At 36.8% G+C, this 518,971-nt stretch overlaps 1 protein-coding gene across 4 annotated transcripts; it reads right to left on the bottom strand.

Annotated features, from left to right (window-relative positions):
• Window positions 1-52,871: 52,871 nt before the first annotated feature.
• DGKB (diacylglycerol kinase beta) lies at window positions 52,872-387,014 on the bottom strand (the record flags this gene model as incomplete). 4 transcript variants are annotated; one of them, XM_082014573.1, is made up of 25 exons in its annotated part: window positions 52,872-52,979; window positions 62,963-63,023; window positions 64,955-65,075; window positions 128,802-128,997; window positions 134,630-134,720; window positions 195,076-195,140; window positions 259,544-259,704; window positions 262,164-262,253; window positions 264,621-264,706; window positions 274,990-275,064; window positions 282,218-282,291; window positions 286,790-286,906; window positions 291,268-291,300; window positions 300,265-300,363; window positions 305,618-305,734; window positions 305,816-305,904; window positions 308,618-308,735; window positions 318,479-318,598; window positions 319,129-319,203; window positions 320,930-320,979; window positions 328,704-328,844; window positions 334,427-334,580; window positions 349,971-349,991; window positions 355,196-355,272; window positions 386,945-387,014. In XM_082014573.1, the coding sequence occupies 25 exons, from the start codon at window positions 387,012-387,014 to the stop codon at window positions 52,872-52,874; spliced, it is 2,409 nt and encodes an 802-aa protein (XP_081870699.1). The 4 variants fall into 4 exon arrangements, with proteins under 4 accessions (XP_081870699.1, XP_081870701.1, XP_081870700.1 ...); XM_082014575.1 differs by lacking the exon at window positions 291,268-291,300; XM_082014574.1 differs by lacking the exon at window positions 349,971-349,991.
• Between the last annotated feature and the right edge of the window lie 131,957 nt (window positions 387,015-518,971).

Genomic DNA, 518,971 nt, shown 5'->3' with positions numbered 1-518,971 from the left:
AGTAGGAAGAAAACACATCATGTTTATATCCATATGCTAAACTATCAGGTGTGGAATTAAAAGTAGATGCAAACAAGTATCTTCAAAGAAGGAAAGAAAACAAAATAAGTAATCCCAGTTTGACTGTTTTTAATGTGTGGATTAATAACACATTGCGTACTTCATTGTAATTTAGAACTAGCATTGCAGAAACCTAGAGGCCTCCATAAGTAACTGCATTTAAATGTCCATTTGCCTGATAACGCAAGGCAAGGCAATTTTCAGTAAACATTTATGTACTAGAAAATTATGCTAGTCAGGAAAAACTAAAATTAAGATACTGCACAAATAGTGGAAGAAACCAAAAGTCCAAACAAATCTTTTATTGCAGAAAGGTGGAAAGTAAATTTAGTTTAATAGTATTTTCACCTTTCGTCATAACTAAGTCTTCAAACTTAGAGCTGACTATAAAAGCTTTAGAAAGGAGAAGGCCTGGCAACTCTCTTAGAGCATTGAGCCCATTTGTTGGAGCAAAACAACCTCAATATTGTTCTGGGTTTACTAGTAGTCTTCTGGGTAATTCCTGCATGGGCAACCCCTGCCATCTCACTGTTTTTTTTGTGCCTATAAAGTGAGACAATGATACTTTCTTCGCTTGAGAAGTACTGTTGAAAAGAATAGAAAGTCTATTACTGTTGATTGTGGAGATCCTAGCTGCACCTAGCTCCTTGGATGGTCCTACTCTAGCTCCCTCCAGATCGGTGAAGGGCCAAAATTGCGCTACATGTACATAGTAACTTCGATAACAGTTGCTACAAAACAGGAGTGGATCATCTAGACCTGTGAATTGATGCTCAGGAAAGAATGCTCAGCTCTGCATACTGTCACAACCAAAGCAGTAAGCAGTCCTCTACCACCAACGAGCAGAGAACAATTTAAATGATAGTTTGATTGACTTGTATAAATCATCACTATCTTGTCTCAACAATGCTTATTTCCTGATCAACTGAGCAAATCAAAATAAAATAAAAAAGATATTAGCCCAGGACCTAATATAGCAATATATGAGTCACTGGGAGAACAAACCAAGTAAAAACACGTAAATGTAAATTGTAATAGGTTGTTGCAGGGTCAGTGAAGTTCCCTGCTTGCTCTCCTTGCAATTACACTCATGAAATGACCAGCCATGATTAAGTGATAATGAAGTAGCCTAAAATTCATTCGGATATCAGGCCAGTCAAAGAATTTGTGCACAACCCCTCATCTCACAGATGGCTTTAATTTGCATGTCCTCCCTTATGAATACGAAGAGAGAATCATGCAAACACTTCAGAATCCTTCACATACTTTATGAGAGATTTCTGCCTCACTATAGTTCATAGGGGCTGTAGAAAACCTCAAATCTCCTGGTGCAGTTATAGTCTTAAGACAAACATGAAGGAAGGAAAAGGAAGAGACATGCTTAAAGACTGTGTTTACTAAGTTTGCTGGAAAATCTGTTGTTTAGAAGTTGTTCAGTACACATTAAATGTCTTTGGTCATGATTTAAGCTCTCCTGACAGCCTGAAATCCAGAAGACACAAAGATGATACAAAGTGCCCTTTCAGAATTACAGACTCTCGCTCAAGATCACTATTGGGCATGCTCAGAGCTTGAGCACAGGTATTAACATAGCAGCAAGAGGTCTGTAGGAAAAAGCAATACCATTTATTAAACAAGTGGCTATAACGACAAAAAAAACAAACAAGCTTTTGGACCCAAAGAAGGGCCTTAAGTTCATCTGCTCTTTTTTACTAACTGCATCAGCTGGGCTAGCTAAAAATATGACCTTTCTCTACAAATGTTCATTTATGAATTTTGGCAGTTACAGCGATGATCAAAACCATTACTATTAGCAGGCAATGTCTATCTTGATACTACATCATGTTATTGGTATTACTATACCTGCACTATTAATATGTTAACTATCTGTGACTCTCTCCTGTTTATAGCCTAGTCTTCCCATCTGGAGCTACATATACACATGTGAAATCATGAAACAGCTATAGTCATTAAGACCTAACTGTTTGTTTTTGCATGCCTACCATCCCGAAACCCAGATGTCTGAACACAACATCTGGGTATTCCAAGAGAAACTATACTAGAGTCAAAGAAAGAGGACAAAATCGAAGCCCAGCTCCAAGCACATAAAATAACAAGATACCAGAAAGCAGATCTAGAATACTTACAGAAAGAAAAAATTAAGAGACAGTGAATAGTATTTATTAATGCTTTTCTAAATAGTAAAGACCTGTCTTAATAGCAGAAACTAACAACAAAGACCTAGGTAAACCATGACATTAGTTGAAGAACATTTGTTGTAAATGCTGTTTCAGAGACAAACTCTGCCCCAATTTCCAGTTAATAGGAAGCTGCCTTGCTGGCAAGAGGGCAAGAGGTATGCATTGCCATTTACGTTCAGGTGAGTAATTAATTTTTTGTGTCCATTGGCAGTAGGGAGCATCTATTTGTTATGGAGTAGCTAATGTAGGAGAAAAGGACCATGTTAACTTCTGTGAGGATAATCAGATCACATACACTATGTTCTTAGTTTTGCCACATTTGGTATCTTCTGTCATTTTCAGTTGCTGAGATTGCCAGCCTTGCAGCAGCACTCCGTTGTGCCTGTGAAGGTGCTGAATAAAGACACCGGTCTCTGCCCCAGAAAGCATGTGTTCCGTTCATCGAACAGAAATGAAGATGTGTCCTCCCTCCCACCCCAAACCGGTATCCGTGAGAGGCAGAGGTAACGAACTAGGTATGGCTTCCACCTGGGCCAGTCAGAGGCGTTTTAAACCCAGAAGTTTTAAGGCAGCGTTTGAAAGAACGCAACATATGAGGTTGCTGAGCTTTCCATGGGAACTTTTCTCGTACAAAGCAGAAAGGAGGTAGCAAATGCGGGGCACTGCAGGCTTTCGTTATCGCTTGTGTCGGCTGTTAGCAGCTACCTGGGGCGGGCAGCGTCACAGTTAGGTTAAACTACCTTGCAAAGAGCCGAAGGCGGAGCGCGTCTGTGGGAGATGGCTGGCGAGAGGGTGGAAGCCGGGGGGAGGATGGCAGTGCTGACAAGGAGCTAGTCCTTGGTAGCGCTACGTGGCGCGCGCGGGCAGAGGTGCCAAAAGAGAAGGTGAAGTTCAGAGATAGGAAAATTGCAGTCAGGCAGTGACTGGGGAAAGCCGATGTTTTCCAGGGTTTAGAATGAGGACTAAACAACTCTTCTAGCCGCGCGGCAAGTAAATTCCTCATTGGGAAGAAATCACCTAAAAACGGAGCCTAAGATTATATATACAGATAGAATAGGATGTACAGGAACTACAGGCCAGAGACCCCCCCCAAATAAATTGTGCAAGTCTTCACAGAAATAATAAATGTCACAGAGGATATGCGAATACAATAACATTTGAACCCTTAAAATTATAAAACATAGCAGGCACAGAACATTTAGAAGCAGGAAGCAATCTTTTCATTCAGTGAATTTAATGTGCTTAAAAAGTTTCATTTGCACCTCCCAAAATATCGTTAGCAAGTTCGAAAAGCATAATTACCCCTGTTTTTTGAAAAAGGAAAATTATGCTCTTGCAAGTATACCAAGGATCAATAAGAGGGACAAATGTTGCATGCTGGGAGGATTTCAGTCATATTCAAGGACTTCATTGCTTCTCTGACCTAGCTATATTGGGTCACCAAACTCAGCTCTGATTTTAGAGGCTTCTTCCACATAAAGTGCACAAGGTTACCATCATTCGGAACTTTGCAATTCATTAGTTTTCAGTATTTGAAAAAGAGGGTAGAAGGGAAGAACATGTAATCTTTGAATGTTAGGAATTTAATTTTTTCAGTGTCCTGTTTTAATAAGGCATTCTTTTCTTTAAATTATTGGTTCATACTGGATTTTATTTTACCCTAAAGATTTTTTGTCTGTTTTGAAGAATAAATTATATTTTAAAATCTCCTGCATTCAAGCAAACAGAAATGGAACTGGAAAGCAGGAGGTGAAACTGGAGCCCCGTTACATGTGACAAGGGCCAAATGGGACAAATAAATGGAACAAATACAGTCTAGCCCCACCTGCTACTGCTGCTGTTACAGCTACAGGTTCACCACAGAGAAGTAAACAGGATGAGGTGACTGCAGCTTAAAGGAACCTGCTCAGAAAAGGAGCGTCTGGCTCTCTGAAAAATATTTTGCTATGGGTCCACACAGAAGTGTTTTAGGCTTTTTAGGTCTGCACAACCATGGAAAGTCACCTGTGAATCCTTCTGTTATTTTCTATTTATTTCAAAAATTAGTTCTATAACTAAAATAATATATCTTCTGAGAACTATCCGCTGCCTTAATGAGCAAACAGCCTGTGTACCATCCACAAAAAGCGAGGATCCTTGTAGCATAGTGACATTTCACGGTCTTACATTTATTTCTAGCACATCACAGGTTGGAGAAATTACTGTAAATGTGAAAATTTTTTTTTATGTAAGGAATTCCTCATAAGCCACTCTGCTCCATCTATTTCCTTGTGCATATTATTCTACCTATTCATTCTTATTGTAAAAATAAAAGTGTAACTGAGTAGTAGAACAGAGATTTTGAAGCCAAAATCTGTGCAATCTCCTGTTTTATTTTAAAGGAAGAGGAAGGGGTTGAGATTTTAACAACTTTTCCACTGATCTTATTTACTCTTTAGTGTAGTTTTTTATTTGGTCTCCGGATTTCTTAGGTTGGCAGAGTCTTAAATTGGGTGGTACCTGCTCTACATACGAGTTTGGAAACGCCATAGACCAAGACTTGCAAGGAACTGAAGTTTTTTGTGAAGGGTTTTCAGAGCATCTGCAGGAAAAAATGTACTATTGTGAAAAAGATCCACAGAAGCAGCTGCTCTTAAAATGTCATGCATAGACACAACAAGGGTTGCACAAAGTTTCCACTACTTTTGAAAAAGAGTATTAAAATAAAATAATAATAAAAATAAAAAAATCAGTTCAACAAATGCCAGTCAGTCTGAATGGAAATTTTCAGTTTGGCAGAATTTCAGAAATGGAATGGCAGAACAGAGGCAGAAGGATTTGACATTTATTTGCTTGTGTTTCGAAATCACATCTTGGTTGAGAAAGAGGGAAGAAGAAGAAATAAACATCTCTAAGAAAAACAGCAATATAAAAGGTACAGTTTATGTTTGATAGGGCTCAGATTATGTAATTATACTATGCCATTCATAAATGAACCACTTTATTTCTTAACCTAAGATTTAAAATACAGTAATCATATTTGGCTTTTGAACATAATAAGCTTCACTGGCATTCATTTTTTCAATTTTGGTTTGGGTTCATCTTTATTTATTGTAATTTTAGTTTCACGCGCTAAGTTTAGCTCTCTTTCAATGTTAATTGCTATGTTTATTTTTCTTTTTAATTTTAGAGGCCTGCAGTACAGTTTGAACTGGAGATTAATTAAATTCCTGGTAAATCACATTCTAACAGGAAATGTTGGAATCCCATTGTGAACAGGGCCAGGCTATATTTAAAAATAAAAAAAATTTTAAAATGTTCTCATTCAGCTAGAATCCCGTGCAAATAAGAACAGAAGCTCAGAAAGACATAAAAGTCCTCAGATTGTAGATTTGCCTCAGGAAAACCATAAGAATGTAAGACTTCTTATATCTAAGGTTACAATCCCTGAAATCTGGTACTTTATTCAGGATGTTCCTGTTACAAACTCTGTTGACTCTGTTATCATCACTATGCTTTCGATGATGGCCTAAGGAAGAAAGCTGGCTTCTATTCACATCTTACAAAGGAAAGCTCAAATATACTAAGCACCGAGTCATTGTGATTCCTCCCCCTCCCTGGGAAGATACAAAGCAAAACATACCTGAATTATGGAACTTGCTTGCTTGCTTTGTCTTAATGTTGATTTGTTTTATCAACTCTGATTACTAAATTATATTTTGTAAATGTAATTAATGGCAAAAACACGTACCAAGTGTTTGAGAGCTAGCACTGGACTATGAATCAAAGAAAAACCTTCCAAGGTGGACTTTCAGTCTAAGTTCATACAACGATTTTCTTGCCTCATTCTCTGGACTGGATGCCATTCTTTACTGTCAAGTTCTCTTCATAGGGTGTCAAAATATTAATTTCAAAAACTGAAAGATACAGGATGAAAATTATCCTTGTCTCCCAGGAAGATTCATATCATCATCATAAAGATGCCATCTTTGGTACAAGTTCCTTGGATGACACATAGAAAGGAGCAGCAATATACACAAAGAATCACAGAATCATTAAGGTTGGAAAAGACCTCTAAGACCATCAAGTCCAACCATCAACCCAACACCACCATGCCCACTAAACCATATCCTGAAGTGCCACATGTACGCTTTTTTTGAACACTTCCAGTGACGGTGACTCCACCACCTCCCTGGGCAGCCTGTTCCAATGCTTGACCACTCTCTCAGTAAATAAATTTTTCCTAATATCTAGTCTAAACCTCCCTCTGGTGCAACTTGAGGCCATTTTGTCTCATTCTATTGCTAGTTACTTGGGAGAAGAGACCAACACCCACCTCACCACAACCCCCTTTCAGGTAGATGTAGAGAGCGAGAAGGTGTCCCCTTAGCCTCCTCTTCTCCAGATTGAACACCACCAGTTCCCTCAACCGCTCCTCATAAGACTTGTTGTCCAGACCCCTCACCAGCTTCGTTGCCCTTCTTTGGACACGCTCCAGCAGAAGAAGCACCTATACACAAAGACAAACCTAAAATTATCCCAAAACTAAATATCCCATTCACAATTCTGCCTTTAGGATAGGAAAAATGATGTACTTGACAGATACTGGTCAGTTTGTTAGGACATTCTTGGACAATGCTCAAAGGCTTAAGCAATGAGCCATGCAACTCAGCTCAAACTATTGACAACAAGGATGCCATGGTTATATAAGTAAAGTCAAATTAGTTCAAAAAGCCGTCAACAAATTATAATGGTAAAATGACAAAATATCTAAGCATTTTGGCTTAATCACACAATAAAAATATGGATCTTCATAAAATACATATCCATATTCCAGAGTTAAATATTGAATCCAGACCAGCAAAAGCAGAAAGAACGTAAACTAAGCCTTGAAGCTGAGAGCTTGAAAAATTAAAGACAGTGAAATTTGAAATTATTTCTCTAAAATAGATGTCACCTCAAAAACAATTACTGTCAGTTAAATGATGGTTGCAAAAGCATCCCACCTCCCATTTAACATCTTCCCACATTTATTCATACAGGAATGTATTATCACCTTTTTATTATTAAATGGAGCTGAAAGTTTCCCATAAAGAACTAGAATAAATATATCTACAATTAAGATTTCCTGATTTGTACTCTATGTATCTTTATAGAATAAAAGAGGGAAAAGAAGAAAGACCAACCTTAGAAAACAGGGAAGCAAATGTGTGGAAAATATGGCGGTTCAAAACTGGCAAACAATTTAAGAGCATTTCTATTTCAGACATAATTTTTGAAATTAAAAAAAAAAAAGAAGAAAAAGGAGACACACCAATCTGTTGTTTAGGCTCAAGAAAACATTTTCCACAGAACCTATAATTTCAGACATAAAAATACTTTGTTCTCTCAAAGATATCAGTCAGCAACCTTATGATACATACCACAAGGTTTATTTATTTTGTTAGATTCTGTAAAAACAATTTTCCAACTCTAAGGTCTGCTTATCAAAACCATAATTAAAAGGACTTTTCTCTCCTTTTTTTTTCCACAATCAGTAGCAAAATGTTAGTAACAGTCATTCAAATTTCATACTTGTCACTTATGTCATTTATTCTGATCAAAGCACTTTCTCTTACCTTGATCAAAAACAAGATGAATCCACTCTCTGCCAAAAGTCTGCATTTGAGTAAGTCAAAAAAGACCATCATCCAAAGAATAATTATTCTCAAGCCAGATATTGCTAACTAAGCACCAGCTCAGTGTTCTCTTTAAAGAAACTTCCATGACACAAACGTTTTACACATACACAAATCAAATGTTTTTTATTCATCTACCTGATATCTCCTAGGCACTTGAGATCGCCATGTGTTTGTGCTCATTTTCACTGACATGAATATAGAAAGATTTGCCTATACTTAAAGCCCTTTGCATTAGCTGGTTAAAAACACATCTCTCTCAGTCTAAAGAGGATCATGAGAGAATCTGTTGGCCTGTTGGAGTAACCATTCTACGCATATAGTCTCTTTCATAGGGAACTTGCCTAGATTTCCTTTCTGAACTATGATTTCTGACTCCGCTGGAAGACTTAACTGAAACTGTGCTTATCCAAAGAAATCAGATAATTGAAATTGCATTTTTTAAAAAGGCATAAAATTATTACATAAAAGGGCTATATCAGGATCCTAGAAGATCATCCTGAGTTTAAAAATGGAACTAGAAATCCTCCCCTTCCTCCTCCTGTCTTGTACGAACATATAGAACCCAAAGACTTACAGGTTTGCCAAGGCATTGTCCTTGCACCATTCCTTTGTTGGGATTGTGCACATACAGTCTCATTTCCTTATGCAGAGGAAATAAGAAAAATATGAAAAAAAAGATATGACAAGCTGAGAAATCAATGTAGCTTCCTTTTATTTTTCTTCTTTTTATATAAAAAAGGCATTTTGAAGTTCACAGAAAATAGAGAACTTCCCAAATGTTTAAAAATCTTTTGTTAATAAGTGTTATAAATTTCCCCAAGCTTTATTTTTGTGGTGCTGGCTAGTTTTTCCACATCTATTTTTCTTATCTCTAGTCTTTTACTTCTGTAATAAAACATGAAAAGAGGAGTGCTTGGTTTCTTACCGTGGGCACCTCCTTGGTCAGAACCTGTTACAAGTCATTGTGAATTGCCTGCAGGCCATTTACTTGGCCCTGAATTTTACCAGTCACTGACAAAAATTGGATAGATTTCTCAATGTTTAGCATCATACTTAGATAATGTCTCACTATCTCATCTGTCTTAACAGTTTAACCAGGACGATTTGGTATCTCTAGGCCTGAATTGTCTCATCTGCTGGGTGTGGGGAAGTTCCTCGGCATGAACTCAAAACACAGTTGAGATCTTGGCTCATACATGTCACTCCTTCTATTACTGCTTTAGTCTAGTTTTATTAGTTCAATTCATTCTCTGTATCACTGTATATTGCATACGGTGGAGAACTGGGGAGGATTAAAGCTACTCAGTCCATGGGCTCTAAATATGATCCTCCTTCTTCTCTAATAGTAACTCATCTGTGAAATTCTCATAGTTACCATCACGGCTTTAAAACCATTCCACAGCTGCTAAGCACATATAATATTTTTTGTTGTTGTTTTTAAATCAGCCCTCACAACATTGTACATTTCCTATGTGCTGTTGCATATACAGTAATAAGTAAATTGATGGAAAACTTCGGCTGGATGATTGAACTTGTGGTAGATTGGATACTCCATGTATCAGACATTCTGGTGCTTTTCACATCAAGTTTTTCTAGTTTCACCAGAAATATTTTGCTATACTGGTTCTCAGTTAAATTTATTAGATGAAGGTTTTTTTACCCAGTTGAGAAGTCCAGTTTCAGGTATACCAAAATGTATCACTGATTTGTTTTTCAAGTATTCCTGATTTCCTCCCACATAAAAAAAACAGCCAAACAAAAAACCTACCACCCAAGTCTGAACAAATCAAAATATTTTTGTTTTGACATTTAAAAAATACTAGGTTTCTTTTAGAAATTTCCTTAACATTTATTTAAAATGTTCAAAAACAGTAGATAGAAATATTTCAAATTACCCTAAATGAGTTTTCAAGTATAAAGACATTTTTGGTGGCTGAATCGTAAAAAATATTTTAGCTGATCTGAAACAAATTCACTTTTCAGGTTTTTGGAACTGCCCCAAGAAAAGTCAGTTATTCACATAATTTTAGTCTGGATTGACGAGCAGCTACAAAGAAGGAATGCTGGCCTAATTTCCAGTATATGGTACAGTAGCAAAGGATGATTGACCTAGTGCTTCTGTAATTGTTTTAGCTTTCCTCCTTACTAGAAAAGAGCAACTGTAGAGTGCAGCAATTGCTTCAGAGCTGAGGAAGGGACTTGATCTCGGGTCACAAGAGACTGAGCCAGTATTTGTAAAATTCCTTTAACAGCCTTAGAAAAGGGATGCGATTTCACAATTTTCCAACTAATGGTTGCTTCTAGTGGCTTTTGATTCTCCAGAAGGCACCTGGTGATACAGAAGTAGTGTCTGCATTAACTAGCTTAGGCTGTTCAATAGTCTTTCTGTGCCACTTTGCTGCAACAGAACAGTAAGACAAGACTATTAGAGATAATTTATTATTACTTCTAAGAAACCTATTCATTTGCTTCTTTTTCGCAACAGGTCTTCTATAGCACATGAGGCAGTCATAAGGTAAATGTAGCTTACAGGGTTGTGCAGCCTATGAAATTTTGCAAGCTCACTCAGAAAGCCCTTATCAGAGTTTTCTTCTGAAAATACAAGCACTTCCCTGCTCAGAGCTACAGAAGACCAAATACTTCTAGCATTTACTTCAAAACATCATCTTGTGGGGAACTGAGTGCTTTGAGAAGATGCTGGAATGGCAACTCAAAGAAGTATCCACATTGAGTATTTAAAAAATAGTATTTTTATATTAGGTTTAATATAGCAGAGAAATCTGTGCTGCCAGTACTGTCTGACAAATATCCCTCAGCTTTTCCAAGGGGAACACTTCTAAGGCAAGAGTGCAGTGGAGTCTTGATGAGCATTTAGGCTTAATCTTCTGAGCAGAGTCTGTCAACAAAAAAAGTATTCTTGCCAACTGTAGTGGTGCTTTTGCAAGACCACTAAGAGCAATTTATTTTTTCTGTCTGAATATAGCATTTCTTATATTTGTCATGCTTTCCATATGGATATCATCTGCTGTTCTGAGCGTTTAATAGTGGAATATAAGTATACAGAAACATGTTCAGAAGCTCTCTCTTATCTGTACAAACATCTCCAGAATCAACTATTAAAAAATACTACACATAGCTTTAGAGTGAAACACTAAACATAACTCACCTCAGCATGAATACAAAACCACATTGATCCTATTTACCACTGTTAAGATAAATTAGTAAATATCAGAACGACAAGTAAAAAAAAAATGTAGCTTGCTTACTTAGACTGATGATGATAGTGTCATATGCTGTTGATTAATAGCAGTATTTTTTTCAAACAGTGGTGTACTAACCATTATAGTAAAAGAGAAAGAGGTATCAAAAATGTTAATTATCAAATGAGCCACATCTAGGAACCCTAAAGAAGAGATCTGGAAAACTACAAGAGGTAACCTAACCAATTCGCTCCATAGTCATCACTTGCATGACTTTTGGTATCACCTGAAAGGATCATCTCAGGTTGTTGTTGGTTGTGGGGTTTTTTTTTGTTTGTTTGTTTGGGTTTTTTTTAAGGAAAAAAAGAGGCTAAGAAAGTGGTTGCTTTAATTTGTCAAATTTTGTGAACTCTTTGGAGCAAAGCACATTTCACTATTTCTAAACCAAAAATTGCCACGTCAGTACAGACTTGATACAACAGTTTTTATTTTTGTTTTAATTATTGAGACTAGTTTGATTTTCTAGCCAAACCCCTATTAATTTTCTTGTTCTGACTAAAATTTCCATAGAGATGGCAATTAAGTAGAATGAGTTACTGCTAGAGGGCTGTCCTTGGTAATGCCCAGTGTAACTAATACTAACACAGTCTAGAAGTCTTTAGATGGGACTATGAAAGTTATCGGTATTGCTGAAAAGAAAGTGTATGCTATTATTTAGTTTTGTGCCAAAGGACAGAAGGCAAATCTTTACATTTTCTACAGCCTTTTATGTTCAATGAAATGGTGAAGAACAACATTGCTCAGAAAGGGCATGGTAGAATATTGTCTGAGGAGTCTGATTTACAGGAATTATTTTTTTTTTTCCCCAGGGAGATGGGCAAAATGAAGAGCACATGCAGTAAAAAAATATTGTAATCACATCAATACTAGACAGCCAGATGGAATGGGAATAGCCAAAATAACAGGTACTTGACATTTTTACTGTCAAAAATTTTGCTTAAGACTTTCATGTGCGACTTCAGAATTTCAGTGAAGTTTTGAAAAATGTTGATGGAGATGACAGAAAAAACTTATTCTCACATTCCAAGTCAAAACAAATTTTGATGTTAGATCTCAACGCACACACAGCACACACTACTGATGAGGTGGTAGCAATGACCATATTTAGAGTTGAGCTCAGTTCGGCTTGAGAAGATGTGTTAATTGTATGTTCTGGTTCACCTGATTTGCCTAGCATTTGAAGTAAATTAATTCCTTCAAATAAAAAGAGAATGCAATTCAAATGTCTGTGAGTTTTTTTATGCAATATGGTGTATTTTCCTTTTATTGTATTTGAACAGAACAAGTGTGTGGGAAGAAACAAGGAGACAAAAAGCAGCAGAGTGCATTGTATTTCTCTTGACCATATCAAACCAACGAGACTCCCAGAACTTTCCCATGCTTCCCAGAAGCATCACCCACACAAGGAACACAGCCCAGCGTGCCAAGGGACTGAAGCTGGGTCCTCATCCCTGCAAGAGTCCTCTTCGATTCACAGTTTAAGTGCTTCTGAGAACATAGCTTAGCTCTTTGGCATACCACAAGTATGCAGCCGTTTTGTTAAAAAGTCCCAGCTGTATAGTAATCAGCACACATTTTAATCCATCCGTTTTCTGCTACGAAACTGCAATAGAGCAGAATGGATAATTTTAACAAGCATCCACTGCATTCAGCTATAATCTTCACTTGAGCCAGTACTTCATTTCTGTAGGTGATAAACCAGTATACCGCATAGAGATTCAACAAGACTGAGTCTTGGATCTCTAATACAGATTAGAGAGGGATTTATTTGGGACAGGTGACATAAAAGTAGGAGAGTGATAAGGCTGTCACCCTTGCCCAACAATACTATTTAGAATTATACATTTTTCTTGTTGCATAATAAGACAACAGTTAAGATGCTACGTAGCACACCTCCCTCTGCCTTCCCACACTGCAGCCGTGTCCATCCCTAAGAATGAAAATCAACGCTTGGTAGCATCATACAGACATTTAATCTGTGCTGTTTGCAACTGAATGGGGGGTGGGGAGGGGAGTTGGGTGTTTTTGGCTTGTTTTTTTGTTTTTTAAGTCAATAGGAAAACCTGGGAAAAGGTTCCAGTAAGATCTACTTTTAAAAATACTATTCTTAAGCAGCAGAGCAATTTTTTAGAGCACAGCCAACTATAAAATGGTATCTGACAAAATGGTTGGTTATTTATCTGCACAACGACATCCCAAGTTTGCCAATATCTTAAGGGGAACTTCACACAACTTCTCACTGAAGTGAGTGCTTTTCATTTCTCCTGTTTGAAAATGAAAAGATTTACATTTCTAAAGTTGGATTTTATTTTTTTTAAATATTCTTTAAAGTGAGCAACTCAACTACTGTATACTGCACCCCAGAAGGTTCTACCAGCTGTGCATGACCACTTGCTCTTGGGAAAGATCTAATCTCCCCTTCCATCTGGAAGGTTTCCCTGCCCAGTATCCAGCAACCATGCCAAAGTACACAAACATTCCTTTTCCAAACTATATGGCTTTTAACAGACTGCAACATAGAGACTGCAAAGAAACAGGGCAGATAAAGAACCTGCAAGGGGGAGTTCTCCGTCATGAAACCACACATATCATTGTTGTTTCCCCTGAAATCTCTGAAGAACCATTCGGTTTTATACATATATGGACTTGAAATGGACCATTCTGTCTGGACATGTAAACCCAGATTATCTGTTCTTGAACTATCTATCCTCTTTATTCACCTGGATATATTGTGCAACCCATCCTCTGCCAAAAAGCAGCAATGCATAAACATTATGTATGAAAATATTTATAAAAATATTAGTATAATTCATTGATGAAAACTGACAATTGTGACTTAAAAATATTCTAAACAGAAGTAGCAGATTTTATAATAATAATAAACTTAAGGTTAGCCTGTGATTTGGGTTTTATAGTAATCTGGAGAACTGTTGGCATCATTTTTAAATTCTCATTGATCATAAAAATCAAATTGGTGAGTAAAAGATTTTGCCTCAGTCCTGTCTGTGAAAAAATGTATTTCTCGCATTAGAAATTACAGTTAACTTTATTTAAAATTCTATTAGACACTAGATTGTTAACCAAGAAATAGAAAAATATTAAAATATTTCTGATAGCATATGACAAACAGAAATTGAAAATAACATTAATAAGCACACTTCATATGTATAAGTTAATAAAGGTTTATCCATCTATACTTTCTAAATTTCAGTATAAAAACGAAGCTGAGAAGTACTTCAAAATTATTTGAGAAAATTATTTAGATCTATATTTACTTATGAAAAATAAAATTTTGATTTAGAGCATTCATTATTATAACTCATTAACAAATTGATTTAACCCCTATGTTTTTGAAAGGAAATACTTTGTGTCCAGAGAGTTAAAACTATGGTTTTGACAGACATAAGCGTGTCTAAAGACAGATGGATATGTAGTTCCTAACCCTTACTGAACTCAAGAGGGGCTATGCATTATCAACATATTCAGAAGCCTAAAGACAAACATAAATCGAGCCTTGTATGTCAACAATTTGGAAGAAAACAATGTTTTCAATGTACGTGAATGAGATTGTGTTCCCTATTTTGGGAATTTAATCCACATCTGCTCAAGCAAGTAAAAAAAACACTCCTTCCTATGGGTTTTCCAGTAGACCACGTACAAACTTCAGCTCATCTTAAACTGCAGCATTACTACCTGCTTGAAAAAGTGCTGCATATAAGGTTTCTTAATGTAAGGAAAAAAAAAATTAAAAAGCACCCCAAAAAACCAATAACAACAACAACAGAGACACTACACAATATGCTACAGGCTAAACACTTTTTCCTGGTTTGACATCTGTTTACATGGATGAGTTAAAGGGAAGTGTCTGCCAAAATTTCTAAGGATTTTGAGAAACATTTTAAGAAAGGAATTACATGGCAAGAAAAGTGCCATTTGTGCTTCACATTGTCATGTCTATCGGTTTTAGATACTGTTAATTATTGCTAAAGCATTTCACTCTCTTCTATTCTTTTGATTTTACTCCACTTCAACTATAGTACTTCCTTGGGAGGTTGTGTGTGACATACAACCATAAATATCTGGCATCTTTTCCAAAGCATGAGCTGTGGTGCATCTTCTAACCTATACAAGCATATAAACTGCATCTTGAGAATCTTAAAAGTGCTTAAAAATCAATAATTGAGTGTTTTGTATGAGCATCATCAACTCTCTAGTGATGGCTTAAGAGGACTTTAAAAAAAGGTCATTGTGTAATACTTGAAAAGTGTAACTCCTCTCACCTTCAGCACTAAAACACCTCTTCATCTTAAAAATAATTGCATAATAATTGCATATGAAGCAAATAGTTTACTTCTACATATAGATATGGCACGCCAAAATAGTGTTCCGTGTAGGATGACTAAAATTTCACTGTAGCAGCTAGATACAGAGACGTGGAAAATTTCGGCATACTGCTTTTGGAAACAATATAATCCCCGTGTATTTCAAGTCTAATTCTATAAAAGGCTAAGATTCTCAAAAATTAGTGTCATTCATTACACTGTTGTCAACACATGGCCTCCAAATGCATGGAAACCGGTCCACTTCAGATCACTGTAACTTGTTTTAATCTTGGTGCCATAGCTTTTTAGACACATGCAGGTGAAGTCACATGATGGGTTGGTTTGTGCCAACACATGGGACATAACCAGCTGGAACGAGCAGCGTTGTGAACGTAACTCCTACCTCTCCAGAGAAGGCTTTAAGAAGGTTTATTGGACTGATTGCATGTTGCAACGTTGGTAGAAAAACATAGTTTCTGGACGCCAGTTAAGCTTTGTTGCACAGTGACTCTTCAGCTGCTCTGTCCTTTCAGTTCTATACATTCACAGATACCTAATTCTGTATAACTTCGAAATAAGATGAGGCTTATTTTATTGACTTCCTCCAGACAGAGCGCAGAGAAGTAGGAATTTGTAATTTTCAACTTTGTCAACAAATATACCTACACCCACTTTTAAGTTATCAAGTTTATTTGATCTGCCCCTTTAGACCTTCATGTAAAGCCATACTAAGTTTGTGTAAATATTTCTCTTAACTTCAGAAGAGTTTGACCACAATGAAAAAAAACCTTCATACATTCCATTTTTTTCACCCTTCCGGTACATCTTTTCTAAAGGAATATTTACCTTAATGTCACATATAAGATTTTCATATACACATCATATGCTTTACTGCTACATTAACTTTTGTGAAGGAATTAGAGTAAAACTTGCCTTCGTAAGTGAATTTTATATTTTTAACATTGTGTAGGTGAAGGTGGGGAGCTGCCTTTTTTAAACTCAGTTGGAATGGAAGATATATTCCCCAAGGATATTTAGCTCTAGTAGTAGATTAGTGATTTGGCATAAAAGGGTCATCCACTGAAGTTTCACACTGTGCTTAATTTGTGGTGTCCCTGCCCCGCCCTCCCAAGGATCAAAAGTCATAAGCCAAAGAGAAGAGCATAAGCATTACCTTTGAATATTCAGCTACGTCAGCTTTTGTCATATCATGAACACGCTTCCAGTAATCTTTAACGCTTAGCATAAACTACTCACAAGAAGCAGCTTGTTATTGTTTCGTGAGGAAGCACACTGTGACAGAGGGGCATTTGCATACTAAGAATCCAGTTTAGTACTGTTTCTCTGGAGGACAGGGCTAAAAAAAAAGGGATGTCAGGCAATTTTGTGAAGTTTTTGCTCTGAAGATGCTCTCCCTCAAACTGGCTTCAAAGCCCTGTGGCCCTCTTTTTCACTGGGCACTTCCATAGTAAATTGCTGAGGATATGCAGAGGAAAATGAATTGGATTCCATTGCAAAAATAATGTGGTGTACTGAAAATGGGATACATGTGTTACATATATTCCTATCTCAGGTGGGTCTCGTCATTTTGCAGACCAATAATCATGGATTGTACCATGTCAATACACTTCAATGCAAATTTCAATACATCTACTCTCAATGTTCCATTTTGCTGCTTTGCATCAGTTATTCCAAAGGAAAGCCTTCAGGAAATATGCAATGTAGTGGCACACAGGTAAACAAAATAGAGTTGATTTTTGTATAGATATAATGCACACTAATGAATGGCTCTACAGAAACATGCCATGGTAATTTTTAAACCAAGGCTTCTTTATTAGTTAACATTTGAACTTTCAGTAATTTAGTTCAGAATAACAAGTTTTCCTGGAAGGTTATGCTGTATTAGAACAATAAAATGCCTGTAAAATACGTGTTTGGGGTAAACGGACTTGCTAATTGTAAATAACAAATCCACAAGAATTTCTTTAATTCTTTACAGGATCCGTAACAGGATGCACTCAGTTTTCAGGTGCATTACTGGCTGATGGTAATGTTGGGCTTCTACAGTCTCCACACCTTGCAAAAATAAAATCTTACCCACTGAAATTTTATTGCTAATGCAAGTATTACTAGTGTAATTACATACTGCTATTGTAAACATATGATGCAAGTTTTGCCTAGTTCAGGCAAAAACCTAAAATACATCTGACTTTCTAATGGGAGGAACACATGACTCTTTGTGTTTGGGTTTGGTTTCAGGACTGAAGGTGCCAGTCTTAGAGAACAGATACTCAAACTGTAAGAGACAAGAAGGACAAAGACTGCAAAAATAAAATAATGTAATGAAATTCTGTTAAGTTTTTATCAATTGTGTTTTAAATTAATGTTTCTTTTTTCAGAGCAGAATTTGCTTTCACCCTTTTTAGTGTAAAATGCTGATCACAGCCTCCATATGGAAAAGAAATGATGATGAGGGATCCTTAAGAAATGCTCTTCAAATCACTGATTTATAACATTCAAAGCAGATTTCAATTGAGGTTTTTCCTCCATTTTCAAATTTTTGTAGCTAGCTCAGACAAATTGTTCTTGGCTTTTTCTCTCTTTCCAATTTTCATAGGGCTACTGTACAATGTAATATTCCTGCTTTTAAGAAATTCATATTAACATTACAGATAGCAAATGACTGTAATAAAAAGGACTAAAATGTCTGATATTGTAAGAGCCCCAAGTGAAGTAAAGCTAAATCAAGGCACTCTCTCAGGGGTGGTGGAGGTTACGTAAATCCTGTCAAGGGTATCTAAAGTCAACTGCATGCCACAAGTCCTCCATACTGTGAGATTTGAGAGGTTAGTCAGGCCAGCAAAGCAGCACTGGCTAGACCTCTGAAAATGCTGAATGGATACATCAATGGAAAAACATGATAGGAAAGGAAGGGCATGCTACAGAGGTCTGTTACCTTTTTTTTGTTGTTCTGTGGACTGAAGAAGATGACTACTTTTTCTTCTTACCTGGTCAAATTCAAGTAACGGAGGAATCAATATGTAAACACTTAGGAGAGAAATAGATTGTGAATGATAAATGACAAGGATCAATTTAATAAAACCTAACAGACCACAATAAACATAAGCCATCTCTGAAAAAACTAAAAGAGATGGTTTGCTGGGTCAAGTGATTGTAATTGTTTTAATAGATTTTAGTAAGGGTTTTCGTGCAATCTGTCCTGGAAGCTTTATAGAAGAAATTGAAAAACAAGGCTGGAATACACCTCAGGAGGCCATCTAGTCCATCCTCAAGCCCAAGCCACACATGGCACAAAACCCACTCCTAACACATTGTCTAACCAGTTCCTGAAAACCTCCAGCAACAGAGACTCCACAATCTCCCTAGGCACACTCCTGTGCTTAACTGTCCCTTACAGTGAGATTGTTGTTCTTAATGGTCAGACTAAACACATCACTTCTTGCCCTATCCACAGACAAAGAGCTTATTGTTTCCCTTTTAGCATCAACTTTTTTATATATTGAAGCCCTAACATATATCCGGAATCTTCCATTTTCTAAACAACCTCAATTCTTCCATCTTTGCACACAACTCGTCCTCTAGCCCTCAGAGTAAAGGTAACTGGGTAAAGCGGGAGGGGAGATACTGCAGACAGAAATATAAAATAGTACTCATTGCAATATTACCAGTAGCCTGCAGTCATGTATTGAGGATAATAATGAAAGGACACCATAATTATGTAGGCATAGGTTCTTCCATGAAGGCAAATGCAAACTTAGCTAATAGTCTTACAAACTTCACTGTATTTTCATATCATTTATACAGGTATCATCTCCCTGCTACAGAAATGGAAGCTAAAAATCAGGCATAATGAGAATAGCTTTTTTCACACGTAAGTGTTTATAGCTACCTGCATTCAAATGAAGATCAGCATTAGCTGCATATTCAATTTTAAATAAAGTAGCACATACATAAAACCTACATTCTAACCTTTTTTTTTTAAGAAGAAAATATTTGAAATGTAATAATGTAAATGAATCAAAGAGGTTATTGAAGTTGTGAATCATATAAAAGAAACTACAACTTGAAGTCATAAATTAGTATTTACTAGAAGAAGCTCCTTAACAGTACATGTAATTAAACATTCCATGGCATTTTTGTGTTATCAGCATTACCCTCATCATCTTCTACAGGTTTGTTTTTTTCATATGGCAGTTGCTTTAAATTCCAAGAAGCCAAAATCTGACATGAGAATTGTTAGCCAAAAATAGGAATTTCTTCTAATTACAATTGTTTTCTACTGACATCTTTCCAACTGTAGAACAGTCAGGTGCAGTATTATGTTTACTCCGAGCCAGCTTCTTTAAAATATAAAATAAAATAAACACACTTTCCTCACTTAATTACATGATCTTTTAGTCATACAGAATAACCTTTGGTTACTGTCCTCAGGATTTGTTCTTGCACTATGTCGGTAGCTTTACTCATGTGAATAGTCTAGCTAAGGTCCACAGCAGTCTTCCTGTAACTGAACTTATTAAGATAAAGTTCTGTAACAGGTACAAAACGTATATATCATAAAAAGTGAGCATTTTCAAGAAAGCAAATATGTGTAGATCTTTTTATGATCTTTTATATGTTATATTATTTGTCAAAGACATTCGGTAATGATTCAAAATTACATTGTACCAAGTCTGTCCATAGATGTCAACAAATGTATCCTACACTTCTAAAAAGTGACTTTTAAACTTCCACTGAGGATGCCAATTGCAGGGTTTATATACTTCTATTGATATTATAATAGATCACTGTCTCCTACACTTCCTTTGACTTCTCAACCATTATGATGTCAATGGAAAAGTCTATACATAATTTGGCTACTGAAAGGAAAAAGACAAAGGACATTTTTAACATCTTCTTTCGTACTTGAAATGTAAATATTAGGCATATTTAGATAGGCTATGTTACTAGCCTTTCTAAACAACAGAAATGGAGTTCAGTGTGAAAACTTACCTTATATTTCCAGTGTATTCTGCCAGTTATGAACAGATAGCTGGTGCTGATTTTTTTTCCAGAAAGAGGGCTTTTTTCCCCCTCTGTAGAAATGCTGAGTCATAGCCTGTGGTTTGGATTACACACACAAACACACGCAAAGGAAATGAAGAAAAGAAAGAAGGTAGGTAAAAACTTCCTTCTGCACTCCAAAGTAGCTGCCTACATCTTTGTTAAGATTTTCCAAAACTAGAAGGTTGATCGAGAACGCCACAACTGTTATTTCACCCATCGGAATAGAGAGAAACAGTGAATTCGTTTCCTGCTCCCAGAATACAGTACATAATGCATCTCAGCCAATATGGAGTTGGTGTACAAACTCTTTGCAAATGGTGTAATTTTACCTTGCACAAAAGAGAAGAAATTCTGCTTAAGGCACAGACAAATTTAAGGCTTTTACACTGTCAAAGACCAAGCTAGCCATAACTGATCTTATGTAAGAGCTGCAGGCTACCTTTGAAATAATGAAATACCATGCGGCAAATCTAACTCTGAAACTCTTCACCTTTCTTGGCTTAAGACAGACCTTTAATTTGATTTTACTTCAGGGTGTTTTGCTAGTTAATTAAATGCAACGTGGTAATGCAGAGCCCAATGGAGATCTTTTGTGAGTACTATTCTTCAGATAGAGCACCTGTCTCTCAGATGCTAATAACTTCTTCAGTGTGCAGCAGCCTCCAGCATTTGGGGGTGGTGTGACAACATACATGGAGACAGAGGTATGACTGTAACTCGAACCGTGGTATAGATCTGTCTGCTTCCTACCTTATCGTTAGTTTTCATGTCTCTTCACTGCATGCTCTCTCACTTGACTCTTATTTTCTTTATATTGATGGAGACTTTGAAAGCCAAAAACCACTCTAAGGGCAGGAAATGCAAAGTGCGGTCACTTTCTGCAACCTATTAGAAAATAAAATTGCTCAGTATCCTTTGTGTAACATGAGGTTTCACTTATTGATTAAGAGTAGCATCATCATACCAGAAAATTCTGTAATATATTGCTACCTTTCAACAACACAAGGGAAGGAAAAAAAGAGGGAGAAAAAGGAGAGAAAGACAGAGCTAAAAGTAGCCTTGTTCTCTATTTTCTATAAAAGTCTTACCTACCCCACATAGGATACATCTGCAACTGCAAATAACCATGGTCTTTTCTTTATCAAACAGACATCACCTTCCTGTGGACAGATTCCAAAGTGATACCTCTAGTAGATTCATAATTTTTATGGGCTGGAATGTGGACATTCCGGTTTCCTACATTACCCTTTAAGGTAGATACCTCTACTTACATCTTTGTAAAGTAATCCTGCATATTCAAGAAAACAAGCAGGAATATATTTCATTGAACCATGTCTAGGCCCAAGTAAAAAAGATGTACAGAAACAACTGTTTTATAATGTTTGATAGGAATGTGCAAAACAGATAAAAGCCACCTCATCATATTCTTAAATAGCCCATTCCAAATGGTAGAAATACTTGCCTTTCAACACAGCAGTTATCTTCTCTCTAAATTGCCTTCCTCTCTAGGCTTTTTCCCCCAAGAGACCCTTTATGGCCCTTGAAGATTATGCAAACAGAGAATGGTAATGAATAGGGCTCCATTTCTTCATATTTATGAAGACATCAGTAATTAATGACTAAATGATATTTGGATATTCTAATTATGTAGGTTCAGGGAATGTTCAGATTTATAACACACTCCTTTCCTACTAAAAAAGTGAGTATACGCTTTTTTCCCCTCCATTCCCAGGAACGATATCTTAGGGATCTTTGATGCCTATCAGTCAAGGCTCATGATAACTTTTAATGAACAAGGCAATTATAAAGAAAACCACAGTGTGGATTTCAGTTATACGTTTTACAGGACTTGAATTAAAGTTTTATCTTGGCGCTGGTGTACAAGCAGGTTTCAGGACCTTTCTACACTTGAATTTACTATTTTACACAGGTCATTCGCAACTTCCTGATGGAACCGTAAAGGACACCAGTCAAGAAGGCTGCTCAGGCACGAAACAACACTAATTCATATTCTGCTATCCACAACTTGCTGAGAAGGAAGTCAAAACAAATGAGCAATGAGAAATTTCTGGAAACATTTCAGAGATGGACAGAAAGGCTGTTCTGTGGTAGATTATTTGTTGTGCTGCTAACTTTCCAGGAAAAACATAGATGAGCTCTAGACAATGTTACATTTAGTACTCGTTGTAGACGGAGGATAAATAAGGATTCTCTGATACTCTTGGCAGCTGGATCAACTGGCTGTGAACCCAAAAAGAGGTGGGAAAAAAAAAAAAAATCGAGTATGATAACAAAGTTCTCAAGTTTGTCCCTATACTGCAGGAGGACAAATCAGAAATTCTCTTTTATGCTTAGATTTTCAAACATGTAAATTGAGATTTTTTCTTTAATTGTCTGACTTGCACTCAGGTCTAGAAAGAAATGGATAATCCGCCTGTTAGGTGCCATAAAGGAAAAATTTAGCTTTACTGTATGTCTACTACTATAAATAAAGGAAAAATGGTTATAAATTCAAAGCACAGAATTAGAAACAAGGGGTTCTACGTAGTCTAAACCCCCTCAGAAAGTGAATTCTGCTGTTACCCTACTTCCTCATGTATGAGGTTCACAATCTGTTAAAGCACTGCTTGGCATATATATCTAGCTGTAAGGTACCATGTGTAACATTCGGAATTTTTAAAAGAAACTTCCCCCAGTGCAAGGTGTAACTCATAAATGTCTAGCAAACAAACATATATCTCGCTTTTCAATGGGACTAACCAGTAAAAATAAAATTGTATATGGAACTAAGCAAGAATCTTTAGGACTAGATAATGCTGTTGACATAAATGTTCTTTAACATTGCTAAGAATTACGTGGGATTTTAGTATTAGATCTCCCAATGGGGTAAGAAACTACTTGATTTCCAAGGAATGACTTGGATCTAATCTCTACAGAATGCTTTAATATCTTCTATTCAGACTTCAGAGTATTTTGTCATCTTCACCACCAATCTATAAATTTATCAAGATCTTCGTTGTACACTACCTAATATTCAACCTTTATTGACTGTCTGCCTGAGGTTTTAATTGATATTTATTCACTGAAAAGTATAGTGATGAAGCAATAGTTATGAACCTCTGCAAGTTCTGTTCCTGCCTCTAGCAGAGGCAAAATGTACAGATGCCTTTCTGGAAAAAAACCCAAACTTTATTCTTTCCCACTTCAGTGATAAGGAAAAAAGCTGCTTTGAAAGCTACTGCTTTTATTTTCAAAATTGAGTATATGGTCATCATTCACATAGCTTAAATGGTAACTTCAAGATTATGACTCCTGAGCTTGTTAATTGGAACTGTACACCTAGTTTACCCTACCTACTTTCCCCAGTGCACAGAGAATGAACTCACAAGCACTGAATTACACATATCTTTCCATATTTAAGTATAAATTGTGTATAGATGTTAAATAAAAATTTCAACTTTGTTATATAAAGCACATAATGAAAAGAGTAACGTTGTGAAAAAAAATAAAGGACCAGCAGAAAATAAGACATGTTTAATACTATAACAAAGACAACGAAAGTTACTGAGCAGCAGGCCCAAGTTGTTATTTCCACTTGGATGGTGATGGGTGTTAGGTCAGTTGTCTTTTTCTAAGCAGAGGGCATTTGACCCTTCCAGTGAATAGAGTTTGCTAAATTGCTTCCTGTTTCAGATTCTGTGAAACCACAGGGTGAACATCCTCAAGAAACCTGCGTAGGTTGAATATGGCCAAAGTGGATGCTTCAGGAGCTGCTTGTACTAGAGGAAACCAGATTTGCAACAGTGAAGGTTGAAAGATCAAAGATCATAAAATATAGACAAAATAACAGTACAGGCAATAACTCTTCTGCTTTATAAGTCACAAAACCCATAGGAACAAAAAGGTACCTGGATTCATCTTCTGTATCGCAGTGAAAAAAAAATATTCAAGTACAAAACGTTTCTCTTTGAACAAAAAGCATTAAAAGAAATAAAAAGCAAAAAACAATCATGCTAGCTTGTTGCTAAGTTTCTAACTCTACAAAATAAATCTTGCACAAGTAGTGAAATAAGCTGTACATGCACAAGTGGTAAAGTTTAAAAGATAAGGAAGAAAAAAAGAATAGGCCTTTTGAAAACTGAAGTTTCATATGTCGCTTATATTCTGGGGTTTAAGCACTTTCTATTTCTGTTTTGAGGTACCAAATGTGAACCATTAGGTGATAACAATCAAAACATATGGGGAAGTTTGAAGTATGGGTCACAGTCTGATGGCAAGTAAATTAAATGTTTTCTTTTAAGGCATGTTTTTCATTGCTACTAGGTAGGCTCTGTTGACCACATCCCCCAATCCCATATAGGCATCCCACTGCCAAATAGTGCTCAACTCCACAAAAACATTGACAACATAACAAAAGTGCTGTAGACAGAAACGTAGTTGTTATTAGATATTTTCTTTTAAGTGTTTAAATTTAAATTTCACTTAGATTTTTTTTTTTAAATGTTGAGACGCGTTGTTAGGCATTTGAAAAGTTAGGTGAAACTGTACTTCTAAACTGGAATACTTTAGAGGTATTTAGTTTAGTTTTAGGTCAGCAATTGCCTGTAGCAACAGCGTTGTACATATCACATTACATAAGTACTCAATTGTTCTTTACTCATTCACTTTCAAACTAATTTTCTTAGCTTATTATAGAGAGACAAGATCTGAGACAGTTCCCAGTCACTGAGGACAAGTGCTTAGAAGAATATCTAAGAGTAAAAAAATATTTTTTTTTTTTCTTCTATTCCTCATCTAGTAAGATAACTTTATTTTTTTTTTTTCCTAGAGTTTGGGTTTTGGTTTTTTTTTGTTACTTTAAAAACTCAATTTTTGTTACATTTCTATGTATTCTCTGGCAATATTAGCAGGGGGGCTTGACATGCTTAGTATTCAATTATTAGTGGCCAGTTCGTACCCAAGACCAAAAACTTGAGCTGAAGTAGTACCAATGCCTATTGTACCTGCTCTGAAAGTATAAATTTTGCCAAATGCCATCAAAAACTTTAAGGCAGTCATTGTAATGTCCATGAAGTTTCTGGGTCCATCATGTTCTCATGCTGTATGAGTAGGAATGACACATGTATGTGGCACTATTATAATGAGAACAACGTAACTTATTTTTAATTGATGCAGTTTTGTAACATAATTAACTTTCTTGGTGATAACACAGTTCAGCTAGAAATCTCGTGGCTGAAATTTTCATTGAAGTCTATCTATAGTTCAGCACAAGAGAAATCTCAGGACAACATATTTCCTTTTCCAAAAAGAAATCTCCCTTTCCCTGTGATGCTGGCAACACAAGCTCTTCTCCAAAATTCTCCACAGACAAACTACATAAGCAATATTCTGCTTTACAGAACAGTTTCCTTAGCTGGTTTGTGTATTATATTTAACCAACACTAGTGGCAGACGCACTGCCGTAAGAAGTGGAATTGAACTGTGAAATGAAAATGGTGCTTACTATGCTGAGAAATGTACAGACTTCTGTGTATCCAGGGAACTTGAATCGTTGCTGACACTAGCACTACTGTTGTCTTTTCCTTACTATTATGTCACCCTCTATAGAAGATACTAGAGTCAACTGTGCTGTCCAAGGGCATATTCTTACCCCCTTTCAGGGAGCTGACAAAAGATACAGTCGCATAGTACTCTTCTAGTGTCAGAAATATTAGTGTGGCTAGCAAAATTCCTGAACTAAAGCAGAATACAGCAGATCTTACTAGGATATCATGTAGCCCATGTACACCAAGGAATATGTGAACCGAACCTATGGAGTCTAATTTAATTGTACAGGAGATCTAAATGTCCAGTGAAAAATGTTTAGTTTGCAGGCTGCGTAAGTGCTGCTCTTGTGCTTGTTTCAAAACAAGGAACTCACTAGACCTAACTCATCCCTAAGCAAAAATAATGTTTACCTTTCCAGTGACTTCAGGAAATGTTTAACTCAGTGTATTCAGGATACTTAGGATTCAATCACCTTTAATAAAAAAAGCTATACAATGGGAGATATTTCTTCTGATCTACTAAGTAGCAGCTATCATCTTAGTATGGCTATTGTTCTCAGCAGGATCACAAATCTCACCCTAAATTGAGAGAATCTATATTTAAAGTCTGAAATGTAAGAACTCTGAAAGTTCTCAGTAAGACGCTCTTTTCCATATAGTACTTTGCACATCAAATGTACTTGTCTCAAAGAAAAATATATGCCACAGAGTCCGCCAGGAATCCAAAAGTCAAACTGTGTCCTCCTTGGTTATCATCATCACCAGAAAAGGGAAGTAAAAATTAAATTTGGCTAATGGTTCTATTGATGTAGAAAGCAAGAAGGAAGCCAATTGATACTGCGACAAAATGATAAACACAGTAAAGCAGTCCCTACCAATAAAATGAATAGGTATGTTCTTAGTAAATACAAATGTACAGTACACTTGTTGAATTGGAAAAAAGCATTCATACATTGTGCAAAACTGCTTTAGAAGCTTAAGTATGCAATGTGTAGTTATAAATGCTCTAAATAAAGAAAAATGTTAATGTAGTAGAATGTACTAAAAAAATCTGAAAAGAGGTATTGGAAATTAACATTAAAGAACATAACATTTTGGAATGGTTTAATTCAGAAAAGACATATAACTGCAGAAGTTCCCCATGCTTATTTTAACCAAGGGTATATGCTCTCTAAGTAAAAGTTAAGCGGTGATCATTAAGCTGTTTGAAGGAGTAAAATGCTTTTAAGAATAGTTCTAGTCAGCTGCTGACAAACACCATTTTATTTCTTATTTGTAGACAAACCATTTAGGTTGATACTGCAATGTACTGCAGAATTTTGGAATGCCAGAGGTTTAGTTAGACTGCAAAGCAATAGGGGGTCTAAAACCAGCCTAATTAGTATTACATTCTAATTTTGTTTAAAGGTAAAATACTTGGATCCTTTTGTCAGTGTTGTCATCGACTTATTATCCACCAGTAACTCCAGGTTCTTCTCTATAAAGCTGCTGGCTGACTTCTCTTACTATTTCTTACCACTTCCTAGTCTTATACAGTAGGTTGCACTATTAGCTGTCTGGTGCATATATTGAAGTACAATAAACACACACATGTAGACATTTCTCTCTCTCTCTTGCTAGTAAAAGCCAGAAAAAAAAAAAAAAGCAGCTAAGCTGCCAGCAATACAGTATTTGTATTAGAACTAGAAATAGCTCCTTGAATACAAAAAAGTCAAGGTGGAAACTGTCTATTAGAAATAGCACAACAGGGAATTTTTAAAGAATCAGTAATCAATTATCTTTTCCTGAATTGCTGAATTAAATTAAGCCAGATGAATTTAGATCAGTTCGCTGTCATGAAAAAAAATTCAAATTGCTTTTGACAGGTAAGACTTCGTTACAAATATGAGTCAGATATGTTAGTTTGCCTCAGTCAAATTAGCCATCATTTGTATATCTGATGTCCACGAGCAAGTTATCAAGGAAAAACCTTAGAAATATCCCAGCAGTTACCTCTTAAATGATAGGCAATAGAATAAGAGTTCCCATTGTTGCTTATGAGTATCTGCTTTATGGGCTTGTCAGAAACCTTCACTTTCACAGGCTGGTCTAGTTATCACTTTTCACAAGCCCTAAATGCATACGGAGAAGATGACAGAAAGCAAACGGTATCACAGTATGATGTGTTTTAAGTCATAAGAACAAAAAATGCCACTTACAGGCAGATGGAAAAAAACCCAAACCAAAACAAACAAACAAAAAAAACCCAGAAAGAAAAAAAAAAAAAGAGAACAAAATGCTCATTTTTCCAAGTCGAGAAAAGAAACAAACCAACATCAAAAGTACACTGTGTTCTAAATTAAGACAGGGATGAGTGAAAATGTGTTTTTCTTGTGTGCTAAATGCATTGAAGGAAAAGTTTGAGAAAGAATGGAGATCAGATTTGGAAACTGAAAATTCAATAATAGATGTTAGATTAGATTGAGTAACAAAATGTCTAAAGCATTGACGTATTAAAAAAAAAAAAAAAAACCAAAAAACAAACCACCAAAACCAAACAAGCAAGAAATCTAATACAAACTTATCTGCTACTCATAACATCACGCAAGGTGAACAGATAAGCCCATTCTGCTGGAACGCCAGAAAATGCGTTCGTAAATGCCACCCGGCTGAGCATATCTGTCTCTATTATCACAGCCACAGCGTGACAGTGGCAGTCACTGCTGCTCCCACAGTGTCCGTGTCCGTCCTCTCCCTGAGCCCGTGATGTGACCAGTCGAATTTTATTCGCAGAGAGAAAAGCTGCCTTTATGATCTGCCCCCTCCTCCCCAAAAAACAACCTTCACACATGCCACCCACCCACACTTCACAGGTAAACAGCGTTCATATCTGGGTATCGCAAGGAAGAAACAGCGGACAGAGTACTGGTTTTATTGTACTCCATATTGAAGGACTCCTGTTTATGCTCCTGACCTGACAGAAGCTCAGGTCAAAACCCAAGTCCTTTGTTCCCACAGGTCCTCTTCCTATCCTTCCCAGATTCTTGTTGGCTAAGTACAAAAGCCGGGGAGGAGAGGTCCACTGCCTCTTTATAAAAGAGAGAGAGATTGTCGCTGCTTCTGTTTCGTTATCCAGGGAAATAGTTCTCCCTTCCCTCAGCAGCATTCGGTTTGTGACTCCAGTGGCAAAAAGCTGGGAAAGGACCAAATGAAGTAAACAAAAGGAATGACTTTGGCTTCACTTCTCACTGCCTCGAGTAGTGGGCCAAGTACATCAGAGAGAAACCTGTTTGCACAAAGAGGTGATGTAATGTTTTCCCTATTGGATGAGGAACTAAGAAGAAAAATGATGGGCTGCAATTTCTTGTCTAATTCACTGTAAACTAAGACACTGCTTACGCTGGCCAATTTGTAATTTGTATCTAGAAAAGAGATTTAAAAAAAACCCAAAACCCAAAAAACCCACCAAAAAACCAACCTTATACTGAAGATAATCAGATCCCACAGATCCTCAATCTATTCCATGCCAGAAGTCCATCAGTTCACTGTCCAGTTCACAGTTCCTCAGAGCACTGCTCCTTTTTAGGATTTACCTCCTGTTTGTGGAGCATGTACTGTACAAAATGGTGAGACAGCAGCTGGACTGCACTACAGGGCTTAGCTCTCTTCCAGTGACCAAAGAAAACTGCTAAAATTCAGAGCAGAAACAATACTGAGTCATATAATAAACAAGCTAATCAACACAGTTCTTAAAAAATTTGCCTGAGAAAAAAAATAATCTGCAGCTGATTCTGAAATAAAAGGGATGAAATAAGTAACAGATAATTCTAAGAATGAATGTTCCTATGCAATAGTGCTAGAACTCAATTTAAAAAAGTAGAGAACAAACATCTCCCCCAACAGTTTCCAAAACTGTAATACTTTTATTTTAAAGGAGTGTTAAAATGCAGACTTTGGGTCAAAGACTACCCAGAAATCTGCAGGAAGATTTTTTCCTTATTAGAAAATGGTTATTTATTCATATTGCATTTTTTCTAGATTTATATTTTCAAATAGTTTCAACTTTTTTCAAACTGTAAGGCTTCATATATTAATCAACAAAATTAAATCATATTCTAAAGAAACACAAAGCATAACTCATCTTACTGGATCCATAAGGGACTAATACAGTTTTGTATGAAGAAAAGAGACATCTTTGATGAAAAAAATTCAGAATAGTTAAATGTTACCACCAGTCAATTTGAGGGGTGAGAGATAAAATGAATATTTTTACATGGGAACAAATACAATACACTGTAATAAAATTGCTGAGGTGCACTTATTACGGAAAGATATTCTTAGCCTGAGCAGTGAAGATTACAACACGTGGAACTCATTTGCAGTGATTAAATATCTGTGTTGTTACATAAAAGTGAAATCCAATTCCATGAACTTTTGCAAAAATTTTCAAAAAGCCTTAGATTTATTCTTGGAAAGACAAGGAAGCAGAGCACTCAAAGACTTACAGACTGAAGGAGATGAAAACATGAAAGGTAATCTCCAAGTTTTATTGCCAGATGTTTGTGAATTAAAGGGTTCCAGACAGTATGCCAGACAAGCAGTTATAGCAATGAGAACAGGAATAGTAGAGTAGTTTGTTCCTATCCTTACAAAGTCTAAGCCTCGGTTTTCTCTCTGATCTTTGTTGTATCATTTTGGTAAGTTGCTTGTTAAATTTTTTTAATGATATGGGCTTCTGAACAACTCAGAAATTCTTTTCGAGGTCTCTTGTGCACCTTCTGAGGACCTTCTCTTCCAGTTTTCTTATTATTCAGTTTTGCTTCAGGTTTCAGAAAACTAAAAATCTTTCATGATATACTCCAAAATTTGTTGGATGTTGCCTGCATTTCTGATTGATCCAATATGCATTCCAATTCAAAACCAGAAATAGTCTGGAATAAGTCATCACTGCCATCAACAAGCTAGTAAATGGAAGACCTAGGTCAAAGACATAGCACTGAGATAAGAACATTAAATTAGTTTGATGATTAACTTTTTTTCCCCTCCTAACAGTTATCTATCAACATATAAACATCAAGGGTCCCACGTTCATTTGATTGATGCTAGATGAATTTAACCTGTCTTTTCTACCTATGTCTAATAACCCCATTTGATCTGCGTTAATGGCAACTGGCTCCTTTGCTCAGCCCATTCATGCTGCGTACCTAACTCATGGAGATGAGGGCTAGAAGGATTAAAAAAAAAGAGGAGGGGAGGGGGGGTTTGTCGCAGTTGAAATGCAAGAAAATTTCTTTCCAAACAAAGCCCTCAGAGAGTCCTTTAAATCTGTAAAACCAGAGACAAAATTAACCTGAGCAGCAATTCACCAATCCGTAAGTTCCTAGACATCAAAATCTGTCTTGAGATGTTGATAGAGGGATGTCATTTGATGATGATGAAGTTCACTAGACTCACTGTCTCGGATAGGTCTAACTTCTGCATGGATGGTAACTACTCCCTCATGCATACAAACAAGCAAATAAAAATAGCTAATTGAGCTATTTCCTCTACAGAAGGGGAAGAAAGAATTACTGCTATTTTTATCTGTAGTAGCTGAGTACCTTCTGATTACTTACAAAAATTTGGGTCATGAAATTTATCTAAAAAGAAGAATCCCGTTACAGCAAAATACCTAAAAGCATACTGAACTTTATGAATGGTGATAGACCCATTGTCTTCAACGAAAGCATTCACATATTTAAATGCTCTTTTTAAATCATCTGCCAAGCTACCATCTCCATAGCTAGCAACCAGCTTGCACTAATTTTAGCAAGCTGAGGAAATAGTTAACATTTATTTGAAGTATTTAAGGGAACAGACAATCCCAACAAAGGGGAGTTTGCTCAGAAAAAAGCAGAATTTTCCACTCAGTGCAGGCAAGTGACAAGGGTACTGTTGTGTCAGGACTGTTTCCAGAATTCAAGAATCCACTGGAAATATCATCTGTGAGGTCTGTGTATTTAGAAGCTCACAAGTGAATCTTACACTTGTTAAGATTTGCAGAGTCAACTCTTGCCCTTAGACTGCTGCCGATCTCTGCAATGTGTAATTGAATAACTCTACCTTTTTGCTACTCCAGGAGATCACTCAGGTTTTTCTAGATGTTCAGCAGCTGCTAGGTGAAAGCTTTGAGCAACAGAATAGGTAAGGGGAACATAAACACAGGACTATGAAACTGCCAATTGTTGGTTTCTTCAAAATTCTGTTATTCTGCTGTGAACTCATGTATGAAAGTATTTTGGTTCCTTCAAGACAGAACCAACATTTTGGTCTCATTTTGTTTTGTGAAACATAACCTGGAGTACTTTTTTTTTTGTTTCACTGTGAAGATGAAGAACAAATTCCAGTAAATCAAAAAATTATTTGTACCTTTTAAGTTTTGATGACATAAATAAGGATATTATCTTCCAATATAGTCATACCTTATAAAACACAAAATCTTTACTTGCATGGTATAATTTGGTGACTGGAACATGAGGTAACACAGGCTAGTCTGGTGCAAGAGCCCAGCTGCAATGCTGTATCCTGGTTCCTATATTGTCATTGTCCCTGTACTCACTCATGAACCTGGTGTATCTTGTGGTTCTCCAAGATAAGACATTGTTGTATGCTTCTTCAGTCTCACATCAATTATGTATAGGTCCTTTCAGGGAAAGCCAGAGAGTCACTGGAGAATTCTCAGCATTCACAAAATTTAGATTGCATCCTACTACAAACTCAGGGCATTCAGACCATAGAAAAACTGTTTTAACCTGCGTCCCATACAGCAAAGTTTTAAACATTGAATTGCATAGATTTTAATATTTAAAGCAAGCCTCAGTCTAAGAAAGCTGTTTTTCAGAGAGGGCGAGGAAGGTAAACAAACAAATAGGTAAATAAATAAATTGTGCAGAGTGGACCTGCTCTACATTTCAGTGACAAAGAAAAAGTTATGGAGGTCATAAAAGATTACACTTTGCCATGACAGGACATGACACCATGACTGGAAGACTGCAATGGATGAATGACAGATCATTTGATGAAGAAGAGGAAAGAGGCAAAGCCTCCTTGAAAAACCTAGAAGGAGCCTTATAACTGCACACTCTGTTGGTCAAGGGTGACTTTAACCACACTGATATCTGCTGGAATGGGGATATCTCAAGACACAAGGAATCCACAAGATTTATGGAGTTTGTCAGGGACAGTTTTTTGACACAGGCAGTGAAGGTACAGGAAGGGTATTCCTTGCTGGCATAGCTGCTACTCACAAATAAGAATGAACTAGGTTGGGAATGCAGTAGTCAAGGGTAACCTTGGCAGAACTGAGCAGGAGACAGTAGAGTTTAAGATTCTGAGATATGAGGAAGTGAAATAAAACTTATAGGCATAATCACATGGGAAACTGCCTTGAAGGACAAAGGGGTCCAGGAGAGCTGGTTGACCTTAAACCTGAATTGAACAAGAATTGTCCATTCCGATGTGCAAAAAGTCAAGAAAAGCCAGCTTGGCTGAATGGGGAACTCCTGACTGAGCTCAAATGCAAAAAGGAAGTCCACAGAAAGTGGAAGCAATATTGGGCTACCCAAAACCGTTATAAAAACATCTGCTGGGCATTCGGTGGTAAAATTAGGAAAACCGAAGCTCAGAGAGCAAGAGATGCAAAAGTCAATACGAACTTGTTATCTTGGAAGAAAAAGAAAGACTAAGTGTGACCTGTTGTTGAATGGTGACGAGAAGTTAATGACAGAAGACAAGAAAAGGATGAAGTACATGATGTTTGCTTTGCTTTGCTTTAACTTATAAAGGTTGCTTTCAGGTCTGCCTCCTAAGTCCTGGGGAACAACATTGTGAAATGCATATCTGTGTTAAAATGAAGCGTGAAAGACTTAAAACAATTTGGACATACAAATCCATGGGACCAGACTGAATGATCTCAGAGGCTGTCACAGGAGCCAGGGAGTTTTGTTAAGACACACCCTTCTGCAGTCTCTGATTGGAATAGCATACGTGGGAGCTCTCTGAGGGCTGGAGACAGGCAGATCACAGAATCACAGAATCACTAGGTTGGAAAGGACCTTTAAGATCATCAAGTCCAACCATTAATCCAGAACCACCATGTCCCCTAAACCATGTCCTGAAGCGCCACATCCACACGTTTTTTGAACACTTCCAGGGATGGCGACTCCACCACCTCCCTGGGCAGCCTGTTCCAATGCCTGACCACCCTCTCAGTGAAGAAATTTTTCCTAATATCCAATCTAAACCGCCCCTGGCGCAACTTGAGGCCATTTCCTCTTGTCCTATCACTAGTTACTTGGGAGAAGACACCAACACCCTCATCGCCACAACCCCCTTTCAGGTAGTTGTAGAGAGCGATAAGGTCTCCCCTCAGCCTCCTCTTCTCCAGACTAAAAGATGTCACACTTGTTCTCAGGAAGGGCAGATCTAAGGAACTACAGGCTGATCGGTTTAACCCATGGAGAAGAGAAGAGGCAATGGACATAATTTGCAGGAAGGGAATTTCCAGTTAGACACTAAGAAATCTTCCCACAGAGGCAGTCAGACACTGCAGTAGGGACATAATAGAATTTCTATCCTTGGATATATTCAAAGCTCAACTGGATGAGGCCTTGGTCTAACTTCAGAGATGTCAGGCCTGCAGACCTGTTTTAAGCAGGAGGCTAAGACGAGATGATCTCCAGAGGTATCTATCTAAATTATGTTGTGATTCTAATTTGTGATTTTGTGCAAGAACCGGATTCCTAGTAAAAAATAAAAAAGGAAGCTACCTATGAAAGTTTTGTAATGAGCAATTTCTCTTTGAGAAGATCAAAAGTCCTATTGTTAAGGGGGAAATATTTGAATAATTTAAAAAAAAATTTGGGACAGGAAAAGAATGAACTGCAGTCTTCTTACCTCTTTAAAAAAACCTATATATTCCCTGTGCTACAGTATAATTCTCATGGCATTCAACATGTTGTACTAGACAAAAAACCCCTGTCAGTTAATAAGAGTAACCCAAACCTCTCAGAAACTGAAGACACTCTGCTCTTTTCCTTTAAAAAGTCAGTTACTGATGACTTTCACCCCAACAATTTGTGTATCTAAAGCTCTTTGGAGCTCTCATGTGATTGTACAAAGGAATTTGAAATCTTGATGCTAACTCATTTGGATGCCTTTGAAAATATGACCTTTTTTCCAAGCTTTTTGGTTGTTATGGTTTGGTTTTTTTGTTGTTTTGGTTTGGTTTTTTTGGTGTGGGGTTTTTTTTGTTTTGTTGGGTTGTTGTGTGGGGTTGGGTTTTTTTTGGTTGGTTTTTTTTTTTTTTTTTTTGCCAGTACCAAAGGGCATTTTACAATGGCGAAAAAAGTATCCTGATTTCTGTAGCCAAACTGTTGCAAGTGACTGCTTCATCTGTCATTTGCTCTACCAGTTGGCATTCCTGCAGATAAAAGAAGTCTTAGTGCCATGAGATGAGTAAGAAATTGGGCTCAATATAGTATGCCAGCAGACTGATTTTTCTCTCTCACACGCCTTCATATTGAGTGGGACGTGACTGCCAAGCCAAATCCAGAAGAAACAGTAGATTTGAATGTTAGCAGAGATGGGAGATGGGGGGGAAGCGAGGCAAATTAACATTATCATTAAAGCTGCCTGTAGTTCTAACTATATGTCAGATTATGAATTGTGGTGGATTGACCCTGTCTGGACACCAGGTGCCCCCCAAAGCCACTCTATCACTCCCCCTCCTCAGCTGGACAGCTGAAAGAAAATACGATGAAAGGCTCATGGGTCAAGATAAGGACATGGACATCACTCACCAGTTACCGTCATGAGCAAAATGGGGAAAAAAGTTAATATATTACCAATCAAATCAGAATAGGATAATGAGAAATAAAACCAAATCTTAAAAAAACACCTTCCCCCCACCCCTCCCTTCTTCCTGAGCTCAACTTCACTCCTGATTTTCTCTACTTCCCCCTGCACACCCGAGAGGCACAGAGGGACAGGGAATTGCCACTCCTTCCTCCTCAGGGGGAGGACTCCTCACACTCTGCCCCTGCTCCAGCGTGGGGTTCCTCCCACAGGAGACAGTCCTCCAGGAACTTCTCCAAGGTGAGTCCTTCCCACGGGCTGCAGTTCTTCATGAACTACTCCAGCCTGGGTCCCTGCCACAGGGTGCTGTCCTTCAGGAACAGGCTGCTCCAGCCTGGGTCCCCCGTGGAGTCACAAGTCCTGCCAGCAAACCTGCTCCAGTGGGGGCTCCTCTCTCCATGGGTTCAGAGGTCCTGCCAGGAACCTCCTCCAGCGTGGCCTTCCCATGGGGTCACAGCCTCCTTCGGGCATCCACCTGCTGCAGTGTGGGGTCCTCCATGGGCTGCAGGTGGAGATCTGCTCCAGCGTGGAGCTCCATGGCCACAGGGGCACAGCCGGCCTCACCATGGGCTTCACCAGGGGCTGCTGGGGAACCTCTGCTCCGGTGCCTGGAGCACCTCCTGCCCCTCCTTCTTCACTGTCCTGGGTGTCTGCAGAGCTGTTTCTCTCACATATTCTCACTCATCTCTTCAGCTACAGTTGCAAAGTATATTTGAAGTGCTACTTGGAAAGGAAAGGATACCTTCCACCCCATATATCAGGTCTTGTGAGAGCTGTCACGGAAACTGGAGGATGAGCGTGCAAGTCCCTTCAGGCAGACAGGCTTTGAGGCTGACTCTTCACCATGGAAGCACCCTTAGCTCCATCCCACTCAATAAAAGGGTTGCGCAGGCACCCTGTTCTTACAGTTTCATTTATCAAAAATCTTGTCTTTTTCTTTCCCCCGCCCTTCCTCTAATTGGATTCTTTCTCCAAATTTGCAAATCGTTTCAGGCTTCAGAAAACGCACCACTTGCCAAATCGTACAGACGTACAAAACCTCCACTCAGGCCCGTTTAAAAAGCCCACCCCATTTGTATTCACTGAGAATAGTACATGTCCTTTCACAGGGGCTGGGACACTTTCAGCCTCGCGCTAGTCTTTCAGCTGGTAATAAATCAACTGCGCTGACTCTGAGGCAACTACTCCTATTCACCTCAGCTAAGAACCTGTCCCCAGTGCCGAAATGTTGATCTGATGAGTTAGTATCCATTTCCCTAAAATTCCTTCTGGGTATTGATTGTTTTCCTCTTCACCCTTCACACTACTGTGTGAAGTTGTTAGGCAACGTTAAGCACTGGAGACTAACAGTGAATGTGGCGATCCTTTGTATCAACTTTGGTGGGCAAAGTAAATGTCGATCATTCAGAATGAAAAGATAGCATATAAATAATGACAGATAATAAATACATCCTATTGATCAAGTTTTTCATAAGTCAGTGTGAGAGATGCCAAGACCGTTAGAATACACTGAATAGAGAGATTCTTAACATCTTCCCTCTCTTTACAAAAATTCTGCAGGTATTTGACTATTTTTGTCAATATTTGATACTATAGTATCAAATTTATATATATTTCAAATAGTAGATAGCATTTACAGATATAGCTCATATCTTATTTTAGCTGAAACGTGATATCCTTTAGAGTGATTTGTTTGGTCTGTGTGTATGGAACAGAATTTATATTTATCTTTTTACCAAAAAATGAAGCATGGGGTTTGATCTCCTTTAACAAATCTTCTGATGAGGTCACTTACCTTGAGATGGGATAATTACTATACAGATATTAAATTCAATTTTTTAAGAGTAAGCTTTCTATGTTCTTCTTTAGTTTCTGTTTTTGCTTTTTGTGCCCAAGATTAATGGCTTTTTTTTTTTTCCTCCTGCCTCCCTCTATGGCAGTAACATTTGTGATGTTTTGCTTCAAAAAGAATTAGGCATTAAAACATACAAGCCTTTACCTATAAAATTAAATAGTGGAAGTGTTCAACTAGTCACTGCTTCTAGCAAATCCCTTAACTTGGCTTAGGCTACGTGATAGTAACAAGAACAGAAAGAGTTTAAAGTTGATGTGCCTAACTGCATATCAGTAACAAAACTTTATTTCCATGGCATTTTTTTTTCCAAAATAAAATCATAATTGCAAATACTTGGAAGTCATGTGTGCTACTTCTACCTGTTACAAGCAATTCACAGTATGTCCAACTAAAATGAAATCATTATTCTCGAGGATTAGCTCTCAGAGTTATTCCCACTGTGCGACTCGCCAAAGCAATGAAACGATGCACTTGTGAGATAACAAGTTTTGCATGCTAAAAGATTAACCCTGGTGTCCTTAATCAGGTAAAATCCTCTGTGCTTGGAGTTAGAATTTTACCATAGTAGCGACTGCAAGACTGAACAACTAATACCTCTCCTTAACCTGATGTTGTAAGAGTCCTTTTGAGTTTCTGTGCCAATCTAATAGATCTTTTGTTAAACTATAGAGCAATACGAGGAGTTTTTTATGCTTTGTGTTATATTGTGGAAACATTAGCAAATGAAATAAATGTGAATTTGGCTTTCTAGCACTTAGAAGTATTCACTTTGAACTGTAAATTATTTATGACACTCAAAGAGGCACTTTGTAAATAACAGGAAAGCATCAGAAACCAAATGCAGATTGGGGCATTTAGTCTTGTTTTGCCATCGTTAACCATTTCAGTGCCACAACACGGTTCAATAAATCAAGTGTGCCTTTTAGACATCTCTCCTAAAGGAGTTTGAAATCAGCAGAAATAAATGAAGCTGTCTACAAGTGACAGCTACAAAGGGAAACCCAGAGAAGGAAGGGGAGAAAAAAAAAGGTGCTCCTGTGAGCAGACGATAAAGCAGATGCTGTAAAACAACAGGGGGATTGCACCATTTCTTCTCCAGAATTGGCGATTGTTTGATAAACAGCTAGTCATGCTCCTGGAAAACCCTGTCCGTCAGTGCATATCAGTACAAATTAATGATGACATGTCCTGATTAAATTTGCTGTGCTGTGAAATGCAATGCATTATCTGCATGGCAGTAAATGAACAAATGCTCACAGGGAGTGAAAGAAGCAGCAAAGCCACACATCTCAGGTTTGGTCCCGAGTCCTGGCTGCCTGTGGGGAAGTAGGTGTTTAATTGGCAAAATCAGTCTTGCCTTGTGGGTTTTGCAGGCTATAGCTTCTTGTTCTGTTCATTAAAAAAGAGTTGTCTTGATAATGCCCTTCTGTAAAAATATAAAAAGTCAAATTTCAAAATCTTCAGTTAAGTTTTTGTATCCCTTCCTTAAGCAAAGAATAAGAAGTCCCTCTTTGAAATAAACTGAATACTACAAATGTAGTGGTGGTGAGATCACAACATCACCCAACAGGAACTTTGCCCAAGTAAGAGCTAAGCAATTTCTCAATGAGGATTTGAGAGGTCTCCCAAAAGTTCGTTTTCTGGAGTCAAACAATTTTATACTTTTAGTGTAATTTAAAAAAGAAAAAGTGGCTTAAGTTTATTTTAAAGACCCTAATACCAGAAGTTTCATTTGGCTTTTCCCAACATACAGGATGAAAACCCTTTTGTAAGAGCTAGTGACTTTTCTTATTTAAAAAAAACACAAGTCATGTATTTAACAGTTTCACTTTAGTAAAACATTTCTGACATAACTGATAAATAATCCTCTATGGAGTTGAACAAGCATTGCTTCAAGGAAGACAGGTCTGCTGAACAAAAGATCTCTTCTAAAAAACAGGTAGGTTGCCTTGGGGATGGGAGACGAACTTTGCAACTCCTACTACTGCTGAAAGGACCACTCAAGGCAGTAAAAACACCATTGCCAGAACAGCTAGCAGAATCTGGAATTTCTTCTCACATCTGCAAAACACATTGATGGTGGTAGACTCAATCCAGATGGCTAGATGCAGTCTGAAATATTTTTCAGAACAATTCTTTACCCTGCTCGTACTTAACTAACACTCCAGGTCAGATACAAATCTCATGTAAAATCTAGAACAATTTAGCTGATTGCTGTGGACTTACATGAACGAGACTCCAGTCCAAATGTTGTAATTTCTATAAAGGAAATGCATAAGGCAGCAATAGTGACATTTCCTCTATATTTTCTTTCAGGGAACAGACTGCAACAAATAAAAGAATATCTTGGGAATCTTAAGAGAAGTAAAACATTTGAGCCTTTTAGTAGTTAGCTTCATCCCTACATACTACCTGGCCAGCAAATGAGTGGAAGGTGAAACATATCAATTTCCCTGCCCAAAAACATATGGTAAAGAAATACTGTACAAGAAGTTCTTCTCAGAAGTTTTAGTTCCTATGTTAAGAGGGTCTAGGAGGAGAAGAATTAGGAAATATATAGGAAAAGAAGCAAGGACTGCAGCTACATGCAGTGATGGAAAACACCCTGAAAGTCTTCATCTAAGGCGGCATGAAATACCAAGAACAACCCTTAAACTACTCTTAAATACTTTTCTTAAGTTTTAATAAAAAGCGTCAGGGCAGGAGACCACATTAGGGACAGGGATGGAGTAATCAGTACCACGTAGATTTAAGACAGTGCTTCCTTCATAAAGCAGGCTGAGAAAGTTGCAGAGACCCAGGCTGTTACGTAGGCAGCCAGTTCAGGAGGCTGTAGCCAGCTGGTGTTCCCTTCACCTGGCTGCACAGCTGGTGACGTGCCAGGCACAGCCTGGCACAGAGGGTGCCTTCAGCTTGTCAGCAATCTCTAAAACAGAGAAATGCAAGACAATGCAACTTTTTTCCCCTCCTTTCTTTCATGTGGACTTCAAGCTACTTTTTTATTTCTGAAATAAAGGTTTTAATTAAAGCTACCTTCTATACAGTGCACTGCACTTCAGCTCTATTGCAAATAACACATTAATTTCCCCTGACTCCAAGTAATCTTACTTTCTCTCTTTTATCCCCGAACACATCTTGCTTCAACAAACACCAATGGGAAATAACAAGTGGGGGGCAACAAAACTGCGGTAGCTTACTGAAAGTTATGACAAACTCCGCATTTTGTTGTTTCTCTTTTTTTGATATATATACTGTAGTCTTGCAGACTTCTCCCGCTAAAGTTATGGAATGAGCCTTATCAATGCAGCTTCTCACAGGAGGAATGGAAACGAAACAGTCACAGAAGGGAAAAAAGCAGATAAAGCCTATTGAAAGAGAGGAGCATACACTCTGTTCCACCATTACTGTGTCAGGCACTTTAAGCCATGAATCTCTCTTTGTGACATCAGGTAGTCATATTTGGCCTTCAACCTCTAACCTTGCATGCCCATATCATAGTTAGGGTAAAGGGCCATATATTTTTAACTGAAAACTCAAGTTAAAATCCAGACTGTAAGGTTTTTTGCATCTTTCTTTCTGATTCTGTATCAGGTCGCTAGCAAAACAATTAAATTAAATGTCAAAAAATGTGGCGAGCCCAGCTTCCCTGTGATATACAGGACAGAAAGGAAGGATGTGACCTTGGGCTATTCACCATCACTCTAAAAAGCCTGCTGGATCTGGGATTGCTTTTTTTTGCCCCCCCCCTTTGCCTTCGTGGGACAAAGGTCTTACAGTTCTTCTACTAGTGGGCAGAATGCAGAAGGAAGAAGTGAGGTCCCACTGTATGTCACAGTTGTTTTGGCCAACAGAAGAGGGAATGAATGAAAAAGTTTCAGAACAGAAAGCTAAAACTGTGACAAAGTAAATGCTCTAGCTGGGTTCATGTCCCCTGCACATCACGTGCAGATGGGACGTACAGGGTAATCATCAGCAGGCTGTAAATGCATCTGCCAACATAAAATTACATGGCTATATCTCTGTTGCTCTAACATTTAAATGATGTAGCTGTGGAGCAGAACTCCTGTTGTGCTAGATATTCTAACACCAGAGAATGTGGAACTCGCTTCCCTCCACCCCTAAAGGAAAGCTTGTAATTTAAAAACAGTTTAGTACAGATATGTGGGAATATGAAAGAAAACAGGTTCTGGTTTCTGTGGTAATAGCTGAAACATGGTCATTTTGTAGAAAGTTAAAGGAAGGATTTGAAAGAAGGTAATGGAGTAGCTTTGTAGATGTTTCCAGAGGAATTTAAATAAAATATAAGATCACTACGTGCTAAACCCCCCCAAATCTTTGCTTTAAAATCTAAAACTACACATTACAGAATGTCATAATGGCTTGATTAGATATAGATCATACAAATAGGTACTTGCCTCTGTATTGAACAGATTACACACAATGAGAGCTCTAAACATAGAATGATTTTAGGTATAGACATAAAAATACCTTTTGTTAAGGTAGGCACAAGCCACTAAAGGCCTCATAAGTGAAGACAAATAGCCTGTGCCTAATGTAACGGGGGGGGACGGGGGGGGGAAGAAAAAAAAAAGGGTCTGAGGAAAGTTCCTGAGAGAAGGAAGATTTTGAACTGTCAGACCAGGAATCCTTTAGAGGTAGTCTCTGAACGGATCTGAATGGGAAAGAAAATTTACAAGGGCTGTGACTGAGATCAAAATAACAGGTACCTTAATTAGAAGTGTGTGAACAAAGCAAAGGAAGCAAACTAGCAGAGAGAAAACAAAGCAACAGAAAACCAAACAAAAACTTCAAAGATTGAGGAGAACACAGATAATCAGTTATTTTATGACTGAAGGTAAAGATACAAGTGTTGAGCTAGAAGTCGGAGAAATACTAAGTAGCAGTCCAGCCTAATGACGACATGAATGGGAATAGCTGAAGGAAACTAAACAGTGATGGAAGGCAAAGAAATAAAGCCAAGAACCTTGTACCTTCTCTGAGTTAACTTTAAAAACTAATCATAATTCCACATGCATCATTTTTCTAAGGAAAAAGACTAGTAGTTTTTAGGAAGTTGGGTTGTGGGGTTTTTCTTTGTCTCATGGCAAGTAGCCACTCTTCTTCCTCAGATTACGATTGTGAAGAAAAAAATGCTACAAATTATGTTTTGCTATTATGTTTTACTATGTTGCTTTATGCTAACTGTTAATTAAGAGATTAATAACATTGAAACAAATAAGCTATGAGATTGGCTTTATACCTTAGGACAGGACAAGCTTGAAAGGGCACAATGGCTGCCAGAAATGACAAAACAGCAGTCAGACTACACAGACATTAAACAATACTACAGACAAAAAGCTGAATGTAAATGCAAGAGATCGAATATGTACATTTTGTACACAATTTGCATACCTCTGACATATCACATGCTAATCAAGGTTTGCACATGCGCCAGCTTTCTTAATATTTTTTAAAAATATTTTTATATAGCACCTAGCACTGGATATTTAAGTGCTGGCAAAGGCCTGACTCACTACTGCGTCACTGCTGTTTTAAGCGTAAAAGACAAGAATTCAAACAGCAGCAGCTACTCTAGGCAGAAATAATAATGAGTGGGTTGTGCCATGCTGTACATAGACGTGGTTTTGCAGTACTGTATTGGAGCCTCTTAAGGGCAGATTTTTAAGGCTCTGAATAGTGAGAGAAAAGGGACATTTACACATAAAATCCATAAAATTTGCATGTGAATTGGCAAATGCAAAATAAGACCCTATGTGTGAATTCCACCTAGTTGGAGCTTCAATTTTCATGTACTTTTGAGATTCAGAGGGTGGAGATTAAGCACAGGTCCTTAACTGAGCAGGACTCACTTATAACATTGGTTATAGCAGTTACAGTGTTTGCTGAAAAGTTGAAGACTTTGCTTTCTTCCTTAACCTGAGAAATTTCAAATATGCATTTCTCAACATAATGCCTAACCACCGAGCAATAGAGCCATGTAGGTGAAAACATACTTCAATACAGCATGTTAAAGCTAAGGCTTTTGGAGACAGAAATACAAGATTGCTAAGGACACAGGAGAAGTGTGAGAAAGAGGAAGACATGATGATTTTGCTCACTGCAGGGGGGTTGGACTAGATGACCTTTAATGGTCCCTTCCAACCCTAAGATTCTATGATTCTACAAGTACTCAGCTGAAAGGAAGAGACTTGGTGACCTGATTTCCTGGCCAATAGTTTGGGGAAACTTTGCAGGTGCAAGCATTCAATAGGTTTTTACAGATGTGTTAATGCACAAAACTTCTCAATCTCTTTCCTGGACTTCTTTTCCTTGAGGCAGGAAAGATGTTCTGAGTCCTACCACAAGATAACAGGGATAAAACCCTGGCTCTGTGACTGCAATGGCAAATCAAAGATTTCAGTGGAGTTGTGATTTCACTTCTGCATCCCTACTTCACTTTAACATTATCTCAAACAAGGCTACATTATTTCAGCCATGATCTCCAAAGCTACGACTTAGTGTCACATTCTACACTAGGACTTCAAATGCTCTCAAGTGGAACCACTTTGGTATAGCAGAAATAGCATGACACACAGATGATCTATATTGTCTGCTGCCACCTCCTATACAAGTCATTCTTCAGTGTTGATTATTCTTGCAAAAAAAAAATCTCAGTAGTCAACGAGCTGTGCTGAAAAAAAGTGTTTTAACACCTCAGAGGAACCAAGTTTGAAAAAATAGTGACTACCTTTGTATTTATATACCTTGCATGTGGGCTGCTTCTAATCAAGGAAAATGTACAGAAGAGGTCCTGTATGTAAGGGGAACCAGATCTGGCAAAATATTCCCAATCCTCTCTTACACAGTTGTGGCTGCATATTTTGATGAGGTTCATACAACAGTGACTGTCCAAATTAATTTATAAACAAGTTAGAAGGAAAGAATGAAGAAGGTTGTAATTTGGCCACAACTTCCTCTCTTTTGCAAACTTTTACTGACCAGATACGAAAATACCATTATGTGATTTTTTTTTTCCTGCAAATGCCTTTTCTGTCCTGTGGTGTTGGACCAGAAGGTATCTTGGGTCCCTTAAAACATTATTTTATTGCACTTGTTAAAATCTTTTATATATTATCCTATCGCACTGTGTTTTGTAGAGGAAGCACACAGTAGAAATAGTTAAAAATTATTATTTGTGCTATATTTGAGATAAGAAATAGCACAAACATCGTGCAGATGAATGTTATCAGTGGGAAGTTACAGATGTATTTATTACCTACTTGTACTCTTACATTTTTACGTCACTCTAGAAATGACTAAAGGAAAATTAACACTTTTCTGAACTGACTGTTTCAAATTCTGCTTTTGTGAGTCTCATCCCAGGTATTCTTCTCTGTTCTCAGTTGTCTACACAACTGTTCTGCTTGTATTTGAGTGCTTTCACTAGCTCTTGTGGCAGCACATATGTCTACACACAGACCAACAGGGAACAATTGGCATCTGCCATAAGATTTATTTTTTGTCCAAGATTCAGCAGGCAAGCCAAGGGAAAATGATAAATCATTTCACATAGACTAATATCTCAACTCTTTGGCAGAGAAAGCTGTTATATCTGATAAAGTGACAGAATTCCCATCAGAAGAAGAGAACCTTATCTTGCACCGAAGGAACATAACATTTTCTTAAAGCCCCATTAGCCTCATGCGAGACTACTCACCTCTTGTCCCAAGACCATAAAAATAAGACTGATGATTGTCACAGCAAGGACTTTAACATGATATCAATCGGGTTAGACATCCTAACATTACTGAGTGATAATGGTGCAGCGACCAAGAGGCATAACAAAACTTCAGACAGTGTACATGTTTTGGGTAACTGTAAGGTGAAAAGTGTTCACAGATTAGCTATCACAGTGTTAGCTGATAATTCACCCCGAAGATTGAGAGACGCATTAAGGGCCGAAGGATTTTGCGAATTAGTGACACACAAATGCCTTATCAATGTAATTGAACGATTATTGTCAATTGAGTTATAGTGTATTCAGTATCTTAGAAGAAATATAAGCATTATATCTGCCTTGACAATTATTTCTTTTACAATACTTAGTCTAAAATATTCTTCAGTTATTCACTTATTTTATACTAATTAGGATATCTTAATAATGGGATTTCCCTTCTTTAGCTGTCTGCCCATTCTATTTTCAGTGAAAATCAGAGTCCACTGCTGTTTTTTGAGACAACTATCAAGACATTTGGTAAACTATTAGGCTATGTGAAATAATTTTTTGTTTAACATTAACCTGTTATCTCTGTTTTTCTTCAACGATAAGATAGACCTGTACTGACAAATTAATCTAAAATGGCAGGAACTATGAATCAAAAATGAACTCCTTGAAGATAACTGTCATGAGTTGTGCAGCTGTTGGAATCATAAAAACACAGAGATGTTACGCCTTTTAGGCCAGGGACACTTACAGCAACACAAAGGTTGAAAGTTTCATTTCAGGATCTTGAACAAATACTAAGAATTTTTAAATTCTCTTAAAGGAAATAAGATAATTCTATTCATACTGAAATAAAGTAAGAGCATCATTTCATTCGCTTTTTGCTTTTTAAAATGAAAAGTCAGTTATACTACAATATTAGTTAATCACTACATTAATGAAACAGAATTACCTTATTAAACAAATTAAAACCTTAAATTTCCTTCTGACATCCAAGCAGAAAATATTTTCATCTTTAAAGAGGTAAATCTTATCTTGCTCTGAAATGGGAATCCACTGAAAAAATAGATCAAAAAGAGAAGGTAGGTTCTTCTCCACAATTTTGTATATTTTGACGAAGCAGAGGCTAAGGAATTGTTGATTACACTAGTGACAAAGTATGAAGGCTTCAATTTGCATCTCAATGCAAGGCTTGGTTTTGCAGAATAGACAGTTGGACCAAATAATTCAAAACTTAATGTAAACTAATTATATTGACCCAGTAACAGATAGATTAATCTGGTTAAAAAAAAAAAAAAGGATTACTGTTCAGAATATAGCCACAGAAAACAGCGTTTGATGTAAGTAAGGTGAAAATTCCTTATTCTACATGTATATACTGCTGTAATAAAGTCATACTACTCTGAGAAAAAAATCAACACACCCATTTTTCCCCCAAATCCCCCGAAGTTACCAAAAATTAACAAGTTGTTGGTTTTTCCTTCACTAATAGAACTGAATTTAAACATATGGAAGTAAAGTTCATCTCAAATGGGATAGTTGCTCCTGCATTTGCTTGCTTACTTACTTACATAATTACATCATAAACATATAAAATATGTGTCTGAATCAAAGTTTTAGTCCTTACAATTCTGAGGTAAAAAGATAGGTTTGGAACTCACTCATATTTACTAAAATACCCAACAAAACAACAAACCATCACACTCAAAAACCCCACACCCTGTGCAACAGCCAACCTTGTGGCTGGGCAGAAAGTACAGTGCTGATGCTCATTTTGCAAAGTCCCGTTGTCTCACCAAGGGATATACAAATCATATTCTGCAGATACAAATAGTTTAAAGAAGAATTGTTATTATGTGTTCTTTTCTTTGTACTTAATGTAAGTAGACTGACAGGCTTGAAGATTGACAGCTTGTATTTTCTAGTTGGGAGGCAGAACATGGACCATAAGCATGAATACACCAAAAGACTAAGAAGTGTAAATGTGCACTTCCCTGCCCAGAAAAGCTACTTACACAAATTGCTATGTTCTTTCACAGCAAGCAAGTTTGATCCTAGGTAAAAAAAAAATAAAAAAAAATATTTTCAAACAGGCCAACCAGCAGCTAAGTATTTTCAGTCATAATCAACCTTAGACTAAAAAATTGACCTGAAAAGTTAAACACTTTGCTTCTCACTCAGTTAGACCCAGAAAATAATTTTCCACATTTATTAGAAATGGGCACCTCAGTATGAAACTGCTGTTTTACCATCAACACGGCTACCACCTTTCTATAAATAAGAAAGCCCAATGATTATCACTTACTATTTGTATGAGTCATAGTTAAAGAGAGCCTTGAGGTGCTTCTCAGGTAGTCCTTTTGAATCATGAGTCAGAAAGGAAAAAAAGCAGCCCCTGAAATATCACCATGCCCAGATTCTAGATGCCTGGAACGTATCATTGCCTATTTATAGTTTCAATCTGTCGGGCAGTTTCACATAATGGAAGTCAATGGTGATAGAGAAGTTTCTCTGCTTTAGCTATACTTGTAAAATTAAGAGAACCTGACAATGGAAAAGCTCCATCTGTATCCATACTACAGACACACAAGTCAGAACAGGATGGGTCAAACCTCCTTATTTCAAAATCAACCAACAATCCGTAGTCTGAGTGCAAATGGGGTACAAGAGCCAGGATGGCACAAGCCCAGGTTGGGCAGACATCAGCAAATCTTGACAGCACACCCTCACATACCATGGATTTGAACCTATTATTTTATAGCTCATTAAGAGATTCAGCTTCCAGATCTCACCTATGTTTTATTTATTTTCCAGCAAGGGCTACAGTAAGGCTTTTACTCATGTCAGCAAGACCACAAGAAGTTTCCTTCCTTATGGACACTGGAGGGAAAACAAAATGCTTTCAGACCTAACGGAGCTAGAGACAAGCAGCAATTATCCGACAAGAGGCCGACATGTTCTTCACCACTCTTGCATAAAACATTGAGCAGTTCTTCTCCAGCCCACCTCAGATTTCTAAATGTATTTATTTAGTTTCCGGCTAACTGCCTCGCAGTTTGGCAAAACTGCTATTTAACTGCAAGCGCAAATGTCTTCTTTTTTCAGGGTACGAAAGCATTCAGAAATAAACAAAGCCCTAGCAAGTCCTTTTACCTCCCTTTGACCATCCTTCAGTTCCTCGCCTTTGCGAAAGGCTCAGTTGTTCCTCATACTCTTGTGCCTAACTCTGATCAGAGAAACTTTTTTCCCATGAAGGAAAAAAAACCAACACTGCCTACATCCTTCAGTCCTAAATACAAGAGGTCTCTAGATTAATCTAATTAATTCATTTCCTTGGCAAATCACTGCTCATTAGCCCTGAGTGCCTTCATCTGGCCTCCCAGGCCCCACACTGTCATTTTTGTGGGTTGTCTTGTTTTGTGACCCACCCCTTTCGCACATCGCTTTGGGCATCTGTTTTGCTATTCCTTAGCAGAGTTCTCTGATCTTCTAATGTTTCCTTGTCTAGAGATAATTATTCCTGATTTTTTTTTCAGTTTTGTAGCCTTTCTCTCTAGTCACCCTTCCAGAGAGGCGAGGGAAAATAGTTCTCAAAGTAACTGCTTCCCAGAAAGCCTTGGTCACACTATGATCCACCTCAGAATTACAAGCCCCAGAAGCCAGTTGGGGTTGTTACAGAATAGCATGAGTACCCTAAATCACTAATAATCACTGAATAGCTATAGTCTCAGCAAACAAATATTAACCTAGAAATGTAGAAAAAAGTATTTTTCTCTCTTTTTTGCAATAATTGTATCAAATCCATGCATTCTTTGACTATATTACTTCTTACACTGATATTTTGAAACACATTGAAGACTGTGACTTTATTTGCCTTAAACAATTTTGGATATTAGCTAATTACTGTTGCAATTTACATGCGATACTACAGAGTTGATAAGAGTGAGGAAATGTTATAGAACATCTACTTCTGCTTCAGAAACTAATACTAAACGCTTCCTAGCTCATCAAAGTCCTAAGCATATCAGCATGTTACCTGATCTAGCATGCACATACACACACCAATAAGCTTAAATCAGGAGGTCTAACCTCCTAGCTTTAAATAATCATGATGATATGCATACAAATATCTTGCAAGTACTGGAAACAGTAATTCTGTATATGTCTCTGCAACAAATTCTGCTTCCACCTCCTTTTAACAGGAACTCATGCGAAGTGAGAGTGATGCTAACCAATTTCAGAAGTTAAGATTTCTTCCTGAGATGTCGTGTTCTTTCCTCAGCACATTGCCCAGCTGCAACGCTCTAGTAGGGAGATGAAAAATTCGCAAATCCAATGTCAGATATCATTCCTACATATTTGTAATTTCCATTTATATTGCAAATGTCATTAATGAGGCCTTAAAGAATGCCTCATTGTAAACAGTGGAAGGCTTACAGCTACTACTCTTCATCCAGTGTGAGAACAGTCCATCTATTTCATCTGTAGGAAGATACATGCATATATTCTCTGTTTCGCTGCATAATTCCAGTATATATTTCCACTGTATAATTTCATTATATTAATTCTGTGCATACTGAGTGAAAAAAAAGTACACCCCTGAAGTTCTCTCTCATTAAATGAAGCATTTTCCTTTCATACTATGTTTTATGTACTCTAAGATTTTCTCTTCATCATCAATACTTTCAACCTGAGCATGGTTTTAAATTATTAGGGGCCATGCTAAAAACCCAACCAAACAAGATTAATAGACAGAATGTCACTGCTACAATAAGTGCCAATATAGCAAAATGGCTGCTTATTATATTTTGCTACAGTGAGAATTTGATACACACTGACCGACAGATCTGATCTACCTTTTATACATCTAGTCAGAATTGCATGTAATTGTGATTACATGAACCCATCTATCCATCTTTTTATGAAAAAGTGTGTTGTGAACAATTTTCTGTCACAGACTGGCACATTTAAAATCACATACATTATTAAATAATAGCTTATGTATAATTTTATTTATTTTCAGAGTTACAATGTTCATGAGATAATCATAGAGAGCACATTATATATCATCATTAAACACATTTTTGCCACAAAAAGTTGAGAGCATTGGTAGAAAATCCTATGTCAAGTTATGTGAAAATATTTATCACCTGTAACCATAATTTCATAAAACCAATGTACATTTTATGTAATATTATGTCAGCAAGTTCCTTCTTTTTGCAAATATCTTTTGCTCTATACTTACGTATGTTTGCAGCTAAGGAGTGCATTGAATGTTTCTCTGTGTGTGTGTTTGCAATGCACAGGAAAAAGTGTACTCCTACTGTAACTGTAATTGTCAACAACACTGGACCCAAGAATGGGGAATTACAAGATCTTAATTTTAGCAAATAATTGCCCTCATATTTTTCTACCTAATGCTGAACATAACATTAATTGGTATTAATTGGTAACATTACCTCCTAAGGTTTACAGAACACAGACTGTATATTTCAGACTTAATCCTTACCAACTATATACTGACTTTTATTTCAGTGTCTGTTATATAAATTAGGACTCTGTAGAATTCTTATACTGAGGAACAAATGATAGTAACTTTATTTAAATACATGCACAGTAACGTGCACTACAGAATGATGAAATACTATTTTTTAATGGATGAATGAATCAATAGAAAAATAGATTTAATAAATCATTAACATTTAAAAGTCTAGATAAAAATGGGAAATCATGCATTTCAAGCAAAGTTTTATTTTTTCCTTGTTTGTTTTTTGATGAAATCTTTGAGAACTTAAGACATGCAGAGCTGAGAAGCAGCTCACTCTGAACAAAGAACAATGTTAAGACTGCACAAAAAGTTTTGATTGAGACTGTTTATATGCAAGACTGAAAAAAGTTGCCATTCTTAGACTTCCCTTCAACATTAGACAGTGCTGTGCAAACCTCAGACAAATCCCTGTATTATTATTTCTAAGCTGTTAGGAAGTCTCTCAAAGGGCTAAGAAAGTAAAAACCTGAGCAACTGCCTCCCAAAATTTATGACAAGAAATGTTGTTATTCCAGACAGCAGATCACAAAAGAAGAACAGATAAACCTTTCCTTAAGAGATTAATTTAGGGGATGAGTAAATTATGCATGGCATAAATTTATAAATAATAATGACAACAAAATTAGATATAGGTTGAATTTTCCAATATGTGTATGTCTATGCCTCAATATTTAGACTATGTGTCTATCAACTTATGAAACAAATGAAAAGTGAGTTTCTACTTACAATTAATTTAATGTTTTTTCCTACCCCAACATTTCTCTGGACATTGCCAATGTAATCAAAAGAACTGTAAATTTTCAGAAGTGAGTCTACTCCAGTGAGCTTGATTAATTATGCATTAACCCATTTCTCTGAAGCATCCTTCACTAAATCTTTGGTGGGAAATGCACTTTATTAGGCATGAGCTTTGGTTATTTGTGCGCATACGCACTATACTAGCAGTCAATATGCAGAATGATTTAAAGTTCGCCATGTTACGAGATGTATTGCTCATTATGATAATTCTAGTGTTTCAACAAAACAACACTGATGGTTAGTTTTGCAAGTATTAGTATCTTCACTCTTAGCATCATCTACTTAGCTATATAGTTTTTGTTCAAACTTGCATCGACTTCCAATCTTACAAAAACTTACATTACAAAATTTGAACACTGCACACATTGTTAGAGGTTTTCAGCAGGTACAGTTACTCACATACACAGGAGTTATCAGAGTAAGATAAAAGATTTTAATGCTTAGCTGATTAAAAATATTCTCAGGGTAGAAGGAAATGATAAATTAAAAGTACAGGTTAATGAGACCTGTAATAAACTTTACTCTGAAAGAGGTCTAATTGGTTATTGATGTGAAGATGTTTGATTCACAAGATACTATTGAACCTATGGCATATGATCATTGTAGTAGAAAGAGTTGAAATGGAAAAGAGAGAAAATCAAATTACCCATGGCATTCTCTTCCCATATTCCATGGCAGAATTAGCCCATAGATTAGTAAATGGTAATGCATGCAACAAAAAATATGCTGTATCACTTTATGTAAACATCTGCTTTCATCATGCAAAATGCCTACAAAACTGTGACAATATTTTTTTCTAATAGCATAGTTTTACATTAGCTTGGTTATGGAAACTGTTAAACCAAAATCCATGATTTTGCAAGTAGAAGATATTCTAAAATTCTTGAAAGGTTTCCAGCATAAATATTCCAAAGCTCAACGAAGCTAATTGGTTTTCTAAAAACTAAACTACATAGGCTTATTCTTTGCTGTGGTTCCTTGTTCTTTTGATGATAGAAGAGAAAAGACCGGTTTTTGGAGGAGGTCCCATCAACATGGGGGCTTGGTTCTTGTGAGTAATTTTTATCTGGGGGAAGAAAAAGAAAAACAAATTTATCCCTTGAGCTAGTTCAATTCCAAGTATCTGAGATGCCCAAATTATCTTTATGTACAACTTCCAAACCTTCTTCATTCCATCAAAAATGAAAGGAAAATATTTGTATTTTTTATGAATGATGTTACATATGCAGTACCACCAATCTATGTGTAATCACTGTTTCCACAAATATTTTAAACTATACATGCAATCAGTATTAAAACTCATATACAATAAAATACATGTCAATCTGTGATCTTACTTTTTAAGTGTTGGATTTATTGCTTGCTGTTGAATATTTTACATATCTCCAAGATGAATAAGAATTTAAAAGTTGGAAAGGACATACATGCTTGCAGACCAAACTGTTGCCTATTGTTAAGATAAGAGCTATATCTTTGCATGCTTTACTTATATATCTAATCAAGCTGTACTTCTTGTTTAACGCATGACACTGCTTAATTTCAAAATAACCATTATGAACAAAAGTCAAAAGTCAATACACAAAAAAGGTCAAAAAAGATGAACTAGCATTCTAATTTTTAATTAATTGTTAATAGAATAGACTCAAATATTGAAAAGCCTATTTAAAACACTTTGTAAGACTGCTCTAAAGCCACTCGTTTTGATTTCTTTGATATAAAACTACGAATCACCTTAAATGAGACAACCTTAAAGTAGATTATGTCTGCAATTTTCTCTAATTCAAGTCTAAATTAGAGAAGACATTTTATGAATGTATGCTATGCTCAAAGCTAATTGAAAGCAATTATCAAAGTGGCATTTTGTCTGTGACTTTAAGATACATTGTAAGATAATAAATGATTCTCATTATGTAATAAAAAGGTCACATCTTGCCTTTGGGCTAGTGACGCTAAGAGTTTTTCAAAAGCAATCGGAGACATTTTCTTTAGTGAACTACAACTAATACAAGAACCATCACTTATTAAATATCAGTTGTCACCTGCATAGTACCCACATCAGAGATGGGTATTTCTTTCAAAAAGAAACACCACCTCATTAAAAACTGGAAAAATATATCTCTTAAAGTGCATACCTGACATTTTCAAGTTAAAATGAATATCCTTCACTTGTCATTCACTAATAGTAATGAAACAAAAAATGTATGTCACGTGGAGAGGCTCATTAAAATATAGATCAGGACATTTCTTGGGATGGAAATTTACTTTACAGTATAAGGAGACAGAAACATAAAAATCTCAACAGAATGAGTGGGTTGGTTTAACTCTATTAGAGCCTTTACTTTACTCTTCAAATGCTCATTTCCATGCCACCTTAGTTCATTAGTCTCAAATTTCATATGTGACCTCTTTTTGTCAACATTGTTCATTAGTATCAAATTTAGCATTCGGGTTTTTTTTGGCAACCTAGATTAATTTCACACGAATAATAACTCTTGCTTTCAAAGACTGGCATCAATGTATTTTCTCACAAGAAATTCTGCTTCAGGCACCACTTTGGAAGCCAAATCTGTAGCTGGGGTAAATTGGCGTTTTTCCATTGATGTCACTTTATACCAGCTGATGATCTGGTCCTGGAAAATAGTCTCAAGGATTTTTGTAACTTTAACTTTCACATGCTTCATCAGACATATTTTGGGGCTTGGGAACAGTGATGACGTCAGCCTGATCCTGAGTATCAATACATGAAGTAACCTCCAGCTGCTGTGAGTGAAGTCTTCTAGAGTCCTAAGGGTTCAGCTTACTGCAAGATTTGGCCATGATGCACAGTAGGAATGCCCTCAGAGTTTCCTTTCAGAGGTAAATCATAGTAATTCCATCTTAAAATGAATAAAAGAGCAAAGTTTGAAAGACGGCTTTAGTATGAAGAGGTGAGGGCAATCCCAAGACCCCATACAGATTGCATGTCGGATTGGGGCTGTTCAATGCTGCTGAGGATGAATGCAACTACATATTGAGAAAATGTTTATCAATTGTAATGTTCTTTTTTGGCTTGAGCCATCTGTTTCAGAGACTATGACCTCTTCAGTATGTTGTATCCCATCAGCTGAGATCAGCTAGTATACCCGAACATGATTAACCACTCATGCTCATGGGCATGGAGTCCTATATGCATTTCTCCAAGACATATTTTCAACTGTTACAAATTGGCATGATTCCAGTGGCGTAAAATATATTTTACATTTGGGAAAAAAAAAAAGTGTAAATCTAAAGTATATTTTTTTACTTATGCACGGTAGTGTCTGTTAACATTGCATTGGTTAACAATAATAACCATTGATTCCTTAGTTACCTGCTGAAAAAAAATATTCAAAAACATATCTTTGAGTGACAAAAAGAAATCAGTATGTTTGTAATACATGCTGGACCATTGCAACTACCTTGCCTGAAATAGGCAAATTTTGTGTATTCTCAGGACTTTCAGGCACTGCACTTCTGCCCTGGACTCTCACTTCTTTTTCTGTTTTCATACTGGCAGCACTGCCAGAGTTGGTGCTGTGAGTTTGGGTGACAAGTGACAGTACACACTCTGAGATGGCAAGCAGCACTAAAGGTGTCAGAAAGAGAAATAATGTTGTAGGTCAAAGGGGAACTGAACACTGAAAGTGCCGTATGGGAGACAGAAATGGACAAAAAAAGAGAGAAAAATCTTTAATTACAAGCAGCCAAGATATAGTTTAGTTAAAAATGAAGAAATCAATACTTACAGCTTTATATAGATTCTGTGTGCGTGCACGTGGAGTATCTAAAGACTAACTTTTACCATTCGGTTTCTCTTTCATTCAGCAAGCAACCTCATGTCTTTCTTAGTTGAAGCACAATTATAAAATCTTTGAATAAGACCCATTACTTTTTTGTTTTTAATTTTTCCTGGGTCAATCTGTGGTTTACACATACACAGGAGAGAAAAGATTGCTCAGACAAAAATCCCAAAAGCTCAAACCCTAACCTAACATATTTTTAGGAACTGACAAACATACTCATACAAATTAATGCGGAATTCTGGAAAAACATTTTTGAGACCACTTAGTTTTATTGGAATTATATACAATAAGTTACAGAAACTATGGAGGACATTTTAAACATAAATTAGGGGAGTGCCTGAAGTGCTGCTGGAGAAAAAAAAATTCTATTTGGCATATTTGGCACAAATTTATATTTAAAAATAGGCAAAATGAGGAAATAACAAAACTCCATTTATGAGGAAAGTAAATAGCCACATGAATTGCTAAGATATTGTGGATTTTTCTTGGAAGCCCGATACACAACATTATAGGCTAAACTCAAACTCTTGAAGCCAATGACAAAACTCTCATTCACTAACGGAAGCCAGGATTTTATCCTGTGAGTTCATGATCACAGAAATTTAAAGAGCTGGTATATCTAGTAAATAAGTTTAGCAGAGAAATACTGCATTTGCAATTTTGAAATGACCTTTCTAGTGTTAGAAAGTGTGTCCAATGACGTATTCATGGGAAGGAACACCAGATCTAATTAAAAAAAGAGCATAATTCTTAAAAGAAGAGATGGTAATTGCTCCTTATTTGTTGCTAGCATATTTTCTGATAAAGGAGAAGCTGGAATTTGTGATACTAAAGATACTTATAAATGAATAAACCAGACATTTATTTGTTTCAGGAACAGGTCAGAGTTTCAAAATGTGCCTTGAAGCCACATTAATACAATGCATCCACTGAATGACATGCAGTGAGCATCAGTAATTTTAGTGATAACTATATCTTTTAGGTCAGTCAGGTTTACTTTCATGCTCCTTTTTCTACAATATGTGCCGGTTACCTTTGTGTTCCTGACTTTACAGAATGCCTAAATATTTACTATTAACACAGGACATGGTGCTACAAATACAGGTACTAACTGCAATGCTAAATGACAACAAAAAACTGGAATCAGAGATAATCAGCTCTGCTTATAATATTTTGATTACTGTTAAAGAAAGAAATCCTGTATTTTAAGGACAGCGAGAAAAAACTGAGAGACGAAAACTTCGTTTATGGTCACTTTGTTCCATGCTATCAGTAGGCTTTGGCTGTTGGTAGTTTTGAGGGTATGAGGCTTTTCCCCCAGCCTAGATGCCCGTATGCTGCTCCCCTTGCAGGAAACGGAGGGATGTGACACCTCTGTATCCCAGGAGTACCAAACACTTATCTTCCTGTAAGTGATCAAGAGCTGTGCTGGGTATCATGATATCAATAAGACCTATGGAATGTAGGCAGTCTTAAACAAAATTAACCTGTGACTTGCATTATGTGGCATTTTGGTCAAAATCTCTCCAGATCTAGGCCAGTTGTTTTAAATATAGCGTTATGCAACACATTTTAAAATAAATTTCTTAACAATATTATTGTGCAAAGCGCAATCAAATCTAATCAGTTTGGCATTAATTAAGCTCTAATAATATACCCTAGTCTCTCTCCTAAGTAGTGTGATCCGTTTCCCCTTCACACAGGTAGATTGGAAAACATTACAGTGTCATCATAATTTTTAAACATACCGAGAAAATGACAGAGCTGCAAAATTAAAATAAATGATTAATGGCATTTTTTTCATGTTTTGTACTAATAGGTATCACTGAGGTTTTAAATTAATAGAGCTGTCAAGCTCAGGGTTTTTACAGATCCAGTGCAGAACTAAAATGGAAATTATGTATTCCACAGACACCTAAAGATGACACTTTAGAATATTTTAAATTTTAATTAGTAGGTGCAATTGTTTCCCCCCCCTCCTCCCTAAAACCACTGCAAATTAATTGGCAATTAGTCACAACTGATTCTTTTCTTAACAGTCTGAACTGGAAAGAAAGGTGCATTACATGTTAAAGTATTTGTCTGGGGTGCAGAAAGCACACATGCAGTAAATTGCTTTGTCAATTACAAAAACTACTGTTTTGAAATTAAGAAAAAATATGCATAGGTAAACAAAATTAATTAATGTGCAGTGTACCTGTGAGCACAAAAAATAATGCCCAGCTGCAAAATAAAGTGTTAGAAACTCAATAAATCACTCTGGCCTTGAAACAGAAACGTATGCACATTGTTGCTCAAACGGGCAAGAAATGCAGCATTTTAGTATAACACCAAAAACTTTTTCTAGCAATTGACTTCCATTTATGGGTTAACTGTGTAATAATTGTCTAATATTCTACTAAAATCAGCCACCATATTTGGGAGCCAGTTCCTCTTTGCTCTAAAGAAGCAGACACAAAAGTTTAAATACTCCCGTTATAAACAACTGATAAGACAATTTTACAATTTCAGTGACACTGAAAGAAGATACTTTACAGACAGAGTCTAGAATGCAGCTGCAGCTTCTTCATGCGATCTATGGGGTGTTGGAACCAATGGATCTACATAAAAGCAAATCTGTGACTCTCTTTTAGTTGTCTCACGCAGCCCTGGCATATAGTGATTATTAGTAAAATCTTTTTTTTGATTTTAGTTCTGGTTTCTCTCTGGATGTCACTACTACAAAGGTAGGACTTCACTAGGACCTCTGCACTCAGGCTCATCACATCTCTAGGCACTAAAGGAAAGACTAGGGAGGAATCATTAATTAATTTATTCAAAACTTATTTTTAAGGTGCATCCAAATTATAACATATTGAAATACTATTTCTGACTTTCATTATTAAATGGCTCACTACAAGTTTTCATATCAGCAAATAATTCTAAAAATACTATGTGTTTCAGCTGTCTATGAAACTGTATTTCTGGCAATCCATTAGGTGTGGTCTGACTATGGATTTTCATTTTCGTTCCTTCATTTAGGTAATATTCTTGCATCTTCTGTAGACATTTCTGTCTTCTACTTTTAATCTAATGTTGCTAGGAGCTTGACACTCTTTCAGATATGATGCCAACCAAGTCAGGAATAGATGAAAGAATTGAAATCACAGTTATTTTTAATTAAGATGGAATATTCTTATGGATTTTTTCAAAACAATGCTAATAATTTATGTAGCTAAATTGAAAGATTACTTTTCTTAAAAAAAATCCTGATGGCTAAAGCTAGGAGTTTATTGAATTAACTTGAGAGTCTTTGAAGTTTCATTACTATTAATGACCTGTTTGGAGATCAGGTGAAACCATAGATATCTTTCATGTTGCTATATTTGTCTGGGAGAGCTCTGATAGAATTTCCTCTTCAGCTAATCAGACGAGATGTTTAACATAACATTAACATTATCATCTTTCCTTGTCCCAAAGACTCCTCTATAAAAAACAGTGAAAACAATACAATTTGATGCTCAGATTCTGCATCTTATTATACCAGAGCAGAGTGACTTTGTCGGACACAGTAACCTGCGTGTGTTAAACATACTGTATAATCCTGGATGACAGATCTTTGGACCAAGACACTCACATTTTTAAGTATGTGCAGAACCTACAGGAACGCATTCCTGCTCTTGTCTAGGGATGCTAGGTACATGTGCAACGGAAGATCATAAAATATATTAAAAGAATCACACAACAATTTCTTTAGTACTAAAACTGATCACAGGAATGAAAAAAAAAATCACAGACCACAGCTTCTGGGGAATCACTGCATTATCATGTCCCACAATATTTTCTCAGATCCCACACTGTTATTTTGGGGGAACATGATCTCTATATGCATGAGAAGGGACAGATGTCAGCAGCTCATGCTATTTGTATGAAACTTTTTTCCAGTCAGATAGGAGAAGTAGCAAAGATAATATTGGTGATTCCTTTAAGAGGAAATAAACTTCCAAGCCTGCATGTGCAGCTTGCATCCCATACATAACAGGGATTTGATGCAGAACTTGTTTTCCTTAATATGCATAACAGGATAGCAGGAGAATTTTGATCAGGTTGAACTTGATTTCTTGAAAAATCATTTGCAAAGCACTCTCATTTGTATCAAAAATTTGAAGCAGAAACAGAAAAGGACTTCTGAGCTTAACCACTTGCACCTTGGGCCAAGGTTGATTCAATACCTGCTGATCGTATGAATTTCTCACTTATTCTTTGTAATTTTTATGGACCAGTCCCTAAAACTACTGAACTTAGATGACACTGAAGTTCCTTGAGATGACCTTACCAAAATAACGCATGTTCTATTTCAATTTTCTGACAAACAGTTGGAAGAAGAGAGATAGCAGTCTTTTTTTTATTAGCTTTCTGGCTGGTCCATCTAAGAATCAAAAACCTGAGGCTCAGCTGCTGTGTCTAAGTGATGTACACGATCCGTGCAATAAAACAACGCTAGAATCAGTGAGTTGGTATACCCAAGCAGGCCAATACTGTGTAGAGACAGTAGCTTCTGTCCTTAATACAGCTAGTAAACTAATAAGTGCCTTCCCTCAGCATCCCAATGTGAAACGAGATGTAGCATGGGAATGTCCCCCCATGTCTCAGTGCATGATGTAGGAGTGCCAACCTCGTTATACGTGGGCCTCAGTTCCTTGTGAGAGCTAGGGAAAGAAATTTTCTAAGAAGGGAAAGAAAAGGAAAACTGAACTCTGATATGTTTCTTAAGGAACTAAACTAATGGATTTCTTTATCTGATCATCATGCTTTTTTCCATTTAAAAACTGGTCATTAATCATTTGCTTTCAGGTAATTTGGGGAGAAAATTGCAGTTTTGTCTCTAGAGAATACAAAACTCATGATACTCATATTGGTCTCCCCATTTTTTCATGAAATTTGAGCTCTTGCATGTTAAAATAATTGGTTACATAGCTGGCTAAACATAAGAATTTATGTTTTTTTTCAGACTCTGGCTTTGGATAGACATCACTGAGAAGATCATCTCAACACTTACATGATCAAATACACTTTGGTTTTCAAAAAAAGACCTCTGTGAAGCACATACCCAGACACGAAATCTTAAACTTTGGTTGAGAGAAAGCTAGCATCCACCTTTGTCATTGTCTCAGGAGGAATTCCTAGCTACTTTGCAGAGAACTTAAGGAAAAACTCCAGTGTAGTTAGAATTAGTGAGGAGGGCAGAGGTTGGACCATACATGTTTTTTCTGTTGTAAGATGTAGAAAACAGAGCAGGGTACATGTACAATAATTCAAGAAGTAATTGCAACAGATACATTAAACTCCCCAGCAGAGAAAAATAATTTCCTAAAAAAGAAATTACATAATAATAATTAATAATTCTAGATCTAAATTCATAGAAATACAGTAGTATAGACAAATAGTTCATGTATTTTCTTCTCAGAGGAAATAAATACATTCAACAGTATGGTTTACTTATGTAACATGAAGCAAAAAGGATGGGTTCCACAGAAGAGTATATGCCATTTCTGTCCCTTTTAAAATGGTACTTCAACAGTGCAGCAGTAATCATCAGTAACAATTTACTGTTTCCTCAAGGCAGTAATTGAAATGTAAGAACTCTTTTCCAGGTTTGTCCTCAATCGTGCAGGCAGCTTCTGCTAGCATTATCAATCAGATAGCAGGGATTTTGCACAGAGCAAGCAATCAAGACAAAAAAAGCACATGTTATTGCCAGCATCCTTCCATAAGTTCCCTTCTGTAATCTGGCAACTGAAAAATTACATGTCTTTTTCTTGAACAAGTAACTGCTGGGTTCAGAACTGTTGCTCTGCACAGAGCCATTGCTGTAGAAGAGGTAAAGATAATGATATCTCTTAACTCCCGAAGGTTTCCTGGAATAAATCTCATAAAATCCCCACTGTTCTGCCTTCACACAATGTGTTCACATGGTTCTCCTCTCATTGCAGCACCTGAGCACTTACCATAGGGAATTAGAGTTCAGGCACTCTCCCCGCTGTTCAGTCGTACACTGGCTGGCAAACATGAACTCTCACAACCCTCTTCTGCCATCTTAACCCATACATTATCAGCTGCCATGCCTGTTAGCACCTTACTGCAGGTGCTCTCCTTTACTTTTTTTTGTGTAGCTTTTAATTCTCCTGCAGTCATAAACCTCATGAAAGTGATCCCGTACCCTGGTTTGGAGAATTATTCCCATCTGTGGTGGGATTTCTTCCTTGTCACATTATAGTTTTGTCATACTTACAAGCTTCAAGGCTACAGTAATCATCTACTTAAAAACACAGGTCTTCTTTAGGGAAACAAATTAGTAAAATTGTACATTAAATCATGTTACTATGACTATATTCAACAATCAGGAGCTTAAATTTCTTCAACTTCTCAAACTCTGTTAGCCTCTATAATTTATTGGAGAGAGATGGAAATGGAGAGTTCTTGGAGCTCCACCTTTCTTACATTGTCTGTAAACAGTTACTCAAAGAATCTCCTCTGAGCAAGCTCCTATCCTATCCTGTCCTGTCCTGTCCTATCCTATCTGGATTGCTGTTTACATGCCCTAAATTCATATGTGTGGGCACTGAAACAAGAGACTAAATTTCCTTCATTTCTCCTTTAAACTGCAAGGATTTTTAAAAATATTATCTCTATTGTGTAATTCAATCAGCACAGTCAAGACTTTAGCTTTAAATAAAACCTCCTTGATATCAACTCTCAAAAGCGCAATGGAGAATCTTCCAAAATTTTTAAAGAATAGTTTGTTACTTTATACATTTTAGCACCAAAACTAATATTGGCTCTGACTCAGCAATAGAGATCATAAACCTGATACATCATCATTAATAAATGATCACATTGGGTACAAGGATGCTGGGACTGCACCCTTTGAGTATGTTCCAAACTTTTGAAATAAATGCCTTTTTATTCCATCCTAACCTGTGGGGAAAAAGAGCATGATAAATTGAAATTGCAGTGGGTGTTGAACTATATAATCACAATGTGTGAAAATGTTACTTAAGTAAATTGAGTTAATGCTGATGACAATGGTTATCTTTTAAAATGAAAGGTTCTGTTTCTACCATTGAAGAAGTGAGAGCAAATAAATCAGTTAATATTTCTGGCTAATTTTTGCTACTCCTTAAAAAAGTTCCTAATTTTTTTGTCAAGTTCTCTTTCCAGAGTACCCCAGCATTCCCAGAATCCTTACCGTGCAAGGGGTTTGCATCCAAGGTTCCCCATCTATCTGCATAGGCAGAGACTTGCTGGTCCTAAAGTGATATATATCATAGTATAAGTAAAAGTAACAAGACAAAACTGATAAATGTATTTATTAAGGAGAGATATATGTGATGGCACATGCATATAATCCTGATTTACTCCTAAGCTGCTATGTAATCTCCAGTATGACCAACATACTTACAAAAGTAACATAGTCACTTAGTAGGCTTAGTTTGATTTTCAACACACAAAGCAAAAAAGTTGCAAACATTCACACATCTCGCTAGTAATACTCAACTCTCTCATGGGAGAACAGTCTGTAGTTTGTGAAATGGTGACTTATTCAAGAATTTCAGGAATAAGCCTTATTAACTGAAAAGACAAAGAAACTTTTGCTATTTTTTATAATTTAGACCAACTACTACGAAGGAAATAAGAAATAAATTTTAGCTCTATCATCACCATTTATTAGAAACATAAAAGATGTTTTTATGCTTGTGTCTAATTCTGGGTTAGACAGAGCACTCACATAACATGACAGTTGTACTGTATATTCAGAGGCTTTAATTTGCCATGTTATAAATTTAAAGGGGCACTGATTTAACATAAAGCTACAGCCAGTGTTCCATGTCTAGTTTTGGATACCACATTAGGAAAAGTATAGACGAATGAGAAAAGAAACAAAAAAAGATGATCTTTTGGGGTCTTTTCCAACGCTGTATTTCTGCATTATAATAGTTTGCATACAAGACTATTAGAAATAACATGGAGTAAATTAATAATGGAAAAATGAGTCAACTGAGCAGTCATAATGGTCAATGGAAATTCTGTCTTGGACATCATCTGCAAATGACAAACAGTTCATGGGATTAACCACTGTCGTCTACGGCCATAAATGAAGGAAGGGAAGAATGTTCAATGAGTTCTCATTTTATAGGTTTGGAAGGGTTCTGGTTCTTTTGTAGTTGTGGCCTTGCTGACATGGCATTATAAAAATTATCTCTTGGTATCCAGAGAAGGTTGGAATGCCTCTGTGATCTTATTTCCCTTCCTCATCCACATAAGAGAGTACTTTTGAAGTCAACATCACCCAGTCCTTGAGGAGAGTCTCAAAAATATGCTAGGCACTTTGGCAAATTCTACTAGTTTTTATTGCTGCTCTTCTGTTTTATGCTCATTTTAGGCTTTTGGGGCTTATAACTGTATAGCTTATGATTTTATTAAGATTTTGGAAAATTATGCTTGAGAAATTCTTCACTGAGGAAGAGCTGACCATCTTTCTCTTTTCCAGTCCTTATCTAATCCGAAAGATACAATAATTATTTTCTCCTTGAGTCCTAATCCAAGTTTCCTCTATTGTGAAGGTTCTGGTCACTTTTAACATAGTTAAGTATAAATCACAACTAAATTAGCATGCTCCACCATTAGCGGCTTAAACATACCAACACATTCAATAATAGTGACTTGTCAGTGTTCAGTAAATAACAAATAAATTAAAAACAGAGCGCTTTGACTTCTACAGATCAAAAAAGTGCTTTACAAATACCAATTACATGCTACTATTCCCTGGTGAGGTATGCATTATAAATGGGTTAAAATGTGTCAAGGTAATGTTAAATGACTTTTTGCTCAAAATTGTGTGGAATGTATGTCAATAATAAAATGCAAGATATTCATGCCTTACTGTTCCTCCAACTGCTTGACAATATTTCTTCATAGGATGAAATGACAGTTGAATATAGCATGTGAAACCTGAATGTAAACACCCTTTTCCTAGCTGTTTGTACACTTTTAAAGAAAACAAGATGCACAGGCATAGAATATGGATGGAATAGATATATTTCATATATAAAAATGATACTTTCACAAGAAATAAGTACAGTAATTATGATTATTAAACTACCAAAGAAAGTGAACTGATAATATATAAAACCTTACTGTTTCACTACAACAGTGCAGTGTAAATTAAAGCTGCTGATACCTGATGACAACAGACGAGCACTGGGCAAGACGTCTTCCAGCACTTTTCAGACCTGTGTATATCTGTCCCATCTCCATGGCTCCTTCCAGACCAACCACTTCCATAAGCTGGTCACTTAGATCTGCAAAAGTTGAAAAAACCCGTGTTTTGTCTAGACAGCATTTTGACAGTGGTCATACTGACTAGCAAGAATTGTCAGAAGACCAGCTGATAATAAAAGATGTGTAGAACAGAACTAGCAAAAATTATGATTCTTAAGAAGTGATTGCAGCTTTAAGGTTGGACACATCTGGGCCTGGTGTCACAACATTCTAAACTACACTGACCAAAATTATTCTAAAATACAATAATAATACACATGGTTTATTTTAATACATAAATACTGAACAAATGATCTTATTACATGAGAAAATAGGAGAAACTCCTTCATTTAGGTTGAATGAGATGTTTGCAGTTTAGAAATTTATGCTATTCATTGTTTCAACAGATACTTAAAATCTGGTAAATGAAAAGTCAGTGCTCCAGACCCTATCGGATTCCCTTCTATACAATCTTTTCCAGATGATGTGTATAACTCGAATTCAGACTTTGTGCACATGCATTATTATAGTCCTTAATTATGAGACCACATATTATTTTTTGCATTGGATCTTTGTCTCAGTTAGTGCGGTTTCAATGCAGAAGGGACGGGAGAAAAAAAATTTGTATCAGCAACTATTCATCTAGTCTTCCTGAACTTTGTAGTGCTTGTTTGCACCCAGTTACATATTTTTGTTTCATGCTACTTTTTGATTACATAGCGTTTTGGCATTCAACTTCGGAAAATAAATATTAGTTTGCTTGACTTCAAGGAGCAAGGACAAATTCTGTCTAGAATTTCAGATTAAAAAAATATACACAACCATAAACCTAAACAGTAATATAGCAGCCTGGTTTGAGAAGCAACCAAGCAAGGTAATGAAATATTATCCAGAATCAACTAGGGTGTTTTGTATGAAAGGTTTTATATGCTCTGGTTTAAATACATGTTGCCAAGACCAGATGGACAAGAAGAAGAAACTTTTTTTTAAGCTATTTATTATGTGTCTTTTATAGATTGGCTGTTAATATTCATGTTCCCAAAAGGTACGCTATTCGGCGAAGCACCGCAATGAGCTAAAATGTTAAGAGTCTATGATCACATTGAAAAAAACAAAGAAAGGAGACCACATTACTCTTTGTATATTTTGAACCCTTCAGCCTTTAATGAAAGTAGAATTTCATGCTAATTATCATATCTATGAGGCTAGTCCAAAGTTTCAAAGGGAGTCTTTTCTGTTCACTTCTTTGGGCTCTGAATGAAGGTAATTAACTGAAAGAAGTACTGTGATGGGGGCGGGGGAAGTATTAAAAGCAAATAGGATTTATGGTCTGGATTATTCTGTTTCCAACCAGAAAATCTGATACTATCCAAAGACTTCATTTTTCTTCTTATACTTTCTTAATATTCTTTGCTATTTTCATTTTCTCATCACAGTGAAATCAGTTCCATATAATATTAATGAAGCAAAAATAAACCCTATTATTTCCTATTAAGGAAAAACAATAAGATGGACAAAAGATTAAACTACACAATATGATTAATTTTAACTATACATTTTTATAGTTTACATCCCTGTAGCACATGTAAACCTAATTTTGTATGTCTGGCTTTCTGATGAATTGTTTTTCTTTTAAAATGTTTTCCTTAAGTTACTCACTTTTAAACTTAACTCAGATTTAAACAAATTCTGATTTTCTTGATAGCCATTGGGATTTAAATGGGAAAGTCCTACTCATTTGCAAATGCTATTATATTATAAAGACACACAGAACTCCATAGATGTACTAAATTGTTAAAATGTTTCCAGCCAAAAACCCCTCAAATTCCTATTCAGTGGGTTATTAGAAAATTATTTTTTAAAGGGAGAATAATTAAGAACAGATTTTTATTACTGACAGCTCAGGCAACATATGCAAGATTCAGAATAGTGACATTTGCAGTGATATAAATTTGATGCATCATTTTTCAATAGCTATGAGATTAGTGCCAGTAACAGCAGGTAACTCGGGGCCAAATCCTGCCCTTTGATCTGTACCACACTTCTCGAAAAATGTGGTATATTAAACATTGGAAGATGGAGCTGAACAATACTCTATCAAAAAAGTGAAGCCTTTTCAAAAACTTCACATTTGCAGTGGCAAATTCCCAAAATGGGGTTATTTTAGGCCAAATATAAGTATTTTTAGAATCAAGCTTAAATTAGACATAACCTTCTTTCAGAAGCAGTAAAAACTAAAGAAAATTTAACATGCAATTATTGACTTAGGCTTAGTTCGTGCTCCTGCCCTGGCTAATATATTTGACCTGATGCTTTTGCATAGTCATATCCACTTCAAGAAATTCTTGAGCTATATTGACTTTGGTGACAACCCAGAGTGAGCAAAAGTGGAAAAGGGAGTACGTATATTTTAGTCCCATTCTTCAGAGATGTTACATGGCTATAGGTACACTGGTTGAATATAAAGGGTCAAGACATCAATGAATGGATTACATTCATTGTTAAAAGGTCCCCACCAAAGACTCTGAAAGAGACTAAGCTCAATTAAAAGAGATCAGGTCTTCTATTAAATTAAAAGATAGGAAAGAGGAAGTCATTCATCATTCTGGTGGAAGGTTATCACTGATTTCTCAGAAAGACCTCTGCTGGCCTCTGCACTGCTCAACATTTGCCCCTAAATAATCTGGAAATAGAAGTAGGTAGTGAGTTACTGAGGATTCAATGAAGTAAAGACAAAAACCAATTATAAAAAAAAAGTGTAGGAATTTTACAGTATTGAGTAATGGGGCTATATAAAGGCAAAATATTCAATATACATAACTTAATGCCCATGAGGGGAAATAGAGCTGACTACAGATATGTAGACTGTTGTATGCATATATATTACATTTGAAAATAATTATGGGGGGTGTGTGTGTCTGTGTGTGTATGTCCACATATACATGTATATTTATTTTGCTGGGCTACAATTACTGTCATGCAGGAATTAACATTATGGAATTACTGTGCCTACTTCTATGAAAATATCATCTCAATAGTGATCAAATATCATCAAATATTATGATTGGTACATCCATACAGTATGGAGTTTGTAGTTCTGGTCCACTCAGCAATACACAGGAAGATACAAAATAACTGGAGGTGACAGAGCAACAAACATGGTAACAAATATGGAACAGCTTCTGTATGAAAATAAATTAGATCAGGACTCTTCAGGAAGTAAGGCCATGTATGGAGGAAAGATGAGAAAATAATGAGTATCGTGGAGCTGGTGAGGACAGTGCTGTAATTCAGTATTTCTGAAAATGCAAGAACTAAGGAGTTTCATAGCACTTCTAGAACAAACAAGAAATCCTTTTTACATAATACTTTGTTATACCATGATGCCGTATTAGACTTTAAATTTCCCTAAATCACAATTGATACATTTTTGGTAGGGAATCTTATTGGAAGAATCACTGTAAGTTTGCTCTCTTATGCTTTAACTCTAATCATGCGCTACAGGTTGGTGTTAGAGGTCAGATACTGACCTACATGAACTTGTGGGTTGACCTAGTATCACTGTTCCTGTTGTCGTCTTATACATCTTATAAATTGTAGACAAGAATAATGAATGCTGCTGCTCACTAAATATCATTCATCACTAAAACCAGCTTATAATGTGGACTTTTCCATCACATGTATCCCAGCTATGTTTGAGATCTAAATCAGAAAGTCACTGTACAAAGAAAAAATTCAAATTCTTAAATTTTATTCTAAAGTTACATGCTCATGGACGCGTCTATGTGTATCTCCACCAGCTATAGAGCAAAAAAAGTATCTCTTTTTAGGCATGTTGTATTTCTTTTGCATTCTACAGATTTTATTCTAAAGAGAAAATAATCCATTGGTGACTGTACTGATAAAGTTCTCCAATGCATGCTTCACCTATCATAACCAGTTTTAGGAGGTTTAGGTTTAGGAAACGGAAGGTTGGATTTTCAAAAAGAATTTAGCAACTAACAGCAAACAACAGCAACTATCAGATACTGAGCAGCTTTTAGCTTTTCAATCTAGCCAGGTCATTGAGTTGCCTAAATGAGAGCTGAAGTCTCATAGGTAAGCTATCACGGAGAGCATCTCAGTATTAGTGCATTAGGAAAGTTTTTTGACTGGTGCCTTGGGGTTCTTGAATCCGTTTGTTCTACTCTGAGCTCTGTGAAAGAGCTGAAGGCTCTCGCTTGTTTTCTATGTGAATGAGCCATTAGAGTGTGTGGGAATGTTTTCACAGCACCATGCCTCTCCTGCCCTCTTCCACAAACCAAAGTACTTCACGTGTCTCCTCATATTAGCCCCTTCAGTAAACAGAGCCAGCTCTCCCCGGGGAGCGCTGCTGTCAGCAGCTGGTGACTAGCATGCGGAGGGGCATCTGACCCCTTGCACTCATTCCTGATGGCGAGATAAAGTCACTAGGGAGATGACTGTCCATTTCTTCCCATCAGGCAGCTGGAGAAAGAGAAGTCCAGAAACTTGCACAAGTAGCAGACAAAACCCTGTACGTGAATATAAATCCTTTATAGTACTTCCCCAAGGCATGAAGAAACACACTTGGAGACTTTAAAGTTTCCTAGTGAGGAGTTTGTTATCCATTAGCTTGACATTAGCTGAATGCTTCAATATTCAAAGTGAACGCAGAAGAGAAAAACACATTTGGAATTCATCTATGAAGATAAAGCAAGGAAAGCAAAATGGGGTAGGGGGTGGGAAGAAGCATGGTGTGATTAGAAATGCTGATTTACATAGGGAACTTTCCCTCTGTAATGGAACTGCTTTTGATATCCAATTTATCTTTGCAATATATAAATATTGCTGTCCTGGCAAAAGATTGAATGACTCTATTATAACTTAGGGTTACTGCATTCACTCAGGCACATTTGCATAAAAACACTGTTGGTCAGTGGTAAATCTGTCTCTGGCAGCAGTTTGTCTTCGAAGAGAAGGGTCTCCATGGCTTACTAAATGTAATCAAACCCTAGTAATCATCACACTGGAAATTTTTTGGTTCCAGTCAAAATACTGGATAAGAATTTGAAAACTGGTATGATGCCAGATGATCCTTGAAAAACTCCTGAGCTCAGTGCTCTGCACCACATGAATGTTTCAGTATCTTCCTAGAACATGGCACGTATTAAATCTGCAGTTACCCGTTATGCAGGAATATGTGGTGTTTCCATATGCAGGGATAGGGACTGCTGTTGCATAAAATGCTAAAAAAAGTGTTTAATGTTACAGTAATCTCCTAATTTCAAATGAATGGCTTTTTCTAGATTCCTGGTTACATGAAATGAGTAAATCAAAAGCAATCTCTACATCCTGGTTTTTGTTATGCTTTGCTTTAGAGAAGATATAGGAAGTAACATATGCCTCAATATTTATAATTGTTGTTATAAGAGTTGTACCAGGGGGTCCAGATGATGTTAAGGCTCTGTTTTGTTACTGATTCTCAGACATATAACAAAAAACAGTTAATCTTCAAGAACTTATATTATAGACAAATAAAACAGACAAAACATTGGGGATAAATAATATTATTATGTCCATTTTACACAGCGAAAACTGTACACAGACAAGTTGGGTCCTGCAAAAGCTTTGTTCTCATACTTAGCTGGATATATTGTGTGTAGACCCACAAGAGTCATAATATATTATTTCCACCATGTAAAGTTAAGCACATGAGTTTGCAGAACTGACCTGGCCAAGATCACACAAGTTTGTGGCAGAGACAGGAAATAAATCAGTAACTCAGGAATTTCAATCTTCTGCTTTTAAAAGTCTATTCTCCCTCTTAATATTGACTTTGAGGGTAAACAAGTCCTACATCTGTGTTATTTGACCCAGTTTTGAGTACTTTGCATTGCTGAGTTTGCTTGTAAACATTAAAAAACTCAGGTGGCTCCATACATCTATTTCATCGCAGTATTGATTCTGAACTCAGGTTGAGGTCTTTACTCTTGTCTTCATATTTTTTGTCCTGTTTTTAAAAGAGAACAAAACAAGCTAAGCCTGCCTCTTAGTGTGAAGGAAGGAAGATATATCACTGCTGTAATTTTCACCCTGGTGAGATACTCAGATATGGTGATAATGAATTAAGCAGATATTTTATAAATATATAAACACACACAAAAATGCACACACATTTTATACCTATGTGGACATACACACATGTGATATATACCCATATTTATGCACATGTGAGAAATTCAGTACATTTTTGCTCTACCATCTGAATTGATGAGGCACTGAAGAGCTTTAATGGGGTAAGAATGCAAGGGTACCATTTTTGACACTTAAAATTAATGCAACCAATAAAATCCTGTCTCTGCTGAATTCAGTGGCAAAACTCTTACTGGCTTCAGTGGGGCCCAGATTTCACCCAGTATCTTGTGTCTTGCATCGGTCCAGCACAGAGACCCCATCCTCAGATGGAATCATTTAGCAGATAAACCTCAGCCTACTGCTGTGTATTGGATTTTTTTTGTGTATATAATCATCTCCTGACTCTCATTAATCATTGAATGACAAGTTTCCCCCCAAAATAGGACAGCAAACAAGGAAGAATCAGTCCTTATAATTAAATGTTTTATGAAAATTTTTAATGTGCACAGAAAGCCTTTGTAAAACTTTTCCTTAAGTGAACTTCCCCTCCGCCCCCCGCCCCAGCTTATGAGGGGGAAAGAAAGGAGAGTTCTTAATAGAAACTTTTTTGATTAATAGTAAAACAGGAAAAATAAATAAAGAAACCCCAACCTACTCCAGAGCATTCAAATTAAATCACTTCCACCCAAAAACTACTCCCGAATACAAATGTTCAGATGTTAAACATTTGAAACAAGAGGTTTCATCTTCCAGTTTGGGAGATCATTATGGATAAGTCTTTTATGGTAAAGCTTGGCAGACAAAATGTATTCTTTTTTTACAGATTTATTCTTCTACTAGTTTGAGGTACAATTGCATTGAACGTGCTGCTGCACCAAAAAAACCCCTATTATTTTAATCTGTATTTTTTTAAAAGTTATTTGTTCAAAAGGATTTCACTGTGTTACTCTTATACCCCCTTCATCCAGCAGAACAAAAGCTGTTCTATGAAAGGAGTCTAAACTTGGACAAACCGTAAAAAAAAAAGCAAAGTTCCTCTCTGTTTTTATCAAATTTGATTGCTGCAGCTGTTCCCAGTTTCTGTATTTTAAAAATAGCCTTATTCAGTGCCTTGTTGGCTAAAGGCCAGAGTACCATTAGAACATGCTGTACGGAAAACCTCTATTCAGTTACAGATACAGAAATATATTTAAGATCAGTGGGGGTCATCTGCAGCAAACACTTGTATGGGGGAAAATGGAATTTTAATGTGCTTGGACTGCTCACCACTTTTAACAGATATTTAAGAACTTCAAACAGGATATCTTTCTATTTTGTATTGGTACTATCGTATTACTGAGCATCAGGTACAATACAATATGAGCAAGTCAAAATCATTTCAACTAACAAAAATAGATCTAATTCTCAAATTACTTCTTAGTAGTTCTGGCATTAACTTTAAATGGCTCCTAGTAACATTGGATATTTGATTAGCCTATAAAAATGCCACGGCCTAGAAAAGAAAAATACAGTAATATTGATGGAAATGTAGAAATCTGATCAATGAAAACCAGCTTTAATTTGTACATTTCTAAGAGGACTAACAGGGGATAAATGCTCCCTTTCTGCAGGGTAGCAAACTCTAATAATGGCATTATCCCTATATTTATCCACCGGAGTGTTTTAGTTATCCACCAGAAAGAAATTTTCTTTCGGTTTACATTAGTATTAAAACTCCTTTTGATTAAAGTGGTAGTGATTTTGGTCCAGGAGCTCAGAAACCCCCAAAGATGGTCATCATTCCTCTTTCTCTTCATGAGAACCAATTCCATTTGCTTCCTCTACCCTGCTAGTATTCCATGGTGTTTGGAGGTCACAGTATGCAGAATGGATACTGGTTTGAACAGCAATGATTTTAGTTATTAACCAAGAACCTAACACCAAGAAAGTATTCTGAAAATCAATGAGATGTATCATAGATCACTTTTAGCCATTTCTGATGGTCTACAATGCCTGCATTAAAGTATTCAAAGTTATCTATTTCTGCTGTAGCTGGGGGAGGAGTCTTCAGCATGGTAGAGATATCAAAGGTCATTATTTGGGTAGATACTAACAGGAAAAAAAATCACAGCAGTAATTACATCACTACACATCAATGTAGCCTATATGAGCTTGCTGAGACTCTAAGTTCTTAGTGGCTGGTTGGCCTCCTAAGTTACCATGCCCTTACCTCTCACCACCTGGGTTAATTAAATTAAATAAATGCTACAATCACACTTTGGATTGAAGTTTCCATTACAAACATTGTCCACACCTTCTCTTTGTACAGAAGGAGCATCAGGCAATTGAATGAAGACAAATCCAGGGAACTCTGGGGCAGGTATTCATATCACCTAAGTAAATCAGACAATCTTCCTAAACTTCTTGCAGTCAGTGAAAGTAAAGAAGCTTTGATTTAGTTTCCCACTAAATTAAATGTGTTTGGTGTTGTCTGAGGTGGCCTAGGAGTTCCAGGACATTCACAAAGGGCTGAAAAGCCTGACAAAGGAGGAACAGAAGCAATAGATTAAAGGGTGATATCTTGAGAGGAATTCTAATGGTGTTAGGAACTTATATATGAAGAACTAAAGAAAGCTCAGAGTTTTCTCCAGACAGTGATTCAGAGCAAGAGTCTAAGATGTCTGGTTTTCTGGAGAAGCATGTTTTTCTCTGTTATCACCAAGAGGAAACTTGGGAGACAAGCTAGCATGCTTACTCAATTTAGCAGTGTGTTTAAAACTAACTTTCTGCTAAATCTACCCCCCCAATCTTATCACAAGGGTTGGCTCCTTTATAGAGGCTAAGGTCTGCAGAAGTGATACACTCTCTACTTACTCATTATTTGATGGGACACAAGTGTGCTTGCCACCTCCAGGACTGAGCTCCAAGTATGCAAGCATATTTTCTCAATGCTTATTTACTTGAATTTGCTGTGTTCTCATAATTTGTCATTGTGGGTTTTGATCTCTGCTATCTAATCTAGTTACAAACAAGCAATTGCAGCTATTTTTCTTCCTATCTGAATTACACACGTTGCTAAAAATTCAGTATTTTTTGTGCTACTACTGGTTTACAAGAAGACAGTTCTGGGATATGCAGAAACTTTTGTTATTGGAGAAACCAAAGGGGAAAGTTACTTCTAATAGTGCTGCAAGAAAACTGTATGTCTGTTTTGATGTACTTTACATGGAAATACATTTCAAAGGATCACAAAGAAAGCAAAAATAAATTTCTTATCATACTTTTCAATATTTTGAGTATTAATGACTGACATCAGCTACTTTTCAATAGCTTTTCTCAATGGTTATTTACAACACATAATGGAAGAAAAGGTATTTCCATAACCATGATCAAGACAACTAGAGAACAGTTCCAAATTTCTTCTCAAGGACAAAAAGACCAGAGTCAGCTACAAGTATAACAGTAGAGACACTCAAGTTATTTTTAGTGCTCTGGTCCTGAACAGTATCAAATAGAAAAAATAAACTTTAATTCATTCCAAACAAGAAAAGACTATTTACAAACAAAACTGGATCTGGTTAAAATTTATTTGGTTATGAAGTTTTGCCACAAAATGAAAGCCACAACCTTTTACTAAAAAATGATCTGAACACACACTATTCAGCTGTAACACCACTCATGATGTTTCAGGTATTGGAGAAACATGAAGCAAAACCCTTGTGCAGAGATAACTCATCCTGAGATCCTGAGCTGCAAATCTATACTGAATTGTGGAGCCTTACCGAATTTGTCTGTAGAGACATTTGCCATGATAAGAAAAACACATCCTCATGGGGTTTAATGCAAAGAGACCTAGAATGAATCTCATCTTAATTTCATTCTCATTTTTCACTCTCATTTTTATTCTGAATGACATAGCATAAGACAAAGAGCGCAAGATACAGATAAGGAGATCAGAGTTGTATGAATACATGTGCGTTTAGTTGTTTTCAGACTGGACTATGCTAAACTTGAATATGGCAATCCTACTCTGAATAGTAGTCATCACATCTGGAGCTCCCGAATGAAGTGCTGCTGCAATTCCTGACCAGCTATGTTCAGGCAGTTCCAGAGGGTGGACAAGCCTCCTGGTTACTTACTGGCATTGTGATAGGATGGCAATTCAGGGCACATTTTTTACTTTCCAACTTCACTAATTCACTTTCATTATGTATCTTTGTTTAAATTCCTTTTCTAGGCATTGAGGCCAAAACTGAAATAGTACATATACAGGATTACTCTTTTTCGGTTCAGACACACATGAATTTGAGCAGCTCCTGGGGTTAATCTAGTATGTGGGATTCTAGATGGGCCATGATGGGACATGCTGTTGTGTTGTTTATGTTGTTAGTTCTATTGCATGTGCTATTTGCACAATATATGCCATATATTTTTTGGCAGTTACTTGTGGGGAGAGTTAATATCCTTCATCATGCCAACTGATACAGAAGGAAAAGATGCGTTTTCAAGCTGACAAGTCCTGCCTCCGGTCCCAAACAAAAGGGGCAAACCTCAAATTGAATTTGAGTTTGGAACAATCGTTCTGGGTTTGTTTTCATTTACTAATCAATTACACACTGGAAAGTAAAGGTGGGAGGGTTGCTTTTGGGTTACATATGGAAATTAATCTGGAAGGACAGAAGATTGTTCATGAATATTTGACCTTTCCAGGTTACCTTCAACAAATGGCTATGAGACAAATTTTTAAAGGACCATAATTTTGTTTTCTGCCCAACAAATCATTTAAGCATGGGTACCCCGTGATATCAAACAGACTACACGCATGTTTCAAGCATGACTGTTAAGGGTTATGTTTACTTAGGCCTATCTCTGTGGTAACTACTTTATGGTAGATAATTTCAGAATACTAATTATAAAGCAATATAAATAAGGTTGTGTACAACAAACAGGTTTGTGTGTACATATTGGAGGCATCTGAAAATTCAGCCTTACTTGTATAATATAACGTGTGATTGATTTCGAAAAATATTTTTCATCATTGTCATTCATGCGTGGTAACAGTAGCTGATAACACTATTTTGCACTAGGATCAGCAGCATGAGGGGACTGCAATATACTAAGGGAATTAAAGAAAGTAGAAGATGCAGGTGCACTAATAAATGGGTGGCCTTTGGTTTACAGTATTTATGTGTGCTATGCTGAGCTAAACAGAAACCCAAATGTTACACATAAGTAGTAGTACAACAAGAACATCTGTGTTGGGGGACTGAACTGGCATGGCTAACACCTCCAGTACCAGGTGCAAAGGAAATTTCGGTACAGCTTGAGCAATTTTGGCTGCTAGCATCTGTATATATCAGATTATCTCTTCTCTTCCCTCCATATTCCACTAGAGTATTTGTATTATACATCTGGCTTTAGATTCTAGCATAGCAAAAGACAAGTTGTAATCCTTCTATTCCTGGATCTTAACCTCTTTTTTTTTTTTTTTTTTTTTTTTTATTTGGGTCTTGATATTCGTAGAAGCATAAGGCCAGAGTTACGGGTATTTTTGAAATGTATGGTTAAGGAAAATAAGCATTTTTCCCAGGGAAAGAAAGAAATGTTAAAGGAAGAATCATACCTTTGATCTATTTAAAGCTGATCAAAATGCCTGTAAAGAAAGCTTTTCCTAAGATACTAAAGTTGGACTAAAACTTCACATTACTCTGAGAACGTCCACTCTTCTGAGAAATTCTAGATTTTCACATGAAGTCACTTTTTAAAATTAACTTCAAAATAAAATTAAAATTTTCATTTCAAGTTCAAGTGACATACCTGATTTATAGAAATATTGATGATATTTGGTAGAAGACTTAAAGTACTTGAAAGAAGAGACAGATGGCTGAAATGATTGCTAGGAGGTGCAAAGCTTTGTGATGTACTCATTGAAGTACAATCCTAATAATCTTTGATATATGTGAAATTCTGACAGAGTCCATTGATACCGTGACCTACTGTATTAAGTGGCTCAGTCTCAATCTTTTTTTTCTTAATTAGGCAGATTTCAGGAATCAATTATTGTATAACTTACAAAAACTTACAAAACCCACCAGTGATCATGTCAGTTCAGGTGGAAGTCAATGGCCTGATCACTATTATCATGACATCAATGAAAGGTGAAGCTGTTCCCAAGAAAAGATTGGGAAGAGAGAGAAAAGCGAAAGAAGAGAAAAATGAAATTAGAGAAAAGTGAAAGAAGAGAAAAAAATAGTACTTGTACTCTGGGACAACAAAATCTACTCATGTTGGTGCACTGTTAATGTGTCTGAGCCACAGCTCTCCATGTTTTATTTGTTCAGCACTTTTAACAAGATCTTCATTTCTATTCAAGACAGAAACAAAATGTCATCAATAGTGCAGCTGGACATACTGAACTTTGAAGGAATTTCTTCAGAAATGTTTGTGGAAAACTCTTTCTCTTGGAAATTTCAAATAATCCCCTTACATTCCCAACCACTGATTAAACCTCTTAAATATATCGAATAAACTAAAAAAGGAAAAGATAAGGTATTTTAAGTCCACACTTCTCTGGGAACTGGGAGTTTGTTTCACCACATTGTAAATTATCTTTGCTAACTTCTAACAAGGTGAGACAAAAATGCAATAAATACAAATAAATCCACAGGGAAGAGAATCAAAAACATTACAAAAGCTTGATTTTAGAAAAAGAGAAGTTATAACAAATTTGCAATCATTAGTTACTCATCTTTTTTTGTTACTTCAGTTCTAACGCCAAATTCCTTCAGTATTTTTTGACCTGATATGAAACACCATCTGGCAAAAGCATGTTGGAATTCTACATAAATGAAATAATTGGATAATTGCTTTAAAATATATTTCATAAATAAGTATTATTATACATTAGTAAAACCCACTTCATTCCATTTCTGAGCTCTATTGCTGAGCTATGACTTTTTGTGTGCCTAGAGGACCTGGGATTCCCAAGCAGCCTTGCATCCAGTGCTAGACATTCGTGAGCTTCCACAGTCATACAGCATTAGATGCATATGCCCATATGTTTCATTTGTATTTATTATATGCATTATTATTATTATTGCTACTACTGTTAGACAAGGGTAGCACCATAGACTCGTGGGAATCACTGCCTTGTAGGAAGATGTCAAAGCCTAAGTGTCCTGACGGATCTGTGGCAACAGATTACAAACCATATGGCTGACGTGGTTATCTTATCTTAGGCCAAATGGCTGTGGTTATTTGGGAGTCATTTCAAAAGTGGATCAGGTGTCCCTGTCATGAGATATCTCAATCACACTTCAAAACATCTTTAGAATAATTTTGGCCAGCTAATTACTTTCAATCTACTACTGCAAAGCTGTCAAGGGCTGAGGAGATCATCCTATTGCTGGAGTCCTACAGACGGACTCTTGTGTCCGCACGGTTTCATTTGCCAGTCTGGGGAATCTTCTGCAGCGTGTGCACCTCCCTAGGCATACATCACGGGAGGAATCAGGCCAGAAGAGACAAAGAAATCATTGATTAATCGGATACATGTTACAACATTGCTCCTTGACAAGTTATGACAAGCGTGGAGTAGTACTGAAGAACAAAATATTTGCTAGTGATGAAAAGCAGTATACAAAACAGCAGTTGGTCACAAGCAAACATTTTGCAGCTATAAAGACCCAGCTGCTTTGGCTGACTAAAATGAAAAGGAACAATGCTTTAGGAGTTGTGAAAGAAGATCTCACAACTGATGGATTACATGGGAAAAAAAAAAAAAAAAGATTTTAAAGCATGAATACTCATAGTTCTCTTTTCATCCGTTTATAATAAATCTAATTTCTCTGAGTTGAGAGTCTTAGGTAAGTGTGCCATGCACTAAATGAAAACCTGTTCATAACTGTTGAAACCAGTTTATTCTGTATGCCTGTTTTTGTCTTTCATTAAATATTCATTTATTGATATTAGACTTATGAAAAATTTAGCATAATTTTAATCCTCCACTATATCGAGAGGAGAAATTAAAGGAAAAGGGCGTTCATCCAGGTTTATAGGTATGTGTGATATGGCTTGTGATATTTCCAGAAAACGACAATAATATCAGGAATCAAAGAAAAATTGTCTTGTGTATCACCTAAATGTTTAACTACAATATCAGCTTATGTTAATCGTATTTCAAGAGTTGGGTTGAACATGCTGTAATTCTGTCATCAACCCACATGAATCAAAGCTTTATTTAATAACTGTAAAAGCTGCCATTTGCTACTTTTAAAATATCTCATTTCTCACAGCCTTTACTCGATAATGGTCACTAGAGTTACAAAATGCTAAAAATATCAATGTTCTTCAAAATCTTATTTGAGTTCTTACTGCAGAAGCTGAAACATCTGCAACAGTGTATGGCAGTTATCAGCTTCTTGTAATTTCTGGCAATGTTCAGTTAAAAAGGCTTTAAAAAGTGCAAGTAAAAACATTAGTGTTTTGACTACTTGCAAGAAACTGTTTTGTATACAATTAATATAAAGGAAACTGCCAAGTCAATCTCAGCTTAAAATTCAGAGTTTTGTGTTATTTTTATTTTATTTATATTTGAATTTGTAAAAAACCAGAAACAAAACCCCAAGCTGTTGCAAAACCTAATACCAATCAAATATTCCAGGTATTTTATTTTAGTTACAATAGTTACGTATTGTTAAATGCAACAGATACACAAAATAATAAACAAGGAAGAGCAGAAACATCCCTATGCAGTTAATATCTGAAAAACCCAACTAAGAGTCCTTATCCTAATTTATACAAGGAAAAATCAAACAAAATCAAACTCTAAGAACAAGTATGCTCTCAATAGCAAGCATAGAGAAAGTTCGACAAAAGTTTGACTCAACTCATATATGATGTCAGATATAATGAGAACTGGGCCCAGTCCTAAATCTGTTGAATAAATGGAAAAGTATCCTCTCAGAATAAAATAAAATTAGTCAATGCTATTTTGGTTATAGCATGAAAAACAATCAAACAAAAACAAAGAGAAAGATAAAAGGAGAGCAGTGAGGGATAACAGAGTTAATTGCTAAGTTTTGAGATTTTTTTTTTTTCCATCATATGTCTTCTTCCAAAATATCCTGGAATATGACATTGCCAGTGGTAATTCCCAGTGATTAAACAGTTCTTTATATCATCAAAGCACAGTATACACACTGAAGTTCATAGCACTTACAATGGAAAATACAATGCACAACACTATATGGAGTCCAGAAAACTGTGGTCTTCACAAGAGGACTGAATTAAGGTTAGACTGTACGAATACTGGCACTTTCTATGTTTTGACTTCTAACTCTGTAGCCTTAAGATTGTTCTTCTAACTTACTTTTTATGGTCAGTGTACATAAATTTACTCCATAAAGTAAATTTACAGAATTTTCCACATGCACATACAATGAACTTTTAATATAAATTTTATATAAATTTTGTTTATCTAATCCTACTACTTGTCATTTCTTTTCAATTACATTTTTAATCTTTTAATTAGCAAAAGCTGTCAGTTAAAAATTTAATTAATGCTTTGTCAAACTGAAATTACATTATGTTTAACACCCATCACACACAGATTTTTTTGCTGCCATACTTCAGCTGTAAAGGCTAAGACAAAGGCTGCTTTTCCTGTTTCACAAAATAGGACCATATTTTAAGGTTGTATCATAGGAATCATGACTATTGCTAATAATAAGAAGTATAGATCTTTATTTGGGATCTGCTCCAAAGCCTGCCAATTCTGCGGGAATAAAATGACCACCATGTGCTTGGTATCTTAACTTCCTAAATGGATGTAATATCTGATGAGTTGTGTAATAAATTATCACTTAAACACTCTCTTTTTATTTTTATCTAAATATTAATCACAGAGTGACAAAGATGCAGGGGTCACAGAAAAGTCAGGTGTTTTAAATTCCATTCAGCTCAACCATATAACTACTACATAACTTCAGGAAAGCCATATCCTATTTACAACCCTGGTCCAATTGTACCTATTGAATTAATAGAACTGTTTGGAGTTGCTATAGGTCCGGATTCTTCTGGATCTCATGGGAATGGGGAAACCTTAATTTATATGTATTCCCCCCAAATTTTCCAACAGCTCTGGTTTCACATGTGAAATCAATGACCAGCCGTGATCATCAATGGAGCACTGAGCAGACTGCGAGCTCTCCAGGGCATGGATTGCTTTTTTTGTTTGTGCAGTACTCTGTTCCCTTGTAACTCTGCTACCTGATTAGGCTCCTTAGGAGGTAGTGGAATATACATAAATAATAAGCAAGAGGAGACAATTAAAAAAAGATAATAATTGCTACTATTAATCTAAGAGATTAAGATGTAAACTACACACTTTGTATTGCGCTGCTGACTCCCAAGGGAGGTTTGTCAAAAGAGAACAAACACGCAATGTGTGCACTAGGCAGTGTCACTGAGCAGTGTTCCCTCCCCAGCTCAGCAGAAATTTCATCCCAGTGCAGAACGATGATTTACTTTGTCTTTCTTTGTCTTTTCCTTGGCTGACTTGTGAATTGTTCCTCACTTCAGCTCAGTCACTCAGCCTTCTTGCAAATGCCAGCTTATTTTTCACAACTATTTTTTCCATCCATGGGGATTTTAACAAGCATGGATGAGTGAATGAGGACAGTTATGAAGGAAGTTCATAGTATAAAGGAAAACCCTGAAATTCAGTTATTAATTGGGCACCCGGTCTTCACATCTTTTTCAAGCCGACTAGTCTTTGCTCATTTGGACAATGCGAATGATGTCTTTCTAGGCTGACCATCATAAAGCCACTTGTATACAGTAGCATGGCTTTTCTCTGAGCTTGTGAGAGTGTGCCTGCAAGCTCAATAGGACTATTCACATGAACAGATGTTACTCAATGTGAATACTGGTTGTAGAATTAAGCCTGTCCTTCCTTGCTCTTCCTCTTGCTACAAACATCAGCTGCTCAGACATCCAGGCTCTTTTTTTTTTTTTTTAATGGCTTTTTGCCATACACAAAGCATGTAAATGACAACTTTTGCAATTTTTTTAAAAGAATTCTCCTATCTTCCACTTAAAAAAATTAATGCTTATATTCTCCTCCATATAGTTTCTTGTATGGATGATAATAAAAAATGTGAAGTCCAGTTAGCTGTTTGGCATGATATTTTGTGGCATTCACAGATAAACAGAAACTTCTATCGGTCATTTTAAAGTATGTACTTGAATGGATATGGAAGCACGTTGGACCAACATTGAGTTTTTATTTTCACACCAGGCAACAAAAGCTGATAAATCTACAGATGACACCAAGTTGGGTGGGAGCGTTGATCTGCTGGAGGGTAGGAGGGCTCTGCAGAGGGATCTGGACAGGCTGGATCGATGGGCAGAGGCCAACTGTATGAGGTTTAATAAGGCCAAGTGCAGGGTCCTGCACTTTGGCCACAACAACCCCATGCAATGCTACAGGCTTGGGGAGGAGTGGCTGGAGAGCAGCCCGGCGGAAAGGGACCTGGGGGTGCTGGTTGACAGCCGGCTGAATATGAGCCGGCAGTGTGCCCAGGTGGCCAAGAAGGCCAACAGCGTCCTGGCCTGTATCAGGAATAGTGTGGCCAGCAGGAGCAGGGAAGTGATTGTGCCCCTGTACTCGGCACTGGTGAGGCCGCACCTTGAATACTGTGTTCAGTTTTGGGCCCCTCACTACAAGAAGGATGTTGAGGTGCTGGAGCGTGTCCAGAGAAGGGCAACGAAGCTGGTGAGGGGTCTGGAGCACATGTCATATGAGGAGCGGCTGAGGGAACTGGGGTTGTTTAGTCTGGAGAAGAGGAGGCTGAGGGGAGACCTTATCGCTCTCCACAACTACCTGAAAGGGGGTTGTGGTGAGGTGGGTGTTGGTCTCTTCTCCCAAGTAACTAGTGATAGGACAAGAGGAAATGGCCTCAAGTTGCGCCAGGGGAGGTTTAGATTGGATATTAGGAAAAATTTCTTCACTGAGAGGGTGGTCAGGCATTGGAACAGGCTGCCCAGGGAGGTGGTGGAGTCGCCATCCCTGGAAGTGTTCAAAAAACGTGTGGATGTGGCGCTTCAGGACATGGTTTAGGGGACATGGTGGTTCTGGATTAATGGTTGGACTTGATGATCTTAAAGGTCCTTTCCAACCTAGTGATTCTGTGATTCTGTGATTATTTTTGGCTTCACAGGTTTTATTTTCACCCTAACACAACTTTTGCCCATAAAAAAATTAATATATATAACTTAAAAGTATGTAAAACAGTCTTAACCATTAAAAAAACCTCTAGGAATTATTAGACAGACACGTAACAGTAACAGTTATCAAATTTTAATACTAAATATCTCATAATATTTCCCTATCTAGCTATGATTGTCATTTTTAAACAAATTGTGACTGTTAACTATCTAAAATTACATTTGGTGTAAGAAACTCCAACTTAAAAGCTGAAATGATTACTGTTGTACTTGCTTGTAGAAATAAATTAAACATTGTACTTGAAAATGAACAGTAATAATATTACTTTCCATACTTATTGCCATCTCATTTGAAAACTGAAGGTATTTTAGTTAGCATTTTACATTTGGATGATGGCCAAAACTTGTCGTTGATATTAGTATTTTTTTGACCGTTTAGATTTTTAAATCGCTCTCATTTGATTCTGTGCTGAAAGCACAGCTGAGGCTCAGAAATAAGTTAGAAAAGGTATAAAAAGATCCTTTGATAATGAAAAAGAAAAATACCTGAAGAGGTGTGAGCTTCACAAGTAGCAACTATACAACCAGGTTTAAAGACCCAGTCAGGCTTGTGGGGCTTGTTTTTGTTTGTGTATTCTTTCCTTTTCTGTGTTTTATAAAAATCGTCAGTTATTTCTCTTGTTACAAACTGTGAACCCAGTAGCCTAGGAATAAAGACCTGGGAGGAAAACTTTAAGGGAAATACATTTCAGATACAGCTGGACCAGGTGGTCCAATCTGCCAGTTTACAACTAATTGGCAAACCATTTGCTCTTCTTCAGACCCCTGGTACATCACCTGTTCTTAATGACTTGTCAGAATGACGGCAAGTGGATCCACAATTTATTCTGACAGTTCTTTAAGAACCCTTGACTGAACATCATCTGGCCCTGCTGATTTATGTATATATTTAGTTTTTCTAGGTATTCTTTTACTTCCTTATCACTCATTTCAAATGATCCTCATTAAACATTACTCACTGTTCTTCCACATTTTCATACTGAAAAAGAAAACAAACCTGAACACAGGGTGAAAAAAGAGAAGAAGAAAAAAATCCTTGCAAAACTTTCGAAACATTGATGAATATTTCCAAAAACCTGCAAGTTCCCTGCTTCTTGGTTAGTACCAAAACACCCAGTACAATGGCTGCAGATGCATGGATATGCCATCTAACAGAGCAAAGTGACTATTCCTGTTCAGCAGGTACAGCCACACTTGTCAAGCAAAGAGCGAATCTGGAGCATTCACTATCCCCTTCCCTTCTCCTTCGATGCCCACAAATTACTCTCAAGGGAAATAATCTGGAAATAGTACCAATAGTTTCTTAAGTACCAGTCATGCAACCATGGCCATAATTTACACAGCAAAAAACAGGGTAAGAAGATTCAGAGTGACCCACCAACTTCTCCCAATCTAAACCCTTAATAATAATGACTATTTCATATGGTAAAGTATGCATTAGCTTTTTATAATCTACTATTTATGTCAGATTTCTTATATCACTGTCTTTCTGGAAAGTGCCAGTATTTTCTGGCCTAGTATTTTCCGTTAGCAAAATCCATGATATGTACTTACTGGTCTTCTCCTTTTTTTCTTATTTCCTATTAATTTCTTCTTTCTCTCAGCTTACAGAGAACCATGCTGGTACTCCTAGTACCAGAACTGCCATCTGCTGTGCCTTTGTTATTGTATCATTCATTCTATGCCATCTTCCATGTCCTGTCACCTCTTACTAACACTGGATCCTGGCACACCGATTCTTTTAATGTCGCAGTATCTTCTTTTCAAATGCAGTATATTTTAATTTTGTTTAAACTTGACTGGTTTATTCACTATTACAACAGATTGCTATCCACTGCATCTAAATTCTAGCACCTTGTTCAGGGGGCACTGGAGAAGGAAGGAGCTGAGGACATGAGCATATCCAACCCTTCTACAAACACACAGCTGATTTCCCTGTCTCATCAACAGAGAGAGATCTACCTCAATTAAGTCTCAAGAAGATGCCCAAGTTAGGTCAGTCTCTCTCTTCATTGGCTGCATAGGGAAGTATCAAGTGTCAAACAGTCCCTTCCACTTAGGATCTGATCCTTCCAGCCATGTTACAAGGTGGGCACTGGTGGATCAAGGTTGCCTTTTATTAGTAAAGAGAATTACAGCCACAGCAGCAGTACTTACTGATTAGCTCCTGGTACTAGGTGATACCCTCAGGGTTTAAACCATACAGAAGAGTGCCTACTAGTTTCCCCAGCATGTTGGGGGACTGTCAATGTGTAAGCAGAAAGATAATTGTCATGGCATTAGGAGGAAAGCAAGAAAAAGTGTTCCTGAAATCAGGAAACATGGATCCAGCTCCATGCAAGTTGAGAGTGCAGAACCCAGATGTCTTTCCTGGATGAGGAACCTAACTAGCAGTCCTTAGTGGAAAAGGTAAAGGACCAGAAAGGATTATCTGTGCTCCTGATTAGTACGGTACTTCGGTATCTCCCTCTCTGAACTGAGTCACAACAGAGCTTGAGGTAGGAAATACACTTCTATCTCCCCAGATTAATATTAGAAGTCACAGGCATTATCAGTAGCCAACCAAGCAGGTAGTTTCATGGGATCCCATCTATCTATTAATACTAATATTTTGATATTAAAATTTATTTCACAGAATTGACTGGATGACTTCCTCCTGCAGATCTTACCAAATGCCATGACCCATAGTGAAGCGTTATACTACATACTAATTAATTTGAATAATCCATGCCCAAGAATTATGTCTTTAAACTTCTTGAAGGTCAAAGTTTATGTTGAAAATGAAACAGTTCCTAAATTAAATACAACCAAACTATCGAAATCTGATGTGTGCTTATTATACTTTTACAAACTGAACACTAGGATGAGATTTAAAATATGTTGTTTGACCCTGAAATTCCCTGCTTGTCATGTTTCAGCTTGGGCAATTTCTGTAGCTGGATTATAAACTCTTGGTACAGAGATGAAAACACTGAATTATTGTGTAATAGGCAGTGACAGTATAATACTCTACTGATCTGAAAGATCACTGCACCTTATGGTGGAAACAAAACCACTCCTTCAGCAAATACTGAATGAAAACAATAAGTAATACTGAACCGAGGGACACAGAATCATGCTGGAAAACAGTATCCCATGGTAGTGGGCAGCAAACCAGTTTTTATCCAACTTCCAAGTAGTAACATAAAAATGACACATTTTATGCTGTTCCTTTGTATAATATGTACTGTTTGCTAATACTGTGCTTTGGGACCAATAAGGACTAAAGAAGTTCTACCTCGGTACCTGCTATGCTGGTATCAAATTGTTCTCTCCCCCAATTGATCTGCATCATGTGTTCAGAAGAAAAAGCATGTATAAATCCATACACAGAATGACTATCAAAAAATAAGTGAATAAAAAAAATAAAATCAATAAGACACATAGTAACATGTTCCTAACTACAGTATACAGAGCTTTATTTTATAGAGCAGATATTTTCTATTGATGGAAACCTGGTTGAAGGAAGCTTTTGCAGTACAATGTATTAGTTTCATAGGGGAAAGAATTGAAGAAATTTTCCCCCAAAGAAAAGTAACGTAAAAGAGGGGCAGAGAGGAAGCAAAAGCATAAATACTCGTATTACACTTGCATAAAGAAAAGCATTTGAGAAAAATAAACAAACAAGCTCTGATCTCTTGACTGATCCGGGAAACAATTCAATTAAAATAATCAACATGCCAGATCTCCCTTCCTGATTTGCTTAAGTAAGTTTGCATTTGCAACTGCAGAATTAGATTGTGTATATATATGCGAGTGCTTCCCTCCACCTCTTCTCCCGCAGGGAAAACCAAACTTACAAGGGGTCATTTAGCAAATGTCCTGGGGGATTAAAGGACCTCAGGTTCCCAGAATTTTGGCTACATTAACTATAGGATTTGTATGCATCTAAAGGCAAATCTGCTCAGATTTAACTCGGCTATCTCTTTGCTAGCTCAGCTAACTAAACTTCAGTTGGGCCACGTGTGGTTTTGGTCAGGAATTCTACATTTGCTCCACAGTGGCTGTAATTTTTACTAGTTTCTATTCTACCCAAACTAAGAAGTTGAAACATACATTTTATTGTATCATCTTTTGAAATATCTGTACAAATCAGATGCATATAAAAAAAAATAAAATCTACAACATCTAACCTGGCTAGGAGAATGAAATATGGCATGATGTTATCTTTAGCACTTTGAAACAGAAATCACTGACCCCAGTCAAACGTATATTAAAGCCTGATAAAGTGTTAAAAGTCTGTAACATAACTGAATGTTATATTCATGGTGAAAGATACATTCCCAGTCAGACAGACTAGATTATGTCTTTAGAAATGGGAAAAGAACCTGCTGCTTAGTGCGGCAACAAAAGAAGATACAGGAATAGCAGTGATGGCTGCAGCAGAGCACGCTGATAATGACGAGAGCGTTCTCTGATGCTCTCCAAGACTTTCCCCACAGAGAGTACAGCACTTTGCTGAACAGACCCACAGTCTGTAGACTCAGCAGGAACAAAGTACCAGTAATATTACTGTATGCTACATTAGATTCCATCTACAATAAATTCATAACATAGTGTAATGATGTTGCTCAAGGAATAACATACAAAAGGCTAAAAAGGCCTAGATACTGATAACCAAACAAGTGATGGTAACCCCCAAATTTCTGGATTATGTAGTTTTTCTATTTCACAGGAATCACACTGCTTATATTTATAACTTTCTTACATAAAAGGTTTTTTTGGTAATTAACACTTTTCTGAAAACATTATAAAAACTGTTTGTCTTCACATTTATTGAAACTTGATCTTTGCAATAATTTCCATTAATTCTCCTGTTTTCCCAATACAGTATTATAATTTCTATAAAGTTTTCAACAGATTATTTGATAATTACATTTTCACTCCCTTCTCCCCCCCAAAGAAAAAGATCTTTTCCAAAAGACTTATTAATTTTAAGGTAACATAATTTGAACTAAAAAAATTGTAAGTATTTTAATAATAGTTACTCATACATATTTTCCTATCCCATTTTTCACACACCACTAACATTCATAACTATTTGGCCTTTATATTGAAGATTTTAAACTTCAATTTTTGTGTCAAGATGGACTGAATCATGGGGAATTAAATCATGAACCTTCACATAGTATTTTTTATTTTAACAATTTATAATTTTAGATTGCTTCTAACATGACACCGAAACCATGCCACAGCAAGGACAAAGATCTTGGCAAAGAACAAGCCATTAGAACTCAGTACAAGCCATATCAGTCAAAACTAAACTTACAGTTTAGAAATGTGCTGCAACAGTCATTTGCAATAACAGTTGCGAATACTGTTAGATTTAGCTGAAAAAACATCACTGGATTTTCACTTTCAGATCAGTGAAAATCGTTTTCAAAAAGAGCTGAATAGTGCCATTTCACCTGCTTACCTCTTCGCTTATGAATAAACAAACAAATAAATGCATATTTACTCGATTAAAAAAAAACAAAACAGAAAACACCAGAGTTCACGCGGTTTAACTTTGTACAGGCACAGGCAGGATTCGTGGTTCCCCACCTGGGGTAGAGCTGAGTTTCCCAAGTGCTGTTACAGAGCACTGCGAGGAGGTAGGAAGTGCATTTAGAGCAGCTATTATAGCACAGATTTCTCTGTTCTCTCTGTCAGAGAAACATGGCATAAATGACCATGAAAGCTGTTCTCTGAGCTCTGCCAGAGGAACAAAAAGGCATGCAATTTGGATTTCTTGGATTTGGGAATGCTATTGCTGTTTTCTTTTAAAATACTATCCTACTTAAGGATCAAGTTTTTAATTTTAGAAGGCAATCTATCTCAGACAGAATTGCTTTGCAAAAGAAATTAAATGGAAGAAAATCTATATTGAGCACATAGGGAATGAGCATGTTCCCTCTCATGAAACTGCTTTAATGAAGAGAGATAAGACATCAATTTACCTCTTTTTCAGTCTGCTGAAGTTAACCATACCTTAACAGCTCAGGGATCCTGGCTACCTCTTTGCCCCTATTGCAAGTTCTGGGAACCTTCATAAAAACTTATTCCGGTATTACCGTTAAGTATTATAACCAGGAAGAACTCCTTTTTATAACTATGCTCATAAGTATAGCATTTGAGCTTCCAGGTGAGCGGCACAACATTATTAAAAAAAAAAATCTCAAAAATTAAGTTGAATATATCAAAAGAAGTTACGTGGTCCCAGGTTAGCATAATTAATACTGAAGTTACAGACCTGACGTCTCAAAATCCTTAGAACTATTTATGTCCATAACAGGTGGATAAGTATTTGTATACATATATGCTCTAAGTTACAGTTCTATAATGCTCCAGCATACATACCCTCTCATACAACTCTGCTTTGGAATTCTATATTTGGAAGTCCAATATCCAAATATTTCCCCTTTATACATCATCCACAGCTGTGGACATCCTTTTAAAGTTGTAAAAAAAACAACCAAAAACCCCCCAAAAAACAAAAGAAAAAAAAAAAGCCCACCCAAACAAACTTTCAGATATTATGTATATTAGCTTGATAGAGCAAAACAATGTAAATATGTTTGCATATATGCATATGTGGGTATATGTTCATTTGCATGAAGCAAGAAAGAAGGCAGAGAGGTGTAAGGACTTACCTAGGTCTCACTGCAGAATTTCTAGTTTTAAAAGCCTAGAGACTGTATTATGTCATAAGTCTCTGGGCTTCTTTGTGATTTTGATTTTGCAATTGAAACTGATTGGCTGGCAGACAAAGGGACAGAAACAGCTGCAGCTGGTATTATTGATTATTTCCTCAATTTAAAGGAAGTAAATCAAGAAGCTAACAACATTGAAGGACAAAGGCTAAGTTGTTGCTCTACATCTCTGGCAAAGCCAGCCACTGTCCACTGTAGCATGATCTGAATTAATTCATAAAATATAGCTATTATCATTTTAATGCCATAGAATGGTGTAGGAGTCATAGGGACCTGCCTGGTATGATGGTGAGTTTTTAATCTTATTATTTTTTTAGTAAAAAACTGAAATCTCTAATATGGAAAGACAGTAAATCGAATATAAACATACTGGAAACTGCTTTTGGGCTGTTATCAGTAGCATGAACAACCTTCTAGCAATACACTGAGCTTATGATCATTAATGCCTATCCTGAGAGGTCCTGCCCTCTGAAAGAGAATTGTCTTCCTACAGAAAACAGAAGACAACACTGAAAAACCAGAAGATACATTATCAATCCATGATGGAAAAAAGAAAAAGAAAAAATCAAATTAGAGCAGGAAATGTGTAAATTTAGAAAACAAATGATACAAATGTTGTTTGGTTTGCCCCTCTTCTTTACCCTCTTCAATGTATTGACTTGACTTAGACACCCTTTTCTTATGTAGGGCTTCAATTTGAAGGAAGCAAAGCAGAAGAATTGAATAGAGCCTATCTCCATTAAAGAAATGTATGTTAATGTAGACGCATGGTATAAACAGCAGCATGGATATACCACCTTGGTGTAAGGTTAGGTTTGTACTTGCACAGATTCCTCTGGTGAACTGCTGGATGGAGGCCTCTCAGGCTACACAACTGTACCAATTTACCTTAGGTAGTAGGCGTTGCACTGTTTTAAGATGCAGGTTTTGAGCAAAAACAGCAGGAGGAATCAGATGCTTGCTTCCAACCAACACTTTTAGAATAAGTCTTAAAAATGACCAATACTGACATTTGTAAAGACCCACAGACAAAGAAAAGCAGATACTTGCAGGAGCCCCTTACCTCTGCCACTCAGCCATTCTCACAGCCTTGCTGTGATAAAAACTCCCCCACCTCCCCAGGCAGCCTATTCCATTTCTTTGCTTTCATTACCATTACAAAGTTTTCCTAGTCCAGCTGAATCTCTCAACAGAATTTAAGCCCATTACTCATTGTTCTGTTCTCCATGTACATACAGAACAGATGAGCGCCTTCTGCTTTAAGAAGTTGGAAGCCATCCTCATGTTCACTCTGCTTTCCAAACTGTGCAGGGATCTTTTAACGAAATGCCCTCTAGGATCTGAGATCCTGCTTAACTTACCATAAAGACTGGATCTGTGCATTACTGGATCATCTGAGAATAAATATTTTCTGCACAAGCAGATCTCAACATTTCTGTTGAGAACACCCAGTATGATGCCTCCTCCTACACCCACGGGTTGACTGCCTGTGCTCTCCATCTGCATTTTGTCTTACCCTCCTCTTGCTTTCCAGTCAAAGTATTCCATCTGTAACACTAAACTAAACAAGGTCAGGTTTTCTGACCCTGAGGCTAACTGGCACGGAACGGCTTCCTTCCATACAGCTAAACTCTCTCATCCCAGATAACAGTATAGCTTTGTCAGTACTGCCTATTGGGAACAGTCCCTGGCCTGCACCCAGATATTATCTAGGAAAGTTAGTTTCCACCGGGGAGCAGTCTTGCTAATGAGCATGTGCCAGGGCTTGAGGCTTTTCCCTGTTTAATTGACAGACATAAATGTAGCCAAGGATGTTGCCCCATCACGTTAGAGAAGTTTATGGCCACTAACTCTTTAGGATATGGTGTTTGGTTTCTGAGGTTAGCTACCATCCAGAAAAAGCACTTATGCCACCTCCAGACTGCTAGTTTTACTTCATAAATACTAAAATACCAGACTATTTGCATCTCCCCACTTCCTAGGTATCGCTTTTAGGCTAGCCTAGGTAGCAAGCTGTATATGGATCTATATCCATGTGAAGTCCCCTTGTTAGACACACCGTAAGAGAATGTGAACGCGTTGTTCAGATGGTGAGAGGCCTTCATAAACCACAGCTGAGGAGCTGGTGGTTCCTGTTTTCCGCTGTTAGAAAGTTCTTGGTATCTATGGATGGCTAACAGAGAAAGTTAAGGTAGGCTCTGCTGATGTGAATCGTCTAACTGCATCAGGATTTTCTAACTACATCAGAAGGGCTTTGACTTTTCTGGCCTCTGCCAGTTCCCGAGAGGTAGAAAAGCATACTTCCCAAATGTGCTGAGGCTGATGGTATTATCCAAAGAATAGCCTGTAAAGACTGGACATGCAGGAGGTGAACAGCTCCAGATACTGAGGAAGATGCAACTTGTGGTTATCTCTTGACTCTAGAAACTACCGTCAGCATTGAGGACAAGTCGCCTCCCGGACCTGCCCTACCACTTCCATGTGGTACAACTGTAGTATAATTTAGGAAGACAAACGTATTAAAGATTTCTTCAGCCAGATAAGCTGTAATTGTTTATACTGTCTTGTATTTGTGGCTATTCCCACTGTTTTGATTTCTTATACTAATATTTGTCACCTATCAACATTACTAGAGATTCAGCTCTTGACCAGTGCTCACCTTGGGCATTTCACTTGATACTCTATTTGTATTAAAAGCAAACTGGTTGACTATTTGGGCTTGAATTTATACTCTTAAAATTGCCTCCATCAGGTTCAAGTGTGATCTTCCTTTGGTTAGGAGTTCCATAAGTTTTCTAATTGTTGTGTAGAAAAACTTCCTTTGATGTGTTTTGAATATATTTTAAACTGAGCACCTCACTTCTGGCAACGTTCTTTGATAGCTGCTTGTTTCTCTATGAGAAGAGAGAAGGAACAGGCAATTCCCATTCATTCTCTGCAAGAATGTCATGATCCTATAGGCTGCTATCATAATCTCTAAACCTTCTCTTTTGCAGACTCAAAAGGCTTATTCACTTTTTCCCAGATAATCCATTCCATACTGTGGCCTTGATGTTTTTTTATTATTATTACATTTCAAGTATTCTAAAATAAGATTTAACACTGTGTTTGATCACAGTTTGTCATACTCCAGATGATTTTGATAGTACTTATTTGTAATATCCAGCAGTCAAATTCAGTTTTCAGTTAAACTTGTGCAACCGTACTAGTGGCTGGACTATTCACTGAATTTTGTAATTAAGCCAGCAAGGACATATTTCTTTAGTGTATGTGTCCACTAATACAGTATTTTATCACAATGTTCTGGTGAATTCATTCTGAAATTTGTATAAAAGTGATTCTGGGGAGTGGATAAAGATAACTGAACATATGGGAATACGAGATCACGGGACCAAGCACAAATTAGGCACATTAAAGGAAAAGGACATGATTAAATGCGAGCAGTAGGTAACTGTACAGGATGGGAAGTTAGCTGTCATTTGTGAATAAAATAGGTAACCTTCTTTTGATAGAAAATATGATTTTCAAATTGATATGTTCCCCTAAAACATTAAAAGTATGTTCTCCCAGCTCATACAGAGACTGAAGTAAAGGCCAGAAAAACTAGAGTTTTATTGTGCCCAGCTGACTGCACATGTCCTCCTGCTGCTTCCTCCATGCCTTCTGGAAGCACTGGGAGAGTGCAGTCCAGCACTGACACCTATCCTCAGCCTTCTTCGACATCCTAATTGTTTATACACTTGTTACAAGAAGGTCCATAACAACATAAAACTGGATGACTGGAGAGAGCTACATAGACTGTAGTTCTGATTCAGCACCCACTTTGGACAACAGCAAAATTTCCACTGGTTAAACTGAGAGCAGGATGGAATGGATATGTGCATGTGTGAATGCAGATCCCTTTGTCTAATGTTGCTTTCACCTCTCCTGAAAAGACCTAATCTATTCTTGCATACTTAAAGAGGTATTTATTAATGTTTAGCTTCCTGTAGATAATTTGGCTGCTCTATGCAGCCATAAAATTTTATGACAGTAAACATGAGAGATGTGCCTAAATTGCACAGAAATGATTCTAGACTGCCTGTTTTATTTTTCTTTTATAGTGTCAGTCCCATTAAATTTACATTGGTGCTAATTTTACAAAAACTTTGTGTCAAAGTTATTAACGTGACAAATATGCTGAGTCGATTAATTTTAGCTATGCCCCCTGAATCACTGCATACAGTACTTTTCAGTCTGAAACACACATATATGGAAACTCTACAGCAAATGCTGCTATGCTTATCCAACTCCTGCAGTTGTCAGAGGAACCAGTGATGACAGCAAGAGATCATTAAAATGGGATTTTAATTGTTCAAATCTCAACATGACCGTCAGAGCACAATGCCTTTCAAAATAAAAAAGGATGCTTATTTCTTAACATTTAAAAAAGTCTACAGTGGGGGCAAATATATAGTTATTTAATAATATAGTTTACTATAAAAGATAGCTGAATATTATACTACTGAGGTCAGATGATATAACAGCTGCTAGACCTTCCCAGGTATGAAAGCAGAGCACTCATGTGGTTTACAGAAAAAGCTACAAACCATTCAGAATTAACATAGCACAGATTTCGATAAAGACTGTGGAGAGAAGATTAAGATTATGAAGAACAGATATAGAACGGTATATCTTTTGATGAGGGAATATTTCTGTGTGCTGAATCAAAACTAAAACCTTGAATCAACCCGGGGATTAGGTTTTTTTACAGCCTATTAGAGAACCATGCTCAGTGCCTACTTAGATGAACTTTCCCAGCCTGGAAGTTCTCAGCTGAAAGAAACAATATGAGGCTTAAAAGTTTGTACAAGTCAAAGCACTTTTTCTTTACATTGAAATTACTTCAAGCAAGCTATTTCTTCTTGCCCAATCTTATCCTTGTGTTAGGGTTTAGTATGACTTTCAATCCCCTCTGCCTGAGATAGTCACAAATGACATGCAGGTCAATAACTTAATCTCTCCTGAATCCTATCTAACTGAAAACAATGCAAGTGAGCCCTATTCATTTGTTTATAGTCAACATTAACAAAAGTAGTGTGATTGAAATAACACACAACTCAGTTCTTCAATACTGGAGTGTTAATTTTCTGCATATTTGCTCTGTAAGTATTTTCCCTTTGCCTACCTTCCCTTTCCATGTCTTCCCTCCGTTTTCCTTCATGTTTTGGTGGTGGTACTAAATTTGAGTTAAACAATGTTTTAGTTATAGAATCAGAAGATATGGTTTTCAGTTTTCCTACAGACATGATTCTTGTAAGATATTTTTATCTGTCTGAGGAAAATATTGTTATTTGTCTGAGTTCACAAAGCAGAACCCTGTTTAGTCTAGTAATAATCTAGAACTACATATCTGATCAATAGGTCACTTTGAACCCTAGCAAAAAAATGTTCAGCAAGTACATGTGTAGATTTTCTCCTTTTTTAAAAAAATGTATGTCCAAGGCAGACAGATACTTATGAAGTTCTGATTATACTGCAATGAAGAGACAGATCTGCCATACCATAGTATTTTCCCAGCAAAAGGATTAAATATTCTCAAATCCTATTTTCCTAACTCCTCTGTTTGCTTCCCCTCATTCATTTTGCATTCATCTTTGGCTTGCATTTGTTTACATACTAGCCTGTTATTCATCTACAGTGTAACGGTGCAGCAGCCACTGCATCCTTTTTATATCATTTTTGCAGCTTTTGTTTCCAACTTGCTGGTTTTTTAAACTTATGTAAGCAATCAAGCCAAGAAAGGGTATGAACGCATAAAACAAAGTGTAGTTTGAACATCAAGCTTTTACACCTTAGGCAAGCTTATTGCTGATGCCAGAGAAAAGTAATGTTAAAAACTCCGCTAGTAAGTTTAAGGCTCAGAGGCACGACAACTGAGAAACGCTAGGGATCTAAGCTGTAGGAATCATAACAGATTTCTGATGTCAAGGAATATAAAATACTTCACAGGCTATCTGGCTTTGCTCTGTAAGGGCAACAAAACAGAGCTCCTCCAAACAGGACAACAAACTCTTCAAGTGTAACCTTACAGAGACTATCCTTCTTTACATACAATTTCCCATGGGAAAAGGTAATTTAAGAGAAGTTTATCTAAGCCCAAAAGAGATCCTTCAGCCTCTCCACTATAAATCTTTTTTGGATGAACATCAGCATACTTTTGTCCTATCTATTTCCTCTGTCATCATGAGTTCTCATCTTAGTTTTTCCTCCAAATACAGGACTTCACAGCTTCTTAACTTGGTTGACATACTGTTTTATAATGCAAGGAAATGGAAATAGTCAGAGACAACTAAAAGGAAGCAAAATTAAAATATTAAAAAAAAGCACCAGCTTTCTTATGAAATAAACTATTAAACCCACAGCAGAAAATACTACTGGAAGAGTAAGTAAAGGAGGATTCTGAAACAAATTTAAATAGATGAAAGAAAGAAAAATATTAATTGATCTATGATTAAAGTTTCACAGGGAATAGAGACTTCGTGCCTCAAGACATAAAACAACCGTAATTTGCTTGAGGTAAGGAAGTAACTTCATTTTCAGTTATTCATATACACAACATTCATACTGTTGTGAGAATTCTTTCCATCTCTGTTAAGCAGCCAGCATAGGTATTCAGAAAAGATGAGCTGGATCAATGAGTCAGTGACATAGTTTGATTATATAACAGTTACTCTTCTAAGATTCTTGTGCTTTCCATATATAAAAAAATTCACTACTTTTGTGCTAAAAGGCTCTTAGAAAAAACATTTTGGAGCTCTATGTGGATATATTTATTGAATTGGAAACCCTATTGCATAAGCCAATTCTCTAGTCTCAGAAAATGTTAAAGGAAAAATAAACACATTAATTGTCTGAGAAAACTATTAGACGCATGGCATTGCACATACAAAACTTAGAAAGGATGAGAAATCTAAAGTATATATTTGAGAAAGAGAGTGTCAAATACCCTTCTGCAAGAAGACTACCAAAAGTAAGGGAAAAAAAAAGGAAATAAGAATAAAATACTGTGCAGCAGGGTATTTTACTAGCAGCAGCTGTAATATAACTAGACAGAAAAATATAACAAATTGCAGTGGATTATTGAACAGTTGTAATTTGTATGTTTCCACACACATTTACATAAAACCCAAGTGCAAGGCAAATCTTCATTCTTCAGGTCAGAGTACGCAAGAAACTAAATAGATTTCGTTTAGCTCAGTCAATGACCTGCCTGGAGGCTGACATAATTTTCCTTTACTGTTACTAGTCTCTGGTGGATACCAATTTTGACTTCATCTTCTACAGAATAATGTTTCTGTAAATTACTGAGCAATCCAGAATTGGACATTAGGTCAAATAAATCATCCAAGCCAAAACAGTTGTAAGACACAGTCCTTACACTGCCCTAGCAGTGATCTCCAGACCGGCTATGTTAGAGAAGAAAGAATTCAGGCCACACGCTCAATATGTTCATCCTTCCACAGTACAGATTATTGGCTGCAACGTCTGGCTGCATTTGCAGAGTCAGATGCTGTCTTTACAGAACCAGTGATAAAATCTACAGTGGCCAGGTTTTCTGTTTAGGTATGGGCTACCATTTCAACCAAGGCAGAGACCTATCAACCTTGCATCCTAGGCAATCTAGGTTAGGCTTTCACCAGAATCCCAGACCCATCAATGTCTTGAAATGTGAAATAAACCTTTAAGAAATAACTTATGACTATTCATAACTTACATCACAAATGGAACAGAGGAAAACTACTCTCCATAAAATGTAATTGGTGACCTCAGAAGAGCGCTATTACCTAAAATATAACTACCCCTCTTATGACTTCCCAAATCAATAATAATAAAGTTTGAATATGAAGTTAGACCTTCTGAATTCAATAGAAATGTCAGTGACAGTAAATTTTAAGGAGACTTCATACCCAAAGACATGAAAGCTCTTCAATAAACAGAAGAAAAAGTCTTCTGGCTCTGCCCCAAGAACACCTAATGTATCTTGAGTGTAGAACAGGCATGCTCCGTTGTTCAAGAAATCATCCGTCTGCCTCCTCAGAATGAGACTTTCTTAAAAACACAAACGTACAGCTTGGAGGAAGAGTCCTTTTATTCAGGTTGAGGTGCTGATGAAAGAAATATTTCCAAGTGTTCCTTTGTGCATACAGAGGCTAAAAATGTTCTTTTATGTTTCAGGGCTTTTTTTGTTGTTTTGGTTTTTTTTTTTCTTTTTTTTTTTTAATAAAATGAAAGATATTCTTACTGCATCATGTGATTCCATGATCTGAGGACTGAAGAAAAACACCAAATGTCTTGAGAGCTGGCAGCTCTGAGAGTGTTACAAAACAAGCCCCTGAGCCAACTAGACTGAGAGATGTTGGCCTCGCACAGTTGCTATAGCGTAACGATAAATGTTTAAGTTAAATGTCTATAGCACAAGGAAGCTGCCTCTTACTTCAAATGTTTATGTAGAAACTCAGTTAGGATAACAGCAGATGCCACGATATACAGAGCTCTTATGAGAAAACGTGCTCCATGGTTCCCCCAAAGAGGACACGGCAGAGCTCTGGCTCTGCTGGCCCACAGCCCTCTACATCAACCAGCAGCATATCCGGGCAAGCGGAAAGCTGAAGGCAGAAGGCACGTGTTATCCTACAAATATGTAGCAACTGAGGTGCACTAAGCACTGTCACTATGTTAGGAGAGCATGCTTGAATCTGGTTGGGGCCGAGCAGTACTGTTCCGATCCAAATGATGAACTGTACTGAATCGTTGCACCCGTGCTGCGTGCTGCACTGAATTTTGTTCCAGTGGTTGCTATATATATGACATGAAATCATTCCTTAAAATTCAAATTGCGGTTTTCTTCCCCCACCAACTTTTTTTCCCCTCCAGTGGAATGGGCAGGGGAATGAAAAAACAAAGGAAAATAAAAATTGCTTAAATAAAAGCTATTTAATTCCTGTGCTTGCTGGCTTGTCTTTGTTACTCATTGAACAATTGTACTGAAATAAATAAAACTACTCATGCCAATTAAGAAAACAGAATTTGGGTCATTCTCTCATTTACTTTGATCTAGAAGATTGCTCTGCTGTGAAAATGTGGTCTCAAAGCATGCTAAAGATAAAAACCCACATAGCTGTCAGCTGAAAGAAATGCAAATTTTACCTGTGTTGAGTACAAATCCAAGTTGAGAAGCAATTGAAAAGCTAGTAGCCAGCTAATAGTTCCATTGTGTAGGAAAGAATGTTTCCAACACAAATGGAAATATTTTGCTTTAATAACATTGAAACTTTTTTTTTGATACTGGCAAATCTGCTTTATTATATAAACAATATATATATTTCATGCTGTACTTTTTTTAAAAAAATTGTGGTATAAATACCATAAATACACTTCAACATTATCAAAATATGGTAAAAGAGTCGAAATGATTACAGGGTTGTTTTTTTTCATTTTAAATCTTACTTAAATCATTTTCATAGTATGTATTTTATATGAAATTTCAGGTGAAAAAGATATTGCAGAGAAGTTTTTAAATGGAAATCTCATACTACTTCCCTGTACTATTAATTCATTGCTTTTACTAACCAGGGTTGTAGATTTGCTAGCGATGCAGGAAAGAAGCAGCAAATGCTTATTATTTTCTTGCTGATAATCTTGAGCTTTTCTTGTCTTCATGTGCTGAAATCTGTCAGTGGTGTCCTAATACTGGTGAGCTAAGTTCATGTGTTTACTCGAGTGAGAATGATAATGGGCTTGCCTATCAAAGTACATATTCTCTCACATAAAATGTCTTTTTGCTGTTTTTTGTGTGAACTTGGTCTGGCTCTGAGGTTGATTATTTTTCATAGAGCTGTGGGCAGGCAGTCAAGCGAGCCAGCTCCAGTCTGAAACTCTTGGAAAACCTGCAAACAAGTAAGGGAGCAAGCACCTATTACTCCTTAGTGCTCTTCCCTGTGATCCCAACTCTTTTTGTAAAGAGAAAATAATAAGAGTTAATTACTAATACTTCAGATACAATGTACTATTAAATCATTCATTTGACATTAATGCTTTCCTTCTGACTTTTTCTTACTATGACAAAGAGGGATCAACCATTGAGTCACACATTTAAGAACTTTTAAGGGTGTGTGTTTCGTATAAATGTGTACATATATAAGTTCATGTTTTATGTCAATAATGGATATCCTGAACTATAAATCTTATTGAATATTTAAATTACATTCATGAATTGATGGGGTGTCACAGCCTGAGAAGCTGATGCAAGTATTTATGAGAACATTTAGTACCTGTGCAAATCCAGTGAACACAAATTGAAAACAACGCGACAGGGGTCTGTTCTTAAAGCTAAGGACACACACAACTATTTAACCAAATCAAGATCTACATAGGGTTGAATTTGGTTTGAAATTGAAATGAGATCACAAAGGCTTTTGTTTAAAAAAAACCTATTCGGTTGGAGAATTGAATTTTGAAAGCACTTTAAGAACTTAGAGGAAAACAGCTCTGAGTAATTACATAATATGACATATATACATGATTTCAGGAAATTAAACCTGTTAAAGTATGGGGGGTGAAAAGGGGAGGAGAAAGAGCACCTTCATTACAGTTACTTTTAGGCATTTAACACCTGAAGTCAGTTTGTTTGTCACTCCGGGTCCTCCCTACAACAAAGGGAGAGAAATGGAAAGTTCCAGATGGTGACCCTGAATGAGTCTCAAAGTGCTTAAATACTTATGATTTCTGCCTTCCCAAGCCTTCCCTTAATGATCCTGAAAACACATGGTGTCTGCAGACACATAGGAGACTCGTCACACCCTATGAGGAAACATGCCATCAGTAAACGACACTGCTTATCACACCTCAGTTCAACTTTTATAGGCATACAAAAAAGGAAAGAAATGAGAAGAAAAAACCCTCCTGCTATTAATTTCAAGAAGAATTATGAAGAAACCGCTGCTGAGAGGTACACAGATTTTGGAAGCTGGTGATGAATAAACACATATTTCCAATCCAAAAGGAATTTCTACTGATCTATGTTTCCAGCATAACCCCTCCTCCCTTTGCATACTGCAATTAGCAGCACCAGAAGTGACAGTTAATGTGAAATAACAGTAAATATTTCACATTAATCTAGAAAAAAATTGGCAAAGTATTAGGAATTGAGAGACTAATTTTAGTAAAGACAAGAAATGGTTGGAGACTGAATGTGAAAGGCCACTGAATAACAGGTGCAAAGCTCTAATGGAAATAAGGTGTGTGACAAGGATGGTTTTTAAAAGTAGTTATAGCACAGCACCAATTGTGCTGTGACAAAATTGGTTTATGTTTGATGATGTGGTCATTGTTGCTGTCGAACTAGCCTCTGCAGGTCTCACTGTACTAACTGTCAGTTACTAGCAAAGGAAACAGTTTTTTGGGGCCCGTAGAAAAGACAGACGAGGCTAACGTACTATTCATTCACAGGATCAAGGAACAGTGGGCTATCAAACAGAGAAAATGTTTGTTGATTCATGATTCAAAAGCAAAATTGAACCTATGCAGATGGAGGTCACTGGGAATTGTTCTAATTAGCAAAGTGCAACAAGATAGATTATCTGTTTCTGCTTCCTCTCCCAAGTGTCCAAATATATCTCATCAAGAACAGCTGCCAGTAAATAAATAAATAAATAAACCACGTGAGATAAAAGTGTCATGAAAACTAGCAAGAACCAACCATGACTTCTTTAGAATCCAGAGCTGTGCTTTGCTATGAATTCCTACCAAAGAAAGAGTCATGAACATATCTCTGCACCAAAGTTTCAACATAAATGCAATTGGAAGTGTATTCCTATAAATTTAATCTAGCTGTTATTAAAATTAATGAAAGAATGTATATGTAATGAATACCAAACTGGTATACATAGATATACGCTCTCATTAAACCGGTAGAGAGTTATGTAAGCAACATATTTCTCCAAGGCATTGTGATAGACATACAATAGCAACTCCACTGTTGCCTTACTCTTTACCTGAAATTGATGCTACTTGAAGCCAAAAATTCTCATAAAAGCCACTATAATTTGACATGTTAAAAAATAGGTTTCCACAGAAAAAAATTAAACTACTCTCCCCTATCTTTATGATGTAACCATAATTCAAAACATCTTATACTATATATAAATTACCGTTATGAATGTGTTGATTTTGAAACTTCACATCACACAGAAACATCATTTATTATGGAAGGTCAGAAAAAAAACCAACCTGGAGTTTACTTAGGAAAAAAAATCCTAAATAAATAATTCATACTTGGATGAACTGAATTCTAGTCTTTTAGAAGGTGCCAACAGATGGTTTACATTTATAGAAAGCTCACTTGCTGACTTTGAAACAGAAATTAAAATTCATAAACTATATCATTAGCTCTCCTTTGAAGCACCATTATGTTTACGATGAGGATTTGGATTTTCCCAGGTGAACAGTCTTTAATCATAATTTTACTAAGGCAAAAGTGCAACATGTTACCCTTTAGCTACTGTTTTATGTTTGTAGGTTTAAAGTTAAACTAATCTAATGGTCAAAAGACAAACTGAGAAACATGGAAGCTGGGCTAGCTTGATGTTTTCAGCTATTACAAATTTCAAAGCAGTTTTAGAATTTTCCCATTCCTTAAATGAAGGACACTGTACTGTCAGTCATTTGTGGTAGGGGTTCATAAACTGTGACTTCAGTTTAGAATACCCTGCTTGCACTGAACACTGTAACCACTACAACAAGCAGTGAACTTGCAGCTCATGTAAAAATGGGCATGGAGTTCTTCTCAGTTAATTTTAGTAATTCCCTAGTGTAAGCACAGCCAATATAATAGCCTGGTGTTATTGCAACACTTCATTTTTAGCTAAATGTTAGCACCTAACAGGGTTATGATTAAGGCTTACTTTATACCTATAAAATATACAGCGATTAGCTTTCATTAAGTATTGTCATACATCTTTTTCCTTGCTCCATAGCAGATTTACTGTTTAATATCTATTTTTTGATATAGCAGAGTAATACTAAGAGGCATGGGAGAATCCCAGTAGACGGGAGAAGAGTTTGCTGTCACAGGGTCAGACATAGGTCAGAGGAATTCTCTTTTTCAGTAGAAAGCTGTTGAATTTAAAAATAATTTAATAAGTAAGCTTTGTCAAATGAAAGTCGACAAAGTAAGAACTATTAAAAAAAGACTGTCTACATATTCAGTCCACAGCTCACATGCCTTTATACATTTGGTAGCATTATATATCACCCTATGGTGATGCACCAGTTGAAATCAACAGTCGCTTAGTAGTTGTGGGCAGATATGAATGGACTTCCCACAGTTAAGCACCTAAATGAAGTATCTAAATGAGGAGATGTGTGTCCCTAGGATCGCCTTTTCCAAAACATAATTACATGCAGGAGGCGATAAGCAGCACAGAGCAGCCTAACATCAGTACCTAAGTTAGGCAGTGGAAATGCCCCTTATTCCTAGAGATCATCTCCAAAGACGCCTGCAATCCATTAAGTTTGCATAGCGCTTAGGCATCTCTCAATTCTACCGTCAGGTAAACAAAGTTTAATATTCCTTACACTAAAATTTAAAAAGAAGATTAATTGTAGTTATTTCTCATCTGAATTTCCATAGCCGCAGAATGCTATCCAGGGCCTGGGCAGGGGCTATGCTAGGCACTATACAAGCAAGGAATAAATATTTATTCTTGCCACTTCCGCATGTGGTCAGGTTGGGTTTTTGTGTTTCATGAATGTCAACCTTGTATATGAAGAAAATTCTAAAGGACAGACAGTGTTTTTCATAATCCTTCTCACTGGTCATCCTGGCCTAGTCAGCCTAACGAAAGCATTTCTTATCAGTTAATGTGTAAACTGAAAATTCTTGATCTTCTTAACTAACTTCTCCAAACTATAAGCCATCAGTATGGTGTAACCCATGAAAAAACAAATGCAGTCCCAGGTATCAAGGAAACATGTGGAAGAGTGAATGTTCATGTCACAGAAAGACTAAAATTAAAATTAATAATCAAGAAAGATCAATTAACTGGAAGAGAGTGGAATTCTTAAGATGATCTGAAAACAAAGTAATTCTTGGTTACTCTGTATGAATACATCAAGGCATCAAGGGACTTGGAGAGCTTGCAAAGTTAAAAAAACAGTATTGTCATAAGAACTATGCGTCTGGACACCTAGATGGAAAGGCTTAATAGATAAGATGGCAGCGTTAAATTAATACATTAAGTAATTTCCACATAACCATGCACACCATGCCACCTATAAAACTGGGTAGATTCTCCTTCAAATGCCCAGAGGATTTGGTTCCATCTGTAAAATCTTTCTTATTTTCTGTGTAAGACAAGGGGGCAGCAAGTGTCAAAAAGAAAAAAAAACAATAACAAATAACCCACAAACAAACAAAAAATCCCATGAAGCACCTGTAATTTGGGATTTCAAAGACTTCAGTTTTATCCAGTGGGCATAAGATTGACCAGCAAAACTCACATCCCTTTCATATGCAGTAGATCTTTATAGCTTTTCCTCCACACTGCATCACTGGCAAACTGAGGTGACCTACACAGTCTCTTAAACTCATACATGCTAAAAATCTAAACATTTTATCTATTCACTTCAGTACGCGTTTTTGATACTGAAATAAAGATGGGGAAAACCCAAACTGATTGCTACGAAGGCAAGTTTCTTCCTGATATCCAACAAAGACATATAACATTCTTAAAACATCTCGTTTACTCTAAGTACCAATACGGTAGACTACTAGGGATGCAAAAACTAGAAAAGAGTCTGTCTAAATTGTTGAAGAATGAATAATAGAATCAACTCTTATTTGGGGGGGGGGGTGTCTTCTAAATTTCCTGATATTTTCTTTCTACGCATTCTACAAGGCTCCCTCTGCCCTATCAAATATCCCATCATATTAAATCATGTGGAAAATGGAGTTTGGAGAGGAAGAGAGATTCCTGAGAAGCACTCCAACAGAAATAGGGAATGGTCACCACCTCTAGATCACTGAATGTTATCTACACCTCAAATACTGTGTTCAGTTTTGAGCCCCTCACTACAAGAAGGATGCTGAGGTGCTGGAGCGTGTCCAGAGAAGGGCAACGAAGCTGGTGAGGGGTCTGGAGCACAAGTCTTATGAGGAGCGGCTGAGGGAACTGGGGTTGTTCAGTCTGGAGAAGAGGAGGCTGAGGGGAGACCTTATCGCTCTCTACAACTACCTGAAAGGGGGTTGTGGTGAGGTGGGTGTCAGTCTCTTCTCCCAGGTTAACTAGCAATAGGATGAGAGGAAATGGCCTCAAGTTGCGCTAGGGGAGGTTTAGACTAGATATTTGGAAAAATGTCTTTACAGAGAAAGTGGTCAAGCATTGGTCCAGGCTGCCCAGGGAGGTGGTGGAGTCACCATCACTGGAAATGTTCAAAAAACCTGTGGGCGTGGCACTTCGGGACATGGTTTAGTGGGCATGGTGATATTAGGTTGATGGTTGGACTTGATGATCTTGAAGGTCTTTTCCAACCTTAATGATTCTGTGATTCTATGGGAGAGATATCACACAAGGACTCAGGGTCACAATTCTGTGAATTATTCAGATCATTTGGATATATGGAGAATCATTCTGGTTACCGCAGGACTTGATCCGGTTAAAATCAAAGTAGTATGGAGGTACAGTAAGTAATACAGCATAAAGAAGTAAACAGAAGATCATTGTCATGAATTAATTTGAATGAGAAGGGTGATCAGTCCTTTGTGACAGGATGGTTTTTCACCTGAGAGTATGAAACCCAAATTATTCTGTCAAAGTGCAACCTGAATTTTGCTAATTCTTATAGTCATGCTATATTTACCATCAATAACAAGCCCCAGGAGAGCTTATGTATTACACTCAGATATGGATCGAGTCCTTCACTCTCCACCCTCCCATGCACTATTCAAATGAACACATTTTCCCCAAAAGGCTTAGCTTTATTCTGGAGAAGAAATACAGCTTTTATATACTATCTGAGAATTATGGGGTCTATCATTTAAACAACAACAAAAATAAAAATTAACATCGCTTTTGCTGTAAATTGCTGAAATATGAAAGTTGCTTTGTATGACCAGTTTAGAGACTGGTGAAAGTAAAATATAGCCTGGAGCAAAACAGTTTTCTTCAGACTGTGTTTTGGTACCCAAAGCCAAAGGCATTGCAGCCAATCAGAGGAAGTAGTTATTTCCAATATATCTTATAAATACTACTGAGTTCAAGCCTGCTATCATTCTCTTGGGGTTTTTATGCACTGGAGTCTTTGTAAACAAATAAAAATGAGATGGTATCATGAAAATGAGAATGGGCTCTGGTCCTTGATGGAAAATAATGGAGAAGCTCCCAGTTCAAATAGTTTGATAGAGAAGCTCATTCACAAGGCCTTCAGGACAACACAGTTGGGTTTTTTTTAAGTCTATAAATATCTTCCATGACTAACAACATACACAAAACCAACAGTATATACAGTACTGTTTCTGTTACCTGCTCAGTTTCAGTGATTCTCAAGAATGTTTTGCACAGAATCAGTCCTTCTCACTGTCCTTCCTCTTAGACAGTGAGACACACTGGTCTGAAAACATCTGGAAAGTTATCTGCCTTGCCTTGTCAGCAGGCCTCAGATGTGGAAGCAGTTTACTTTGTGGGCTCCTTGAAAGATTAGGCTGCCGTGCGCAGGCTGTCCCGTACATAAACGACTTCGCTGGACTGTTTGCACAGCGACATAAGTGGTTTCTCTCCTATGAGATCAGAATATGAATGCTTCCAAAGCTCTGCAGCATTTCACTGGGTTAGATTCAGGTCCATTATTAATATCTAATTTCCTGACTGATATTAGGAGCCTCATTAATACTCTGAAATTTGACCATTAATATCACATATTGGTTGTTAAAGAACTGAAAGTTTCCGATCCTTAAAATAATTTTTTCCCTTAAAATTCAAGACATATATTTATATGTCTGGGACCTAAGCTTCCTGGACCTCAGAGAAAATTAGGTAAACTAAACAAAACAGCCTATTCATTGTTTGCTTGTAGAGAGACCTATTCAAAAGAAGGGATAATATATTGATTAGTGTTCTTGAACAACACCTGTAAATTACTGTGTTGGAAATCTGCCTGTTACTAAAAAGGTTATGAATAACATAAATAATTTCATGTGCGATCTGCCTTATGTAGCTTCTTATTATATGTTTTATACTTTTTCACTTAATAAGGGGACAAAATATGGAATGCTGTTGAATGATTCAGTTTGCGGTCACTCAGTTGCAACCTCTTTGTCTCTCCTTGTCCAGAAACTTGAGGGCTCTTGGCCTGCTTGAGTGAGTGAGTATAACTTTCCAGATACAGACAAATAAACTTGCAAATATTTTATTTGCCTGGTAGTAATGATATTCACAAACATATCTCCACTGAAAAAATAAATAGTCACTTAACATTATTTCTAGTCTGGACTCATTTTTGAATGGTGAGTGTTTCACAGGTATATTTGGCCTTATGTTTTTAAATATTTCATATGCTGGCTTGCACAAACTATGTATTGAATATTGACACTGCTATGGAGAAGAGAGGAAGAAACTCATGCCCACTTCCACATAATACTGTTCTCATTATCACAAACAGTCCTAAAGCACATTTATTTTCCCAAATCATATTAGTATTGCTACAACTATATAGTTATACCTATAGGAAAAAACACACAGAGTGACTTTGACTGGATATAACTTGGCCATACTTGCCAATTTCTATTTAAAAAACAAAACAAAAGAGCCAAAAAACTTTTCCAAAGGATCACAGAGAATTTGCTGCTGTTGGAAACAGAAGAGAACCTCTTGATCTTTCTGTAGGAGAAACAGATATCTTTAGCAACACGGCCACCAACGACTTGTAGTCATCACTGAGGAGCTCTGCAGCATATTTGATCCACTGTACAGTGAAGGCATGAGCAGACATTCCAGATGGTCTGGTTACCTCAGCTGCAGTTGCTTTGGCCCCCACCTGCTCTTTGTGGCCTGTCTTCAGTGTAGGGGTGGGTACAAACAGCTGGGAGGGCAGAAATTTCTAGGACCGCTGCTGGAAAACTATGTGTCTGTCACGGCCTGATTCAACCGAGTCTCTCACCTGGTTTGCATCATATTGACTCCCCCCCCCAATAACTCAGAACGATTTTAGCATCTGGAGGCTTTATTAGCATTCCCTTCAGAGAACAGTCAGACAAATGTAAGTGAAATATTGACATTAAGGAAACTGTTAGACTGTAGGAAGAAGGATTACTACAGGAAAGCCTTTCAGGCTTATCTTATGCCCCTTTTAGACTGTCCTGACGCAGCTGCATTTGTGGATGGGCTATAGGGACTTCTTTTGTTTCATCAACTACGTCTTCACAAATATTTCTGAAGGCAATATTCCTGTCAATAATTAATCCCAGTTATTCATGACCACATCTGATTCTCTGAATAACAGGCATGATTATAATCTGAATCATCTGATCTACTTCAAACATCTACATCAGGAGCACAAGAGGAACCATGCCCTGGTTAGGCAGACAGCTCCTCTTGAAAGGTAGGTGTGATGAACATCAGAGCTGATCACTATGCCAAGGTTTGCCAGACCTAGACTGTATGACTAAATAGGTCTACTTGTCTTCTTCAATATCCACTGTTATATTTTGGGGGGTCTTTCTCTACCTAGGTCTTACCCATAATATGAAGTGTAATTAGGAAGACATCTTTGCTGGCTCTTGAGGGCAGATATCCTTACAGTGGTAGGAAAGAACTGTCAATCACACATAACAAAATAATCTAGGTATTTACTGCTTGCTTTCTAAAAGAACTACATGGTATTCACTATAAAAATGAATGGAAATAACTGTTTTTTGGATTTGCTTCTAATAATAAGGTATGCAGTAATAAGGAGTACCACCAGTGTGAATTAGGAGCTGTTCTTTCTGCGTAGGAACTTTAGAAGCAGAGATAATTGTATTTCTTTTTTATTTTCTCACTCATTTGTATAATATTTTGATTTATACAAATTTAAGTACATAAATATGTAGATAGATAAATAAATATGTAAATAGAGGATATTCTGCCTTCAGACATCAGCATCTATTTCTGTACAAAGAGGGGATTTCTGAAACATTCTTGCTAATTAATTCATGAATTTTCATAAGAGTTAAGCATCAACCTGACATTGTATCCTAATTTTGGGTCAAACTATTAAATGAGTTTTGACCAAGTCTTTCAAACCTAATTAACAAACTAATTTTAAGTAGACTTGCATGTGTTTAATCATACATGCAGTCAGTAATGCAAAAGAAATTAAGGCTGAACAACTCTTTGGTCTTACAGTGGCTAAACTTAAAAAAAGAAAGCATGGAAAAAAGCAAATTTCAAAACTTATTAGAAATCTCAAAAGTAAGAATAAACTTGTTTGTCTAAATAAGAAATACAGGCAACAGGATTTTGCCCGTATGAACACATGTACTGTTGTTCTATACACTTTTGGAAGTGAAAGACTGTTGCAAGACTGCTTTTAAAACATCTAAGAAATTTAAGGCACATCTTTCTTTCTAACAAAAAAGGTTTTTTTGGTTTTTTGTGTTTGTTTTTTGTGGTTTTTTTTTTAAGCATTGTCTGTAAGCAGGTTGTAGATAATATAGATATACATGCAGATTTTTTTCGAGGAAGCTGCGTGTATTTTCTTTCAAACAGTTGTTCAGAGACCTCTGCAGTTGCCAGCAAGATTGGCTCTTACCACTGTCATTCCCTTAACTATGTCTACTGACATTCCACTTTCGTCTTCAAACCAGATGTCATCCATTACAGAGAACATTCTCTCCACAGGTGCATTAGTGTCTCTGCATGCCAAAACAAATTCAGCAAGGAGCAGGAGATTTTAGAATGTATGTAAATAATTAAAAAAAAAAAAAAGAAGCCATTTTCACCCATCTTTCAGTGAGCTTTCTGCACCCAAAACCCCTTGACTGAGGTAAGGAGAGAAACCTCCAGCTAAAGGCAGACTTACATTTCAGAATGTATAAAGTCTTCATTATTTAAAAATAAAATAAAAATTAATTTACTCTCCCTGTGGTTTTGGGACTGTGTTCTGCATGTTACTAAGAAGAGTCATGATTTTGGTTTAAGAAAAAACTCAGATTTGAATATCAATGACCTAGTAAACAAATACTGCAGAAATATGTTTAGTACTGAAAGGGGGGGAAAAAAAGTACTTTTGAAGAATAGGCTTGTGTAAATCTGTGTAACTAAGTTAGTCCAAGTAACGTGATACTAAACTTGTAATATACCATAATGTAGAGGATTTAAGCCTTCATGACAGTAACTGAGGCTGCACTGCAAGTCAGAAGTCCATTGAAGTGCTCTTATATCAGTGCCTTAACACTGGGCTATGTGCTTAACCAGCATAACCGTGGTCAGAACTCTACGGAAGTCAATGGGACTGGGACTGAAATTTTCACGTCAAATGAGACGTGCCCCTGCTTGTGCTGCATTATATTGCTCAGACATCTCTCAATGCAGCCTTCCACTAACGCAGATCCTGCCACCCTGCAAAGTAAGCTGGGATCTGTACTTAAATGGCAATTCCTTTTTAGACACTTGTAGTTTATGCTAAAAATGCTGTTGTGTGGAGAGTGAAGGAGCCCTTCCAGTGCTGTTAAATCATACATTCAGCAATTCTTTCTGCATTGAGGCCTATATATTCGGTGCTAATTACTGCTGACACTGCATGGATGCAGTTGCTGATGGCTGTGATAGTAGTATAAACACTGTCTGTAATTAAAAGACCATGGCTCTTCCTATACAAACATTTCTTCCTGAGTATCTCAGGCAGTGACGCAGATTTCAAAATCTACTTGGTATGTCAGGGGGGAATTGAAGGAACACCTCAGTTGAAAGCACACAGTTTTTAGATGTTCTTCACTTTCAATTTACCACAGTATTTCTAACTTTTGAGTCGGTGAATTTTTAGTAGTAAATAATGTATTACCTCACTTCCAAAAATCCAGACAAATACTTAAATTCTGCTTTTGCTATTCTTCTTTCTAATGGGCTGCAAAAATTGATAGTGCCATCAGTTTCAGGCAGTTAGAACATATGAGTAATATCCCATAGGCATGAGATATTCTTTATGACTTTCCTTCTACTTTTTGAGTCTTTAAGATTCAACCAGGTATTTTTCTTCACCCAGAAGAGCCAAAAAACAGCTCTTCCTTACCGAAATCTGAGTTTTTCAGAAGACCTGGCAATCTCAGTGCAGACTACACATGGGGCAAAATAAATTAGGAGATGCCTGGTCTTCTGTGAAGGGGAGAGGAGACACAGCAGGGACTTCACCTGCTAATTCCAGAAGACTACTAAACCATTACATCAGTCTCTCTCTTGGTGTGAAAGAGCGCTCACTTTTTATTCTTACTTCCAGTAGACTGAGAGATGACTTTCAAGGTTTTATTATTGTGGAGAAAAGTGACAATAATTTTGTATTATGAAGGGACACAAATTAATCTCCTCTTATAAGAGGAGTTTATTACATGCCACTCAGATACGCAACTCTATCCCTGGACTGGGGAAAAATAATGTAAAAAATTGCAGGAATGTACTTGGTTCTCAGTTGGGGGAAAAGGTGACAGTGCTCCGAGAGCCTTTCCTGCTCACAGTCTGTTAGGTTGGAGGGTTATTATTATTCTTAGAGCCAGGGGATGTGGACATCTGTCAGCTTGTTTCCTTCACATGTGCAGCAACTGTGTGTGGTCCTCTAAATGAAACTATTAGCTATGCAGTTCTGTATTCATGTACCAGTTCTGAGCAGGCTGAACTCATGCCAATTAGAAAGCATTTTGTTATGGGTGGGTGAAATGGGGATACATAAATACTATAAAAAAAATAAACAACTGCTTTAAAATAATTTTTCTTAACCTCCTCTCCAAATTTTAAGTTTGGTCTTTTAAAATCAAAGTATACACTAAATCAACAGTTCTATTTTTAAAATGCAAGCTTGTTTTACAGCAGCATGCTCCACTGGATGATAATCACTGTACGAACAGCTGCTGTGGGAGGTCAGGGAAGTCAAAGAAGAGGAAAAGTAGCCACTGACATGAGAAGATTGGTGATCTCAGGATGCAGTTGGTTTAACGCACAAAATCTTCATTGATAAGAAGATTGCATTAATAGAAAGGCTACCAGGAACCAATGTTTACATACAAAAGTTGTTACAGGGCTCGGGATAGGCTACTACACTCATTAGTAAGTATCCTGTGACTGCACAGGTGTTTATGAAATACTTGTTGGGAGGTTGTCAGCTGATGCACAACAAGCACAAATATGCTTTGTAACACTGAATTAAGAGATTTACTTCGTTTACTGGTTTAAAGAACTTTTCAGATTACAGCAGCCTTCAAGATTACATTCAAAACATAGCAACTGTAAACACAAATACTTTACAGCATAAATCTTCATCTATCATCATGTACAGCCATCACAACAGCAATGTCCAGGCTGTGTGTAATGCCTTTTTGGGGTCATAACACACAGCATGAAGCATTTTCTAATGAGGGGCAGAGACACGCACTCATCTCTGACTTCCTATTCCTGCCAAGATAACCTAGCTATGCTACTTCACATGCTCTGCCACATTTTTTTGTTGCTAGATATGTAATGGTGTTATCTACCATGCTGTACAAGTACTGTATGTTAGTTAAATGGATTTTTCTTTTTCAATTATCTAGCAACATTTTGTCAATTATCTAGCAGCTCACATTGGCAAGACTTGTCATAAACTTCATAGATCTGTCAGGTTCCTATAATGATGGAACATATGTTAAGAAGACCCCCAAATCCCTTAAAAAAAAAAAAAAAAAAATCAAACATGTGGCTTAGACCAAACGATATTTAATGCATGTACAATGAAAGGGATCTAGGGATTTTTTGAATTCACTGGTCACAGTGTCACTTTCCCTTTCAAGTTGTTGCAAGTAGTTCCTCCACTTTTAAAGCTAAAAGGACATCTTCTCTCCTATTAGCTTTTGTTTTAACACTGTCCTTTTATTTCCTCAGCAGAACAAATCTTTTTCCATGAGCCAACTGCCAAGTGAAATTTTCTCTAACTACCTATCTCTCAAATCTACCCAAAGCCTTGATATTATCCTCAAGAAACATCTGACAATTTGGGGATTTTTTGAGATTTTGACAAGACATACTCTTCAATACATTTTTAAAGTTATTCAAAATAGATTTTATAAAATCTTTTCATTAACCTGTAAAGAAATAACTTTTGAATACCAATGTACTAAACAGACATACTACCAAATTGGTATAGGCAGTCTTAGGCAGAGTTTTGGAGGATGTTTTAAACCGATAATATGCCATTAAGCATACTTTTTTCCCATTATTTTAAGAAAATATCTCTTTTTTAAGTAACAAAAATAAAAGTCATACTCAGAAATGTGATATACAGAAAGGCAAAGATAAAGAATTCATAAATGTAGTACTAGTTTTACACCAGTGATAGCCTTTGACTCTGGCTGAGTCATTTTAGTGTAGAAGTGAACTTGATTAAGACCCAGAACCTCTAATCATTCAAACAAGCAATTGCCATCCCATCCACAAAACCTCTGCTCCACAAAACCAAATGAAACCTTATCTATATAAACATGGACAAAGCTCTTTTAATCTGTGTCTTTTCCGGTACTCCCAAATTGCCATGAATTTTCTGACATATGACTACTTAGTAAATCAACATAGAATACAAGACATAACACGTTAAAACCATTTAGCAGAGCAGACAATATTTCATAAAGGTGCACTCATGTGAGTAGGATGTGATTTAAAAATTATCACTGGATCAACACAGTTATGTACACTATGTCAAATTTCCACCCTTAGAATATGTCTAATGTAGTAAGAACACATCTGAAGACAGACAGACGAGCAATGTTCTGTGTATCGCACAGACCTCAGCAACTGGCCTCAGCAGAGCCAAGCAGAAGGTCAATAGGAGCTGTTTAAGACTCCTTTTCCAAGGAGTTTTAGCGGGGCCAAAGAGAGATGCCCGGGTTAGAAAGCCTTGTCAGTCATTCATCTGCATTTTCTTTTCTCCATAAAGATAGTTTAAAGTATGAGGGGAATAAAGTGCAAGAAATATAACTGCAGCTCTTTCTAGTTGGGATAAAATATTTGTGATTTCCATATGCTGTACCGTAATCTTTTTTGTTAATTTATTTTTAGTAAACTGACTTTTTCATATATACAAGAATCATAACTCTGAGACAATCCTGTAGCAACACAATGAAATTTAGTAGAGGTTACCATCCAACATAGTAAACAGCAGATTGCCTTAATTTCAAACACTATAAATACATATTTTTAAAAATTATTATCACAGCAAGCAATATTAGATTTGATGTTCAGTGTTCTTTCCTTCAAGAAGGGAGAAATTATTTCATAGAGGTCTGACCAAAGTGAGCTCTTTATTCTTTATATTCAATTAATTCTTTTGATATAATGTAAGCAGAAAATTCATACACCTGGAAACCCCAAATGAACAGACTAATTTCATATTTTTTTTAAAATATATATTGCAGGTACATATCATGATTTCCACCCTCTCCAGTGGGCTTCTCTAACCCAGACATTTTTTCCTTTACTTTTTATGTTAATATTAGGGTGATTCTTACTTTAAAATACAAGTTACATTTTAAGATACAAGGTACTGCAAAGTAATATAATAGTATGCTGTCTTACCTTATTCGTATTTACACTCAAATGGAGCTTTGGTATTCACACAAAGTTTTACAAACTTGGACACTTATATAAACAGGGTGACTACATCACAGAGATACTCAAATTAAGTCTTGGTTCCTCACTCAGCCTGTAGGCTGAGAATATTTAAAAACAAATATCATATATATCCTCATGAATTGATATCTAAATAACTAGCTCTGTACATTTTGATAATTGAGTGGCAATTTTATAGCTGAAAAGCATTGTCAGTACATATGAGACTAACCATACAGATTTTCACCTGTAGAAAACGAGTTTCACAAATTACTTCAGACAGAGCTAGATTAATCAACTCCATCACCCCCAAATTAATTATACAGCAATTATTTTCTGATGTTTTAAATGTCTTCTGATTACGTCTTACTCAGTAATTCTCAAAGTGTCTACATCTTAATATGATTTCCGATGTTATAAGAAAAATTGCTGGTTGTTTCTTACTAACATAACTTTTTCATGCTCTAAAGACTTAATCATCCATTTTATCAGTTCTTAGGTAATGGTTCTAATCATCCCCAAACTGGCAAAGAATATTTTTAAGTGAATAAATTTAAAAACTTGCATCATGAGTAGATTTTTCCCACACAGACTAGAGAAAATGGCCACCTATGAGAAACTTTTGACTATCCGCAGAAGATCATCTAAACATGAGGCCCTTTGCACTCCAGGGAGCTTATTGCCATTATTTTTACAGGTCTGTAAGCCTGCTGGGATGCAGAGGTCCTAAACTTTCAGCCCCTTTCTCAGAATAAAATAAAATTGAAATTAAAAGGGACATGAAGTAGGTCAATAGGAGAAATTGAAAGACTTTAGAAGGAAAATTATATTCTCAAGTATATCTAGAGTGCACGTAAAGGGAGGGGAGGCCTTCTAAAAGATACTATGGGTAGGTATACTGAGAAGGCAAGTCCCCAGCAGAGAACTCTTATTTCTAAGGGAACAGTAGGAGCCTCTAGAATAGGACTGTTGGGTCAGCTAAGTCTATGATCGAGTGAATAAGAAAGATGAAAATAAAACAAATGACATATTGACTGCCTGAATTAGGGTCACATATGCACAACAGGAGATTAGATTTCTTAATCTTGCGTTCAAGAACCAAACCCATAGATTTTAGCAAATGAACTTTAGATCATAAATTCTTAGACTCTTTAGAGTGTAAGTCCTAGACAAGCCCCTGTGCAACCTGATCTAATTAGACCTGCTTTGAGCAGAGAGGGTTGGTTTAGATGACCTTTAGAGGTCCCTTTCAACCTAAATTATCCTTTGGTTCTATGATTCTTCAAGCAGGAGACATCCATTTGATCTGTGTTTATAAAGCGTCTAGTGTCTGACACCTTCAGGTGTTACTACAGAACAAATAAATAATAATCACTAACTGCCAATTTGTTCATGCAGTTCATACGAAGTTATACAAGGAATGGTTTGGTCAGCCTCAGATTATCTATTGGGCTTTAAAAAGGCGATTTTTTCTTAAGTATATCACTTCTTTTCCTGTACTCAATAGTATATTAGACCCACAAAAATAAAAGGTACACAGACATCATCTGTGATTTATTACAACTCCATGGCTGCTCTAGTCCATATTTTAAAGCAGCTTTCTTCCTGGTTGGCAGCTGAAGCCACTGAAAAACATAAGCAAGCCTTTCTGATAACACGAAAAGAAGTTGTTTAACTAGTAACTGTAGTCTTCATTATAAAATAACACACAGAGAAGGTATTTATTAGTTCCACTGAGGATGTGCAAACCAGAAAATTAATCTCAAGCCTATAATTTTACCATCTCTGCAGTGCTAACAACTATTAAAAGTTGTTGTAAGTGTAGTAAAGACATGTGTCGGAATACTTATGAGGAGGATGATGGGGCAACTCCTGAGCCTTGCACAACGGACCTTTAAAATTGTTCAGTTAGCCTCTTGCAGGTTTCTGCAGCATGGAACGCATTGTCAAGAAGGGGACAAGAAAGCCAGCACAGTAGCTTTAAGCTGTGCCTTCTCAATGTCAGGGACAGAAGCACAGCCAGAAAATGTATTGCCTACAGAAGCACTGCCAGAAAATGTATTGCCTACAGGAACCACCCACCGGGGCTATAGATAGGTAGCATGATTTACTGCTATCAGTAATCACAACATACACAATAAATGGGAAAATCTGTACCTACTTGGATTTTACAATTAAGTATATACCTCTGCTTTACCGCTATTTTTCTTACATCCAATTTCAAGGACTTCCGATGATAATAAAAAACGCTCCCACTGACACGTATGAAAGATAAGCAGCGTGTTTGTAACCCTGTTGCCTGGAAATAGTAGGTCCAGAAATAGTTGGCGCTAAACTTTAAATAAAATTATAGAACTCTTTCAACCTTTCTACTCGCACTGTGTAAATGCGAAAGTATTGTAAATCTTGTTGACAGTTATTGCTATATCTATTGGCACACAGTCAGCAGCAGTTTGAAAAGTGTTGTGCAGCATAGCTAGTGCCCATTACCTGTCTCCCTATATTTTCTTACAATTTATTTTCACCCCAGCAGGCAGCACCTCACAATGCCATTAATTTGTTGGGCAGCTCATACTTTCCAATACAACCTACTTTACAATGTGCTCTTATAAACAACCTGGTGGTTTACCGGCAATGCTTAACAGTGTCAGGAGGGAGGCTACGATTTAAAGGCAGCAGGTAAAAATGGAGCAGGTCACAGAGATGACGCGATCTGACTGAACCTCCTCTCCTTTAATTTAACTTCTCATCAGCACAAATGTACAAAATCGCCAGACTTACACTTGGTCCTCGTAAATACGCAATTGAAACAGTGCTACTACCAAACAGTGCTTTTTGTTGGCATGGTTGGACACATGCTTTTGCTACACAGTATTCTGCTAATAGCATATTTGCTAGCAGATCACGGGTGATTATATGAAGGGAACAAATGGAGAAAGAGGAAAAAAATTTTTTTTAAATTGATCATAATGGCAAGTATGAAAAAAATCCAAAACTCTCCCCTTGAAGAGTAATTAGGCACTAGTAAAATACCTGCATGATTCCAATATATATTTATAGCTACACATATTTGAATGCTTTGGTTAACACAAGTCTTTGCAGAGTAAGGAAAAAAACCAGCACAAAATAACAGAACAAATTCAGCTTTTTTAATACAACAGACTGAACCTGATGTTTTTGCTTTAATATGTGCTTCTTTTTCTGCATCTGTCTCATACACAAACACTAATTTTCTCCTGTAAATTCCACCTATACCTCTAGTGAGTAATGCAAGTGTATATACACTCAACCTGTGGTCTTACTAGGTTCTTCATATCATTGATATTTTTAGAATATTTTACTTATTTTTTTATTAATAATACTAATGGGTACACTAACTGAAGCTGTCTCTCCTGTTGTTACTCAAAATTAAATTGCTGTCAATCTGACACCTTTTCCAAACACTCAAGGAACTTGAAATTTTCTATTAACAAGTAATAGAAAACTAGAATGGATCATAGGATATGGTTATGGGTTGCAGCAGCCAAAAATTATCTGCTAGGCTATTTTATTTTTATTTCTGTATCTTTAACCTAAAGATTCAGGCACTTGGGTCAGGGTTAAATGAGCAAACAATCTGAGCAATACGGTATCAGACATTAAGTAAGGAATACTTGTCTGCCATTAAACAAATTTAATATTGCAGAATGGTTATTGCAGCTTTTTGTAAAAAGGTCACAATATAAAAACATATGTTTGGCATCAGAAAATATTACTGTAAACCTATACCATATATTTTGGTGGGGGGAATGGCAACGCCCACAACATTCAGAGTGATGGGTTTGAAATGGTTAAAACTGTCTCAGTCTTAAATTCATCCAAACTTTCTACTTCATTTCATCATTTTCCATGTGCTTGCAATGTTTTCTAATAACACACCAATTCCTTAACTCACATAGGAATCTAAATTACAGTAATCATATGCATTCCTTTCCCCAAGAAAGGAAACACCTGTCGTAGTTAGTTAATTGCTGACTTTTTGTAAGCTTTTGTAAGAAAAGTAACATTTACAAATAATTTATATCTGAAAAACTTCAGAAGCAGAGAAACACATGAATTATAAAACTGGTATGAAACTCAAAAAACTATGTTGAGATAGTAACAGATGTTTTCACTTTGTTAATTAAAGAGAAACTGTATCAAAGAATCATGATAGGATATTGTGATTTTATAACTAATATGGGGCTACTTTCTGTTCTCAGGTGGGTTTAGTATTTCTACAATAAGTGTTACTCATGCCATATAGCAGTAGGAAATAAAAAATTAAGCCCTACAAAAATATGAGCATGTATGTTTATGTAAAAAAAATAAAAAATAAAGTATCTGTATATAAATCAATAAACAATGTAGAAGATATATCCAAAGAATTTAAAAAAAATTATTCACTTCTTGTGGAATTTTTGCTGAAGTAGAGGAAAAGGCACATATTTATGTGATTACAAAACCCCAAATGTCAATTAAACATATCTGGTTTTAAATATACACACATTTTTTTCATCTGAAACTTGTTATTTTTTTTTCTCATCCACATTTCAATATATAGAAAATGTGAAATTTTGCCCTAAGCTATGGTACTTCATCATTCATTTATATCAATCTGATCATTTTAGTGGGATTACCCCAAAAAGGAGTTCTGTCCTGTGCTAACACTCTTGTAAAAATATCCATCTTTGATGCATGGCACAATAAATTTTGAATAACAACTGTACATCTGCTATATTAGCAAAGTCTGAGTTCTAGACTGACCACACTATACTGTTGCCACTATACTGGATGAGATGCTGAAACACGGTAGCAAAGTTACAGTCGGAGTAAAGACCAACAGGGAGGAAAGACTCAAAGGAAGAGTTCAGGAAAGGCAAACTTTAGCTTCTCCCGTCATGTATGAAAGAGCTAATTATTATAGAGCTTTACATCCTGCAAGGTGCATTCTCAAGTGAAAGTCAAGTCTTCACACAGATAAATACCAGCAAAGCTGTTGCATTCAGTACTAGAAATGGGGGAAGGAAGGAAGGAATTAAAAAAAAACCCCAAAAACGCCTGGGTAGCCAGGTCAGTTTTGCTATAATGAAAAATGGTACTTATTACTAATTCTGCAGTGATGGGGCAGGGGGGAATCAAAAATCTTTGGCTAGTCCATTCTCATTGCTTATCATTTACCACATCTTAACTAATGGCTGTCATCCGGGTGAGCAGTCATTTGCCTGGGTTAGTACGGTGCAAGAGTCAGGAAGGGCTCCCAGCAAGGCAGAGTTAAGCACTGGGAGCGCCGTGGCACAGGTCACACGAGCCTTCTGCAGACATCGGTGTTGAGGTATGCCACAGGACCTGCACAAGGTCTACATACGAGCATACCCCCTGTCCCGGGTCAGATAGACACAGGCTGAATTTTCCTTGAACACTGTAAAGGAGGCTGAGCCTGAGCCTAAGGAGCTGGCTGAATACAAGCGGCTCAGCCACATCAGTAAGGTGATATTTCCGCTATTTAGCGGCCAAAGTGAGCCCCAGCAGAATATTGCATTAATGCTGCTGGCACAAAACTTCGTTATTTGCATGCTACATTGTAGGTGTACCCTAAAACAATACTTCTCACTTGCTACTGAACGTGCCATCCCTCCCACCCTCACCTTGTTCTCTGTACAAACCAATTTACCGGGGCTTTTTTTATACAATAGCTAGAGTTAATTTCACCTACTGCATTTAATGTCATAGGAGTTATATGTGTAAATCCCGGTACTTAGAGATAAGATAGTCCTTTATGCCATTTTAATCAATCTTTGTCATGGGTATGTTACTTAATAGCTCTGTCTTCCTATAGAAAATGAGCAACTTAAGGGAAATGAAACTTTTCAAAGATACATTTTCCTTCTGGCAGTCTGTGAAATACACCGTAATTATCCTCTTTCAATGAATAACGTTTGAAAGAAAATGAACATTCTGTGCACCAAAAGGTATAATACAATGACAATCTCAACTGCCTTGTAAATAAAAGGAAATTGTTTTTCTACTATGATCTATATTGCACAGAAACATACATACATACTTTATAAATATAAAACCAAATCAGACTATCAAGCTATTTTTCAAGGTCCTACTAATTCCTAATAACAATAAAAATCAGCATTTCACAGCAACAAGGAATTGTATTTATTTTTCTAAAAGATTCAAACTGTATTATAAATTATGGACTCCATCCTTCAGGCTGATGGGCCTACTTGTATGAATAAGGCTCCTGCTGAACACAGCACCTCTTGAGTAATAAAGGTATCTAGAGGAAAAGAGTGGACCCTAAAGATTTGCTGCTGGGGGGGCAAAAGAGGGGAAAAAGCTTTTTTAATAGCATAATCAAATCATGACTGTCCAGCCCACATTCTCTTACTAGGAAAACTGTGCTATCTTTAACAGCTTGGTAAAATGAACATTTACCTTTCAGATCTTACAAACTAATGGGTGCAATGCACAATTTAACTACGTGGCCAGGACACACAGCCATTTGCCCCCGTCCATTCATTCCAGTGAATGTGCACATGTGGTAAAAATAGGGATCCAAAGCCACACAATCGTCAGTAGCTAATATAGGACAAAGGCATTTGAATACCAGCCTATCCCTCATAAAGTCATCCAAAACCTAGGTTCTGAGTTAGGAAAATTACCAGTGTCATCACTTTGTCATATTGAGTACCGTAGCACCTTTCTCACCTCTACACCACGTCTAAACTCACAACCCATTGCTTAAAGTAAAACAAAAGAAGTGGGAATTTATTAATGTGGAAAAACTGTGCCATTCATGTCTTCCTTTCATCCTCCTGAAGTTACTTCCTCCACAGAGATAAGATACTGCTGATTAGTGGTAACACGTCACAGTATGAACCATACTGCTCCGCAGCTTCTAGAGGAATGACTGAAAGCTGGGAGCTACGAGATCAGTAGAAGTAACTTCCCAGTTGCACCCTGGCTTAGGCGGGGCCTGGATTCGCAGGTACAGGTGCTTCCACAAGGACAAACTGGCAAAGGGTCCTTGCCCATGTTGAATTTGCAACCTCACCAAAGCTAGAGATCAACACCTTGAACACTGATGAGCCACACCGTGCAGTCGCCCTCGGTGAGGACGCAGCTCCCACTGCCTACCGAGTTCTCGCTTGGGAAGTGGAGCAAAATGCCTGGTGCGGTGGCCAGTTACTGCTGTTGAGCAGATAGAAGAGGCAATGCACAACGGCTGAGTGCTGCCACACAAACGCAGGCAAAGGAAATGAGATATTTGGCATACCATGAAGATTTTTAAAAGGTGACAAAATAACGCAGTCCGAACTAAAGGCGGGGCAGTATATAGCACCACTACCCTATTTCCCAACACTGCCTATACTATAAACCCCCAAACAGGTGTTCCCCTGCTCGAGTCCCCAACATCTGGAATCTATACTCCAAGCAGGGTTTGCACTCACTGGAAAGACAGATCTTCTGCCACGGTCCTTTCTGTTCAGATTAGGGACTACAGTGTTCATGAAAGACACGGGACACCTCAGCACCAGATCCATAGAAGAGAGCACAAGTTCAGCTCAACAAGGGTTACCTGGCAGAGTGTTACCTGGTTCCCATTCCTGCCCCAAGGACTGTCAAGTATTTCATGAGGTGTTACCTCATGCAGCACAAACAGAAATTCACCTCACCACCTGGTCAGCTGGAAGTGAGGTTTCTAACCTGGCCTATAGCTTAGGCTCTACTTGCAATAAATAGAGACAGACTCACCTCCAGTGAACATTTTATTCTGCCTAGCTTAGACCCTTATTTGAGCATGGGACAAACACTTTTCTTGAGGTGACTATATTGACTATAGGGTTGATTTTTCGATGCCAAAAAGTTAATTGCAACCTAACTTTGACAGTCCTCACAAGACTTTGATTTACTGTAAACAACACATACTCATATGAAACTAACAAGAAATTCTACACAAAAATATCTGAAGGTTAGGTTAAAGTTTCAATTTACTCTTTAAGATGTTTAGGTTATGGTGCATGCTTAGACAGGAAAAAAAAAAATTGTCTAAATAAATTTAGGATTTTTTTCCTAATGTTTAAACCTTGGAGAAGCATCTGGATTAGAAGGGTTAACTTTGCTATTTATTTAGGGATTTCTCTACCTTACTAGTTTCAATCAAGGACAGAAAATTAAGTGCCAAAACCCCTGAAAAATGTTGCTATTTTCAGAGCAATTAAATAAAATTTAGGAAAGACATGAAAATTTCATATAAAGATAATTTTGTGTTATATTCCAAGTAAAGAAATTAAGGTATGTAACAAAATGAAGTGGATTTGTGAGCCAAACATTCAAAGCATTTTAGATTTATGTAACACTATAACTCATCGTGTCTATGTTTCCTAAATTTACACCCTAGAAATAAGTTCCACATGGGTTTTATAGTAGTTTACATTGAAATAATACTGGACTCCTCCTGAACTTCATACACTTAATGCTTTAACACTATACATATGTCATCAGTATTTAGTTTTATTTAAATAGGCAGACAAGGATGCATGTGGATTCTCCTTCCTTCTACTTTTTTGGGGGAACTGACACACACTATCTACCATAACCCTTTTAAATTTAACTTATTTTACTGCTTATTAAGGAAACTTGGTTTCTTCTTTTTTCTGATCTGTGTGTTAGACATGTTGCAGGTCTTGGATTGTTTTCATTAGGAAAACACCAATGTTAGATTTCCATTCTTCATACTTCTTCCTTAGCATTATAGACAAAAGATTTTTTTCCTTAAATGTAGGAAGACTTGAACAGAAGGCAGAGACTCTGCTTATCTAACAGTTTTATCATCGGAATTTGGCTGCGAAAGCTGTCTTTCTCTTCACTTTTTCTAAGAAATTCATCAACAGATTTTTTCTATTTCTGTGTTCAGTGCTTCCTCTTTTCCCAGGTTCACTGTTCTTTTTCTGTTATTTTTCACAGAAATATAAACCTTTATGTATATTACCCAGAAAGGTATTTCCAACATATATAACCTCTGCTTGTATCTTTCTTTTGGATAGAGACATATACCTCAGTATGTGTAGGCTTCCTGAAAAAGAACCATAAATGGTTTGCAAGCTCTCTCAAATGCAAGATGGTGTTTATATATCCCTGTTACCTAGTCTAGTGAATTTAAGCCTAGCTCAGAACAGTGTGTAATTATTATTTCCTTTGATGTTTAACTGATTTAGTCACTGGTTTTCATTAACTAGACATATTTCTGCTTCCTTGAATTCTGAATACCAAATGTATTACCTCAGGTTCTTAAACAGATATTGTGACCAGCTTAAGTTAATTTACCTTTATCTTTCTTTCTCTAAAATAACACAAATAACCTACAATACTGATTATTAAAATTGTTAGAACTTGATTATATCACTACTATTTTCTTTCATCAGGTATGTGCACAAAAATACCTAGTTAGGATTGTTGAGGCAGCAATTAAATGATTTTACTTGCTCTGTCTAACCGACATTGTCTCTATAAGTTGAATGTCTTAATGTAGACCAGCTGTGAAATAGCCATAATTAGTTATTTTCCTCTGTGGTAATGTGTTAATGGCTATGTTGCCCCAAGCTGTCTAAACAAGGTACAAAATAAGGGCTATTACCTTACCTAGCCATTACATTATCCATAGCGTTTAATAAAAATATTATTACAGTTCCTTATACATGCCCTGCACCATGTCATAAATAACCTAAATTCTACCAATACTGAACATACATTGTTGTATATTCAGTGTATATAGCGTTCTATACACTCGGTATAATAAAATTTTTCAACTTATTGAATTAATTAATATTTAAATATCTCAAAATTCATAATGTGTCAAAATTTTTAATTTAGAGAATTATAAACAGCAAGGAAAAGTCATCTGGCTACAGTGTAGTTTACGGATGACCTCCATAAATTAAATTAGTCTGCTAGCTCACAAAGTTTCTAAGTTATTTAGAGAACTCATCAGGAATCTCCTGGCTATAAGGAAGCTTAGGATAAGATTCTCTCCCTCCCCTGTAGGGTGGAATTTGATACCTTATAAGAAAGGTATTTTGTCCTCTCTTACTATGTATAGATATTTTGAAGTGTTTTAAGGCCTTCACAGTCTCTGCATGTCTCCTACTTTTAACTGTAGTGAACTGTCTATATACACGAGTTAGTGTCCAAAACTCATGCATTTCCATTCAGAAAGTCATAATGCAGTTATTATCAGAGATAACTCCACATGGAGCTACTGAATCATACTGGTAAGCTTGGTTTATGCCTAGGTGCTGTGACATGAATGCACATTGTCTGGAATTAGCCCAGTAGTCTGGCATGTTGCTGAGCAATAGCGCACTGCGGCTCTTTTAACAAGCTGCACAGATCAGCTTAGGAAACACTTGGTTAACTATCAGTGTGCCTGGTGGTGTACAAAACAAATAGGAAGAAAGTATTGCACTGAAATATTCATAGTCTAAAGGTTTCACCTGTTAATAGTTCATAGATACCGTCTTCAAGAATGAGTCCATTGAGGTGACTGGAAATATTCGTGCAAAAAACAAGTTATGTATAGGTTTGCAATAAAGCCTCAAGAGACTTTAAATGAGATTCCATTTCAGGACTGGGCTCTGACTGAACTTCAGCAATGAAAGCAAATCAAAGCATAACAACTTCCACCTCAAAGGAATCCTCCACTCAGCAGTATGTTTACTAGAGAGATTTTCAAAAGAATTATTTCCTTTTTGTAACAAAAGGTTTGAAAGTCTTATATAGTAACTCTGTGAGGAAGAAAGTTTTGCTGTTTAACACTTAACATAAGTGATATATATTTCATGTAAGATATGTTGTCATGATTCAACTTATGTTTTGGATGTAATTTCCGAACAACAAGTGGCTCAGTTATTTACATTTATGTTTCTCAACCCATACTTTAGTTCCTATGCAGTATGTTCATCTTTTTAAAGTACTGATTCTTGGCATTTATCTGTATCTGTGTATATCCAAACAAAAATCTTGTCCAAATAATGATCAAGGATAGTTCACAGTTACATCTAAAATCTGTACCTAGAAAAAAAATTGGTTGTGGATAGATATATCATAGATATGTACATAGTAGATTTTAAAAGAAAACAACAAATGGAAACACTGCAAGTGTCAGATTCATAAAGTCAAAATGAGAATTAAACCATTACTTTCATGAATTGTCACTTATATCTGAAGTTATGTTTTTTCCTGATATATTGATTTTGTACAATAGCAATTATAATGATATATTAGAAATTAAAATGAAAGTAAATTAGAAAAAAATCATCTGATTTTTACCCTAATAACTTTTGCTGGAAGACCCTCTATACTTCTGCACAGGAGTTGAAATAAAAACTGTAGTATTTTTTTCCATTAACAAAGAATAGGGTAATATTTAGTACATTACAGCTCCATAAGGTTTTCTTTCCAATTAGTTATAAGTTAATCAGACAAATATATTTTCATATAAGTTTTCTACAAAAATATCAAAGCCAGTTATTAGTTAGATACAAATATTTGATACACAGACACACATACCTATATGCTGTAAGTGCCAAATTTTGCTCTTTAGCAGACATGCACAACTCCTAACGAGATAAGCAGGCAATATACTTCCACAGTGGGTACATTTAGATTTATCAAAACTATTTGAGAAGACTAGACATAAAATTGATTTAATTCCATTATTCAGCACTAATCTTGAATACTGAGATGAAGCAGCACACTCTAACCTTGGAATCTATCTTAGCTAGCAAAATTAAGCGACTATTCTTGCAGTACAAAACAGGAGTGGATCTATACAGCAAATCAATTGGTTCTCAGATGTTCACACCACATTCATTTTGGAGTTTTACTGTGAGTTGTTTTAACCTGGTTCCATGGACTGGACAGCCATTCGCACTCAGACCATGTGCCCCCCTCCATTAAAAGGGAATCCAGTTTGCATGCTCAAGACTGCTCAGTGTTGCAAACTGAAACGCAATAAACATGGACAGCTGGGTAACCTGAGAAGCGTACTTCTTTTAAGCACTAAAATGCTACTGTAGCTGCAACCAATAATACTATCTATGGACTCAGTGACAAGATAGAGGTGCTCTAGCTTATGATATTGAGAAGTCAATCTCTGCTTTGAAATTGCCTTTTGATTGAAGCTACTTCCATCCACAGTGCATATAAAGTGATTAGAAGCTATGTCATGAGACTCGATTTTCTAAAGTAAGATGCTTAATGTCTGCTTATGAACGCTTCAACAGATAATGTTGGATCTCCTGTTCAGTCTTTAATATTTATATTATTATTTATTCCTGTGCAGAAAAATGGAAATGGAGTATAGCAATGCCCTTCTAGTACACCAAAAATACTCAGTAGTTTGAAATTGCTGTTGGGTTTGTATCAAATACATACATAACTTCAATAGTTAAAGAGATTATAATATTTTGTTAAACTACTGTCAATAGGGTGAAACGTCCTATCTCCCTATGTTCAGAAGCACACAAAGGAAAAATTTTGCGGAGTTCATTACCTAATAGCCTACCTCCACCTCTTGAGCATCAGGACATAATACAGAAGTTGTAGTGTGTCCAGATGCTTAGCAGCTGATAAGACTTCAGCTGGCAGAGTGTGTTGGTAAGGTTACTCTGAGATACTGAGAACATACATCAAATTGCTGAAACACACATAAACTTTGAGTCCTAGTACCTATTGCAACCTCCAAGCCATAGACAACTACTTTATTACTAAACTTTTGTCATCCAGATAAATTAGCTGGATTAAAACCTACAACACATATTAAGATATAACTAGTGACTTAAATATTGCTGCTGCTGAAATGTAAGAAATAGGATATCCAAAACTAGTAAAAGAATCACAATAACATCAGACAGTTAAAGTCGTGATCTTCATTCAGTCTGAATAAGGAGGAGAAGCAGGAAGATATTCTGAAGCAGGAGATACCCTCTTCTCCATAGGATTAAAAGAGCAGGGGGAGGGCAGTTTTCAAAGTCTGGTCTGATGATCCCTTTGTGTGAACAGAATGATGTTTTACGATCACTAGAACTTGTGATATGCAGTGATGTGTTACAATGCATAATATTCAGATTCTATTTACTGTAGGTTTTGTCAAAAGATATAGTTAATAATGAAATTTATGAAGCAAATGCATCTAATCACCAAGAAAGTATATGAGCCCTGAAAGGACGGGTCATGCCCACGTAAGCTACAGCATGTGTTCAAGCATTGCATACAGCATCACAGTATAGTAACAAGATGTATAAACAGCTTGCTCTTGTTACTCTGAAGTAATTTTCCACAGCCTCTGGCCAAAGTTTGTTAGAAACAGGGCACGATTATCCCCAAGTTGTATGCACAGTGACATTAGGAAGCATTGTAAATGCTAGGTAAGTATTTTCCAACTCCAAAAACTCCAGGTACTTCCAGACTGAATATCGTAGTAGCAAACACTGCCACATGGTGTGCTTAGTCTGCTTAACAGGTAACATCCGAGGCAGGTTTGCAAGTATAGAGACTGTAATCGTCAGCACGTCTTTGTTTATACCTTTGCTCCAGTGCTTCCCATCCGAAAAACTAAATGCACAGGAAAAGAAATAGCTAAGGACTGTCTATCCTTTTTCCTGACAAGAGGCAATACAAGGGCAATTATACAACTGAGTTGACTGTATGGAGCCAGATAGCCTATACTAATCTGTAAGCTTACCTTGGCATACAAACTTCAATTCCTTGGCATCTGTGACAGTGGTTCTTTTATCTGACCTCTTCTTTTCTGTCCGACGGTGACTACGTCTTTTCTTTGTCTCTCCCCAAAGATTCGATCCACCATGCATGCTTGGGATGTTCAGAATGGCAATTCCTTCCAGAGAAATATTGATTAAGTCTAGCTGAATTCCATCACACTGATTAGTAAGGAGAAAAAAGGAAAGGAAAAAAAAAAGGGGGGGAGAGAGAGAGAGAAAAAAAACAGTAAAGGAGAAAGAAAAGTCAGAATGTTCTACCTATCAGATATTTTTCTTCATCAATTCATCATTCTTAACACTGTTAATGTTTTATTCAATGTTTACACCTAAGATATATACTTAGATCTGGAAAGGAGGTATGAGATAGGAACAGATCCTCATTCAGAAGGCAAAAGATGATTCCTATTCATCTCTTGATTGCTTAAGTGTGGGACCATTCAGTAGTCTGTTATCTGTTCTCAGTTATCTGATACAAATATATTTCACTTGGGTCAACGAATAGGTAGCTTCACTACAGCTATTAGCAGAAAAACATTTATAATACAAAAATTTCTATAGCAATAACTGGAGGTTTTTTGTTGCGTGTTCCAGCTGAATTGTCTGTCTCACGATTTTGCAATGATACTTGTCATTATAACACCTGAGTCCCTTCCACATGAAATTGAATATGAGAGTCCCTGCATACAGAGCGTATACAGCTTCATGAGGAAGGGTCTAAGTGGTCCTGAGAGCACAGAACACCACACTGGTATTAGTTTCAATCCAAAGGCACAACTGGCATATCAGTGTAGGACTATGCCTGGCTAATAACTCCTGCTGAGAGGTAAGATCAGTAAAACTGGGTACAACAAAATGCAGATGCAGCTACAGCACTTCTTATCCCAGAACTTCCATCAACCAGTCCTCTGAAATATGCATCATTACCAAAGGAAAACCAAGGGATATAGAGCTAAAGAGGAGGTATCAGTGCTCTAAAAGCCTTCCAAGGCTTACTGGACACACAGAAGAAATCTTACTCTATGGGATAGTCCCTTCAGTGATGAAATCATTACCGTAGGGCACCTTGTGTCACTGGTATGTATTTCTCCTGCTTCCTACAGCAACACTGGGCATTGAGGCATTTTATAGGGGTACATTCCTTTGCTAAATTTGGCTTCAAATGACATCTTATCAAGGGACCATAATTTTCACTTTCAGAAGAATGGTGCAGGGACCTTAACTTACCAGCCTGTTCAGTAACAAACTGCAGCATCTTCTCAGGTGGCAAAAGCCTACAACATTTGCAAACACAGTTCACCTGACACAGATTGGATGAGATGTACCTAGCTTGACAGGATACACCTAGCCTTCATAGGCTATAACTTATTCAGGCTAAGTTCTCCTCTCCACCCACATTGTTTTAGGATCAGGGGAAGATCCTAACCCACACAAAACAGCAAAATACTAAAGAGCCTCCACAGAAGAAAAATAAGACCCAACTTCAGAAAACTACAGTTGAATCTGCAGGTTGAAGGCAAAGCATCCAGTTTTCTACTTATTAATTCACCAAACCAGCCAAGTTCCCAGGATTTATATACTTGTAGCTTGGCTAGAGGTAGATTAGCTTCATGCCTCACAACTGGAGTTGGAGTAGCTGGAGTCTACAGATATCCTGGCAAGTCACACACACCTTATAGTGTACAGCAGCATATTTTAAAAACATTAGATCCTACTTCTGCAATGTTCTGCAAGCCAGTAGGGGATCCAGTCATGCATTTAAAACTGATTAACGGTCTTATTTTGTAATTCCAATACACAATAATCAGGAAGAAAACTGGAAAAAATAATTAACCATGCTTCAGTAATAGTCCACTGACATCTTGCAGCTTGCTGCTCTGTGGGCCACTGGCACTTTCTCCTCTCTGCCTGAACTTTTATCAGTACTTTGAAAATGAAAAGGAAAGTAGAACCCCAAAATAACTGTGCATAATTATTTGTTTACTCTGACACTTTCTGAGATCACAAAACAGAACTGTATTATAATGCATACTCTGCATCTTAAGTCTTCTAAGAAGAGTGTTAACTTGGAGAGAGAACAATTTCAACATTAAGGTTTCCGTTTCATATTTGGTCTTCAAGAATTAAATTTTAAACCTGTGGATTATATTCATATAAGGAAACCTTTAAAGTCAAAAGGCATATCTGGAAGTGAGTTGGCAGTTGTGGCAACTACTGTAATTGAAAGTGTAACTTTTTAATCACACTTTTCTTACAAGAAAAAAAGCATGGGTCTTCATTGTTATCTTGGAAGCAAAGCCATGGTTCTCCCCTATATTTTATATGTATTAAATATTAAGATGATTTATTTTACTAAAAATTCTGCTCATGTGTATGCTCACTTACTGCTATACATTCTAGATAAACAGATATTAATTTCATAATTAAAAGTAATCTTGTGTAAATACCCTGCAGGCCTCAATGAATCAAACACATACTGTGTGTCAGGCCTCCCACTGTCTTCAAGTGGAATGTACTGGCTGGATAATTAGATAGTACATATTTTTTAACCTTATTTGCATGCATATTATATCTTTTGCACACTGACAAGCAGCAGTAACAACAAAAGTCAGATTACCACAGGGAATTCCCACAAAGAAGTCTTCATTCCTTATAATTTGCAGCCTAAATTAAAATAATTTGATCTTTGACAAGGATGAAATGTCAAGCAGAAGGGGGTCCTCTACAAGCCACGGCCTGTGGCTTCTGAAATCTGCCTAATTTATGTCAGTCACTTCTTAATACATATTTAAGTATTACACGAGAAAGATGATAAATATGCAATCTGACACCTTTGGTATTTCCCTGCTGTTAATTTATAAAGGTCTGGCATCCCCCAAACTGACTGGAATTATTTAAATAAAAGAAGAATTGTGAAATAGGATGGCACAGGGTCTGGCTTCCATTTTCACTCAATATTGAACACAGCAGGTAGTACACTAAGACAATTATTTGACTAGGCCTCGGAATCCCACAGTGACGAGGAACTTCCAGAATTAGTAAAGAAGGATTTCTTTTGTTCATACACAGACGTGAAGTTTGCGCTACAGGTAGCTCTGCGTTGTCCTAACACATTCACACACTACAGCAACAAAACACAGATGTGTTCTGCTCCTTTTCTTTTTTCTTTTCTTTTTTTTTGCTTCAAATAATGCAATGATGCTGCTAAAAATAAAAGCATGCGTTTAAAATGTGTAGCATGCCTACCTAGATTAGAAATAAACACTAGCACTTCTATTTCTTCTTCGCCTGCTTTCCTGGCTGCAGTTCCTTTTCAGGCATTATCTTTTACACTTCATTCATTAGATCAAATTTTTTCAGATCATTGCAAAGTTGAGAACAGCTGAAAACAGCTGAGACTAAGGCTTTGCTGTGTAACCAAGTGCTATATCATGCAAGACTACATGATCATTTAAACTCTTTTCCCCCACCCGTTAATACCAGGTGGTACAGTAGGCTTCCTCTGGTCCCACAATGCTTTTACAGCGCCGCAGACATGGACCGGGCCATCTCCACTTACACTGGATATATGCCTACTCTCATTAAGTACCCTTCACACACCTCTCTTTTTTTCCAAAGTGGAAATAACGTATGAGTGCTCTAAACTGTAAAGTGTTAAACCTCATTTACTGACACATTAATTAAAAAGAAATACTTAATTTTGTCCTTTTTTTTTCTTTAGAACCTATGTTTCTTCAACTTCTTGGATATCAATTTGGAAATAAAAACGTATCTTATTCTGGATAACGTAAGAATTAATGTCGAAACTTTGTTCTGCATCTCTCACAGAATTAAAAATACAGAACATGAGAGGCATGAATGTATATCAGGAAAGCCAAGTCTAATTAGGTTATAAATCAAATATAGGGTTTGCCCACAGAATGTTTGATCACTGTCTCCCAGCTCAGAGATACAGATCCTTAATCTTCATGGGCTTTGTTCACTCAAAATTTGGCTGTAGAGCAAACACATTCTTTGTGAATTTTATTGGGAGTGAAATGTGGTATCATACACCAAGTTCTCATTTACAGCAACATCCCCAAGCAAGGGGCAGCAGGTTAAAATCAGATGAAAACAGTGCTACTCCCAAGTGTTTATAACACACAAAGAAGAAACATTAGATATGAGCATATTGGCAGGCATTGTTCATTTAAATGTAATTTACTCATTGTAAATAAATCTATAAATAACTACCTCCTAACACTTCTTGTGTAAGCATTTTGGAAACTATTTCCCCTATGATTTTTGTTCCTAATTGTAGGACTAGTGATAATGACCAGGATAGATGAGGTGTATATTAACAAACATGACTCATATACTGGCAATGTAATACTTCACTGATAATAATAGTGTTATTGATATGAATAGGTAATAATTATACAACTGGTATCAGCAGCATCACAAACTTGTACGCATACTTGTTTGCTTTGGGATGATAACATTTCATCACCCTTTCAATGGTTACAATTAGTTGGTTTAAGATCATCACATCTTACAGGTTATGTAAGATTTTTGCCAGATAGAAATATCTTTTGGGGGGGAAAGCCTGGTCTTCAATTTGTATTTAATCAGAAGGTACATTTAACTTGCAGTATATTCAAATCAAATCAGGTAAGCATTTCGTCCAATAACTAGTCAACTATTTTTCAGGCTACATGTACTTAAACCGAAATGTATGAAGCACTGTCTTGGGAAGCAAGGTTGGTTGGGTTTTTTTGTTTGTTTGTTTTTTATTTATTTTTAATTGAACTTGTGTGGAGCATGTTTCCACTTTAAAAAGAAACACAACAACGTAACAGGCAAGTCTGGCACCACAGGTCATACAGTTCAGTCTCAGTATTTTTTGTTACTGTTCTACTACTGTTCTTCTATCTGGTCCCTTCAGATCATTTCAGACTTTGCCTTTCAGGAGGCTTTGACCAGACTCTCATAGCTCTCACCATCCCTCTCTGAGTGCCTCATGCTACTATACAAATACTCCGTTGACATGTGCTGTTTCTCATTACTATTGGAAAGGAAAAGCACCATAATCCTCATGAGAAATGATTTCATTATTTAAATTAAATTCTCAGGTTTGTACCTTCACTCATTTCATATTTTTCATTTACTTATTTATAAATATAAGCCCCCCAAACAGTTTATGTAACGTATCCACTTATTCTATCAGCCATCAAAATAGCGGTGGCACATTATTTTAAATTCCTATTTTCTCTGTAACTATCCTGTGTCTTTTCAGTTAATGTTCAATGTATAATGGAAAGATGACCCCTTGTGCAGAGAGAAAAGCTATTTAATGAAGGGGAATGATTCCAAAAAATATATATTCTTTAACCTTTATTCAGGAAAGTAAGTACAATTTTAGGGAATTGAGTTTTAAAGGTTATAAAAACTCGGGACCTAGAAATAATAAGATTTTTTATTTTTTATTTTAATCCTGCAGCAGTTCTCACTCCCTCCGACAGTCTTTCATTTTTCCATCTGACCTAGCCACACTCCCTATTGATTTCTAATGCTATATTTCACCTCTTGACCTCGTCTACTGTATTAAGACTTCACTAATCATCAAACTGAACTTTGTTCCAGTGTGCAGGGCTACACTACAAATAGACACGATAAAAATAATATTTTGGGATATAGGGTCGAAAGGATGTGCACTGCTTTGCCTTGTTGGATTCAGGCACTCTGCACCCTTGCTCCCTGCATTTCAGCCAAACTACTGACATTTCAAGGAGAAAGGCAACAATTAGTTTCTTACTTCTATTTCTACAGATTCATGCAGCTTCTTACAGGTGGCTGAGAAAGTTTCCGAAGTGCCAAATTCAAAATACCAAAATTTGTTCTTCATTCTGAAACAAGAAAAAAAGAAAAGAAAAAAGAAAGATCTTATTCACTATCAATATGTGACAAAAGTGATCATCCTGTCTTCCATTATAAGTAATGGCAAAGGCCTGGGAACATGTGACATCCCATTTGAAATAGATGAGCTCATAATTTTCAAAGCTTAAATGTTGGTGTCAAGTTGTATGATATCCCCTAAAGGGATAACAGGAATGTGTTCAACTGACAGGTTCAAACGTACCTTTGACTTTTCTTTTTCAGTGACTATCAGAATATTTTTTGTCACTTAACCAGTGACATGCCTCAGAAAAATGTATCGATTTTATTTCATGTCTTACACCTACTATACAATTTCTGATTCATGGTTAAAATCTCTATCCCACAGAGTACTAGAATGTGCAAGCAGAGCACTCCCATCATGAAGAAGAGCCAAGAAAAAAATGTAGCTTGCCTTAAGTTAGCTAAAGGTAGACGTAAATGCTTATTATTCATGATGACAGATGAGATATTTGAAGAAAATAAAAATTCCAGATATAAAATCTTCAGATATTTTGCAGTAGGAGAGCTATATTACCAGGTAATCAACTTATAGACACATTTTAAACGACTGATGGAACCTGCATTTTGAAGTTCATTAACAGATTCAACAGAAAAATAAAACTGGATATAAATGTTAGCAAATGGCTTAGTGTATCGTGACAGCTGGCAAAGATTGCACTTTTTTCTTCTTAAATACATAAAGATTGCACTTCTTTTTTACCAAATCTATTGCATACTGTTCAATACAATCAGGATACCAGCAGTACCATTTCAAATAGGTATATGCAGCTTTGATTAACTCTTATGAGTAATTATTATTCTGTAACAAAACTTGAAGCTAAACTGAAAAAAAAAAAAAGACACTGAATTAGAATTCATTATTCACACTTAGGAATCAGATATAAACACAGTTCATCCACTTGTATAAACTGTTCTCTGACACAGACACAGCACAATGTGCTTGGAACTTGAAAATGACTGCATTCACATGAGATAGATGTGGAAACGAATGAAACATCCTCAGATGCAGATGACTGTCAAACATGAAATAAAAAGACTGTCCTTGTTACTTATTTCAAATTACACATAAAAGTCTACTCAGTGGCCTTAAAGTCCACTTAACGGCTCTTAAAGTCACAAAGGGAGAAGGGGCACAACAGTACTGGCCATTCCTAGAAAACTACTGGCACCTGAGCCAGAAAATCCTAGTATAGGACCAGAGGTCCAACCTGGATGCCTGCACGGGCTGATGAACAGGAAAAATGATAAGAGAGAAAGTGACACATTTCTAAAGAAAAAGGTACAGACATTTCCAAAGGAGTTTGCACAGAAAATCTGAAAGCGCTTGGAAACAGTTTCTGAGAACCTGCTCTGGGATAAATGGCATATTCTCAAAAAAGCTCCAACAACCAGATGGGCTCAGACCAGATTCCTCTTCCAGACTCCAAGAGTCTGTGAGTGGAAGTGATCCGATGTATGTTCCTTCTATAACTGCAGATTAGTTAGCACACTGACGTGCTGACCTGGGATCAATGCTCTATTTATGCTAATGTATATGAAGAAATGTAGGGCACTTCAATTTTGAAACAAGTGTGAACAAAGTCCTGAATTCCTCTTGGGTCTTTCTGGAAAATCTGGATGCAGCTATCTTCCTGCTACTTTCTCCACAGGGACGATGACTAATGAAACAATAAAAAAACTTGATGTAAGTACTGAGAAAAATTCTTTGTAATTTCTTTTGATCTTATTATTGAATAAGATCAACAGTCCTGCGCATCTTCTCCTTTAACAGCCTTTCCTCTTGCGATTCAGTTATTTCTACCTCAAATTAAACATCTTTTCTTTTTCTTTATTGAAAAGCCTGCTTTAGATTTACTTCTTAGCACTAAATATAATAAACTCTTTGACTTGCAGAAAGATAAAATAGATATATTTTAGAGTCATTCAGAATATATTGTGTCAAATTCATGTATTTTGAGCTCAGCAAAACAAAACCCAGCACTGTCAGTGCACTCAAGGTTTACTAGAAAATTTAGATCTATAAATCAAAACCTTGTGGAATTACATGACAGAAGATTAAGTACATTTATCAGGTGAGGTTTTGATGCTAGATCTATTTCTTGTTATTGTAATATATCCTATAAGATTCCATTAGGCCAAAAAAAGTAGTCCTTTCCCTAGTTGACTATACCTCAGTTTTTAAGGATAGAAAGACAACCTACTTGACAGCTTCTCCAGTACAAAGATAGATGTAGATACAAATAATTTTATTCTTCATTTTCAAAAGGATTTACGAACTCCCTTTCCCAGCCATGAAATAGATTAGATGATTGCATGTTTTTATTCAAATGCACTATGTCTTTTTATTGAACAGAAAACTGTATTAGATCTTTTCTTATATGGCCCAAGTTGAATGTAAAGAAATCAAGACAAATTATACTAAAATTTCCATAAGCAAGACCAGTCTTATTATTATAGTAAATATTCTATTTTTTACAATAACAAAAGATCTAAATTAATATCTTCCACTTGCATTCCTCCCTCAAACAGGTGAAGCTTATCTGCTTATCAAGACAGCAGCAAATAGTAGAAGAGTCCATTTAGAAGATGAATGAACTACTCTCATGACCATTCTAATTTCTTTCACAATGGTATAAGTAAATTTTAGACTAGTAAACAAATACATATTTAATGACAATTTTGCAGCATTAAAACTGAAAGAAACTGAATCACAGGCTGTTGCCATGTCTATTTTCTCTCTCTCTCCTAAAGAAGCTGAAAATTTAGACTTGTCCCAACTTTTAATAAAAGATGATCAAAATAAAGATGAGGTCTGTTTCAGTAAACAGACAATGACAAAAAGTGCTATACAGCAGCACTTTTCTTTACAACATTTTTTTTGGAACAGGTGTCCTGGTTTCAGCTGGGATAGTTACTTTTTTTCCTCATATCTTGTATAGTACTGTGTTTTGGATTTGGGATGAGAATTACATCACACTGATGTTTTAGATGTTGCTAAGCAGTGTTTACACTAAGTCAAGGACTTATCAGCTTCTCATACTGTCCTGCCAGGGAGGAGGCTGGAGGGGCACAAGAGGTGGGAGGGGACACAGCCAGGACAGCTGACCCAGGCTGGCCAAAGGATACTCCATACCATTTGATGTCATGCTCAGTATATAAACTAGAGGGAAAGCTGTCTGGGGGCCACTGCTCAACAACTGGCTGGGCATCGGTCGGCAGGTGGTGAGAAACTGCATCGTGCATTGCTTATTTTATATATTCTATTATTATTATTATTATTATACCTTCCTTTTCTGTCCTATTAAAGTGTCTTTATCTCAACCCACAAAATTACTTTTTTTTCCTGGTACTTCCCCCATTCCGCTGCCAGGGTGGGGAGTGAGCAAACATCTGTGTGGTGTTTAGCTGCCTGCTGGTTTAAACCACGACAATAGGAAAGGGAACAGATTATTTTCCAGGGAAGTGTTTTTGCATATGCTTCAAAGTGCATAGCTAAACTCTTAAACAGCTTTGTGTTTGAAAATACAATGTAAATAAAATACTAATCATGTTTAAAGGATGACCTATCTAATCCTGCTATTGGATTACAGTATGTCAAAATATATTCAGTCTATGGATGTATGAACAACAAAAACAAAGCTGTACTTCAAGAGCCTAAACACCTTTTATGTTGGTGGTGTTCCACATCCTCAAGCATTGCTCAATTTTCTGGTAAGTGGAATGATCTTCCTAAACAGGGATGAAACAAATTGTCAAGACAGTATGGAAAGGCTAATAATGTCATTTCTTATAGTGTTTCCATACTGTGGATAAGTATTAGACTTAGAAACTTGCATATGATTCTCGGAAAAGTTCAGGCTAATATTTGGTAATCAAGGCAAAATGATCAAAATAAGCCTGTGATATGGGTTTGCTCCATTATCAGTTAATCAGAACCCCCCCACTGCTAAAACTATTTTATATAACCTTTCTGATTAAGCAATTACAGGCATGTCATTGAAAAATTGTCCTGTATCTAAATATGGAAATAGTAAATACTTTATTTTACACCTGAAGATCATCTATACTTCATTGCAGTATGCACAGTCTATCAGAACAAGCATAACAATAGACCAGCTATAGGTTGTTAGTAAAAAGTCATGACAATAAAACAGGAATATCTTTAAACTTAAGAAGCAAATTAATATTCTGGCTTTAAGGGTCTACAGTTGGGGCAATCACTTATTGCTACGTTTGTAGTTTATTACACTTTCTACCACATTTTATTTACATTTCTTATATTTACAATTTGTTATATTTATTTCCACTTTAATTATGCAGTGTCAAGCTTCAATGACTTGAGCTAAAAATTTCTACATCAGGAAATCTCTGACTGCAATTTTTATAAAATTTCAGCTGAAATATTTTGATTATTTTTGAAAATGACTGGAGAAAAACGTGTATATTTGCTTATATTAACTGTGTTTGATAACATACACTTTGAACTGTTTTAATACAGCTACACTTTCAGAGCAGAGATTTTAAATTTAGCACAAGGATGGCCTTGCATCAAGAATATGCCCCTGGCCATCTGCATAAAAATATATACAGAATTTAACTACATTATGACCATTTGGAAACACATCCTAGGAGAGCTTTACTTTCAATATTCTCAATATGGCACAGAAAGAACAAATTTCTGTCTCTGGTTCTGTCATCTTTTATCCTTTAACCTATAAAAAACATAGAGATTTTTACCCATGAAATGATTGGAATTCTTAATTTTTTCTTGAAAAGTCCACTGCCAGGAAGCAATCTCTACCACAAATCTGTGCAAGAATGTCTGCTCATGGATAAACAGCACTTGGTTTCCTCCATAGACTATGTTTTTCCCCAAACTATAATCCCCAAGTACTGCCTTCTCAAAACATTTTGTTTTTAAAGCTATTCCAATGAAGTTGCAGAAGTATTGTTTGTTTGTCAGTGAATGTCAAGAGTTGGTCTCAGTCTATACCATAAACTCATATAAAGTTTCCAGAATAAATCTCCCCTTCTAAGAGCAGCATTCAGGAACAACAGTGTACAGAATGTAATGAATAAAGGAAAAATTTCCATGGCAAAAAAAGAGTAGGAAAGAAGCCACATGCTTATCATCCAATTCACATTTCTGGAAGGTGCTCAGAGCCACATCCTTCAGGGTAAGTATTTAAAAGAAACAGGTGTCTCTGGCTCTCTTTTCTCCCTTGTTCACTCTGTTGTCCTCTGTTCCAAGGAAATACGGAATAATGTGTAGAACCACTTCTTCAGGGAATTAAAATTACCAAAATGTGTGCAGAAATGGAGATGTGAGACAGATGTGTATTTCCACAGTGGAGAAACTGTGAAGAGTCCAAGGGGAAAAAGTGTTTGACAAGTATACGTGAAAAAAATATGGAGATCATGAGGGAAACAGAGGAATAAAAGAAAGAGAAGAGTGATAGGAACCACTATCACTGTGGTGATACTGACAGTGGTTAGTACCAGAGACTTCGGAGAACAGTGTAAAACTCAATGTAGTATACAGCTAGGAATAATCTAGTTCTAAGGAAAGGTTATTATTATTTATGATGATACTATCAAATTGAAAGAGGGTACATTTAGATTAGACATAAGGAAGAATTTTTTTTTTTTACAATGAGGTGGTGAGACACTAGAACAGATTGCCCAGAGAAGCTGTGGATGCCCCATCATGGGAAGTGTTCAAGATCAGGTTGGACAGGGCTTTTAGCAACCTGATCTAGTTGAAGATGTCCCTGTCCATGGGAGGGGGATTGGACTAATTGGTCCTTAAAGGTCCTTTCCAACCCAACCTCTTCTATGATTTTAATTCAGGCAGTTTGTGGCCATTTACACCATGAAGCAATATTAAAAAAAAAAAAAAAAGAAAAAAGAAAAAAGCCACAAAGATAAGCAAAATTTATGAGGGCAAATTATCCCTTTAAAAAAAAAAGTTTGTTTATGTTAATCCATGGCTATGTCTATTAAAGTTTGGAATTTTGTATTGCATTAAAAAAACTCAGCAATATAAAAGCCCTAGTGCTTGTTCCCAGTGTATGGGGACGAAAAGTCTGTATGGGGAAAAAAGTTTTCTAAGGTGGGTCTGAAGATGCTGCCTTTGGTTTATTGAGTCCAAGCCTAAGAGATACACATTCAAGAGAAAGTGAAGGAAATCTTACAGCAGATTGTATATCATGGTGATTGCACTTTGTATTTCTGGTAATCAAGTATGCTGACACATTGGATTTTATCTCATTAAATAAGTAGTCAATATCTGATGAAACAAATAAAAATTCAGTTGCTAAAAAATATTTTAATGTTTTGTACAATTCAATACAAAGAATATTTTTATCAAGTCCTATCCCTCTCACAGAAGTTTTCAAGAGACAACATATTTTCCATCTTTTCTTACTGTTCATAAATCTATTATCTAGGTAATTTTATACTTAGGTAAAAATGATTTCATTGCAGCACATAATATATATTAATAAGAATCTATGACTTTTTCTAATGTTCTTCTTTTCTTTCCACTTCTGTCTTAACAATCATATAATTCCTGTTCTGCTTTATAATGAATCATACGCAAAGGTAAGGAAATAGCCAGTGGAGATGCACATCCATAAGAGATTTATGTGTGACTGGCATGAATTTAATAGACACATCTTTGTCAATTTTTTCTTTTTCCATTACCAACTGTACTTATGGCAAATCTAAGTGTTAATCTCTTATGGCACACAGCGTAAGCAGATATTGTATAGATAAGTGCAGAAAAGTTAAAATCCTGAAAGGAGAGTTCCAGTTTTACACAATAAATAAAATTTTCACATTATCATACAACGATACCACCTGTAGTTGGAAAGTTACCCCATAAAAGCTTATACCATTAAGTAACACTGTGAGATGGTTCTTCGTGACATTTATTAGTTCTACTGCTGGAAAAGCTACATTTGACTCCATTTTCTCTCATGTTTTATAATACAGTTTTGCACTGTAGCTCCCACTTCTGCGTGCAGTTGGTCTGCAATCTCCACTGTCCACCTGCCTATCCCGCCTCTTCAGCTCTCTACCTGATTTTCCCCAAACTGTGTGCAGTTCTTACAGATGTAACTACCATTCTCCTCCTTGCCTGTTCAGTTCTAGTTTTGCCTTCAGCTGTGCTCTCACATCCATCCAAGAACCCACTCCTGGACACCTTGTTCTCTCTGGCCACTTTCAGTAATAAACATAAATCATGAAGAATTGCAAAAGCGTTTTGCACTACTGAGTGACTGAGAGATAAAAACATAGATGACATTTAATGTGGATAAATGTAAAGTGAGGCATCGAGGAAAATAAAATACAAACCTAATTTTACAAACAGTGGTAAGTTTTCAGGGACAAAGTCTTGGGATTACAATAGCTGAATGAGGTTTTGGAGCAGTGCTTAATAGCATTTGCATGAATTATGTTGTGATGCTGAATACTATGTGCAGCTTTCCTGTCCCCAAAGGGGAAATGGGGTGGAGGGAGAGGAAAGAACAAAAAAAAAAAAAAAAAAAGAAGAGTATAATAGAACTGGAAAAAGTATGGAGAAAGAAAGTGGGAACAATCAAAATATTAAATGCCTTCTGAACTCTTCAGCCTAGAAAGATGATAAATGAGAGAGATATAATTAATAGAGTTCACTAAAATCATGAATGCCATGGGGAGGATGAATAGGGTATGACTATCCACCATCTCACCCAAGAAAAAGCTAGGACGGATGAAGAGAACCTAAGAGGCAGTAGATACAACAAACAAAAGGTTTCTTTACACAGGATGCAATTAAGATGCTAAACTCGTTGCAACAGGATGCTAAAAGTTTACATCAGTTCAAGAATTATTGCAGGGATTCATGGAAGAAATAGCCACTGAAGCCCACATAACAAAAGCATCACGAATAGGGAAATATATTACATGTTACCCAGCTCTTCTCTTGTTAGACTTATTGGTAGATGGCACTGGAGAAGGAGCACCTTGCTAGAAAACCTTTTGGCTGACACTGGATAGATATTTTTACGTTCTTATGTTTCTGGTCCCAAGCAGGTTTCCTCTTTTCTCTTACTGTCTTTGCTGGATTATCTATTTCTCCTCAATAAATGTCTCGCCACCCATTACCACTTCTTCTCTCAGGCTCCAACTATCCACTTGGATTGAAACATTTGTACAGACGGTCCAGCTATGAGTACCAGTCTGTTCACACACTCCAGACAGGTATTGATATTCTCCAACATGATCTATTATCTGTATACTTGCAGACAAAAGGTGCAACAAATTCAACTGAGGTCTGTGCACTGTTTCCTGATTTTGTTGGGCTACTGCTCAGAAAGTAATTTGTCTAGGTTTTTGAGAGAAACAATACCCAGGTTGGAAGCACTCCCTCTGCTAGGGCTACCAGAAAAAACATGAGGAAAACCAGGATGATAATCGTATCCATAACCCACATTCTTCACTTATTAGCTATGAAACCTTTTCTCATTGGATTAACTATGATGCCTTTCTCACTCACCTTCTTTACACTACAGACTCCATCTGAGAGAAGCCTACTACTAACATCAATACGGAGGAGAATCTTATGCTAAAATACCAGTAAAAATGCCCATATTGAAATATAAACAGCACACCAATAATTTTAAGAACTTCAGAGTACGTGCTGGGTGCTGTAATGCAGGAGGAACTCAGTGACTTTTGAGCTGTACCTCAGGCTGCATGTTTTGTGCCAATATGCAACAGGATGTACACGAGAAAAGAGATAATGTATTTCTCTTAGAGTTACAGGAAAGCAGTACACTCTACTGAGACAAATTACAGGAGGTTAACCTACAGCACCTGGTATAAAAACCAGCTATTATAAAACAGCGTGATACCTGACTGATAGAGTTTACAAGACATTCCTCCATGTAAGAAGGTACTGTTTCTAATCTGTGATAGAAATATCTGTTTTAAATAAGAAATTCTGACACTTGCTTTTGAATATATTCTGTTTTAACAACAGTTATTAGTAAGACCAAAACCCAAACAGTTTAGTTTCTCAAAACATTTACTTAAAAAGCACCTTCATTATATCTGCGATTTAATCTGTCATTTTGCTCCACTAAATGAACATTCCTGTAACACTTCTTAAATCCTTTGTGTCTATTCCTCATCATGAAGGTTTCTGCTCTTAATGTTTTACTTTTTATCCTCGTATTTATCCTCAGTTTCTTTCCCAAATTCCCCAGTCTTGGGAGCAGATGCTGAGGCACCAATGACTCATTAATCTGAAGAGGTTTTTTATCATGAACAAAAATAAAGCCTATAAACAGTTCCACATTTACCAGCCTTGGTCGTACTAGAGAACCAACAAAGCTCTTTTTGAAAAAAAAAAAAAAAAAAAAAAAGAAAAGAAAAAGAAAAAGCCCTCTCTGTATATGTTATAATAGACCTACTATCTCAGAGCAAGGTCATAGACCTTCACATTTCATCTTTAAATTATGTCAGATGAATAAAACAATTTTCTTTCCCCTTACCCACTAATATGGATATGTAAAAGCAGATATGACACTGAGTAGTGCTTAAATTAATGAGACCGTTGTTAAGGCAGTTCAGAGGTTCAGGGACAGGTTTGCAAGGAGCAACTCCTCATTGGCTGCTTCACATGCACAATTGTAGCTCTGTTTTAGAAAACAAACAAACAGACATATAAACCAGTTTTGCTTTCCATAGAATCCCTGCAGGTGATTTTATGTAATTAAACGATCTTTTTCTCTACACAATATTTTAACTCCCACTGAAAAACTGAAGTATCTCAATACTGTTATTCAGTTCTTGCCAAAAAATCCTTCCATTCCCTTAAAATACTTGAAAACCGTGCTTTTACCATTCCCAAGTAGGATGCAATGAGGAGATTAAGAGAAAAAAAAACCCAAATAACTAAATGCTGTAAGGGGAAACAATGAGCAGCTCTTCTGTGAACACAGGAGAAACATCAGACTCTGTGTAGGAGAAAATCTCTGACAAAATGTTTTCTCCTTAGGACACCTCCAGAAATACTTAAACCTGACAGTATTGGGGACAGACTCTGCCTTTCTGACTGGGATTCACAGGACTTTAAAGTTTCTTTTTTTACTGAAAGAGCAGGATTATGAGTTTAGGAAGTCTCATCCTTTTCAAGCTTCACTGCCTCCTGATTCCACCCCGATGAGAAGACCACTTCTAAGAATGAGATGGCTTGCCTGGGATTCAGCTTAACACCATACTTAGGCTTGTCAATGCGTTTATCTACCTGTGAAGTAGACAGTTGTGTTCCCATTGAAGACAAATGACATCTACTCAATGGAACTGAAGGTGTGATTCATCAGGCCCGAGTAAGCAGAATTGCTCTCCAGGCTTTATTGAGAAAAATAACTGGCTCTCCACGGACTACAGTGAGAGCACTGACATCTGTGGAATATTTGCTGGAGGTGACCTAGAAATCTAACTTATATCCATATTTTAAAGAAAGGTACAGCACTGAAGAAGCTTCTAGGGTGTAGTGCGGCTGATATGCAAGGGATGCATTCCACGGGAGTTCCCTAGGCCTGTAACCCTAGATGTTACCACACCAGGGGAACTTGGAGTGCTGACTCTAGGAGGAACTGTACGGCGGGTGGAGTGGAGTGGAGACGCCACGGCCAGGCTCTGTGAGATATAGAGAACTCAAAGGTACAATGGAACCGATAAGCTGCATATTCACTACTCTGAGCCAATGGTCTGTCAAGTTTTTTGACAAAATGCTGTACTTGGAGTGAACTTTGCTTATTATAATATCATTATAATACTAAAACGCACACGCCTCTCAAAAGTTACCCACCCCCCAAGGTGCGACCACCCCTCAATGAGTGTGCGCACTGAATTTTTCCTAGTCTGTACCTTTAAACGCAAAGCGAGAGAATTCTGAACCAATCCTGATAAAGGTATGTGTGACTAGAGTCACTCAAGCTCCACCTGCAAAGTAAAACACTATAAAGTAGTGTGAAAAGAGCTGGATGTCAGGGAAGACACCATCACCCCTGACTTTTAGGATCCGCCGACGGGCTGACCCTCTCTTCCCCCCCATTGGGACGCCTTTGGGTAAGATTTGAACACTTGGTCATATCAAGTGCCTCCCCGGGAAACTTAGAAATCTCTATAGAGTCACTTTACATCTTTTAACGCGTTTATAGCCAAGCAGTGTTACTCATACTTTTGGCATTTGCACGTGCTTTGTAGGCAGTGAATTTATCACCGGTGATCCAAAGAACCTGTGTGTCTGTTGCTTCAGTAAATCGCGCTATTGATTGACTCAGCCGTGTGTGTGTGTCCCTGAACGCGACCGTACCTCTGAGTGCGGCCGTGAGAGTTCAGGAGGTGTCCGGCTGAGCAGGTAGTGTGATGTATGTTAGTAGTGCATCCGGACCCATGATAGCCCAACGAAGTTGTTGGGCGCAACCGGACTACTAACGCTAACTTTGGGCATCATTCAGAACCTAAGCTCAGCCGCCCCCAGTCCCTCTGATATCTGAGGATCGACTGGGAAGCAAGGGCGTTTAGTTTCTGCCAAATTGCTCTGCCTCTTAACGCAACAACATCTAGTTGATGTGTACACAGACACCTTTTGAGTTCTACGCTGAGTTATGTAATTTCAAACTGAAAGCCTGTCTTGTTTCAAAACACATACACCTAGAGAGAAGATCCCCATCCCCTGAAACCCTACAAGATAAATGAAGTCTCGTTATGCCTCATTTTACTTGCTAAAAGAGAATTTAAAAACCATACCCTTACAAGTATTTAGGTAGGACAATGCATCTAAGCATCCTTATACCTAAGGCTTTTAGTGACTTACCACAGAAGAACCCAAGATCTGAATCCAGTCCACCTGTGTTTCCTGTAGCACCTTAAATGCAAAAGGCAACATAAGCTGTCCCTCGTCTTTATTCTTATCTTCTAGAAATTGTACATAGGCGTCAACCTATCCTTCTCTCCACGGAACGCATGGACACTGTGCTACCTCATTTCCTACAGAAGCGTTACAGCACGGCTGCCAGCTCTCAGGCGCAGACCATTCAGGAGAGAACTGGCAGGTGAAACACACGGGCCAAGCTTCGTTCTCTTTGCGAAACAGAAGTTCACAGTTATTAAATAAGGGTACATTCCTTTCTATTTTGTAGGGTAGGATAGGATGAGTTTTGTTTTTAAAAAGCCACCAATTTTTTAGAAACCTGAAAATGTTACAATTAATGCTATGTTTGTTAGTCTATATTTTTAGGCAATGTTTTTTCCCCTGAAAACTGAACGCAGTCATCAGCTGTGGTGAAAAATGCTGTTCTGTAAATGTGCAGAGACTTCAGAATGCATTTTTAGTGTGACAGGAGGTCTTTATTTAGCAGAAATCAGGACTTAGCATTGGAAAAGCACATGGTAGCTGTATAAATAATAAATTCTAGTACTGTAACTACTTAGCACTTTACCTTTCAAAATACAAATTTAGAAAATTTTCTATACTGAACAGCACCTAAAAGGATGAGGAAGGCTGCCAGGCAGAGAATAAAGCTGAGAACAATGTAGTGTTTTTACTCCTCTGTACAAAGCTATGTGACCAAGAGTCATCCACCAATAATGTTGGATTATCAGAAAATAACTGCTATGCACCCAGCATGACAATTATTTCATTTATTAGAATGTTGTAGTAAGAAAACTTATTTTTTAATCCCTCTGCTCCATTACAATGTAAAATACATGCAACCAAGAAGAAAGTGTTTAATTTTCAAAAGCATACTTAAATCTGTAAAATGGTTCCCTATGTGCCTTCTATGGACTGTGCCAGCGATTATATACATTCCACTTTGGGCAAGTTTATAGACATAGACCCTTTTCACAGGGATATACACAAAGATCACTTCAAGAAATCTTCTGACTTTCTAATTTTTGGATAATCATGTGCTACAGAACAGTAAATTTAGCACCAATGTCTAGTAGCATTCTTTTCTGCAGCCAGAGAGTCAGAGAACTGGGGCGGAATCAACCTTTATGGGTGATAATTCTAAGCTATCAAGTAAGCCTAGTAATTAGACCTGTGCTTCTGCCTAAATTATATTCGTCTTGTTCAGTGCCTTCAGTTTTACTTCTTATACTGCAGCTCCATATTGCATTTCTAATCATTACTTCACCCCAGCTTTTTAAAAATCTCTCACAGCTCCATACTACCAGCTGTTGTTTTCTTTCCTAATGCACTTCACTTGCAAGGAAAAAAAAAATCCAACAAGCCTCCTCCCCCCAGATTTAGATTTATTTGAACCTCATCTTTACTCACTGCTTTTCAGCTCCTGAGGCAAATGGAAGCAATCCTTCTTTTCTTTAAAGTCAGTAATAGTTTAGGACTTGACTTAAACTTGATAAGGAAATCAGACATGGTCAATGAGGATACTGTCATTTGGAGGCATCGATCTGATTTCTTCAAATTTGCAGGATTTCAAAGACTGGTTGACTTGAAAATTGCACCAGTTTAACTGGTTTTCTAAACTTAAACAAACAAGTACAGATTCTTCGGTGTATGCTATTAAACTAAGAAACGTAAATTAAAGGAGCTACTCATATATACAGATAAAATGAAGCATTTCAATGCTTGCAGAATTGGGACTCTATTTCAGCATAAAACTTCATCATTTTAGGTTAGTTAATAATTTTCTAACTGATCTAAGCTAAGCCAAATTAAGCCACTCTTAAATGAAAGTTAAAATATAAAATAAACTTAAAAGAAAAGTTAAAAGTTTAAAAAATACTCTATCTTTGTTCCAGTTCAATCATTCTATAGATCAAATTTAAAAAATAATATGAAAAAGACAAAATAGACAAACCTTATATTAAACTGGCTTTTTTTTTTATTTTAATCTAGACATGTTTTTTGACATACAGAAAACATCATCTGCACATCTTTTGTTAAAATACATGCATAGCTTTTTGTGAACTGGGAACATATCAGTAAGCAAATACAAATAATCAGCACATAAAATGCTGCTTCACAGGGTTCACTATAGTTACATGAGAACTGCAGGTGACACTTCCACTGACACTCACAGTTGTATAAAGCTCACAATATTTAGCTTGCAGGCTTGGCTTTCTTTCAAAAAACCAAATCTTAAGAGTATATTGAAGTATATAAGCCTAGCATCTAAAATAGGTCTTCAAAATGTATTCTGTCATACACTTTTTGGGTCTGAAGAAAAGTAAAAAAACCCATAAAACATAGTTCTACAGTATTACATCTGAGAAAGGGCACGCGAACTTTTCCAAATCTTAACAAACGAAAAAGCTCAGAGAAACCAGGTGTAAAACAGTCCATAAAATTTTCTGCTTGGGACTTCACTACAGCATATACTGAATTCTTAAGTAAAAGTTTAGCATGCTGACTACAAAAGACATGCTTTAAAAAAAATAGGGTGTACCAAATGTTTTCAGCTTTTCAACTGACAACACACAGTAAATCATAATTTTTCATTTTAACTTTGAGTGAAGAACCAGGATGAAGTATACACTGAAATTCTTGGCTTTTCTGTAGTTCTTCTGGATCAGTCTACAAATACAAAGGGGCAGTAAAAATTATTATCGTTATACAATATATAACAAAGTCCTAATGTCTTTTACCTTATGGTAATGATATTTTTCTGTTGTTTAGGGGCTCAGACAGAGAAAGAGAAGATACTGGGGTATTTCTTCTTCCCATCAGTTAGCTATGTAGCATGGTGCCGAGGCTGAATCAAATGTATCAGCATAAGATTAATGATTCAGCTGGTAGGACAGGTGGGCATAAGACACGTGTAGGATTTGAAATAAAACTTTCAGGTTGAAAAGATCCATAATTATACATTCTTGTGCGAGCCCTACAGCTGACTGTAATTACATTTTTCAGGTAACACGTACATGTTTCTGTGTTAAGATAGAAGCAGCACATTAAACAAATGTAACTCCCTTCAGAGAAGGGGGTGGGGAGGAGGGGAAAAGCCAAGCCTGTTTAGTAAAAACAGCACTGTTTTCAGTATACAACAGAGGCTATTATGTTAAGGTAGAACTATGCAATGCTTTCTGAAAAAAGGTCTTATCTTTGAAAATGGACTTCAAAAAAATGTTACTGCAGAATTTTCCTAAGTAGAAATTATAAACTATGTGTTTGTAACTAATATAAAATTGTGGGTTTATCTCTATGCAACAATATTATTAACACACCAGTTCTACTTTTGTAAGTTCCATGAGAACATGCCAAAGAATGATTTTGGTAACCCATCTTTTACATTCACAGCCCTAATACACCTGACAGGTTATCGCTAGGAAATAATGAACACAGTTTTTCTTTGGCTGTGTCTCTATATGTGGCAGTATGCTCAGGAGCATTTCTTAATTTTGTCTAATTTTGAAATTACTTCATTCCAGCATCTTAGTCTGTTTTTTCTCTGAGTTGTTCCTTACAGCTAGATATTTGCTGTGAGTATGAAGTATCATAGGCAATTGTCACGTGATAAATTACTGTTTTCATCCATCAAATATTAAAGCCGCTCACTACTGACCTTGAGCACCACTTACACTCCCACAGCCGCGGCCCTTTTCTAAGTCAGCAGGGTACAGCTGGCACAAATTCAGCTGAGCAATCAGATTCATACTCATTTGCAGAAGTTGGGACTTTTAAAAGCGCTGTCTCATGTAGTACAGCTGGAGGCTTGACCACTCTTGAGAAAGGTGTCCAACACCTGACCGTTCCTACCGACGAGTATTACCTGCTCACATTGATTTGCAGCAAAGTATTTCTCAGTAAGTATTTCCACTTAACATTTACTCTCAGGGAACTTGTGTAGTGGGAGATATTTACGAGTTGCTTTCAGCTTAAAAATAAATCACCTCTAATTCCTCTAAGCGAAATCAATCAAAAGTCTGTAAAAAATGGACTGGTTGTTTGGTCGATTCTGGCAGAAAAGTAAACAGCACTTCAGCTTTTCTCCACCATTAAGGTCTAAATGGCCTAGAAAGTAAATCAATATCTCCAGTCAGCCTTCTGGCTATTGTTTTGCCAGTAGATATGGATTTTCTCTAGCTTACTGCACTCCTTTGGGACTAACCTGTAATCCTCAGAGAGTAATAATAAGTTCGTTATCTAGTTCAGCTCTCTGTTGTACATTTAAATGGACCACATCCATCAGCAGCACTTGTTAAAGGACAATGACATCCCATTCAACCTATTTCACAGTGAAATACTTGCAATACCTGATGGAGAAAATTATTACAAAAATCTTATTTGTTGTCAGGTTATTAAAAATGAAATATCACAAGTAAGGTAAACAATAAATAAGGATTTTTTCTTATATATGTAACATTGTTTCTTCATTAATGAGCTAAATTGTGGTGAAGTTTATTTCTGTCATATATCATGCAATCTTTCATTATTCATATCAATCTGTTTCAAATATTTCTGTTTAAATACCACTGCAAAGCAGGCAGCTGTCAGAACAAATAAGTACTTTTTTTTCATTCCTGAGCTACCAGATGTTTGCTGGACTAAAATGAATTTCCCTCCCTCTACCTAGAAGTGCACAAGAAAGCTCTCTCGTTTTTAAAAGCTGAAGTTTTAAAAGGCTGTACTCTTGGATCACAGAATCTATGCTGTGCTCTCAGCCAGGGAGAGTTACAGTCTCTGATCCAAGTACTCTGTTTTATTGTTTACACATATTTTCTCTGATAAAGGTATACAGTCCATCACAATATCACAAACAAAACATTACTTTTACAGCTTTAGCATTCACTGAACATTAAAAAAAAAAAAATCTAGTGCTATTCTCTAGATACACTGAGCATTTGAAAAAACCCACCACTTACTAGTTGCTGTGACTAGATCCATACTGTAAATTATGCACATGAAGACTGCTGTCTGCTGGGGAATGTGCTGCATTTTATCTAGAGCCTCATACTGAGCCCTCAGAGGGGTTACACAAATATACATGAGTCAAAACCACAACTGCCACACTGCCACAGGTTCTTTTCTCTAATTCAAGAATTATTAGGAAGAATGAAACAGGAAAAGGATGGGGGTGGTTCTATTCAGGCAAGTGGTTTGAAGAGCAATAGTTTCTATAATAAGTAACCATGCTTTTTTTCTTTCAGAATTGCCTATCTGGATTGCAACCACATTTAGGTGAGTGACAAACAGTCCTCAAAGAGAGGAGAGTTGTCAGAGTCCTAAATAAAGATTAAGGAATTGATCTTTATAATGGCTCATCTAAATTCAGAGGTTAAGTCCAAACAGCAATGCTGTACAGAAGGACAAATGGGACTTTATGACAGTGGTAATTCCCAAAATGCAGCTTTAGTCTCTGGTGAGCTGCTGTTGGTACTGAGATCACCACTAGGTGACAGCTAGAGAACACCCAGAGTTCCCCCGAGTTTCTCGCTAACAACTTTGCTCTGTTCCTAAACCAATTCACTAGGTTTGGTAAAGTTTTTTCATCGCTACACACAGCACTGTAATGAAAATCAATAGAACTTAGGTTCCTACATACATGTCACTTCGAAGATATCTATTACTGTTGTGTGGAATAAGGGTTATACCCCTTAAAAATGGAGCCTTAAAGTCTTCTTAATGTCACTAAACTTTGGCAGAGAATAAGGTCTGCTGAAAAGACAAGTCAAAGAAATCAAAGCCACAGAATGGAGCACCAGAGAAATGATCACAAAAGGTGCCCTTCCAAAATACTTTGCAAGAATGGTTCTTGTCCTTTCTTTTTTGGTGTGCAAGATATAAATCAAAAATAAATTTCTCCTCTACTTTTCCATAGGACTTGGGGGTTCAATCACTGTAAGAAACCAGTGATGCAACTGATATTCTAGGAGGGGGTATTTGTTTGCTTTTGCGATTCTTGTAGTGGGATCCTGTTCCCCTTGTTATGTTTGTTCTCAGGGAACTGTGGTGGCAATGACAAGTTCTTTCAACAGTTCATTATTCCTACCGATGAGCATTTCTATTCTTCAGTCCTACAGCAAATCTACCTACATGCAGCTTCTGTGCCTAGTAATACCTTTGTCTATAAACCAAACAACCTGTTACAATTAAATTACATGCAGATAGTTGCTATGATCATCTCATACTTGAACCTTCTCCTTTTTATGAGAAAGTATTAACATTCAACTGTTTGGTGGCTTTTTCTGAACTTTTAACAATTTTTGCAGCTTTTTCAGAAATCTTTTCAATTTTCAATGTTCTCTTTAAAGACTGGACACTAGACTTGCGTACATCATCACAGCAATGTTCTCATGAACACCACATGAAGTTTAAAGAATCACCTTCCTACTCATATGCGTCATTCCCGTACCCATAAAGCCTATTATCACCCCTGCTCTCTAAGCCACAGAATCACCCTCAAAAGCTCCTGTTTAGCTCATTACCAGGCATGACCATTTAGTCCTTTCCAGAGTCAGTGTTCTCCAAAATAAAATTCTCCGTTCCCTACACAAGATCTACATTTGTTCTTTCCAGATGTTTGACCCTCTATTTAGCCATTTAAAAAAATACATAGACCAATTCACCCAGACAATAGTGTTATTTACCTTTCTTCATTATTATTTACCACTCTTCCAATTTTTATAAGATAAAAACTTTGCTAGCAGTGTTTTCTTACAGCTCTCTGACAAAGACATTATGCTATACTGTAAGAAATAACTACTTAATTATGTATAAATATTTTGGACATTAAAATATATAATAGTAATTATAACTATAGATTAGCCTTTGTAGGCTGTACGTTTTTAGTTTGCATAACAAGCTTACAAGAAAATACTAGAAATACATAAAATGAGTTTTAGCTTTCATATAGCGTATTACAGGCTCCTTCCAATCAATATACTTCTAATCTCCTGTTACTTTAAAAAATGCTGAACCCTAATTGCTGTTAAAGAAACTAAAACTTTTAGATATTTCTTTGGCATAATTATATCTATCTTCTGTGTTCAGTTCTGTATCCTTATCTCACTCTGTCCTGGTTTAACAACAGTTTTGTGCAGGAACTAAACACTCTTCACAAACCGCATAGTTTGAGAATTATTTCAGGCATTTGTAACACTCATATCCTAACAGCTGGTAAGGGAATTTATACTCTAACATCTTGTATCTAGAATGAAATCTGACCCTGATAACTCAAAAGTAAAATTCACGCCAATTTCAATGAGGTCAGGTTCTCAGTCTTTATCTTTCAAGGCATTATCTGAATGCACGCTTGAAAGTAGTGTTCTTTACTTTGTATAATGCATACGTTTGTAAAACTTTTTTCCTTTGATTTTAGCCAGAGAACAAATTTAAAAAAAATCAATTTGGTTATTTTTAAATGTGCTTATGTTAAGAAAATCAGCTCTATATAAACAATCAACTGTATAAGGTTTAATAAGGCCAAGTGCAGGGTCCTGCACTTCGGCCACAACAACTCCATGCAACGCTACAGGCTTGGGGAGGAGAGGCTGGAGAGCTGCCCGGTGGAAAGGGACCTGGGGGTGCTGGTTGACAGCCGGCTGAACATGAGCCGGCAGTGTGCCCAGGTGGCCAAGAAGGCCAACAGCGTCCTGGCCTGTACCAGAAATGGTGTGGCCAGCAGGAGTAGGGAAGTGATTGTGGCCCTGTACTCGGCACTGGTGAGGCCGCACCTCGAATCCTGTGTTGAATCCTCACTACAAGAAAGACGTTGAGGTGCTGGAGTGTGTCCAGAGAAGGGCAACGAAGCTGGTGAGGGGTCTGGAGCACAAGTCTTATGGGGAGCGGCTGAGGGAACTGGGGTTGTTTAGTCTGGAGAAGAGGAGGCTGAGGGGAAACTTTATTGCTCTCTACAACTACCTGAAAAGGGGGTTGTGGCGACGAGGGTGTTGGTCTCTTCTCCCAAGTAACCAGCAATAGGACGAGAGGAAATAGCCTCAAGATACACCAGGGGAGGTTTAGATTGGATATTAGGAAAAATTTCTTCACCAAGAGGGTGGTCAAGCATTGGAAGAGGCTGCCCAGGGAGGTGGTGGAGTCACCATGTCTGGAAGTGTTCAAAAAACGTGTGGATGTGGCACTTCAGGACATGGTTTAGGGGACGTGGTGGTGCTGGATTAATGGTTGGACTTCATGATCTTGAAGGTCCTTTCCAACCTTAGGGATTCTGTAATCTTATTTCTTCACTCATCTGTTCCTGCTGTCTCCTAGGTCTAAAGGAGAATGTTTTACCCAAATGCTGGGACTCAGGAAACTAAGTTCTTTTCAGAGTTTTGTTGATGAGGTGAAAGAGATACCCAAAGTTACTTGTAGTTAAGAGATTAAGGAAGTGATTGAATTTTCAGAGCTGATCACCATTCTCTGGTGATCTATATATGAGCAGAAGTTTCGTGTTACAGAGAAAAGAGAAAATGAGCAGTCTCACCAACACAAGTAAGGCACCAAGGCATCAACAAAACAGAAGCATTACAAGTGCTAACAATTATTAGAAGCACTGGCAACAAATCCTCCTGATGGAAGTAGTTTTAAAGTTGAGGTAAATAGACTTTCCCTAGTGCAAAGCCCAACATCAAGACACTCTTGTTTTCTTTGCTCTGCTTAAAGAATGCGAGAGTGGAATTTAGGAGACAAGCAGTGTGCCCTGAGGGCAGGTGCTCCAGGTGCTGGCAGGACACTCACCCCTCCAGCTAGACTTGCACAATGCAACCTGACAGCCCTAAGGCACCGTGAGAGATGTAGCCAGTATAGGTGATTTAACCATGGGGGAAAATGGGACAAAAGCACTTGCACTACAACTCCCTTGAGAGATTCAGCACTTGGGAGCAAGCAGACAACTGCTGAACTTGAGGGCCTTCTTAATTTTCTAACATTCTTCTTTTGAAAGAAATTCCCAAACTCATGTCATGTAGTTGAGAAAAAGAAGCTTCTGCATGTCATGTGGCAGGCTTCTGCTTTCACGTGACTAAAGAAGTTTTCATAACTGGGAATAGGAATTTTAGTATGGTTTCCTCTGGCATTAAGGCCTCTGCTGAATGCAATGCAGTGTCCCGGCCTCATATTCCCACTGGTATACTATGTGTCAAGTTCAGTCAAGGATGGGCTTCTGGCACATGGAGTTCTGTTTGAGGTTATCTGACTGAAAGATAATCAAAGTAAACACAAAGACCTGGTAAGGAGTAATGACAAACAGAGGAACCAAGTAACCTCATCAGTGAAGATCCGTCAAAGGAGAACAAGTTCAGCACATCCAGCAGAGGCCACCAAGGTGGTTGGTGCTGGTGCATTTCACCTATGAGGAGAGCCTCAGGGAGCTGTGAGAGCCTCAGGGAGCTGAGCTTGGTTCAGTCTGGAGGCACGGTAGTTTTGGGGGGACCTAAGAGCAGCCTGCTGGTGCCTACAGGGAGGTTATTGAGAAGACTAAGCCAGGTTCTTCACAATAGTGTATGGTGTCAGGAAGAAACAGGGGGCATAAATTGAAATAAGAGAGGAACTAATAGGATATATGATTTTTTTTTTTTCACCAAAGATGCCTGAAGGCTCCAGAAGGCATGAAAGCACCAGAAAGCATGAAGGCACCACAATAGTTTGCCTAGAGCGGTTGTGCAGGCTCCACCCTCTCAGATTTTCAAGGCCAGACTTCATAAAGCCCTGAGCAACCTGGTTGCTTCATAGCTGACCCTAGGTTCTGGGCGGATATGGGAGAGACCTGAAGCCCAGGACAGTATTTTTCAGCTCTGTGAATATGAGCAGGACTGTGAATCAAGAGGGTAAGGGCGTGTGTATATTCCACCAAAAAACATAAATCCTGATGAGCCAGAGAGAAGGAACTGAACTGGGGCCTTCTGTGTTCATCCTTGAGTGAGTGCTGATGACGTTTATATAGAAGTTGGGAAAGGCACTGTACTCTGTGTTGGCAGGGTCACTTACCCTGCAAACACCTCTGACATCCTGGAGCTCCCACTCCAGGCATATACTGAAAACTTCTGAAAATGATCTGGGAGAACATAGCCTGAGGAAATTTTAGTGAATTTAACATTGAAATTAAAAGCCTAAGAATCTGACTGAAAAATGTCAGAAATATTCTAGATTTGCTTTTTAAGTATTTTCTTTCAGTGAAAAGTATTGAGACAGGAACAAATGTCTCAGTAGTGCTATTTCTTCCTGATAGAATTGGGAATTGATCTGGAATAGAATTTGGGAAGTGATCGTGCCCCTGTACTCGGCACTGGTGAGGCCGCACCTCGAATCCTGTGTTCAGTTTTGGGCCTCTCACTACAAGAAGGACGTTGAGGTGCTGGAGTGTGTCCAGAGAAGGGCAACGAAGCTGGTGACGGGTCTGGAGCACAAGTCTTACGAGGAGCGGCTGAGGGAACTGGGGTTGTTCAGTCTGGAGAAGAGGAGGCTGAGGGGAGACCTTATCGCTCTCTACAACTACCTGAAAGGGGGTTGTGGTGAGGTGGGTGTTGGTCTCTTCTCCCAAGTAACTAGCAATAGCACGAGAGGAAATGGCCTCAAGTTGCGCCAGGGCAGGTTTAGATTAGATATTGGGAAAAATTTCGTTACTGAGAGAGTGGTCAAGGATTGGACCAGGCCGCCCAGGGAGGTGGTGGAGTCACCATCACTGGAGATGTTCAAAAAATGTGTAGACATGGCACTTCAGGACATGGTTTAGTGGGCATGGTGATATTAGGTTGATGGTTGGACTTGATGATCTTGAAGGTCTTTTCCAACCTTAACGATTCTGTGATTCTGTGATTCTATAATTGCTAGTCTCTCATTAACTAGAACAGGTACTTATGTCTGCCTTCGATATTTAAGTATCACAGAATCATTAAGACTGGAAAAGACCTCCCTACAGTATCCTACTGCCCTTCATCACCATTTTCACTGAGGCCCTTACAATGTGAATGTACCTAGACTTCCCTTATTTATGGCAATCATATTGCTCTTATTTATAAATGAGGAATTAAGACATAGAAGAATTAATAACACCTGGAAAGTCTATTCTTAAGAAGGCTGAATCTACGTATCAAAGTCTATTAGCTTTACCACTGCACCACATGTTTTTCTAGAGATTGGCACAGTTTTTATCCATGGTAACACTGAAGTAAATCTCAGGGAACAGTCAGAACCTGAGTTCTTGCCCATTAAAACCAAAACTGTATTTATTTCTGGCAAAATACCTGACAAGCACCTCCAGAATCTTGTAATTTAAAAAGTGTTGATTAAAAGATGCATTAGCAAAATCTACACACATGTGTAAGTGAACCCATCAGAATTAGACATGAGTAGAATCAACTAGTTACGGGAAACAGCATTACCAGGAGGTATCAATGACCTTCAACCTCTACAAGTCTTGCAACAGGAAAAACTAGCAACAAAGGAAACATCCAATACTAAAGAAAACAAACTGCTAATCAACATGATATTGATCCCTCATTTTTGTCAAGGTCATTTAGTGTTTTAAAAAATGATCTCACGCTAAATCCTTATAGAAAAAGTGGGCTAATTTGATTTACAAAGTAAAGTGCTATTAATTATGGAAGGCAGTCAATAAAAAAGCTGATTCCTCTAAACACAAGGCAGATCTTATGGCCCATGATTTATGATGATGATTATGATGGCAAAATATTTGCAGTTCTCACTATCATCCAACTTGGGTTAGCTGGAACAAAAGATGCACGTAAGATACAATCAAGCATCAACACAAAGAGCATTAGGAGAAAAACAACCTTTAGAGCAGTAAAGGTAAAAATCTGGATTAAGAACGATATACAAAAAGAATAATGTGGCCTATTGTTTCTTTTCCACTATACAGCACACAAACATCTATTTTTATAACATCAGAGCCAGATTTCTCTGTTGCTGCTGATGTTTCCTTTTGTATTACAGTCCCTAAATGCCTAAGTTACATAACCAGACATCTCAAGGGCGCACAACAATCATCTAAAATGATGTACTCATTACAAATTTTCCCATTCGGGATTATTAGTACTTCAATAAAACCCAGCAGCTTCTCTCACAAGTAAGGCAAGCCTTGGATTTTACTGAAAACATCTTGTGGGACTTAAAAACATTCAAAAGACTAATTCCCTTTCAACAAAGGAATATTATTAAACACTTAAGATAAAGATTAGAAACAACATACCAGAGATTTTGATTTAAAATACTTAACATTAAGTAAATACCTCATAAACCAGAAATAAAACCATACAAGATAAGCTTAGAAAGAAGTATGGGAAGGAAAAAAATATTTAAAAAAGAAAATAAATTTTAAATTAAAGAGTAGAAAAATTAAGAAATTGGAAAAATCAAGTGCATGTATCACGATGTATGCAGTTTTCCTTTTGCATTGTTTTTAGTTTGCAAAGTGAAAATGGTATAATTCAGACTTCTTAAAATAATTGTTTCAAGCTGCCAATAGACAAAGACAGAAATAGTATTGGTTATGTCAGGTCATATTTTCCAACTGTTTTTCATAACCACAAGATTTAAAGAATGTTTCTGTCACTGACGCGATCAAAGGGCTCCAAAAGCCAACATCCATAGCTTGGGCTTTCAATATATGTGTCTTGATTTTACAACCATTTCTTTAACACAGACAAACAGTTATTTATCCTGCATGGGTTAGAGAGAAGAAAAGCCATTTTTGAAAGAACTTATCAAATTTCAGCCTACCAAAATCATCTTGTTTCTTTATGCACACACAGTTGTTCAAATAAAGTATCATTAATATATAGTTGCAAGGCGCTGGCAAAAGAGTCTTAACTAAACCTGTGCCTATCACTAAAAGCTTTCATTATGTTTGCTTTGTTTTCATGTGAACAACATGGCACTTAATTTTGACAACCTGTCATTTTTCTAGCATGTTCAGAGAGCGGTCAGACAGAGCAGTACTTTTATGTTTTCCATCAAAAGCCTTACGATGCAGAACTGCTCGTCTTCTATTAGAGTCCTTGTCAAGCCCAGTGAGCTGTTTAGGCTGAAGGAGGACTGTGTCATACTGTTTCAAGCTCACGTGTCAGCAAAGAGAGATATAGATCTACTGGTTTCTACGAGCATTAATGCTTGTTTGTGCATTCATATACATCAGATATCTTTGTTTGCAAGATGCAATTTGATAGTGCTGTAGTGCTAGTGCGAGCAATTTATACAAGCCTCCATCTTTCAAGGTAGGAAGGAGCAGCATGGCATATCCTCCACCAGCCTGCTCTCCTGTTTGCTACCTGTGCAAAAACAGTGGCTAGCTGGGGCAAAATACTGACAAGCCCAAGCACTGCAAGTTGATATAGAGTTAACAAATGACTTATTCATCAGCTCTCATTTTTATGGAAAGTTGTATTTTTCCATAGATTCCTTCTCTTTTCACTCTTGAATAATTATAAGAGTATCAGATAATTTCTGAGAACTTCCCCCCCAAATCTTTATATAAAGTTGTAAACCTATAAAAAGTCTTTCCTTAGGGAAATTACTTTCTAAATATTTCTCAAGGTCTTAATATTGTTTTTAAAAAAAGGCAAACAAAAAAATACTCTTTCATTTTTTATGAGAAAAATATAAGCAAAAATCACTTGTTCTAGCCTGCAAACAAGAGGGACCAAGGACACTCCTGAATATTATTCTATTATTAGCAAGAAATCTAAAAGTACATGATGATTTTGCATTATTTATCTAAATAAATAAGAAAAGTTATTTTCTGGCAAATATTTATCCTCTTTTGGCTTTCTACCAGAAATAACATTAGATTAAAATTCATATATCATTCTTTCTGGTGTTGAAACTCTGTACAGATGATACTTTAAGCTAACTTAAAAACAGAAAGATAACATAACATCTCTATTTAAATCTTTGTGAACTAGAGCTCTGATGTTACCTACCATTCTTTGATGTCGTCGTCTTTAAGCGCAAAATAATAAATTTAAATTAATTAGACAAAATTACAGAAGATATCATGTTTAAAATGAATTGATGTAACTTACATCAATCAAACTGCCATATGTTCCTAAGATCTAAGTAACTTCTAGCTGCACAATAGACTGTGGTTACATCAATAGCATCTCTTGTGTACGAGCTCAAGCCCATACTCAAGCCTAGACCTGCCCTGCTTCCAAACTGTTGTACACATACATTTGTGGGAGAGCTCAAGGGAAAGCTGTGGTTGCTTTGTGTCACTGGACTCACAGATGAGTCACCTAGATGCATTCTCAGAAGGCTTGAGATTTTACTAAGACTATAGTTGGACAACTTATAGGAGTGTAGAGCAGCAGTAAAGCGTATAATCTAGCCTGTCAGAATCTGTGCTCTGCGAAGTAGAACACATATTGCTCAATATAGTCTAAGATGGCAAGCTGTCACGATTGGTGCACGTTAGTTCCTTAGGACTGGACGGTAAAGCTGTGCATACAGTAGGGTCACCTGCTACATCTATTGGTCTGTTGCACTGTCCTCAAATTATACCAGAAGGTTGAAGTCCTATTCAGATTGGAGCTTTGCTCAGCCATGCTCTGCATCCCACACACTGGAAACATTTTCCTGACTACATAAGCATACACCTTCCAAGGAAATTCCCTGACTTTGAAGAGAGCTGTCTTACAGAGATCAGGTACTCCAGGTACTCTAAGCCTTCAAGCAGGCTTATTTAAAGTTATTTATGAACATAATTTTAAAGAACTTATTTTCCAAAATCCAAGTGCAACTAACTAGGTGGGCATTCCTACAGAAAAATTGTAATTTTTATGGGAATATTTTTGTTGTAATTCTGATTATTCCTACAGAAATGAGAAACCTCTGTCATGGAACAGGACATGACTGTGTCAGAAACACAAAACAAAAAGATGGTCTGTGAATCAGACACTCCTTACATTTAATGGATTTTTTTTTTCCACATTATTGATCAGATAAGAGGCTTCTATTCTCTGGAAGGATAGAAGATGTCTGAGAGAATGCCAGTGTTATTATTTTTTATATAATGGTGTTTTCTGATTTGGAACAGTGGTATTGCCAACTCTAATATTAAAAAATCATGCGTCAGGCCTCAAAAACATGTAATTTGGAAAAAAAAAATACTTGGGTACTTTATATTTGTCCTTTGCTACTTTGCTTAAGGGAGTGTTCAAACCATACCTTTAAAATGTTTTCTACCACAATAAAGACAAACAAACACATTTGCAACTGAAAGCAAGCTTTTCTAATAATCAGGAATTTATAATTGAGACCAGAAATATTCAAACACACCAACATTTTTAATCAAAAAGTCAGTACTATTTGCCAGTACTGGAATCAAAAAGCCTGTGTTCCATAAGTCACTTGTAACCCAAGGACAGTCTCATAAAGTCCTTGGGTAAGACCTCCTATTTGTCTAGGGAGCTTTTGCAAGGAACAAGCCAAGGTTCATACAAAAAAAAGGGAAGAACACTAAGGACTAAGTATCAGAACAATATTATTGTGTGTTACCTGAGAGGGTAACACTCTCATCCGATTTGCATTTATTTCACATTTGTTCCTCAGTTTATTTTTAAATGGCTGGAGTTTATATGTCTGACTGAACATGTTGTTTAGGAAGCCAAGATGAAGGAGGCATGAGAGGATTAGAAAAGAAGTTAAGATGTGGCAACTGGACAGATTCAAACCAGATACGCAAGGAGAAAATGCCAGTCAGGTAATACCTTGACAAAGAAAAGGCAAAGAGGTACTATTTACTTTTACTATCAGAGATTAGGTGGTGACATAGCAAGTCAAGACAAAAGCCAATATTAGTTTTCTATGCCTCATGCCTAGGAACACAGTGGAATGTGTTTCATTATTTGCCTAAATTACCCATGAAAAACAACCTTCAGTTCTTTAACGTTGATGCCAAAAGTCACAGAGAGGGAACATATCTGGGCTGTCAGCCAAACATTCTATCATTTTAGCCAAAAATTATCTATGGCCACTAACGGTTGTGTTTGAACTCCACTTATCCCAGAGGAAGGAAGGAAGGAAAGAAGGAAGGAAGGAAGGAAGGAAGGAAGGAAGGAAGGAAGGAAGGAAGGAAGGAAGGAAGGAAGGAAGGAAGGAAGGAAGGAAGGAAGGAAGGGAGGGAGGGAGGGAGGGAGGGAGGGAATGTTATGAGGCCTTTTGCCATATCTAACATCTCAAGATTATTTTTGTTTCTTTTTACACCAGTTTTATCAGTAAATAGATTATTTTGTAGATAGGGCTAATCTTCATTAACAATGGTCTATTATTATATTATAACTGCAGAATGAAGAGAATGAGAAAACTTTGACTTGGCGAACCAGCTTCAGAAAACAGCCAGCTTTTGAAAGTACAATACATGAGATTCTGCTCCAGTAGATATTTCTAAATATGATGATTTGATGTACATTTTTTTTGAGGGCAAAAATGAATACCATCGGATTACAGCAAGGATCTGTGGTTGAAAATAAGAAGAGATCCAACAGCTACCACAGCAAATAAAAAAAGAAACATGTTATGATGTTATGCCACATGCACTGCCTGGCATTCTTTCAGCTCACTGTAGCTGAAAAATAGCTGTGAGCATCTATGTTCATTAATACTATGTTAATTATTATCATTGTCTCATCAGTAGTTTGTTTACGACAGCTCTAGGTGACAAGGATACTGAGATGCTCTGTCAAAGCCATCACCTGATGAGATTTTTATTGGCATAAGATCTTTCTTTCCCTTAGTTAGCTACATTACAAAAATCACTGTTTCATTAAATGCAAATACTATTGCCTGCCTTTGGCTTTTTATAAGATTCATGTGACTAATATAATAACCCTAACCAGGCATTACATTAACTGGTTTCTTCTCTAAGTGAGGGTAAGCTCATCTATATTTCTTCTGAAGAAATTTGTGCTATAGTAGTAAAACATCAAATGGACATGTTGAAACTTGCTTAATAAATCTTTTATTTCTGATTCTCCAATCTATGAAAGATATAAAATGTACTGCTATTGTCTAACTAAAATTAAATTCCCTACAAAGGTTAGCACTGAAAGTGAAAGATAGCAAATGCTTCATTATTCTTCACAAATAACATTTACTTACAGTTGCATTACTGAATCCTTAGGTATTCAGTTTAGATTATGTCTTTGCTGTTGAAAATATTCTGTAGCTCTTTCCTAGTTTCCTTCCTTAATTGTCCATCCTAACAAGGCTGGCCCTTCCAAAAAAAAGTATGTTCTAAGCAAGGTAAATGGTTCAGAGCCAAATGAATAAAGGAGACTAATCCTTTTCCTTTGGTTTTTGCTGGGTGTTTTGGTAAGTGCCATGAATATTACTGAGACCTCTTATATTTATCTAAAATCTATTTAAGCAGATTTTAGACATGCTAATTTTAAGATTCAGACCACCTCCCATGAATTACGGGGCATTATACACTTCTTAAGAGCTGACACAACTGTGCTAGAGTAGATAGCCCAAATCTACTTCTATCTGTAGCTTCACTTTTCCTCTTTGGCTGACACAAACTATGACAAAATAATTGCTCCTTCTTCCTTCTTCTTCCACCATTTTTTGAGATGAGAAACTTGATACCTTTAGTAAAAATTAATTGAATTAGTATATGAGGTTGTGAATAACAACATGAAACAAATGGTCTTCAGTAAACTGTATCGCATGAACTACTGGGCTATTGCCATACTTCATATTATTATCGTTCACATTTATCTAACAGTTTTTCGACTGGCAATTTTAATTATCTTTGTTATTAAATAGTTACATTATGTTATGCTGAACTGGGAACTGGCATTACTATGGGAAAAACATCACCTAACTCTACTTAACAAACAACTCCTTTACCAAATGCTCCTCTAACCTGATGATTTTTATTTCTCATTTGTGGTGTCTGTTCTCACAGGATCATAGAACCATTTAGGTTGGAAAAGACCTTTAAGATCATCGAGTCCAACCTTTAACCTGACACTGCCAAGTCCACCACTAATCCGTGTCCCTAAGTGCCTGTCTACACATCTTTTAAATACCTCTAGGGATGTTGACTCCTGGGTAGCCTGTTCCAATGCTTGACCACTCTTTCAGTAAAGAAATTCTTCCTAATATCCAATCTAAACCTTTCCTGGCGCAACTTGAGGCAGTTTCCTCTCATCCTATCACTTGCTACTTGGGAAAAAAAGACTGACCTCACTACAACCTCCTTTCAGGTAGCTGTAGAGAGTGATAAGGTTCTCCAGGCTAAACAACCCCAGATCCCTCAGCTGCTCCTCATAAAACTTGCTCTCTAGCCCCTTCACCAGCTTCATTGCTCTTCTTTGGACATGCTCCAGCACCTCAATGTGTTTTTCGTAGTAAGGGGCTCAGAACTGAATACAGTATTCAAGGTGTAGCCTCACCAGTGCCAAGTACTTCAGTCACTTCCCTACTCCTGCTGGCCACACTATTTCTGATACAGGCCAGGATGCTGTTGGCCTTGGCCACCTGGGCACACTGCCGGCTCATATTCAGCCGGCTGTCAACCAGCACCCCCAGGTCCTTTTCCTCTCCAGCCACTCCTCCCCAAGCCTGTAGTGTTGCATGGGGTTGTTGTGACCCAAGTGCAGGACCCGGCACTTGACTTTGTTGAATCTCATGCAATTGGCCTCAGCCCATCGATCCAGCCTGTCCAGATCCCTCTGTAGAACCTTTTTACCCTCAAGCAAACCAACACTCCCACCCAACTTGATGCCGTCTGCAAACTTACAGAGGGTGCACTGATCCCCTCATTGAAATAATTCTTCTGCTAGATTCTTAATCAGAGATGTAATTATAGGAAAGAAAAGCCACATTCTGATTCTGGTATGAACCTCATCTTAACAGTGCTTAGCTATGAATTTTATATCGTCATGTGTCATCATTCATCCAAGTATGTATTTCATTTCATATCTCTTGGACTAACTAGCATTTCAAATGCTCATAATACTAATCTAGTCTATTTGAAGCTATAGCTGATAGTATTGCTTATCATCACCAAAAAGTCACCCTCAACAAGTTTTTCCATAGTGGAACTGCTTGAGAAACTACTTATGAGATTAAACAATAATGTCGTTTGTATGAAACAGGAGTTTCCTTTGTACCTACCTTTCTAATGTTCATTCATGATTCATCATCAGAGGAAGTTCTCATATTAAGTACTGCAGAAGCCTTGTTTTTTGAAAATATACTGTGAATATCAGATCAGTTCTTACCACATAATCACAAGTAGATCAGCCCTTACCACATAATCACAAGTAGATCAGCCATCATAAACAAAAGGATCATAAAAGAAGTCTGAAACTACTAAAGTCTGTTTCATGCAACTGATTTTAATATGCCTTAATCATATAATGTCTTTTAAATGGTCATGGACCATTAGCAATATACAGAAATAATAATTAGAAATAATAAGTAAAGAACACACAGAAGTAATGTTTAAAATTTTGTACTTAAAAATAGTAAATGAAGATAAGGAGATCTCAAAAAATAAAAAAAAAAGGACAAAGACAAAAAAAAAGAGGGACATCCCAGTGAAGCTGAATTGATACTAGAATTACTTACCTTCTCCACATGCATGTTTCTAGTCACTGGGCTGTAAGACTAACAGTACTCAGGTCAATGACTTACAAAGCAGGAGCCAGATAAGCACATTATCTTCAGCTTATTCCATATATCACTCTTTTTACTCACATTATTGATGGTTCAAATTCAACTTTGTCATTATTAAGTTCTAAATGATCTGTCTCAATTTATGATCCAGTTTGGTAACCAAATCTAAAAAATTATTCCAGACCATTGCCTCAAGGACTTTTGTCACAACTCACTTGACTTGTTTATGGCTAAACTTAATTGAGTTATTTGGTAGCTTCTTGCTAGAATCATGCCTGAAGAGTTAAAAACAGCACCAGTGATGAGCTTTTGTACATCTCTCCCACTGGTTTTCAGTGAATGCAAGATCACACCTAAGGAAAACAGTCCATGTAAGAATAGCCAGTGATTTCTTAAAAAAATTCACAAATGCTTGAAAATAGCATGTATTTTTCACTTTTGCATCCAGAACTAAAACAACCAAAGACAAATAAATCTTTGATATTGACATTCCAGGTAGCATGGCCTATGCTGCCACTTGGTACGTAACAAAACTCACCATCATAAATTGTCTCAACAGGGTTACAAGGATTTTGTGTTGTGAACATGTATTTTTGTTTTGTTTGCTTTTGCAAATCTGTATTTTACTAGTAAGGCAGATACAAAGACCCTAGATTTTCAGAAAATTTATATGACTACAACTTTTAATGAGTTAGAACTAGGAAGGAAGCAAGAAACTGACATGCAAGGTTTGAAGAGACATTGGACCAAGAATTTGGCAAAGAATTGATGAAATTCTGGGAGAGGTCTTATGACCTCCAGGCTTCCTCTGCTGCTGGAGCCAGATCATCATAGAAGTTCACTCCCCCTGAGTTTTTTCCCTTTACTTTGGGACAGAATTGGAAACATATCTACTGAATCCAGAAGTACACTTTTCAAAGACGAAATTCTGCTTAGCTTTGAACTATGATTAAAGGGTACAAGTCAAATGGGCAATGGGGTGAGATTTTGTGTGTGTTTTGGTGTGCTTGTACTGAAAACATACCTTTCCATCATCCTTTAATCTATTTATTACTTACCCAAAGGACTTTCCTAGCCTTTTATGATGTCAAGTTTCAGCAAGGAATGACTTTTTATGACCCTATTATAAACCCATAAAAATGAAGGTTTACAATGGAAAAACTAACAGATGTTTATTTCTAGCTTTAAAAGAGGGAGCTTTGGACTCCAGAGCGAACATTGCTTTTATTTAAAAATAGTCAGCCTTCACAGCTATTTGGCATTTTGTCCAGGAACTCTATATTGTGTTTCCTACAGTTTCTTCAGCTAGATCTATCACACTTACAACAGTACTATTTGTCCATATACACTACAGTCTGCCTTTTCCTTATCAATAAATTCTTATTCTTAGCTCTTAAAAATATGTATTATGTTTAAACTTGCCTAAAGTTGGGCTAAGGATGAATTCGTTTACAAAACTTAATAATGAAAAATATGTATCTATTTCTGAGTTTTCAATAAAATGCATGACTTAAAGCTTAAAAAAATTGATTTTTAATTTTTTTTTTTTAGGGCAAATAATTTGTAAATGGTGATAACTGATCTGTTATTTTGGAAAAAAAACCAGAACAAGTCACTTCTTAAAAATAGGTCAGAGCGTTTCCAATGATAACTTCGTAAGGTAATTTGTAGGGATACTTAGTCCCTCTGTTGCATTTGTCCTGGTTACAGCTGGGAGAGAGTTAATTTTCTATTTTAGATAGAAAAGATAGAGTTAATTAGAGTTAATTAGAGTTAATTTTCTTAAAATTCTACCTAGGAACTGGTATAGTGATGTGTTTTGGATTTAGGATGAGAATAATGTTGATAACACACTGATGTTTTAGTTGTTCCTGAGCAGTGCTTACACTGAGTCAAGGAATTTTCAGCTTCTCATATTGCCCTGCCAGTGAGGAGGCTGGGTGTGCACAAGATGCTGGGAGGGGACACAGCCAGGACAGCTGATCCCAACTGGTCAAAGGGATATTCTATACCATATGATGTCATGCTGAACAATAAAACTGGGAGGAGTTGGCCGGGTGGCAGCACCCACTGCTTGGGGACTGGCTGGGCATCAGTCAGCAGGTGATGAGCAATTGCATTGTGCATGACTTGTCTTGTATATTCTTTTATCATTAGTAGTGTTTTCCCTTCCTTTTCTGTCCTTTTAAATTGTCTTTATCTCAACCCATGAGTTTTACCTCTTTTCTGATTCTCTCCCCCATCCCACTGGAGGGTTGGGAGGGTGGAGTGAGCAAATGGCTGTGTGGTGCCTGCAGGTTAAACCACAACACATTGATAAGCTAGTGCCTCTAGAAACAAAGATTGAAAGATCATCTTACTGTGAAAGTGAGCAGCATTATTGCTGTCTAACATATCAAAAACTAAGCAATTATTTTTACATATTACATCATTATTAATTCTAAAATAAATCCTTAATTTAATCAAATTTCCATGACTTTTCAAGTCATATTTTCCCCGCAGTAAACAATGAACTTGGGCTTTAAGCAATGATAAATTAAACTATATACATAACCTATAAAGTCAGTACTTTTCCTATTAAATCAAGTTCAAAACACATGCCTTGAAGTCTGGTTATATGATACTGTGATGTCTAGTAATAGAGGAGCACCTTTAAGACTGTAAAAAGATGACACAAAATGCACAATGTAGCATATCTGTAGTATACAATACTAAGAAAATTGATGGAGTATTGCAACATAAGCCCAGCATTACTCATTTGCAGATGTATTTTAAACAGTCATTTCCTATAATCTCTCTGTATTTCCTCCCCTGCTTTTGCTGACTTTCCCTATAATGACTAGATTAAAAGGAATGTACTTTGTCAACAGCAAAGAAAATGGGCCTAATTCATTCTCCACAAAAGAAAAACCTTCTCAAAATTTTGCAAAAGCCTTTTCTATAGTTTTTTTGGATACACTGTAAAATGGCTCTATAACAAGAATCTGAAATTATTATGGCTGCTCAAAACATAATGATTAAGTCTAATCACAATTATGAAACTTCATGCAGAAAACAATCATAGTTTTACTATTGTACAGCCCTGATGTACAATATCTGATGTGTTCTATTCTAGTTAAATTAGTATTATTCAGAATTTGGGTTCCCTTGTACAAGCTTTCTCAGCGTGGGTTCTACCCAGTTTTGGTGACAGTCTCTTGAAAATTAAAAAGCTGACTCAAAGTATACACCATTGCACTAAAGGAGGAGAACAGAGTATATTGCAAAAGCACAGAATTTTTATTTTGATAAACAAATGCTATCCACGTCCAGCTACTCAACTGTACTAAAGTAAAACATTATATAATGGAGTGTGCATATAATGAGGAAAAGAAAATATTACAAATTAAATTACATGAAATACAAGTGAAACACAACTTTTTGATAGTTACTATCTTTGTCACCAGAATTTCCCTGTGTGCAGTGAATCTTCAAAGTATGAAACAGGATTTTAAGTTCTCTCACTGCACCTGTGCATGCACACATACTCTATATATATGTAAAATTTTTCAGGGCAGCCACACAATTTATTCAGTCAGGTTTTATCAAACTAGTTGATGATGAGCTGGTAACTCCACAAGAACAGGTCCAATCAAAGAGAAAAGATGATACTGTTTACTCAGGTAGTTGCCCACAGAACACCAACCAATTGTTCAATCCCTTCTCGTTGTCTGGAAATAGTTAACTTACAGGTGCTCCTTCACAGGAACATACTAACAGAAGTTCTTGAATCTGAACAAGTGGTACAGGGCTCATACTAAATTTCACATATTAAGTGATTTTATTGTACTAAGTTTTAATTCCTGAATAATATATTGTCCCATAGCAGAATACAAAAAGACCAAAGAACGAAGACGACTGTTTCAGTCCTAATGAAGGTACAGCAAAGCTGATTTATGATTGCTCACTTCACATGACCTGTGATTTTAGTTCTTCCCTTAGGATCTAATACTTCTCAAATCAAACAAATGGAAAATATGGGTCTATAAGACACATGGTAGTATCAGAACCAGTAGAACTGCTACAGAATATTTTTGTAGACAGTGATAGAGGAGTTGCAATGGTGGCATTATAATGACGTAGCCATTTAAACAGGAGGGTTCTGAATTGGAGTTCATAACCTGCGTAAACTTAAGGCAGTTGATAGTCCCCTAGAGTCACAGGCAGATTACAAATTACCTTGGCTGCTTCTGTTTTTTACCTTACTTTGGCCAACTGAAATCTGGGGCACCCTCTTTTAATTGCAGGATAAAAGGGTCCAAATTATTTACAATGACAGATGTCAAAGGAAACAAGAAATAACTTAGGAAATCACTGAAATCTTTCAGTTAGGACATTAAATATACTTAGGAGGAAAAGAGGCACGTCATAAGACAGTGTCTTATAAAATGGTTAGTAAATGAAATTAGGACTAAAAACAATCAAATTGACAGAAATCCTATTTTATATCATAGGACGTTAAGATTATTTCTTCCTTCTTTTCCAGGCAATGTTATTTCCTATTTAATATACGCATAAATCTACTGATTAAGTTTTATAAAAGTTGTAAGAGCCCTCCTGTTCCGGAAAGTACTTCAAATTAAATGCACACTATAGAGATGTCCTCACATGTGCTCACATGCGAGGTTCAATAGCTATGTTTGGTACAAGGAAGCATAACAAGGCGCACACAGTTCACAATCAGATGTACGTTGATATAGACATGTAGGACTATAGGCACAGACAGAATTGAGGGCTTAACAAGACCATGAACAAAATTTTAAGAAGTAGATGTTCCTTGCCTATTCTATTATTAATCAGTTACAACCCAGCTTAGTGAACGATTCATTGTTGAAGTTTATTCCTTCAAATGATTCATTAAAAAAACTAAGAAATTTATACAGATTCGTCAAATGGACTTAAGTGGCATAACATCAATAATTTCCTGTAGGGGCTTAGGAAATAACCTGAATTGTGCCCTCTCCATTCTCAGGTTTTCCTGAGGGCATTTTTAGGTGCCATTTCCTGGAAGGAACATGAACAGTAAGATACATGCTGAGTCCTGGGCTGGGCTGAGAGGAAAGAAGAGCCAGCGCAACTTCAGTAAATGGGATTAGGGGGAGCATGGACAATACAACTAAGACATACTGAAAATGGTCACTCCTGTGTGGGCATGCACATAGAAGGTAGCTTAGTGAGAGAGATAGTGTCAGGCGTCAGAGACAGGATAACATTAGGATAGAGATGTCTTGCATGTTAAGAGAAAGAGATCTGAAACATTAACATCCTGATTTTTTTTTCCTATACAATTATCAGTTGCAATTACACATCAAAAGAAACAAATCTACCCCCAGTTGCGATGGATGAACATCTGCACTTTCCAGGCGCTCTTTTCCACAGGATTTCTTTGCAATAGCATAGAACAACCAATCAGTCATTTAATGACAGCATTATAACCCATTATGTTCAAGAGTCAATTACTCTAAGGCCTTACAGTTTTATCACATACAATGTGTCTAAATTGGATCAATCAAATTGTAAATTTTATCTGAATCTGACTGTATAAAGCTACAAATGATTTATACTGGGGAGTGAGGAGGAGCAAGAACAGTCAAAATTACAAAAACACCAAATAGTTGATAAACCCTTAAAGAATTAACTACTTCTTTCATCGATACATAGCCTGTACACAAACAAGATAATTGCAGTTTAAAGAAAGTGTTTGGCATTTTTTCCATTTGTAACAAAGCCCAGAAATCAGCAAATACTGATTGGTTAATCAGAAACATACAACACACATCAGCATGTGGAACTAGACCATATGTGAAAATGGGATTGTCACAGCAAGGACACTAAGAATCACAGGACATACATCTGTAGGAAATCAGTCTTCATTAGTTAGGTTGCTCATGGAACAGTTTGTTAGTATTATTTTCATCCATGGATGTGCAATTATTAATAAAATGGAGCCATAAGTTACCTTTCAGAAACAGAATACAATATATATGTAGTCTGCCTAGGGAATGAAGGAATCACTAGAAATGCACATCAGATGTATTATTTACAAATGTTATATTTTGCAACAGCTTGGCATTTGCCTGCTTGTAAAGGCTATGGCTGATAAATTTCAATGGACAATAAAAGCATTTATTCCTATAGCACTGGAAAAGAGGCTATGTTCCATCTGATGGTCAAAATAGTTGCAGCTTCTTTATTGGAAAATAAGACCTTTACCGGCTGTAACTGAGCATTACTCCATCAAAATCGATATTGTTGATTGACTGTAACAGAGAAAGTGTCAGAAACATACATCAAAATTTCCTTATCATCTGGAATGAAAAGAATCTTCATTTTTTCTTTCTTTTCTTTTTTTTTAATAATAACCCACATACTCAGCCACTCTTCACTAACAGTTTTCTGTCTTGAATAAGTCAGTCTGGAATTTAATCAACTTGCATGTAAGTAGGAGTTAATTCAAATACAGGCCAAACGGTGGTAGACAGGTGCTGTAAGAAGCACCAGAGGATTGGAAAGGCTACTTGGCTACTTGAAGAGCATGAACGAAGCTGACAATGACTGTCAGCTGAGTTTATGAACACGTGGTCAGATGCAAAAAGCCATCTGTTTTAGCTAAGTTAATCATACGACATCAAGTATATGGCAGTTTTAGTTAAAGCTGATTTCTACAAATTCAGAAATCACAGGCAATACTCTTGATCTATTATTAGGCTGGTTTGGATTCTCGAAGCCTGAAGCTGACAGAATATTTTAAGAAATTAAATGGAATAGAATTCAGTTTTGGTTTTGTTTAATAGCCTTTAATAAGTATGAGTATACCTTTCTCTTCTCTCATCAAGAAAGGTTGGCCACTGCCTTCAGTTTTGAGCGTGTCATCATCTCAAAAAATAAACTACTTTAGTAAAAGCCTCCTTTTATTGTCTTCATGCAAACTCCACTTCCTTCTCCTACCATAAGAGTGAAATGTCCATATCAGCTCAAAGTAACAGGATAGATGGAACTTGGAGTTGACTCATTTAAAAATTAAAAAGTTAATTTTAAAATCACAGAAATCTGTCATATATGCATGATATCTTTAACATATGTTTATAACAAACTACTAGGTCTTTTCCGAAGAGACTTTTTTCTTCTTGTTACCTATCATATGTAACCCTTCTCAGATGGACAGTTGCTCCTTCCTTCTCTTTTTCTGACTATAGGTTGGCCATGGATAAATAAAGATTTAGGTTAGATATTTGCCAGCACTCCAGATGCCTCTAAGTCACCTGATGTGACGCTCCTGTTCTCATAGTCAAAGGCTAAATCAATTGTTAACCTGGGAATTTTTACTCCAGGACAGATGCCAGCTGGGATTTTATTGCTATCTTAGCAACATAGACCCGGGTCTGCCTTCTGAGTTCACCTGGCAGGGTTTGGGTTTTTATCCTTAGCGTTTTGTGTTTGTTTTTGTTGTTTTTTTTTTAATTCTTCATATTGCAGGGATATAAGGCTGCTGGTGCCTGTGATCACTTCTGTAGTCTTTCCGTTGCACAATATGATTTTGGGTCTCTCATTATTTATCTTAAATTTCTGGTAGCAGGTAGAGTAGTATGTGACTGTACTGAGGATCTGATGATCTGTGGACTTTTTTGAGTAATTTTGTTACATTATCATCTGTGACAGCAATGGATTGACTTTGATGTCCCAGATGTTTCCTTCAGCTCCTATCTTCATAAATAAGACAAATACAGAGCAGCACTTCCCTTCTAGATTTTTAACTCTAGTTTCTGGCCATCGGTTTTCAGAGACTTTCAGTACTGGAAGTTGTAACTAGACTATAACGTTTAATAGCTCTTGATCTCCACCTTCCATCCATTTGCTTAAACACTATGTCATTCTGTGGATTGCCAGTTCTAAGCCAGAAGAGCTTGAACTACTCCCTCAGGTTATTCTTTCTGCCTATTTTATTAAAAATATGTTTTCATTACTATAGAAAAAAGAAATGGGAAACTAATAGATTTGACTCTTCTATCCACAATAAACCTTTGGACGGATGCTTAATGAGAACGTGTATATCTGGGATAATCAAACAAAGCAGATCCCCTAACCAGCATAGGTTAGTGAGACAGGAAATCCTACATCTCCTGCTCAGACACAATTTCCATAAAAACAAAAGAAAAGTTTTTGTTATCCTATAATCTAGTAAACTCATGTTCTCTATCAGGTATTACAAGATGTGCATTCTTTCTGACTCAATACGATCAACCCTTCCCCCCCAACTTTCAATATCAAAACTCGCATTGCAACTTCAGCAGCTTCATTAGGATGCCTATTCTATGTTTACAAGGAATTAGCTTCCTGCAGCCAAACCAGTAATAAACGCTGTCGATAATGTTATTAGGAAAGTAGGGCAACCCAGATTACAGATCTGTCTGTGATACCAAAATAGTGCATATTCTAAATTGCCATTTAAAGTAAATGGGATGAGATGGTCAGCAAGAATAATTAAAAAAACCCTCAAGTCACCAAGTACCATATTGAAAATAAAAGTAAATAAATAAATAAGAAAATACCCATCAATGCAAGTCCTACAACAGAATAGAGTGAATATTCACACAGCTTTTCTGGTACAGCTCAAAATATTTGCTGGGAAATTAATGACAAATGTGTTTTATTCACTGTATTTCCAGATTGCTTTATGACTCCCCAGAAGGCATAAAGGGACAGACTGGCACCCATATAGAAAGCAAAGATTCACGGCATCACTGCCGCAGAGTGTGTGAATCTGAAGGAATGTTCCTCTTCCTGCGGCTGTCAGGGAGGCACGGTGAAGACTCTTTGCCTGCTTTAGCTTTATCTGAAGATGAATTGCTGTTAGGTTAATCACAATAACTGCGTACTTTCTCCCTCTCTAAGCAGCATTATTTGCTCTACATCTCAGACCAGGGATTGTGAAGAATGAAGTTGAGCCTGTGCGTCTGCTGTTAGCTGAGTGCTGACTTAATCCCCCCCATCCTACTGTCCCACATAATTATTTTGCAGTGTGGGTGAAGAGGAAGACCTGGGTATTGTGCATTGCTGTTCTTCTTCTCCAGACATGTTGTTTAAGCCATTTCTGAAATTGCTGTCTCTTTGTCTCCTACTTTGCCACACAGAAGAAAGAAGCACCTACCTTTACAATGGCATAAAACTGAAACTATGTACAACCTGAATTAAAAACTGCATTAAGCAAATCATATCAAGTTTCTGATTAGAAAATATTTTTTATTTACCAAATGTGATTGCACATGCAAGCTTTATTTAACTAGTTTATTATTTTGATTGCATACCTCCAAAATATGTTTTCAACTAAGGTAATTGTGTTAATTTGCATCTTGAAAGGGCATCTTTGCAAAACTGAGCATTTTATCAAGGTTATTCCTGCTGAATCAAAAGAAATTCACACACAGAATTGTAATAATTACCTTCAGTATTAACATTGACTAGAAAAAAAAAGAAAAACAAAGAAGCTCAAATCTTCTAACGCTAATACAATTAAAAAATGGAATACAAAATGCATTTTCAGTGAGATAGATATAAAAATTAATTATTTCTGGTTTTCAGGGAACTTTTAAAAACAAGACCTGAACCAACAGGATGTGGTAGAGGTAGAATCCCTTCCTGCAGTCTAGAGGTAGAAACAAAAACAACTGTCCTAGTTAACAGGTGATCAAGTTCTGTTCAACAGAAAGTTTAACAATGTGTTGCACAGCTCTTGCCTTGATTTTACTGACAGGTGATTGATTTTGTACGTTTTTAGTTAAAGTAGTGGCCAAGCCTATATCTGTTGTACTTGTTCTAAGAGGTGGGTTTTTTTTTGCAAGTCAGTATCTAAAGACTTCTTTTGATTCAATGGAAATGCCCTTAATGCAATTGCCATCTTTTTTCAGTTAGGACAAACTACATCAACATAAACTGATTTTTAATCAGTAAAATTCAAATGGTAGATTATATCACTTTAAATTAGTAGAAAATAGAACGAACAGTTAAATTCAAGTGGCTTTTGAACCTAGGCAACTCTAAAAGACTTCTGATTAGTGACTGCTGCCTGCTGAACCACTACCCTCAAGTTTGTTACCTCTGAACTTTGGACACCATGAAAAGAGCAAATGTCACATAGTGCATATGATCTCTTCTTGGGTCTTATTCATACATATGCCCTTGTGCAAGAGAACCGCAGCACTGATGCTGCTTTTTGGGCCTCTGGACTCTGTAAAACTGAGGTAGGAGAAGAACATGATATAGAGGATCATACTGGTATATCACCACATTTGTTGTCCTCTACAAATGAGAGAGGTGGCTTACTTAATCTAGAAATAATATTATATGCAATCATCCAATAATATACAGATTAAATAATTTAAACACAACATAATTTAAACACAAAACCGGAATGAAAAATCCAGATTAGCAACATAAAAAGATTCCTTTGGATATATTCAGAGGTAACTAGTTTAATTATGTAAAATCTCATAAATTAATTACACTACTCCAAATCTGATGAGTTGTGTCACAGTAATGCTGATATAGCCAAGATTAAAGAAATGGGGATGTAACAGTCTGCCTTGTTATCAGTGTGTATGTTGTCACAGCTTCTCAGTGAACTGTGACTGAGATGTATTAGCAGGTCAAAAGGGCAAAGCTCTTCAATTTTTTACAGTTCTAGAAAATGGATGACATTCGAAGAAAAGCTCAGTCTTAGCAGGGGACCAAACAGTGATTATTTTTTTCTATATATATTCTTAAAGAAGGAAAAAGAAAACAAACACACACAGGCTCTGTTATTAAAAGGCTCTACTTCATGCTAGGCTTCTTCTATGTTTATTGTGTTCAATTTACTGCTTAAACCCCCTATAAAGCTCACACAATGATTTGGATAAAACCAGAAAGAAAAGTGCTATGAATCTTGCTTCCTGGAGTGGCAGAGGTTGGGCCAGAGGTGAGATTTCAATGAAATACACTCATAAGTGACCATCAATAATAGATAACAGTATAGTTAGATGCATTATTTTATCTCAAATTAGGGCCATGCAATTGGGTATTCATAGTAGCTCTCTCCAGCAGCTTTATGCAAGTGTTAGGAGCTGAATAAGGTTGGACCTGACTATGTCTTCTTTAAAGAAACAGATAATTGAGTATCTCCCAATCATCTGGCCTCTTTTTTTTTAATCCACTTTTCAAAAGGTTAACACTTGAATGCTTTAAAATCTGAGTAGTAAGAAAAAGATGTGGTGACCTGATAAACTTTCTAACCTTTATTACTCTCTAAGACATTTTTAACATTTAAGGTCCCACAATAATTTTGCTAATACTTACTATTTTTCCATTTAGGAAAGTACACTCTGCTTGCCCTCTGTGGCAAGATGAAGACTCAGGATAGCTATGTAATCAACAGAGGAAGCACTGCAATAATTAGAAAGTTTGTTGGAAAAGGGGACAAGAGAGAATCCTCACTATATATATTTCATCAACTCTTTTCTCAAATTACATCACATTTTTCACTAGTGCATGTGTTTCTAGCATACATAAAAAGAGTGAAATATCAGTTGATAGTCATGCTTTAGGCTGAATTTCAGAGGATATAATTTCAGTCCCAGACTCCCTGGAAAATCATTTACATCTTTATATACCTGTTTCACTATCCTTGAAGACATCATCTAAGGTCTTATATATTCATGGGCTGTGAGAAAGAAATTATAAATACACATAGAGCTAATGAGTAGATACGACTGAAATTTAAATTCTCTTCCTTAGTAATTTTGCAATGATTTCTAGGGTGTTTAAGCACAAATTATTATTTGAAAGACAAAACCTGGCCTCTAAAGGCAACATTAAAACTGGAGATGGGGCAGGACACGATGGATCCATAAGCATTTTCTCTTTCAATTTCCTGCTGCTCAGAAATGCTTCGGAGTTGAAGCTGGGTCTCTACAAGCCATCTACTTGCAACATGTCAATATTTCCTATGCAAGGAAGGCCAGTACAGGCAGTTCTACCCAGAGCTGTGACAGGATTTCTTCACTTGCACCTATAGGTCCTTCTTTTAAACTATGGAGAGCTTACTATATATAGATAGGCTTGCAGTCCACAAGTTGATGGCAGACGATCATGCTTCTCCAGTAACATTTCAGTTGTATTTTGCAGGTGACTTTATTCAGAATCCATTAGGCAGGATTTGACAGGATAGTCCTGCTGTCCTTATGCTGTTTGCATACTTACAGAAGTCAAAAGTTCTAAGAGGAAAGCTTGGCATACACCTCATCGGGATTCTGGTGACCGAGGTTGAATACTTATCCCTAGCACACCCCACCTATATTACCTTTTCCCTCAACGTGAACAAAGAATGACTTTCATCTAATGACTGCTACCTTGAGGAATTATGTAGTTCAGAGATATTTTAAAAAATGCCATTTTTTGGATGCCTTATAAGCACTTCTTGTCCAACCAAAAACATCTAGAATTAAATGTTACACAAAATGCCATTCAAAGCAGTTATTTACCATGAGGATTGTTGTGAATGGTCTATTTAGAAAGGAAAAACTGTGGTCAATTGTTTCTAAATTGCTGACCTATAGGCTTATAGAAACATTATTGATCAAAATCTGGGCAAGACCACAGGGTAATCTTTGTGATATGATTTACTTTAAATGATAAGAAAATGTGGTTAATATCCAAGGATGATTAAAAAAAAGACTTAATGATATTAAAGATATATTTTATAAATCCCTTCATGACTGAGTACATAATATTAATCTAGTGCTGTTAAATCAGTCAGTATTGCATCCCCTTCTGTAAATGACTGAACATTTGTCCTTTTCAGTACGTATATTTAGCACACTAGAAAAAAATATTCCTCCACTTCTTCCATAATGGTAATAAAAAGAAACTGATTATTTTTCACTTGTCCATAAAAAATGTCCCCACAGCAACCTGAATTTGATTAAGATGGTATATCAAATATATATATGGAACTGTGCACACAAAGTAGGGCTTAAAAGAACGTATGTACAAATTAGATGATTGCAATATTTAATAACTCAGTGAACACTTGCTAATGTAACACTTTTTTTTCTGCATTCAGTTATTTGAAATTGAAATAATTTCTAGCCAGAACATGCCGTTCTTTTAGTGTTTAAATCAGGCCTCCTTTATCAACACACTGATCCTAACTGCTGTAATGAAACACCTCAGACCTTGAACATTTGCAACACACTGATGAAATACCAAAATATATTTGTGAGAACAGTTTTTCTTGTTTCATATCAGACTAATTTCACGTCTGTTGTAAGCAAACAATCCCCTTTCCTTCTTCCCTAGAATAAGGCTTCATTCAACTATACCAAAAAAAATTCTCAATCTTGTTAAAAGTGATGGAATTGGAACACTAATGGGACTCTAAATGATCTTCGTCTGTACACTTCCTACCTTGGGCTTAGGCCAGGAAGTTAGTTTTAAGATGCATTTAATACTGCTCGAAACCCAAGCAAAAGAAATTGGCTTCAGTGTTTTAAAACTTAAGGTCAATGGATATTGCACTGATCCAATGTGATAGACACGAGACCCAATTGTTTAGATGTGAACCGCTCATTTCACATTCATTGTTATTTTTCTATCATCACCTTTATTTGGGTCTAGAATCATCAAAAAACCCAGTCTGTGTGCACTCTACCTCAATAGTAACTGCATTTAGTTTTGTTTAAAATGGAGAATTAATCACTGCCAATATCTTTTTTTTTCTCTGACAGTGCTTCAAGTTTGCAGTGGAATTAGAAAATGATTGTTAATTTACACATACAAGATAATTTTATGTGACTTAAGAAAGATTAAATGGAACAATCAGGAGTGACAGTGGAAGAAATTAAATCAGGATATGAATGAGCGCTGTTTTATACTGTAGGTGTTCCTGCAAAACCTAATGCTAATACTTAAACTCATCAGTTAATCACTTCCCATATTCTTTTTCAAATATTAACCTTTTAAAAAGTTGAATTAGCTTAAGAATAACTTGATATATTATTAGGATTCATTTAAAAAGTCCACGCCGAAAAAGAATGGTTCTCTTTTTAAACAGTTTTTAATTATTATGAGGCTTATATGAAGAGGAAAATATATTTTAACAAGCATCCACACAAGTGGTCTGATTATGTTATTCTAATCTGCAAACCTAATTATCACCTTCTTATGGAGTACAAGGAACAGCTTTAGAAGAAAATTAATGTATCCTATCAGTGGGACAGTTTGTCACTTTATTAAATAATCATTTTCTTTGCAAATAAAATTGTTAGAGGCTTCATTGTATTAAGGAAAAAATAAAACCCCTCACACCATTACATATTAAAATTAACTTCCCACCGTTTCTTTAATGGTCTATTAAGCCTTCACTGTGGTGGATTATGAAGTACAAATGAGGATATCAACTGTTTCTAAAACTGTAAGAAACAAATATGTTCTATGTGAGTTTTTTATTACTGTGAGTTGTAATTTAGCAAACATTTAAACCGTTTTCACTAGTTTCCAATGTAGAAAATATATACTAAATACAAAGTAGATACTGTAATTTTTTTCCTTTTTTTGATCTAACTCATAAGCTGTGGGGACAAAACAGACATCTCTTTATCTCGACCTCTTTTTCTGTAAAACAGACAATTCATATTCTATATTTCGACCTAGAAGACAAAAAAATCCAAACATAATCTGAAGAGTTGCCAAAGAATGCCCTGGAAGTTCTCTTGAGACTCACCTATGGCATGAAAAGTGGAAATCTTGTCAGAAATGTTTAATACATCGTTATTGAAAATATCATTCTACCCAAGACCAAAATTTCACTTCCAAATATTAAAGGCCTTCTGTACAGTAATTGAAGAATGTAAAAGCTCGATGATACAGGAATCCAGCTTGTAAGCAAGTACAGGATCATACTTGTCTGCCCTGTAATGAAGAAATCCTATTGGGTTCACCAGGAAATAAAGATTTTCTTTTACTGGTTATTGCAGTCAAAAACTATGGTATGTGTTGTTGCCGTTGGTTTTTTTCCCTCTCAGGATGCATAATATAACTTCCATGTAGAGGTAACCTGGATTATTTTTAGCTATCTTTGACTAGACTGTATTATTCAGTGAAACCAAAACCTACATAAAATGAAGCCAGTTTTAATGGAATTTTCATCTAGAAAGTGTTGTTAGCTAACAGATCAAGTATCAGCTTAAAGCAACATATGAAAGTATACTTAGCTGCCCCTTATTAACTATCTCTGGTGAGTCAATGTACCTCACCTGGGATTTAGGCAACACAGCTTGTGTATCTATTTATCTATTTCCACTAAAGGCTTGAACTTAATCTCCGACATCTCAGGCAAGTGCTCTTACCTTTCCAATTCTAGCCACAGTTTTCAATGTAACCTGCTGGAGTTTTCACTCTGGCAGCAGGACAGCAGAATGAAGAAGCCCTTGGACGGACCTATACTTTATCTACCAGTTTCAAGCTGTCCAGGTGCTCTTTGTAAAAATAAACATTCACCACTGTAGATTAAAACCCAAATAAACAAAACACTAATCTTCTCTCATAGGCTAACTTACTATTAAGGCAACCTGTACTTAAGAAGCACGGAGGGAGAGGGAAGTCTTTGTCAGGATGTTGCAGCTGGGACCCTCATTTCAAGCAAGCACTGCAGCTCTGGGGGTAACAACAACTGTAGGAGAGGCAAAGCTCCCTTTCTGTCAGGGTTCAGCAGGTTCTGATTTTTTAATACAAATTAGCTTTCTTTTACACAGGAAATTCTACCCATTCAGAAAATTAAAAAAAAGTATGTGTCTTGTCATCAGAAAGATGGATCAAACTGGTCATAAGAGTCAATAATTATTTCACTCATAAAACTGTCATTCTGGTTATCAGTAACATTTATATACTTTGTGAGGAAAAGCCTCAGCTATAAAGATGCTGATTTTCCTTATCTTAAATGTTCACCTTCTGTGGCTTGTGGGTAAGGTATATCCAGCCATCAAAAATGTTCAATATTCTGTGATATTATACATGGGACATTACCAGTAGTCTGTAAAATAAGATAATCAGTCTGAAATATTGGAAGGTTACTGAATTTTAATGTACAAGACAGTAGTTGAGTTCATGAAGCAAACCATAAAGTCAATGTTTTTATGATAAACTCTAACCCTCTGCATTTTTTAACTTATAAATGTGAAGATCCAAAGCAAGCCTTATAATAAAATGTGAAAAATATAAAAGTTCAGATAGATCAGGATTTCAGTGAAACACTGTCTGACCTATTAGAAATAATTTTCTTCCAACAGGTTTGGGCTTATTCCCAAACCTGAATTCTTGGAGAATAGAACAAGATTATATTCACAGTTAGGTTTTTTTCAGAGCTCTCTCAAAAAAGCACAAAAGTGATCAATCCCAGAAAAATAGGATAGCAGTTATTTAGTCTGCAGTGGCATTGATCCTTTGCTTCATACTTCTGAACAGACTTCAGTGAGGAAGGAACACTTCTTTAAACCTGAATGTCATTTTTTACAGTATGCATCGGGCTTTCATTTCTCTATGCTTGAAAAAAAAAAAGTGTCTCTCCAAGCGCTCTCAGATTTTGCACTACACACCAAAATCTTGGCACAGAAACTGATTATGTCCTCTTCCAGGCCACAGGTTTTAGAGTGCTACCAATTCAGGGCACTAAATTTGCAACCTTATGGTTTGACAACTTTGCATTGTCAAAGGGTATTCTGGCAGAAGTATACACTGTGTGCAGCTGTACACCATCTTATAATTTCATAGAAATGCGTTATGAAAAAGATAGACATTATATAATAAAGACTTCAGAAAAAATAATAAATAGACCAAACAAAGCAGCACTTAAGACTTCAAGTAAGAGACATGGCTGAAAAGCACTTCCCTCTTGCTCTGTCAGCTTCTCCGCTTCCTTTTTTATTAAAACACTAAACCATGAGCATTAAGCAGCTCTTAATTTAGCTTTATAATAAAAATTGAAATCCTTCTTAACCAAGAGTATAGTTTTGTTGAAATCTATATCCTTGATTATTTTATAAAGTAAAGGTACAAAGTAAAGTCAAGAAAGACAAGGAAAAAAGAACTAGAAAGCAGAAAGAGAAACAGAAGTCATAAGATGTCAGAGGAAGGAAAAAGTAGGCAAAAGATGAGTGTGCCTTTTAGCAAGAACAGACTTATAAGTTAAAATTTCGTCTCAAAGATTTCCTTTGCTTGAGACAGATAAAAAAAATTGGTAAGGATCAAGAAGCTGGTATAATGTGGGAAATTACTGGCCACTAGTTTGTGATCCAGTGTATTCAATCACTGCACGTTTTATCCCATACTTCAGCTGTGTCTCCACTCTGTAATGGAGCATGCTTCCAGGATTGCAGAGCTCATGCTAATTGAGTTGTCTCTGGAAACACAAGCAAGACAGCCATAGGGTGTTGCTTTGTGCTTGAGGTAGTCTAAATCTACTCGAAACCAGAGAAGAACATGTGGTGGTGTGCTCCACGCACACCAGTGCCATCCAGGTTAGAAGGAGACCTTCAGTTCATTATGCAGATCAGCTGTGACTGTCCATGAATGATTCTGAGAAACTGTCAGAGTCAGAGAAGGTTCAGAGTAGCCCTGACAGGTATCTTCTTCCTGTAACTCTAAGCAGTTCTCTCTTTGGCAGTTCTTGCTGTGTCTGACTAACATGTCTCTCCAACAGGGACTGTTCTGCATCGTGCCTATATAACCCTATACTACGATTGTAGTGTTTTTGGGCATTGTAGGTGATGTCAAAAGAGCTTTGGGAGATAGAAGGAAGACTACTGAGTGCACTTATGAAATACGCCAGAGTGCAATTTCTTTAGGTTAGATTAGCTTTCCTACTCTCTAACAAAAACAGTTGAGAATCTCTCGTTCTGGTATGCAGATACTAGCATGCTACACATAAACCCTCATCTTTGTAGTAGGTGTGTCCAGTTTGCATGATATTTTTTTGTTCATGTGAATAGAATAATGTATAAATATTGTTAGTAACTACAAGCCTAGTCTTTTACCAAACTTTAAATAATACAAAAATGCCCTTTCACAGTGTTAATGCCCTGTCAACCTGCTGACAGAGTCAAATTCCCACCTGCTTACTTTTTTTCTGTGTTTCTGCCATAGTTGTGAACTATGGCATTTGTAGTTGCATTGTAGTCCAGCTGCTGTTTTGTTTAGTGATTAAAACACTTTCGAAATAAGTAAGAGAGTGTGTCTGATTGCTCCTTGTCAGAAGGGGGGAACTGAACTCTCATCTCGCTCTTCCTGGCTGAGCACCTTCACTACGAAACCGGTATAAAAATAGTCCCATGGCTGCAGTGGCATGGCTACTGTGCAGCTTTGCTCCTGCAAGTTTTTTTGAAGCACAAGCCCTACTTAGTTATGTCAATCCACTCAGGTTTAATTTTTAAAAGTCCACAATGATTTGACAATTACATTTGTGTTCCCAAATCACTTTTCACAACATTTACACTACAATTCTCTATAAAATCAACGCAGTTAAACATACTGAAGATTTCATTCAGAGTGAGTTGTCAGCAGCCTCATACCAGCAAGAAGAACATATTTCTTTGATTAATGCACTTTTTTTCTTTCTTTGAACATCAACAAAATCTTGATAAATAACTAGATTGACAGCATAATACAGCCTTCAGGGCTTTAGTATCAAAATCCAAATCACTTAAGAATCTTCTGCTACTTCTGCTGCCACTGTAGTTATTAATATATCATGATAACTAAAAGCAAAAAATCCTAGAAGTATTTTAGCTCATAAAAAAAAATCAATGCTGCCGTTGTTTTTAATATATTGTGAGCACAAATATTCTAACCACAGAGAAACTTCTTCAGTTGGCCATTATACTCCCAAATCACAAGTTACTGTTCCAAAGATCATTCAATGCCTTTAGACATCTTCATAATTGGTTCAGAAATAGCATGCTCCAAGAAAGGTTAACAGACCTCACTGTTCCTCATATGGACAAATCTTTATCAAAAAAAGCATAACTGAAAGGTTCTCAAGAACCAGGAAACCACCTTACTTGCAGCTGTTCCCTAAGTCCAATTTGAACAAAAAATGGCAAATCTAACAGATGGCCTCTTCCTCTGACTACTAAATCAAAATCCTAGGCAGCTTTACCATATCTACCTATGTCATGTGGATTCAAATGATACCCTTGTCCTGAATTTTAGGTATATCAGGAAAACAATTTAATGTAAATTCAATATGATGTTAAAATACTATATTAAATCCTTAACCTAAGGAACAATATTAATTGTTGGTATGTCTAAGCACACTTCCAGGGATTGAAACTGGGTAAAATTTGAAAACTTTCCAAGCTTAACAAATTCCAGGTAATTACTTGGTAAAAGTTTTTATGTCCAATGATTTTCTCCTTTTTATACTGTGAACTATTTTATGCCATGACATACCAACGTAGCACAAGCATCCGGCTTGTCCTTGCAATCACTGACCAATAAATTAATTCAGAGTTCCGTAATTATTGTTCATTAAAAAATTTGAGAAACAATAAAATTATATTGTTCCCCACAGGTTTCTTTGCCTGTCTCATATTCTGTCTTGACAGTTTCCCCAGAGAGTCTTGGGCCTTTTGAGCTGAAAGAGGTGGGTATTCTGATCCTTTAGCCAACAATCTGCCATGTACCTTACAGTCCTGATGTTGATCTGAACCCTTTTACCCAAGCCAGAGCTGAACATTACAGAGCACTCAACAGAGACATTGTCATGTATGTACAATGTGTATTTGCTGAAGTGCAGAGTAGAGTCGTAAATAAACACAAACAATTTTTGTTGGACCAGGTTAGCAACATTTTTTAAATTTCCAAAATTTCTCTGCCTGACAAAGCAAAAAGTTGAAAGCAGGGTAATAGTGCCCTGACCACTAGTGAGAAAGAAAATGAACATCTGCTAATCTTCTACTTCAGAAGCAGATGTAGATCAATAGTCGCCAATCATTCAGCAATACAGCTACAAGAGAAGTCAGAGAGGTATTCTTTCAGTGCCATTCCATATTACCTGGAAATATCCTAAAACAAGTAAGCCTGTCTTAGGAAAGGCAAGAACATAAGAAATTACATGATTTAGTCTCAAAAGACCCAAATGACCAAAACAGTATTCCCAAAACACATCAGATCTCCTGTCAGGCAGACTATAAAGTGCGGTGAGGGAAAACCAGGCAGTATCACTTTAAACTACTTTTACTGTTTATCTAAACGTGGCTTCAGTAGTAGTAGTGTCATATATCAGCATAAGCAACAGCCATTCCCTTTAAATCACCAAGTCAGCCAATATATTTCTTCAGTGATGTTTTTTATTTTTCACATTTTTTCTGACAATCTATTTAAAAATATGCAGCGATTTCACAAACACGCACACATACATACACTAAGATACTGAAAAAATCCATATTTTGGGTACAGGCATATAATACAAAATATAAAAATAAAATATATATAAAAAAAGAAAATACAGTTAAATATAAAAATAGAAAATGTAACTTGGGTACATCGATGCTAAAGAGATTCAATACTAAGATAAATACTTCTCAGTTTTGATTATATACTTATGTTCTTATCAGGTGAAATAAAAAGAAGCAGTAGTTATTATTTTACAGTAAGACTAAACCCCAAAATTATTCTGAAGGCAATGTTAGCAACAATGCTGTTATAAGAATAGGTACTATCATACAACTGCATCTATCATACAGTTATCCTACAAATGCATTACATGAATTGCTCTATGTTATTAAAAGATAGTATTTTCAAAATACTTTCTTTGGAAGAATATATCCTGTGTTAATAAAATGAAGATATACATCAGAAGTCAGTAAGAACTTTACCTGAGGGATATCCACAGGATTGATCTTATTTTCTAAGATACATAAATTATACTTTACTATATAGTATAAGTTTGGAAATACTTCTAGATTTGCACATTAGTTAGAAAGGGCTATGTAACTCATTGCAATAAAAATGAGAGACTTGAAGTCAGATCAGAAAGCAGCCTGATTATTCACATGAAAATACATAGACATGAGCCAGGCAAACTACATTCAAACAGCATGAAAAGGAAAATAGAAAATGTTATCTGAAGTGATGGAGATTGTGACAGAGGCTCTTTATTATATACATTAAGTACTTAAAATCACTTCAGTCATATAATTAGCAAAGATAAGAACTATAGGTTATTTAATCAGGGGTGGCATATTGGTTTAATGGATTACTTGTCAGGCAACCTGTTAAAAAATGAATTTTGAACAGTAGTACTAAAATTTTGTATAGGGTTAAGAGGATTGGCTAAATTTTTTTTTTTTTAATTTCCAATTACCTAAGTCTTTCTAATATGACACAAACTAATTTGCAATTTCAGAGTGTAGAGTTGGAAGCCTGGGGTATATTAGTTGTAAGATTCTGGATCTGAAGCAAATGTAGGACCCAATTTCTCATGACTTAAGGCACAAGGCAAGTAAAGGTACATGCTGTATATCGTGCCAGCCCATGCTGTATTAAAGGAGTATTTGGTCTCTCCTCATTATCTATGGGTACTGTACTATATGTCTGGATAACAATATTCACTAAAAATAGGGGCTTAATTACCGGAATTACAGAGTTAATAAAGAAGCCCCATAAAGCCCCCACAGTTCAGAGTAAAGGTTTTCATGTTGTGATTAAATTTTAATTTCTTTGTACTAAAGGACAATGTGTTTATGTTTATTAAATAGGAAGTGTAAAGTTTATTCCCTAACAATTCATTTCATTGCTTTTAATGGCTTGGATATTGTCGATAATATTATACGTAAGTGCGCTGTGGCCACTTAGCAATCTTGACTGGATTTTGAAAGAAGGTTTCGTTGGTTTTGCGATATATATTAGAAATGGCTGCTGCTTAACTGTTTATAAAGCCCAACATCTGTTGTAAGCACGAAATATATCCATGTGAAACTTATGTAAAGATTTGCCATTATCTTCAGAGATGTGAAGACTGATCCAAAATGAAGTTTGAAAATCAGCTGCAAATTTACATTGTCAGTAGTTCTGATTATAACTCCCCCTCCAAAAAAGCAAGCAATATTGGTAAAGCCCAATGGCATTACGATGCATTTTGTTTAGTGTGTGTTCATGAAAATAAGGGAAAATAACCTTATTCATTTGTATAGAAATACTTGACCATACTTTATCAGCAAGCAATAAATAGCAAGCTGTAGTTTAGTAGTTTTGTTAGTGTTTCTCATATCTGTTATAGACTCCCTTTACATGTGAATTTACTACAAATGAAAGTAGTCAGAAACCTTTTTCTATCATTGTGTTATTGTTATTTCAAGTGGTGTGACTAAACAGTGGAAGAGACTGAGACTTAATTCCTATATAGTTCAGTTTGCCCTTAACATATTGGAATGAAAGACAGTAGTTTTAATTAATTAAAGAATGTATAGAACATTCTTTGTGCCAATAGGCACTTCAATCCATAGAAACGGTTCAATGACCTACTCTGAGCGATGAAACATCATCTTCAATAAATTCCTTTATGAGCCTGACATAGTTGAAGAAAATTAGATTTTCTTGACCTTGGCCTATAGCATATGGACAGACCTGTTGTCAATCAACAGTTTGTTACTGGCACAATGCATGCTGGGCCAATCCCTTTACATGATTGTGCACCACGTTAAACAATCCCTTCTCCTAGGCAATGGAATGATTTTCACCCTTTAACACGGCTATGCATTTTACTTGACAATTTCCAAAGCAACAGTTTCTTTAACAACTGGATATCATTACATATTGGTAAAACACAACATAACTTTCCTTAAAGGAAAAAACGTTCCCATATCCTGTCAATATTAATAGCTCATATTTCAGTCATTTGTTTGTTTTAAAAGTGCAGAAGGGCACTTTTAAAATGGCATCCCCTCCAATGGAAGTGTCCAATGAACAGATAGCCCTTACCATTACAACTACAAAACCTGACCCCATTTTAGTCCTGCAGTAGTGAATTTGACAGCTGAGGACCCTGAGAATACAAACAGAAATTCATTGCTCCACTTAGCGTCTGATACAGCACCCTGGTTTCAAAGATGTACTTTGAAATCACAGGGGATGCTCAGGACTTAGGGACGCTACTTAGAATATATTTTATACAGCACACTGCCGCTAGTCCTCACGGGTCTGAACCTAAGGTTCCCCAAACACAGCAGCCCCCCAGATAGCCACTACAGAATAACGTCTAACAGAGTAAGAGGAAACACCTCTCTCAAGCAGAGGGACTTAGCCCATCAACATTTTCTAGAGAAATGATAAAAATGTGAAATTTTGTGTCAGGGAGAGGTGCAGATATTGCAAATGCAGGCTACTACCGTTTAGTTCCATAGACAACAAATATAGGTAGGCTGAATTAGCATTATATTCCAGGTGTCTTCTTTTGTCCCAGTTCAATAAACTCAAGCAGGCATTATACACTTCAGGTATTTTTAGATTCTAAAGATGAACTACTACATGTTTGAAGTCTGACAAAAGAACATGTTGATTTTTTTTTCCTATCTGTCTATAAACATTATAACCAAGAGCTAGGTAGAGTAAGCTGTCTAACTAACAAGTCAACTCCTGCTCATGTGAAAATATTTCACACTCTATCATAAATTTTTTTGCCTTGTGTTGCTGATTCTGATGACTACGATTGTAGTAATACTGCCTGAGTTCAGAGGTATTGTTCCCTGGAGTCTTATCCTTTTATGAAAAGAAATCTGTGGGTTCAATGGGACAGGTAACAGATGTCTGCAATCTGGTCTCACTGTGGGGCCAGTGTCGTCTTTGTCAGTCACAACCAGGAAGGGAGGAGAGGTTGAAGAACAGAGACTGAAATGTCTTCAAGTTAGGAATTTTGTGTTGATTAGTATATTCACTGCAAATATGCAGTTGTGATTCAACCCAAGAGACTCCATCACTTAAGCCAAAAAAATGGAAAAATAATTAAAATATCAAAATAGTTTTGTTCTATTCAAAATGAAACACTTTGACTTTTCAATTCAAAGCTAAAATAAGCCAACTTTAAAACAATGGCTATGCGTATCTGAGAATAGAACATTTTATTCACCCCATGACAAATGATTTTGCTTTTAAACTGAGGTTGTGATATGCAAAAAAAAAAAAAAAAAAAAGGAGAAAGTTTACACTGATCTTCTTTAATCTGTGGTGTTCAGTAACCAAACTGGAACTAGTACTTGCTTTCAACAGCAAGTGATCTGGGGACTCTCTAATACTCAACCGTGTTCTGGCTTCTTTGCTGCCAGGCTGGATTAGAAATCTTTAAGATAAAGCTTTGAATACAGTAGCAGTGTTTGCATGACAGGATTGTTTCTTTATTTTTTTAGGTCAGTCTAGATACGATACTATGACGACTACAATGTACAGTGCAGTACTGAAGTTGAGACTCATGGAAGAACTTGCTGAAGATTCATTTACCTGTTATTTCTCCCACCTTTTCATCCTGTGGCCTTTCTAGATTAAGCCAGTGTCACATAACACGTAGTTCAACACCAAAGCATAAGTTCCTTTGCTAATATTCGTTAAAAGAATGCTTATTCTCTTGGAGATCACTTTCAAAAAGTAAATCAGTACTTTCTATTACTTAAAATTTCCTTAGAGATTAAGTACATAGATATTGGCACAAAATAAAACCATAATTAAGCAAGTTGAGGGGGAATCTTAAAAGTACATGGTCAAGAACATGATCAAATTGAGTTATTAGGAATAGGAACTACTTGTGTTTAGAATTTCTTCTTCGTAAAAGAGAAAAATAGACTGATGTTTAAAAATCTCAGAGATTATGTACTTAAGACTGTAAATGCAGTTTGTAAATCCTACTTTATTTTATGGAGACTAAGAAATACCTTGTATGCTACCGGGTGCCAGAGAGTCAAATTAGCATGCCTAATTTAACGGAGTATCATTTTAGAATAGTTACTATCAACTTGAATTATTTTTTGTTGAAGGTTTTCTTTGTTTCCATGTGTATATTCCAGTCACATAACTCATACATCTGTTATTCCCAGCACTGAGTCTATGATGTTTACACAGATCTCCCTGCAGGGCATTTTGGCCTAACTGAATCGTTATTTCAACAGTATGTCCTAGTTTAACGATACTGTTACTTGAAATGCTGCTGTCTTTTGCAAGTTTTCTTCCCCCTGGGGTTAACTCATCCCTTCCACACTGAAATCAGAAAATCTGACCTACTCTTAAGCAGGAGATGCTGGGAAGTGAACCCTGATTTCTCAGGCACAGGGTTCTCAGCACTTCAGACCTGTAGAGTGGGTAATGTGACAGCTGAGATTCTGGGTTTTATGAACCCATTTAAATCTTAATGCAATGTCAGTACTGGTTTCTGATAACGTGTGCTAATGATCTGAAGACACGATTACTTAAAATGGCATATTAGGATTCATTCTTTTGACAGAGGTGGGGATGCTACTGTGTTCTCACTTCCTTTTTTTTCCTATTTGACCATCACCAGAAGAAAAATTCTTCTCCTGCAGATCCATTTTTAGGAACAAGTAGTGAATATTTTAAAATCACTGTTAGACATTTATGCTGAGCCTTATTTGGAAAACAATACGGAGTCATTCCATATTGCAGCTTACAAGTATAACATTTTCAAGTGATTAAGGCATGTATTAAGTGTTTTTCAGTGAAATTTAAGCTTCTGAACACAGAAGACCTTTTGACAAAGGGACTTGATTTCAATTTAATAATAATCCAAAACAAACAGGTGCTTCACTGAAAAAGAAATGTCATAACATAGCTGTTAAGTCATTTGAAGATTTAAGAAACAACAGATAATGTGGATTTTTAATTAATGAGTATTTACACATACTTAATCTGAGATTTTCCACAGACCTCAATGTTTAAGTATCTGTAGGCAGTTTAGAAAGCCACACCTTTATTTCTTTCTATTTTTACTAAGTCAGAAACACTGTCTTTGTGTCCAAAATCTATGAACACTGCAGTGCTGAAAATGTGTCAGAGCTCCTAACAGTCATTTATTTCCAAAGCATTCTACAATATTGGCTAGTAGTCATTAAAAAGTCCTTCCAAGTCATCTTCATTTTGAGAAGACAAGCAAGGGCAGAAAGATTCTGCTTTCACACACAAGTACAACATGTCAGGAGTCTCTGTATTGGTATGCTCTATTTACACATGAAACTTAGGATCAGAGTGTCAAGGAATGTCCTTCGGAATTTGAGGATCACTACCAGGATTTAAAGCAAAAGATTCTTCAACGACAAACTTAACCTAACTCGCTTCAATGAAGCAAATACAACACCTTTGGGTTTCAAAAGACCTCTGCACACAGTATAAACTTTTTTTATAAACTTTATAAAGTTTTTCTTCAGTGAGGAAACTTTCTACATATTCATTTTCACAGTAGAACCTCAGGGCAAGGACCTACTTAACAAAACTGAATGATCGCTGTGGGAGCTCAAAACCTTGCAAAATCAGGCAAGAGAAAACTGACATAAACCCACAATAGATTTATTTTTTTAAATAGTGAGAGATATTAATATGTGACAATGTACGATTTTCAAACGAGTAAGTGCTGTTAACGATGAAGTCCACTATGAATCTGACCTGAGCTGGACTTGCTGATCCTAAATCTTTTAGACTGCACAGAAAATTCCACACTCTGGTGTATAAAGTCTCGTGGTTTAGCAGACATCTAAAAAAGGGGTTTATTTTCACGCACTGCAGGAAAAATGCTGCTGCAACATATTATGGAGTGTTGCCACATGCAAATAACTGTTAGTGGAACAAATTATTTGTGAACTAGCATAATTTGAAAAATCTTATTCAACAAAAATAGAAATCTGCATTTTTTTCTCACTACACAAAAGAAGAAACTTCTTAAAACATCAGTCTCTATGACAATACTTTGCTCAAGTCTTTACATTCTTTTTTACAAATGCATAATATTTCTGACTAGCCTTTCACTACCCAGGGAATCATTGCTTTTTTCAAGTTCTTTCAGTATTGCAGTACCAAAGCACGTAGGGACTGGAACTATATATTTTTGTAATTAATTTCCTTAAGATAATGTTAGAAACATCAGGTTCCTTAAAATATAGATGAATTTCAAGGTGAGTCTGCTAGCAGATGTTATTAATGACATATGATTTATTGTGACATGAAATCTGATCTGAAACTCATGTTATTAGCTGAGCTTTTTATAAATTATAATTGCCAACTGCTGAAAATATGCAGAAAGACCACTGATAAACTAGCTTCATCTTCAGGTCCTAGAATAGATATCTAGCATTTGCTAAATGTCCAATAACTCTAGTCCTGCTGAACGAGTATAATACATTGGGATGTGCAGATCAGACTTGAGTTCAGATCTTTTCGTAGCATAATTCTTTTCAAGCAAGAAGCATTGGAGGTAGGAAGAGGAGGTCATACAAAATAAATGTTTATTGTGGAACTTAAAAAGAAACATACACTCGGGTTCATAGTATGTCATTGCATATATGCTAAACAGATTGAGTATTTAAGAAAAAAGCCCCCCATCTCTGACTGCTAAATGTAAAATTTGTACATTCAACATAAAAACAGTAAGAAGTTAAATAATATTCAAACATATTTAAACATATTCAAAATCACTCTGTACAGCTCCAAGACAACTGCCCAAACAGCATATTTTATCATCCTAAGGTCTAAGAAAACCTGCATCTACACAAGACTTTCCAAGTCACCTCCATAGAAAACTAAAGAATGTCTATGACAAAACATTCGTGTTAATAATTATTTATAGATACTCTGTTTATTCCAAATAACTTCGTATCTTTCTTTTCTGTCCCCATGTGCCTTTAAATGTTAATTAAAGTTTCTGAAATGTTGCTTTTACCCATCACAACTTACGTGCTAAATTACCTAAATAAGAGACAAACATAAGCATTGCATTATGAGCATGATCTACTCAACAAACCAGATATTGAAAGAAGGTGAATTTACAGCACATGTTGTAATACATTTTTAATCTCCAGAAAAGCTCTGAGATAACATTGCAAATTCAAAAAGCAAAACAAGGAACAGACGCAAAGTCTCATTCCTGACTTTTTTACATATCCAAAGCTGTTTAATGATAACAGCATTTATGTGTGAAATGGCATTCACTTGCCCTTACTAAGAGTATATATGGAAGAGCGCCCTGTCAGTGTACCAGTGTGCGTGTGGGAATGAAACATAAGGATCACCATCTGCAGCTGTCTAATAAGTGTTCTTCAGTGCCTAATGGCAAAGTGTCAATTCAGAGATCCTCAGATACCACAATGCATCATCTTGTCCATGTTAGTCTTATAAGTCAAACATTTCGCATGTGAGAACAGTTTATTTATAATGCTATTCATTTCAGTTGAAATACCAGATATAAAACAGTTACACTACAAGCAGTCTGGGAGCATATACTTAGTATGAAATGCACCAACTTCCTCTCTTTTATAAGAATCAATATTTTAAAGGATGTGCAAAATTTAACCCCTCACAGAACATACTTAATAACATGGAAATAATCTCCTCATAACCAAACATTTTTAGATTCTTACCTACTGTTGAACTTCTCTGGATGTTTTTCTCTCATGATATGGAATCTGTGGGCAATTGAAGCATCCTAACAGGAAAAAGAAAACTGTAAATCTCTCATGAGAGGAAAATTGCAGAACAGAAGACCAAAACTCTAAACAAGGCATCTCATTTGTAAGGTGTTCTGTGAACTGTCATTTTCAACAAGAGCAATACTCTTATCACTTAGAAAGCTTACAGGTACCCTGTTCCAAGGATGGGATATATCCGAACTTAACAATTTATTGCACTTGTCACAGCCTCCATTATTCCTTTTTACAAATTAGACATGCTAGTCAGGTTTACTGAAAGTGTCTTCAACTTCTGTACAGCAAGTGTCATCCAGAACCAAGAAGGGTTTACAGTAAGACCACTCGTACAGTTTGTTCTTGTTGGAATACTAAATAAAGCCTACGAAATCTATTCTTTCAGTAAAGGTGAGTGATAGATTCAGCAGAGCTACCTTATACGCATACAGCTTGATATTTGCATATGGCCATTCAATAGTTTTCTCTAAAAGTTGGTAGAAAATGAGAATAAGTGCCAGGAGATGCCCCATGTGCTATATGTCAGGGTGTGAAACCATGTGGGAGAAAAATGGATTAATATAAAAAAGAGACTTATTAATGAAATATATTTTATAAAACTATTTTAATCTGTCATAAATTATGCTAATAATAGATTCAAATAATGTGTATGTGAAATGAAGTACCTGTATGAAATACTTACATGTGTAACATTTTAGAAAAAAAAAATCAAACCACTGTGGTGGTGGGAGTTGCTGAAAAGAGAATATTTGGAACTGATGTGCTAGAATCAGTTTTCACAACATTTTTATATCTCCTTTGCAAGTATGAAAATAACCTTTTCCTTATTCCAGGTAATTTCATTATTTCACATGCTAATTCATTAGAAATTTACAAACTGAGAATTAAGGAAGTAGAAAGTTTTTTCATCTTTTAATGTATGTGTTAAATGAGGTGTGCAAGTATGAAATCTACCAACTCTTCAGACTTGCAGGAGATAGTAAACACAGAGAAATCCATTTGGATCATGTTTTTATAATTATGTCTTAAAATGCTGTATATCTAATAATATAAATATAAGAAGTCAGTTCAGTTATTAAGAAATCTAAATGAATTCCACTTTCTGTGTAAAAAGAGTTCGACAAAAACTACAAATAAAACTATTACTGTAATCAGCTATCATGTATAAGAAAAAATACATTATTTACCAATGTAAAAGACTATGGAAATATAGAAACTAAGAAATTGAGAGACGTATGAAATTCAGTATGAAGTCTATGTCTAGCAACGTTTTAAATTCTTTTCAAACTATGAGAATTAGCATTTGGGCGGAAAAAAACAAAATTAAATACTTTACTTAAATTTTACCTTATTACTGATTCCAAACTTCATTAAAATATTGTGTTTAAAACAATCTTTATTTAAACCAATCAATGTTAATATAAATCTCAAATAACCAGGGAAGCATTTAATGCATGTATCTAAGTACACAATAGCATCAAACATGGCTGCAACACTTTATGACTGAAACAATTTTTTATTTATTAGAATCTTAAACAGGGCAGGCTCCAGAAAACAAGCTGGTGCAACCAGTTTACTAACTCCAGGGTACTCTGAAAAAATAAATGTATGAACTTTAATATCATGTCAAAGATAAAACTGTTCATCTAGATTGTTAACATTTAAATAAACCTTTAAGATTATAAATAAATACATATGATATAAATGAATAAAAAAAGCAATAAATAAGTCACAAGATTTTATACACATTGTACCTACATAATGATGTGGCATAATATAGAATTTTTAAGAAAAACATGTGAACACTGATCAAATAAAATCAGTGGCATCACTAAATGTACTGACTCCATTGAAATATTCACTTTAGTCGTGATCTCATTATATAGTTTCTAAAGATGTATATAGTTTGTTGCTTTATGCACGACAGCAGTATTTATTTAGTTTCCTATTATCTTTAAGAATGGAATTGTCATTTAACATTTGACTGTTCTAGAAGGAAATGACACCAAAAACCCCTAGTGAATGAATCGGTTTTAGTCATAAAATGCCTTATTGTTCTGTCCTGTCATCTAAACTGCCACCTGAAACTTTCAGTGCTATATTCTTAAACTGCACTCATCATTACTTTATTTTTCTGTGCAATGCAATTTTATAAAGCAAATATCCACAAGTATCCAAGTGATCCTGCAGTTCTTGGAGAGGGATGAAATAAAGCTGACACTAAACCCTTCTAAACAAAACCTGCCAGCTGAGCCAAAATAAGAACTCTGTTAACTTTAGAAAGACCCATCATTCGTACTTTATCCCAACATTAGATGTGCCAACATTAGAAAAGTATATTTGTTAGCCAGTTCTATATGAAAAAGAAATAAAAGGACTACTGTTGTGGTTAATTTTCTACACGCTGAAGCAAGAGAAAAAGACAGGCCCAAGACAAAATTAATAAAGGAGTAGTAGCATATTTGACAGAAACTAGGAAATACTAACCAAGGACTGTCTAATGAATGAAATGAAAAGGCTAATGTGCTTACTCATGCATAACAAATGCAAGGCACAAACAAGCTAGGGATCAATGCCCACTGCAGATGGCAAACAGGCAGTTGTTTCCATGCAAGGTTGGTTTGATCAAAATTTTCCCCTGCCTGAATATTTTCTGACTCCAAAATGGATCAACTAACTTAATGAGCCGAGAGGTAAAAAAGTAATAAACAATGCTAATTTTGATGAGCACAACACAAGACAGGCACATGTCAGACCAACTCCATACAAAAATTGTTGAAAGTCTCTTTCTATTAATGGAAACTGTAAACCAGAGTAGTAAATGCACACAGATAAGCTCGAAAGTAGGGGAGCTGCTAAGGCTTATACTGCCAGACTGCTGTTTTGAACCCCTAACTGAGTCCAACATACAGAATCCCTCGATTCCCAACCATGACTTCACACTACAGGAAAATCTGAAACCAGCCCATGCTTGTTTTGTGTGTTAGCAAAATAATCCTTTGCTTTAGGGGAAAAAAAAGAAAAGAGAAAAAAAGAAAAACTACACTGTTTTTTCTGTTTTTCAAATGTTTATAATCTTTTATTTGTTAAGATGGTAGCATACAGAGTAATATAAATAAATGAAAAACTAACCGGAAGAATTGAAAGTAATAGGAAGTTGAGAGTAGGTAGGAATGCAAGTTCTGTCTCCTGAGAGCTACAGGAACTACCCTGAATCCTGAGGAATGACCATTAAAAGCTTTGTATTTCTGGATGAGGAGAGCAGAGGGTCCTTCATTGTGAGCTGTTTCAGCTTCATTGGAAACAGGATTCATTTTAGCAGACTTCATTCAACCATTTCGAAATGAGACATGTAGTCTAACCTATTTAAAGCATACAACTGTCATTGGACCAATGGAGAATTAATTTCTTCTTTGTGTCACAAACTATGTTAAAATCATCTAATGAATTACAGTGAGAAATAGAGCAATATCCACACGCGTGGTAAGCTGAATATTGTTTGCATACTGTTGCTTTAATATGCTGACCTTTCCTGTTACCTGATATTCTGGATGGCCAGTAAAATGTGAGGAATGATTTTTGTATTTGATAATAAAACTGATGTAAAAGAGAAAAGCCAGGAGTCAGTAAAGCAAACTCACATGCTTCATGACATTACCTAGCAAGGTAACAAGTGAACAGGCTTTTTAGAAAGGTCGTTTGACAGTCAGCTGCTGGTCTGTAATTAATATCATCTGTGGTCATTATTTATTAATTTTTATTAATAAATTGATATGTACATTAGCCTGAAATACAATTTGCCAGAAGTACTATACCTGAATCTAAATACTTTCAATTTTTAAAAGTAACACATCGTAAGTGCACACAAACATGCCTAAAATTTCCAAGAGCTTTATTATTAATAAAAATCTGAGGAGACACAATGCAGTCAGGCCTGTTGCAAGGAGAAAGGAGGAGGAAGGATTATGGGTTCACTGTAATATGAAACTAGCACCTTTCACTACAACCATGCTTCAGTCACTCATTTCATACTTAAAGCATTGTAACATTTTTCAACAGAGAATCCAAGAATGGAGATTTTTTTCAGGAACACTTTTGCACCAAAACCAATACTGCTGCACAAAATACTGCTGAATACAGAGCATTTAAAAACAGAAGTAATTCATTCTGTTAGGTCAGTAACTAATTAGACAATTTTGTGTTTCTAAGAATATTATGTGAATATTTGAGTGTTATGCTACTATTCTAAAATAACTTATTTTTTAAGATATGCAATATTTTTACAGTTATTTACATGTCATATGCATTATATGACAATAGCCTAGAAGATAATTTCTCTGAACTTCCATTTCACAGTATCACCCATCTAATCTGAAAAAAACTAGCACACCTTGATCTCTTTTGTGTGCCTTTCTAGTTTACATGTTTTCCACTCATTACTGTAGCATTCTGAAAGCAGAGATGAAGGAACGGGTGTTTGAAGAACACAAGATGCAGTTTATCCCATCTTGTGGGATACAAAATTGTAAACAGAATCTTAAAAAATGTACTTCTGTATTTCCCAAATATTCAACCTGGACATATGTGTGATGAACATGCAGACATACACACATAATATACACCCTTAACTTGAACCTGTTCAGAGTCTGAAGTAGCTGGACTAGCCTCCTTATCTCTCACTCAGGTTTGTTTTAAATCCTGACAGTGAAGATAAGATAGAGAACAGAGAGAGCATATCTGAATCTACTCCTAGGAAATGGAAAAAATATTTTAATTGAACTAGGACATTTCTCAAAGTGACCTGCCAAGAAGAAAAGAAGCTTAAGTTGCTACACCTCTTTAATACCTTATGATTGACTTACACACATATATATTCATCTTTTTAATGGGTATTAGCATTACCGGAAAGCAATCTGAAGCAGTCTTTTCAGAGGAGTAACCTTATACATTGTGAATAACCTTATAGAAAGATTAATGCATTTAATATATGTCTATCTATAAGCTTGCTGTGATTAAAATTTCCATTAAATAATAATTTTTATTCTGGTGAACAAACAAATGACCAATGTGTATCTTCTTTGGGTATAAATGGTCTGATTATTTTTTTCTGAGATGTCTCTTTAATTAAGGTTTTATGGATCCGCAAGGCTAGGAAGCTTAAGGGATAATTCAGCAACCTGTAATCTTTGGATCAGAATGCAAATCTAACCTGAACAACCAGTTAACTCACATCAGTTATTAATGTGGAATAGTACAGATGTGAAAAAAAATATCATTGAAAATGGATTAAGAAAAGTTTTCTGTAGTGGCTTAAGACTAAAAATTATTTTCTAGATAAACAAACATCCTTACGATTATGCATTCCACTTCCTTCACATACACACAAACAGCAAACACTAGTTACTATAGTCATCTTGGTTTCTACTGATATTCTGAGCCAGTATATCTGAGAAAGGTGATAGCTTGAGAAGGTCATAGCAAGAAGAGATTTCAAGCTCTTTTTGATAGTTTTACTAAAAGATAATGATAATTCATTTTCTTAAGAAAAAATCTGAGAAAAAAAAAACTGAGAAACTTGTGTTCTTGGTTTTCCAAGAAAAACACAGAAACTGTCAAGATAATGTTATTCATTTTGTCAGTGATATTCTTGACAGCCAGCCCTCTGATGGTCATGTTTAAATACATTTCAGCTGTACATGTATTACTAAATCAAGTGACAGTTCATATTTTAAATACTCATTTAAATAGGTAATATCTCTAAACCCAGGGTGAAACATCAGTAACCACAGTATTTATAAGTGATAGGCAAAAGACCAGAGCATGGTATATCTGGAAATTGTAACAAAATATTTGGAACAGGCCTTGAAATATAAGCATATTCCCTCTCCCTTTTTATTTGAAGTCAGATGTCTGTTGAGTTTCTGACACTAGATATACACAATTTTATAATAGAAATGTTTCAGACAAACAGAAAATGGAATCTATTTTGCAGGAAAAGAAGTTTTTGTTAAAAAAAATTCAGCCCATCCTTATGTTCTGCCTATGTATAACTCTATAACATACAACTAGTGGACATGTACACTTATTACAATTTACTATCGATCAGTTCATATAGGATGACTACATATCCCAGCTATATAGGGACCAGTAAGACAAGCCTTTGTACCAGTATCTCAAGGCCTTTCTTTGATGAGTTATTCTGGTTTTTAGAAACTGACACTAACTTCCTATGCATCTGTATTTTTAAGGCACTAACCAAATTCAAGGACCATCAAAGAAAATAAGGGAGATAAGGCAGTTAGGTCATTATCAGACTAGATGACTAAAACAAACTGTACCCCGTCACTCCACGATGCAGAAGACATGGACCCTGCAAAATAAGGTCTGCTGAGCACATATTGTGTTACTGAGCACATCTTCCTTTTTTTATATTTGGTGACCCTAAATTTACTGTAACTAGAGAAGGGTTCTTCTAGATCCATGCTGAGTGTTTATGTGGTCAGTAAAAAGAGAAGTGATCACATGGCAATTAGCCAACATAGTCATATAGAGAGTGTATTAAATACCTTGTATATTAAAAAGATCTCTGTGGTAAACCTTTAGTAGCATTTCTGATAACTGCTGATGGAGAACTATGTTGAATTTGTCCCAAATTATTCTGCACAATGAGGTTGAGCATAACACAATCAAGGACACAGCTCAGATTGAAAGTCAATGTAAGCAATGCAATGCAATGGAATTGGCTGCTACTTTTGCTGTTCTTCAGAAACACACAGCAATGGCTTACAGGTACCTTCAATAAAAAGCACAGAAACAAAGTTTACATTAAGAGTCTGTCCAGCTTGAAATGAGCACCTAGACTTTCATGCCCAGCACTTTTGCAGTTCTGAGGAGAGAAAAGTGAGTAATTCTCCCCCCAAAATCAATTACTAAGCATTTTTTTGTGAAATACTGATTATTGCCATCACACTAAAAACTTAACATAAAGAAAAAAGGCATATTTGGGATAAGGAATAATTGCTTCTGCACTGTCTTGAAAAAAACCTGTCCTCACAAAAAACCCAAAATACCTACACAAAAAACCCAAATCCCTTTGGATATTTTCATTTTGAGCTTGATTAAGTTTTCATTAGAGTGGTATTCTCAGGGGCTAAATTTAGGCCCTTGATTTAGGTATGAAACTGGCAGGATGATCTCTCTATCCTCCAGTATGCTCAACAGTAAGAACAAAGCTCTTTGGAAAGGTTCTTCCAAAAGGCGTATTGCAAGTTTCTTTTCTGAAACGTCGTTTGGAAATCTTTTGTTATTAATCATACAGGAAGCTGAGCACATCTAGTTTCTTAACTTTATGAAGCTATGCCTGAAATGCAACAGTCTGAGCAGTCATCTGAAGTCTTCACTGGGGTTCAAGCCAAATCTTGTATCACCACTCATTGTATATGATCATTTGCTTGATAGGGATCAAATAATAAATGTTCACCTGACTTCTCCTTAGCAACTTCCCATAACTTGTTAGTCAAAACCTTGGCAACAGAGCCTTATAATTTTAATACATATTTATGCTATTCATTTGTTTCCATAGCAGATACTTATTTTTATAAGAAGTATGCAAAACCATTGAAACATCTCTCATTGATTTACATTCTGAAAGAATATTTTTCTCATAATTGAAAATGGTCACTGTTTTCCTCATTCATTATATTTTGAATTTGAAATTTAAATTTTTGCATTAGAATACTATTATCTTTCCTATTGGACAAATACTAATTTATTAAAAAACCCAACATAGTCATAAATTAGCGCTAGATGTTATATAACTACAGATGTTCTCTCTCCATTGATTCACGACAAAGTTTTTAAGATCCTCTCCCTCACGTCTTTCATAGCCCCTTTGCTTTGTCTTACAGTCCTAAAAGAAACTTTCTTAACTTTTGCTGAGTATCTGCGCTTGTTCTTGTGTTGTACTGATCAAAATATTTTCTGAATCCTTCTACTTTATTTTCTTGGTTTTGTCTTCATCTGTGTTATCCACAACTAAGCAGACATACAGCTGTCAGACACAGGTTTTCTTTATCTCTTCATGACTCAGACTTTCATTTTAAAGTGTTTTTCATTTGTGTCAAGCTTCTTCCTTGGAAAGATTTTAGGATTGCCCTGTTCACGTTTTCTAATTGCATACCATTGACATTCTTCACCTTCACCATCTTCTCCATTTGATTTGTGGTAAATGAACCAAATTTCTGGGGTTTTTTTGTCCTAAACAAAGTATAGTTAACTTGCATATTTCATGCTATCAACAAGCCGCTCTTTACCGCTAACACCAACTTTCTCCCTTTCAGGAATTTCTTCCAGAATGTTCTTCCAGAACTTCCCCCTCTGACATAATTTTCAAGGATCAGTGTCAGTGCCCTTTTCTTCTGTTTCCACCCCCCATTTTTTCACTGAGCTAATAAATTCACCGCAACTGCTCTGCCCTGCATATTCCAACTGAGCATCTCCAGTGATGAAGAAGGGATGAGTTCAGAGAGTCTGTGGATGACTAAGGTATTCAGCATAAATGTCATGTCTAAAAAAACCCACCTTCCTCAGACTTACTCCTTCCACCATCTCCAAATGTACCTGGGTCAGAAGGCTAGAATTCAGATGTGAGATCCACCTACCTACAATGTCCTGAACTAGAGGCCTTTGTTCCTTGGGATTTCACCAAGGATTTCCACCCCCTCCAATACTGTTCATTTGATACTGTTTGCACAATTACTATATTCATTCCCCCCTTGATTTTGCTGCTTAGTTTTTTCTTCATGTATTTTACTTCTGTAGTCTGCTATTTAAAGACTTGCTGCAAAAGATCTGGAATGGCAGAACAAGCTCTGTTTTCTCTCATGGAATTCAGGACTGCTTAAGCTCAAATGCTTTTGGTCCAGAAGCACAGTTAACTCAAGCATAGTCGTTATGTTTTTTATAGTTATGGCTCTCCATAATTTTATGCTGCCAACCTTTCATGCAGTCTTAATTTTACCTACACCATAAACTTCTTGTTAAGTGAGCAGCTGCAGAATACACCAATGTGGAAAGAAAACCAAGTCCTCGCTGCCAAATGCCTGATGGAACTTCTAAATGACTACCTATCAAGGCCACGGAAGACCATATACTGCGGGCAAACGCTTCTGTCCACAGTTTGAGTGGGTGATGGTTACAAGCATGTTTTTCTTTTAGCCTTCAGTTCTTGCCATCATTTGGCTTACTGTCCTGGCAAAGTGTATAAGCTTCCTAACTCCCACACAGGCTTCTATGGATATTCCTTCAAGCTTCCCTCCTCCTTTCAGGTATTAGACTGAACAGATTAGACCCTAGCAGATCATCTTGATCACACACTGGTTTTACTGCTACTGTTGCTCAAATTTCTAACTTTAAAGGTGAGTACATATTAGTCTTCACACACAGTGTAAGTGTCCAGACTCCTTCTTGGAGTGCAAGACCCAATCATATACTATGTTGCAATGACCAACATTTCCATGAAAAATAAGGGGTTAATATTCTCTGAAATATACTTGCTATATAATCAGTTCATATAAACAGTGTTTGATATCAATGGTTCTCAAGTTAAATAAAGCCTAGGCTCTGCAGTAATGCCTGTAAGAAGTACAAACTAGCCTAAAAAATGGAACTAGATGTCATCTTACTGAGCATTTAGGGGCTGAAAAAGATATTACGTATGAATAGTAAGAAACTGTATTCCAAAAAAAACCCAAACATGCTACGGCTTATAGAATAAAAAGCCTTTTCTGAACTTAGTATTTGGATATATGGCAAAGTATGAACTTGTGTTTATGGGAGGTGTAGTCACAGAATCATATAATGGTTTGTGTTGGAATGGACCTTAAAGTTCATCTAGTTCCAAACCCCCTGCCATGGGCAGGGACACCTTCCGCTAGATCAGGTTGGTCAAAGCCTCATCCAACCTGACCTTGAACACTTCCAGGGAGGGGAGTGTCAAGTTTTACAAAATTGATTCACATATATTTTCCTCCTGAAACAGACCAAACTTTCTCTATATCTGCTTTGACTAAATAATTTAGCTATGTCAAACATTTTACAGAGATGATCTACCCAGTGTATGGCACACAGAGGTTATGCAGTACCTATTTTTGTAGTCTCTGGACATTAAAAAGATTTGAGGTTAAATATATTTATTCCACAGAAAGGTTCTACTGTGTGGTATAAAGGCAATAAATCACAGGTTATTATCAGAAAGTTTCTATTTAGGGATAACAAAAGTTTGCCCTTTATTGTACCCAGCTCACTAATAATTAAGAACTGTAAACATATTTTAACAAAATTAACATGCAGTTAAAACTGGCTTCAGCTGAAAAGGAAAAAACACCCAGCAACTTTAGAAACTGCCAATTTTGTATTTCACTATTGGTTTATGCAAAACAACTTCACTATTAAGCAATCTCACAGCAAAATAAAAAAAAAATGGTTCTTGGCGTGGTCAGAAACCCTGGAAACTGCACTAAAGCCCTTTATTATGATTTCACACACACAGCATTTTGAACCTAAGAAATCAAAATATCCAAATTGCTTTAAAAGTGCTGCTCTGATCCTTCAGAAAGAGCTAAAGCAATGTTTCTGTTGCTTTTCATATGCCATAGATCCAAGTTTGCAGAAGACTGGTGAAAAAGTCTAGAGAAGTGTATGATGAGTTGAACTAAGAAATTCCTTAAATTTTCTCACAAAAAAATTCCCCCTCCCAAGTGTGTACTTGCATAATGCTTTTTGCTTAACCATCTGGACAGGCTCAGTGCGTCATGGTTGTTTAGCAACTTACGGCTTTCATGGTAGCTTTGAATATATTATACCAGTATCCTATTCTCAGCCTCAAATTGTTTGGGAGGATTCTATATCTGCATAAAAACTCCTTGCATAAGTCCCATTACTCAGGATTTCCAACACAGATGAGTTTTTCCAGCAGGATAAGTTGTTTACACTACATACTGGGGTACAATTCCCCAAATTAATTATGTAGCTTACACAGTTACTCCCCAAACTGTCAATTTAGGGTGCAGCAAGCTGTAGTGCAGAGCCAGGAACAAGCAGTGAGAAAATAAATTCTTGATTTTCTTCCTTCCCTCAAGCCAGTATCCATTAAAATAATTACCTTGAATACTGTGTTCAACCTCGAATACTGTGTTCAGTTTTGAGCCCCTTGCTACAGGAAGGACGTTGAGGTGCTCGAGTGTGTCCAAAAAAGGGGAATGAAGCTGGTGAGTGGTCTGGAGCACAAGTGGGGAGCGGCTGAGGGAACTGGGGTTGCTCAGTCTGGAGAAGAGGAGGCTGAGGGGAGACCTTATCGCTCTCTACAACTACCTGAAAGGGGCTTGTGGTGAGGTGGGTGTTGGTCTCTTCTCCCAAGTAACTAGCGATAGGATGAGAGGAAATGGCCTCAAGTTGCACCAGGGGAGGTTTAGATTGGATATTAGGAAAAATGTCTTCACCGAGAGTGTGGTCAGGCATTGGAACAGGCTGCCCAGGGAGGTGGTGGAGTCACCATCACTCTAAGTGTTCAAAAAATATGTACATGTGGCACTTCAGGATATAGTTTAGTGGGCATGGTAGTATTGGGTTGATGGTTGGACTTGATGATCTTAAAGGTCTTTTCCAACCTTAACGATTCTGTGATTCCGTGAATACTCTTAGTTTGAAATAAAACATAAAATATGCAACCACGTATATGCAAGAGAGGTATTATAAGTATGCAGAAATGGCAAACTGCTTTTATTTGCATATATGGCACATGGTTTTAAGCCAGGTCCAAGAAATTTTATTGCAAACAAGTTGAATGGGACAGTTTCTCTGAACTCCAGGCCAGACAGCTATGTTATAATCATAATTTACAGATGGAGAACCACACTGGTTTTTGATAACAATAACTCAATCGGCTTCAGGAGCCAGAAGTTCTAAATAAACCTTTGGTCTAAATGAAAGCACACTCAAATCACCTTTCAACTTTTCACCTTAAAAACCACAACAATGCAGTAGGCTGAAAGCTGCTCCTAGATTTTTATAAATTTGCAAATCAAAGGCCACCTGTTTGTAAAGTGCTGCTTTGCTCAGCTACTTAAATAATGTAATCAACACTAAATGACAAGCTAGTATTCCCAAATTTGCTGCACAGTAAGCAGACACTTGTCTTGCCAATGTTTGTAATAAGTAATCCTTGTAATTATAGCGAAGACAAATGTAGTTAATATTAACTTTTACTCAAGCATAAATATCACATCCATAAGAAATCAGAAGTTCTCTAGAGTAAGGGTAATGTAGATCAGTTAAATCCTACTTTTACTAGTGTTTTAGTTTTATTAACGAACAGTCAAAACCTACAAACACTTATGCAATTTAAAGATCAGTGCAAAAGAAATGTTTCCAAACTTTTGGAAAAGTCTGAGACCAGAATTTCTTTCTTTTAGTTTCAGCTATATACATTGTATTCAAAGCCTCTTCCTATCCAGATGCATAAAATGTACTATTGAGACACTACTTTAAGGACAACTTGGAACATAACAGATATTTCTTTCTAACAAAATGAACGTTGCCGTTCGAGCTGCCGTGACTTTCCAAAGAAATTAATCCGTGTCAACATTCCCCAAAGAGGTATTTCACAATGGCCTTCATTTATACATTAGCTGTGGCAAAAACACTGTTTCTGGAATAAGAACCATTTTTTCCCTTAGTTTTCTTTCAGTAAAAATACTTACACTGTTTGAAATTACTAAAGTATCATCTACAGCAATTTCACTGTTATTGCACAAATTGTAAATTATGCTTTCTGAATTACGGATGGAATTTTTAAAAGGCTTCCATTTTTATAGTCGTTTGAAAGGACAATGAAATCTATAAAAAAACAAGATTACAATTTCAGCATTTAAAATCTGCACAAAGTAATTCAAACAAATGTTATGACATTTAAGATAATGAAACCCTTCATTTATGCCAATGTGTCCTACGTCACATATAAGGAGTCAGAACAGATGTCCAAATACTGTAATGCCAGAAGAAAGTTAGGGCATGTCTTGATTAATACTCTCAGAGAAGTCCATGGTGTCTCTTTAAAACTGGCATGCGTTACTTCAAAACATCTATTCAAAATCCATTCTAGGAAACACAGCTAGACAAAGTGTTCCCAAGACAAAAGGAAAACAATAAAGCTCTGTATAACCCTTTTAGCAATGTAAGCTGCATATTATCGACAGACCATTCATTGCAATCAACAAATGATTAATTGCAAATTTGTTGCTAAATTGACCACGAAAAAGACAAGCTTCAGGGTACTGTTAAAGAGGAAAAACTTATGTTAAAAATGATTGGAGACTTTTCGTAGTGAATTAATTCTAATCGATACTCTTGTTGACTACACAGTGGAATAATGACTTCCCTAAATAGCATGTGTACCCATTATTGTAGACATTCAAATTAATATTTAACCTAATGCCTTGCTTTTTTTTTCTCCTTTTGAAACAGCATTTTTCTAATTTTACCTTTAAGAATTACAGTCTGCTATCAACTGCAACATAAAACAGATTTTTTGTTATGTCTAATGTCAATCATCTTGGGAGGCATAACATAAAAGTAACACAAATTTCTAATACAAAAGTAATGATGTTTATTTACATGAAAGTCTTTTTAATTACTCTTGGCATGGATGAAATATTAAATGCCTTTAAGCATTTCTACTTTACAAACTTCTGACAACTATGCAATCATTCAGTTTTGTGCAAAGGTGAGGTTTCATTTTTTCTGGCTGTGCCGTTTTCCTCCTATTGTAGATGCAGTCATATAACTGAAAGTTAACTTTTTAATGATACAGATAATTTCATACGTGTGAGGGTCAATGTACTGCTGCAAAATAGATAGGGTGGTGGTGGGGGGTGTTTTGGTTTTTTTTTTGGTATGCCAATGTTATCTTGAAAAGCGCTTTGTTTCTTGCATTTGACCAAGAGTTTGGTTCTCAAATTTTTGTTCAAGAAAAAAATTCCCATTAATTTACAAATACTGCTATTGATAAAGAAATCATTTAATTATTTCAACATATTCATAATTAAGGCCCAACTTACAGTTTTGACTATGAATGGACTGATGCACATGTTTAAAAGTCTCTCATTAACTTTTTAGGAAGCAAGTTTCTTATAAATATGATGTAGGCTGAACTGCAGAGCTGAACTATTTTTATTCTTTTACATTTTTTCATTGTAATATTACAAAAATATTTCGTTAAGAGAATCTATTGTACAGCTTATACTATGGGTTGTGGGTTGTTGTTTGTTGGGTTGGGGGGTTGAGGGGCGGGGCAGGGGTAGAAGTTTTTTGCTGGCACTAGAAACCTTTTTCTTCTACTTCACAAACACTCCTGCAACGTATATTAAAAAAATATATATATATTTATATATATACACACACTGAAGAAACCAATTTGAAAAGATTCAAGTTTCTCTGACTCCAAAGCAAATGATAAATTTATCTAAAAAGCACAAACAGACAAGCTAAGGACGCAGCTCAGAGCTGAAAGTCAAGCGGTTGACAAATGGATATCAGTTTTCAAAATTTTGTCCTCATTAAGATTTCTGCTTTAAAGATCTCTGAAATATTGTTTTCTTTGAGGAACTTAGGTTACATAAAGAATCCACAGTATCTAGCTTTCAGATGCTTAGCCCAAGAGCAGAACCCAAACCCCAGAACTATACCCAAAGCTCTATAACCAAGTACTGCAAAACTTTCCTCAAAATCCAGTATGTTTGACGAGTCAAACATATCTGGCCATGCAACTATGTCCTCTCACTGGGGCCTTCAGCAAAGTCCCTCCACTCACTCAGTACCCGGAGACCTGCAAGGAGGTACTAATGTCTATTCTTTAAAAGAGCTTAGCAGAGCTTATAAAATTAACTCCATCTAGCCCAGTCTCCTGCTTCCTTTTGGGGTTAAAAGTGGATTCAGGAAGCAAAATTTAGAAATGGAAGCATAAAGTGATACTTCCTCAGAATACTATCTCAGCCTCCAAAAATTTTTTGGCTCAGAAACTGGGCTGACAGAAATCTCCTGAATTTCAGCAAAAGCAAGTGCAGTCTTGCGTCTGGGGTAGAATAATGCAACAATACAAGCCGGTGCTGACTGTCTAGGAAGCAGATCTGCAGAAAAGGATCCAGGGGTCCTTGTGGACAATAAGGTGAACATGAGTCACCAGTGTGCCCTTGCAGCAGTGAAGGCCAACCGCAATCTGGGCTCTATTAGCAAGTATGTATCCACCATGCCCAGGGCAGTCATCCTTACCCTCTGTTCAGCACTTGTGAGACCACATTTGGAGTACTGTTCAGTCTTGGGCTTACTAGAAAGACATGGACATATGAAAGCATGTCCAGCAGAGGGTCATCAAGCTCCTCGGGGGCTGCAGCACATGTCCTGTGAGTAGAGGCTGAAGCAACTGGACTTCTTCAGCCTCAAAGCAAGCTGCTAATGAGAGACTTTATTGCTGTCTACAGCTACCTGACCAGAGGATGCACAAAAGACAGCCAGACTCTTGCCAGAGGTGCACAGTGATAGGATGAAAGGCAACAGACACAAGTCAAATACTGCTCAGACATGTTGTGGGACCTCCATTCTTGGACGTGTTCAAGATTCAATTAGAGAAGTCCCTGAGCAAACTGATCTGATTAGACTTGCTTCAAGTAGGAGGCTGGCCTAGAGGGTCTCCAGAGGATCCTTCTAATCTGAATTATTCTCTGAGAACCAGAGGTCTCTGTTGAATAGTCCTTACTGAATATCTCTTCCACAAATTTCATGGTCTCTCGAGCCTATGCACTGCAAGCATCCTCAGAGGAGTTCTACTGTTTAATTACATGCTGTTTAGAGAAATGTTTCCTTTTGTTTGTCTTGAAGTTGGAACTTAATAGCTTCATTTGATGCCTTTCAGTTCTTATACTAGAAGAAAGAGCAAACAAACTCACCACCCACCCATTCCTCCTCACTCGTGATTATATAGACCTTATCTTCGCTGTGTTTTCTATACCAAAGAATTTTAGCCTATGTAGCTGTTCTCCTTATGGAAGCTATTCCATTTATTTGATCATTCTTCTTGCCTTTTGTTAAAACTTCTTCCATTTTGATAACAACATTTGTGAAATGAGAGGACCAAAACTACATGACAATTCAAGAGATAGACATGTCTCAGGCATAATAGTAGTCTCTATTTTTTTCTTTATTACTTACCTAATAAGAGAATAGTGCTGCTGCTGCAAACTTTCATATAATCAGCTAGAGTCTGAAACAGTCACCAAAGAAACAGGAGACACAGTTTTCAGGACTATGGTCAGACAGTTATGGTTGAAACCCACATTTTCATTGTCTAAACAGAGCATATAATCAGCAAGCTAAATTGTTTCCATTATTTTTACAGGGAAAGTCATGCTCTTATGAAGATTGGATAAAAGATTAATTGAGAAGGAATACAGGAGAAAAGATGAGAACAAGAAAGCAGACATGACTGCACACATATATGGTGCAGGTACATGCAAGGAACAGAGCAGACCTAAATAGTGGATTTATGATCAAGTAATTAATTCAGAAAGTCCTTCCTGTGTTCTTGTCCATTTTTGTGGACTTTATAATACTTTTTCCATTACAGTACATGGAAAAAGAATTTTAATACAAAGTAGCAATAATATTTTTTGACTAACAAGATGAGTCTTTACTCATTCTGGTTCTGCAGGGATATTTTTCCTAAGTTTCAAGACCATAATGACATCCTCTTCACTTGCTGAATAGAACAGAGTCAGTAAAAGTTTACTTCAGACACAAGCTTATGAAGACAGTTCCTGGGACCATTTTAATAGAACAGAATAGAGAATTTCAGTTGGAAGTGACCTAAATGATCACCTAGTCCAACTACCTGACTAATTCAGGGTTGACCAAAAATTAAAGAACACTGTTATGGGCATTGCCCAAATACTTCTTAAATACTGACAAGCATGGGGCATTGACCACCTCTCTAGGAAACCTGTTCCAGTGTTTGACCACCCTCTTGGTAAAGAAATGCTCCCTAATGTCAACTCTGAACCTCCCCTGACGCAGCTTTGAACCATTCCCATGTGTTCTACCACTGCATCCCAGGGAGAAGAGATCAGCACCTCCCTCTCCACTGCCCCTCCTCAGGAAGCTGTAGAGAGCAATAAGGTCACTTCTCAGCCTCCTTTCCTCCAACCTAGACAAACCCGAAGTCCTTAGCCACTCCTCACAGGACATGCCTTCCAGCCCTTTCCACCAGTTTTGTTGTCCTCCTCTGAATGTATTCAAAGACCTTAACATCCTTTTTAAATTGTGAGGCCCAGAACTGCACACAGTACTCAAGGTGAGGTCGCACCAACGCTAAAAACAGGTCTGTAGTTTCCTGAGTCTTCCCTCCTGCCCTTCTTGTAAATTGGAATTTGTTTCCCTTTTTTTTTTTCTTTTTTAATTAAAAAAAAACACAACAGAAGATTATCATTTTCTATATGCACAAACCAGTGCAAAGGCCTCTTGTATTCACCATTTTCATTCTGTACCATTCTACACTTTAAAAATACCCACGGCCATAGGTAGAATTGTTCCTCAGGGATATTGTCCCTAGCAGTTAAATACTGTTCATTACAACAGCTATAGGTTGTTGTTTTTCACAAACATGTATTGTGAAAGAACAGCATTTTTTTTCCCTGCAAACAATAAGAGATTCTAATAATGTATTCCCAAAACGTTAATACAAAAAACAACAAAATGTTGTTTTCTTAATCAAGAAATTAGGAATTATAGGATAAGGCTGTGTTTCTAACCAAAAATGCACATGTTCTCTCTAGTTTTCATTAAATAAAGATATATAAACAGCTTTAAGATGGCACAAAAGAATAAAACATCCATATAATAAAGTAGCCTCCATTTGGTATAGTAACAATTTTAAACTTAGCCTTTACACTACATCTTCATAAAGAATCTTTTTTTGTAGCATATTTTTTAATAGGAGTCCTTTGTAATTCTGATACGTAAACCAAAAAACTTACATGCTATGTGAATTGAGTAGCCTCTTTGGATTCCAGCTGGCTTGGCTGTATGCCTTTCTAATGGTAATGAAGTCACACAGCTGCTAGGACAATCAGCTGGAGTTCAGATCATCACTAGCTAAATGGAGATCCACTGACTGGCTTCTTATCAGGACTCATTAAAGTTCAGTGTTAACAAACTGTAGGGTTACGTAGGTTTACATGGTTACAGCAAAGTGCCTTTTAAAAATGAACTTGCTGGAACTGAAAAAAACCTCTCCTTTTTCTGCCTATAATTGTTACTTTGTGCTGGTCAACTCAAGAAACCTCCAATCCTACTCCCAGTGAAATGAAAGGAAAATTCCCATTCATTTGCATGGAAGTAAAACAAATCAGTTCCCAACGTTTCAGGGATTTTTGAAGAATACTGCCATTCAGATTACTTGAGAATGCCTCAGCTAACGGGTCACTAAGTATTCATCTATGTCCAATTTTCAGCTTAGAATGCAGTGCACACTAGACCTGAGAGAATTTACCAGCTTTTACTTTGCCCATCAAATTGCTACTATGTTTATACCACATAAAATGGTGAAGTGTCATCATTTCCACAAGAGGACAATTTTCTGTTATGAAAATTCAAGTAAATGCACAATATTCTTTTTTAGCCTAACAGTACTAAACAAGCTTCAGTGTGAACACAACAGGTTTTAGTATTAACTGTCTTCCCTAAAGATAAATGGAAAAGTACTAAATGTGTCAATTTTTACAAAATCAGTATTGGTATCTTTTACACCTCTATAGCTTTTATCATCTGTTTATACTGAACAAATTTGAATTATTAAGCCTTATTAGAACATGGAACATGAAATGGTACTTATTTGAGATACTAAAATGGGATTAAAGTTTGTACAAGCCTAGTATGAGTGTGCAGTGACAGACCTTCTAAATCATTCTCCACATTCTTCAAAACTGATTCAATCCTTAGACAAAATTTTAACTGTTACAAGTAATGGAACCAAATGGTTTCAATCACGGGAACAAGTATCAACTGCTCTGCTAGTGCAAAGTTCAGTGAGAAGTAACAGTGGTTGAACAACTGAGCCTCTTTTAAATTAATGTGAATTCTTTTTACAGATATTCAGTTAGTCATGATTTTGGTCATCAGTTTTATGAGTCACGTCACAACACAGGAGCTGCAAAATATAAAATTTATAATGGACTTAAAAGGACCTTCTGTATATGGACTTCATCTTGTCTTCATCTTATCTTTATAGTGATTTATACAAACAAGAAAAAATCCACCCAAATTACAAAGAAACTACATCCTTCGCTCCAAACAGTCCTGACTTTTGATCTCTTTACTTTCCTTTTTAAGGCTTACCCTGCTCTCTCCCATTGTATTTCATCTAAGAATCAAAAGCGAGTCAGTATTACTTATGTGAAACTCAGACGAGGGGCTTTGGCAACACCTCCAGATTATAATCAGCAAAATATCATACCTCCCACTAACCAATATATGGAAACTCACCCACGTAAATGATATCATCCTGATTCAACTAAGCATGCTCAAACTGAGCAGGAGCAGTGACATTCATGCACAGGGAGAAGTTCATAGAAGGAAAATAACAATACTCCTACAGTTACTTACACTCAAAGAGAAACAGTCAAATAATTCCTTTACACTTGCATGTACTCTGAATTCTTACTGTTGATAGTAACAAAAATATTAGTTTTGATTTTAAGGTTATTTTAGCAGCTAGTAAAACTGGCAAGATCACAGCATTTTCTACATAAAGTCCTATATTTATCCACTGAGCTTAGGTTTCCTTGCCAATACCCTTTGGCTTTTACCTACAGGAGCTACTTCTGCTGGCAAGCAATAAGTTCACTTCCATGGTTCACAGTTGAAGCTGTCAACAAATGTGCCAACTGTATGACATGGATATCTATTCAATAGAGAAGACTCAGCAGAATTATTCTATAGGTTGCATAAATGTCACTTGGTGATAACTTTGGGTTACTGTATACCTCAGCTGAGTTTAAATAACTGATCTCAGAAACAAAAATTTCTGTAACCCACCACTTCTCTCAGAAACTTATTCCAGAAACTAAATAACCAACCACGTGTAGCAACTGTCGGTTGACCTGGTTTTGTCCACTAGCAAGTACACAATTTACTATAATTTACAACTCCAACTCAAAACCCACTCATAACAGCGCAAATATTTCTGTTAACTTCTGCGAACTTTTGATTAGCTTTTACCAACTTAAAAGGAATGAGTATTTTTCAGATGGAAAATAAGTAGAAATAGTTTCAACTCAAATGACACGTACTTTATTTTCCCCTCTTTGGATTTAGAAAAGGTAGCTTCAGCAGCAAAAAAGAATTAGGATGAGCACATGATCTTTTTTTATTTCCAATCACTGCAGTATACAGGTATGTCCACAGGATATAACAAAGTGTTAAAGTGGCGTCCAAAAGAGAGAGACTTCGTACAAAATAGGAGCCACTTGCAGTGTTTTGCAGTGTAACCATCTAGAGCGATTGCTCTTGGCACAGGTCTAACCAATTTGTGAGCAGGCAAAATGCCATCTGAACAGATGGCATGAAGTACACAGCCAAATAGCCATGTATGTGCATCGGCTGTGGGTAGTAATGGCATGATTCCCAGCCATGAAGGTCTAAACAGTTGTCCATCCTGATCTTACAAGCTCATGTTTATAGAGAATTGTCATCAATAATCCAGCTTTGTACTAAATTATCTTTCAAATAATAATTAAAAAGTACAGCTATGAAAACAGGCCCCAGTTTCCCAGACCCATTCTACTTGTTGCTTGCTGCTGAGGTAATACTGTGCAGCAAAGATCTTGATCTGAAGAGCAGAGAATTAGACTTTGGGTGAGGGAATGCCTGTGCTGCAAAACTGCACATTGATTGTGTGAACATCCTCCTCTTTCTGCTTGTTCCCAGATTATACAACTGTTCCCATGAAAACAAAATGTTCTTCTACTCTGGAGATTCACAGCAATTACTCAAAGCACAATGAACACACCCATGGCTGGGTACAATCAACCATACCTGGAGCTTTACAAATCTTATCTGTCCCCATAATCATGGAACTACAAAACAGGTCTAATTCAACTTTGCCTGGCATCTTTACAAACGATGTGTCTCAGATACATCTGAAAATCCAAAGTTTTGCCTAGGCAAGTTTCATTTAAATTTTTCAGTACTCTAGCACAGCTAATAATTATTAGCCAGCTATTTTTTCAACAGAATTAATTTCTTTTCTGCTTACAAACTGCCCCAAGACAGATTAAGATATTTTTGTGCTCATTAGTTACTTGAAATTATTTTCCATGTCATTTTAGTGATTGGTTCTTATCCTTAAATCTCCACAGATTTTCGTTACTTATGTTCAGCAGTTAGAGCTGAGTTGGTTTGTTGACTGTACAAAAAGGTTACGACGACAGTGTTTTTGTCCTCTGTTTGGACAAAAAAAAATTCTTACCATCAGGATTTTGATACAAACTTTTGCAATGTCAAGTTCCAGATGAAATCTTGCAAATAACTGTGTTTTTCTTAAAAATGCTCCCTGCTAGTAAATGTACATCCATGCAACACAAACATTACTTTGCTATTAAACTTATAATTTTTATCTTTCTGAATGTTGGGGGGAAAAAAACCCCCACAAACCAAAAGACACACACTGTTGTGCAAATAGAATTGACTATCTGAAAAAAATAAAAATGCTCACTTATTTTTTCAAACCAATCTTCTGATGCTACTAAACTTTATTTTCAAGGAACAATATTGGATTCTATATCAACATCCATCCAATGGTACAAGATCTTTTTGCTTACATAATAGGTAGTAATATAACTTTTTAGGAAAAATGTTGCCAGCTACAATTGAATTAGTTTTACTAAATGATCCATCCTTACAAATTCAGCAGTGTAGATAAGTTGACTCTGTGCAGATAACTTGGGCTGATTCAATAGTGTAGCTGCCAATGTTCAATACAATGCACAAAAGACCCTCAACTATAGTCTCTTAAGACATTTCTTGATGGATGCCTTTTGCATACGCCAAACAATCTGGCAAACAAGAAGACAAATTTGGTGCCCTTGAAACAAGAACGACAACAAAAAGCCTACTACTGATTTCAATAGGATCAGGAAATGGACTGTAAACATATTACAAATTCCAGATTATCAAGATTTATATATAAGAGATCACAAAGAATTGTAGGAATATTTGTGGAGAAAAAGCTGTGCGATTATAGGTTACCTTTAGCTGTTGCCTATTGTTTGACTTGTGCAAGGAACTGACAGAGAGAGAGCAGTTTTCTTGAAATAGAAAACAAAATTCAGGGAAAAAAAAGCAGTGTAATCTCAAACAAAGCTGTAATTGTCAACAGCCTGCTAAATTAGCTCTTTGTTTTTGCAGTATGTCTTGAACATTTTGAACATTTTAACCTTACAGAGAGAAGCTGTCTATTCTTAAAAGGATTTAACAGTACACCTATATGTAAAATCGGCTAGCAGAGATGAAGCTTACATGAGCAAAACCTATTTTTGCCCACAGACCTAAAAGTTTCAAGTAGTTTTCAGTAAACCGTATATATGTACAGTTGGTTAAACCTCTTCTTCCCACTGTACCTTGAAAAATAATTTTGGCTTAGTACGTGCTAACACAGATTATTGCCTTGATCAGGCACACAAAAGAGAACAAATTACATATATACGCAGACAACAGGGATGTTGCCTATTGAGCAGAGGGATAAATATTTGGTGATGGCATCCATCCCTCAGTATAATACCTATCATAGCTGTGAAAGTAAAAGCCTTTCAAATTTTCTGTTTGCATAGGGCAGCTGTAACAACAGCAGATTGTGTAATATGGTTCAGGAATCCGAAGGAAAGCAAATGCCTCCTAAATTTGCCCTATTCAGACCTGGAAGACATGATGGATTTGATATTATGAGATGAAAATGAAAGGTTTGTCCTATGTAGGAGGACAGTAAAAAAACAGATTAATGAATGACACCTTTCCTTTCAGGCTCATCAAGAAAGACCTGCAAACAACAGCACTCATTAAAATAGGAAAGAGAAAAATTCAGAATAAGCACCTACAGGAAACCCCCAAGTGACAGCAACTATATCTGAAGAAAAGACCAAAGGTTTAAGACAAAAAGCTAAGACTATTCCAAAAACAGAGACATTTTGGAGAACAAGTGTCGAAGGATGGGAATTATGAAGACGTCAAGGAAAAACTTAAATAGCCATTGTTGCACTAAAGCTGGCCAGAGCTGGAAGGTTAAAGACATTTTTATCAAAATCATTCTTTATATGAGAATATTATGCCAATTCACCAAACCAGGTGAATATAGGTGAATGAACTTTAAGAAACTGTTCTCAAGCAGCAGAACTAATGAAATCTGGTTTCTTACTGACCTATGTCTGTTATGTTTACATACCTGTCTGTTATGCTTATGTACCTCTAATTCCCAGGAAAACCCTGGTCACCAAGAAACTGTGCCTTTTGTAGCTATTTCAAAACTAAATGTATGATAGTTAATGCACTATTGCTATGCATTAGATTGATGGCTGAATTCTGCCTGCTTTTCTTTCAAAGGCAGCCTCTCTCCTATACCAGTGACTGATTTTCCCAAATTACTGAGATCTTCACATCTCTAACTTTGCTGGAATCAGCCCAATGCTCACACAGATATACAATATGGTTATGTACATTTTATTTCGTTAGGGAACACGTTTAAAATCAATGAAGCTGCAAAGATGGCTGAGGACAGAAAATAGGGAAAGAGTGAAAATGTTATATTCCTGAGGAGTATCTCTTGAGCTTATCCAAGGGTAGAGAACGATGTTGGGTACTATTTCTTTTCCAGTGGTGAATCTAAATGTGGAAAAAATGATAAGGAATTGGAACTGATAACCCAGAAAAAAATCCAAATGCTATGTGTCTTCCTATAATGAGGAACCGATGTAACCCCCACGTTTCAGTATGGCATTTGGCAAAACCACATTCCTACCAAGTCTTAAAACTAAAGCAGCAGCTTCTACCAGAAGGGGATAGTAAATTCCTATGCTGAAATCCAAGACGTGCTTACAGTGAAGGGCAGGGTGTTTTATGGTCATTTAGCACCTTCTGAAAGTACTAGTGTGCCTTTGTGACCTTGCTCAAGTCACTTACAGGGAAACTGTCAACTAAAAAAAGTAATTCATACACTTCTGCCTCAAAATGACTTAGCTCCTGTTATTACGATTCGTCTGGTATTAGTATGCATAAATCTACTACCATTAAGACATACATGAAAAATAATGTTCTCCATTTTCCATTTTGCTAATGCAGTGAACTTCAGAAGCCTTTTCCTGTATTTTAGTATTTACATGTGTAATTTCTATTCTTAGACATGAGTGTGTTAAGACAGCAATGGAGGATAGTAAAAAGAATAAATATCCCCAAAAATGAAAACAATTTATCTTCCACAATCCTTAAAAATTACTGTAGGAGATTTAACTAGAGGTATAATGATTGAGACCACATTAACATCAGTGGTTCAAATTGCCCAGATTTGGATTTAACTGCACACCTTTTCTGTTCTGAATCTAACATTCATAACAAGGGGACAATTACATACTTACCTGACAGAGGTATAATAAGGCTTAATGTTAAATGATTTAACATCACAAAGGGAAAAGTAGGGAAAAAATACCATTCTGTTACAATTCTTACATACAGAAAATAAGGCTTATATAGTTTGAAGAGCAGGACATTGTCTCAGCTCTATTGCACAGTGACTTATTTTATGTCAACTGGGCAATTTCACAATATCTACTAGTTTCGTTCACACCAACAAAGCAGTGTATCAACTCCAGTTCACCGATGGAAAATGTGGCAGTGTATCACAACCTCAATTCTCAAGGGACTGGAAAAGCAATAAAAAATACGGGATCTCTTGCAGGACTGCAAGTCATCACATTTCTAGGGAGCTTGCCCAATACTAGGCAAAATATGCTTGTGAGATGGATCCAAATTGGAATCTATTATTTGAATCAACCTACAATATAATTAGAGAAGTCTTCCACACCACAGCCAAAGTATGATTTTTTTTTTTTATAATATACCTCATTGACACTTCTCAGACTCCTTTTGGAACCATATGTGCAAAGCATGGCACTAAAAGGGTTACTCAAGTATCTTAAGCATCTGCTTTTGTGATTAGTATTTGAAAGGAGATGAGTGCTTCTCTTGCAAGGCACAAAATGACATGGATTATAACAGGTACTGTTAATGACAGTATATTAATGTTTAATAATGCAGAGTGATTAAGACTGGGTCTGTACTTTATTATTCTATCTTCTACATATGTCAGAATGGCTTGAATATCTTTTGGCATTATATTTAATTAAAAGTAAAAGTTAATTTTTCTCATTCATATCAGGTACAAGAGTTATTACTTATGATTACACTAGATTTCCTCCAATGACTTTCTTTGTTTGATTGCTTACAGTCAGAATTAATACAATTTCATTTTGTGTTGTTAGGTTTTTCTACAAAAATGTACAAAAGTTTCAGGAAAATTACTCTAATATCATACTAATTGATTGAACATTGTTTAATATAAATAAAGGATTTTTTTTTCCCCCAATAGAGGTGCTCAGACAAAGAACTGGATTTGCAAAAATTCCCATGAGATTTAAGACCATACAATTCTCAATCGATGTGGGCCTTCTAAAATGACTTCAAGGTCTTTTGTCCTGCAAACCTTGCTTTCAGGTTTTTTGAAAATCTCAGCAGATGCGTTTTATCCCTTTAATAAAAATCAAAACACAAAAACCCAAAAAAATCCTGAGAGTAAATATTTTGTCCATGAATTTCATACTCAAGAAAATTGGCAGTAGCAAAGCTGCAAAAGGGACTTTCTTAATACATTTTAGATCAATTCACAGAATCTCCCACTAATCCCATCCTAAAATGAACCTGTCACATTCATACAACAATAGTCTTGCTAAATATACCAAATATGAGCAGAAAGAAAAAAACAATTTGACTTGAAGTCACTATTTGAATTTAGAAAGACTGACACAGATTAGTACATCAGCCTTCTGCATCCCCATAACTCCCTGATGGCACAGCAGTTTGTAAAGAGAGTACAATTAGATACATAACCTTAAATAGCAAGTTTTTCTGCAGAATGCCAACATAACAACTAAAAATACAAAAGTTTTTCTAGACCATCATCTAATCTTATGCGTGCTTCTTCAAACAAAGTCACTACAGACCATGATTTCCTAAAGATTTAGGTGGTTTTAAATTCTTGTTCTTAGGCCCCGAGTTCTGTAAAATGGGAATACTACTTTCTTATATCAAAACACACTGTGAAATTATCTTCATTTGCAACCATTTCTACTGCAAAGAGAGCCATATAAAAGTCTATAAATAAACAACATTGTAAATCCCATTTATTCAGTGAATACTTGCCCACACTGGATTGCAACTCTGCTTCAAAAAATATGTTTGGAAACTCAAGGGATAAAAGCCCATATGTTTTTTTCTTGTATAAGAACGTACAGAGAGGAATAAATCAGTTTAAGACATTCAAAATGGTACAAGGACTGATTTAGCTGATGTATAGTCCCCTGTCTATGTAGCTGAAGGTGATACAGCATGGGTAGATTTGGGTAAGGAAAAAACAAGCTACGAAGCCTTGCCAGGTACGTGCAACATTTTAATCTGATACTGTAGATTTACTTCCTGCCACCTTTGAGGCTTGAGCAAGATGTCTCTCCTAGGTATTGTGACATGCTATGTCTGTGCTTTCATCCGTTTTTTAAAGGTATGGTACTCTCTGCTCCCATCCACTCGTACCTGTTTTCTCCTCAAGACCTCCTGGTTGCACCCAGATTCCTCAGAGTGATGAGGTGGTCAAGACAGTCAATTCTGCCTTCAGGAACACCGTGCAGATAGAGAGGAGTGAAAAATCCCAGAGAATGAACAACAAAGCAAGAGAACTGAGGAAAGGTTCATTTGCCTTTGGTGTTTGCAGGTCTGTTTCTAGCATCCAGTCCAATTTCACGTGGCCCGCAAAGATTATGGACCTGTGTTGAACCTCACCTTGACCAGCTGAGTACTACTGCTGAAACAAAAATGAATTGCTACTGACATATACTGAACATTAGGTTCTTCATTAGCTGTTCAAATAAACATGGCAGCTCAAAGTCACCCTGCTTGTATTTTTTTTTAACACCAGACCAAATCCCTACATCTCAAACGTGTTTTTTGAAGCAGGCAAGAGAAGAATATGGGGGTTTCTATGTACTGCGTATTTGCCTTCTACCTTTGCTCTGCCTATCAGCACTATTTTTCTCCACTAAGTTGCTAATTCTTAGGACTATTCCTTTTCTCTAGAAATAAATTTACCATGATATCAATAGATTTTGCTCACGGAGTTTCAGCAAGACGGTATCTTACACTTCTCAAGCATAAGGAAAAGCAACGAAGAAGAGTTGAAGTTCCTGTGGTTCTTCTTGCAATAGATTTAGATACATGGATTATTTTGTGGACCCACTAGCAATTCATCCTCAGTTGAAGTTCTAATGCAGCACAACACAGGACTTTAAAGAAATGGAATCCTCCTACATTACTGTTTTTGTAAAGAAACCAGTTGTTAAAGTTATAATTTTTGTTACAGTTTAATGTTATTTCTTCATTTGCCTGCAACAGACCAACCAAATTGAGGTCCCTGACCTCATGCAAACCAACAAAGCTAAACCAAATCACACCAATACTTCTACCTTTTCAGTAATTATATGTATCTACATCTGTATAGTTATTTTTATAAAACTCGTGGTACTGAAGACAGGTATATAAACTTCAAAGAGGAGAACAAAGCTAGGTAGTTACATTTTCTTAACAACTTGATAATAAAAGAAAAGGTTTGTTTTCACCATAGTATTTCCTCTCTACTTTAAAACCTGAAGCAGATGAAAAAAACCCAGATCAATATGATTAAAATAATAATACTTAAAAAAAGCAGTACCCAGACAGCCCCAAGGGGGCACAGATTATTTTTCTTTCAACACCTTTTCTCCAGACATCATTAAACTCTTCTAGTAGACCTGTGCAAAATCAAACAGTGATGTAGACTTTGTGTCTGAATCCTTCTCTCCACCTTCTACCCACTGTCCTGAAAAAAAAAAAAAGCACCAAGGAACTGTCACCCCACCAATTTGAGTAGTCTCTACAAGCAAGGCAGACTTATCTAAAACTTCAACAGTATGTCTTTTAACTTGGATGTCACATTATTTGCCCATGGTAGGAAATGAAGGCATGAGTGAAATAAGAAAGTGGATATGGATACATGTATGTGAATTTGTATTTGTTACAAATCTGTTCAGTAGATCACCTCCCAAAAAGGAGTGTGAATTATAAAGAATTTATTTTTTTCTAAAACAAAACATACTTCCTAAGTATTAAAAGCTTCAGAGGACATTTAAAACAGATGACTATGCAGACATTAAAAATAAATTTCAACTGAAAAATTAGGAAATCTAGTGGTCATAAGTTTAGCTGTCCAAAAATAAATGCAAAACTGCAGACGCTTGGACACTGCAGTGCCATGAGGTTTATGCTTCTGTGGGCATCCGTCAGATTACAACTGTAGAGAATGCAAAGATCTTTTTTTCTTTGCTTTGTTCCTGCTGCCGATAACTCACACCTACTCTGCTTCTCAAGGCATCCTTATCTTGTGGAGCCCAACACAGTTACGCAGAGACTCTAAGCAGAGAGTTATGCATTCAACTATTTTACCCAGTCAGAACCTTCTAATTTCCAAAAGCATTTTATAATCAGATTATACCATGCTGACATTTATATACAAATTATAGTGTTTCCATGTTTCATAACCCTTATAATCGTGAACAGCTTTAGTAGAATTCTCTGTGGAAGACAGCTTTGATAGAAAATCATTTCTGTCCTCCCAGTTAATTACTGATTTTTTTTCCACCAATTAGAAATTTGAACTCAATCCCACAGATTTATAATTTACTATCAGTAGCCAATGCATACAAATTACTCTTGCTTCTCTTTTAAACATGACTAAAAGTTCAATTTATTAAATGTTAAATCATATGAAATATCCACAGTAAAATGCTGTGTAGTAAAACCTTCTCTGGCTACTAGAGAGTACAGAATAGTTATTTATTTTAACTAATCAATCTTAAAAGCTACTAACGCTTTTCTACACTCAGCATATGTGTTTGCACTCTAACCTACTAGATTAGTACTGCCAATTTAGACTCTTAATCAATTTAAATACATATATTTAAAAGCACTAGGATAAATAATACAAGTAAAACAGAAAATGTAGATTGAAAAAGGATGATTAACCTGCTAAAAAAACCCAGCCAGCAAGGCAAAGACAGAAACATTAATTTGGACTTCCTGCTCTAGTAATTCAGCCACTGAATCACAGTAGACTGAGGTTTCAAAATTCTAAGGAAACTGCATTTCCCTGCATTTATTTCCCTCCTTCATTCCCCTTCCCACCTGACCCAGACCTGAGAGGACTCCATATTGGATAATTTGAAAATAAGTAAATCGTGACAACTCATCACTACTTGCAACAACGCTCAGAGACAGTCCACACATATACGAATGTTCCCAAAGTTCAACAGTGCTAATGAGTATAGAATTCATGTATTTTCCTGAAAGCCTCTTCAGCAGAGTTTATGAAAGCCTATGTCAGCAGATATTACAAATGTGTCGGTGGAGTCTCTTTTCCAAATAATGCATCAGAGAATACAGCTACACCAAAAAATCACTGGGCGATACCAGCTTCATAACATTCAACTTAGGAAAAATACACGTACAGCAGTTTAGGAGTTTGCTTATTTGCCAGCTAACATACTATAAAATATAATTAATAAAGAACTGTTAAAAACTCTTGATTAGATTAATAGAGTGCTTTCAAGCAATTGCAAAGTGAAGAAGCATGAGACAATATGTACAGGAAGTATCTTATGTGTCATAGAAAAAATACTGCAAGAGGTGCAAAGAATAAAATTAACTTTAGCTCTGCATTTTACAGATTTGCTCTCAATGTTATCAACAAATAAATGGTTATCTTATTTAGAAGTTAAAAAGAAACACCCAGTGCTGTAACTTCAGACTGTGTCACTTAGATTCAAATAGCCCTACTGCTACTGATTAAAGGGAAATTCCTAGGTGTTTACAAATAAAGATTGGTTTTTGGCATTCTTGTTAGAATGAAGACCATCCTAAAAATATCTGAGTAACAAATTCAGAGCAGCAATCTTTCCAATAATTAACTCACAGCAATGCTTTCCTCACCCTGCCTGGAGAAGAACTGCTCCCTTTTCTACTTCATGCTATCACCACTAATATGCCAGAAGGTGCTCTTGAGAATCAGGTGAAGACTGTTACTAAAAATATTCATATCCAATTGATGATTTGATCAATTTTTGTGATCCTTACAGGGAAATTTCTTCTCACTCAGATTTCTGATTTCAGTTACACTAGACTGTGATTGTAAAAAAGGTTACAAACACTTTGCAGTTTAGTTTATCATAATAAAAACCTTAAGGAGACAATTCCTTTAATTGTGAATTAAAATAGTAGATTGTAAAAGCTTTCGTAGTGGTAAAACTACTGTGAGCATAAGTACGCACACACTTCAGTAAATGTAAAGTAATTGTGAAGCTACTGTGGTGAAAACAATCTTTATATATATCAAGTATATGTCTGAAACATATTTCCAGAACAATTCTTTTACTCCAATACCTACACATTCAATCCTTATCAACAAACCCAGTAAAGTTTAAGAAATCTCTCAAAAGCATTTTCTAATTATTTTCCTGTATCTTTTTGACTACACAAGTGTTTAAAGTGTGATTCATTTGAAGCCTACTCTGCTCTCTATATTTGGATCTTTAAATATACAACTTTCAATGCTGGTGGAATTAATGATCAAAAACCCCTATGCATAAAGTGAACAGTACTTTTATCCCTACAGTTGTAATTAAATACTAATACATATAACACATCTCTTTTTATCGTATATTCATACTTATTCTTATTTGTTTCTTAAACATGTTTGAAATAAATATTTTTCACCTCATCATTAGAAAACAGAGGTTCAATACTGAGAATGCACTGAATAAATGAACATATCGTGGACTAGATAGCCATATATTAACGTGCTCAAACTTAATGTAGTAAGAATTCATAAAAGTTATTTTATACATATAATTTGTATATACAAACAAATAATCAGGATTGTAAAATATCTATTACTGCTAAAAAGCGATATAGAATCTCTTGAACTCTCGAAAATATTGCAGTTGCTGTTTCTTTTTTAAGTGACTTCTTTATGGCTTTGTGCTATTTGTTTTTTTCTCTCTATCAGGAATTCGCTGTCAGAGGAAACCACCAGAAATATAAATGAGTCTAAGCAGTCAAAATATTACCTCAGATGTGTTTACTAAATGGTGCTGTTTGTTGTTTCTCTTTGTTTTTTACTTTTATTTTTGAATAAAACAGTAACACTGGTAATGGGAACACTAATGGATTCCTTGACCAATACTTTTACCTAAAATCTCAAAGGCTCTGTGTGGACTCTATTAAAAGTCCACAGGAACACTCTCTTTGACTTTGATAGGGCTAAAGTGCTTTGCAACATTTAGTAAGTAATATCCTCCTAGTCTCAAAGGGGGACTTGGTACACTGAGCAGTGACCTAAAGTTGCTCAGTGGTTTTCTACATCATTCTGCTACCTTGAGCTCAGATTTGTCTCCATTCACACAACCTGCCCGTTTATTTGCACTTTGGCCTCCTCCTGGTCTGGGGTGAAGAAAGCCAGACTGAATTTCAGGAAGCTGGCTTGAATTTGAAGCCCTTCTCCACAAGCATGACAGAAAACTGACTTAAGCTGGTTCGATCCCAGTTTACACAAACATCGACCGTAACCAGGCAGCTGCCCCCACAATTTTATTTGCTCACGCCTACATTTATTCTCAGCTACCTGATGTCATCCCACTGCAAAAATGGGGTCTGCAAGGTACAGATACGTCAAATGGGGGGAACCATAAACGCAGCAAATGCGATGAGCGGTATAGCTGGAACTGATGTGAGCTACACGTGAAGCAGACAGCGTGGGACAGCGGGGAGGGGAGCAGACCCCTCGCTCATGCTGGCAGGGCTACCCACACAGACATACCTACCGACAGTAAAAGCAGTACAAGCAAACTTGGACTTGACTCACAGCCCAGTGCAGACTCTACATGACAATATTTTCTTTTTCTTCTCTGGGGGGCGGAAAAGACGGTTTCATAAACCAACCCAGCAAAACACCCTAAGTGGGTAAAGTAAAAAAAACCCCAAATAAAACCAACCTTCCTATCTCATACTTGGCAGGTGATATACGGCTTTCCTCAGCAAAATAAAATTTTTACTCCTGTAATTATGGAAAACTAGAACTGTAGGGGAGCACAGCCAAAATAATCACAGGTGAAAGCATACAGGGATGTTTCTCAGTAATCCACAGCGTACAAGGGACTTTGAGGGAAAGGCAAGTTTAAAACCACTTTTGTGCTGTGACTCAGCTTTTTCTTTGCTCTGTGGGGGAAGTCAGCACTAAGACTCATTGCTTAAAGAATACTTGCAGGTCTGTTTTAGATTAAAACTAAAAACTCTTAAAGAAAAATATAAATCTTTTTTATATCATCATACCAATTTTTTAATTTGATCTTCTGATGCAAAGTTCCTATCACACACTCCCCCTGGAAACTAGGCAGCACTCCGTTACTAACACACAATTACACAAGTCAAATTCAGCAGTTCGGAATCCCTGATCACAGATCAGAAGTAATTCTAATACGAGGTTTCACTATCAGTTAAACAATTCACTAAAAACCAACTGTCTTAAGTTTATTAACCATTATTAGTGTCACCCTGATACACAGTCATTTTCTCCTTGACATCATCATATCTTGCTGCCATGGTTTCCAAATGGCAAGGGTTTAGCTGCTAATGACAGACCATAAAGTTTGCAGGTATATGTTATTCCAAACATCTCTAAAATAGTTAGAAAAATCCTGAGCAAAGCAATTTCACACAGACATTCTGAGTCCCCATGCTGCTGAACCTAACTGTGTAGAGATTAATTCTAAAAGATTAATTCTATTTGGTTAGAAATGTTGGTGTGAACAAAGAACACAGTATTACTTGCCCTACAAAAACACTGCCTTCTATGGTTGAAAATTATTCTGATTGTCTCCATGAAAGTTCTTTCTACTGTCCTGTGCCAGGACACAGCTATTTATTATTTTGTATTAACACAGTATTTAAGAATTGTTGTCATGATTCTCAGTGCAAAGAAGAGCTATACAAAAACAGAATAAAAGGTCAGTTCTTGTCATGACCTGAATTGGAGGCATGAAAAGCTTTATCTGGAACATCATTTCCTTTGGATTTATTAGTTCTGGTTAAATCTGTCATCTGAGATTTATTTAAGTCACAGTTCACACTAAATACTAAATAAGCTTAAATTTGAAAACAAATGTATTTGAGCAAAAAAGGAGCAAATTCTTGATTTTAAAATTCAAAAGTCATTACAAGAGTGGAATATAGCAACAAATAACAGTAAAACACATTCTAGACTATTTTTAGTATTAAAGATCTTTCCTAACTGCTATACCATCAAATCTGGCTTAGGAAAGATAAGGAAACTAGTCCACTTCTAATCCCCATGAATGACTAAGACTTGAGGGGTTTACTGGTTACATTTACCTTTTTCATTCCTTTGTTTAAGGGTCACTCACGCATTTTCCTCTCAGTCTGGCTTATATTGCTGTTCAATGTAGATGTTTCAAGAAAGGTATCTTCCACTTCCATCCTTTGACTAAGCCTTTTTCTTCAGGCTTAAATAACATTCCAGCTCACCACAGTATTTTCAAGAGTGTTACAAGTCACAGGCCACAGGTCTACCGTAGATGTATAAATCATGGACTATAAGAAGTTATCACTACTGAAACACCTTCTCAAATTCACAATCTTTAGTGTATTTTCATATCTTCATAGAGACCAGAGACAGCTTATTAATTACAGAGCTACAAACTCGGCATTTAGAGTGCTCTCACCCTTCCCTCAGAGCACTTGTCAGTTTTGGGCTTTTGCCATCACCACTATACTATAGAAAATCAGTAAATCAGAATTCATTATAAGACTCAATCAGTCTTCCAAGTGCTTCATTTACCCAAGACGAATTTCATGGCCTCTAAAAATTATTTTCATAATCCTTTTTAGCCCATGTTTCACTTTCTAAATATTGTGTAATAAAACACAACTTTTTGAAACAAACCTAGAGATTTAGCTCAGCTACATAAGGTGTTCCCTAATCTTGTCAGTAAAATACAAAACTTCTAATTCTATACCTGAAACCTTTAGTAAAATTTATGGTCAGTGTACTAGGTGAGATCAGCTATGATTATCTGTCTTCCCTTTCATCTTGGATCACTCCAAAACACCACTGAAAATATAGCTGCACTTCCACAAGCTGTAGGAGTATTTCTTCATATTTCATAACCTTGATTTTTATATTCTTCCTTTTACACCAGCAAGTACATCCCACGATCAGAGTACGTCACATGCAGATTCACTCAGTTGCTGTTGAATGCACTTAAAATAAAAACCCTCTTATTTAAAACAAGAAGAATTGTATTGTATTTGGCGGTTGTCTTTTTTGCTGGTTTTGCTAATAGCTAACACCAGTCAGTTCTACACTGATGTGAACCAGTGAGGCATCAGTTCTTCACTTTGATAATTATTCTTTTCCACTTCACAATTGCTATGCATGTCCTTACTGTTAAAGTTCAGATTGGTGTCGAGCCACTGTACATAACACAGTCAAATCAGAAAAACATGGGGATTTCTTGATCATTTTGGCTCTGTGGTGCTGTCTGCCAGCATCAGTAGCTACAGAAATCCGTTAAGGTTAGCCTGAAATTTTAAACATATATACATCTATATATATGGCCTAGTCATATGAGCTTTAATGCATAAGGCTGAGCCATTTTTTCCCATTGTTTGAATCTCCTGAGGTTATGGGAACTAGCCTGACAGAATGTTTAAAAGCAGCTCATGTCAGTCAATCAGTTTATCTCGAGAGACAGCTGTGAAACTTGATTTGGATTCAACAAATATTGTATGCCATGTGGATAGATGCCTAAAAATCAGCTAGAATAGGCTACTTAATTAAAGCCATATGTTCCCATCAGTTACGCACTGCACACGGAAGCAGCTGGTCACAAGTTATACAACTCACACACAAAGTGCTAGTAAACCCTTTATGTGGGAAATTAATGTCTAGATGGCAAACAGACAGTGCTGTTTTGTACCCTTTGATACCTGGATATAATCCATCCAGGTTCAGTGCTGTATTGTACTTGGATGCTTGCAGAAGTATTATTTAAAACTTGATCAAATGCAAGAAGAGAACAGTAAGTCTCAGAATTTTTTGCAATGCAGTATAGATCATTCACATATTAATATTAAAATAGCACCAACAACTAGAATTACCTGCAGCAGTTTAATCAGTAGTTAGACTGATGACCAGAGTAGCTGGAATTTAAACACATGATTCTATAAGGATTCCATGGCACAATGCATTTTTATCAGACCTATGAAATCCATAAGACCTTGATCATGTGCTTAAAAACTTCACAATCAGATCCCTGTATTCAGAAAAAAACACTGACCAAGGTCTAACTACTTATGACTTGGTAATGACTGTTAATTCTTTAATGCCATAATTACTATTGGCAGAGACTTGCCAATGGTAATGGCAATGAAAAAAAGTGTAGACTATGGTTTTACTTGCAGTGAGGCTCTTTGTAATTCAGTCAGTATATAAAGATGACTTACGTCAGTGCAAATTTAAACACTTTGGCCAGGTAAAAGGACAAGCTTTTAGTTTGTTAGAATGTCTGGGTGGAAAAAAGTTCCCCTGTTTTTTCTAGGAAATGTTGACTTCATCTGGCTGACTTTGTGAGAGCTAAATATAGGTACATCACAGAAGACAGAACTGTGCTAATATGTTTTTTGGGTTTGTTTTCCTTTTTAACAAACAAAATAAATACAATCTGGTTCAAACAAAGAATTGTTGTGAAAACCCTTAAAAAAACCTAAGCAAGTTTTCTATGATCCTCAGAGGAATGTGTTTGCAAGCAATAGCTTATACTGAGCCTAAGACGACAGCCAATAGGCAAGTTTCATGCTGAAATTCTAAGGCATCTTACCCTTTGTGGCATAAAAGTGCCAATTTCCAGAGAGTCTACAGTTTGATCCATACTTGAGAAAACAAACCCTGGTTCTCCTTTCTATCAAGCTTTTGGACCACTCACATACAAGGGTGGTAATGTCTGGACAAAGCAGAACATAAGGTTTCAACCAACTGGCTAGAAAAGCAACCAGGAGAAGAACGTATTGACTCTCTTCTCTACCTGATGGGACCATAAGCTGAAGATATTCCAGCCCTTTAGCCTACAGATGATATAAATAATAATGCTACCCCTAGCAAACGTGATAATGATGTTATGCATTTATCTAGGAGAAGACAAACTTTCATTCCCGTTCTAAAACAGGACAAACTAATGCACAATTTCACCATCAGCTTTTACACATAACAAGACTGTGCCTGCCTAGTCCAATGTTTGTGTTATTAAATTTGCTGAATACCAGAGAGGTTTAAGATATGCATTGCTTGGGGCACAGCACTGGGAATAAAAGGGCTATAGCCCTATTAACCATTTCACTAAATTTGCACTGACATAAGACATCTTTATATGACTGAATTGCAAAGAGCCTCACTGCAAGTAGAACTATAGTCTACTTTTTTTTTTTTCATTGTGATTACCATGCATTTTGCATCCATTTGAGACACTAGCTACCAGTTTGAGTAGCTAGTAGTCTTGGAGTCTTGTCGCTGTTACAGTACTTCAACTAACAATACCAAATTTTTCTTCTGCTACTGAGAGCTAGATCAGGAATGGAAGTGTAATAAAACTTTCCCAAAGATAAGAATCTTAAATCCGCTTGGTGTATCTAACTGGTTAGCTGTTCATTATATATATGTATATATATCCAAGTTAGCAGAAAATGCAGATTTTTGCAGCCATCCAGGGGGATTTTATATTTCTCCCACAAGGAGTAGATGTCTACACATTTTCAAAAAGAATATAGGGCCCAGTATGCAATCTTCTAGCTTGACCTGACCAGCCAAGCTATGTAATACATCCTGGAGCTAGAGATTCCTCAGCAGCCCTTTAATAACTTTTTTCAGTCTGCATTTGAAATTTTATGTAAATTAATGGCAGGCAGGGGCTTCCAGAAAGTCATCTCTTGGGGGATTATCAATTGCCCAGTCGGCTTCTATCACCCAAATACAAGAAATTTGTGTTATTTTACATGTGTTTTACATTGAGGAACCTTATTTTTTTAGTCTAACTTGAAAAAACATCTTCAACTGCAAGGCTTAGTTGTTCTTGGCAGCTGACCATAAATTATCAGAACACGGCAATCAATAAATATACATGTTAAAACTCAATGAATGTAGCCATCAAAACAGTCATTGGAATATTTATACTCTGTGAAACAAGGGAATTATAGAAGCTGTCACTCTTCTTGACAGAAAAAGACACCATACATGCTGTTTAACTTCAAATATAGTTAAAGAGAAATGGTACACAAAACGACACAGCTCCACACAGTTTAAGCAGTGAGCCAAGGGTGAGGAAGACTTTATAATTATTCTATGCTGCTTTTCAACTGGATTTCCCATACATACATGCTCTTTTTCTGCAGCATTTTCAATTATTTTTTTTCTCTGAACTAAAAAATTATTCTTGCCATTAACCCCACTTCTAAATTGTCATATGAATCAACTGGGCCTTTTGCATTCAGCAGTCTTTAAACAGCTTCATTGAAGCCCCACATGGCACATATCAACTCTAATCACTTTTTGAGGAGATTTCAAATAGAAGAGGGAGTAAAGACTGAAGAGATGAGATGATGTGATCATGGAAGACATTTACAGAATGGGATGTTTTTTCATTGAAGTATTTGCTTTGACAATACTTTGGGAACATTATGAACCATCCCATGATGAAATACGTAATAGGGTTCAAATCAAGTAGGCGAGCTTTTTAAACATCAAACTGCTACATATTTTACCTTTGTAAGAAATGGGAAATTTGCCTGCTAGTTTTTCACACATTTTCCTTTACAGAAAAAATTCATTCTCATGATAACTGGCAGATATAATAGAAACTCATAGTACTACATATCAAAAAAATGTTGCTTAATAAGTATTGTAGTCATTGTGACCTTATTTTTATATTGTATCTGATTTTATACTATGTTACACTTAGATCTCATTATCATACTTACTGCAATATTTTTCAACTCTGTTGCTTTCAAAAGATTATGCCTCCTTTGAGTTGTATATCTACCCTGCCATTTGAAATTTCTTTTGCTATCCACGTGCTGCAGTATAGCAGTATGCACACTGGAGTGGCGAACAACCGTAGGCAGGCAGAGGAACTGAGAAGCTAGAGGAGCTCCAGCAGGCTAGAATGGGAAGGACTAGCTCCAGCAGCCCCAGCAACAGCCCACCTGTGTGCTGATGCTTCCCCTCCTCCTTTCCTTTGCAACAGGAATTCCTGGTATAATCGAAGTGGGAAAGGTCCCAGTGACCAAGGAGTTCATTATGATTTTCTGCCTAAACAGGAAATAACATTGAACAATGCCATTTCTCAATAAAGAAAGAATAGTTCTTCCTGAGCTATGCATTTATTTTCCAGAAATGATACTCTCTTGAGTGGAAAGTTGAAGTGATGAAAGTAAGCGATTGTCTCCTTTATTAATTTGCTTAAATTCTAAGTTTCAGTTACTCATGTGCAACCTTGATCTGTCTAGTTTCAACTTGTACCTTGAGAATTCTTTCCTATCTTAACAGATTGCTGACTACCGTGTATTTTCTTCCCATTAAAGTACATTTAGACTGATCAAGTTATCTCTTCACTGTCTTTTGCAATAGAGCTCTTAAACCTTCTGAATCACTCTTGACACAGTTTTCTGAACCTCTCTGAATCTTTCAACATCCTTTTTGAAATATGGATGCCACAGCTGGACATATTTACCAAGACTGCATCCAGACCATGCTACGTTTACTCAGTGTTCCCCTCAGAAGAAATTCAAGGATCATACTTGCCTTTCTAGCAACAACTTATATTCAAGTGATTAGTCAACATGGTCAATTAGTGCCTCAGAGTTGCTGCTTTGGGGTATGCAGTCTCACAACTCTAATTCCCATGCTTCATTTCTAGATATCTGACAGACTTAAAACAGAAAACCCTTAATATTGACTGATAAGAATAGCTATTACCACCCAAGAAATGAGAAGAGAAGAAAGACTAAGGTTGATCCAGATAACATACTTGTTAATTAATTTATTCCTTGAGAATTGCCCTTGCAATTTCCAGTATTTGGTATCTGAGAAGCCCTGCTAACATTTCTGACAAGCTGAAGTATACGCTAATTAATGACAGTCAACTTAATCTCCAAGAATACATTCTGTGCCCTAAGACTGAGTTAATCACTGTGTTGTGCAATGAGATAGAGGTTGTCTGAAACCATTTTTTGTATTCTGAAATGTTGTATTTTGCAGTCTGTTCATCTGAAACCATTTTCAAAGGTATTCCAGAATCAGCCTGGTCCAGAGATTAGAGTACTGGTACAAAAAGAAAATGTGTGGGACTATGTGTTCTGATGAGAAAGAATGGGAAAAGGGATACTATGGGTTTACAGATGTGAAATGTGCTGATTTACCTAAATTAATTTAGACAAAATTGATGCACTCATTTGTGTGGTTACTTTTAAAGTGGTTAAAGACTGGTCAAAATTGATTTAGTTTAATTGGGTTAAGCTAAAACTGTTTTAGCCACTTTTAAACTGCTTCAATGTCCACACAAAGCAGTTGAACCTACTTAGCTAAATGGAATTAGAAACTGTTTTTGTTAAGCGGGAACAATTCCTGTCACACAAAAGTGACATGTAAGTGACAGAGTTAAAAAGAGAGAGTGGTGAAGATGAGGTAATAATAAATGAGTATTATAGGATAAATGAATGAAGCATGAAGATGGGAAAAGAGTGGAGGGCTGAATATAAATGAAGATAGAACAGACATACACGGATAAAATAGAAAAGAAGGCAGAACACAGTGGGGAAAAAAGAGCAGTTTGCCTTCAAACTTTCTACAGAACACAATGTAGAAGAGACAAAATAAGGATTTTATAAATTATGCTTCTATGAACAACCATGTATATCTTGGTCTGGCAATTGATTTTTGCCTGAGTAGAGAGTAGGCCTCTAATTTGGCTCTAACAGTGGAAATTTATTCATTCTTGCCATGCACCATCTCAATGAACTATTGTAAGAAAACATGCTTATTATGATCTTTCGCTAAGATGCCAGGTGGTAACACTTAAAACCTCTTGCTATGGGAGTAGAAAGGGGATTTATTTTCATTATTCATGAGAGCCATTTTTAAGGATAACTAGTAACATGAATGTAGTTGTGAATCAAGTGACATCAAGTGTACTTATTTCTGGGGTTACAAAATGAAATGAGGTGAGGTAGTTACTTAAATTTCTGACAATTGCTTATGATACGCAGGTATACTGTGGCAACAAAAGTTATAAGAACCTAAATTCTTTAGCCCCACGATTTTTTTAATGTTTTATTTATACACACACACTGGTGCCATATAGGAAAAAGTGGTATTTAATATTGTGCACACAAGATTAAGTGCTGCTTTGCATTGTAAGCTTAATTTTAAAATCTCACATGACAATTCAGAAGTATTGATCCTCCTGATCATTTGCTGTTCGTGTCATTTTCTGGCATGGACATTTTTTCTCCCCTGAAATTCTGGGGGGAAAAAAAAAGAAAATAAAAAAACCCCAAAACCAATCAACAACCTCCCCCCTGCCAACACCATGAAAAGAATTTGTCAGTGGTAGTATGACATTTTCAGAATTAAATGTTTGAATTAGATACATAAATCTGACTAGACTGAAGTGGCCCAGAGTTCTTCAGAAGTCTTGAAAAAGAAAATTTCCTGTTTAGACATTGGTAGCCTCTCTCATTCAAAGAGATAAAGCTAGATTGAGTAACAATTAGCCTGAAAATAGGGTTTCAAAAATACAACCACAACCCATTTACTATCTCTTCATTTTATCTCCAAAAGCTGTCTAGCCTAGAAACTGAAAAATCCCAAATAAAATACTCCGTCTTGCCTTGTCAAGAAATATTTTAAGGAATTTATTTAGGTTTTGAAGACATTGTGAGAGTAGAAGTTTTATACGCTTATATATAATATAACAAAGCAAATAATTTTTTAGGTCAAAATTTATAACTATAAGGCTTTTTTTTTTCAAATATCTGGACTTGGGACAACTTAGCTAAAGAAAGAACCTGATTAAAACAGATTTCAGTTAAGCTATAAACACAGAGAAAAAAGATGTAATGAAGAAAAAAAGTCAGTGATGCTGTGACTGTGCATCCCTAAGCCATATCTGACCTGATATATGATGTATGCATGATGTATCTCTTTACCCATGTAATGGAAAATCCACAGCACAGATCACTTACAGATGAACAGAAGTACAAGAATAACATCACTATTTTATCTGTACCTAATTGTATAAATTCAAAGCATGAAAAGAAAGTTATGGCAGAAAAATAATTTTATTCCACGCATGGGGAGTGGACTTAATAGCTCAAGATGAATGTACTCTGGAGACAGTGTTGTCTTCTAGATAAAATTTGTCTAAAACTCAACAGATCTGATTCTCTTCCCAGTTCTACCCATGGCTTCCTAAATGGCCTCTGAAAAGTCACTTTAGCTATGAATAAATCAGAGATAATTAAATTTGCCTCTTTTCCAAGTGCTCTGAGATTGAGAATTTGCTGAAAAGTACTGGTAAGGGCTATTGCCTGTAGTGTACAATAGTAGATGAGGGGCAAATGAGCCCCTCATCTTCCCTCTCTGTCACTGGTGTCACAATGCTTATAGCTCAATATATATTGAATACTCAGGCTTCAATATTGTCACAGAATCAGATCACCCAGGATGTTAACTTGGTGTCTATAGTCTATCCCTAAAAACAGCTTAAGTAACAGAGAGAGATTCTACCAGTCAAACTTTATTCTCTGTTAAAGCAGAGAAGAAATAGCAGTAAATATGTCTTTCCTCCTCTATTCAAGTACTGAAGAAATTAATGCACTGTGCTGGTTTTTTTTAATATGCTTTTGCCCTCTGAAGCCCCAACAAAATGTAAGAGACTGTAATTTCAACTAGTAAAACAAAGCATTTCATAACAAAAACTACTAGTAAAAGCAAAGGTCTGAAACAAGAATTTTAAGGATCTATATACTTGTCTGCACGTTTCTTTGGTAGCTAACATACAGCTTACATGATTTTTTTTTGTTTTTTTTTAAACTACCATCTTGTTTGCTTGTTGTTGGTTTTTTTTCATGAGAAGGGAAATCACCATAACCTCAAACATTAAGGAGATCGTATGTCTAACAAAAGAGAAAATTTCAGTATCTTTTTCCATGCGTTTTGTCTGGGTGATGGATTAAGTTACATTGCAAGATTCAGCTTCAAACATTAACTCACACAATTAGCCAGACATAATTAGACAGTCAAGTAAGAGAGTATTAGTTGTCATTCACTGAGTTTTTTCATCTTATGACCTGTACAGATTTCCATAAGGTGAAGGCCAAAATGGACTACAGCATTTTTATTTGACTAGCATTTATGAATTCATGTATCATTATATAAATATTACTTTTGATTGAGGCCTCATTAAAGGTCTCTCTGTCTCATATCAAAATGTCAATAACACTCCTAAGAAGGGAAATGTCATTTAACTAAGGCTGTGCTTATTAATGTAATAACTTAAAAAATTATCATAGAAAATGACTTTTTTCTCATTAGACCCCCATTGTTTAGGTTTTTTCCTCCAAAAGATGCTGAACTTACTTCAGAGATATATTGCAATGAAAGCAGAAAATTCTCAATATTTGAACTGATAGTTATCTTCTTGAACTGAAGAACTATCAAAGAACCCTCCTGCCACCATATTTCTTTTTGGATTAACACAGCATTTTTTCTAGACATTAGCAGGGGCTTTCCTCCTCTCAGTTTCATAACATACGTTCTAATACCTTCATCAATGACATAGACACTGGGATTGAGTGCACCCTCAGCCAGTTTGCAGATGACACAAAGCTGGGTGGTGCAGTTGACATGCCTGAGGGACAGGATGCCATCCAGAGGGACCTGGACAAGATCAAGAAATGGGCCCATGTGAACCTCATGAGGTTCAACAAGGCCACCTGCAGGGTCCTGCACCTGGGTCGGGGCAAGTCTCAGTATCAGTACAGGCTGGGGGATGAAGGGATTGAGAGCAGCCCTGCCAAGAAGGATGTGGGGGTCCTGGTGGATGAAAAGCTGGACATGAGCCAGCAATGTGCACTCACAGCCCAGAAGGCCAACCATATCCTGGGCTGCATCCAAAGCAGCGTGGCCAGCAGGCTGAGGGAGGTGATTCTGCCCCTCTACTCTGCTCTGGTGAGACCCCACCTGGAGTCCTGCATCCAGATCTGGAGCCCTCATCACAGGAAAGACATGGACCTGTTGGAGAGGGTCCAGAGGAGGGCCACAAAAATTATCAGAGGGATGGAACACCTCTCCTGTGAGGAAATGCTGAGAGAGTTGGGGTTGTTCAGCCTGGAGAAGAGAAGGCTCTGGGAAGACCTTATTGCAACCTTTCAGTACTTAAAGGGGGCCTATAAGAAAGATGGAGATAATTTTTTTAGCAGGGCCTGTTGTGATAGGACAAGGGGTAATGGTTTTAAACTAAAAGAGGGTATACTTAGATTAGATGTAAGGAAGACATTTTTCACAATGAGGGTGGTGAGGCACTGGCACAGGTTGCCCAGAGAGGTGGTAGATGCCGCATCCCTGGAAACATTCCAGGTCAGGTTGGTTGGGGCCCTGAGCAACCTGATCTAGTTGAATATGTCCCTGCTCCTTGCAGGGGGATTGGCCTAGATGACCTTTAAAGGTTCTTCCAACCCGTACTATTCTATGATTCTATGATACTCAGTGTAAAAGTGACAGAACAAAAGAAATAGGATCACCATGGTGAAACTGTCACTGAAATGAAGAGAGGCAAGTGGAAACACAGAGTTTTTAATATTACCTAACTTCTACCCAGGCATCTGTGCTTACTGCTGGCTACATTCACTCCCCTAAAGATTCTTCAGCCACTGCTGTTTGGGAAGTAGGGATGCTTCCCTGTAACCCTAGCAGAAATGAATGTGGTTGGATATTTCAGGTAGGTGATATATCAGTTGGATATGTCAGGTGACATATCAATGACGATCTGCCATCATCCCCGTGACATGGAGCTTGTCTAAGATGGAAGAATGGCAAAAGGAGTTCTCTTAGTCACGAACTATGGTATTTTACAGATGCAAGGCAGCAGACCTTTTTTCTGCTACTCTCTAAGGGAATCAAAATGCTGCAGCAATCTAGACAAGCCCTGTAGGGGTCAGAACTGACTTCCCAGGCTGTGTGTTTTACTGATTTTTTTTTTGCCCCCTTTGGCAATCTATAGAATCTGTTGTATCTTACTATTCCTAAGTATTAGTTGAATGAAACTACATAGAATCCCAATTTGCATCTGCTTCTCCAGACAACATCAAGACTTCTGTTGTTTATTTCCTTTAGCATTCTGGATTACCTGATTTGTTTGAGTACCAAGAATACACCTAAGAAAGAAGTAATGCAGTAGTATGCAATACATATGGATTAATTACTTTTTAAACTTGGGACAAATCTGGCAAAGCTGTTTACGGTAACAGCTCTAGACAGCAACTGTAAACAGCTAATACCACGATCAGCTCTGAAGTGACTGGTGCTAATTCTGATGCTTAGTTACTCATATCATGAGTTATAGAGTATAGGGAAAAAGAAAACATGAAAAGCCAGAGCAGAAAAGTAAGGAATGCATATGTGAATGCCCTAGACAATCCAGCATCTGAGGAGCTCTTCCTTCATTCCTGTAGGGACAGGAATGGCTGCATGAACAGTCTTTCCACTGTGGCAGTACTGCATGTAATGCCAAGGACAGCCCTCTAGGCAGGAACCTCATTACCAGGATAGTACCACAGCCTGCCATGGAAAGGGTGCCCTGTCTCCATTACACCATTTTTGAAGAGTGTGTATGTGGCTTCGTGGTGCTAAAATAAGGTGCAGGTGCAATGGGGTGCATACTCTACCATAGTGTACCGCCTAATATGTGTCGATGTGCTTGCACAGTTCTTGATGGGGTGCATCCTCTATGATGAGATTGCCTAGCAAGATGCACTGGAAATCACTGACTAAAATGTGTGGTCCTATGACTTTTACTCTGGTGTACCATGTCAGCCTGTTCAGCCTCGGTGACACCACCAGTAGTTACATAAAATGACAGCAGGGCAAGAATTTTGACCCATTCTTTGGCATGCTATAAGCCTAAGTACTCTTGGGATTGTCACAGAAACAAATAATATGCTATCTTTTACTCTACGAACTCCAGTCTAAATGAATAAACTGTAATTTTTAATAGAGAGTTCCTTGGCTATGTATTTGTAGAGGCTCTTTAGCACAAATTGTTCCAGTAAGGACATGGAATAACTTATGTTCAGTAATTTGCCTCTAGTTCCACCTGGTTCAGATGGTAACATAAGACTAAGTGTTTCTTGGCTAAATCCACCCACTTTGAGTTTAGCTAAATCATGTTCCTTTTGGGACTTTGCCATAAAAATGTAGAAAACATGCAGATCTGGAGATATAAAGAATATTTTTGTACCACTGGAATCTCAATTAAGCTATCAACTCTCTAGATATGTAAGTAACACTGAAGGGCAGACAACTCTAGGTCTCTGAGATTTTTAGGTATTTCCCCCATAATATTTTCCCCCTGTGTAATACATGCCCTAAAATCAATAATGCACATAATTTCAATAGCTTATATACCACTGTTATTATTATACATTTTGTGATATGAACTCTTCTCAGATATATATGAGTTTCTCAGAACTAAAATCTTCTTCCTAAATAGTGTTTGCTGGATTTTTTAAAGAAGAACATCTCTGCTGTCTGGGCTCAAGATTGAGCACAGATATGTATTGTACTTACGATCGCATGGCGGATGCCGAAACAAAAATTCCTTGTGCCTATTTAACATCCAATTCACACATCAGATTTCTCTTTTAAATCCGCAGAGGTGCTCACTTTAAACCTCAGAATTCTATGTTTATTTCTCCCTTTTATCCCTGTGTCTGTGGCCAGAATGCCTTTCTTACTCTTTTATGATTTATCTTTCTCCCTCATCGCATCGAGAACACAACAGCTATGACTACATAATACATGCTAAAATAGCATCATACCGTATTCATCATGCACCCAAAAGATCAATACCTCAGAAGAATTTTCTAGTTTTAACAGCAGTTTTGAATGTAGTCAACAGGTGGACTGTTCTTCTAAACTAAGCCAGAGAAATGCAGAGAAAAAAATTTCCAATGGCTTTCACACTGTTCATTTTCTAACCACTAAGTAATCCTAAGCAATTAATTAATTTATGAATTTGTTTCTTAAATGTAAATAATTAAATATCTACAAATTTAAATTGATGCAAAATGCATATAAAATAGATGTCCCTCTTTTGTTACCTGTAACAGATTGTTTTTTATACTGTGTTCTCAGAAATAACTGTACTTCATGTCCTCAATGGGCACTTGAGTCAGCATGATCCTGATTTCTTTGGTCACTCTCAGTTACAGACAGGCAGTCTGAAAAGACTCAGTAGGGCTCTGGTAGACCTGTGGAAGTAAAGGTCTGAGACAGGATCTTTAATAGCATGGGAAAAAGGTAAGTGATGTTGTCAGGGAGAAGTTGGTAAAGTAACTCATTTACATAAACTTGTTTACATATATCAGGATTAAGTTTCACATGAAAACAGAATTACAATTTAAATCTGAGCTATTTTTCATGTAGTCTTACATGTGTACACAGAGACACATGTTCTGTACGTTAGCCAGGTTGAGGTATCAGTGTACACACAGCCCACCTTAAGTTCTGTACAGCTTGTGCATTTCATAAACTCCTTTTCCAGATGGAATTTACCTCCATTAACAGCCTCACATGCCTTCAAAATCACTGCCTTTTTTCTTCAAGTCATTTTCTCAGTCCTCTAAGCTTCTTCCTACTTCAAGATCGGCATGAGTCTTATGACCAACCTTAAAGCTTATTCACTTTACTCTTGACTTCAATATAAAGTTGCTGAATTCTACCTTTCCTCAGTACATTCCTGTCATCACTAACAAGCAGAATTACAAAATCAAGACAAGGACTAAAATTTCAATTTCATTTGAATACAAATGCTTCTCAGTCTGTGTACAAGAAAATCACATCGTATTTGCCTGATATCCTTGACATTTCTTTTAAGAACAACTAAGAATAACAGTAATAACAAGATGAACATACATCACAATTATATTGTGATAATATTAATGAAATACTATAATGAACTCTTAATCACTACTTAGTATATTACAAATTTCATATGGAGAAAATAATAACTTACATATATAATGAATAATATTGTACTAGGACTAATATAGTTGTAAGTTAATTACACATGGTGTAGCTGATTTAGTTGCATTTAGCTAAGGAGCTGTTCCAAGCTCACTGCAGATTAATTATGTCTTTAGGCATATACTCTCATTTATATCTGTCACTTGCGACAGTAGCTGTTGGCGAGGCTGCTTTGTAGACCATTCCTTTCTGAAAACAAATGCAACTCCCCTCCAACAACAAACTCCCTCCAGCAAAATCCCTGAACATACAAGACTCAAAATCTCTACTAGCTAAGGTAAACTAAGACAAAACACTAGAGGACTGCAGGTTTCATTTTACTGCACTTCTGCCCACAAAATACCCTTTAGAGTATCTGCTTAGTAAAGTTGTAATGCCTCATTGCATTTTATTTAATATAACTAGCTTTCTCAATCATGAAATGTAACATATACATTCTCAATTCTATAAACTGGTCTCAAATACCTAAAATGCCAAAAGGAAAAAAAAAAAAATTCTATGTGGGAGAATAGGAGGGAAAGAAGGAAGGTCAAAATTAGACACACTATACTCATGTATGACTTTTTCAGGTTTATTGCAAAACTGTTGGAGTAGCAATGAAATTTTAAAGCAAATCTCTTCATCATCTCCATTTGCTGTGATTCCATTTGAAGTGAAGACTCGAGCATCTCAGACACCTTTGGAAGGAAACATATTTAGTGTGGCTGGTGTGCTCCTCCCATAATATGGGGACACACAGGCCAAACCAATGACCAGCCTTTTAGGTCACTTCAGGACATGCATGCACCAGGACACTTAATCACAGGGAAACAGACTATATCCAGTTTGAATTAAGATTCCCAAGCTGCATGTTTTGTAGACAGAAGGGGCTCAGCATCAATTCCTACACTCCTACTGAGACAAATTACTTGCTAATGTAAATATAGCCCACAGACCTGTATTTTCACTGATCCTGTCAAAAACGTACAGTGAATTCAGCACAGTCCTCAGTATTCTCACTGTGCTATAAGGGAAATTACACACACAATTCTCAATTTGTCTATATGATTTACATACCTATTTTCAGGAAGTTCCAGCACAGACTGGCATACATTCACATTTTAGCATTACAATTAAAATAAATAAATAACCAAATAAACAGTAGGAATAATCTAAATTCTTTGAATCTCTCTATACTTACATAAAACACAAGAAATGGTACCTCAGGAAACTATTGTTTTTTGTAGCAGTAAGATTCATTAAATAGTAGAGTAAGCTACGAATCTTCCGTTCTCTGCATGAATGCTCCTTACACGTTGCAGTGCAGCGCTCTTGCTCGGGTACCCTGATACACCACATGAATGGCAGAAGGTTATGATGGCAAGAGGGATTTACAAGGTAAACCAAATCCACAGTGGTAGAAGGAAACTAGCTAGCAGGAAACACCAACAGCTGTGTTGTAATATAGATACTACCAACTCTAAGGCTCAGCATTTCTAGCTATGGAATTCACATTTTCCATGTCTGGGGAAACATCATCGCACAGCAGTGAGGGGAAACATTCAGAGAGGCCCCTATCGCTCCTTATCTATGAATTATTCTACAGATCCAGCTTTCCATGGCACGTGGTATGTGTTTGTGGCTTTCTGACATATGAAAAAAATAATCATCTGCAACAAAAAACCTGCATGACCTCTATTTGCTCTGTATTGTGTTCAAAATTTCTGCAGAAGAATTTGAATAGCAACAAAAGCTGAAAAGACTAAAGATGGTTCAAACCTGCAAACAGCAAAAGCCTGTAAGAATAACTAATTTGTAAAACATTAGCAATTCTGGAGATTAAATACGGTAACTATAGATTGAACCAACAATAATTTCTGAAGATAATAATATTTCAAATCTGGGATTGAAGCTGTTCTGAACACGCTCCTTCTGAAAGAGAGCAGACTTCTCTCCACAGATAGAGAATCACTTCTACAGACTTGGCTACAAGACTGCGGCTATGATATACCCAATATCAATATGGATCTTTTAAAATTATATTTACATTCAGACATAGATGAATTATTCATTCTCTTAACCCTTTTTACAGAAAAAAAAGTTATGTGGATTACAGAGCAATAATATTGTTTATTATGAAATGTTCTTTCCCTCACTGGCACAGAAATAATGCAATATATCACAGCATTCCATTAGCACATTCAAAGTGATGATTAGGATTCACAAAATCACTTAAGCATGTGCTTATATTCATATTAGTTCAGCAAACCAATAAACATGATTTTTGGTTATATATACCCACAAATCTCACTTGAATAATTAACTAGCTTACACCAAATGCCCAGAATTCAACATGTGCATTTGTCCAGTCATATGAATGAAACTGCAGAAAATGGTTAAAAAATTAACCGAGTATTTAACTGCTTCACTAGATCAGGAAAGTTTAAACACATCCTCTAATACCACATTGAAATAATGTTAAGATGTGCATGCGTTTAAATTCTGAATCAGGGCCTAAACAGCAAACGTCTTTAGGATTTTCTCTACGGAAAAAAAAAATCCTTTTAGCCACCACGAACAGCAAAATGCTATGAGGCTTTGAAATTTCAAAATATGTAGCTACTGCAAAAATAAAATTCGTTCCCTTTTGTAAGTGATATATACCATAATAAATTGGTGAAACACTGGAATATGTTGGTGAAACACTGGCACAGGTTGCCCAGAGAGGTGGTGGATGCGCCGTCCCTGGAAACATTCAAGGTCAGGTTGGTCGGGGCTCTGAGCAACCTGATCTAGTTGAAGATGTCCCTGCTCATTGCAGGGGGTTGGACTGGATGACTTTTAAATGTCCCTTCCAACCCAAAGTACTCCATAATTCTATGATTCCGTGACAATAAACTCCTTTTTTGTAGAAATAAACATAGATGAAATAAAAGATGGGGGGACCACATTGTTAGTTAGAGGAACTCTTATTTAGATTCTGGTATTTGTGACTAAAAATTCTGATAGCCAAAGTTTCTATTGATGCTAATGAAATGTTCTTTCATGAGAAAAGCCAAAAGTATGGCTTCAATGTAAGATTTTCTTTACAGGGATTTTTTTTCAGTTTTGGGGAAAAAAAAAAAGGGACATGTAATGAAAGTGGAGGTTGATGACTTAGAGTATAGTGATGGGGAAGCAGACCCATAACAAGTTCAAATTTATGATTATGAGAATTAAGCAGTCATATTTTTCCCTACTGGCAGTATAAGAAGCTCTTAGTGACTGGTTAAGGCTGAAGGATATTAAATCATGACCATGCAAATATCTACTTGATAGTGCATTGGGATAGTAACATCTTAGGTGTCATAAAAGTGCACTTGTCTTTGTCGTAGACCTTTACTACTTTGTGCTAATAATTTTACAGAGAACACATCTTGATTGTAGTATTACTTACTAGTATTAAAGAAGTTTCCCTTCTACTTGATAACTGATTTTTATTTCTTTTAAAAAACAGCATATAATACTGACTTTTTTCTCAAAGAACTTACAGAACATTTCCAGGCACCTTGAGATATCTTTATTGCCTTAACTAAATACACTTGCAAAAAATATTTTATTGTATATCATCCAAGTGAGAATACAACCATATTGCTATGAAATCAATTATCACATGTTGTAAAGACTGATGAAAGACTGAGGTGTTTTACTTGCAGAAGTTATGCTTTGGTATTAAAATTCTCTATCTATTGACGTTAGAAAAAAGTCATTCATAGTAGTGGAAGTTTCTGAATGGCCATGTACAAGGTAATCAAATGGACAAAACCAACAGATGGAACAGGAATCTGGGTATAACAGTTCTCTTCCAGGTTATTGTTTTAGTTATTGTCCTAGAGCATTCCACACCTTTTTGCCCTCCAATATGTTCTTGCGTATGTGTTTGCACCTGTATTCAAAGTTTCAGCTGAAGGGATGTTGGAAGTTTCTTATTTCAATCCTGTGTCAGTAAATAGATGTTTTCTACATCTTAAGTATCTTGTGCAAATGAAGTAGTCTGAGATTAGCTATAGCTTTAAGCTTCCTAGGGAGCTTGATTCTGTTGGCAATGACTCTTCAGGGTATGTACGCAGAAGAGCACCAATAGGAAAGATCCCAAGTAGGCTCAAACCTAAAGCATGCACTCACCTTATCAGCTTAGACCAGGGAGAAGCAATTCTGGATCTACAAAGAAAGCTGGCCTCTCAGGGACTCTGCTATTATCCTAAAAGACAGCACCCCTTGCAGTCCTCCTTGCCAGACCATTAGGTAATCCACCTAAGTGTGAACAGGGAGAATATGTGTGCTCTTTACATATATAACACCTACATGGTCAAAAACATGAGTTGGTTTAAAATTTGAATGGCATCTGGCCCAAGAGAAACAAAATTGAGATGGAAATCAGAGAGTTACCTAATCAGTCATTCATACAGAACATTTCTAGTTAGACACAAGGATATACAACGGTTGCTAGTATAATCTTTACAGCTGCTATCTGTAAATATAGATCATTACTATAGCATCTGATTTACTCTTACGCCAATGTGAACTGCTTTCATTTTAGAATGCTATCTACTGTTTTAACATAGGGAAGGTTGCACTGTGCAACACTTCAGCTAGTATAATTTGCCTTAAAAAGCTATTTTGGTAATATTTCTTTCTATACAAACTTGTACTAAAAGACAATGCAAGATGTTTGCAAATCCAGTTTATTATGCTCCAACACTCTAATTACAGAGTTGCAAGGGCCTTAGTAATGTATGCTTTGTAATACTCCATGCAGTTAGAAAAATTCAAATGGTAGTTAAACAGTGTTGTTAATGGTTTATCTCCTATTAACATCAAATAGATCTATGATTTATTTAAAAGGCAGAAAAAAATGAAAGAAAACAAAGGAAGAAAATGTTTATTGTAAAATATTTTCAGTATTGATTCATGTTGAGCTAATTTTGGCTCCATAAAGGCTAAACTCTAAACTAATTCAGTCGCAGAACAGTTATTCAAAATTATGCTTGCTTCTGGAAAACCTGCTCTTGGACTCTCATCTTAACAGCAATGCAAATCTATTCATAATTTTTTTCATCATTATTATCCACAAAAGGTAAAACAATACAAAGTGCTATGAGTAACTATAAAGGAAGTCAATGGGAGATAGATAAACTGTTTGGTCTAAACATTTTGAACCTTTTTCAGATCAGTCATTATCTGAGTTACAATTATTATTTTTTAAAAAATATTTTCAAGTTGTTTGCATAATAAGTGTAAAAAGTCAGGGTCTAGCAAAGTTGGCTGCTCCAGAATGATGCTTGATGCTCAGCTGACTACCTTTCTGCCCTTGGTTTGACCTACAGCTGTTTGCTCCAGGCAAGGATGAGCCTCTGAAGTACTTACCTATCTTTAGAAATAAGAATTGTTCATTGTGAGATATCAAATAGCAATGAGATTTTTTAATAAAGGACTCCATTATAGTTTTTGTCTGATTTCTCTGTGTTTGTTTGTTTGGTTTTTGTTTGGGTTTCTTTTAAAATCTTCAATGAATGTGTGACAGTTACAGCACTACTAGTACTCCCAGACTTAGAAAATTAGGACATTTTGGCCAAATTTTCAGGAACTTTTATTGACTAATCCAAGTGGAAGCGAGTTACAAAAAAGACTTAAAAAATAATATGAGTGAATTTCCTATCCTTATAGTGTTATGAGTGAATGGACTTTGCCTAGCTCATATTATTTCTGAGCTTTTAATCAACTAATTCAAGCCCTAAACCTCCACAGTCATTTTGCCTACACAACTCTGCCTCCATCCTGCATCCTGAATGTCTATGGTTTGTTCCTAGAACTCCTGTGGTTCTCCTGCCCCTCCTAAGTATTAGAAGAAAGCCCAGGTAGAGGGAAACACTGTGTAATTTCTCCTGAGTATCCACCTTGAAGAAGCAAACCTGAGTAGCAGAGGTTTCTTAGCCTCTTTCCCATTTTTCTTATCCCTAAATATGTAAGATCTCCCCCCTTTCACATTTCACTTTTCAACCAAGCATTTAGTGAAAGTCAAGCTTTCTAATGTTTAATCACAATTGAACGATGAATCAGCTCATGGATGGGGATCAGGGAGTCTCTGTTGGTGCGATATTGCCGCCGGTGAACTGTTGTGGTAGCGATCGGCACCTGTTGTTCTTTGACCCTGAGCAACCCCACCACAGAAGGGTCCTCTGAGAGACCAGGCAAGGTGGACAGCTGTTTAATTTCTTCCGTCTCCAAGGCAGCTATACCAAAAGCCCACCGGTACCCTTTCGGGTCCTTGAAATACCCTCTCCTGAGGTAGTCTATGCCCAAGATGCATGGAGCCTCCGGGCCAGTCACAATGGGGTGCTTCTGCCACTCATTCCCAGTTAGGCTCACTTCGGCCTCCAGCACAGTCAGCTGTTGGGATCCCCCTGTCACTCCGGAAATACAGATGGGCTCTGCCCCTATATGGCTTGATGGCATCAGGGTACATTGTGCACTGGTGTCCACTAAAGCCTTATATTCCTGTGGGTCTGATGTGCCAGGCCATCTAATCCACACAGTCCAATAAACTCGGTTGTCCCTCTCCTCTGCCTGGCTGGAGGCAGGGCCCCTCTAGTCCTGCTCATAGTACTTGTTACCCACTTCTTGTAAATAGGAATCAGAAGTCCCTTCAAGAGGATCAGAGGTGAGATCAGCTCTTCTATTCTTTCTGGGAAGCTGCCCACTGGAAAGTGGAGCGACGATTTTTCTGGAGGAACCTGAACCCCCTTCTGTAATTGTCTTTCCTTGCAGCTTGCGTACTCGTGCCTCTAGGGTCGAGGTAGGTTTTCCATCCCACCTCCTCATGTCCTCTCCGTAGTCACGCAATTGAAACCACAGGGTGGCTCGTGGTGTGTATCCTCTGTATCTTCTCTCTTGAACAGAAGAGCGCTTACTCCTAAAGGCTGAGACACTGGTCCGTATGGGTGGAGGGTAGGGCATATCCTCTTTGAATTGCCAGAACTCCCGGGACAGTTTCTCTACAGGAGAGACGCAGGCCCGTAGGGAGGAAGAGAGACTTTCTTCGTATTGCCGGAGCTGGCCAGCCAATTCATCCACCGTTGGTCTCTCTCCGTCTTTCCAGGCCATTACTGCTAATGAGTTGGCATATGATGATGGCGCACCCCGTACAAACTTCCACCACATAGGTTGCGTGCAATTGACTTCATCTGGATCTTTGGATGATTGTCCATTGTCCAAGTCACCATAAATCACTTCCAGCACAGCTAGCTCCCTCAGGTACTGGATACCTTTCTCCATGGTGGTCCACTTGCCTGGGTGACATAGAACATCTTCCTTGAAGGGATACCTTTCCTTCACACCCGACAGGAGTCGTCTCCAGAGGCTGAGGACTCGTGCACCTTTTCCCATTGCTTTGTCAATGCCCCCTTCCCTAGAAAGGGATCCCAACTGCTTGGCTTCCCTACCCTCTAATTCCAGGCTACTGGCCCCATCATCCCAGCATCGGAGCAGCCAGGTGACAATGTGCTCACCTGGACGACGGCTGAAATCCTTTCGCATATCTCGCAGTTCACTCAGGGATAGAGATCGGGTAGTTACCGTCTCTTTTATGAGTTCTTCCTCTTCCTCCTCTTCAAGTGATGACTCGCTCTCTTCCCTCTTCCGTGCTTGTGATGGCCCTGCTTCAGAGCACTCTGCCTCCTCACTCTCTTCCTCTGGCTCCTTCTTAGCAGAATCTTCCTCCTCCCTTACTAAACGAGCTGACTTCCGCTTCCAAGATTTCTTCTTTTGTACAGGGGCAACTGATACCGGGATGGGCTGGTTCTCTGGTTCAGCTGCAACAGTCTGAGTAGCTACAGTGCCCGCCGTGGGGGTTGGAGTAGTCACAGTGCCTGCCACAGGGGTTGGAGTAGCCACAGTGCCTGCCACATTGCCATCAGACTCAGAGAGCCTCTCTCCCCTTTGCATAGTGTTAAATAGGGCTCGGTAGGCATGGGCCAGGCCCCAGCACATGGCAATGATTTGTGTCTCCTTGGAGCTGCCAGGCTGACAGCATACTTCTTCCAAATATTCTGCTAGTTTATCAGGATTCTGCACTTGTTCGGGAGTGAAGCTCCAAAACACCGGAGGTGCCCACCGCCCCAGGCATTTGCCCATGCTGTTCCACACACCCTGCCATTCATAACTATCCAGCCTTGGGGCAGATCTCCGGGTGATATTCTTAAATTGCTTGCCAACCTTAGACAAAACCGAAACCATGTTCCCCAGAAGTAGCAATAGAGGTATTATAACTAGCCAAGGGTGTTCAAAATACTGAAAAATTACTGTGATGAAGGAGGAAACGTTATGATAGAAGGTAGCAAAGGTACCATTCTGCATTTCCTCCATAAAAAGCCTTTCAATTGTATAATTGAAAGTACAATGGCTAATCATCTCCACAAGACAGTAGCCAAAATACAGTAACGGCTTTAGTACAGAGCTCAGATGATACCACATTAAGCTCAAGGTCAGTGTTCTAAAAACAAAATTCACAGGTGAGACATTACTAATCATCGCAGAGTACAGCAGCCCGCAGAAACCAACACCGATCCTTAACATGTACAGCAAAGACGAGAGCATGATGCAAATCAAATAAACTGATATTGTGACCTGCAACCGTTATTATCTCAAGCCTCGTGCCCCACGTTGGGCACCAAAAAGGACTGTCGTGGTTTAGCCCCAGCCGGCAACTAAGCACCACGCAGCCGCTCGCTCACTCCCCCTCCCGCAGTGGGACGGGGGAGAGAATTAGGAAAAACCTTGTGGGTTGAGATAAACACGGTTTAATAGGACAGAAAGAAAGAAGGGAACAACAATGATAATACCAACAAAGGAATGTACAAGAACAAGTGATGCCCAATACAGCGATCGCTCACCACCCCGTGATCGACAGCCCGTCCCCGAGCAGCGATTTCCGTCCCCCGGCCAACTCCAGTTTATGTACTGGGCATGATGTCGGATGGTAGGGAATATCCCTTTGGCCAGCCTGGGTCAGCTGTCCCGGCTGTGTCCCCTCCCAGCTCCCCGTGCACCCCCAGCCTGCTCGCTGCAGGCCAGCACGAGAAGCTGGGCTGTCCTTGACTGCTCAGCAACAACCCAAAACATCAGCACATTATCAACAGTTTCTCAACCCAAATCCAAAACACAGTCTCACACTAGCTTCTGTGAAGAAAACCAGCTCTATCCTGGCTGAAACCAGGACAGGCATTCTTTGAGAAAGCTTTTATCAAAATACCCATTTTGTGTCCCTTTGAGACAATCATTTGAGAAACACTAAAAACAAGCATCCTAACTTCCCTACATATTTAACACTTTTTAAGAACTTCCCCATAAAAGATGCATAGCCTTGACAGTCTCTCCATTTTAATTGATTATTATCTAACTAAATTTGCTTGACAAGTAAGCTACTTTTCCCTAAACTTAAAAGGATTGTTTCTTTACATCTTAGCATTATGTAAAATTTTTGACCATGCTGTTATGTGGTTTGATGATATTGCAGATGCAAGTCCTTCTCAAGATAACAAAGACTGTTCTGAAGTTGTTTTTTGTGTTTTTTTTGGTTTTATGCAAAACTTTGCCTCACTGTCTGTTGGTCATTCATCTTCCATGTCCTACTGCTCAGGTCTCACTCAGCAAATGAGTATTTTACCATCTTCCATGCTTATCTGTTTTGTATGTATTCGAATTGGGTACATTTATTGTGAATTTCATGGAATATATGCCCATCCACTAGTACGTTTTATAATTAATAAAGTGTATTTATGCTTTGTTGTGACTGCATGACTGTTTGGTGAACATAGTCTGATCCTGGCAAGATCAGAGATTAGACCTGTGAGCAACTATTTTCAAAAATAGGGTTTAGTTTTGGGGGTATCTATACCCACTTTTTCCTCTCTTATTTTTGCCACTTAGAGTAGTGTTGGCATACTCATGAGTATGTGGGGTTTTAGTTTGGAGGTTTTTTTGATTGATTGGTTGGTTGGAGTTTACGTTCTTTTTTAAAATTTTGTTTTATTTTAAGTTCAAGCATTGAACTGAAAGGTTATTATTGAATTTTGTGAAAATATTTCTCTATGCTAAGATAGCATGATATATAATTGATTAGTGAGGTGGGTTTTTTTTAATACAGGTCTGGGATACAGACATGGAAAATAGCTACAATAAAATAAACCAGATGTGCAGCGATATTACAGTACACAAGTTTATCTGAAGTAACTGTCTACACATACATGTTGACTGACCGTTAATGGTAAGCAGCTGAATGCTTAAAGAAAGTAGAGTGAGTTATCTTATTTTATCCACAGGGAAAAGGCTAACCATCACAAATACTATGCATGAGCTGACATACTCTGTACGCACACTCCCTTTAATAGTTTATATCAGCAAGTTAGCTAAATGATGTGACATGACTGAAATTCCATTACTGTAGCAACTGCAGAAATGCATTGCAAGTCCACTGTCCAGAATAGCCTGTGATAACACACCAATACTAACAGTACTGAACTCTGTCTTTGATGATCACTGTGATAATACCAACCTACTACATGAATCTATGACTATTAAAGTAGGTTGTGTAGAACTTTTTATTTTCTCCAAAATACGTCAGTAATTGTACTTGCCACTGTCTGACAGTTAGCCTGATTTTTTACTGCCCTGCTTGTGTGTGCTCCAATATTATCAGTTATGTTTGTCCAGCTCACTGAATCTGTGAATTTCCAAAACAAGCTTCCATTTTCAGGTGTCCCTACTATATTTTGGAGGGGTCTTTGTTTTGTTTTTTGGGAGGTGCGGGTGGTGTGTTTTTGTTTTTTAAAGCAAATATGACTTGACTGTTTTAATACGCATTTTTCACAGATATTCACCTTGTTTCAGTGACTCCAGTATTACTGGGAAGCAGATGGAACTTCTCTCCTGGTATCTTGCCATCTTGACAGAATGATGGATGCGAGCACTTGAAAAATCTTTCATCTTATTCTACATTACTCTTAGATGTTTTCTAACTCCTGCTTGGAAACTGCTGCACAGCTTGGCTTACACTTTGTATGGTTCTTCTGTGCTTTGTGCTTTCATCAGGTTGAACATTGCACATACTCATTCAGCTACTACATTTTACTTTGCTTCTTACTTTTTCCCTGTACTTATACATAGCGTAGTACACATACATACATATCAGAGCTCCAAGACTGCTGTAGAAAAAATGCCTTTTTTGACTCGAACATACTAATCAAACTTTTCAGATGCACATGCTACTGTCAAACATTCCTTTTCAACTTAGTGCATCATTTTCCTCCCAATGTGAAAATTGCATCCTGATTGCTTTCTATGATAAAACAACTAAATTTGTAGATGAGGAGACAACAGTGGATGTCATGCTCAACTTCAGTGAGGTTTTGAACACTGTCTACTCCAGCATTCTTGTATCCACGTTGGGATATTATGGTCTTGATTGGTGGAACATAGCTTAAAAACAAGACTGGCTGGATGAGCTGGCTCACAGGCTAGAAGAGAAGACTTCAGTGAGATTTAATAGCAGCCCACAGGTACCTGTGAAGAGGTTATCAAGATGACAAAGCCAGGCTCTTCAGAGTAGCATCTAACAGGAGGATGGGAGAAAAAGAATGTAAGTTGAAAGAAGAGAGATTCAGACTGGATATAAGGAAAAACATCTTCATCATAAGGACAGTCACGCACCGGAACAGGTTGCCCAGGGAGGTTGAGCCATCGCCATCCTCAGAGGTTTTTAAGACGCAACTGGATAAAGCCCTCAGCAATGTGAACTGCTCTCATAGCTAACCCTGCTTAGAACAGGAGATTGGACTAATGACTTCCTGCAATCCCTTCCAACCTGAGTTATGGTCCTAAGGCAGTAAGAGCTCCATGTCAAGCACAATTGTATTGAGTTTTACTCCCCTGGCCTTTCCAAGTATACATTGAGATTATTTGTTGCCAGACACAATTTCTGCCCTACTGTTACAAAATTCATATGGTAGGTTCTGTTCATATCAGATTAGAGACTGTGCTTATTATTTGGCATGAATCTGTGAGGCAATGTGCAATATGTTGTAGGTTACTATTAGTTTTCACAGTGCCTTGGAGAAAGTAAAAATTAAAAGAAGGTCTAAAGCGTAAGTTTCTGCATATTGGCAGGAAGAATCACCTATGAAAAACCCAAATGAGATATGAGGTAGTGATTGTTCAGAATACTTGAATATTGAAATTAAAAATTAATCACAAGACAAATATGAATAAAGAAATTCTTGCTAATATTAAGAAAATTAATTTTTCTTAATAAAAGTACTCTCTGCAAGACATGACTTAATTCCTTTTTTCCACTCAGTGCTGATAAGACACCAAATGCAACATGTGTCTGATTGGGAGCACTATGGTTCCAGAGAGATACAGACCAAAGGGAGTAATTAGACTGAATTCTCATGTTCTATCTGAACACAGATAAAAGATGTATAGAAAACATTTTCTGTGAGGAAAGGTTGAAGAAATTGGAGATAGAAGGGCTACAGAACATAAGACTAAGGCATGATCTGACAGATCTTTTAGTAGGCAATAAGTACTTTAGCAGAGGAATGGAATAATTTGTTTTCCTTCTCCAGTCTGTACAGGGCAAAATGATCTGGGCCCCGGCTACACAAAGACTACTCAGGTTAGGTATGATGAAGAAATTTCAGAGTAAGGATAACAAAGTAATACAGTAGGTCCTCACAGGAAAATAAAGAAATTTCCTTTATCGGGAGTTTCTAGAGACAAACTAGATTAACATCTGTCAGGAACTGACATGTGGCAAATGTAACTGATGCTACTTTAGGGAGAAGAATGGATAGATGACTCAGTGATTTTCTACGGTTTTATGAATAACATCATCTATGATAGCAATCCTTTTGGTTTCTCTTAATATAACTTTGTAGGTGGCACTGGTTTGTTCTGTTTTTTTTTTTTGCTATAGGTTTGACTCTAGTTATATTCTTGGATATCAGCAGCTATGGACTGGTAAGTAATGGTGTATAAGCATATCACAGAATCACAGAATCACTAGGTTGGAAAGGACCTTCAAGATCATCAAGTCCAACCATTAATCCAGCGCCACCATGTCCCCTAAACCATGTCCTGAAGCGCCACATCCACACGTTTTTTGAACACTTCCAGAGATGGCGACTCCACCACCTCCCTGGGCAGCCTGTTCCAATGCTTGACCACTCTCTCGGTAATGAAATTTTTCCTAATATCCAATCTAAACCTCCCCTGGCACAACCTGAGGCCATTTCCTCTCGTCCTATCACTGGTTACTTGGGAGAAGAGACCAACACCCTCGTCGCCACAACCCCCTTTCAGGTAGTTGTAGATCTCCTCTTCTCCAGACTGAGCAACCCCAGTTACCTCAGCTGCTCCTTATAAGACTTGTGCTCCAGACCCCTCACCAGCTTTGTTGCCCTTCTTTGGACACGCTCCAGCACCTCAATGTCCTTCTTGTAATGAGGGGCCCAAAACTGAACACAGGTTTCAAGCTGCCGCCTCACCAGTGCCAAGCACATGGGCACAATCACTTCCCTACTCCTGCTGGCCACACTATTTGTGATACAGGCAAGGGTGCTGTTGGCCTTCTTGGCCACCTGGGCACACTGCCAGCTCATGTTCAGCTGGCTGTCAACCAGCACCCCCAGGTCCTTTTCCACTGGGCAGTTCTCCAGCCAGTCCTCCCCAAGGCTGTAGCGTTGCATGGGGCTGTTGTGACCCAAGTGCAGGACCCGGCACTTGGCCTTATTAAACCTCATACAGTTGACCTCTGCCCATCGATCCAGCCTGTCCAGATCCTTCTGCAGAGCCCTCCTACCCTCCAGCAGATCAACATTCCCACCCAACTTGGTGTCATCTGCAAACTTACTGAGGGAGCACTCAATTCCCTCATCCAGATCATCGATAAAAGATATTGAACAAGACCGGCCCCAGAACCGAGCCCTGGGGAACACCGCTTGTGCCCGGCCGCCAGCCGGATTTAACGCCGTTCACCACAACTCTCTGGGCTCGGCCATCCAGCCAGTTCTTTACCCAGCGAAGAGTAAACCTGTCTAAAGATATACAGCAGACTGTATAAGCAATATGGTGGTAGATTGTTGCTTTCCCAAATCAGTAGTTGCCAAAGTTTGTATTAGGCGCCAAATACTGAAAACAATTTTGCTTTTATGAAATTAGGCTTACTTCAGTTGTTGCCAGGTTTTAGTACTTTATTTACATAGATAAACATTTTGCCTGACTTTTCAAGAGTTATTATGAATGCTACGTAATATATGAATTACACAATTTTAGCAAATCTAAAATCCAATTGCTGATTTTCTCCATTATTCATGCCAATGAAATTGAGAAGCAGGCATTTTATATATTTCCACATATAAGAAATTTGGCAGATCGTACTCCTCCAAAAATGTGATTTTACAATTTTAGAAGCTTTTCTCAATGCAACATATTGTATTGTCCATCCCTGGTATAATTTTCTTCTGCTGACATTTCTATTATGTGAAGAATCATAAGTTTACAGTTATTAAATTAATGAATTTAAAGGTCTCAACTGAAAACTGAGTCTCTTGGTTTTCTGTGGAGCCTGGTGTGTAGAATAGAGCCTGCTATTTTCCTGAAGTATTCTACAAGTAATTTACATTGTCCTTAATAGAGTCATGATCCTGCCACTGTATAATTTCAGTTTAACTTTTTTTCTTGAATGCAATTCTGTTTTCTTCCCTTGAATAATGCTAAAGGATTCTCTGAAGCCTAGCACATTCACAGATGTCCCTACTTGGCATTTAATTTTCTGTTTCTGTGCTGTGTCTTTACATGTGGTGGTACTCTACATTTTAGAAACCATTTAAATTGCACTGTATCAATATATAGGTGTAAAATCTCATCCCTCCTCCCTCTCACTTCTTGCTTGCTTCCTTAGTATAACGCACCTATTTTCTTTCTTAATCTGTGAGCTTTAGCATTGATACTTCCTTTTGACAAAGTCAATGAATATGTCCCCCTGTGCAGGGGTGGGGTATCATGTTATTTTGGTATGATCACGGTATTTTTTTACTGTAACCACAGATTTTCCTTCGCACTTTTTCTTCTATTTATAAACTTAATTTTGCATTAGTTCAGGTGCATATACTTTGCATTTATGTACTTTTATATACTAATTTCTGTTGTACCTAGTGGTTCTCTGCAATAGCTCTGAACAACAGAGGCTAAAATCCAAACTATACAAGCAAAAAAAAAACCAACAACAATTTCTTATTCCTTAAATATCTTAACCCTGGGGAGACCTGATTAAAATTGCTTTTTCCAGCATTTAGGACTACATAGTGCAGGAAGCCAAGGAATTTTTTTAAACTAGACTGTCTCTGCATGTTGCTGATAGGCACTATATCAAAATTACAGAATTGTAATTAATATGTAAAATTTTCATCAACAATTTAAAGCTGGCGCAGAACCTTGTTAATGCTGAAGCACAACGATCAAATAAACTAAGCACACATCCTTAATTTCCTTGGATTTACAATGTTTTGTGTTGTACTTCCCATGAAAACACTTTCACGTACCATTATGAAATACTGGATTGCAGAATTAGATACCATGTAAAAGTAGATTTTGATTTTTATAAAAAAATAATATACCAACTCATGTAACGTATGTAGAACAAGTTGATTTCAGAAAAGCCAGCACTAAGTATTGGAGGGCATGTTCCCAAGTTAATTAAACTTCATTTGTGTCCAAGTTAAAAATCTTATTTATCAACTACTCAATCCATGAAATTTAGACCTCGACACAGTCCCCTTCTGCTTGTGTTTGAAAACATATTCAAAGTAAAAGGCTGAAGAGTCAGACTGGACATGCCTAATTCCCTTCATATGTGCAGTGTGAGTAGCAGACATAGTAGAAAACCATAGAGAAGCACAAGCTGGAGATGCAGTTCCTGGGACACAAAGAGCTTCTTAAACCCCTTTCCCTCATAATTCATTCTAACTATGAATATCCCAGTAAGACAAAACCAACAAGATACTTGTGGGGTTTTTTGCATTATTATTCTATTTTATTATTTAAAACTGCCCTGAAGAAATAAATAATGCCACTGTTCTTTTAAACACTTCTGATTATGTGAACACTAACTGAAAAGGTTACTTAGAGTTCTTAAGTGATTAGTTTTCCTTTATATTTTTATAAGACTTTCATAATGATGATCTAAATTTAGTGCTATGGTGGCTCACAAACCATTAGAAACAACACAAATATCTTCTTTATAGATAGGAAGGTAGAAAGTCCTGAAAAATAATTCTGGTTTGAATGTGTGGAAGTAAATTTATGTAAATTGCTGTCACTCATCTATGTATTCATTTCACTAGGAAAATAACATTATAAATGATCTGTAGCCAACAATTCTTCACTTGAAGACATGCAATGCAAATATTTATTCAAAACAGAAAAAGAAAATCACTTATGGACAAGCGTAAGTCTTACCACGCCAATGGAAAAGTAGTTATTGATGATGTTGTAAGGCACTGGGTCTCCTTTCTCATCTTTATCGTGGGGTATTACTTCAAATTTCCACCTGTCCAGCAAAATCTCTGAGCTGTTCTCAATGTCTTTTAAGATCTTCATCAGATTTTCACCTTCATAACCTAGCAAAACATGAAAAAGTTATTTAATCAAACATAAAAAAGTTTCATTCCGTTTTCTTTCTCTTTCTAGATGATTGAAAAAATGAAAGCTATGCATATAAGGCCTGAAATCCAGAATTGTGTTTGAAGTATTGATAATTTTGCAGCACCTGTCATTAAAAGGAGTATAATACAAAGCTGATTTCTGCACTCAGCTAAATTAATGTAAACTCAAATTAATTCTACAGATTTCACTGGGAATCAGACTTATACTGGAGAAAATAATTTGATCTTCTAAACTTGACAATCCCCTGAATTTTCCAAATTATTATAGCACTTATCCAAAAAGCTAAGGGTATACTTAGCAACATGTTCTTGCTATGAAATTAATCTTAATACTTAAATTTCTTTGATTTCAAATTTATGGAAAAGACATACAACAGATTTGTCTGATTAAAGGTTAAAAATTGTCTACTATTTTTTGTCAATTGTTTCAATGTCATTTAGTATAACAAATCCAAGATTTAAAAGCCACAGCTGATGACTTATCAGCAGAACTAACATTTTTCCATCTTTCAACAACTTCTTTATGAGCCTCATCCTGCTCTGTAGAGAGATCTTACTCTTGCTTGCCAAGAAGTACTCACATCTTTAGGTAATTCACTACTAGTAGTAGCTCACTACAATGTATACTAAACTTAGTAGCAAACTTGTTTACAATGTTTACACACTCCTGAGTATACACAACATACAGTATGCAAGTGTACATGTGTAAAAAGTGTGGGCATTTTACTGAGTGACATTATCAACTCTGAACACTATTCAGACCAAATGACTTTGTAATGGATAACTAAGACTTGTGGATCCATGCCTTCTTCAAATCAGGAATAAATTTTCATATTCAAGCAATATGTACTTCCTGGGTCATTAACAGTTTTAGCAAGCAAAGCCATTCAAAGCCTCCCCGCTCAAAACCCATTGCTGACATATTTCTTTATGGTTGTATAGTATGTTTTTGTTAGTTACTACCGACCACCATATAACAACAGCATGCACAATTCCATTTGAAAGCTCTGTTTCCTCTCCCATCTATGGAAGTTCCAGAAAATCTGTGTTATGGCATTGTCTACCACATAGCAACTGGGCAAAGAATGATGAAAAACAGAGTATTTTCATACTGTATTTTTCTACTTTAGTCCAGATGGAACCACTCAAAACATAAGGTAAATAAAGAGAAGTGAATGGAAGGACAGGTCCTGACTAATGTAGTCAAATGCTTTCAATAGCTGAGCCTGCTTAGAACAGGAGTTTGGACTAGTGACCTCCTGCAACCCCTTCCAATCTGAATTATTCTATGACTCTACTCTATGAGCTGTTCAGAAAGTGGAGCAAGGCTAAGTTTTGGGTTGGTTTGTTTTCTTTTCTTTCCTAAGACTATGTGAATAAAAAATCACCAGTCATGACAGAGAAAATAAAGGACCTCCTCAAATGATTTGACAGAACATTTATGGTTAACAAAGAAGTTCTATGGCATAGAAAGTATTGAGAATTTGCTAAAGACTATCTAGTAACAAGATAGAGATTTGGAAAAAAACTTGCTATGGTGAGATAGAATAAGGAAGAGATATCTACAAAGGTTGAGAAGTTCCAAATAAACAGCTAAGTTCCAAACACACAACATCGCAACTGAAGCAACCAACTGAGACCTGAAATAGAACTGTCTGTGAGCCCATAAACTGACATGCTTTCACCAAACACTGAGTATTGCCCAAGTCTTCTTTGCATCTCCTTCAAGTTGTCCTGTAATGCAAATCCTGAATAGAAATAAATTATTGGAGGAGCTGAGAGTAAGGCTTTATACATCCAGGAAAGGATGTAAAGGATGTTAACTGTTTGACTTCACATATTTTCTCCTTTCAGCATTCTTTGCCTTCTCATTTGCTGATAAATAGCACCACAGCACTTATTGTCTGGAACCCTCTGTAGAAGAGAAGGGGAGTGGATCAAAGGAACTAGTCTGAGTCTGAAACATGTTTTTCATTTAATATTTATGAATATTAAAAAAGATGAAACCACTCCAAACACATTATTAGCTGTTTTCAGTAACCCTTTCAGAACAGCCCCAATTAATATCCATTTAAGAATACTGCCTTTATAAGGTATTGATCAAAGAAATAACAGCAATACAGATGGTAAAAAGCCAACTGAATAGCTATATACTACTCTCATTGCACCTTGGAGCCTTTTTGGTGTCAGTAGAAGCTACAAACAAGGTATGAAGAGTGATTATGACCTCTAATATCTACAAAATTATTCAAATAACATTTACAGACAGCTAATTCCAAAAAGAGGAAAGGTGATAACGATTCTTTACATACATCATAAAAAAAGAAATCCAAATGTTGAGAGTAGACTTTGATGCAAAAGTGTTTTTTTTTCCTTTTAATTACATAATGCATTGTATTTTAATTTGTGTTTACCTCCTCCCCATCTCAGACACCTTGCTAAATCATTGCCAGTCCCAAGAGGCAGGATAGCAACTGGAGGATGCTTAATCAAGTTTGCTTTCTCTGTGAATAAAGAAGGAAAAACATATCTAAGGAACAAAAAAATCTAATTGTATGGTACTGGTATAGTTACTGTGTTAGCTTTTTGTTTCAGTGAAAGAGAGGGATACATGTTTTGCATATGCGATTATGCTGCTTGCTCAGCAACAAACATTTCACAAAGCCACTCCATAATGCACCCCTTTTTCCAGTCAATATTCAATCCTTAATCCTAATTTACTTGATTGTTATGACAAGGACTTTTGTAACCTATGGATGTGATAAACATTCCTAAATATTGATACTCAATAACTTCCAAGACTGAACGTGTTGTACTTTTTCATCTGGGTGACCAAATTCGTGTTTAATTGTGTGTTCACCTGGATTCATGTCTACACCAAGAAATGAGCACCACTACCAAGAACTCCCTGGAACTAACACCAGGGGTTTGCCCATCATCATCATTTGCTATTCAAACTGAGCTTTGATGTATCTGATCAAGTCTCTGAGTCAACATTTTGTATTTAATAAGTAATATTTTGAAATGCATGAACTCACAGTGTCTTTTGACTCTTTACCATTACTTTTCTAGTATTTCAGGCTAAAGGGTCTCTATTCAAAATCCAATGGGAAAACCCTTGTCAAGGAATACAGCTTTTCTGAAAGCTGGAAGTGGGGCAGATATCACCCAGGTATAATATTTCAAATATGTAATTTGTCTATTTTCCCATGTAATTGGAGTGAGTAGCATGTCTTGTTTAAAAGTTATACTTGAATAGTTAAATTATCAGCTATTTTGTTCACAGAACTATGCACAATTATCAGCAATTCTCATCAGGCGTTTATAAATCCAATGGATGTGACAGGGACATCTTGTTATTTATCAATTTCTCTCCAATTCTTTAGGAAGATTCAGCATTTACAATACACATGTAATGCAAATCTTTAAGAGAATTTAACATTTACTAGAATAATTTAAAAAAAGCTTAAAAATCCCAAACTGAGGAGAAAAAAATTGATTGCCTTTTTCCTTGTTACATGGTTTGTTTCTTTTTTTTTTCTTCTTGCTGTGCTCTCCGCTAAGATTCTTTTTATATCAGAAGATCACGGGAGAAAAGATCCAACTAGAAAGAGTTTGTTTTTCAAAACAGGTGATTTCTTAAACTTTATATGCACAACTTGTGCCAAAGGGCTTTGTTCACTAAAAGACAGCATCCAAAAACCTATTTCCTGCACCTATGAAACAAATGGATCCTGGATTTTCAAAAAAATTTCTTAGTTCTGTACTACAAAAATTGCTGCAGAAGGTAGTATTTTATTAAGACAAAATGCGGTCTTTTGTTCAAATAATGCCACTGAAAGAGAAAATAACTGCATAGCATTTTAGACTTCATGGAAAAAAAGTGATGACAATTAACAGCTGCAAAACTTTACCCCTTCCAAATTTAGGCAATTCAGTTGTTATTTATGTGCATCGATACATGATTTTGAAAGCTATTTGAGAGTGATAATCAATAGCTTGTATTTGCAAAAAGTTGGGGGTTTTCTTCAAACCAAGATTAGAAATATGCCTTTGCTGTCACCCATTCCTCCATGACATCATTGTTACTTTTCTCTGAACTTTAAAAGGTTTTCTGGTCTGCATCTCCTGCAAAGCACACACTTTTAAATACTCTTCATCCAAACTTCCAGTTGATTCTTTTGACCTCTCTTCATCTCCTTCCTAATTTCCATTGTCACGCGTTCCCATTTTCTTGTCTTCTCTGCAGCCTCTCTAATGCCAAATAAATGATCATGTGGCGTGGGAGATATTCTCCCTAATAAGCCTGGAGAAGTTTAAGTCTCTTAATATCTTGACTTCTGGGCCTTCCTAATGATTTGTACAGAGGACTTTACAGCCAACTGACTTGAAAGAACTCCAAAACTGAAATGATGTACATACCCTGCTGCACAGGTATCTGCATGGCTGTCAGAACAGTCCTCTTCAAAGGACTGTTATCCCATTATCTCCATTAGGGGATAATGGAGCATAAACAAAAATTTGGTAACTGAAAAAGCAAAGGAGCAAAGGTAAATGGTCTTAAAATAAACAACTTAGGTTTGATTGAGTTTGGGGAATAGACTTTTAACTGAAATTAAAACAGATTGATTCAAATTTCTTGGTTTCTGGGAATCCAGAGGACTACAAACATTGGACTTCCCTAGGGATTTTGAATATCCTTTGCACTTTGAATATCCTTAAAAACATTCATGTCCCAAACTAATAAATTTAAAAAATTTAAATTAATAACACCTTGTTTGAAATAGCTGTATGCTTATGTTGGTAAAGAAGGAAAAGCAGTAAAATGAAAAACATGAGTCAAGCAAAACTGTTTAAACGCTATTGATTACCTATGCAATCCAAAATCCAGCCTACTGTTCCATCTCCACCACATGCTAGTACTCTGAACTCGGGAACATCTCGGAAAAAATTTAACCTAAAAACAGCAAATGAAGATATCTATTTAATTAACATAAATGCATTGTGCATTATGAATACATTTTATGTCTTAAGACGTTTCATTTAATAGTAAATGGCAAGTGAACAAGAAATAATAACCACCTCTGCTCATGCATTCATTGTTTAGACAAATACAATTCAACATTGTGTTATCTGAAAAGTTTAAGAAGAAATTGTTAATTCAAGGGATATTATGGTGCGCTAAGACTAGAAATAACTTGGATCTGATCATTAATCCAAATCTTTGTCTCAGTTCAACTTGTTTGAAACTATTGTTAGAAAACATTCTTTGTTTACCTAGTTGGAAATGGTATGTAGTTATAGACAGAAAAGTCTAAGCTGGCTAACAACATTTCCTTGTGAGGTGCTGGCTATAAAAACGTATAAAATCAGCATATTTCTGATAGTACACTAATATATAAAAAGCTGAGCATTTTTTGATTGATAAAAACAATTCTGCACCATGGTTTAATACAAAATGAGTAAGCATCAGATTGAATGCACCCATTCCATCATCCTACAAAACTTGAAATGTCTTTGGTAATATTTGCCTGGCCATTTCTGCTTCCATTTCCATTGAGTGCTGGACAGTACCACCACATCATTAGCTACTTCATTCAATACCAATGTTCCATAATGCTGAAAAGTGAGGGTATATTAAAACATTCTAAGTTGCAATATTTTTAATTAAAAAGCATTTTCTCAGAATAGCTTTTGCCACATATTGAAATTAGTCCTTACACATAAATTGTGACTAGGCAAAAAACTTTCCATTAATTTTGCTGAATTATCGTGTGTGTGTGTGTATTCTCCATATACACATATATTCTATTAATTAGTCATGGACAGTGACTGATATTATAATTCTGATTTCCAGTTTGCAATCTCCTAATAAATGCACAGTTACTGTATTGTACACAAATTCTTAAATAGAAATAAATATACACAATAACTTGCAAGTGTTTAATTCAAGCTGATTTCCAGAGATCACACTGCACAGATATCACGCTGCACAGAGAATGGTGTTCCTGTCCCTAGAAAGTTTTAAAAATTCTTTTAGGCCTCTTGATAAAATCAAGAACATATCAAAAACTACAGAGCAAAAAAAAGAGCATGCGACAAGGAAAGGGAAAGCACAATGGTCAAAAGATGTTATTTAAACTGTAGATGACAGGATGACTTTTTGTTCTATTAGTTTTAAATCAGAATTTCAGGGTTAGCAAAGCTACACAGAATTAAGCCCATCACATTGTTGTCCCACTCCCTCTAATTTTCTCCGCTTAGAAGAGCTCTTAGAAGTGTCAAGTACAATGTTTGAAGGATATTTACTCATTCTGTATTAAACCCTGCTTTGCCTTTCTCACCTCTTACATTCTACTTCACACACCCACAGGACAAGTGCTATACGATCTCTTCTGATCCAAAACGTCATGTGCCAAATCTGACTGGGTACACATGGGGAACACATCTTCTAATAAGCATATGTGCTGAAAGCCCCTCTGCTGGAAGTCACGTCCTACCACTGTAAGAGCGGGCACTGAGATATGCCCTGGCCCACAGGTGTGCACCTCTGTCACTTCACAAGACCTGGCAAAGAGACAAATGCCTCCCATCACCAGCATTCCCACTTCAGCCCAATGTGTTGGGTCTGTAGAAAGTTAGCAGATGTAATTATATTGCTTCCAGTACTGAGGGTATTTCAAATTAATTTAAAATAAAATTGTAGCCCAGAGGTGATGGCAATGTACTAACTTCTATAAATATTTAAGCATTTCTACTACATGTAACAGATGTCAAAAAGAAAGTCTGCAAACAAACCAACCAACCAACCAACCAACCAACACCAAAATACAGGGTTGATGCTAGCGTTGATCCAGATAGGTAGAACATAGACCTAGGCCTCCGTCTTCCTTTTTATAAACAAGCATCCTCACTACATGGCTACCAAACATTCTTTTTGTTTTGACAATATATTTAATCTTCATCAAAAAAGTATAATTTTCCAAGAAAGTGTGGGATTGAGAAATCTGCCAAAACCGTATTGTGAAAAAAATTCTCAATAACCTTCATTCATATTTCCTCTGGAGCATTTTATATTCATACACAGTGAATCTTCCAAACGGTTTCATAGTACAGCATTAAGTTCACATATCTTTTTCCTTTAATAAATTTGAATATAAAAATGACACATACATTATATAAACATATAATATGTGAATACATAAAGTATATCTTACATTGTATATTTTCATATATAAACATAGTGTACATAAATATACTATAACAAATATAAATATTTGTAAAAGCAAATTAATTTATTAAATTAAATATGGTTATATAATTACATATGTAAATACATCTCATTCATTGAATTAGAATGTGCAGCCTACATTAAGAGTTGGTAAGGGAACATGGTTTTCTGTTTATAAGGTTTCATGCAAACTCAGTAAGTGTTATAATTGTAAAGAAAGAATTTGACAGATTTGTTAATAAAACTTGAAGAGTAAGTATTGCCTATCAAGATAGCTTTTGTCAATCAGTGGTTTAATAGCACCTATTACCTCTTACCCACGGAACATATTTATATGGTTTGAAAAAAATAAATTGTTGGAGAAGAACTTAGTACAAGTGGTTTGACAAGTATAACATTAAGTACAAAGGACAAATGTCCATTATATCAATAACATTTACAGAAATTATGTCAATAACCTTGACAGAAATTAAATAGAATATGAGAAACAGGTAAATCAGATACTTCAAGACATGTCTTATTTGTATCAAACTAATTTGTACTATAATTCACACAGAATCATTTGATATAACACATTATCTTGATAATTATTTTCAATTAATAAAAATATTGCCACCAAAAAATCCCCTTTTATTTACAGATATGAGAATAGGTAGATATTCTTTTATATAGATTTGATTTTTATAAACATTAGAGTAAAGCGCTTAACATAAGTCAGCGGAGCTCAAATGGTACATAGGAACATTAAGCTGGTACAGACTATAACCCAATTTACACCCATTCTTCAATTACTGGCAAAAAGGCAACAGGAAAGATCATCAGAACTTATACCAACATCTCCTACCACAGGACAAACAAAATTCCTGATACTCATTTGGGAATAAAAGATGAAAAGCCACAACTATAATAATCCACAGGAAGACAACAAAAATGTATGGCTGCATAATAAGGCCTTAAAACAGCAGGGCATTTTTGCTAGGCGAATTGTTAGACGGTTCTGGAAAATGAACTATTTTCTTTCTATTGAGAAAGGTCAGTGCAACCAATCCCTAAGTATGGATTACAAGAGATTATTATATTTGATTGTATTTCTATCATCAACATTGACAAGATCATCTAATTCTTGGATTCAATTCTTATATCATTAAACTACAGCTTCCCTTTTTTTACAGTATCTCCCAACTTTGCACATTCTACAAATTTCATAAGCATACACATAGTTCTTAGTCCATGGCCAATAATTAATATAGTAAATGGGGTCAGTCATAAGACTGAGCTGGAAAACCTATTATTAGGTGTATATATTCCTATATAATACATATAGGAATATATTCATCTCAATAGCTCCCTTGTAAATTGACCTGTTTTAGTCTTTCCTAATGAAGTTTCCTATCTCCTGGAAGTAAAACAAGTAAGTTTAAACCACTGAAGGTGTTTGATACCAGCCTATTTTGTTTTGCCAGACACAAGGATCACACACAGAGGCAATTACTGAGTTTCTGCTGAGACATTAGTAATTTCCATCTGAAAGATGGCAACTGCTTCAACCTTGTATACTACTCTAATTCAGTTTCTCATAAGTCCACATGAATGCAGAGAAGATGTTTATGAATAAAACACCAATGCTAGAGGAATTATCTATTTGCTGTTGAATCACGCATTTAATTGATTTATGCACAGGTAACACACACCCCACCCTTTATTCTTATAGACTTGTTTTAGGTACTCCTGTTCCACTCACAGTACAATCTATTGTAAAATGTAAGTTGTGATGCTTTCCATTTAGGTTACCTGTACATGACTTCTCTCATGCCCAGAAGCTATGCACTGTGCAGAGATTTCAGGTACTCAGCCATACAAGGTGGCATAACAGCACTGCGTGAAATTGTTCAGCCAGTCTTCTTCACTCACAGCAGAAGCAAAAATTAAAACTGTCAATAGCCCAAGCAAAGAATAATCCACTGATACTGGTATCCCAGGATAGGTTTCAGATACATGTAAGGTAAATTGAAAATTATAGTGGATAGAAAAATACTGTTTAACTTGGTAGATTTCTCCACTGCAGAGAAGATCAAAGTACAAAAAAAGGAAACAGAATGTAGTATTGGCTTACTTTAGAGAAATTTTCTCTTTGATACTCTAAATGGCATTAGAGCTACTTCAGCTCTTGTGGCTTAAACCCATGTTTTTACTGAGCTGCTATTACAGATACCCCTGAGTAATTTGGATTCAGATTTTGGAAAAGGAGAATAATTTAGAAATAGATGATCAATAAAATATGTAAATACTTGCCTCATAGCTACTCAGCCAGTATTACTATACAGTCCATGAACTTTGCCAATTACAATACTTACATTTAATTGTAATCAGCTGCAAGATAGAGGACTTCAGAAGCTCTGCATAACGATTTACAGACAAACTGTATTAAAAGTTATTTGTTATGACTTCTGTTTCAAAACTTTAATCTCATTACAACTCTCAGTTACAGTTTTCTGTATACTCTAATGACACTATTCATGAGACAGTAATTCCAGTAAATCACTCTAATAAAAACAGTTTCAATAAATCCAGTTTATCATTGCATGGGGCAATATATTCATCTCCTGGAATGGCATTTTAATGTGCAAAAGTTAACTGGTAGATGCATTGCAGCATTGCAGCTGAAAATATTGTTTTCAGTTCGTACTTTCTGAAGTATGGTGGCTGCCAATTTCAAATCACAGGCTTGCTAAAAACCACGATGACACATTTAGAAAACCAAGATCCCAATCCTTCAGTGTGTGATCACACGGGATATTGAGGGAATCCATGAATACAGGGCACATTTTACTGTCAGGTACCCAACACTGAAAACATTGGTCCATACGATACACTTCACGCTCAAAAATACCATTAATATCATAGAATGGTTTGGGTTGGAAGAGACCTTTACAGATCATTTAGACCAACCTCTCTGCCATGGGGAGGGACATTTTTCACTAGATCAGGTTGCTCAAAGCCCTGTCCAACCAAAACACAGGTTTTCCTCAACTATTGCTTATGATGTCTACAAACCTATTTTTTACAGTATAGCATTATAGTTAGTAGATGGCCTCAAATCATTCTCATACAGATATTGAATAATGATAGTGTCAAACCTATGATCCCTGCAAGAATGAAATTTGCTTTATCTGCATAATACCCACATGACGGATAGCAGCCTTCCAGATTTGGGAGAGATACATGCCAGTCAGAAAAAGAAATAGAGGAGGATTTGCGGGAAAAATGAATCAATATATGTTGGGTAGTGGGTGGAGTAAAGATCCTGGATGTCATACGTTCAGAAGTAACTGAACTGTGATAGTCATAAGCTTATTTGGGGGTGACTGAGAAAAGAGAACCAGTTCAAGAATGTGAGGAGATAAGAGCAAACATCACAGACATTATACAAGTAAAAATATTGCTAAACAGTTGTTTAAAACGTATCTCTAAACCCAAGGTTTGTTTCATATGTTAAGACTTACTGAGTTCTAAGTTATACTGATTTATGGTGCAGAACTGTAACTTTAATCATTAGAGTACAACCAACCCATCATGGCTTGCTTTGCCCTTCTTTGGCAAAAATGTAATTCTTCCAAAGAAATACAGGCCAGGTTCAAGGTTTTTTGTTCAGGAGGAAATAACTGTGCAGTTGTTATCTTCTGAAGATATTCGTGGTGTATATGTCTTCCCAGAAAACTCTGGATAGTCCAAGTGTCCAACAGCAAAGAAATGCTCTAGCAATCAATTCCAATAATCAGGGAAAATAGTGTAATTTTCCATATAGGCCTATCACTTTGTGAAGTTATAAAGACCCAGGTGCTGTAGATCCCAAACTAAATTACAGAGTAAGTTGCAGGGATTCAGTTTGCCTGTCTTGGCCATCTTTTAAGTGGACAGAATTTAAAGTTTAAAAAGGCCTGTTGAGGTAAGCTTGCAGATAGAATTTAAAAAATACATACTCTCCAAATTAAATGCTTAAGGGAGATACAAAGAAATACAACTTTTGTGGGTATAATTTCTATTCTAGAGTATAAAAATAACATAAATTAGGCATTTTAAATAATAGACTTGGGGGAACGGGAGCCTTTTCAGAGGGACAAAGCCTTTGTGAGACAGTGACCTCTCTACAGAGTCATGTGGGTCTGTGGCTCGACTGCTATTCATCCGGCTGTTATTTACCTCTCTGTGAGCTGAACAACAGCTGAATTTCAGATTCTTCAAGATCATTAAATCCACAATAACAGTTGTTGTCAGAAGTAGAAGACTCCTATAGAGATATAACAACCAAACAGGGAAACTCTTTTCAAGGCTAAAAACACAGGTGCTAGGCACAAATTACACAATGTATCAGCTCGGCAATTTTCACGTCACTTTGTTAACTGCGGCAGTCTGTGACCGCGGCGAACCTTTTCTGCCTGTGTTCAGCTGTAGAACTTACAGGGTTTCTCCAGCTCACCCGTATCTCTCGACTCCCAAATAAAGAATGTCTAAACCATTAATTATTATACCAGTGTTTAAAGTGAACTGTTGCCCTTTGGCTGAGAGCTCCTTGGTTTTCAGGCCTCGCAGCAGGTCAGCGTCCGTTGTTGGAAAGGAAGCGATGTCAGAGAGTCGGCTGCCATACGATCTATTTGCATCACGTACGTATTTTGATATAGATTATGTACATGAGTCTTGACAGAAACAGCTCCAAAAACCTTAGCTTAGGCGTGCTAAGAAGCCACATGTCTTTACTGCTGCTCCTGCAGTTCTCCAAGTACAATCCCATCTATTATGAAAGCAGGTGACACATCCACATGAGTAATCGCACAGACAGCAATACTAAAATTCATTGTAAACTTGCTCAAAATATTGTCTGTTGACCTGTTACATGCCAACATATTTATAAAAAAATGCACAATAACTGACACTGCAAAAGGTAGAAGGTTTTTTTGTGTGGGGGGGGGTTGTTTGTTCAAGGGTTTTGTTGGTTTGGTTTCGGTTTTGGGGGTTTTTTTGCCCTTTTTTTTTTTTTTTTTAAGGGAGAGGATTAAAAAGGAAAACAAAAGGTATTATTTCCAGAAGTTATTATTTCAAAGAAATTCAAATATGGGACTCCACTAGTGGCCTTTCTTCCTCTGAGCAAAGATTAGTGGTTATCCCACTGAAAAGGAAGAATGAAAGACCTAATGACTGAGCTGTTGACTTTTTAAAAAAGAATACAGTAGTTTCACAGCCCCCTAAGATTTAGGATTTTATTGATCTCCTAGTCCTCTTGTTTTTTTCCCTGTTATCTAAACAGGAGATACTTAGATATTCTTAGAAATATTAATTCATCTTAGCCACAGATGTTTGGAACTCAAGTTAGAAAACTCATGAAAGTTATCTTTTTGGTTGATGACAGCAGCCCATGTGAAAAATACCATCATAAATAAAAAACATTAACTTGTGGTTTGAAGCAGACAGTTTGGCTCTACCAAAAACATGCAAATTCTACCCTAATATTATAAATATTCTATAGGTTGAGTAAACATGTCTGAAATTAGTATCCAAAGAAAAAACAATCTCAGACTCAATTAAAATGTATTATAATAATCATAAACACTTTAAAATAAATATACATTATGTTTATCCCTTTCTAACACATAACAGTAATCGGCATGAAGAATACACTTTTGTTTTTCTCTGTGCTGTACAATCCCACACTCTGTTCCATTTCAATCTAAATGACACATATGACAATATTAAATAAATGTAACATTTTGATTGACTATCCAGTATAACTGGCATTATAGAGATGGATGACTAAGCAGACGTATGGATGGATGGGCAAGTTTTATTAGACAATCCAGCCTTCGCAGAAAGGGAAACAAGGACTGGTAAGTGAAATACAGAGTTTATTCAACTGCTTGCTTAAAGGAAAAATTATATGCAGCCTACATAGTATTGCCAGAGGCAAGAAGTGATGGAAGGAGATAAACTGGAAATTTAGGATTATTCATTTCTGTGGAATGAATAAAAAATATACCAAAACAAGCTTAATAAAATGCAGTGTCTGTTTGAAAATTAATTAGAAATTTCTTCAAAGTGACTCTGAAGTAAAACTATTTCAGTTCCTAAAAGGAAGAAAAATTGAAAATATATTCTAAAAAACACTCTCCTGGTTCAAAAGATTAAAGTTTAAACTGCTTCAGTGCAGGGTTTCAGTTTGAACTTAACACTGCCCTCTTGTGTTTATGCCTTGAAGTAAATTTTCCTTTACAACACAAAATACATGAAAACCAGAAGTTAGTAATGGACAGAAATGCAGTCATTAAGTGGGTTTGATTTTTTTTTTTTTTAAAGTTCAATGAAATAAGATAAATTTGAACAAATACATTTCAGTTGTTTTAAAAGCTGTCATATCTATCTCTAGTATGGCACTTCTAGCATACCGTATGTAAAACAATATTAGTTATTAGTTTTGTGTCAGTTAAAATTTCTTATGAATTCCTGAAATAAGTTTCTGCACTTTTTCTAGTCTATTTACTCTTTGGACTAAGATTGATTAAATTTTCCATATATGTCAAGACTAGCAAAACAAAACACAAACAACAAATACCATTTGAGCAATAAAACAGCACTAGCATTCAGGTACAGGATAAAATTACAGGCATGAAATAAATTATGCATGTCATTATTTCCATTTTTGAGCAGGTTTTGCACCATTCTGCAGGTTGCACATTAGTCACACTGTAGTGCAAGACATCCTGAGAATCTTAATTTCAAAAGGGATTGGGTCCAATCCACTTTTCACTTTCATCAATGTTTTACACATCCCAAGTCTACCACAATAGATCAGCTGATATAGAATTGTTTTAAGAGAAAACAGTTTCCTGTATATTTCGCCTTAAATCCAGAAGTACTGGCAGGAACTGTCAGAGCGTCCTCTTTCCAGTAATACATCTGTGACAACTGAAATTTAACTTTGCGAGGCACAAACCATGTACATTTCCACTTTCATCTGATTTTTCTCCAGCTTAAAAGAAAAAAAATCTAAACAAATAAAAACCCCCAATATTTAAAAAAAGTTCAAACAACAAATTCAAATTAAATAAAATTTCAATTAAATTAAAATTCAATTAAATTCAAACAACAGTGTAAACTTCATGTCAGTTAACATGTGTATCCCAATATCCTTCTGCAGCTCTTCTCACTACTGTAAAATTTCCTGTATCAGTGACATAACTAAATAACATCCAGTACATACAAAATGATACCAGACGTTCAGTGCTGGTCTGTCCATTTCCTTCTACCAAAGTACCCACTACTTAAAAAGTAGACAATTTCAGGTGGCAAAAGTTGGTATTTGATACACTGCAATTCTCCCGTCTTCACATGAATGCAAAATAGGAAGAATCGTGGAAGCAGCGTGTTAGGAGAGACTGCAACACTACCTGGTTCAGATAACACTTCAGTCCCTGTAAAAAGTCACTGATAGCATAATCCAGCCTGTCCAGACATTTTCTGCCCACTACATCCCCAAGATTATGGAATTGATAAGGAGTGAGAAGCCACTTTAATTTGAAACAACATTCTATATCTCACATGCATAAGAATATATGTATATGTACTACATATATATTACACAGACACATACATATGTGCACATATGTGTTTATGTAAAAGAAATGTATGTCCTGCAGGTCAGTCTTTGAGGCTACTTGATATTTGTAACATAAAAGTAACCCCTCCATGAATTCAGGTTGCCAGTATAGCAGTAAGAGCTGCAAATAGAATGAAATTTATCCCACGGTTCTTAGAGAGTACTGCATGGTTATCAGTAAAACATATGATGTGTAGTTTTATTTGTACATGTAAACAAATGATACCCGTAAATCTCTGCAGCTATTCAGAGGGCTGTGGAGTTGATACACTCAAAACATGCTACATGTGCCTCAGTCTGTTGATTTGATTATGTAGCATTTTATTAAATGACTTCCTGGTAATAATATTAACAGTAGACTTACCCTGGCATTGGTCCATTTCCAGAAAGACTATATACTTGACGAGGATTTAAAAGGTACTGAAATTTTCTATAAATTCTGAAGAGGTAAAAGAGACAAGGAGAAAATATTTACTTACACGTTTGGAATTTTTTTTTTTACATCTATCAAATGAAAGAATTAAAGAAGTTAACACATACTATAATTATTTGAATTGCAGGATCTCATTTATACAAAATAACCACATATTTGAACACAGCAATTATAATTCATACATACAGTGTATTGTGGGCATGAAATTGAGACAGAAGTGCTACAAGCTATCTACAATTCAAATGCTGTATATAGACAGAAAAAAAAATAGTATAAGGAGGTATAGTGACACAAGAAAAGGTGAGTCAAAAAAGCATTTGGAAAAGCACACTGGTTCCTATTAAAGTAGCTCCATGGTAAAGGAGGGGTTTATTCCTGAAATGTATTGCTAACACAAAATTACAGGTATAATTAATTGCAAAACCAAATTGGCTTTGCCACCCACCAAAAATGTCCCCATAGGTTGAACAACATTCTGAGAAAGCAAATCTGTTGTCAATTACATCTCTTTTGGATTATATTTGAATGGGAAGAAAATTAAGAAGATTCAAAAGCATTGTTTTACTTACACGTATTTTAAAATTATCTGAATAATAGCAACAGCATGAAAAGCATTGTCCTACCCCATAAGGGACGCCATTTGCTTTTCCATCCCCAGCAGATATTTCTTTAAATGGCAGAATATTTCAAAAACTGTAACTTTATAAATTTGAGGTTACTTGTCCTAAAAGTATGACAAACACTTTGTTTCTTCATTACAAATATTTGAAATGTACTTTCCTACACTGACTACAATGTGGTAGATGCTTCATTTCTTATGCAGAAACAAGTAAGTATATGAAAAAGTTGGAGCTCAGAATGCAGAAATATATACCTGGGATCTATGGCTTTGGTTTAAATTATAAACCCCTGTTTCTTGCTTTTAATTTTAATGTTTATGTCCTCAAGCTAATGTTTTTAAGAAAGCATTTATTTTTCCACTGACATATCTCTTCCTTTCTTTTTACTGCCCTAAATAAAATAGAAGCATAAGAAGAGCTGAATTTTAAGTTAAAATATCTACGTTTTCAAATTCAGCAAAATAAAACTGTCTAGACACAATGTATGTGCACATTGGGGGATTTTTTTAAAAATTTATTTTCTTAATAGAAATGCATAATTTATCAGGCTAGGTGGAAGACAAGGGTGTAAGAATATTGAATACAAACAAATTTATAATTATCTCTAAAATTGTCAAATTGGAACATTTTCTTAACTTCTCAATTCTTTAATGATACCAGCTTCTTCATAAAGCATTGTATTCAACCGCACTCACACAATCTATTCCTGATGCCATTCCTGACAGAAAGAGTCAATGTGAAACAAGTGGTTTCACTTTTCAAGCATGCACACGTCATAGTCAATGCTGTGATGACAACTAAATCAGATGTTTGACAGTGGATTTACAACACAGTATATTTCCATTTCATTTGCAGCATCTTAACAATGTAAAAGGATCCTACTCTTAGTTTTCTAGTTAGTATGTGTAAGTTGCTTCTCAGTGTCATATAGGATTTAACTTGGTCAAAGGTGCGGCTAATTTAATTTGTTTAGCTGACCATAAGATGATCATGGACAGTATTGTTATGAAGTCACAAAGGCTTAAGAGTTATTTGCCTAAAAGTTTGGTGGTACAAAACATAGCCGTTACCTACACTCACAATACTGTTGTAAGGTATCAGTGAAATGCTTTAAAAGCCTTCTTAATAGAAGGGAGCTAGGTATCTCTAGCCAAAACCCAGAAGTCCACCAGCAATAATGAAGCGATTACATTGAATCATACCTGATTCAGTGCATACCACTCATAGGTGCTAGTCAAACATCAATACCAGATAATCACTCTCTAATGACTCACTGCAAATGACACATCATACTTTAAGTTATCATAACATATTTATGTATGCCAGTCTGTGTAAAATTCATAAATGTATGGTTCATTTCCACTCATACATTCTCCAAAAAAGAGGAAGAAACTGCCTATAAAAGTTCGCCTTCACACTAAAATATAACTAGACCTAGCAGCGTGACACATGCAAGACGAGGAAACGGACAGGCATTTAGCCTTCCAGTTTTATACCTACAGTACCAAACAGCCTACTGGTACCAACATGTCTCTGAAAGTCTTGTTTCTGCACGTAAGGAAGGAATTGGACATGGTTTCCTTGTGACTGGAGATTTGTGCTGATGAAGTCAGGAGGCTGTGTAGTGGGGAATACCCCAAAAGACAGCTTTTTGTGACAGAGTGCGATTTCATGAACAAAGCCAGTTCATGAAATTACCACTTGTCACCGCTGCCTCCAACCCCACGACACGGGTTATCAGCAAACAGTTGTGCTTCTGTACTGTTTGCAGGGTTATTCTGTGATCTGCAAAACTAAACAGATTCAATTTAAAATACAAATCCTCAGAAAAGTTTCTCTGTTGTCTTTTTTTCCCTTCACTGAAATCATGTCCATGATCTCATATGAACCTCAGAATAGCAGCACTAGCATAACTGAGGAGGCAGAAAATTACAGCAGGAGTGGCCAAGAGGGCTGGGATCATCTTTAAACAGCTCTGCTGCTGAAGAAAATACTCTTGAGTGCACCTTGGGCTGAGTTAGACTGAGCTATCTTCTGAAGTCCTAAGATCATTCCTTTAAAAGAGAGAAAAGAGATAGACAGAAACACATTGACAATTCAAAACTGGCGGTAACATTGACTACACTGGGGAAAAAGCTGTCCATAGCAGTGCCTTGTGCCAACTGGGGAATGCATCTTCAGTCTTCTAGGGGGGAACTATTCAAGATGTGGTTAATTTAACACTAATAGCAGACAAGAAAGAAGCCAAGGACTCCTCCCCAAAATTAAAAGAATGCTAGTGATCTTCTCCCTTAGACATACAACATTTGAAAAAGATCATTTGAAACTGCTTCTACATTTCTTCTCAATGTTAAGTGAAAGCTTAGAAAGCCAGATTAATCAGAGGGTAGGAGGGAAGAGCTACTGTTATTTCAAAACAACAAAGGTCAAAGATATCATCAACCTGTGCTGCACAGACACTGAATGTGGAGTCAGCAGGAAACGTCAGTGTACGGAAGCTGATCTCCAGTGCATCCAACCGCACATTTGTCAGGAAACAATTGTTTAAACTCACCTGCTGGTCAGGCAAATAAATTGGAAAATGGGGAAGTGAAAAACAAAGTAATGAGTATGGCAAAACAACAGCATGATTTAGAAGGACTCTTATGTGAGAAGCATTACCCTTAACCGTCTTTAGAAGTACTACATGATTTTTGTATATTCTGTTGAAAGAAACTATTTTGTCAGTTATGTACTAAATATATACAATCTATTCATAGATTATTGAAAGCTGTGGTCTTGATTAGTCAGACCTTAAACACAGACATACCAAACTGTGAGCCCTACGATGAAATGGATGGACTACAATTTTTTTCTCATGAATTTAACCACACCTGTCCATTTTATGTATAATCACTGAAAACATGTTATGGTGGTATATAGCCTGAGGAAGACACTTAACTGGGTTTGCTGAACTCCTATCCAGTCTGGTTTTGGTGTGTGACAGGCTTAAGCTCATCAACTTTAATTCTAGCTTGCTACTTTTTTCTTAATAAATATTGGATTATATTTTTGTTCTATTTTATTATAAACATATGTATTATCCATTGGACTAAATCATTTAAGTTCAAGCAACTGTAAATGAATTTGCTTCAGTTGATGGGCAATAAGTATTAATCTCTCCATTAGGAAGAAAGTATAACTGGGTTATTTTCATAGTTCTTTATTTTGCAATTGTATCTGAAAATCATAGCATTGGTTTCTAAAAGAGAAACTTATTCAAGAAGAACATGATATTTATCACCATACATTTTGCAAAACTCTGGCTTTCTAACAGAATCAAAGTTTAAAACATATCCATAAGGGCATTAGATATGGTTGTACAGAAGGTATTTTTGTGTTCTGAATGCATTTTTTCTACATATCCATTAGTTTCTCACCACCCCTCTGTTCCAACATTCAAAAACCAAAACCAAAGCACCTAACTTTTTTTTTAACCTTAAAGTGATCCTCAGTTCTTTTCCTTTGCATTTGAGAGATTTGAAAAAAATTGCAAAATACAAAAGGAAATGGCAAAGTATTATTGGGGGAGTGCATTTATTCAACTAGTTGTCAGATGGATGCATACACTCTCTCTGAGGGCAATGAATTGGGCTGGGTTACCATATGGCAATGCATAAAATCTCATACGGGGAACTGTGGGAACACTGGAATCTTGACAGTATCTGCAATAACCTCTCTGTGTTCAGTGAAAGTCAATTAGAAATCATAACTTCATTCATCATGATATCTTAAATACAGAACAACCTAAGCAAAGATTGAAGAATAGTCTTCAGTAAAGATCACCCTTATCATTGCAGGGCAGTTGGACTAGATGACCTTTAAAGGTTCCTTCCAACCCAAGCTATTCTGTGATTCTATGATCTGAATGAATCAAGATAATGAAATTCTCATCCACAAATATTAGAAGGCTGTGGTTTGTTTGTTGTTGGGTTTTTTTCCTTATTACTGTGGAAATCTTACTTTTGTTACAGCCTATCTTCTACTCCTAGCCTCTCAATACCTGACCAAATTACAAAATTGCTACGGTTGACTTGAATCACCATAACTATACATTCTGCAAAGTTATTTATGTTTTCAATGTCTTGTGATTTTACTTTTCACAACATATAATTGCCACAAAATTGAAAGTGGCAGGGAATATGAGATTCCTTTCTTTCTGGTCACTGACTGTAGAGCAGCCAGATAAAAAACAGGAAAAGTAAAAAAGATAAATATTATTGTTCCCTGAAAATGTTTTCATCCCTTAGATTAAATCTTGAAGTTAATATGCACTCTCAACATCCTTATTTTATAATATTAATGTTACTGGTGTTGATATGAAACATTAACACTTAAAAGGCAAAAGGCAGACCCCTTGTCATCAAATAGTCCATATGTGGAAGAGTACTCCTTTTTTTAACCTTTTTGAATCTAGTTTTAGATCAAGATCTAACTATGAGATACTATCTCCTGCTGGTGAATGGCTTGAGATATGTCTACATGACTATGCAGTTGACCTTTTAATGTGCTCTTCCTAACACAGACATACTGAGTGAAACCTTGACACACTAGTATGCAGGTTAACATTTTATTTTGTGTGGCATCAAAGCCACTTTAAGAGGGTCTCATACTTCACTATACTCAGCTGCTGGTGGCTGCCCTCATGCTATACACTTCATTGTGTAATCACACTTGTAGGTAATGGTGTTAGTGAATGAAGCGTGTATAAGGCATTCATTTTTTAAATTCAAATCATTCCTGTGATCTGCTTGGCCTCAGTAACAGTTGCATTAACATAAACTGAGAAGTGTCAGGCTGCAATACATGAATGTGAATAGGAGCTTGGGAAGGGGATCAGATTTTAAACTTGCATTTACCCTGGAGAGTATCTAACATTAAATGACATCCCTTGTGCATTAAGCCCATTCTGATTGTAACACTTGAGAACAATTATGAGCTGGGAACGGAAAGCTGTGAAACAGCATTTCATTAAATTGTTTCGAGGTTATAACTGACTACGTAAGTGCAACTCTCTAACCTGCCTCTCACCTACATAATTCCAGATTGGATCCCTGGTCTACTTCATATCGGTACTATAAAAAAGTTAAGCTGAGTGTTACTGCATTACCTTCCACAACGCCCTGGACTGCACAGAAGACCAGGGGTACCTCACACTGCTACTGTGTCTGAAACATGAATGCTCGGGATGTCTTATATTGTTCTGTTGTGATTGCAAAGGCATGTTCTTGAAACTGTTTAGAATGAATCTTTTAGATCATTAACCGCCTTTGACACAACTGGTGTTGTTGGCATTGCTGATATCTAGGTATACCAGTCCGGGGATTACATAATCAGCTCCTCAATAACCTGTTCTCTCGGAGATTTTCAAATGCAGTTTTGATTAAATGTTTTTCATTTCTGAGAACTCCTCTAACACCTACTATGCAGGATTTTGTCCCTTTTGTCAGCTTACTTTAAGGGACACTGTTTGAAAGAAGTGATCTAACAGGCAGTGGGGAAGAGGCAGGGAAAACTGACCCACTTGCAGTTTACTTGCTTGCTTCCAAGCTTTAAAATCACACTGGATCCCTCCTTTTGTGCTTTTGGGTACCCACATCACACAGTATCCACGTGTCATTTTCAGCCTGATCTTGGCCAAGAGACTGTAGCCTTTTTTAAGACTTGAAGGATAAATTACAGCACTGACATGGTAAGCTAGGCTATAGAAATTTGGGGATTGAGGCGATGATCAAAAATGGCCATATTGTTAGCACTTGTGAGTCTGAAATACACTCTAAAAAATCTGCTCAGGGGGCAGCTAATTCAGCATTTCTGCCTGAGTTTGATGAACAGAGTAGGATGAGAATGCTCCTTAACTCTGTTTTATCATGCCTCTGATACACTAACATTTAAACATAAACTTAGGCATTTTGAATTTAAATCAACGTAATTACTGATGTATATAAAAATAAGTATGTCTTTAAAGTTTGTGTGATTGGACTCTAATGCTTTAACTGGACTGCTAGAATGCTTCCTACCTAGAGAAATTATTTGTAGGAAATGTTATGGAGAGGCTGGAGAGTCTACTTACTAAATCTTTGAAAGGCAAGTCATACATTAGAACATGAAATACTGTTTCCAATTTAAATTATTGGCCTGTCTGCATAATTATTACAGAGATTAAATGAAAACTGTTGTAACTTCAAAGTTGCAATGCAAAATATAGGGACTCAAATCTTCATGCGAATCACACAAGACTGAACACTGAATATAGCGACTTTTTCTGATGTGAAATGAAACTGTTGTATAGAACTCATTCTAGTTTTTAACTGCAGAATTTATAACTATATGCTAGTGTGTATGTCTTCTAAACAGAGTAATGGGATGTTCAAAAGTGAGGCATAACAGTATAAAATGTTGGATTTCTTTTCATATACAAACTTTTAACATTCATTTTTAAACATATCACAGAGATCATAATAGAGAAAGAAAAAAAAAAAAAAGAAAATAAACCTTACCTTTCTCCTTGTTTCCCACCACTTTTAGGATTGACAAAAACTAAAAGTGGATGAGTGCCTGGAACTGGAGTGATCTAAAAGAAGGGAATAACACAGCCACTCATTAATGCTGTGTGTTGCATTCATTTTTTCCTATAGTAGACAGAAAACAAAAAGCTTAATGCAAACTCTATGTTATACTATGTAATCCAGCTGGAAGCAATTCCACAATTTGCAATAATCCTCACTTCATTAATTTGCCACAAATTGCAAGTGACTTTTTTTTAATGCTGTCTCTCTTACAGCTGCGATGCCATTTTAACCTATAATTCCATTGAAATATTGATATATATAGGCTACATCTATCAATAGAGAAGAAAACTTTAAATGCAAGAAAGGCATGACTGATTCTGACAGTAATTTCCTATGGAAAAAGTTTGAAGAAACTATTTTGTAGTTAGAAATTACATTATACTATAACTGTCAATTTATAGCTATATGAAATTTTAAACTTGACAGAATAATTGGTTTTTTTTAATTACAGAAACCTGCAACATTTGATATGGTATGAAATCACACATTTTTAAAGTGTAACAACCGTAACAACCATAACAATAATGAGTTCCTTTAAACACCTTAGAAAGTTGGAAAACTAAAAAAAGTAGAGGAGAAAACATGTGGAAGAAGGGCAAGCCTGAGGAAAAGAATGGAGAGGAGGATATGCTGAAGTAAACAATTACTTCTACCATGTTTTTTAATTCTTTTGTGCATGGGAAGTTTTACATGTTCACATTAATGTTTAGCTTCACAAACACCTTCCTTCTAAGTACAGTGTTAGTCTGCATTTTCAGAGACTGTAAGATGTGTGTGTTCACTGCCTTTGCTCCACAGACTTGAAGAACAGAAAAAAATTACATCAGATGATCTCTCTCCAATATCTTTTTAAAGCATAAATCTCAACTATTCATATTTAAAATTATCACTTTTAGACATGTCAATTCTAGAATGTTTAAAATCATATTAAGAGTTCAAATTCAACATCTCCAAAGTCATGCACTATCAACTTCAGAGATGAAGCTTAGACTGTCTCTGTTTCAAAATGATACACAGAAAGCTCTTGCTCCAAATCCTTACTCATAATTCCTGAAATAACAAAATCTTTTCAGCTGAAGATTTCATAAAATGTAATTTAAGGCAGAACCCGTGAAACATGATAGCTAAGGAGCCTTACAGGCACCCTGTAGACATAGGCATATAAACCTATAGGCAACTAAAAGCACTTTTCTTCTAGTAGGTGGTGTTAGGCACTAGTATGCCAACTCCATCCATAACTTCACAAACAATAGATACAAATCTGTTCCAATACATACAACAAATAATGAAAAACTCCAGCAAACTCACTGCAATTGAACCTAGCATAAAACCAACCCAGTATCACGTTCTGGCACAGTATGTTGTTACAGTAAAGTGCCGTATGTTGAAACATATATCAAATTGCAGGATATAGTGAAGTTTGTCATATATTTAATTTTTATCTACTGTTTTAATCAATTTTAGTTATTTAGCCAATTCCCATGATGTTTGTTCCTGTGAACTAAGTGTAAACCAATGGTGCTCATTGTGACAGAGATGGACTACCTACTGAAATCCCTTAGGACGCAGGTTAATTAATGAGACCCATCCTAGGGTTATACATGATCTATTACTTCCTCTAATTAGAAATAATAATCCTGATCATTATGCTGGTTAGCTAGAAAGAAGTAAGATGAATGTGCTTAACTATGATTAATTGTCTTTAAGTCGTGCAGATCTCCACTGCCACTAAGTTACCTGCTCACTGCTGTCTGATGGAAGGAAGGTTTCATCTTGATACTTTTCTCAACAAAAGCTAAATGATGAACTTATTTCTTTTTTAAATCTTTTATTTCAAAACTTAATCATATTATTGCTCGTAGAAGGTTTAGGACCAATGCCAAAATAAGGTGTCTCTCAATTAATTTCTTACAGCTTTTCCAAATTACTTTTCTAGATAATGTAGAACTTTCCATATAATAAACAATGAAACTAAAGATTTAGACTAAATTGGTCAACATTTTCAAGTTTTGCTCTAGCATGGTTTAAAGGCAATCTCCATGAAGTTATTGGACAAGGCACTCAAAGTAAAAAAAAAAAAAGAAAAAGAAAAAGTGGTGGACCAATACATAGCTTCTCCCATATTGAAAACAGAGGTTTAACAGGAGAAGTATGATTTGATGGGTATCTTTGATATGTTACCTTGGGAACTTAAATCATAAACAAATGTAATTAACATAATGATCAAGTTTTCTAAATAAAAAAGGTTCCAAAAACAGTCACAGAAATCCTTTTCTTGTTCACTGAAGATCATGTTAAAATGAGATCATGCCAGCAAAATCAGAGTAGCATGCTTTGGACAGATATGAGAAAATTAGAGTAGTATACTTTGATCACCTACAGAAATTTCTTGCTCCAGACCATCTTTAGGCAAAATACTAACATTAATTACCAGTTATATTTATAGAATCTTACATCTTTGTGGAAATAGTTCCAGAAGTATACAATCTGTGAGTGAAAAAAACCAACCTCACTGAAAAAAACGGTTTCACTGATCTCAGCCTTTCACTATGGTATGCTTCGAGATCCACTCAGCATTCACAATGATCAGGTTATCATTATTGATACCGATCAAAAATTAATAGTTGGTGCTAAGATGGATTCCTATTACTTGAAACCAATTTTATCCAACAGAGAAAAACAAAGACCACAGTATAATCAGCAAATAAGGGTTATCACTGCAGAAGTATTTCTAATGTTATCACCATGATTATGAGTATTACATCATGCATTACATTACAGAACAATACCAAGCACTTCAGAAAACACCTCAAATCCATTCAATAATTCTTCTACCATCTTAGTCCTCACTCTTTCTTTCTCTCCTTCTCAAGTGATGATAAATAAAATCAATGATGAATCCTAGGTTTTGGATTCATCATGGAAAGAGAATACAGAACCTAGTTTTGGATCATACTAATAAACTTGTAGAAAATCTTACTCCCTCATTACCTGAAAGCAGAAATTTTAATAATTTAAGGTTGTATGTGCAAGAGTCAGCGGTGCTAGGAGTCTGCCATTTGGAACAGACCAGGTACTATATCCCAGGCACTGTATTGCATGAGTAGGAAATAGACTTGAAAAATACCTGAAAATATACTATGAGCATAAGCAATCCAATGCTTGGAGTAAAACCAAAATTCATAATGATACATGGCGCTGCTATGGAAAGGAGTTACCAAAGATGCTCCTCTATCTAGAGCAGTTGAGCTTACTGGAATTGCATGGATATCACCCAAAAGTTAGAAAACTCTGTGCCTCCTTTAGCACCAGTTTATTAGTCACACTGTGACTTCTTAGACAGAACTTGAACTTTCTGTCAATGACTACTCTAACCTTTTTGCTTCATGTTGTGTCACGGATAATCTGGATAGCAATGCAGCCTGTGAGGATGGTAAGTACATGGTAAGGAAGAGATCCTTGAAAGCCACCGATAATGATTGCTGTAATATCCTACTAGACCATCAATGGAGCAGCCATGTGACTGCATAGGTTTTAGGTTTGTGTTTGTTTTTTTCCCTTTTCTTTGGGTTGTCATAACAAGAATGTTTCACTAACCTAAAATGATGAAACAATAAAATAAACCTTTCTATCCTGACACAGTAAGGTATATCATTAAATAATTATGAGGTACACAGCATTTAATATATGGTAATGGAATCCTTTACATTTTACTGAACCTCAACTGTAACACATCATAGATACAGAGAACAGTCAACTATGTATATTAAACTATTATCACATTGTTATCATGGTGATCATTTAACTCCTGAGGAAATAAATAAGCAACGTCATATATGTGAACATTGATTTTACTCAAAACTACTCATATCTCAAGGGAAAGAAGTCAAGCAGTTCAGGCAAAACTTCTGGCACGTCTCTAAATAACCTCCCTAAAACAACAGTAGCTCATTACACACACAAGTTTTTCTTTCAAGTACAAAAAACTTCCATTTTTATTCTGGATATCACTATTAACTGAAACCACCTTGCTTCTCTCCACTCTTAATTTTGCTGTTCCAAAAACCCTACTTGGAAATACCTGGACAAATAACATCCTTGAAGTTTACTCCATCTATCTATTAACTAACAGGTCCAAATGAGAATAGTGAACAGTTATCAAGTCATAGACCCAGATTTATACTACAAATTCACACAATGCTGCATGGCGGATGATAAAACAATTGAGTTCAGCTTCACCCCACAACACAAGTGTTTTAGAGATAGTTTTCCCTCCCCTTTAATGTCTTAGGAAATCCTACCAATCACATGAGAAGCAGATTTGCACCGCAGGATTCCTGTACAGATGGAAGAATGTACCTATTGTATTTTTAAATATGTAAAAGTGAAATATTAGAAGAGTGAATGTATAGGAAATATATCACTTCAAAGATTGCTCACTCTATCATTGTCTTCATGCATACAAGTATCTCCTTAAAATTAAAATAACAATAATCACACCTGAAGACCTTGTCCATCTACGGTGACAGAATTTGCTCTTTGCATTTTGTTCCGTTCTCCCAGTTTGTTCATTTGCTGGGGGCAACTCTTTTCCTTTTTCACTGTTGCCTGTCTTTCCTTGGGGGAAAAAAAAAAGAGAAAAGGAGAAAATGGAACATTTTAACACATTATATAATGCTATAGAACTGTACTGAGACTGCCTCCACAAAGTTGTTTTTTGACTAATGTCAGATTCTGCTTTAATGAAAATGAGATCTCAGTCAAGTTATTACACAATGTCTGGCCACTTAACATAACATCTATCTATGTGCCTGGACATTCCACAATGACCAGGCAATAGATGGATGAAAAGCATGTAGTCATAACACAAATTAATGCAATGATGTGAAAAGATAATCTGACATTGCTGGGATACCATTCTGAAACTTGAAAGACAATCATACAATATACTTGATTGTTTAATAAGCACACTGAGAAGAGATGAATAATTTATCAAAATTTCATCCTAACGGCTAGCAAAGGTTTGATGCTTCAAGAGTACTTTACCACTTTGGCAAAATATACCTGTTCTAAATGTACCATAATCAATTGGCTGAGTGACTTTTTATAAAATATGTATTTTATATCAGAAAGAAACCAGAATCTACATCAAATTCCAAGCTGTTGGCAACTTTTGATGCTGATACACTTCTGAGCGGAAAGCTCAGAAGTATGCTTTTGTAATCATATTTTCAACTGTTGTCAGGTCATCTCAGAAAATTCTGAATGAAAAAAAAAAAAGTCCTTGCTTTATGTATCTCATTTATTCTATTTATAAACTGCACCCAGCATGTCCTTTTAGGTTGTCCAAAAACAGACCATAAATTAAGGCAGAAGATGTTTATCAAATAGAGTCAGTGTCCCCAATCCCAACTGCACCCCAGTCACTTCCCTCACTTCACAAGTGCAAGGAGGCTTTAAACCAGTCAGGGGAACGGGCTGGCACAAAGCTGCTGCACTAGAACGGAGCATGAAGGACGCTGTTGCACCACCTGCAACTGCACTCAGTAAGCAGTTCATTAAATGTTACCATTTACGTTCCATACCAGGCCAAACCCATCTCTGTGCTACCTCGATAAAGCCTTAGGGATTGCACTAGCAATTAATCCAAGCCACTCTTTCTGGAGCAGTTTAAACTGGTAAGAAACAGCAAAAAATTACCAGAAAACTGGTAATTCTCTAGCAGGAAGGGAATAACTCCCAGCTTAATATGGTGTTAGAAGGCACTGATGTGGACCTTCCCTCATTTTATACCTCTTTCAGCTCGCTTAAATTTGGAGACTGACACAGCCTCAATCTAGTCCTGATGCAAATAGTGGTCCAAGTCATCCCAGGCTGCTTTGGGTAGCCCAGTGCTTTGGGGAACTGGGGCAATCTGATTGCATTTCCTATAAAAGGGCTGACAAACCTATGCCACAGAAGAAAAATGAGGGGAGTCTACACTATTTCTTGTATGCAGTGAGATTCCTAAGAGGTTATATAAGTGAGCTCTTGAATGCTTTGAGTAACTTCACCAGTTCAAGAGGAGGTCCAAGAATCTAGACTACAATATCATTGCTTTAAACAGAAAACCGTAAAAGCAATTCAAGCTATTCATCTCAGCCCTAACCTTCAAAACACAAACACTGTCTACATCACTGCCTAAGAAATCTGCTTGGCAGGGTTGCTCTCAATCCCTTCATCCTCCAGCATGTATTGATACCAGGGGTTGCCCCAACTCAGCTGCAGGACCCTGCACTTGGCCTTCTTGAACCTCATGAGGTTCACACGGGCCCATTCCTCAAGCTTCTCCAGGTCCCTCTGGATGGCATCCCATCCCTCAGGCATGCCAACTGCACCACTAAGCCTGGTGTCATCTGCAAACTGGCTGACAGTGCACTCGATCCCACTATGTCATTGATGAAGATATTAAAGAGTACTATTCCCAATACGGACCCCTGAGGGACACCATTCATCACCAATATCCATCTGGACATTGAGCCGTTGACCACTACCCTCTGGATGTGATCATCCAACCAATTCTTCATCCACCGAACAGTCCACCCATCAAATTCATATCTCTCCAACTTAGAAAGAAGAATGTTGCAGGCCACCATGTCAAAGGCCTTACAGAAGTCCAGATAGATGGCAGCAGTAGCTCTTCTTTGTCCACTGACGTGGTCACTTGGTCATAGAAGGCCACTAAGTTGGTCAGGCAGAACTTGCCCTTGCTGAAGCCATGCTGGCTGTCTCTAATCACCTCCCTGTCCTCCATGTGCCTTAGCATAGCTTCTAGAAGGATCTGTTCCATGATCTTCCCAGGCACAGAGGGAAGGATGAGGCATCCAAACAAAATAACATTTATGAACTAACACGAAACATTAATGAACAATGGTATTGGTCAGTGCCAAGGATAGTGAGTAAGAAACTTCAGTATGAGGGAAGCTTCACACTTCATTACATATATAAGAAGCAGCTTTGTGGTTTTAAACACCTTTGTGAATAACTACCCTTAAAAATAAGTACATTTTATAAAAAGTAAACATACTGTGTTAAACAGGATTTATATTACAGCCAAATTTGGCTCTTAAATATTGCAACATCTTCAAAAAATCAAATCAGATGTCAATAATGCAGATACACAGCTAGTAAAAAAAAATTTCTAACAAAAATCAGAGATGAAGAGCAAATTTTAAAAAGTCTGGAAAAATGTTAAGCTAAGCAACATAACTGTGATAGTTCAAAGAAAAAGGTAACAGAAAGGAACAGATACAACACACTAAGTATGTGCATTTAGAGGTTAGAATGTTCGAAAGAGGCCTACTAAAGTGTGGCACTAAAAATCTTCTTGCATATATCATGCTATTACTTAGAGGAAAAGTATTTATACACTGCTGAGAACTGTCTTTACATACACAGAATGCTTACCACAATGCCCAAACCTGCTGTTATCAATCACTTACAAGCAAAATGCAGTAACAATTACCTCAAGCAGTTTTGGATATTGCTTTTTTTTTTTTGTTCCAGCTTGATAAAGATAGCAGCAAATACCCTCAGCTGTCCTTGGCCCTACGACTGCTGTGTTCTTTCTCCAATTTATATTACCTGTCCCATAAGCAAAACAATTGCTTGACTCACAAAGACAGCTTCTCCTAAGCAGTAACTACACAAGACTAGACCACACACCTCACACAATACAAAGGAAAAAGTGTATTCATAATACAAAATTGTCTACAAAAAAATCAAATATGGACACCTGACCTCAGTATCATTGAAGGTCTGCTTCCTTCAATGATGATTTTTGATGAAAGTACAAATAAAGTATTTCGTATTACCCATCTTACATGCATATGACACCACAATACATATCACCACATGGACCAATAGTGCTGTCTGAAACATTTCTGAAGAAGCTGGTAGGAGATTCTAGATTCTTTAATTATATGTCGTATATTTTTTAGGTATGTGTCATACTAGTGAAGATCTGACTTACAGTTTTTATGAAATAATATAACAACATGTATCTTAATTCTACTGCATAAGTCTATTAATAGAACACAAGAAGATTTATGATTTCATTAAAACAATCTTTTTAAAATATTCTTATACAGATACTGTTTTATATATGAAATAGAAAGCTGGCTTTCTAATCCAGTTTTACATGACTGTTTGAATAACTTTCAGGAACTATAATATTACTAAGCTATCTTAGTATGTCAGGTACTAAACAGTGCCATTTTTTATTGATATAATAACAGTTTAATAAAATAATTTGTGGATAATAGCCTACGAATTCTAGCACTATTAAGATAAATTTGACATGCATTGAATATATGGTTTTATAAAATGCAAAAAATTAATTTTCAATGTAAGAAATGTTTCTACAAGAGTTGTGCTGTATTTAAGATCTTGTTAATTAAAGCATACAAAATGATTAATGTATCTGTGAACCATTTTGTTTAGTGGACATGCATGAGGTTGACAGAGATACTGAATACAGCATTTTAAAAGCTATTGTACATTTTGATGGCTCAAAGAATGAAGCTTTTCTGTTCTTTTGGTATGTGCCAGAGCACAAAGCTTTCAAAATAGTACTTACCACAACAAAACTATTTCCACCCATTTTTGCACCTCTCATGCCTTGTTCTCCTCCCTTGAACTCCCACTTTGAAGTCAATATCCACTAATTGGAGCTTCTACAATTCAGTATTGCTCCAGAGAGATCACTGTCAGGTAAGAACCACTCAATTCTATCTATCCCTTATTCATCCAAATAAGAAAAAAGCATTGATAAATAAGAAAAAAGAATTGATAAATAAGACAGGGCCTTTCAAATGAGAACACAGAATATCATGGCTAGATTTTTAGTTCAGCCCCAAAATGCACTTTATAGCAAAAAGAATGTACAATATCATGACCCGTTAGTACTCGTGCGTACATGGATGCCTCCCATTACGCACCTCAGGGAGCAAACCTCCTAAAGTGGGTAGCGTCTGTTGGAAAAAGAGGATGTTAGGCTGCAACACTGAACAGCTGGGATGGCAAGGGGCACAGAGAGAGCGCTCACAAACAGTGTTACCTCGCAGCAGTTGTGCTCAACAACAAACATACACGGTCCTTTTTTACACATTTGCACAACTATACTCCCCAAATGTTTTGGCTGTCATATTATATAATTTATGTTCTCAGAAGTATGTGTGGGATCATTTTAGGACCAGCTAAAAATATGAGAAAACCTGAGGACTTTATTCTTTTGAATAGTAAAAGACACTTGGTACCTGGGCAGTATTCTTTTTATTTTATCTTCCAAGTCTTTGATTTCTCATCCAAAGTGAGGAATATGATTTTAAAAAGCATTCTTCCAGTATAATTAACAAGCTATACAACAGTCATCCTCAAAAAGTATTTCTACTCTTTATGTAGAGGTGCAGTCTTTTCCTTTACATGAAACAGTAACATTTAGAAATATCATACTCTACCATAGCTGTTATAAGAAAATGAATAGTAACTAATGGCTTACTAAATAGTTACCTCTTTACAAATTAACTGCTGACACAGAATCCAGTGCCAATACAGTATAAATTGCTTTTTCTCACCTTGCCTCTGAATCAATAAGTGCAAATCTATTTTTCTGGATTGTTTTGTACACAGCTGAGATTATTTTAAACAATTTATTTTATACATTAAACAACTATTTATTTACACACTAAATAGGATTCTAAAGCCTGGTTGACACCATTACAGAGTTTGTCAAGTAATGACTGAAAATCTGAGATTACTTCTGTATGTGTGGTGGGTTGACCTTGACTAGATACCAGGTGCCCACCAAAGCTGCTCTATCACTCCCCCTCCTCAGCTGGATGAGGGAGAGAAAAATATAACAAGAAGTTTATGGGTTGAGGTAAGGACAGGGAGAGATCACTCAGCAGTTATCGTCACGGGCAGAACAGACTCAACTTGGGGAAATTAGTTTAATTTATTGCCAATCAAAATCAGAGTCTGATAATGAGAAATAAAACCAAATCTTAAAACACCTTCCCCCCACCCCTCCTTTCTTCCTGGGCTTAACTTCACTCCGGATTTCTCTACCTTCTCCCCCACCCCGAGAGGCACAGGGGGACGGGGAATGCGGGTTGTGGTCAGTTCATCACATGCTGTCTCTGCAGTTCCTTCCTCCTCAGGGGGAGGACTCCTCACAAACTTTCCCTACGCCAGCGTGAGGCCCCTCCCACAGGAGACAGTCCTCCAGGAACTTCTCCAACATGAGGCTTTCCCACACACTGCAGTTCTTCATGAACTTCCTTTCCATGGGGTGCCATCCTTCAGGAACAGAGTGCTCCAGCCTGGGTCCCCCGTGGGGTCACAAGTCCTGCCAGCAAACCTGCTCCAGTGTGGGCTCCTCTCTCCATGGGGCCACAGGTCCTGCCAGGAGCCTGCTCCAGCGTGGGCCTCCCACGGGGTCACAGTCTCCTTCAGGCATCCACCTGCTGTGATGTGGGGTCCTCCATGGGCTGCAGGTGGAGATCTGCTCCAGCGTGGAGCTCCATGGGCTGCAGGGGCACAGCCGGCCTCACCATGGTCTTCACCACGAGCTGCAGTGGAATCTCTGCTCTGGCGCTTGGAGCACCTCCTGCTCCTCCTTCTTCACTGATCTGGGTGTCTGCAGAGTTGTTTTCACATCTTCTCACTCCTCTCTCCAGCCGCAAATACTTCTTGCCATTTTTTTTCCCCCTTCTTAAATATTGTATCCCAGAGGTGCTACCACTGCTACTGATTGGCTTGGCTTTGGCCAGTGGTGAGTCTGTCTTGGAGCCAGCTGGCACTGGTTCTATCAGACACAAAGGAAGCTTCTAGCAACTTCTCGCAGAAGCCACCCCTGCAACTCTCACCGCTATCAAAACCTTGCCACACAAACCCAATACAGTATGGTAAGGACTTCTTTTATACTGTGTGCCTTCAGACGAGGCATATACCCTAAAACTCAACTTGGGGATGGGGGTGCACAGGAAGAGAACCAAATCCTATATTAATATGCATAAACTGAAACAGTTATTAAAAAAAAATAATACCTTACTTTAGAACTGTGAAACTTGAACTTGAAAGATACTGATCAGGGGAATTTGGTCATATCAGATCAGTTGGAATGCATGGAATACCATGTAAAGTTATCCTCAAATGTTTGCAGGATGAAGGCCATGGAAACTTAAATATGTGACTTGAATACCAAACTGATGCTTTGGGTTTTTTAAGGAACTTGCAGGAAGGTTGCTCAATGATTCCTTAGAGCTGTTTTTTTAATGACATGGGAATCTCAAAGGGGTGCAAAAACTGTGCTTTAATATGCAATGACAGAATAAGCACTCGTAGACCATCGTTTTGTAAACTTATGTGGTATCCAAGAACTTGCTTACAAAAATTCCATTCCATGCAATTTCTGTCCATAGTTGCACAATAAGCAAAGAGAACAAAAGATTCAGACACCCTGAAAACTACAAAAAAACCACCACCACTACCCCAAAACCCTGGGGAGCAATCTATCTGTAATGTCTGTTAGATATCACATCCAACTAACTATGATTTAGATGTGCTAAAATGTGTTGAAAATCTACTTTATTAAATTTTCTCCACATTTCCAGCTCTAACCTTGTGTACATACTAATCAGAAAGGCCAATATTAGGACACCACATCATGGTGCATTGAAAGCTCATACAGCTGTAGCACAATACCCAGCTCTACATCCATAGGCTGAAGCTAAAAGTCATCCTGTGGACAAGATTAGTGACCAATTCCCTAGTAAATATAATGTCCAGTGAGTTGTATATGCCCATACTATAGAGGAAAGGTAAGGCTTCTAATTTATCCCAGAGCTGTCTTGATAGAAACATTTGCAGCCAAAATATGTGGAAAAAGACAAGGCTGGAATGGAGATGATATCTTTTAAGACTACCTTCCAAAATAGCTGACCGCAAGACTGTTCTGAACAAGGAATCGTGACAAGATAACTTTATACACATACTTTGTGTTGCTTGTTTACTGTGTCTTAATAAAGATGTTTAGAATTACACATCAAAATCACAATCAAGTATTTCTCATTTAGCTTGTGGGCCTTAGTTCATTCAGTTGGCTGAAGATATAACTCACCTTACATCTTGCACCAATCCAATATATGCATCCACATGCAGCAACAGTAAGGCCCAAGACTTTTAATTTCATTTACAACCTAAAATGAACTTGGGCTACAGCAGGCAATTATACACACTGCCCAAGAAAGACAAAAGATATGAAAAAGAATTTTGCAAATAAAAACATGTTAAACTCCAATGGGAGAGGATGTAAGGAATAAACTTAGGGACAGACAGTAGTGAGGAGTTGTGGGCAGGCAACTAGATATAACTTAAAATGATTGAATGGCTGCCATTTCAGTTTATCAGCATCTTATTATTTTAACATTGAACTGGGTTTGCTGAACAGATAATTAGTTAGGAAGATACATTTTCCTCCAGGGCAATTATTAATTTCCTTCTGACTTCAAAGAAATGAAAAAGCTCTTAGTGTAGATAAGCACACCATTATATTTCAAGTCTGTTTTAGATTCTCAGGGAATCTAAATATCTGAATCTGCAATATGATGCACAATTGAAAAGGAAAAAATTGTTTTGTTTTGTTTTGCTTTTTAGATGTGTTTCAAATTGCTATGTCATTGCTTAACATTCAACAACCAGATTTAAATTCTAGCCTGTCAGAAGCACCTATATTCAAATAACTGGGTTTTTTGTGGTATTTTCATTCAGAAACTCAGAATAAGGCTAGCACTCAACTTCAAAGGATCAAGTTGCTTATAAAGATGCTTACACACTGCACTGACTTTCTGTGCTCCATGTTGACCTGGGATTTAACCGAGTTAAAACTGATATCTACTATAATAAAAACAGATGAATCATTTTAGGATTAAAATTGGAAAAGGGATTAAGGAAACTCATTCTTCAACCAGTAACTGCTAATTCCCTTTTTCTCTCTCTACATCTCTTCTTTCCTATGTGAGTAACATTCACCTACCTTGCAGGAAAATAGTATTAATAAAACATATTATCAGGCATGGAAAAAATATCTATTGAACTATGTTGCAATCATATCACAGCCATTAGCTTTTCTATCTAGTCTCTCTAAATAGTGAACAGTCACAATTTTTGTACAATATTTTCAACTTTAATTCTGTATAACTTTTTGCCAGCAACTCAACACACTTGCTCTATTTACACAAAACTTTGAAGCTACAGATCATAATGCATATTGTCTCACAAGGCACATTTCTTAGCTAAAACATTTGTAATCTGTTGTGTATATGGTTTCATGTGCCTAAACACAACCAGTTATTAAAAAAAGATTTTTGAACATTTATGTCCCTGCACAATGAAATGCCAAAACAACCCAAATCCAAATCAGATACATCTGTTTCATCCACCAAATAAAATAAAAGGTTAAGTGAATTTGACTTATGATGGTATTTTATATTAATTATATACACAAAATTTTACTCTATGATGTATAAAAATTCTATATATGTTTTATATACACCAAATTCTCTGTCTATACATTTTATATTTATATAAATGGAATTTATGCTTAAATTATTTTGTCCTAAAAAGATATAAGCATCTTCACTAGACAAAAGAAAAGCCAAATTCATTCATAAGAGAAAAACAAAAAGTGAGTTGTTCTAAACTTTTTATCATGATGACCAATTTGTCCCAGAATGTTGAACAATGAAGTGAAAATTCGAACACATAGGCATATCCAATCTTAAATTTTATTTCTTTCACTTCTTCAATATTACACCAGACCTTCCCCCTCTGAAGTAAGCTGGTTACTATGGATACAGTGATAACTGCCATATAATAATGCTTACACCATAATCAGGGTACCTTATGTTTTACAATTTATTCCATAATTTTCTTTTTATTCCATGATTAACAGTTTTAATTATAGCTTTCAAAACCAATGTTAGAAAGTAAAAAATAATTCATTGTAGAACTCACAGAAACAATAGGAGAATCAAAATCATCATACATTATGAAATAAATATATTTATTATATATTTATTAAATAGTAGGTTTTTATTGGCTGACTTGTCATTACCCATGGCTATATCTATTTTGGCGGGAAATAGAAAAATCTAATTACTTTTCTACAAACATAAATATGAATTAGAACATCCTATGTGTTCATCAATAAAGGGAGCAATGTAAAGGCAGGCATGAAATGAAGAAGCCAAAATATATGTTCGCATTTTTCCCTTTCTGCCTTATAAAGGGGCAGGGGGGAGGGAAGCTGTATCATAAGGAGACCAATCTTTTTTTCTTCATTACTCACTCATCTCATTCCAATACCCAGTTTTTAACCTGGTTATGATCTAATTCTGTACTCTTGGTAGGCTAGGATTCAATTGAGTTAAAGATTTTTAAACTCACTGCCATTCAACCTTATCATGAACTTTCATTATGTGCATGTAATTAATTGGGTCCAATGAACAATATCAGCACTGAGTTATAGACTTTTTCCCCCCACCACATAATTAGAATATAATTACCCACAGGATATCAGAATGATGCAAAACCTTTCCTCTAAATGTGCCCTCATTAGGAAACAAGTCTCAATGTACATTTATTCAATCAGTATGAATTAATTAAAACATTACCGAAATAAAAGAGAGTAACATTAAAGTGTATCTGACATCTATTAAAAGACTATCACTTGAGATCTGCACACACAGTTTATAACAAAACTCATTTAACTTGAACAAAAAACTTCACCATATAACAAGCCTTCTATACAGTAAACAGAAAAGTAAAAAGGACTAATTTTAAAGTTGACAGACTATATTTTACTAAAAACATTTAGAAGTATTGTAGTGAGATATGAAAAATCTTTATATGGCATTGAATCTAGACAGATAATGTGATTCTTTCATTATATATACACAGTATCAGTTGCGTGATTTTCCCACAGTTTATTTTTCAGCTGAAAATGTAGCTTATCATATTTAGGAATAAGATTTGACAAGTTCCATTTTGCGCAGTTTTGAAGATGGGATCCTGCTTATTTAACTTAGACCAGACATCTAACTTTCAGATGAACAGGCCTTTAGGTTCTCTCTCCAGCCATTAAGAGAAGGGACAGGGTGAGAGGGTCATACCAGTCACTCTATTTTAGAGGAATCTCTCTTGTGTCTATAGAGACCCTAAATGAGTAATACAGAACAGTCATCTGAGTCGAGATGGCTATGTTTAGGGGGAGGAGAAACGTCATCCTTTGTGATATTACAATCAGGAAGGGTAAATTTTTTACTTTTTCTTCACAGTTGCAGCAGTGATTTTGAACGTCAGGGGATACCTAGGAAATGGAAAAACTGAGAGGATATGGACCTGAACAACAAATTGCAGCTGAGAGACCAGTTTGGTAGCTCTGGTATAATAAATACATGGTGCTGTGAAATGCACTTTATGAAAAAATTGTCTTTATCTCTGCAGAAAGAGTCAAGGCTGGACTTCACAAGAACTGGAGAAATGAGACATGTTGGATGAGAAAGGTATTGTCCCCAGTTCCGCAAAGGCGAAAGGATGATAAGGGATTTACCCTGTACTCTTGAAGGAAAACTTATGAGAAGGCACCTTGGTTTGAGATGAGCTCAGTTTTCTGGAAGAAGTCTGGACTTCCAAAGTTACAGATGGAAGGGAGGGCCTTTGGGAGATCAAAGGTACAAGATTGTTCAACTTTCTATTTTCCCACAACTCCTATAACTTATTCTATGAGAGATGGAGATATGTTCTTCTCTGATACCTCAAAATAGTCAAGGATAAACCTGGTACGAAAAGCATTGTGGTTAGCTGCTTTTCTTTACCTGCCACATATATGTAAGCATTGCAAGAATATTATTGCTCAGCTGATTACTGAAGCTAAATGGGTGTCCTAGGTGAAAGACCCTTCCACTGCCAGGTATATCAGATTTGATACGTCTGAACACATAATTTCTATTAACAGATGCACTTACTATTGTATGTTTTGACAATTTTGACATGGATATATTCACTGTTTTTGCTGTCATTATTGAGAGTGTTGATTTCACATACACTGAAATATTATGTTCCTCAAAAGGAATCCCCATAACAGGAAATGGGAGAAACTAATTAAAAAATTACTAAGATAAATAATACACACACTGTAATCAATAATTTCTAGGTGGAATTCCTATTAGGTAGGTCACTGATATATTTGTAATGTAAATATACTAGGGATTTTAATGCATTTTTGGAAGAAACTACTCCATGAACTAATATACTACGGAATTATAAAGTTCACATTAAATGACAGTAAAATATATTTTCCATTCCTAACAATATACATTGTGCTGAAATACATGTTTTATGTTACATTATTAGTACGTAATACTGAAACATGATTCTGATACAGGAAAACATATTTACTTCTGCTTATGCCTTCAAAATTTGCAGATAAAACAAACCTATTCAAGGGTGATTTGACTCTAGAGTGGTTTTATATATCCTCTAAACAACTTAACTAAACTCCAGTTGTGGAATGAAAATCTTAATTCCTCTATCCCTCTTCCTCTCCTGAAAAGAAAATGGAGTTACGCAAATATAATTGAAGATGAAATTTCATGCTGAGGCTTTATTCAGTTTATAAGAACGATAAACAATAAATAATAATAAACCAAAAACAGTCCACTAACAAAACCATAATTTCTACATGTTAAGTTTTAAAGTTTGTCCTAAAATCCTGAAAATTCAATAATGTAATACAGAATGATATCATCCAATAAACTTAAAATAATACTTTGCAGTTATTATTCAGAACTTGTCCAGGTCATATCAAAATACTATTACACACAAACTACAAAACTACTCTTATGACTTTCCAAAAATATTTTTAAATATTTCATAAATATTAAAGCCAGCTTTCCATTGCTTTACCTTCATTGACAGCAATGGAACAGTCCCCACTTACAGTAGAGGGCCAAAGTCTAGCATCCATCCCTTAGCAGATTTATAAACAAACAGCCAAAAGTATTAAACAGGAAATAATTAATTTACAAGAGGCATGAATATTATTCTTAATGATCAGAAACAAGTTTAAGAATAGAAGGTATACTTTCTTGCTTTTTCCTCCCTGCAATAAATCATTCTTTCTTAAGTTCAAGCATTTCTTACTCTTATTATGAAATATACTTAAAGAGGACCACACATCTGTTCTGTTATGAATATGATGATGATATGACTTTCATCAGCATAAAATATCCAATTTAATATATGAATACATAAGTTAATTCCAAAGCTCTTTTTTCATGATAAACTGGTCAGCTCTTTTCTATACAACCTACACATAGCATGCATTTTTATTTTCATTGAATTGAGTTATTGTTTTTGTGGACAGAGAAATTTACTGCTCATGACTGCAGAATAAAATACACCATAATGTTGATGCATAGCTTGCTGCAAGACCAGTGTCATCATTCTAGGTAACCTCCGGCTTAGATCAGAGACCTCAGCATTGCAGATATACAATATGCATCCCAAGCAAAACCTGTCCATAAGAATAACTTCATTATTCTGGGAAGCTGGATCTATAAAAGATGTAAAATGTAGAAGTGTTCTGCCTATACAGTTTCTGGTAAGTACAGTCTGAGTAAGTGATAAAACCTGAGTCAGCTTCAGTTATAACATGCCCTACAGAAAGTTCATTCTCACATGATGGAAAATACAATATGCAGAGGATAAAGCACGTTTGTGCCTGTACACTCATCAGCCAGGACTACCCATTGTGTTTAACGTTCACACGGTTGTGTGAATTTAACAAATACTCCGGCAGTCAGTCCCAGCATCGTTTTAGCTGTTACCCATGACAGAGGATTACAGGAGAAATAAACATATGGACAACTCACCAATACTACTGGGCAGATTGATGTGGGTGGTAAAATATGGTCCTTCAAAGGTCCACAGTCACATTCAGGTTTTAGATGTGAAGCACATTTGTTATGCAACTATGGGAAGACAGAAAATGAAGAATCAACTCAGACATTTTACTACTACAGTCTAAGAAAATGGGCATCCTAGAATGGGGTGAGTTTAATTATTACTAGCGTGCTACAAGAAAAATTAAACATGCTGCAGTGGAAAGCCTCTTAGGATTAACAAACCAATGAATTTATATTGAAGCAAAGAACAGCAGATCAAAATATTTTCCAGTTTGAAAATTGCACATGTGGTCCAGCACATAAAATGAGAACATTGCATGGCAGTACAGTAACATCAGCATTGGTGATCAAAACCTTTATTTCAGAAAACAGCTTCTTGCACTAAGCCAGGAAATTCTGTTCAACAACTAGTGGGCAATCTGGGGTAATTCAGGGCAGCCTTTGGCTTTATTCATATAACTCTGCTTCCTACCTGAAGCTAATAAAGTCACTAATGATTCAATTGTTGTGCTGCAATATCTATGAAAATATATATGAAATATAAGAGAATAATGTAAGAATATCTAAGAGCTTTAAGCTGTATTGGGGAAAATTTGGCCTTGATTGGATCAATGTTCAGGCTTCCACTGACTGCTGAGGAACCTGAATTACTCTCTTTTTCTACTTTATTCTTAGCATTCATCCAGTTTTCCTGAAAGCAATTGGAAGAGTTCTACTCTGAAAACATGGAAAGAATATCCTGCAGTGTCTTACTTCTGTACTGTTGAAAAGGTGGAAGGGAAAAAAGTATATGTAACATCAACATAAAATGCCAACATATCATTATATTTATTGAAATATTATGCATTAGCAATCAAGAGTTCTTGTTGATAGTTTAAGAATTAACCCAATTCAAGTGTCTCTGAATAGAACACATCAACATATATATCCAGGCACACAGTACAAAGGCACGGTTGTGTACCTGGATCATACAAAGCATTCACATTTAATTGGTATACTTTACAATATTAGAGATAGCTACAATAAAATAAAACCTCATATTGTGACATTTGCTTAAAGTTTATTCTTTTGGACTCAATGATCTTAAAGGTCTTTTCCGACCTAAATGATTCGATGATTCTATTTCTGCATTAATTCAATAAACTGTGCATTAAGTTCTTCAGGTAACATGCCTTTCCCATAGAGATTGTAGAATAATTTGGGTTGGAAGGGACCTTTAAAGGTCATCCAGTCCAAACTCCATGCAATAAGCAGGGACATCTTCAACTAGATCAGGTTACTCAGAGCCCCGACCAACCTGACCTTGAATGTTTCCAGGGATGGGGCAGCTACCACCTCTCTGGGCAACCTGTGCCAGTGCTTCACCACCCTCATAGTGAAAAATTTCTTCCTAATATCTAGTCTAAATCCACCCTCTTTTAGTTTAAAATCATTACCCCTTGTCCTGTCACAACAGGCCCTGTTAAAAAGTCTGTCCCCATCTTTCTTATAAGCCCCCTTTAAGCACTGAAAGGCTGCAATAAGGTCTCCCCAGAGCCTTCTATTCTCCAGGCTGAACACTTGTTATGGGAGAGGTGTTCCATCCCTCTGATCATTTTGGTGGCCCTCCTCTGGACCCGCACCAACAGGTCCATGGCTTTCGTGTGCTGAGCGCTCCAGAGCTGGATGCAGGATTCCAGGTGTAAGAGTAAGTAGAGTACTCTGTAGAGCAGAGTAAAGGGGCAGAATCACCTCCCTTGACCACACGCTTCATGTGATGCAGCCCAGGATAGAATTAGCTCTCCGGGCCATGAGCGCACATTGCCAGCTCATATCCAGCTTGTCAACCACCAGGACCCCCACGTCCTTCTTGGCAGGGCTGCTCTCAATCCCTTCATCCTCCAGCATGTATTGATACCAGGGGTTGCCCCGACCCAGCTGCAGGACCCTGCACTTGGCCTTCTTGAACCTCATGAGGATCACATGGGTGCATTCCTCAAGCTTCTCCAGGTCCCTCTGGATGGCATCCCATCCCTCAGGTGTGTCAACTGCACCACTCAGCTTAGTGTTGTCTGCAAACTGGCTGACAGTGCACTTGATCCCACTATGTCATTGATGAAGATATTAAACAGTACTCATCCCAACATGGACCCCTGAGGGACACCACTGATCACCGATCTCCTTCTGGACATTGAGCCATTGACCACTACCCTCTGGATGTGACCATCCAACCAATTCCTCATCCACCCAACAGTCCACCCATGAGATGCATAGGAATTTTTTTTTTTTGAGAAGCTACGTATATTTGCAAGAAAACATGCAAGAAAAATAATCAGGATAATAAATATCAGAAATTCAGAAGTAAAAATCTTATTTACCAAATGATTCAACTAGTACAAGAGGTAGCATACAGCACTAGTTCAACAGGTTCAATAGCTGTTATAAAAACTGGAGTTCAATGTCTGCATCTGTAAATCACATTTTTCCAATGACTGATTCATTTTTCCGTAGATGATTTAACTATGTCACTATGAACTCTATTAAAATTACAATAAAATTGACAGTTGCTGATGTATATAAGCTTTAATGGTAATATGATCTTCATAAAGTTATCTGGTACAGTTAATGTTGACATAACATTTCTGAATTTTTAGCTGACTGGCACCTAATATTAGCCTTGTCCATATTAATTTATACTCCAAAGTTACCTTTTCAGGTAGTTACTTAGCAACAGAAAATAAAAGTCTAACGAGTTTCGATTTAATCTGAGTATTAAAGCCTTATTGTGAGAGTATTTTGGTAGCCCTGTAATCTAAATCATTTGTCATGCTAATTCTCTGCCTCAGTAGTAAGGCTACTTGTACCATAATTAATGCACACCAGGACATGTTACATCAAATAAAAGTATCTTCACACATTCAGCAGTAATTAGCAGCTTTGTTACTTGGTGGCATGCAAACTTATCTATGAAAAAAAAAGCTTAATCTTCTTATTAGTCTCTGCTGATCTTTGACAACAGAATTGGCACATAGCAGAAAACAGAAATGGTAGAAAATATGTAGCTTTAATGAAAATAACAGTTTGACACAATGAAATAAAGTAATATGCATCTCTTCTCAAAAAAATGTTTTAGCAGATTTTAAAATACATATCCCCAAAAATCCCTTACCCCAAACCTAGCTCCTGTAGAACATTACCTCCCTCAAAACCAGATGCCTGGGAAGTAGGAAAAATCACATTTGCTGGAGAGAAAATGAAAAAAAACCCCAAACATTTACAAGACTGTAGTAGAGAACTACAGAGTATATGGAAGAGGGAATCATGGGCCTGGCTGAGAACTCAGTATAACGAGCCTCCTTATTGAAAAACATCTCTAAATTTCAGGATTTGATTCAGTTATTTGACATTAGTACTGACCCTGCTAAGTTGTAGGATGGAGAGATATTTAAAATGCATGAAAGAGTCTCAGAATTAGTTGTGTAATAACTAGCATCCTCTTAAATTACAAAAATACGTCAGCAACAAGCCCTAAATGTGGTGTTGTAGAAGGAGTTGAAAACATATGAAGGATGTCATGATAATTATATAACTTCAGAATACCCATTAAAAAATCATGCATATGTTAGAAGTTTAAAACACTGTTTTTTGAGTAATAAAGTTATTACTATTAGCAAATAAATCTATTGCAGTAGAATATATAGAATACACAAAATTGCAAGAAAAGTGAATAGAATGAAAACCAAATAATTTTCAGTATTTTTAAAACTTTAAAAATACTAATCTTTCACTTATGTGTCTAATTTACACCTGAAGCCATAAAAATTAAACTAAAACATTAATTTGAAAATATAACATTACTTTTACAGAAAAAAAAATCTTTAAATACAATTATAAAATTGTAACCTCAATGCAAATTTTCAATTTTGTCCGTCAAAAAACATAGGCTCATTTTTGATTGGGATTTTGATAGATATTTCAGCATTTAAATATGCACAGAAGCACCTAAGATATTTTCCAAAGAATTTAACTTCTTTCTTCACAGTGATTTCAATGATAAATCAGTCCTTGGTATTTTTTCAGGGAATATCAGTTCTTATGGAAGTCCTCTAAATCTTGATGTGTATGTTCAAGAAGTAAAAGGCCTTTACAAATCTGGTCCAGATTCACATGAAATAATAGGAAAGTATTTTTTCTGAGGAGCTACAGAATTTGCAACTTCCTTTGACTTTAAGAGGAAGCTTTATATAATATGTATTTCTTCAATGATATACATCTATGATACAGATGTAAATACTTCTCTATCCGTAGTGGAACACTCTTATTTATCTATCTAAACACAGATAGCCATCGCCTAAATTTAATTATCTGCATGTGAAAATTTTGGATTGGGTGTTTTACTCTCTACATGAATTATCCAAATTTTGACAGCAATCTGGACTACATATTTGCTTTCTTCTAAAATATTGGTTTTTAAGTAATCATAACAGTTTATCACTGAAAGTATCCTGGATCTATTTTCTTTGATGATGTTTCATATTTTGTATTCTTGTGTTAAGAAAATATGTCATAAAACATCCAAACTCGTATGTTGAAAACAAGCATTCACTAATGCCTCAGTCTCATATTATTATTTAAAACACTGAACAAACAACTGCTGTTCCCTAACAATAACAATAATAATGAGATCAGCAAAAAAGCAAAAACCCTATAAGAAGGCTGAATCTCTCCCCATTTGGATTTAAATCCTACCCTGGCTAGGAAATACTGGCATTGCTCCATCTAGCATGAAGATCTCACTTATAAGGGCAGTGTTCCTTGAATGTCATTAGTTCCAGTTCTTGGTTCCTGCTGAATAAGGAGTGCACAAAAGTTGTATATATATTAGACTTGGTGCAGAGATTAGTATATTATCAAGATGTCTCTGCTATTATTCTCAGGCACTTGAAATCACTGTATCCCACCAGATGTCCTCAATTTCATTTGCCTGTCAGTACACCACAAATTAGGATTTTGCCCTAGTGTGACAGTGACCTTGACTTTCCCCAATACTGAAAACTCTTTATCATCTTTCTGTAATATAAATTGGGAATTCTGCTCTTTAGAGTGACATATGTTATTTCCATTTGTATACTGTCTTGAAGGAGAGTACACCTTTAAGCATATTTGCTTGCAACAATTAAGGACTCCCACGAATATTCTGCATATACAATTTCTTAAATACACACAAGCCATTCCTGATGACAAAACTGAATGAGACCTTTTGAATTATGAGGCTATAAAAAAGATACGCAGATTTTTGTCTCTCTAACCTGTGCTAAAGGTTTTATTAGAGTATACTCACTGTGATCTGACACCAAACACAGTGAAGTCCAGTCAAGCCTTGGTAACATTTTATAGTTTTGTGACATTTATCACATTTTGTTGGACAATTTCCTTCTACCCAGAAATGATGCATTACCTGCAAAAAAAGAAGTGTGGATATACGTAGAGTTACTAAATTAACAGGAACATAGCAAAGTTAATGTTACCCCAAACTTACATCAGTATTCTTTTTGGACTTCACATATGTTTTGATGCAAGATGCGGGAGCTCTTGAGACACAGCGTTCATGGACTGTATACTTACAAACTGAAAAAAGAAACACAGTAATAGATCTTGAGGCAATGGTGTTTCTGACTACATTCTTATGAAACAAAAATGTTACCAGCATGCCATCTCTATATAATCAATCCAATCAGTCAATGAAAACTCAAACTAGACTGCTTTTTCCATGTAATACAAAAGGCCAATTAGAACAGGAAATATTATGCAACTGAGAAATCCAAGAATGCACTATCACTGCGTAACAGGAAATGCTTAATTAAATCAGAGCTCACTAAATTTTTTCACAATAATTCCCAAATGACAAAAATATTAAAGATAAATTGATGACTGCCAAATGGTTTGGTGTCATTTGCTAGTAGAAAGAAATCTATATTTTACAAACTATAGGCATGAGAGCAGCTGGCAAGCACAAAAATAAAAGCCAATGAATTTATTTTGTTCCTTCTATTGATTTATAAATCTTAAATGGCTGATTAGTCCATTTTCAGATAGCAATTGTTGTCATGCATTCCATGTAGTCACCCCAATTTTAACTCTTACTTTCCCAAATACCAACTCCTGTGAATCTTTTTTTCCTAACCCCTCCACACCAGTTTTAGGTAGCTACTATTGTTGAGCAGGTCTCTAAAGATCACAGTAGCTGCGTTTGGAAAACATACAAATGTCAAGGTACAATGCAAAGGTCTCTTGACTTCAACTGTACAACTGTGCCTAGGTGAGGAAATAATGCTACAGCTTATACCTGCATTCAATAGAGTCAACTATTCAAAACTGAGAATTAATTTCTCCCTGCACGGTATATGTCTCAAGCTTTTGACCTCGAGAGCAATTAAGCACAAAGTACTTCTAAACACCTTGCTTGCACCTATTACACAAACCCAGTGGGAGGCGCAGCCATTAATCAGACAAACTGCAGGGAGTAACATTGTTGATTGGACCATGGAGGGATGGTGAGGCCCCCTGCAGTTTCCTTTTTTTTTTTCCTCCCACATAATCTAAAATGCAAATAATGAAATCTATAGCAATGCTTTGAAAATGTATTGGAGAAGAAGCTTAGTGAGATAAGGAAATAGTGTAAGAATTTTGTTAAGTAGACTCATGCCCCTTGCTGCATGAAGTAACTGAAAGGAGCATGTGGATGTTCTTCAGATACTCTGGGACTATTATTCTCAGCAAATAAATGTCAAGCACAATAACAAATAAATTTTGAAGAGGTACATTGCAGCAGAAAGAATTACAGGTCTTGTAAGGCTGGTCTTTTTGGGGCAGTTTACCTTATATAACTCATCTATACATTTCTGATAACTACTAAAGAAGATAATCTACATTATTTGCTCAATAGAATTTTCTCTTTCAAACATACATGGGTCTTATATTTCCTAACAAGCATTAAGTTTACATCAGTCGGACATAAAAGAATATTAAACAATGTAAAATTTCAAGATCTACAGCCAATTCAGCATTTTTTATATATATATATATATATATATTCCAGTTAGTCATCAGCGTTTATTAATCTGAAGTTATGCAATTTCTATTTGAATTTTAAGAAATGTCTCTCTCTCATTCCACAGTATTGTGAATGAAACTATACTACATGAAAACCCCGATGTGGAGGATTTACATCTGAATTATGTTTTAAAGAGATCTGTGGCCCACAGAGGAGAGAGAAATGGCCGATTCCAAAACCCTCATTCATTCAGACTGATCTCAAATTAAATCAATAGAACTGTACTGGCAGAAAGGTCCTGATCAGCTGTCATGGGCTATCTTTCATACCAAAAATGGAGAAAGTAAGTTACACTAAGAAACTGATTAATTTATCAAAAAGAACAATGAAAGGTGACTTGATACCATCATAAGAAGAATACAGTGGGTACTAAAGATCTCATTAATCTAATGGAGCAGGGCATAACATGAACAAATCATTGGAACTGTCTACCAGGCATATTCAAATCAGAAAATAGGTCTTTGTTAAAAAAAGATGATTTATCATTGGAACACACCACAAAAGAAAGATAGGTATCATCCATCTCTTGAAACCTTCAAACAGAGACGAGATATCTTTCGGCAAGATTTGGTTTCTCAAGATAGAGGTTATGAGCTGGTCAAACACACATGATGAGGAGATACATAGACATAACTCAAGAAATTGAACTGTAGTAACTGCATCTAATAGTCTAATGAAGGTCAAATTAGATGCAGTATTTTTCTGTGTTCTTTTACCTTTAAAATCTATAATCAGTTAATATGTGAAAGGATGGCAAGGCTGAAATTTATGGTTACAAACCAAGTAAACATACAAAACTTTAGAAGCATTACAGAAATCTGATTTCGGGGAAACTGGCATTTTGACATTCACACTCAACAAAACAAGAATTATATCCAAAATTTGAATAAACAAACATGGGACTTAGAAGATATTATTACTTATTAAAGAATATGAAAAATTATTAATAAAAACAAAAGAGGAATAACAAAAATATAAGGTTGAAATTAGGCATCATAGTTGCTAAGAGGGGAAGCAAAAAAAACCCAATAGTTTTGAAAGCCCCATACCCTGAAAAATTAAAAATGGAACCCTGAGCGCTCATGTCATAGAATACAACACGGGGAGACACAACTGTGCTGGCAATGAGTTTGTACTGGGAAGCTACTAGTTCTTTGTTATGCAGCAAGCACAATATTTCTAAGAATAGACATGTATGCAAATGGACACTGAAATGCTTATACTCACAAGAACAGCAGAGGCCTTGCTTGCCGACTCCTATTAGCATGTTCAAACAAAGATTACAGTAGGCAGGCTTGTTAAAGTGTTTCAGTCTCCATACATGCTGCCCATCATCTTTCACATTCTGCACAGGACATAAAAGAAACAGATTTCACTTAATAAAATAAACAATGAAATATTTAAGCGCCAATAAAATTTGGAGATTGACTCAAGAATGTAAAAGACAAGCTGTTACTTCATTTAATACTCTGCACCAGATCACAGTATAATCATGGTAAATACACAGGCAATGATATAATAAAAAATTCTTCAGAAGCTCATGGACATCCATTTGTTTCAAAAAAGACTCAGAAAAAACTCCAGGCTGCTGTCACCACTGCAACACAACGCTAGCAATAAACCTAGGCTGATACTACATTACAACTAGTATTAAAGCTAATTAAAATTTGTTCTAGACTAATTCTAAAAATAAAGGTACCACAGGTTAGAAGGTAAAACTCACCAAAACAAACAATAGAAAAGATTTTTTTAAGCCTACAGAGATATTCTTAATGACTCTTAGAATTCGGGACATGTATCAACATACGTGAAGTGGGAAATCTAACCACACCACAATAATACCTATTGCCAGCTTTAATTTATTTTAATCTACTGCCAATAGTAGATTGTAGCCTATCAAAAAGCAATTACTTAAAGGTGGGGTTTACATCCTGGACCTCTTCTTTAAAAATTAAATTTCTTACATTTAAGCCCACATTTTTCAATTAGCAGTAGCACTATACTCAAATCTTGCATGAATAGACTGATCAACTGATCAGCACTTACAACTCAGGGGCCCACTGTGGCTCATGCATACAACTAATATATTATCAAATCATTTGCATTTACGAAAGTAGGCTTTCAGTTGCACAATTCTCCTCTTCCTTCTTAATGGAATAATTCTGAGACCTCACTGTTATTAGAAGGTTTTTTAAAATTATGTGCACTTGGTACAGATATTAAATTAATTCTGTAAATTCCAGGTTTCCTGGCAAGTGTGGCCATCAGACTTTTTCCTTTTTGCAATTATCAGAGATTTTGAATTTTAAAAAATCAAATTTACATGATGTAATATCACTTATATTTTTTTTTTAAGCAAATATAACATCCAATGAAACAAAAGCAGCTAATAGCTATCAGATGGTAACTGGCTGCAGGAGTTTGATTCTTCATTGTGTATTATTGAAACACTATGATCTTCTTGGTCATTTCATTACCAAAAAGAAATTGTCATACAGCTAAAGGAAGCCACATCAACAGCTGGTTCTCATCCTGTTTCTGATTTCTCACATGAAACTACAAAAATATTTGTCATCATGTATATATGATGTTCCTGACTAAATCTTCAATAATATGTTGTTTTTCACTGATAAGGACAGTCAGTGTAAGTCAGTGGACCTAAATTTAATTAAAAATCAGTTTTGTCCTGTATTAGCATATACTGCATGAGTTATATCCTTAAAAATCAGTGTTGCTCTATTCTAAGAGTTAGCCCTTAATAACAAGTCAAAGATGATGAAGACTTCTTCATCCTTGGGGGAAAGAAAAAAAAATCCTGAAGGAAAATTAGCAGTCTGAGAAATTAAGAATATTTGTTTCAAAGCCAGGTCCTAGGCAGAACATAACTTTGAATAATTCCTATGAACTACCTAGAAACAAAGAGAACTGAGATAAACTGGGATATTTTTTCTCTATTGAGATACCAGGATCAGAGCCTAAGTGGAGTTCCCCCGATATTATCAGCAGGAGTTCAAATGCCATCTCTGACAGCTGGGCAATGTCAGGGTCCCCTTCTGGCAGAAAGAGCAGAGCCTAATGTGGGATTCTTAGGCTGGCAAATATGTGAAAGTTTTCCAATTTCCCCTGAAGAAGCAGAAATAGATTCTGCAGCTGTGGAGCATTAGAAGGCTGTCAAGCTCCTTCATGACTGGCAGCTGAAGAGGATGTATTTCATGAAATGGAGCTCTGTAACTTCTATTTTTCTTTCCATCTTACTACCATATTCCACACATTTTTAAAGTATTGTTAAACTACTACATAGTATGTGAGTTTCAAGTCATTTGAAAGTAGACAATTACTCACTAGACAATATAGACCATGTAAATCCTTCTGAGAAAAAACAGTAAACAATGTACAATTTCATTTTAACGTTACCCAGGTCATCAGATACAGTCATTAACCACAAGCATCTAAAATGCAAGCCGACCAGCTTTCCTTAGCAAAATATTTGCTATTTCTGAAAATTAACAAAAATGCATAATTATGCGTAAACTTGCCCCTCTTCCACATTAGTTTTGTGTTACTTTTTCATTTTAATTTTATTTTTAAAGAATGGCCATTACATGTGAATATGTCACTTCTTATTTGAACAGAACATATGGACTAACTTAGCTGGCATTTTCCTTATCAGAAAAACAAACAAGTCTTGATGTGGGTGTTCTGCCAATTAAAACACTTAACTGTTACAGATTGCAACTGATGCAAATCCATTACATAAACACAATGCACTTTTGGAAAATAGCAAATTAAATTTTTGTTCTTGTGCACTGCCAAAAATAAGCAATAAAGCGCTGCATATGATTATGCATGCACATAACTTTTTAAAACACCACCAAGGAAAAAAAAAAAAGGCATAATGTGAAACAAAGCCCCCTCAATGCAAGTCTTTAAGTATGAATAAAATCCACAATTCTGACACATCAGTGCATTTACTGACATTCACTCATTTTGCTTCCATATCCTGAGAAAGAGTTTAAAAACAAATAGTCATTAAGAAGATCTCAAAGCAGGGCAGGTACAGTAAAAATCTCTTCCTCACTTCATTATACATTACTGAAAATGAAGCCTCCATATGCCATACACAGACTTTAGCACATAATGACATTAGTAACATTTATTTTGTTGACAACAGTTCTCCTAACTTATGGTCCTGACCCTTCTACCATGGATTTGATTGCCTGACCTTAAAAAGCAAGTCAACCATGAAAGAGCCAGCCTTAGAATTAGTGGACAATTTTACACAGTCACAGAATTTAGCTACACACCCTTAATCTGGTTTAAGATTAATTTACTTCAGTTTTTTAGGTATTTCTAAATAAAGGCAGCCAAAGAGATCTTAAGGTTTCAAGCACAAAACCCCAGATTCTGAGACTTAAAAAAGGTAATGAAATCACTGATAAATTTTTATCCTAGCAAGTACCCCCTCTTACAATAGCTACAGAGTGTCATATCAGCATGCTCAATCTTTCCTGTGAGAAGAATCAGTAACAAGCAACCAAGGGAAAAGGTTGTTAGCGAGTCTGCTAAGTTATCCTTTTGCTGCCTACTGTTATTTTGTTTTCATTTATTTTAAAAATATTTACATTACTTGAAGACATTTTTATGACTGATCTTTGGGTATTGTTCAGTCAGGAAGGTGAGAAGAATATCCATTAAACCACACAGTACCTACTTTTAATACAAAAACAGTTAAGGTCTATGTTCCTTTGCTGGCTCTGAGCAAAGAATTCATGTCAGCTTTTTTTTTGTTCAATTTGATTTGGGGAGAGGAGGTTGTAAGTCTGTTCTGGTTCAACTGGTGAAGGAGTAACCTCGTTCAAGAGACATGCTACTCGGAAGAGCTCCTCACTTCTAACTTCTGAGATATTTTGTGTGTGTTTCTGTGTGTGTGCTGGAGAAATGGGAGAAAAAAAAAAATCACTTCCCCAGCCCTCATCCACGCACTCACCAGTGTACTACCTTGATAATCCAGAAATGTTTAAGCATTCATATGCACATAAGAAAATTACACCATAGAAAAGGGAGCACAAGAGGGGAAATAAACCTGTTTAAACATGCTCAATAATTAGCCAAACTACCATGTTTCCCTGCCCCTGAACTGGTAGTCACCTGTCATCTGCAGAGACTGAAATGTTGCAGAAATTACATTTTAAATAACGATAAATTTGTATACCTACATGAAATACCATTTATTTTACACCTTACACACAGAACTGGTTAGTTACTTCTGATTTCTCCTGGGCTTTTACCAACCTACAGACAAAAGGAATGGCAGGACTGGAGTAAGGAAAGGCATTTGTAAACTTCCTGCAAAGAAGTGGGAGCCAGCACAGCATAAAAGCAGACAGCACTCTCAAGAAAAGGTATGTGCACTTTTTTAGCAGTGCTTGCTATGACGTCTCACAAAGCATTAACGTTACCCCCTCTGCTGGCAATGCCGTGAAACGATACTGGTAAAATAGATCCTGTTGTCACTTGGGATAATTGACTCTGCTTCCCAGCTGGTAAGCAGCTGGCATAAAGAGGGTAAGCTACAGCTTCTTCTGGCCCCAAACATGGGCTTGGTTTTGCCCTCTGTACATATGGAAATAGCATATGGCTCATCAGCACTTCAGCCTTTTAGGAAACTCACCTGCCTGACTTCAGTCAGGACTTAACGAAAACATCACAGGGGACAATAAAAGGGCAGATCATCCTCGTTCCTCGCTGAATGAAAGAAATACAACTCTACCAAACTGCCTAGGTATTAAATAGTCATTGCAGACTTCAGCCTGAGAGGGACTCCTCATGGTGCAACAAATCATACAGCAGACTTGCAAATGTTTTCAAGTCCCCAGTTTGGTTTCACTTTCACATACTCAGAGCTCAAAAGTAAGCCCACAATACTGTAATACACAGTATAAGAAGCAGTATAAGAAGCAGTATTTCCCAAGTGTGGATTCACACTCCAGTATTCCATCCCACGTTTAATCAAAAAGGTTAAAAAGTTACCTTTTAAATTCTTTGAATGTAATAGCATAATATTTGCTGCTTGCGGATCCAAAATAAAATAGTAAGAGCATTTCCTTCTGATTTAATTGAAGCACAGTTGCACTTCAACACAAATGTGTTTGCCCCACTGAGATTTACCTTGATTTAAAAGGTGAAATGGGTTGCACATTACAGTCAGTCATTTAAAAGAAAGGTATCGTGGCCTGGTTTCAGATTATTGATGATGTTACAAAGCATTTACTGTTCTTCAATTTCTCTCTCACCTTAGGGCAGCTTTTCAGCAACTGTACAGTACCAGCTACAGTGCAACCGTGACATCTAGTGGACAGTGAAGAGGGAATAAAATACTTCCACTCCTAAAAGACAGGATTTTTTAAACAACAGCACTTGTGAACTTGTGATTTATACCTACCTTTTGTATAACCACTAACAGAAGTGACAGTAGTGATCCATTACAAGAGAGGCGAGACCAAAATACCTAGCATGGAATTACTTTAGAATAGCAATCAAGTCCTTTTATCAGGAGAGGGTAGAATAATATTGTGCAAATGAAGAGCTCCTAGCAAAGAGCAGAATCCAGTATTTGTGACTGACAAAAAACCTTAGGAACAAATGATCATTAAGCAGCTTTTTGTGCCCACATTACAAATGACATTTTGAGTAATGCTAGGATAGTCAATAGGGTAACTCAAACTTTGCTGACAATTTTGATCTGCTTTGATTAACACAGTATGAAATAAAAAGGCCAGACTCTTTGAAGGTTTCTACTGTGAAGGAGTAGAATAAATGGCCTAGTAGATAGTACTATGCAACAGGCCACTTCCCAAAAGTGCAATTATCAATCAGAAGGAGTAATGCTGGATATCTCTGTCCAATCTGTGTTTAGATGGGAGACAAGCAAACTAGTGCCTTAAGAAGCAAAAATAAATTTGGAAAGTTGATGAGGACTATGAAAATTGCAGACTAAAGTTTGATGATCAGCAAAAGCTTCTACCTCATACATTTATTATTAAACACTGCACCACATAAATAACAATTTCCTCTATAGTTACCTAATATTTTTTTTTTCTTCATGAAATTTTCACTTTTCATGAGAGAATTTCTTGTAACAACTTCCATGAAACTGGCACAACTAAATACCTCAGAGTAATAATTACGGGTCTTAAAGACAAAGGTTTCAGGAGGTGTGGTACAGACCACATTCAGCCACTGCTAAGCGGAAAAAGTGTAGTCATCCAAGTTCAAATGGATAATACTCACATACAATTCCAAGATCTTTTCTCGCAAAACAATTTTCCATACAGTATGTGTATCACAGTACCCTACAGAATAAGAACCAATTAAGTTCTTCTTTAAATTCCTTATTTTGTACTGAAATTGCTTAGTATATCAATTGCCTTGAAAAGCACCAAAATAAGAATACATTGTTTCTATCCTGAAACATTCCCAGAGATAAAACTTTCTGTATTTCTAAGTTCTACTTTCACAGCAACTCTAAACTCAAGTTATAGGAGGAAACAGAAAGCATAAAACCCAGTAAGATAAAACAAACTGAGTATTTAGGTTTATTTCCTAGAGAAATGAGACTTATTTATGCTCTTTGTCCCGTTATCTCCATAACTTTAAACTGTTCCAGCAACTTTTAAATGAATTTGGTAATCTCAACTAAATTTGAGAGGGCACTAGAAGTTTCATGAAAATCTAAAAAAAGGCCGGGGGCGGGGGGGTAGGTGTGTCGGGCCGGGGGCGGCCGAGGCAAAGAGCGATCAGAAGGAAAGTCAGGCAGATTTCCTTGCTATTTTTTTTAATTTGGCAACAGCTGCCTGGCTACTATTTGTAATAACAACCTAATACTCCTGTCTCTTTCAGAGGGGATTACTGATGAAGTCGGAGGGCAAAGGCCACAAACCCGTGAGAGGCTCTCTCAACCCTATTGTTTATAAACACTAACTTGTTTATTCTGTCAAAGTGCTTCTTTGATTTTTTTTTTATTACTGTAGCTAAAGCATCTAATATAGTATGCAATAAGCACTAATTGAAAGGCTTTAAATGTAATACAAGACTTTTATATGATATCTGACGTTTTTATATAGCTCAACGGAAACTAAGGATTAAGTACAAACAATGCAGCTGCATTCTGAAGGTACTATGGCAAATCTTCAGCTGAAATAAATGATCATAGCTTCACTGATATTAGCATAACAAATTATACCAGCTGAGACTCTTCCATTGTTTGTACAAGCTCTATGGAAGAGTTAAGTATATTACAGTAAGTTACTGGACCAACCTTATCCACCAACCCAAAACAAATTAAAAACTTCACTGGTATCATATTTTTTTAAAAGTAAACTACAGTGACAATTCTTTGTCACTATCATATTGGACAGGCTCTGAAATTGTTCTCTTGGATTTACAATTTCATCGTTGCCTGAGTTCAGCATAGAGCCAAAGCGTAGGTGGCTAAAGTTAAAAGAAAGTGAGAGAATCGTTTGGTTGGGTTTTTTTTGTTTGGTTGGGTTTTTTTTTTTCTTATTTTCAACATGTGAAGACTAACTGGACATATCTAAGCAGCATAAGCCAGTAGGTTATGCTCTTTATTTACACATACTCGTCAGCCTGTGGAAAACTTTAAAATATCTGAACTTTATTATTTGATTACTGAGTCCAAAAGACTTTTATCTTACTTTTCATTACCTTAACTAAAGGAGAGAGAAAAACAGCCAGAAAGCAGAGTCCTGGGAAGCTGGGTTTGCAAAATCTTACAACAGTATGTGAAAAGAAATAACAGCATTCCACTAATGGGAATGATGCACTGGAATGAAGAGCTTGAGTAATACATTAGATATTGTAAAACCTTTAAAATCATGCTATCAGTTCACACAAATAACGATGGACATGCATTAAAGAGTTTTAACTTTCTTGATTTAACTATTCAATGTTCTAAAATATACTTAGAATTGATCATTTAGAACTGTACAAACAGAAGTAGTAACTTTTTGCTGGCTTGATGGAAAATTTAAAAATCTGGCTTTTCTCTACATATTACGCAAATCGTGTAAGAAATCAACAGCACTTTTAAACATGAGAAGAAAAACAGGAACCCTTTTAGAGGATGGCATCATTTCCTAGTAAATCATTAGCAAATGACTATCAATTTAGTTTGTATAGTTTTGTAGGTAATGGACTTCATTCACAGTAAAGTAAAATACTGAAAAAGAATTTAAAGCCACCCCATCCATTTTACTCCAACTTTCAACTAATGCAACTATGCTTATTGATCAAAAGGTATTTTGCATACCATTATAATATTTTTTCACAACTGTACATTTATGTCTCTTCAAACACAAGAAACACACAGCGTTTCCTGATGACAGAAGCACTAACCCATGCTGATAGCAGGCTACAGAATTTTGATCACTGTTTAACGTACTTATTATTTCCGCAGTAAAGCTATACATAGCAAGATAAATTATCTCATAACTAGTTTACATAGCTTCTTTTTAATTACATAGCTTTTGCTTTAATATGAAAATAAATCTCTACAGAAGGATCTGCATTAATTTATCACAGAATTTAAGTTTTAAATTTAGAAACAATGAAGTGTAGACACTGAAAAATACTCCCAGAACAACTACATAACCTGTCACAAAAGAAAAATCTGTACCAAAGATGACTACCAGTTATCTGTTATACTGATTCCTTGATAGCATTTGCTGCCCTTTGTTTGGAGTAATTCTGTGGAAATAATGGAATACAGCCTGACAAAGATTTGTTGGTTGATGACAGGGAAGTAATTTAACATTTTTGTTACTCAGTGACACATATAGAATTAGGGAAGTAGTACTTACAGTGATCCAAATGTACTGAAAGTTACCCTCAATTCAGATATTTAGCTGGTAATTTGATTAATAGCATTTTGCAAGAATTTTAGATCTTCTGCTAAATGCACTGTTTTGTTGCATATTTCCCTATAGAAGGTCTCAGTCCGACCATTCTTTGTGAAAATAAAATACCACAGAGCAACTACAGCAATCTAGGTTTAGTTCAGGCTGTAGCAGTATATGGAGAAAGTAAATATTATTTATTATTTCAACTCAATATCTGAAAAAGACATCAGAAAAAAAAATTCTATCAAATAACAGACAAGCATTTGAAACATATTCTAAGATACATGTGCTGAAAATTAGCTCAAATACAGGACAGCAGGTGGCACTGGCAACATGCCAGTACTAAAACAGCTGTGTTGAACTGGTATAAAACTGATCATATTACACCTGTGTTATCGTTAATGTGAAGTTGTAAATGTACAGAGAATAAGCTCTTCTTTCATAACACTCTATCCTTTGGTGTAAGTGTTCTCTTTGATACTGATACTTCATATAGTTTGTTAAGGTAGTTAAAGGGATAGAAGAACTATCTTCACAGGGAGGTATCATGACAGGACAAGAACCGAGTGGCAATAATTGCTGCAGAAGAAATTCCATCTGTGCATAAGAGAAAAGCTCTTTCCCTTGAGAAGAACTAACACAGGGAGAGGTTGCCCACAGAACTGGTAGAATCTAGCTCACTGGAATTATTCAGGACTGGGTTTGACAGGGCCCTGGATAATTCAATCTGCGGCCCTGCCTTTAATAAAAGGCTCGACCAGGTCAAGCCTAGAAGTTCCTTCCAACCTAGATTGTACTATGACTCCATATTGTTAGGTCACACAACACAGCACCATGCTGAGAAGCCTAGACACTGCTCCAAGACAGCTGTAATATACACATGGGCGGTAAAACCTTCTTAACGGATACTACTGCAGCTAGGAATTAACAATATGCTGTTAATAGGACAAATTAATTAGCTTTTTACAGCTTCCAGCTCCAGAGATGGCTCATTTGGTATTGCTTCAAACATGCTAATGTACCTCTGACTTTGAAGATATATTTCTGTTCTTTGCATGTCATTCAGCCATAGCAAAGGAAAGAAAAGCCATTCTTTACACAGGCCACAGAGAAGCTAACCTGAGGACCACAGCTGACATGCAAGCAGAAACTTGACACTCTTAATACTTACATTCTCTAACCCAAGGAGGACCAAGAGTGGGATTGTTGTCATTCCTCCTTGGATCCACTCTTCTAGAGAAACAGTGCCATCGTGATCATAGTCAATTTCTTCCATCATTTCATGAAGGATCTACACAGTTTAATGAAAATCTCATAAATTCCATATTCTAATATAGCAAGAAGGCATGTGCAAATCTCCAATTCCCTCATCCACATGCAAAAAGTATGGAAAATATTATTTGTATGGCACCTGTACTAAAATGAGTACTGACAGTTCATAAAATAATGAACTGTCATATTCCTATTTACATTTTATTATCACCTAAAGTTCCCAAACCAAGTTGTGTCCCCCTGTGTACTTACTATGTTCAATAAAAATAAGAGGTAGTTACTTCTAAGAAATTTTCAGAGACAAACCAGTTGTGTTATAAACTCTAATTACTACATGCATTGAAGAAAAGCCTTAAACTCTAGCAAGAATATTTCACAGATTAGATTAATATTCATAAAAGTGCTAATTGACAGTGTCAGTGGAGCACAGACTATTAATATTTCTATCTTATTCATATATATATAATCACACGTTGACATGAAGTATCATAAAATGATTAAACACCATCTCTAGCAACAATAAAAACTTTTGATGAAATGGACGCTTACTGGACTCAGTTCAGTAACATCCCATTCAAGGTATTCTGCAACATGCATCATTTGAGCAATGATATTTTCCAGCTCCTACAAATGAAAGAAAAAGAATGATAATATTTAATGCAATATTATAAAGATAAATAATGCCGCAAGTTATAATTCAAGTATATTGCATTTAGTGACAATTTTTCATCAATGTTCCTAATGAAATGTCCTTTACACTGGAAGTTGCTCTTAGGTGAATCCGTTTCACTAGCAAAACATCAGGCATGGACTGCAAAGCATGCAGGGAGGTAAAATGCAACCCTACAATCAAGGGACAGCCTCTGGGTTGAAAGTAGTAACAGATTCTTCCTTCATAGTTGTTAATTAGACCATTGATTTAATGATCTGAAGTCCACCCTGTGATATAATGATCACAGAATCACAGAATCACAAAATCACTAGGTTGGAAAGGACCTTTAAGATCATCAAGTCCAACCATTAATCCAGAACCACCATGTCCCCTAAACCATGTCCTGAAGCGCCACATCCACACGTTTTTTGAACACTTCCAGGGATGGCGACTCCACCACCTCCCTGGGCAGCCTGTTCCAATGCCTGACCACACTCTCAGTGAAGAAATTTTTCCTAATATCCAATCTAAACCTCCCCTGGTGCAACTTGAGGCCATTTCCTCTTGTCCTATCACTAGTTACTTGGGAGAAGAGACCAACACCCTCATCGCCACAACCCCCTTTCAGGTAGTTGTAGAGAGCGATAAGGTCTCCCCTCAGCCTCCTGTAAGGTCCTTTAAATTCCAGCACCCTAACAAACTATTTTTTTGACAGCAATTGTATAATTCACAACTTTCTAATGGAAATAAGGCATACAGTAGATGGTATAAACTAATACAGAGATATTTTCTTACCATTACAGTGTTGTAATTTCCATGGGCCACATATCACTAGTGCTTTTTCCATACTCATATATACAATTTGGTTTGTAAACATACTCAGATGGTTATCTAGAACCATTCTGAATCCTCATGTGTATTTATTATGTACTAATTATCTAATTAATATTTTGTATTGCCTAAAAACATGATACAGTATTAACTTTATACCTCTATGTAACTTAGCTTCCCTATTTCCCTATCACTTATGCAAATCACCTCTTCTTTACCAATCCACTCTACGCTGTCTTACTTCAGGGACATACAAAAGAAGAATGGAGAAAAAAAAAGAAAAAAGAAAAAAGAAAGCTGCCAATAAAATACTTATTTCTGTTAGCTAATATTTATAAGGAAAAAAAAGTTATATTTTTTAAATGATTGCTATGTTTATGCTTTTCCTTCAAACAGTTGGTGGAGTTACTCCTCAAAACTTTGTCTTTAATATTGTTCTTAATAACAACATGGAAGTTCTGAAATCTCTCCACATATATGCACTGCGTGACTCTCACACTTTCCCCTTTTAATGAAGTCTTTACAAATGGTGCTTTCATACACATCTTCCAGCAGCATACTAGAATTTTAGGAATCATATTAATGTGTCTTCTACAGTAATATGATTAAAAATCAGAAGACTGTAGAATAGGACTCCACAATAGCAGTGTCAGCATTTGATAATTTATATAGCTGTAGATGCAGCAGCTTAAATGAGAAGAAAACTCAAGAGATACTTTCGGAATGTGTGACCTTTTATTGACTACAGTTTATACTGCTTCTATTAATTCAGGATAAATATAAACTTGATTTGGATTATGTAGTTTTGTATAGGCATGCCATTACGACACACTCTTACAATGTGTTAAAGTACATAAATAACATTACCGAACTATCCAGGTATCCATTCCCATCTGTATCATATAAGCGAAACATAACTAAAAAGAAAATTAGAAGGAAACTCTGTTAGAAAACATAGTAACAACATTATTTCACTAAAAAAAAAAAAAAAACACCAAAAAAAACAAAAAACAAACCAAAACACAGTCCAACCAAACCTGAATTTCAAAGAAAGGCCAAACATTAACAATTTCCTTTAACAATCACACAGACTGCAGACCCACCAGCACTTTATGTTGTGCGAGACGTTCACTCAGCAGCTACCCTGCCACAGTGCCTCCAACGAGGCATATTAGCAGGACACTGCAATTCCACCTTTTCCACATAATCACTCCAACAGCTAATTTGGTCTGCGAACTTAATTCTGGTTCCTCCTAGAGGTGATCTGTATTCATGGTGAGTAGCACCAAACGGCTCTTCTCCCTTCTCTGTCACCTTGCCGAACATAGGATAACACAGAATTGGTCACGTAAATGTTGGTAAGTCTGCTGAAAAATGCTATCCTACTCCCTTGGTTGCAGCTATCACTATTCAATAGTAATATTGCTTTAGAAATGCTGTCTGACCAACTAAATGAAACAAAGGATTTATATTTGAAATATCTAATCAGCCAAATCCAACAATAAACATTCCTCACAGACTACCAGCATGATTCCTCCCAGGACGAGACTTGCTTCATCAATCTGAAAATGTATTGCCAACATTTTGGGGAGCTACCCAGACAAGAATAGCTGCATTTTGACAACATTCAGAAAGAATATATACTTTCAAGTTTGTATCATTACTTGATTCCAGCCACAAGAGTGGGTATGTCCACCATCACCAAGATATTCCAAAGCAGCTTACTCAGCTGGTCATATATGGCATCAGATTGCAGAGAAGAAAGAAGCCCGGAGCTTTGGTAGGAGTACTGTTAAAAAGCTAAAGATGAAAAACAGAAGCCTACGAATACCTCACTCTCTGTTCCTACTTTTTGGGACAGTTTGTCAGAGCTCTGAAATCTAAACACCATCCCCTTCAAAAGTTCTCATTTTTTTTCCCCCTAGCTCTATTTTCTAAAAAGCAAGAAGAGAGCCCATGTACAGGTAGTTCCAGGATACTGTAATGCCTTGACTGATAGCAAAAACCAAGCAATCTGCTTGAAAACTGTTTTATCAGGTGTCTGTAGAAACATAACATATGACCTATTCAACAGTGAACAATCCCATCACATCGGATCCACAGCAAATGCTGTTGCAATCCAATAAATTCTGCAAGCAAAGCTTATTGCAGTTTTCAGGAAACAATATAATTAGAAGTGGGAGGAAATTCTTAGCAATTAGAAAATAAAGATCAGAAAGAATTTCAGTATTTTTTACTTACAGCAAAACATATTTAACTGTTATATGGATTGGTTTGCTTCCCTTTTATCCCCCATCTTATTCCCAGGTTGATCACCTAACTGTGGGGAAAAAAGGTAAGTACTCTACCTGTCTACCACTTCAGCAGTTTTTTCCACTATATCACACTGCTCTTAAGAGCAGTAATAGAAGATTGAAGATATTTACTGTAGTACATTGTTTCAAGCTACAAAGGTTCATTATTCATTACTTATAGGATAAGAAAACCTATAAAAATATCTTTGCCTGTGAACTACATAGCAGAAATATTTCAGTGCAAAAACAACAGTTAATGTTAAAAGCCACCAGAGATGGGTACTGTCCCTGCTAGTACGCCTTCTACCAAAGCTGCCTAGAGCACGACAGCTAATATTATCTGGCAAAGGTACCATTAAGCATTCACAGTTTCCATAGGGATGAATCACTGAATCACTCAGTGACAAAGTTCAAATAATTTGGTTCTCCCTCCTCCTCTGTGATTGTAATACACTGGTTGACAGAATGTTCCACAGTTATCATGAAAAGCAAGTTTATGCATCTCCCTGATCTTTATCCACTCCAGAGAAGTAGTGCTTACAAGTTTTTTTTCCTTTAACATGAATCAGTAATTCTAATCAATCATTTAAAAACAGACATTAACATAATTATAACTGTGCCACCTTTGTAGCAAACAAAGTCTCTCCGATTACATATGTATTGGGTAGGAAAAGGCTCAATCTGTGCTCTTGGCTAGACTCAGAAAAACTATGCTACTGGTGTGGCATGCAATCTCTTTTCTATTCATACCCTGCTAAATATTCATGTTCTTGCTGATTTAGGCACTGTAGGAGAAAAAACAACAACAAAATTATAGAAACAGCTGAAGAAAAGTTCTGATGTAAACTACAGAGCCCAAGTCAATCTTTATATTTCTTTTCCTATCCCCTTACTTGGTAACACTGACTGGCCACTCAGTTTCTACTACTAGACTGCATACCTTTTGTAAATAATTAAAAATGTATTTAAAAAAAATTACCAAGGTGAGCTAAGTTGCTGCACTGCTATACTTTTACCTGCAACCTCTGCACTTCTAATCTTGTACATGATAAAAAGTGGCATCCCAGAAATTCCAAGAGCTCAAAATTATGTCCTTTTGAGAAGAAATTGGGGAATTCATCCTCAAAAACACAAGCACAAACAAGTGCTGAATGTACTTTCTATTTTCACCAGCACATGTACTTTGACCACTCTAGGGCTTGATACTCCCACTCCCCTCAGTGTCCAAGAACTGTAGAACGTAGCAAAAAGACAGACTATAACTAATCATGTTACTGCAAAAATACGAAAGAACAGTGTGTCATTCTTGAAGCTTCTATTGGTATGGAAAGAACAGAAACAGAATAACCTGGAGAGACTCCTGATAAGAGAAACTGGGAAAAAAAAAAACCAACAAAACAGCTCTGTTCATAGCATTGGAGAGAAGTCAGAGCACTTGTAAGCATATTATGTTTGTAAATCTATGGTACCTGTGGAGGTCATATGCTTCCTCCACACCAATTATGTATAATGCACTTCATACTGCCTCCTGGCATTCCTCTGAACAGTTTCGCAACAGATACATGTCTGGCATCCATGGTTATACTGATAAAAAACCCCATACAATTGAGAAAGGGGTTGTGCTAATAAAGCCTTGTGTAATTGTGAGCTAAAATAACTTCTGCTGTTGGTGTCATTAAAGGAAGAAAAGTTAAGCTACAAAACACCACTGTTCAGTTGTTAGGAAGTACCCTTCATATTTACAAGGGGTCTTTCTTACACTTTCAAGAATTATAGTGTGGACAAAAGCAAGCAAACCTTGGTACATGTGAAAACAACATGGAGAGCAGAAGAAGGTTTCTATGGATCAAGTCTACAAGTTGAGCCACAGCGCATGAAGGTACTTAAAAATATAGACGTACCTTGAAGTATCTGCAATATGACCTTAAAAAGAGAACCTAAATTCTTCCAATATATCTCTGCTAGGAAAGTTTGGGATATTAGAATCACAGAATCATAGAATCATTAAGGTTGGAAAAGACCTCTAAGATCATGAAGTCCAACCGTCAACCCTACACCACTATGCCCACTAAACCATGTCCCAAGTGCCACATCTATATGTTTTTTGAACACTTCCAGTGATGGCGACTCCACCACCGCCCCGGGCAGCCTCTTCCAATGCTTGACCACTCTCTCGGTGAAGAAATTTTTCCCAGTATCCAATCTAAACTTCCTCTGGTGCAACTTGAGGCCATTTCCTCTCTTCCTATCACTTGGTCCTCGGGAGAAGAGGCCAACAACCTCTTCACTACAACCTCCTTTCAGGTAGTTATAGAGAGCGCGATAGTCTCTCCTCAGCCTCCTCTTCTTCCGACTAAACAACCCCAGTTCCCTCAGCCGCTCCTTATAACACTTGTTCTCCAGACCCCTCACCACCTTTCTTGCCCTTCTCTGGACATGCTCTCACATGTCAATGCCTTTCTCGTAGTGAGGGGCCCAAAACTGAACACAGGATTCAAGGTGCATCCTCACCAGTGCTGAGTACAGGGGCACGATCACTTCCCTGCTCCTGCTGGCCACACTATTTCTGATACAGGCCAGGACACTGTTGGCCTTCTTGGCCACCTGGGCACATTGCTGGCTCATATTCAGCCGGCTGTCAACCAGCACCCCCAGGTCCTTTTCCACTGGGCAGCTCTCCAGCCACTCTTCCTCAAGCCTGTAGCGTTGCATGGGGTTGTTGTGAGCGAAGCTCAGGACCTGGCACTTGGCCTTATTAAACCTCATACAGTTGACCTTGGGCCATCGATCCAGCCTGTCCAGATCCCTCTGTAGAGCCCTCCTACCCTCCTGCAGATCAACACTCCCACCCAGCTTGGTGTCATCTGCAAACTTACTGAGGGAGCACTCAATCCCCTCATCCAGATCATTGATAAAGATATTATACAAGACTGGCCTCAAAACTGAGCCCTGGGGAACACTGCTTGTGACCGGCGGCCAACTGGATTTAACTCCATTCACCACAACTCTCTGGGCTTGGCCATCCAGCCAGTTTTTTACCCAGCAAAGAGTGCAACTCTAAGCCATGAGCCACCAGCTCCTCCAGGAAAATGCTGTGGCAGCCAGTGTCAAAGTCTTTAATATAGTCCAGGTAGACAACACCCACAGCCTTTCCCTCATCCACTAGGCGAGTCACCTGGTCCATAGAAGGAGATCAGGTTGGTCGGGCAGGACCTGCCCTTCATGAACCCATGCTGGCTGGGCGTGTCCTGCAGGTTGTCCTGCACATGCCCTGTGAGCACTCTCAAGACAAACCGCTCCATAATCTTCCCCTGTACGGAGGTCAGGCTGACAGGCTTGTAGTTGCCAGGGTCCTCCTCTGGCCCTTCTTGTAGATAGGCATCACATCGGCAAGCCTCCAGTCTTCTGGGACCGCCCCTGTTAACCAGGACTGATGATAAATGAGGGAGAGTGGATTGACAAGCTCCTCTGCCAGCTCCCTCTGTACTCTTGGGTGGGTCTCATCAGGCCCCATAGACTTGTGAGGGTCCAGGTGGCATAGCAGGTCCTTAAATGCTTCCTCCTGCATTATGGGGGGTTTACTCTGCTCCCCATCCCTGTCTTCCAGCTCAAGGGGTTGAATACCCTGGGGATAACTGGTCTGACTATTAAAGACTGAGGCAAAGAGCACATTAAGTACCTGTGCCTTTTCCTCATCCTTGGTGACAATGTTCCCCCCCTGCCCCTTCCAGTGAAGGATGGAGATTCTTCTTGGCTCTCTTTTTGCTGTTAATGCATTTGTAAAAACATTTTTTGTTATCCCTTATGACTGTGACCAGATTGAGTTCTAGCTGGGTTTTTGCCTTTCTAATTTTCTCTCTGCATGACCTAACAAGATCCCTGTACTCTTCTTGAGTTGCCTGCCTCTTCTTCCAAAGGTGATAAACTCTCCTTTTTTGCCTGAGTCCCAGCGAAAGCTCCCTGTTCAGCCAGGCTCGTTTTCTTCCCTGCCAGTTCTTCTTATGGCACATGGGGACCGCCTGCTCCAGTGCCTTTAAGACTTCCTTTCTGAAGAATGTCCAGCCTTCCTGGACCCCTTTGCCCTTCAGGACTGTCTCCCAAAGGACTCTCTCAACCAGCATCCTGAACAGGCCAAAGTCTGCCCTCCAGAAGTCCATGGTAGTGGTTTTGCTGACCCCACTCCTTACTTCACCAAGAATTGAGAATTCTATCATTTCATGGTCGCAAAGCCCAAGATGACCTCTGACCACTACATCTCCCACCAGTCCTTCTCTGTTTGTATACATTGAAAATATTCTTTGTATTCAGACCACATATAGTTTATGAATAATAGATATGCTGACCATGTCAAACAGGTGAGGTTTGCAGTGCTTAAGACCTCTAGAAATACACTGTTAATAGGTTAGAGAATCCATTTATCTGCTGGGATATATTTTTAAATCTATGAAAATGCATAGATCATATAGATCCAATACCTAAACACTCTTTCCTCTTAGTGTATTTTATCTTAAAAAAATCCTCCAGCTTATGTCAGATTTTATTTGAAAGCACCTTTTCCATGTTCTCCTTGTCATGAATCCAGTTTCCAAACACTCAGCTATGATTCAGTGTTTCCATTTTTTGTCAAAAAAAACCTCCAAAACCTTAAGATTAGTACTATTAATGTTGGCAACTCTGGAATAAGCCATTCTTTCTTTTTTCACTCCACTGCTTCTAATTTATTATTTACCTTACAGCCACAAGATGTACTGCTATAGAATTATTTCAGACAAAGGGTTAAATTATACCATTAATTTATAAGGACAATTCAACTAAAATCAACAGGCAACTCTGCATATTAATGGTACATTGTAAGCCAAAATTTAGTCACTAAAAAGTGACAATACATGGTCTATTTCAATGCTGTATGACAAGGTAGAAAATAACCCTTTATAATAACCATGACCTTGATTATATGTAGTAAAGGCAAATGATCTTGACTATACAAAACATGTCAGTACCATACAATTATTGGATCAGGCTCTCTCACTCCTAAATCATACAGATCATTCATAGTCTTTTGCCTATGCAGTTCCTATTGCAGAAAGTTCATGGAACATCCCATACACTAAAATAATCATCTGCTCCTGTCTCTCCCCCTTTTCTTTGTACCAATTCCTGACACCAGCAGAGGTACCTGATCTCCATTTCTTGCTATGGCTTGTGCATAGAGCTCTTCAGAGATCTGATAAGGCTTACATAACTTGTAACGATGAAACAATTATTATACTGTAAGCTAGATTCAGTCCTAGGATCTTAGTTTTCCTGTGCTTGTGTTATGAATGTACATTCACACATACATCCTCATATACTAATCATATGATACCAAACTGATATTACCAAATCTGGAGATGACTCCTTATGACCTTTGTTGAGGCAAAAAGTATCTGTGATCTTACAGTACAAAGTTGTCATTGTAAGCTAACTACAGGTAAGAAACGTCAAGATATTTCAACAACATGCAGTCACGTAGCCTGGTAATGGAATTCTCATTCTGCCAGAAAAAGCCTACTGTTTGCATTTCCTATCATATTGAATATTTACTTTCCATACAGTATTACAGCCTGATCCCACAGTTCTTCTATAGACAAACCAGCTATGTATATTGAAGCACATTTGGTCTCAGTAAGGACATTATGACTGGTTTGACTGTTTATCTATCTGGAAAACTGGCTTCTAAAATTCCATAATGGGGAAACACACGGTTTCTTTCTCTTTTTTTCTCCAATTCGCACATCAAACTCTCAGTTATTTTTTTGAACAAGTACAGGTGTTGGGCTTCAATGAATCAGGGCCCTAATTAAAAAAATCAAGTAATTTCTAACTTCCAGTGTCAAACACTGATTCCCAACAATGGTGCAGACTTGGATCATTCTTGACTTTTCTGTATTCACTAATATTATAGAGCCCACCGCCTATATTAACAGCTATTCTTCGTTTGAATTAGCTTGTTTTCTACAGATTGTTCGCCACTTCTATATCTCTAGGCATCCTCAGTATATTTCATTTGTTTTTCTCAGATCTGATAGTAATCAAGAGACAACAGTATAGAAATTACATTAATTGCAGAATGTATGATCCTTACTCCTCATCTTAGCGTGTGCTAGATAGAATTTAGTTAAAATCTCATCAAATTAATATTATTAGCAAGAATAAAAGATCATTTCTCCAATAATGGTCATCTAGAATCATAGTTTTATAATGCAGAATCACAAAACTGAGTCTGAAACTCAGAAAATTTAGAAACAGAATTTTTGATGACTTACTGAAATAAATATATAAAATTAACTTTAAAAAAAAGAACATACATTCTAGCTTGTCTTCAGGTCTTCCTCTTTCTAGCAGTGACAAATAGCAAACAATATCTTTCAGCTGGATCATGTCTGGTAAATGTAAGTTGGCAGGAGTAGGAGGTCGGGCTGTAGAGGTACCTTTGTTAAGTCTCAGACCTGGAAATAATACATAGCCTTTGTTATTCTTAACATATGATATAAGCAAAAAATGAAAACTTAAGTCTTACATGCATGCATCTTTGTTTTATGTGAATCTCAGATGACTTCTTAATAAAAATGTAAATGTGAAATGTTAAAAAATTCATTTTCATAGTTTATTAAAAAGGTTTATGCAAATGCAGAATTAAAATTATAGTGAGGTATTAAAATTTGAAATAGCAAACTATTGAAAAAAAATTATGGGAATGGCATAACCCTTTTTTTCATTTGTGTTGATATGATGTCATTTGACTACAAAACGATTGGTGAATATTTTTATTCTACTACATTACATGTTAATTTAAGTATTAAAAAAATCCATGCCCAACACTGCATCCACTTCCTTGTGCTTGTAGAAGCTTCATCTAGCTTATAGATTGACACCAGCTACGCTAATTGAAGATGTTTTAGTGTCAAAGAAAACTCTGGTAATACCCAAGCGTGTAGTCTTCCCTCTGGGATAACATATTTAAGAAGGGGGAAAAAAGAAAACTGCACAACTACAGCTAGAGAGAGGAGTGAGAATATGTGAGAGAAAGAATTCTGCATACACCAAGGTCAGTGAAGAAGGAGAGGCAGGAGGTGCTCCAGGCACCAGAGGAGAGATTCCCCTGCAGCCCATGGTGAAGACCATGGTGAGGCCGGCTGTCCCCCTGCAGCACAGGGAGCTCCATGCTGGAGCAGATCTCCACCCGCAGCCCATGGAGGACCCCACATCACAGCAGGTGGATGCCTGAAGGAGACTGTGAACCCATGGGTGGCCCACACTGGAGCAAGCTCCTCCTGGCAGGACCTGTGGACTCATGGAGAGAGGAGCCCAGGCTGGAGCAGGTTTGGAATTTTCCTCAGCTACAATTTTGGTGTTCTGTTTTAGGAAATGCAACAGCAATTTTTTCCAAAATGCTATAAAAAAAGGTGGACAACAAGGTAACTGCGCTGAGCTCACCTTTTGTTGCATATGTATTGGGTTGGCATGGCAAGGTTTTGGTAGTGGTGGGGGCTACAGGGGTGCCTTCTGTGAGAAGTTGCTAGAAGCTTCCCCCATGTCTGACAGACAGCGAATGCCAGCTGGCTCCAAGATGGACCCACCGCTGGCCAGGGCCAAGCCTGTGCATCAGTGACAGTGGTAGCACATCTGGGATAAATATATTTAAGAAGGCGGGGGGGAGGCAAGCAGCATTTGCAGCCAGAGAGGAGTGAGAATATGTGAAAACAGCTCTGCAGACCCCCGGGTCAGAGCAGAAGGAGGGGCAGGAGGGGCTCCAGGCACCAGAGCAGAGATTCCCCGGCAGTCCCTGGGGAAGCCCATGGTGAGGCCGGCTGTGCCCCTGCAGCCATGGAGCTCCACGCTGGAGCAGATCTCCACTTGCAGCCCAGGGAGGACCCCACGCTGGAGCAGGGGGATGCCTGAAGGAGCTTGTGACCCCATGGGAAGGCCACGCTGGAGCAGGCTCCTGGCAGGACCTGTGGACCCATGGAGAGAGGAGCCCAGGCTGGAGCAGGTTTGCTGGCAGGACTTATGACTCCACGGGGAACCTGCACTGGAGCAGTCTGTCCCTGAAGGACAGAACTCTGTGGAAGGGACCCAGGCTGGAGCAGTTCGTGAAGAACTGCAGCCCGTGGGAAGGACTCACTTTGGAGAAGTTCATGGAGAACTGTCTCATGTGGGAGCTACCCCACACTGGAGCAGGGGAAGAGTGTGAGGAGTCCTCCTCCTGAGGAGGAAGGAGCAGCAGAGACAACAGGTGATGAACTGACTGCAACCCCCATTCCCTGTCCACCTGCACCGATGTGGGGGAGGAGGTACAGAAGATTGGGAGTGAAGTTGAGCCCAGGAAGAAGGGAGGGGTGGGGGGAAGGTGTTTTTAAGATTTGGTTTTATTTCTCATTATCCTACTCTGATTTGATTGGTAATAAATTAAATTATTTCCCCAAATCGAGTGTTTTGCCCGTAACTGTAATTGCCATGTGATCTCCCCCTGTCCTTATCTCAACCCATGAGCCTTTCTTTGTATCTTCTCTCCCCTGTCCAGTTGAGCAGGGGGAGTGATAGAGTGGCTTTGGTGGGCACCTGGCATCCAGACAGGTCAACCCACCATAACACGTTAAAAACATTGTTTTTTTCAATAAATAAGAGCAAATCAACATGCAGAAAATATATCTTTGAATCTGGTTCATGTTCACAGTTTCAGGCAGAAAATAAACATTAAGAATAAATATTTAAATGAATAAAAAGATTTAATAGGGCAACGTTCTACTAAATGAGCTTGCATGTTGGTTAAGTGCCCTTAAAATTAAGACATATAACATTAATCAATGAAGATGCTAGCTTTACTCACATAATTTATACATATCATTCACATTCCAGTCTTAAGAGAATCTTATGCACAGAATAAAAATTATCATACAACTTGGGCTAACTCATCTCAAAAATTTATAGTCCTTAAATCCAAATGAAAAGGCACACAACTTTTAAGGTATCTTTTAGCTTATCATCAGCTGCAAGGTACAGGTTAATGCATTACTTCTTAGTGAGAGGTGGGAGAGGGGTGGCTACATTGTGCTGACTTACAGACAACTTACAGTGCTGCTGCTTACCTGGCATCTGTTTCCATCTCTCTTCAGACACCTTAACTGAAAATACAATTTATAAACAGACATGAGTGGAGACACTAAGTAAAAAACGGACACACACCAGAGAGATTTATGAACCCTGCTACTTTCCTTGTAATCATGTCTAGCTCTCCTGTAACTTTCCATTTTCCAGAAGAATGTCAAATGTTTCTGACAAATTTATTTCCCAGTATGGTCAGGTTTTTTTCACTATTGGTAACATTTAAAAATTTTTAGATATCCTAAACCAAAGGTTTCCGTAATTTTCATTTGCACATCAAAATGTACCAATGCACACTTTTTCCCTTTAAATTCTACAAATTGTAAAGATGTTTAAATCTCATGCAATTAAATTACAATATGAACAGTATATTTTCAAGCACAAATAACTCTTGCATGTGAAGTGAATTGTCTCTCTGAACATGCTTTGGGTATAGGAATTTATCAAACAATTTATCAGTCCTTCTGGTATTACACTAAATACATATGGAAGACTACTAATCTGGTCTCATGTTACATTATTTCTGAAGTCCTTACTAATAGAAAAAGATTAAAATTAACTACAAACTGAGGAAAGTGAGTGAAGGATAAGAAATTTTAGGCAGTAGCATTAGAGTAAGAAACCGCATATGGTTTAAACAAGAACGATAATAACAATCACCATAATAATGATGAATATTACTACTCCTCCTACTACTTATTAATATTATTATTATTCCACACATAAGAATAAAATCTGTCAGAGATAATTATAGTTAAAGTGAAAAAAAATGAGTATGGCCTATACTGGGCAGAATTTAGCTGTAATCTGGCAATGACCTAAAACCAGCTGTTATCATTTCTATATATGAGGTCTCAAAACCATAGAAATACAACACCAGAATGATAAAAGATGATTTTTCTTTTTTTAAATAATAGCTCTCAAACAACATATGTAAACACACAGCATAGTAAATAAATGACAGCTGCTACTGGAGTTATGAGGCAAAAAGTGTTAAGTGTAAAAGGTTACAAATTTTGGTGGCTGGTATGGGGCATGTTTATTACTGATGCTACTTGTTGATGAAAACATGATGAAAACTTTGGAGAAAAATTAAATTAATGAAAGTGGAAATGAAACTGTGCTGCTGAGACTTTATGGGCAACAAAATCTATACTCATAGTTGGAAAAAAATCTAATGCTGAAAATTTATGACATCCAAAATATACAGCAATACAATAGCATATAAAAGCAGCATACAATGCAAAATACATTTAGATATGCCCTTAGAGATTTTGTTGCAAAGGATCTTAAAGGGCAAGGGACTGAATCACTGGTCTAAATGACTTGCCCAAGCCAGTGAGTAAGTCATTATCAGAGTTGTAATTAGCAACAGAAAGTTTTGAGTACTCCACACAACTGATTACACCATAGTCTGCTAAGCCTACTGCTCTGCACATGGAACCAGTCTAGATAACTAACAAAAGTCCAACCAGTTGGAAATCTACTGTCCACACAGCAGATATTTGTGGAAGAAGATGGGTCCATGGCAGTTCTGATTAGAAAGGATAAAAAAAAAGATATCTGAAGAATTCAACTCAAAAGAAGAAAAAAATTAAATGAAGTATCATACCCTCGATGTGGTAAGCAAGCTTTGCTAGCAGAAAAAAGTTTTTTCAGTCTAGTTACAGTTAATGACCATTGTATGTATACATTACAATATAATAGAAGATGATAATGTAATATGGGGTTTTTTTGTTGGTCTAGTTTTTCTGTTTGTTGTTTTTTTGCCAGGAAATATAAAGCTAAGAGGTGGAAATAACAGGTACTGTAAACATAAATAAAGAAAAATAACTGAAACCCATCTATTTAACATAGTTGAGAACAGCATGCACTAAAAACAAAAAACCAGGACAGACTCAATGCATGATATCTGAAAGCCTGTAATTAACATTGTACACTGAGGCACCTATGGAAATCTATTGCCTGGTATCTGCAAGAAAAACTAACATTTCAGCTAGTAGTACTTGTACCAAATTCACAACTTCTGGATGAGTTGCAATTTGAAGACACCTAATCTTCATAGAAAGAATTCAGGCAATTAAGTACCCATCAAACCATTTGGTAACTTGCTCTAAATGCTTGATTATCCCAGCTGTTCAAAACATGCAATTTATTTCTTTAAACTAATCTAGCTTCTGCTTTTAGCTACTGGATTTTGATAGAGTTCCCAAATTGGTAAGGTGCTACACCAAATATTTCAAGTTAGGAAGGTAACCTTAAATTTCTGCAAATTTTCTTTAAAAGTTTTAGAAAATTTTGTAAGTTGACAGTTTTTAACAGCATTTTACATGGAAATATTTTAACATGTTATGTCCTCTGAACTCAAAATCACTTTTAATAAACATGTTCAATTAGCGTGAAAATTTCAAACTGCATTAAAGAAGATCCTTACATTGGGAAAAGAAATACTTCTAACACTTATAGGACACTTAAAATATCAATAGTTGATAAGTATGTGTGATTACTAATAGCAGTATCACACCTAGACAACTAAGAGAAGCAGCAGTAACTGGGCACAGAAACTGTAGAGCACCAGTAGGAGCCTGCAGCATGATTATCTGAAAGTTTCTAACTGTTTATACAGTAGAGTAGGCAGGCAGATCATGTAAACATAGCAATCTGATTAGCATTAACATGACAAAGACTGTCCACTTGGTGTCTCAGCTGCATCACTATTGTGAATTACAAAGACAAAACCTTTTAATTTCCATTTCTTTTCACAGTATTTCTTGTTCATGATGGAGTTAGTTTCTTCAATTCCACAAATATCAGAACAGAAAAGAAATACATACTGTTTAGAATTCCATGTATTTATAGCTATTAGAAGTAAAAGAGCAGGGACAGGGAACCTTCACTCTTATACTACTGTGATTTTATTACTTACCTCCAGAAAGGTGCTGGGGTTTGTTTTTTATTAATGGGCTGCAGTGAGAGATTTTGTTGCTAAATGATGTAAAAAGATGCTCAATGAAATCATCTGGTAACTCTGCCTCCAGAAAAGTCTTCATGAACAGCTTGAATCCCTCTAAATCAATTGTCTAGGGTGGGGTGGGGGGAGAAGAAAAAGGAAAACAAGGATTTTGAATTGTTCATTTCGCAAAAACTTCCATACTAATCCATCAAATAATATTCTGTTAACAAAAAACTTCAGACTGTCTTTGAAAATACTTATTTCTGAAGATATAGCCTAGCATACCTATTCTTGAAAGTGACTGATTATTGAATTAAGTATTCCTTTCAAAATTCACCATATTGCTACAATAGCCAAGAGCACAGTGTAAAGATAGCATAAACTCAGAGCATTCGTATCAGGACTCCAAAACTAAGTTCCATGTTCTCTGGTTTCTTTATTAGAATATGGCTTAACAGCACACACAAAACTGCAACCAAGGGCAGCTACAGAGCTCACAGGACTGTACCTAGCAAGTCTTCCAATAATTAGGCAGACAACAAGCAGGGAATTTTTGGATGTCTAATTCAGGGAATTGAAGGCCTCTTGTCTTTTGCTAGGTAGCAAACATGTTTTGCTGTTATTTGTCAAAGAGAAACTAATCATCCTGTCTTAAATAGGTTCTTATAGTCAAATGAGAGTGCTGATACATGCAACTTTACTTACAGGGAAAAAAAAGTTGTTGATTTGAAACATCTGTCATTTAGTTTAATTTGGTTTTGCTTTTACCAGCAAGGTAAGAACTGATTAATGAAACTTACTTGATGATTTCTCCTGGTAAAACATCATTGTCTGTTTTAAGTAATAAAATGAATCATAGAATATTTCAAGTTGGAAGGCACCCATAAGGATTGAGTCTGAATCCCTGCTCATCACAGGACTACCTAGAACTAAATCATATGACTAAGAACATCGTCCAGACGCTCCTTGAACTCTGACAGGTTTAGTGCCGTGACCACTGCCCTGGGGGCCTGTTCCAGTGACCGACAACCCTCTCAGTGAAGAACCTTTTTGCTAATGTTCAACCTGAACTTTCCCTGATTCAGCTTCATTCCCTTGCCTCATGTCTTGTCACTGGTCACCAGAGAGAAGAGATCAGCAGCTCCCCCTCCACTGCCCCACTTGAGGAAGTTGTAAACTGCGATGAGGTCACAGCAAGGTAAGCATTATGATCCCATCTTATCCTGCTAATACAGAACCACTAAAGATAAAGGTGTCCTGAAACATATCAAAAGAGCTTAAGACAACTTGAGTTTTATCTCAGAAATAACTGGGACACAACCGCATACTGATCAATGAAGCTACTCAGTTACGTATGTGATTTTAAAACAACTTATCAATAATTAATTTCTAAAACATAGCGTTCCTGTCTTTGTTTCTAGATCAAACAGGAGAGCAACTTTTCACCAGAAAATAATTAAGAGATAAAGCCACATTACACCAACAAATCGACTTGGAAAAGTTTCCCCATGCTTCAGGAAGACTCCATTTCTGCATAGAAAACCCTAGTGCAATTCCTTTAGCTCAGCACAGTGAATGCAGCATTAGGAGGGAAGAGATCAGCAAGAAATCAGCTTGAAACCATACCAGAAAAAGAAAACTGAATCTAAATTTCCAAAGTTCCTCAGTCACTTTGGAATCTGAGTCACAGCATAAATAATTTTTACAATGATTTTAATATCATTTCAACACTTTGTAGCAGGGATTTCTCTTAATATTATCTCTTTAATATTTATGAGATGTAGAAATTTTATGTCCACATGAAATAAGGTGTTTCCCATTAAGCCCAAGACCTAACTGCCCTGGGGCTTTAAATCTGTATCACTGCCCTTACTAGGGACCAACAACATAGTGCAAGTCATTATTATCAGGAATGCAAACTTGGCAAGTGAGTATCTATGCTAAGCTTCTAATCCATAACAGCTCATTTGAGAAAGAAGTTCAATAAAAGTCTTACCTATTGAACACAAAAATAGCAGAGACTGAAAAAAAATTGCCTCCACAAGGCTCAAGCTGGGTGTAAAATGGAAATAATCAACTTGGACATGGACTAACTATCTTTGTCTCATCACTGAGTTTCACCCATTCTCTTCTACTTGGCAAATCATACACTTTCATTCATGCTACAAATTTCATATTTTTCCCAATAATAAAGTCACTGATAGTTAATTCACTGTTTGTAAGATATGAAAATACAATGGCAAAAGGACTTATATCAGCATCCAAGTAAATCGGTCATTAGTTTACACTATATAAATTTATTTTTCATCTGCAAGCATAACAAATATATTAATCACTAAATCAACCGACTTTAACAATGTGAAATTGCTTTGTTAGATTGTTCATTAATGAAATGTGTCTTAGCTATTTTACTAAATTATGTACAAAGAGAAATAGCCAAGTGAAAAAGGAAAACAGAAAAACAAATTATAATCCCATTTAAATTAAGGTTTATGGATGGACATTTAAGATATCTCTGTATTACATAAAGCTTTTTTGTTTTTAATTTACCTTATCTGTGGATTTTATATAATACACTGCTAAAAATATTCCTTGAGTTGACAGCTATCTTAGATTTTTAAACTGCTGCCTGAGAAGGCAAGCAATAACTAAAACAAGAAGCCAGCAATAACTAAACCCCTAATGCTACATTTTTTCCATTTTGGGGGTCAGAATTATACCTGGGTAGAGATTTGGATTAATAAATAAGGTTAAAATTATGTGTTTGTTTCTTTCTGAAGACTTTCTTTCTCAAAGGTGTTCAAACTTTTCAATATTTTCTAAAGGTGATCAGATTATCATTTACCCCAGTGACCTCCAAAGCAAGTGTTACAAAATGCCTTATATTTTCTGGCCAAGAAAGACAACAGATACCAAAGTAGCACATGACTTGGCTGCCATGTCCATTTATTATATTTCACACCCTAATTGCCACTGATTAGGGTGCCCAGCAAATGAAAAAAGAAAATGGGTAGTTGTTCTAGATTTTTCTACAGTCAGATTGCTTCAGCTGAAAGTGCTTTATCTTCTGCTGCAACATGCTTTGTGACCTGTATTCCCGCAGGGAAGCAGCAACATTCATACAACCAGAGTTCAGATGTTGCACATCGAAAAGCTTTCAAGTGATGCTGAAAGTTAGTTAAGAGGTGGTAAGTGACTTGAAAACACATCAGAAATACTTATAATAGCCCAAAATGCAGATGCAAAACCACAAGCTGTGTCAAAAGAATGTGCAAGAACAGTCCTGCCTAAAGAAGATCCATGCATAGAGCCCTATGATTAGGTTCTTTCCTATATGAAAAAAAAACACCAAAATCCATTATTCTAATACTCCACAGCTGAAAAACATTTTCAAGAGTACCTAAAATACTTGGTGTAGATAATCCTATTAGAACTGAGCTCTAAAGTAATGCAGTTATTTTTGGAAATTCATTTTTGTAAATGTATATACAGTAAAAACAGAACTGAGCTAGACTACAGTAGATATAGGAATAGTTTATATTATCCATCTAGCTTTCCAGTGAAAAAGGGGTGAGCTTTCAAAAAAAGGCTCACTTTAAATTACTTTCAGTACTTTCTCTATCATCTCTCATTGTAACACACATAAGCAATTACATAACTGTAGAAAAATGGAATAATTTCTTAAATGAAATCCTGTGAGGACCACTGTAGAAGACTTATAGGTGTTAGAGTATTATCACCAAGCAGAGGTTTTTGTGTTGAGTATGGTTCATTTAGAACAGAATGCTTAGACATGCAAAACATTTGCTCGGCTTAATTTAAAATAAATTTCACAGAAGAGAAAACAACACACAGTATTATGAGCATATCTCTATTTCGCAATTATACAGCATTTTTCTTTTTTCCTCATGGAAATTTATCCTTCTAAAATATGAAAATGCTTCAGTAAGTAACTACCCTTCCTCTAATTACAATCATTTCCCCCCAGCCCCAGCTACTTTTCAAAGGAACCACACAGTGTTTCAGTAACCAAAAGGACAAAGAAAGGAAAGCAGAGGACAGTAATTTTCCACATTAACATGGATCATGCTCACTCTGCTATGTAAACCACAGTATCTTCCTTTTAAATCTCATATTTGTCATATCAGAATTTCTCAGAAGAAAAGTTCAAAAAATTTTGCTATGGATTGAAAATAATTTCTTTTTGTTAATGAATTTGCAAGCATTAATTAAACAGTGCAGATCAATAATACAGAATAATATATAAACCATAATGGTGGATGTTGTTTTGTTAAGCATGCAGGCTAATTGCTTAATTTTCAACATTTGCTTGGCTTCCAGAAGCTCCAGTTGAATTCAAATGAACCTGAGAAAGAAGGATTTAGCGTTTCAGAACACATTTTTCATGGCAGTTCCCAAGTGAGGGGATGAGCACATGAGAGGATGTACCAAACTGACTACAATTAACCTGGCACATTAATTAATTAATTCCATTTCACAAGAGACTATCAAGGCACAGGGAGATTATGATCACAAGTTTAGGGATATCAGAAAAATTTTCAACGTAACAGGGAGATATATAAGGACATGGTTGAAGGAGCCAAAGTTACTCAGAGGAACGTGAAAGAACTTTCACATTGTTTGGCCTAAATCTTCTGAGAAAGGGGTAAAAAGAAAAGAATAAAAATCGGTGCTGTTTTAGCTTTGATTCAAATAAAAAAGGTACCAAATGCCTTGCCTGGAGGTGACAGAAAGGTAGGTGGTTTTGTAGTAATCATATATAATTAGATTACTCTTTATTTGTTAAACAACCGATTCACCAAGTTCACTGCAGCTCCTTTCCTTATGTCTTACAAAAATAAACTTTACAAAACAAGACTGCATAAATCTTTCTAATCTTCTATATTATTGAGTAATAAAACTTCATTTGGTAATGAAATGTTTTTATATAAATCCAGAGAAGTACACATTCAAAAACACCATCGAGTTTCAGCTAATTCATAACATTTAATTAACCATCCACAAAATTTCAAAATTAATCCCAGCACTAAACTGCCAACAAGAACTTAATCCATAAATATTGTTTTCCTGTAAGCTCCCCCCAAACAGATCCATACAATAAACCGAAAAAGCAGCAGCAGACCAAAGTTTATAACGAGTTCTAAATGATTGACTGACTACAGAATGAAGGTTCTGGATTTGCCCCACTGTATCCAACTATGTAACATGACAGATTTACAGAGAAAGGCATCCTAAAGTGTCTTTTATGCCTTTATTACCTGTGCCCATTCATTAATACACTGTGATAAGGCATGGCTTTTACTTCACAACATTGTGTAGACTAAGAAACCTCTTATTTGATTTCATAACTGTAAAACCAAGCAGCTAATTACAGTCTAATGAAAACAATATGGGTCAGTTCAGAAAATGGATGAAGTTGCCTAAAGCCGGATGTTGCTATTATATCGATGCCCTTATTCATACTGCAATCTTTAAGGACTCTCTCAAGTCCTACTAATCCATAAAGCACTTATAATTAATAAACCCTTCAGGTTTTTTTATTTTAGCTTCCTAAGGTGTCCACAGACTTTGTGAACATGAACAAAAATGTTACAATCTTCACTGGACTGAAGATTTCATAATTTGCCACACACCTGCCAATGGTCATTCAGTGCCTGTGGGACTATAACATGTGATCTCACATGCTGCGTACATTTTACAATCCAATGTTGGCAAATACGCATTAGTCAAAAACAATTAACAGGGTTTTTTTAAATGTTAATGCCATGAACAGATTACATACAAAAAGTTCCATCAGTGCAAACAACTTGCTATCACTTTCTTACGTTTAAGAATAGCAGAAGCAGTTTTTGTAACAGTGAAACAAGACAGACTAATCTGTCTTATTTCCAGATACTACGAGAACATTCCTGTTGCAATGTCTGACTAAGCAAATATAGACAGATTTGCCCAGATCTTCAGTTTTATCTGAATCCGTCTTACTAAAGAACCCATACTCAACAAATGTGCTGTGGTGGAAATTTTTCCAAAGCTTATGGCATCCTTCACTTTACAAGTAAGGTACGAATACAAATAATTGGGATTTGCTCTGCCAACTCCCATTACTTTGAAGAAAATTCCTTCCCTTAAATAGCCCTTTAAGAACCAGGATAAAACAGAAATAATTAGGCTAAGAATTCTCCTCATAATAATATTATTGAAATATGATAATAAAAAACAGTTATTCAAGGAACTCGGTTAAAATACCTTATAGATAATGTAAAATATAAGAATATAAAACTAAAATACCACTAGCTATATGAACATACAAAGTGGCAGCTGCAAAAGGTAATACCATATAGCATCTATTTTGTCCAAACTAAAAATCGAGAGAGAGAAAGATGATACCGCTTATAGACAGACTGGAGTATGTGGGGAGGTAACAGCTGAGCCAGGAAGGCCCAGGGGGAAACAGCAGTGACTATCAACCCTTCTTCCAAACTTGTTAGCATCTGTCTCCACTGCACCTCTGCTCCTTCTTCTTTCCCTCCATTCTGGCAGCAGCCAAGGAAGCACCACTGGGTAACTGTGCATGGGGTGGGGAGGAAGGCTGGAAATGAACTACAGACCCCAGATTTGGACTCTTGAGAGATTTCAACCACATCTGAAGGCAACATACTTGCAGCAGCTGCCAGACACTATTAAGGAAAATGTTGATGGAGCAGACAAGAGGAGGGATTTTTAATTATAAGGAATGATCTGCACTCAGTGGAAGAACTGAGGTAAGATTTAAAGGAAAGTCCCCCCCTCTTCCCCAGCTGCTAAAAGCTCCTGGAAAACTCCTTAACAGTTTTGACCAAGCATTCTGAGATTTTTCTATCATAATACATTTAAAAAGCCAATTCTGTAGAAAATTCTTTAGCCTGGGCTTTTATTCTTCTTCTCCACCTCAGGAATCTGATCACTAGTGTATCCTTTTCAACATACCACAGGAAATCCTATGACAGAACAGTAAGCACACATAAAAAGACACATACAAACAAATGACAATCATTTAAGTAGAAAAAAATGTTACTAAGGAATTTTGACTGCAAAGAGTTGAAAGTTACCAAGAGACTCAAGTCCCGGCAGTTGACAAGACAAATAAATTACAGTTTTCAGGATAAACTACATTTTTCAAGAGTTTACAGGATGACGCTAATCACATTGACTAAAGAATTCTCAACTCTGAAGAAATAAAAATACTAAAATTAGTTTTGCATTTTTATAGGTATAAAAAAAACCAACCTCACTTTATTCACAGTTAACAAAGTAGTCTGGATTTTTACTCTCCTATTACTGCACAGAATACTACAAAACTGAAAATAGAGAGACCAAAACTTTCCATAGTGCTATCATGACCGTTATGCACATTTCTTTGCAGTTACCTCATGTATCTCATAGATATGTGATGAGAAGCTTTTTACCTTACTAATACCACTAAAGAATATATCTAACTTCTCTTTCTATTCTACACCAATGGCATAAAGAAGAGGTCTTATTTCCCACTCCTCAGTTTCTTTTGAATCCCAGATTCCCAGAACATGCAGGACTACCAGGAAGAAGAAATGGAGGTCAGGCTATGCTGAATATGCTTTTAAAAATATCCAATTACTATGGTAAGAGTTCTGTTTCTTCTCAAGCACTCATTGATAAGCACATTACACTAATTTAGTGCTAGTTCATAGAGGGCAAGTCTCTAAATCTCAGGAAAAACAGGAATTTAAGGACTGGTTTCCAAGTAGCAGCTATGAATATGTTTGGAAAAATCACAGACAATTTCAGGTGTTGTCTAATTTTGTATCAGATGTATATAGACCAATGGTCAACTAAAAATACAAGGCCTGCTCAGGTCACTGATCTTCTGTTTATGGCTACAACAGGCTGTGGGTGTGCCTTAAAATACCTGATTCTGTCCAGACAGCAGAATGGCTTCTAACACCTTGTATGCCAGAGAGAAGGAGGCTGAACTCCATCTGCATTGCCAAGTTAGTAGGCTGTAACATCTCCCTTCAAAGATCTATCATGGCTAACCAAAAGCATAGGATCACCTCTATGAATTCCAGTATCTTTGTAGAGAACAAAAACCTGTCCTTCCACAATCCAGAGCAAATGTATTATGTTCTGCTCATTCTCCACTACATATTGAATAGGACTGATCTCAGGTGACTGGTAACATACAGCAATGTCACTTTCTAAACTTGGCAATGTCACAAAATTTCCAAGAATTTATATGTTTTGTAGTGAAAATCTACACTGGTGGGAGTCAAGGAATGATGCGCATGAGACCCATAGGAAGCATAAGCAAGAACACACAGGAAACTATAAGCCAACAATTTGACACACTGTCAGCAGATTTCACTGTCCTCTTACTTCTTACAAGACATGAAGCATTCACACAGCTATTAGATACTCCACAAAAATTAAGCTTTTTGGCCCCCTGTGGTACGCAGAAGTTAATATTCCTTAAGTTATGCATTTCAGGCTGTGGTGTTCCTAACTGTGAATGTGATTATAGGTAAAGCAAGCCAGCTGCAGGAACTCATCTGTGTTTCTCCAGCTCACAGAGCAGAACTGATGCATGGGCCAGGGGGCAGAAGTAGGGAACTAGTGAAAAAAGGAAATACTATACTGTGAGTATTTGACTTCTTCCTTTCTCCTACTGCAGCTAAGATATGCAACTTTATAATTTGCTCTTCTGCTTTACTGATGGTACACGGAGATGTAAGATCAAGAAAAATACAACTATGCATATTGTGAAGATTTATGCATTTATGTATATGTTCTGTGCCAACATACACAGAATTCTACATGGTATAGACATCACAGCTCAGTATATCCTGATACTGAGAATACACAAAACATAGTTTCTCAGTGAAAAATAGGATGCATACAAGTAAAGCAATCTTTGCATCCTTTGCATCCAAGCTGAGTGGTGTGGCTGACACATCTGAGGGATAAGATGCCATCCAGAGGGACCTGGACAAGCTTGATGAATGGGCCTATGTGAACCTCATGAGGTTTAATGAGGCCAAGTGCAGAGTCCTGCAACCCCTGGTATCAGCACGGGCTGGGAGATGAAGGGACTGAGAACAGCCCTGCCAAGAAGGACTTGGGGGTACTGGTGGATGAAAAGCTGGACATGAGCTGGCAATGTGTACTCATGGCCTGGAAAGCCAACTCTATCCTGGGCTGCATCACAAGAAGCGTGGCCAGCGGGTCGAGGGAGGTGATTCTGCTCCTCTTCTCTGCTCTGGTGAGACCCCACCTGGAGACCTGCATCCAGCTCTGGAGCCCTCAGCGCAGGAAAGACATGGATCTGGTGGAGCAGGTCCAGAGGAGGGCCACAAAAATGATCAGCGGGATGGAACACCTCTCCTATGAGGACAGGCTGAGAGAGTTGGGAGTTCTCAGCCTGGAGAAGAGAATGGTCCAGGGAGACCTTATTGCAGCCTTTCAGTACTTAAAGGGGTCTTCTAAGGAAGATGGGGACAGACTTTTTAGCAGAGCCTGTTGTGATAGGACAAGGGCTAATGGTCTTAAACTAAAAGAGAGTAAACGTAGACTAGATATAAGGAAGAAATTCTTCACAATGAGGGTGGTAAAACACTGGCACAGGTTGCCTGCACATAGGTGCTCTATCCCTGGAAACTTTCCAGGTCAGGCTGGACAGGGCTCTGAGCAATCTGATCTAGTTGAAGATGTCTCTGCTCATTGCAGGGGGCTTGGAATAGATGACCTTTAAAGGTCCCTTACAACCCAAAATATAAAATAAAATTAAAAAAAAAAAATCTAAGATATTTGAAGAGAACAAGTAATTTTTCCGAAAAAAAATTACAGCTTTTGACTCAAGGTCTACCCTAACACCAAACTGCAATAGAAGAGGTCTAACTACCTCCTCTATTTTCCCAGCTGGTGCAAAAGCAACAAACAGTTCTGCCAGATGACATGTAGAAGGAAGGAAGAGAAGTTGTACCAATCCAATTTCTCCCTCCTCACAAGACACAAAAAAGCAACTTATTAATAGTCTCTTGACAAAGAGTTGCCATTGTAGATGGGTCAAGGCAGGGAAGGGTAGAATATCATCTTCTTTTATTCCTCCCCACCACATTCGCCACATAAATGGGAACAAGGCATGACCTGGTGTTTGGAATTTATCTCCACCCATAAATCCTTTTAAAATACCACATTCTCTTTGGTCTTTTTCTTCTTTTAAATTTGCACAAAATATTTCAACATAAGCCACTACTTTCATCATCCTGAAAAAAACGAATATAAGGGAGAGGGGGAGAAATCATCCCAGCAGACTTACATAGAATATGGTTTTCACTTATTAAAGAGAACATTTCAGAGATAATGGAAAGAGAATTATGTTAAAATGTAATTTTCAATTAATTACTTTTTAAATTATGTTGTCTGATCTCCAAATGGTGCCAAAACTGTAGAGTATAATCAGCTTTAATCTACTAACAGAGTAATAGCTCTGGGTTACATTTGTTTGTGGGTAGGTGCCCTTAATCAATCATTTCTTTTTAAACAATTTATATTGACCCAATATCTGAAAAATGAGCTGTTGAAAAAGGAGTAGATGTTACAGGGCCTTGAGTCACACATAATGCTGTGACAACAATTGCACACATTAATAGTAGTGCATTTATGACAATTACATGATTAGCTGTGAAAAGCAATGCTAAAGCATCCCCAGTAAAAGTCCAAGTTTTGAAGATTCATTGATTCTTTAATGTTTCAAAACCTGACTTCTGCCAAAATATGTGGAAAAAAGTAGAGCCCATATAGAGGGTTAATAAGCTAGAAAACATGAATTACATGAGAATGCGTAAGTTTTTTGTGTTTAAAATGTATTTCTAATGTTCATATGTCAGAAATTTAAATTAAATTTGGAATTCCTCATGGAGATTGCCCTTGTGCATCAGGGTAAAGTTTGGTTTAATTAGAAAGTCCTTAGCATCTTCTGATCTAAGCATTTGATTTAATACATTTTTTACATAATTAATGTTGACAGTTCTGGTAACCAAATAAATTTATTTCTTAAATAAAGCAGCATCCGAATTCTCATCTCTGGAGATTAAAATTAAAAAAAAAAAAAATCACATGCTCTCACAGGCTGCTCCTACCAAATACGCCATATGGCCACATAATATTTGGATATTATCAATACTACAGACATATATAACTGCCAAAATTTTCCCTTTACATCTCCTACCAGAAACTATTACTTTGCAATATTTAAAAGCAGCTAGCATGTCTCTTCAAAGAAGTAAACTCAACAAAACATCCAAAAAGGAAATCAGAAGACTCAATTTTTATACAATAACTAGATTTTTAACCCTAACTGTGTACTACATTTTCATGTTACTAAAATAAATAAATGTTAATTACTAAAATAAATCTGGAATGTATTCACCAACCACTTCAGTCTCATCCCAGTCTTATATCCAGGTATGAAAAAGTAAAACTTTACTACCAGCAGGTTTTCTTTAGTACATGATTATATTTGTGTCTAGGTATATATATCCATATATACAACACACATAAATACATATATTTAATACATAAATTTACTAAATATACTATATTTACTACAGAAAGGTGGGGATTTTTTAAGAAGAAAGATTGCTGAGGCACATACTTTTAGAAGGATCTTGTAGCAGATTATCACCCAGGGTCTATTTTACATGTATTACCAATAAAGAATGTTAGAAGAAATATACATAAATTATTACATGCTAAACAAATTGAAGAGTAAATAGCTTGCATCCTGTCCCAGAAGAATTGGTCATCTGAAAATTACAATTACTACAGAAGTTAGGAAAAATGGGGTAGGTGGCATGCTTCACACTAAAACCAAACAAAAAGGCAAAATGAATGAATCCCTGAAAAATCCTTTTGTTTGACCAGGTAACTTAAACACCTGCATAACTGTTTACAAGTACCATATAGTCCTTTATTACCCAACTGTTACAAATAAGATGTAAATCAAAAAACACTATAGCAACAACACAGCACTCATTTGATGGCTTCAGAATTCTCACTGTTATAAATTAGATATAATTTCAACATTCAACATATGTCATCTGAAAATTACAATTACTACAGAAGTTAGGAAAAATGGGGTAGGTGGCATGCTTCACACTAAAACCAAACAAAAAGGCAAAATGAATGAATCCCTGAAAAATCCTTTTGTTTGACCAGGTAACTTAAACACCTGCATAACTGTTTACAAGTACCATATAGTCCTTTATTACCCAACTGTTACAAATAAGATGTAAATCAAAAAACACTATAGCAACAACACAGCACTCATTTGATGGCTTCAGAATTCTCACTGTTATAAATTAGATATAATTTCAACATTAAAGGCTGTTCTTTTAAGAAAATGTCCTTATTTCTTTTTGTTTCATAGAGTCCAAAAACCCATTAGCCAAATACATCTTCCCTGCTATTTCTTTCGCAACATTGATTCTGACATGTAGTGATAAAATGAAGGCACAGAGTAGTACAGTTAAAATTACATTAATTTAAAAATACAGAAAAATACTTACCCATTGATGTTAAGTGCATCTTAGTAGTTAAATATTTATGAAATCTGTAACCAATGACTAGCAGAATAAATAGTTGTAACTCTTATAAACATTGCACCATTGCATGTATACTTGAGCCTAAATGCATCAATTTTAATTACTCATTAATGACAATATAAAAATCAAGAAATACCCTAAATGGATCCTTTCTGAAGGAATTTATTTCTGTGTTCATTTCACTTTAAGAAAAGAATAACTTAGCTGATATTTCAGATTAATATAAAAAAATAAAGATAGCATTTTTCATACTTTATAACTCAGTACTGTAGTTGGTACCATATTTATACTCTGTTTTCACGCTGTTAGAGGAGCTGAAATGTAGTCATAATCTGTCACTCTTCAAATAAAATATGCTAGAGATAAAACAGGCAGCAGTGGACCCTGCACCTTTTTGTTTGTTTGTTTTCCTTTAAAAATGGTATAGTTTTAAGCAGCATATTTTTTGAAAGAGAATGGTCCCTCGGGCCTGAATATCAAGACAGCTTAAAATTCCCTATCAACTTCTATCTAAATACTGATGGTGGTACCCTAATAAACAAACAAACAAAAAACTCTTTTTTTTCCAAAATATTTTGAAACAGTATCTGGTGCACATCAGAACTGCAGAATAGGCCTCGAGTCAGCCGCTTAACAAACTATGAGAATTAAACAGGTAACATGTAAATTGAAGTAATACGAAGCTCATAAACCTTAAACATAAGGTACTGTGCAATGCAAAAAAAAAGTAGGGGAAAAAAGGATAAAAAAGGGATCTTAAGGCAGAGAGTGGAAGTATCAAAAGGGAAGGAAGATATCAAGGAGGAAGAGATGTCAGCACAGACTGAGGAAAGGAGGCAGAGGGACCACTAAAGATCATGAAAAATGTTCAAAACTGAACAGTTTTGCAGCAGAAATTGACTATCTGAAACATGTTACACCTTGGTGCCCTCAACACTTTCCACAGAAAGCAGGCTCACAGCCAGACTGCCAGCACCTCTGCCTGGCAGGCTTCCCAGCTCTGTGTATCCAGGAAGCTGCTTCCCTAGAAATGCTGCCCAGAGAGACAGAAAAACACTGACTTCCCAGTGTCTGAAGGGTAGAGTCTCCTGCTGGTGGTACTCACAAGTTGCTAAATTTTTCACTTTTGTAGCTAGAAAGATACAACATCCTCTCTTAGTCCTCAGTTTCTAACATGTGATGGACAGGCTTCTCCTACATAATAGATATCCTATAATTCTCCACATCCTACTAACCTTTCTGTAAATTAGTTCCAGTTTGAGTTCACTTTGTCCCATCATGTCATCAAATACAGAAAGATGTGGTCTCTCCAGTACCTTTTTATAGGAAATTAAATCACCCTTATCTGTAGTAGAAATAGTTCACTTTATATATTATAGTAAGTAAGGTCTTTACAGCAAATTACGTGTCTTCTGTCAGATCAGAGAAGGTAGCTGATGGAAACAGCACAGAAGTCCTTCTTTCAATCCATATTTCTGTGTGCTTGAAATTTTAACTAGTTTTCCATTTACATCAATGAGCCTAAGACACTACATTTTCTTACAAGTCTTGTCTTGTTCTCAAGATGACCATGGCCACAGGAATACTATAACAATGTCCCAGTAATACACTTCTCCTCTTCATGACCAAACCACAACGATGCTTTGCAATCATCTTGTGATCAACTACCACACAAAGTAATTAATCTAACAATGACACTAGTCCCAGGGTACATCACACTGTACTCTACATTAGTGCGTTCCATTCCATTTCCATTTACTATAGTCCATAACGTCATCAAGCTTTTCCAGTATAATATTCAGATTTTTCTCCATTTTATCAACAATTCCCAAATTTGGTTTAGTGAGTTGATTCTAATAGTATTTATTTACTTCTTTTGACAAGTTTATTAGCAAAAATGCTAATGAGATTAGTCTCAAGACTGGTCCTAGACACGCTACTTTAACCTGAATACCTTCTTTTTCAGGACCCATTGCAGTCTCTCTGTTAGCTTAATAAAAAGTAATGTTGGTCATCTAAAGAAAAGTGAGCCCTCTGTGAATGGGGAGTACTGCTCTCAGTAACACACCTCCAAAAGCTCAACTGGCCTTTGACCCCAGAAAGTGAGGGGTTCCTACAAAACTAATCCTTTCAGTCTCTTGACTTTTTCACTGTTCTCATGTTCCTGCTGCCTCTTCCTAGAACAGCAGAAAAAGCAGAAAGCTTTTTAACTTCTCTGTGCTACAAAGGAAGAATAACTAGGTCATTAAAAAATCTAGTTCATTTGATTAGTTCTTCTTCCCTAGCTTTTTATTTTTCATTGTATTTTCATACGTGGTTTTAGGCTACGAAGCTTCTCAGGAGCACAGTCTTAGGTTGATGATCAGCTCTTTAACGATTTTTCTTGCAATTGCTGTAAAGTCACAATCACTTAAAGCACACTATAAACCTTATTCAAATTACAAAATCTTCAATTTTAAGCCTGCTACATATAAATGGTATTATATGGTTAAAGAAACAGCATTTAAAATTTTTTTCTGAGATGTGTTATTGTCATCTCAGAATAATACAAACCATGAGATCTCATTAGTAAGCAGAAATTTCTGTGACAAGTATGGAACAAGTTAATTACTTGCTCTTAACTTATTTTTCATATTCCTCTCAATTAATGTTAGAAAAATTATGTACTGTAAATGACAAAAATGAAATTCATCTAGTGAAAAAGTCTGCAAGCAGAAAAAGAGTGCACTTTGCTCACAGTTTTAAATATTTGTCTATTATCTGACAGAATAGCCACATGCAGTACTCATTAATAAGTGACATCCCAGTGGAAGCCTACAAAATAAAAGATACTGCTCCTATGCATAAGAGAAAAAAAAAATCAAAATAAGATTACTTACTTGATTAAGTATATCTTGTTTCTGTAACGCATGCAAGGAAAGAAAGAACACACATACATTAGTGCAGTGTTGTAACACTCAGGCTCTGTTTTTATAACAGAACTATTTTTGTTTGAAGGTTAGTGATGTAGATGAACAGGTTTAAGACATTAGATGGAATACCCCATTTTCTTGCATTAGCACATATGTCAAGAAAATGGTTATACATCAGCATTTTAGTCCTGATTAGAGAGTGCAAGGAATTTATTTTTAGCCATGCATGACCAAGAAAAACAAAAAAAGAAAGCAAATACAATGTTTGTCTTTCATCCCTATATACTTTAAAAAAAACCTAAAAAATTATTCGTTGCAAAGAATAGTTTTTAACAAAGTAACTTAATCAGAAGCAAATGCAATGATAAATTACTTTAACACATAAACTACAAAAGAAGGACTAAGGAGATCCTCCATCCTTTACTGGATGTGGGAGGAAACATAGTGACAAAGGATGAGAAAAAGGCTGAAGTACTTTAATGCCTTCTTTGCCTCAGTCTTTAACAGTAAGACCAATTGTTCATGGGGTACCCAGTCCACTGAGCTGGAAGACAGGCATGGGGAACAGAATGAAGCCCTTATAATCCAAGAAGAAATGGTTAGTGACCTACTATACCACTTGAACACACACAAGTCTATGGAGCCAGATAGGATCCACCCAAGAGTACTGTGGGAGCTGGCAGAAGTGCTCACCAAGCCACCTTCAATCATTTATCAGCAGTCCTTGCTAACCAGGGAGGGGCCAGTTCACTGGAAGTTAGCAAATGTGACACCCATCTACAAGAAGGGTTGGAAGGATGATCCAGGGAACTACCTACAGGCCTGTCGGTATAACTTCAGAGCCAGGGAAGATTATGGAGCAGGTCACTTTGAGTGCCATCACACAGCACGTACAGGACAACCAAGTGATCAGGCCCAGTCAGCACACGTTCATGAAAGGCAGGTTCTGCTCGACTAACCTGTGTCCTTCTATGACCAGACGACCTGCTTAGTGGATGAGGGAAAGGCTGTGGATGTTGTTTACCCGGAATTTAGCATGCGGCTTTGACACTATCTCCCTCAGCATTCTCCTAGAGAAACTGGCAGCGCAAGGTTTGGACAGGCGTACTCTTCGCCAGGTAAAAACTGGCCCTGGGGAACACCACTTGTGACTGGCCGCCAGCCGGATTTAACGCCATTCACCACGACTCTCTGGGCTCGGCTGTCCAGCCAGTTCTTTACCCAGCGAAGTGTAAACCTGTCTAAGCCACGAGCCACCAGTTTCTCCAGGAGAATGCTGTGGGAGACGCTGTCAAAGGCTTTACTAAAGTCCAGGTAGACAACATCCACAGTCTTTCCCTCATCCACTAGGTGGGTCACCTGGTCATAGAAGGAAATCAGGTTGGTCAAGCAGGACCTGCCCTTCATGAACCCTTGCTGGCTGGGCCTGATCCACTGGTTGTCCTGCAGATGCCCTGTGAGCACTCTCAAGATGAACCTCTCCACGATCTTCCCCAGTACAGAGGTCAGGCTGACAGGCCTGTAGTTCCCAGGATCTTCCTTTCAGCCTTTCTTGTAGATGGGTGTCACATTGGCAAGCCTCCAGTCTTCTGGGACCTCCCCTGTTAACCAGGACTGCTGATAAATGATGGAGAGTGGCTTGGCAAGCTCCTCTGCCAGCTCTCTCAGTACTCTCAGGTGGATCCCATCAGACCCCATAGAGTTGTGGGTGTCCAGGTTGCTTAACAGGTCCTTAACTGCTTCCTCCTGGATTTTGGGTGGGTTATTGTGCTCTCCATCCCCGTCTTCCAGCTCAGGGGGCTGAATACCCTGCAGATACCTGGACTGGCTATTAAAGACTGAGGTGAAGAAGGCATTAAGTACCTCAGCCTTGTCCTCATCCTTGGAGACAATGTTCCCCACCATATCCAGTAAGGGATGGAGATTCTCCTTGCCTCTCTTTTTGTTAATATATTTGTAGAAGCATTTTTTATTATCCTTTACGACTGTGGCCAGACTGAGCTCAAGCTCATCCTCACACCTTGCATCCTCACTCCTTATGCACTGATTAATACTAAGAGCTCTAGGTGGTTAGTAGGTAAGCAGGTAAAAAAGAAATTGTGATGCACTCCAACAGATCCCTCAAAAAGGATGATGACATTAGGACTACAAACACACAACAATGTGTACTTACTTCCCATTTAGATACAGTTTTCAGCTCCATCTGCCTTCCTAATTCTTGCTAGCCTATTCAGTGCTCCCCTCAAAGTGAAATGGCTAAATTTAATTAATTTGGATAAATCTCAAATGATGGAAAGGCTATTTATAATGACAGCTTTCCAGAAGGCTGATCTTAACCTACATACGTGTCTTACATCAGATATAAAATTTAGTCTTAATTACGTATCTGACATTGACTTATAGCAGAAGGTGGATGGGCAGAGGTACAGTAGCATTTGTAGAAGTTTTAGTCATCTCCCTTACACTGAAAGCAGAGAATAAAAGCTCCATAAATAAACTCCCTATACTGGATGACCTTCTGATAATCAGATACATCATTTCCACTAAGCCCAAAAACCACTGACTCGCCAAGGTATAAGATAATGGAAAAACAAACCAGATGACTTCAGGTAACATGCTTCAAATACCAATAGCTTTTATTTTGCTATTTGTGTCCCATTAAATCAGCTTGAGATAAAAAACTGCAATGGAGTAGAATAAATTCCTGAACCCTTTAAGCAAGGAGAAGCTTGAAACAGGATGGCTTTTTCTTAAGTACATAAATATATCACACGGCTAAACCTGCCATAGCTCTATGCCCCATGTGTATTGGTAAAAAACTGGCACTAACTTTTGGTAGAATATTGACAAGACTTGAAAAATACTTGGAGTACTTATGAGATAATGATCTAGGAAATAAAGTGCTAAAATAGAAACATGATGGTGTCCTCTACAAAACACAACAACAAAACAGAACTGCTGTCTATAATACGTGGAATTAAAAAACTGCACTGTGACTGGTATCAGCTGGACCAGTCAGTCTTTGTCATCTCATTTACAGATAATAATCAATTGCTTAAATAGTACATCCAACCCATGGAGTCCTCATCCGACCAGATACAATCAACCTGCAAATCTTTCTGTAAAGTTTAAGCACATAGCAGGTTGAATGCGTGTGAAAATATAGACACAACTGTGCAAAGGCAGTTTTGTCTGACTTGGAATGTTCACTCAACTGCAGAGGAAATTTCAGCCACTTTGCTTCCAGTTCAGCAGCTTATGGCATGAAACCTGAGCCAACAAATCTTACTAGATCCAAAGCAGCTTCGCTGCTAGCTGTGTTTTCCTTATGTTGCACTCCCTGAAGTCTAAGTGCTAAGCAGCAAAGTGCAAAAGCTGTCAGGGTTAGCTCGGGACCAACATCCACACAGTAGTAGTGAACAGCTCGATCCGTGCTGAAGACACTGAAGCCACTATAGAGTATCTGACTTGTATTCCCTTCTCCCCTTCCATCCTCCCATCCTGCTCACTGGCTTGGGTGCTCTGTTGCTCTATAATCCCTGGATGTATGAATGAATCCTACATTAGTAGGATTCTGCAAACAAATCACTGTGAAATGAAGAACTCCGGGAAATGTAATACAGAGCCACAGACTCGGCTCAAAACCAACTCTGTTTATTAATTCCATCTTTGCACAAATTCTGCCAATTCACCTGGCTTCAGTCAGAGCAGTTGTCCTAGGCACCCATATTGATCACTTTTTGCTGTGACTCATCCTCCACGTACCCCCAAATGGGAGGAATGACTTTTTTAACAAAGAGTAATCTCACAACTTTAAATAATTTAAATTTGTTTATATATAGACACTGATAATTTGATAATGTGTTACCTACATGGCAATATGTTATTTAAATATGCCTAAAATAACTGTGGTTTTTTGCACTTTAAAAGGTTACACTTCATAAAAAACCTGAAAACTTTGTATGATGACTGATAATAAGTGAAGAAATTCAAGAAAAAATGGGAATAATAAATTAGAATCATTTTATCACATACCCTAAGAGTACAAAGAAAACTGCAGAAGTAAAAAGTAAAATAAAAAAAGAGCAAGCACTGAATTTGTAAATCAACATGTCACATTTTTCTTAAAAAAAAAAAATTGTCTACTTTCTAACAGAAATCAGTTAAGGGAGGTTTTACAGCTTATATTACATGGGAGAATAAATCAGAAGATCACCGCATTCCTAACCTTTTATAAACTATAAGTATATTCAAGTAAATTAATGGAGATTTAAGCTGATAATTTACAAGATCAACTCATACTATTTCACTGAATTACAAAATATTTTTCTCAGAAACTGACTAAAATGACCAACATTATGCTTTACAAAGTTCAAAGTATCAAAGAATTTTTCAATACTTAATGAGTTATCACTACTTTACTTGACAATAATTCTTGATCTTATATTTCAGGACGTAAAAGACAAGTAATTTTCATAATGGCTAGCACATTTTTCTATCCTGAATTCCACATAATGCAAGCATAGTTAGAAACATTACTATTAGAAACATTACTGAAACATGTTTTTATTTAGCTACATTTTGAATCATATTAGGATGTGCTAAGCAGATACAAATTGCAATTGAGGATAACAACAGAAAACAATCTGGCTTTTTCTACCAGCCAAAAGAGAATATTTTGTCTAATAGTGAATCCATAGTGATAATGCATACACACACAGACTTTTGTCAGCTGAATTATTCATTTCATAAAAACATTCCAGAAAAAAATTTCCCTTTAATAATGGACATCCCACTACCAGAAGCAACATAAGAGAAACAGAATTTAAAAAGAAATCTTAACTGAACAGATTTTACTTTTCTATATTTTGAAAAGTAAAATTTGAAATTTGAAATTATGCTTAACATTTCCAATCATTAAAAAGAATTGGGAGGCATGTTAACCTTACCCTAAGTTTGGTGGTTTTCTGTGTATTTCTTAGAAAAGAAATTATTAAGCAGGTCTGTCTAATGTGATGTTTATAAAGTTTTGGTTCTTCAAAATATTCACATTTTTGTTTTCCAAACAGTTTCCAATACCCCAAACAGCAGATTTATAAATAATCTTCTATTTGAAATACTTAGATTTGCTACAACATTTGTAAATATTTTTCCCCACCATTTCTGATAATTGAAGAAAGAAAAAGAATTACCCCTTCAGGATTATATTTTGCTAACACACCACTGCCATGGAACTCTTCTAAGACATCCTTAATTTTCTTGGTGGAATCTGGATGAAGAATAAAGAGAGAAAAAATGAAAATACAGAAAACTGATTAACATAATATGAACTGTAATTAAAGAAACAACAACCAAACTGCTAATAGCCTTTCTCAATGCACATTAGTAATTTTCTGTAGCTGTATGAGAGCTGTGGGCACAAAGAAAATGAGAACATACTGTACCCTCTCACCGAATGTGTCTCTCCACACACCTTTTATTATCCAAATAAATTAATAAGCAAATAAATAAAAAAAATAGAAATGGACCACTTTCTAATAATTTTACAACAGTCTTGAGGTTTTCCAGGAATAACCATGCTTTTTTTGTTTCATATTTTGCCAGATATATTCTATTTAACTTTAAATTAGTATTATGCCTATGCAACTGTAATTAAGACAAAAAACTGTTATGTTAGTTATTAAAAATAAATTAAATCTTTTCTTTTAATTTTGTTCATATTCATCTTAGTCAAGTATCATTAAGATGGAAAATATTTTCTATTTCAGCAACAACACAACTATTCCCTTTTTTTTGTGCATGAGCTTAAAGCAGTCACATCCAAAAAGCATAACTAATTCCATATTTGAAATAACTGTCAGGAAAAAATGGTCTGCGGATGTAAATTCTGCTTTGGTTGTCCCAGCAAAACTCATCTCAAGAGATTTCCACGTTCAGGACAGGAGCTGTATTTATTATGAGCACCATGACATACAATTCACAGTCAAGGCAGAACCATTTTTCACAATCTTTTGTTCACAGCCATTCAATCATTTTTTCAGTTCATGTGACAGTATCCAAACTAACATGAATTTAGATCTTTTAAAATGCTATGAAATGACATATCGATATTTTAGTTCAAACGCCAACTGACAACCTTCTGCATGCATACTCTTCAACAGTGCTGACATTCCTCAGAAAAATTAATTCTCCTTCCTCAGACTCTAGTAGGCAAACTGGTATTAGGAACATGTTCCATCTTTAATAAGTTGACCTAAAAGGATATGAAGAGCATGATCATTTTCAACTTTCACTCTTATTTAGGGTTCACATTAAATAACAAAAAATAAAAAAACACCAAACAAAGGAAGAAATACAACTTGGAAAAGTTCAAGACAACTTGTAATGTCAAGACAACTTGCAAAAGTTGTCTTGGAAAGCTCTGTGCCAATAAAAATTAGAAACTCCAATAAAATAGCCTCAATTCTAATTTAAAAAAAAAACCAAAAACACAAAATCAAGTAAATGCTTTCCATCAAAAATACACACAAATTTCCAGAAGTAACTAGCAAGTTTTCCTAACATTTCTTCCTAAGTTTCCTAACTAGGAAATAACAACAATGCCATGGGTTCCATTATAGTTTATTCAGTCTGATCCAAATCATTTACATACTCACTGAAAAATGGTGGTGTAAACACAAGCGTCAAACTAGAACCTGTGTTCTCACTGTTACCTCCAAGTACAGATGTTCTGCATAACTCAGCAACTTAACCCTTTGTGAGCGGTGTCAGTAAATTCATAAGCACCACTCACGTTAAAATACAAATATGGTCTTAAAGTCCATTGGATAACTCTTATCTGTTTTTTAAATCAAGGACATATTCCTTCTTTGTCTAAGTATCTGTATGCCAAGCTTTCCTCAAGAGAGACAGTTTCTAAATATGTGTAGATATAGCACATAGCCTGTCACTGTAGTGCTTAAATCCCATCTTATCCGCAAAGCTATAGCTGGCACAGTATGAATTTCAAGTAGCTTTAAATATAAGATTTGTTTCGTGAAACATATCTCTCGGGTTTTTTTTTGTTCTCACAGTTTTATTATTTTTATTACCCACTAGCCCAGTGCTTTGGGCATTCACTCAAAATACAGAAGACCTTCAATTCTCCGTTCTGCTTGAATGGATTTAAACCCTTATCATTCAACCCGTCTTCTGTTGAAATTCGGTTAGAATGCAGTAGTGTTCATTTAGCCAAAGGGACGGAAGGAGAAAAAAGGGAAACTGTGGCCCAGGAACCAGAGTTTTCCTTGGATGAGGTGAGACATGGTTTCCCACCTCATGCTCCAGTGAGTTTGGGGCAGAAAAACAGGCTAGGCATGGTGTGGAAGACTGCTAACTGAAAAGCTATTACTAGTATACTGCAGAAAAATAGCTGGATTCCACACAGTGCTACAGAATTTTTTTTTTAAATAAAGACTTCAAAACAATAGATATATAGATGAGACTTGGGTTAATGTTGTATCATTTCAGAATAAAAGCAAAACAATTAAAATCATGACATTAGAAATAAGAAACCTGCATGTGTAACAGTAAAAGTGTCAAAGTGTCTCTTTTTTCTTTAACTGCCTTTCAGTCCTAGCAAAGATACTTTTGATATCTGAAGACAAATTTACATAGTAAGTTCAAAACCGTTTAAGATTTAGCCCACATCAAAAATTATGATTCATTTTTTAAAATGACTCAGCTTTAGGTAAGGAAGATTGAGCACTTAGTTGAGACTAGAATTTGGTGTGCCGTTTCTCCCATAATCAGAAAACACAAAACAGAAGGAAAGCTTTCCTAGATCACACACCTTGTCTACATTTTCTCCCCATGATCCTAGAAAAATTCTTGAAAAGAATTTATTCTTAAGGGGAAAAAAAAAGAAAGAAAGAAAAAAGTCAGACTTATAAGAAAGTTCATCTAAAATTCAGCATAAATCACATGCTATACACACAAAACTGTTTTACAATCTAAAAGGAAATAAGCACTAGAAAACAAAGACTGGATTATTATTAATTCCCTTATAAATCCAGCTACATTTTTCAATCTCAATAAAAATTGATAATAACCTGTAAACTTATCAGACTGTAACTAATTTTAACACCCACAATAAAAAATAGAGCAATAACCACTTTCGACCTCTATTCTCTTTATGTAAACATTACGTAATATGAAAAATATCACTGGCATCCAAAGTCCTTCCATGATCAAGTTCAGAATTCACGTATAGATGCCGCAAAAAGGTTTTCTATACATCTTGTTATGATTGGGGGGGGGGAGGTGCAACCTTCAATAAACAATTTTCTGCATGCCAGCAAAGCCTGACTCAAACTCAAAAGCCCTGCTTGATAGATAAACCAATGAGAAGCATGAGGAAAAACCCAGCACTCAGTTGGCATCACAATTTTTATATGGGTTCTTATATTCTGTGGACTTTTCTTTCTTTTGTGGATGCAACCATACAAAAATATGTGCATATATATAAAAATTTATAAATTATTTTTCCTTTTGAATAGTTTATTTTATTCAGAGAACTGCATAATGCTTTTGCTCAAGCAATAGCTATGCTTAATCTAAAGCTTTACTGGTCTAGAAATATCAGTGATGTTAATGGGCCAAGACTGCCAACAAACCTGTATGTAGCACCAAGGGGTAAAATCTGTTCCCTTTCAACAAAAAAAGTTGTTCCAGTAAGAACATGGTTCACCTAGTATGACTCAGTCTTGCAGCACATCTGTGTTGGTAAGACATGCCTGATGGTTGACAATGAACTAGGAAAAGGCAGCAACTTACATGTCCTATGCTTCCCACACATATGGCTGCAGGCTCAATGGCAAAGTTCTTTCAATATAGGTCACGCCTCAGTTTTGGTTTGGACTTTTAAGTGGTCTTTTGATGCAAATTTCACAAAAGAAACAAACATTTAAAACCTTAAGTGAAATAAACATTCAATTTTGGTTTTCTTGGAATTTAAAACCTATTGGGGCCTTGAAAAGAGTGGCCAGGCTGGGAAGGCAGTCACTATCCAGTGGTCTAAAGGAGACCTCCCCTCAACTAGTTCTTACCAACGGTTTGGGTAACAGTCCTTAAACCGGAGAATTTGAGTAAGTACACGTTTCAGCAAATCATGTTTCCATTGAATTCTGTGACAAACTATTAGGAAAAAGCTTCTTAGAAAGGCAGGCAGAATTGGATGATGCTGCCTAAATAAACACAGTGGCAAGCGACTTTTGCAAAGGGAAATGGAGGAGGTGGAAGAAGAGGCAGGTGAGGGAGGTGAGGACAGAGAAGGACAATCTCATCCTGATGCAGGAGCTGCCTCTTCCACCCATTTTCCCTGCTGGGGCCCTGCATCACAAGGAGGAAGATCGATCCATTTTATCCATTGCCATGGACTAAATGATACTTACACAGACAATCAAGGACTTGTTTGTGGAAAAAAAGCAATATTGACTGCATGTGCGAGCACATCTTTAGTCCACATTAATACAAAATGTCAACCAAATCCCACTTCCTGACAGCAGATGTTCAAATGAAAATATATGGCAAACAACAGGGATCTGTTGAGGGAGGGTTAATTTTTGTCTCCTAAGGGAATAAGCTTTAAAGGAAAAAATAAGTAGAAGATAAAAACGTACTCCAGGACTTGAGAGGAACTGCAGGTAACTCCTTTGTGTACTTAAAAACATTTTGAGAAGAAAAAGAACTAATTATTTTCTACATTTTAAAATTACTACAGCTAACTTAGCCTCTTTTTGGACTCCTTTGTCTCCTAACATTCATGAAATTAAGGCTAAAACAGTTTGAAAGATCCTCAGAGTGCATCTTTGAGAGCAAAGTTCAGGGTGTCAGGGTGCTGCAAGGGCTGGGGCTCCCTGGGGCTGAGACCCCACGGCTCTCCTGGGGCAGCAGGGCTGGGCCTGGCAGCCGGGGCCTGTCACACCGCCACTGATCACACCCAGCCCTGGGCATCGGGCACCTCCCTGGGGATGCAGCAAGCCTGAGGCTGTTGGCCCATGCATGGGACCGACTCTGAGGAGCTAGAGACCGGCCCTGCTGCGGGGCTGCCAGCCTCGGGGGGCTGGCATGGGGCCCTGGGCCAGAGGCAGGCTCTGGGAGCCCTGCGGGAGGCCAAGCAGGGACAGTCAGGCCTGGCAGTACCGTCAGGGCCTCCCTCATCCTAAGTGCATGATGTGAGAAAACCATGATACTACAAGTAATTCTAATACATTCAAAATGCAGTATTTGTGCAAGTAGTTAATATGCCATACTTCAGAAACAGCTTGCCCTGAGAGCGAGGAGGAGGTGCCTCGGGAGACCTCTCCTCAGATCCCATCACCCTGCTTGTGCCTGAAAACTAATACAAACCTTCAGCAAGTAACTTTGTGGCTCCTTCTTTCCCTTTTCTCATTTCCTGCTTATTTATAGCTGGTCACAATATCTGATGCAAGCTGCCAGCTCATAACCTTTCCAGTTAGAATGATGAAACCATTCTCTATTAAATTAAGGTAGTAATGCTACTGACAATATATTTCACCCCAAACACTAACTCTGAGCACTCAACTTTCTAACAGCAAAGAATCAAATTAGTTTGGTTTGAAATTTAGCATGTATTATTTCTGTGTTTAAGCAGAAATAGGGAAACGGCTTTCTAAGTTTGAGAATATTTGTACTGGTTTTGAAATCTCATTTAAAAAAAATACAGTAGTTCACTTGTTTCTATTTTCCCCAAAATAATTCCTTATAATTTTTAGTATGTGTACTTTGAACTCATTACCTATTTAACCTAAACGTTAACTGTGGCTTAAAAAATGTATTGAACAGGATATATGAACATTCGGTATATTCTAAGTACCTATGTACTTAAACATAGGTCTCTAAAGAAAAGTAAATAATTTTTGCAGTTATAAAAACAAGTATCTCAAAGAAGTGAAGTAAAAACGGCACAGGATTGCTCACATGCCTAAAATTAAGTATTTTGCATACTGTGTCAGAACTAAGAAGTATTTTGAAACTTTCCAGCTAATATGAAAGTAGATTCCTATTAATATTTTAAAGCAGTCCAGAAAATAACAAAAATTTAAAAATGATAAAAAATTAAGAAAGCGTTACCATGTAACATTTCCAAGCCTCTACAGGTAGGCATAAGGTACTTTATTTCTACTTAACATGTTATTCTTATGCCTGATATTTTTTCTATCAACAAACTTTAGCTGTCCCATCTACTCCTTCAAAATTACTTACTAAAAAGTAATTTTAAACAACTTACTAAAAAGCGGTACACAAGTTTCTCATATTTCCACATATATCCCAAACATAAAATTGCTGAAGGGGCTATGCAATACCAAGGCATGCAAATATGTTAAAAACTTGTGGGATTGAATTTACATTACCACTTAAATTATCACACATCATATGAAATACAGTAACTGTGCAAAGGGAAACTGTGAAGTACTTCAAGCTAACACATTTCACCTGCTCACTGTGAGGGTGAGTCAAAATTGGCAACATATTTTACCAAAGTACCATGGCTTCTTTTGGTTGCTTGCCTAACTTTAAAGAGCCTGGGGGAAGTTCCCTCAGGTGGTCTAAGTTGCTCTGTGCAGCTGGGGGTTGGTTTGTTGCTGTTTGTTTGTCTTCTCCTCTTGCCCCATTTCTTTATGAGCAGGCTGTCTTAAAGCCTCTGATTCACTGCAAGACATAATTCCAAAGCTACATCTAATTCTTCCATGCAGCACAGAAAATTCTTGAAATGGTTTTGTACTCTTCTTGAAGCAGGAAGATTTAAGGTTACTTTCCCCCCCCCCCATTTTGCTTTATCATGTTTCTTGCTTTCAAAGTATCACATTCATTTTACTCTTACAAAGTTTTAAAGGTTTATACAGTGACAGTTCTTGACATCCTATGTACTGAAACTGTATTTCAGAGATTAAATTTTAGTTCTTTTGACATTGGAGGCAACACTACTTCTGATTTTTACCTAAGGCAATTTTCTTACCATACAATAATTTATTATCTTATGAATAAGGGAATATAAATATTGAATCAAGGGATTATTTTTAAAACTAAAAATCCAACTCAATTTGGTTTTCTTTGTCTTATGGGTTTCTGATCCATTATGACACATCCATCTTCCACTTCAAGATGTATTTACTATTGCAAAGAAATGTTATTAAAAACCAAAATCTGCAATACTTGCAATCATTACTCTTTATTATAGTTTATCTTGGGAGCAAAGGCTTTAGAGTCAAATACTTACCTAGACCATAAAACTAAAAGAATTAGCAGCACAACTACACATTGCTCAGGATCTTGAGCTACAAATGATGAAGGGTCCTGCACTTGCTGAAGATATGTACTAGTAATAAACTGTTTTGCTCTTTGTCTGTTCTAAATACGGTTCCTAAAACTTTTGTTCTTTGTGATCACGTGCTTGATGTAGTAGTGAAGAGCAGACGAAAAAGTGTTCGCTAGAACCTGGTCTCCTCAGGACTCAGAGAAACAAGCCTTGACAACTCTATCAAAAATTTGTCAACATTTGTTGGCAATCAAAACTATCAAAAACTCTCACTGTAGCACTGTTATTGTACACTGTTATTTTGGCATGCCCAAAATTCTCTGTTGCCCAACTAGTTTGGGTGTGTTGCTAAGAATGTTGATAAGCCCTTGCATTTTAGTTTATATATACATGCACATATATACATATGTTCAATTTGGTGAATTCAGATCAATTTTTGCAATCAGTAAGATATTACCTGATCTAACCTATCAAATTTCCATAAAAATTAGCTTAAGGTGGCCATATACAGTCTGGGGAAGGGAAAGAGAAAATAAATAAATCTTTGACCAGCATAAACAGATTTAGCCACCTGGGGCATTACACAATATTTCATATTTGTTAAAATTGTGCTCCAGTTTACATAAGAAATTGCTTGAAGGTTCATGACTCTATTCTCCTGACCTAATAAATAAATAAAATCATTATTGCTTATATAAAGCCTCTCCAATTTGTATTTCATTTGTAGAAGATTTTTAAATTTGTGTGTGTTGAAAGTTTTGAAACTGCAACAGCAGTTCTAATTTTCTGCTGTTTCTGCTGAGAATCTTGCCATAATCCCATTTTGGATACAATCTTTAAGTACTTATAATATTGCAGGTGTTGAGTCTATGGAAATATTAATAACAGAGAAAGTTTAAAGTTAGTCACTGAAAAAATAACAGCTGTGTTGCCCATAGGAATGAGCTGCTAAGTAGATCTGCCTAGAAGTCACAGCCTCCCAACCTTAATTACAGAGACACAGTCTGATGCAGAGATTGTTTTGACTGTGGTATTTACACACTTAGCTACCTTATAAGGCTACTGAAAAAGCATACTGCTAAGTAGATAGAATTAAAAAATAAAAAGAAAAAAGGCTACAGACTGAGCAGTAAAAATCAAAAGTCTCAATTCCAGTTCAAGATCTAACTTTTGGGATAATATTGTTCTCCTAATGCCCAGGAACTTGAAGTTTAATGAAATAAAGGACTGATGAGAGGCTACAAGTTTGTCTTAATTGTATATTAGGAAGATTGGGAGTTTTCCTGTTTCTGTTACTACAGCAAAGCAACTCAGTATTTATATTATACCTTCATACATTAACTAAGGTTAATACATGCCCATTTATCTTAACAAGTGCCATTGCAAACCTATTCTGGGAAGTCTGCTTTATGTTCATTGCTCTGAGAAACAACAATGTTTCAAGTACTACTTCCATAAATCTCCTAGCTGTGGAGTTCAAAATTTAAACAATTCTGTTTCCATCTAAACCAGCTCTGTGTCCCAAGTTCGGTTACAGTTAAACAGGTCTTTTACAGCATTGCTATAGTAAGTCTATTTTTGTCAGTATTCAATACTTTCTTCTATTAATTAACTGCTTTATCGCATCAATTTTTAAGAGACTCTATGAACAATACTGACCATAACAGACAACACTTGAGAAACGGGAGAGAATTACTATGCATGGACATCAAGGAAAGGAAAGCTCATAAAATCAGTTTATGTTCCTGGAGAGCTGTGTTCTATTGATCTTTGCTTGATGCATCACAAATCCTTTCCCTTTCACTACAAATACATCAGACCTGAAGTCTATATCTGGCTTAGTTTGAAGGGATTTAATCTTCAGCCTTCAGCTAGAAGAGGACAATTCTTTGCTCATTCCAGGACTCTCCAAGGAGACAGCTAGCAAGAATAAACCCTATAATAGAGTCCATTGATAAAAGCAGCATTAAATCCTACTCCCAGGACTGTTTGTGACTTTATCCAGTGACATTTTAATGTTTAAAAAAAACAGTCCTCAGAGAGGGATACTCCAAAGAAGACTGCATTTTCATGGAAACTTACCTGGCAAGGTAATAACAGTATTCAGATAAGCAGCTCCATCAAGCAAGGTTATAGGGCTCTCTAATACTCCTAAACAATATCTGCATAACTATGTAATTTAAGCAGTTTAATACACTTTTGTTAGTTGCCCTCTGCAGGTTTAGAATCCAAGCCCATTTGCTTTCTTAAGTTTTATTTCTTTCTCTGCTATCGCTTTCTGGAATTCCCCATTCAGCTAATAAAACAAGAACAGAACATATAAGTTCTCAGACATCTTTGTTCTAGTCCCCGAGAAATATCTTTAATCCTAAAATTATCCTGTAATCAGTTTTCCATGGTTTTATCCCATTAATATGGTCTTCATTTATATTTTCCCACTACTTAGTTCATTTTTCTCCAATCTTATTCCTCAGGACAGACGTTTACTCTTTTGTGTGCTACCACCAATTATTAGTTTGTGTGTGATGGTCATAGTAGTACACATGTATCTGTGTTTTGAAATTTGTCTGTCCGGCCCTATAAGCTTACCTCCTTGTCTTTGAAAGAATCAAGGTTTTTTAGTTTAGGGAAATGCAAAATGGATTGCTTTCAACAAATCCAAGTCATAGTGAAAACAGACCTTTATTCAAAGGGAATTGTCTTGAGAAAGGAATGAGAAGTACTACAGATCTAGACTGATTTTTGCCTTAAAAAAAATGATTATGTACTGTTGGATAAATATACTAGAACAAATGAACAAAGATGTAATTATGAAGGCATCACGTGAAAAGGATGGAAGCCAAGTGACTTGTACTTATTAAACAGGTTTAGTCATGGAGCATGCAGAAAAAAAGATATATATGATGGACATCATGAAAGAAACCAACCACCTACCAAGCAAAAAACCCCACCAAATAAACTGGGAAAAATGCAACTTATATGCATTTGTGGTATAACTTAACTGAGAGAAGGGTAAAACAAAATTGTATGAATTCTGAATAGAGAATCACAGAATCATTAAGGTTGGAAAAGACCTCTAGGATCATCAAGTCCAACCATCAACCCAACACCACCATGCCCAGTAAACTATGTCCTGAAGTGCCATGTTCACATGTTTTTTGAACACTTCTAGTGATGGTGACTCCACCACCGCCCCGGGCCGCCTCTTCCAATGCTTGACCTCTCCTTCAGTAAAGAAATTTTTCCTAATATCCAATCTAAACCTCCCCTGGTGCAACTTGAGGCCATTTCCTCTCATCCTATCGCTAGTTACTTGGGAGAAGAGACCAACACCCACCTTACCACAACCCCCTTTCAGGTAGTTGTAGAGAGCAAAAAGGTCTCCCCTCAGTCTCCTCTTCTCCAGACTAAACAACCCCAGTTCCCTCAGCTGCTCCTCATAAGACTTGTGCTCCAGAGCCCTCACCACCTTCGTTGCCCTTCTCTGGGCTCGCTCCAGCAACTCAACATTCTTCTTATAGTGAGGGGCTCAAAACTGAACACAGGATTCGAGATGCAACCTCACCAGTGCCGAGTACAGGGGCACAATCACTTCCTTACTCCTGGCCACACTATTTCTGATACAGGCCAGGATGCTGTTGGCCTTCTTGGCCACCTGGGCACACTGCTGGCTCATATTCAGCCAGCTGTCAAACAGCTTTCCGCCGGGCTGCTCTCCAGCCACTCCCCCCCAAGCCTGTAGCGTTGCATGGGGTTGTTGTGGACAAAGTGCAGGACCCAGCACTTGGCCTTATTAAACCTCATACAGTTGACCTCAGCCCATCAATCCAGCCTGTCCAGATCCCTCTGCAGAGCCCTCCTACCCTCTAGCAGATCAGCGTTCCCACCCAACTTGGTGTCGTAGTAAGAGTGCTTCTTACCTACAAGAATACCAAGAACTATGCCAAATAAGATAAAGAACTTGTTAAATAAGTACAAAACTTTCAGAGTTAAGTTATGTTAACTTGGGGTTTATTTCTGATGTTTCCAAGACAGTAAATCATCTTAAATGCATTTCTGATATTCACAAGGGATCTTTTTTAGCCATCAATTAGTGTTCTATGTTATTTATTTGGATATTTAACCAAGGGTTTGGGCCACGAGAGGAACCACTTCCTGACTCGCCAAGCAAATTTTATTTTATTAAAAATATTTCTATTGCCTTTGCCAGGTCATTACCAAAGTTATTGAAAATGTCTCTACCAAGGGAAGGTTTTGTCTACTTTGAAGTCAAAATTTGCAACTGTGGCTCCTTTATTCATACCCAAATGATTTGGCGTAGAGATAAAAGTACAGATGTATCAGCACAGACCTCATTTTCACAGATTTTAAAAAGTATACTGACTTCCTCCGTGTCAAAAATTTATTCTTGAGGTATCAAAAGCGGCTAAAGTAAGCCAGTTCCTTTAAAGCTGTGTAGAGAGACAATCACTGTGACTATAATGTGACCATACTCTGAGTTAGTTTTACTTCTGCATACTTATATCATCAAATTTTTACTACCACTCTCCTCTATAGAAACATGCAGCCCTATGATAGGTCTATTATAAAATGGCACAATGCATATACTGTACCGATTCATTCCATGGAAAGGACCATTACAGGTTAACACCCACTATGGACAGTTACTATAAGTACAAGACTGATTAAATCACTAATTTTTATAAAGTAATTTTGTCATTTACCTGTCATTATGGTCAGAACATCTTTTAGCAATTTCTGGCAAGCTCACTAAGAATTTCCTCACCAAAATTTGTTTCCAAATCACAAATTAATTCCCCATTTTTGGTTAGGTCTTCCGTAAATCATCCCTGCCACAAATCCTGTCAAAAATCAACAACCTTTGGAGCAAAAATCATTTACCTTGCCAATCCATAATATTACAGCTTAGGTAAAAAACATTGGGAAGGAGATAAACAAATCTTTTTCTTTAAAACATCTTTTCTGTCACCTATGCTTCAAACTACAAAGATATGCCCCTATGCTAAATTCAATGAATATTTAGAAGAAAAAGATAAATGTCTACTGTAAGCTTAATATAAAAAACATAAGCCCTCAAATACACACATTATAACAACATTAAGTTATCTAGCCTAGTAGCAAAATACCAGTAACATGACACTGGCATTCATCAACTTAATGTTGCCACGGGCAAAAGGCAACATAACAGTAATGAACTAACAACACTCTCTTCCTAACCCATCCACTTCTACCTCAGTATGCTCACACAGGACAGGTTTGTTTATTTAATTTTATAGTGTTCAGTTAGTAAGATTAACAATGATACAGTCCAGAGCATCTAAGATCAAGATAATTTCAGCAAAGATGATCTGTCAGAGCAACAGCAGGCAGAAAAGACATGCAAAGGAAAGAAGGATGAAGAGTTAATCACCAAAAAGGATAAAACGAACAAGAGAAGACAAAGAAAAGATGAGAAGAAGGAAAGATAGGAAGAAGCAGATGAGACTTCAAAAATAGCAAGGCAAAACAGAAGAGGGAAGAAAAGTTGGTTCTTCTGATCTTCTTCCCTTCTTCACTTCATTTGCTCCATCATACCTTTTCTTTCAAGTTGTAACTAATGTATCTCAAAGAGGAAAAACTCTCAGAAATGCTCTATCACTTACAAAGACCTTAAAGAATCTAAAAGTATGATCTCATCATTTTCCAAGTTTCCAGAAATCTTAACTTTCTCATGATCTGAAAACATGACATTCTTTACTGAATTGAAGATACTCCATTGAATGGATGGAGTATTTTCCTCTACATGAGGAAAAAACCCCAAACATTACAAGTTAGTATCAGAGCATTCAAAAATAGGAAATTATAGTCACAAGCAGAACCTTAACTTTTCTCAAATTTTTGTGTTCGTTGTTAACTTGCAGCTGAACATTCTAAGTGTTTCATAAGTCTGATTATTAAAAATATTTAACTGTAGTAATATGTTAACAAAATAGTTCAATTTAAGCAAAGAAAAAGAGGAAAGAGGATGACTGGGAATAAATTTATTTAAAAACCTGGGGAACAGACTAGCTGAGAGAGAACTACATTCCAATTCCAGTGGAGTTACATTCCAAGTAAATGGAAAAGCAAGCCTTCTGTGAAATTTTTGATGCAACTGCTTGTGGAGATCAAGCTTATTAGGCATAGCTTGCCTTGGTTCAGGAAAAGTTGAGGAAAAGGAAAGTTGGTCGAATCAGTGCAAGACATCAGAGGGTACAAAGGAAAGAAAACCAAAACTAGACTTCAGGGGCTTCAGAGCTTTGTCAAAGGATGGTAAAGGAAATGTTTTAGACTTTTCCCTTGCTTTTCAAGCTGGGGTCTTCCTTTCCTGTGTTATATCCTGTTTCAAAATTAGAAAAGGCAAAACATTTGAATACCTCTGTTGTAAAAATGCTGCTCTAGAACATTTTAACCCAAGGCATCTGTTCTTGAAAAAAAGACATTGGAAGTCCTGGAGACTGCCAGGCATGCAGTAAGTGCAATACACAGTAGACAACATCTTATTAAAAGAAATCAAGACATTTCATCTCAAGGAAAGATAAACTGTAATGTCTATGGGGATAAGCTGAGCAGTATGGTTTTCCTTAAGCAATGGTACCATGCTTTATTACAACCTATCATATGTTTTAAATACCACTGTATAGACAAACATAAAACAACTGTAAACCAGAACTTACTGAATGCTATTTAGCAGGTAACATGCTTCCCTAACAAATATAATTAACAATAAATATAGGATATGTCATTTTTGCTTGGCATTTACGATGATCCATGCCATGCTGGGCTGTTCCACTTCTCCTGCAGCCCCAGCCCCGTATGTTCTTGTTCATTCTCTTACAAGGTAAATTCTTAAGCTTGGATGGGGTCTCTGATTAGGCATATAAGCAAATTGTAGCCACATTTATGCTCAAGTTTCTTACAGAGCAATGACGTGGTTTTGTTCTAATGCTTTTCTAATACCATGTGCGCATGGTAAAATAGAGCTTATCGCAGACTGTGCGTTTAAAAAATGACAAGAGAATAAATGACTGACTAGCTTTCAATATGTATGAGATCATGGTTTCAAGATAAGTCATATAATAACAACACAGTCTCCTGAAAGTAGTGACGCACAATCCTCTGCACCATTAAGAAATATGCCAGACCCTTGTCAGAATATCTTAGTGTCACAGAGTGCAAACCAGAGAATATATTCATAAGTCACAATAAAATAAAGAATCTATGATTTACACCCATCTTCTGTCTTCTCACAACTCTAAATCTGAAAAAAAAAAACAACAAAACAACCACCACCCAAGATAAGATATGGATAGGAATATAAATAAAATGGCTAGACAGGAGGATAACTTATTTTAGACAATAAAGTAAAGGTTGAAATTTTTGAGCTGCCTTCAGAAACAAGATCACCCACATCAAAATCCTAAGGCAATACAGATATCTCTCTTGAATGATTTTACTTGTATTTAAACGTTACATTTAATATAACATTGTGCAAACTATTTGCTTTTGTCCCATCAAAACAACCTGATAAAATTTGTGGTAGAAATTTCCTTTGTTAAAAAGAAAACCAAATGCTGCAGTAGACAACATATTCCCACAAACCCAAGCTTTATATTCTTTCACAATTAGATTTCACGTTACTTTTTTTTCCCCAATATTGAAATATTTAATTCTGTAAACACATAAATGTTTCACCGCAATGTTTTATCAAAAGAATCTGTTGTTCTGTGTGCCTACAAATAGCACTATTACTCTGATTAACTTGAATCAGGTGCTGGAGGAATTCTAGAGCTCCTGAAATAAACTGAAAATAGATTCCAGCTGTGCTGCTGCACCAGCTTACTGCTCATTTCTAGCTTAGGAATCTTTGCAGTGTAAAGCATAGCACAAGCATGTTGCTTCTCTGGGAAATTCCCAAACATGACAGCCTTTTCTTCTCCTAAGAAGATCCGAGACAGCGTCCACAACGTCGGTACACACACAGAGCCCCTTTTGATTCTACGCAGGTTCTTTTTTTCACCCATGAGCGTTCGTTCCCTTGCCAAACAGGGTGATAAGGATGGCCTTAAGCAGAAGGGGAGAGCTGTTTGTGTGGGGACTGGACATGGCACTGCTGCAAGAGGATGGTGGAGAGATGAAGGGGGAGGACAGGAATCCTGGCAGGGAAGGGGTGGAAATGGGGACACCCATCTGAAATGGGTAGGGGTGACACTTGCTAAACTGCTGCTGAGAGCATGAAGAAGGAGGACAGCCTGAAGGCAGCTGGAGCTTCTCAAAAGCTCAACAAAGCAGCATGTTAGCAAAGTCCATGCCGGCGCTGGACTCACGCTGCGTACAGAAAATACACCATTTTCTTGCTATCAGAATTCAAGTCATTCCCTGGAAACTTTAATCACAAATACAACGATGTGCATCATACGGAGTTAATTATAACCACAAAAAAGCAGGAAAATCAGAATGAAGGCTTCCTCTTCAGCCTGCTGTGTGTCCTGTGAAGGCACTGAGCACTTTACAAAGATCAAAAATTGACCTCTGGCCAATTTTAAAGGGAACAGCTATAATTCAAGTTGTTTAAAAGCTTGCGTGCAATTCAGTAGATAATTTGAATACAGAAAAACAAATACAAATTTTATAAAGCATTACTTCTTACTTTTCTGAAAACACAATGAATGAATTCCTCCACCAGAGGAATACTGTATATTTTTCTATTCTCACCTTACCTTCTTCCCAGTTCTGTAGCTTTTCTCTTTATTCCAACCCTCACATAAACCCTTGATCATTTCACACATACTACCTTCCTTACCATTAAGTTTTCCTTCCTCTTGGACTTTATTTTTGCATTATTTCATCCAAAATGTCTCCAATCTTCTTAGTTGCTACTGCTTTTTTCGCCTGTGCTTCCTAGTTACTTATGTTTTATTCCAGGTGGCTACACACTTGCAAACCTTTAATCAAAATAACTACCTAATGAAAATTAGACCTTATCTGCCTGCCTCTTTGTTCACTCCCTCCATGTTTGTACTTGATCTGCACCATTTTTTAAGGCAAAGGGTTCACGTAATTTTAAAAATCTACAATGTTCTTACTGTGATTAAAAATAGAGAAAGCATGATAGAATGAAATGGGATGGTCTTTTCAGAAAAAATATTGATAATTAATTAATTTCATAGAGAACAGTGATGCATGCCCTGTACAAATTAACATTGTTAAAACAAAATTTAATTTTTATGAGTCAGGAAGATTTAAAATTAATTTTCTCAGTTTTTTCAAAACTCCAAAAACAGACTGCTAAAAAACACTTAGATGTTTTAAGATGTTATTTGAATTTCCAGACCTGAAAATGTAAAAGGAGCAGAACATTCTACATTCCCCTAAAATGACTGTTAGAATTACTAGTTCAACAGCATTACTGCGTAAAATTTCAAAATGCAACTGGATGCCAACCAAAAGAGCCATTTGAAAAATCTGGGCTCTGAGAACAAGCTCCAAAGCTATCTACTGATGGTTATTTGGCAAGGGCTGGGAGTATCCATTTTTACAAAGCTCCATTGATCATTGAAGTTATGCAGCATAAGCCACCAGATCTTTATCTAAGACTAAATATGTATAGTGGGGGAGAAAAAAAAACAATATGTATGCAAAGAAAATATTTTTTTCCAAATTACATGGAAGACTATTACTAACATTAAATTGAAAATATCAATAAAAACTAGGAATCTCTCCTGGTGAAGTGTTGTTTCATGAAGGATTAGGACAAGACTGATGTTCTCCATAACTGTTAAAACTAAAAACTGATTAAGAAAAAATGCATAGTGAAAATAATAAAAATCTGCTATGATGAAGGACTTTGTTCTCCTTCTCCTTTTGGGAAAGGAATGAAAATGTTTCCTATTTCTTCCATCTGTTTTGTTTTTACACGACAACTACTAGTGGTTTGTAATAACTAAACAGGTGGAAGAAACGGGAAACATTTCCTTTCTTTCACAGAAGGAGAAAGAAAATGAGGAAGAATCCACTCCTCAAAACAGAATAGGGCATTGAGACAGCACTTACGGAAAAGACTGAGCAAGTAAACACAGGCATTTAGTAATACAGAAATCAAATCCCCAGAGATATTCCACAATCTGTAAAACACAGCAGATGATTAACACTTCTAAGCTAAAACTAGCTGAGAACTGTGGGTGTATGTTTTATTATATCACTCTTCGTTTTTTAAAGATAGAGGTATGGGTATGTGGTCTGTAAGAAGCTTGGCCTGAAAACACTAGCATGCTCTTAAAGACAAGTTCATAGTGATGTATTAATAGCCTGAATAAGAGGATCACTTATAAAAACTCACCTGCTGCTATATACAAGACTAATCACAATTAAAAACGCTAATGGAGTTTGCCTTAATTACCACCTCAGAACACCACACATACCACTCTTTGGCACTATAATTTGCGCAGCAGCCAGCAGCAAGTGAACACAACTTCTCTACCACCGGCAGCATGAACAGCAAACCCATATGAACAGAGCTCTTGTGTATCCCCGATTGCTACTACATGACTCGTGAAAGGGAAAAACAGGACAGGACATGACATTCTTTCTGCATCGGAGAGAAGAACTTTCCGTACATATAACATCTCAGGTGGGCATTCATATCCAATAAAATTATGTCGTTCCTTACCTTAAATAACATATTTCAGGATAAAAGCTGAAGTACACATTAACTGGCAAGTTTAACATACAAAAATGCAATGACATGATATCTTCCTTATTCACTAACCCAAGCTATTTAGAGCAGTTTATGCAGCTTTATTCACTAGAAGCAACACAGCACTCAATGAGGTCTGACTCAGTTTCAAGCCAAAGAGTGTCTGTAATGCAGAGACCATATTGCTAGTTTCCACTAAAATAATTAAATGGAGATGTGATTATAACCCATTGTGCATAATTATGCGAAGTTTGGTATTGCTTTTTATGTCAAGACAGATCCTGAATAACGATTAACATATTTGTGCCTGCAACCCTTACAAAACTTTTCAGATGCATATCTCCCAGGGACAGGATGCTACACTGTAGAGATGACTGGATTTGTTTGGGGGAAGTTGTTTTGGTTTTTTGAGGGGAGGGAGGGGAGAGGTGGTGTTAGCCAAAGATGCTACACAGGTTTTGTGGCTAGATAACAAAATGGGGATGGAAAAAAAGGAGGGGGGAAAAAAAGAAACTCAGGTTTTTATGAAAGCTCTTAATGGTAGGAAAACCATAAAATCTAGAGTAAACTTATTCAGGTTATTTTTAAAAACAGGAGATTGGATAACTTTAAGATTCAATGTGTACACAGAGCTGCAAAGTATTTATCTTAGGAGTAGAGTCTGTCTTGGAGAGTTTGCAATTTGAAGAGCAATTTAATAGTCCTCCTACATAAGCAGTCATTACATCTCTAGAACGCTATTAGAAGTAAGTGCTACTCTGGCACTTGCTTCTCAAAACCTAATCCAGAAAAACTTCAGTGCATGCTTTAATTTAAACACATAGTTGCACTGGGAAATACATCAGAATGTGCTTTTGTATCATTGGGGACAACCTAATTATATTTTGTGATTCTTTCTGTGGATCCCTTAAGCTCCCAGAATCATCTTAAAGAACTGATAATTTAAAATTATATCACAGTGTCATATACTATGATATAGTGTGTGTGTGTGTATATATATATATTTGGGGATATCGTGGTCCTCTTTGGAGGTACCACATGTTAGACCATAGATGAAATAATGAGCTTGGACTTGATAAGCAACATGACAAAATTCATTGTGTCTGAAGTAAAAATAAAAATATGGTTATATACTTAAAACAAACAAAGGAATATGAAATGGATCAGTATTCGTTTAAGTATTAGCTAATTCCTAATTAACTAACATATTACCCACTAAAATAATTCTGAATTAATAATCATTTCTGATTTATTCTAGAGTAAGAGCACCTCCAAAGGGAATGTAAATGGCATATTTCAAATTCCAGTTTGAGTACTTATTTGGATTCACCCTCAGCCAAAATTAGCTAAATAAGTAGTCAAGCTTTAGAATCAAAAATAATAGCACTTGTGCACATTTTCACAGATTTTAATAACAAAGAATTCATAGAAAAGCTTCTACAGGCCTCTCTACAGAAGACGAAATATTTAAATCACTGTTAAAAGATAAAGTTGGCTAGCCACTAAGGTCCTACTTGAATTCTCTTCCTTTTGCCCCAGGTCATTCCTCTCAATCTCACCATTTGTTTTTCATAATTTTTTTTTAATTATATTTATGACCAAACACCCCAATGTCAAATAAGAATTTCCAAAAATCAGCCTTTAAGTCATGATCTCTGTTTTAGCTCCTGTCTGCTGTTCTGACTCTTTAAAAGTCTACTCTGATTTTGTCCTAATCGTCTGTTTCTAAGATCTGTTCTTCAATCAGTTTCCTTAAATCACTCAGTGCATTACCTATGAGTTATAAAAATAGCACAGATCCATGAATTTTGGTCTACCAAAAGTTGATAGACTCCAATTTTATTTGAAGCCCTTTGTTTTGTTTTGTTTTCCCATGGATTAATTTTCAATTATGTTTATAACTTTTCCCCTTCAAGACTTTAATCTTTTTCATCCCAGGAACCCTGAGTCTCCTATATTCATGTTGCTAAAATGGTACAGTTACCATTTATTTGTAACCTTAGTTCAAAACCAGAGTAATGTACTTATCTCACTCTTTTTCTTTGCATCTCTTCAATCTGCTTTCATCACCTCTAGTAAAATTTCAATAATTTCTCAAACTCTTAGAGCCTATCCAGTACTGAAGTGCCGCTCTTCAATAAAGCACTCAGACACATACTTAGTATACAAATTGTCTTCCCATTCTGCTCTCATAACCGTCTAAAATTTTCACTGTGTTTCCTTCCATTCATTTCAACCTCTACAAAATATAGACTCTTATACAATATACAGCCTATGCTTTCTTCAAAAGCAGTGATATCAATAATGACTGCCAGGGTTTTTAATTAACCTATTCTAATAGAGGTAAGGATGCTAGATTCTGTCCCATCTCTGTAGTGAATTTCAAACAGAAATAACATATTAAAAAATAGAAATGGCCCTTTACTTAAAAAAAAAAACAAACAAAAACAGACAAAAAAAAAACCCAACAACAACCAAACAAACACAAAACCAACAACAAACAACCAACAGTCACCAAAAGCATTTTAAAGCTATTCGGTATGCCTTCATGAATGAAAACTTCTATTACTAGTCCAGTTAATTCTGGGAAATATGTTCTTCAAAACAAATTCATTATCAATAACTATCATTACAGCTACAATGAATTTGAGTGTCTCAATTATGTAAGTTATTTATAAACTTATATGTTGAAAATAAAATCAATAATTTATATTTTCAGAAACTATGCAGGAAAATACTATATTGGAATATAATCACAAGATCTTTTCTCAATATTCTATACTGGTTTTAATAAAAGCACAAATTATAAACCACACGAAATCTGACAGTTCTAAAAACAAATTTGGCAATCAGTAATGTCCTCAAAAAGCCATTACATTTTGCAATGCAGCCAACAAAACTATGCAGTGACACGCCATAATACCCGCTAAAAATCTTCCAAAGCCACACAAAAAGCAATGTATTTTTAGTGCTTGAAAAAAGACAATGAAAACATGCATAATTATAAGCACATTTAAAATTTTTGCTTCTTTTAATTGGCAGAAAACAGCAGAGAAAAATGCAATCCAGGGCCCTTCAACCCTGACAAATGTCACAGGGAGAGACGCCTTCTGACACCATCAGGCAGCCCTAAGCCCACTCTTCTTCAGAGGCCTCTAATTCTCCATTGGAACCATCAAGAGCAACCTATCTCCTGTTCTCAAGAGCAACAAGGAAGGCAGCTTTGCTTCCTTTCTTCAGCAATCCAGGAGAGGCAGAACAGCGTAAAGCGGTAATGCTAATAGCAAAGTATATTTTTTCAGTGGATGAGTTGGACAAGCAGCTTTCCAGCTTTCCCCTTCTCTCTTCAGGCATATGAAACTCTGCTGGGCTGAGAGGACCCACCACAAGCTACTGGTTCTTTAAGTTCTAATCCCATAAAAGCAAAGAGGGATCATCCTTTCCCTCACAGCTATTTTTTCAGTTTGTCTGATGAGTCATGGATCGTCATCATTTGAATTACACTCTCAAACTCTTCTATAGAAACACAAAGGCTAAAAATACATGCTTTTAATGAGAGCTGAGATTCTGCCACAGTCACACGGCTCCTCAATTAGTCCATTCTCCCTTCGTTTTGTTTCTTCAAGGCTTGGTGAACTGTAATTCTCTGTTTGTGACATCAGGCTCATTTCCACAGCAACCAATTGAATTATCCACCAAATCTTTATAATAGGGAATAAGCAATAGCAGCAGATGAACTCTTAAGAAACAAAAGCGTCTCACTGTTTACATGCAAATGTCCATAGAAACAACCAAACAATAAAGGAAAAGAAATATCGAAGATACATAGAAACACAGGAAATGTAACAAAGGCATAATCAATGTTTATACATTTTATGGTGTATAAATACACGTTCAGTAATTTTATGACCATATGTCAGTTTTGTAATAACCACAATATCTGTTCAACGCCAGTAGCGGGTGATGCTGCAACACCGAGCTTTAATGACTGGCAGTGTATATCCGTGCAGCTTCAATTCTAGAAAGAAATCATTATTCTTGGCAGAGGAAACAGAAACCAAGGTGAGATGACACTATTTGCCTTTCAGGATTTTAAGACAGGAGGTATCACTGCCAGTCACCGCATACCATGGATCTCACAGCCACAGAAACTTAAGAACTAGGATTTCTATTTTGGACTTTGTAGGAACTCTTTAGATTTGCTTGTTGCAACAAAATCCTTGAAAATGGAAATGCATAGTCATTGACTTTTCCCCTAAAGATTTATAATTCCCTTCTATTGCAACAAAGGCCCAGCATTTGTGAGCCTGACCATATTATTTAAGAACCATGGATCTATCTGCATGTCTAAGAGTTAACACAAACCCTGTTACTTACTGTTGGCAGTGCTAGAGCTCTGACTGAGTTAATCTTTCCCAGATACCTAAACAGCCACTACACTCAGTGGAAACATTGGAAACTTAGTAGCACAATCTAGAAAATAATACAGTTATCCTAAAAATAAAGGTCAAACACTATCCAGTCTCAGCACCACCAATTCAGTATCTGTATTGTACTGAACTACTGTGTTTCACTGCTCAGTGAGAATGAGTAAACATGCATGACCAATCTGTCAGCATCTTTAAAAATTTTGAATTAGAGGTTTGCTCTAAAGGCCTATTGCCTTCACTGCTTTTACTAAATGGACTAAGTCTCTTTCTGTTATGATATATGACCTCTTGCTATCAGTCTCCAGTCAACAGCATGCAGCAGCAAAAATAATCTTGCATTTTGCTGGCTATAATCCCTTTATATCAGAACTCCTGAACAAGTCAGATATTTCTGGGAGCATCCTCTGTTCTGCAGAGGAATAGGGTATCTTGTAAACAGCAAAGTATGTTCCAATTTTCCCATCTGATAGTCACAAATGCATACAAATTCACTATCTTCCTCCCTGCAGGAGGCATATGAATTTTCTTGCAGTCAGAAGACGGGGAGGATGCCTGAAATTAGCTAAGACATGAACATAATACTGTAATAAGATCACTTTTAGGATGCTCACAAAGTCACTCAATGTGACTTTAATTTGTGCCATTACTGTGTACTATTCAAATAGAGTTCTAGGAAAGCCATTAGTTCCTGAAAGATTGCTTTAAATTAAGAATATATAGTAGCCTGAGAGGGACTGAAAGGACTTGAATGCATTTGCCTTTGTAATGAAATAAAGTAACTCCTGAATAATTTGATAGACTGCCTTGTCCCTTTTCCTAAATAGCCTATCGTATCTTAAACAAGTTGGATGCCTTTCTTCAGTATGGGCATGAAAGCAGGAAACAAGTTCTCCATACACCTGAGTATCCCACCTGACTGCCATGAGAAGGTTCCTCCTTACAGTTCTGGACAGAATTGATATGATAGTGTTTACCCTAGGCAGGTTAACCGGAGAATTGACTGGCTTCCGTTTCGGTAAAAATACATCTGCTAGTCACAGACAGGCATATATTATGGCAGGAACACTAAGCATTTTAAGTCATTAAAAAGCCCACCTCAGAGATCCAGATTAGACTGTATTACTGTACATTTAGCAGCTTTTTTCCTTCAGAAATGCTCGGCTTATCATACCTATCTTACATCCTCTTCAAGACCTAACACAGAATCCCTGATAAGAGAAAGCAAAGAAATCCACTAATACTTCTGCAGCTGACATTGGTGCCCAGCTCTCCAACCCCCACGATTTCATCAATGAAACAATCATCAGAGGCCATGTCCCAACTATGATTGGTTGAACAAAAAATAAATTCACAACTTTGTAGCTTTTCTATTCTGGATTTCAGTCTAACATGAGTCAAAGTTGCATCTAATATCCTCGTTAGTGCAAACTGTATATAACCACCTTCCTTTGGACAGAGTTCAGCTTTTTTTAAGAATAAATCTGACTAAAGCCTAAACCTGCCAGATATAATATTTCTATCCCATTTTCTCTAACTTAGTACAACACAGGAATGTACACCAGGGATTTAAATTAATGGATCTTAAGAAAAAAATCACAGTATTGTATCAATAAGCATAGTTCATAGTTCACCCCTCAGAAGAACTTAAGTGAGTGCCCCACCAAACCCCTGAGTGGGACTCCGATTTCTCTTGGACAGATTTTTAGTCCTCAGTCACAGACTTAGAATTAGGATTCAGACCCCATGAATCATCAACTGGCCCCTTTTTCTGGCCACTCCATCCCTGACAGGCCTTGTATGCAAAGGGGATCTCTCACTAGACTCATCCTTCTCCACGAAGTTCTCCAAGTGCATGGCATATCATACAGGCAGCGCAGGCAGACTCCATCTTTCAGCCAGTCTAACAGGCTTGGACAAAACTTCAGGAGAACTTAATTTCCTCCATCTTTACTAATAGCAGCAGAAACACCATACTCCTAAAATCCAATACTTGGGGTAAAACTGTTCTCAGTAGTCACCAGCAATTTTCTCTCTCCACTTTCCAAAGAGCCAAAAATAGCTGGTTTTAGCAGTCTGTATTCCCTCATTCCCTCAGTAGAATTAGCACAATTCCATGTGGCACTAGAAGCCTGGGACCCCGGGGGATTGCATAATGGCCCATAGCTGCTGGTGACCAGCTGCCACACGGATGAAGTTCCCCGCAGGTTATCGTTTATACCCATTGTGAAAGAAAATCTTTTCCATCTGTGAGGGCCACAGAATCAAACCCACCCAACAGTCTCTAGCAACTTAATTCTGGACCAAAACTCCTGCTCGCCTTCCTATTTCTCTTCAGAGATCCCTTTCACACGTTCCTCTTTCCTATTCCCCTATAAAATTCTTACACTGTCTAGTTCTTGCAGTAGCTATTGATGCTATATCAAAAGATGCTGCAGCTGCTGATGCTGTTCCTGTTCTCACAGCCATTTCAGTAGCACTCCAACATCTATTTCTATCTTTGGGCTGTGACAGTCTGCCTAAGCTCTCCACCAGCCTGGGAAAAAATCACTGCCAAAAGTTTTGCAAAAAGTCTTTTTCAGGCTTTTTCCTCAGGGCACATTTTGTTGACAAACTCAAAAGGACAACACAAAACCAAGCTATTTCCCCAGAGCGCACATGCTGCCAGAACTCAGAGGCCTTTTCCCCCGCCTCTCTCCACCTACTAAGGGAAGGGCAGACCTTCCTTCTTTCTTTCAAAGCCTAGCTGAACCACGAAACAGTCTTGCTTTAACTGTTTCCAATCCCTTCAATATTTTCTCACTTGCTTTTGCAGAAGGATCCTCTAAACTTCCCTTAACATACAATTTGGACTATAATAGCCATAAAGCTTCATTTAATAAAAAGGATACAAAAAACCCTCTCCAAACTAATCAAACTTACCATACAGGTAATAATCACAATGAAGCTATTTATATTGTTTCTCTCTAATGTCCTTACAACTCAGGCTGCTGTTTGGAGTAATACAGAACTGTGCATGTACTTGGTACTATATGGTTTAGAAGAAACAGTCTCTGCCTGAAAAGTCCTGTATGCACATTGCCTTATGCACTTCAAATGACATTTTAATGCAGAAAATGTCTTTTTTTTTGCCTTTCTTCCCCACAGCCAGCATTGACCATGAAAACTAAAGCAGAAAAAAAGTAAGAATTTTCTTCTCTTGAGTGCATGTATTTCCCTAGAATCTTCAGGATTTGGTGTGGGTTACATTATTACTGTTGGTGGTGTTATTCTTGTTACTACTACTATATAATGACCATACATCTCAGTTCTCTTTCTTTTCATGTATTCTTCTGAGCATTTTAAAACCCAGCAAAGATCTAATGCAAAATATTTCCTACTATTCTCTACTTCAGAACAAGAGCAAAGAGGATTTTTTCAATTTGACCAGCAAGGAGGACACAGAGGAACTGCCTTTGGAAATAATTATCCTTCCAAAAACCACACACATGCATATTAACTGCAAAGAGCCAAGTATTAGGTAATATGCTCTTTGAATTCTAGAAATACACTTTTCTTCTTTTTAAAGTAATATTTAAAACGTTCCAAAAAAATTCATTGGAAGCCCCAAATCATTTAAGTATGGTGAGCAGATGAAGAAAGATCTTAACTTGGAAGTATAAAGTTGCCTTGAATTGAGCTTGAAAATAAGTCAGTAAAACAAAATTATGAATAGTCCTTGGATTAATTTACTGGAAGATATTCATTTACTATTAAGTTCTGAGTGTGGCTTAGAGGGAAGCATTTTGTGATTAAGGAACAAGCGGTGGAGAACTCATTCTCCTTTGCTGTTCAGTTACATTTAGGGAAACTGGGAAAAGCTGGTATGTATTCAGGAAAGAAATTTTATATTCAGAGTTTGTGTTCACCAGACAATACACTTGGGTAAAGCTGAGAACCATACTATAAATATTTGATGAAGAAGACAGGCAGACAAGATGTGGTAGGAACTTCTCAATGGGATACCAAGGACAGTATCTTGCACACAGAGGTAGGAGCAGTCCTTGTTTAACTATACTTGCAAGAGTAGACAGGCTATCATCAAGCTGACCAAAGATGAATTAAAAGTGGAACTACACTGAACTGGAGCAAAGTGTCTTTCAGTCAGAAAATGGAAAGGACATGTGCCTGTCCGAATCCATGTGAGGAGTTTAACAGGCTTCATAGTGAAAGATTCACACAACTACTTCGGTGACTAAAAAGGGAATTTAGGCTGAATTCAGACCTCTAAACCCAGGACAAATGGATCTATAATGTTCACACTCAGTCAGCTGCAGTTCTGCACATATTAACCTAACTCTGGAAGTACTTTAAGCTTCTTACCTCTGCAGCCTGTATCTCAATAGGGTTTGAAAATTCCTTTACATGACTAAAGTCAGTTGATGCAGAAGCGAAGCAACTCATCTATACTCCTTCTAAGCTCTGTTACAGTCTAAAGATAAAAAGAGACACTTAATTTCTCTCTTAGAACCTGGATGGACCCATTCCTCTGCTACTCACAAAAACTGTAACTTGCAGATGTGACCAATTTCAGCGAAGTCTGGCAGCAACAGTCATCTTCATAAAACAGATGGAAGTGAGACAGACGTGCCTTCCGGTTAGGGGAAAGACTGAGGATATGGGTTCAAACTGAGATTCAACCTCAAAAGACTCAAACCAAAATCCCTCAACTCCTACAAGTGTGCCCTGTCTGCTATACAGTAGAATAGCCTGGGTTACCACCCCTTCCAATACTGGATCAAAACTAAGGCTATCAGATCAGGAAGGTGGTGTGTGCTTGGGTGGAGGGCAGCAGCTGGGGGTGTCACACAAGCAAAACACTATCTCACTTGGTAGCCCGCTTAGGTTGAGGGGATTCAGCTTGAGAAGGGAACTCTCAAGAGTTTTTTCTGACCACCAAGAAAATATGCAAAACACTGGCAAACACATTTTAAAGAGAGTATTTTCTGTGTGGATAAGCACATGAAAGGCAGAACACAAACTGCGCTCCTGAAAATAAATGAGCAAACTTTCTTAACCAAATTTACTTAGGCTCCAAACAGAAGCAGAAATCAAAATACACCCTGTGCTTAAACCTTCCTACAGGTTAGCACAAGTCATCTCAGCACACCCCTTCTTTGGGCTCACCTGCTGAAGGTACCTGTTCTGTGTCAACGCTAGTAGATGCTGTGGTCATCAATACTTAATATTTGAGCATAGCAATATGATATAGAGGTGTAAGTGTGAACTCTGAATTCTACCCACTGAGCTCAGGTCAGTCTAGTATGCTCTAACAGTGTAATAATTTCTCTATGTTTTCTTCTAATGAAGTCTTTACCATTCAGTATTATTACTTTTTATTTGCGCACCAAAATGTGTGTACACTAATTTCTGCAGGTCTTATTTGAAGGGCTGTTCTACTTTCTTTCAGTCTTATGCATCTTACTATCAAACACTTGCATAAATTGACTCAGATTAGAAAAAAATCCAATGTATGTTTGTATAATGAGCTTAAAAGAACAGTTCTTTTCATATTTCAATTTGTTCTTGTATTGGGTTTGCATGGCAAGGTTTTGGTACTGCGGGGCTACAGGGGTGGCTTCTGTGGGAAGATGCCAGAAGCCTCCCCCATGTCTGACAGAGTCAGTGTATGCCAGCTCCAAGATGGATCCACCGCTGGCCAAAGTTCAGCCCATCAGCGATGGTGGTAGTGCCTCTGTGATAACATATTTAAGAAGGGGGGAAAAACTGCTGCGCAGCAGCAGCAAAAAGAGAGGAGTGAGAACATGTAAGTGAAAAAACTCTGCAGACTCCAAGGTCACTGACAAAAGAGAGAGAGGAGGTGCTCCAGTCTTCAGAGCAGATATTCCCCTGCAGCCCATGGTGAAGACCATGGTGAGGCAGGCTGTCCCCTTCCAGCCCACGGAGCAGATCTCCACCTGCAGCCTGCGGAGGACCCCACACTGGAGCAGGTGGATGTGCCTGAAGGAGGCTGTGGCCTCATGGAGAGCCTTGGCTGGAGCAGGCTCCTGGCAGGACTTGTGGAGAGAAGCCCATGTTGGAGCAGGTTTGCTGGCAGGACCTGTGACCCTGCGGGGGACCCGCGCTGGAGCAGTCTGTTCCTGAAGAACAGCACCCTGTGGAAAGGATCCAGACTGGAGCAGTTCATGAAGAACTTGCAGCCTGCGGGAAGTACCACATTGCAGAAGTTCATGGAAGACTGTCTCCTGCGGGTGGGATCCCACACTAGAACAGGGGAAGAGATTGTGGAGTGATAGAGCAGTTTGGGCACTTGGTGTCCAGCCAAGATGAACCCCACCACAGTTATACAAAACTAATGCTGATTCCAGTGACCTCACTAAGTAGATGTGACTACCGGCCACTAAGAGTATGATCCAAAGTCACTGACATCCAAGGTAGACAAGTTTTTGGAAGGAGTTTTTTTGATCCAGTACTCACTTCAGACCTGATTCAAACTAAAATAGGGATTATAAATATCATATTTTGTAAATTTAAGGAAGTATATTTGTTAAAAATTTCCATAGTTAAAATAATGTTGTAATTTAGGTAAAATTTATGAAGCAAAGTCCATACAACAAACTGAACGAAATGCAGACCAAATGACACCCCCACATATCAGCAGGCAAGCGGAAAACAAATCACTTCACTATCAATTCCCTGCTGTATTGCAGAGTCCTTCAGTGGAATCCACTCCTTAGCATGAGGCAAGGCTAGGGGCTCAATGCCAACATTTGCCGGTGGGCAACTGCCACAATGTCAAACCTCCCTACAGTGTTACCTTCTGACACCCAGATCATCTCTCCTTCCTGCAGGAGACACACTGGTACCTCAAGTCATATGCTGGAGAGAAGTGTGCAATGTCTCTTCTTTTTCAATTTTTTTTTTCTTTTTTTTAAAGAAATATAATTCTACCAAGTCAGCCAAAGTCTACTAGAAATTTGGTGATTTTTCAGTTCGCTATCTTGCCATGTTCAACGAAGACAATGAAATATCATAGCAATTATATACTCAAACTTCATAAAATTACACATAATTTAATTACTATATTGTAATGAGTAAAGGTATTTACTGTCGCAACATTTTGTATCTCTACATGTTTGACTAAAATGTATCATATTCAAAAATGTTGGATCTAATTAAACATTTTTTTAAAATCATTTTAGAAGTCTTAAACCACACATTTAAAGATACTGTTATTCAATCATTTAGCAAAATTAAATTGGACAGAAATTCAAAGAAGGCCCATATCTAAGTTACATTCCCTTGGCATTATATATCAAAGTCTATACACCATTAACAATTTTTTTTTTTAATTGCCTCAGAAATGTAACTATTTATACAAAGATGCATCACACTTCTCATTCTCGAACAACTAACATCCTTCTATTCTAGACAAGGAGAGGAAGCTTGAAAGACACAATGTCATTCTTTTATATACACACACAAACCTGAACATAAACAGATACAACCAATTTCTCCAAATACTTTATCCTGATACCAATTGTTCTATTAAAGCAATGGCTCTGAACTATGTTGTGTGCAAGAAGTGGTGGAAAAACAAAGGGAAGCAGCAAGAAAAGGAATATATTAAATGCCATTTTTTCCCATAAGGAAGATGACAAATATTTTGGCAAATGCTGCATTGATGGCTGAAATTATAAGAATGCATAGGAAAAATAACCCCCAACCATAACTGTTCTATCTCTATTAGAAGTCTTCAATTTCTGGTATTAAAAAAAAAAATTAATGAAGTATCATTCTGAAAATATTTACTATTTCCTGGGAAAATATTTTAAAAGTAAATATTTTTTTTAAAAAGGCTATGTTGACTATCCATTTGGTGATGGATTTTAAAAGAAATAAGCTTATTCATATCAAACGTGAAATACAAAATTTTCTTTGCAATGGTCTCTGAAAGCAATGGAACATCAACACAAAATTTGGAAGCGTTCTTTTTAAGCTCTGTGTAATTGCATCGTTTCCCTTTATTTAATGTTTATGTGTGTTACATAAAAGTAAAAGAACTACTAAAAAGCATGGATATTTTCATTTCTCAGACTCATACTAAACCTTAAAGGCCTCTTTTAATGAGAAGGTCCTAACTGATTTAACAGGTATCAACATCTTATATTCTACTATGAAATGAGAAACAAAACAGCTCCTTACTCAGTAACATCGTTAAGGATTTAAAACAGCATAGGGAGCAAATTTGCTTCATCTCTATAGCTTATCCTTTGAGACAAGCAGGTGGCATGGGGAGGAAACATACTTTGTTAATAAATAGAATACGTTAAACTATACAGCAATTGTAGAAAACTGTGAGACTCAAATACATCTGTTCCAGAAAGCATCATGTAAATATTTCTATCTGATTTTTCTTTTTTTTTTTTTTTTTTTGTGGTTCAATGACGTACTATATAAAGTATCATTCCTGGCTTAATTTGAAATCATGAAAACATTATGAATCTCAATCACATCCCAGTGGAACACACTAATTAAAGATAACTCCAACAATCATTTTATGATTATTCTGTTAATGACTACACTGAAATACAATGAAGTGTACACCTTGTTGTCATAGGCACAAAAAACCCCAAACCAATCAGCATCTTCATTTTGACCTTCTATACAAATGTTTCCCTTAGTAATAAATCAACAACAGCCATAAGTCATATAAGATTTTCTCAGTTTTTAGAAATATAAATTTAGATTACTTATCACAGAAGAAAATTTCCTTAATGTTCTTGACCTTTTCCAGTTCAGTTCTTATCAGGCTTCATAAACCACCTCCTACATCTGACTTCTCATGTTCAGTATCTGCCCTCTAAGCACATAATTCTGGGCCACTGAAGTTGCCCAGGCAACTTAAAGAAAGTTTTGTCTGAGCAATAACTAACGAGCTGGATCTTCAGCTTAGGGAGTTTTTTGTTTTCTGCTCTTTCACAGGACAGCTCGTCCTTCACATTGTTTATAGTATTAGAAACATCTTCATATTGAACACCTAGACGTGTTTCTCCTCAAATCTCCGTGCTTCCTCCATGACTGAGCAAGCTTTCTTTTTAATTACAAACCCCACTCTAGTGGCCTACAAACTGTTATGGTGAATTTAAGATGACAAAGCCATAAAAATATGCTCTCCAAATACCCACAGTCACCAAACCCATAGTCAGTCTACATCCTACCATACTGACTAATAATTGTTCAGTTATATTTAAAAAAAAAGTTACTGACCCCAAGTGATTTCTGCCTCCCTCCAAAGAACATATCTTTTAGATTAAAAAACATAACCATAAAACATAATTTAACATCTTACTTGATAGTGAATAAAATTAGTAACATAAAAATGTTATATTCTGCATTCATTCAAAATATTCTTGATTTTTAATTAGCCATAAAATCACATATTTTTAAAATTACTTACATTCCGCATATTTCTGAAGCTGAGAGAACTCTCCAGGACTAAGGTTAACCCACTTCTCCTGGGTCGTCATACTGGCAGCAAGGGTCCTCGTTAAATATCAGAAAAACATTCCCTTTGACTCAGGTGATATAAACTCCATAAAGATTTGTATCTTCAGTTCACAGTGCTTAGAGAATGGAGAGATAGCATCAGTCTTTGTGGATGAAGTTTTTGATGCTACGAACTGCTCCCGGTGTGTTGGTTCAGTGGTGAGCTACAGCACTGTTAAAAGAAAATCAAGCATTATAAGCATAAATGCCAGTTTAATTATTGAAATAATTGTAACTGATAAATATTTTCTTACATACAGTTTTACTCAAAATCTTTCCATACAATATTTGTCCATAAATAGTTTTATATGCATTTCCAAATTTTATTTTTATAGTTCCAAATGCTTAAGTGCAGCACTGATAATCAAAAATTATTGATTGTTTATGATCAAACTGTGTCTGGACACCTTGTGCACCTATGTTTTTCTGTTTCAGTAACAACCACTGCAATGTTAGATACTATCTATCACTAAACTCAGTTCCCTATGATTTTAAAATGGGATTCAGGTAACCGTGTTTGTACCCAGTTACGGTCTTTTACAGTGCTGTGTGGCCTTGTCAGAAATGTTTTGAAGCTTCTAATTTCCCATGTCAAAAGTGAAATGGATTCTGCAGTTTGGTGAGAAATTCATGAGAGCTATATAAATATTAACTATTCTAACAAAATAGTAGGGGTTTGATTTCTAGAATGGCACAACGTTGCTGAAGTCACTACTGAAAATCAAGTATAACCGTTGGCACTGTTGCAAATCAGCACAGGGAAAAAAAAAAAGATCAAACTGTGGGTGCCATCTCATTCCGATTTTATGCAGTTTTTAGCTCCGTAGGACAGACCTTGCAAAGCCAATGCATTACCAACGCCACTCCTTGCACAACAGGTAGGATACTTTTCATCTAATTTTAGCCACGAGGAAGTCGGGTACCTCACCCGAGGTCTCATCTAGGGCACTCTCTTTAATCAGCAGAAAGAGACAGGTGAGCCAGACAGCAATTAATCCCTCCAGTTTCAACATAATCTTAAAATGTGATGAATTGCCTTCTTGTGGTATTTATCTTTTGCTACTGATTACAGAGGTTGCCTAGATGACAAGTTTAGGCTAGAAAGCTAATTTTAGACCATAAGTGGAATCTCTTTATACGCCTAGCAATGTGTCATTTCCAAGGGTCAGAAGAGCAAAGGAAAAATTCAGACCAGAAGAGACTGACACAGTAATGGAAAGAGTGCTACGGAGAAAGAGATGTTGGCAGCTAGGAGAGGAAAGAAAAAGGAGTAACAGGTCACGAGGGGGGAAGGGGGGAAAAAAAAAAAAGAGTAGATTCACATATGAAGAAAGATACACTAACCCAATGATAGACAACATCTTTTTTCCCTGTCTCATATATACGAGTATCATTCCTGGACAAAGAAATTCAGGAAGAAAGACACCTTAGTCCTACAGCATGATTTCATTGCGCTCACGCTCTTCTTGGTGAATAATTTGAGTGTACGTACCTATATTATAAGCAAGTAAGGCTATCCAAACACATCAAATGTGCAACAGACTACCTGGCAGCTGCCTTGTCTTTTTAAAATAGATTCCTCTGCTCTTCATCTCCTCAAGTTAGAATAAAACATAAGTTAGAAGGGGCAACATCTAGAAATATTAATTAAATGTTTCTGAAATTAATTTAGAAACACTAAAAAAAAACACTAACAAAAATTAATATGAGCATGGAGATTGGGATAGAAAAAGTAACATTAATGTGGATGATGTTGGCCAAGTGCAAGGCCTTCAAACAGCAGTGAATCAACGTCAGTGCCAGAAAAAGGGCAGTAACTACAAAAGCTAAAAGTGATGTTCAATAAGAAAAGCTATCATTCTGTCTTGAGAACCTCTTATTTATGACAAGAGAAAATAACTATGGTCAACAGGGACATTTTAATCAAATTAGAGATGTTTCATTTCTGGCAGTTGATTAGATTGTATTGAAGAGAGTTTTATTTCTTCAAACAGGTATATTTTTCTCGTATGCTTGACAACTGATTAGGTTTTACTGAAAATGGTTTTATATTTGCATAGTTGATTTAATAGAACCAAAATATGCTACCACAATTTCATCCAGTACTACTTTTTGTATTCTTTACTACATTAGCTTCATTACCTATAAAAGCTAACATTGCTGAATGCTGTACAGTTAGAGATTATCTCAATTATTTAATATGAATATTTGTGATAAGCAGCCTACCACTAGAATTGCTATCGCTAGCGAGGTAAGAACTGCTGTGTGCTCTAAACCGACCAATCTATCCATGTCCCATACCTTTAGCTGACCACTGTCTACAGGGTTTGTTGTATACACACACTACATGGGCAGTGAAAACTGATCTTCTCCCACTGACTTCCCCTTCTCCAACATCAGATCTAAATGACCACCTCTGATATCCTTTCCCCTTTACCAGACACCCAGGCTCCACTGCGTACAAACAGTGGTACAAAAAAAAGGTACATGACCCGAATGAGATGGGAGCAATGGAAAAATTTAGTATGGGCACAGCAGTCCACAGGAAAGAAGATGTAGCCTATTTGTAAGCCAACAGAGTTATCATGGAAGACACAACAGAGTTTAAGGCTACACTATTATTTTGGAAAACTCTCCAAGTGCAAATTCCTTTCTTTGAAAGGGAAGACTGCAGGGGATCTAGTGGAACTAATTTGCCAAGTTTAATCCAGGAACAGTAATGGGGAGGTAGACAGTCCTCTGAGGATGACTTGGTCTTTGGACTGCAGCCAGGTCCTATACACCACCTCAGTGTGCATGATGCAGGAATATGCAGAAACATAATGGGGAAAATACCAGCAAAAGGAACCTCATAGAGGTTTCCTTTTTTAGCCTCCTATTAAATTCTGCTGCCGGCGAGTCCTAAATAAAGAAAGGCCCCTCCTCCCTGCATCCTTCAGTTTTCAGTTAAAACTTTTATAGTGGCATTTTCCCATTTTATACAGATAATAATGAAGCTATAAGAAGTCAAGCACATTATACAGATGCTGAGGACAAAAGTTATCAATGCATATTTTTGTTATATGTTGTGTGCCATTTGTTATGCTAAACTTTTCACGATCGCCTCTATCTTACACAATATCTTAATTTCTGTAGAGGAAAAGATTAATTTACATTATATTTTTCAGTAGCATTTAATTTAAATGCATTCTTTTGAACTTTATTTTAGTGTTCTTTTTCTCAGTACTCCAGGAAGGTCATGCAATAAAAACCCAATACATAAGGTCACGCAGTGAAAAACCTATACATAAGTACATGAAGAGGAAAGCAGTAACAGGGATAATATCACACAGGTAAAAATTAAAAATAATAAAAAAAAAAAGACCACAAACTTGAATTAAAACATCAATCAAATGTGCTTGCTGGCAAGCAAAATAAAGATCAGCAGCACTAAACAGATACAAACAGTGATTTGACCTCTCCATGCAGAGATAAATTACTTTGAAAAACACAGTATAGCATACAGTTAAAATACACAGAGTGTCAGCTAGGGAACTCTGCTGCCGATCCTCTAAGAGTTTGACCTATTCCAGGAAACTCGTATCTGTGCACACATTTTGTTAATATCTGCTTCGGCAAGATTCACAGCCCTCTCAACCAGACACAAAGCAGGCCTTACAAATGAGAGAAATTAGAAAGACTACATTAATAAACTATTCATTTTATCACAAGAAGAATTAGAAAACAATTCTTCCTCCTCTATCCACTGACAATAGTAAGTCTTAGAATTCCAGTTTCTTGTTTATAATGTGTTTTTCTTTCTGGATTTGAGGGTTTATTAGGTTTTCTGTCAGGATTCCTACCAGGCCACATACCCAAACTAGGAAGCAAAGCTTTGTTAAAAAAATCTACAAATCAAATTACTTAGCATTCAGCCAACAATGCTAACAAACTTAGATTTCCAGGAATTCCCCATGCCACTGAAATCCTCAGTTGCTCTGCAGAAACAAGGCTGAGGAGAGGAGAAGAGAAAGGAATGTACAATGGAGGAAAAAACAAATGTAAAGATACATCCCCTATACACCAACCTCAACTCTCAAATCATCTCATTACACCTCAAAGTCCTCACTGCAAGGAAAGAGGAGTTTTCAGAAAGTGTGTGTGGGGGGGAAATTACTTTCAGTCCTACAAAACCAATCAACAAATACCGGGTTCAGCTTCGAACTTCGATTCCAGAGGAGGCTTGTGGCCTCTGCAAACACGTCCAGCTCCTCAACCAACTCAACTCCCTCTGCTTCCTCCTGAAAGGCAGGAGGACTTCTTCTGGGCGGTCCATCCTCGCGGCCATGACTGAAAGCATGAAACTCTTCTCAACGCATGCCTTAAGGGACTTTTCTGTGTTCACCATAACAGGGAGGCCTAAAACAGCCTAGAAGCTGGCTTTTGGAACTACTCAGCCATTTTTTGCTTTCTACCAGCTCTTCCATAATGTACATCTCACATACAATTTCATCATTAATTGCCAGTTATTCCATAAAGGGGACACAGGGTAAGGCTGATGATGAGAAGGGGTGCAGGTGACAAAATGACACATCTTAAGTAAACATCTTCCATGCTATACAAGCCTGAGACCTTCAAGTGCTTTTCTCTCCTTTCCCTCTGTTTTAGTATGCTTATGTTTTTATTGGGAAAGAAGAGAAAAAGACAAAGAACGTGAACCCTAAGGAAACAAGTTTCCTTCCAGGGAAACTACAGTTCTCCACAACATGACTGATTAGTGATTTTTGCCTGAACAATAGGAATAAATAACACAGAATATTTTACACCTTAATTGCTATGGAGGCTGAGGCAATTATGCTTTTCAAGAACTTTTCTGTACAGAATGTACTTGGTATTTCCTTCAATCAGGTCCTACACCTTCACCACAGTTAGCTGGATCCTGTGATTTCACTGTGGGTGACATTACGGATTTTCCAAAGGAGAATGTTTGCATGTCAGATACCACATGCTGACACATACACATGAAACAGTTTTCTCTATTAACTTCTGCAACCAGGTCAGAAAGCAAGTACATTCTTTTTACTAACAAGACCAAAGTATCTTTCCTCTGGAAACGCGGTGCCATTTGTGGCTTTAGCAAACAATGGAGAAGTACACATTTTATCAACACTTGTAGAAAAACAACTCTGCCTTCATCTGTAAAATATATTCTCTTCTGATCGTATTTTAAGAATATTTTAAGATCGTATTTTAAGAATTTATTCCCTATTAATTAAGCTGTTAGGATCAAAGTACATAACATTTCCTGGGCACTGAAGGACCACAGTTGCTATTGAACCCCCAGGATATTCTCTCCACTAAGGTTGCTATTGTCAAAACAGCTGAACAAAACAAAACAAAACAAAACACAAAACAAAAGGTTAACAATCTCTAGTTTTTTGGAAATGCAGGCCTTATGTACAGATATACAAGACCACTTGTGCAGGTATTCCTGCAATTTGTTTTACACTTTGTAGAAAACAATGCCTCTAATTTCAGAAATACCCCAAATTTTCATAGCTGAAAGTTGGGGGGGGGGGGAAGAATCCAGTCAAAAGCATCTGCTAATCCTCATTCTGATTTCTTTACTCTCAAATACAGAAGTATTATGATTATTTACAATTGCTGCTGGAATAATGGCATGGATGAAAAAAAAAGAGCCCCCATAACAAAATACAACAGCTTTTTCCTACATAAATTGCATACTTTACATAACAACATCCTCTTGTTTTTCACCGTATTTAGCATACATAAAGTCATTTTAATTGTACACATTCTTTTTCAATTTAGCAAAGGATGTTTACTGATGTAAATTAACATAGTTCTGAAATATAAACTCTAAACATTGATACACTTAAATTGGTGAAAATTTGCTTACCAAGCTGCAAATCTCTCCCTTTAGAGGGCTGAGTTCAACACAACTCAAAAGCATGCCTGTTTTCCTGGCTACTTCATCCCCAGGTGTACTAGTCTGGGGCATGTAAAAACTTCCATTTAAATTTTAATACAAAGTTATGGACTTTGCTCCTCAGAGAAGCAATTATTCAAATTCACTTCCTCGAATTATTTATATGGAATAGATCAGTAAACACTGGGAATACATGGAGCACAAAAACCATCGTGATAGGATAAGAAGAATACTTGAATCTTTGAGAAGGCATTTCACCAATACTACAGTCTGTGACAGTACGAAATATTAGCAACAAAAACTGAGCACCGATTAAAACTGATTAGAATGCAAGATAGCAACATCACTGAATATAGTTGCTTACATATAAAATACAATTTAAAGTGTTTGCCTTATTTTTTACTTTATCCTTCATGTACCTTTAACTTTATCACATGACTATTTTAAAAGCAACTTTAGGTAGATCTTCAATTTTTCCAGCTCCTAGGCTTGTTATTTCCAAGTTGCTACACTAATTACCTACAAAGTCAGAAGAACTACATTCAAATTTCTCAGTGTTTTCTTCACTAAAAGAAATACTGAATTAAATGAAACCTAAGGAGAATCTGGGACAAGGAAATACCAGAATGTACATATGCTGACGCATCATAGGTTTATAAAGGCTTTCTTCTTGCTTTAAATAATATAACGGAGTAAACTAAAAATAAACTGACACATTTTCAAACTGGAATTTATTTCATACTTATGAGAGAAAAAGCATATAATTCAAAAATCTTCTCTAAGTGAGAGTCATGGAGTTCTTCCCAGAGTTAAAAACTTCTCAATAACAATTTTAGGAAAACAGAATTTTTAAAGTGAAAATTTAAAAAGGAAATGGGAGGAGTTAGTTATCCTTCATATCATTTTACATCAATGACTAAACAAGCAAATTTGTCCATCAGGCTATTAATATTTTGGTATTAATTATGACTATGAACATACTGTATAATATTTTGATTGTCCAAGTGACTGATTATAAACATATTGAAACTAGGAGAGATAAGAAAAAAAAATTGACCCCACCACAAAGCAGGCAATAAACTCTTTAGACAGAAAAATTTCTAGGCAGCTGTTAGTATTTTGAAATTGGTGAATTTCAAAAATATACTAGTTGTGTATCAAAATCCTTAAAAGAAGGCTGAATCACTAAGGCTTATGACTGGTATTCATTAGTAAGTGGAACAAATCTCCTACAGAAAGCACAGGACTCGATAGGTATAACTACATAATCTGTAGGAAGTTCTTTGTAATACAGGACATTTGGCTGTCCACTGGATAAATCACTCTCTAGAGAGGATTAATCACAATTTGTTCCATGTTGCCCACTACTATTTCTACATATACACCAAAAAGTGCTCCAAAATTTCGAACATCACAGAATAAACATCTTAGGGGCAACCTCTGTCTTCCAGGGTGCATCCGCCACCTTCCCCAGGAAAGCCAGCACAAGAAGTGTGAACTCTACATAGATCTCCCCACAAGTACCTGAGCCCATATTAGCAGACTGTTAAGCTCTTCAGCTACTATCTGTCATGTGTTCTTCCTCTTTTCCTCTCATGGGGTGAACTGTAAATTCTGCATAACAGTTAACTTTTGTTGGTAATAAGCTACAGAGGGTTTTTTGTTTAATTGTTGGGTTTAATTAACATCTCCATATTTAGGTGCTCTAGGGGTGATTACATTAGAGGAAGGCAAAGCTGAAAAGTGTAATTTACAACTGGGGAAGATTTCTGATGATCCTTAATTTCCTGGGGCAGAAATTCCTACTTCATGCTCGGAAATAAGTCTTTGAAGAGATGTGCTTTAGTCTTGTGACAAAAATGTTCCACTGTGCTCGAAGAAAAGATTTGTTAACTGCTGTCCTCATTCCAAAGCTTTATACACTTTTAAAATAAACTGCGAACAAGGCACTGGAGTTCCTTTAAAATAACTTGCGAGAATTTTAACTTGATTTAATCCTCAGTAGGAAATCTGTACAGACACTAAAGATCAGCTAAGCAGGCAGGGTAATGGATTTTATAGAAGTTCAAGCTGTGTTGTTTTCTACTTTCTTCCCCCCCACCCCTGGAGACAGCTACATGCAGAAGTTGATTAAATTATTATAGTCCTGGGATATGAATAGCCAGCACTATGTCACTGTCCACTGGGATAGTGTGGAGCCTTCTAGACACCTACAAATGGTTTCATATTTATTCATTAGTATTACGATAAAAGAGTTCAGTGATAGTGAGCTACCAAAAGGGCTATCATAAAGTGGGATGGGCTCTTGTCCACAGGAATGTTTATCTGTAGCCAAAGGAACCTATGTGACAGCAGCAGCATCTCAAACTAGTAATCCCTGTTCACCCATGCAATTCCTCACGTGTTCAAATTCAGCTCCAAGGAGATGATAATTTCTAGGTTTGTGAAGGCTCTGTGAGCATCACTACTTGCGTGTTCCTAGCACTTGCTCTGATAGCACGTCCACACTGCCACCAGAGGCGTGGATGGGCAGGTGAAGCCACGTGAGGCGGCTTTACTGAAGCAAAGCCAGAAGCAAAATGGCCAAGTCAGCCCAACACCACAAGCATCAGGGCAGGCTCTGCACCTCTGCCCAGCCTCCTGCACACACACCCAACCAATACTGAAGTCCATGCTGTCACAGTTTCACAGCTGAAACTACTACTTAAAGGTAAAGCTTGGTCTCATCTTTTTCAACAGCATAAACATACCTCGAGTGTCTATCTCATCTTATATCCTTATCATGAAGTTCAACAAGGCCAAGTTGCAAGGTCCTCCATACAGGCCAGGGCAATCCCAAGCACAAATATAGGTTGCGTGGAGAATGGATTGAGACCAGCCTTGAGGAGAATGACTTGTCAGGCGCACAGCCATTATCCTGGGCTGCATCAAAAGTGTGACCAGCAGGTCAAGGGAGGTGATTCTGACCCTCTACTCTGCTCTGGTGAGACCCCACCTGGAGTCCTGCGTCCAGCTCTGGAGCCCTCAGCACAGGAACTGACATGGACCTGTTGAAGAGAGGAGGGCCACAAATATGATCAGAAGGCTGGAGCACCTCTCCTGTTCCTGAAGGGGACCTACAAGAAAGCTGGTGAGGGACTTTTTACAAGGGCATGTAGTGACAAGACAGGGGGTAATTGTTTTAAACTGAAAGAGGGTAAATTTAGATTAGATATAAGGAAGAAACTCTTCACTATGAGGGTGGGAACAGGTTGCCCTGAGAAATTATGGATGCCCCATCCCTGGAAATGTTCAAGGACAGGTTGGAAAGGGCTTTGAGCAACCTGGTCTAGTGGAAAGTGTCCCTACCCATGGCAGAGGAGTTGGAACTAGAAGATCTTTAAGATCCCTTTCCAACCCAAACCATTCTATAATTCTATGATCAGTTTTCCTACAGGTTATATACTATTGGGATCACCCCGCATGGCTCGACCTTGAGGAGAAGGAGCTGTGGCGTTGATCTGCATGGCTCGACCTTAAGGAGAAGGAGCTGTGGCACTGAGAAGCTGGTAAACAGCTGGATATCTGCACGGCTCGGCCTTGAGGAGAAGGAGCTGTGGAAAACAACTAAGAAGCAGCGACGAAAACAGGAACACCTGCAAGCAGCGAATCCTGACTGTGTGAGAGGCACATGAACAGCGCGTGATATTTTGTACATAGCCGATTGCAATAATGTGTGTAACAAGCTGTAACTAATCATGAGTGTGTGCGCAGTGACTAAGCAAAAATTATGATATATATTGGAGTCAGACAAGACAATAAACAGCTTCGGAATATAACTCTCAGAGTTGTGAAGTCCATCCTTCTCCCGCAACTGGTGACACCGACGTGATACGATCTCTGGGATCTCATCATTGAACACCGGTCGAGCGCAGAGGACGCCGCGGGAGAAGCCCGGTTGGAAGAATTGCAGTCAGCAGGACTGACACAAGGAAAAAGAAAAAGGAATACGTTGCAACGGAGAAGCACCCAGCGAGGCGCGGTGAGCAACCGGGGCGGCATGGGGCAGAACACGTCGCATGAAGAAGGGGCAATAGTCAGATTCCTGCTGCACATGCTCTCTAAGAGAGGACTGAAATATGATGAATATACACTTAGAAGGCTTCTAATTTGGAGCCGAAAGAAAGGGTACCCCCCCGATCTGTCTGTGGCGTTTAAGGCAGAGACGTGGGAGGAGATAGGATATACTGCCATTGACTAAACTGAGACAGAGAACTGGCATTTGTGTAACTACACACAAGAGATTTGGTCAGGGATAGAAGTGCATTTTCTGATTGAAGGTCCTTCATTTGTTTGGCTATCTGTCCCTCCCATCCAGGCAGACTTACAGTTGTAAAGACACAACTTTAACACATTCATCCATCTTTCAGATGTGAAACCAACTCCTCCTCATGGTTAACTCTGCTGATTTTTTCAGAGGAATATGAGCAGATGACAATGAAATTTCTGTCCTCCACCTACTGATTTCAGTATATTAAGTCATTATACTGTAAGTGTTCAGCCCTTCATCCAAAGACTCCATCCTAAACCGCACCATTTTAAACATATTAAGCTCTCTCCAGAATGCTTTGTAGCTAACAAATGTCAACATTCCCATGGATTTTTTTAAACAACTAAAAGTTGATATTTAATTGCACTTTTAATTGACAAAGTAATATAATCGCACTTTTATGCAATTTAAGTTTGCATTCTTGTTCCACAGTGTTCAGTTTTCAATAAGAGATCTTATTGTTGTTAATTTGCATTTCCCTGTGTTTTTCCCACCTTAATGGGAAGAGGAAAAAAAAACATGATCCTGTCTCCTCTTTCTCTTGGGAATTTTTTGGCTGCGCTAGCTTATATTATGCTTGCATTTTTAAAATATTTTTTCTCTGGAGAAAGGCTTTGCATTTCTGTTATCCTTTTCTAGTATGTTTTTCTCTGGAGTTCTACCTAATTATCTTCTCTCTTTAAATGTTGCAATTAATTCTCCTCAGATTTAGCTTATGTTTTTACACAGTAGCCCTTGGCTCTAACATTACTGCTATTGTAAGTATGATTATCTAAAGACAGGAGAAATGTGGGACTCGTAGAAAGTAGTAAAATATTTTCTAACACATGAAGCTTTCAGATACACAAGCCTTTCCTCAAGTCTGCGAACGGATGCAGGAAACTACAAGCTAAGTATAGGTTAAGATCAATTTTGAGTTTAACTTATGCTACATTATCGTATAGTTTGAGAGAAAAGGGTAGTTAGTATCTTATTGCAGGTCTGGACCACACACACAAATCCTTCAGGATTTGTTTCTGGGTTTGCTTGTTTTGTCTATAGACTGCTGAATATACTGCTGGAGGGACCACTGGTGGCACTTTGCCCCTCCTGACATCGTGACAGCAACAGCATCACCTGTCCTCACGAGCCTATGAAGACAAATGCTCGAATTTGCCACCTTCCTTTTTTTGTTTTTTGCCTATAATGTTGATAAACTTGGGAACAGCCTGCTTAGAATACAGCAATAAAATATGCTCAAAGTTACCTGAAGAGGGACACAGGACAAACACGTGTGAAGTTTTTATGATACTCCAGTGAGCAATTTGCCTTAAATATGCAGTTGTTGGATACAAAACTGAACTCACATTTCAAGACTGTAGCTTGAAATTTGAAACAATTTCCCCTGACTTCGCTGAACATTGATGCTTCTGTTTCCTCATTGTACGCAATTCCACTGGGGACCTACACGCTTTTGCCCAAGGGAGTTTTAATGTTATCCACAAAATGTAGTCAAGAGCCAAACAAGTATGACATAATCTTCATTTCCATATTGGAACACCTTTTACAGCACTAGTGTAGGTCGTCCTTCTTTTGCTATTATTATATTTGTCATAAACTAAATATTATCTAGATGTGTACTTCTGAACCGTAAACACTGTCACTTGAAAACAACAAATAATTTTCTGTGCAATTCATTTTTACCATAGCTTTAAAAAGCAAAAGATACACGATGTTTGATACACTAGCTTTTGTTCTCCTTCAAAAAAAAAAAAATAAAAAACAAAAAACAAAAGCCAAATACATATCTAGTGGGGAAAGAAAAAAAACTTAGTCCATTCTGACAATATTTTTAAGCCTTACATCAAAAAGTCTTACCTATTAGAATATGGTAACTAATGAAAAGCCAGAAATCAAAGGGAGTAATAAAGTAAGGAGAGCAGAATAAATACACAAACACAAAAAGAAACTAAACAATTCATTTTTGTTCCTGTGCTTAAATTGTTAAAGAATTGCTCTTCAGAGACAAAAAACCTATAATAAAATAGATGGCAGCTTGGTAACACTACATTTGTTCTTCTATAAGCAGAATAATTACATAATTCAATCTTCTGGACTCCACGCCCACACAGAACAGAAGTATCAGATAAAAGCGCTACCACTCCTGGTAATACTAATTACAGATGTACTGCCTCCATGAATGTATATTCTTCTCTTTTATAGCAGCAGCACTAATTACAAACCACTGCAAACCTGTATCTATCACACTGTTTCATATCTATAAAAGTCTTTCTGCTTTCAACCTGCAATCTGTTTTGCTGGTTTTGTTAGTTTCTCAGATGAAGCACTGCGAGGCACACACTGCGTTTGATGTATTGCAAGTCAGAAGCTCAAGTCCTTTTAATTTGTTTCCTTTACTTCAAACTTCATGATCCTACAACTTAACATTTTGAACTTGTGCGTATAACTACCTTAAGCCAACTGAAGTTGTACCCACTGAAACAAAAGGTGTCTCAAACAGAAATGTTTAAAATTTCATTTACACTGATAACTTAAAAAAAAAAAAAAAATCAGTTCCGTAGAATTTCCATATGATCCTGCAAATTGCAAAATTACCTACATGGTTTTTGCTTGGCTTTCTATTGCTAGAGAGAAACTATGAAGAAAAACCTTGTTACTTGCAGATAGGCAGAAGACTGTTAAGTCACATTTCATCCTTCATTGCTTTTCAATATTTTCATCTTATAATTACTCTAAATAGCTCAGCCTGTACTTAGTCAGTAACTATGGTAGTAGTTCTTCTTCCATCTACCTGTACAAAGTCATCACTAAAGGTCTGGATGTTTTATGAGAAGACTGTATATGAAATACATGTACTACAGACCTTGGATTCCTTTGAAATCTTGCAAGAGAGAATATAAATGCAATTATTTATTTTAAAAAACAAGCAAATTTTTTAGGGGTTAAGAATTATTCTCTATTGATCCATCCTGAATTGATCCATTAAAGTTTTCTAATGAAGAGATTTTCCAAAATCCTTTGTAGGGTCTACTCTTATCAACAGGCACAGGATCTACGTGTATAACACTCTTCCCAGGAGCCACCCATGTAAAACTCACTTTCATCAATTAGAGAACATCTGAATTTTAAAAAGTTATGTTAATAGAAATAATAGTGTTTAACTTTACTAAATGATTTGTTATTTATGAGTCATTCCTTTCACCTGTTCTGCATTAAAACATGCACAACTCAATTCTTCTACATATGAAATAAGCCTAAAAAAGTTTGTTCCACTTGCATCCTCTTTATATCACAAGAATATCACAGCTATGTGTTCTCGAAGTCCCTCAGTTTACTAAGGTCATCCTATTTTGGTACAGCACATGGCCTTAAAAAAAAAAAAAATTAGTCTGTTTTTTATTTAAAACTGTTCCATGAGGAGTTCTTTTTCCAAAGATTATATTTTAGATGATAAAGTCATACTTACTACTGAAACAGAAGTTTATCTTCTGAGAACATTCACCAAAGATCAACTAAAGCCTCATAAACCCTCCATCCTCAAAAAGATAAAATGCATTTAAAATTAACTTGTTTATAAGTCCCAATGGATATTCACAGAAGTGGTTTTTCTGTACACCCCAGTAACTTTTACAATTAATTTGTTTCTTTTTGCTTATATTTGCACTAAATTAAAAGATTTTATCATTGAGGCATGCCAAGTAATGTGTGTTGGTTTACCCAAGAACAAAGGATGACTGTTAGCCACAAGAAGAGAAAGCAAACAAACAAACAAACAAAACCACCACACAGGCAGGTCATCTGTATCAGGTCATGTGCATCCATGCAAATCTGCGACTCAAAATTTGAGATACTGTTGTTTAGACTTAGCTGCTTAGACTGTGCAGGCAGAAATCCCAGAGCTAAGCTGAACTGGGCAACTGGGACTGTGTAGCCTGGGCACTATGCTGCTTTTCTGACCCAAACTGGAGTTTCTGCACTCTGACGTCCAATAGTGCCCAAATGCATTTTGTTTTTCCTCATTCTTTACAAGTTGGCTTGACCAACGGAACAGATGAAAAATGTCAAGTAACTACTGATAATATTATGTGCTTGTACTATAAAAGCAGAAACTGAGATAAAATCGACTATATCACTGACAGTGCAACACACACAAGGGACAGACCTGTTACTTTTAAGTACAAAACTAGAAAATGAGAGAAAGATAAATATCCCATTTTCCAGACAGTAAGTGGAGAACTGAAATTCCTAAAAATTAATATAGACCTAGTACCGAATTTAAAAAGTGGCTAGATCTCAGCTGACATTAATTATTGTATTTCACATTCACTAGACACACCGAAACATTTGTTCTCAAATAGTTTGCTCACTATCACACAGGAAGTGCGTGGAAAAGTCAGGAACTGAACTGAGATCTGTAATTGAATATATTTAAACACATGAACAGTGCTAATTTATGTAAGTCAATAAAACAGTCCTACTTCTTAACAGCTTTATTTTTGTCTATCCTATCAAGTTTGAATTGGTAAATTTAAGTCAAAACGTCTAAAAAAAAAAGTACTTGATAATTTAGAATAAAGCTGTAGATTATAAAAATGATCATTGCTATCTAATTACCCGAACCACAGAATTTTAATTAAAATTCCCTGTCTCTCATGTACAGCTAGCTTTAGTTAATACTCCATTAATTAAAAAAAGAAGTAGTTCACAGGAAGTAGATACTGCTGAGGAAACATTATCACTTACAGATTTAACTACATCTATACACTACTGTCACCATTACGGAAATCTGTGGCTGTTTTGAAATTACTTGAGCTCGTGTACTGTGACTTGCCCCAGGGTCCATTTTTCTGGTCACCCACGCTGGAGACCTGGTTGGAAAATGTCCCAGCTCCCATCCAGTTCCAGCAGCTCCGTTCCTTTTCCGCAGAGGTGGGCCAGCACAAGCACAAGCCCTGTCCAAAATGGTGCTGGGAGGAGGCGCCCAGGGCTTGAGTCTATGCCCCAAAGGCCAGAAACACTCCTGTGTACCCACTTCTTTGTCCCAGAAAAAACACCCTAAATGAAAAGAAGATGGAGATTCTGATCAGCGTGCCGTAGGGTACAAATGAAATGCGGACCACCTAATCTCAAATCTTGACTGCTGCGCTGTCTTTCCCTTTAAGGGTGGAAAAGGAATACATCTTAAACAGAGTAAAGGGAAATTAAGAAAAAGCCGCTGCTACTTGGAATACAAGACTGCAGAAATGACAAACACTCTGTTTCCTGAAGCAAGTGAGAATTCAGTGCATTTAGCCTTTTTTCAGAATCTGGCCTCCTCAGATACACAAAACAAAAGATTATTCAAGAGATTATTACAGTTCTCTAACATTTACTAGTAGTTTCCAGTCCTCAAGGTTCCCACGCACCAATTGCATTACCAGATTTAGCTTACATTTCTTAAATTGGCATGACCAAAATAAGCAAGTCATTTCTTCTGGCATCTTAGAAGAATTAAAAACATAGATCTAGTATACCTACAAAATTCACTGTAAAAATATCCTGCTGTAAATATATGTACAACATAATTTTATGTTCCTACTTTCATTTTTCTTCAGGATAAGTATACTGAACATTACTGCTACTATACCTTGCTAATATTTCAGAAACCTACCTATGATAAAGGTGAAATCATGAACATACATATTTCTGTATAGATACATTGGAATATTCTGACAAAAATAAATAATGTTTCATATTGTTTTGTGCATTTCTCCCCTATTTTAATCATTCATTAAATTTATCTAGCCCTTTTAATAACAGGTGTCACCAATAATGGTAGCAGACCTCTTACAATAGTGTTGCTTAATTAATTACTAAATCCAAGTTGGCACAGATAATAGATGAGATAGATACTTACACTGATTAGTTGTGAACCAGAAAGATGACTCTTAAGTATTTCTATTTTGATATCTATCCAGTATTCCTTTATTTGATGGCTTTAAAATATCTACATATAAACTAAGAAGTTTCAGTAAATATAATAATAACACAAAACGTGTATTATTTTTCTGCCAAAAGGTTCAAGGGGAGAGAGATCTAACATGTCTTCTTGCTAGTTATAATTCCACGTAATACTGTATTTATCGATGTTTAAAATTTTGGATGTACAAAGTTTTCCTGAATAGTCAAAACAGTTACTGTACTAGCAGTTTCAAAATACGCCAAAAGCCAAAAAATACTTTACTGAAAATAGCAAACTTTGCTTGCTTGGCAGAGTCAGCAGAGTTATGCATATTTTTTAGATATATCAAAAGTTGCAAAAACACATGTCTTCTCTTTTATGGGACACCATGATTGCTCCATTTGTGGTGAATTTGCCCTGGGACACAGCATTTTACAAAGAAAATTGCATTACAATGTCCCACATTGTGCCATCTGTTTTAAGAAGAACTCTCCAGTGATTTCTATGGAGAATAGTCGCAAAAAAAATAAATGGAACAAGATGTCCCAAAGTACTTTTTTTTTACCTAGCTTAAATACTTTTGATTAAAAAGATTCTGAAAAATTTAGCAAGCAGTAGCATTACTACTAAGTTCTCCCTTTAATCTTCATCTATTCGCAAACAGGTGACAAGGTACATGGACAGATGGCCACGTGTGAGACAGCTCTAAGGCTGCAGAGGCTTATGAGGATCCCCGTGACATGGGGGTTGCATGGGGAGTCCCAGCTTTCCCAGGAGACAGGTCGCGCTGGCTCCCTTCCCGTCTACTCACGCCGCCGTCAGCAACGCCCTGTGCCGCAGGTACCCACAAACGCTGTGGCAGCAGCAGAAGAGCCAACAGCATTATCCACACCAGCAGAAGTAGGCAGGCACGGGGACACGGACCTAGAAAGGCCAAATGGCCATGAGCAAAAAGGGTTTGGGATCTGACAGTCTAACATTACCCTCATGTTTGACCAGTGCCATCTCAGCCCTTCCACGGGGTACACGGCAAACGGGGCGGATGCCACAGCCACAGAAAGGACCACAGAGGCGAGGGAGGGGGACCTTTCCTTTATTCTGTGTCAATGCTGTGAACAAAATTCATCATGCCAAATACCTTAGACACACTTCACCTGCTCTACAGAACATCAAGAAAGGAAGAATATCTTTTCATTTTTATTGTCTACTCTCTTTTGACAGCATTTCTCTAACACAAAATGCAACTATAAATTTTCATACCGTGAAAACACCATCACTTTCCTTGTTTACTTACTTTAGAAAAGAAGATCTCAATAAAACACTAAAGTAATCATAGAGTTCTGATATAAGTCCAAGCAAATATTCTCTATTAAGAGGCACACTATCCTTATTTACACTCTGCACCAGAGCTGTTATTTTACGACAGATACACAGAGGAACATCCCCAGAAATCCCCTGGTGAAGTCATCTGAAACCCCTTTCAAAAGGACAATAACCTTCTGCATCAGTACAGCTTCATATTATCTCATGTCTGACTTCCAATTAGGACAAAAGCTTCCATTAACTTCATTAAACAGCTATTATCTAAGAATTCCAATGTTTTCATAGCATAACCAATGCTCTAAGATTATTAATATTTTTTGGTCAAATGGTCTAGTTCAAAGGTACTGTATCCTTTTACACAATTGTCCAGGCAGACAGCAGTAATGTAGCCAGATGACAGTAACAGCATTATCACAGAACTTCAATGTTCTTTTCACCAGTTCCATAAACTGCTTCCATTTTATAGATAGGTAATACTTTTAAAACACATAAAAGGTATATTGAATCTAACCTCCACACACTGCAAAACCAGTATCACTGGTTTTGCAATACACATTTCACATGGGCATTCTGAGTTTGGTTTGTTTTGGGTTTTTTTAAATATCAATGAGGTAGGGAGCATTTTTTTTTCTTCCCCTCCCCCCCCCCCCCCATTTAGAATTGCTTTAGTCATGCAGATTATGTCCCTGTCAAAATAGATCCAAACTGGAACAATAGTAATAAAAAAGTGACATGCAAAACATCATAAAATATTTCTAACAACTTGATATGAAATCACAGCAATTGCAACATCAACACGAAGCCACATCTTTCTCTCCCTTGTCGAAGAACCTTTCCCCTTCACACCTCCCAGACATCACAGCCCCCAACTTATCTTTGATCCCAGAGTGCTTCTTTCTTCTGAGCACTATTTCACATCTCTCTAACTGGATGTTGCTCAAACACTCACCACAGCATTTTGTTTGTTCCTCTTGTGCTCTGGAATTCACCAAGGGCTTAGTTTATGCCCTCAAACAAAAAATTCCTTGCTCTACCCGTTCCAAAGCCACAGCCCATCGCCTTGCTCGCAGACTGAGAGTTGTCCTGGCTCCTCTCACCCCTAAGGAGGAATGTGCCCATCTTGAATCTTTCACCTCCTGTTCTCACGTCCTTGTGAGACGTCCCTCCACAGCACAAGAGGACCTGGCAGCAGCTGCAGTTTTCCTGCTACGCCTGTGCCAAACACAGTCATGAGGTTCCCACTCAGGTCAACAGGTTTTCCCAAAAAACATGACAGCATTCCCAGAGCATCTCTCAAACCCACACAACCATTTCCCACTGTGCTTTTACCTACCAGGAAAATGATTCTAAGCACCACACACACAAAGGAAAAAAAAGAAAAAAAAAAAAAGACGATGGCGACAGATTTTATTGGATTGCATATGGTTGTTCCTACCAACTTTTCCTTCCACTTTGCTCTGGCAGTCAATCTGTTTTCTGCTCTCACAAAACATCTTTAACAGTAGCACTCTGGCTCTCTGAAGAAGCAATCCTCACAGAGTGCAATTTTCACAAAATAATACACTCCATTCCTTCATTTAAAAAGCAAAGACACTCAACCCTGAGCACCTTTGCCTAGGACCTGCTCACTTTTACGCAATGCTGAAATTTTAGTCCTAGCACTTGGTAAATAGGAGTGCAGATTTACTTTTCACGTATCGCTAACTGCTGTAATCATACCAAAGTAGAAAAGTAAATATTTTGAAATGGAAATATACCCAAAACATTCTGAAATAAAATGCAAATCAAGCATGACCGTGCATATGACAATCCTGTTAGCGCTTGCCCACCGGTAATTGGATGTTAGCAAATCACTTCCCCTATACCGTGTCCGTATGAACCAAACCTGATGTTCACAGAAATTGAAAGAAAAGATGCACAGTGAAGTCAAACCTAGAGCTTAGGCCACATGGAGGCATCCTGAATTTTTACTGGAATTCCATTTCAGAAGGAGGGGGAGGAAGCCCTCACCATCTGTTCAAGGAAGTAAGTATTTGGAAAGAAAGATACAGATTTTATAGCACTCCCTCTTTTTTCCCTTCATTTCCTATACACATCAGTTCTTCCCGATCTTTAGGAAAAGGGGAAGAAAACCTACCAAAAAAACAAAACCCAAATAACAAAAATACCCAAAAATAACTAACTGGACAAGTAGAAATCTATTTTTTTTCTCTGCTGCAGCAGCTCCCACTGGGGTCACCACTGGCAGTGCCCTATTAATCTTTGAGATCAGCCCAAGCAGATCCCACCTTCACAGTTCCTAATCCCCTGAGTGCACTATCAACATCCAGTGGGAAAGAAAGAGCAGGAACAGCCCAAGGATGTGGAAAATGAGGAGGAAGCAGCAGAGATTTAAAAAACAGGGCTGCAGCAGCAGTCAGAGAATGTAAGACAGAGGATATCAGGCAGACATGTTTGGAATTTTCCTCAGCTACAATTTTGGTGTTCTGTTTTAGGAAATGCAACAGCAATTTTTTCCAAAGTGCTATAAAAAAAGGTGGACAACAAGGTAACTGCGCTGAGCTCACCTTTTGTTGCATATGTATTGGGTTGGCATGGCAAGGTTTTGGTAGTGGTGGGGGCTACAGGGGTGCCTTCTGTGAGAAGTTGCTAGAAGCTTCCCCCATGTCTGACAGACAGCGAATGCCAGCTGGCTCCAAGATGGACCCACCGCTGGCCAGGGCCAAGCCTGTGCATCAGTGACAGTGGTAGCACATCTGGGATAAATATATTTAAGAAGGCGGGGGGGGAGGCAAGCAGCATTTGCAGCCAGAGAGGAGTGAGAATATGTGAAAACAGCTCTGCAGACCCCCAGGTCAGAGCAGAAGGAGGGGCAGGAGGGCTCCAGGCACCAGAGCAGAGATTCCCCGGCAGCCCCTGGGGAAGCCCATGGTGAGGCCGGCTGTGCCCCTGCAGCCATGGAGCTCCACGCTGGAGCAGATCTCCACCTGCAGCCCAGGGAGGACCCCACGCTGGAGCAGGGGGATGCCTGAAGGAGCTTGTGACCCCGTGGGAGGCCACGCTGGAGCAGGCTCCTGGCAGGGCCTGTGGACCCATGGAGAGAGGAGCCCAGGCTGGAGCAGGTTTGCTGGCAGGACTTGTGACCCTGTGGGGGACCCAGGCTGTAGCAGTCTGTTCCTGAAGGACGGCATCCTGTCAAAGGGACCTGGGCTGGAGCAGTTCCAGTGAAGAACTGCAGCTTGTGGGAAGGAACCACATTGGAGAAGTTCCTGGAGGACTGTCTCCCCGTGGGAGGGACCCCACGCTGGAGCGGGAGAAGAGTGTGAGGAGTCCTCCCGCTGAGGAGGCAGAATCGGCAGGGCCAACAGGTGGTAAACTGACCACCACCTCCATTCCCCATCCCCCTGTGCCTCTCGGGGGGGAGAAGGTAGAGAACTCGGGAGTGAAGTTGAGCCCAGGAAGAAGGGAGGGCTGTGGGGAAGGTGTTTTAAGATTTGGTTTTCTTTCTAATTATCCCACTCTGATTTTGATGGGCAATAAATTAAACTAATTTCCCCAAGTTGAGTCTCTTTTGCCCATGATGGTAATTGCTGACTGATCTCTCCCTGTCCTTATCTCAACCCACAACCTTCTCATTATATTTTCTCTCCCCTGTCCAGCTGAGGAGGGGGAGTGATAGAGTGGGCTTTGATGGGCACCTGGCATCTAGCCAAGGTCAACCCACCACAGCACATTTCACTGACTCTAATATAATGGTCTAAGAAGCAGCTTACACACATAGATTAGCATTTGTATTTTACAAAACTCTTCTATGTAACACTGAATATCTATTTCCATGTAGCATAAAAAAAATACGTAACACTGTTACTAAAGCATTCACTAGATTATATTAGTATATTTCCATACCTCTAAGATTCGCACCACCATGTCGCCAATGCAACAGAAAAAGCTATTGTATAGTGAGTAGTTGATTAATAACATCCAGCAGAGGAACAGTGATCAAGAGCAAAAGGGCCATATCTGGAGACTGATGACTGAACTATTCACTGTCTAAGAATCTATGTATATATTTTACATATTCCTAGAAAGCAGTGTTGTAAGCACTGTTCCAATGTAGCAAAATCCAGATGAATAGAAAAATAACAAAAAAAGTTCAAGAGTATTTTTCTTGTACTAAAAATGAAAAAAATTACATTATCTTCACAACTGCACATGCATCTTATTTTACGTGCAAGTTCATTATGAAGAAAATCACCTAAAGATCTGAAGGCTATAAAACTAATTAAATATCAGATCCACACATCTTCTGGTTTAAGTTCTCCAAAATGAATGACATCATGATTGCATCAGGGCATTTCAAATACAGCTCACTACCAGTTCCCATGTTACTGACTGCAAATCACTTAACTGAAGCCTCTCTCAGGGGCTACGTACCACAGTCTGCATATGAGTGAAATTCCCGCATATGTCAGCAGCAGCTCCAGATGCAAAAGGAAGGTCATTGACAGTTCCAAAGGCATGAAATCATCTTGGCCTAAATTCTAATGTAACTCACTCGGAGTACAAGTAGGTTAGAAGCTGCCTGCATATGCTTTCTGTGCATCTGCTATGAGGGCCATAACACAACTATAGCTTAAGGAAAATACACAGAAAATAAAACTGATAAATTTTGCCAAGATACTCGCAATACCAGAGGTCACATCTCAATAGTCAGCATTATGATGCCCTGATTTAAGCTATATATAAACTTGTCTTCAGAACTTCAAAGTATAGGAAACATTGCTCAGTCTACCTCAATATTTTCAGAATAAGTGAACTTTAAACAAAACTAGTAACTGGAGTCCAACAGCATCAGCCTTCCTCATTTACTATTCCCTTGCTTTATCATACTCACCTTTTCAAGTTCAGATCCACAGAATAACACACTTTCGTTTGATAGTGTCCAGTATTCACTAATTTTACTAGCCCAGAACATTTCAATGGTTATTATTAAACACATATCTTACTGAGCTAAAATTGCTTGGATTCCTTTGTAATGTAAATTTTTGTATTGTACACCTAAGAGGGTGGCACCAGTCTATCTCATTAGTTCAGACTACCTATGAAATACTGGACAATATTTCACTTAGATTCATATAACATGTCACATAACTGTAACTCCTACTAAAAGGATTAAAGAAATGATGTAATGAAAGGCTATATACTGTATTATTTATAAGTACTATATTTACAAGCATTATTTATAATGATGAGTAGTGCATACAGAATAATTTATTGGAAATGTATTTTTTCAATTAAGTGTGATCATCAACTTCACAGAAGTACAATTCTTGGAAACAGACTCCCAGTGAGAATAGTCACACCTTTGAGTAAGAGTTAATATTGTTTCTATCTTCTCCAATATTTAAACTTAAAATAGAAGACCTTAAAAATTGTGACAGCAACTTTTTTGCTTAAATATCTTCACAGATGAGCACAGAAGGCATACAAACATAACCAAAGTATTATGTTTTATTCTAAACCAAAATTATCTCATTCTTTTGCCCTCTTTCTTCTTGTAGCATTATTATTTTAATGTCTTGGTCTTGTGTTGTGAATCTTAAGTTATTTTTTAGGCTGCAGGGAGACATTCTGTGGCTTGTGGTAAGGGTGCGCAAAACGGGTGCTCTGTGAACCCTATCTGAACGAAGCATCTATGACATGGTTTCCTACGGCTGTAAATGACTAGACACAATGGTCCACGTGCTCCATTCCAGGGTCCATGTTCCCATTGCTATATTAGTCAACTAAAAGAGGATGAATATAGTGGTGGTGTTTGGGTTTTTTTAAAATAACAATATTGTAATATGGAGTCAATTATTTAGTTAATAATACAAATACACACAGAATACCAGTTACTTACAAACTCCGCTTCTGCTGGGCATATGATCTAGATAAAAATAACATTTCTGTCAGGTTTTGGACTTCATCCAGAACTAATGTGATCCCAGTTAGGGTTAGTCACATGTTTGGGAACTGTTTCTCTAACTACCACCTCAAAACTTCAATTCCAGAAAGTAATTAAACTATAATAGATACCTTCTGACAGCTATAAATGTAATCATGTTTGCAACATACGATGGATGTTTTCTGGCATATTCAGCATGCAGTCAATATAAAATCATATAAAATGTATGCATACTTATAGACACACAACCATGTTCTAAATGGACAAAGTTAAGGTACTTAGGTATTCTACAGCAGAATGTTAACTATTTTATCTTATTTTGTATTAGGTTATGATCAGAAGACTAGCAAACACAAAAAAAACAACAACAAAAAAAAATCTAAACATTCCAGATGAACTTTTAAGGCATGTTTATCTTTCTAATAATTCTTTAAATAAGTAAGTTTACCCAAGAGATGCGATTCATTCGTCTGTTCTGAAGTTTATCTTTTAAATAATTTTAAGTTCACTATGTTATTTTTATTCACAAAGAAAACCAACCTATTTCCAATGGATGATCAAGTCATTCTTCTACTTGTTATACCTATACCAATGAAACATTTAAACACAGATACCATAATGTTTTTAAGGAGAGATACAGAAAAAGATTGAGAGACTTGAAACAGAATTTAGCTATAATATAGGCACTAAATCCCCTAACAGCCTGACTCTCCTTTCTCTTGCTTGCTAATGCTGCCCTCCGCTTCCCACTGGAATAGTCTCATATGCCTCAGCATTGATGAATATAAAGTAATGCACACGGAAAAAAAATGAATCCTAGCTGTACACTTAAAGTGATGAGCAGTGAGCTCATCAGTGATGAGCTATCACTCAAAAATGAAATTTTGGAATTGTAATCAGAAAACATCAGATCAGTACTGAGCAGCGTTCAAAAAAAAGTATTCAAAAAGGAACAGAGATTAAAACAATTTATTCCATTGTATAGATCCCTGGTACACTTGCATTTTGAATAACATATAGAGTTTTTTAGATTTTCAAATTGATTAAACTGGAAAAAGAGAAGGACAAAAAGATGGAGCAACCTGCTCATAAGGAACAAAAGATTATACTAGAATTCATCTGGCTTCAAAAAGAACCAACTGAGTATGGCAGAGATCTGTAAAATAATAAACATGTATAGCATGTTGGAGCCTGGAAAAACGCTCTGGGGATGCTCAGCTTATTCTTATATTTTTCCCGTGGTAGTCACTGTTAGGAGACAGCATAATAGTCCAGACAGACTTCTAGTCTGATCCAGTAAAGCTATCCTTATCCTTCTAAGGAGAGGGAATAAGAATGATCCCATTCACCTGTCCTGCTAATAGTGCCTTGTCTTGATATGGATATGAATAAGCCACAGTGACATTTAAGGACAATGTGCAGAATATGACTCAATAAAATTGAAAAGTCCAGACAAAAACGGTTAATAGTAATTACTTTGCTAAGAAAAAAAGTGCTACAACATTTACCACAACTCTGTACTGCGTGTGTTCACTTGCCACACATACAGCACGTGCTTCCCATAAACATAGGGGCACACAAACAACAGGTTTTACTGTCAATATGTAGTTTTCAAAAATGACTAGATAATGACTAATGGAAAACATCTCTTTAAGTTCTGGTTGTGCTTGCAGTCATTTAAGGAATCCCACTGCAACTGTATTGAGGAATGGAATCTGCATTATCAACTCTTGAGAAGAATCCCTCTACCATACATATGATTCTTCTCCATGAAAAACTAAATGATGATATTTAAGGTCTTCACATTATGCTGTTTATACCCTTAAATACCTTTAATGCTCCCTAATATCCATTTTAAGTATTAAGACAGAAAGGATATGCTGACATGAACTGTTTTTCTTTCCCTTCCCTTCTTCAATTCCATTAGATTATCAAAAAAAAAAAGAAATATTCAGTACAATTTGTGTTAAATTTGCAGAAACAATTACAACACTGTTAAAGACAAGGTAAGACTAAGTATTATCTTCCTTTCTACAACACCCACAGGTTGAAGATTGTCACCACAGCTGTTCTGCTTTCAGGTGCTTGATTTTTGAACAGTTGAAAATCTCTCCAAACTCTCTGCTTTTCACAAGGACTTCCTATTTAAACAGTCTTACCATTTCTTGCATATACCTAAAATATTTAAATGGATGTAGTAGATACTGGTTTTAAGTGTTCAAGACATTTAGGTTCTATAAAGAAAGTAGACATACCAGGTTCTTATTTACAGAGGTTCTACACACCTCTGTAAGTGTCAATGCATCCCTCAAAAATAGAATTGGGACTCAGTCAGCCCAAACAGGATGAAAATCAATTTTGATACCAAGATGCAATAATGAGCTACACATGTGATTCATATTCATATGTTAGTATCAAGCATGGTTGTCAATGTATAGTTGATATGAAAACATAAGGTTCAACAAGTACAGAATATCTTCATATTGGGACACACGTATCAACTTCCCTGGAGAAGAACAGCGTTTTATTCCTCCATGTGTTAATAATTTGCTTACAGTTCAAAAGAGATGGCACCTGCTCTGCCAACAACGTATTTGCATTTCCAAAGAATGAGAGCAGTAAACAAGACAAGGGGAGGACTGCTGAAACTTTTCCTGAATAAATTAAAGATTAATAATCTCTAAGGGGAAAGGATGAAGCATTTGAATCTGAATGAAAACTGCAGAACATGCCAAGAAATATGTACAAGAATTGGCAAACTTTTCCTGCTTGTGACGCTCTCCATTGAAAGCTGGCCAAGAACGTAAATAATGCAAGATGAACCAGACCTTGACCTCACAGCAAATCTAAGGAGTTGTACCTTGTCAGGATACATAGAAGATTTAGGTCTGATTTTAGTACAAGTAAACAAAGCAAGAATATCTTTCAGTTCTGTAATTGCTGTCATTATAAATCCATGCTTCACAGTAGTTTATTTTCGATTTTGCAAATAATGATTTTATTTAATTTTATCTTAAGATGGCAGATGAATTAAGGAAGAACTACAGAAATTTTCAAGGTTTCTAGATGATGAAAGCATTACTCTACCCCCACAGCAGTGGTTATCCTTTTAGTTAGGGTCCTGAACTGCTCATACAGGATTCACTGCCTTAATACATCATCATGTTACGGTACTGAAAGGGTAATAGGTCATCTCTTCCTTTAGACGGACAGCATTTTTAGAGTTGCTAATGAAGTATCTGAAATGAAAAAGCTTCACTGGATGACCAGAGTTGATCAGGAATGTGCCCTGAACTGAAACAAGGTCAGAGGGAGTATGGCCCAAACCCTGAAGGAGTGTTCTTCAAAAGTATAAGATCTTTTCTATGGCTCATGTATTCTTATTAGTTTCCTCTACTGCTATCTGCTCATTAAACTACACTGAAACATGACTGAATATGTTACTGTTATTTGGAAAACTGTATTTGTATGATCTACAAATTCTTCTGTCATTGACAGATGATCTACCTTGACCTCCGACTCATCAGACCTGAGTAAGAATGCACTGAAATACTTACTAGAGACTTGAATTTCCTTTTGTTCATTAGAGATGCAACTAGATATCTTGGCTCACCCGTCAAGATTATTTTTCTCAACACCAACAGAGGCATTTAAAAATCACCATACTGGTGCATTGTGTAATACAGGGTAGAAAAACATCTTGATCACGCATAGAAGTAGCGTCACAAGCTGTTTTTATAGTTTCTAGATGCCTAAATTATTTATAGGACACACTCTTCAACAAAATATGAAGCTTTTCTCTGAGTTATTTTGAATTCACAAAGGCAAAAAAAAATCCTAACTGAATATGGTATTTTACTATGAAAGGAACACAAAATAACCACTTGGCATTTTAAATTCAGAGAGGAATGAAATGAATATTCTTATCGGTGTAATCTACTGTATTAACACCACCTAATCTTCAGAGCTGGGATGTTTCCCCAGGATTCCTCCAGCCATTTTATTTTTATGAAGAAATGGTTGTGTCAACAGTGCTAAGTGTAACAAAGGGCAGTACAAAGTTTTATCTCTCTGTTATGTAACAGATTATTGTTTAGAAGGTTCGAATTCTTTGACATAGCAGTTGTAAAGCTGTTTAAACACAAACCTTTTCATGAGTGCTTTTAAAGTAAAAAAAAGGCAAAATGACCCACTGCCCCTCCTGAGCCGAAGTCATTGTAGGACTATAAAATTTTACATTTACAACAGCATATGAAGATAAGCCCAGGAACAGCCATGGTAATTTTTCAATTTGTGTGACATGTAGAACAAAGTAAAACTAAATTCCTGAGCAAGCCTTTGCAGTTTCAAAGTAAATCCAGAATTTCAGAAAATTCTATAATTTTATTTTCCATTCAAAAGTGTTATTGGAATATTTTCTATGAATAAGGAATTAAGACAGAGGGTTTTTTGATAAAAGCATATCATAGCCTTTTTTTAGGACATGAAGAAAAATGGAAATGTTCCAAAGCACTTGTTTATTTGGATATATTTAAAAATAGGTCCTTTGATATTTAACTTCTGGTATGTGGCCTATTCTAAGCAACTACTTTTTTTAAGGCTATTTTACTTCATGTTTATTTTCTGTAATGCGTGGAGAAGATTTGATACATTCTTAGGAGTTCAAATCTCCCTTACACTTTTCCTTCTAGTTGAGAAAATACCCAGGGGTACAATTTATCTCACCCAAAGCTGGATGCCTTTAAATTAGACCTTAAACTGTGAAAGAGTCATCCCAGCCAGGCACCCTTCATAATGAATCGAGAGACCTGGATACATCCAGAATGTACTTCAACTGACCTATACAGAATGCTTATCTTAAAATTAAAATTTCCATCAGCAGGTGCTTTTGTGTTTCCATTAGCAATAATAGGAGAGACAGAAGGTAACCAGATGGTATTTAGGACAAATTAGTCCCATTTATGTATATTTTGAACATTATCAAAAATTTTAACTCTAAATGATGACTAAATTACCAAAATATGAAGAAATAATCCAAGTAAAACTCTTGAGTAAAAAAATTCTGGGAGTACAAGAAAGCAGCATCCTGGCTATATAAAAGCACTTCATCCAAGCTTTACATTTCTAATCCTAAAACCTTTTCATAGAATTCGCTAGCTTAAATTCTCTTAAATTTTAGAAAAAATATTTTCTTTGAAGATTGATTTTGTAAAACAAACGAACAAACAAAAAAACCCCAACAAATTAATAACCAAAACCATTAAATTCCCTTTTGCATGCTTAATTTATTCCTGTCTGTAATCACATATTTGGCTGTTTTCATCTACTTGAATATAATTTTTTGGGGCTACTAATTCCTTTATCTCCCTTTTTACATTTTTTTTTCTTTTTTCCTGCCTCCCTTCTTAAAAATACCTTTCTGGCCTTTTCCTAATATTATCTCTCATTCAGTTGATGAATGCAACTATTCATGCAGGAAACATGTTGGAGGCGAAAGACTCCAGAGGAAAAAAGCAGAAGACTCTTGATTCTTGGGATGTAGTGGTTCATACCGCTTACGTTTAGGCCATAGCCTCTATGTACCAGATTTACAAGACACCTTTCAGAAGACAAGACAGGAAAGCCTGCTGATTTCCTATCATCCACATTTCTTTCCCTGGGCTGATACAGCTGCCTGTTTGCCATTTCTATCTTTTGCTACAATTTAGCTTGTCAAACATCTAGGACCACAAACATACAGATATGTAACTGCATGAAAAAGCCACATGTATTTGAACAGTGTTCAGGATTGATTTCAGATAATTTCCAAACTTGAACCAATGTAAGCATCAGAAGTGTCCACCTGGAGACATATTTTGGCCAAACAAAATAAATTGACTAATTGCTTTTCCTTCACGCAACATGTTTTAGAAGACAAAGAAAAAAAGGATCAAGTTTCTATTACCCGTGTGAGTTCTCCATGTTCCCTGAATAAGCCACCACTACATTGGAATCCTTCACAATGTCCCACAAGACAACCCAAAAGGGAAGCGATTTCACCATTTCCAAGCAGAAGACTCAGAGTTCGATGCATGCAGTGCAACAGAGACTTTTGTGAAAACTGCACTATGTGTCTGTTGGGCTTCTTCCTGCTGTAAGGATTAGAGTCAACTACTAATTACTACTACTGAGCACTGGATATCCCACTGAACATATAATGAAAAAAAAAAATCACAACAATTTCCAACCAAGTAATCAAAATGTAGCTAAAAATCAAACTAAAAAGAATAATTCACAACATTTGCATTAACTAAAGATTTCTAAAACCGTATAAAAAAGGTCCATTCCTGAAAATTAAAATCATTAACAGCCAAGAAAGAAGTATCTAGAGGTCATTTTATTCATGGCTTATTATAGTAAATAACAAACTAAAACCAAAAAGTTAATATGTCCCAGCAATTAGAAATACAATTAGTAAAATTGAACTGACAAATGTGTTTGCAAGTTTGCTTTACTTTGGTTTGTTTTTTGGTTTTTTTTTTAATAGTTTAGAGCAGCACAATAGTGTCAGAGTTGCACATTTACATTCCAAACTGGTATTAAGAGGTTGGACAAGAAATAATTAAGCAGCCTCCAAATACTTACATTTGTTAAGCCTGCAAACTTGTGGCAAACTAACTAAACAAAACTATATCCCCTCAAGGCTAAACTGCTGCAAGCGTTATTCAGAAAAATCTTCTATTTTCTTCAGAAACAATTAAAAATGGAAAATGTGTTCTAGATTGCATAAAACTGTTCTACTGGGTGTTTGGGGACAGTTACTCATCCCAATTTCAAATAACTAAATAAATAAAAATTTACTTCAACTTCCTAAACTGCCTTAAATACCTTACCTGCATTAGATCATTTCTATCCATAGTAAGAGCATCATTGGTGTAATGAAAGCTAGGTCAGGTTGACAAACTGATACCACTTTCAAAGCCCAAATTTGTAGCTTTTCCCACTCTTGTAGACAAGGTATCAAAAAATAACTACAAACACCTAATTCTTTTCAGTGAGACCCAGGATGTCACTTCTTAAGCTTTCCTCCAGCACTATGAATTTGCTGGCTCAGCTACAAAGCTAGTTCCCTAGGAGAAAATTATTAATACTGTTATGAAAAACTACAGTTATGGACAAATAATTGTCTTAAGTCTACTATTACTGTTACTAATTATTTTGTAAGTGCCGCAGGAAACAATGGACAAGAGCTCTCTGACTGAAGAAACTCACAACTGAAGGTCAACAGATCCTTTATGGGGAATTCTTCTCACAGAAAGAACTTTTTTTAACCATTTATATCATCTCCTATTGATTAAACTGGCTGTGAAATGCCATAATTCCTATGGAATATGGCTTAGATTCTCATTCTGTGAAGGTATAAAAAAAATAGTGAATGATATCCAGAGCAAGGCCTGGTACATTTTGTTGATTTATTTTTTGTTTGAGACAGTAGTGCAAAGTTCAATTGTCAACTCCGGAAATAGGCTGCAAACATTACTTGATAACAACAAAAAGTAGGGAGCTGAAATCCAAAATTAATGATTTCAGAAGTTCAGCATCCTGTTCTTCAATAGCATTGCACTCTGTTGATGTCTCCCAGATTTCACACCATAACTTAAAAACAAACATAGATGTCTTTCCCAAGTACCTTCTCCTTTCCAGGTAAAGTCTGGCTGAAATTCTTTTGCTCCTGAACACCAATCTGAAAAACAAGACCTGACTCTTCTGTTTTCCTCTCCCTCATGATTGTTGTCACTCTGTCTTAATTCTTGGTACAGACAGGAACATTTCATCACACGCTTTTCACAACAGTCCACAACTCTCACCATGACAAAAGACAAGAAGATACACTATGAATACAGATACCATCACATAAAGTGCTCTTTACAACTAAGTTAACTTTAACCAAGGAAACATCAAATATAATTGAGGCTTAAAAAAGACTCATTAAAATTGTGTGCAGAAGGTGTAACTTATCCATGACCTAATTCGTAACAAGGATGCTAAGGTCATAACAATTCAAACAGAATGAAACATTACCTATCATCTATATGTGCTGTTAATATTTATTAATTTAATTCCAAAACATAACTTAAACCCATTATCTTTCATTCTATAAGTGCCATTCACAAGAACTCAGTGCTACTGTCATACAAGCACAAAGCAAAAGAAGTCCAATCCAGCTATCTAGCCAACTGACCTTCGAGTTTTCCAGTGTTGAGCTACTACTACCTTAATTCCCAAATGTATTTACACTCTGCTTTATAAAAAATGCTGCTCTAGCAGGTTTCCTACAACCCTTTTATCATTCTCTTCATTCATTGTCCAGTGACTTCATTCCATTGGCAAGATGTGCCTAGGCCTCTCCCATAAAGTGTCATGTCAACAACATTTTGTTCTAGAGCAGAAATAGTGCAGAATCTCCTTATAACTAAAAAACTGACATCTAGTGCTCTTCAAAACAGATACTAATGTTGTTACTTTCAAACTGCATAAACTCTTTTAAGAAATAAGTTATCTGGTCATTTATGCATTGCTACTGAGCACTGTTCTTTGAATGTTTTATTTTGAGACACCTATAGGTGTTTACAAAAGATTACTTCAGTTTGTAACTAACAGTTCACATATATTTCTTCTTCCTAAACATAAGAAAGTGTATTTTTTCCTAAACCTGCTTAAAAGCAGCAACTTCTGTTGTTTGCGGGCACCTAAATTAGATTAATAGTTTTGGGCCCGAAATATTTCAAATTCGTAGCATAAAAAATATCTCACTCCACACATGTTTCAGACTGTTGAGTAATTGTTTCAAGACTCCCCTGCCATGATAAACAACAAAGTCCTTCCACCTTGACAAATGAACAAAGGATGACATAAGCCCCAGGGGGAAAGTATTGCTTTGTGATGCCCTGCGTTGCTTGATGACTGTTTTCCTTCTGTACCAGACAGGCATTTCAGGCTCTGAGCAATACCGGATTATCACTTTGGGGAGAAACAAAGAACTACTTTCCTATCATTTTATCTAGAAAGAATAGCACAAGTTCAGTCATTTGGGAATGCATATTAGTTTCTTGGTATGGATTTTTTTCAGATTTATAATGGCGTTTTAACATATGTGGAAGCATTATACCATTCAAGTGTGAAGAACAAAAACTATTACTTTGCTACATTAGGACATTTGACCTAAATGGGAGTAGAAGAAATGTTTAGTGGCCTTTTTTAAAAAAAAATACTTTTTCTCCTACAAGAATTACTGTTTTTCCCCATCCTGTTGCATTCCCTTTCTTATTTTATGATATGGATTTTAAAAGCTTATTCCATCTGCTTTCTGAAGTTAGATCAACCAGACAAAACTGCTTTTGAAAATTAATAAAAGTTCTCACTAAATTTGTAAAAAAGAAGTCAAATAGAAAGAAGAATTAACTTAACACCCTACAATCTGCTTGTTTAGCTAGGGGAAGAAAATACTTGTGATACAGTAGTCTTCTGAGAAAGCCTCCCATCCTTTTCAAAACCAGGATACTCGCAATGAAATATTTAATTACATGCACTCCCGACAAATAAAACTCTTTTCAACTAAATGAATCAGAACAACACTGGACCACACAAAACAAGCATAAGCTGTATCTAACTGACTTCAGATATCCAAAAGTTTTGTGAATTGGTACAGGATTTTTAATTCTTCCTTGAGAAGACCCTTAGGCAGACAGCCTGTCACATCAAGACTCAAAAGTTTCAGCAGACCAGCCTTTAAAGCCTAAGTTTGCAGTTGCATCTTTTGTTTCCTGCGCTCGCTCTGCTCTCACCCCCCCGGCATGTTTCAGCCATTCACCGTTCCGAGCCCCGCCACCAAGGAAAGCCCGGCCAGCATCAGGACACTGACTGCGCTCGAGCGAGTGATGTCGGTCAACGAGGCAAATTGGCATTAACTAGAAGCCAAAGCCACGAGTCGTGATAAATTCAATACAGCACGGTTAGCTGCAACTTTCTGTCTTAGCCCCTCCACTACGTCCACACGCACGTCCGTACAAACGCGGCCCCCCCGCCCCCAGTTCCGCGACTGCAACCAGTTCAGCCGCCCAGCGACTCGCGAACTTACTGCAGTGCGATGCAGGAGGAGGAAACGCACGGCCCTGGGATGCGAGAGAGCCGGGCGCCCTGGGCAGCCGCGGGCACCGGCCATCCAGCCGAGTGACCGCCGGCTCCGGCGCCGCCACCGCCGCCAGCCCCCCCCCCCACCCCCCCCGCCCCGCAGCCGGCTGCCGCAGCCCAGCGCGCCCGGCTCCGCGGGGCCACCACCGCCCGCCGCCCCGCTCACCGCCGCCCTCCGCGGCGCAGCGCGGAATCCGGCAGCCGCCCTCCTCCCGGGAACAGGCAGCCACCGCCGGGCCGCGCGGTTTTAAGCGGCTGTGCGCCAGCACATCTCCCACCCCCTTTCTGGCCGGGCGGCAGGGGGGAGGGGACAGGCGACACACCACACACACACACACACACACACACACACTCCCGCACGCAGCCCCTCCCGTCCCCCCGCGCAGCTGCGGTACCTGTTGTCCGGCGCCTGCATCCCCCGGGCGCCGCCCGCCGACCCCGCGCCCGCTCCGCGCTCGGGCGGCGGTGCGGCAAAAGCTGCGCTCCGCTCCCCCTTCTCCAGCCGCCCCCCGGCGCCGAGAGACGCTGCCCCGCACCCGCGCAACACTTACCCAAAGTTTACCCGGTCTCCCCACCAGCGGTAGTCTCCCCGTGCTACCGGTCACCCTCCTGCCCTCTACAAGGCAGCGGGGTTGTGACAGCGGCCGCGCCCGCGCAGCCGCGGGGGCGCGGAGGGGCTGTGCGCGGCCTGCCCTGCGCACCTGCGCGGCGCCCGCCCTCGCGTACCTGCCGCCCGGGCTGAGCGCGCTGCCGCCGGGCGGCGACGGCCAAGGAACGGCTCCCACGCAGGTGCGGGGGCACTGCGCTGCCGGGGCCGCGGCTCCAGGGGCCGGGGGATGTTGCTCCCCGCCGCCGCGGCTCCGGTCTCTGTCACCGCCACGGTCGGCCCGGTGACCGGCTCCCCGTCCAGCCGCCGCTTCAGCAGCTGCCAGCCTTGCCCGGCTTGACAGCCTCCATCTGGGCGTCCCTGCTGAGGGACCTTCGCGAATCTCACGGCACGAAATGCTGTTCCCCCCGCTTTCCTCCAGCACGTGTTTGGGAATCTCTCTGTAGGTAGCAACAACAGAGCTAATTTGCAGATTTACTCGGAGAAGAAAAAAAAAGGAACCAGAGTAGCAATAGCATGAAAATTAATGTCTTCGTACCAGTGCCTCCCACTTACCGAGACACAGAACGAGGGAGCTGGTCAAACTTTCACTGACGTGTTCCCAGTGTGTTTAATGGCAATTTGACTTGACCAAAAGAAATTCCTCTGAAGCACTGCCAAAATTCCATCTTCGCCAAGTCTTGGGTGCCATTCCCAGATTAGCCTCAGAACATCAGCTGGGAACCTGATAGTTTGCTTAATGATAACGACCATTAATTCCTATCGAAATTCACTTTGTTGGTACATGGCACTAAAATGCCTTCAGCTTTGAAGGGTGTTTCAGGCAATCTAGATGATATTTAGTGTGCTGTATTAATTTAATATAATAATAAAACCATAGAAGTATTAAAAATCAAAACATTTACCAAGGGTTTTTTGTTTATTTTGCAACTGCATCCATTCTTCCTTTCTGAAATCTGCATTTAAAGGACTTAATTTTTACATAACACACAAGTGCTAGAAATTTAGAAAAATGTTAACCATGTAAAACCTTGCCAGCCCGATTTTGTTTACAAAGATTTTTGGTTTCTTAACGGAGAATTCCTTAATTCACCTAGCATACTGTAAGTGGTTTCCTCAGACAACATGGTACCTACTGTCTCTAAATTAACTTCTACACAACACAGTAAAAGACATTTAACTGTTCTGAATTAGCATATTTCCAAAACTCATTAACACTACATCTTTTTGTTTAACAAAAGAATTTGAATATTTAGATGAGCTTCAAGTGTGCAAGTAAAATGTGTTTTTATGTTATATAATGCAATACATACATATTTATACCATACACTAAGTGATATAAAGGCATTCACAACTGCAACTTCAGTGTGATATAGCTTTGATGATCCTCAATAAGCTGGCAATCTATTAGAAAAATCCATTCAACTCTCTTCATATGTACACAAAACCAAAACAAACAAAATTTTTCTATAACTTTAGAAAAATGTGTTCTAGGAGGTGTAGTATCACACACATTAGCTTTTAAATTCAGATCCAGAAGTCAACCTTATAAATATCTTTCCAAACGGCAGCTTCATAGTAGCACGATGAGTACGTGGCTTTAGTCTCGCATGTTCAATATATTGCTTTCCCTTTAAAACACTGATGTCAAGAGATTCTTATTCTCCCAGGGAAGGAATTTAGCCCCAGTGTATTTAAGCCTCAAGTTACTTAATATGGGTCAAAACACTGAAGTACAGTGAGTAATTACTTAATTGTGATAAATCATTCCAGTACAACCCAAAAATTTTATAGGCCTTCCAATAAAACGTTTGATCTAGTGGTTTGGGGGAGTGGGGCCTGGTTTTGAGTTACCATGTTGCCTTAAAAATTGTTTTCAAGCATTCTTAGTTACATAATGTCATATTAAAGTGAAAATTGCTAGGTAAAAATATGTTCACAATTACAACCATTTTTTAATGCCGTGCATAACTTCCATATACTCACTTGAGTTGGGCCTTTACTCTTCTCTTCCGCTGCGTATTGGAACAGTGTGCAACCTCAGTTCCTGTTGAGGTGGAAAGGGTCCAGCAAGTTCATGTGCAATGTGGAATGACAACCTCATCGACATTTGTAGCTTTAAAACTCTGAAGTTAAATTTGGAGGTCTTGTGACACAAGTAGGAAAATTAATCCCTTCATTAAACATTTAATTTGCCTTAGGAAAGCAGCAACCCTTACACAGGCCAAACTTAGTACAGCTGAGCTGTGAAAGATCAATATACAAGATGGCAAACTAAAGGGACGCTGACATTAAGATTTTTTGTTTGCACTGGAAAATGATTAGGGAGAGTGCTATCCGCATACCTGGCTTTAGAAACATGGTTTTAGTATGTGCAGTTCTGAGAATAGGTCAAGGATGGGGGATAGATGAATTATGCCTGATGGCTAAGAGCTTCCTCAGCACAGAGCTCGGTGGCAGTGTTTGAGAGTAGCACATTCACGTAAGCAGCTTTGTTCTGGCTTCAATGCAAAGCTGCATCCTGTTCCAGAAGCAGGATGCTGCCCAAACTGTATGTGCGCCTGTCCTCTCCTCCTTTAGTTGAGCTCCTACCATAAGCAGATTAAAATATGCAGAAAGTTTGTCTCTTAACAGCTCAATCCCTCACAGCAAAGAAAATAACAGATGTCTAGAATCCACAGCCAGAATTTTAAATATTAAATTTATGATAGTATATCCTTAGATCTGTGTTTGGGTATTTAAATAAATTGTGTTGCTAAGCATGACTTTAGGTTGCTCATTTAATAAGCCTTTATTATGAACTTGGGGCCCTAAGTTTTGACATGATTTATGAAAGAAAAAAGCACCAAACTCAAGAATTCTTAGTCTCCGATATTTGTTATTTGCTATTGAGATGTTGCAACAATATCGGTCATCTGCAGTTGCTGTATGTTAGTAGTTCTGGGAGAAATAGGGTTCGGTCTTCCACATCTGACTTCAGTGACCGCATGACTGTACAAAGTCACAGGTGCAAACTGTTGAAAACTAGTCTAACTCCATGTGAGTTCAGCTGAGATAACAGCAAGCTATATATATTAAGAAAATCTATTTCAGAATATATGGTTATCAGAAGGAAATATAGTTCACCAGATTTGTTTAAAAAAAATAGGAATCTTCTGAAAATTGAATTCATCTAACTTAGGCCATTTTTACACTTAATGAAGGTTTTTGCGAAGGCAATGGAATATAGCGAAGAACATCTTTCACACAGTAATTCTATTCTTTGTGTATTTTCACCAGGAAATGTCAATGCACAGTATTGCATACTGCTCCCTCTCAGAAATACCAAAATCACAGGCAACCAGTAATAGGGATCCAAAGAGGAATCAAACCATTTTTGTCAGAAATAAGGTCTTTCATAGATCATGCTTACATCACTTTACATTAATCGTTGTAGTGATAAGGATATAGCATAGTATGTACTGTTCACTTGATTATATAGACCAGCATAGTTATTTGCATAGTTCAAGAGGGAAAAAATCTTGTGAAATACTCAGAGGCATTTGCAGGTCTGTTACCACTCACATTACTGATATTCAATATATATATAAAAAATCATGGTAGCTAAAGGAAAACATGCAACAGACCAAATATTTGTACATGAGAAAAATCAAGAACTGTTGGCAAACTAGATGAAATTACATTAATCAGCTGAACTATTGTGAGCTTGTTATCCAGTATACTAGATAGTCTAACCAAATCTTTAGCTATTCTTTCATTAATGCAATCAAGATATAATACTGAAAGTATTTAAATTCACATCTGTTGGGTTAACACTGACATACAGGTATATTTGCTTGATTACCTAAGTGCTACAGATCAGTCAGTCTCAATTCTGCCCCTGGGAGAATCCTGGGGTGAGGCGTTTTTTTGGAACACAGTTTGAGGCACATGAAGGAGAACAGGGTGTGTGGGAACAATCAACATCAATTTACTATGGATAGATCTCACCTATAGATCAATCTGACTGTCCTCTGTGGTGAACTGACTGAACATGTGGATGAGAGGAGAACAGTGGACGTTTATCTTGGCTTTTGCAAGGCTTTCTACAGTTCTTCCCACAACATTCTTCTGTCCAAGTTGGGACATTGTTGCATTAAGAGGCAGATGCCCAAAATCAGCGTTAGTAGTCCGGTCGCGCCCAACCCCTTTTGTTGGACTCTCACGGGTCCGGATGCACTACTAACATCACACTACCTGCTCAGCCGGACACCTCCTGAACTCACACGGCCGCACTCAGAGGTACGGTCGCGTTCAGGGACAACACAAACACGGCTGAGTCAATCAATAGTGTGATTTATTGAAGCAACAGATGCACAAGTTCTTTGCATCGCCGGTGATAAATTCACTGTCTGCAAAGCATGTGCCATTATTACAGTCAGGGTACACACGCATGGGGTGATGAAACAACTCTATAGATTCCTAAAGTTCCCGGCGATCCACTCGGGATAGCCGAGTGTTCGAATCTTACCCAAAGGTGTCCCAATGCGGGGGGAAGAGAGGGTCAGCCCGTTGGCGGATCCTAAAAGCCAGGAGTGATGGTGTCTTCCCTGACATCCAGCTCTTTTCACACTATTTTATAGTGTTTTACTTTGCAGGTGGAGCTTGAGTGACTCTAGTCACACATACCTTTATCAGGATTGATTCAAAATTCTCTGGCTTCGCGTTTAAAGGTACAGACTAGGAAAAATTCAGTGCGCACGCTCATTGAGGGGTGGTCACACCTTGGGAGGTGGGTAATTTTGAGAGGGGTGTGCGTTTTAGTATTATAATAAGCAAAGTTCACTCCAAGTACAGCATTTCATCAAAGTTGACAGGTCACTGACCGAGGGCATCGCATGTGCAGCTTATTAATGTACACATTGTGTACCTTTAAATTCCCTTGTTCACAGAGCGTGGCCGCGACGTCTCCACTCCGCTCCACCCTCCATGCGATTTCTCCTGGAGTCAGCACACCAAGTTCCCCTGATGTTGCCAACACCTAGGGCTGCCTAGGGAATTGCCATGGTACAGGCTCATTGTACACTAGCTACGTTCCACCCTGTTTCAATGCTGTTCTTAGAGGGTAAATTTCCAAACTGCCCCTCAGCGATTACTCTACAGACATTACAGACTGGATGGGCGGAAACTAAATGGGTGGATGACTGGCTGGACGGTTGGCTGGATGACGGGTAGTGGTTAATGGGCTGTACTCTATCTAGGTGCTGATAGAAAGTGTCCTTACCTAGGAATCTATCCTTACATCTTTGAGGATAAAGGATCTGTCCTTACATCTTCATCAGTGACCTGAAGGACACAAAGGAGTACATGTCCTTCAAGTCTGTGGGTGAAACACACAAATTGGGAGGACTAACTGACATGCTTCAGGGCAGGACTGCCATCCAGAGGGACCTAGACATGCTGGAGGAATGGGCTGACAGGAACCTTATGAAATTTGACAAGAACAAATGCAAAGCCATGCACTAGGGAATTAAAAACCCTGCCATGATGGGGCCAGGCTGGGCACTGCCTGGCTGGGGAGCAGCTCTGTTGAAAAAGCCCTGGGGGATGTGACAGACAGCGAGCTCAGCATGAGCCTGCAGTGAGCCCTGGCTCAAAGCAAGCCACCACTATCCTGTGCTGTATGAAGACGAGCACTGCCAGTACCTCATTATCCCCATCTAATCAGTATTTTATAGATCACACCTTGAATACTGGACCATAAGATAATTCTGGCTAAAAAGGCTCCTGAGGCCTCTCTAGTAAGGATCAAATATGATAACAGACCAAGGATCAAATATGAGACCAGGCCAAGGATTCAGTTGGATCTCAAAACCCTCAAAGGATAGAGACAGCATAACCTCTGTGGCAGACTGATCCAGAGCTTGGAGTGTCCTCATGTTGAAGAAGTTTTTCCTTATATCCAGTCTGAACCTCTGATTTCAACTTACGCCATAACCTTTTGTCTTCCTACCATGCCTAACTATGAAGAGCATGTCTCTGCCTTCTTGATAGACTCCTCATGGATATTGGCAGGCTGCTGTTAGGTGACCCAAAACCTTCCCTTTGCCAGACTGGACAAGCCTAGATAAGCCAGTGATTATATAGATTGCCATATGAGTGTAACAATGCTTGAACTACTAATGGATTTGTCTGTACTCTTTTTTAATATTATCTCTGGTACTTTAAGGGAAAGAATAACAAGTATAAAAGAACAATAAATGCAGTATAGTAGAGTACCTTTCAGTGAATTTAAAATTTTTTTTTCTTTACAAACTACTCTCATCTTTACCTTCTATCTACATATGCAGTTTTTTTCCCCTCTATTGTTCCTATTTCAAAGACCTTGGACAAACCATCTTAACTCAGTGGGAAGATTTTCAGAGACATCAGCAGGCTATGGGTTGACAAGCTAATAAAATCTATATGAAACGTACCATTGGTTTCAACTGGATGCAGGAATGAGCCCTTAGTCATACTAAATGAGAAATGTTTGTTCAGTCTGAAAAGACACTATTTAGTTAAAGATTATCTAAGAAGCAGATGTCTGATAGCTCACTTATTCTGAAACGCTATAATATAAAGACTACTAAGCTCCATACAAATTCTTTAGTACTCCACTGGGGCAGCAGGTAAGGAGCAAAATGCGTTTACTGCATATTTGCTGATGTAGTATTATAACAGCAACATGCATAATTTTTTAACTACGTTTCACTATATATGTGCAGGATATAAAAAAGAAGCATATGGCTAGCAGACATTAAAAAAGATATATTTGTATGAAATATCTCAAATATGTCTTTATATTTAGAATATGGTTTTAATACATTATTTACCATCTGTATGTTTACTGAACTGTCTCAACTGTGTGAAAAGATATGACATGTCCTTAAAGATTTGTTGAATCTTAACACATATTGCAGAATCACTCTTTAACATTCAACAACCAATGTAGTTTGTTATAGGAAGGCTTTTTGTTTTATTTTAAACTTAATTCAACCTCAATCAAAGAGTAATATATTCTCTGGTCAATGGAAATCATTAAAAAGTCCTGATGGAAAAAATTATTAAATTTAGATGCTTTTCACTGTATGCATCTTGGGCAGATATCATTCCTGTTACTAAAATACAAAATGAAAGACATTGAGGGATTCTTGGTTTTGTTGTTTTTCTTCCTGTGTTTTCCAAATTTCTTCTAAATTTTGCTTTGCTGATGTTGCTTATGTTTAACATCATTCCTGCATATATGCTTCCTGCAGGTAGATCAATGAAAGGGCAACAGTGGGATGTCATGTCTCAAAAAATAAATACACAGAAGAAACTTGTAATAATCATCTCCCTACACTATTTCTGATGAGAGGAACAAAACAGAACAGAACTCAGAACATCTACTATTTCCTTGATTTATGAATTGACAGAGGTAGCATAGAACAGAATGTATACCTACTACAGAGGCAGTATAGAACTTTTACAGGTTATTATTAAACATGTGTTAGTACAAAGTGGTTTATGACAAAGGTGCAGATCTTACAAGGATGATGGAGAAGGACAACAGTTGACTAAAGAACTAAGGAATCAATAATGAAGAGAGAAACAGAGGAAGTATTGATGGGGTGAATTTAAGCTAGGAATTTCCATGAAAATACACTCTGTGTAAAACATAAAAGAAAACGGTAATATTTTCTTGGTTGATGCAGCACAAGCTAAAAAGCAGAGAAGAGAAGAAATATATAGGCAGCTAATGGTATTACATTTTCCTTAGCTTGAAAAAAACACCCTATAAAAAGTGAGCATCAGATGAAGAACAAGAATTGTAAGAAATTATTTTAAAGTACATTTGAAATTAAAAACTACACATATGCCTGTCACTCACTATATTTGAGTATAATGTCATAAAACAATCAAGGGATCTAAAAGAATTCAAACTTGCATTTCTTAACTAATTAGATCTGACTAACTAATTAGGCCAACCTCATTTGTATTTTCATTAAATATGTTCAGGAGAGAACTTTTTTTGGAAAAACAACACAGAGTAGGAGATACACTATCTTAATAAGCCAGAGATGTATCTTGAACTATACTAACTTCAGTATACCTGACTGCAGAGAACAATTAACACCACCACAATCAGCACCAAGACTTAAAGGTTTGGGTACTACTACAGTACATATTCAAGAGATATGTGTATTATTATGACTGAAAGTGAACAGAACTTAAAAGCAAGATGGAGGGTTCGAATTTGTAAAGCTGAAATAAATTGGAAATAATTATGAAGACTTATCTGTAAAAGGAAATTGAAAGAAAATAAATAATAGAGAAGAAGAAAGAACTAATTACATTTAATTACTTTAAAAGAAAGATTTTCCAGAGGGCTGATGGAATGAAGACAAAGAAGAACATGTCTCCAAAGATGGTTTGTATAAGTGAAAATTAAGTACGAAAAGTAGAAAAAATGAGTTTAATAATGAAAAAAAGTAAAGAGAATAAAGTAGCAAGGAAGTCAGCAGCAGTCCTCAAAAAGAAACTTTTAGTGGATTCGTTAGAGAAAGAAGAGAAATCAATACTGGCTAGCTAGCACCTGCTCTATTTATGGCCCTTAAATCTCAGATTCTTATATAGTTTTTGGTGGAATTTATGAATATTTTTTATCCTTCTGAAGCTGTGTTTTGGTGACAGGTCAGGGATCTATCTAGATCAGTTGAACAACGTATTTTATAATAACGTAATTAAGGATATTTTGCTATATCTAAAATAGAGAAGATTCCTAAAGAAGCATACACTTTTCTTTGATGTACTTTGTACTGCTGTCTTTGCCTATTGATATCTTTATTAGAAGTATTTATATGTAATATACACATCAGTATTACATTGCAGATACTTCAAGTAACTAATTTTTTATATACATGCTGTGTTAAAAGTTCATAGATAATTTTTTTTTCTTAATACTTCCTATTATCATTAAAATTCTCATGTTTTTTCATATTTTCAACATGCAGTTGAAAGTATGTAACAAAAAACATATTCCACTGACTTTTCTGGGAACAGATTTGCATACAGATTCCAGGGAAAAAATTAGAAATTTATCAATACGTCTTTTGCCCTTATATTTTGTTTTACAGGACATGCTATTTAAATGCTACGTTCTGTTCTACTTGCACTGTCACAGCTACCAACATAGGTTGTTCTAGATTTACACCATATAAATAGGATGAAATAGAGGAAGTGGTTTCTGAGAGCAGCAGGATCCTGTAAGTAAAGCACTCAGTGGCATGCTTAGATAGTTTTGCTGTGTACTCCAGTTCTGCTGTTGGTCCATTACTTGACTTTGACATCTAGGATCTATGCACATAAAACCAGCTCTGTGATTTAAGACTGCAATTTTTAAAATCCTCCCTTAACAAGACAACCCTCAAGTATTCAGTAAAAAAAAATTTTTTTTCCCCTGGGTAATTAATGATCTAATTTTAAAGACGTCCACAACTTCCTTATTTTTGTTAGTACTTAACAGATCAATGCCTAGGCCTCCAGTGGGACATTTTCTTTCGTATCCCCTTGGGAGACTAAATATAGTGGTCATGTTTCAATCATTCCCACTGTAAACATACAATCAAGGTCTGTACAAGCCGCAGGGGAATTGATTGCGTTCACTCAGAAATATAGTCAAAGGGCAAAGAGGTAATGTTCCAAAAACTTAGCAGAATCTCAGAATGGTTGAGGTTGGAAGGGATCTCTGGAGGTCATCTGGTCCAACCCTCCTGGCTCGAACAGTGTCACCAAGAGCAGGTTACCCAGCGTTGCCCAGCGATTGAAGTATATGATACAAGTGTTTCAGTTCAGACTTCTCTTCCAGAAGGGACACAAACTTGTGAATCTTACCTCACAGGAAGATAATTAATCATCTTCACTCCCTGTGAACAGCAACCAATACAGAAGAGATGAACTGGACCAAAACCTGAGGAATGGTGCTGTACTGGTACTCCTCCAGAAGGACCAAGAACTTAGTTCTATTTTCTGTTTCCTCTGGGATCCAGGATGCTTTTCCACCTAGGGGGTCTAAAAAGCCATGTTTTGAACTGAATTTTGATACAATAAAAATCTGTTCTTTAACTGAAAAGAAGTGACAGAGACAGATCCCCTCAAGACCAGACTGAATGTTAAAATTCTGGCATAGGGGGAGAGGGAGGCTTTGAACCCGCTCAGAAAAGGTTTAAAACAAGTTCTTCTAATTTTTATGTTGTCACTTTCTCATTTTCCTGACAAGTTTTAAAAAGAAATGTTCACACTTTTGAAGATGATGTGAATACCTGTTGGATATGCTCTGACGGGTCTATCAGATAAAGCTGTTTAAAGGACTCTGGGATAAATCTCTAGTTCAACTTTCTCATGAACTGCCATGATGCCTCAACTACGAAGACCAGCACTATTTTGGATATGTGAATATGTGCAACTCTAGGTTTCTAAGAAGTTTTAAAGAGCAAGAGACATATGGAATTTAGTATTAAGCAGCAAGGTGCAAGATCCACATACTTGGAATTAGATTCTAAATGTTTGCCTAGATCATCTAATCAATCATTTATACTATTTTTAGAGCAAACCTTTTATCTCCTTATATATGTTTTATTTCTCCAGATTAAAATTATCTGGAACAACCAGTTTCTCTGATGTGAATACTTATACAGTGACCAGCACAAGGGAGTATCAAAACTGGTTTGGTCTGTAATATAAATTGATTCCATGGGACTGTGTATGGTCATCCAGCTTATATACTCTTCAACCTTATAGCTATATAGTAAAGGAAACATTTGCTTCTAAAAGCTAAATTAAACCAAAATCAGGTAACCAAACAATAAATACAATACATGCATTTGCTACTGCCTGAATGCAAATCTTAACTACACTTTTTAGGCTAGTTATGGTATACTCAGGTTTTAAGTATACCAAGTAATTTAATGCTTCCTCCATTTTCTGTAATTACTTTAGCATTTTTTTTATTATATTTTAGTTTTAATATCTTTGCAATGCTGAGTATATTTCCATGTATTACAAACACTTTGATGAGCCTTTATTTTCAAGAATAGTCTCTCTGTCTTGAATGGAATTACTGCTGCCTGTCTGCCAATAGAAACAAATATGCACAGCCCACCTCAGAACAAAAAAGCAGTCCTGGTGCTGAAAAAGTTTATAATTTCTATCAGTTATATATTCAGGCATATTATCTGGAAACTACCTCCTTGATGTTGTACATTTGCATATGTATGAAGAGTTACCAGCCTGCACACAGTTATTCTTTGTGCAGTGTTTTAGCACTTGTGAGTAGGAATTTCAGACCCCATCCACCACTTTTACTCTTTAGTGATTGGTCCCTGATCCTGCTGTAGGAGGCTTTACCTGACATAGATACTGAGGAAAGTAGGCCTGGTGCAGAAGAAAGAGAGGTATCATCCTGCTTGACAACTCAAAATAGTGCTGCAGCCAGCAGAGCTGCTATGCGTGTGGCTCTGGGGTAAGATATAGATAGTCTTTTCCAGCTCCTCACCTGAATCACCTTCAGAAAATGTAAATGTGGCTTAAATTGCCAAAGTCCAACTTCCTTGCTTCTGGGGTTTTTTTCCAAATCTGTGATGGTCATCTTAAAGGTACACCACTTTTTTTTTTTTTTAGAGGTGACTGTAAACTCAGGTCTTATTCAAATGGTACTGTGCTTTTAAAAACAGCTTTCAATTTGCTTTTAACAAAGGTGATGGAATATTTCATGAAAAATTCATTATTCGCAAAGCTGTTTTTAATGTTAGAACGACTAAGACATATAACAGCACCTTATAAACTAATTCCCATTTGATTTAGTGGAAATGCTGAACTTAAAATAACTGAAGTATTTTTACAAATGCATCCTTGATGACACTGCAGCAGTTGATTTTTATTTGTATATGTCTCTCTGTTATGGTCCCTCTTCAGAACTCACTTATTTCAGACTTAAGGTAGTAACAAATTTTATCTACAAGAAGGGCAACAGTGGCTTTAATATTCTTGGCCACTCTACGCTGTCCTTCCCCTTCCACCTACTAGAAGCCACTGGCAGAGAAGAAAAGAGTCAGATGGGTTCCTCGCTAGGGACTTCAACCTATGAGAAGTGCCGAATGCAGAAAAAAGGCAGAGGAGGAAGATCAAGATCAAAAAGCACTTTGGTGGACCTGCCATAGGGGCTTGCTGTTGTACCCTGTAGCTTCTGTCTGTGATGCAAGGTGAACTCAGCAAGGGGGATCTGGAGTCTAAGGAATTTAAATTTTGATGTAAACAGAGGTACTCCATAGAGAGAACCCCTAGCAGGGTGGTCCTCAGGAATGGATTAGCAAGGCAATATAGATGTAGCTATTACTCATATCTGCTTGCTATTAAGTTATTGTAAGTTATCAGAATCATAAAATATATTGCAGTCTAAACATTCAAACGCAACATAGAATTCAACAATGATATATATAGCAGGTATAGAAATCAGGAAGCAGGAATAATAAAGTACTCTAGTTAGGTACAGAGAAATAAATAAAGTAGGACACCTGGAAAGACCAGGATGTACACTATGATTGTCTTGATATATTATAGTTTTAAAAAAAAATTCAAGAGCAGTATTGTTCTATGGCACTTCTGGAAGAACAGTGATTTTGTATAGCATTAAATAGTGCAGTGTAGTATATATTGCTAAGAGCAACTAATGGACTAACTGAAACTGGAAGTCTTTAAAATAAAATACCAATTAGAAAAATGTGTTCCTCATGTATAAAGATCTTAAAAAGTCAACATATGATATAACAACATTATGACTAGGGAGGGCTTTGGTTTAGCTTGTCTTTAGCCAAGTTCAAGTTTCATAAAAGAGGTTTATGTGTTCCTGCTCTCTGTTGGATCTACCTTTCAATAACGTTTTAACATAGCGGTCAGTTTTCACTAAATCTGATAGGACAGTTAAGAACATAAGAGCAGAAATCTCAAAGATGATAAACTCTTACAAAATTTATGAAAGCCAATGACCAAGCAGGTAAGAGACATTCAGTTTAGTACCTTGCCTAGGAGATAGGTTTCAGCGTGAGCAAAGCAGTTATCTATTCTCTTTGGTCTGTCAGCTGACCCACATGCTCACAGTGGGAAGCAGGGAGAATTTGGATTATTTCCATATAAGAATGAGGATTCCAATTTACATAGACCCAGTGCAAGGTCTGTTTGAGACTGAAAGTACTAGAGAGGTAATTCCTGGCATGAAGCATTTGGAAATGGAGAGGAGAGAAGAATTTATGGGGCTGATGTTGCTCAAGCATTCTATCCCTGTAAGGATCCAGTGGGGTATTGAGTTAAAGTGCAGTCCAGAGAGTCACAGATCTTCACAGGTTTTTCAAGATACCACTAAGGCCTTGTGGCAAAGCTGCCCATGCAATGATACATTTCCATTTTAAATAGAAATGTTGCAGAAAAACAATTTTAACATGCAAAGACAACAATTAATTGCTCAAAGGTACTTCTTAAATAATTGAGCTACTTTCTCAGCCTGAGGTCCCAATCTATTCCCACAATAACCAAATTTACAAATTTTATCAGAAGAGAAAGTACGTAAGAGATGCTTCTCCCCTTCTTAAAGAAAAAAGTGCCCTATATTTAGGAGAAATGCTGAGCTCTGATTTGACTGAATGCTACAGCAAATAAAAAGACCTCAGCTATAGTTTTAAAAATCCCCACTTCACACTATTTTAAAGTTTTTAATTGGATGTCACAAATGTAATCATTTAGAAGTTATTATATTATACCTTTCATGATACATTGAGAGGAATTAATCCTTCATGAAGAAGGTTGGTGATTTTTTGTCATTAGAGGCTACAGATGGGATCCTAGATATATAAAAATTGAGACATCTTTGTAGTATTGTATCTAGTATTATAGAAATGTACTTTAATCTCATTTTTAGAAAAAAGTTAATCCAATGAACTATATGTAAAGAATAATAAAAGATGACCTTAAATAAAGAGATCAGAGGAAAAGCTGAGGGATGAAACCAGATTAAATGACTCATGTTAACTTTCCATGATTTTAAAAAACTAAATTATGACAAAGAGGAAATAGAAAAATATCATGAAAATACCAGAGAAATGGAAAGTTTGTTTAATGAGCTGTAAATTAAGGAGAATTTTTAAATATGTATAAAAAAGGAAGATAAGAACATGGAGCAATTCCCCAAGTTAAAATGCTCTATCAGTCTGCAAACCATTTTCTTAATAATTGTGTCTCAGCTAGAAAAAAATACAACAGTGTGTTTGGTATGTACTTTGTTTTCAATATCTATAAGGCCCGTGAGGAGGTTATGCGATTTTAGTAATATTTGACATTAGATAGTAGTGCAGAAAAACAACCGAAAAAGTGATGATACTCAGTCTTCAGGAAGCAGGCAGTGAGATACTACTTATCCCAAGATAAATGTTTCTGAGAAGCTGCGAACTATAGTAATAGGCCAAAATCATAGATATTGCATCTGCATACAAATTATGCACCTGAATAAGAAGTGTTTAATATAATTCTTAAGAAAAATAACTTTGAAAAACACCTTCTTACTAAAAGGTATTCAAAACAATTATCAAGGCTATGGAACAGTAGTAGTAACCGATGCTGCACTGAGAAGCATTCCAATTTTCTCAGCTGAACTGATATAATAGATTAAAAATTCAAAAAAGTTGCATAATTCACAAAAGAAGAACTAAATCATTAGCACTGACTGTAAAATTACTTGCAAGGAAACAACACTTTGGTTTGCTGATGCCCTAGTCCTGTATTGCTTTTTAATGGCACAATGAGCTGTCAATTGAGATTAAGTTCTTTGAAAGGGTCTTTTCATTAAATTAAGCTTCTTAATAAAAGTAATTACTTTTCTAATTCCCCACTGGGCAATTAAAATATAAGCGAGTATCAACTAGAGAAAAAAAGAAGAATTTCAATCACTTCAATTGATAGTTGGACTGGGCCCATAACATCAGAACCAAAGCTATGGACTTGGCAAAATAATATACAAGCAAGAATGGGACTCAATATGTTGCAGAAAAGAAGTAGAACGAGAAATTTAATAATTGTAATGCAGAAAGAAGATGATTTCTTTGTTTAATTATAATTAGGTTCCCCTTAAATTGATATATTTTCAAAAGCAAAGAAAAAGAAGGAAAAGGAAGAGTAGCAGCTTTTCCTTGCAATATTTAGATCAGATAGCTGAGGGCAAGTGTATTCTACTAAAGCAGATGAAAGCAAGTTTAATGGTCTTAGTGAAATGTTCGGATTTTTATTCATGTAATAGCAAGTCCTTCCTAAAATTTAGAGTTTCTAAAGGGGATAATGTCTTGACAAAGAGTTCCCTGAATTTATAGCAGATTTTACAGGCCTCTCTCCATGTGCAAATTTGGTGCTGTGTAATGACAGCTGAAAGATTTATGGGTTTTTGTGGAATTAGCAGAGTTGGGCTGCAGAGCAAATAATCAGTTGATTTCTGTTGAGAAAATGTGTCCTGGGAAAAGCACACTGGACACTGACTAATGCTGAAACACACTGCACAGACGTAATATTTTTTTCTGTTCCCAGACACTCCAAGTTGACCAAAGGGATCTAGGTACACAGCTCCTGTGGAACAATCATCTGCTGCATTAAAAATAAAAGATAGGTGGGTTGCAAAACAGATGGAAACTTTCAAGTTGTTTCTTTAATTCAATTAGGTATTCATTTTTATTAAGAATCACAAAGATTTTGTGGTCTAAAACCCAGGATATTACAGTGAGAATCACGAGACCTTTTCCCTTCCTGCTCCTAGTGCTGACTTGCGGGATAACTCTGATTCCTCTTTCTGTTGCCTGAGTTCTGCTTTCCCACTCATTTGTCTTGTCTAAATGTGGATTAGGTAGAACTGCTTCTTTCTGTATAGTGCCTAGCATACATGCAGTACAATTCACTATAGGCTTATGAAATTCTGGTGAGACAACTGAGACACATCCTGGAAACAGCACTTAAGTAACTAAAAAGCAACCTTTTGGATGCGTACACCTCCACATAAGCCAGAAAGGGTGGTCTCTCAGTTCTTCCTGGCTTTCTCTTTACAAAAGCAGACACACTGAAAATGGCAAGTATGAAACCACATACTTAATTAACTTTCTATCTAAACCCATTAACTAAACTTCCTTTGGCTTATAGCAAAATCTCCTTCCACAGAGTCATTACAAAGAGTCAGTTGAACAAACAACTCAAAAATACAGTACGATGTTTGTCTATGTGAGTTTTTAAATTTTGTTTCATAACAGGCTTCCTTTAATATTTGCATTTTGCCCTAACTCTTATAATTAGAAACCATATCTATTTCAGTATATCTTATAAGTAGTAAGTAGATTTTCTATATTAGGCCAGTCATCACATAGAACCAAGGACAGAGAAAAAGTGAAGAGTTGTTAAACAAAGTAAGAGTCCCATTCTTCCTTGGATACTATATAGAATGCTCTCTTTAGTTGTCCTAGTTGTTATTAAGTCTTAGCTGTAAGCAACATGCGAGAATATTAAGCACAGTACCTAGGTTTAACTAGAGACTTCTAATGCAGGATTAGCAATGGACTGACTGCTAGGCTGCTTAGAATTCAAGCAATAAAATTGCTTTGGGGAAGTGAACATAAAGTAACATGTATTGTATATTAGATGATTACACCACAGGACATCCCATAATCAGCTTCACTGCTGCTTCACTATCTATTGATAGCTATGCCAAAACAATTTGTGTCTTGCAAAATGAATCCTCAGCCTTGAAAAACAAATGAAAGTCTAGTTTTATTATTCATGAATTAACAATAAAAATTGTTTGTAACTACGGGAAATAATGTCCACCTTAATTAAAAAGTAATTTCAAACATTGATTTTAAATGTGCGTGTGTATATCAAAATTGTTTGTTGTGCCAACCGATTCATACATCAGAAATGCTGCACACAGTATGAACAGAAACATGGAAGCATCTGTGAGAGACGGGCGTGAAGTTCTCCTGCCTCACTGTGTGCACAGCCTAATCTTAAAGAAACACTTCCTGCATTGCTAGTATTCGAATATAGTCAGTATAGTCAGTATATCTTTTCTTATTTTTAATTTGTTTCTAAACAGGGAGATTCTTATTGAAGGATTCTTCTTGTATTCATATGCATATCTTCCATGGGTTTCATTCCACTTCTCTATATCTTCACTAGACCTCAACTGACAATAAATATTTTGTATTTTATGTATATACAAAGCACGCAATTAAACTGCTGTAGTCTGTGAAATTACATTACTTAGGTGTATTAAGGTAATTGAATACTGTTCAAGAACTACCCTCATTTCAAAATTTTATGAATTACATACCCACTTACCCCTAAAAATCTGAGATGTTCTCTTTTTTAAAGCATACTGTTCATCCAAAAATTGTCATAAAATACAAAACATTGCCATTGCACACCAACTTGAAGTGAACGCTCATGAATACACAATAACTTTAAAATTATTCAGTCAAAATAATTTATAGTCATATATAATTTATGTAAACAGACTCAATTCTTGGAAAAAAAAAAATCAGGAACAAAAGCTGAACTAAAACTATTAATGAATTTGATAAGAAACCTGCCTCCAGATAGATATGGTCTTCTTTAAAGATCATTTAAAAAGTGAACATGCATCATCAGGCCCCTGGACCAGAGTTTAGTTAAAAAAAATCTCATTCTTTCTAATATTGATTTACCTCAAATTTTTGTATATTTATAGTAAATTCTGGCACTGAAGATGGAAAAAAGGTTTATTCACACTCCACAATATCATAAAAAGTGGGTTTAAAAACCCACAACAAGCCTATAACATAAACCTCAAGAATCTCAAGTGAGATTTAGCTCACAGTTTAAGATGACAGGTTTTCCATTACAGTCAGTGAAAATACAATCAGTGCAGAGTATAGAACCTACAGCTATTCAGCCAGCCCAACGGGGGTGTCCACTTCGGAGTAAGCTAGACATCTGTCTAGGCTGTATGAACCAGATCCTTACAGGCTTCAAGGGGTGTGTATTTTTTTGCATCTAAGCACCTCTAGATGGACATGTAAATTCCAGTGTCTCAGTCCACAAGCTGAAATTTGCTGCTGTCTGTCGCTAAGCACTTCCTTAAAATTGTGTTTAAAATAGAGGAAAGTAAGAGAGTTCCTTTTTTTCCTTATCTTACAGAACTATTTGACTTGCATTTTTTTAATAATATTCAGGGTGTACTTAATTAAAATGGAGTATGCAACCCTGAGCTTCCTGTTATTAACTCTTTTCTGCAAATCAGTAGCAGTTCCTTTTAAATCAATGGGGTTGTTCTGTCTCTATGGTATCACTAATACTGCAAAACTTCCAGTTTAAAAACCTGTACCAGGACAATTGTACTTTTGCCAGTCCAGCTTTTATGAACAATATGCGTTTTTGCAGACATTATGGCTACACCTGCAATTCTCTGACCTCAGAGATCTCAGTAGAGTCTCACAGACTTGATATTTCGTATTCACATTTGTCTTACAGGCAGGCAATTTGGTCTGACTTCAGAATGCCTATTGAGGCCAACCACCTTTGGGAGAGGCAACAGGGCCTTTGTAGGATCATCTCTGGTTGCCTCTGCCCTTGGGTGAACCTCAAGAGCAGCAGGCACAGATGAAGTGTCACAGTCAGATGTGACAAGTCTGAATTTTCTGTGGCATGGTCTGAACAATAAGACTCCCATAAAGCCATGAGAAATACCCACTCTGGTGCCTCAGAGATGCTGCAAATAATTTTCCAGAAGATAAATATTTTGTGAAGGCAGAAAATTTAGACTTATAGCCTTGTCAGGAGCTTGCTCCTATACAGAAGTACAGAGACAAGTGCATGCATCTTCTTGCAGCTGCATCAGTTAGGGAATGATTTTTTTGTGATTTTTTAAAAATTAATTAAATATAGTACTTATTATTAAAAAAATGGAAAGAAAAAGAAAATACATTACTACCAAAATGTAGACCTGGTTGCTAAAAATAAACTGTATGATGCAGAGAATTATCAAGTACATTGTTTTATAAATTACTTGATTTACCCGTGTATTCTGATTTAACATGGCCATTTGAACATGAACACTTGGCAGCAAGAAAAATCCTACCATGGGCTATTGTTTATTCCAAACATTATTATCACCCATGGCTCTGCATATCTTCCATTCATTTATAACTGTGGAACATCAGGAGAACAGAACAGTTGAATTACCTGACAGATTTGAGCTGGGCAGTGCATGGTTTCAAAAACAGTCCTTGTTTCTGGATTCCGTTTCCGTTAATCTGCAAGTTAAAGCATTTGAAATGCATTTACATGTGAAGTGTGACACTAAATAACAGCTAAAGCAACTGTGCCCTTCTTAAAGAAATCAATAACTTTTACCTATAAGGTAGTTCCATCAAAATCAAGGTGTCACTGAATTGTGTTTTCACCAACAAGCCATTTTGCCTTGCTTTTTATTAAGTCTGCATTTTGGGGGGCTGTTCTAAGCCAAAAAAAAAAAACCCAAACAAAACAGCCTTGCATTGTAATAACCAAGATTGACGGAGTTAGTACCCTAGGCTCCTTATAAAACAGATGGAAGTGTGCAAACCACAGGAAACAACCACTGTGAAGTTACAGTAAACTAAACCAGTTGGTATATGGTGGAAGAGTGTAGAAGTGAACACAGTATACAGCAGAAAAGTCAGTTTCTCTAATCCTAATTTTCCTTACCCCACATGTCCCTTGATGTTCCTGCTAAACACAGTCTTTGCAAATAAGGCATATTTGCAAATAAATTTAGTAGAAATGTTATTCATATATGCTTAGTGTTATGCCTAATCATCATAGAATAGCAATCCGAACCCATTCAGTACACCCACTGAATGGCACCCAATTTATGTTATTCTACCACTAACACTTTTGCAGTTTACAGAGCTGAAAACAGCTTTGTCTGCATCTTGGATAATATGTACTACCTCTGATCAGCAGTTTTCCATTCAAGCTTTAATCAAAACAATACACTGAGCATTCACATGGGGCATTAGATAAGCCTTTTACTAGAAGCTGACTCAGAATCTCTCCATTCATTCAAACATTTCTGGAAAATTCATTTTAACTAAATGCACACATTTTTGCTACTCAGTAAGAAAGTTTATCCTATGAAGGTGAACTTGCTGCAAGAGCTCAAACCTTTGTTTAATTTGCTAACTGAAGCAGAAAAAGTGCAGAAAGATCAGAGGGAATTTATATTTCTGTAATTGTAAGTCTATTTTACTGATGTTATCAAAACATATTTCCTAATGATTCACATCCAATTTATTCCTTTTCACTTTATACTTCAGTTATCAATAGATTTTCAAATGTACCCAGCTGAACTAAAGACTAAGAACACAAATTAAAGGTTTTTGTTGAAGAAGAAACTTATAATGATTTACTTTCATAAGAACAATCTGTAACTCTTCATCATGTTACTTGTTACTAGTAAGTATTTAACAGATATGTTTACTCTATTAAAATGTTTAAGGATATCAGTGGAATGGGAAATTATTGAACTTCCATACACGACATGAAAAACAGCAACATAAAAATATATACTGGGTAGTAACATTGATATTATAATAGTACAATCTAGAGCAGCTTTAGGATTACATTATCCATCTGTACTTAAGAACTGTATCTTGACAAAAAAAAGGAGAAGAGCAAGAGCAAAAGTCATCCATTATGGCTAAAATTAGTCATACTCTTTTGGATTAAGAAAATCCAGGCAAGTGCATGTGAAAACTTTTTATTAACAAACTGATTTCTGTTTTTCATAGAAAAAAGAACAAATTACATGCAACATGCCAGGCTAAAACTGTGGCCCTGCAGATAAACTTTTGACAATAGCTGTTGAATTGGCATTAATAAACGCTATTTTCTGCAGGAAAAAGATCAAACTGTATTTAATAAAAAAAGTGAAAGCTGATGTTTTATATAACATGGTATGGTGTTTTTTTCTTTGTCTTCTTCCCCCAGTAATTTGAACAAAGAGAAATATTTGCTTACTGGGTAGAAGAGAATGCAGTTGGCTATTAGAGGTTCAGGACACGAGTTACAGCAATTATAAATAATTATTGCTACATTTTTTGTAGCAATACAACCCCTGTTGGTTGCAGGGTTTTTTAAAAAAATATTCTATTGAAAAACAGGAATAGTTTTACTATAGTGAAATACTATAACTGTATATCATTATAACTGCATTTATCCCTATCTGTAAATTTACAGAATCATTCAGCTGAACAATAACAGAATCTCAAACATGTGCATGAAATGTTTTCTTCAGGAATACTTAAAATAGAAAAGTTACATTAATATGTTTTGGAACAAGAAAAAGAAAATCAAACCTTGTATTGCAGAAAGGATGATCTGAACCTCCTGACAATAATTATATCCGGACTCCATGTTGGAGAACATCTAAGGTGTGCAAAGCCCTACTTCAGCAAATAGGTGACAAAAGAAAGTAGTATTCAAACGAGCTACGCTATGAATGTACTGGTTCAACCTGTTCACTGACTTAGGCACGTGTTCAGTGCTGTCACAGATACAGACACATCTACTGTGACTATTAAAATTCCAGATGGTGAAGTAGGTGGCAGGATAAATTTCTTGAGCAGAAGCACGCATGGTGAGAAAGGGATTTATTTTTAAGTTCAGCTTTGCATAATGGTTTTAAACACTGTTCTTTCAGAATATATTTTCTTCTCTCTATTTTCATGCAGGTGTACAAGAGCTATGCATTTTTTTTTTTAAATGAAATGGATATACTTAAGTTGATGACAGATTTGAAATAGGAAATAACAAATTTTCAACACTTTGCTAAGCGGACTCTGACATACATAATAAAAAACGTAGGATTTTACCTTTGTTCCTTAACCAAAACAACCTCCTGTGGAAATTCAGTTTGAAGAAGATATGTAGGATCTGATCTTTAGAGAATAAATGAAATAAATAAATCAGGGTAATGTAAGAGCAGTGTCTGTTCAAGGTTTACCTTCCACCCTTTCATTTATTCTTTTTCTTCCTCCCATGTCCCCTCTCACCTTGCCCATTGATATCCTTCACCTAGGAATCAATGCCACAACGTTTCAGCTGGAAGAACAGTGCTGGCAAACTTGAGCAGCATTTGCTCTGAGTCTGTTTGAATGTCTATACATGCATAACACAATAAACCTATAACTGAAAAATCCTGCATATACCTAATTGACACAACCTCATTTCTGCATTAAGTGTAAATAATGTATTAAGAATCCAATTACTAATATTTAATGTGCATAAAGCAACAGGGGCTATGTTTAGCTCCTCAGTCCTTTTAATCTTGATTCATACTTGCTGTAGAAATCCTTCCTAAGTGTAACCCACTTAAGCTCAGCATAACCCATTTAAGGACAGACCTTCTAGATGTTAAAAGCCTTCTGGGACTGTAGTTTGCAGCTTCAAAAGGAAAACAAAATTGGCAGTATATAATAAGAAATGAACACTTAGAATATACGCCTGTCTGTAAATAGTTTTTTTGATGGTGCTATTGGATTTCTATTTGGAGGAGAAACACCACAATACTGGCAACAATACCAGCTCTCCATAGATAAATATTGGCTTCAGAAGCTACGTTTCATTTTTTATGTCCCAGAACTAATATGACTATGACATCTGCTATTTAGCAAACAAAAATTTATCGTATGTCTGATAAAAATAACATACTGATTAAAGTTGTATTGCAGTAGATTTATTATAATGTTAATTTCAAATGACTATGCAGTGCCGATGTAATGATGAAAGACTGAAAGAAAGAGTTTTCCCCAAAAGGAAAGTCCAAGGATTTTCAGTTTTGTCCTATAGACAGGCAAAGCCACATGCACTAAGGCTGCATGCCCAAAGCTTATAAAAGCAGACCTCAGGGCAAACACGGAATCACAGAACCATTAAGCTTGGAATGGACCTTTGAGATCAAGTCCAACCATTCAGAGCAAACGGTTCCAGAGGTATCGGAAAGTGGTTTCTCTATGGCTTACTTTCAGGGCAGACACATCAGAAACAAGGACTGTGGAACAGATTTCATGTTGTGTTCCCAGGTGAAGAGGCAGAAGTGTTTTTTGCACTAGTCAGGTCATCTTCACTTGTGAATAGCTGGGATGCACAAATTACCACAAATAAATTCAGAGATGTGCTGTGAACATTAATTTTACTTCTATATGAACATGCAGTCTGTGTACTTACATATTTTGCATGAATATAATTAAACATTATCCTGGAAACAATCTGTACAAATGAGTATTGGAAACTATTTTTGATAGACTTGTTAAACAAGGTTTCACTAACACAGTCTTACTGTAACATAATTTTAGATGAGGGTCTTGCCACTAAATGCTTGCTTTCCCTTGCTTTCCCAGCTGATGCTACCATGACCAAGAAAGCTTTTAAAATCTACGTAGGAAATATATAGCCAAAGAAAAGTTCAAACAACCCCTTAAAATCCATCTTTAGACCCTGGAGAAAGCTGAAGAAAGAAAACTAATGAAAAACAAATCCCTGTAGGTTCTTTGAAGAAATTTGCTACCATGGAACAAGAATAAGACTGACATATTTGTATTTCCCTTATGGTAGCCTACATGACATTGTTCTGCACAGCACTTTTTTGGCCATTATTATACTCATTTTGAGACAAGTATATTTTTAAAACTTAAGTCTATGGAAATCGATGGCCAAATATTCTCTTTAGTGAAGACAGTTTCATCCACAGAAGTACAATTTTTGTAACTTTAAATTATTTATTGAAAAATAATTAGATTGCGTGTATGCATTACTACTCACAGTGTATGTTCTGCTTAGCAGAATTTTGGTATGTATCATTTCGCATCGTTCTCATAGTTGAAGTTGAACTTGAAAGCAGTGGAACAGATTTTGGCATTACTGTAAGGAATTATTAAATGGGGAACCTGCCAAAGGAATTGGAGTTGTATTTTCATGGCTGATTCATTATTTAGCTGAAAACGTGTTTTCTAAAGTTCTATCTAAGAATCTCAAAGATGATTTTTTTTATGCATCTTTGAAATGATTTCTTCTGACAAGTACTTTTCTGATTGTTTATAACTAGTTAAATCAGATGTTAAGAGTCTACTCATTTTAACAATTCCTGAACTTCTTCAGACTTCCTAAAAGATGGTAGTTTTCGTACGATATCAAACATCATAAAAAATATATTTTTCAGAACTGAAAAATTTAAGAGACTTCTGATCTTTTTTATAAATGTTTCCTATGCATTTAAGAATAATTTTATAAATTTAAAAGCTAAAAGAAAAGCAGAGGAGTTTATCTATAGTAATAAGATACTTATTTTATAGAAGTTTATCTATAGTAATAAGAGTAAATAAATAGTAATATATTTAATAATTACTTTGTGCCTTTTAGATGGTTGTAGCTAAATTTCTTTAATTTGAATAAAAAGAAAAGTACAGCAAAAGAAAGAAAATAACATCTGACCATCTGTTGAAGAAACCACTGTCTCTTGCAATACCCAAGGTATAATGGTTTACTTCTACTGAGGCTAAAGCTAAGATAAACCAATTTCTAACCCAAAAGTAATTTAACATTTTTGATCATGGAAAAAAATCCTCCTTTTATTCAACCAAAAGTCTTATTTCATAGTTTTAACCTAACAAAATTCAGGTTCCATTCATCATAATTTCAAAATGAAAAGATGCCTTTGGTTGGCTAAGACAATATTACATACAACTTTAGGTCCTTCTCTCTTCTGGTTAGACTTGATTCGGTAAGCTACTGTAAAATTGGAACCTTTCTTAGCTTACCAATAATTAATTACACCATATACTCTTGCAACAGGAATTTTTCATTCCACCAGAAATTGCTGTGTCATATGCCAACAAAATACACTTTTTTTATAATGTTTATCAAGAAAATTTCTCTTGACATTTTCTTGGATTGTTTTGCTCTTATGCCTGAAGTACAGCATCTAATGCTTAGGCAAATGCAGTTTCTGTGTATGTTCATGATCTCTAAACTCAGCCTGAGGTTTCATGTAGAATTTTTTCCCACTCCATGTTATATTTTCTAGAAACTGTAAAGTTTTCTAATTCGTTGCAAGTTGTTTTAATCAAGATCTGTCATTTAGTGGCTGAAGATAAGAGCTCCTAAATTAAATTGTATTTGCTGTTCTCTGAATGATGAAAACAAAATATAATTTGCAAATGCATTTATTAATACATACTTCAGCACTCAAAATTATTTCATTTGTTTCCATTAAACTTCATGAGGTTTTTGCCATCTCCTTGAATGTGAACAGATTTAAGTCATTTTTTATTGTAAATCTCCTGCTATGATTTAGAGCGTGCCACAGAGCCATACTCCATGGCCCTAATGAGGCTGTGGCAGGAATGACTCAAATACTCCACAGTCAGATAAAAATAAAACAAAAAATGCATCTTAGCAACCTGAAGTCTTTTATTTCAACCTCAACCACTGGCCTACTCAGTACTTGTAGGTACATCATTAATTTTTGTTTTAATAAAAGAGGAGAGAAGACTTGGCAGTTTCTTAAAAATATGAAAGAACAACATGAAGCATCTCAAAAAACCTTAAAATTAGGAAGTGCAGCAGGGTTGGATAAATAACACTTGTTCAAAAATTCAAGAAGGAATTTTAGAAAGAATAGAAACTAATTCATATGACTAAAAATGAGAACACAGGTGTACCCCAAGTATGTGGGGACATTATTTAAGACAAAAAAAGTGGGGAGAGGTTGTCAGCAGAAGTCCATAGAGATACTGTTGAGCTTTTTCATAAAAGGCTCAACAGTAAGATGACAAAGTTGATGGTGATAATAAATTAGTCATGGCTGTAAAGTGAAAACCTGATTACACAGAATTGCAAAAGTACCTGTAAAAACTGAATGAACTAGCAAAAAAAAATTTTTTTACACAGTTAAACATAAAGACGTGTATATGAATACAAATTTCTTTGTACAAAGTACACAAAAATAACAAGAAGTGTCAAAAAGCTGATTAGAAAAAAAGGGAAGCTACCAAGTTATTACTGGAGATTTTTGTTTCCGTTTTTATTCAAAAGAGATGGCAAAACTATAGCAAGCTCCAGGCTACTGGAGCCAATGCAGGAATGAACGGAAATAATCTTAGCATTTATCTTTCCCCTGAGAACATGGAGGACAGTAGGATCAAAAGAGATAAACAGCTGTCTTTAACTTGGAAACAATAGAACAGGAGGATACAGAGAATAATAAATTAGTCAGTCTAACTTCAATTCTCACAAAAATGCTGGAATATCTGTCTTTGGGCAAAGACTACAGACAAACTAGAGCAAACATCCACTTGTCAAGAGAAAACATCAATCCCATCTACTTTTTCCCTGTGACTAATAACAAGCCTTACTGGTAGGTGGAAGTAGTAGATACATGTTCATTGTTTCAAAGAATTTGCCAGTCTTCTGCACCATTCTTATAAATAAACATAGAATTAAGTGGTCCAGATGACACTATTGTAACTGTGCACAACAAATTTGAACGTATACTTAGAGCAAATACCTGCTGTCAAGTTGAAAGGAAATAGAGTTGGGTTTCACAGGGCCTGTCCTGGATCCAGTACTATTCAGTATTTTCATGAATGACCTGGATGATGGAATAGAAAGTACACTTATTAAATTTGCAGACAGTATCAAGCTGAAAGCATCTGCAAGCACTTTAGTGAATAGAATTTGAATTGAAAGTAACATTGACAAATTGAAAACGTGATCAAAAAAAAAGAGAAAAAAGATGCAATGCAATAAAGAAAAGTACAAAGTAGGAATGTAGGAATATGTAGGAATAATCCCCAGCTGGAAAAAGTACAAGAGAAGGAACAACTTAGTACACATTTTAGATTTACAGAGGGTAATGAACCACAGAGACAATGAGAGTCAAAAACATTTTACTATATATGCAGAACAATTTTATGTAGCAAACATGAACTAATCTTATTTGATGCTAGCGCAGTTCAGTCCCAACACTTGCCATGGTCAAAGCAGCCTGTTTAGATTGAGTGCCATGAATTTTAGGTACATCAGAAATATTTAATGAGGGGAAAAAAAAGACATATTTCTTGCCTTTTGGACTGCTTAAAAAGTGAGAATTAGTATTTGCCTCACAATATGCAGAATTTGAAACCACAGCCTTCTTTACTACAACAATTTTCTGTCCAAGTTGAGTAAAAAGTTGCAGAACTAGTATATCTTCAGGTAGGAGAAGTATGGTACAAACTAAATTGTAGGTGTTAAACAATAGAAAAAAACATTGGCCATGAAGATGACAGTTTTTGATTAAGCATGAACCACAGTGGGGAATTCTGTACTGAAAAAGCTATATATGAAAGACATGTTTGAATAATGGAAGTTACCTTCCAATTCTGTTAGGAAGGGGTTTTTTTTGGTATTCTCCCAAATAGGTATCTGCATCTATAATATGCATTTTTAATGTTATGTGCATTATAATTCACACCACCTCCATACATTGTTAACATTTATGGAGTCCTAGCAACAGTAGTCTTCCTTTAGTATTAACTTTTGCATAATATGGCTTCAGCAGATATCCTTCAGTGGGGAAATACAAGATAGGCAACAACCACTTACACTGGAGATTCAGGGAGGGTAACAAATTTGAAAGAGCTCATGAATGAAAAATGGCATACTATTGCAACATACGTAAGCAGAATTTATGTAGGAAGTACAGCATAATTATTCCATGCAATATTCACCAGAACTTTTCACAGCCATCACTGTTCTTACTTTCACAAGTGCATGGAATATGTTCATGGAAGATAGGACAGTCTTTTCTGGGATTTGACTGATCAGAAATTATCTTCATTAGCAAAACCGATTAGACTCTTACAAAAAAATTAATGAATTTTCAGAAAATTACTAAAAGGTTGGTTATATTTATGAATCACCTAAAAAGCTGTTGAAATCCTTAGAACAAACAAAAGCTCCTTGCATCCCTATCATCAGGATTATTAAAATATTCTTTACCCCTCACTACTTAAACTATTTATTGCTATTTCATAGAATCATCGTCTAGATTGGAAGGCACCTTTAAAGGTCATCTAGTCCAACCCCCCTGCAATGAGCAGGGACATCTTCAACTAGATCAGATTACTCAGAGCCCCGACCAACCTGACCTTGAATGTTTCCAGGGGTGGGGCAGCTACCACCTTTCTGGGCAACCTGTGCCAGTGTTTCACCACCCTCATTGCGAAAAATTTCCTCCTTATAGCTAGTCTAAGTTTACCCTCTTTTAGTTTAAAACCATTACCCCTTGTCCTGTCACAACAGGCCCTGCTAAAAAGTCTGTCCCCATCTTTCTTATAAGCCTCTTTTAAGTACTGGAAGGCTGCAATAAGGTCTCCCTAGAGCCTTCTCTTCTCCAGGCTGAACAACCCCAACTCTCTTAGCCTGTCCTCATGGGAGAGCTGTTCTACCCCTCTGATCATTTTTGTGGCCCTCCTCTGGACCTTCTCCAAGAGGTCCATGTATTTCCTGTGCTGAGGGCTCCAGAGCTGAGCTCAGCACTCAAGCCTGCTTGGGCAGTGAAGGTAGGTAAGATACACACACACCTGTCGATTGGCAATTTGTGACGTACAGCCTTGTGCTGTGGAATGCAAGGAAGCATAAAGTTCATTCTATCCCTACAGTTAACACACTATTCTACGGCTGTTTTTAACTAAGGGAACAAAAATGGAAGGATTAATAATGCCTTGTGATCCTGAAACAAGCTTCCTCCTTCCATTCATAATGGCACATGCCTAATGTATCTTTGCAGAATCATATATTCAGACAGGACCAAAATTATAATTTTTTTAATAGAATTTCAATTCCATTTCAGCTAGGCCTTAATGATTTATGCTCTGCATAATTACTTTCTAGGGTTTAAAACTGGATATTGTCTTACCTTTGACACCTACTGCTGATCTAAAGGCTATCAAAAGTAGCCACCTGAACTCCAACTATTTGTGAGCCATCGTTCATATGGCTTGTATTTCAACTTTACAACATCATGTTTATCATCATGTGTAGTGAGTAATGGAAGACATGTTCTGATAAGTGGTTACAAGTACTGACACTGGATGAAGATGCTACTTTAATCCAGCTGATTTTGGGGCCATTATTGTCATAATTCCAAATTACACCATCCATGCTTGTATGGGTATGAAGTCTTTGCCTTGCTTCTTGCTACCTGTGAAGTTATGGATCTAAGTCAGAATGCCATAAACAGGTGTTGAGCAAATATTATGTTGTTCTTAAAAACTTAGAACAGCAAAACTTACTTAGTACTAGACAAATAGCATTAGTTACCTTTCAGGCAGATGTGGCGATTTTAACAGAGTGAGTCTAGGAGTAAAGTATGACTCAGAAACATCTGAATTCAATTTTAATGGTAAACATGCTAATTAGAAAGGAAGACAAGGAAGTGACTTAAGTTCTTAAAAGCTTTTGTTGATTTCACTGGTAATAGTAAATTGAAAATCTTATGCCTTTCTGATGCTTTCCAAAAAAGGAAGAGAAGGTAATTCAGAAATGAGCTTCTTGTCTAGTAGAAAATGCAGCAAGAGATAGAAATCTTACCAAAACACTTAAATTGTTGTAACTTCTTAATTAGGGAAATACAATTTCATTATTTAAATTACTTTAAATGTATTGGTTAGAATATTATATATGCAGTATGTTAGCAGTTTTATAAAAATAAACATGCATCACCTGCTACAGTGAGGCACTGTTGCAAATTCTATTATTCATGCTCATTTAATCAAATGAATTAAAGAAAATGTGTTATACATTCTATGAAATACTACTTTAATATTTTAAACTTGTTGTCAGGATGAGGTTTGTTGAAGCCTGCTACTGAATGAAGCACGGTGATTTTAGAACAAATTTTATATATTCTAAGACAAATAGAAAAGGTCTCCAGACTCTGCTCAACTACTGAGAAAAAGTTTTATTTCTGCTCTTCTCTTGAGATCCAGACTGAAAAGGCTTAACAGAGAAGGTATGGGATAATCAGGTCTTTTTGACACAGTCACTCATACAAGTAGTGGGAAATTTCTTTTTAGCCTTCATACCAGACTTTAGCCACCTGTAATTAATTGCTACTGGTAAATGAGATGCAAATAAGAATTATGTAAACTTGTTTTAGAAGTAGTTAAGTACGGGGAAGTAAGTCATCAGAAGCCAGCACATATCACAGGAGCAATGCACCATCAGAGTGGAAGAACTTGCTTTCTAAAGCCAAAAATTGACATTAATGATTTTTTTCAGGATTTACCGTTTTCCATTTGCACTTGATATTCTTCTGGAGTATTTTATTCAAAGTATGCATAAAAAAGGACACTGGGTAAAAAAAATGAACCTAAGTGTACAACTCCTATAAAGGAACTCAGATGTAGGATGAAAGACATCCTTCGCTTCAGTGACTTTCTGAATGACGCTTCCTACATAAAAGATGGACAAAGTGGAATCAAGAGGCGTAAAATGCTGTCATTTTCTTGGGGTTCTATCTAAAAAACATTCTTTTTTAAACAACCTAACTTTGGCCTTGTTCTTCTTCCATAACATTTTGCCCTCAATCCATTCCAGTCCTTTAAACTTTTTATAGCCCCTTTTTCCTGAGATACAGGTTAATGGGGGACCTGGAACATGATATATTTCTCATACGTGGGATTAGCATACTCTGATAGCTGACCTTTACCTATCAAGTGCCTACAATGCAAGGTATTCTTCTTTATGTAAATGAACTGAAGTAAATGCACCTCCTGACTTTCTACCCAGATGTTAACATGGTGAAAAGTATCATCTATTCATGGCAACAGTTATTTTTAATATAGACAAATAAGATTGGAGTGATTCCGAGTCATGATTAAATTCTCATATTTCCTCCTTTTTTTTTCTTTTAAAAAGATACAGTTGATACAACCCACTCACTGCCATTTACCATCATTAATGATTCCAGAAACAGCGAAAAACTAAAAATTATTCCCAAGCCAAAAGCAGCTGCCAAGGCTCAAAAACACTGAAAATTATTTCACTAGAACTTTTATGCCTAAACTTGGATTTAGAAATTTGCCTGTAGACAGCCAAGTGTGAGCATCTTGCTGTCTGCCAAACTGTCTATATCAGTCAAAACGGATTGGTATTTGATATGCTAGTACACATAGGAACTGGGAACACATTTTAGAGCATCATACATTTATTGGCATTTTTACTGCCTATGGCTTGCAATACAGGTAGGCTTCACAATGGAACATGTACTTTTCCGTGTTGTACACTGAACACTCTAAAATTCAGGGCAAACTATGGAAAAACACTAAAACTAACTGATCCTCTGTAGACACTGTAGAAAATTAGAATTACTGTAGTTAAAGTGATGACCACTAAGAACTGATGAACACTACGTAAGGATCACCATTTTAAACTTGGTATTGATTTTAGTGGAAGTTGCCAGGTTAAAGCAATTTTTAGCACAAAAAAAAACCTTCTTGAGATAATTGGATAAATGTATGAACCCCATTCTCAGAAGGACAGGAAAGTCCTTCAGTTATTAGTAGGGCAGTATTATAATACATTGCATGTGGAAGGGGGGTATGACGATGCCATTAGACTTAATGTGTCCTCCCATCCCCCAGCAAAAAATATACCACCTGGAAACTGACTCTTGGAAATTATAATATTAAAAAAATTGCAAGTGTTAGCAGAAAAAGGGGAATGAGGCTGAAATCAGTCTTAGTACCATTTTCTTCCAGCACAGTTGTACTTCTCTAAAGGTATTGAACCCGGTATCATCAAAAGAAAATGTCACAGACTCTCAAAGCAAAGGACAGACAATTCTACAGATTATTGGATCATGTCCTATTTATAGACATCTAACCTTTTCAGCCCCAAAGAAAAGCAAACAGAAAAGTGGAGTCATGTCATAGATCTAAGCCCCAAATTACAGTAATTTGGTACTGTTATTGTATTTTGTTAATCACAGAGACTCAGCAAAACACTGAGTCACCATTAGTATGAGCAACATTTCATTGTCAAAGTAAATAAAACTACCGTACTTAAATATTCCTTAAAAAAAAAGAAAAAGAAAATGAAAAAACTGAAAAACTCTTTGCCTTGTATGCACTTTTTATCTTTCTGCCTGTATATCAACAACATAATTTTTTCCAGTAATTGTTTAAATAACAAGCTACACTTTTGATAATAACTAGGCAGGTAAATTCTGCAATTCCAAAGTCAACAAATTATAATATTAAACTCATGCCCTAATTTAGACCTTTTCTAGGAAAAAAAAAATCACAGACAAGGCGTGAAGTGCAAGATAAATAATTACAGGTCCATTAATACAGTCAATCTCAATTACGCAAGAGTGAAAATGAGGCCAGGTTGTGCAGCAGAACAAAGAACTCTGGAAGGCAAGAACGTTTGCAATGTTACCTATGTAACCTAATCACAATGGGCGGACAAAACTCTGCAAAACCTTGGCATACTTGGGTCTAGCATTGGTCTCAGCATCAATTGAGACAGAAGTAAACTGATTTTGGTTCTGGATACTTTCCAAGGCTTCACAAAGATAATTACAGGATCTTTTTTTAATTACTATAGCAAAGTATGGAATGAGGTACTCTGTATCTCAGAACAACAACCTCCTCTAAGTGAAAAACTAATATTTAGTAGTTCATCTCCAATATATTCTTAATCTTCAGCATAATCTTCATAATTGTTCTTTATATTAGCATTATATCTGTCCTAAAATAATGTGGGAAGATCTGAAATCCCCCTCTCACCCCCAACCAGAGCACAGATTGCCATGTCTGCTATTGCAGATATCTCACCATCATTTCAAACACTGAGAATTGGTTTTGAAATTCAGTCACTCCTACGTTATTGAATGAATTCCATGTTATTGAAACTATCACCAGCTTCAATGGGCTAATAGCTATACCCCTTTTATAGCGAATATAGGTGTCCTTGAATGACTACTCAAGATTAACCCTGTATGTTGAATCAAATCTCCCTGTGAGGATAGTGCCAACCATCTTCCACCTAAACTTTATGTTTAGCTGCAGGGGTTTAGCTGTATGGAATTACCAACTCATGGCATAAATTTCTTTCCAATAGTCTCACTGAGCTATAACTGTGACGTGACAAGAAAAACATGCATCTGTTCTCAGTTCAGAGCTAAATATGTATACATATTATTTTCTATTTTAGCAATTTAGTTTTCATTTCTTTTAATTCAGTGGTGTCAGCTCCAAATAAAGAGGACAGTTATTGGTTTTCTGAAGAGAGATCCTCCCATCTGATAGCAGGACAGCATTATGATTTCCAATACCGGCCTGCTTGGCAGGAACGATAGCATATGTGAGATATAGTATCATGCACTGTAAGTGTTATGCTGTGAGAAACTTGGCAAGGCTTCTATGCCTGGTTTCTTAAGAAAAACACAAATATTACCAATGCAAAATATTTTTCAATAAACTTTTCATCTTCAAGTATTAAGAAAGGAACAATTAGGATATCAATACAGTCCCTGTGGGGTCTGATTTCAAAACTACCTTGGAAATTCATTGTGTGGATTATTTACATGATTTAACACCCTGTGCAAAAGGAAAAAAATATTGGTTCTGATCTCCACAATATTCTAGGTATCTGGTAATTACAAGAAGCTAAATCACTGGAGGAATTTATACTGGCATCATCAAATTATCAAGAATTCATGCATTCGGTTAATTTCACGGAATCGATCTATATTTGAACTCAAAGACTGGACTATATTTTTTCACATGGTGAAATATATATGAAGAATTCCACTGACATCAGTTGAGCAGCTCATGTGAGAAAATTCTCATCAATGTAAATAAGTTGCACTATGTAGCCTTTGGCAATTTCATAACCTTTCAAGCTATTATTACATACCAACTAAAAAGGCTTTGATTTTGGCAAGAGAGAACCTTGTAACAACAGAGCTGCCACATTTTTAAGCGTTGTGTAAACAGCCAGTTTATATAAAAAAGTATGATAGTAATCTGACTATTAGAAATAGCTTTCATCACTTGTCTGCTTGACCTGAAGCCCATTCACTTGTAATTTTCTTCACAGTCCAAACTGCTTATTTAACCTGCTTGTTCAGTCATTTAGATCTCTTCACATTGGGATAGTGTTTAATGCTTCTGAAATAAAGTACACCACCAACGTCTAAGTTTATATTGTTGATAAGCATTTTTAAAATCTGTCCACTAAACGTCTTTCACAGTTATTGGCAAGACACAGGCAACGGCAGAGGGTGAGTCATATGATCTTTCTCAGGATGGTATGAGCTCTGCTCATGGGTTGCATTTTTGTCTTGGTTGAGTACAAGGGAGGCCAAGGTAGCATATACTTAAACCCCTAACTTTAATTTGCTAATTAAACCACGGAAATATGGCTACAGCCTGGGAACAAAAGAAGAAAGGAAAAAAAAAAAGTATGGCATGGTTTCAAATAGTCATAAAAAAACCCTCTACAAGCATTCATTACAAGATTTTATCTGGAGGTATGTTCTTAACTTGTAGCAACATTATATCCTGCAAATACTTACAGAAGTCAGGAACTTAAGAGTTTAAGTTTAAGCTTAGTTTATAAATCTGATGCTGCCAATAAGTAACAGAAGAAAAGGATGAATAAATATATGTGAAAGTCATTTTAGTCTTTCAGAAAAAAAAATTAAAAATCAGGTCACATAACTTTATTTTTAAGCAATAATTAAAATAATATTTTTATTGTATTTGTAAGAATTTCAGGTTTACCGACAAGACAGATATTATCATAGACTTTTAAGTAGTATTTAGGTCTGTCTGTGCCTTGGAATCTTAAGTAATTAACATAACATGAAAAACAAGGATATCAGCTTATTTTTTTCTGAGTTCCAGATGACTACATGTAATCAAGCAGTTTCTTTACAGTAGTAGCAAATACCCTTATGTCAAGATTGATTTGATGACTCAGATACTATGCAATTATATTAAAGGCACTTATGTCTGTTTCTGTAATTGTAAGGGATGTCATATGGGATAAATGTGCTAAAACCCCTTTCTATAACCATTATAATTAATTAAAAATATAACCAAATTAGAATATGAGTATGCCTTTTATTTTAATCTAAAAATATACTTGGTAGGAGTGAATGCTTATACATACATCCCAGCAAGTATAAAACCCACAGTAAGCTCTTTTGCAAGCACTGCTCTAATGCTGGATAAGACTAACTGTCAAAATAAAGATCAGAAAAATAAATTAATCCAAAATTTCTACATGAAAGACAACTCACTGGAGTCTTCTCCACTGTTCACTCTTGAAGTAGAATTTACATATTAGATCTATATCACATCATGATATAACCTGACAATTCTTTGTTAGCTCAAGAATTTTAACTCAGAAATGGAAATGAGAATTCCATTTACTTCTCTCCATTTGAGACAGTTCATCCATATTTTACACAATCCCCTCAGCCAAACTGCTGTTAAATGACTACAATTTTGACAGAAAGAAACCTGATCAAAATAGCCATGTAGAAAAAACGGGATATCTATAATTAAACTCAACAGCCATGATGACTCTACTGTGTTTGTCAGACACTTAGGGCAAAATTGGCATTCATTTTTCATCTTGTAGAGTTCCTAGCCTTTCCTGGTGCTTAACAAATAAGCATTTCTGTATAACTACATGTCATAACATGGAAGTGCAGAAGCTTCCAAAATAATTGGAGCTAGATTTAGTGTAGTATTGGCACATATTTTCCTTCCTCCTTCCCTAATGTTGTGTTTCTCTACTTACACTGCAGTTAGAGTGCTGAGGGAGAATACTTCACATAATACTAAAAAGCACAGAGAAGAATAGCTTGCATAATACTAAAAAAAACCCCAAAAACCTTCCTCAAAAATGAGGGTAAATAAATAAATAAACATGTCGAGAATTTATAGTTCTCAAAATTTCATCTTCTGAAAGGTGAAGCAATTAAGGACCACAGTAAAAGTTCTTCAGGATTGAGAACATTTTGTTCCTTTGCTTATGAATCATTGGTTTAGTTTATAACTAGTTAGCTAATGTTCAACAATTTTTTGTCTACGGAATACAGTTGAGAATGTCAAACCAGTTTTTAACTGGAGATACTATTCCCACTGAGATTACCAAAAGAATTCTTGTTAGCATTATCAGCAGAGTAATTTAATTAATGTCAATAAAAGGATAAAAAAGAAAAAGAAAAAAGAAAAACTACTTCACTTCTCCCAAGATATGCTTTTCAGAATAACTTTGGGACACAACAGCAGAAGCAGCCTTGGAAGCTTTCAAAACGATCTGTGGAGATGCTTTTGATGCTATCAACCACAATCAATGTGGTTAATATCAACCACAAATATACATCTCTCAAAAAAAAATTTTAAAAACCCCACTACCTTCTTAAAAAGAGTAATTCAGTTTGATAAAGGAAAGAAATATTTAGTTGAAGGTGTGAATGCTACTGGAAACTGAAAAGCAAACTGCAATGCAGCTTCAGAAATTTTAAGGAAGTGTAAAGTTCATTTAGGCAAAGAAAACATTAGTATTCCATTGATAGTGACTTCCTTTGTTTCAGGGGTTTTGCCTGACAAGGTTTCAGACAGAATATAATATCCCTCAGACCTGCCAACCCTGAAAAGCAACTCCAGTGACAGGAATCGTCATAAAAATTGACTTTTCTATTGTATGAGGGCCTTATTTTCTCACTTTGACTGAAGTGGCTTTAAATCTGGATAATTTTAAACGGAGCTTACTATATAACTTGCTTTATCTGCTATTTAGAACATAAGATTAAACTTTCTATTTTGCAAGGTGTACCTCTTGAATAACAATATAGATTTATTGCTGGGAGAACACAACCTAAGACAGAGCACCTGCTGACATGAAAACCAAGGTGCCATGATATTCTGCTAGTGGCCATTGAGCCATTCTCCATTGTTTTCTCTCTCTCTCTTTGTTGTCTCTCCAGCTTTCTAATTTCTTTTGGCACTCACATTTGAACCTTCAGTATTCCTCACACTCAAGCTAGCATTGAGTATGAAATACTAAGCACCAACAGTAAGATTAAAGCTCGTAAGCATAAAGCAAGGTGTTACAGGGAGCTACTGTTTCTATATGTTCTGAAACCCAGAGGTGAGAGACAGCTGAAGAATATAGGTAGATTACAGAAAACATAATGCCACGCTTGTTTTGAACATTTCTTCCCCTTCCTAAAACCAGTAAGAGTTACAACTTTTCCCAACTTATCTCTGAAGGAAGATCTTTATCCATCTTTCCCCTTGAACAGCGCTTCCTCCTTGCAAGGGTGTTCAAGAGTCTAATTCTCTGCTACCAGTGGTGCTGACTCCGCAGAGCGCATTTCTGTGCTGCTGCCAAAGAACTGGGAAGAAACAAGTTTATCTTCCTTCCTGCTCTCTAAGTACCAGATGCTGGATGAATTGGGTCCTCCTTTTGAAATGCAGAGGTCATCTTTTGTGGGGAGAGGCAATAAACTTGCACAACAAGCAGCCATGTCGTAGGCAGCAGCAGTCTTCTCCCCTATGTCTGAAACATTTGGGTAGCCCAGAAAGTGGGCCAAACAGTAAATATTTTTTTTGTGTGTGTGTGTATGTGTGTGACCCAGAACTTTTGAGGAAATACCTTTGACTCTGCTCATGCTTACAGTGACATGTAGCTGCTATAAGCAGCCAAATTATTTTGAGCACCAACTTAGTTTCAACAAGAAAAACATTTCCCATAAAGATTTGCTCTATTGCAAGATTTACTTAGATTATTTTTTTTTCACTTGCAGTGGGTACTTTTTTGGAATACTTCACATTTTTTCCAGGGAATTCTTCCTTTGATTCAAAGGATTATGCACCATATCAAAATTTACAACTGGAAGAAGAGCTGGTTTTACCACACCAAAATCAGATGTTTTAAATTCCATATACTTATACAAGAGTACTCAAGTCTTTATTTTTCTGTCCAATAGCATAGTTAAAGCTGAAAGAAGGACAAAAACACTTTTTCCTTTACAATGCCTATTTAATGCTGGGTACATCCAGGCTCAACTGTATGCCAGAACTAGTAAAGTAATCTTTGCTTATTTGGAGTATGTATGCATACACATAAATGTATAAGTTTAAAATGTCACAGGCACATTAAAAGCAAACTATTAATTGCTGACTGGGAGTAGCTTAAAATCATATTTGCAGAACTTAGGACAGAAAAGCCGGTTCATTTATTATACCAGTTTATACCTGAGCTGCAGCCTGAGTGCAGGACAAGAGGGCTGCACATTACTGTGACTAACACACAGTATTTAGATTTAGAGCCCTTGAAATTTCTCTCATCAATATTTGGAGAAAAGTGGAACATGGTGCTATACAACAATGAATACTGCATCTCATTTCAGACTGTCTTTCATAGCTCTCTGTATTTAATGAAACAATTCACTTGTTAAAGCTAGTGGTGGACCAATACTATTGCAAATCTATTCCTTTTTTTTGCCCTGTTTGTGAAGAAGCCATAAAACCTAAGGGAATATTGATGAATGAGGTCTTGTATCATTTACCTGCTTTATCTATGAGTTATGAGCTTATTTAGCTATGCTATAAAAATACTGAACTTGTTCCAATTCTTCAACAACACCATTTCTAGAAATTAATACTCTTTATAGAATCATCGAATGGTTTGGGTTGGAAGGTACCTTAAAGGTCACATAGCTCCAACCCCCCTGCCACGGGCAGGTACACCTTTCACTACAGCAGGTTGCTCAAAGCCCCATCCAACCTGGCCTCTTCTAATATAGTGTTTGTGGCAACCCCTCTAGTTTTTGAGGATAAATTTTTCAGGCTAAGTTTCTGGAATTTTTAACTGACATACTTTAAGAAAATTTCATAGATAATATTTTGGATTACCTGTTAGAAGATACTGCTAACTCTATGCCTTTGAAGAGGAATAAAACACATAAAGTTATGTCCAAATATGACTAAGGTTCTACAGTCCATCTGCCTGTACCTTTTCTTTTTTTTTCTTTTCTGATTTACAGAATTTCTCTCTCAACAAATATATTGATTAAAATTTCTCTAGTATGTCATTAATTCACCTTTAATACCACCTTACACAAACACTGTGGCAAATCTAAAGTTCTCGTTAGAAATGTTTCTTATTCGTTTCTCTATAAACTGTTAAACTTACAACTTGAGTGTACTCTAGGAGCATAAGGCAACCCAAAACACAGAATCACAAGATGGCTGAGATAGGAAGGCTCCTCTGGAGACTGTCTAGTTCAACACCCCACTCAAATCTGGGTAAGCTACATCAGGTTGCTCAGGGCTGTGTCCACTTGTGTTTTGACTATCTGCAAAGATGGAGACTCCACAAACTCCCTGGACAAACCGTTCCAGTGTTTGACCATCCTCACAGTAAAGACTTATGTTTAAACAGAGCTTCTAGTATTTCAGTTGTGTCCATTGCCCCTTCACTTAGAGGAAGTTAGGAGGGTTATGTCCTTAAGCACTTCCAGTCATGTTACTGCCTTTTCTGAGCTTATCATCTCCATTGCCATACCTAAAGCTGTTTAGGATCTGAATACTAGGTAATTAAGTTCCTTAGAGAGGTATCGAACATGGTCTGGCCTTGATGAAGTTACTTCAATCTTTAGAACACTCAGCTGAAAAAATACAAAAGGAGGGTTTAACTCTCCCATTTTTCACAGTAGCCTAGCATGGAGAGAACCAACTTGCCTAAGAAAGAGAAGATGTGGACTCTAAAAACCACCTTAGCTCAAGGCAGTCCCAGCCCACTATGCCACCACCACCCTATTCTGTGCAAAAGCCGTTTTTCCCTTGGTTGGAACTTAATCACAGTGCCACCAAAAATGCGATATGAGATGTAAAGGGAGACAGGCAAAGCATTTTCAACTCCTTTGCAAGAGCCAGATGCACTAAGCATCACAGTAAATATACCCATCCTTGCTTAGAACCTGTTTTTCTTTTTTACCTTTCGTACTGCTGGACATTTAATATTATCTTTACTTTTCATACTGGTTGAACTTCTAGCTAGCAGGCCTAGAGCGTCAGCAAAATTTACTAGCTGAACACCATGCAGAATCCAGACCCCACATATTTTATCATAATTAAATGAATATCAATGCAAAACATATGAGGGAAAATAACTGACTGGATCTGACAGCAGTGCCTATGATAAACACCGTTTTCTCAAGATCATTCAAGTTTTGCTTGCTTTAATTTTTTCATGCTTCATGATTTAAGCTGTCAGGATGTTAACTATTTATGTTGGCAGACAACAACACCTGAAGATATTCCAAAACCAACTGTGAAGGAGGATGTTGCATGCTTTTCTTACTCTGTGAATTGAAAGGTTTTTGGAGGTTTGTTTTTACTATTGTTCATCTTGTGTTGTTATTTGATCAATATAAACTCCTAAATAAAAATAAAATAAAGCGAGTATGCTCTTCCTGTTATTAATTTTCTGAAACAAAAACACCTAAAACTTTAGCCATCGCTAAAATATAATCTTATATAAGTAAATCAGATTTATTTTCTTTTTCCTTAAAGATGTCTGACATTTTGACAATACGGTGGTTTTATCATTGTCCTTAAGATCCTATATTTATTGAAGAACCCATGTATTATATCAAGGTATTGTAATTTTTGTACATATGCTTTACAATCAGAATTAGTCAAATCAAAAGTTTTATGTTTGCATAAGTTTTATAGTCCACATTTAAATTATATCTTTGCAATTACTTACATTTCAGAGATTCCTCCAATGTTCCTGCACCACCATCATTTCTATAGACAAGTAAAAATTTCTTTAAGTCTAATAAATAGCAACAGGCTTTTAAAATGATTGAGCTATTTAATACTTCTAAAAATTATCACAAAACTGGAATATTCCTTCAGTGGTCATCATCCTCAAGGAAATGAAAGTATATATAAAGTTTATATTCATATTCCTAAGATTTTAGCAATTCTCAGGGTGAAGGTAAAAATAAAAATATACAATATTACCTGGGGTGGGTTCTTATCTAGTTAAAATTTGCCATTGTTTTAGTGGCATTTGGAATTTGTACTATTTTAATTTCAGCCCCTCGAAATTCTTTTTTATATCTGGGTTGATGTAACCTCATCAACCTCATCCTCAAATATCTAAATAAATTTATTTCTGAATGAGATTTTCACCTTTTTTATTTTATGTTCTTCCATCTAGTACTACTTCTACCTTTTGTTTTCTTACACATTTTGAAGTTTTGCAAGGAATTTGTGCACAAGACATTGCACAATAAATTTCTGCACAATTTTGCACAAATTAATGTCTCAGTTTCCTTTAAGCATGATTTTTGAGCCTTCAAAATGAAATGCCATAAAGTATTTATTTAATATAAGAGCTTTTTTTTTTTTCCCCTGTGTCTCAGAGTATCAGGTAAGTCCTAGTTCTTCCTTTTACGAAGAAAAAAATGAAAGTGATATCGAAGTGATTATGTGTGCCATATCTCATTCTGTACCTTATCTTTGTAGGTTCTTATAATCTGCAACAGCACACTTGGTTTTGTTTCTGCGAGATGTGGGGTAGCCCAAATCTTTATGAGGCTTACTTTTCCATTTTCAAACTGAAAGGATATTTACTCATGCATGTACAAGAATAATTTCAACTTTGAAACCCCGATGAAGTTTTTAATGATTACTTTGTATTTTTGAGAACCTTTAAAGTTTCAGTTTGAAGTTCAAGATGATTTATCCAGTGCTTTAGCAGTGCATTTTTTCTTTTTCAGAGGTGAAAAATATTTTATTTACCTACCAGAGCTCTTTTCCTAATCAGTTTACTTAATCCAGCTGCATCCCTTCACCCAATTTTTGATATTTTACTTTCATCTCTAAACATTTACATTCTTCTGTCACAAAGAGTGTACTACATGCCACATTAACACACACTCAATCCACTAATATTCTCTCCACTTTTCTGTCAGAAGAGAGAAGCTCAGACTTCCCCCTCTGAAAGACTCCTCAGATAAGTCACACTCCATCTCAGAACAAATTTTCTTACTTTTTTTTTTTTTTTTGTATTTAACTGAAATTTCATGACATAATGTTGTCAGAAGACAGCAAGGTACAGAGAGCATTGTAATCCCACAATCTTTCCTAGATCCTTGCTCTTGCAGAGGTCTGCTTGAAACAAGCTCTGTATGTGCACCCGTTAAGTGCGACAAAGCCACTCCAATGCAGCATGCCATTGGAGCTACTGCAGTCTATTTTTCAGCCAGACACCATACCAGGCCAACACAGCTAACCTCTGAAGTAACTGGATATTTCCTTAACTCAGTACAGTTCTCCAAGGAGACTCAACTCTGTGTGGTACCAGCCTAAAAGATCAGGAAACCTTCCAGCAGTAACCCCCACAGCAAGCAGGAGGGGTGCAGAACCAGATCAGAACTTGTTACCAGTATATAGCTCTTTCAAATACAGACTTTACTGTTTCACTGCATTTTATAATTTCTTTGCCCCCAGATTATATATCGGATAAAATTACGCCATTTTGTCATAGGAGTTGCTGAGATGAACTCCTTTATTACAATGAACAGAGATTGGACCATGACAATAATGCGAGTCTTACGGCAGAATGGCAAGGATTAACTCTTTGGCAATTTCATACACCAACTGTAATGAAACATAGGAAAAATGGGAAACATTGAGCATGTAGCATCCTAGACACATTAATTAAGATTTCAGGTCTTTATTTAGCATGGCACTTATCATATGCTAATATTAAACTAATATACTTGAACATGGATTGGATGCATTACAATATTATTTACACAGGTACATATAAATATCATAAAGTATAGAAAATGCTTATCTGGTTACAAATTTAAGAGACTGACACGTAGCTTTAATACAAGGTGGGAAAGATGGTGACAATGTGCTCCTGTGAAAGGGAAGGAAGGGGCCAAAGGCAGGGCCTATTGCTACCTGATGGATCACAAATTGGGACATACATCTCTGACCACCGTTTGGAAACCTCTAGCTCCTGATATAGTTTAATACAGAAAGCAAAGAAAGTGTATTCATAATGAGTCTGCTATTAGCAATGAGGTAATTTATTAAATTACCTGATATTTACTCTTCAGTAATCTCCAGATTCTTGTTTTTAGATAACCAAGCTGAAATATAGCACAAGACAAATGTATTCTCTGGAGGAAAAACAAACAAACAAACAAACAAACAAAAAATACCAACCAACACAACATGGAAATTATAGCTGAAAGAGGTTTCCCATTAAAGAAAAGAAGTCAGTTAAACTATGGCTTGTTTCTGCAACAACCTTGTGAGAATGTTTTCGCAGATGAAAAAAATTACACGTAGCTTAAGTTATAAAACATTCTCCTTAACAATTCACAGAAATTGATATATATAAAGTTGACTGAACATGGGCCTAGCCTACTTGGCTAGCAAGCTCATCTTTAAATAGGAATCCTGCAGAGGATTAAATTAATTTAAAAATTAACTCAATTAATAATTTATAGCAATTAGGACATCCAAAGGCCATTTTATCTACCTGGGAAGCAATCCTGATAGTACACATAAACTTAGTATCTCTAATTATTTATATAATATCAAAAGATACCATTGATGAGATCGGTGAACTTATAGTAGTTCAATAATCAGAAAAACAGATCAAAACAAAACAAAACCATCCAAACAAACAAATCACTGACAATATAGAGTACCTTATAAATGTTCCCTTACAACTAACATTTTCTAGTGTGTATGTTAAACATTATATACCTGTTTCTACTTTAGTTCCTTTATAGCAAGACTATAGACAAAACGGTAATCTAACAAATTAAGAGTCAGCGCATCCTCTACAGCTGGCCATAGGTTTGGGAACACATTTCCTAAAATCTTATTTGGAATGTTGTACATCTGGTTTTGGCCTTTTGCTACATTGTTAATTTTTGCTCTCACACTTTTCCAGGTCATAAAATTGAGGTAACCTTTAGCTACAAGCTAGAGGTGAAAACCAATTAGTGCTCACACAGTGCTTTAAACATGCAAAGCACCGCACAAATGTTAAGTTACCAGAGATTTACAAAACCCCATCTACTTAAAAGACATTTTTTATTGCTATTGTTTAAAAATTATATTGGTCTCATAACTTTGTTTAACCTGGGACATATACTGGATTTGAGAAATAACTTCTATCAGTACATATCTCTAATAAGACAATAGTATCAAGAGGACAGTATTGTCAGGACTGAATTAAAGACAGGCTCTTTATCACATTCTGCTCTCCTGTCATCTCTAAGAGTGTACGTGGCATGTTTTGCACTGATTCATCAGTAGCAATACAGTGTTACGTCAATCATTATTTTTTATATTTGGAGGAGACCTAAACAAATATTTGGGAAAATACTGCTGTCTGTGTGCACTGAGACGAGAGAAATGAGAAGTTTACTCAGGCAATAAAAGGGCTTATTTGTTTTCTTTGATTTATTTACAAATATCTTTATATCCATTGTCAGTGTTACTGACATTACCTGTATCTTTTCTCTAGAGAAAGGGAGAGTTCACCGTGTTATGTACACTCATAAATAAATGTGCTGCAGAAATAATTATTCAAATGTGATTGAGAAGCTTTTTCACACCCTTCACAAGCAGAAAAATCATTAAGAGATCCACATTCTAGATGAGGCTGTACACAGGCAGACACCAAAGGGCTGAAGAACAGATGCATAGTGAAAGTGTTCAACATTATCTCAAACCTTAACTAATTCTTGCAATGACAATGTACTAATTAGTACTAATGTACTAATGCCCATTTGTTGTCAGACTTTCCAGTAATTACTAGTGCATCAACACCTGGAATAATTATTCTTCCTTTATGAGGAAAAATTGTTTAACAATAGTATGTATCCGCATTCTGATTAAGTGCGAAGTTCATTGAGATCTTTTATTTGATCCCAGTTGTACGTACTTCCCAGCATGCAGCAGCAGTCTCACTACTCCTGCAACACACAAAGCATAAGGCATTTGTGTCACAAAGGCCTTTGTTGGTAACCAGAACAACAGAAAATTTATCCATTATTTGTGATTTTGCAGTTTTCCCATTACACGTTTCATTGAAACATGGTATTCATTATAAAAATTCTCAGTTTGACTTGCCTCCATCTCATGATGGGGGAGATGTCAGATCAAAGAATAAGAATAAACTAAGACAAGGAAAAAAATACTTTCCTTATTAGTCACTCATTTTTTTCAGAAATAAGAACACTGGAAGCAAATATGCCATCTGTAAAAGAAATGTGGTCACATTTCTTTGTCAAATACTTCTCTGAAAAAGTGCAGATTTGTGTGAAGTATCCAACATGTTAAAAGAATCTACGCCAGAATTGAGTGGGAAATTAAAATAGAGGACCATCTTCCCATTCATTTTTGAAGAGGCAATCATGGAAGAGTATTAAAAGCAATCTGAAAGGGAACTTGCAGTTTCTCCTTTGTGGATTATTCTTATGTGAGGATTAATCTGAGTTAATGCCAAGATGTGATTAATTTAAATTTGAAGTTGCCACTGTAAAAAATAAAACTGTTATTCTAAATAATCCCTAGGCATCAAAAAGTATAAAAATAGCCACCTAAAGAAAAATACATATATACATATTTCACATATCCTGTGGAGAAATTTAATGATAATCAGCAAGACATATGACACAGAAATTTTAATATTCCAAACCCCTTCCCTTTTACTATTTTACAAGTGAAACCCTTTTACTATTTTACAAGTGAAACACTTTTACTATTTTACAAGTGAAACACTTATTTCTATGTGACAAAAAAAAAAAAAAGAAAAAAAAGAAAAAAAGACATAACTATCCATACAAAGAGAAAGCCCACAGAATCAATTCCCATTCATGTAAATAATGTGGCTGACTACACAGAAGCACAATTTTAAATGCAGGAAAATTATTAAAGTACATAAATTTCCATTCTTATTACATCTTTATGATTTTGAAACCCATGTTTTTATTTTGTTATTCATGTTTTGGGATTTCTCATAGTTTTTTAAATTTTTATCATTATTTTACATGATGTATAGCTACATGTAACTGAGGCTCAGACTGATTTCTTTATAACCTGTGTATCGTAATTTGCCGCAGAATCTGTATGATGTCCTTGCTTAAAACTTTGCTGTTTATTGCATTTGAACATATACAGGGATTCAGTAATTCTCCTGAAAAACCAAAGAAAGAAAAGAAGAAAAAAAAGGTTTTATTCCCTCACGTGTGTTCGCTTACATGATTAAAAGCAATAAATCATCTGTTCTAAGAGGAACACAAACTGCCATTTACAATATACTCAGCAGGTAGAAATGTTTATTAAAAAGACACCACTGTTACACAACTATTTCAGAATTATGCTGTTGTACAGATTTACACCTCTTAACATGTTTTAGAAAATATGCAATCTAAACCTATGTTTGTTCTAAATTGTTTAAGAACTCTGACTCCCATAACAGCTTACTGTTGAGGAAGAATTTTTGATGGGAGATTCTACATTTCCAGTTTTTTGTCCTAAGACCTAAGAAGTTTTCTTTGTTGCAAAATCTACTCTTTTATCTCATAATATAGGAAGCATTTGATTACGATCCTGTTTAAATGATAACTTGTCTTTCACAGAATACTGTTAAATATTTTCTTCAAATTGTCATGATCAGTCAAATTTTTCAAACCTGTCATTCATCTTACTCTGCTGTGGACTTCAATTTGTCTTTCTGAAGAGAGTGTGGTTGTCATAGGCATGTTATTCCAACTAGATATTACCTTATTAAAATCACAGTAAATTTTCAAAACTTGACAAACTTCACAAAATTTCATTGAAATTAAAATGGCAGTATTTCTAAATCTTTCTAAGATTTTATCTAGAATATATTAAAACACCCCTCAGCTCTCAGTTTAGAGCTTAAAGTTAAAAAAAAAATTAAAAGTTGTAATTGTAGTTTTACTTGTTGAGAACACTATAGAATAACACCCCTGGAAGAACAGAGAAAATGAAGGAAGACTTTATTCTAAACAAAGCAAAATCAGCTTAATTTGAAACACTAATGAGGGATTTAGTTTCACATATTTGTGCTATACACTAAAAGAACATAACAGCTAGTATTAACTAGTCCAATTATTAATTCTTTTCCTGTTATTTAGGGAATATTTTTCATTAACAGAACATGCAATGGGACCATAAAATATATCAGAGTGAGTGCTGACTACCACTTGTTTTTACATTTTCCTAAACAGATTACTGCTTATACTACTATAAATTGATAGGTGTAATTAGTTAAATCTGAGTCTGAAAATGCTGGGGTTTTTACTTTTTCTATCTACCCTTATTTGCAAAAATTTGTTATTTTCTAAGAAACTGAAATTTCTAGTGTCAAAACGATGAAGAAAAACATGTGTCTTCCTACCTCGCCTGTGCCTAGGATACATCCACACAGCAGCTGCCCATCTTGTGCCCTTAGCGCACCAGAGTAAGATCTTTCGGCTAAAGGTGAGCATTGTGAAGAGAAGGAAGTTTTCTTATAACTCACTTCTAGGTAGATATGAGGCATCGTTAGAAGAATCTCACATGGTACAGAGTGAAATAAAGCCAAAGGACCATACAGTCTTGCTTGATTGTTGCTATTTGTTCCCTTTATACAAAGGTTGTATGTTCACATGACTTTATTTCATTCTGTTAATCAAAATTCTGGTAGGAAAATTTGAAGTTCTTCAACATGTATGTACAAAAGAAGTTTAATTCAAGCTTAAAACACTTTTAAAGTAAGTAATCTAACACATTACGATGGAGAAAACTTAAATGCACTTAAATGACTTGGAGGAAAGAAACTAACCCACTCAAGACCTCAGGACATTTATTTTAAAAGCAGATAACCTATTCCTTTTTTGATGGGTGTAGAGGAGGGAAGATTTTGTTTGTTTGTTTGTTTAATTATTATTTTTAAAGATAATGCACATTGGGCTCCACAGCATTACAGGAAGTTCTCAAGCCTGTATTTAGAGGAGGAAGAACTTGCTCTGAATTTTTGATCTCTATATATTGAACACTGATGGTGCAATGACTACTGCTGTTACCCTGATAGCTTTCCCCCCTCAGGTGGGATTTCTTTTTAACTTCTGAATACTTATGCTTGTCCTCAGACTCTATATGCAGAAATCCTGCCTCAATATTGTATTTTTTAATTATATCTCAACAAAAAATATTAACTAAATGATAACTTTTTGGATGATCCAGTCTTCCCATTAAATTGGTCTCGGTGAATAGCTGAAGAACAGAACAATGTATCAATGTAAAAAGGAACTTATAAAGTCATCATTGATCTTATTAATGTTTGGATACTGTATTTGATAAATTACTAACATTCTCTTTTAAAGTAATGATCACTTTAAGATAAATATGCTTGGACATGTTTAGAAATCAACACCAGTTAAATTATTTTATGTGAAAGCAAGATCCAGAAAGCCACAGCTTAAATCTGCTCACTTAGGTTTGCACAGTTAAAAGACAGCAAAACAAACATGCAAAGGATTCCCCATAGGAGTTTTGGATCTTGTTAGGATTTATTAGGAATACAGGTACCCCTGGGAAAAATTTATCTATGTGTATTTTCATGCTGATATCATGTTGGTACTCTGTGTTTCTAAACAGCTAGTATAAAAAAATAAACACTGTAGTTGGTGAACAGATTTGCAAAAAAGTAATATGTACATTAACAAACACAGAAAGTATGGCTTTTGTTAATATTTTGATAATTCTAGAGACTACAATTTTCACAAGTTGTTTTGCCGACACCAGCGTAGTACCTCTAATGTGGAAAAACACAAACATTAAAATCTATGAGACAGTAGAAATCAGGAAGATACACAAGAAGAAAATAGACTAGGTCTATGGATGGTAAAATATGGTTTAAAAAAAAAAGAAAGAAAATTAAAAGTGCAGGACATCACAGGTTCTGTGGCTTAACTGAAATAACACAGAACCAGAAATACATAAAGGTACAGACATTGTTTTAAATTAAAAGAGCAGAAACAATCACATGTAGAAAAACACCAACCCATCCACTTATAAGTTAAATCACACACATTCCACTTCCAAATGTTTCTTACTTCCTCAGATATAAAATCCTGCCATACTTTTGAGAAATATATCAAAACATTAGTTCTCTGCATACAAATTTTTGTGTTTCAGAGAATGCAATTTTTTTCTTCTTGTTTTACTAGTTGAAAAGTAAAAGCATATTGTATTTGAATAATATGTTGTTCTTACCTGTCTTGAAAAGCTAGCTTGTCACTTGTTGAAGAATACCTTGATCCGATGTCTGTATCAAATCATCTAACCTTAAATGAAACCTTGTGCTAGGGGAGAGGCTCTCATTTCTATTACTTTTTACACAAATAAAATATAGATGACAGATCCTTTTACAAGGTAGCCTAGAGTGACTAGTTCTTGTCACAATGTTGTCATAGTGACAGTGACATCAATATACTTCATGACAATCAGTACAGCAATTTATCTGAAGAAAACATCAGCGTTGATTCCTGAGTGTATTTTGTATTGATTTCCTTTTCAAGTCTCATTAGATTATTTATTTTCTGCACTATTCCTTAATTCAGATGTGACTGTACTAGTTCTGGTTGTAAGCAGCCTTATTAAAAAACCCCACAAACCTGGAATAATATGAAACAAAAAAGTTGGACTGTAAAATTTCTTTATACAAATCAAAATCTCAGTTATTTGTTAGTATAACAGAGACAGCTCCTAGGTCTGAGTCTGTGACTCTGCACTCACAGTCTTTTTTTTAAATAAGATATGGAGTAGCTTACAGTATAAAATAGTCTGCACAAATACACACAGTAAAAGGAGCAGAAAATGGTCCCCTAGAAAGAGGTGATATATTCTCCGTCTCAAGTATATTTTGCTAAGAAATACTGCATGTCCACTAAACCCACCCAGTGTCATGGTCATTCTTCACATCATTATAGTGCCCGTCTTCAACCTACAACTTCTTGTCTTCCTGAAACTTTTCACATTTTCCCCTCAGTAACTGCCACATGACATACAATCATGGGAAGTTCCTGAAACAGAAAGTGTATATTCCCCAGGTTTTTTTGTGGGAAATCTGTCCCTAAAAGTACATGAAGCCTACAGTTCACCTCTTACCCATATAATCTTTGACCTATGTGAAATCTGCCAAGACAACAAATTAGTGCTAATTGTGGTGTTCTCTATTGATAATAGAAATAATTTTCAGACTACAGGGGACAAACTTTGGTATTGATTTCAAAGGTTACCTTCAAATCGTATGACTTAAAAAAAAAAATGTTGATGTTAACACTCACAAACTACTGACAATAGCTTGAATCCTGAACAGACCAACTCTTTTTTTCATGTTTATTCATCATATTAAGTGGGAATTAACCCAATACACCTCTGCAGTTTCTAAAGAAAGAGGAAACAACATTGTACCAGTACATAAACCCAACATATTCATTATCTTGAACATTCCATGTAACTATAATCACAAATACTTGAAATAAAAGCCATAGCTGAATAAGTAGAAATACAGAGAAGCTGGGTAACCCTTAGAAGAAAGCTGTTTCTGATCACTTAATGTTAGCCAGTCATCTGGCTAATCAATGATATAGCTATACTGCACACAACCTGCCAAAGCACTTCACTCCGCCATTTCAACATCTTTAACTGGGATCACTCATCTTCCAAATGTGCCTCTCTGTCCCCATTTATTACCATCTACATGACCTGCAGTTGTTTCAAACTAGACACATTGTTTAGCCTGACTCTTTTAAAGGGATAATGGATCCTATTATACATAAATATGGATTCATATATACTACAAACAATAGGTAACATCCAATCAAATTATCACGTAGTAGGTTTAGGAAAAAACAGAAAAAAAAGAAAAAAAAAAGTTACTACCCATAATTAGCCAAATACCCATAACCAATGACTTCATAATCAAAGAAAGGTTTTGAAGCTTAGAATATGAGCTGGTTCACAAAGGAACAAAGTTCATTGGTAGCTACTCTCAGATGGTGAAACCACAACCTCTTTCTCAGGAAGTCCCTAAATAAAGGATACACAGACGGATTTGAGTTGCAGTACTTAGGTTGCCGCATTTTATTTTAAAATCATACTGAGCATAAGGGCTATCTTTTATTTTGAAATGCAATTACTGCACTACGCGATAAACAAGACTTCGGCTCTTCACTACCAGCAGCAGTTAATGGGAGGCCTGACTGCCTCAGGCATTTTATAACTATCCCTAAATGGTTATATTACAGGCTTTGAAAAGTTTGACCAGAACGACATTATAAAGGATGAGCAATAGATGAGAGAGTCCTTTGTCCTGTGAGTTGGTACTTGGCACAAAGTCAGGTGCATTTATACCAGAGTGTGCATATACTTCAAGTAGAAAAACAGCCTTACTGATTTAACCATGCAAATTGGGAGTAAGTACTCCAGTCTACGGTACGTTGACAGCTCAAAAAAAGGAAAGCAGATTTGATTTCTTTATAAAGTAAACTTAAAGGAAAACCATTATTATTTAACAGGTTTTTAAATGCCTAAGCTGCAAAATATTGTTAATAGCATTATAAATATTGGAGTATTTTAGAAGTTTTTTTTAATATTGTTCTTCATAACTAGATATCTGCATTAGTGGATTACTCATCTAAAAGGCCAACAGAGAGACAAACATCTACCAGCTGCTCCTCTTAATCATCCAACACTGAATTTTTCATTGATATCACTATATAAGATGTTCACAGAGCAATACAAGACAAAGCTTCAGTACTGACCTGAAATCATCCTGTGACTGACCACTTTAAATGTTAAATGAACTTATTTTAAACACGATGGTGATATTTGAAACCATTTTTCTCCAAAGTAATATGAACAATTATGAAAATAAAAGAAAGCTTAAAAAATACAAGAAAACTGAAACTTTAGGCTACCTGAATTTTCACCAATACCCTAATATTTAAATCTTTATTATGTCTTCCTCACTGAAACTACATATTTTCTATGCAACAACCACATATAAGTGGATTTGTTCAGAATAAAACATACTAGTGAACACAGGAAAATTTGATTTAAAAGGAGTCACACAGAAATAGCAGACAGTGAGCCTTCAAGCTAGACCAACGCAGGAAAAAAACCACTTTATAAAACCATTTAGCCTAGCATCCAGGTTAGTTAACTAAGGCATTAAAGCAAAAAATCCATCAGCTTAGAAACATATGTTGCACCTTTCATTGCACTAAAATCACAAATGCCCAAATTTTCATCACAGGACGTATTCTAGCTCTTTCTGTCCACATGATTGGTTTGAGTATCACTATTGTAAATGAAGACCATGTTCAAACTCTAAAATAAAAGTGTGATACAACAGAGCTCCTATTCTCAATTAAATCATAGAGCAGTCCTACTAGTCCTATTTTGGGGTACTGTTAATTTAATTATCTTTTGGGATAAAGAAAGAAATATTTATCCCCAGTTTATGACCTCTAATTCTAGATCACTAAAATTTTAATCTTGGGGAAAAAAATCCCCTTGAGGATTACTAACTCAGTGTAGTTTTGCAATAAATAAATGTGTGATGACAATATACATAATTTTAGTTTACTTGAGTTTAAACAAAAAAATAAAAGAAGATTGATCTTCACATAAAAAAAGTGCATCCAGGTTTCTTTTGTGCTGCTAATGCAACTTTGGTTTAAGTTCACAGTTTTGTTAGGTGACGTCTGTGAATGAGTATATATTTTTGTTATATAAAAGTGACTGTATTTGCAAATAATAAAGTTAGTAAGATTGTTCTGTGAGAGATATGTATGAATTTAAACAGCAGATTTCTGTAACATGGAATAATGGATCAGGCTAGAGGATGTACCTGGTCTCCTAAACACTCATAATCTTTATAATTAAAGAACTGACCAAGAACATAGAGTTTTTTGATCATAGCCTTTTATTGAGTCAATAACGCTTCAATTCATCACTCTAAGTTTTATGAAATATTAATAATAAGCTTCATATAAAAACTTCTTACAAAGAACTGTTACTTTTGCAAATGTTAGGCCTGAAATAAATTAATCAAAACAGTTCAGGCTAAGAAATCTTAGAGGACAGTATGAAATGGCAGAGGAAAACAAATGAACATATCGCAGTAAAAGTCTATTCTGTTTAATCAGAATTTTCCCACCAATCTGATAAGGTATCATTGAACATCACTAATCCCTAAGAATGCCCGTGAATTTGTAGTCATCTAATATTGGAAGCTGATACTGTGCATCAATCTGAATCCTTAGATCATGAATTTAAACATTTTTTTTTTTTGAATGATTTTGCACTGCAATTGTAAACCCACTGTGCTACACTGTGGGCAGTGTACCGAAGAAGAGAAGCTATCTGCTTGGGGTTTATAGTAGCTATCAAAGGCTTGTTTTTTATTTTTAGAAGTTGAAATTGCTCTCATCTTCTTGCTTACTGCAAAATATTTCCATAAAGAAAGAAATTTCTTACTGTACCATGGTTTAATTCAACAGTCAGGTCATATATAGAACAGCCAGAATTAATTTATTTTAGAGAAATACCTTGCTAATCCATGTCAGAATAGTTCAAATATGGCAGACTGTATGGATATTGTTGATAAGGGTGCTGAACAGTGTCTCTCAGCAGTTGCTCCAGGTACAAAACACATCATCTCTTCCTCAAGCTCAGTGAAGCAGTGAAGATACACAGGTGTCTTCAAATCCCTAAGTTACTTTCCAGAAGTCTCTGACCCCAACCAGCTAACTTTTATTTGAATGTAACATCTCTCCTATGTATTTGTTTTTGTCCATGGTAATAGGGAATTCTCTAGTCAGAGGTTAAACTGACATTATAATGACACAATGTAAATAGTAGAGAGAAAAACATGAAGGGAAGGAGATAAGTCCATAGGACTCTTACACCAAGTTATGCTCCGGTGCTTCTAGCAACTGTAGATTTAAAGCAGACTATTTCAGGTCTCTTAAAATTACTAAATACTCTTATGTATCCACTTAAGTATTTCCATTGCTGATATTGCTGCTCAGTAACAGGATTACCAGACTCTTCCCAGTGTTTGGGTTTGATTCAGTGCCTATATCAGAAATGAGTAATTTATTCTAAATGAACGTATTTTTAGTTGCAGTTCAGTTGAAATGATAATCTGGACATTACATGACTAAGATTGTCAGAAATCTGAGAAACACTTTGATTCCTTGCAGTCCTAGTACTTTTGGATTGGTTTTTGTGCTATACTGTCTTTAGTGCTCACTGTCTCTACTGTTTCTAGATCAAATGAAAGATGTAACTAATACTCAAGTACATGAAGACAGACTACTGTCCAGCACCAGTATTTTCACCATGATGGCGCTCTCAGCTTGGTTGTCTCCCTTCATGGATCGATGGATACACTGCCAAGAACTCTGCGTATAAGGGAACATGAGAGTTCAGGACAGGCATCTCAGACTGTAAAGTTCATCTTGACAACAGCTCGTGCTGACTAAACATGCTGTGCGGAGGGAGCTTGAGAAACTGGAGAGAGACATGACTGACAGGCAGCGTAAGACAAGATATCATCCCGAAGCACCATCTTCTACGCAGAGGCCCGAAAGCCACGATCCTTTTGTTCAGTCTGATCTGCCAGCATTTAGACTGACAGTCAAGCATATATTTCCTGCTACTGAAAACTTATATGCAACGTACTCAAGAAAATCTGTGGTGTTTCCCTACTGTTTTGCTAAAGCTTGAAGTATTAATGCATGTACAAATCACACTGATGATTTCTTTTTCCTGCTGTAAGCACTGATTCTAACTTACCACTCCATCCTTTCAATTATACTCTAGTGTGTCACACACAACAGCTTCACCTCCAGCTCCGGCCTTAATCATACTCATTGCAATGCCCACACTAGCACAAGCGGAACTAAATTTAAAGTCTGTATCTTTTTGTATGTTCTGATGATCTTCTATGACTTCAACTATCTCAGAAGATGTTTTCTTTACTATTTATATAGAATTTTACTTATTCATTTAAATAAACTAAAACCTGACATTTGGATTTTAATTGTTTTTATCATTTTAAGGTTTCCATTCTCAGTGCAGGTTTTATTCACATGCATATGAAAATAAATTTACGTTGTGATTTCTATCTCCCTCCCAATATATTTCACAAGATAGTTAGCCTTTATCTTCTTTTAGCCTACTAGTAGCATGGAAAAAGCAGTATTTCTGACAATATGGAAGCTGGGGAAATAGAATATCATGGGACTGGTGAAAGAGGCTCATCTTGGGTGCTCTTCAGAAGTAATCCCAGCCACTGCTGCAATTAGAGAGGGAAGTCTGGGCTGTGTAAAATATTAGTGAGTCATCAGGGCATCTTCTATATCATAGAATCATTAAGATTGGAAAAGACCTCTAAGATCATCAAGTCCAGCCATCAACCCAACACCACCACGCCTACTAAACCATGTCCTAAAGTGCCACGTCTACACGTTCTTTGAACACTTCCAGTGACGGTGACCACCTCCCTTGGCAGCCTGTCCCAACATTTGACCACTCTTTCCGTAAAGAAATTTTTACTAATATCTAGACTAAACCTCCCCTGGCGCAACTTGAGGCCATTTCCTCTTGTCTTATCACTAGTTACTTGGGAGAAGAGACCAAAACCCACCTCACCGCAACCCCCTTTCAGGTAGTTGTAGAGAGCGATAAGGTCTCCTCTCAGCCTCCTCTTCTCCAGACTAAACAACCCCAGTTCCCTCAACTGCTCCTCATAAGACTTATTCTCCAGACCCCTCACTACCTTCATTGCCCTTCTCTGGACATGCTCCAGCACCTCAATGCCTTTCTTGTAGTGAGGGGCCCAAAACTGAACACAGGATTCGAGGTGCGGCCTCACCAGTGCTGAGTACAGGGACACTATCACTTCCCCACTCCTGCTGGCCACACTAATTCTGATACAGGCCAGGACGCTGTTGGCCTCCTTGGCCACCTGGGCACACTGCCGGCTCATGTTCAGTCAGCTGTCAACCAGCATCCCCAGGTCATTTTCTACCAGGCAGCTCTCCAGCCACTCCTCCCCAAGCCTGTAGCATTGCACAGGGTTGTTGTGACTCAAGTGCAGGACCCGGCACTTGGCCTTATTAAACCTCATCCAATTGACCTCAGCCCATCAATCCAGCCTGTCCAGATCCCTCTGCAGAACCTTTCTACCCTCCAGAAGATCAACACTCCTGTCCAACTTGGTGTTGACTGCAAACGTACTGAGGGAGCACTCAAGCCCCTCACCCAGATCATCAATAAAGATATTAAACAAGACCAGCCCCAAGACTGAGCCCTGGGGAACACCGCTTGTGTCCGGCTAACTGGATTTAACTCCATTCACCACAAGTCTCTGGGCTTGGCCATCCAGCCAGTTTTTTACCTAGTGAAGAGTACACCTGTCTAAGCCATGAGCTGCCAATTTCTCCAGGAGAATGCTGTGGGAGACAGTGTCAAAAGCCTGGTAGACAACGTCCACAGCCTTTCCCTCATCCACTAGGTGGGTCACCTGGTCATAGAAGGAGATCTGGTTAGTCAAGTAGGACCTGCCCTTCATGAACCCGTGCTGGCTGGGCCTGATCCACTGGTTGTCCTGCACATGCCCTGTGAGCACCCTCAGGATGAGCCTCTCCATAATCTTCCCCAGTACCGAGGTCAGGCTGACAGGCCTGTAGCTCCCAGGATCCTCCTTCCGGCCTTTCTTGTAGATGGGTGTCACATTGGCAAGCCTCCAGTCGTCTGGGACCGCCCCTGTTAACCAGAACTGATGATAAATGATGGAGAGTGGATTGGCAAGCTCCTCTGCCAGCTCCCTCAGTACTCTTGGGTGGGTCCCATCAGGCCCCATAGACTTGTGAGGGTCCAGGTGGCTTAGCAGGTCCTTAAATGCTTCTTCCTGTATTATGGGGGGTTTACTCTGCTCCCCATCCCTGTCTTCCAGCTCAAGGGGTTGAATACCCTGGGGATAACTGGTCTGACTATTAAAGACTGAGGCAAAGAGCACATTAAGTACCTATGCCTTTTCCTCATCCTTGGTGACATCCTGCCCCTTCCAGTGAAGGATGGAGATTCTTCTTGGCTCTCTTTTTGCTGTTAATGCATTTGTAAAAACATTTTTTGTTATCCCTTATGACTGTGACCAGATTGAGTTCTAGCTGGGTTTTTGCCTTTCTAATTTTCTCTCTGCATGACCTAACAAGATCCCTGTACTCTTCTTGAATTGCCTGCCTCTTCTTCCAAAGGTGATAAACTCTCCTTTTTTGCCCGAGTCCCAGCGAAAGCTCCCTGTTCAGCCAGGCTCGTTTTCTTCCCTGCCAGTTCTTCTTATGGCACATGGGGATCACCTGCTCCAGTGCCTTTAAGACTTCCTTTTCGAAGAATGTCCAGCCTTCCTGGACCCCTTTGCCCTTCAGGACTGTCTCCCAAGGGACTCTCTCAACCAGTGTCCTGAACAGGCCAAAGTCTGCCCTCCAGAAGTCCATGGTAGTGTTTTTGCTGATGCCACTGCTTACTTCACCAAGAATTGAGAATTCTATCATTGCATGGTTGCAAAGCCCAAGACGGCCTCCGACCACCACATCTCCCACCAGTTCTTCTCTGTTTGTAAACAGCAGGTCAAGCGAGGCACCTCCCCTGGTAGGGTCACTTAGCAGCTGTGTCAGGAAGTTGTCTTCCACACACTCCAGGAAACTCCTAGACTGTTTCCTTTCTGCTGTGTTATACTTCCAGCAGATGTCTAGTAAGTTGAAGTTCCCCACAACAACAAGGGCTGGCTATTGTGAGACTTCTACCAGTCACTTGTAGAGTGCTTGGTCTGCCTCTTCATCCTGGTTGAGTGGTCTATAACAGACACCCAGCAGGACATCTACCTTGTTTACCTTCCCCCTCATCCTATCCCATAAGCACTCGACTTTGTCATCACAATTGTTGACCTCTATACAATCAAAACATTCCTTAACATACAGAGCCACCCCACTGCTTCTCCTTCTTTGCCTATCCCTTCTGAAGAGCACATAGTCATCCATTGCAGCACTCCAGTCATGTGAGTCATCCCACCATGTTTCTGTGATGGTCACTAAGTCATAGCACAATGGCTTCCAGCTCCTCCTGTTTGCTGCCCATGCTGCATGCATGTGTAGATGCACTTGAGCTGGGCTATCAATTTTGCCCCCCAAATTGGCATGCCACCCCTAGGTTCATCTCTAGTGAGCCTGGTTTTATCCCCTTCCCCCTTCAAATCTAGTTTAAAGCCCTCTCGATGAGCCCCACCAACTCATAAGCGAGGATCCTTTTCCCCCTTTGAGATAGTTGAACTCCATCTGCTGCTGGCAGGCCCGGTGCTGTGTAAACCTCCCCATGGTCAAAAAAACCAAATTATACCGATGGCACCAGCCTCTGAGACACATGTTCTTATATTAATATCATTAAAAGAGCTAAGGTTTCCTATTTGTCTCAAGGGTACAGGTCTTTCTGCTCTTAGTTAATTAGAAGTTTTAAGATAATTTTTGATAATTTCTCAAGGCAAACACATCAACACACCCTTTTCTATACTGCAGTCAAGAAGAGAGACAAATTATTGATTCTGAAACATTTTCCAAGAGTGTGCAGTCTCCAGCTTAAATTTTGATAATATTACAAATCTGCAAAGTAGTGTGTTATGATCTACTAAAGTTCAAGTTTTTTGGCTTTCAGTGATGTAAGCCACTTACTGCAAACCTGCAGAGTACATGCTTTTGTTGCATATACTTGTTTTAGTGTTTTATATTGCTTACACTCTGCTAACAAAAAAACAAACCTCAGACACCTGAGCAGCAAGGTAAGGTGAAGAAAATACAGTTTCTCACTCAGAGAGTGGAGCAGACTTGTTACAGAAGAAAATTGAAAAGGTATTTCTATGAGAGTAGTGGTATCACTTTGCAACAGCTCAGGACAGTACCAGTTTGAAGGAGGAAGACCCAGATACCAAGGACAATACTGATCAAATAATTTTTGTCAAATACTTCCAAATTCAGTTTGTAACTGCTGTCCTTTTGTCTTTATGGATGAGGTGGTTCGTAACGTCCAATTCTGACTCTTCATTTTGAAGTGCAAAGATTTAAAAAAGTTAAAAAAAAAAAGGAACAAAAGGTGGATATAGAAAAAGTGAATCTATCTAAATTCAACTTAAAAAAAGAGGAAGGTAAACTCTTTAAAATGGACTACTCTCTTCTAGGAAAACCTTCTCACTCCAGAATCATGGGTTTCTCTTTAATGATACTTTCTCATCTCAATGCCTGTAGTTATGCAGCTTGATCTGGTTTACACCACGGAAATGTGGACCTCTCATTTTTGTATAAATGTCTGGCTTTCATGCCTACTATGACCCTCCTTAGTTGTGTAAACAGACCTTTCCAATAAAAGGAAAAGGAATAATTTTGCTGAACAGTTACTTTTGGAGTGAATTTGTCAAGCTACAATTTTCTCCAAAATTATCTTTCCTCCTCATCCTAGACCATTTATTGAAATAGAATATGTTCTATGTTTTTGAGGTATCTGCACAAGAGGAAATAAAAGTATTTGCAAGACTATTTGTCACCTGCTAAACAAAAGCCAACTTTATTTTAAAATGAACTCTGTGTTTCTACAGAAAAATATGAACATCTGGAAATTCATCTAATCACTATACAGTTACTTAATCAAGCCAACAGAAAAACAAAGAGCCAATTAAAACAAAACAAAAACAAAACAAAAAGGATCTTTAGAGAGCCCCAGCCTACCTAGGTAATTGGACAGAACAATGGCAAATAGCATTTGGGGCAGTACATTCAAAGTCAAGTGTACTGGACTGAGGCTGAATATCTTAAACTATTATACAACTGTGAGTGGTGGAGCTTTTTAGACCCAAAACTCAGCTTAATACCCTACTGTGTAAGACGTAAAATGAGGAATACAAAATAAATCTGAGATTAGCATGATGTTAGTCAGTGCTATAACACTCAGACCCTCTGTATAATGTGTTTGTATGACTTACTTAACTTTCAACCAATATCATACTAAAAAATTATTCCATATAGACCACAATTATTTAATAAAAGCAGAAAAAAGTCCTTTCACATCAGGAGAGGACTAAGTATATTTGAGCTGTTTATTTTAGAAAGATGATGCATAACAGGACAGAAGATAGCTAAAATAAAATAAAATTGTACAAACAAGATTGAAAGCTGTCATTTACTGTTGCTTAAAACAGGAGTAGATGCTTAAAAGAAACAAAAAGGAGAAATGCTCATTCCCCTGCCCACCCAAATTCTGAAGAGAAATAGATTGGTAAAATATATGACTTCAGGGAAGATTTATGAGGAAAAGAAAAGAAAAAAATTATATATAAAATAAGAACAAGCATATTTCACTAGCTAAAATAAAAATTCAGAAGGAAACTGAAGTGTCTTGTTTCAACTGTTAATTACTAGAGGTAATTTTCTATTTTGGAGTACCTCACAGTTTCTTTTTAAGTAGCCAGTACTGTCAATAGTGACATGCATTTATCTTTGGTCTGATCAAGTATGATGGGGCTTCAGCTACTATAGCTGCTCAGTTTACAAGCATGATTCCAAACAACATTAGATTGCATCGTCTAACTCAATGTGAGCATGACCCAACTTCGGCATTTACCTAAGGACTCTCTCAGTACACAATTTATGAACTCATAGTATCAGTCTGCTTTCAGGATGTGTTTGTTCAAAGACTGCCTCATTTTGCGTTCCTCCTCATGACTGTGCTGATCAAACCAACACAGTAGAGATACTAGAGAACAAAGAGCTATAATTAACTATTTTTCTCTGCCAAACAATGGATATGCAAAGAGAATAATCTTGCTGAGAAACCAGTGTATTCAATCCTGTTTGATTGAGGATATTTGAAGTTGGTAGAGGAAGCATCATAAAACTCACTACAGAAAGATTGACATGTTTTCATAGCAGAAGAATCTAGGTTAACTCAGGGATCATTTTAGACAAAGTTAAAGCAAGATAACCTAGAAGGTGACATAAACAAGCCATATACTGGAATGCCCACTACTCAAAAAAAAAAAAAAAAAAAAAAATCCTCAAAAGGTGGAGGGATTATTACTACCCTCCTGAACTTTACAAGTAAGCATATACAAGGACACACAGCCATCTAGTGAGTCTTGAAGTATGCTGGTGGAGCAGATAGCCGGAACAGTCTAACCTCTGTTCTGCTGGGAGCTCTCAGATCTTAGAACATTTAATAACACTCTGTAACTGTTAGCACCTTTGTGTGCTTTGTTAAGTATGGAACTCTGTATAATAATTTCTAACATTTTTAGATGCAGAAGTACAATATGGAAGGAAGAGTATTTTGAGGTGGAAAAATACAATTGACTTCTGCCCTGAGATTGTTCACAGTATCAAAGTAACATTTCTGATGAGAGCATGCTTTTTCATGCAGAAATTGTGATGCTAACACACGTAAGTACTGAGGAATAATTTTTTTTTTTTAAATACTGTTTTCACTATACACAAGTCAAGCACATGGTTTGTGAGCAGCTGCAACAGCAATACAAATGTTTCAGTCACACAGGTGCCCTTTAAAATGAGTGAACTTCCAGATGTTTTTCAACCATGTTTGAGAACTAGAAGATAAAAGCAAAGTTAAATAGGGCTGAACCTAACGATATTGAAAAAAATCGTAGTAGATCTGAAGGTCCAGAAATGCAATTTCTGACTGGTTATGTGTGCTATCTTACCTTCACCAAATCCAGAGCAAAATGACTCATTTACAGAATGAGATGACAGGCTCACAGCCTATACACATAGCTGAATATTGCAACCCAATTAGTGGGCTATTTACTAAACTTAATCACTGAGTTGCCTGAGAGCTTTCCTCCTCATCACTGTATTTGAATAGAGTGCAATCTCTGTTGTGAAGATGTATCTACACATTTAGGAACATGCAGTCTAGTTTAGTCTGGATTAATTTAATCAATAGTACTTCAAACCTGGTTGGGAAACTAATCTTGATAGTTATCAGGTTAATTTTTAAGCTGGAAAGGCTTGCTGAATCAAATTTCTTACAGAGATCTCCTGGCTTTCATTCTGTTCAATATTTTTACAAACAATATTCAACGGTGACAAAAATTTCAGAATCACCCAATAGCTTGGTTAATAGAACAGAAAAATCTCTTTTCTTGAGTTTCTATACAACACCATGCGAAGAGAAGCTTAAGACTAGCTGCAGAATGATTTTAAAACTTCAAGTTTTTTGTGACTCTTTGAAGAAGCTATCTAAAAGAATATAATCAGCTTAAGACAACTCCAAATGCATATATTTCTACCCAGACACAGTACAAAGAACAACTGCTAAGGTAATTCTGCATATTTTCAGCTGTGGTATTGACTAAAGAAAACAGAAGGTTTGAACTAACAGGAAAGTAATTTATAGAACATGAAATGCTCCAGAAGTAGACTGACAAGCTACAGTTTAGGGTAAGCCTGCTTAACTTTTGTTAACTTCTAATTCTGATGGATAAAAAGTTTACCTTCTTTCAACTGCTCAGCTTTAAGCACCACAAAAGTGAAATTACTCATTTTTTTTCCTTTTTAAATTCAGTGCTTATCCAGGCCATGGGAGAAGCACTTTAAACTATCCCAGACTGATCCAAAAACTGATTTCACCACAGTCTTTAGCTCCTCTGAAAAGCAAAGGCTTAACTGGGATGTTCCTGTGAAGGCATATTCAGATTAACTAAGGAGTGATCCCTTCACAAAAAATTAGTCTGGGGCAGAGCTAATTTCATTCAGCAAAAGCTATTGTGACCTTTAATTGCATATTAACACCTCTGATTTGAGCTGATGACCATTTCCTGGATATTATTCTGAGACACAGTGCTAGCAATGTGTAATTCCTGACCTTTAGCCATTGAATTAACACCTCTAATTGTAAATGAGAGTGCAGTTAAACCAAAACTCTTCCTAACAAAGTAGCTTATATGATTATTATTTGGCTGGTCTGCTACAGAATATCAATTCCCTTAGAGACTGGAAAGAAAAATTTTTTTCCTGAGGCTTTCCTAATTTATAACCCACAGAAGTTGTTCTGACTGCATGTGTTTTGCACAACTGTAGTTGGAAAAGTTATGTCTATGCTATATCTTGCCTGCTGAAAGAGTAGTAATAAGTTTAGTGCTACTTACTTCTTGCAATTTACCACATTTCTTTGTGTGCCTTCTGATGCAAAGTCACAGCCTGTAACCAAACCACAGTAGGTAGTCAAATCTCATAAAGTAACCAAATTTAGTTTGGAAAATTCATATATGGCAGAGCTGGGAGACATTAGAACTGCATGGACATAATTTTCTACTTTCTTGCAAGACTTCTGGACTACTCTCTCACAGAATCACAGAATCATTAAGGTTAGAAAAGACCTTTAAGATCATCAAGTCCAACCGTCAACCCAACACCATCATGCCCACTAAACCATGCCCCAAAGTGCCACGTCTACACGTTCTTTGAACACTTCCAGTGATGGTGACCACCTCCCTTGGCAGCCTGTCCCAACATTTGACCACTCTTTCCGTAAAGAAATTTTTCCTAACATCTAGTCTAAACCTCCCCTGGTGCAACTTGAGGCCATTTCCTCTCATTCTATCACTAGTTACTTGGAAGAGACCAACACCGACCTCACCACAACCCCCTTTCAGGTAATTGTAGAAAGTGATAAGGTCTCCCCTCAGCCTCCTCTTGTCCAGACTGTACAACCCCAGTTCCCTCAGCCGCTCCTCATAAGACTTGTGCTCCAGCCCCCTCATCAGCTTCGTTGCCCTTCTCTGGACACGCTGCAGCACCTCAGCATCCTTCTTGTAGTGAGGGGCCCAAAACTGAACACAGTATTTGAGGTGCGGCCTCACCAGTGCCGAGTACAGGGGCACAATCACTTCCCTACTCCTGCTGGCCACACTATTTCTGATACAGGCTAGGACGCTGTTGGCCTCCTTGGCCACCTGGGCACACTGCCGGCTCATGTTCAGCCAGCTGCCAAGCAGCACCCCCAGGCGCTGCCAGCACCTAATATGCAGATATGGAAGCTTAAATTTGAAGCTGCTCGGAAATATGTAAAATATGTTCCCCCTGACATAAGACTATTGCTGATTTATTCAGAGTATGAATTACATGTAAATAGCATGTCTATGAGTGTTGCCTATGAAAGACTTGTGTCTTTCTGGTATCATGATATTGCAATTCTGTAGAACCATCTAGGACTGTGCATTTACTGGAACTGGAAATATCAAAATGTTTCATTCAAGACCAGCTAGAAAAAGGTGTTGCAACATTTTTCATTTCCCATTTAAACAGAAATGTCTATCATCTTCCTTAGAAATGCAAAATACTCTTTTGATTGTCTTCTCTCTTTCTATCTGCCATGTGTCTCTAGGGGATGTCCAGTACAGGCTGAAGCCTGTTAGTCTTCTACTCCAGAAACTCCTTCTAGGCTTGTTCAGTTACTATTATTTTTTTTCCCCTCCTTCTGATAAAAACCTCTAGGCAAATCCATTTTCCTATGCAGGAATTGTAAATGCTGCCACATTCAGTTAAAAGGAGTCCACTTCTTATAAGCTTAATTTAAAGCAATGAACTCATTGTATTTAAAGGAAAATACAAAGCTATTAATATTAGAGGAATTCTTCTTAAGAATAAAAGTAAAAAACATTTTTTGAGTTTTAGTAGAAGCTGTGTTCTGTTGCAGCCTTTGAGAGAAACTGAACTGGAAGAAGAATTTGTTCTAATATATTAAATAAAATTTTCAACACTTGTTTTTTGGGAAAAAAAATTAAAGTATATGTGAACTGGTGAACTCCCAAAAGAAAGTACTTGCTCCTGCTTTCTCCTTGTAGCTGTTAGACTTGCTCCAGCATGTCCACAGCTCAAGTGTATTCTGAACTATTGAACTAGTACGCTTAGCATACTAGCATGAAAACTGAAATAGCCACTAGCTAATCCAGGTGACATAACCGGGGGTTTGCTATGTTAAATGCACTACAAAAAATTTCTGCCCCTTTTATATTCCTTCCTAGGATGTAAGTATATGGCAAGGTCTTCAAATTTTTATTTAATTATTTTAAAATCACCATTACAGGTAACCAGTTTTACTAACCGTATGCTTAGCCCACATCTGCTAATGAGATGAGGCATTTGGTCCAGATAAACTCCTCCTAAATTTCCTTATGCTGGAATTTCCAGGCAAGACAATAAATATATGCCAGCTCGATATTTTCATTATGGGAACTGAATCACCTAGAGACCAAAAACAGGTATGAACCCTAGGTTTTTTTGGTGCTATATTGGAATACAAAGCTGAAGTTAACAGAAATTAACATGATTCTGACATTCTTGAAAAATACACAGCAGATTTTTTTCAAAAACAATACCTTCTGTATGTTCTGTTGAACAAACATTACATTCAAAGCAGTATAATTGTGTTAACAATAGAAAACACCTCTCAGAAGTGTAGAAAGCAGAAACACAAAGGAGATGAATGGAAAATGAAAACTCACAAGACTTAATGTAAGTCATAACACTTTATACATCACTCAAAAATCAGAGCAAGAAACAGTGTATAAAAACCTAAACATACTGAAACCTAAACTCTCAGCTGAGAATTAAAATACTAACATCTAGCTACATACCCAAATATCTAAAAAACTATTTTGTAGAATATGAATACCCTCAAAGAAATTCACATGAAGACAATAAAATTACCTACATAAACAAGGCTTTGAAGAGAGGGAGTATGAACTTAAATGGTTTCTATTTTGAGAACACAAAAATCTGCAGCTATTAATGACTACCGATTTTTCTTCAATTGTGATGTATATATATATGTGTTATAAATTGTAATTATAACAATCAATTCAGTGGTATCTCAGTCTAGATAGAGACCCTTGGAGTCAAATTAGTTATTACGCCTGTAGGCTTTAAACACCTACATTACTTTGTGGACTTGTTAATGACTTACAGTTCCACAGAAAATAAAACACAAAGCATTGTCTTCTTATAGCCCAGACTGGGTCCTACCACCAGATCACCTTGTCTTTTCATTAGCAGATGAAGCACAGAGGTATTAAAACTCATACAATCGAAATTATTGCTTTCACTTCAAAATATGTTGTTCATCCACACAAATGAAAGAAGAGGTAACTGCATCATTCAAGCCAGTTACAGCAACTCTGAAAACTATCATATAGCAAACCTCATTTTCAGCCCTTGTATTCACGAGTTCTAGGATCTGAAAGATTATTAAAATGACACAGGAAATAAAACCAGCCTGGTTTATGTTCCCTTTCTATCCTCTTTTCCTCAACATCAGCACAATTTACAAATGTTTTCTGTCAGATTTTCCCCTTTGTGCCTGTTTTCCACTGTCATCGCGCACTTTGTTTTCATCAGTCTCTCTGCCCTTCTCCAACTGTAGTAACTAGATTTCTCCAGCTCCAACATACTATTAAAGACGTGTCCAAAATACTTATTATGTTTGTTTGCCTGCACTCCTGAGGCACTGACAGTGTACTGGTTTGAAGCCCAGATCACCCACTGCAGATTTGCCAGACACCTTCTCAGCTTCCTATCTAAAATCATCAATACCCTGTTTCTGGTTGTAAGAAGCTGAAGATGATTCCTGTTTTATATATGTAAATAAAAAGATTTACTTTTATTATTTTAAGCCATTCCTTAACTGCGATTACTCAGACTCCAAAGCCTTAAGAGAAATTAGAGCAAAGAGTTCCTGCCATCTTTCTGCCTCCAATGAGGTTAATCACGGAGCTGCTTCTACGTATACATCCAGCAAAACTGCGCATTGTTAATCTGGTTGAAGTGTTAAAAGCTGGTGAGCAGCTATAGAGAGGAAGCTGGGGGGATTGAAGCCTTCCTTTGTGCTCTACCAGTGTAATGCCACTTGCATGCTGAATGCTTTTCTTTCCTTCCCCGCCCCCCAATGCTGTCAACAGCAGTGAAAAATATCTTTATTTCCAGAAAGTTAATTCCAAAAAAAGCGCTGATAAAATAGAGAGGAGTGTTACAGAACTGAAAACGCCCCTCAGCTGGACTCTGCACCAGACCTGAGCAGTATGACACTAACCTCAAAGCCAAATCAGTTTATATTCTAAAAGCATCAGAGAATTTGTCAATAGAGGAAGAACAGTTACAGCTGCCCGGAGGCAGAAGAATATAGCTGAGGATCTTTTATTAAAGCTGTTCCCCCTATTCACTACATTCCTCTTGCCTACAGCTCAGTCCACAGCTTGCTGTTAGCAGTGTACTGTTGCCTCACCACTATAATGCATGAATTTTAGCGTTGTAACATGCCAACAGAAACAGGTTTTAACCTAGTTTGCTACACATAGACTTTTCCTTTGCTTCCAACTGAATATATGATCTGATTTCTACCAATTTTTCAAAGAATTACAAACACTAGTAGGATTATATTCTTAAATGGTTTGTGAAATACACGGTTGGTTAAAGGAAAAACTCAGTAATGCCTCCCACTAAGCTCAATTCTTATTACAAAACAGAAAGACAGAAAGGATATAAAAACTCCAACCACGGGGCAGGGGAAAGAATGGAGACGGACACCCTTTAATGATCGTTTTCACCACACTATGTGTGAGAGAATTCAACCAGGAAACAGGTCTTTATGAAACCATACTTGATTCATTTTGCTGCCAAGACAACTCCTGTTGATGTCTCTGTGCTGCGTCACCCAGCACTGAAAAATGCTTCTGTCACAGTGAAGGGCGCTTTAGCATGTCTTGGGCTTTCTGACAAATATTGTTCTCACAACGCAAATAGTTCATGCTTTCTTATCCAGCTCTTTGAAACCAAATTTCAGATTAAGAATCACTTGAGAGGAAAGAGAAAGCTGAATGCAGGAACTTTGGTGAATAAAAGTAGGAAGATAAAAAGAAGAGTTAAAGAAAGAAAACCAGTAGCCAGTAAATTGCAATTCAGACTTATTATTATCTTCGGTTTAGAAAACTTAAGAGGAAGAAAAGTGTTTGATACTCTTTTGAGGCTATTAAAAAGAAAATATAATTAAGCAAATCTTTTTGTTTTACTAATGAAATGGAGTACTCCATTTAGTCATTAAAAGCCCCTATTTCTTGCAGAGATATTCTTCTTTCTTGTGTACTTGTTGGATCAGACCTTATAATCTAAACCAAAACATGTAAGACAAATGATCTCCTGGGAAAGTTCAGAAATTCAGTCAAGCCACGTTATTTAATAAATAAAATAGCATTCTACTTTTGTAACAGTTTTCATCTGAAGATTTCAATGTACTTCAAATTACTTTAGTAGCCAAAGAATGTGTAGGGACTAGTAAATAAAGTGATGCTTCTGTCTAATGCATTCCAACACTTTCAATACACCTTTACCACAGTTCGGTCAGATTTTAATTTCCTAAAAGTGTTGTTTCAAAAGGAATTTGGAAGTGGACTAGAAAAATATCTAAATGTTGTTTCATTTCGGCTAATTCCTAATTCCCCAACATCAAGCGTTGTTTGGTGCTTTTTTCAAAACATCTTTTTTAACTGATTTAGTCTTCATATCAATCTGCTACCCTTCCAAGTAGAATACAGATTAAATTTTAATCTCATTAGATTTGCCATATAAGTGATTCTGTTGCATACCATAACTTTCACCCTGAAATTCTATTTCTGTGTATGTCTTCTTTTCCTCATGTTTTCAAGATTGGCCTCTTATTTATCTGACTAGTTGTGACTCATGGTATTATATTTTTTTAGTGCTTTAGAGTTTATGAAGCATTTGCCTGTACAGATGTCTGAACATATTGCTGTACAAACCCAATATGAGTTTCAGACTTTTAACAATATGGTACTGTGTTCTTCAGAGAATAATTTTTAAATTAATAGTTTTCTGTTTAGGGTATTATGTAACTGATATAAATTACTTATACTCAGTGCTGAAATACTAAAGAAAACTGTGTCTATAAGTCTAAAAGCATGTAATTAGTGTTACACTGTCTGTGTCTGTATACTCATAGTGGTTCAGGTAATGGAAGAGAACGAAAAGCAACATAAAGAAGAAAGCAAAAGGGGAAGAAATTTAAATGAGCTATAGCAATGAAGGAGAAGTGGAAAAGGGAAAAAGCACAGCAAGGGAAAAAAAAATTGTATAACATTTTATACATGTCTATACATACATGTATATACAAAAATTTATTAGCAAATCCCTAAAGTATCTGTAATTTGAAATAAGACTTCAGAAATTCACAAGTTCATCTGGGTACATTTTGGTGCAACAATTTTCAATAGGTGCAGAGGCTGGCCCTCTCAAGACATCATTCATTTGTTAGCTGAGATACAATTGGCTAGTAAGTTAGGCTACTGCTTGGCACGTTGAGCTCAGCTTTGGTTTTTCACGTGCATGTGGACTCCATTGCTTTTATTTTACCAAAAATGGACAAGTCTCTATAGTATCTGTTCTTTGTGAACTATATTTATCCCAGTTTATGCAATATCAATGGAGGAACAACCATAGGCAGAGAACCTATAAGCCAGCATCTCCAGAAAGAGCATACTAAAGGTGTTAATAGTTCTACCTGGTACATCCAGGTAGGATTTGAAAAAATAAGTAGAATGGGTTGTGTTGTCTCACTTAGCAGATCAAGAAAAAAAAGGCATGTCAGACTGGAGCAAGAGATAGCAGTGAGAAACTGTGACTCTGAGAAAGTCAAAGCTACCTGGTATGTTGCACACAACTTCAGGCACTGCGTTACCACAAAAAGCAGTATAGGATTTGTCAAGGATTTTGACCATATGCTTCAGAAAAATGTTTACAGCAGGGTGTGCTCTGATGTTCCTTCTAGGACTACCTTATAGAGAAAGGGGACAAATAGAGGAAAAGCCTAGAATACAGCAAGATGAAACTTTTATGAAGATACAGGAAATCTATGAGAGAAAACAATAATGATTAACAAAAAGTTACTAGATATAAATTACAGATAACTAAAGAACAAACTGTAAGGAAAAAGAAATGAACAGGAGAAACAGAAGTACTAAGATCACAGAAAGAGGAGGAGAAGTGATTTTTAAAAGAAAAACATATTTCCTGATCATGGGATTACTCAATGTCGTGTCCAGCCTAGGACAGGTCTCCATTTCCTCCAAATTCCATACACAGCTTTCTCTATCTACCTTTAGAGAATCCAACTCCTATCTTCTTCCTTGGATCAAGGGGATTTCCTGTACAGAAAGCATTGTGTGTGGTGCCAGCATTCTCATTTGTTATAGGAATATCAGCTAGGTGAAACAAACCCTACAGGGATATAGGGCCATACAAAACCTTAAATCTTAACCAAACAGGAAAGGTTTTGATTTTCAAAATTCTTCAGATTACATGCACCTTAACGTGCTGTCTCTGCTTTCCAGACAAATTCTGACACTGTAATGTTTTGAGTTTCTTTACAATTTATATGGTGGACTCCCCTATTTCAGTTCTTCAGCCTGTCTGGTATTATGAGAAAAACTTGTGAGTTACAATACCATTAATCATGTTTAATCATGATTTAAAGGCCTTATGTAATAAAAAGTCTATTATATCCCTGGAAAATTATTTTCAATACATAATCATACTGATTAACATTAAAAAGAATAGCCTTACTACTACTAAGAGCTTATCTTGGTTCAATTGCCTTTTTTAATGCTTTTGCCTAGTAGGGTTAAAAGGCTTTCTAACAGGAATCTTCTATGTAGATCATCTCCTGCTTCACTCCATCTCTTCAATAAATAGATAATAACCTACGAAAAGCAAAATCTCTTTTTGTGAAAACTCACTGTAGTAGACTCAAATTTTGTTAAAAGGAATACATTAAAGGAGATGTGATATGCCTTGATAAGTGTTAAGTTTTAGAAGGAAATATGTTTGTATTCTATAGCAATCTTAAACCTTGCAGACGTTTCAACACAGTAGGTACCTATCCAAGAAATTTCCCATTAGTAAGAACATGTTGGGCATTATTTGCTTGAGAAGATACTCATTGGCAACATTAAAAGCAGACCATTGCTGGCACCAGATAGTGATGTGCATCTTAACTAAAGAAAGAAGTCTCTTTTTTGTTTGGGTTTTATTTATTTATTTAATATTTCTAAGGACTGAGTGTAGTACCTGTGAAAACAAAGGTGTAAGAGTATCTGCTACATAAAAAAACTCAACACCACAGTCCCATAGAAAAATGTTCTTGCTAATCTGGATTTTATTGTGATTTTTTTTTCAAGAGCCACACATTGTAGCCACCAAAATATGTTTGATTTTTCTAAAGCACATCCAGACAGTAAGACCACTTAATGGATGAGCATAAATAGCATTATTGCCATAATAATCCATGAGTATTTGATGTATATAGGCTCATTGCTGATGCTACTGCCAAGTTATTTCTGCAGGAAGCAAGGGTGAAGTGGAAGCTATGAAAGTTAAGCACATCACTTTTAATGATTTACATTGCTTGTCAAACAGAGAGAACAGCCACTGGCATCTCAACTTGCAAACGGTAAATAGATGTACACCCTCCCAACTGTTTCTCTAAGTGTACTAGCATCCAGGAATATATTACCAGTAAGCTCCACTGGAACAGTATAGGGACTAACTCCAAAAGGGAAAATGAACTAAACTGCACAAGAGAAGGTACAGTATTAATTCAATATGCAACTATAAAAATAAGTGTGAAATCTAATTCTCCGGCATTATTCACATACAGCTTGGACAAAATAAGCATGAACATGAGAAGCCACTTTCATGCCTTCATCTTAGTGTTAAATTTCCCAGTTGATTTGGCATGCAATATTTGTATATGCAGGCAATTAAAAGGGCAGAAATAAAATTTAGTTAGAAACAAGAGAAGGGTTATTTAGCATTCAAATACTTTAAAACCCCTCTTATCAATTTCATTAATGACATTATTTTTCTTTAACTGTCAAGTCCACTCACAAAAAAAACAGCTAATCCCAGTGTCATGTTAGGAAGAGAATAATCATAAAGGAAGTTTAGACATGGAATTCTCTTGTACATCATACCTAGGCAAGGCCTTATTCGCTTAGATTTTCATTCAGATGACTTAAACATGACTCACACCTCTGAGACATAGAATATATTTGGTGGTAAATATTTGGTACCAGCAACATACATCCTTTTTCCTTCCCCTGACGTTTGTAAGAGAACAAAACCTGGCCTACATTGTTAAAACTGTATCACACAGAATTTCAATACATGTTTTGTATACACAGGACTAGAGGTTAAAGACTTGCACAAGACATAGTCTTGAATTCTAAGCTGTATTTGTAGATGTTAAACACAGATTTCTCGCTTCCCAGAATTTATCCAGTCTTTGAAGTATTCTCAATGAAAGCAATTCCCCCCTCCCTTTCTTTTTTGTGGGTGTTTTTTTTTTTCTTTTTTCCTTTTCAGTTAAAGCTGAGCCTCTGTACTCCAAGAATACTGGTCTTGCTGCAGTACAAAATGTTTTTGCATTTTACTTTAGAGTCGGGGTGGGAGGAGGGAGGAACAACAATCAATAAACCCCACACAAATATCACAAACCACAAGAACCCTTGGTCTGAAACATTTTAGTGAGGAAGGCTGGATCAGAGAAAAGATTGCTTGCTTTCCCACTAAGCCAAATACATTTGTATGCCTCGCTGGACTGTCTCCTAGCTTCAACAGAAGCAAAATAAAAGCTTCACCTAATCTTACCTTGTGGTTAGGGCAGCTCTTGAGCTATAGGATCTCTTAGATTCAAGCCCCATGAGGTTAGGGACATCTAGGACAGGAACCTTTGCTTCATGAATGTCACAATCCAAGGTTATTGCATAAAAAGCATCAAGTATTTCCTCCTCTGTTGCATTCTCAGAATATAGCTCCATATTTGGACTCAAGAAAGGAAGAAGTTTGGAAAGGGAAGCTATGAGAAAGACTTTATAGTTGCTGTTATCTACTACCTGACTTTGGCCTGTGTCCCTTCTGGACACCACACATAATTTTCCAGAGGTGGATTTTTTGTTGTTGTTGTGTTTTGGGTTTGTTTTGTTTTTTTAAGTAACAGAAAGAGATGGCAACCTATTTTTGCCATCTGAAAGCCTCTCTCCATTACCTCATGATGATTCTATTTTCCTAATTTAGGTTCATTTCAATCATTTTAATCTTTGAGCAGCTGTAAGAATGACTGCTGTTAAACTTGCAACATTTCCTTTGTCCAAATGATCGGGGAAGCCTATAAGATGAATTAGACACACCTAGTTTATGGCTAAAAGGCAATATGCATTCATCAGTTTCAAAATTATATTTGTTCAGTTTTTCTTTCTTTTAAAGTTTGTTCCCTGAACTTTCTTACTGTTAAGTCAGATTAGTGACCATGTAGTTTTGTGGATTGCATTTTTCTTTCTATAGTTAATGGATTGTTTATTTACATATTTAGTTCCCATGTTATTCCATGTTTTACTTTCTTCCACATGAAGAGATGTTCATCTAGCACCTTTACTTGAAGAAATAGAGCCCTGGGAATTTTATGTTCCAAACCACCAACACAATCACTTTCTCACCTGCAACTGTGTGCCCAATCTTACCATCCGTAACTGAATCCTGGTTGCTTGCTCACCTTGGTTAAAAAATACAACATAGTTGGTTGTCAGTCTTGCCTATTTTATGATGTTAATTGCATCAGTAGTCAGCTGGGATTAAAAATTTAATAGTTAAAATAATTATTGAAGATACAGTAACAAAAAAAAAAAAAAAGAGAATTTGCCAAATAATAGTTCTCTCTTATTTCATGCATTTTAATTTGAGGTTTCAATGCCAAAACACATTAGAGGCACTGAGCCACATGCTTTATTTTCTCCTTATCATTAGGCTTACTCTGAATATTCATAGCTTTCAACAAGCTGAGATTAATCCACACCATGTCATCCTGCATCATTGAACTCTCTCTGAAATGAATGAAACAAAACATCTAGCACTTCTCAGAATGTGGACCTCTGGCTTTTAAATTTAATATTAAATAAAAAATTGATGTTGAAGACTACAGTTTTACCAGGCAAAAATTATTTGTTGCTTTAAGAAATAACATTTCTGTGACAGTTATGGAATAAATCCTGGATAAGTTTCTTTTAAATGTCAAAACAGCATTATCTGGGGCAGGTATTTTTTTGTGTAGGCTTAGCTCCAAATAAGAAAACCGTAACACTGCAGTGCAGAAGGTAGACTTAAAGATCTAAACACAAAGCAACAGTATTTGTATTTTGCTAATGCCCTGAAAGTGGAGCCACATGGGACTATAATACAATTATCTGCCTATGAATTAAAAAAAGGGTAACTACTAAAGCAATAATACAAAAATCAGATTCAATGGGAAAAAATATAGTATAAATCTAGCCTGATTGAAGTAATATTGTTTGTATATATTTTAAAACATAATCATCATCCAGCTGTCTGAACATTTTCATAATATTCAGTATTTTCAGAGGAAATTCTCACACAGGCAGTGTGAGAGATCAGTGAAGTTTACAGTTAAAATTGGTAAATGTAAGAAAGTATAAGTTTATACCAGGAATAAAGGTCTGTACCTGTTCTTATTTGGATCACCTTCCTGAAGCCCTAAGGGCCTGCCACACACCCTTTATGGTGATACTTCTGCCAATATTAATGCATAAGTAGATGGGAGATTCTGTATTAAAAAGTAGGGTCTATATATTACTCATGCCTGAGCTATGAGAGAAAGAAAAAAGCATAGAGGGAGAATATTCTTTCTTCAGGCAAATTGAAGTGAGAAGAAATAAATGTATTAAGAACAAGTTTTTATAGCACTTAAGCATTTAAGAGCTTATATTTTTAGTATACTGGTTGCTAAACTGAAATCCTAAACCTCCACCTTGAGCACCTAGACTCTTGTGAACAAGTGACCTCCAACTGGGATTTATAGATAGTAAGAAATACTGAAGAAAATGGCACACAAAAACTTACACCCTCTTAGAGGCATATGTGCTCTACCGCAAAAAAGACATCCTTGTCTTCCAGGATCCACTCTTCAAAAAGAACATCTAGGTCTCAGACAGAGATAAGCTGGTTTCTTCTCTTGAAACCCCAACCAGAGAAAATGGTGATCTCAACCAGGCTATATAACTTCCCTTAGGAAGGAGGAGACATAAATTCAAGTCCTTCTCAAGCCTTCACCTTCTCAAGGAGAATGGTGCCCACCTGTTGTAGATCAGTCTTTTTAGTACATGAGGAGAGATATCCTCTCTCTTCCTCCTGCTGAAGCTTTACCATTGTTCAAGGAGAACAGAGAGAAAATTAATCAGGAAATACATGGCCAAGATTTCTGAAAGAAAATGCCAAACATGATTAGGAGTTTCACTCTCTAAACCATTGATCAGAGGAAGCATCAGAGAGGTGCATCAAGGTTTCTAAAAATAACTTATTTTTAAGTGTATTTGGTCCTCTGAAGGAAAAGCTTTTTAAAGGTGTGCTTCTTCAAATCTTTGTTGAAAAGTGTTTTCTGTGCTGTAACTGAATAGAGTAGCATAAAAAAATCAGAGGAAAGAAGAACCTTAAGATTAGGAACAGGGAAGGAGTTCCTGTTGTTTAGTCAGGACTAAGTATTTAGGCAGGAGAAGCATACATGTTGATAAATAGGTAGGTAGCTCCTGAAATTAACAGACAGTTCCAATGAAGAACAAAATATACAGGCAGAAATAACTAAAAATATTTCAGAAAGCAATTAATTACTTGTTAATGCATTAACCTATTAGGTTTAGGCAACAGATAAGCTGAACTCTTGATAAACTGGAAAAATAAATCAAAATGTGTCAGGGTTTTTAATACATGGGCTCCTACTCCTCACTTCTAAAAAACTAATGCTAAGTAACTTGAATTTGATTCAGGTTTTTATGACAGAAAGTTCTCTTGTCTGTGGAAAGAGCATCATCTGTATACTAACAAGAACAATAAATGTTAAGTGCATGGGATCAAATCCCTTACAGCATAAATAAAGTCATTAGAGTGAGCCTTTCCTTGAGGGAACAGCTTTAGATAAATATTTAGACAGTAATACTGCTGAAAAAAAATCTATAATTGAATGACGGTGAAGGTGGACTGACTACAGCAGGCAGCAACAATTTGTTTTGGTTGGTGGTTTAGAGCCTATTGAGAAAATTTGGAAATTGAATTAAGAGATGAAAGCCTTTGGAAGAGCAATCTTGTAACCACTTTAAAAGAAAAATGAGCTTTATTGCCAATAAAGCAAGTCAGTTTAAAAGAAAACATACAACACGATTCCATTCTCCCATGACTAAAAACTAAAAATATAATCATTGTCTCCTTCCTTGTGAGTAAAGAAACATTTATCAGTTGTTCTAGCAACTTTGGCTTGATACATTAAAAGTGTTCTATTTTGATTGCATCAGAAGATGGTAAGTTAGACTTAAAAGCTATGAAAGACCAAAAAGAGAAGGTATTTATCTGGCTGCTCTTTGGTGTGGCCTTGACATATTAATCTGCAGTCAAGTGACAGAATCTCATTTTAATGATGGAGACATAGACTTAGGTTTGCCCTAAGTCTTTGTCAGGCCAAGAAATAGTAGAAGAAACAGAAAAATCTTAGCATCTGCTTTCATTGTTATGGGAGCCAAGACTTCCTTACAGATATACCACAGAAAAAATTCCTTGCCATTTTATTCTTTATTGCTTTAGTGGATGTGACACCATTATTTTAAAATTATAAAGAATTTTAAAGAACACATGATTATGTGCACATAAGAATAAATACTTCCTTTGAAGGTTATACTTCACAAAAAGTTGTGGCCTAATATAACATTTGATATATGTAGTAGTGGCCATCAGTGTTGGCCAAGACAAATACTATCACAACAGTCTGAAAACAGAGTTTCTGCAACAGTCAGTGAAAGCTGCTTATCAAATTATGTGTCTCACAGGGCCCAAACAACAGAATGGAAAATCCTATATAAGCAGAAGTATTAGTAAATCCAAATATGAAGCAATCAATTAATACTTGTAAGTAATATTTTTTTCCCCAGTAAATACCATTCCTTCTTCACAAAAATGGATATAATTTCTCCTATCCATAATGATGGCAATGGTGAAAAAAAAACCCCTTATATTTAGCATATATTAATGTTTTAAAAAACAAACTTATTTCATACATTCTTTTTCCCATTTCGGGTCAGAACTGTAATGATGCTGCATACTAAGCTGGATAACAACATCACAAGGAGAATTATTTTTTAATGGTCATCTATTCCCCTCCATTTCAGGATATGGAAGCAATCAAACTTGAATTAAACAAAGAAACAGACAGGTGAGGGGAGCAAGAAGCGTTAGCGATGTTTCTCTTCATAAGGATACCCTGGCAACTACAGTTAACTTATACAACATGTTACTGTGGATGTTAAAGTTGCGTATTTCTGCATTAAAAACCCAAATTTCAGCACACAAGTACAGGAGCATGCAGTAGACGTATCAGTAGATGTATCAGTAGCAACACAGCATGACAAATGTTCATGCTGTCAGAGCTGGGAAGACATCTCAAATGGCACACACCCATGGGATTCGGCTGTGTTTCCTTTGGATAGAGCCTCCACACACTTGGCAAGAAGGATCAGCAAACCTCAGATAAAATACTATACAAGTAGAAGAACCTATGTAGCTTTGTCATGCCAATTCCATGGTTTGTTTTTTTCTCTCGGATTCTGCCATGCATATTTTCACTGAAGGTAGGAGCTTGTTTGTAAAGTCTTATTCCCATATTTTGACAGCACAAAGCAGGTGTCACTCCCACATGTGCACACACCATGGTTAAAGTCATAGGCATGTCTTCTGGTTTGAGCAAAAACCAAGCTAGCAACTACATGCTGCAACCCAGAATTCCTCATGCCTTTGTTGTCCATTATAGGAAGACCCAAAAATGATGTTCCCTACACCCACATCACAACAGAATTTTATTCTGGTCTTCTATGATCCCATAAGGTTTTCAAAAATAACATTAAAAGATAACACGCTAACTTGTTTGTAGCAAGGTACTTTCAATAAACTCTCCAGGTCCACCTTCAAGGAATGGGCACCTTTTCTGGTGAGCCTATTGGAAACAAATTGTGAAAATAATCAAAGATGTTAATGATATTAAAGTTAATTAGTTATCTTCACACTATGCTACAAAGTTTCACAGTGAAGGGGAATCTTTATATACTGTTCTTGAATTTAACCCAGTTACAGTTTGCCAGATTGATTTGAACTCTGCAACAACCTTACACTGAATTACCTGGAACCTATGAGCTGTTGCATTTATAAATGAGAATTGAGTGTTGTCAATTTGTGAATTGCAATTCCTTCACATCTTCTATTCTTTCTAGGGTGAAGTAAACTGTTTCCAGCATTAATTATTTCAACGTTCTGCATCAGCTCAGTAAGAAATTTGGCCTTTATTACAACAACTTATATTGACATACCACTTATGTGGCAACAATTTCTAAACAACTCTTCCAGTGTCCAGTTATTTGACATTCAGGAATACCTTGAGGAAGATAAATTTTTATTTAGCAACCCTTAATAAAACAGTTAATACAAAATTTCTCTTTTATGAATTTGTTTAGTTGCTTTTTGAATTAACGAAATTTTCAACATCCACAGTGGTCAAGAGACAAACTGTACCATGCAGTCCATAGGTCAATGCATTAATGGAAGCAGAGGTATAACTGCTGCTACTTGGGGGAAAAAAAAATGTAAAATACAGAACAGTTGGATTACTACATACCTTTTTCTTCCCTTTAAGTAATTTAATGCATATTTAGACATGCAGAAGTCACTTTAAAATCTCCAGAATATAAAAACAATGTCCACTGCATCTCTTGTTAACTGTGATTACGACCTATTTAATAGTATATAAACGTGTCTAGTTAAAACTGATAAAGTGGATACTGTTCTTGCCTACAGCCTACTGAAGCAGACTTCAGGTTCATCTTCATGGAATTCCTGACACCCAAAGTGCTTTGAAAGTTTCACAGAGTTTGGTACACCAATTACTTCAGTAAATCAAATTTCACATAAGTGATATTTAATTTTCATACCTTTCTTCCCCAGTAATTTCTGCTAAATAGAATTCTCCCTCCCCAATCTGCTTCCTCTCAGAACTTTAGTCATGCATATTAAAGGATAAACAAATTCTTACTTTTCTTATTTTACACAATCACCTGAGAGCAACACTCCCAGCACAAATCAAGCCTCAGGCTAAAGTTGTGCTATTAGGACCAGTAAAAACTAAGCATTATTTCAATTGTAGTTGCTGGAAAGTATCAGTGTTATTTCTTCTGAGAGATTTGTAATGTAACGAATGAAAGTAATTTTATCAGTCTGTAGCCACACATACAATTCATGTTCTGCAGAATGATAGCCCCAAATAGCAACCTCAGTAAAGCCAAACATTAATAAAAAACCTCCGCTTTATGCTTTCCAGAAAGCGGACACTACACTGACATCAAAACAACAACTTTAAAACTGGAGGCCAAAGGGATTATAGTGTAATTTTACATCAAGTTACACACTGTCTGTACACACAATATTATTTTTCTTAATCAAGGTTGGTGTCATTTTGCTATACTTTCCAGTATGTTACATTTCAACAGTGATTAATATCACTAGACCTGAGGACTGAGGGCCAGAGAGTAGGAGTTTGTGGCGGTGGCACAACTATAACTTTAGAAAACAAACTGAAACATTTCTAGTGAAATATTTTGTCAGCAAAGATTAAGAGACCAGATTTGCTTTTGACAGTAAGTTGACCCCTTTTTCCAACTAAAATTTGACTTTACATTAAGCTCAAAACATAGGCACAGGGGAAAGACATCGTTACTTTTCCATAGCAGAAAACTACAACAAAATTTGCAAAGTTAACCCTTCTAGGAACAAGTGTATCTTAGTAAGGGGTGGGAAGGCATGCAAAAATAGCTTGTTAGAATTTCTGCTACAAGTATTTTGCTTTATCTGGGTGATTACAGAGGATTAGATTTTATAAATGTATGTTTATAGGTGTTTCACAGCCAAAGGATCATGAATCAGTTCTTGTTGACAGCCTAATTGCACTCACTTGCAGATTTTTACAGGGGCAACAGCTAGTTGGAAAAGACTTCTAGGGTCCAGATAGTATACTTGAACACCAATCCCACTAGTAAATACCTCATTGCCAAGGGGTTACTCCTATTTTAAAAGTAAAAAAAGAATCTTCAGGTTTCTTTTAAGAATTTATTTCTGCATATCTCACTCTTTTCCAATCAAGGTCAGCACTGATTCTGTTGTTGGTATCACATGTTTTCTGATAGAAGCGCATTCGGGGGAAAAAAATCCCAACCCCATCAAAAAAAAAAAAAACCCAAACATCCTTTTTATCCAAATAGTCATTGAGATAAAGAGAAGTGTGAGCCCCAGCCAGCTAATATTCATTGATATTCCCGCCCTGCTAGGCACAGTGTTACTGGGCCTTAGGAGTGTGGGGCTGGTGATGTCAAGTCAGAATGAAGCGAGTAGCATGTTATTTTTGCACTAGGGACACAGACTGGTGCCTCTTGATAGTCCTAAACAGTTTAAATAGGCAAAATACCAAGACAGAATTTTGTGATATTCTGTATATGAGAACTATGACACATAAGAGCAATTTTTTGCTATACTCCCCACATATGTTCTTCATATGTATCTTCCTGCATTTTCCACGTTTATCACATTTGAAAGCCTTCTGTTGAAGTTTCTACAATCCAAAACTACATCATATTCCACCCCCACTCTCCCCCTTTTTTTTGGTGTGCCATCCACAGATTCCACACTCCTGGGCTGAAATAATTATTGAATCAGATGATGCTAAATACAGCACTCATGTCCTCAAGATGCTGTTCTGACAGTATCTCATTAAAGACTCAGTTTAGCACATCACTTATTTCGTATATACATTAGCTTCCTGAAGACATGAAGGCATGCATTCTGACATGCCCAAACTCTCTTTCCCACCTCCCGGTATGGTTGGCATAGCGTGACTACCGGGATAATTTTAGTTATCTCGATTTTGTTTTATCTTGATTTTATTTCATAGTCACAGACAGTCAGTGAGACAAGTTAAACAGGCCACTTCTATCCAGAGGGACTGAAGATAACGAAAGCTTGAAGAAAGTCTTTGTCAACTCTTTCTTCTTCAGGATTTGCCTGTATCAGAAATAGTGTGGCCAGCAGAAGTAGGGAAGTGATTGTGCCCCTGTACTCGGCCCTGGTGAGGCCGCACCTTGAATCCTGTGTTCAGTTTTGGGCCCTTCACTACAAGAAGGACGTTGAGGTGCTGGAGCGTGTCCAAAGAAGGGCAAGGAAGCTGGTGAGGGGGCTGGAGCACAAGTCTTATGAGGAACGGCTGAGGGAACTAGGGTTGTTCAGTCTGGAGAAGAGGAAGCTGAGGGGAGACCTTATCACTCTCTACAACTACCTGAAAGGAGGTTGTGGCGACGAGGGTGTTGGTCTCTTCTCCCAAGTAACCAGCAATAGGATGAGAGGAAATGGCCTCAAGTTGCACCAGGGGAGGTTTAGATTGGATATCAGGAAAAATTTCTTCACTGAGAGGGTGATCAGGCATTGGAACAGGCTGCCCAGGGAGGTGGTGGAGTCGTCATCTCTGGAAGCGTTCAAAGAACGAGTGGATGTGGCGCTTCAAGACATGGTTTAGGGAACATGGTGGTGCTGGATTAATGGTTGGACTTGATGATCTTGAAGGTCCTTTCCAACCTTAGTGATTCTGATTTTCCCCTCTATGACAGAGTTTGTAGCACTTGGATGATGGATGAGTTATGGCCTATAGTACAGAGATAGCATGGAAACTATCCAGTAAACTTGGTAACTGTGGAAACTGCCCTGTCAACCAGAGGGAGAGGGCAATGACCATGGTGGGGAACATGGAGCACTTCAGTGTTCCTGCAATCTTTATCATGAAGATTTACTTGAACCTGGTGCCAAGTCTACAAGTGCACCAACAGGACCTCAGCTGTCCCAATCTCACCCAGGACCTATACCCACCAGATCTCAGCTCACAGTTCTTGCCTGACAAAAAAAAAAAAAAAAAACCACAGTGGAAAGTCACGATAGATGACTGGTCAGTTATACATGCCATGATTCCTAGAAGATATCAATCAAGGAAAAAAACCAAGTTCTTCTGCCACAAGTTGTACTCGAGAACAAATGCACTGAAATTAATTTTCAAGAAAATTGAGTTTTAGGAAGAGAACAAAACAACTTTGTGTCCTCAAGGTGACGACTTTTCTCTAAAATGTGTTTGAACTGCAGTGGCCTCTAGAGTATTATTCAAATCATATTAAATGTGGAGCATACAACTATAAAGAGATGGTTCTGTGACACTGAGTTTGCAACCTCAGGATAAGAGAAGCAAACATAACCAACAAAGCTAAGGTAGAAGAAAGGTGTCAAGGATAGAAGAAAGGTGGGTACAAACAGGACAATAAGCAATTTTCACAGCATATGCCTACTTTTCTGCTGGTACATAACAAAATCACTTCAAAGGTACTTTTAAAGTGGAAAAGAAAAGAAAAACTCATTTGAAGCTCCCCTCCTAAGCCTTCTTTTAGTCCTACTGCAGCCTTCCTTACTCTTCAAAGGGGTTTTCCTCAAGGGGTTTGGCTAAACAATTCAAACACTTTGGTGCAGTTTATTCTGACTGCAGGAGTTTTTACAGATTTCAGGTAACTGCAGATAAGAGCCTAGTAGGATTCTGAAGAGCTGCTAAGCCTCTAACTGCAACCTCAAGTGTCCAAGTCGTTTAAACTCTGGCCCAGGATCAGAGGCTTTTAAACTTGAGTTGGACAAAGTTACCTAAAGTGATATTTAACATGTCAAATGACTGGATGGCTTTTCAACAGCAATAAACTCCCACAGATTCTATCATCATCATTTAGCTCAAAATTTATCTCAACTTTTTTTTAGCCCTATGAAATCTATCTATAAAATGAGAATTCTTTTCACCTGTAAAAAACCTAACCCTAAAGCAATATACTTGTGGACCATACATGACAATATTGTTAAACTTCAACAGTCTTGAAGACAGCTTTGAGACTAACTTAATACATCAGCAAAAGATAATAAGTGCTCAAGATACACTACTGAACTATTAATTAAAGCAATACAAATAGAATTTTAAATTGTTTTATAGAATCATAGAATCATTTAGGTTGGAAAAGACCTTTAAGATCATTGAGTCCAACCATAAACCAAGTCCACCAGTAAACCATGTCCCAAAGTGCCACATCTACAGCTCTTTTAAATATCTCCATGGATAGTCACTCAACCACTTCCCTAGGCAGCCTGTTCCAATGATTGATAACCCTTTCAGTGAAGAAATTTTTCCTAATGCCCAAGTTAAACATGCCCTGGCACAACTTGAGGCCATTTCCTCTCACTGTATCACTTGTTACTTGGGGAAAAAAAGAGGCCAGCGCCCTTTCAAGTTTCAGTTGTACTGAGTGATAAGGTCTTCCCTTTTCTTGAGGCTAAGCAACCCTAGTTCCCTCAGCTGCTCCTCATAAGACTTGTGGTCTAGACCCTTCACCAGCTTCATTGCCCTTGTTTGGACATGCTCCTGCGTCTCAATGTCTTTCTTCTAGTGAGTGGCCCAAAACATCACAGTATTTGAGGTGCAGCCTCACTAGTGCCAAGTACAGAGGAACGATCACTTCCTTAGTCCTTCTAGCCATACTATTTCTGATACAAGCCAGGATGCTAATAGCCTTGTTGGCCACCTGGGCACACTGCTGGCTCATATTCAGACAGTTGTTGACCAACATGCCCAGGTCCTTTTCCACCAGGCATCTTTCCAGCCGCTCTTATTACAGAACCATAGAATCTTTGGGTTGGAAGGGACCTTTAAAAGTCATCTAGTCCAATCCCCCTGCAAGAAGCAGGGACATCTTCAACTAGATCAGGTTGCTCAGGGCCCCGACCAACCTGACCTTGAATGTTGCCAGGGCAGCTACCACCTCTCTGGACAACCTGTGCCAGTGTTTAACCATCCTCATTGGGAAAAACTTCTTCCTTACATCTAGTCTAAATCTGCCCTCTTTTAGTTTAAAACCAGTATCCTATCACAACTGGCCCTGCTAAAAGTTCTGTCTCCATCTTTTTTATAAGCCCTCTTTAAGTTCTGGCAGGCCACAATAAGGTCTCCCCAGAGCCTTCTCTTCTCCAGGCTAAACAACCCCAACTCTCTCAGCATTTCCTCACAGGAGAGGTGTTCCATCCCTCTCATCATTTTTATGGCCCTCCTTTGGACCCACTCCAACAGGTCCATGTCTTTCCTGTGCTGAGGGCTCCAGAGCTGGACACAGTACTCCAGGTGGGGTCTCACCAGAGCAAAGTAGAGGGGCAGAATCACCTCCCTCAACCTGCTGGCCATGCTGCTTTGGATGTAGCCCAGGATATGGTTGGCCTTCTGGGCTATGAATGCACATTGCTGGCTCATGTCCAGCTTTTCATCCACCAGGACCCCCAAGTTCCTCTCGGCAGGGCTGCTCTCAATCCCTTCATCCCCCAGCCTGGACTGATACCAGGGGTTGCCTCAACCCAGAGGCAGGATCCTGCACTTGGCCTTGTTGAACCTCATGACGTTCACATGGGCCTATTCCTTGAGCTTGTCCAGGTCCCTCTGGATGGCATCCTGTCCCTCAGGCATGTCAACTGCACCACCTAGCTTGGTGCCATCTGAAAACTTGCTGAGGGTGCACTCGATCTCACTATGTCATCGATGAAGATATTAAAGACTACTGGTCCCAATATGGACCCCTGAGTGATCTCCATCTGGACATTGAGCTGTTGACTAATACCCACTGGGTGCTACCATCCAACCAATTCCTCATCCACCCAACAGTCCACCCATCAAATCCATATCTCTCCAATTTAGAGAGAAGGATGTTGTGGGGGACCATGTCAAAGGCCTTACAGAAGTCCAGATAGATGATACTGGTAGCTCTTCCCTTGTCCCCTGAGGTGGTCACTCCATCACAGAAGACCACTAGGTTGGTCAGGCAGGACTTGCCCTTTCTGAAGCCATGCTTGCTGTCTCGAATCACCTCCCTGCACTCCACGTGCCTTAGCATAGCTTCTAGGAGGATCTGTTCCATGATCTTCCCAGGCACAGAGGTGAGGCTGATGGGTCGGTGACTCCCAGCATCCTCCTTGCTACCTCTTTTTAAAAATGGGTGCAATGTTTCCCTTTTTCCAGTCTGCAGGGACTTCCCCTGACTGCCAGGACTTCTCAAATATCATGGAGAGTGGTTTGGCAACTACATCAGCCAATTCCCTCAGGACTCTGGGGTGCATCTTATCAGGTCACATAGACTTGTTCATGTTCAGGTTCCTCAGGTGGCCACAAACCTGATCTTTTCTTACAGTGGGATGGACTTTACTCCTCCAGTCCCCATCTTGCAGTCCATCCACTCAAATGTGTGGGAAGAGACACTGCCAGTGAAGACTGAGGCAAAGAAGTCATTGAGTACATCATCCTTCTCCTCATCTGTCGTTACCAGTCTGCCACTCTTGCTCATCAAGGTAGGAACACTTTCTTTGACCTTCCTTTTCTGGCTAGCGTACCTATAGAAGCCCTTCTTATTATTCTTCACATTCCTTACCAAGTTCAGCTCTAGTTGTGCCTTGGCCTTCCTGACCTCATCCCTACACAACCAGGCAGCATCCCTGTATTCATCCCAGGATACCTGTCCCTGCTTCCACTGCCTGTGCATTTCCTCCTTGCCCTTTAGTTTGCCCATTGGGTCTCCACTCAGCCATGCCGGTCTTTTGCCTGCCTTTCGTGATTTCTTACACTTGGGGATCCAGAGCTCTTGTGCTCTATAAAAAGTCTTTAAAGACCTGCCAGCTCTGTTCTGCTCCCTTTTCCCTGAGTGCGGTTTCTATTGACTAACTCCCTGAAGATCTGGAAGTTTGCTTTCCTAAAATTCAGGGTCCTGACTTTACTCTTTGCTTGTCCCCTATCCCTCAGGACTGCAAAGTCCACCAGTGCACTCTTCCCCAAGCCTGTAGCATTGCATCAAGTTGTTGTGACCCAAGTACAGGGCCCAACTCTTAACCTTGTTGAATTTGTACTGCAACATTATAGATTGATATAGACTAGAGCTTCAGGTAAATGAGTTATACTTAAAATTTTTCTTTTATAGCCATGTGTTAAAAAGAGAAGAAACCACCTCTTGAACCAAAAATCAAATCTTGAGATTAGCCAATTAGGTAGTAAGAAGAATCATGGGCAAGGGTCCTGACAGACTAAAGACTGACAGAGGAGACAAGTCTGGAATCATTTTCCACAGCTGAGACTACATTTTCAGCTTTTTTTTTTTTTTAAATTATCCAGAGTGTGAAATATACTTGTCTCCTCCTCCCCCAATATGTAGTTTTCATGCCCACAAACTGAAAATAACATGCCACTTTTATATTGCTTTGTGCTCTTCCAGGCAATCTGTTCAACCAGCCACCATGAAAGGAAGTCACAGAATCACAGAATAGTAGGGGTGGGAAGGGACCTCTGAAGATCATCTGGTCCAATCCCACTGCCAAGACAGGATCACCTAGGGCAGGTTACACAGGAACGTGTCCAGTTGGGTTTTGAAGGTCTCCAGGGAAGGAGACTCCACAACCTCTCTGGAAGAGGTCAGTCTACAGTCTTGCATATCTTTCTGTTTTCAGGTTAGTTTAGCCATTTTTGCAGTTGTGGTTTAACCCCAGTAGACAGCTAAACACCACACAGCTGCTTGTTCAGCCGCCCTGCCACTGGTGGGATGGGGGTGAGAAAGGTAAAAGTGAGAAAACTTGTGGGTTGAGAAAAAGACAGCTTAACAAGCAAGGCAAAAGCTGCACAAAAAAGCAAAGCAAAACAAGGGACTCATTCACTACTTGTCATGGGCAGGCAGGTGTTTAGCCTTTCCCAGGAAAGCAGGGCTCCATCATACACAACAGTTACTTGAGAAAACAAATGCCGTAACTCCCAACATCCCTCCTTCCCCCAGCTTTTACTGGTGAGAATTACATTATATGGTATGGGGCATCCCTTTGGTCAGTTGGGGTCAGCTGTGTCTCCACCCAGTTTCCTGTGCACCCCCAGCCTACTCCCTGGCAGTGCAGCATGAAAAGCAGAAAAGGTCTTGATGCTGTGTATGCATTGCTCCACAACAGCTAAAACGTTCCTGTGTTATCAACACTGTTTTGGTCACAAATCCAAGACATAGCACCATACAAGCTACTATCATCAAAATTAACTCTAGTCCAGCGAAAATTGGTACAAAAAAAATTAAATTTAACATTAAATAAGAAGCAGCAACATTTGAATTATTTCATAGATCTCCTGAAATCCACTAGAAATGTCTTCTCCCACCTAGAAACAGCCTCATAACAACCTTGCTAAGTATTGAAGGCACCTGGCAGAGAGACCAGACAGTAGAGCATAAGAGAGAGCCTGCTCCTAAGACAGGGAAAACGCTGAAAATCAATCATTAAAAAGACCAGAATCAAATTTTACACACAGTTCTCTGAAACAAGAAAGGACAGATTAAGAGCCCTTAGAGAAACACAGGAAATAAATGCTGTTTGCTTGCAGTAGTAGGAAAAGTAGACACATTGCAAAGATCCCTCTTGGACAGACATTGCTAACTTCACTAACTCAGTGGAAAAGGATAATGGAGAACATAGGAGGAGGTTAATGTACGTGATTATAAATTGAGAGCAAAATCTGTGTTTTTTAAAAATTTTAATTAACATTAAATTTAACTTGTGCATCCCTGATTATTTGTAAGGCAGCTTCAACTGTTAAAGCAGGGATAAATGGCAACCTGGCCCCTCTAGTTACTTTTACTACTATAACTCTTACACAGCAGAGGCTTTTCCTTTTCCCCTACCCCATCCTCAGATTCAGCGTTTAGATGAAATGAGCTACCTTACCTCTTTGACACACCAAACAGTTACTTTTATTAGTTATATAAAACTTAAGCTGCACAGGCCTTAGGTGGTGCAACATACAGCCAATATCCTAAATTACAGAAAAAGACCCCGTTCAGCTTCCTGCCCTTCAGGTACATCAGTCTAGTTTGAGTCTGGCAACAACTTTTTATCTGGCTATCACCATTAAAAGCAGCAGCTTTCTATCAAGCTACTACCCTTAAATTTCAGTACCTCCTGCCACTTTCAGGGAGCACCCCAGCATAAGAGAGCACACAGCGTAAGAGAGGGGACTTTTGACTGTGCGTGTGTCTGCTGGGCTGTGCTCTGTTCACCTTACCATCCACTGCGTCTGATTCTGTTTATAAACCCCTCAAGTCTGAAACAAGTTTTGGATTACTGTGAAGAGCTAGTTCAGAGTCTGGGACAGCAGCGTGTCCAGGCAGCAGTGTGTGAAACTGAGTAGCCATACAGACCTAAATGAACTTGCTATTTCTAATTTGGTGAATTCATTTGTTCATTAAAATAGTCATCCCATGTGATTGAACAAGAAGAACACCCCCCAATCAAAGAAATCTTTCATAGCCAGCATAATGTAGCTTCTCTGTCCTTCACAACCAGAAGGACTACACCAACATGACTTTAAGGCAGCACAACACAAGGGCTATTAATGTAATCAGAAATTGTACAACAGGTTTAGAGAGCTCTTTGTTCCCAGAGGGCACTTCATCACTCACCCACAGCTGTTCAAGGCTTCCCACACCATACCCTGCAGAGCTGTGAAGAAGCTCTTCCAGCTCAGGCACGCTGGCAGAAAAGGACAGTCAATACCCACAGCAATTCTGCACTGTTTATGTCAGCAGATCTTTGCATTTATCATGGTTAAACTATAGCAATAGTACCTGATCTTACAAAAGACAGAGACCATGTATCTTCTTCACATCTGCAGCTGGTGGTCACATCCAGAAGCATCAGATGTGAACACTAACAGGTATATTACCATAATTCCACCAGCAGGAGAAGCTGTACCCTGGTTTGAGGAACATCTGGGAATACCAGTACCTGAAGTAGCCACAGAGGGCCCTAGGCCACAGCTGGCATACTGCATTTAATATGTCTCCTCTCTCAGAAAGGCAGGAAATTACAAATAATACCCTCCTTAGGTTACTCAGCACTCTAGAATGCCTTAACTCCTGGCACCTTTGCCACTGCTTGCCCTTCAGAAGTAAACAGAATCAGTCCAGTCACCTCCTCTCTCTTGAACGGAAGTCCAAAACCTGAATTAGACATCTGGCAACCATCCTTCCCTCTTTCCTATGACCTTCCTAAGTCAACTCCCCTCCCCACAAAAACCTCCCTTGTGACTCCTCCACAACTGCTCCTCACCTGGTACCAGCACCTCTCCTTTTAGAACAGCTGCTTCCAGGGGCTCTTTGTCACGGCAGGAGATTATTAAGCTCTTCATTAACCCTAGCCAGGTTGCTGCTCTACCCTCCTTCTTAAAGAGAGAGTCCAATGTCTTAGGAACGTTTTGCAAATCTTGCAGTATCAAACTTGATTTTTCATGTGTTCATATGTGTTATTAAGGATAAGGAAAAAAAGTTAATCTAACATTTCACCAGAGTGATTTAATGTTTCACCTCCTGGATAAACACTTTGTGAGACCACAAAATAATTCTTGCAGTTGCTGGAGGATTAAACGTTGTTTGTATTTTTTTGGAAACAGAGGCACAGCCAGAAATCATACGAAATGTAAACAGATTTTATGCTCTTAACTGCCGCTAAAGGGATTTAGGTATTTATACATAGTTAAAGAGAACATTTACCTGATGGGAAAAACTGCAGAATTTTTTAGTGATACATCTAAAATAATCTTCAAGCATACGATACAAAAAGATGTGAGCTGTGTAGTACAACTTCAAACAAACAAAATCTTGCCCTGGTTGTGAATGACAATGCACTAGGCAATGAAGTGACACATAGACATAGCTTACGTCAAAAGCAATTTGGCTTCTAGAAATTCAGTTTCACATCCTTGAAACTTTCACTTTTAATTTTCAGTTTGTTTCCATAAGTACATAAATTTTTAATGACAGATTATCCCATTACAATTTGTAAAGCTTCAAATATATTAGCAATCAGAGTATTAAGCTAGGTTTTTCTGTAGCTGTAAGTCAGTTGCTTTACTATGGCCTAATACTTATATTTCATTTCACATAATCACCTCAGAGAAATGAACTGATACCCTGCTAACCTTTTATCACTTCTGAAATAACATTCTGGAAGTAATTAGAAATGGTTGTGATCCATCTTTCTTCAGCTTCCCTCTTTGCATGTACATGTCTTTTTTTCTTCCTCTGGAGGAGTTTAAATCCATGGAATCATGAAACATACAGAGACAATAGTTGTTCAATAAATATTTATAAGCTAATGAATGCCAGATAGTTCATGATTATTCATCAACAAATCATACACTGAAGTGAAATGAATTATTCACAGTTAGTTTACGGCTTCAGCTTCTTGAATTAATTATTATAGGTTTCATTCCTTTTGAGTCACTCTGGATAGCATCCGTCATGATTAACATGGCTAGAATGCACTGTTAGACAAATCACGGAGTTCTGGAGAGTGAGAAGTGGAAAGAATACTTTTCAGTTGTTTATTTCATCTTTAATCACTTACATTTCATTAGTTATAAACTGAAATTTCACCTATATGAGAATAATATGAACCATTTTCCATTGTCAAATTGTAATAAGTAAAAAATATTAAAATATTGCATGCAATTATAGTTGTTATTTCTGCTTTCCTCTCTTTCTTAAAGGGGGACTAAAATGATGTTTTTGGGTTTTTTTAACAAACGTCTAAGTAAAAAATACAGATGTCTAAAAATAGCTGTATTTTTCTTTCTGGAAAATACAGCTCACCAGGGAGTGTCGTGTGTTTACAAGGAATACAAAGGTTTTTCTGATTACATTAAAACTCAGCTGCTCTACTGTTTGGGCTTTTCTGTTTTTTTTCAAAACCTGTCGGTCATAATTTACTTCCTGCATACTTATGGAAAAGCAGGTGGATTAAAAAAGGAAACAGAATACTATATGCACTATAAATGTCCACATGAAACAGTCTGACATGAGGAAAAAAGGAATACCTCAGGTTATTAGGTCACTTCGTTTTACATATAAAATAAATATATTTTCTGATAAGACTTTGTGAATAGTGGTGAAAGGTATATATCATAAATTGTGAATCTATTTCACCTGTTTTCTATTACTAGCAATGTTACCTTCAATACAATGATCTGTCACTTCCACATGTGGCCATTTGCCGTATCTCTATTTTCATTTATTTACCTTATTCGTGAATACTGAACTGGGACTGGCTAAAATCCTCATCTATGACCCAAAATATCTTCAGCTTAAAATTTCCTAGAAATTATTCTTTTTGCTGGACAAAGTGTAATTTTCTTTTTTCTGACTATACCATGTTATATAATTCAAGTTCTAATAAATTTTTCCTTGTAATCTTAAAAGACACTAGGAAAATATTTTCTTCAGTCTCCTTCAGGAGCTACCACTGTCTTTTCTGGGCACTACTTGTAAGTCTTTTTTGTTCCACGTTTAAAGCAATAGCTGGATAGGATCCTTCCTTGGTCAGAGAAGTTATCTGGTTTTATATAATCTAAGGCACTCAAAGGCTTCCAAGGCAGAGGTGGGAAAGGCAGGTCATGTCACTGTGCACAAAGTGCCAAGAAATCCATGCGAGTTGCAACCCTGCTGTCTGAATCGTTGCCTCATCTTGACTGCTTATTGAAGAAAAGTTGGGTGTGAACCACCGCTGAGTGCATGCTAGTTTCCATTGTAAGGAAAGCCAGAATGGACAGGAAAATACAAGAGGCATGCCCTATACATCGCAATATCAGGAGATCAGGACTTCAGCGTGCATTACGGAAGGCATCACGCCACTGTGGACACACAGCCACTCCTGTGTTTCTCATAGGAACAATGCTTGTATTTTTGAGATTAGAAATACATAGCAGAACTTTGCAGAGATTTGATAAAACATGTTTTGGCATGGAGTTATCATAAAATTGAAAGTAAAATCTTATGTAAAAATTATAACGTAATGTAGAAATAATAGACATAGTTGCTCTTACATAATTGACAAAGTTAAATAAATATTTGCAAGATTACTACAACCAAAGGATTACCATTAATAGTCACTAAATGTCAACAGCAGTAGATAGCAGGGGCTTAGACATGCAATATATTTTGATTATTGAAGCAGCCATGATAAGCATTCCTATGGACATGCCCAGCCTAAAGTCAAAGTGAGGTAATTTGACTTGTTATAAATATCTTTCACTCAAGGGTAAACTAAGAAAAATTACTTTGCCATGGACTAAGTTTTCTTTTTAGTGTCCCACAACTTGGTTTCCTATTAGTCAGGCTTTCAAGGTATCTACAAGTCATGCCTCTGTCATACACTCAAAACTCCAACTGTTCTTGCCTCCATTATGAACCCTTTTAGCCTTAACCTTTTCCTCTGGCATCTTTTATGATTATTGAAATTTTAAACAAAATGTGTTTGAAACTCATGCACAGGGAAATGTGAGTTTCTAACTAGACAAGTTAGGACTGTTGTTATAGGGCTTACAAATTAGCAAGCCTACAAAGAGGCAGGTGTCACAGATGATGTAAAATCTAAAATTAAAAATTCTGTGTGTCAGATAAATATTTTGACTTTATGCAATCACATGTACACAAAAATCAACAAAGAATGAGATAGAAGAGAGCATAGTTCAATCTTAAATACCCGGTTTACACATATTACAGCAAGAATTTGATTTTATGAAAAAAATAGATATAAAATACCCTTGCTTGTTTTCATCAACATAGTTGCAAGTTGACAGTTTTATTAATTTTCATATTTTCTTTCCACAGGTATTTTACTCATAAGATCTTCACTACTCTAGGAATTCCACATCACCATCGCTTTAAATGAGACTTTTTTAGGGGTGTCCTGGTTTAGCCCCAGCCGGCAACTAAGCACTATGCAGCTGCTCACTCACCCTCTGTCCCCTTTCCCCCCGGTGGGCTGGGGGAGAGAATTGGAAAAAAACCTCATGGGCTGAGATAAAAACAGTTTAATAGGACAGCAAAGGAAGAGGAAATAATAATAGTATCAGTAATATTACTGACAAAGGAATATACAAAACCAAGTGACGCACAATGCAACAACTGCCCACAACCCGGTGATCTGGGAAAATAACCCATCTCCAATCAGCCATTCCCACCCCCAGGCCAACTCTAGTTTATATACTGAGCACGATGTTACATGGTAGGGAATATCCCTTTGGCCAGTCTGAGTCAGCTGTCCTGGCTGTGCCTCCTCCCAGCTTCTTGTGCACCTCCCCTTTGGCAGAGCATGGGAAAGAAATAAACTCTATCCCAGCTGAAACCAGGACAGGGAGGAGTAGGATATTGTTCCTCAGACTATTTTAACTTTTTTACAGGACAGTAAATCCTTAATAATCCCAAAATCGGAGAGAGAGAAATTCTTCCAGGCTCAAAGCAGAAACCCATCCCGCTGGGGCAAAGAGTAGAATCTATATGCCTGTGCAAAAAAAGGATGTTGTGAGTTATTGGCAAACAGTTGGAAATGTATCCTACTCAGCACGCTGCAAACAAACAAGGAGACTAGGTAGAGATCCCAAAAAAACATTTGCATTTCATATTTTCTGGAGCAATGCTTTAACACTAATAATAGAATTCTGTGATAATCTGACTCTGTGACAGAGTAAAACAGATATATGCAGAATTGTGGACTTCTGACATAAGGAAAAATACATATGGAATTAACACACAGGTTAACCAGATATCGGATTTTATGTGTATGTTAAAGAGACTGCCTTAATTTGCTTGAAATCTGAAGTCTTGAGGTCCTTAAGTGTTTAAAACTCACAGATAGCTCAGTTTCTTACATATGCAAGTTCTATTATGAAATATTTGTTTTATTCTTCTGCTTACAATTCCTAGTTGTAAACCAGGGTCCCCTTAATTAGATACCATACACAGAAATAAAAAACAACTCCTGCCCCAAAGATCTTATAGGCCAACCATAAGAGAAAACAGATGGGTAGAGACAGATGGGGGAACAGAAGGAAATAATGAGACTTCTATGATGGATATAAGAAATGTAATTAGGCTGATCATTTACCCACGCATGGTAAAAGTTTGCCATGAATATGATGCTACAGAGAGATTTTATAGAACTTCTGCATTACAGCCCTTTTCTTTCTCCTGCTGTAACAAGGGCACTCCTGCCACACAAAATGGGACAGTTCAGGAGTAGTTACTCACTCAGTAATTGGTTATTCACATATACTCTGCTTAAGTGTCTCTTGGAAATTAGCCAACTTATGAGCCCTTTCACAGAGGGGAGATAAGGCAGAGATAGCGTTTAAAGCTTTTGCTACAATTCTATCTTGCTAATAAGGCATCTTCAGTTTAACAACTCTGAGGACCGTGCTTCCTGAAAGGGAACAAGAGAGAATAAAAAAAATACTTTTCCTATCGAGGTATTATGATTTCATAAGTAATTTTCTCACGTCTTAATGTTACATTTTTAGCAGGAGGTTGAAATTAACTCCCAACTGAAACACATTTGTAGGTCTTTAGACGTTCACTTATTTTTAATTATATTTATGAAACTGTGCTTTACTAGAAACTGAAGATCTAATGACTTTTTAGTGTATTAAAGAAAACACATGAAGGATGTTTATGTCATCTTTGGTTTTGTGCATGAATCAGACTTAAGCTCCACAACGGAAACAATGATTAAGTTAAACAAAACAAAATATATTTGTCTTGTTTGTTCTATATTACACGCACACGACATCTGCTCAGCTAGAAAACAGACTGCATGGTTTTGTAAGGTTAAAAAATATACCACAAAGTATCCAAATTATTACATTGTGTTTTACTGTCAAGCAAGAATACATTTTTCTTGTCAAACACAGATATATGGGCCTGTAGTATGAATATGGTGAATAAAATAAATGGTCAGTATACATTCGCTCTAGAATTCAGATGAGCTATTACAATGCCATTTTGACCTTAAAATGCATGTGACACTCTCCTTGCTTCCCAGAAATGCTCAAACCAACACAAAAACATCAATAAATCATAAAGGACATTGACCATCCTTCTATTAAACAGGGGTATTCTGCATTAAACATATTTGTACTTCTTTTATAACACTTGGTATTTGAGGAATGATAAAACTTTCTGATCCTTCAATTTTGAACATGGATAAATTTACATTTAAAGCAGAACTTTATTAATGATATTAAATTATTATTGAAATACAAGATAGAACTGTTGGACTTGATGATCTTAAAGGTATTTTCCAGCCTAAATGATTCTATGATTCTATGAAATCTGCACATAAACTGTTATGGGAGGGAACATTAGATCACCGCAGAGCAAAACTTCACTCTAGATAAAATGTTAAACAGGCTAATACACTTGAAAGACAACAAAAAAACTTTTGTTAGAAGATCAGATCATGTAAAGTCATAACAGTTTTTGATGATCAGCAACCATCATTTCACACACAAGGGTGCTCTGGGATAATGACACTATCAATTTTCACATTAAAGACTTGTGATGTTCAATCTCCTAGTCACCACAAAAGCACCTGGAATTCGTCACATAAGTTCCAGATATCAGTGATTTTTTTCTTTTCATGTACATAAACCTAATTTTGCTTCTCTTTCCTTTGCACAAATTAGGAAAAAGGATCAATTCACAACTGGCCCTCTTGGATTGAATGCAAAATTACTGCTGACTTCAGTGTGAAGAAATTTCACCTAAAAATGTATTTTCTTCTTTTTTCTTGCCTCTGTGTTGTCAAGTGACTGAGAGTAAAAATAATGCATGCATTTCAGGTGAAGGAGCTAGAGGTAATGGTGCAAATCAGATAGTACCTTAACTGTAATAATAATTGGAGAAAACATTCCTCTTGAAACATGTACTCAAGCCACATTTAGTTTTTCTTCAGCTTCAGTTATAATTTAAGTTTTGAACTACATTGGTACACTACAGGTTTCTGACAGTTATTATTAAAACTAATGTTCCCTTGGAATAGCCATAAATTATAGCCCAGCAAAATTTCTAGTGCCTATTACTATTTCTTTCAACAATTTCCCCTCTCTCTTTCCATATTTTTCCTTCTTTTCTTATCTTATGTGATGGTACCCAGCCTTATCTGGACTGGTCAAATTCCCTTTTCCTGTAATATTGCTCTCTACACTGCAATGCCGGGCTAGTCTGCAAGCTTAGTCTCAAGCATTTTTATACATGTTGGCAAGGACAGCTTCATTAGGCAAGATAACTAAGAATCTGATAATTTCAACCTCACTGCAGGCTACTTTGTCCAGACTCAAACAGAATTTATATTTATTATTTTACCATTTCTGTTGTTCTATACAGTTTTGCTTACCACCTCTTAACCCACCCTTCTCACTGTCAGAGAGAGAATCACCAAATGGCACTGCACTTATCTTCTCTGGCAAAAGTTTGGTAAATGAGTTATAGTTAACCTCTCTGTGGGTTGCCTTCTGGATTGTGAAAAACCGTAGAATTTCCACCGAATCAACAAATAACCACAGGGAAGAAAAAGCTGTCAGAAGTTGGACCTTAATAATATTGCCACTTCACTGAGTTACAGCAAATTTTGTGTCCTTGTAGGTAAGTAACTGTTCTGGGAAGAAAGTGCTAATGTGAAATTAGGCATTTCTTCAATGTAATTAGTATACAAAATGCACACAAGTTCTGTTTCCTTGCAAAGATATGGAGGTAAACTGTATAAAGGCTCTTTGCTTTCTCAGACACATTTTCTTATCACATTTTCTACTTCCCCTGATGCTGCCAAATGTGTCAGATGTGTCTGTCTTTAGAATGTCTCACACAAATGTAAAATGCTTAACAAACAGCTTGCTTTTTGTGCTACAGGCCTTAACCTTGGTACTTAGGAAACTGCCATAACTGAGAATGCTCCATCTGGGCAACCTAGCCTCAAACAAAATGCCTAAGGACTTCTCACTTTTGTTTAGCAGCTTTTTGCAAAATAAGGAGCTTTGGAAGACTAAATGGCAGGCAAAAGAGAGCCTTTGCACAGTTTCTGTAATGAGAACCTCTGAGACTGAACACTGCAATACAAAATGGACAATACGGTAACACATTTTTATTAATGCCACACTTCACTGCTTGATTCAATTCAATTACATAGTATACAATGCAATACAGTCCAATGAAGCATAACATATCCGCAAATTCTGAAATATTCTTCT

The sequence above is a fragment of the Phaethon aethereus genome, assembly GCF_964289735.1.
Source record: "Phaethon aethereus genome assembly, chromosome: 2".
In the NCBI taxonomy this organism is placed as follows: Eukaryota; Metazoa; Chordata; class Aves; order Phaethontiformes; family Phaethontidae; genus Phaethon; species Phaethon aethereus.
Note: the sequence above shows the minus strand (reverse complement) of the source record. Positions and strands in the feature narration are given on the sequence as shown.